This window comes from Kogia breviceps, chromosome 18 (assembly GCF_026419965.1).
Source record: "Kogia breviceps isolate mKogBre1 chromosome 18, mKogBre1 haplotype 1, whole genome shotgun sequence".
Classification (NCBI taxonomy): Eukaryota; Metazoa; Chordata; class Mammalia; order Artiodactyla; family Physeteridae; genus Kogia; species Kogia breviceps.
Genome location: NC_081327.1, coordinates 3,245,641 through 3,768,335, shown reverse-complemented (window position 1 = coordinate 3,768,335; position 522,695 = coordinate 3,245,641). Strand labels below are relative to the sequence as shown.

Here is a 522,695-nt window from a genome sequence, read left to right as displayed (position 1 = left end):
CAGTTCTGAATGTTATAAAGGAGCCAAGTGAAAATTGGACAGTGGTGTGGGCTGGTGGCACAGTCCAGACAAGAGCAGGCCAGAGAGGAGGAAACAGATGTGAAAGTGATCCAGGAGGGAGAGGGGTCCACATACGGAGACTGGTTGGTTGTCAGGCAGGAGTGGGGGGGGGGAGGCATTGAGGAGGCATTAACGCAGTATAGCCTGAGTGGCCCCTGTGTGAACTTCAAGGTGCTGTGTGAGTCACAGGGAGTATTAGCTATCTACTGCTGCTTTAAAAATTCCCACAAACACAGGGGCTTAAAATAACACGTATTTACTATCTCACAATTTATCGTGGGTCAGGAATCCACAACAGTGCAAGGGTGTCTTACAAGGCTGAAACCAAGATAGCGGCCGGCTGGGTCCTCACCTGGAGGTTCAGCTACAGAGAGATTCACTTCCATGCTCCCTCAGGTTGAGTACAATTCATTTCCTGTGGTTGTAGGACTGAAGTTCCTGTGGGGATTTTTTGCTTTTTGTTTTTTTGGCTGTGCCATGCGTCATGCAGGATCTTAGTTCCCAAACAGAGATTCAACCTGTGCCTCCTGTAGTGGAAGCACAGAGTCTTAACCACTGGACCGCCAGGGAAGTCCCAGAAGTCCCTGTGTTTTGCTAGCAGTTCCCACCCTTAGGTCTTGACCATGTAGGCCTTTCTACAATGGGGCAATTTGCTCCTTCAGGATAGCGGGAGAATCTCTTGCTTTGAGTCTCTCTGACTTCTTGACCCTCTTTTTAAAAATTGAAGTATAGGACTTCCCTGGTGGCGCAGTGGTGAAGAATCCACCTGCCAATGCAGGGGACACGGGTTCAAGCCCTGGTCCGGGAAGATTCCACATGCTGCGGAGCCACTAAGCCCATACGCCACAACTACTGAGCCCGTGAGCCACAACCACGGAGCCCGCATGCCACAACTACTGAAGCCCGCATGCCTAGAGCCCGTGCTCCACAACAAGAGAAGCCACTGCAATGAGAAGCCCGTGCACCGCAGCGAAGAGTAGCCCCCTCTTGCCACAACTAGAGAAAGCCTGCACGCACAGCAACGAAGACTCAACACAGCCCAAAATAAATAAATAAATAAATTCTTTTAAAAATTGAAGTATAGTTGATTTACAATGTTGTGTTAGTTTCTGGTGTACAGCAGTGATTTGGATATATATATATATATATATATATACACATACACATACATATATGTATTACATGTATATACAATACATATATTTTTTCTTTTTCAGATTCTTTTCTATTATAGGTTATTATAAGACATTGAATATAGTTCCCTGTGCTACAGTAGGACCTTGTTGTTTATCTATTTCATATATAGTAGTGTGTATCTGTTATCCCTCCCCCCATCTTTCCCCTTTGTTACCGTAAGTTTGTTTTCTATGTCCGAGAGTCTGTTTCTGTTTTATGAATAAACTCGTTTGTATCATTTTTTTAGGTTCCACATATAAGTGATATCATATGATATTTGTCTTTCTCTGTCCAAATTACTTTACTTGGTACGATAATCTCTAGGTCCATCCATGTTGCTGTAAATGGCGTTATTTTATTCTTTTTTATGGCTGAGTAATATTCCATTGACTATATATACCACATCTTCTTTATCCATTCATCTGTCAATGGACACTGAGGTTGCTTCCATGCCTTGACTATTGTAAATAGTGCTGCTATGAACACTGGGGTGGATGTATCTTTTTGACTTAGCATTTTCTCCAGATATATGCCCAGGAGTGGGATTGCTGGATCATACAGTAGATTTATTTTTAGTTTTTAAAGGAACCTCTATATTGTTCTCCATAATGGTTGTCCCAGTTTACATTCCCACCAACAGTGTAGGAGGGTTCCCTTTTCTCCACATCCTCTCCAGCATTTATTATTTGTAGACTTTCCATTCTGACTGGTGTGAGGTGATTCATGACCCTTTTAAAAGACATCACCTGATTAGGTCAGGCCCACCCAGGATAATCTTCCTTTTGACTAACTTCAAGTCAGCGCATTAGGGACCTTCATTACACAAGCAAAATTCCTTCACCTTGCATATAATGTAACCTAATCATGGGGGTGGCACCCCATCCTATTCTCAAGTCTTGCCCACGTTCAAGGAGAGGGGATCATTTTGGAGTTCTGCCTACCGCATGGGGTCAGGGGAAGTGAGGGTGGAGGGCCTTCTCGAGGTTAGGGGCTTAGCAGACTTGTGTCTGAGCCTACAGCCTCTAGATCTCCAAGTTAACCCCATGGGAGACCTCGGCTAATGTGAGATGAATTCATGAGCAAATTTAGAAATGAGAGCTGAAAGCATCCATAACTTGCATCTTCTGGGACACCCTTTCTGAACAGTCCGTCAATGAGCTGAAGAGTTGTTCAGTGAGTCTAATATTTCTGTCTTGCAGAATGAAGTCCAGAGATGCTACCTCATTTCTCAAAAGGATAAACATGTGATCCAGACATTCCACTCCTAGGTATGCATCCAACAGATGTGAGAACATACCTTCCCACAAAGATGTGCACACAAATGTTCACGGCAGCATTACTCATAGTAGCCAAATCTGGAAATAACCCAAATATCCAATAGTTAAATGTATATCCATACAATGGAATATTATCCTGCAATAAGAGGAAATGAAGTATTGATTCATGCTACAACATGAATGAACCTTGAAAACATTATGCTAAGCAAAAGAAGCCCATGACAAACGAACATATATTGTATGATTCCATTTATATGAAATGTCTAGAATTGGCAAATCTATACAGACAGAAAGTAGATTAGTGATTACCTAGCGCTGGGTGGGGAGATTTGGGGTGACTGGCTGAGGGGTGTGTGATATCTCCTTGGGCTAATGAGAATGTTCTCAAATGGACCTAAGGTGGATGCTGGCACTATTTTATTATTATAGTTAAAAGCCATTGAATTATACACTTTTTTTTTTTTTCTTGCGGTACGCGGGCCTCTCACCGCTGTGGCCTCTCCCGTTGCGGAGCACAGGCTCCGGACGCGCAGGCGCAGCGGCCACGGCTCACGGGCCCAGCCGCTCCGCGGCACGTGGGATCTTCCCGGACCGGGGCACGAACCCGCGTCCCCTGCATCGGCAGGCGGACTCTCAAGTACTGCGCCACCAGGGCAGCCCTGAATTATACACTTTAAGTGAGTGAATTGCATGGTATGTGGGTTCTATCTCAATAAAGCTGCTTACAGAGGGAGAGAAAAGATATGCCCTCTGAAAGAAGAAATCATGATATGTCTATTAGTTAATGCCACAAAATTAACCAATAGAAGATTTAAAAATACTTATAGGGAGGAAAAATGAGGTCTCCATGAGTTAAATCCTTACCTTTCAGAGAGAAGAATCTACAATGTATATTGCTGACACATCTAGAAGAAAATTATTATTTAGGGATGCAAAGGCAAGTAAGAGAAGAAACAGCTGAAAATGTTAAAAGACTTCCAGTATGGAGCAGGATTTGAGGTGGACCAGACTGACTTCTTTTTATTACCATCCCTTGCTACTGGCATCTAGTGAGCAACAGTCCCTGGATGCTGCTGGATATCCTACAATGCACAGGCCAGCGCCCTCCCCACGCCCCACCCTGCGAATTATCCAGCCCCAATGTCGGTAGTTCCGAGATTTAGAAACCTCAGCTTATTTTATCAGCTTCATGCTGTTTTCGCCCTTTCAAAGTTTTTGTTTTTGTGTTTGTTTATTTATAGTTCCCCCATTTAGGATATAAACACCCCCTCCCCCCACCAAAGAACAGAGAAGCGGTGAAAACAGCACAGGTTCTGGAATCTGAAGACTTGACTCCGATTTCCATTGTTACTGCTTCCCATCTGCAGGATATGCTTACCTCTCTCGGCCTCGCATCTTTAAAATGCGGGCTGATAAGAGAACCTGGAAGACCTAGTCTGTGCAGGAAAATCACTTCGAGTCTGCAACATTCAGCACTCGGTTTATGTCAATTACCGTTATTGTCCCCAGCTGTATCCTTCTCCCTGGCAAAAGAACGGGGGCTGAACAAATGTTTCTCAAACGAATGAATTCCAGGCCCCTTCCCTCGAGGCTGGTATTTCTTTGCTTCTAAACCAAGGGTGTCACGATGCTTCTCGAAACTCCTTTCCCCTGAAGAAATTCCAGTGGAAATCCGAGATGCTCCTTGGGGGAAGGTGATTGAATGTGTGGGGGAACTCAGGTTTTCTTCCATCTTCGGTCAGCTCCCGAAAGGGAGGAGCTGACACGGGAATGGTTAAGTGGCTCTGAAGTTCACCCGTTGCTGACTGTTCCCGACAACTCCCCACGGAGAGGCTGCTTCATCTCCACGGCTGACTTTGTATTTCCCGGGTGATCGTGGGCAAATCACTGCACATCTCCAAGCCTCAGTTTGTTCACCTGTAATATGGGAGTATCAGTGCCCACCTTACAAGAATTCCGTGACATGCAAACTCCCTAGCCCAAGTGTGTGGTTATGGCTAGCTTAATTTTTGATCACATTCCTTTGAAGACACAGTCTTGAAATAACTGCCCGTCTAGAGCAGCATGCAGAGCCCTTTTGTCACCGATGTCCCCGTTTAGCTGCGGGCAGTTTTCGCACCCATTACAACAGAGTCTAGAAGAGAGGACTTGTTTTGCCCCAGGTCACACGGTGGCTACGGGCATCTCTGAGATTTGAACCCAAGACCAAACTTTCTGACTCTCATCTGAGATTTTCTCCCTGGAGTTGTCCCACCTTCTACCTCACTGGCTGGTTCTCGAACTTGCAAACCCAGCCTTCTCGAAACTGTTGCATAGCCGTCCGACCCAACTCCAGACAGACGTCTTGAAAACTTATTTCCACTCAAGCTTTGCACATCCTACTTTTCTCCTCACTCCCATCCCCATCTTGGGGGAATCTAACTCTTTGAGTTAGGGGTGGGTAGCCGGTAAGAAGAAAAAAAAATTCTTGGTGAAACTCAAAAGGCTTTCTATCCTTGTAAATTTAGTCTAATTTTATTTTCAGGGGCTCCTTGCCCTTGCCACTTGCTGGGGGGGGGGATGGTGGGAAGACTCGGGGAGGTGGAGCTTTCCCTTGGATTTTGGGAAAGGGGAGAGCTCCTGGGGTCCTTTTTAAAAGGCCCTCCCCTCATTTCCGGCCGCTGCTGCCAGCCTTGGCTGGGCGCCTGGATCCTGTTGCTATGACGACAGGAAGAGGCGGTGGCGGCGCCGAGCGATGCTGTGGAGAGACGGAGGCTAGTGGGGGTGGGGGGGTGGATTTGAAATGGGGGTGGGGGGTAGGGAGCAGCGGCTGGGGGTGCGGGTGGGGGAGGAGGCAGGGGTTTCCTTTATCTCCGACCTCCTTCATTCGGCTGAGACTGGCCCCTCTCCTATTTTTCTCCGGCTTCCTTTGGATGCCTCTCCAGTGTCTACCTCTGTCTCGCTCCCTGGGTCTCTCTCTCTCTCTCCCAGTCTCAGTCTCTTCCCATCTGCCTCTCTCTCTGGGCCCCTCTCTTTGCTTCTGCATCTGCCTTTCTGTCTCCAGGCACCTTTTGTCACCCAGACCCCTCTCCCCTAAATTTAAAAAATTTTCTCTCCTCTCTCTCTCTAGCATTCTTCTCTCTGTTAAGACCTTTGCCCCGTCCCCGATTTCTCTCCCCACTTTCTTTCTCTCTCTCTCTCTCCCATCCTCGCAGTCTCTCTCTGTCTTTCTCTCCCCATCTGTCTCTCCTCCCCCTCTCTGGATGACTCTCTCTCTGTCCCTTCTCTCCTCCCATTACCCAGATCCTGACCCCCCACCCTCTCCCTCGCCCCACTCTTTCCCCACCCCCTCCCCGTTTCTTCCCCGGGCTCTGCGTTTCTCCGTTTGCATCTCTGCCTCTGTCCCCTTCTCTCTCTGGATATTTCTCTCTCTCTCTCTCTCTCTCTCTGTGTGTGTGTGTGTGTGTGTGTGTGTGTGTGTGTGTGTGTGTGTGTGTGTGTCTCCCTCTCCAACTTCCTTCTGCCACCAGCCGCTGCCTCCCCCAAATTTCTCCCTCCCCCATTTCTGTTTCCCCGACTCTGGGTCTCTCTCTTTCCGCTTCTCCTGGCTCTGTCTCTCTCCCTCCCTCTCTGGGTCTCTCTCTCTTTCCCCACCTTCTTTCTGCCACCCAGACCCTGCCCCCCATCGCTCCCCTCCCCCCCCCCCCATCTCCTCTCCGAGGCCCCCCCATCCTCAGCGGCTCCCCTCCCCCCCTCCCTCCTCCTTCCCTCTCTCGTCCTCCAGCTCCGCACTTTACCCAGCGACACGGGAACCAAATTGTCTCCTCACCTTTTTTTTCCCCCATCCCGACCCCCTCTCCCTCGGGGCCCCAGCTCAGAGCTGCCCCTCCGCCTCCCCTCCCACCTCGACACCCCCATTCCCCGGACGCCTCCTCATCTCCACCCCCCCCCAACCAGGTCGGACGCCTGGGTCCCTCGCCGCTGGGGGAGGGGGAGCAGTGAGACTTGGGAGCCACAAGGGTTTTCCGGGGGGGGTTGCCGACAGGGGGGCTCAGCGTTCCCTCCCCCGTGCATCGGAGAGTTGACCTATCGTTAACAGAGGTGAGAGAGATCTTTTTGTTAATCGGAGGTGGGTGGATGTAAAATGAAGGCTCTGTGACCCCCCCTAATTCTGAAGGAAGGAGCTGGTCCCCTTCAGAGGGAGAGGCGATGGTGACCCCTCTCACATCCCGGAGCTTTCTAATTGGGGGGGGGTCCCCTGCTCCCTCCTTTGCTGCCGCTGACAGATGGACTCAAGGAAGAACCCCTAAAGCCAAGCAGAGTGCCCCCCAAATCGACACAATGAAAAGATCTTCGAATCTCTATAGGATGGAGAATTTCCATCATTCGCCACCCCCCCCTCCATCCCCTCCTTATCCCGGGTCCCAGGGGGCCCAGCAGGGGAAGGGGTCCGTCCTGCGGTCACAGGCTCACCCTCCCACCCCCCTTGGAGGCAGCAATCTGCTAGGACGGTGGAGGTGGTGGTGCTGGTGGTGAGGGGGCACAGAGGCGGGGAGGAGAGGCCAAGAGATGGAGAGGAGAGGAAACTCGGCGTCTTTCTGGAGAGGAAAGACAGCAAGGGGCCAGAAGTGAGGACACGGAGGCCGGGGGTGCCAGCCTCCAGGGCACTGTGGAATGGGGCCAGGGCAGGGGCCGTGTGTGGGCAGGCAGGGGTGGAGGTGAGGAGAGAACACACGCGTGGGGCACTAGGCCCAGTTGCCATGGAGACGCCCCCCCCCTAGACAACCTTTCCAACACCCCTCCTTGGAGCAGACCCAGTGAGGGCCAGCTGATGGGGGCGGAAGAGGCCAAGGTCACCCTGGTACTGGGACCCAGAAGCAGGTTTGTTTGTTTGTTTGTTTGTTTCCTCCTCTAAGGCCTCCAGGCTCTTAACTCGAATAGGGGGTTTGGGGGAAGAAGTCTCGGATAGACAGAGTGAGTTGTGGAAGCTGGTAAGGGGGGCATGACTGGAAGGAGGGTTGGGGTTAGGGTGGGAGAGGCAGGGCAGGGGGCGTGGTGATGGGGTGCTGTGGGAGAGGAAAATGAATGGGCCCGTGGTGGCTGCAGAGTGGGAAACGATTCCCTGTCGAAAGAGAGTTGTGGTCCTGTGGATGCAATGTTTCTAAGGGGCGCTGTCTATGGAGGGGATCTTTTGAAGTTCGGAAGAAAACTGAGTGTATGCTGTATGTTCCTGCACAGGTGAGATAGAAGGGGGAGTCCTGGGGGTGTTCCCAAGAAGGGAAGTCTGAGGGAGACATGCAGGGGGTTTTCCTGAGCAGGAGGGATATGCTGAGAGCTAGAGCTGGTGGAGGAGGGTGGCGAGAGTGAAGGGTGTTCTCCGTGATGTACGAGAAGTCAGGGTGTGTGTGTGGGGGGAGGTTCTTATGAGTTCAAGAGGCAGCGGGAGGTCCAAGTGAGCTGGGGAGATCTGGAATGGGGGGGTTCATCCCCATAACAGGGGCTACAGAGAGGAGATTTGGAGGTCGTGGGAGATGGTGGAAGGGCGGAGGGATGGGGGGGGGGACGCCGGGTAGACTGGGGGGAGTTCCTCCCACAACAGTGAATATACAGGTCAGAGCTCGGGAGATTTCTGAATGGAGAGGAATTTGGGGTCTGGAGAAAGGGATTCCTGTGAGTAGAAAATGCCGTGCAACTCACGGCAGAAATTTTTCTTAATGGAGGAGAAAGTGACGGCTCTGATGAGTTTGTCTAAGTTGTAGAGATACTGAGGACCACATTTGGAAGACTCCTATAAGCCAACGAAAGAGTGGGGTGTTTTCCTTGAGGCAGAGACATAGTAGGGGATGGGAGAGTGGTCCAAGGAAGACAAGTGGGGCTGTTAGAGGGAATGTGATGGAGATGGGGGCATTCTTCTAAACCGGGGGCTCCAACCAACGGCGTTGCATTCTTTAAAAGAATCCCCCGGGGGAAGTTTTAAAAACCCAGATGCTCAGGGCCACACCCCAGCCCAATGAAATCGGAACTTCTCAAGTATCAGTATCCTCTGGTGCTTTCAAGGTGCCACCAAGGTTGAGAGCCCTGGTCCAGAGACCTCGGGTTCTGAGTGGGGTAGGGGTTCCCATGCGGAGGTGGGGGGGGGTAGTCGTGACAGCTGTATGGTTTTCTGAGTTGTGCAAACTGCGGGGATGAGTCTGGAAGATGTGGGTTTTGTTGTGCTTGTTTTTTCTCAGCTGAGGAGAGACTGGGAGATTTATTTTTCCTAAGTAGAGGCCATAGTTGGTGAAGAGGTGGGCCTTGCAGGGGAAGGTAGGGGGTGGGCAGGACTTTATGAGAACGTTTGCTAAGAAATGAGGAACAGGACAGGGGTTCCTGGGGAGGAAGAGGCACGGGGGGGCTGGAGAGAGGGACGCTTCGCCGGTGGGGAGGACGGTGAGGTCGGGGGGGTGGGTGCGGAGCTGGAGGGGCGTGGAGGCGTGTCCTGGCCACACTCAGGGATGGGCCGGGTACGCCTCCGAGTGGGATTAGTGGGTTTCTTGGACACAGGGAGACTGTTTCTCAGAGAAGTGGCAGCGCCAAGCAGAGTGCAAGGAGTTCCCTCAACCGAGGAAAGAGCAGGGCTTCTTTGGGGGGGGCTGGGGTGCAGGTCAAGGGGTATCCGGGGGCTGAGCCTTCCCGTCTAATCCTTCATCTCGCCCCCTGCCCTCCACCAGCTGGCGACCATGGCTGCCTTCTGACCCCGCGCCCGGCCGCAGCCTCCTCGCCGCCGCCCCCGCCCCGGGCCCGGGCCCCGGGTCCCCGCTTCTGCCCGCGCTGTGACCCGCCCCGCCGCCGGCACGGCCCCGCCCCCGCTGCCCCGGTGGTGGCCCCCGGCCCCCCGGCTGCCCGTGGTCAAACTGGAGTCGCTGAAGCGCTGGAACGAGGAGCGGGGCCTCTGGTGCGAGAAGGGGGTGCAGGTGCTGCTGACCACGGTGGGCGCCTTCGCAGCCTTCGGCCTCATGACCATCGCCATCAGCACGGACTACTGGCTCTACACGCGCGCCCTCATCTGCAACACCACCAACCTCACGGCCGGCGACGACGCGCCCCAGCCCCGCGGGGGCAGCGGCCCCCCGGAGAAGAAGGACCCCGGCGGGCTCACGCACTCGGGCCTCTGGAGGATCTGCTGCCTGGAAGGTAGGGCGGCGGGGGCCCCGGCCTTGCGCGCCCCTGCGGTCCCCACCGCGGGGGGCTCCCCGGCTCCGCCCGCCTCTTCTCGCCACGCCTGCCCACGGCCTCGCCGCCACGCCCCTCCCTCCTTTCCACTCTCCGCTGCGTCCTGAGCCTCTGCGGAATCCCGCGCCCCCCGCCCCTCGCCGCGACCCCGCCCGTGCACGCCTGTCCTGCGCCCCCCTCCGCTCGGGACCCCCCTAATGTCGCCTTTGCTTCACTCGCGGGGAAGCCCCCTCTCCTCCCTCCCTCTCACCCCGGTGGGTGCCCGGGCTCCCCGCGAGAGGGCGACCCTCTGCGCGTCCTGCGCCCTTCCCGCTCGCCCCGAGCTTGACCCTGACCCTGCACCCTCTGGCCCTTTGCATCTTCTCGCGCCCGCGCCCTGCTTCGAAGGGACCCGGTCGCAGCGCCTTCCGCGTCTCCTCGGTGCCTTCGGCCTCACTTTGGCTGTTTCTCTCCCGAAACCTCACGCCCCGACGGCCCATGACTCGCGGCCCTCTCCGCTCTCCTCTCTGTGGCCTGGCCTCCGCTAGATCTTGTCCCGCTTGACTCTCCCCACCGGGCCTCCCAGCCTCCCCTCCGAGCCCTTGTCCTCCTTGGTCTTTTTTTTTTTTTTTTTTTTTTTTTTTTTTTTGCGGTACGCGGGCCTCACACTGTCGTGGCCTCTCCCGTTGCGGAGCACAGGCTCCGGACGCGCAGGCTCAGCGGCCATGGCTCACGGGCCCAGCCGCTCCGCGGCACCTGGGATCCTCCCGGACCGGGGCACGAACCCGTGTCCCCTGCATTGGCAGGCGGATTCTCAACCACTGCGCCACCAGGGAAGCCCCCTCCTTGGTCTTTAGAAGGTTCTGCCTCATCTCCCCTCCGTCCTCCCGTTGACCTCCTCCTTCCGGACCCTGCTTCTTGACGCCGGGGCCACCGCCTCTTCTAATCTCCCATCTTTGTTCGTCGCTTGGCCCTGCTCTCCTCCTTGCAGGCTCCCTCGGCCTCCCGTCTCTCCACGCCAGGCCTCTTCCTCTTAGCAGCTCCTCTGTTCTGCTCTCAGCTTTGCCATTTCTTTCCACGTAGCATGGAAGTGATGCGCTGGGAAGCAGGACACCTGGGTTTCCAGTCCTCCTGGGCATCTGTCCCCCTGTGTGATCGCTATCTTGTCACCTCCCCAAGCCGCGGGGCCCCCTGGTCTGCAACACGAGGGGGTGGGTCCTGCCAACCCCCAATTTCCCCCTCCAGGGCCCCAAAGATCAAAATCCCTTCACTTCTCTTTCTATCCCTCTCTTTTCCCCATCTTCTCCTCCTCCGTTTTGCTGGGCACTCTTTTTTTTTTTTTTTAAATTTTTGGCTGCGTTGGGTCTTCGTTGCTGCGTTCAGGCTTTCTCTAGTTGCGGCGAGCGCGGGCTACTCTTGGTTGCGGTGCGCCGGCTTCTCATTGCGGTGGCTTCTCTTGTTGCGGAGCATGGGCTCTGGGTGTGCGGGCTTCAGTAGTTGTGGCACGGGGGCTCAGCAGTTGTGGCTCACGGGCTCTAGAGCGCAGGCTCAATAGTTGTGGCGAAGGGACTTCGTTGCTCCGCGGCATGTGGGATCCTCCCGGACCAGGGCTCGAACCCGCATCCCCTGCATTGGCAGGCAGACACGTAACCGCTGCGTCACCAGGGAGGTCCCTTGCTGGGCACTCTGGAGCAAGGAATGTTATTATCTCGTTTAATCCTACGGTGGGGGGGGCAGCAGGGCACCACTCTCCTGTTGAGGATGAGGAAACCGAGGCTCAGAGATGTCAAGCTACTTGCCCAAGGTAACCCAGCTGTGACTCGGGAAGAGCCCAAACAGCTCAGGTCTGACGGATGGGATTTGCAGATACGCTTTGTATGGTGCGCAGAGTGTTTAAAACTGAAACCAAAATCTGAATCGGTTGCCAACATTTAAAAATAGGGAGATTGCGCATTGAAAATCCGATTTCCAGCCTCTTTTGAACTAGTGGAAGATCTGACGACACGGGGCCGGTATCCTGCAGTGGCCACGGTTGGCTGGATCTGAGTAGCAGCTGCTTCCTCCGATCAGGCATGAGGGTCTCCCTTTCTCCAGTCACCTCTGGTCCCTATTGCCTCACACCAATCCAATTTTCTCATTATGGTATAATTTGACACCCAGTTTCTCATTATACGCTGCTGGACAGTGGACAGCAAATGGTAATCATTCCATGCGTTCATCCCTCGTCAACAACCACTATTTATTGAGGTTATACTATGTGCCAGGCGCTGTTCTTGATTCTGGAGCTATAGCAGTAGAAGGAGAAAAAAACCAACAGCAAAGAAACCTGTTGTTTTTTTTTTAAATTTTTTAGTTTATATTGGAGTATAGCCAATTAACAATGTTGTGACAGTTTCAGGTGCGCAGCAAAGCAACTCAGCCACACGTATACACGTGTCCACTCTCCCCCAAACTGCCCCCCCATCCAGGCTGCCACATAACACTGAGCAGAGTTCCCTGTGCTCTACAGTAGGTCTTTGTTGGTCACCCATTTTAAACATAGCCGTGTGTACCTGAAAGATCCCTGTTTTTATATGTCTTATATTCTAGAAGGAGAGACAGATAGTAAGGGAGATAAGTAAATACAACATCTAGGGTGTTGGAGCTGAGTGCTAAGGAGGAAAAAGAGCAACGGAGGGGATGGGACGTGTTAGGGGCAAGGCTGTGAAACTGCAGAAATTGGAGATAAAGGTGGCTGAGCAGGTGCCGTCTGAGAGGTAGGCTAAGTGAACCCAGAGATGGAGCCATGTGGCTTCCGGAGGGAAGTGCTTCAGGCTGTAGAAACGTTGCCCAGGCTCTGCAGTGGGGATGTGCCTTGTGTTTGACCATCAGGGGAGGCCCACGTGGCCCAGGCAGAGCTGGTGAGGAGGAACGTGGTAGGAGGTGCAGTCAAGGCGATAACAGGAACTTCCAGGTCCTGGAACGCAATTTGCTTTCCACATCGGAGGTTCGTGAGTGGAGGAGTAACAGGAGCTGGCTTAAAGGTTAAGGGCATTGCTCTTGGCTGCCGTGTTGAGTATTTAGGAGGAGAGGAAAAGGGAGAATGGGAGGTGGCTTATCTGGGGTGGGAGCCGTAGAGTTTGGGTTTGAACTGCGCGTATATTCTGCCGCTACAGCGGGCAGGAATTGCTGATGGGGCAGTTGTAGGCTATGAGAGAGAAGTGTCGGGGTGTCTCGAAAGCGGGGTTTCCCAACCTCGGCGCTGTTGACATTTGGGGATGGATAATTCCGTGTTGCGGCTGTGGGGCTGGGGTTGGGGGGTGTGTCCTGCGTGTTGTAGGATATGTAGCAGCATTCCTGGGCTCTACCTTTTAAAACACCAGCGGCATCCACCGGTGTGGACACCAAAATTGTCAACTGTCTCCAGACTAGGAATAAAATCGCCCCTAACTGAGAGTCAGTGCTCTAAGGCTGTGGCCTCAGCACCGGAGAATGTGGTGGGGGAGATTCATCTGCTGGAACAGCTGGTATTTTACTGTATCTGTTTTATTTTCTCTTACCCAGTTTATTATAAGGAGGGCTATCACGGGCTCAGTTCTGGACACGTCAAATTGAGGTGCCTTTACCCCCCAAAATTACAAACATAAATTGAGGGTGCCTATTCGAGATACTGTGTAGGACAGGAGTCAGTATAGGAAAGGACCCACAAAGCGCCATACAGTCAATTTCTGAGGCTTTGTGGGGCGTGCGATCTCCGTTGCTGCTGTTCCTTAAAACAGCCAGAGATGATACGTGAGTGGATGAGCGTGGCTGGGTTCCAATTCAACTTCCTTTACAGGCACTGACGTTTGAATTTTGTATCATTTTCACGTACCACGAGATAGTCTTCTCTGACAGTTTTTCAATCATTAGAAAAAAAAAGTAAAACCCATTCTTCGCTGGATTGGGCGGGCTGGGTTCAGCCTGTGGGTCATAGTTTGCTGAGCCCCTGATCTACGATGTTAGCGATATGATATATGAGGTCAGAGTTCAGGGGAGAGTCTGGGCTGGTGGGCGGGTCATGGCATGTGGACGGGTGAGCAGAGACAGAAACAAACCAAAAAATGAGTTGAAAGGCTGAAGCCTGAGCTAGTCCGGTATTCAGAGACAATCGGAGAGATGGGAAGAGCCGTTAAAGGGAGCTGAGCAAGGGGTGACCACAGAGGTTTGGGGGAAATGAGGTAAGTGGGTCCTGGGGGCCAGAGGAATTGTGTTAAGCAGGGGGGTAGATGGAGGTGGACTTTATTGTTAGTATGGTCATCATTCGTGTGTCATTGGATTCCCACAATAATCCTGTGCAGTATGTACCACCATCGCCCCCATCTCCTAGAAATGAAAGCTTAAGGCTCAGAGAGGGGAAGCACCTTTCCCAAGGTCACACAGCTAATATGCGGTAGAGCCTCGATCTGAATCCAGGTCTCTTTTGTTTCCCAGGAGTCAAAACAATACAACCACTAGCCTCCATCCTATCGGGGATCCAGGGGTGTAGAAACTGGCCCCCAGCCTGGGCCATTGCCCCCTGAAGACGCTCTGTCCCCAGGAATTCTTAGGTCCCATCCTCATCTCCCTCCAAGTCTTTCTGAGAAGTGCAGTAGAAAGTAGTGACTGGGACATAGACTCTAGAACAAGACTGATTGGGGTACTTCCTGTCTGCCGCGCACAGAAAGGTGACATTGAGCCACATATTCCACTTCTCGGTGCTTTATTTCCATCATCCGTGAAATGGGGATTATAACAGCCCCTAACCCACAGGGCTGTGGAGCGAATTCAATGAGTTATTACATGTAAAGCATTCAGAACGCCAGCAGGCACAGGGTAAAGGCTAGACTATGTCGTTTATATTCTGTTCTTCTTCTTATTATTATTATGAATTCAGATGACCAACCCCTGAGTGTCCCCTCCTTGATAACCCAGAAGTCCCAGCCTCCCAACCAGCACCGCCCCTCAGAAACATCACACAAGCTGTCCATATAACTTCAATGTTTCTAGCAGTAGCATTAAAACAAGTACGAAGGGGAAGGTTCAATGAATCTAACTTAATAAATACAATTTATACAATATAATACATTAATGTAAAGGTTAGCAGTGCATTTTATTTAACCAAGCGTAGCCAAAATATTATTTTAACATGTTAGCAATATAACGATTATTAATGAAACAGTATGCATTTTTCTATACCAAATCGGAACTCTGGTGCCTATTTTACACTCACACTCCGTCTCAAGTGCCACATTTCCAGTGGCCCAGGACCGACCCCAGGGCTGGGGCATCCGTATGGGTCTAGCTCCCTTCTCAGGAATTTCAGCCTCCAGGATCTGGACCCACAGCCCCATTTATTCGAGCGGACTGTATAAAGCCTCTGTGCTCAGCACGTTGCATGCCTTATTATCTCATTGAATTCTCCCAGTTGCCCCAGGGGGGAGGTATTATCACCCGAGTTTGCAAGAGCAGGAAGCTGAAGGCCAGAAAGGGGGGGGGTCAGCCACGTGGCCACCCAACCTAGGAGAGACAGAGCCCCTAGTCCTCACCGCGGTACACACCGCTCCCCGCCACCGCTGCCTGCCCGGGTCTGTGTTCGGCGGGCCCCGGGGAGACTCGGAGACCCATCACCACCGCCCCTGCACCTACCTGAGGAGCTCCCAGCCCAGCTGGTCGGATACGGCGCAGAGGCCTTCCGCACGACCCCCGTGCGTTCTGTGCTTGACCCTGTCATTCGCGTGTCACCGGATGCTCACAGACCGTATGTGGTCGTTATCAACACGCTCACTTTCCAAACGAGGAAGCCGGGGCTCAGGGGTGTTCAGATCCCCGAAGCCCCACGGCTGGCAAGTGGCAGCCCTGGCATGTGAGTCCAGAGACTCTGATTCCAAAGCCCGTGCTCTTGGCCGACGTAACCACTGAGTCTACCGCCACAGACATGCTCACCTCTGGGACGTCCCTGGCGGTCCAGTGGTCAGGACTCTGCGCTTCCACTGCAGGGGGGTTGATTGATCCCTGGTTGGGGGAACTAAGACCCCCGCAAGCCGCGTGGCTTGGCCAGAAAAAAAAGAAAAAGAAAAAAAAAATGCTCACCTTAAAAAAAAAAAAAGGACACCTTTGAGGCCCAGAGTCTCCCCCGCCCCATGATTTACCATCTATAGAACCGAGCAATTTCTTCAACTCTCTGCCTCAGTTTCCTCACCTGTAAAGCAGGGATACTATCCCTGCCTAGTATTTCTAAGGGTTGGTCACGCATACTGTGTTCATACGTACGTGTCAAATGCTGTCAAATGCTCGGAGCCGTGCCTGGTGTGCGGATAGCCCTCTGTAAGTACTAGGCATCCTTACTGCCAGCATGACTGGTCCGCGGAGAGAGTCTGCATGCTGTGCTGCCCCCAAGCTCAACCTCCTTGAATTATCATTCATGCTTTGAGAGAAGTACTATAATCCCACTCAAGAAAGGAGAGAACTTGACGCCCCCTACCACACCATACTGGATGTGCTGATGGGTAAACATCTGTATGCAAAAGGTGTATCTTCATCCATTCATTCAATGGCTTTTTTTTTTTTTAAGTCAAATGCACAGAATGTGAAATGTACCATCTTAACCATTTTTTAAAAGCACAGTTCAGTAATGTTAAGTAGATTCGCGTTGGGTACCCAAGCTCCCAAACTTTTCATCTTTCAAAACCGAAGCTCTGTACCTGTCCTTCCCTCCTCCCAGCCCCTGGCAGCCATCATTCTGCTTTGTCTCTGTGAAGCTGATGACTCTAGATGTCTCACACGAGTGGAATCATACAGGATTTGTACTTTTGTGACTGACTTATTTCACTTTGCATAATATCTTCAAGGCTCACTCAGGTTGCAGCATGTGTCAGAATTCCCTTACTTTTAAAGGCTGAATAACATTCCATTCTACGTAGATGGCACACTTCGTTTATCCGTTCATGCATTGGTGGACACTTAGGTTGCTTCTGGCTCTTGTGAATAATGCTGCCACGAAGATGGATGTACAGGTATTTCTTAGAGACCTTGCTTTCAATTCTTTTGAGTATATACCCAGAAGTGGACTTGCTGGATCACACAGTAATTTTAATTTTTTGAGGAACCTCCACACTGTTTTCCATAGCGACTGCACCATTTTATATTCCCACCAACGGTGCACGTGGGTTCCAATTTCTCCACATCCTCACCCACACATATTTTCTGTTTTATTTTGTTTGTTTGCTTGTTTATAGTAGCCATCCTAATGGGATGGTATCTCATATCTATGAGAGGGTATTTCACTGTTGTTTTGATTTGCATTTCCCTAATGATTAGTGATATGGAGGATCTTTTCGTGTGCTTGTTGCCCATTCAATCATTCATACATAGAAATATTTATTCAGCACTTACTATGTGTTAGGCATTGCTCTAGATGTTGAAGAGTGGTGAACAGCCTGTAAGCTAACATTCCAGTGGGGGCAAACTGCTGTGTGTTTGAATTCTGCTTCCACCACCCACCAGCTGTGAATTGACGAACGCTTGTTATACCTCTGCTTCCTCATCTGGACAATGGGTATACGGCGTGGTATCAGCTGAACACTTAATTGTGTTCCAGGCAAAGAGCTAAATCTCTACACCTGGATTCAACCCTCACAACAACCCAGTGAGGTAGGTCCTAGTAGCCCCTTGTTATAGGAAAAGGGATTAAAGCAAATTGGCCCAAGTAAGGCCAACGAGGTCACAGAATAAGGACATGATGGATTCAGGCTTCATTATCAAGCAGTGCATTCCAATTGGCAATGCTCGGTCACTGCAGGACACCAATAACATTATCTATTTCGTGGATCTCCTGTGAGCTCCGGATGAGTTAATCCACCTAGGGAGCACTTAACAAATGGTAGCTCTTAGTGGGATTATTCACTGCCTTATAGCCCTGCTTTCCAATCTTCTCCTTTACCCCCGTTTCCTTCTGTGTCATCTTTTGCCTCGGATCTCCCCTTGTGTCATCCTTATATTCATTCATAATTTACTTCTTTCGACACTCATTTCTTGAGGCCTCCTTTGTGCCAGGCAATGCTAGGGACACACGGAGGAATCAGACCCCATGCCCTCCCCCTTCAGGAACTCCTAGCGTGCTGAGGAAGAAGTTCATAAATCAAAGCAATGCATGCTAAAAAGGTGGTAGTGCAGGGAGCTGCTACACCCCAGAATGGGTGGGAGGTGTGTGTGTGTGTATGTGTGTGCGCGAAAGCTTCCTCAAGCCGGTGTCCCGTGCGCTGCTCGCTTGCGAGAGTAAGTTTTTCGCCAGTGAAGAATGCGAGCACAGTGTTCTGCAGCATTCGGCAGTGGCCTGGAGGTCGGAAGGAGCCTGGAGAATTGAGGAAACAAAATGTATTTAACTTTATACTTACTTATACATCGGTCTGCAGCTGTGTGAGGATGTGGGTTCTTGCGGGGAGGAAGGGGCTGAGACTGCAGGACCACTGGAGGCATGCCGCCCCGCTAGCGTGCCTCTGCTAGCTCCGACCTCTGCGTCTCCTCCCAGAGGACCCCGGGTGCAGTGCGCAGAGAGCGCGGGAATCCCTCTCCCATAGGGAGGATTGAAGAGACTACAACCCCAGTGACCCACTGGGGCTTCTCTCTCCTCACAATTGGACTCGAAGGCTTCATAGGGCCTCATGGGAAGTGTAGTCCTCCTCGCCCTCCACCGCCTCTTCCTTTTCCCACGCATTTCCAACCGATTTTGAGTCGAAGGGTGACGGTATGGCTGAAACCAACGCCTTCTTTCTTACAGAGGTGGAAACAGAGGCCAGAGAGACTGTCCCCGTACAGGTTACAGGGCAAAAGTTCTTGTGGCCTTTTAGTGAGTGTTGGATGATTTATTTCCTTCCTTCCTTCCTTCTTCCCTCCCTCCCTTCCTTTTCCTTTTTTATTTTTTTAACTGGTAGGGAAACTGAGGCCCGGGAGGTTGAAAGTTTGTCCCAGGTGCATAGACAGGCTCAGGAGCTAGCACTTCCTGTTTCCCAATCAGAAGGGGTTTGGGGAGGGTCTTTTCTCACCCGGGGTTTCCCCACTCTTAAGTGCCCACGACTGTCACCTCCATTCCCCTCCAGGGCTGAAAAGAGGCGTCTGCGTGAAGATCAACCATTTTCCGGAGGACACGGACTACGACCATGACAGCGCGGAGTATCTGCTCCGTACGTGGGGGTCGGGGACAGACTGGGGGGACTGCCGGGCCTGGGCAAGTGCCAGGGGAGAGGGGGCTGTGCTTCGGCACTTAGAACCACACGCAGAGATGAACTTGTCAGCCAATCCAAGCCCAGATACTGAGATCCTCTGGCCGCCGATTGGCTCAGTGGTCTCTTTCCCGCCCCCTCCTCTCACCTTGGGGCGGGCTGAGAAGGGATCCCGGGAGCTGATTGGCCGTGTGATGGGCTGGGTACTCGAGGCAACTCAGTGCAGTGACTCTCTGAGTTGCGAGTAGCCCCTGCGCCCTGGGGCCGTGAGGCAACCTGAGGCGCGGACGGCGCGGACGGGCCATTCTAGGGAGCTGGCTGGGGAAGCCTGTGGTGAGATTGGTAGCTACCTCAAGAACGCGGCAAATCCAGAGTTATGATTGGCTGCGGCCTCAACCGGGCTCAGAAATCGCAGAATCTGGTTGCGAGAGACGGTGGAAAGGACTGCAGAGAGAGGGGGAGAGAGAGAAAGAGGAGAGAAAGTAAGAGAAGAGAAACCCAGAGCTACAGATGAAGCCAGGCAGAAAGAGGGTGGGGGAGGGACAGAGAGGAGGAAGGGAAGAAGCGGGAGAGGGAGAGAGGGAGGGGGCGGGGGGGAGAAGAGAAACCCAGAGAGATAGGTGACGCCAGGCAAAAGGGGGTGGGGTGGTGGGAGAGAGGTATTTAGAGATTTGATTCAGAAGATCTGGAGGAAGGAAAAAATGCGCAGAAGAGAGGAAGGGAAAGAGCGTGCGAGAAGGAAAATGAGAGAGGGAGAGGGTCCACAGAGAAATTGAGAAGTTCCAAGGGGGAAAAAAAGAGAGAGAGAGGGAGAGTGATTAGAGAAATAAAAGAGAAGAAAAATATGCCAGGAGAGAGAAAAATAGGAGGAAGAAAGAAAAAGACACAGAAAAAGAGAGAGGCAATCAGATCGAGAGAGAAATTTTATTTATTTATTTATTTATTTGAGAAATTTTAAAGAGGAGAGAAAGTGAGACAATAACAGACAATAACCAGGCGGAGAAGGAGACTTGGAGAACCAGCGAGAGAGAAGCGGAGACGGAGGCAGCAGGAGGCGCGGGCCGCCGGGGGCGCAGGCGGCCGTGTCGGACGCCCGGGTTCCCACCCCCGCCTCCCCATACTCTCCTTTCTCCAGGAGTCGTCCGGGCCTCCAGCATCTTCCCCATTCTCAGCGCCATCCTGCTGCTGCTCGGGGGCGTGTGCGTGGCGGCCTCCCGGGTCTACAAGTCCAAGAGGAACATCATTCTGGGAGCAGGGATCCTGTTCGTGGCAGCAGGTGAGGGACAGAGGGACGGGCCGGCCCACCTGCGCGCGCGCACCTGTCTGTGCGCGCGCGCGCGCCTGCAAAGCTACCCTGCCCGGGCGCTCCCTGGGGCCCGGAGCCTTCCTAGGCTCTTCCCAAGCTCCATCGCCACCCGCTGGGCGAGGTAGGTGTCGCCTTCCGGTAGTCTTCTAGGCAAGTGAACCCAGCACAGACATGTGTCTGTCTACCGCGTAATCCCGGATGCCAGGAGTTTAGATTCCAAAGCTCGCGGTCCAGGAGACGGAAGGGGAGGAGCTTGGGAGAGGGGGTGGGCCCTTGAGGCTGAATTGCGGTCTTGAGGACGGAGACGACAGACCTGAGAGGGAGAAAGGAATTTGGATTCAGATGGGGAGGAGCTTGCTCTAGGGGGCGGGGCCTCGTGGGCTTCGGTGTACCCCAAAAGGGTCTGGTCCTGCGAAAGCATCTAGACCAACTCGGTAGTGAGGCAGGGCATTAAGGGGCAAGATCCCCTTTCTACTCGGAGTGAGTAGTATTGGGAAATTCGAGGAGTCAGAGCCTTTCTGAAGGGATGGAATCCAGAGAAGGGGGAGGATTTAGCATGAACAGCAGGGGATGCTTTGGAGATGGATCAAGATCTGCAGGGGGTGGGACTTGGAGGATTTGAAAGACCGGGCTAATTACTTCTGGGACGGGGGAGGAGCCTGACCGCGATCCTCAGGGGGCAGGGTTTAGCAAGCTGGAGGCGGGGCTTAGAGTAGACGGGAGACCTGCTTTAGTACGAGTAGTATGGGGAAGGCCTAGAATAGAGGATAATCATGAAAGAGTTCGGATCAGCCAGAGTCAGGGCCTAGACTCAGAGCGGGATTACCTCATTAACTAAACGAGCAGAGGGTGAGGCCTAGGGAACACCAAGGTTTATAAAGTTAAGAGTGGAGTTAGACCAATCAGGGTAGGGCCAGGAAACCCCAGCCAGGGTCATCTTATCAAGGTTAGAGTTTAGGCCAGCGAGAGAAGGGCCCGGACCATCTGGAGAGGAGTTTAGACCATCTGGGGCAGGGTTTGGGCCATTCCGGAGGGATCTGGACCATTAAGGGTGATCCTAAACCTTCTGGGGTAGGCCCTGGACCAACTGGGGCGGAGTTTAGACCAACCAGGGTGGGCTTTCGACCAACAGAGTAGGACCTGAATTAGCTGGGCACGGTGGACCATCCGAAGCAGGATTTGGGGCCCTTCGGGGCGGGGCCTGGGCCACCTGGGAAGAAATTTAGATCATCTGGGAAGGGGCTTGGACCACCTGAGGGTGGAGCTTAGGCCAACATGGGGCGGGACCTGGGCTGGCCAGTGGGCTGGTCGGTCTGGACCATCTGGGGCGGGGCCTAGACCATCGGGGGTGGAGCTCAGACCAGAGCGGGGCGGGGCCTGGGCCGACGGGTACGGGCCGGGGGCGGGGCCAGGGGTGGCCTCGAGGCTCCCGTCTGACCGTCCCCGCCCAGGCCTGAGCAACATCATCGGCGTGATCGTGTACATCTCGGCCAACGCGGGCGAGCCGGGCCCGAAGCGGGACGAGGAGAAGAAGAACCATTACTCGTACGGCTGGTCCTTCTACTTCGGCGGGCTGTCGTTCATCCTGGCCGAGGTGATCGGCGTGCTGGCCGTCAACATCTACATCGAGCGCAGCCGCGAGGCGCACTGCCAGTCTCGCTCGGACCTGCTCAAGGCCGGCGGGGGCGCGGGCGGCAGTGGCGGGAGCGGCCCCTCGGCCATCCTCCGTCTGCCCAGTTACCGCTTCCGCTACCGCCGCCGCTCCCGCTCTAGCTCCCGCTCCAGCGAGCCGTCGCCGTCGCGGGACGCGTCTCCCGGCGGCGCCGGGGGCCCGGGCTTCGCCTCCACGGACATCTCCATGTACACGCTCAGCCGCGACCCGTCCAAGGGCAGCGTGGCCGCGGGGCTGGCTAGCGCCGGTGCCGGCGGCGGGGCGTACGGCGGCGCGGCGGGGGGCGCGGGGGGCGGCGGTGGCGGCGGGGCGGGCGCCGAGCGGGACCGCGGGGGGGCGTCCGGCTTCCTCACGCTGCACAACGCCTTCCCCAAGGAGGCGGGCGGCGGCGTCACGGTCACGGTCACCGGGCCGCCCGCCGCGCCTGCGCCCGCCGCGCCCGCGCCCGCCGCGCCAGCCCCCGGGACCCTGGCCAAGGAGGCCGCCGCCTCCAACGGCAACACGCTCAACAGGAAAACCACGCCCGTGTAGGGGCGCGATGGGGGGCGCCGAGGGGGGCGTGTCCGGGGCGCGTGCGCGGGCGCGCGTGCAACGAGGCTGCCGGGGGTCGGGGGCGCCCCCCTCCTTCCCCGTGAGCGCGCTGGAGACTGCTTGGTGCTCCCCCGCGCCCCCTCCCCACCTCTTGGGCGTGGGGGAGCGCCCGCCACCCTCCGAATCAGGGACCCTGAGGGAGGGGGAAGGGAAGGGAGGGGGCCGTTGGGAGGGAGCGTCGTGTTTTATTTATTTATTTTTTGTGGGGGGGAGGGCTGTGGTGTTTTCTGCAGTTTTGAGATGTTTTCTTTTTAATGTTTTGCTGTGTGCATGTGGGGGCGGGGCACGGGGGAGGGACTCCCAGCCCAGCCCAGCCCAGCCCAACTCCTGGAGAGGGACCCATAACACACGACTATATAGTTATACCTGCAGACTATATATATGCTCTATATAAAGAGACAGAAAGATAAAAGAAGGGCTGCAGAAAGGCAAAGTGACAAGGGACAGACGAGGGCATTCGTTCACTTCTTCATTCATCCTTCCACAAGAGTTTTAAAAGCACCTGCTATGTACCAGGATGGCGCTGGGGAGGGAACGTAAACAGTCCCAGAGACAGACTTGATCATTCATTACCAGCAATTTATTTGTGTACTTAAGTGCCAGGCATTGTGCCGAATGCTGAGCCTACAGAAGGAGGGAAGTCAGATAGGGTCCCCAGCATCCTCATAGAGTTTACATCTTGTGCATGAGACAGACATTAATCCAAGAAATGTGTACACCACAGTAAGTTACAGTTAGGGCAAAGGAGAAATCCAAAATGCTCCTTCAGGGAGGCTTAGCCCAGTTTAAAAGGAAGGGGTATTTTAGCTAACACAAAAGGATGACAAGAAGCCAGCCAGGTGAAGCTGGAGGGAAGAGTCTTAGCCGGAGAACAGCATATGCAAAGGCCCTGGGGCAGGAAGAGCTTCCAGAGAAGGCTAACATGTAGTAGTGAGCCACATGCAGATGGAACAAGATGAGGCTGGAGATGAAGGCAGGGCCAGACTGCCCAGGGACTTGTAGGTCAGGTCAAGAGTTTAGATTTAATTTGAGGGCAGTGGGGGAGACATGGAATGGCTTTAAACAGGATCATAACATGAATGGTACAGAAAGGGAGGAAGGAACTCAGAGATGAGAGTGAGAGGCAGAGACATGCTGAAATAGAGCAGCAAACACAGGCACTGGCCCTTCAGACTCCCTCGTGGGAGGGAGCAGATAATCACACAAATACTAGCACAGGCATCGTGTCTGGTGTGCAGGAGAAACACTAGGACTTAGAGATTCATGTTTCACTCATCCATTGATTCAGCCATTCACTCCTCGACATTTTTGAGCATCTGCTAATGCACCAGGCAGCGTATTAGTATCAGGATCCCCACTGGTGCTCTCGAGGAGGAGTCGAAAACCGAACTCCAGGCAGGGCGATCGATGCTGTAACAGGAAGCAGGATGGGCAGCTTGACCAGAGAAGAGACGGTGACCGACTGACAAGAGTGGGTAGTACTTGGGGAAACTTCCTGGAGAACATCAGACCCACCCAGGCTGGGTTTCAAAAGGATGAGTGATGAAGGGGGTGAGGAAAGCTTTCATGGGAAAAAAACCAACTCGAGTCGGCTTGGGGCCTGGGGGGCGGGGGATATAAGAGCATGATGTATTGGGGACAGAGCTCATCCTTTGGGGATGCAGAAGGTCAGGGTAGGGGTGGGAGATAAGACCAGAGAAGGAGCTAGAAGCCAGGGTCTAAGGATGCTAGGGTTCCAGGCTAAGGAGTTTGGACTTTATTCTAAGGGTAGCAGGAGACACGGGAGAACTTGGAGCAGGTGAAGAGCAGGATCAGACGTGGGTGTCAGAAGGAGACACCTGGGCCATGGGAAAGGGCTGGACAGGAGGCCAGTGCTGTGGGATAGATGAGAGAGGATGGCAGTTGAGCTGGGAAAGGGCTCTGGGGGTCGAGGGATGGGGGGGAATGGATTTGAAGGTCACTGGGGACACAGAAGGGACAGTGCTTAGTGGGTTTCCCTTCGTTTGCTCAGCAAATATTCCCCAAGGTCCTCTATCCGCCGGGTCTTGTGATAGACTGGAGGGCAGGGGACCGGGGAGGGGTTCCGTGGGGGCAATGTTGGAAAGAGATGCTGGGAAACAGAGGGAAAGGAATACGACTAGCCGGACAGAGGGGAACTTAGTGTAGGGATGATGAATGGAGGGAGGGACAGGGAGAGACAAATTTGGTGGGAGACCGGGGCAGAGCTGGCTAGGGGGTAGTGGATTCTAGAGTCCAAAGGCCAAACATAAAGGAAGAAAGAGGTGGAGGATAGGCAGAAGGGAGAGCCGTGGGAAGGAGGGAAGGTCGGGGAGGAAGGATGAGGGCAACAGAGACCAAGACTAGGTGAGTCACAGGGACAAAGGAAAAGGTCAAAGACACAGGAAGGAAAGGAAAACGGACAGGAGAGAGATTGCCGCCAAGATACACAAGTCAAAACAGAGAAGTCTCAGAGATGAAAAAAAAAAAAAAAAAAAAAAAAAAATATATATATATATATATATATATATATATATACACAGAAATGGAGGGGTAAAGCTGCAGAGATGTGCCCAGAAAGAAATGTGGAGACTCAGAAGCACACACAGGGTATAGGATCCATCTGTTTCTTTGGTTTGTTTTCAGTATTCAAGAAAGTTATTGGGCTTCCCTGGTGGCGCAGTGGTTGAGAGTCCGCCTGCCGATGCAGGAGACACGGGTTCGTGCCCTGGTCCGGGAAGATCCCACATGCCGCGGAGCAACTAAGCCCGTGAGCCATGGCCGCTGAGCCTGTGCGTCCGGAGCCTGTGCTCCGCAACGGGAGAGGCCACAACAGTGAGAGGCCCGCATACCGCAAAAAAAAAAAAAGAAAGTTATTGAGTCCCAACCTGTTCCAGAGCAGTCTAGGTGCAAGGAATGTGGTATGGAACAGATAGCCAAGGTTTTGCTCTCCTGGAACTCACAGGAGAGACAAACAATAAACAAGAATTTCAGTTGCAGAGAAGCGTTTTTAAAATGAAGCTGGAAAGAGAGTTCCCTGGGAGCCTAGTGGTTTGGATTCCGGGCTTTCACTGCCATGGTCGGGTTCAATCCCTGGCGGGGGGGCGGGGGGGGGCGGGAACTGAGATCCCGCAAGCCACGCAGCACAGGTGGGGATGGGGTGGGGGGAAAGCAAAGGGGGAGGAGCCTCAGGAAGAACCCACTGCAGCAGTGGGTTGCGAGAAGTAAAGGCACTCGACAAGCATTCTGGCCAAGCAGAGACAGCACAAAAGGCCTGAGGAGTTGCCGATTCTTGAGGAGGCCCCATGGCCAGCAGATGAACACGGATGAGAACATTGGGGTGAGGTCAGAAGCGTGCGCTGGGGGCCTGTCATGTGGGGGCTTGTAGCCCTGGGAAGAAGTTGGAATTTTACTCTAGACTCCGTGCAGTGGGCATAGGAATGACATGCTCCTGTTTTTATTTATAAAAGCACAACAAAATAACAGAACCGCGTCGCTGCGCTGAGAATAGATTTAGGAGTGAAGGTGGAAGTAAGGAGTTAAGAGGCTGTCGTCCTCGGCTAGTTGAGGCTGCTGGTGGCCTGGACCAATGAGGAACTGGTGAGGGTGGAGAAAAATGGAAGAACAGGAAATGGGGTTTTGGAGGCAAAGCCCATGGTGGTGGCGCGAACTGGATGTAACAGAGGAGGGGAAGAAAAACCAAAGAGAGAGAAGAGAAAAACTCTTCCCTGTGTGAAGTTGGGGGGGTGCCGCTATGTGTTGCCTGGAAAGGGGTCACTGGGGGAAGGGATCAGGTGGGAGGGGTCAAGCATCCTCCTGGGGCCATGACAAGTTAGGCCTGTGAGCAATCCAAGCCGAGGTGTCAGGTAGCCGGTTGCTTGGGGGAGAGGTCGTGGTTGGAAATGTCCGCATATAGGAGACAGCATATTTAAAGCCTCAGGACTGGAGGAGGTGGCCTAGAAGATGCGTGTGGATGAAAGAACCCGGCCAGAGACTAGGGGGCATCTGCAGGGTGGGGGGCGGGGAGGAAGATGTAGTTAAGGGGGCAAGGAGTGGCCATGATGTAGGCAGAGACCAGCGTGGAGGACCGGAAAAGGATCCGTGGAGCAAAGGAGCCACGGGTTAGATGACACGACCCTGACACGAGGTCATCGCCGTGCAGCTCGCCTGAGCGAGTGGAAGGAAGAGGTTGTGGGAGGGGAGGTGGAGGGAGAGGGAGGCCAAGCCGTCCTTGTGGTAGGAAAGTGCCAAGAACTTTCCCACCAGAGAAAGTCCATACCCTTTCTGTGAAAGGAGAGAAAGGAACACTGGCAGACAGGGAGACGGAAGAAAGAAAGATAACCCCTGGAAGGAGAGAGCCATTACAGCAGGCGAGATTGAGAGAGACGGGGAGGCCCAGGGCCGGGAGGGAAAGAGGGATTCTGGAGGCAGGGCAGAGGTACTGCAGGAAGGTGTCCGATTTCTCAGAATGGAGACGTTCGTGGATGTCAGGCAGCCCAACTCCCGTCTCACGTTGCTGCCAGCACCGGGCACTTGCTCGGACTCCCCTCTGAGTCCTGCCAAGGCCTGGGAATACCCGGTGAGGTGAAGGAAAGAACAGGTTCCACTCATTCATTTAAGAAACAGTCCCTGAGGCCTTCCAGGCACCAGGCCTTGCAATCTCAGAGCTGGGAACTCAGATCTGAAGACCGGAAGTGCGGCCAGTCGGGATGCAGAAGGAGGTGTGCCCTGAAGGGGGGCCCTTCCCTAGCTTGGGAGGGGACGTCTGCGTGTCACCATGTCCCTTCATCCGTCCGTCCATCCATTTGCCCATCCACTCACGCGGGTCACCTACGCACGCATTTTGGGCTGGGTGGCGCTGAGGACAATGAGATGGGGTTCTCTTGCACCTGAGCCCTGCCAGAGGCTGATGGGAGAGCCAGACACAGACGTACACGATCACAGTCGCGTCCCAGGGCAACGCATGCTCCAACGGAAGCAGCACAGGGTGCCCGGTGGACAGAGAGGGTTAGGATGCAGCGGGCCGGCTGGACCAGTCAACCATGGGCAGAGGAGTTGGTGAAAGGTGGGTCCCCCCTGGGCCGTGGCACAGGGGCTGAGGGAGGGAGTGAAGGGGTAAAGATCAGGCCCTGCTGCCATTCCACACGGCTGTCCCTGTCCCTGGGGGAGCTGAAACTGCATGGAAGGTCCCCCGGGGGTGCCCCGTCTAATAAACTCGATGAAGAGGACTGTGGCTCTGGTTCCCACGCCCCTGACACCAGCTTCTCCCTGAGGCCTGCCCCTTCTACCTCCTGGGGAGCTGAGGACCCCAGCCCGGGACTCTCTCTTTCCATCCTTCAAGATGCAAGGGATTTGGGCCCCAGTCATCTCCTCCTCAGACTAGGGGTTCAGGCCCCCAGCCCCTCCTCCCTCAGACCCAGGGGTCCTGGCCTCCGGCCCCCTCCCTCCAGACTCACGAGTTAAAAGTCCCCAGTTTCTTCCCTTTCAGGGACCCAAGACCCCCGGCCCCAGCTTTCTCCTCCCTCAGACCCAGGGGTGCTGCCTCCCTGGACGGAGCAGTTCGGGTTCCCAGCCAGGCCTGCTCGGGACCAAAGCTCCTGGTGCCCCGCCCCCTCTCCCCCGCCAGCTGGGAGATGGGACCCTCAGCTCCGGCCCTGGCGCCTCAAGGAAGTACAAGTCCTTTCGGCCTCCAGCGGGTCAGGACCTGGCCCCCAGCCCCTCCTCCCCGGGCAGCCGTCCTTCTCCCCGCCCCTCGTTCCCTTAAAATACCCGGGATCCCTATGGCAACAGGCGCCGGCAACAGGTGCGGGTGTTATTTACAGGTCGAGCCCGAAATAGCCGGCGGCCGTGAAGCGGGTGGGCGGAAGGGGGCGAGGCCGGGAGCGAGCGGAGCTGCCGGGCCGGCGGGCGGAGCGGCCAGGGGCGTGCGGAGCCCACGGTTCGGAGGCGTCGCGGAGCTGGGGTTGGCGCCGCGCAGAGGCAGGAGAGCGAGAGGGGTCCCTACCCAGGAGACGGGGGTGGGAGGCCTGAGGGAGGCGCCTGGCCTGCAGCTGAGCCTGGAGCCGTCCCGACCCGGCCGGGCCTGGGAGCCCGGGGGAGGGGGAGCCGAGAGATCCCGAAGGGACACCGAGTTCCTTCCGGGTCCCAGGTGTCCTTGGAACCGCGGGAGGGGACTTGGTCCCCATTTCCTGAGCCGCAGTCCGGACCACAGCCCCTTCATCTGAGCCCCAGCAGGGACCCCAGGACCCCCTCCTGAGCCTTGGGGGTGTCTCTCAGTCCCTGGGGCAGACCTTCTCTGGCCTCTTCTCTGAATGGCCAGGGAGACCCCCCCTCCCCTCGTCCTGAATTCCAGCAGGTCCCCCCAGTCTCCTGTCTCTGAACCCCAGCCAGGACTCTGCTGGCCCCCGCTGTGAAAGTTGGGGGAATCCTACTGCCTCACTGAGACTCCGAAGTAATTCTGACCCCCGCTTCTGAACTCCCTGCACCCCAATTTTTCCTCTTCTGAACCCCAGAGGGGACCCAACTTCTCCCTCCCCAGACTCTGAGCCCCAAAGAAGCCAGGAAGCATCTCCTCTCAAGCACAGAGGGGACGTCAGCTCCCCTCCCTGTGCACCCCAAACTCTGAGCCCTACTGGGAAGCTCGGATTCCCTCCCCCCAAGGAAACACAGCTTCCCTTTGGTGATTCCCTCCAGCGGGGGCCCCAGAGCAGCCCCTCAGAGCTTCAGCTGACACTCGGTTCTCTTGCTTCTGGAGCTCTCAGGCCCCCCTCCTGGGTACTAGCCAGGTTCTAGCCGTGAGGCTGGGGAAACCTAGCTTTCTCTCTAGTCTCACCTTCTTTGCTGAGCTTCTGTGGGTACCCCAGGCTCTCCTCTGAACCTCAGAGCGTTCCCAGCAGAGGATCGAGGTCCCAGAAGTGACCTCGATTTCCTCATCTGAGGTTCCAGGGAGGATCAGATCTTCCCGTTTCACGGACCAGTGGAAAGTGAGCCCCTCAGCTGCTTCGAGACCCCCGGCGCTTCCTTCCTCGCTCCCACCCCTGAGGAGCCCGCCTCAGCTCTGCCTCCTTTGCACCTGGGCCCTGTGGCCCGCGACGGGGATGATGATGTGGTCCAACTTCTTCGTGCACGAGGAGGACCGCCGGCTGGGGGCCGCGGGCCGGCGGCGAGCTCGCGGGGCGCGCAAGGCCAGGCTGGCCCCTGAGCACGACGGGAAGATCAAGCTGGCGCTGCTGCTGACCTCCGTGGGTGCCACGCTGGCAGTGCTGGCCGTGGGCACCGAGTTCTGGGTGGAACTCAACACCTACAGGGACAACGGCAGTGCCGTCTGTGACGCTGCCCACCTGGGGCTCTGGAAGATGTGCACCAAGCGTCTGTGGCAGGCGGACGTGCCCGCGGGCAGAGACACCTGCGGCCCAGCGGAGCTGCCGGGAGGTGAGAGGCCGCCGCCCCCACGCAGGGCGTGTATGCCGTTGTCTGAGAACCCCGAGCCTGAGCCCCGAGGGGAGAGAGCTTGCACCCTCAGAATGCGCCCCTCCCCACTGTGCTCCGGGGACAGCGTCTGCCCCAGGCACAAACTGTGCGGAGAGGGAGTCTGTACCCCCAAACTAGCCTGCACCCGCAGGCCAGTCTGTAGCTCTAGACCAGCCTGTACCTCCAGAGCAGCCGGTGCCCTCCAACTGTCCTATGACCTCCAGAGCTGCTATGCTCCCGGCACAGCGTGTGAGCCCAGGCATTTCTGTGTCCCCCAGACCAGCCCGTACCCCCAGCAAGCCCATGTTCCTAGAGAAACCTTGTGCCTCTCCACACAGCCTGTGCCCCCGGACCCAGCCGATGACTCCGGACACAGCTGGTGCCCTCAGACAGCCTGTGTCTCCCAGAAACGCTCGCGCCCCCGAGACAGCCCGCACCCTTCGAGAAAGCCTCTGGGTTCCTGGTGTCAGCTTGCTCTCCCCACACGGGGGACAGCCTGCACCCCCATCCTGTGGGCCCTGGGGAGAAAGACCACCTTCATCATCCCCCCCCCCCCAAAGTACAATCTATGCTGTTCCCTCCTGCCGACCCCACCGGAGCTCTCGCCAAATACCGCCCCTTGTGCTTCCCGGGAGATCTTCATTTCCTACCCGTTTCACCTCAAATTCCCCGGCTGGACGCTCCAGCCCTTCTCATTTTCTCTTCCAGGCACCCCGACACCCCTCACTTCCCTGCAGAGTGGCTGTTTCACCCTTACCCGTGCCAGAGAGCTATCCCGTACCTCTCACTCTCCCAGATAGGCCATGCCATGCCCTACACTTATTCCAGAGGGACATCCTACACCCCTAGGGAACAGGAATGGGATCTCACTCTTCCCCTACTGACCCAAGGAAACTATCTGACACCCCTCAGAGCCCATTTAGGATGTCACAGGCTTGATCACCCGTATGGCGTCTGCAGCACTCTTTCCTCTCCAGAGGATGTCCCATAATCTCAGTACCCCTCAAAGAAGATCTCCTATCCCTCTGGGCTCCAGGTGAGGTTTCCCTCCTCCTTCACTTTTCCAGATGTGAACTCTTACATCCCTGGGGTCCGAATTAGGATGTTCCAAGCCCTTGATAGCGAAGAGGTACCACCCACTCAGCGTGCAGACGGGCTAATTCTCACCCCTCGGGGCCTCAAGCAGGAAGTTCCCAAATTTTTGAGAAATGGGATGCTCTGGTAATAAAAAATATCAGATGCTAATGTAGTGCCCGGCTCTCTTCGAAGTATTTCACTTGCATGAACTCATCAATCCTCATAGCAACCCTATGGGTACTTATGATCCCCCAAATGAGGGCCAAGAAACATAAATGTTGCAGTCTGTGCACCCGGGCTAGTCATATGGGGTTTGAACCCTGGTCATCTCTGTTCTTTCTTTCTTTCTTTTTTTTTTTTTTTTTAATTTTAAAAAATTTAAAAAAACGTATTGGAGTAGAGTTGATTTACAATGTTGTGTTAGTTTCAGGTGCGCAGCAAAGTGAATCAGTTATGCATATACAGATCTCCACTCTTTTTTAGATTCTTTTCCCATATAGGCCATTACAGAGTACTGAGTAGAGTTCCCTGTGCTTATACAGTAGGTTCTTATTAGTTATTTATCTTATATATAGTAGTGTGTCTATCCCAGTTTATCCCTAACCCTCCTTATCCCCTGGTTACCATAAGTTTGTTTTCTACATCTGTGACTCTACTTCTGTTTTGTAAATAAGTTCATCTGTACCCTTTTTTTAGATTCCACGTATAAGCTGTATCATATGATATTTGTCTTTCTGTGTTTGACTTATTTCTAGGTCCATCCATGTTGCTGCAAATGGCATTATTTTGTTCCTTTTATGGCTGAGTAATATTCCATTGTACATATGTACCATATCTTCTTTATCCATTCCTCTGTTGACAGACATTTAGGTTGCTTCCATGTCCTGACGATTTTAAACAGTGCTGCAACGAACATTGGGGTGCATGACTCTTTTTGAATTATGGTTTTCTCTGGATAGATGCCCAGGACTGGGATTACTGGATCATGTGGGAGCTCTATTTTTGGTTTTTTAAGGAACCTCCATACTGTTCTCCGTAGTGGCTGCACCAATTTACATTCCCACCAACAGTGTAGGAGGGTTCCTGGTCATCTCTGTTCTTAACAATGACACTATATTGCATCTCACTAGTCCATAAATATGTCCCAAAGGTCCTCACTGCACTGGGGGGGGCTGTCCCGCCCCACCTAACTGCATAATATGGGGTCCCTCACATCCCTTGATGTCTCCCTAATGGTCAGAAAGAGCTTCAGTCTCCTTAAAGGACCATCACTGTCACCCCACAATCCTGACCCTTCAACGGACATCTCACAAATTTCAAGATTTCAGAAATATCCCACACAGCCCATGGCCCATCAGAGGACATCCCAAAGAGGGGGTGACCCTTATCCTACTCTTTTCCAAATGGGATATGCCATATCCTCTGGGGTCAGAGACAAGATGCCCTAAATCCTTAGTAGCCAAGATGAGATGCCAGACACCCCATACTCTCTCAGAAAGGTGTACGACACCTTCTTATTCTCTAGCGGAGACTTCCCATTTCCCTTGTAGGGGAAGACCGCTTTCCCCCCACCGACTGGTGACAGATAGCATCCTCACCGTTTGTCCTGCTGCACGAAGCATCCTTTACTTTTTGCTGCTGCAGGATCAGGACTCACATTTCCCACTGCTCCTGCCAGGACATCTCATGGCCTTTTCTTTCCTTGAGAGTGCCTGGTGGAATGTCCCACACCACCTCACCTGACTCTGGAGTTTATCTCTTGTCCCTCAGCACCCCCCGTCAATTCGGGAAGTTCCTTTCCACTTCCCCAGACCACCTGACCTGTCTTCTATTTCTTATACCCCTCTTATTCTCGACCTCTCTCCTCCCTTTCCCTCTGTTCTCTCCTCGCTTTCTCCATCTGTGGAATGAGAAAGTTGGAGTAGGTGAATTCTGTGGGAAGTTCTGGCTTTCAAATGCAATTTAGAAAGCGCCCTTTTTTTTTTTTTTTTTTTTTTTTTTAGTGTGGGGTTTCTTGTACTTCAAGTACACAAATTAGGATGAATCATACTTTTCAGTTTATGCCACAAAATCATCACCAGCCTTTGCAAGATCCTTCTTGAGCTTGATTTTACATTCTTGTCCTTTTTTTCCATTCTTTCCCAACTCATCTCTTTAATGCATTTGATATGCATCCATGGATATGTATTTTAACTTAGAAAAGTAGTGTTTTTTATATATGTATGTATTTTAATTTCCATAAATGATACCGTGCTATAGATTTTTTCCCTATTTTTGGTTTCTTTGCTCAACACTGTTTCTCAAACCTCTCTGTGCTGCTTTCTGTTAGTCTAGTTCGTGGCTACTATGTGCTGCAGAGACTTGACCATCACATTTACTTGTCGATTCCAATGGAGGTGGGCACCTAGGTTGACTCCGGCTCCCTGTTTATTTAGTTATTTATTTTTGGCTGTGCCGTGTGGCATCCGGGATCTTAGTTCCCGGACCGGGGACTGAGCCCAAGCCCGCTGCAGTGGAAGCGCAGAGTCCTAACCACTGGACCGCCAGGGGAGTCCCCCCGACTCCCTATTATTATAAACAGTGTTGTAGTGGACATCATGCAACCCATATATGTTCCTGTGCGTGGTTTTCTTCTGAATGTATACCCACAAGTGAAACTGTTGGGTTATAGGGATAAACATACTTCACTTCATAAAGTATGTCAGAGTGCTTTCCAAAAAGACTAGTACCCACTTACACCCCCAGCTGTTCCCTCTTATCCTTCCAGTGCTTGATATTATCCTTTTAATATTTGCCGATCTAACTGCTCTAAAGTGCCATCTCCCTGCTGATTTAAGTTGCATTTCTGTGATCCCTGGTGAGGTGGGGCGTCTCTCCATGTACTTGTGAGTAATCCACGCTTCCTCTTCTATGAATTGACTATTCATATCCTTTGCCCATTTTTCAACTGGGTTCTCTTTTCTTGCTGATCTGCAAGAATTCTTTGTGTGGTCTGGACGTGAGTCCTTTCTGAGATAAGAATCTCTTCTGAGTCTGTCAGCCTTCTGCCTGGATCTTGGGGTGCTTTGCCGAATAAAGTGATTCTCCATTTCTAATCTCACTGGACCCTAAACAAACTCATGTGACAGGGCCAGGAAAGAGACTATTAGCTCACTTTATACGGGAAGAACTGGAAGCTCAGAGAGGTCAATAGCGCACCCAAGGCCACAGATCTGGACCTCAAAGCCCTGGATTGGAATCCCAGCTCCTGTGACAGCAGGTGGTTTTACTTCTCTGGGCATGATTTCTCTCCATCAGGGTTGCTAATTTCATATTTCTAGGTTATTGTGAGCTCTGTTAAATGTCCAGCCCTGAGCTTACACTAGGGACCCCCATGTCATTACCTCTCTTTTTCTCTCTCCTGTTGCCACAGAAGCAAACTGCACTTATTTTAAATTCTTCACCACGGGAGAGGATGCTCACATCTTCCAGAGAACCACAAAGAAAGGTAAGAACTTTTCGCCCAGTGGAGGGGATAGGCTGACCACGCTAAAGGATTTCTTTTCTCTCTTTTTGTTTTTTTGTAAATTGAAGTGTAGTTGATTTCCAATATACTGTTAGTTTCAGGTATACAGCAAAGTGATTCAGTTATTTTTTTCAGATTATATTCCATTATAGTTTATTAAAACGTATTGATTATAACTTCCTGTGCTATATACAGTGAGTCCTTGTTGCTTATCTATCTTATGTGTAGTAGTTTTGTATCCGTTAATCCCAGAGGGGTTCTCGGTAGCATCATCCTCTTCTCTGCTCTGCCGCAGGATGGGCGTAAGCTCCTAAATCCTGGGGAGGTCTCATCCTTGGAGAGAGGTGGTTCTCCAGAGCCCCGTGTCCAACATTTCCGCCTCAGCTCTGCTTTTGCCGCGTGCCCTGTTGCTCTGGGCAAGTTCCAGCCCCTCTCTGTGGATAGTATGTTAACATCTCACAAGTGTGCATCTCCCACATGCTGGGTGTTTAATTTATAAGAGTTCCAGTCCTTGCCATGACCCCGCAGGGCAGGGGCTTTATCTTAATCTTCCAGATGAGAAAGCACAAGTCCATAAATGGTTTAACTTATTTTCCCAGGAAGTGGTTATCCCATGAGAATGGGACCGTTCAGTATCTGCACTGACCGATATGGTAGCCACTGGCCACATGTGGCCGGTGCAACTAAGACACTGAGTTTTACATTTTGTTCAATTTAAATCCATTTAAAATTAAAAGACCCTCCGTGGCTAGTATCTACCATACTGGACAATGAAACTTTTAAGACTTTACCCTTTCTACTCTAACCACAGTCTCTCCATCACCCCCGTATGTCAGTATCCCCACCAGTAAAGGAACTGAGGTCAGTATGTCAGTATCCCCGCTAGTAAAAGAATTGTGGTATGTCACGAACCTTATCTGGTCTTTGTAAGGATTTAATGAAATGATGCAGCTGAAACACGCAGTACGGTGCCTGCCTGGCACGTAGTAGGTCCTCCATAAACAGTGGAGGATTCTTTGTGGAGGACCTACTTACCCTCTCCACTCCTTTCTTTCTTATCTTCGTGCTCAGTGAGCTTGGGCAAGTTGCTGTACTCCCCTAGCATAGCGAAATAATCACAGGGCACACATACGGAGCAAGTGCCGTGTGCCAGGTAGCTCACTGGGTACGTTACATATGTGATTTCCAACCCTCACATCAGTCAAGTAGAGATTTTGCTCTTGATTTTCCAGAGGAGGAAACTGAGCTTCAGAGAGGTCCAGTGACTTTACCAGAATCTTCCAGCTAGAAAGTAGCTGGGGAGAGTTTTGACTTGGATCATTCCGCTGTAATGTACCACCTTCTCTGTTGTCTCCCCCACACCCCACTGCCTCGGTTTCCTCACCGGTAAACAAATGGTGACCAGATCATAAGTAATACTTGGTAGTTCCCATCTTCTTCTAATCCTGGCTCTGTCCTTCCTTTGCTCTGTGACCTTAAGCAATTAACTGACCCTTTCTGAGTCTTAGTTCTTCCTTCAACAGTATAAGTAAAACATTGGACTGGATGATCTTCTACTTGAACATGCTTCTCTAGTCCTGCATCTTCTGGGTCCCTCTATGGGAGTTCTGTCTACTCCCTACATCCTGTATTCTCTACTTCCCCTTCCCCTCCTCACAGAGGTAAATCTGGCAGCTGCGGTGATAGCAGTGCTAGGCCTGGCAGTCATGGCCCTGGGGTGCCTCTGTATCATCATGGCGCTCAGCAAAGGTGCAGAGTTCCTGCTCCGGGTTGGAGCCATCTGCTTTGGCCTCTCAGGTGAGGGTTGAGAGCCTGCAGACTGAGGACATTGCATGCTGGGAGGTCGGGTCTCCAAACACCATTGCATGTTGGGAGGTCAGGTCTCCAAGCACTGTTGCATGCTGGGAAGTTGGGTTTCCAAGCACTGTTGCATGCTGGGAGGTCGAGGGAGGTTCCCCAAGCCCCGTTGCAGGCTGGGAGGTTGGGTCTCCAAGCGCTGTTGTGTGCTGGGAATTGGCGGAAGCTCAAAGGCTGTACAAGTCTCAAAGATGGGAGAGTTCTAAGTTCTGTTGTTGCCTGGGAATTGGGGAGTCTCCAAAGACTTCTTTAGATTGGAATCTAGGGTCCCCAAGCACTGTTGCAAGCTGGGACGTTGAGGGAGGTCCCCACGCACTGTTGTATGCTGTCATGTTGAGGAAGGCCTCTAAGTACCGTTGCATGCTGGAAGGCACAAGGCCTGTAGTAGGCTCAAATATGAGGGCGGTCCAGGCGCTGTTGTTGGCTGGGAATTGAAATTTCTCCAAATACTCTTTTAGATTTGGACCGGGGGTCTGCAAGAACTGTTGCATTTTTGGAGTTGGGGGGGTCCCCCAAAATTCTGCATCTTGTGAAATGCAGCCTTCATTGGATCAAATGTTTTCTAAGGTGGATAGATAAGTCATTAGCTATGTAAGCTTCATTTATTTACCTTTTGTGTATCTACTGAGCACCTGCTATGTTCCAGGCACTGAGCTAAGGGCTGGAGATATAAGATTAATAAGACAGACACCGTGTCTGCCCTCATAGAGCCTAGATTCTGACAGAGATAAAGGACAGTAACCAACAACAGTTACACATATAATAATCCAAGTATAATTGTGATGAGAGTTATGACAAAGCATATAAGGGGTCCACACTGGGGTTGGGGGGCTTGTCGGAGAAACTTCCCGAGAAAGTGATATTTAAGTTGATAATGGAAGGAGGAGCGGAAATTGTCCAGTCAGAACACGGAGTTGCCAGTCGCGGTGGCAACGTTGGTGATGTTTGTTGCGCTGGTAACGATGGTGGTGGCTGGCGATGCCCTCGCTGTGGTGATGGTGGCGCTGGAACAGCATACATGTAGTCTGCAAAAGACTTGGCAAGTTTGAAAGAAGCTGAACGAGCAGGATGAAGATCGGAGCATAGAGCAGGGCAAAGTTTGCGCAAACGTACGTGGTAACCTTAGTTAACAAATGAAGTAGAGCCTTGGCGCAAGATGAGTCAAGGGAGGGAATTCCCTGGTGGTCCAGTGGTTAGGACTCTGCACTTTCACTGCAGGGGGCATGGGTTCCATCCCCGGCTGGGGAGCTAAGATCCTACGAGCTCTGTGCGGCCAAAACAAAAACGAAAATAAAGGAGACAGGGAGAGATGAATGTCCAAGAGCACACTCAAATAGAAATGATTAGTAATCGCATTCTTATTATTGTTTTGTGTCTTAGAGAGCTTCCTAAATAAAGGGGGAAATGCAGTCATTCCCTGTCTTTCATTTATTCATTAGAAAGGTGTCTGCCCTTAACGAGATTATCACCTTGTTAAGGACAGAGAAATGATACAAAATCATCCCACAGTTACAAACTTCAGTAAGTGCCATGAAGGAAAAGTAGAGTTCTGTGAGAATGCGTAATGAGGGCACTTCATTTAAAGCAGAGTTAGAGAAAACCTCTCTGAGGAGATGACACTTAAAGTATCAAAATGTGGGTAACCAAACTAGAAAGAGTTGGGTGCATTTCGAGTCCTGAAAGAAAGCCAGTGAGGCTGGAGCATGGGAAGTAAGGAGGATACTGGTTTAAAAGACAAACCAGGAAATCAACAGGGAATCAAAAGATCTGGGTTGAGTCCCAAATTCCAACCCAGGGAGGAGACAGAAATTAGGCAAATAAATAAAACTCATATACATTAATATATGTTAACAATTACCAATTGTGGTAGATGCTATAAATGAAAAGTAAAGGGGCTAGTGAAAATGTATAACAGGGAGACCCAACAAGAGACTTGACTGGTGGTGGTCAGGGAAGCCTTGTCAGAAGACGTGGGATTCAAGTAAGGAATTCTGTAGAGGATGAGGAAGTGTAAGGCGGGCTCGGGGAGGGGTAGGCAGGCAGTTATTCCAAGCAGCACAAAGGTCTCCAGGCTTGAACAAATTTGGTGCATTTAAAGTCCTGAATGGGACTTCCCGGGCGCTCCGGCGGTTAGGCCGCCGCGCTTCCACTGCAGGAGCCGGGTTCGATCCCTGGTCCGGGGGACTAAGATCCCGAGGAGAAGAGTCTTGGAGCAGAACTGCCTGGGCTCAAACCCACCTGGCTCTTTTCTAGGCTTCAGTTTTCCCATCTGGAAAGTGGGGATCATAATAATAATACCCATTCATAAGGTCTAGCGGAAGAGGTGAGATGTGTGAGCATCCGGTTAGATTCTTGTTGCAAAGCGAGTGGGTCCAGGCCAGAGCTCCACAAACTACAGCCCATGGTCAGATCCTACCTGCCTCTTGTTTTGGAGTTAGTGACATTTTAAAACCACAAATCATACTGTGGTTCCTCCCTCGATCGAAAGCCATGGATGAGTTTCTACCACTGGAATAACGTGGCTCCGAGGTCTTACGTGGTCTGGCTCCTGGCTACGTGAGACTTCGCCTCTTACCATGTGTTCTCTGTTCTGTCCGTATTGACCTCTTTGCTGTTCTCAGACCCTCCGAGTTCATTCCCTCCTCAGAGCATTTTGCGCCTCTGTCCCCTCAGCCTGGAACGCTCTTCTGCCAGCTCTTCCCACGTCTCATTTCTGCAGATTGTTTGGGTCGCTGATCGTATGTCACCTCCTCAGAAAGACCACCTTGTCTAAAGTAGACCTCTTCCCTGCTGTGTCCCTACCTTGCCTTATTTTTCTTTGTAGAATTGATCACTACCTGAAATTATGCATTTTATGTACGCCTTTGTTTGCTAGGGCTGCCATAACAAAGTACCACAGACTGGGTGCCTTAAACACCAGAAATGTATTTTCTCACAGTTCTGGAGGCTGCAAGTCCGAGATCAACATGTCAGCAGGTTCGGTTCCTTCTGAGGCCAATCTCCTTGGCATGTAGATGGCTGTCTTCTCCCAGTGTCCTCACAGGGTCCTTCCGCATGCTTGTCTGTGTCCTTATCTCCTCTTCTTATAAGGGCACCAGACATACTGGATCAGGGCCCACCCTAATGACCTCACGTTAAGTGAATTACCTCTTTAAAGACCCTAACTCCAAATATGTGTGAACTTTGGGGGTATGCAGTTCAACCCCCATCAATACATTTACCCGACTTTTGTCCATCTCCCCTTTTGGGGTGAATTTCCAGGAGGACAGCCCCTTCGTTAGGTGGTTTTTTTTTTTTTTTTCTGGGCCGCGCTGTGTGACATGCAGGATCTTAGTTCCCCGATCGGGGATCGAACCCATGCCCCCTGCATTGGGAGCACGGAGTCTAAACCACTGGACCGCCAGGGAATTCCCTAGTTTTGTTCTTGTATTTTATATATATTTTATAACGAGAGTTCAATTAAGATCTGTTGACTGAATGAGAGAATGCATGAATTAGCAGTGGAATGAAGCGGACTGGATGGTGTCTCTCGCTTGTCCAGATGCTTTTCCACCTCCGGTGCCCTGATGCTGACCTGCATGAGGTCAAGAAGGGCTCACAAAGGGACCATTGAGCCATGTTACACAGACTCCAGGCTGTATTCTCCAGGCCCCTGACTTAAGACCATGGGGGAGGGCTTCCCCGGCGGCGCAGTGGTTAAGAATCCGCCTGCCGATGCAGGGGACACGGGTTCGAGCCCTGGTCCGGGAAGATCCCACGTGCCGCGGATCAACTAAGCCCGTGCGCCACAACTACTGAGCCTGCAAGCCACAACGGCTGAAGCCCAGGTGCCACAACTACTGAAGCCCGCACGCCTAGAGCCCGTGCTCCGCAACAAGAGAAGCCACCACAATGAGAAGCCCGCGCACCGCAACGAAGAGTAGCCCCCGCTCGCCGCAACTAGAGAAAGCCCACGCGCAGCAACGAAGACCCAACGCAGCCAAAAATAAAAAAATAAATAAAATAAATTAATTTTTTTAAAGAAAGTTAAAAAACAAAACAAAAGGGCTTCCTTGGTGGCGCAGTGGTTGAGAATCCGCCTGCCGATGCAGGGGACACGGGTCCGAGCCCTGGTCTGGGAAGATCCCACATGCCGCGGAGCAACTAGGCCCGTGAGCCACAACGACTGAGCCTGCGCGTCCGTCTGCAGCCCGTGCTCCGCAAGAGAGGCCGCGACAGAGGCCCGCGCACCGCGATGAAGAGTGGCCCCCGCTCGCCGCAACTAGAGAAAGCCCTCGCACAGAAACGAAGACCCAACACAGCCAAAAATAAATAAATAAATAAAATTTTAAAAAAACCTTCCTAACAAAACCAAACAAAACCAAAACCAAAACCATGGGAGAATTGGGAGTGTAGGGAGGAAGGAAGGCCGGAGATCACGGTTGAAGTCAGACCCTGGGGTCTGAGAGGGGAGGCAGCCAGGATGCATGAGCCATGCGTGACCATTGGAGGGTCCTACGTGATCTTACTCCGCCCACCTCTGTACTTCCAGGGCTCACCACCCTCCCCTCCCCCATCCTCTTTGCTCCACTGCACTGACTCTTCTTTTTTTCCCTCTAACACACTCTACTCCGCCCTACCTCAGAGCCTTTGCACCAGCCCTTCTTTCTGCCCGGAATAGCCATCGCTGTTTTGTGCACGGCTGGCTTCTTTTCGTCCATTTGGGTCTCAGCTCCAATGGCTTTTCTGATGGCACCATGTAAAGTTCCAGCCCCACCTCTGGATGTCACGGCCCTTCCCATCGCTCTGTTTTTATCTCCTTCCTAGCGTGCATCACTGTCTGAAATTATCCTGTCTTCTCATGTGTTTACCTTGGCAGTTACAACCCGGTCGCCCGCAGGCCAGCGACGGCCCGTATCTTGTGCTTTGTTTGGCGGGCAGTGTCTAAAGATTTCTCTGAGCCAGTATTTAAAGGTTGGGTGAACTCCCATAAAAATCATAATCATTTTAAAAAAAGGCTAGCTGTTCTTGAAAAATCAGAAGATGTGGTCTACTAAGTGGCCGTTTCTGAACGGGCTGCAGTTGGCTGAAGCTGGGTTTGGGCTATGCTTTGGCACTGTCCCCACTGCACCTGCCTGCTCACTTGTTTGTACTTTCTCATTTTCTCCTGGAGGCATTTGAGTTTTGCAAGCCTTGGTTTATGTGTTTACCATTTGCCTCCTCTAAGTAGAACATAGGTTCTGTCAGGTTAGGGTTCTTTTGTCTGTCTTGTTCCTTTTTGTTTCTTTAATCGAATTGCATTACTTGACTGATCTTCTTTTCATTTTGTAATCCACCATCACTCTTTTTTCTTTTCAACTTTATTGGGATATGATTGACAAGTATAAATTGTGTGTATCTATCTATCTATCCATCTATATATATATATACACACACACACATATATGTGTATACACAATTGCATATAAGGTATACAACTTGCAGGATCTCAGTTCCCTGACCAGGGACTGAACCTGGGCCACGGCGGTGAAAGTGCTGAGTCCGAATCAGTCACTAGACCGCTAGGGAAGTCCCCTGCAACCTGATGTGTTGATATATTTTGATACACATCACGAGGTGATCAACACAGTCAAACAAATCAACACATTCATCATCTCACATAGTAACTTTTTTTTTGCAGTGAGAACATTTAAGATCTACTCTCTTAGCAAATGTATGTATACAGTATTATTAACTATAGTCACCGTGCTGTACATTAGAGCTGCAGAATCTATTCCTCTTCAGACTGGAAGTTTGTGCCCTTTGACCAGCATCTCCCCATTTTGCCCTCCGCTCAGTCCCTGGCAGCCACCATGCTGCCCTCTGCTTCTATGGTTTCAACTCAAGATTCCATCCTCACTCTTTACTGAAGTCTTAATGGAGTCTTTTTTTGGGCCTCTCACTGTCGCGGCCTCTCCCGTTGCGGAGCACAGGCTCCGGACGCGCAGGCGCAGCGGCCATGGCTCACGGGCCCAGCCGCTCCGCGGCACGTGGGATCCTCCTGGACCGGGGCACGAACCCGCGTCCCCTGAATCGGCAGGCGGACTCCCAACCGCTGCGCCACCAGGGAAGCCCTTCCTGAGCTTTTTTTTTTTTTTTTTTTTTTTTTTTTTTTTTGCGGTACGCGGGCCTCTCACCGCTGTGGCCCCTCCCGCCGCGGAGCACAGGCTCCGGACGCGCAGGCGCAGCGGCCACGGCTCACGGGCCCAGCCGCTCCGCGGCACGTGGGATCTTCCCGGACCGGGGCGCAAACCCGCGTCCCCCGCATCGGCAGGCGGACTCCCAACCACTGCGCCACCGGGGAAGCCCTTCTTCCTCATTCTTGAGTCGACATCAGGCTTCCATCATCAGCTCCGCCTCCAAGTCAGCCGGGAGAGTTTTCTTGTCCCTACGTGGTCAAACTGGGACTGTCATGGCGGCACGATGGAAAGTAGCAAAAAGGCGGTAACAGATACTAAAATATGATGAATCATCTCAACTTTCAGCATAATGTCAGCTTTTCCTTATATTTTTGTTGGTAATGTGCGCAGAGGAGTGTTACCTTAGGAATCACTCACTCCCTTAGCTCTCTGGGCAGGATGTGGGTCTCATCCCACCACGGTTGCATTGTCTGGGGGCGTGTGTCCGGCTCCTGTCGCATGGCTGTGTTGCTAAGCGAGGCTGCTTGGTTTTGCGGTGACGCGAACCTGCTTTCTTGAGCGACCATTAACTTACAGGGGCCTCCCATGCTTTTTTTTCTTTACTGACAGCCCCCCCCCCCCCCGTGGGATTAACTAGGTAATCACCTACTTTGTCCCTTTACCCTGTTCCTGTCACTAGGGGGCCCTCCACGGTTGCTGTCTGAGTAAGCATGCGATGGGGTATATTGGGGGAGAGGCTCAGACCTCCGTGGGGGACCCCAGGGGCCTGAGGGCCACGTCTGTTCTCCTCTCCCCCACAGGACTGCTGCTTCTGGTCAGCCTGGAGGTGTTCCGCCATTCCGTGCGAGCCTTGCTGCAGAGAGTAAGCCCTGAGCCTCCCCCGTCCCCGGCCCTGACCTACGAATACTCCTGGTCTCTGGGCTGTGGCTTGGGGGCCGGCCTGGTCCTGATCCTGGGAAGTGGCTTCTTTCTCCAGCTCACCCTGCCTCCCTGGCCCTGGGGCTCTCTCTGTCCCAAGTGGGGGCACAGGGCCACCTAGGGCCGCCGTTGTGCCTTCTCTAAGCGACTCCCGAACCCTTCTCCTTTCTCCGTTGCACCCCTCAGAGTCTCTTGCCCCATGTCCTGGGGAAACTGTGTTCTCCCTGCCCTGGGGGCCCATGCTATTTGCACAGAACTGCCCCTCAGGCCCTCATCTCTTTGCTCTGTAAATATGTTTTTCTCCGGGGCTGAATTTGGGTTGCTTAGGAGTGGGGTGGGGAGTTTTGCAAACGAGGGTCCCCAGGCAAGGCTGGTGGGGACCTGATGGGGTAACTAGGGAGTGGTGGGCTGAGGTCAGGGGGTCTTGGGAGGGAGCTGGGTCTCTTTGTTCCACAGATTTGGATGTATTCGCCTGTGGGAGAGACTTCCTCCAGGGAAACAGGAGAATGGGGGAGGAGAGAATCTCTGGGTCTGACCTCACTGTGGTCTGATTTGGGATTAAAGGTTTGGAAATTTAACAACTTTGACTTGGAGTCCGTTGTGATGTGATTTGTGCACTCCAGGGTAGAGAAAAGGGGTCACCTGTGCTCTCCGGAAACCCATTACATGCCGCTTTGTCAGCCCCAAAGTCACATGTCAATGAACTCATACAGAGTGACAGAAAACTCAACAGTTTGGAACGCAAACTGTTACGGGTTGAAGGGGTCCCTCCTGAAAGTATATGTTGGGGTCCTGACCACCAGGACCTCATCATTGACCTCATTTGCAGATAGGGTCTTGGCAGATGTGACCAAGTGAAAATGAGGTCTTTAGGGTGGGCCCTAATCCAGTAGGACTGGTGTCCTTATATGGAGAGATTAGGACCCCGATACATGCAGGAGGGAAGATGAGGTGAAGCGACACAGGGAGAAGATGACCATCTACAAGCCAAGGAGAGGTGCTGCCTAGAACAGATTCTCCCTTGCAGCCCCCAGAAGGCACCAGCCCTGCAGACACCGTGATCTTGGACTTGCAGCCTCCAGAACCGTGAGACAGTGCATTTCTGTTGTTCAAGTTCCCCCGCCTGTGGTAGCTGGTTAGAGCAGCCCAAGCAAGCTGATAACACCTGATAGTCCCTGGAAGTGGGGTTCTGCTGTAACAAATACCTAAAAATGTAGAAGTGGCTTTGGAATTAGGCAACGGGTAGAAGCTGGAGGTGTTTTGAGGTGCACGCTAGAAACAGCCACGATTACCCTGACGACGCTGTTGGTAGGAATACGGAAGTGAAAGCAAATTCTGAGGAGGACTCAGGACTTGCTGTAGAGGAAGTGTACGTCATCTTAGAGAATATACGTATCGTTATGCACAGAATATTGGTAGAAGCTGTTCAACCACAACTAACAGTGACCGGGCCATGAAGACCAGGTGTCAAGAGTTGAAATCGTTCAGCCCAAGGGCCCAGCCTCCTTTCATGAAGACCAGTGTATGTATTTCACCTCAAAAATCACAACTCGAATGAATTCTCCAATGAGCTGGGAATCGCTGAAGCTGATCTCAAAGGCCCAAGTCTCTTAAACATTGAAAAATATTTAAAATATGGAATATGTGCCATCTTATGAGTGCAAGTATTTGAGTGTGATTCTCTTAAATGCTTCTCTTTTTTTTGGGGGGGGGGGGCTCAAAAAGTGACATTTATTCAAAGGAAAAAAAATGACAAGATGTCCATCCCTTGACTCCCTTCCCTCCCCCCTCCTGCTGCTCCTCTGCGCCCCCCAGGGATTGAGCCCTGGCTGGGACCACCTAGCAGAACAGCCCCTCTCAGGTGAGGTCCGCAGCATTGAGGGGCATCTCCTCAATGGAGGTGTTGTAGAGGGCCTCAATGTCTCGAAGAGTCCTCTCGTCCTCCTCTGTCACCGTGTTCACAGCCACACCCTTACGGCCAAAAGGTCCGCCTCCACCGAGTCTGTGGATGTAGCTTTCCCTGCTGGTGGGGAGGTCACAGGTGATGACTTAGGCAGCCTGCTGCACGTCGATGCCTCCGGCCTGTGTCCAGAAAGAAGGCAGCTTCAGCGTGTGAATCAGAGGACACCGTAAGTCTCTCCGGAAGAGACTTAAGCATACATGTAGGCAGCCAAGGCAAGGCAAGGAAACCAACACCCCCTCCTCCCCAGAAACCTGCGGCGCGCCAGATTTTATGCCAAGTTGCTGCTTTCCTGAACAGGGGCACTAGTAGGCCCCTTGGAAGACTCTTAAATGCTTCTATTTTTAATTATAAATTATATGTGTAATTATATCTTACATAAAGTATATATAATTTTAGATATTTACTATAAATTCAATTAATATATGTAATAGTGTACAATTAATATATTTAATAAAATAGATTTATATTATAATATAAAATTCTAACAGAATATACTATATTTTAATATAAAATTATATTATACCACTGTTATATATAATACATGATTACATCATAATAAACAGATTATATTGATATGGACATTATAATATATGAATATATTCACATAAATGTTTCTCTATTTAATTATAAATACAACTATATGTTATATAAGCATATATAATTATAACATACATTATAATCTTTATATAAAATATATTAATATTCTGTCATATATAAATAGAGCATTCATAGGATTACACCTATGTAATATATTTATACAATATAACAAATAATATAATACATATATATAACATGATATTTGTATAACTTATTATATAAATATATATGTAACATGATATTTATACAATATAACCTGTTACGTAAATATAATACTTATATATATATAAAACATGATATTTATACAACATATTATACTACATAAGTCTTCTAACATTTATACTGTGATTATGACTCGTCCAGGGTTTGGGAGCGGCTTCCTCCACGAGGAGATCATTTGTCATCCGGGAGGTGTGGGGTAACCCTTTCTTGATTGGCTGAGGCTGCACCCCATCTCCGATCCAGTGGGGCACGCGGGCAGGACATTCTCTTTATTTCTTTATGCACTGAACTCAGCATCCTGCTAAGGATACTGAGCAGAGAGCTGGGGGATGTGCATTCGCTTCTGATTCGAGGGGCGGAAGGAGTGTCCGGCTGTGGTTGAGAATGTGGGCTCTGGACCCGGACTGTCCGGTATGAAACGCTGGCCCCCCTTTTCATAGCTTGAACAGCTTGCTTACCCTCTCTGTTTCCTCATGCTCCTTTCAGTGCTTACCTCCTAGAGTCCTTGTGAGGAGTGAACGCTGCAATAATCCCTGCAAAGCCCCTGGAAAACTGTCTGGCAGTCTTAACTCCAGATGGGTCGTCAGATGGGTCCTAACTCCATCAGTCTTGCTGTCACTATTATTTATTGAGTGACACTTTGGGCTGGGCATACAGTAGAGTATATAGGGGCCCCCGCTGGGCTGACAGTCTGGTGATGGAAACCGATATTAATCACATAATCACCCTAATGAATGTGTAATTATTACGTGAGATAAGTGCTAGGAAAAAGGATCACGAACAATTGTTCTTTTCTACTTGACTTTGTGCCCAGTGGGCTCACGGAAGCCCCGAGACGTCGGCCTTGGGGATGGGCTCCTCTGGTCTTGGGGGATTGACTCTCTGTCCAGTGGGGCCTTCACTCTGGACCCTCTTTCCCACTTGGGGTATTTGTGGAGTTTCCAAAAGTGGGAGAAGGAGATAGAGACCCCTCTGAGACAAATAACTGGAACCACATTGTACTAGGGGATAATTTATCAAAGCGTTAACTTGCATCTGGTCACCTCCTATTTTTTGAAGTGAAGGAAAATAGAAGCTTCTGGAAATCTGCCACCTTTTCTGTCCTTGTGGTTTACGTTTACCTTCTTGAACATAATTTCAAACTTACAGAGAAGTTGCAAGAACCAAAATAGCGTATGGAAGACCCACATACTCTATGCGGATTCACCTATTGCTAACATTTCACCCTACACCCAAATGTGTGGGTTTTTAAATTCAGCAAACATTTATTTTTAAATGTGAAGTGCACCATGTATGTGCTGACTTATGGATACAACTGTATGAAGAGTCTGAGTTTAATTCTCTTAAATGCAGACTCAACATCCCATTGAAAGAATTACAATTAAAAACACCCACTAATCTCAGAACCCAGGCTAAGGAACAGAACTAGTATCTTGGAAACTGCTGTTATTTCCTTACTTATATCCCCACCTTAAGGCACAATTCTCACAGATAAACAGCCACGCCCTGAATTTTGACTAAATCATTCCTTATCTCTTCTTCATAGTTTTACCAACTAAAATTCTGTTCTTTTTTTTAAAAAAAAGCTTGTTTCATTTTGCTTAGGTTTGAACTTCCTGTAAATGGAATCCTATTGTATGTGCTTTTCTGTGTAACTGTCTTTTTTTTTTTTTTTTTTCACCCAAAGAAAAGGATTCAAACTCATGGCCAGAAGGCTGGATAAGACCTACAGGCACATTTTATTTAGCCTTCAGAATGTTTACTAAGGTATTTATTTATAACCAAGTGGGGATCTAAAATACTTGCGGAAAAAATTCCAGAGTTCCAAAAAGCAAAACTTGAATTTGCCAAGGCAGGCAGCTATTTACATAACATTTACATTGTATTTACAACTATTTACATAGCATTCACATTGTGTCAGGTAATATAAGTAATCTAGGGATTATTTAAAGTATAGGAGAGGATACGTGTAGGTTATGTGCAAATACTATGCTATTTAAATAAGGGACTTGAGCATCCTTTTTTTTTTTTTTTTTTTTTTTGAGCATCCTTGAATTTTGGTATCTGCAGCGGGTCCTGGAACGAATTTCTCTCAGATATTGAGGAACAACTGTATTTAACTGAGGTAAAATTCACATAACATACAATTAACTATCAACCATTTTTTTAAAGTCGTACATTAAAAAAATTTTTTTTTAACTTTATTTTTATTTTTGGCTGTGTCGGGTCTTCGTTGTGGCACGTGGGATCTTTCCTTGTGGCGCGTGGGCTTCTCTCTAGTTGTGGCACGCAGGTTTTCTCTCTCTAGTTGTGGCCGGCAGCCTCCACGGAGCGTGGGCTCTGTAGTTTGTGGCAGGCGGGCTCTCTAGTTGAGGCATGTGGGCTCAGTAGTTGTGGCGCGCAGGCTTAGTTGCCCCGCGGCATGTGGGATCTTCGTTCCCCGCCCAGGGATCGAAGCCGCGTCCCCTGCACTGGAAGGTGGATTCTTTACCACTGCGCCACCAGGGAAGGCCCAACCATCAACCATTTTTAAGTGAACAGCTCAGGGGCATTCAGTATATTCCCAAAGTTGTGCAGCCATTGCCTCTACCTAGTTCCAAGTCCCTGTGCCTAGACATTTGGCCAAAAGTTTCTCTGGGTGTTTCTAAAAGAAATTAATGTTTAAATGGATGCACTTTGGGGACTTCCCTGGTGGTCCAGTGGTTAAGACTCTGTGCTTCCACTGCAGGGGGTGCGGGTTTGATCCCTATTTTTGGGAGACTAAGATTCTGCATACCGAGCGGCGTGGCAGAAAAAAAAGAAAAAGAAAAAGGATGCACTTTGTGTTAAGCAGATTGCTTTCTATATGATGGATGGGCCTCGTCTAATCAGTTGAAGGACAAAAATAAAATAGAAGAAAAAGCCCCGCCTCCCCCGGGCAAGAGATAATTCCCTAGCAGACTGCCTTCACCCTGGAACTGCAACATCAGCTCTCCTGGGTCCCTAGTCAGCTGACACAGCCTAGAGATCTTGGACTCCATAATCACGTGAGCTGATTCCTTATAATCACTCTTTTTCTGTGCATGTTACACATCTTATCGGTTCTCTTTCCCTGAAGAACCCTGACTAACAGAACGCCCTCCTCTACTGCACTAGGATTGATCTGTGGGACCCGTAGCATATGGCAGAAGTGACGGTATGTCACTTCCAAGATTTGGTTATACAAGACACCGTGGGTCTCCTCTTGGTTGCTCTTTTATTTTCTCTCTCTCTCTCTCTCGGACTCTGGGGGAAGACATGTCATGAGTGGCCCCATGGCGAGCCCACAGGGCTGGGGACCAAAGCCTCCTGCCAGCAGCTGTGGGAGTGAGCTTGGGAGTAGCTCCTCTGGCTCCCATCAGACCTTTGGACCCCACGTCCCGGACCAAGAAGCAGCCTGTATGCAAACTCACGGGGAGTCCCTGCACAAGCGCCACCCAGCGAAACCCCATTGAAACTTGGACAAACCAGTCTTCGCTTGTGTTTGTATGAAAACCATCTGCAGGGTGCATCTGGGTGAGGTTTTGACCTCTGGTCTTGCTTAGGGGGATTGGCTCCTGGGACAATGGCTCGGAGGGGTTCTTTCGGATCCCTGCCTTCCTTGGGTCACGCCTGGCTCTGTCTCTGTCACCCCTGCAGTTGTCTTGGGGTTGTGCTTTTGTTTCTGTTGTTGTACATGCTGTGTGTGTGTGTGCACGTGCGCAAGGTGTTGGATGTGTAAATTTCTCTGTGCATGTGCATTTCTGTTCATGTATTTTTCTGGCTGTGTGTCTGTGTGTCTGTGGTGTACTGTCGTGATGAAGACTCTCACGTTTTTGTGTAGCTGTTTCTCTATGGGTTTCTATTGGTGTCTATGCAATTGTGTCCGTCTGTGCTTTGGTGTATCTCTGTGTGTTGGTGCCTGTGTACGGGTTTGCATCTAAATGATTCGTGTGATGTCTTTCTGCTTCTTTTCTGCATGTCGATTTATGCATGGCTTTGTGTTTCTTCACAGAGAGGGATTGGGAGAGAGGAGTTACCCTCTCTCTTGCAGAGAGACTTGGTCAGGCTTGTGGTGAGGCAGGAAGAGGAACTGGTCCCCGCCTCGTGAAGGAGTCACGCTTCCTGGCTGTATGTTCCTGGGCAAGTTGCTTCACCTCCCTGTGCCTCAGTTTCCTCGTCTCTTAAGTAGGGATAATAATGTTACCCACCTTCTAGGGTTGTTGGGAGCATTCATGAGCTAATCCGTGTAAAGTTTCCAGTAGAAGACCTCTCAATAGTACGTCTTCTGTAAATGTTAACTAGTGATGATAATAATACATAGCGCTCTATAATGCGTTTCTATAATAAGTATACAACCAGTGTTTAAGCGGTAGCTATTTTAATGTTATATAATAAGTGCTTAAGCAGTAGCTGTTTCAGTGTTATGATCTCTCATATAATCTCTCTTTCTTCACCTTGTCCTCCGACAGGCACCACACTCTGACTTTAGCCACGATTGGACAGAGGCCCAACGCTCCATGAAAGCTGAGCGCCGGAGATGTAGTAGAAGGTTGCCTAGCAACAGAGGTGTTACAGTAGGACAGGGGCAAATCCCTCAGTGGTTCCCTGAGAGGCGGACGGAGGGATTTCTCAGTCCTGCTCCCCAAAGCTTCTGGACGGAGTCCCTGCCTTTCTTTTCTCTTCTGCTTCTCATCTTCTCTTCCTTCTTCTCCTTTTCTGCCTCCCTCTCTCCTCCTTCTTCCTCTTCTTTTGCTATTACTACTATTACTGATAATAATAAATAACAGCTAACGCTTGCCAAGTGCCTCACCTGTGCCAGCCACTGTCCTAAGTGTTCTGCACGAGCGCACTTAAGCCTCACAACCCGAGGAGACGCTCCTACTATCTTTCCACCTAACAGATGAGGAAATAGAAAGAAGCCAGCTGGGATTCTGGGGTGGATAGTTCTCCCTGATAAGGACACAGAAGGCAAGGAGGGATGCTCTTTGACGCTCGAGCGTGTTTGTGCCGGGACAGGATGCTTGGAGCTGCCTCAGCCCTAATACGATCTGGAGGCAACAAGCCAAACATTAAAGATGTCAGAGTGGTAAAATAGCAAGGGCTCGGTCCTTACTGGCATGCCTCGGGTGTTTGTATAAAACCTTCCCATTGGGCGAGACGATTCATTATCTTTATTGCTTAAGCCAGAGTTAGGTGATCGGTTCCTTGCAGCTGAGCTCAGCCTAGCTGATAGAGTCACCCTGCCAAGGGACAGAACGTGGGAAGGCACCAAAGCCCATGGGTACAGGTAAAGAGGATGCCTCTGAGAATACTCTGTAATTTGCCACACTTACCTTTTGATAGCTTAGAGTCTTATTAGAGGAGAAGAGAGAATCAGGGGAAAGAAAAAAGCACGAGATGTCTCATTTCGGTACAGGGCGCGTGAAGGGGCCGAAGTCGACTGGGGGACTGCGGTCTTCTCTAGGGCTCTGCCGCTGGAGAGAGACCGTGTATCTCATCAGTTACCTTGGAAGAAGGTAGACGCTTTGATATCCACTTTATCCCCCCAGGTGCCAGTTTCCTTCCCGCATTCCAGCATTGCTCACCCGAGACTCTCTTTGTCTCCCTGGAGGAGCCCCGAGATGGTGCCATAAGAGCAAGTGAACATCCTTCCTCTTCATTGCCTGACCGACTGTAGTTCCCCAGGGAACATACTCCCTTTCTCAGCACCTAGAGGAAGGATGGCGGTACCAAAGATCTGCACCATCCTCTTTAGCAGAACCTGTAGGTTGGTTCACTCGACCCCAGCCATAACTCTTACCTCCTTTATATTTCTCTATTGTAGAAGCTGGAAAGTGGAAGACTAGAAAGATTAGAAGATGCGAGGTAAGAAACGGATCAGAAAAGGTGCAAGGAAGGGAGGATCGGAGTGGCTGGAGGGTGTTGCAAGTTTCAGTAGGATAGTGTATAAGCTTCCGACTGCTGCTGTAACAAATAGCCACAAACTTAATGACTGAAAGCATTCTTTAAGTCATTCTCCCTTCTGGAGGGCAGAAGTCCAAAGTGGGTCTCACTGGGCTAAAAGCGCGGTGTGGCAGGGCTGTGTTCCTTGCTGGAGGCTCGAGGGGAGAATTCATTCCTTGCCTTTTTCACTCTTTCTAGAGGCTGCTGCCATTCCTTGGCTCGTGGAAATCTAAAATCTTCTTTTGTTCTCACATCTCCTTCTCTGACTCTGACAGTCCTGCTTCTCTCTTATAAGGACTCTTGTGATTGCTTTGGGCCCTCCTGGATTATCCAGAATAACAGTCTCATCACAGGATTCTTCACCCAGGACTTCCCTGGTGGCGCAGTGGTTAAGAATCCGCCTGCCAGTGCAGGGGACACGGGTTCGAGCCCTGGTCCGGGAGGATCCCACATGCTGCAGAGCAGCTAATCCCATGCGCCACAACTACTGAGCCTGCGCTTTAGAACCCGCGAGCCACAACTACTGAAGTCCACGCGCCTAGAGCCCGTGCTCCGCAACGAGAGAAGCCACCGCAATGAGAAGCCCGCGCACCGCAACGAAGACCCAACGCAGCCAAAAATAATAAATAAATAAAATGAATTTTAAAAAACAAAAAACAAACAACATCTCAGGCAATGTACATCAGATACTGTTATCTCAGTACTTCAGAGAGGAGCTAAAGCAGAAGATATGGGGGAAGCCCTGTCCCGGGAAGGCCCCATAGCGTCCTGCTAGGTTACAATAGCTGAGCAAAGACTTGAAGGAAGTGAGAAAGTTAGTTATACGTTTATCGGGAGACAGAACATTTTAGAAAGAGGAAACAGTCAACTCAAAGACCAAAGGCAGAAATGCATCTTGCGTGTTTAAGGAGTGACCTAGGAAGCCACTGTGGTTGGAGAAGTAGGAGATGAAGATATAAGAAAAAAAAGAAACAGTGGGGAATGAGGCTTTTAAAGATACTTTTATTCATTCTAAGGACTTCGGGTTGTTCTTTTTCTCTGAGTAAAATAGGGAGCTGTTTCAGAGTTTGGGGCATGATCTGACTTAGGTTTTAAAATAGGGTTGCCCCAGGAATTCCCCGGCGGTCCAGTGGTTAGGACTCCATGCTTTCACTGCCGAGGGCCCAGGTTCAATCCCTGGTCGGGGAACTAAGACCCTGCAAACCACTCGGCCTGGCCAAAATAAATAAATAACTTTTAAAAAAAAGGGTTGCCTGATTAAATATAGGCTTCCCAGTTAATTTTCAATTAATTAATTAATTAATTAATTTTTGGCCGCGTTGGGTCTGTTGCTATGCGCAGGCTTTCTTTTTTAGTTGTGGTGAGAGAGGGCTACTCTTCATTGTGGTGCACGGGCTTCTCATTGCGGTGGCTTCTCTTGTTGCGGAGCATGGGCTCTAGAGCGCAGGCTCAGTAGTTGTGGCGCACGGGCTTAGGTGCCCTGCGGCATGTGGGATCTTAGTTCCCGGACCAGGGCTTGAACCCGTGTCCACTGCATTGGCGGGCGGATTCTTAACCACTGCGCCACCAGGGAAGACCCCCCGGTTAATTTTGAATTTCAGGTAAACTGAGGGTTTTTTTAGTATAAATATCTCCCTAAAACTACGAGGGACGTACTCATGCCAAAATTTTGTTGTTGTTGATCTGAAATGTAAGTTTAACTGGGCTTTCTGGATTTTAATGTGCTAAATCTGTCAATCCTTTTTTTGTGTGTGGTACGCGGGCCTCTCACTGCTGTGGCCTCTCCCGTTGCAGAGCACAGGCTCCAGACGCGCAGGCTCAGCGGCCACGGCTCACGGGCCCAGCCGCTCCGCGGCACGTGGGATCCTCCCGGACCAGGGCACGAACCCGCGTCCCCTGCATCGGCAGGCGGACTCTCAACCACTGCGCCACCAGGGAAGCCCAATAAATATTTCTTAAATAACTGGAGAAATGAAATATTTCCAGAGCTGAGGAGGACTTGCTTAAGAGGATTCTGCTGCACCAGTATTCAGTCTCCTGTTTCCCCAGCCAGGGTCTAATCCCTACAGATTCATTTCTCATAAAGTGCAATGAAAGCCCCAAAGCTGGGGTTCATCCAGGGTGCCTTGACCGACCACCTCACTTGGTTAGAAGGTTTGCTTTCCTGCAGATTTGCTTTGCAGTTTTTTTGTTTTGTTTTTGGCCACACCACGTGACTTGTGGGATCTTAGTTCCCCGACCAGAGATTGAACCTGAGCGTGGGGTCCCTGCTTTGCAGTTTTCAATATTCATATCACCAGGTGCCCATAACTTCTCCATCTTATTCCATCTGCTGCAGTGCCTAGGAATTTTCTGGCTAATCCATATGAGTTAGAGTTTTTTTTACCATGTTAACCATTTTAAGGGTACATTTCAGTGGCTTTAAATCCATTCACATTGTCATCGGTCTCCAGAACTTTTCTCACCTTCTCAAACTGAAACTCTGTATCTACTAAACAGTAACTCCCATTCCCGTCTCCCTCCAGCCCCCGGCAACTATTTTCTGTATAAATTTGACTACGCTGGGTACTTCATACACGTGGAATCGTTATACAGTACTTGTCTCTCTGTGACTGGCCTCTTTCACTTAGCATAATGTTTTCAAGTTGCATCCGTGTTGTAACATGCATCAGAATTTCCTTCCTTTTTAAGACTGAATAATAGTTCATTGTCTGGTGTTATGGACTGAATGGAATCTCCCCAAAATTCACATGTTGAAGCCCTAACCTCCAACGTGACTATATTTGGAGATAGGGCCTTTAAGGGGGTAAATAAGATTTAATGAGGTCCTAAGGTGGACCCTAATCCCATAGGACTGGTGTCCTTATAAGAAGAGAAACCAGAGAGTGATATCTTTCCCTCTCTCTCTCTCTCTCTCTCTCTCTCTCTCTCTTTTTTCTCTCTCTCCCTCCCTCCCTTCCTTTGTCTCTTTCTCTCCTTCTCCCTCTACCACCCCGCCTCACAGAGACAAGGCCACGTGAGGACATAGTGAGAAAGCAGTCATCTGCAAGCCAGAAAGTGAGCTCTCACAAGAAGCCAACCTACCAGCACCTTGATCTTGGATTTCTAGCTTCCAGAATTATGGGAAATAAATTTCTGTTGTTTAAGCTACCTTTTGGTTATTGTGAATAACGCTGCTATGAACACAGGTATACAGATATCTGATGCAAATATACATATCCGAGTCCCTGCTTCCAGTTCTTTTGGGTATATACCCAAAGGTGGAATCGCTGAATCCTACGGTAATTCTATTTTATGAGTTAGAATCTGATAGTGAATTTTTATTGTGTCGGTGGAGGACTCATGCCAAGAGAAGCTCAGTAGGGGATGGCTTTTAAGAGTACGATGTAGAAATAAAGCACATCTCATTTCCTGTAGGGTCAGCAGAAAAGAGAAGCTGGGGAGAGGGTGTGACCTCCCCAGCTCTGCTCCCTTTCTCAAACTGCCGAACTGAACAAGGGTCTTTGGAACAGGACAAAGGCACCGCATGTGTCCAAACCCTGCTCTGCTTTGGGGAGTCTTACGGGGTTGGGCAAGCGGCTTGAGGCTGGAAATGAGAGTCCATCAGCCCTCGGCATCTGTGCGGGATTGGTTCCAGGATCCCCACAGATACCAAAATCCCACTGATGCTCAAGTCGTCTATATAAAATGGTGTAGTACAGCCGGCCCTTCCCACGGGCGCATTCTGCATTCGCGGTGGGCTGAGTCCGCAGATGCAGAACCCATGGATACGGAGGTCTGAGTGTATTTCATGTAGGATGAGGTTGAGTTTCTGTAAGGAGATATTAATTACGGTTCTAAGTGATAACACTAGTATTAGACTAGTATTAATTAATATTAATTAGTATTGATTACAGTTCTAAGTGATAACACTAGCATTAGACTAGCATTAATATTAGTATTAATTACAGTTTCTAAGTGGTAACACTAGTATTAGACTAGTATTAATACTAGTATTAATTAATTAATTAGTATTAATTAATTAATATTAATTACAGGTCTAAGTGATAGCACTAGTATTAGACTAGCATTAATATTAGTACTAATTAATTAGTATTAATTAATTAATATTAATTACAGTTCTAACCGATAACACTTGTATTAGAGTAGCATTAATATTAGTATTAATTAATTAATATTAATTACAGTTCTAAGCGATAACACTTGTATTAGACTAGCATTAATATTAGTATTAATTAATTAATATTAATTACAGTTCTAAGCGATAACACTTGTATTAGACTAGCATTAATATTAGTATTAATTAATTAATATTAATTACAGTTCTAAGCGATAACACTTGTATTAGACTAGCATTAATATTAGTATTAATTAATTAATATTAATTACAGTTCTAAGCAATAACACTAATATTAGACTAGCATTAATATTAGTATTAATTAATTAGTATTAATTAATTAATATTAATTACAGTTCTAAGCGATAACACTAGTATTAGACTAGCATTAATATTAGTATTAATTAATTAATATAATTACAGTTCTAAGCGATAACACTAATATTAGACTAGCATTAATATTACTATTAATTAATTAATATTAATTACAGTTCTAAGTGATAACACTAGATTAGACACTAGGTTTAGGGCAACAGCAGCTGGTGAGTCTTGCTGCCCCTTCTGCATCCCCCTTGGGCTGAAGAGAATCACTGGCTTCCTCCTAGCGACAAAAAATGGCAGCTATGACCTACAGCAGGGGCCACAGGAAAAAAGGCTTTCACCACTTCATCCCTTCAAATTGGGACCCTTGCTGCTTCTCTGCTCTGGGTATCTGTTGATTTACACCAAAGCATCCCAAACTTAGTGACATAAAACCACCTTCACTGGAGCATGCTCACAGATGCTACGGGTCAGGCATTTGGACAGAGCATAGAGAGGATGGCTGTGTCCGCTTCACCATATCTGCAGCTCCAGCTGGGAAGACTTGACCAGCTGAGGGTGGCGTGAGGGGTGGGGTACTGGGATGAACTAGAATCACCTGGAAGCTTCTCTACTCACATATCCGGTGCCAGGCTGGGGTGACTGGAGTGCATACACATGGCCTCTCTGTGTGTCTTAGGCTTCCTCATGGCATGGTGACATCAGGGCAGTTGGACTCCTTGCACGGCGGCTCAGTAAACAAGGCAGAAGTTGAATCGGGTTTTGTGACCTAGATATGGAAGTTGCCTGGGGTCAGATCTGCCAGACTATTGACCAGAGCCATCACAGACCCACTAATATTTGAGGGGACAGGGTCAAAGACCCCATCTCTTGCAGGAAGGAGTGTCAAATAATGTACAGCTGTGTCATAAAACTGTCACATTCTCCCCAAGGGTTTGACTATAAAGCTCTGTCCCTGAAGAGTTGATTGGTGGGGTGAAGCCGTGATTATTGGGGGAGGGGTGTTAGGTGGACCAAGAATTTAAATAAGTGTAAGAAATATACTACAAAGAGGGACTTCCCTGGTGGTCCAGTGGGTAAGACTCCGCACTCTCAGTGCAGGGGGCCCAGGTTCGATCCCTGGTCGGGGAACTAGATGCCGCAACTAAGAGTTTGCATGCTGCAACTAAAAGATCCCACATGCCACAACTAAGACCAGTCACAGCCTAAATAAATAAATAGTTTTTAAAAATGTTTTTTTAAAAAAGAAATATACGGTAAAGAGATAAGGAAACATGTTAGCAATGTGAAAAAAAGAACAATAATCCATAAAGCAAGGGTTTTGTGGAAATACTAGGTATGAAAACATATGACAGTAAATAAAGAATTTAATATTAGCCTATAACAGGATAAACAGTAGAGTGGATACAGCTGAAGAACAAATTACTGAGAAGATCTGATTGAGGAATTTTTCCAAAAAGCCAGTGTAATGATATTAATAGAAGGGGGGGAAATGGTAAAAGCCATTGTAACATATAGGAGACAGCCACTTCTCACAAGCTGCTTTGCTAAGAGGGTCCTGATCTCGTTCAGGTATCGAGTAACCATCCTTAAGTCTTGGTGATATTTGGCCTTTTCTGGTCCCAGATGTGAATCTTGATTAGTCTAAGGCTTAGCAAGCCAGTGGTTCTCAAAGTGTGGTCTCCAGGGCAGCAACAACAGCATTGCCTGGGAACTGGTCAGAAATACAAATAATTGGGCCCTAAGCGGATCTAGTGAATCAGAAACTCTGAGGGTGAGCTTCAACAATCTGTGATGTAACAATCGCTCCAGGTGATTCTGTTGGGCGTGAAACTTTATACACTGCTCTTAGGGCATCATGGTAATCCCATACCCTCTGCTAATGGTTAATTGAGGAACGGGCTGGGTGTGATTGTGCTTTATGAGATGTGAGCAGAGATCTCGTGAAGACGTCGTCGTGTTAGGAAGGGTTGCAATGTACTCCTCATAAGCTTCTTTGTCTCATCCTTTAAATTAAAAAAAAAAAAAAAACCCTTTTATTTATTTACTTATTTCTGGCCGCACCGCACAGCTTGTGGGATCTTAGTTCCCTGACCAGGGATGGAACCCGGGCCCCTGGCAGTGGAAGCGCCGAGCCCTAAGCACTGGACTGCCAGGGAATTCCCTAAAATTTTTTTTAAATTTGAGAATAATTTTAGATTGACAAAATTGCAAGGATAGTGCAGAGATTCCTATTTATTACCTATTACCAGTTTCCCCTATTAATATCTTACTCTTAGCACGATACACTTGTCACAAATAATGAACCAGTATAGATACATTATTGTTCAGTAAAGCCCATAATTTATTCAGATTTCCTTAGTTTTTACTTAATGTCCTTTGTTCCTTTCCAGGATATATTGCATTTACAGTGTGTCGCCTCTTGACTGCAACAATTTCTCAGACTCTCCGTGTTTTGAATGACCTTGACGATGTTGAGGGTTACCGGCCAGCGCAGTGGTTGGGGGTCCGCCTGCCGATGCAGGGGACGCGGGTTCGCGCCCCGGTCCAGGAAAATCCCACGTGCCGCGGGGCGGCTGGGCCCGTGAGCCGTGGCCGCTGCGCCTGCGCGTCCGGAGCCTGTGCTCTGCAACGGGAGAGGCCACAACGGTGAGAGGCCGCAGTACCACCAAAAAAAAAAAAAAAAAAAAAAGAGTATGTCGACTGAAAAAACAATGCACAACGTGAGAACTCTGAGTCAAGTTTTGAGTCAAGTTTTATTCAGGGCAAAATGACTGTAGCCCGGGAGACAGCGTTTCAGAGACCTCTGAGAAACTGCTCCGAAGAGGCGGGAGGAAGGTCAGTATATATAGATTTTGGTGAAGGGTGGGTGGGTACAGGCAAACAAGCACACTTTGTTTGTTTGTTTGTTTTTTTGCGGTACGCGGGCCTCTCACTGCCGCGGCCTCTCCCGTCGCGGAGCACAGGCTCCGGACGCGCAGGCGCAGCGGCCACGGCTCACGGGCCCAGCCGCTCCGCGGCACGTGGGATCCTCCCGGACCGGGGCACGAACCCGTGTGCCCCGCATCGGCAGGCGGACTCTCAACCACTGCGCCACCAGGGAAGCCGCCAGCTGAGGCCTTTTAATTATCATTCTCAACTGGAGGCAAGCCCTCTGGCATTTCCTCGTGTCACCGCGTCCAAGCTCGCTCTGCCCCATGCGCGACAGGCCAATAAATCGGGAGGTGTTGGAGCAAGGAGTAACAACTTTATCTGGTAAGACAGGAGTTCAAGAAAATGGTGGACTAGAGTCCTAGAGAATTATCTTACCGGAGTCTGGCTGCTAGCTTCTTTTACAGAACAGAGAGGGGGAGGTGAGGAGCTAAAGTAAAAAGGCCGGAGCGTTTTGCAGGTATCTCCTGGTTTGGCCAGACTGGGGAGGGAATGTGTTAATTTCTTCTTTCCTGCGGCCATTCACAGGTGGGCTGGGTCAGGATGTTTCCCTGGGAGCTGAACAGAGGTATTTTAGTTTAACATTCAGGCAGAGGCAGCAGGGTTCCCCGCGACAGGCCATTATGTATGCTTTTAGCATAGGCAACATCCTTTCAGTGAATAACTTGGAACAAAAGCAACAGAAAGTAAAGGTTAAAGTAAAAGAAACAGATTTAATATGGAGTCAGATTTGTTCTTGCTTATGACACTCGTGGTGCAGAGGAAATGGTTCTGCAGACGCCCACGGCTCTCTCCCAGATTCCACAGCTCTAGCCTCCAACTTTCTGTTCCCTTTCCAAAAGGAGTCTTCTTTAACTGTGGTTCAAGCGATGGATACAGAAAACACTCAGCTGTTTCCGTGCCTTGCCCGGAGGCAATGAACCGACAGCTGCAAAACAACCAAAATAAAGTGACCTCCTGAGGAGTGGATGGTATGCAGGCCATTTACACCCATCACCACTTATTGCAGTACATTTTATTATACAGTTACTATTTTCATGTAAGAAATAGCACATCCACGTACTTAAGAGAAGAAATTACTCAAGTTCCCATCCCTTGTTAACCTTTTGGCGAATGTCACCTTTCATTTTTGTGTGCATCTATTCATGAATTCTTGTGGGGTTTTTGTTTACTTGTTTGTGTTTGCTTTTTGGTGAAAATGGACTCCTACCATCCATTTGTCTTCAAAACTTGCCCTTGTGTGAAATTTGCAAGGTGTCTGCACACATATATAACAGAACATTAAAGGAGGATCATTGTAAACTCAGTTTCTACCCAGACCCACAGGTGCCAGTGAGGCCAGACTCGAAAGTGGTACCATCCACGCATGACTTAAGCCAGAAACCCAATTTCCCCACCCCAGGTCTGTTTTCCACCTGGTGCTGAAGAGCTGTTTTGTTTTGTCTTCATATGTTTGTTTACAAGAGCACTTGGTGCGCTGTGGGTCCCAGTCTCTCTTCAACAGAGGAATGCGGTGAGATGTTTTCGCGCCTCAAGCTTCAACGGGGAAAAGCTTCAACTGAGCCACTCAGAGCACTTAGTATGGGGGGAGGGGCACGGCCCAGAGAAGAATGGGGTCTCGCTCACGTTTGGAACATCTCAGGGGCTCAAGATTGTGCTGACAGCTCTGAAGATGCTCTGGGACAGCCTGGAGAAGAGGGAGGGGGAGGGGGGAAAAGAGGGAGAGACAGAATATGAATCAGGGGTCTTATATCCTTTCCAGGAGCGCCACCTGGAGGTGGGAGATGAACCCTGCGGGGAGAAGGAAATGTAACCATGGACACCCCGCAAAGACTGAGGGTTTCCTCACAGGACCTGTTGGAGGGGAAGCATCTACGGACAACACGTGAGAAAACTGCAGCCTTGAGAAAGGGAGGAGGAGGAACAGAAGCGCCAGGTAGGGAGGGACGTAAATAAAAAACTGATTATGACCGCTGCAGCTGCAGGCAACTTGCCAAAAGCATTGCAATTACCGAACTGACGCAATTTTTTTTCCTTGCATGTGACTTAAAAAGAAAAAAAAAAAAGGGGGGGGACTGAAAGTCTCTATTATATGAGATGACTGTAAAAGCCCTGAGATTTGCCTTAGATGTCCCCAAGGGCACAGGTAAAAAACTAGACCTATGAGGTGGGTATGATAGGGGAAGGGGGACGAGAAAAAAGTTGTTCTCTGGATCTGTGTGGGACTTCCCTGGTGGCGCAGTGGTTAAGAATCCGTCTGCCAAGGCAGGGGACACAGGTTCCAGCCCCGGTCCGCAACAAGGGAAGCCACGGCAAATGAGAAGCCCGCGCACCGCAATGAAGAGTAGCCCCTGCTCGCCGCAACTAGAGAAAGCCCGCGCGCAGCAACGAAGACCCAACGCAGCCATAAATAAATAGATAATCAATCGATGTAATCATCACACCTACATCTTTACAATGCATATGCTTACAACCAGGGTGACCAATTCTGATATGCCTGGGCCTTTCTTAGTTTTAGCCCTGAAATTTTCATGTCCTGGGAAGCTCCTCATTCCCACATCTTGAGAACTGTCCCACCCCCAACCCCAGTCCCAGGAAAACTCTTGGTCCTGCTGCTTACACCCCTGTCAGATATGTCTCTCGATGATGAGGACGCAGAGTCCAGGAGATTTCTTTTTTTTAAATGCCGACTCGGCTTTAAAAAAAAAATTGAAGCAGAGTTGATTTACAATATTGTGTTAGTTTCAGGTGTACAGCAAAGTGATTCAGTTTTTTTTTCAGATTATATTCCATTATAGTTTATTACAAGTATTGAGTATAATGCCCTGTGCTAAACAGTAATCCTTGTTGCTAATCTATTTTATGTATAGTAGTTTTTTTTTTTTTTTTTTTTTTTTTTTTTTTTGTGGTATGCGGGCCTCTCACTGTTGTGGCCTCTCCCATTGCGGAGCACAGGCTCCGGACGCGCAGGCCTAGCGGCCATGGCTCACGGGCTTAGTTGCTCCGCGGCATGTGGGATCCTCCCGGACCAGGGCACGAACCCGTGTCTCCTGCATCGGCAGGCGGACTCTCAACCACTGCGCCACCAGGGAAGCCCTGTATAGTAGTTTTTAGCCATTAATCCCATAGTCCTAATTATTCCCTCATTCCCTTGCTCAACACTTTGGTAACCATAAGTTTGTTTCCTATGTCTGTGATTCTGTTCCTGTTTTATATATAGATTCATTTGTATTATTTTGAAGATTGTACATACAAGTGATATCATATAGTATATGCCCTTCTCCATCTGATTTATTTTACTAAGTATAATATTCTCTGCATCCATCCATGTTGCTACAAATGGCAATATTGCATTGTTTTTTATGATTAATACTCCACTATATATATATATATATATATATATATATATTTTTTTTTTTTTTTTTTTTTTTTTTTTAAGCCAGTCATCTGTTGATGGGTAATTGGGTTGTTTCCAAATCTTGACTATTATAAATAGTGCTGCTATGAACATTGGGTACATGCATCTTTTTTGAATGAGAGTTTTCCTTTTTCCCAGATATTTACCCAGTGTGGGATTGCTGGATCATATGGTACCTCTATTTTTAGTTTCTTTTTTTAAAGATTTTTTTTGATGTTGGGGGTAGGAGTTTATTAATTTATTTATTTTGGCTCTGTTGGGTCTTCGTTTCTGTGCCAGGGCTTTCTCTAGTTGTGGCAAGCGGGGGCCACTCTTCATCGCGGTGCGCGGGCCTCTCACTATCGCGGCCTCTCTTGTTGAGGAGCACAGACTCCAGACACGCAGGCTCAGTAGTTGTGGCTCACGGGCCCAGTTGCTCCGTGGCATGTGGGATCTTCCCAGACCAGGGCTCGAACCCGTGTCCTCTGCATTAGCAGGCAGATTCTCAACGACTGCACCACCAGGGAAGCCCTACTTTTAGTTTCTTAAGGAACCTCCATATTGTTTTCCATAGAGGCTGCACCAATTGATGCATTTCCACCAAAAGTGTATACTGGGGTTCCCTTTTCTCCACACCCTCTCTAGCATTTATTATTTGTAGACTTTTTGATGATAGCCATTCTGACTGGTGTGAGGTAATATCTCGCTCTGGTTTATATTTGAATTTCTCTAATAATGAGCCAAGTTGAGCATCTTTCCACATGCCTGTTGGCCATCTGTATATCTTCTTTGGAAAAACGTCTGTATAAGTCTTCTGCCCATTTTTTGATCAGGTTGTTTTTTGTTTTTCTGTGTTTATTGAGTTGCGTGAGCTATTTGTTTATTTTGAATATTAACCCCTTGTTGGTCTTATTGTTTGCAAATATTTTCTCCCAATCTGCAGGTTGTCTTTTTGTTTTGTTGGTGATTTCCTTTGATGTGCAAAAGCTTTTAAGTTTCATTAGGTCCCATTTTGTTTATTTTTGCTTTTATTTCTTTTGCCTTGGGAGACTGATCTAAGAAAATATTGCTGTAATTTATGTCAGAAAATGTTTTGCCTATGTTCTCTTCTAAGAGTTTTATGGTATCCTGTCTTATGTTTATGTCTTCAAGCCATTTTGAGTTTATTTTTGTGTATGGTATGAGGGAGTGTTCTAACTTCATTGCTTTTCCATGCAGCTGTCCAACTTTCCCAACACAACTTGTTGAAGAGACTGTCTTTTCTCCATTGTATAGTCTTGCCTCCTTGTTAAAGATTAATTGATTGTAGGTATGTGGGTTTCTTTTTGGGCTCTCTATTTTGTTCCATTGATCTATGTGTTTGTTTTTGTGCCAATACCATGCAATTTTGATTACTGTAGCTTTGTAGTGTAGTCTGAAGTCTGGAAGGGTTATGCCTCCAGCGCTGTTCTTTTTCTGCAGGATTGCTTTGGCAATTCTGGACATTTTGTGTTTCCATATAAATTTTAGGATTATTTGTTCTAGTTCTGTGAAAAATACCATTAGTATTTTGATAGGGATCACATTAAATCTGTAGATTGCTTTGGGGAGTATGGTCATTTTAACAATATTAATCCTTCCAATCCAAGAGCATGGAATATCTTTTCATTGCTTTGAATCATCTTCATTTTCCTTTATCAACGTTTTATAGTTTTCAGAATTATATGTCTTCCACCTCCTTGGTTAAGTTTATTTTTAGGTATTTTAACTTTTTTGACATGATTTTATTTTATTTTTTTTATTTTTATTTATTTATTTATTTATTTTTGCGGTATGCGGGCCTCTCACTGTTGTGGCCTCTCCCGTTGCGGAGCACAGGCTCCGGACGCACAGGCTCAGCGGCCATGGCTCACGGGCTTAGTTGCTCCGCGGCATGTGGGATCTTCCCGGACCAGGGCACGAACCCGTGTCTCCTGCATCGGCAGGCGGATTCTCAGCCACTGCGCCACCAGGGAAGCCCTTGACATGATTTTAAATGGGATTGTTTTTTTATTTTCTCTTTCTGGTATCTCATTATTAGTGTAAAGAAATACAACAGATTTCTTTAAGTTAATTTTGTATCCTGCTACCTTGCTAATTTCCTTTATCAGTTCTAATAGTTTTTGTGTGAAGTCTTTAGGGTGTTCTATATAGAGTACCATGTGCATATAATGACAATTTTACCGATTCCCTTCCAATTTGGATACCTTTTGTTTCTTGATCAGAGCATGTAGTCCATTGACATTTAAAGTAATTATTGATAGGTATACAGGTATGTACTAATTGCCATTGTAATCCTTGTTTTCCAGTTGTTCTTGTAGTTCTTCTTTGATTCTTTCTTCTTTTTGTTTTTTCTTTCGTGGTTTGATGGTTTTCTTTTGTAGCATACTTGAGTTTCTTTCTTTTTGATTTTTGTAGATCTATTGTATACTTTAAATTTTTTTGTTTGGGGGGGCCATACCACAAGGCTTGTGGGATCTTAATTCTCCAACCAGGTTTTGAACCTGGGCCTCATCAGTGAAAGCCCCGAGTCCTAACCACTGGGCCACCAGCAAATTCCCAACTGTATTTTTCTGATTTGCGGTTACTATGGAGTTCAAGTATGCTGATCCATAACTATATCTACTTGTTTTAAAGTGATAGTCATTCAAGTTCAAACACATTCTAAAAGACCTACATTTTTATACTCCCCTCCCTGACATTTTGTGATTTTTGATGTCCTATTTTCCATCTTCATGTTTATCCTTTTGCCGTTCATTGTAGTTATAATCGCTTTCGCAGAATTTTTGGATTTTTAAAAATATATATACTGGCTTATTTAAGTGATCTTCAATCTTTTTATATATTTGCCTTTCTTTTTGTGATTTTCCCTTTCCCGTATATTCTTGCTTCTTTACTATTTAGAGAAGATCCTCCAATATTTCTTTCAGGGTAGGTTTAGTATTGCTGAATCCTTTTAGTTTTTCTTGTCTGAGAAGTTTTTTTTTTTTTCCTCTCTCTGTCTATTCTAAATGATTATGCTGCTGGGTAGAGTATTCTAGGTTGCAGGTTTTTCCCTTTCAGGACTTTGAATATATCATGCCACTCCCTTCTGGCCTGCAAAGTTTCTGCAGAGAATTCAGCTGATAGCCTTCTGGGGGTTCCCTTGTAACTGACTCTTTGTTTTTCTCTTGCTGTCTTTAGAGTCCTCTCTTTATCTCTAACTTTTGGCATCTTAATTATGATATGTCTTGGTATGGGTCCATTTGGGTTCATCTTCTTTGGGACTCTCTGTGCTTCCTGCACTTGGATATCTGTTTCCTTTCTTTAGGTTTGGGAACTTTTCAGCCATAATTTCTTCAAATACATTTTTGATCCCTTTCTCTCTCACTACTCCTTCTGAAACCCCTATTATGTGTAGGTTGGCACGTTTTATATTATCCCATAGACCTCATATGTTGTTTTCATTTTTTTGTTTTTTTCATTTGTCTTTCTGTCTGCTTTTCTGATTGGGTGACTTCCATTTTTCTATCTTCCATATTACTTATTCATTCTGTGTCATTTAGTCTGCTGTTCATTGCTTCTAGATTGGTTTTTATCTGGACAATTGAATTGTCTTTTTTTTTTTTTTTTCCTTGCGGTACGTGGGCCTCTCACCGTTGTGGCCTCTCCCGCTGCGGAGCACAGGCTCCGGACGCGCAGGCTCAGCGGCCACAGCTCACGGGCCCAGCCGCTCTGTGGCGCGTGGGATCCTCTCGGACCGGGGCGCGAACCCGCGTCCCCTGCATTGGCAGGCGGACTCTCAACCACTGCGCCGCCAGGGAAGCCCGGGAATTCCCTTTAAATGTACATTTCATGTGTTTGTGGCAGGGAGGAGAGCTCCATGTCCCCCCACTCAGCCATCTTCATCCACTTCCCGAGCCCTGGAGATTTTAAAGAAATCTTCCCAAGTTCACATAACCCCAAGCTTGTATCCAACCCTGTCTGAAAACAAAGGACTGTCCTGTTTCCATAGTTCTTAGCCTCTTCTCCGGCATGTCCCATGTGGAAGACATAAGTTAAGAAAACCAACCTGGACTACACCTGCTACCGCATTTGTGATTTTAGAAAATAAAAGGTCAGGAATCACTCCATGAAAATTAAAGACTGAACTACAGAAATTTAAGGAGGATAAATACCAGAGCTGATGTCCGTAAAAGATATCTATTAGGGTCATTGATTTTAATAATATTCGTCAGGGTGCTTTGACCAGAACAAAATCCCTTCTCAGTCTAGCTTAGACGCAAAGGAATTTCTGGGTTGTTTGGGGGTTTTTTGTTTTGGCTTTGGCTCAGAAGGTTCCCAGAATGATTGAACAAGAAAGCTGTAAGAAGGGAAGAAATGCTGAGTTTTGGAAGCAATCAGAAGCCAAAAATCAAAGCTGAAGGCACAATCCCTCTGTCTCTTTTTCCCGATGCTCTCTGAGTCATCTTCGTGTTTCTCAGTAAGGACGAGTTTCCTGCACATGGTGAGACAGATGGTCCCCGAGAGCGCCCAAGTTTTCAAGAGAATGACTTCTAGGGTAAGAGGAACAGAGGGACACTCCCCCGCTTCCCCATCCTGACAAGATGCTGTGACTTAAGCACCTTGTCAACCAGGCTGGGTGGCTCGGTGAGGAGGGGAGCAAAGTGAATTCTCCTTCAGATGCACCATCCCTAGAGAATATGATCTGGGTGGCCTTGGCCTGCAGAAGCTTGAAGCAGGGTTTCAGTTCCCGGCCAGAGATTGAGGTCAGACCGAAGCAGTGAGGGCGCTGAATCCTAGCCACTAGACCAGTGGCCAGTGACAAGCAGTGAAGCAGGAAAAGTGTTTATGAGGAGGAGAAAGAGTGCGTGTGAATTAGGCACACGTGGGTGGGCTCACAGAGAGAGTCGCGCCCTCGTGGTAGTTTGAATCACTTACATGGGGCATTTCTTCCGGGTTTCCTCTGGCCAGCCATCTTGCTTCGCCTGGTTCCGAGTCCGTACCTGGTTTATCTCAGGGTCCTCCCCTGTGTGCTCGTGCATCTCTCAGCCAAGGTGGATGCTTGCGAAGAGGCCTGTGGGGAGGCTGACATCACTCCCTTTTTGACCTCCAAGGAGCCTTTCTGCGCATGTGTAGTCGGGCAGGTCTCCTTGACCTCGAGAACGAGAAATACGTGGTCTCTTATCTGGGCAGGGCTCCCGCTCCTCCTCCTCCTCCTCTTCATCTTGGAGTATCTGTCCGCAGGGGACTCACTCCAGCTGTTCCGCCTGGGGCCCATCTATGTCCTGCCTCAGCTTCTGGTTGAAGCTAGGATGAAGGCAGGGCCAGCCTCAAGGGCGTGCAGCCAGCCAGGTCAAAGGGGACCTCACATTCGGAAGGAGACCCACGCTTGGGTTCTAACGCTCTGCGGTCACCATCGTGAAGTTCTTTTTTTTTTTTTTTTTTTTTTTGCGGTACGCGGGCCTCTCACTGTTGTGGCCTCTTCCGTTGCGGAGCACAGGCTCCGGACGCGCAGGCGCAGCGGCCACGGCTCACGGGCCCAGCCGCTCCGCGGCACGTGGGATCCTCCCGGACCGGGGCGCGAACCCGCGTCCCCTGCATCGGCAGGCGGACTCGCAACCAGTGCGCCACCAGGGAAGCCCCATCGTGAAGTTCTTAATCGTGCATCTTTGTGTTTTGCTGGTGAATTCCCATGGGACAGTGGAGCAGATGCTGAGAGCTTGGAGGCGACGCTCCTGCTTCTTCTGGCCTCCCTGCAGCCTCCCTACTTTCCTGTATTAATCTGTTCAGGCTGCTTTAACAAAACGCCACAGACTGGGTGGCTGAAACAACGCAAATCTGTGCTCTCACGGGCCTGGAGGACAGAAGTCCAAAGTCAAGTTCTGCTCAGGGCCGGTTCCTTGTGCCCCACGCCGCTCTCCTGGTGTCTGGTGGGTCTCTGGGGAAGCTTTGGTGTTTCTGACCTCTGCCTTCATCTTCACATGGTGCTCTCCCTGTGTTCAAATTTCCCCTTTTTACAAGGATACAGTCATTTTGGTTGAGGGCTCACCCTATTCCAGTATGACCTCATCCTTTTAATTAATCTGCAGTGACCCCCCTCTGCAAATAAGGCAACATCCTGAGGTACTGGGGGTTTAGGACTTTAAGATGTGGATTTCGGGGGTAGACAAAATTCAGCCCATAAGAGTGTGTGCTGGTGTGTGACTGTGTATATGTAGAGGCTCTGTGTAGCCCGCTCTGTGGATGTCTGTATAGAACAGTGTGTGTGTGTGTGTGTGTGTGTGTGTGTGTGTGTCTGTCTGTCTGTGTGTCTGTCTGTCTTATGGACCAAATGTTTGTGCCCCACCCCTTGAAATTCATTGTGTTGAATCTCTAAACTCCAGTCTGGTTGTATTTGGAAATGGGGCCTCTAAGGAAGTAATTAAAGGTTAAATGAGGTCATAAGGGTGGGGCCTTCACCAATAGGATGAGTGTCAAGGGGAGGAAAGGTCACATGAGGACACAGTGAGAAGGTGTCCATCTGCAAGCCAGGAAGAGGGCTCTCAGCAGAAACTGAATCCACCAACACCTTGATGTTGGTCTTCCAGCCTCCAGAACTGAGAAAACAAATGTCTGTTGTTTAAATCATCCAATCTATGGCATTTTATTGTGGCAGCTGGAGGAGACTAGTATAGTCTGTGTGTGCATGTGTGTGTGTGTGTGTGTGTGTGTGTGTGTGTGTATGAGAGAGAGAGAGAGACAGAGAGAGAGAGAGAGAGAGAGAGAGAGAGAGAGTCTGTATAGCAGAGCCCCCCACCCCTATTTGTTGTTTGCCTTCCATGTAAATCCTTGCCTCCAAGCTTCCTGACCCCTCACTCTCCTCCACCTTCTGTCTTCTCCTTGAGCCTCCCACAACACATACACACGTACACGAGTGCACGCACACACAGACATACATATATGGACGCATAAACCCACACACGGCGTGAGAGCAAAGAGGCAGACACACCCTAGGGAGAAACAAAGGAGGTGGGGGAGTCAGGCATAGGCCAGGGACCCTCTCTGCTCGGGAGGCCTCTCTGCTCTCGGCCCCCTTTCCCCCCTGCTCCACCCACTTTTCTTCACTGTATTTTATAGTCAGCAATGGCAAAGGTGCAAACAACAAAGCTTCCTAGGAAACCGGCGGCCCCGTCCAAGTTGCGGAACGGCTGGGACTCTTTCCGAAAGAGATGCTGGCTGGGCCCCCTCCTTTGGATAAGCCCACTGTAGGGTACATGGCCCCAGAGACTTAGCACATCAAAGATGGAGAGGACTGCAGAAACCATCCTATCCTGCTTGTCTCTCACTTTTAAAGATCTGAAAACTGAGAAAGGGCTTTAAAAAATGTCTTTCCTGGCTTAATTCAGTTCTTCTTCTGGTGATTCATTCAGATCTCAGAAAGCATGGGTCTAGGACAGGGGTTGGCAAACTATGGCCCACAACTTGTGTTTATAAATAAAGGTTTATTAGAACACAGCTTCCCCTGTTTGTGTATCATCTATGGCTGCCTTCATGCTGCAACAGCAGGTCCTGTGGCCCACAGACGCTGAAAATATTGCGCTCTGGTCCTTTTCAGAAAGTTTGCTGACCTCTGGCCTGCAGTTTTAGATGAGATCTGCCACTTCTTTCAGTACTTCTTTGAAAAAACTAACTCCCTTTGATTCTGACCATCTGAGGTCCCTTCTGCTTTGTCTCTGGATGTTCTGTCTATCATGTAGATACAGTTTCTGGAGGAAAAGACACTAACCAGACCCTCTGTTATTATTCCTGATAACGTGGGCATGCATTAACCAAAGATAAGTCTTGGAGGTTTTCTTCTTTGCCTATTAGTTCTAGTACCTGTATGAGTAGAAACTTGGCCTATTCATTTATCTGGTTGTCCTGAGGTACAGGTTATAAATGAAAGGCAGGAGAAACGCTTGATTTCTTTCCTCTACGTTTTAAAATTTTGTGAGTTGTGTTTCTAGCACCTTCCAAAGGTAGCCAATAATATCTTTTTCTAAATTGATCCGGTAAGTAGGAGGCCCCCTTACCTCTTTGGATGAAAGTCTGTGAGGCTGTGAGCCTAGACATGTCACTATCAGTTCCAGACTCATAGGGACAGCTGGTCTGAATAATAATGATAACACAGAAATAGAAATAGGCGACAGACATAAAGAAAAAAAGGCATTTGAGTATGTGGATGTATTGACTGTTGTCTGAGGATATCTCTAGGTGTCTTTTCCTTTGTCTGGTTACATGATTCAGTTTCTTCCTCCATCCCACACTCCCTTCCTTCCTTTCTTCCTTCCTTCCTTCTTTCTTTATTGTTTTTTTGTTTTGTTTTGTTTGGCTGTGTTGGTCTTCCTTGCTGTGCGCGGGCTTTCTCTAGCTGCGGCGAGCGGGGGCTACTCTCTGTTGCGGTGCGCCGGCTTCTCATTGCGGTGGCTTCTCTTGCTGTGGAGCACGGGCTCTAGGTGCGCGGGCGTCAGTAGCTGTGACACGCGGGCTCAGTAGTTGTGGTACACGGCCTAAGTTGTTCTGCGGCATGTGGGATCTTCCCGGACCGGGGATTGAACCCGTGACCCCTGCGTTGGCAGGCGGATTCTTAACCACTGCGCCACCAGGGAAGTCCCTCTTTATTCTTTTAAAGTTTTTGCAAGTTAGGTTTTTTTTCTTTTGTCATTTCCATCCAAGTGTCTGAACATTGCTGGCAATGGAAGGTGGTGCAGAAGAAATAGAAATGATCATATTTCATCAAACTGAAGGCACAGCTCAAATGAAAAAGAACAAGCTTTTCAATAAGGGGTCCTGGGACAATTGATTATCCAAGTGGAAAAATTAGATCTTTACCTCACTCCTTGACAAAAATTAATTTCAGATGGATTAAATATGAAAAACAAATGAAAAAAATTTTTTCAAAAACAAAAGTTTTGAAATTTTAAGTTTCAAAGAACATATAGGAGAGTATTTCTCATGTTAAGCTTCCAGACACAAAGAAATCTCTCAAAATAGAAATAAAAAGATGAATTACTTAGAGTAGCTAATATTAAAAGATACAAAGAAGAATGAAAATATGAGTCACAGATTTACTGAAGATATTTGCAACATATAGCTTACAAAGGAAAGATATGCCTACTATATAATTATGCCCTTTAAATCAGTACAGAAAATACCAACAATTCAACAGAAAAGGGAACAATGGCTAGAAACTGTCAATTCACAGAAAAGAAACCCCGAGTGGTCAATATTCCTCGTTCATAATCAGGAAAATGCAAATTAAAGCAACAATGAGGTATCTTTATATAAGCAGCTTAAAACAGGTTATGAGTTCACCTATGTCATCAGCAAAAATTACAAAGTTGAATACACTCTTGAATTGGTAAGGATGCAGGGAGTTGGAAACACACATCCTTGGTGAAGAATAAATAAGTGAAACTACCTCAGTTATCACTTTGCCTCTTCTAGTGCGTTGAAAGGTGTGGACACCATGGAAGACGGATTTTACTTCTAAATATAAGCCCTCAAGAGATCACACATGTGAGCGAGAAGGTAGCTCCAAGGATGTTTATGGCAGCATTTTGCTGACGGCATAGCATTGGAAACAAACCCAAACATGTAGCAGTCCAGGAAAGAACAAAGAGAAACCATGGCTTGTGCATACAACCAAGCCCTTAAAAAAATTTTTCTTTTGGGCTTCCCTGGTGGCGCAGTGGTTGAGAGTCCGCCTGCCGATGCAGGGGACGGGGGTTCGCGCCCCGGTCCGGGAGGATCCCACGTGCCGCGGAGCGGCTGGGCCCGTGAGCCGTGGCCACTGAGCCTGCGCGTCCGGAGCCTGTGCTCCGCAACGGGAGAGGCTGCAACAGTAAGAGGCCCGCGTACCGCAAAAAAAAAAAAAAAAAAAAAAATTCTTTTATTGAGATATAATTCACATACCATAACATCTATGCTTCTGAAATGTACAATCCCGTGGTCTTTGGTTTATTCACAAGGTCGTGCAACCATCACCACTGTCTAATTCTACAAAATCGTCGTCACCCCAGAAAGATGCCCCATGCCTGTTTGCAGTCACTCCAAATCCCTCCCCTCCCCTAGCCCCTGGCAGCCAGCAATCTGCTTTCCATCTCTAAGGATTTGTCCATTCTGGATATTTCAGGTAAATGGAATCCTCCAGTATGAAGCTTTTTGTGCCAGGCTCCTTGCACTTAGCATAACGTTTCCAAGGTTCATCCAGGTTGCGGCATGTAAAAGTGCTTCGTTCTGTTTTGTGGCTGAGTAATATTCCATGGTGTGGTTAACCACTGAATTCTGTACAGCAGGCGATGAGGTAGAGACACAAAAGTCACCCAGATGAATTTCAAAAGCATAACGTCGATGGCAATAAAAAAGGTGACAACTGTAATAATGATTCCATATATATGTAAAATGTTGTAATAGCACACAAAATATTACCGTATATTGACTTGATAGGTGCTTGAGGAGTAAAAGTATGAAAAAAATGCATCGGTATGATATATACTACTTTGGGTAATGTTGACCTCTTAGGAGGAGAGGAAGGGAAATGGATTGGGAGTGGTAGAATGAAAACACAGCAAAGTGTTCATGTTTTGAAAATAAGGTCAGTGTGCATATTTCTACTTATATCATTGGGTGTTTTTCTTTATGATAGAATTGTTTCATAATTTAAAACGTTAATAAGTTTATCCAGGGAATTCCCTGGTGGTCCAGTGATCAGGACTCCCTGGTCTCACTGCCGAGGGTCTGGGTTCCATCCCAGTTCGGGGAACTGAGATCCTACAAGCCGCACGGCGCGGCCAGAAAAAAAAAAAAAAAAAAAAAAGTTATCCAGCATATGCTACTGAGTGAAGAATATTTATATATACGTTCCAAATATTTACACTTCCTTCATATATTTTAAAATGGCTTTCAAACCTGATTGAGTGACATAACTTTGGAAGCAAAGCTCATATATTTGTACTGGTATCAATAAATAAGTGGTCAGTACCACGGTCACATACACAGAAAAGTCCACGCTCAGAAAAATCCCTACAGTGCTGTATTAACATGAGTTAAGCTACGGGCACCAAGTCACAAAATCCACATAGATTCTGTAAGTCTAACTTTATTGCAGCCTTTGATTTTGGTAATAAGCAGGAAAGAATAGAAACGGAAGTACGAGGGCAGTAAGAAAACTCTTCCATTCATGTCAGAGAGGAAACTGCTCTTGACTTGAGGGCTGCCCAGCGCGGCCTGAAAGAATCATGAACCCAATACTTTCAGCCTTCTAGCCGCTCAGGAACTTGTCAATTCACAACCGAGCGTCTCCCTTCGTGGCTTGTATTTTTGTGCTCCTTTTTGAAATCTCTGTGTCTGTGGGATGCCTTACCAGAGGGCAATGACAGAGTCCTCTCTGAGGAACCATCTTCTGTTCACATGGCACCGTCCTGAACGCCCTAAAGTAACTATTAGGAGTACCACCAACCCGTACATACAGTATGTATTCTTAGCCCATGTTTTAAGTTGAACCAAACAAAGGTTACGCTCCAGTTCTGTGAAAACCCACCCAGTAATGGCTGAGAGGAGGGGAAGCGAGGAGGGAAAATATTTTATTATTATGGATGATGAACCGAAGACACAGAGTCACCTGGGCTTTCAGAAGTTCCGTCATCTTAATCCGTACTCTCCTCCCCAGGGAAGAAGCTCTTCCTTCAGTTCTGTACCTTCAGTGTTGCGTAGTCACACGACCCTGGGGGCTCCTCGGTGGGGACAGAAGCTGCCTCAGACAGTGCGTTGGTGTTTAGCTGGACATAGGTCACTCGCTGGGATTCTTCAGGCTTTGAGGAAAAGAGACGTGCATGTAGAGCTGACATGCCAAATCCGCTGGCCCCGAGCCACGCACGGTTACTTAAATTCAAACGAATTTAAATTAAATTAAAAATCGAGGTCCTCAGTCTCACCAGATGCATTTCAGATGTGCAACTGCTCTTAGGTGTTATAATGCTCATTAATGTTAAATCACAAATAAGCAGGGTTTTTTTGATTGTTGTTGGGTTTTTTTTTTTTGCGGTACGCGGGCCTCTCACTGCTGTGGCCTCTCCCGCTGCGGAGCGCAGGCTCCGGACGCGCAGGCGCAGCGGCCACGTGGCACGTGGGATCCTCCCGGACCGGGGCACGAACCCGCGTCCCCTGCATCGGCAGGCGGATTCTCAACCACTGCGCCACCAGGGAAGCCCAGTACATGTTTTTAAACTCAATATTAATTGGCCTCATCTACATAACCAGCGTATGAGCTAGACAGACCCGCCTGTGGTGGAAGTGACCTCCTGGGTTATTGCAAAGGGGAGAACTCACCGATTCAGATATTCTTTCCAGTTTGGATACACCTGCATGTGAGTAAAAGAAAAAAAACAAAATCAGTTCTCAGAGTGCAAGAGTCAGATCTTCGTCTTTCTAACCCAAGATTCCTTATGGTTTCTTCCCTGATCACTTACCTGCAGCTCCCTGCTTGGGAAATCTGGAATGGCTGGTTCTGAGAGAGAGAAACATATTAAAGTATGGGATCTGAAGATTTGGGGGAGAAGATAGGGCTGCAAGAAGCGGGGCTGGGCATACGAGTCACTGATGTACAAATGGGGTTTCTGAGGAATGGAGTGGGAGTTAGACAGGGCATGAGATCTGTCACGTATATCTACCTCTTGGTGGATTCTTCATGTGATGAACCTATTAAAAAACAAAATACAGGGAGGAATTTATCTCCCGAGAGAATCCTTCACTTTAGCCCCCTTCCTCAGAGTTTTAAACGTGTGCTTCTCTGAACTTACCACGCTCGGCGCATCTGTAGATGAAGAAGATGGCGATGAAGAGGAGGAAGAGACAGAGGCAGCTGAAGGTGGCCACAAAGATGACTTTGGTGTCTGGCGGGAGAAGGGTGGGTTAGAGAGTAAGACTGGCTCCTGAAACACGCTGATCAGCTTTCGCTGAACAGTTTCAAGGAGCCAGACAGCCTGGCTTCAACACTTGGAGCGGCCACTTCAGAGCTGGAACGTCCAATTATGCGTTAGGGAAATTCTTCATCTCCCTGAGCTTTTGTTTTCCCAATCAAAGTGAGGATAGCCGGACTTCCCTGGTGGCGCAGTGGTTAAGAATCCGCCTGCTAATGCAGGGGACACGGGTTCGACCTCTGGTCCGGAAAGATCCCACGTGCCGCGGAGCAACTAAGCCCGTGCGCCACAACTACTGAGCCCGCGAACCACAACTACTGAGCCCGCACGCCTAGACCCGGTGCTCCACGACCAGAGAAGCCACTGCAATGGGAAGCCCGCGCACTGCAACAAAGAGTAGACCCTTGTGGAGGCGGCCAAAAATAAATAAATTTATACAAAGTGAGGATAGCAATTGTGGCTACTTTACAGGATGGTAGGGAGATTGAGTGGTCAGTACATACAGAGAGGGCTAGCACAGTGCCTTGCAGACGGGAAGTACCCAGTAAATGTTTCATCCCCAGGAATAATATTTATTTACTGTGAGCCACTTAGCACTCATGTGAATTCTTTCTCTCTCTCTCTCTCTTTTTTTTTTTTTGCCACTCGGCTTGCAGGATCTTGGTTCCCCAACCAGCGTTTGAACCCGGGCCCTCGGCAGTGAAAGCCCAGAGTCCTAACCACTGGACCGCCAGGGGATTCCCTGTTCTTTATCATCTTGACGGTGAGCACGTGAGATGGGTTTACAGTCCCCATTTGTTCACACGTAAATAATCAAGTACCAGAAAGTAAATCGAGTTTCCCCAAAGTCACACGGACAGGATGGGCTTTGGACTCTGGTATGTCTAACCCTTTCAGGCCAGTCTGCCACAAGGTCAGGGTTGTTCTGGGCTGACCGCTGGGTGCGCACATGCAAGAGAAGTGCTATTCGGAACCTGTTCCAGAGAATTCAAGATCCGGTGAGAAACACATTTTCCCAAACGAACTGTGTTGCTATAGAAGTGATGGCAGGTCTAACAACAGACACGTCAAAGTCCAAGAATCATTTTCTAAAGATGCTGAAGCAGCCTAAGTGTCCATCGCTAGATGAATAGATAAAGAAAGGAATACTACTCCCCTTAAAAAAGGATGAAAACTTGCCATTTGCAACAACGTGGATGGACCTAGAGGGTATTATGCTTAGTGAAATAAGTCAGACAGAGAAAAACAAATACCATATGATTTTACTTATATGTGGAATCTGAAAAACAAAACAAATGAGCAAACAAACTGAAAACAGACTCAGAGATACAGAGAGCAAACTGGTGGCTGCCAGAGGAGAGGGGCTGGGGTGAAGGATGAAACAGGCGAAGGGGATTAAGAGGTACAAAGTCGCAGTCGCAAAATAAATAAGTCATGGGGAATGTAATATACACATAGGAACAGAAGCGACAGTATTCTAGTAACTCTGTATAGTGACAGATGGTTACTAGACTTACTGTGGTGACCATTTTGTAATGTGTAAAAAATATTGAGTCACTGTGTTGTACACCTGAAATTAATATTGTATGTCCACTCTATTTCAATTAAAAAATACCCCCCCCCCAGGAAGGATGGTGAATAAATCTTAGGGCATTCTAAACAGAAAGAAGGAGAAGAAGAATTTTCCGTGTGGTGTATATCTACAACGGAATGTTTTTGAGCCAAGAGAAAGAAGGACATCCTGCCGTGTGTGCAATAATAGGGATGAACCTTGAGGGTATTACGCAAGTGAGATAAGCCAGACAGAGAAAGACAGACACTGCATGGTATCACTCATATGTGGAATCTCAAAAATAAACTCATAGGAACAGAGAGTAGAACGGTGGTCACTAGGGGCTTGGGGGTGGGGGAAGTGGGGAGAGGTTGGTCAAAGAGTACAAACTGTCAGTTTCAGATGAACAAGGTCTGAGGATCCAACGGACCGCATGAAACCCTAGCTGATGGCACTGTATCATGTAATGGAAATTTACTAAGAGAGTAGATCTTAAGCATTCTCAACAACAACAACAACAACAAAAACGTAAATCTATGAGATGAGTTGAGGGACGTGTTAACTCTATGGGGAGGATCTTTCTACCATGTATACATGTATCAAATCATCACCGCGTTGTACACTTTAAATATCTGACTGCTTTATTGGTCAATTATACCTCCAGCAAAAGGCGGGAAAGGAGGTGGGGGAAAAGGAAGTTAACAGTACCTCACTTGGGACTTCCCTGGAGGCTCAGTGGTTAAGACTCTGCGTCCCACTGCAGGGGGCTTGGGTTTGACCCCCGGTCGGGCAAGATCCCACATGCCTTCTGGCATGCCCCCGCCCTCCAAGAAAAACCCCGAATACCTCACTTGAAGAGAGAGGTGATGATGAAAAATACTGGCCCTAAAGCACTCCGTCTAGAATCTGACTCAATGTGTAAGATAATGAGATTGCAGTGATCATGATTATTTTCTCACCCAATATTCTGCCCACACCCACCTCCCTCTGTAACAGATGCTGTCAAAGTTCCTCCACCCCTGTTCCCCCAGATTTCTTTGCCATCTTTATGCGCGCTAGATCATGGCTTTTCCCCCTTTCCAACGTGACCACTCTGATGTCTTCGTCAGGGGGTTGCCTGGAAGGATGCCTTGGGATTCACGTGGCCCAGGGCACCCCTTTACCAACTGCTGCCATTTGTGGGAGCAGTGCATCCCCGTGGACATGTAAACGTGGGGCAGGAACAGCTGCTCCCGGATGGAAGCTCAGAAACGTCAGCCTCGCCTTATGCTTTCCATCCTCCCCTTGACTATCCTACAGTTTCTCTCACACAGCAGTTCACTAGAAACGAGAAGTAAATTATTGCAAAATTGTCCACCGCCCACGAAACTGGATTTACCCTGAGATGTCCACATATCCTGGTTAGACTTCGCATCACTATTTACAAATTACAAAAATAAATTTGCAGAAGGTCTGTGCTATTGGTCTAAGGCATCTGACAGAGCAAAGGGACACAGCTTGACACGGGGCATAAATGAAGTCACAGGCACCAGAAAGAAAGCCTGGATTTGTGGCAGAGTTGGGTGATGCAATTGATCATTGGTCTCTGCACAGAACTGGAGTAGAGGGTCCCTTTCTAGTACCTTGGAGGCATGTGTATACAGGCTGGGGTCAGCATATCTGCACTTACAGATATTTTACTCTGTTTAGAATTAGTGGTGGTGTAAATGTGAACTCTGGGACTTCCCTGGTGGCGCAGTGGTTAAGAATCCACCTGCCGATGCAGGGGACGTGGGTCCGAGCCCTGGTCCGGGAAGATCCCACATGTCGTGGAGCAACTAAGCCCGTGTGCCACGACCACTGAGCCCTCGTGCCTAGAGCCTGTGCTCCACAACAAGAGAAGCCACCGCACCACAATGCAGAGTAGCCCCTGCTCGCCTCAACTAGAGAAAGCCTGTGTGCAGCAACAAAGACCCAATGCAGCCAAAATAAATTTAAAAACAAATGTGAACTCTGAAAGTACTTTTTTTTTTTTTTTTCTGTACTCGGGCCTCTCACTGTCGTGGCCTCTCCCGTTGCGGAGCACAGGCTCCAGACGCGCAGGCTCAGCGGCCACGGCTCACGGGCCCAGCCGCTCCGCGGCACGTGGGATCTTCCCGGACCGGGTCACGAACCCGTGTCCCCTGAATCGGCAGGCGGACTCTCAACCACTGCGCCACCAGGGAAGCCCCTGAAAGTACATTTTAGGAAATGATATACATACCCACTAGGTTGGCTGTAATAAAATTAAAAGAAAAAATACAAGTGTTGGAAAGGATGTGGAGATATTGAAACCCACATAAATTACTAGTGGGCAGGTAAAATGGTACAGTCACATTGGAAAACAATTTGACAGTTGCTCAAAAAGTTAAAACATAGTGTTACCACGTGTCCCAGCAGTTCTGTTCCTGGCTAGAGACATAATTGAAAGCAGGGACTCAGGTACACCTAAATTCACAACAGCATTACTTGCAATAGCCAAAAGGTACAAACAACTCAGATGTCCATCCACTGATGAGTGGATAAACAAAATGTGGTCTCTCCATATGATGGAATGTTATTCAGCCATGAAAAGGAATGAAGTAGTGATCCGTGCTACAACACAGATGAACCTTGTAGACGTTATGCTAAGTGAAAGAAGCCAGTCTCAAAAGACTGCATATTGGGCTTCCCTGGTGGCGCAGCGGTTGAGAGTCCGCCTGCCAATGCAGGGGCCACGGGTTCGTGCCCCGGTCCGGGAAGATCCCACGTGCCGCGGAGCGGCTGGGCCCGTGAGCCGTGGCCGCTGCGCCTGCGCGTCCGGAGCCTGTGCTCCGCAACGGGAGAGGCCACGACAGTGAGAGGCCCGCGTACCACAAAAAAAAAAAAAAAAAAAAAAAAAAGACTGCATATTTTGTGAATGCATTTACATGAAATGTCCAGAAAAGGCAAAAGCATAGAGTCAGAAAGCAGATTAATGGTTGGCAGGGCTTGTCCGGAGAGGGGGGAATGAAGAGTGACTGCTTAATGGGACTTCATTTGGGGAATTATAGTGGTGATGGTTACGCAACCTTGTGAATATACCCAATGCCACTGCCTTGTCCACTTTAAAAGGGTGAATTTATGGAATGGGAGTGATATATCAATAAAAAAAGACAGAAAATAAATTATCGAAGAGCTAAAAATATGAAAGCTTTGACTTTCCATCTCATTTCTGATACTTCCAAGTTCTTTGACTCTACCGGATAGAGTAGCAGTCGTTTTGGATGGTGTAGCACTCATCTTCCCAAGCCTGCTAATACTGAATAAAAACATTTTCAAAGAGGAATACAATGGAGGATATCTTTTTTTTTTTTTCTTTCTTGGCCACACCGGGGGTGTGTGGGGTGGGGGTGGCATGTGGGATCTTAGTTCCCCTCCCAGGGATCCAACCCGTGCTCCCTGCAGTAGAAGCACAGAATCCTAACCACTGGACCACCAGGGAAGTCCCGAGGATATCTTAAAAAAAAAAAAAATCCTATTATACTAATGACAGCCCTGAACAACTTTGGCTCATTGGAGTAGATAACAGGGAGGTTATGAGTCGCTGAAAGAAAAAACGATTAAGCATCTCTGTAAATTCCCCCATGGACCCCATGGTTAGGACTCCTTGCTTCCACTGCCAGGGGCCCAGGTTGGATCCCTGGTCAGGGAACTAAGATCCCATAAGCCGCAGGGCATGGCAAAAAGAAATCCTTTTATGGATAAGCCCATTTCAGTCTAAACCTGAAGAAAGCCCTAGTTTTGACGAGGGTGGAATCTTAGTCAACTCTTCACGGAAAAGCAATATCAGAAAAAAAAATGTAATATTCACCATTTTTTGAGAACTTTAAAGTTTTAACAAGTCTTTGATCGTATATATTCCCAAAGTACCTGGACTCCACAGGTCCCAGGCCCATTCCCCAAACCAGTCACACAAACTCACCCTCATTCTTTACGAAACTCCGCTGTGGTTTTTCATCGTGTAACATGGCAGATGGTGCACCTTGTGCTGTTTTTTTCACCAGTGTTTTCAGAACCTGGGAGTGCCTTAGAGAGCATCTTCCCGACATGGAGAGAGGGGGCATTAAGATTCCGCATGTGCCTTTTAATCAGAAGGGGATCCTCTGCCTCCTGAGGTGGATACGACTGGGAAAAACAAGTCCTCTCTAATTATATTACCTGTTTTTGCAGGGTCAGGTCCACTTTCACCATCTTCATCTAGAAAACAGGATGCAAGAAAAGGAATCACGATGTTTACATGGGAAGCTTGGGGACATAAATCCTCAAGTTCTGTCTATGGACTCCATGCCCTCTTTGGGGAGCGGGGAAGAGAATGTCTTTTCCATTCTCCAGGTGCTCACTAGGTCCCCAAACCAGGACCAGAGCACTAGATTACTCTTCTTAATACTGCTGAAGTTTGCTATTATTTTAAGGACAAAAATAGTTATGAATGACACTACTTCCAATCCTAACCCCACCTTCCAATCCTATCCCAGGAAAGAGCACCAGCCGTGTGCAGGTATTTTCTCCCATTTGGTAGGTTGCCTTTTCATTTCATTGATTGTTTCTTTTGCTGTGCAGAAGCTGTTTAGTTTGATGTAGTCCCACTTATTTATTTTTGCTTTTGTTTCTTGTACTTGTGGTGTCATATCCAAGAAAATTGTTGCCAAGAACAGTGCCAAGGATCTTCTTCCCTCTGTGTTCTTCTAGGAGTTTTATTGTTTGTAGTCTTATGTTTAAGTCTTTTATCCATTTCAAGTTAAATTTTTGTAAGTGGTTGAAGGTAGAGGTCCCGTTTCATTCTTGTACAAGTCGTTATCTAGTTTTTCCAACACAATTTATTGACGAGGCTATCTTTTCCCCATTGGGCATTCTTGGCTTCCCTGTCACATTTAGTTGATTGTATATACAAGGGTTTTATTTCTGGGTTCCCAGTTCTGTTCCATTGATCTGTGTGTCTATTTTTATTCCAGTATCATACTGTTTTGATTACTATAGCTTTGCAGTATAGTTTGAAATCAAGACGTGTGATGCCTATGGCTTTGTTCTTCTTTCTCAGGATTGTTTTGGCTATTTAGAGTCTTTTGTGGTTCCCTACAAATTTTAGAATTGTTTGTTCTATTTCTGTGAAAAATGCCATTGGAATTTTGATAGAGATTTGCATCAGATCTATGTAAGGTTTTGGGTAATATGGTCATTTTAACAATATTAATTCTTCTGATCTGTGAACATGGGATAGCTTTCCGTTTCCATTGTCTTCTTCAGTTTCTTTCATCAGAGTCCTGTAGTTTTTAGCGTACAGATCTTTCACCTCCTTGGTTATATTTATTCCTAAGTATTGCTATTTTATTGGTTTTGATGCTATCGTGAATAAGATTTTTTCCTTTATTCTTTTCAAGATATTGTGTTGTTAGTATATAGAAACCGAACTGATTTTTGTGTGTTGATTTTATATCCTGCAACTTTACTGAATTTGTTGATTGGTTCTAATAGTTCTGGGGTTGAGTCTTTAGGGTTTTCTATATATAAGATCATATCATCTGCAGATGAAGACAATTTTTCTTCTTCCTTTCCAATTTGGGTGCTTTTTCTTTTTTTGTCTTGTCTGATTGCTCTAGCTAGGACTTCCAGTATTATGTTGAATTGAAGTGGTGAGAGTGGGTATCCTTGTTCTTGATATTAGAGGAAAAGCTTTCAACCTTTCATCATTGAATATGACCTTGATTGTGGACTTGTTGTATTGGCCTTTATTGTGTTGAAGTTTGTTCCTTCTACATCCAGTTTATTAAGAGTTTTTATCTTGATGTTGTACTTTGTCAAAGGTTTTTCCTGCATCTATTGAGATAATCATATGATTTTTATCCTTCTTTCTATTAACATATGTATCACATTTATTGATTTGTCTATGTTAAACCATCCTTGCATTCAAGGGATAAATCTCGCTTGATCATGGTGTATGAGGTTTTAATGCACTTTTAAAATTGGTTTGCTAACATTTTTGCATCTATATTCATCAGGGATATTGGTCTGTCGTTTTCTCTTCTTTTACTGTCCTTATCTGGTTTTGATATCAAGGTAATGCAGGCCTTGTAAAATGAGCATGGGAGTGTTCCTTCCTCTGCAATTTTTTGGAAGAGTTTGGGAATGATTGGTGTTATTTCCTCTTTAAATGTTTGGTAGAATTCACCAGTGAAACCATCTGGTCCTGGGCTTTTCTTCATTGGGAGGTTTTTGATTACTGATTCAATCTGTTTATCCATTATTGGTCTGTTCCAGTTTTCTATTTCTTCATTATTCAGTCTTGGTTTGTAAACTTCACAAAGGTTCTCTCATCCATAGGTAACTACCCATGTCCATGTTCTCCCAGACCATGATCAAGAGGGGCTGGAACCAGGTCACAGTCTCCTGCAGGTTCCACAGCTGGTACTGAGGTGTGTCTGCCTTTACCCAATGCATAGGTGGGTGAGATTCCTCCTGGGTCCTTTGGTATATGGTGCTGGATCCCACAACTCCCATAGAGGCACTTTTGCTCATGGATGGATGCTAACTTTTAGTTGTTGAAATGGAAATACAAAAACAAGGGATGCCTTTTGCTGCCATGATGCTCACTTTGGTCTTTTCCTGCTTCCTCAACTTGTAATCATCCTGAGACCCCCAGTTTCAGCAGAGCAAGAATACTACATTCCATTCAGACATAAGAGTGTCATACTGTGACCTGGAGTCATCTCAGGGCCTATGTTGACTGAGAGGGAAGGTCTTAGGACTAATCCTGAAGAGGACAAGGCAATGGGGGTGAAAGGAAGGACCAGGGTTTCCCATTTTCCACTGCACCTGGGGACATTCTCACCCATCTCTCTGTATTAACCATGTCTTTTATTTTGTATCTTTGATGCTTTGACCTCTTGGGACCTTGCTGACCCTAGAGGGATTCTCCTCCCATGGTTATCCAATTTCTAGGGATAGGAAAAATCTTTCCCTCAAGCACACCTCTCAAATGCAAACCAACCTATCCAGAGCCCACACTTCCAGGCACCTCCCTTATTGTCCTCTTATACTCAGGGACACTGTTTCTCTGCCCTAATCACCCCAGGCCCAGGTCCCAGACAACCAGGGACAGCCTCTATACCCCAGATCCCATCCTCAGCCTGTTATTTCCCACAGAAGCCACAGTAAAGGCTCCTGCCAACACTCCTCCCCTTGTCTCTGCGTCCTGACTGGGCGCTTCTCCATGTGGTCCTGCATGGCGTGGCATGACATGTCCCCTTTTCTTAGGAACGGTAACAAACTATCTCTTCAATGACAATCCTGTCCTTCTCTTTGGCCTTACTGTACCTCAAATTTTCTATTAATACCTTGTTAGAAAGCAAACCACAGGCCCAAAGTGGAATCGTGTATGTAGACCATGCTGGGGCTTACTACCTAACCTAACTGAAGCTTCAAACCCGCGTCCCTCCCACCCCGCCCCCCAAAATGTTGTATTAAGTGGTCAGTCGGGACTTTTCTCGTCACACCAATGAGGTCATCACAGGGGCCTCCTCCATCCCCCAGAGGACCATGAGGTAACCTGACACATAGACCCCTTCTGTCCTCCATAGGTAGGTTAACCTAAAGCTGAAATGATCTTTTTTATTTATGACTTCTTTGTCTGGTTTTAAAAAACCTCTCCTTTTCTATAGCCCTGTGGAACTCCTCTCTACTTGCTAGAAGGGATGCTTCCTCCTTCATGAATTATTTGAGAAAGCCAATTCGATCTTTAAAATGTACTCAGTTGAGTTTTTTTTTTTTTTTTAACAAACTCTATTCCAAAACGCTCACCCACGTTCACATCCTTGAGACCCACGCAGAATCCCTGATAAGAGCCTTATTCTCACACTGAGTTCCCATTTCTCTGCAGCCACTGTCTCGCAGGTACAAAAGTACTGTCCAGTGTCTTTAGGCTTCAGGTCAGTGAGGAGGAATTTAGTAGCCTGTCCTGTTGAGTTGCATTCTTGCTTGTACCCAGGGTCCTGCAACTTCCCCCAGCATGAATGTCACATTCTGGGCGTCAGACTGGCACTTGAGGGTCACGTTGCTGCTGTGTTCAACCTCTGAGCTGGGCAAGGCATGGAGGAGGGATTTGGAAAATTTCTCTGGAAAGAATTTGGCGTTAGTCTGACTCTTCATCTTGGTGACCACCAAAACCCTCCTAGAAGCCAGAGGATGAAAGGGAAAAGGTCATGAAACTTGGGGCGCAGGTACAGAGTCTAAGGGGGAGACAACTTACCATTGTTTTTCTCATCTTCATTGCCCAGACAAAGCCCTGGAAGAGAAACTCTCATGAGAGATGAATTATATGTTTGCCTTGTTTTTTTTTTTTTTTTTTTAATTTTTGTGGTACGTGGGCCTCTCACTGCTGTGGCCTCTCCCGTTGCAGAGCACAGGCTCCGGACGCGCAGGCTCAGCGGCTATGGCCCACGGGCCCAGCCGCTCCACGGCATGTGGGATCCTCCCAGACCGGGGCACGAACCCGTGTCCCCTGCATCAGCAGGCGGACTCCCAACCACTGCGCCACCAGGGAAGCCCCTGCCTTGTTTTTTTTAATTGAAGTAGAGTTTTGATGTACAATGTCATGTTAGTTTCAGGTGTACAGCAGAGTGACTCAGTTATATAACATTCTTTTTCAGATTCTTTTCCCTTATAGGTCATTACAAAATATTGAGTATAGTTCCCTGTGCTATATAATAGGTCCTTGTTGGTTATCTATTTTGTACATAGCAGTGTGTATCTGTCAATCCCAAACTCCTAATTTATCCCTCCCCGCCCTTTCCCCTTTGGTAACCATAAGTTTTTTTTTCTTTTCTATGTCTGTGATTCTATTTATGTTTTGTAAATAATTTCTTTCATATCTTTTTTTAGATTCCACATATAAGTGATATCATATGATATTTGTCTTTTTCGGACTTACTTCACTGAGTATGATAATCTCTGTATGCTTGTCTTTGAGTAAATATCAGGCAGAGACTGTGTGACTCATCTGTTAAAGATCTGCCTTATTCCTTGCGGGTACTTCCCTGGGTTTATTGTTTCACCTTTTACTTTTGTCCCATTGTTTGTCATTCGGAAGTTATGTTTACAGCGGTGATCATTGTGTAATGTATAAAAATACCGAGTCACTGTGTTGTACACCTGAAACTAATATCACATTGTAAGTCAATTATACTTCAATTAAAAATAAATAAGTACATAAAAGTTATTTCCCAGGCACCATCTCAAAAAAAAAAAAAAAAGTTATGTTTATGTGCAAAATGCCAGCAACTTTTTCTGATATATTGCATTCCTTTCATAGTTAGTCCTTCTTTTACCATCTGGAAATCACTGAACATTTACCTGTATTTTCTCTGACTGCCATTTTTTTTTTTTTTTTTAAATTCTAAATCCCTTTATTTATTTATTTATTTATTTATTTATTTTTTTGCGGTATGCGGGCCTCTCACTGCTGTGGCCTCTCCCGCTGCGGAGCACAGGCTCCGGACGCGCAGGCGCAGCGGCCACGGCTCACGGGCTTAGTTGCTCCGCGGCATGTGGGATCTTCCCGGACCGGGGCACGAACCCGCGTCCCCTGCATCGGCAGGCGGACTCCCAACCACTGCGCCACCAGGGAAGCCCCTCTGACTGCCATTTTTATGCTTTCCACTTAAAGAATGCAACAGTTATTTACCGTGGAGTGTCCACGTGGGTTTCCACCCACATTCAAATGGGGGAGAATTTGCTCTCCATGACGGCGCCATTCTTCTCACAAAGAATTGAAGATGTTTTCTGGTCCCAAATGCTCTCCTCACTTGCAGCTTTGATCCTTACGTACTTTAGCCCGTATGTCTTCTGTGCTCTATTCTTTATATTTCATTCTGGGATGGGGACGTTAACCCAAGGATGGAAATAAGGGACCCCAGTCCCATCTTGTGGGGGAAACGGATGCCAGTCTTGGGCCTCTGTTAATGGGCGAAGCTAGAATTTCTGTAGACGTGAGAGTGACTCAGGACATCTGGCCCTTGTTTCCACTCAGGGATGGACTCAAAACACAAGCCGCCAAGCTTCACCAGGCAGCAGGGAGGTGGGGGAGTGTCGGTGGACCGAGGCTGCATTAGCAGGGAGAATGGCTACGTTGATAGGTAGGAAATCGGCTTCTGGGTGGTCAAGGGGGTCCCGGGTCTCACGGTCTCTTTTTACGCCCTCCTCATATTCTGCTCTTAGTCTCACGTCACCTCAGCTGTGTTATCAGCCAGTTTTCTGCTCAAATGGTGATTCCCATTCTTCCTTTTTTTTTTTTTTTAATAAGCACACAATTGCCTTAGGTTCACTTTACATCAGGAAACCCTACTAAGAAGTAGGTAAACATCGGGAGAGGGGTTCTGTGTTTTTGACAGATAAAACTGTAATGTATTCAAAGTGTACAACGTGATGATTTGATGTACGTATACATTGTAAAATGATCACCACATTCAAGCTAGTTAACACATCTCTCACCTCAGAAAGTTACCTTTTGTGTGTGTGTGAGAATGATTATGATCCATTCTCTTAGCCAATTTCGATGTTATTAACTACAGTCACTATGATGTTCATGAGATCCTCAGAACTTATTTTTTTCTTTAATTTATTTTTGTCTGTGTTGGGTCTTTGTTGCTGGCTTTCTCTGGTTGCGGCGAGCGGGGGGCTACTCTTTGTTGTGGTGCGTGGGCTTCTCATTGCGGTGGCTCCTCTTGTTGTGGAGCACGGGCTCTAGGCGCATGGGCTCAGTAGTTGTGGCCCGTGGGCTCAGTAGTTGTGGCCCGTGGGCTCTAGAGTGTGAGGGCTTCAGTAGTTGTGGCACGCGGGCTTAGTTGCTCCACGGCATGTGGGATCCTCCCGGACCAGGGATCGAACCCGTGTCCCCTGCATTGGCAGGCGGATTCTTAACCACTGCGCCACCAGGGAAGCCCTTATTTCTTTCTTAATAAAGGACCATAGTTGACTTAGGCAGAGAACTGGCTGCAATGAAGACACTTGTTACTAAGGGGAAGAGACCCACTGGCATGTAGGGTAGTTTGAAAAAGCAAAGAATAAAGGGATAGCTCCTTGGAGTTTAGTAGAATTCTGAGGTAGAGAGCAGTGGGCAACATAAGTAAGCATATTTCACTGGAAATAATTACAATAAATAACTACCAATCAGCGAGTATTTATCATTTGGTAGACTCTTCACATACATCAGCCATTTACATACTTACATTATTTAGCAGGTCCTTTACAGATAACTGTCTTTTACCATACAGCCACCCTCTCTGCCTGACTCAGCCAGGCATCACATGTTTAACATTTAGTATGCTCTTTACATACACCACGTGGAGAGCTGTACAATTTCCATGCTAGAAAGGGAGGAGTGGGTGACACTGGAAACCGTAGCTCTCTAGAGAAGGGGAAAATTACTATGATCTCGTGACTTATAACAAGAAACATAGGGACTTCCCTGGTGGTCCCGTGATAAAGAATCTGTCTTCCAATGCGGGGGACACGGGTTCGATCTCTGGTCGGGGAACTAAGATCCCACGTGCCGAGGGCAACATGCCTGTAACCTGGAGCCCGCGCGCCACAACTAGAGAGAGAAAACCCGCGCGCCACAACTAGAGAGAAGCCCGCGCACCTCAATGAAAGATCCCACATGCCTCAACGAATATCCCGCCTGCTGCAGCTAAGACCCGACAGAGCCCCACACGACAACAAAACAATAAAAATGAAAGAAAAAGAAACATATATTGGGTCTTTGTCCCTGGTCCTGGCACAGAGCTCCGAAACCCCTTGGAATTCCCTAAGTGTCGAGAGACGTAAAGGTGTCTTTTCCTATGTTAATGTAACTTTTGGAAAGTCTCTCTGTAACCTAAGGATGGGGGCTGGTTTCCACAGAAACAACCACGTGATTAAAGGGTCGGAACTGTCCGTCTCACCCTCCCCCATCCCCTGACCTCTGGGGAGGTCCTCAGTTACCAAGGACTTAGTCAGTCATGCCTATGTAGTGAAGCCTTCATAAAAGCCCAAAAGGATGGGGTTCAGAGAGCCTCTTCGTTGGGCGTGTGGAGAGTTTTTGAGTGTGGCGCGTGCTCAGAAGGTCTTTCGTCAGGCTTGCCCTGTGCATCTCTTCCATTCGGATGTCCCCGAGCTCAATTCTTCTACGTCAGTCATCTAGTGAGTCAAGTATTTCTCCGAGTTCTGTGTTCTAGCCACTTTGAGTTCTAGCACATTAATGGAACCCAAGGAGGGGGTTTGGGGAACCTTCAATCCATAGCCAGTTGGACAGAAACACAGGTGGCCACCAGGGCTTGTGACTGGCCTCTGAAGTGGAAGAGAGGTCGTCTTCTGGGACAGAGCCCTTGATCTGTGGGATGGGACAGTATCTCCGGGTAGATAGTGTCACAGTGCAGTTGAATTGGGGACACCCAGCTGGTGTCAGAAGAGTTGCTTGGTACTGGGGGAGACAATGCCCCCAACACACACACACACACACACACACACACACACACACACACACACACACACACACTGGAACTGGATGCAGAATCCTAACTCAAGTCTGAGAGATAAAATATCGCCTGCCATATCAGCAAACAAAGGATGTCCCAGTCAACAGTGATTATAGCCACCAGTGAGCTGGTGAGCCCCGGGGGAACTCAGGAAGGAAAACAAAGAACACCCACTGCAGCCACGCCCCACGGTGAGCCCTGGGGGAACTCAGGATGAGGAAGCGCAGAATACTGACCCCAGGTAGCCGAGCTGCCCGTCCAAGGCATGGTTTCAGTGAGCCCGGACTCTTGCATCTTCCCCTACACAGAAAAGCGCTAAGTGCCTTAACTTGAGATATCTGGTTGTCTTTCATTAACGGTACCCTTTTGCTCCTACCACATGCCCTTTGTTGCAAAAGTCCTCTGTATCCTGCAGGGTTACTCGAGATGCTGTCTCCTGGGCTTGAAGTCCTAAGAATATCCACCGAATAAAACATAACTCTCAACTTCTAAGCTGTGCGGTTCATTTTTCAGTCGACCATTCACATGAGGTCATACTGGAGTAGGCGGGGACCCTAACCCAACAGGAGACAGCACACGCGGAGGGAAGATGGCCACGTGACCATGTGAGGCTTTGGCGTCATGTGTCTACACAGCGAGCGACGCCAAGGGTTGCCAGCCATTTCCCAACCAGAATCGAGGAGACAGGCATGGAATAGACTCTCCCTCAGAGGCCCCTCCTCCCCCCTGAGAAGGAATCAACCCTGCTGACACCTTGATTTTGGACTTCCGGCCTCCAGAACGATGAGAGGATAGCTTTCTGTTGTTTTAAGCCACCCGATTTGCGGTAATCCGCTACAGCGGCCCCAGGAAATAAACGCGAGGAGGACGAGGTCGGTGACGGCCCCGTTTATTCTGCCCTGCAGCTGGAAGTTTGGGGTACGGTGACCGGCCTCTCGAGCTCAGATGTGTGCGTGGGAGAAGCATGACCTCAAAGGGAAGGGTTGAACCCAGAAGAAGGAAGAAGGAACTAGGGCAGATGATAAGTCTTCTTCTCCTCCACACCATCCCTTCCCCGACCCCACCCCACCCCCTGCCACCCCACTCACGAAGGAGGAACCAGGCACTCAGTCTGGTGGAACTCCTGTTTCAAATTCTGGGGCTCCTGTGAGACCAAGCCAAGATTATATTCCAGGTCTTCCATCCTAGAAGCTGAGGTCTGTTTGATCACCTTATGTTCAAGTTGAGGTTGGTTGAAATCAGGCTAAGGATAGGGCTGGTCAGAAAATGCTCTTCGTATCCACTGTTCCCTGCCTTAGGGTCACAGGGAAGAACAAATCTGACTCCATATTGGATCTGTTTCTTTTACTTTAACCTCTGTATTCTATTGCTTTTGCTACAAGTTAATCGCTAAAGGGATGTTGCCTATAAAGTAGACATAATGGCCTATTTCTAGGAACCTTGCCTCCCATGCCTGAGCTTTAAGCTAAAATACCTTTGTTCAGCTCACAGGAAACATCCTGATCAGGCCCCCCCCCCCCCCCCCCCCCCCCCCCGTGAACGGCTGCAGGAAAGAAGAAGTTAATGTACCCCCTCCGAAGTCTGGCCGGAGCAAGGAAATATTTGTAACGACTTGTTGCCTTTTTTTTTTACTTTACCTCCTCACCTCTCCCTCTTGGTTCTATAAGAGAAACTAGCATCCAGACCCCCGGCAAGATGGTTTTTTGGGGACACTAGTCCACCATCTTCCTGGTCTGCTGGCACTGTTCCTTTCCCCAACAACTTGTCTCTCTTGAATTATTGCTCCGTCATGCAGCAAGCAGTACAAGTTTGGACTGGGTAACAGTAGGTCTTTTCTGTATTCCTCGTTCATAACCAAACTCACAGCTTTTCACACCCTGTAGACCCTGCCCTCCTGTATGCCAACGGAACATTCAAGGCAAGACGGTGGTACGTAGATGGTGCACACGTGAGGTCCCATCGGAGCTGTGCATATCTCAGCCAATTAAACCAAGGAAGGGTATTACCACGTGTCTCTGCACCTGTGCTCCCTCATCCCTTACGTGTGAGCGCCAAGACGAGGGCACGTGGGTACCACAGCTGGTAGATTGTACCCAACACACAGAAGCCGTGATTTCTGTACTTGTCACAGCCCCCACGTTAACTCCCACTCCACCGTGAATGTTTTCACCCGTCCAAACCCATCCCTCCCCGTCCTGGAGACTCACCGAGGTAAAGCAGGGACAGGAATTCTGTGATCATAGCGTCCCTTGTGCCCGGACCAAGATGCCGTGTCCAGCCTTACAGTTCAAAGGAAGGAACTGGACTGGGCAATTGCAGCTCCCCCCCTGCCCTCTTTGTGGGGTGAGAGGTTTTGCGCTGACACTTTGCTTCTCCACGACCTGGTGTACAACTTCCTTCTCACAACTGACTCAGGAAACCAGAAGCCACCGGTGACAACTGTCTCATGAATCTGGTGTATGTTGTTCCACCCACCCTGAGATCTCTCCTGAAGTCCTGCCCAAGACATTTTCTTTAAAAATAATGTGTCTTGGGCTTCCCTGGTGGCGCAGTGGTTGGGAGTCCGCCTGCCGATGCAGGGGACGCGGGTTCATGCCCCAGTCCGGGAGGATCCCGCATCCCACATGCCGCAGAGCGGCTGGGCCCATGGGCCGTGGCCGCTGAGCCTGCGCGTCCGGAGCCTGTGCTCCGCGACGGGAGAGGCCACGGTGGTGGGAGGCCCGCGTATCACAAAAAAAAAAAAAATAATAATAATAATAATAATAATAATGTGTCTTTTAAATAGTCTTATTTTTATTTTTTTATTATTTTTTTATTTATTTACTTTTGGTTGCGTTGGGTCTTCGTTGCTGCACGTGGGTTTTCTCTAGTTGCAATGAGCAGGGGTTACTCTTCATTGTGGTGTGTGGGCTTCTTATCGTGGTGGCTTCTCTTGTTGCGGAGCATGGGCTGTAGGCACGGAGGCTTCAGGAGTTGTGGCACGCCGGCTCAGTAGTTGTGGCTCAAGGGCTCTAGAGAGCAGGCTCAGTAGTTGTTCAAAATGTGTTCATTTCTGCTGTACAACAAATAGAATCAGCTGTACGTATACATATATCCCCATATACCCTCCCTCTTACCCTCCATATCTCACCCCTCTACGTCGTCACAAAGCATCGAGCTGTATCTCCCTGTGCTATGTGGCTGCTTCCCACTAGCCATCCATTTTACATTGGTTGTGTACATATGTCAATGCTACTCTCTCACTTCATCCCAGCTTACCCTTCCCCGCTGTGTCCTCAAGTCCTTTCTCTACGCCTGCGTCTTTATTCCTGCCCTGCCACTAGGTTCATCAGTACCGCTTTTTTCAGATTCCATATATATGCGTTAGCATATGGTATTTGCTTTTCTCTTTCTGACTTACTTCACTCTGTATGACAGGCTCTAAGTCCATCCACGTCACTACAAATAACTCAATTTCATTCCTCTTTATGGCTGAGTAATATTCCATTGTATAAATGTGCCACATCTTCTTTATCCATTCATCTGTTGATGGACACTTAGGTTGCTTCCATGTCCTGGCTATTGTAAATAGAGCTGCAGTGAACATTGTGGTGCATGATTCTTTTTGAACTATGGTTTTCTCAGGGTATATGCCCAGGAGTGGGATTGCTGGGTCGTATGCTAGTTCTATATATAATTTTTTAAGGAACCTCCATACTGTTCTCCATAGTGGCTGTATCAATTTACATTCCCACCAATAGTGTAGGAGGGTTCCCTTTTCTCCACACCCTCTCCAAGATTTATTGTTTCTAGATTTTTTGATGATGTCCATTCTGACCAGTGTGGGGTGATACCTCATTGTGGTTTTGATGTGCATTTCTCTGATGATTAGTGATGTTGAACATCTTCATGTCTTTGTTGGCAATCTGAATGTCTTCTTGGGAGAAATGTCTATTTAGCTCTACTGCCCATTTTTGGATTGGGTTGTTTGGGGGTTTTTTTGCGGTACACGGGCCTCTCACTGCTGTGGCCTCTCCGGTTGCGGAGCACAGGCTCCAGACACACAGGCGCAACGGCCATGGCTCACGGGCCCAGCCGCTCCGTGCCACGTGGGATCCTCCCGGACCAGGGCGCGAACCCGCGTCCCCTGCATCGGCAGGCGGACTCTCAACCACTGCGCCACCAGGGAAGCCTGATAATATTAGTTTCAAGTGTACCACATAGTGATTTATTATTCTTAAGGATTGTACTCCATTAAAAGTTATTACAAGATAGTGGCTGTAATTCCCTATGCTATACAGTATATCCTGGTTGCTTATGTATTTATTTATTTTTATTTTTGGTTGCGTGGGTCTTCGTTGCTGTGCGCGGACTTTCTCTAGTTGCAGTGAGCAGGGCTATTCTTCAATGGGGTGCCCGGGCTTCTCATTGCAGTGGCTTCTCTTGTTGAGGAGCACAGGCTCTAGGCACGTGGGCTTCAGTTGTTGTGGCATGCAGGCTTAGTTTCTCTGCGGCATGTGGGATCTTCCCGGATCAAGGATCGAACCCATGTCCCCTGCATTGGCAGGTAGATTCTTAACCACTGGGCCACCAGGGAAGTCCTGCTTATCTTTTCTTAAAGAATAAATGTATTTATTTATTTTTTGCTGAGTTGGGTCTTTGTTGCTGCGCACAGGCTTTCTCTAGTTGTGGTGAGGAGGGCTACTGTTTACTGTGGTGTGTGGGCTTCTCACTGCGGTGGCTTCTCTTGTGGAGCACGGGCTCTAGGTGTGCGGGCTTCAGTAGTTGTGGCACGTGGGCTCAGTAGTTGTGGCTTACGGGCTCTAGAGCACAGGCTCAGTAGTTGTGGTGCACGGGCTTACTTGCTCCGCGGCACGTGGGATCTTCCCGGACCAGGGCTTGAACCCGTGTCCCCTGCATTGGCAGGCGGATTCTTAACCACTGCGCCACCAGGGAAGCCCTATCTATTTTATACACAGTAGTTTGTATCTGTAATTCCCCACCCTGATGTTGCCCCAACCCCCTTCCCTCTCCCCACTGGGAACCATTAGTTTGTTTTCTCTATCGGTGAGCCTGTTTCTGTTTTGCGATGCACATTCATTTGTATTATTTTCCAGACTCCACATATAAGTGATATCATACAGTATTAGTCTTTCTCTGTCTTAAATATTGATAGTTTTAGAGTCACAAAAAAATAGTACAGAGTTCTCAGTACCCCCATCAGTCAGCTTCTCTGATGGTGATATAACTACAGTATATTATCAAAACCAGGAAATCGGCATTAACACAATACACTGGCTGGCCAAGCACATACTAACACCTAAAATGTAGCGACCTCTGCTAAGAGCTGGACACTCACTGGCCCTGAGAGCAGGTAGGTCAACAAGAAAACGGAAATGGATGTTTCTGCCTTTGAGACAGAGTAAACTTGTTCCCTAGTAAGCCTTGACAAATGGGTCATGCAACAGTCAGGTTTTTAATTTATTTTTTTTACTGAAGTATAGTTGATTTTCAGTGTTGTGCTAGTTTCAGGCGTACAGCAAAGTGATTCAGATATATATGTATGTTATATATATATAATTTTTCATGTTGCTTTATTACAAGATACTGAATACAGTTCTCTGTGCTGTACAGTAGGACCTTATTGTTTATCTGTTTTATATAGTCTGTATCTGCTAATCCCAAGCTCCTAATTTATCCCTCCCCCCCCTCCCCCCTTTGGTAAACTGTAAGTTTGTTTTCTATGTCTGTGAGTCTGTTCTGTTTGGTAAATAAGTTGATTTGTATTATTTTTTTAGATTCCACATATAAGTGATACCATAATATTTGTCTTTGTCTGACTTATTTCACTTAGTTTGATCATCTCTAGGTCCATCCGTGGTGCTGCAAATGGCATTATTTCATTCTTTTTTATGGCTGAGTAGTATTCCATTGTGTATATACATACCACACATATATGTATACCACATATTCTTTATCCATTCATCTGTCGATAGACATTTAGGTTGCTTCCATGTCTTGATTATTGCAAATAGGGCTGCTATGAACATTGGGGTGCACATATCTTTTTGACTTAAGAGTTTTTACTGGATATATGCCAACGAGTGGGATTGCTGGAAACAGTTAGGTTTTTAATGTGCTTTCTTTTACAGAAGAGAAAGTAATCAAGGGAAATTGGAAAGTGTCCATTCAATTATCTTCCCAAATGGGAACAGCATAATCCCATTTCCTAGGAGCTAAGGAGGAAACATTAATGAATTAAGGGAGTTGATTCCTCTCTAAAACTATATCCATTTATCTTTCCTCCCAGCTATTCACTGCTTCCACAAAAGTCCTGAGTGGTCAATGTAGATTTTTGTCCACTATGTGACAGGGGAGATAGAGGAGTTTCATATCACACACCCACTGCTGATTTCCCTTCTTTTTTTCCCAGTGCAGTGCACATGTTTCTGGTTTCCTTGATGTCATTCATCTAGATTCTTTTTTTAAAATCCCTGCCCTAAATTTCTTAACTCATTTTTATGCAGAACAATTCAGATTATCTAGCAATTGACTCCTTAACGTTTATACCCAAGCTCACCACTGTGCTCAGAAAACAAAGGGTCTTCATTTTAAAAGACTCATCCTTGGACTTCCCTGGTGGCTCAGTGGTTAAGACTCCACCTGCCAGGGCTTCCCTGGTGACGCAGTGGTTAAGAATCCACCTGCCAATGCAGGAGTAATGGGTTTGAGTTCTGGTCCGGGAAGATCCCACAGGCCGTGGAGCAACTAAGCCCGTGCACCACAACTACTGACCCTGCGCTCTAGAGCCCGTGAGCCACAACTACTGAGCCCGTGGGCCACAGTTACTGAAGCCCACATGTCTAAAGCCCATGCCCTGCAACAAAAGAAGACACCTTATTGAGAAGCCCGCGAAGAGTAGCCCCTGCCCGCCACAACTAGAGAAAGCCCGCACGCGGCAACGAAGACCCAACACAGCCAGAAAAAAAAAAAAAAAGGCTCACCTTCTTTAGAAATATTTGGGAGTGATAAGAAAAAAATTCCCAAGAGATATCTATATCTCCTAAACTGTTCTTATTTTTTTTTTTTTTTTTTTTTTTTTTTTTTTTTTTTGCGGTATGCGGGCCTCTCACTGTTGTGGCCTCTCCCGTTGCGGAGCACAGGCTCCGGACGCGCAGGCTCGGCGGCCATGGCTCACGGGCCTAGCCGCTCCGCGGCATGTGGGATCTTCCCGGACCAGGGCACGAACCCGTGTCTCCTGCATTGGCAGGCGGATTCTCAACCACTGCGCCACCAGGGAAGCCCAACTGTTCTTATTTTGTCATAAACCTGTAAAACTTAAAGTGTTTTGTGCCAATGAATGCTTCCCCACACATGGTTATAAGTTGCTTCTACAACATGATTTAATTTTTTATTTTGGTTCTTTTATTAGTTTATACATTATCATATCTTCTTGGAACATTGAAATTTTATTTTTATGTTCCATAACATGATTTAAATTGCTGAATCGTCCTCCACTCTATAAAAGTAAAAACTTGTAATTAACCAACCTCCTACTCCTGTACATTTATATTACTTCCAACTCATTTGCTACTATAATCATAATAAAAATTAACAGCTTGTAATTCTTTTGGACAGCCTTAATTATTCCTTAGGGTAAACTACTGGGATTTAAATTCTCAGGTGGAAGTCTATAAATGTTGAGGGGCAGGGATGAGCTTCATAACCCAGTTGCCCTTAGTAACTAGTATTGATTTATCATTCTAAAAACTGATGATGTATCATTTTTCCAAATTCTATTTAACATTAGATTTTAGCATTAAAAACTGTCAAATTAATAATGCAAAAAGACATTTTATGTACTTTTTCTGGGTTTGATTTCTTAGAATTGCAAATGTCTTTCTTTTCTTTCTTTTTTTTGGGGGGGGGCACTCTCCGAGTGCCTGTAGTTATAAGTCTCCACTGCAGAGGAACTGAAAACGGAGGCCCTTTCTGAAAGCGTCCACTTCCCCAACTGAGCCCTGCTCGCCACTCTCCCCTTTAGCCTTCCAGATAACCAGATCAAACTCTCCTTTATACTCCCTGCCACCTCCATCCTCTGGTTTTTGCAATATCTGCCTGACCTAGATCGGTACAGGTTTCAAAGCCTGACTGAAACCCCACATCTTCCAGGAAGTTCTTTCTGACTCTGGCCCTTCCGTGACCTCCGACAGCACTATAATTCGTAATTTTTCTTCATTACATTGTACTTCGCAAATTCACCTTTCTGCTTAACCTAATGTGAGGACGAGAGCTGGGGCCTGAACCCATCTACTTCCCACCAATCCTAGCAAGGTGTTCAGTACACACTAGGCCCTCGTTAAATCATACGGACCCGGATTTGATGCTTACCAAGCACGGCTAATTCCCAAAGGAGTTGCACAGTGGGTGGGCCAGGCCCTGAGAACTACAAGTCCCAGCAACCCGTGCGGGTCTGGCCCTGGTTACTGGGAGCTGGGGGTGGGTGGGGGTGGGGTGGGGGTGGGGGTGGGGCGGGGGAGGGACACGGAGCTGAGTTTTTCCAGTGAGCAGAGCTCCCACCAGACAAATACTGGAGTATTTAACAGGGATGGTCGGCCGGGGTTGCGGGGGTGCTCTAACGGGCAGTATGACATTCATCTGGATGGACAGTGCACTTTTGCTCTCTCTGGGCAGCGAATGCAGGACACACCATCTACCGCGGACTAGGAGAGGTCGCCAACCCACCCTCACCGCTCCCTACGCGCCCACCCAACGCCCTCAGCCTCGCGCCCTCAGCCTCGCGCTTGCTCTCCAGGGCGCGTCCGGCAAGGCGGCCCTGGAGCATGCGCTGTGCGCCCCTCCGCCTCCTGGTCCGAGCGCGCGCAACGCGTGCGCAACGCGTGCGCCTCCGGTAACCCGTGAGCACCGCCTGCTCACCAGCCTCCCGGGTGTGCACGCCCGCGGCCGCAGCTGATCCGCTGTATGTTCTAGAAGAAGCCTGAGAGTGGGATTCCTGGGGAGTAGGAGCCTCACACCTCTCGCTTCATGGTGAGGAAGAACAGTATCCCCATCGGGTGAGTATCCGCCGCGAGCTCCCTGGTGACAACCGGAGTCGCTAGATGAGCGGCTGTTATCGGGGAGGAGGGGGGGTGGATGCTCTCGAGCCCCGCCGTCGGAAGCGGCCGCGCGCGCCCTCGAGGTGCACCCCGTCGCCTCTGTCAGGCCTGGGCGCGGAGGGGCGAGCAGGTGGCGTGAGGGGGGGCGTTGGGGGGCCCAGCAGGTGGTGCTGGCGGCGCCCTTCACGGCGCTGGGGGTGGGGGAGGGCCACCTCCCCTCTCCCGCCGCCTCCGGCTTGCCCGGAGGAGAGGGGGTTCTTTGATTTCAGGTGCTTCAGGTGTGGCATCCCAAAGAGCCCCCTAAATATGCAAAGGGTTCTTTTTCTCTCGAGAGTTCGCTGTTACTGTAGCCAATTTGATACTTTTTTTAAAAATTTATTATTTTTTTTGCGGTACGCGGGCCTCTCACCGTCGTGGCCTCTCCCGTTGCGGAGCACAGGCTCCGGACGCGCAGGCTCAGCGGCCACGGCTCACGGGCCCAGCCGCTCCGCGGCACGTGGGATCTTCCTGGACCGGGGCACGAACCCGCGTCCCCCGCATCGGCAGGCGGACTCTCAACCACTGCGCCACCAGGGAAACCCCGCCAATTTGATACTTTAAAAAGTCTTAAAATAGGACATGCTAGGCGTGCTCACTCTGTCATGTCAGTTTTTTTAATTGAATAAATTTCGCATGTAATATTGTGTAAATTTAAGGTGTACAGCTGTTACTTTGATACATTTATATATGTTGTAATAATATTTATTACATTACATAATTATACGATAGTGTTACCGTTTATGTTCGTTTTACTGTGCATCAGATCTTTATGGCTTATTTACTACTCCTTACAAATATGTACCCTTAAACACTGTCAATCTTAGCCCCCAGCCCCTGGTAACACAATTTTACTCTCTATTTTCTACAGGTTTGACTTTTTTAGATTCCACTTATAAGTGAGTGATTTCATAGAGTACTTACTTTCTCTGTCTGACTTACCTCACTTAGCTTAATGAGTTCACGGTCCACCCATGTTGTCGCAAATGGCAGTATGTCCTCCTTTCTCATGGCTGCATAATATTCCACCGTGTATATATATACCACATCTTTTTACCCATTCATCTGTTGTTGATCAATTTGGATTGTTTCCATTATGTTGGCTATTGTGAATAATGCTGTGACAAACATGGGAGTGCAGATGTCTCCTCAAAATCCTGTTCTTGTTTCCTTTGGGTATATACCCAGGAGTGGAATTGCTGGATCATATGGTAGGTCTATTTGTAATTTGGGAGGAAACCTCCATATTGTTTTCCTTAGTGGTTGGACCAATTTAGATCCCCTCCAACACTGTATAGGGTTCCCTTTTCATCACATCCTCACCAACACCTGTTGTCTCCTGTCTTCGTGATGATAGCACTTCTAACAGGTGTGTGGTGATAGCTCATTGTGGTTTGAATTTGCATTTCCCTAATAGTGATGTCGAGCATCTTTTCATGTGCCCGTTGGCCGTTTGGATGTCCTCTTTGGAAAAATGTATTTCTGTGTATCCATTGTAATTTCTCCTCTTTCGTTTCTGATTTTATTTACAAGCCTTCTCTCTTTTTTTCTGAGTGAGTCTGGCTAAAGGTTTGTCAGTTTTGTGTATCTTTTAAAAGAACCAGCTCTGAGTTTCATTGATCTTTTCTATTGTCTTTTTAGTTTCTATTTAATTTCTTTCTGTTCTTATCTTTATTATTTCCTTCCTTCTACTGACTTTGGGCTTTGTTCGTTCTTTTTTAAATTACTTTAAGTGTAAAGTTAGATCATTTTTTGAGAGTTTTCTTGTTTCTTGAGGTAATCCTGTATTGCTATAAATTTTACTTTTAGAAGTTTAGCTTTTGTTGCATCTCATAGATTTTTGTATGTTATATTTTCATTTTCACTTATCTTCAGGTATTTAAAAATTTCTCCTTTGGTTTCTTTACTGACCCAATAGTTATTCAGTAGCATGTTGTTCAGTCTCCATATATTTGTAATTTTTCCAGCTTTCTTCTTTAGTTGATTCCTAGCTGCATACCACTGTGGTTGGAAAAGATGCTTGATATGATTTCAGTCTTCTTTATTGAGACATGTTTTGTGTCCCAACCTATGGTCTATGCTTGAGAATGTTCCATGTTCACTTGAGAAGAATGTGTATTCTGCTGCATTTGTATGGAATGTTCTGTACAGATCTGTCAAATTCATTTGTTCTAATATTTTGTTTAAGGCTATAGTTTCCTTGTTGACTTTCTGTCTGGATGATCTATCCATTGATGTAAGTGGGGTGTTAACATCCCCTACTATTAATGTGTTGCTGTCACTTACTCCCTTTAGATCTGTTAATAATTGCTTTATTTAAAAAAATAATTGGGACTTCCTTGGTGGCGCAGTGGTTAAGCATCCGCGTGCCAATGCAGGGGACACGGGTTCGAGCCCTGATCCGGGAAGATCCCACATGCCATGGAGCGACTAAGCCCCGTGTGCCACAACTACTGAGCTTGCACTCTAGAGTCCGCGGGCCACAACTACTGAGCTCACATGCCACAACTACTGAGCCTGTGCGCCTGGAGCCCGTGCTCCGCAACAAGAGAAGCCACCGCAATGAGAAGCCCGTGCACTGCAACGAAGAGTAGCCCCCGCTCGCCGCAACTAGAGAAAGCCCACGTGCAGCAACAAAGACCCAACACAGCCAAAAATAAAAAATAAATACATTCATGAAAAAAAAAAATAATTGCTTTATATATTTTGTTCCTCCTATGTTAGGTGCATTTGTATTGATGACTGTTATGTTTTCTTGATGAATTGTTCCCTTTGTGATTATATAATGTCCATTATTGTCTCTTGTTACCTTTTTTGGCTTGAAGTCTATTTGGTCTGATATGAGTATGGCTACATCCACTTTCTTCTGGCTGACATTTGCTTGGAGTATCATCTTTCATCCCTTACTTTGAGCCAGCATTTGTTTTTAGAAACCCAGAGATGAGTCTCTTGGAGGAAGCATATAGTTGGGTCTTGGGTTTTCGTTTAATACATCCAGCCACTCCATGTCTTTTGATTGGTGAATTCAATTCATTTACATATAGCGTAATTATTGATAGAGGAGAACTTAGTCCTGCCACTTTATCTTTTGTTTCCTGGTTGCCCTGTATCTCTGTTGTTTATTTTTGTGTGGGTTTTTATCTGCCATTTTAGTTTAGTGCTTTTCTATGATATTTTTTCTTAGTTTCCTCTTTTTTTTATAGTTCATGTCTCTGCTCTAGATTTATGTGCTGTGGTTCCCATGAGGTTTGTATAAAATATCCCATAGATGAAATAGTCCTTTGTCTGCCGATACCATCTTATCTTTATTTGCCTATATGGATTCTATCCTTTTCCTCTTTCCCTTTTCTGTTTTTGTTGTCTCAAATTATCCCTTTTTATGTTGTGAGCTTGTTGCCAAACTGAAGTGGGTGTAGTTATTTGTACTACTTTTTCCTTTTTAACCTTCATGCTGTAATTAAGTGTTTACAAACCCGCTGTGATATAGAGTTGCAATTTTCTGATGTGTCCCTGTGTTTATCCCCTTCCTCAACATTTTGTGTACTTTTGCCTTTTTGTTTCAGGTAGAGGAGCTCCTTTCAACGTTTTCTGGAAGGAAGGTCTGGTGTTGAACTCTGTCAGCCTTCTTCTGTCTGGGAAAGACTTATTTCTTTTCTTTTTTTTGACAGGAAGAATAGCTTTATGGCTTTGCCAAGCAAAGGGGGCCACAGTGGGCTAACGCCCTCAAAACTCTGTGTCCCCCTTTATTTCTTTTTTTTTTTTTTTTTGCGGTACGCGGGCCTCTCACTGTTGTGGCCTCTCCCGTTGCGGAGCACAGGCTCCGGACGTGCAGGCCCAGCGGCCACGGCTCACGGGCCCAGTCGCTCCGCCGCACGTGGGATCTTCCCAGACCGGGGCACGAACCCGTGTCTCCTGCATCGGCAGGCGGATTCTCAACCACTGCGCCACCAGGGAAGCCCTCCCCCTTTATTTCTAATTCATATTGGAAAGAGAGCTCTGCTGGATAGAGTATTCTTGGGCACATTTGACACATTTTTTAATCTTTCAGTATTTTGAGACTGTCATTCCACTGTGTCCTGGCCTGTAGCTTCTGCTACAGATAGCCTAGTTCCTTTGTAGATTACCATCCTTATTCCCTGGCTGCCTTTAAAATTCTTTCTTTGTCATTGACTTTTGACAGTTTTAGTATAATGGAGAAGGTCTTTTTAAAAAATTTTTGGCTGCATTGGGTCTTCATTGCTGCATGCAGGCTTTTCTCTAGTTGCGGCGAGCAGGGGCTACTCTTCGTTGAGGTGCTTGGGCTGCTCGTTGCGGTGGCTTCTCTTGTTGTGGAGCACGGGCTCTAGGTGCACGGGCTTCAGTAGTTGTGGCACGTGGGCTCAGTAGTTGTGGCTCTTGGGCTGTAGAGCACAGGCTCAGTAGCTGTGGTGCATGGCCTTCGTTGCCCCGCGGCATGTGGGATCTTCCCAGACCAGGGAACGAACCCGTGTCCCCTGCATTGGCAGGCGGATTCTTAACCACTGCACCACCAGGGAAGCCCCCTTGGAGAAGGTCTTTTTTGCGTTGAGTTAATAAGGTGTTCTCTTAGCTTCAGGGACATACAGTTCCTTCCCCAGATCTGAGAAGTTCTCAGCTATTATTTCTTTAAATAAACTCTCTGCTGCCTTCTCCCTCTCTTCTTCTGGGATACTCATTATCCTAATGTTGCCCTTCATAATGAAGTCAGATAGCTATTGTAGAATTTCCTCATTTTTGAAGATCTTAGTTCTTTCTCCTCTTCTACCTGTATCATTTCTAGATTTCTTTGATCTTGTTAATTCTGTCTTCCATATGGTCTGATCAATTTCTAGTGCTTTCTAATGCATTTTTCATCTCATTTATTGAGTTTTTCAGCTCCAGAATTTGTTTGGTTCTTTTCTAGTGTTTTAATCTCTTTGGTAAAGCATTCCTTCTGTTCATTATTTTTATTTTTATTTTTTTGCCAGCACTTAGTACTCAGTCTTTTTTCTTTTATTATTATTGGAGTATAGATGATTAACAATGTTGTGTTAGTTTCAGGTGTACAACAAAGCAATTCAGTTATACATATACATGTATCTATTCTTCTTCAGATTCTTTTCCCATACAGGTCATTACAGAGTATTGAGTAGAGGTCCCTGTGCTCTACAGTAGGTCCTTGTTGATGATCTGTTTTGTATATAGTAGTATGTTTATGTTAATCCCAAACTCCAAATTTATCCCTCCCCCCCTTACCCCTTTGGTAACCATGAGTTTATTTTCTAAGTCTGTGAGTCTGTTTCTGTTTTGTAAATAAGTTCATTGGTATCATTTTTTTAGATTCCACATATAAGTGATATCATATCACATGATATATGTCTTTCTCTGTCTGACTCGCTTCACTTGGTAGAACAATCTCTAAGTCCATCCATTGTTCATTAATTTTATTCCTGAGCTCATTGAACTGCCTTTCTGAGTTTTCTTGTAGCTTGTTAAGTTTCCCCATGACAGCTATTTTGAATTCTCTATCAGTTAGATCACAATATTCCATGACTTTAAGTTTGTTTCTGGAGAATTGTCATTTTCTTTTTGTAATACTGTTTTACTGTTTTTTTTTTTTTTTTTTTTTTTTTTTAAGCGATACGCGGGCCTCTCACTGTTGTGGCCTCTCCCATTGCGGAGCACAGGCTCCGGACGCGCAGGCTCAGCGGCCACGGCTCACGGGCCCAGCCGCTCCGCGGCATGTGGGATCCTCCCGGACCGGGGCACGAACCGGCGTCCCCTGCATCGGCAGGCGGACTCTCAACCACTGAGCCACCAGGGAAGCCCTGTTTTACTGTTTTTCATGGTGCTTGATGAGTTGGTCCTCTGCTGGTGCATTTGAAGTAGCAAACACCTTTCTTTTTTAGGTAAAGCTTTTTTTTTTTAAACTTAATTCTAACGATTCAACAGGTTAGTAATTAGAGGACTTTCTTTTTTCGGTAGGTGGTACTATGGCGCAAGTTTTTTGTTTGTCTTACCTGAGCTGCCTCTGGCTATATTTGAGAATCGCCCCCCCAACAGCCTTTGCCAGAGGTGTTGCCTGGTGCCCTTGTTGTCACTGCTTGTGCCTATGTGGTCACTGCTGTCACTAGCATCACACCCTGGGATGTTGGGATAGCAGGTGCCTCTGCTGTGTCCAGGGTCACCTGGATTGTGGGCACCACCTCCACTGTTCACCTGGTTTCACCTCTTCTACATGTTCCATTCCCCCCACCTTTAGATATACAGATGTGTGAAACTCTCCAGCATCCCGGTGTGTTAAGCAGAGGAAGTCTTATTGAGTTATGGATGTTTTACTGGTTGAGGTTGAAGGGGAGAGACAGAGGGAGCATCTCACACCACCATGATGCTGACGTCACCTCCAAGGCTTTGTGTACTTTGATTCTAACTGTTCAAGAGATTGATGTTTGGGAGCCTTTCTTTCATTTTCCAGAAGGTGGCGCTGTGGCACAAGTTTTTGGTTTCTCTTAGCAGAGCTGACTTGCTGCTAAGGTTGGGAGCGTGTGCATAAAAAAAAAGTTGGCAGGGGGGGGCTTCCCTGGTGGCGCAGTGGTTGAGAATCCGCCTGCCGATGCAGGGGTCACGGGTTCGTGCCCTGGTCCGGGAGGATCCCACGTGCCGCGGAGCGGCTGGGCCCGTGAGCCGTGGCCGCTGGGCCTGCGCGTCCGGAGCCTGTGCTCCGCGACGGGAGAGGCCACAGCAGTGAGAGGCCCGCATACCGCAAAAAAAAATAAAAAAAATAAAAAATAAAATAAAAAAAGGCAGGGGGATGGCAGCAGAGTGGGGTAGGAGTATGCTTGGAACTTGAGCCCTTGGGGTTCCCACAGCCCAGTAAGGGGAATCCTCAAGTGGGGATCCACTTTAATTTTTTAAAAAAATCCAATGGAAAAGGGAAAACACACATTCCTCCCCTGCCCCATGTGCAGCTGCATTTGTGTGTGTCTTTGTCAGCTCAGGTTGCTCTAAAAGAATACCATAGACAGGGCGGCTTAACCACCAAATATTTATTTCTCACAGTTGAAAACTCCAGTGCACAGAATTGACAAATCCAGCCCCAAGGATTTCTTTTTGCAGAGTCTTTTTAAAAAAAAATAATAAATTTATTTATTTATTTTTGGCTGCGTTGGGTCTTCATTGCTGCGTGCAGGCTTTTCTCTATGTGTGGCGAGTGGGCTTCTCATCGTGGTGGCTTCTCTTGTTGCAGAGCACGGGCTCTAGGCACACAGACTTAAGTAGTTGTGGCTTGTGGGCTCAGTAGTTGTGGCTTGCAGGCTCTAGAGCACAGGCTCAGTAGTTGTGGCACACGGGCTTAGTTGCTCTGTGGAATGTGGGATCTTCCTGGAACAGGGCTCGAACCCACGTCCCCTGCATTGGCAGGCGAATTCTTATCCACTGTGTCACTGGGGAAGTCCCTATTGAAGTTTAGTTGGTTTACAATGTTATGCCAATCTCTGCTGTGCAGGAAAGTGACTCAGTTATATACCTATATACATTGTGTTTTTATATTCTTTTCCATTATGGTTTATCACAGGATGTGGAATATAGTTCCCTAGAAACGTTCTAATCTCATTATTTTACATGTAACTATCCATTTTTCCCAGCACCACTTATTGAAGAAACTGTGTTTTCTCCGTTGTATATGGCCTCTTTTGTCATAAATTAATTGACCATAAATGTGCAGGTTTATTTCTGGGCTCTCTATTCTGTTACGTTAATCTATGTGTCTGTTTTTGTGCTGATAGCATGCTCTTTTGATTACTGTAGGTTTGTCGTATAGTCTGAAGTCTGCAAGGGTCTGTTCTTTTTTCTCCAGCTTTGTTCTTTTCTCCTCCAGCTTAGTTCTTTTTTCTCAAGCTTGCTTTACAAATTCGGGGTCTTTTGTGGTTCCATATGAATTCTAGTCGGAGTGTTTGTTCTAGATCCTGAGAAATGTCGTGGGTATTTTGATAGGGATTGCATTAAATCTGTACATTGCTTTGGGTAGTAGGGCCATTTTGACTATTAATACTTCTAATCCAAGAGCATGTGATATCTTTCCATTCTTCCGAAGCATCTTCAGTTTCCTTCACCAGCGTTTTATAGCTTTCAGAGTATAGGTCTTTCACCTCTTGGGCTAATTCATTGATTCTTTCACCTCTTTGGTGAATTCATTTATTAGTTCTAATAGTTTTTGTGTGGAGTCTTTAGGGTTTTCTGTATAGAGTATCATGTCATCTGCCTAACGTCAACTTCTTGTATTTTTTATTGTTATGGGTGAATAATGGACCATTAAGTATCTGAACTATTTTTTTCAGCTTCCTGTGAATCTATAATGATTTCAAATACATGTTAAAAGGGGGATATAATTGAAGAGAAAAAAATGCAATCTAAAATAGACATGGGGGGACTTCCCTGGTGGCTCAGTGGTTAAGAATCCGCCTGCCAATGCAGGGGACATGGGTTCGAGCCCTGGTCTGGGAAGATCCCACATGCCGCAGAGCAACTAAGGCCGTGCACCACAACTACTGAGCCTGCGCTCTAGAGCCCGCGAGCCACAACTCCTGAAGCCCGCGCGCCTAGAGCCTGTGCTCCACAACAAGAGAAGCCACCGCAGTGAGAAGCCTGTGCACCGCAACGAAGAGTAGCCCCCGCTCACTGCAACTAGAGAAAGCCCGCGCGCAGCAACAAAGACCCAGCGCAGCCCAAAATAAATAAATTTATATTTTAAAAAAAGCAAAGGAGGAGAAAGTTAAGAAAGCAAAGATGTTGAAAAGAGGAGATAGTGCAAGTGATATAGAAATGAGAGTCAGGATGACTAGTCAATCACATAAATTAAAAAAAAAAGTCCTCAAATCATGCAAAACCTTACCCGCCACCCAAATCTCAAGGTGATCACTCGGTTGTGAGTCCAAGAAGGGGGCTCTTGTCTGGTAGTACACACAGCACAATGCCCCTGGATGTTGAGGGGTCCTGCCATTTTGCCCCAGAACCCACCCATTTCTCCCCACCACCCACCTTTTATCCATCTTATTCTTCTATACTATCCTGTGATGTCATCTCTAGATTGCATGGCCGGGGAGAGGACAAGAGACACTAGACTTCCCTCCTGATCTTCTTTGTCACCCAAGCGTGTCACCCAGGGTGTGTCCTGAGTGTGTCAACACTGTAGAAAGCATAGTACCCCTCCCCACCCTGGTGCCATGGCTTCTAGAGACCTCAGTGATGAGAAAAACCACTTGGTTGGCGAAAAAGCACTTAGGGTTTGATGACACCTATTATTCCGGATGATCCTGAAATCATAAGATGTCTGGAGCCACTCCTGGGCACACACCCGGAGGAAACCGGAACTCCAAAAGACGCATCACCCCGGTGTCCACTGCAGCACTGTCTACAATCGCCAGGACATGGAAGCAACCTAAGTGTCCATCGACAGATGAATGGATAGAGAAGATGTGGTACATATATGCAATGGAATATGACTCAGCCATAAGAAGGAATGAAATCTTGCCATTTGCAGAGGCATGGATGGACCTAGAGACTGTCATACAGAGTGAAGTAAGTCAGAAAGAGAAAAACAAATATATTAACACATAGGTGGAATCTAGAAAAATGATACAGATGAACCTATTTGCAAAGTAGAAATAGAGACACAGACAGAGAACAAACGTATGGACACCAAGGGGAGAAGGGTGGGGTGGGAGGAATTGGGAGATTGGGACTGACATATACACACTACTGTGTATAAAATAGATAACTAATGAGAAACTACTGTAGAGCACAGGGAACTCCACTCAATGCTCTGTGGTGACCTAAATGGGAAGGAAGTCCAAAAAGGAGGGGATATGTACACATACAGCTGATTCACTTTGCTGAACAGCAGAAACTAACAACATTATAAAGCAACTATTCTCCAATTAAAAAAAAAAGATATCTGGAGTCTAGAAATTAAGCCCCTTGAGGGCAGGGATTACATCCTCAGTGTTTAGAAAGTGCCTAGATTCTGGCAAATGTTCAGTAAATACGTGTTGACTGACTGCGTTGAAGCCGTATGTGAAGAGAGTCGTTTGCAAAGATTATTGAAGCTCCAGGAATCACAGTGATTCCCCCAATTCCTTGCCATGTGTTGCAGTCTCTTTCCAAGACCATAAGTGCCCACATCACCTGAAGAGTGGGGGAAAGAGGTGGGGAGACCCGCACCCTGTGAAAGTACATCTAGCTGCTGTAGATGTAGTCTTCTGCCCTGACACATCTCTTTCTGCTCCCATAGAATGGTCTGAATGCATCTCTGACATTACAGCTGGCCAGGAGTAATCTTCTTGGTGCCCCAAAGTAAATCTCAAACATCTAAAATTGAAATTACTGTTCACAACAGCCAGGACACGGAAGCAACCTAAACGTCCATCAGCAGATGAATGGATAAAGAAGGTGTGGTACATACATACAATGGAACATTACTCAGCCATAAAAGGAACAAAACTGGGTTATTTGTAGAGATGTGGATGGACCTAGAGAGTGTCATACAGAGAAAGAGAAAAGTACCATATATTAACACATGTATATGGAATCTAGAAAAATGGTATAGATGACTTTATTTGCAAAGCAGGAGTAGAGACACAGACATAGAGAACAAATGTATGGATACCAAGGGGGAGAGGTGTAGGGTGGGAGGAATTGGGAGACTAGGATTGACACATAAACACTATTGAAGCCAGAAGTAAGTAGGGTTGCTGGATCCTATGGTGGTTCTAGTTTTCATTTTTTGAGGAAGCTCCGTACTGTTTCTGATAACAGTTGCCCCAGGTTACATCACCCACCAGCAGAGCATGAGGGTTCCCTTTTCTGCACCTCCACCAACACTGCATCTCTTGTCTTTTTTTTCTTTTTCTTTTTCTTTTTTTTTGCCACACTGCTTGCCTTGAGGGATCTTAGTTCCCGAGCCAGGGATGGAACCTATGCCCCATGCCCCCTGCAATGGAAGCTCGGAGCCCTAACCACTGGACCACCAGGGAATTCACTTCTCTTGTCTTTTTGATGCCCCCCCCCACCTCAACCCCCCGCCCAATTCTAACAGGCGTTGAGAAGTTGCAACAGAGACCCTGTGGGCCACTGAGCCTCTCTGACTTTCTGGCCCTTTACATAAAAAGATTGCTGGGCTCCCCTGGTGGCGCAGTGGCTGAGAGTCCGCCTGCCGATGCAGGGGACGCGGGTTCGAGCCCCGGTCCGGGAGGATCCCGCGTGCCGCGGAGCGGCTGGGCCCGTGAGCCGTGGCCGCTGCGCCTGCGCGTCCGGAGCCTGTGCTCTGCAACGGGAGACGCCACAGCAGTGAGAGGCCCGCGTACCGCAAAAAAAAAAAAAAAAAAAAAAGATTGCCCACACCTATGAAGATCACTGGATCCACTGTTCACTTATCTTCTTGAGGTTTTCCCAACCGCTGCGCCCTTCATTCACACTCCACACTTTACTACCCCAAACTAAGACCTTTTAAATGTCCTGGTACGGCTCAGTGGAAAATCAGGGTCTTGGGAACTGCACAGACCAGAATTTGAATTCCGCTTCTCCACTGAGTAGCTGAGTGGGCTTGGCACGTCATGTCAGCTGTCCATCTCAGGCTCCTCAAATGCAGAACGAGGACAAGAACTACTTCTGCAGGATTTTTCTAAGAGGTGGAAAATGACTTTAGGTTCGTACAGTGACATGAGATTAAACACCTTGAATCTGTGTGAGAAAGTCATTCTCTTCTCAGTTCTCTGTCTTGATCACATAGAAGAAGAGCTGGGTGCTAAGTGTCCAATCCATATCTTTTTTTTTTTTTTTTTTTTTTTTGCGGTACGCGGGCCTCTCACTGTTGTGGCCTCTCCCGTTGCGGAGCACAGGCTCCGGACGCGCAGGCGCAGCGGCCACGGCTCACGGGCCCAGCCGCTCCGCGGCACGTGGGATCTTCCCGGACCGGGGCACGAACCCGCGTCCCCTGCATCGGCAGGCGGACTCCCAACCGCTGCGCCACCAGGGAAGCCCCTAATCCATATCTTTAAAAAAAAAATTTTTTTTTAATTGAAGTATAGTTGATTTACAATGTTGTGTTACTTTCAGGTATACAGCAAAGTGATTCAGTTATACATATATATACACATGCACACACACATTTTTTCATATTCTTTTCCATTATAGTTTTAAAAAGTATTTTATTGGAGTAGAGTTGATTGACAATGTTGTGTTAGTTTCAGGTGTACAGCACAGTGAATCAGTTATACATACACATGTATCCAGTCTGTTTTTTAGATTCTTTTCCCATATAGGGCACTACAGAGTGTTGAGTAGAGTTCCCTGTGTTATACAACAGGTTCTTATTAGTTATCTATTCTTTTCCATTATAGGTTATTACAAGATACTGAAGATAGTTCCCTGTGCTATACAGTAGGACCTTGTTGTTTATTTTATACATCATAGTGTTATGTTGGGGCTTCCCTGGCGGTCCAGTGGATAAGGCTAGGCTCCATGTTCCCAGTGCTGAGGGCCCAGGTTCGATCCCCGGTCAGGGAACTAGATCCCACATGCATGCCGCAACTAAGAGTTCACATGCCACAACTAAGGAGCCCAAGTGCCTCAACTAAAGAGCCAGCGAGCCATGTTAAGGAGCCCTGGAGCCGCAACTAAGAAGCCTGCCTGTGGGACTTCCCTGGTGGCCCAGTGGTTAAGAGTCTGTGCTCCCAATGCAGGGGATACAGGTTCAATCCCTGGTCTGGGAATATTCCACATGCCGCGGAGCAGATAAGCCTGTGCACCACAACTACTGAGCCTGTGAGCCACAACTGCTGAAGCCCACGTGCCTAGAGCCCGTGCTCTGCAACAAGAGAAGGCACCGCAGTGAGAAGCCCGCGCACCGCAACAAAGGGTGGCCCCCGCGTTGCAGTGCGTGGACTTCTCATCGTGTTGGCTTCTCTTGTTGTGGAGCACGGGCTCTAGGGCACGCAGGCTTTGGTAGTTGTGGTGCACGGGCTTAGTTGCTCCGTGGCATGTGGGATCTTCCAAGACCAGGGCTCGAACCCGTGTTCCCTACATTGGCAGCCGGATTCTCAACAACTGCACCACCAGGGAAGCCCCTGACCAGTGTTTTATTGCTTCCTTCTTTACCATAAATTGACAACCATAGATCTCCTGATAATGGAGAAAAGACAAGGGTGTAGACTTTGAATGATTTGGGGACCTCAAACTAAAACCCCAAAAGTGTCTGGAAAAATGATCCCAGATCCAGTTTTGCGGCTTTATGTTCAGAAATGGACCAAGCCGTGGTTGCCTTCGAGGGTGGAGGGACGTGGACCAGGATTGTGCATAAGCACAATCTGATATGCTATAATTATAATAGTAGTTATTAAAGTAATAGGTAAATTTTATTGAGTGATTTTTCTTGTGAACTCATCCTTTTTTCTTTTTCCTCCAGTGGAAGAGGTTTTTTGTTTTAAACTCATCTTTTTAATCCCCAAATATTTTAGTACACAGATGTCTTTATTAGATGAGAATCTTTTAAAAAAATATATAACCACCACAGCAGTATCGCACTAGGAAAACCAACAGTACTTCCTTGATAGTATCTGATATCCAGATAGTATTCAAATTTCCCCAATGATCTCAAAAATGTCCAGTTTTTTAAAAAAAATCAGGTTCCAAATCTTTAAACTACAAGTCTACATACCGCATTTGACAGATATGCTAATTTAAATAAAAAGAAGTTCTCAATCTTTTGTTAAAATGAGAAACCAAGCAAATCACAGGTTTTTATTGTTTTTTCCATCCTTCTTTTGGAAGAAGAGCAAAAATAGTCCTGAGGCTCTGTTGTCTTGATAGGTCTGACTTGTCTTACCATTTAGGAACATAGAAAAATCAACAAGGCAACAAATTATCAAGGAGGAAAACCAATGATAATTACAGGTGTTTCTTGGAAAGTTATTTTCAAAAGTTGTGGCAATGATTTTTTTAAAGTCTTGAGATTCTTATGAGACCCTTTTGTTCAAATACCACTTCTGTGTGTGAACTTATTTCAACAGAGGACAATTTGGCACGAGTTATGAATACTCATATAATTCTCCACATTCCACCAGAAAACAAGATTGATGTTCTTGGGAATGCTTTCAGCTCGGCACTTTATCTAACCAGATTCCTTAAATCAGTTTTATGACTCAGAAAGATCTTCATCCTTTGTTTAGGGGTTTTTATGAAGGTTCCATTACACAGACATGATTGATTAAACTATTGGTGATTAACTCAATCTCCAGCCCCTCTCCCCTCTCTGGAAGTTGGGGGTGGTGATGAAAGCTCCACGCTTCTAATCAAGACTTGGTCTTTCTGATGAGCAGCCCCTAGAGACCCACCAAGAGTGGCCTCATTAGAACACAGGGCACTCCCACCACCCTCACTCAGGAAATTACAAGGATTGTAGGAGCTCTGTGCCAGCAGCCAGGAACAAAGACCGAATACCTTTTTAGTATAGTACAAGAGTCGAATCTAGACTACAGCTAAGCATTTTTATATTCTGCAGCTCCAATCTGAGGGGGACTGGGCAGAAAGACATCTCATCAGAACCCAGGAAACAATGAGAAACTGTCTCATGAAAGCCTCCAGGGAAGATAAAAAGGTGAGTAGGAGGGAGTTCCCTGGTGGCCTAGTGGTTAGGATTCTGGGCGTTCACTGCTGTGGCCTGGGTTCAATCCCTGGTTGGGGAACTGAGCCACACGGTGCAGTCAAAAAAAAAATAAGTGAGTGGGAGATGGGAGATAGCAGCTGCTCACAAGCCTCTCATTTTCTCATGTTCCAGGAGGATCATAAGCTTTTTTTTTTTTTTTTAAGCTTTCTGCCAAGACTCAGATTGGCTACAGTTCAAGCCTCTGACTAAATGAATATGTGAAAAGTTTCCAGGATGCCATAGCAGAACCACCCCCTTACCATGGCATGAACTTTTCATACTTCTTTAGATATAAGCAATGGATACAAGATCTCCAGAAGCATGCTGTTATGAGGCTGTCTGTTATCTCCCCCGAATTCTTACGTTGAAGCCCTAGCTCTAGATGTGCTGGTATGGGGCCTTTAGGAGGTAATTAGGATGAGGTCATGAGGGTGGAGCACCGATGATGGAATTAGAGCTCTTGTAATGAGAGAGGTGAGATCTCTCTCTCTCTCCCTCCCTCTCTCTCTCTCTCTCTCTCTCTCTCTCTCTCTCTCTCTCTCTCTCTCTCTCTCTCTCCCTCCCTCTCCCTCTCTCCCTCCCTCCCTCCCTCCCTCCCTCCCTCTCCCTCTCTCCCTCTCTCTCCCTCTCTCTCCCTCTCTCTCTCTCTCTCTCTCCCTCTCCTCTCTCTCTCTCTCTCTCTCTCTCTCTCCCTCTCTCTCTCTCTCTCTCTCTCTCTCTCTCTCTCTCTCTCTCTCTCTCTCTCTCTCTCTCTCTCTCTCCCTCCCTCCCTCCCTCCTCTCTCCCTCTCTCTCCCTCTCTCTCCCTCCCTCCTCCCTCTCCCTCTCCCTCTCCCTCTCCCTCTCCCTCTCCCTCTCCCTCTCCCCCTCTCCGCAGCTGTCTGCAAGCCAGGGGAGGGCTGTCACCAAAACCATTCTTTGCACTCTGGTCTCAGACTTCCCAGCCTCCAGACTGTGAGTAATAAGTTTCTGTTGTTCAAGCCACCCAGTCTAGGGTATTTTGTTATAAAAGTCCCAATTGACTGAAACAGGTGCACAAGAAGACGGTAACATTGGGAATTCCCTAGCAGTCCAGCGCTTAGGACTCAGGGATTTCACTGCCATGGCCCGGGTTCAATCCCTAGCCACGCAGCAAGGCCAAAAAAAAAAAAAAAAAAGACGGTAACGTTGATTGGCTCTTAGGAGAGGTGCCTGGAGCAAGGCGGGGCAGGGAGCCAATAGTGGAGACAGCCGGCAGGGGGCGCTGTTCATTCTCCCGCTCAGGTACCCAGACTGATGGAGAGGCCAGAATCTCTTCTCAAGCATTGCTGGTCACTGTGTCAGGTGGAACAGAAAGCTGGGAACAGAGTGACACGCGCCACTGCCAGACAGCAAAGCCCGCGAGTGCCGTCGTCGTCGTATTGGGCCCCTGATGAGGTCAGGGATTTTGGCGCCGAGCAAGGAAAAAGATATGACCGCGAGGTGGCAGTGGCACACAAGGAATTTTCTTTGGAGGCTGTTTTGATGGGTTTGCATGGGAGAAGGGTCCTCGCTGCTTGAAACCTGCCAAAGGCAAAGGGCTGGGGGCTGCTACCCGGAAGGCGAGGTGGGCTAAGGAACAAGAGGGCTATTGAAGAGGAGGTTTCTGGGTCTAGGCGCTGTTGTCCCCCTGCACAGGCAGGGAGCCTCGGGTCAGAGAGCTCCAGCCCACAGCAGCAGTTTGGGGTCTTGTGGTGGTACAGGGTTTACCTATGGCTAGCAGATGCTGGCTGCAGTTTCTTGGGGTATGCAAAGCAGGCAGGCTCTAACTAGTTAAAAATCTGCTTATTGGCTCTATATTTTAAACAATTGCATGTGTAAAAGTTTGAGTTTGGTGCCAATGGGCTTTTGAGCTAACGGATCTCAGCCTGCTGTGAAGAAAGTACACGCATATACAGAGGCCTTCTTTGGTTCATTTATATACTAGTGCCCCAAATGGGGAGCATTTGGAGATCCGTGGTGTTGGGTTAAAAGGCAGGCCACCCCAAAATGTGCTTCAATGGTATATTGATTGTTTTGAATTAAAGTTACTACCCAAGCCCAAACTTTGCATTAAATTCCTTACTAATTAAGCATCCACATCTAAGTTTTTTGTCCTGTCAAATCCTCACAAATTTATTGTTTTGTGTAAAAATATATAAAAGCTGCCTGCTTTTGTTCACTCTCTGAGCATCATTTTATTTTAATTTTTAAAATTTTTATTTATTTGGCTACACCGGGTCTTAGCTGCAGCATGAGGGATCTTCCTTGTGGCATGCATGTGGGATCTATTTCCCTGACTAGGGATCGAACCCGGGCTCCCTGCATTGGGATCGAGGAGTCTTAACCACTGGACCACCAGGGAAGTCCTTGGGTTTTTTTCTTTTTGGTTTTTTTTTTTTTAAGTATAGTTGATTTACAATGTTATGTTAGTTTCAGGTATACAGCAAAGTGATTCCGTTATACATATACACATATCCATTCTTTTTCCGATTCTTTTCCCATATATGTTATTACAGAATATTGAGTAGAGTCCCCTGTGCTCTACAGTAGGTCCTGGTTGGTTTCCTGTCTTACTGTTAGTCTGTCTTGTGTCAGTGTTATTATTAGTCCAGCCACGAGAACTCAAGGGGTAGAGGGGGAAATTTCCCCTCCCCAACACTGGCCAACAACAGGAGTGATTACCATGCTGTCTTTCTAAGAAAGGGGCGAGCTGACTTTTTAAAATTGAAGTAATAGTTGATTTATCATGTCGTGTTAATTTCTGCTGTACAGCAAAGTGACTCACAGACATATATATATACATTCTTTGTCATATTCTTTTCCATTATGGTTTATCATAGGGTATTGAATATAGTCCCCTGTGCTCTACAGTAGGACCTTGTTGTTTATCCATTCCATATATAATAGTTTGCATCTGCGAGTCTGCCTGCGCCAGTCGAAAACGACCAGCGTGCCCAGAGACATGAGGACCAGGCCCGCCAGCCCCAGGCGGACGAGGTTGCACTGGGTGTAGTCCGGGGAGCCCGAGCCTGCGGGGCCAGCAAGGGAGAGAGGCGGCCAGCGTCCGAACCACACGTTCGGCCCACCCTCTGGCTCCCTAGCCTCCAGAGTGGAGTTGGGATGCAAATCCCAGTCTCAGACTTGAGGGGGGTCGATGGGAGCAGGGGTCCCGGACCCCTGGGGCTGAGGGAGGAGGGGCCGGGGGCCTGGACCCCTGGGTCTGGGGGCAGGGGGCTGGGGCCCCTCACCGGCCGCGCCGATGCCCAGCGGCTACGGTAATTGCCCCCCTGGTCTGGGGACACCTCCTCCAGGAAGAACTCCGCCAGCTCCACAGATACATCCCGGTAAAGCACAGGAGCAACCTCTCCAGACTTGAAGAGTGCAAACCTCCAGGTTGGCTGGGGTGCCCGGCACCTCAAAGTGACGTTGACCCCGGAGGTCACAAGTGCAGCTGGCTGAGCCCCCAGCCACGGCTTGGGGTATGAGGCTGCGGGGACTGAATAAACGGGGCTGCCTGGGTCCTCAGGCTTCCTAGGAGCCCAAGGAAATGAGGGGGCAGCTGGGGTAGGAGGAGAATCTCCTTGAGAATCACTGGCCCTTTCTCAGCCTCAGTTCCCTGCTTGTAAAATAGGGGAGACGTTGGACCCCAACCAAGGCCTGTCAAAATTAGCTGCAAATCAGAGGAGCAGGGCATCAACTCCTGACCTTTACTCCATGGTTTTTAAACATCACCTTCAAGGGACTGGGTCCCAGAAATCTGTGATTTCAAATTGCCCTCCAGAATATTTGTACCATATTTGACATATTTCAGTAGTTGCCAAAACTTGCTATCTATTTGGGGGAAAAACTGTTGGGTCCCTACCTCACACCATTGCCCAAAACTAATTGCAGATTAATGTAAAGAACTACATGTGTTTTTTTTTAAAAAAAAAACAACTATAAAAAAGTATTAGCAGCGGGCTCCCCTGGTGGCGCAGTGGTTGAGAGTCCGCCCGCCGAGGCAGGGGACACGGGTTCGAGCCCCGGTCCGGGAGGATCCCACATGCCGCAGAGTGGCTGGGCCCGTGAGCCGTGGCCGCTGAGCCTGCGTGTCCGGAGCCTGTGCTCCGCAACGGGAGAGGCCACAGCGGTGAGAGGCCCGTGTACTGCAAAAAAAAAAAAAAAAAAAAAAAAAAGTATTAGAAGAAAATATAGGAAAATATATTTGTCTTGGGAGTAGAGAAGGCTGTCTTAAAATATAAAATGAAAAACTCAGAAGGAACAAGGTTAATTGACAGCTTCAACGTTTTTAAGCTGTGTATGAGAAAAGACATATAAATGAAGCTAGAAGACAAGTGACAGCACTGGCAGAAATGGCTTATTCAAAAATCACATAGGTTACGAGTGTAGAAAGAAATCCTAGAGCCAGTTCAACTGAAAGTTGGGCAAAACATATGAATAGGCAGTTCACAGAAGAGGAAGTCCAACTGACCAAAACACATTTGGGGGTTATGATGTGAAAGTTGTCCAACCTTAGTGATAGTTTTAAAAACTAAAACAATAGTAAGACATTTTTGCCTCTCAGGTTGTCAAAAATTTAAATAATGGTTAACATTGTGTTTGGCTGACTATGTAGTAAAACAGGCACTTAGGTGCGCTCAGTTGCACCTTTTGAGAAGTCATTTTGTCAGTTTCTATCAAGACACGCAAACGGCATGGCCAGCCACCCAATAAGTCCACCCGAGACAAATGCACTTACACGGGCACAAAAAGCTTATCCAGAAACGCTCACTGCAGCAATGATTGTGAGGGAAAAAGCTGGAAACAACCTAAATATGCATCAAGAGGACCAAGTAAACTAGAATCCAGCCGTACAATGGCAAATGCTAGACAGCAGCTTTAAAAGAGAGAGAGAAAGGTAGAGCTAGCTATAATGACATGGAAACGTCTGCAAGAAAGATTGCAAAGTGAAAATTGTAAGATGCAGAACAACGTGAGTCACGAAATAATCTTGCTTTGGGAGAAAAAGAAGTACAAAAATATATACGTGTGTTTGAAAGCATGGAAATTTTTTATAAGGATTCAGATTATTTAAGGAAGATGAGGAAGGGTTGAAGAAGGAGGTTGTTATATGTTCCTTGATAATAATTTTTAAAACCATGAATGTGTGTTAGCTTTAACATTTAAAAAATAATTAAAATAAATTGATAGCTAAGGTATTAATGGTTCTCCAGGTGATTCTTATTTGAAGTTGGAGTGTAATGGAGGGAAATTGAGAGGAAGAAGAGGTCTCACCCATCAGAAACCCTGGAAAGAAACCCCAGGGCTGTCTCAGGGTGGAGGACCCTACTTTCCAAAGGGGAATAATAGGCATTGCCAGAGATCCTATTTCTTGAGCCCTGCACTTTGCCAAGCTCTGAGCCAAGGGTTTTATGCATGTGATTTTATTAAATCCTCACAACAGCCCATTTTACAGAGAAATAAACTGAGTCTTAGCATTCAGTGGTTTGTTCAAGGTCATAAATGAATACGATGGTGAAACTGGGGTTCCAGCTTAGGTCTCTTTAACTCCAAAGTTCATGATCTTCACTACTTACCTATACTGGTCACTAAAATGAATGAGGAAGAAAGGAGGGAAAGAAATAAAGGAAGGGGGAGGGAAGTAAGGAAATCTGGGGGGAGGGGAGGCACCAAAATAAAATCTGAGTAGTTGGAAATGGGGTGTCAGCAACACACAGGAGAATGGGCGCGGAGTGTTACTCACCAGTTGGAGTGATGTCTGCGTGACACACCAGCCGAAGGGGCTTGGTCTTGTCAAAGCCTTCGGCTGCTCCCGGCCCCACCTCATTGGGCACCCCGGAATCTAAGTCCCCAGGCCCTCTATCCTCTGGGAAACAGAAATCTTGCCCATACTTCCTCCTCAGTAGCCATAAATTCAGACTTCCAGTCCCCACTTATTTAAGAGCCCAAAAGTCTGGACCCAAGCCCCTCTTGCCTCTACACCCAAGAGTTCAGGCCCTTGGATTCCACCGTTTCCAGGAGACAATAATCTGAGCCCACAGTTTCTCCTCTCTGGGCTTCAGGAGTCTGGGCCCCCAGTTTCCTTCTTTCCCAGGTGTCTTGGCTTCTCCATCTCCCTCCCACATCAAGATCTAGGATTATAGGTTCTCTGTCCCCAGGAATTCAGATCCCTAGTCCTCTCCTGCTTCAAGATCTAGAGAATCCTGCCCCCAACTTCCTCCTCTTCCAGGAACCCAGGAATTCAGGACCCCTGGGTCCTCTTGCCTTAGGACCCAGGGGTCTGAGCCCCAGTCCTGTTATTCTGGCCTAGAATTCCAAACCCTCAGCTCGTGCCTCCTGATCACCCTGCACCTGCCCTCAGGGAGACCCCAGCCCAGCCATGGGCCCAGGGAGAAGGGGGTGGGGTGTCTCACAGAGAGTCAGCAGCTGCAGATTCATCACCAGGGCCATGGTGGGCAGTTCTCGGATAGAGCAGGAACAGGAGCCAGGGCTCGGCCGTGCCCTCTCCGCTACCAGGAAATGCGGCAACATCAGGAAGCCAGAGCCCTATTTAGGGAGGAGAAGGAAGGAGAGAGGTGGGGGCCCCTGGGTGATTGTGTCACAGCCCCGTGGTGCTGTGGAAAAAGTTGGGAGAGGGCGCAGTCATAACTGTTGTGTTCATTAAACTTTAAAAAAAAAAAAAATTAGCACCTATTATGTGCCAGACCCTGTGCTACACGGTTGGGGGAAAGGGGCACAGAAGGGAGTCAGACCCCATTCCTGTGCTCAAGTAGCTCCCAGCCTGATGGAAAGGCAGATTCCGACCAGGTTAGTTAAAGCAAAACAAAACAAAATGATGTACGCTATAATGGAGGTCACATAGGGCACTGTGAGAGTACACAGAAGGCCCCTAACCCTTCTGGGATGAGAATTAGGGTTTGCAGGACGAACTGATTTTAAGCTGAGACCTCAAATTGGTGATTCGTCCTCTCCCAGCCTCCGTTTGTCCATCTGTAAAATGGGCTCTCATAAGTAAACTATAAAATGAGGACTGATGCATTTCCGCCTTAGCTGGGCCGCAGTAGGACTGTAAGTTACTCCTCTGGAACGACTTTCTAGGCGGAGAGAAAAAAAGAGAGCGGCGGTAGGTGCGCCAAAGGTGCGCTTAAATCTGCAGCACTACCTCTTTTCCCCGCAGCCATCGGCTAGGACTGCTGTTCTGCGCCAGTGCGCACGCGCGGATTCAGGCCGTGGAGGCTAGCGGGCCAGGACCACAACTCCCAGAGTGCTCCGCACCCCCGCCACCGCCTGGGATTTCTGTTCTGCGCCAATGAGCACGCGCGGACTCCCGACTGCGGAGGCCGTGCCCAGGGACCACAACTCCCAGAGTGCTCCGCGCCCTCGCCACCGCAGCCGCCGCAGCCGCCGCCGCCGTTGCCGAGACCAAGATGGCCGGGAGTAAGTGCGGGTTCCGTCATCGCGCGGGGATGGTACCGGGAACCCTGGGTGGTGCCAGGGGTAGGGCAGGACGGAGGCCCCGTGGAGGCGGTGGGGTCCGGGCCGGAGGGGGACGCAGAGGCCACGAGGGAGCTCCTCCAGGGCAGGGGTGGCGCGAGAGGGGTAGAGGTCACCGGGGGCATCACCTGCAGGGATGACCCTCCTCTCCCACCCTTCCAGGAATCGCCGCCTTTCTCAGGAATGTCTGGGCCAAGGAGCCGGTGCTAGTGGCATCCTTCACCATCGGGGGTCTCGGTGCGTGAGTGCCCCAGGCGCGAAAGTGCATCACCCCCAATCGGCGTCCCCGCTTTATCTCCTCCACTCCCTAGAGGTGCCACTGCCGCCGACCAGTGCTCCATCGCCCCCCCCATAGTTCCATCCTGTACCCCCGAGGCCCGACCGCCGCCCTCAACGTTCCGTGTCCCCGCTTGTATGCCAACACCCCCACCCCTAGTAGTATGACTCCTCCACCACCACATCGCTCCCCACCCCGTACACACCCACCCAAGAGGTCCAGAATCCGTTCAAAGAAGAGGTTGTCAACCCTAGCTGTGCATTATAATAGCTAATAATAATAATAATAATAAATGAAAGGTAATGTCCTTATCCTCCCTTTTCACCCTCATCCCCTCCCCCCAGATTCTGAATTGAATTGTGTGGGGTGGAGGTGGGGCTAGGGAATCTTGTGTCTTGTGAAAGTCCCCCAGTGATTCTAACGTGCTTCTGCGATCTTCGGTTGTAGAACTGGGCTACTCAGATTTCAAGGTGATGCTGTGGGTCTTGGTGAAATACAGGTTCTGATTAAGTAGGTCTGGGGATGCTGCATTTCTAACACGTTCCCAGGTCTTGTCAATACTGCTGGTGGGCAGGCCACACACAGAGTAAGGTTCTAGAACACAGTTGTCCCACACGGCAGCCACGGATCACCTGGGCCACTGAGCACTTGAAATGGGGCCCGTGTGAATTGAGATGGTACATGTTACCCCGATGTAAAGCATACACCGGATTTCAAAGACTTTGTATAACAGAGTATATAAAATATCAATGTCTTTTATGCCGAGGATATGTTGAAATGTCTTGGGTATACCACGTTAAATTTATTTTTAAATTTGTATGTTTTAACTTTTTTTTTTTACATAAATTTATTTATTTATTTACTTTTGGCTGCCTTGGGTCTTTGTTGCTGCATGCAGCTCTTCTCTAGTTGCGGCGAGCGGGGCCTACTCTTTGTTGTGGTGCGGGGGCTTCTCATTGTGGTGGCTTCTCTTGTTGCAGAGCACGGGCTCTAGGCGCGTGAGCTTCAGTAGTTACGGCACAATGGCTCAGTAGTTGTGGCTCGCAGGCTCAGTAGTTGTGGCGCACGGGCTTAGTTGCTGTGCGGCATGTGGGAACTTCCCGGACCAGGGCTCGAACTCGTGTTCCCTGCATTGGCAGGCGGATTCTTAACCACTGTGCCACCAGGGAAGCCCTGTATCTTTTAACTTTTATGTGGCTATTAGAAAATGTAAAATTACACACGTGGCTCTTATATCGGACAGCACTGACCCAGAATATTCCTTTATATGCCCTGCCCCCCCCCCCCGCCATGACTCCTTGCTGCTACGCCAGGTGGACTGTAATTTCTCAATGACTGTTCTTTGTACAAAACCTTCTCCTCAGTTTGTAACAGTTCATGATTTCTCTGGAACATTCCCAAGACACCCCGGACCCACACCCCTTCATATGCTCCGTGACTCAAATATGCTCATTCTGTGACCAACCCTTTCTTCCTTCCTGTGTCTTGTAGGTCCCACAAGTCTGTGGATGCTTGGCTTCCACCCTCACTTCCAAAAAAAAAAAAAGTCTTATAAACCCTTCTGCTGATGTACAGGGCTCCCAGGGTGCCAGGGTGCCTCCTGGAGGTGCTGGACCCCCCCTCCTCCCCTCCCCGCATGCACTTGGCCCCCATCTTGAAAAGGCTCAGCTACTCTCCCCGCCGCCACCTCCTTCCCCTGGGCCTCACCCCTGTGTCTCTCCGCAGCTATAATTCTGCCTGCGCTCAGCCCCTACACCAAGTACTCCATCATGATCAACGAGGCCACACCCTACAACTACCCAGGTGAGTGGGAGCCAGGGCAGCAGCCTTGGACCTTGCTGAGCTGGGGCTGGAAGGGTGGGCAGGTCTTTCCTCTGCGGGGATCCAAGATTCTGCAGTGCAGTCTAGACTCTCTTTTTCTCCTTCAGTGGATATAATCCACATGCCGTAAAATGCGCTGTCTGTTTTGGCACTTCGAGTTTCTGTCATGCTTCCAGATTTCTGTCCTTGTCCGGGTTCCCAATCTCTGTTGCTTTCTGGGGTTTTGTCTTCCTGGGTCTCCACCTCTCCAGGTCTCTGTTCTGCTTCCTTGTATCTGTTGGGTCTTTCTCTGGGTCTCCTTTCTGTATCCATCGTTCTGGTTTCCCACGTCTCTAGGTCTCTCTCTCCCCACTTCCCCGCATCTCTGACTTTCTGACCCTTACTCTGTCTCTTAACTCTCCCTGGGGTCCCGTTTCCCTCTTTGAAAGTAAGCTGGCAGGCCAGCCCTCCTGTGGGCCCCCGGCGATCTGCTCGTCTCAGTGGCCCCCCTCCTGCCCCACAGTGCCCCTCCGAGACGACGGGAACATGCCTGACGTGCCCAGCCACCCCCAGGACCCCCAGGGCCCAAGCCTGGAGTGGCTGAAGGAACTGTGAGCTCCTCCACTGACAGGGAGAGGCCCCCTCCCTGACGGCCCCCAATAAAAATGTGAAAACCGCGCCCGGCGTCCCGTCCCAGTGTGTGCGGCTGCAGGTGGAAGCGGCGGACAGCGGCCGAGGCAAGTGTAGGCGTTGGTTTACTGGGGGGAGGGGGGTCAGTCAAAGGCGGGGCTGGCTAGGGTGGGGTAGGGCAGCAGCTTGTCTGGCCCCCGAGAAACCCAGCCGGAGTCCAGGGCCTCATCCGCTTCAAGGCCGAAGTCTTCCTCGACCTTAATCTGGGGGAGATGAGAACAAGGCGTGAGAAGGGCCCCGGCCTCGCTGCTCTTTCCCAGGCCAGACGGCGTCCTCCGTGCACCAGAAGTCCGGGCATCCCCAGTGCCCAGGCCCGCACGCTCTCCAATGTCACCTCCCTCACCCGCCCCCTCTCTCCTCGGCCGCCCACCCTCCCCGCTTGTCGTCTCTTCTCCCCAGAGCCGCCTCCAGATAGCAAGCCCCTTGCCTGGCATCTTCCGCCAGCCCTGCCCAACCCTTCCAGCTCCCCCGCCCCCGCCCCGGGCAGCGCAGCAGGGCAGCCCCGGAGCCCCAGCCCCGCCCCGCGGACCCCTGGACTCCAGGCCGCCCCCACCTGTACCGGGGCCAGTTCCGGAGTCAGCGCAGCTCCCACTCGGCGGCCGTCCCGGGGGGCTCGCCGCCTCTTCCGCCCGCTGGGCCCCTCGCCAGGGGCCGGGCTGCCAGGTTCAGGGGGTGCGGGCGTCCTTCTAGGCGGCGACAGCCCCTCTTTCTCTGGAGGCTCGTTCTCGGCGTTGCCTGGGGTGGGGGCGTCTGTGCCCTGGCTGCCCTCGTCCTGGCAGACAGGGGGGTGGGCCCGTGAAGGCTGTGTGTGGGCTCCGGGTTCCCGGGGCGCACCCGCGACCGCACCGCACTCACCTCCAGCACGATGGCGAACTGGCTGGCGCGGTACTCGTCACCGTAGGAGTCCAGCACTCTCATGAGGAACCTGCGGCCGGAGAGAAGCCGCCGGGGGGGCAGCTGTATCTTCTGGCGGTTGGGAAGGGGGCCCCCCGACAGCCCAGCTCTGACTCTGAAGCCAAGGCTGTCCCGGACCCAGAAGGTCTGAGACACCCGGGTGTGTCAAGCACTTGAGCAGCCAGTGGGGCTCTGGGCAGGACCAGGTGACCTGCACCTCTGCTCCCGCTCTGTCATCTGGAGGTGACCGCACCTGGGCGGCCCGCTGGCCACGACACTGCAGCTCGATGGCAGCTCTGCAGTACTCGGCTTGCGAACAGCCACACGTAAGTTATTATTTTCATTCATCCCTGGGAGGCGGGGCCAGAGCGCCCTCACTGCTGGCGCGGCCTTCTCTTCCCACCCCACTTCTAAAAGCTTTTGGTTTCTGTTCGTTTTAAGCTCTGGTTAGATGGTCCCCATAAGCCAGCGCCTGGGTGGAGCGTTTTACATGCACAGTCTCTTATTGTACGAGTGGGTATCAGGTGTCCTCTCTGTGCTATCCACCACGGAAACCACTGACCACCTGTCACCATCCTTGAGCGCCTGCCGCGTGGCGGGAGTGACTGAGGAATGGAAATTTTAAATTTCGCTTGATTTCAGTTAATTCAGATGAAAATCGGAACCACGTGGCTACCGAGCACATGAAATGAGGCTCGTGCAACTGAGGGAGTGAATTTCCAATTTCACTTCGTCTTAATAAACTTGGCCCGTGACCACTGAGGAACTGAATTTTCAGTTTCATTTGAATGAATTGAAATTTATTTTAATGAATGTTAAAATTCAACTTCAGTGTCAAATAAAGTCACCACCTGCAGCTAGCATCCTGGACAGCACAGGTGTGGACAAGAGGAGGACCCGGGAGCTGAGCCCTGGCTACTGCAGGTTCAGGGTTTGGGGGAAGGAGAATGAACCAGCAAAGGGGCAACAATCAATGGCCGGGAGGAGGGGAAACCGAGGCAGATGAGTGACCTGGCCGAGAAAGTGCTTCCAAGAAGAGGGTGTATCCACTGGGTCAGGTGAGTGGAGGGCTGAGGCCTGGCCGGGGCTCTCGGCATCACGGAGACTGTCGTGAGGCCCGTTCTCCACGTTTCACGGAGATGGGGACCCAGTGGGGGGGTGGGCCGGCCCCAGAGCTCCCTCCCCGTCCTGGTCACCGAGACCCGAGGCGGGAGGCTCAGCCGAGCTCATCCCCCGTGGGCTCCCATTTAACCCTCAGCAGCCTTGTGATCTTAGCGTTAACCCTTAGCTGACCGGGAACTGGGGCTCAGGGAGGGGATGTGGCTTGCCCCGAGTCGCACAGCAGAACGGTGCTTGAAGCTGAGCCCGTGACCCTAAGTCTGGTCTCCTGCGCTCTGCTCCGCTCCACTCAAAGGGGGCACACCTCTCCCCCAAGGCCCAGGGTGGCGGTGGCGGCTTGGGGAAAAGAGGCAGGCGATGCAGGCCCAGAGCAGGTGTGCGGGGTTACCTCCGCTCCTGCTGGAGTCTCCGAGTTATCCTCTGTACCTGATGGAGCCTGTTCAGGACCCGCTCGTTCACCTGCGGGGAGGTGGGAGGAAGCACAGGTCAGCCGCCCTCCGCGTGCGCAGCGCGTGGTGAATGGGGCCCCGCTGGAGGGCGGGGCCTCCAGGGCCCGCTGTGTCTGCTCCTTCCCCCTCCCCACCGCCTCGCTTGCTCCTCTCCCTCGTCCACGCCACTCACACTGGCCTCCAAGCTCACGCTCGAGTCCCCTGACACCGTCCTGTCCTGGGGGCTTTCCGTGTGCTCTTCCCCAGGTGCCTGCATAGCTCTCTCACAGGCTGCACCCAAAGGCTACCTGCTCAGACCTCCTGTTAACTGCAGCAGCCTCTCCCCCACCTCCCATGCCAGAGCATCCCCCCCCCCTCCTCAGCTCCACTTTTCCATCGTCTTATAGCCTCTCTCTCTATGCAGTGTCCTCACTCTCCGTCTCTCCCACCAGAACAGAAGCCCCAAAGGACCAGGATTTGGGCCTCTGTCCCCGGTGCCTTGAGCAGACCCTGGCAGAGGGGGTGCTCCCTAAATACTGCTAAACAAATGACTTCACCTAGTGATAAAGTGCTTGAAGGACACCAAACTGGGCTTCCCTGGTGGCGCAGTGGTCGAGAGTCCGCCTGCCGATGCAGGGGACGCGGGTTCGTGCCCCGGTACGGGAAGGTCCCACATGCTGCAGAGCAGCTGGACCCATGAGCCGTGGCCGCTGAGCCTGCGCGTCTGGAGCCTGTGCTCCGCGACGGGAGAGGCCACAGACAGTGAGAGGCCCGCGTACCGCAAAAAAAAAAAAAAAAAAAAAAAAAGACACCAAACTGGTAGATGTGCTGGAGATTAGGGCCGGAGGTGGCCGCTTTAGTTAAGGTCATTAGAGGAGATGTGTGCCCAAGCGTGAAAGAGTATGTTCTGCTCCTGCATCAGAAAGACCTGGGCTTGAATCCCAGCCTGCCACTTCTCAGCTCTGTGACCTTGGGCAAGTTACTTAACTTCTCTGAGCCTCAGGTTTCTGCACTGGTAAAAGGAGAATAATGACAACTTATTCCTGGCGGGGGACGGGGGAGCGAAGAGTAGAGGCTCAAATGCAACTCCATTTGAGCGAACGGTTGAGCCTCTCTGGACGCCAGCATCCATCTGTTAAACAGGGCTCAGGATACCTGCTGCTTGGGAGGCGCTGGAGGAGTTGCCAGGTGTCCCTGCGTAAAGCCCCCAGAGCAGGGCTGGCACGCAGTGGGTGCTCACAGGCGAGAGTGCCCGCTCTGACAGCACCACCCTTGCTGCCAAACCCTGTGAACACACAGCGACGTGAGGAGTCGCGAAATCGCGGGGGGGCGGGGAGAAGAGAGAGGAGTGGTCGTGGAGAGAAGAGAGGTTGGAGTGAGCTCAAGGATGAAGCGGAGGCAAAAGCTACCTGGTACAAGGTACAGAGTATCTGGCTTACGTATATCATGTAAGTTCATATTAACACGTACATAAAACCATATTACAGAGTGCTGCAGGGACTTCCCCGCTGGTCCAGCGGTTAAGACTTGGCGCTTCCACTGCAGGGGACACAACTTTGATCCCTGGTTGGGGAACTAAGATCCCACAGGCCACACAAACAAACGAACAAAAAAACCCCAGTACTGCTAGGAACGCCATCAGATTAACTGTCATCAGGTGTGTGTGTGTGTGTGTATGTGCGTCTGCCGGGTACGCAGGGAGGACTGGGGCAGCTGGCCACAGGGTATGCGTAGGTTCAGGCTTTGTGCAGCTTCAGGGGAATATCCTTTAATAGCTGGAGCCGAGCCTGCTCCAAGCCCACTGCCCTCAGCCTGCCATTCGCATCCCCTCCCCAGCATCCCCATCAAGCCAAACACCTCTCCAATCCTGAGTAAGCCCTGTGCTACCCAGAGCCCTAAATGTACCTTTCCCTCCAGCTTGACATGCTCCTACTTAATCTAAGACTTGATTCAAACCTCGCCTCCTTATTATTCTCTAAGTCGTCTCTGTCTCTCCCCCTCTCCTTGACTCCTACCCCAGCTCAAGCCTCCTCCTCTCCTTCCTGGACCACTACAGCAGCTCCCTTCCAGAGCTCCCCTAACACCGTTGTTATGGGTTGGATGGTGTCCCCCCCCAAAAAAAGGTGTGCTGGAGCTTTAACTCCCAGTGCCTCAGAATGTGACCGCATTTGGACACAGGGCCTTCACAAAGGTAACCAAGTTAAATGAGGTGATTGGCCTTAACCCAATATGACTGGTGGCATCCTTATTAAAAGAAATTGGGATACACACACACACACACAAAAGGACGGGAAGATGAAAGCAGAGCTCTACAAGCAAGGAGCACAGAAGATCTCCAGCAAACCACCAGAAGCTAGGGAGGATGCCTAGAACAGGTAACAGATCCTCCCTCACAGCCCTCAGGATGAACCAACCCTGCTGACACCTTGATCCCAGACTTCTAGTCTCCAGAACCGTGAGGCAGTACATTTCTATTACTTAGCCATCCGTTTGTGGTTCTTGATACAGCGGCCCGAGCAAAAGAGTCCAACCCAATTCAGAGAGTCTTTCAAACACTGACCCTGTCCCTCCCCTGTTTGAAACCTTTTGAGAGCTCCCCATCACTCTCAAAAAAAAAAAAATCCAAACCTCTTACTCTGGTGTTTGTGGCCTTTCAAGATATGGGCCCTGCTTACCGCTCCATCCTCATTCTCACCAAGAACGCTAATGCAGTGATTCAGCAGAAAGAACCTGAGGCTGAGCAGAGGCGTGGGGATGGAGGGGAGAAGAAGGACCCCGGAGGGATCTGAGAGGCAGAGCAGACAGGGCATGAGGCGCGAAAGGGTGTGGGAGATTTGAAAAGTTTCATCGGTGGGAAGCAAGAGAGGCACCTGTGAAACATCAGTGAGCTGATCTGGGTTGTCAGATGATGCTCCTAGAGGAGACATCTCTCCAAGGCGCCTTGCACAGTGCCTGACACATAGTAAGTGCTAAATAAATTAATAATGAATGAAAAGTGCATGGAAAATTCACTCAGCCGGGCAAGGAAGGCTGGGCATCTAGACAGGCAGAGGCTGGGAAGGATTGGTAATGGAGGCCAGGGGACCCCAAAACGGGGGAATCCACACTCACCTACCTGCTCGATCTCCCGGCAGCGCCGACCTAGCGCCTGGTACTTCCTGCGGTTTAGTTCCCGCTGGCGCCGCCGCCGGCCCCGGGCTGCCTCTTCCTCTTCATCTCGCTCCCGGAGCCCGGAGCCACCCAGACCCCCAGACACAAACTCCACTTCTGTCTCAAGTTCGCTCTCCAGAATGTGACCACCGAACAAAGGAGGCAGCGCCAACTCTGAGCCTGGCGGCGCTGAGAACTCTTCAAAGCCCACGGCTGCCATGGTCCTGTAGAGTCAGTGGGCTCAGGGACTCTGAATACCTAGCCCTTAGTCCCACCTCCCACAGACCAGGAGCCCAACTCCCAGATCCCTCCTCTCTCTGGTGCAGGAGCCCGAGGCCCCCAGCCCACCATTCCCGGGATCCAGAAGAGTTCGAGCCCCGACCCCTTCCTCCCAGGATCCAGGAGTCCAGGGCCCCAGCACCCGCTTCCCAGGATCAAGGAATCCAGACTTCCAGACCCTTCTTCCCCGAGTCCCACGGGGAGTTCGAGCCCCCCAGGCCCTCACTCAGACCCAGGAGTCCTGACCTCCAACCGCCTCGCCTGTCAGATCCAGGAGTCTGGACCCGTAGCCTTTTCCCCCAGGATGCTCGAGTACGGACCCCAGTCCCTACAAGAGTTATAAGCCAAAGGAGTTGCAGGAACTGCAATCCCCGTCAGTCCTCAGAGCAGAAGACCGCTCTTATGCAGCCGCAATGTCTTTTGGGATTCGTAGTTTTCCCCAAAGCCACTCACCCTTCTCTCTGCTCCAGCTCCATCTCTCTCCGACTCCAGGCGCCCCGGGCCTCAGAACTTCCAACCTCGCTAACCTCTAGGTTAAGTCGTTCGCAAAACTACCTTTCCCATCAGGCTTCACGACCCCAGCATCCGCGAGCATCCGCGGCCTTGCCGCTGCGCCTTCTGGGAGCTGTAGTTTCCTATTTCCGGCTCCTCTCCCCAACCCCTCCACCTCCACCTCGACTCCCGGCTGAAAGCCTTGCTTTCCCGTCGAATGCCTCCACCGGTGGTCTGAGTTGCCCTCGACTTTATTCTTGTCTTGACACCCTGTCGTCAGACTATGGCGATTCTCCGCTTATCAGGCTTAGTCCACAGCGGGCGTGGCCGGATAAAGCCGCTCTCTTCTCTCCTGCTCATCCCTTCTCCGCCTAGAGGCAGGTGCTAATAAAGTTGTTGTTCCAAACGCAGCCAGGAAAGACGTGGTGCAGGGGCCAATCAGAGCGCAGCTTTGCTTCGACGGCAGCGCAAGGGTGAAACGTCATCAGTGAGCGTCGACCGCTGCTGGGAAGCTAATTTCTTAGAAACCGTCGTGCGAGAAGAGAGGAGGTGAGTGTGATGGAGACGAGGGAAGGGCGGGAGGTTGGCTTCCTGGGTCTGGGGGAGGAAGTGTGTAAGGAGAAAGGCGGGCCTTCGTAGACCGACTACCCAAAGGTCTCAAATGCTCCTACATTGTTACGGCTCTGGGGATACAGCGGCAGCAAAAAATCGTTCCCGGCCCTGTTAGCGCTTTGCATGGTTCCTGGGGAGACAGGCTTAACCCAGTAATTACTTAAATAATCACAAATGTGTGAAGTGCCTTAGGGTACACACAGGGCGTGCGAGGTGTGTATTACCAAGCAACCTGTCTGCTCTAGAGTGGGGTGCGTGGGTCAGGGAGCTGGAATAAGAGAACTGAAGGATGAAGAGGTGTTGAGCTGGTAAAAAGGGAGGGAATGAAGGCCTAAAGTGAGGGGAAGAAGTTGGTAAGCGGAAAAAGTGTGAGAAGGATTCAGGGGCATGGGGGTTAGTGGCGGGGACTGAGGCTGGAGAGGTTGGCTGGCATCAAGCGAGGTCGTGGTACTACTTCGTGACAGATGCCGCCCTGGGCGATGGAAATAGTGTGTAATGAACAAAATGGACACGGTCCCTCTTTTCTTACAAATTTAAGCTTAATGGGGAAGATGGACATTAAACAAAATGTTAGAAATTTAGAGAATCTCAAGTGTTGAAGTGAACTAAAGGGTTCATAGGATGTATAACGGCAGGATAGGATCTAGTCTCAGGGTCAGAGACAATCCACGCAAGAAATAATGTGTGTGCCCTCACCTTTGGGATGAAAAAATAATATATCCAGAGAGCCGGAGAAAGGAAACCATAATGTGGTTGGTATAAGGATTAAATAAAGTTCATTCATTCATTTGCCCAATATTTCTTGAATACCTACAACGTGCTAGAGATTCCGCTAGATGGTGGAGATATAACAGTGAACAGACAAATACCACCCCTGGTTTTGCTTACAGTTTAGTGAGGAAACAGAGAAGAGAGGATAAGAAGAGATACTTGAGTCTTATGTATGGAGAGCAGATCATGTCCAATAAAGGAAGAGTTCCTCTTATGCAGAGAAAGCGAGAGTAACGAGAGTTTTAGAGAAAGGTGTGTGTGAGGTAACGTGGGTGCGTCTACAAGGAAAAGCTGTGTCATAAAGAGAAGTGAGTATAAAGCGGACATTGCATCTTAGGGAGAAAGGAGGGTATGAGGGGAGACTGAGCTCAGAGACAACTGAACATCCAGGGGTCCTAAACCAGCAGCTCAAGGGCCAAATATTTCCTGTAATCGTGTTCGTTTAGCCTGTGCCATGGTGGTCTGCTTAAATTAGCCACTTAAAAAGAGACTTTTCAAACTGGGCGGTTACACATAAAAATTTTGACTCTCTTACTTTTCTTGAAAAAAATTAGAAAACCTGGCAACATGGAGCCCGTGTTCCCACTGGCAGGGCGTGTCTTCAGCGTCGTGTCAGCTGAGCTTTCACATCAGGCATGATTCCCTAGCTCTCCAGGCTCCACTTCTCCAGTTACCCAGCCCCCAGCCTGCTTCACTCACTTATGTCACCCACGTAGCCTCGGCGGACATGGAGGTTTGCAGCCTCCATTTGTCTTTTTGTAAATTTTATTTTATTTCTTTATTCTTTTGGCTGCACCACGCAGCTTGCAGGATCTTAATTCCCCAACCAGGGATTGAACCCGGGGCCACAGTAGTGAAAGCGCCAAGTCCTAACCACTGGACCGTCAGGGAGTCCCCCTGTGTTTTGTTTTTTTGTGTGTGGTACGCAGGCCTCTCACCGTTGCGGCCTCTCCCGTTGCGGAGCACAGGCTCCGGACGCGCAGGCTCAGCGGCCACGGCTCACGGGCCCAGCCGCTCCGCGGCACATGGGATCCTCCCGGACCGGGACACGAACCCGCGTCCCCTGCATCTGCAGGTGGACTCCCAACCACTGCGCCACCAGGGAAGCCCTTTAATTTCTTTTTTAATTTCATTTTTTTATTGAAGTAGAGTTGATTTACAATGTTGTGTTAGTTTCAGGTGCACAGCAAAGTGATTCCGTTATGCATATATGTATCTATCTATTTTTTTTCAGACTCTTTTCCCTTATTACAAAAAATACTTATTACAAAATACTGAGCAGAGTTCCCTGTGCTGTACAGTAGGTCCTCGGTATACTCGTTCTTTTGTAGACTCTTTTCCCGTGCAGCTCCTCGCAGAGCACTGGGTAGAGGCCCCTGAGCTGTACAGCAGGTTCTCATTAGTCATCTGTTTTGTACATAGCAGTGTGTACGTGTCCATCCCAGTCTCACATTTATTCCTCCCCCCTTCCCCCCACATCTCTCTCATTGAAAGAGGAGAAGAACAGGAAGAGGTAGTGTTTCTTATTTAAAAAAAAAAAAAGCCCTGGGGAGGGCTGAGTGATGGGTATCGCACCCTGTAGAGTGGTGCTCTGCAGCCTAAGTACTAATGCTGTACAGCGCCTGGGGGCAGACGAGGAGCTGCTCGTAGCCCGGGGCAACTGGCCTGGAGGCTGCAGACATTTGAGGCCCCGCCTGGTTGTCCTGATGGCTGAGGAGATCCCGATGTCTGTCACCCATGTGGGGCCCAGCAGCCGGCGGGGAGGGGCGTCTGCTAGGCCGGGGAAGGAAGGGATGTGAGGAGAGGTCTTATCAAGGGACGGGACGTATCCTTTAAGTCTTGGCGAAGTGGTGGTGTGAGGGGCGTACAGTGTCTTGTCCAGTGAAGTGAAGGTGAGGAGGGTGGGTCGTGTGAGTTATGACTGGAGACCATCTGGTTCTGGGCAGCGGGTTCATGGGTTCATTGAGCAGGTATTTATTGAGTATCGGTTATGTACCAGGCACAGGGAGGAGCTAGAGAAAAAAGCGAAAGGGTGTACCTGTCCTTGTGGAGCCTGCATGCTGGGGAGGTTGATCAAGAAGGACCGGGGCCATCTGGCAGGGGAGGCCTCTCCCAGTAACGAGTGGGAACCCCGCTCGCCCTCCCCGCAGGCCTCAGGATGTCTCTGGCCGACGAGCTCCTGGCTGACCTCGAGGAGGCGGCGGAAGAGGAGGAAGGGGGCAGCTACGGGGAGGAAGAGGAGGAGCCGGCGATCGAGGATGTGCAGGAGGAGGCGCAGCTGGACCTTTCCGGAGATTCGGTCAAGAGCATCGCCAAGCTGTGGGACAGCAAGATGGTGAGAGGAGCTCCCGGGGGGTCACACGGGCAGCAGCTCCTCGGCCCGGAGAGTCCCGGGTTCTGACTCTCCGCTCCTCCCCGAACAGTTTGCTGAGATCATGATGAAGATTGAGGAGTACATCAGCAAGCAGGCCAAAGCTTCGGAAGGTACCTGCTCCCGCCCCCTCGCCCGCACCCACACCCACCCCGGCTCTTCCCCGGCCGGGCCCCTTGGCTCTTCTGCCGCTGGTGACTTTGGAAGTTGGCTCTTCCTCTCACCCTTTGCCAGAGCCCTCTGCTTCTCTTCCATCCCAGCCCAGGCCCCTTCTCTCCTAAGAGTGTACTGCGTTCTAAAGCTGATACTTCTTTCGAAGTTTTCTTTTTTCATCTTTGGCCGCGCTGCGCGGCACACGGGATCTTAGTTCCCCAGCCAGGGATCAGACCCAGGCCCCTGCAGTGGAGGCGCAGAGTCCTAACCACTGGGCCGCCAGGGACGTCTCTGAAGCTGACACTTCCTAAGTCCTTGCTCTGTGCTGAGCGCTGGCTAATTGTGACAGGATTTGTCTGAAGGCTTCCCAAACTTTATTGATAACCTGATCAGTTACAGAGTTTGGCAAAACTCCATACAGGTGTGGCACACCTGTAAAACACTTATTATTTCACATTTGTTAATCCACATACTTTTTTCCTTCAGTTTACCCAAGGAGGAAAGATATTGCTACTGTGGATGGAAAACTGGTATCATTTGGTAAAAAGAAAGTAACTGTGAAAATATAAAAAAGTATCCATGAAAATTATTAAAATCTCTCCTCACTTCTAACTCTGGGCAAAGCTGCGTTGTCACTTGAGTGTTCAGACCAGCTCGTAGAGGTCAATGCTGTCGTCACTCCCGTTTTTCTTGGAAAGCTGTGGCTCTCGAGCGGAGTCCCTCGGCAGCGGGAAGCCAGGGGAAGCTTCTTGGCGTGGGAATGGTGTAGCCACAGCCAAGTTTCAGGGAGACTCATTTGTTCCACCCTTTCTTTTTAAATTAATTAATTAATTAATTGACTTGTCGGCTGCGTTCGGTCTCCGTTGCTGCGCGCGGGCTTTCTCTCTAGTTGCAGTGGCTTCTCTTGTTGCGGAGCACAGGCTCTAGGCCTGCGGGCTTCAGTAGTTGTGGCTTCCGGACTCAGTAGTTGTGGCTTGCAGGCTCAGTAGTTGTGACACACGGGTTTAGTTGCTCCGCGTCACGGGGGATCTTCCTGGACACCAGGGCTTGAACCCGTGTCCCCCGCATTGGCAGGCGGATTCTTAACCACTCCGCCAGGAGCGTTAAACTTTAGACCTTTAAAATTTTCTTTCAAGTTTTCCCGAGGCGCCCTGGGGCCAGGCCTGCGTGGGCCTCTGCTCTCCGAACGCTCAGGGGCTGGCGGCGCAGTGCCTGCTGGGATGGAGGGAGCCCAGGGCACTCGGGAGCCACAGGAGGAGCTGGCCAGCCGTGCCGCGGTCGGGGAGGAGCTGATGTCTCAGCTGGACTTCGAAGCGTGAATACACATAGCAGGCCAAGAACGGGCCGGCGGGGGTTGCGCCCAGGGCAAGAGAGCTGCACCTGCAAAACCTCGGACATGCACAGTGGCGGGGAGGCTGGCAAGGCACCAGACCCTGCAGGGTTTCACGTGCCAGGCCAGGGAGTCGTGGGGAATCATAAAAGTGACGTTTCCTGGTGTGGGCCAGGCTCGGGGCTTGTAAGTCAGATCCAGTCACACCCCGTGTCTGGTGGGGAAGGTGGACACGAAACACCTCAGACTGGGTGGTGACGGTGTCTGATGGATGTGGCGGGAGTGTGGCAGGAGCACAGAGGAGACAGCTGACCCCTCCTGGAAGGTGAGGGAGGGATTCTTAGGCTTCTTGTGAGTCTTAAGGACATAGAGGAATTTGCACATCAGGATTCAGAGCGCAGACTCAGGAGTCAGATCTCAGCTCTGCCATCTGCTGGCTCTGTGACATCAGGCCGCGTCCCTCCGTTTCTTTCTCTGCAACACTGGCCTGATTTAACACCAGCCTCCCTGGCTGGTTGGGGATAAAATTAGTTAAAGCCCGTAAGGCACTTATAACAGTGTCGTATGCCCAGTAAGTCCTGCGTGTGTCAGTTGCTCGTGATAATACTGTCATCATCATCATTATCGTTGTTATTATTAGAGCTTGAAGGGTTTTCCAGAAACAGACACGAGGAAGGGATGTACCGGGGAGAGGGAACAGCATATTCAAAGGCCAAGAGAAGAGTGAAGCAGGCCAAGTGTTCAGGGCACTGTAGTCAGTCCTTTAATGGCCGGAATGAAATAAAGCGGGGGTGTGATGAGAGGATGGGGCCAGGAGGGTGCAGAGACCAGACTGGAGTCACTGAGTCATCAGGTGTCCACGGAGCGGCTGCAGTGGGCCAGGCGCATCGGGGTGCAGCCACAGGAAACAGAGCCAGTGCTTGTCCTCGCAGAGCTTCCAGCCTTTTGGGGGGCCTCAAACATCACTCTGGGTAGCCAGGCTGTTAGTCTGAGGCTGTGGTGAGCTCCAGGAGGGTTTAGGTCCAGGGCGAGATGGGGTCAGGTCTGGACTGGCCTGGAGGGAGAGATGGGAGGTTTGCAGATATGCGGACCTGTTCCCCGGTTTTCCTCTTCAGCCCCTCCGTGCTCTCCTCCCGCTGCGTCCCCTGTCTCCCTGAGCTGTGGGGTCTGGGGCGGGGTGGCCGCACAGACACACACCCACACCAGGCTCCTTCTCATCCTCACAGTGATGGGGCCCGTGGAGGCGGCCCCCGAGTACCGGGTCATCGTGGACGCCAACAACCTGACGGTGGAGATCGAGAACGAGCTGAGTGAGTGCCGGGCGGGGCAAGCAGAGACCGCCCTGCCCGGCGTGCCCACAGCCTCCTCCCGTCCCCAGGAGTGGGGCAGGCAGGACCGCAGGCCGTCTTCCCTGCTGGCCCTTCCCGGGCTCCTGCCCCCCAGCCCCTGTGTTAGCTGGAATCCAGGTTCAGCTGCTGTAACAAGTGGTCACGTGAGAAGGAAGCATATTTTCCTCCCATGTGAAAGTCAGGATGAGGAGTCCAGGCTCTTTCTGTCTCGTTGATCTGCCACCTGTTTCGTGGTACAAGGTGACTGCCCACCTCCAGCCATCACCTCCACGTCCTCATCAGCAAAAAGATGGGAGAGAAGAAGAGGGCACATTTTTTTCCTTTGAGGGAGTGGCCTGGAAGTTGCACATGTGACTTCAGCTCACATCTTGTAGATCAGAACTAACTCCCGTGGCTGTGTCCAGCCATAAGGGCAGCCGGGAAATGTAGCTTTGTGCTGCGTGTCCGTGAGCCCAGCTATAATTAGGGGTCTCGCTACTGAAGGAAGAAGGGGAACTGGGTACTGGGAGAGCCAGCAGAGTCTGCCTGCCCCTCATCGGGCTCCTCTCCGCCCTGTCGCCCTCAGACATCATCCATAAGTTCATCCGGGATAAGTACTCGAAGCGATTCCCCGAACTGGAGTCTCTGGTCCCCAATGCACTGGATTACATCCGCACCGTCAAGGTAAATGGAAAGAAGGGGGCTCCCTGACTGCCACTAATGTGAAGGGGCGGCGGGGCCCTGCTCTCGGACCCCCCAGGTCTAAGGGGAAGGCTCCCCTCGCTCAGCCTTTGGCTGGAGACGGGATGAGAATCGGGGAAGCCGTCCTAAGTGCCAAGACCCCGAGAGGGCAACAGGCCCTGGAGCGTGCGGGGAACAAGAGAGGCGGCGAGGAGGCGGACTGCAGAGGCTCTCGGTCTTACGGGAAAGTGAAGGCGGGGTCCCCAGTGCGCAGGGCCCCCCACGAGTGCGGGGGCGGATGGGGGCGGTGGCAGGGGATGCCACACAGGGAGGTGGCGTGGTCAGAGCCGCACTCTGAGTGGCCAAGGGCCGCAGGCCCGTGGCGGCAGCGGGTCTTCCCTGGGTGGCCCATCTGCTTGGCTCTGTTTCCGGGTCAGCCCGCACGGGGCAGGCGGTGCGGACCCTTTGAGCGGCGGACTTGCCGGGAGTCGGGGGAGGCAGCGGAGTGCCCCGGGTACCGATCGGGTGGGTGCAGGAGCACGGGAGGTTCTGGAGCTGCCAAGTCCCAGGCCCTGCCCTGCCCCCCCGCCCCCAGGAGCTGGGCAACAGCCTGGACAAGTGCAAGAACAACGAGAACCTGCAGCAGATCCTGACCAACGCCACCATCATGGTCGTCAGCGTCACCGCCTCCACCACCCAGGGGTGCGCACACGGGCCCCTCTGGCGGCGCGCGGCGGCTGGGCCGGCGGCACGGCCGGCGGTCTCGGGCGGATAGGGCGCTTCAGCTCGCGAGCCAGGCACCGTGCTGGGCTCAGGGCTCCCCGGGCGTGAGAAGCCAGCCTCGCTTGGGGTTTCCAGGGTGAGGCGAGGGGCAGGCCCGTGATCCGAAGTGTCCGTCTCTGGCGTGTCAGCCCCTCGCTAGGGTGAACGCCGGCTCTCCACCTGCCCCTCTGGCGTCCATGCTGCGCCTAGGAGAAGGGGACGCCTGTCACCCCAGAGCAGAGCCCTGGGACGGTTGATCGCAGTGGTGGCTGCGCTCCCAGGGAAGCAGCAGGGCGGTGGCCGGGGCGGCCCGCAGGGTGTGGGGGCCTCAGCGGGAGAGCGTTTCCGGAAGTGGGAGTGCCCGCAGGGGCCCGGCTCTGGCATGGCCTGGGCAGGGGCGCCTCCCCCAGAAGGAGACAGGACTGGGCAGCGAGGTGCCACCGAGGACTGGTTCCCGGCAGCCCTGGCTTCCAGGCCTCAGGGCCGGCGGGAGCGGTGCCTGTGGTAAAGCCACACACGCGTGTGCGCACACCCGTGCGGCTGGGGGCACGCGGGCTCCCGGGCCGCCCGGGCGGGACACGCTGAAGCTCGAAGGTCGGGTCCGTCCCAGCCTCACCCCGACCCCTCCGCACCCCGCAGGCAGCAGCTGTCGGAGGAGGAGCTGGAGCGGCTGGAGGAGGCCTGCGACATGGCGCTGGAGCTCAACGCCTCCAAGCACCGCATCTACGAGTACGTGGAGTCGCGCATGTCCTTCATCGCGCCCAACCTCTCCATCATCGTCGGGGCCTCCACCGCCGCCAAGATCATGGGTGAGGCCCCTCTCCTCGCAGTGACGGCCCCACGGGCCACGTGACCTTGGGGAAGTCTGTCCCTCTTCTGTAAAATGGGCATTTGGCCCTGGGGCCCCAGGACCGTGTCCCCTCGCCCCCACCCGCTCATCTCGCCTGCGGACCACAGAGGTCGGCCAGCTTGCTCTTCACACAGACACGGAGAAAGGACGGGGGCCCTGAGCCCGGTCAGCGGCCGCATCCCCGGCAGAGCCGGGGCCAGGCGAGCCGCAGAGGGGGGAGGTGGCGTGCCTGGTGGAAAGGCTGGGCATCCCAGCAGCTCTCAGCTCTGCCGCGGGCCCACGGGGCCGCCGGGCAATAGTAAAGTCAGCTCTCTGAGCCTCGGTATTCTCCACAAGAGGGGGGCGCTGGTCCTGGCAGTGTGTTAGGACTAAACAGTGGGTCCCTTCCTCCTCGGGGGCTCTCTGCGGCCTCCGAGTGCCCCCTCAGGCTCCTGGCCCCTTCAACCGAGAAACTCTTCCCGGGGGCGTTTGATAAAGCAGCTGTATTAGTCCGTTCAGGCTGCTGTAACAAGTACCATAGACCGGGGAGGCTCAACAACTGAGGCTTACCCTCTCACAGTCTGGAGGCTGGGAGACGGAGATCAGGTGTCAGCACGGCTGGTTCCTTCCTTCTGAGGCCTCCCTCCTTACTGTGTAGACGACCACCTTTTCACTACCTCCTCATGTGGTGTTCTCTCCATGTGTGACTGTGTCCTAGTCTCCTCCTCTTGTAAGGGCACCAGTCCTATTGGATTAGGGCCCATCCTGTGACATCATTTCACCTTGATCACATTTTTTTTTTTTAATTTGGTCACACTGGGTCTTAGCTGTGGCAGGTGGGCTCCTTAATTGTGGCTCGCCAGCTCCTTAGTAGCGGCTCACCAGCTCCTTACTTGCAGCTTGCTGGCTCCTTAGTTGTGGCATGCATGTGGGATCTAGTTCCCTGACCAGGGATTGAACCTGCGCCCCCTGCATTGGGAGCGCTGAGTCTTAACCACTGCGCCACCAGGGAAGTCCCTGATCACCTCTTTTTTTAAAAATTGATTAATTAATTTATTAGTTATATTTGGTTGCATCGGGTCTTTGTTGCTGCAGGCGGTCTTTCTCTAGTTGTGGCGAGCAGGGGCTACTCTTCGTTGCAGTGCGCAGGCTTCTCATTGCGGTGACTTCTCCTGTTGCTGAGCACGGGCTCTAGGCCGTGCGGGCTTCAGTAGTTGCAACACGTGGGCTCAGTAGTTGTGGCTCACAGGCTCTAGAACACAGGCTCAGTAGTTGTGGTGCACGGGCTTAGTTGCTCCATGGCATGTGGAGTCTTCCCAGACTAGGGCTCGAACCCGTGTCCCCTGCATTGGCAGGCGGATTCTTAACCACTGCACCACCAGGGAAGCCCCCCTGATCACCTCTTTAAAGACCCTGTCTCCAAATACAGTCACATTCTGAGGTGTGGGGAGGGGAGGGCTGGGACTTCAATGTGTGAATTTGTGGCGGGGCCACAGTTCAGCACGTAACACAGTCTTGGGGGCAGGTGTGTGCAGAGTTGCAGGTAGAAGCAGTGGTGTCGGGGAAGGATAAGCTCGGGTGTGGATCCTGTTTCCCCCCTCGCTGACCTCACATCTTTGGGCAAACGGTGTCACGTGCCTCAGTTTCCCCAGTGGCGACTGGGGGTTGTGCTGGTTTCCTGTGGCTGCTGTAACAAATGACCGCGAACCAAGAGGCTTGAACAACGCGGTTTATCATCTGACAGCTGTGGAGGTCAGAAGTCCACCGTGGGCCTCACGGGGCTAAAATGAAAGTGTCGGCAGGGCTGCGGTCCTCCATGGTGGGTCGGGGAGGAAGCCGTTTCCCTGCCCTTTCCAGCTTCCAGGGGCACCTGCGTCCCTTGGCTTGTGGCCCCTCCGTCTGTCTTGAAAGTCTCCTCTCGTGCCAGTCTGACCCTGGTTTTCTCTCCCACGTTTAAGGACCCTTGTGATGACACTGAGCCCACCAGGACCCTCCAGGATAATCTCCCCTTCTCGGGGTCCTTAACTTGCTCGTATCTGCAGAGTCCCTTTGGCTGCATGTGGCACTGTAGTCGCAGGTTCCGGGGATGGTGGCGTCAGTGACCGTGGGGGCTGTTCTGCTCCCACACGGGTGTTGGAGGCTTGTTTCAAGGACTCGTGTGTGATGAGACCATTTACCTAATCCTTAAACGCGCCCAGCACAGGGCCCTGCACACCGCAATCCCACCTCAGAGGCAGAACTACTTACAGTATTTACCTGCAGCTCCTCTTCGCCTCCGCCACGCCCGCAGACACGCTCAAGGGACCCCGGAGGTGATTCACACCCGGGCCCCGTTGTCACGAGCCCACAGCGTGGTGAAAGCCAGCCTGAGGCGCAGAGCAGGGCCCGCGTGGCTCCGCAGACCTGGCTCAGGCTCCCGTCGGGCCAGTCCGCTCTCGGCGCACCTTTAGCAAGTTGCTTCACCTCTCTGAGCCTCCAAAGCCCTCGCGGAAGTGGGACACGCCGGCCCTCCTTGGCGGGGCCCCTCGGCGCTCCAACAAGAGACTCCTGTGAAGGTGCGGCGCACGGTGAGGCCCCCCGACGAGTCCCCTCGCTCCTCCTGAGCCCCTCCCTCCCTCCGTCCCGCTGCAGGGGTGGCCGGCGGCCTGACCAACGTCTCCAAGATGCCCGCCTGCAACATCATGCTCCTCGGGGCGCAGCGCAGGACGCTCTCCGGCTTCTCCTCCACCTCGGTGCTGCCCCACACCGGCTACATCTACCACAGCGACATCGTGCAGTCCCTGCCCCCGGTGAGCCCCGCCCCCCCTGGAGCCTTACGCTGCGCCCCGAAGGGCACCCCCCGCCCCCGCCGCTCCTCGGGTCCCAGGGGTCTCTGCTGACGAGGGGGGCCAGGGCCCTGGAGGCTGGGCCACGCAGCGTGTACGAACGAGGACGCTGGAGCTGATAGGCCGGGCTGGAGTTCTGGTCCCCCCTCAGGCTCCGCGTCTGTAAGTGGGGTGAACTGAACCTGCTGCACGGGGTCGAGACGAGGACTCACTTGTACGAAACACCTTGACCTCAGGCCTCGCACGTAAAAAGCAACGGAAGCGTTAAGCTTGTGAGTTCGGGGTTCCCAAGACCACGGTCAGGTTCAGTGGCCACTAGAAGGACTCACAGAGCTCACCTTGAGCTGATCCGCGCAGGGTTACGGCTTATCACAGCGAGGGCACCCCGAGTAACGCCAGCCGGGGAGGGGGGGGCGCGAGGGCGGGGCCCAGAAGTCCCGGACGCGGCGCCGCCTGAGACAGCGCACACAGGCGCCGCTGGGCAGCCCAGCGGGGCCTCGGGGCTCAGCCTCTGCCGAGGCTTGGGGGCGCAGACATGGCTGGGGCCCCGTGACTCAGAGACCCCACCCTAAGTCACAGCGCTGTCCTCTGGCTTACCCAGGCCCCTGCCAGCACAGATCACCACCCAGGAGCCAGGGCCAAGGCCAGCCTCCTTAGGACAGGGTTAGGTTCTCCTCTGCGCCTAGCTGCTGCTGGCTTACCGTGTTACGACTATTACTATTGTTCTTCTCTCTGTTATCATGGTTGCCGGCAGCGCCGTTACTACTAGCCACCGAGGCTTGGGGGCTGTGGGTGTTACGGGCATCGTCCTGGTGTGTCTCAGAACCCGGCCCCTGCCTTCCGTGGCACGGGACACCATTTTTGATCATCCACAGATGGGTGTTTGGAAGTTTAACCGTAACGTAGGCCTCTGCTCCGTATTTGATAACCTTCCATCTGTAGTGACGCAGCGCCGTCCTCTGTGCGAACGGGGACGTAGGTGATGATCATCGCCGACAATGATCATTTGTTACTGTGACACCTTATCACCGTAAGGCAGTAGCGGCAAAGGTGAAATGCCGCCACGCGGAAGTGGAGACGGTGGCCGGAGTTGCGGAAACGCTGGGATCTGACTGCGTCCTCACGCTGACTCTGCCTTCCTGTCCGTTGCTCCAGGATCTCCGGCGGAAGGCGGCCCGGCTGGTGGCTGCCAAGTGCACGCTGGCAGCCCGGGTGGACAGTTTCCACGAGAGCACGGAGGGCAAGGTGAGGGCCCCGCGGCGTCTGTCCTGGTGGCACGTGGTCTGTCTCAGGGAGAGCTGTCGATAGAGGACCCAGCGCAGCGAGCGCTGTCCTAACAGGGCAGAGGCGGGGGTGTTTGTTGTGGCCCCTGCCGAGGTCAGTGTCCCCTCCCCGTGCTGTACGAGTTTCCCGTTGCTGCTGCTGTGACGGATTACCGCAAGTTTAGTGGCCTAAAGCAACACACGGTTACTGTCCTAGAGTCCTGTAGGTCAGAAGTGCATGGCGGGTCCCCTGGGCTGAAATCAAGGTGTTGACAGGGTTCATTCCTTCCGGAGGCTCAAGGGGAGGACGGCTCCGCTGCCTCTTGCAGCTGCCACAGGCCGCCCGTGCCCCTTGGCTTGGGGGGCCCCTCCCTCCCTCCCTCTTCAAAGCCCGCGTAGCATCCTCCCGGCGCGCTCTCTGACTCCGCGTCTGCCTTCACGTCTCCGCGGACTCTTTTAAGGCCCCAGTGATTACGCTGGGCCCGCACTGGTCATCTAAGGCGCCCCTCCCCGTTCCAGACCCTTCACCCAGTCACATCTGCAAAGTCCCTTCTGTCACGTAAAGTGACACATTCACAGGGACCAGAGAGTTCGTTGTGGGCACCTTCGGGGCAGGGGCAGGCATTTCTTTGCCGACCACACCAGGATCTGCCCCCTCGACCGGCACTGTCATTGTTCACGTAATTATTCCGTCAACCTGTGCGCCTTGGCGGACTTGTTCGGGGAGAGTAGATGTTTTCTGTCTTGTGCATTATTTTCCAAGCACCCACCCTGGCACTGTGGGTTCAGGGGTTCAGTCTCTCTCTGACCACTGGCCTGGATGCTGGGGGTACAGCGGCGAACCGCACAGACAGAAGCCCTGCCTCCGTGGCATCTCCCTTGTGGCGGGGGGCGGGCCGAGAAGACACAAGCTGTAGATCTGCGGCGTGTCCAGTGGTGCTGAGTAAAGGCTGGGAAGACAGATGCGGGGCATTGGGGCTGGAGAGGGAGGTGAGACTGATTAACCTGGAGCTCAGGGAGGGCTTCTCCGAGGAGGTGAGGGTTTCACACAGACCAGAGTGCAGTGAGCACGCGAGCCCCGTGGATGCGGGGGGGAAGGGTGTCTCAAGCAGCGGGAGCAGCCGGCGCACAGGCCCTGAGGCTGGCGGGACGGGGGCGGATGCCGTGCAGCCTCTCGCACGCTGCGGACAGCTTGGCCTCAGTGGGGGTGCCGGAAGGGGCCCGATTTGGGGTCCTTCCTGAGGGAAGAGCCTGGCGGGATTCTCGGGCTGCGACCGACTCCGGGGCATCGCCACGTACTGACCCGAGGAGAGCCGGGGCGGAGGGCGGGGAGCGGGCGCGGGAGCTCTGTTTGGGCCGTTGCCTGTGGGGCACAGCGTTGAGAGGAGAGGGCTGAGCCTGAGACACGGTGGGAGCATTGCGTGGTAGGTGCGACTTCCACCCTCAGAGCCCGGAGGGTCGAGGTCCTCCAGGGCCGCGTGGGAACGAGGGGGCCGGGCGGCCAGCAGCTGCAGGACCCCCACCTCGCCCTCCCCAGGTGGGCTACGAGCTGAAGGATGAGATAGAGCGCAAGTTCGACAAGTGGCAGGAGCCGCCGCCCGTGAAGCAGGTGAAGCCGCTGCCCGCGCCCCTCGACGGGCAGCGCAAGAAGCGAGGAGGCCGCAGGTGGGGCCCGGGGACCGGTCGGGCCGGGACGGAATGGGAAGGGGAGAGGCTCGCGCCCTCCCAGCTGACCCCCTGCCCTGCCGCCAGGTACCGCAAGATGAAGGAGCGGCTGGGGCTGACCGAGATCCGGAAGCAGGCCAACCGCATGAGCTTCGGGGAGGTCAGGCCCCACCCCGCGCTGCCCCGCCCCCGCTGCGTTCCTTCCTCTCCACCTGTGGCCATGCCCCGCCCCCCCAGACCCGGGACAGCACCTTAGCCTCCTCCCTGGTGCCCCCCACCCCGGCCTCCAGCCTCTCCCCTCCGCATCCACCCGGCACCGGCCCCGCTCGCCCCGAGGCTTCCCATCCGCCCGGGCACTGGGGGCTGTTCAGGCCTCCGTCTTTGTGCCTCCCCCGCCCCGCTGTGCACGCCCTTCCCCGGGCTCCGCCCCTGCCAGGCTCCAGTTACCCCAGCGTCACCCTACTGGTCCTGCAAGAGCTAGCTCGGATGCCCTTTCATCAGTGAAACCCATTTCCGTTCTTACCCCACGCACACGCACACGCACACGCACGCACTCGCACGGCCCCTCTCAGCTGTGAGCCCAGGGAGCAGTGACGGGACCTGACTTCCTTGCTGGGGCCCCAGCGAGGCTCACTGCACTTGGGGCCCGGCAGGCGCCTGAATAGGGCCGGCCGATGGGTGGGCGCCTGGGCCTCTGGCTGACTGAGGAGGCAGCTGGCACCAGACACCTTCCCTTCCCACCAGATCGAGGAGGACGCCTACCAGGAGGACCTGGGCTTCAGCCTGGGCCACCTGGGCAAGTCGGGCAGCGGGCGGGTGCGGCAGACACAGGTGAACGAGGCCACCAAAGCCAGGATCTCCAAGACGCTGCAGGTATGGCCGCGGGCGGGGGCGGGGGCCGAGGGTGAGGGGCTGCGGGCTCGGGCGCGTGGACCCCAGCCACAGTCTGCACCTCCCTGCCCTCCCCACAGCGGACCCTGCAGAAGCAGAGCGTGGTGTACGGCGGGAAGTCCACCATCCGCGACCGCTCCTCGGGGACTGCTTCCAGCGTGGCCTTCACCCCGCTGCAGGTACCAGCCCCCCTGGGGTCAGGAGGCCCAGGGAAAACCCCTTCCCCTCCTGGGCTTCAGCTGCCTCGCCTGCGGAATGAGCACACGACAGGGCCCCCCTGAGGGCTGCCGTGGGGGGAGTGGGCACCGATGAAGTCCCTGAAGGGTGTATCTGGGTTCCCTGCACTCGGTGAAGTTACCAGGGACCAGTTGGTCTCCATGACCTCGAGCAGGCTCAGTGCCCCCCCGAGGCTCTGGGTCCCCACCTTCCAAGCGCCGGGTGGCTGGGGCCACCTCAGGGCCCCGCACAGGAAAGGTCCTAGGTAGGTGGGCTGGGCAGTGGGGACCCCAGCCAACCACCAGAGCACAGGATGGAGCCAGGGCAGGTCACTCACCTGTCGGGCCCGGGCCTTGGTTTAGTCACCCACCACATAGCGCTAGTGCGGCCCTTGGGGTCTGAGGGGTAACAGCTCATTCCCTCCATCAGCAGGTGTCTGCTGAGTGCCTGCTAAATTCCGAGCGCCGTTGCAGGTGCCGGGACAAAGCCACAAAACAGAGACAGGAAGTTTTGCCCTCCCAGAGCTTAGGGGGTGGCAGGGAGACAGATAACGAAGATACATAGTGTGTTGGAAGGTGGAAAGTGCTGGAGACTGAAAGGCCTAAGGGAGATGGGAGCCTCCAGGGGAGGCCTCAGCGAGAAGATGAGAATCACCGTGTGTAAAACATTCACAACCGTGCCTGCTACGCGTCGGGTCCCCAGAGCTGGTCGTTAAACCCTCTGTGGGGTTGGTGCGATTTGCGCTGGGACTGCAGGCCAGCTGCTTGCTCCTGGGACTCAGTTTCCTTGTTCAGGAACCGAACAGGATCAGCTGGTCTCCAGCGGTGGTGTTTTAAAAATCTCCTGGGGAACCTGCTAAAAATTCAGATGCCCAGATTCTCCCCTCTTCCCCCACCCCCGGCCCACAGAGTCAGAATCTCCCAAGGTGGGGGAGATTTGGGGGCTGGCAAACTGTCCACATGTTTGCCCAGAGCCCAGGGACCACTGGGAAGGGCCCGTGGGCCCCTGACATTTCATGACTCCTTCACGGGGAGGTGGGGGAGCCGGGCGGGGGGCGTTGTTAGCGCCCAGGCCCATCCCCCCCACCCCATCCCGTCTCCCTCGCCTGCGCAGGGCCTGGAGATTGTGAACCCACAGGCAGCAGAGAAGAAGGTGGCTGAGGCCAACCAGAAGTACTTCTCCAGCATGGCTGAGTTCCTCAAGGTCAAGGGTGAGAAGAGCGGCGTCATGTCCACCTGAGGGCGGCGCCTGGGCCTCCTCCCGCTGAAGGGACACAGGGGCCCCACCTCCTGAAGGGAGCAGGGTCGGACGGGGCTGGGAGGCTCCGGCAGGGAGAGCCGCCCCGTGCCGGGTGGTGCTGGGGCCGTCCAGCGAGGCACCGGAGAAGGCCCGGCCCTAGAGCACAGAGGTCGCGGCCCCGCGCAAACACACAGGCAGCCTTCGTCATGCGTCTTTTTTATTTTAACCGGGAAAGGAGATACCTCTGGAATAAGTGCAATTAAAAGCACGTTTTCAGGATCTGTCCTTGGCGAGCGATCGTTTGTCGAACACCTGGGCGATTTGATGAGTCAGAGCTACGGGGTTTTGGGGGGCAGAGCTTGGGCTCCCTGGAACCTGGATCCATTCCCCGGGCCTGTCACTTCCTCATCGTGCAGTCCCGGGAAGAGAAGAGCCCTCTCCATCTCCAGGCCCCTTAGAGAACCCCAGTCGTTCTGACGCCCCAGCTTTCAATGCAGGCCGCCCTGGGTGGTCGTGGCATCGCACGCGGTTGGCCTCTGCCGCCTTTCAAGCCTCCACACTTCAACCACCAGGCGCATCTGTGAGGCCGTAAAAGATGCCCAGGAAGCACTGAGCACTGGGCTCACTGTCGGGGCCCCACGACGGGGCACTTTTGTTATTCTGTCCAGTGTTTGCTGAGCACTCCCCCTCCCTCCCTGGTGTGCCAAGCCCCGGCGGGGTGGAGAGGACAGGTGCCCAGCCCTGGCAGGGACTCAGTGCTATGAAAGTTCCTGCCAGGTAAAGAGAGCGCCGTGCCGCCAGGGCTAGCCTACCCCATGCCGGGACGTGGGCTTCACAGCTGCTCGCTTACCTGCACGGTCAGCACTTCTCTTAGTTACCCGGGAGGACCAGCCCCGGGGGAGCGGATGCCTCTCTAGCCCGAGCTTTCTCCCTGGGTCTCTTTCTGGCTCACTGGGTCCTATCTGGGATCTCTCTCTCTGTTCCTCTCCCTGGGACTCCCCCATCACCACTAGGGGCTGTGTGTGCCTCCGGTCCCCAGTCCCCCCCTCAGCCCAGGGCTCTGTCTCCGGACCTCAGAGGCCCTCTGAGTCTCTCCCGCCCCTCACCTGCAAGAGTCTGCACACCTGTGGGGCTGTTGCCAAAGGCCCGGTTGCCCCAGGCCACATAAACGCTTCCCCGGGTTTATCCCGGCACTTTAGATCAGCCTTGCTTAAAAGGGATGACCTTTGCCGATCTCCGTCCCTGCGGGTGCCAGGGAAGGGCCGTCTGTCCACAGCTCTGCAGAGGCCCCATCTTCCCTGGCCAGACTGCATCGAACGGTGCAGGGGGCAAGGAGGTGTGAATCTCAAGAAGGAATCTGAGTCACCTGGCCCTGCAGTCCCGAATACTCTTAGAGTATCTCCAAGTTTCATATGCCTCAGAGTTGCCTGGAAGGACTGTTAAAACGGGTTACAGGGCCCAGGTTTCCGATTCAGTTGGTCTACGGTGGGGCTGAAAAACGTGACTTTCTAACAACTTCCCAAGTGGTGTTTATGCTGCTGATGCAGGGACCACACTTTGAAAACCACTGCTCTAGAAAATCCTCTTATCAGATTAGTGGCATGTTGGAATCATCTCAGGAATTTTCATTACTAGTGTCTGGTTCCCATCCTGAGAAACCCTTATTGTTTGTTTGTTTGTTTTAGGTGAAGTATAGTTGATTTACAACAGGGACCATACTTTAAATAACGAGGGTCTTCTGGATCAATATTTCTTAAACTCTAATGAGGGACTTCCCTGGTGGTCAAGGGATAAGACTCTGCGCTCCCAATGCAGGGGGCCTGAGTTCGATCCCTCGTCAGGGAGCTAGATCCCACGTGCATGCCACAACTAAGAGTTCACATGCCACAACTAAGCAGCTGGCAAGCCGCAACTAAGGAGACCGCCTGCTGCAACTAAGACCTGGTGCAACCAAATAAATAAATATATTTTTTAAAAACCAAAAAACCTCTAATGATCACCCAGGAAGTTTGTAAAAATACAGATCCCTAGGCTTCACTCCCCCGATCTGTGTGGGCCTAAAGAGCACTGCGTTTTTACAAGCATTGCCTGCCTTGCCACGGGCGATTCTGATGCAGTTCTCACTTGCATTTCCCTTGGATTTATCTTACTTTCCTCCACCTAGAGGAGATGGGCAGAAATGACTTCCCATCTTGACTGTGTGACCCAGGGCAAATGCCTCCTGGTTTGCCAGAGCACCAGTGCCTAACAAGTTTTAACCACAAAGTCATTCCCCGTCAGGTATTCATTTAGCAAACGGTTACGGTTACTGAGTGCTTCTTGCTACTAAGCGCTGGGGATGCAAACATCCGGAGGGGGAGGTTCAAATAATTAAGAAAATGACAGTATACGTGCAAAAGTAAATCCGAACGAACAGGGCTCACGTGAGCACTCAGCACGGGAGGTTAGGGAAGTTTTCCCGCTAGAAAAGACCACTGAGCTGAGATCTGAAAGACCAGTAAGCGTTAGGAGGCAACCGTGGGAGGGGAACAGGGACTCTCATCTGTACCTTCTGCGGCGTCCTCACAACACCAGGGAAATGGAGGTGCAGAGGAGAATTACTGTCCCACGGTCACGTAACCACACAGAAGCAGGACAAATACTCCATGCCTCCATGGCGCTTCCCAACCAATTCAGCTATGCGTGATGCCAGTGACTCGGGGCATCGTCTCCTGCTTCCTTCCTTTTCTCCCTTCCTCTGTGTCTCAAAGATATGCCAAATACAGGCACTTGAAGACTGTGCAGCTCACAGGCTGGGGGAACGGCCCGCCCGGCCAGGACCCAAGGGAAGTGGAAGGATGCGCCCAGGTTCCAAGCCTGCCTGCTACGCCCCGTTTCACACGCCTTAGGAGCGGTTACCGCCCACTCGCCAAACTATTGGACACTCTGGGAGGAACGATAACAGGGCCAACGAAGAAGAGGGGTGGACCCTCTTTCCCGGCTCCTCCCTACCAGCCCAGGGGCTGTCTTCATTGGCAGATGACTTCAGCCCGGCCCCCGCTTTGAAGGCACCTGTCTTTCTCCCATTAGGTACGCGGCCTCTAAAGCCCACTCTCCATGCCTTCCTCCGCTTTCCCCACCCACTTCCTGGACCAGCCAATGACTTCAGGGCAGAATGTCCTCCCACGACCAATTGAAAACGGCTCCAAACTTGACGGACGACTTCCCGCCCCTGATCAGCCTAGCTCCTCCCCACGACCAATTGGCTTACGGGAAGGGGGCGGGTGTATCCAATTCAGCACGACACAGGTCTCTGGATTGACGCACGAGTCCTCGCGCTGGCGTGTTGTGCCCCGAGGCGGGAGGAGGTGGAGGAGCGGGGAAGAAAACCTGAGCCAATCCTAGCAGCCCGCGCAGGAGGCCAATCGAACGCCGCGCCTTGGAGAGATTGCCCAATCGGCGAGAGGGGGCTGGCCGCATCCCCGCCAAGAACCAATAGAGCGCATCCGAGGGGCAAGAGCGACGTGCGGCCGGCGCAATGACAGGCCTATATTCGGGGCTCGGGGGCGGGCCGGCGCCAGAGACGAGAAGAGAGGAGGGGAGGCCTCCTCCGCCGCCGCCATCTTGGACCGGGCCCGGTCAGCTTCCGCGGAGCCATCGGCAGACGCCGCGGCCTCCCTTGAGCCCCGACCCCCGTCGTCAGAACAACCCCGGGCCCACTTCCCCCCACCCCACTTCCGCTTCGCGCCGCTATCGCGATAGCGCCCGGGCCCGGGGCGCGAGAAAAAGGCGGTGGGCGCTCGCCTCCCCCGCCTGTCGCGATACGCTCCTCAGCGGCGGCGCCAGCTCCTGTGGTGAGAGCGTCAGGCTCGACTGGGCCGGACCCCTTCCCTTCCTCCCCCGGCGCCGTCGGCCGCCTTCCCCGCCGCCTCCCGCCCCTGCGACCCCGCCGCCTGTCGCGATATGGCCGCCCCCGGCGCGGCGCCCCCGCCACCGCGCGGCCCCGGCGCTCGCCGTAGGCCCGGCGGTGCGCGGCTCTCCCGCCCCCGCTCCCTCCTCCACGCCCCTCGGCGGCGCCCGGGGGTCCTCCTGCGACCCCGGCCCCGCGCGGCGTCCGCGTCGGGCCCCCGTGGGGTGTGAGGGTGCGAGGTGCCCGCCCCTCTCCGCGTCGGTATTGGCTCCTCGCTGGAAGGATGGAGGCGCCTTGGCCGCAGGTGCCCGCCCTCTCGGGGCTCAGGTGCCTGGCCCCCTCGGCAGCAGCCCCTGTGCTGGGGGGCGGTCTCCGGGCGAGGCTGCCCCCTCCGCGTGGGTGTGGGGCTGCGAGTCCCCTAGTTGAGGACCCCCGTGGCGAGAGGGGGTCAACCTTCCCGGGGCCAGCCCTCCTCTCTCCGCTCCCCTCGCGCCGTGGGCGCCACTCTCCTCTTTGGGGATGGGGTGGCGGATGAACTCCCTTGGAGTGAAGATGCCATCTCCAGGAGTTGGAGCCTCAGCCCAAGTTTCCGCCTCTGTAGTGGAAAGTTCCCAGGTCTAAGGCTCCCACATCCCACAGCCCAGGCCTTACCCCTTGGAGAGTCAGGATTGTCCCCGGCGTTACCCGCTCAGGCCTCAGCTCTTAACTCCTTGGGTCTGGGTATCGGCCTCTGGTTTGTTGGATGTGAGCTCTGCCTGGATCCAGACTCTGCCCACCCCCGTCCTGGTGTGGGCTTCCTCTCGATGTCACTCCGGCCTCGGGGTCCTTTTGGTGGGGCTGTTGAGCTCCCCTGGGTCTCAGGTACCTGGTTCTCTCTTGGTGGCACCTCCCAGGTTCCCGCTTTCTCCACGTTGTTAATGATGTCCTGTTGTGGCAGCGCCAGCACCCCTGTGGCTAAGCAGGACCTGCCTGTTAGCTCAGGGGCTGTCACCGCCCCCGAGGTTGATGCTCCTGTCCTTTCGGTACTGTTTTTTCCGACACCTTCCGCCACTGCCCTCAGCGTGTAGGCTGTCGCTTGCCTCAGTCTGAGGCTTCTATCTGCATTCACATCAGCTCCTCCACTGGGGTATCGTCTTCCCAGGGGTCAAGGATCGCACCCCCTCGGTGCTCCTCTAGGGCTCCTTCTTGTGGGTGTGTGAGCTTCCCGGCACTAGAGAGCCCTCTTGGTGTAACAGCCGTAGAGCTGGGGCTCATCCCTACCCGTGCCCACCCTGCTAGAACCCCCTAGGAGTGTAAGACTTCTTAGATCTGAGGTTCTTGTACTGTGAGGTGTGGGGTTTGGGGGCTGGAGTGGTGCCTTTTTCCAGGATAAGGAGCCTCAGTGTTGCCTCCGCCAGGAGTAAGGATCCTGCCTGTATGGGCCACTCTTGGATTTGAGGTGTCTCTGCCTTTCTGTGTGTCTTCTCCTGTGGGACTAAGGCTCCTCTCAGGTGTTGGTGCCCAGGGCTAAGGCTTCAGCCCATGCCTGTGATGTCCCACTGGGTGGGACTAGGCTTCTGCCCTCTCCTGAGGCACAGGTTCCTTGACGGGGTGGCGCGAGATGCCCGAGACTTGAGGGGGCGGCCCCCCTGTTGTCACCTTCCCCAGGACTAAAGGTTCCTCTGGTGTAGCCTTTCCAAGGTGGGGTTTCCAGTCCCCCACGCTTGGTCCTGGGCCTCGCAGTGGGGAGGACCTAATACACCCACCTTCCGGCCTCTCAGATCTCCGGGTGACAGCGCCAGCAGCCTCCCAAGTTAAGGACGGCCTTCGAGCATCACCTCCCAGCAGGCCCGGTCTCCTCTCCCCGTGGCACAGGGCTGCTCTGTATCGGCACGTGGCAGCCCCAGGATCAGGGGCCGCTTTGGCTTCGTTCCCCGGGACTAAGCTTTCTGCTCCTGCTGCCCTGCTCCTCCTCAGGCCTCTGTGTGTGGCAGTGTCATCCCCCCTGAGGTGACATTCTGGGGCTCTTTGTTACTTTCAGCCCCTCACTCCATGGTGTCGGCTCTTGTGGGTCTGGCACGCTGCCCACCCTACCCGCCCCCTCAGCACAGGCTCCTTACTCGTGGGGACGCGCCCTCTTCTCGGACGGAGTCTTTTGGTTAAGTCTCCGGGGCCAAGGTTCCCAGATGCCTCGGTGCCGTTTGAGAGCCCATGCGGTGAGGACAGCAGGTCCTCTCTCTCTGAGATGCCTGCCCGTCTCCGAGTGGGCCTGCCGCGGTTACCTTCCCTGGAGCGTCTTGGTGGACCCTCCCAGAGCGGTGGGGCTCTTCTGTGAGGGCATCTCTGCCTCGGGACTCGGGCTCCGGCTTCCTTTCTGGTCCTTTGCTGGGGATCTAAGGTACAGGCGCCCTCTTGCCGTGGGGTTTTCCTGCGGAGACGGGTTGTTGCCTCTGCCGCTAAGGCTCTTGCTCACTGTAGTAGCCGGTCTGTCTAGGGGTGCTCGTCCCTGGGCCCGGCGTACTTGCCGTTCTCTGGAGGAGCTGCTTTCCTCAGGGCAGGTCTCCCGGTCTCAGCTGTTGCCCACTTTGAGGTTCTGTCTGAAACAGCACCCCCCCAGCTGGGGCTCTTGTTCCCTTGGCCCCTTTGCTTCCGACTCCTTCAGGACTTCCGGCTGTTGCCCCTTCTGGGGGGTGTCAACTCGTCACCTGGGCTGGGTGTCCCAGCCCACTCAGCGTGGGGACTTGGAGAAAGCCTCCCCTCCCTAAGGTGTGCAGTGCCCTGTTGAGGGGTGCAAACTGGGCGTCCTGCCCCTCTGGGCTGGAGCACCCGGCCGTGCCCCAGCATTGGGCTCCTGGGACGGAGGCCGGGAGGATAAGCGCCTGGCTATAAGCTTCCTGTAGCCACCCCACACCCCTGGGCAGTAAGAGGCTTGTCAGTGTTGGGGTGTTGGAGCAGAGACTCTCCCCTGCGCACATCAGTGTTGGGGTCCAGGCCCCTGTGTGAGCTCCCGGATCAAAGGCGCTTTTGCCCCACCTCAGTGTGAGGCCCTTCTGTGCAACTCTCTCCTGCATCCGTTTTCTGGCAGCTTCGCCTTCCTGGAGCTGGAATTTCCCATGTTGGGATTGGGCCCCACCTTGGCGTGTCAGCCAGCCCGGGGCCAAGGGCCCTGCCACTCCTCTCGCCTGCTCCTTTATGGGGGAGATCCGTGTTCCCCCGAGTCAAAGGTCCGCTGCCATGCAAAGTGGGTCCCTGTGGAGGACGCTGCTCTGAGGTTGAGGGCCGGCCCGCCACGTGGGCTTCCGGTTCTAAGGCGAGCTCTCTGAGACCCTGTGCCACCGCTCGCTGCTAGCCACAAGTGATTTAAACTTTGACTAGTTAGCGGAAACACTTCTCATTCCATTCTGTGTTGCACTAGCCACGTTTGGAGCTGTCGAGTGTTCAGTGGCCCAGATATAGAACGTTTCTGTCACCGTGGAAGGTTCTGTTGGGCCGGACTCTTCTTTGCGTTCCCTTCCCAGTGGGTGGGGGTCTTCTTGCTGTGACTCGCCTCTGGGTCAAGGCTCTGAGTCCTCCGTGTGGGGCTCTTTCTGCCTGGGCAGTTGGGGCTGCTCTGGGGCACCCTGCCCATGGCCTGTAGGGTGGGCGCTCCCCAGATCTCAGGAAGCCACGCTTTTCAGTAGAGGCCCCCTCGCCGGGAGCGCGGACGTCCCGCAGCACAGGCGTAGCCCTCCCTCCCAAAGGCTCCCCATCTCTCCTGGTCTTGGTGTCGGGCCCTAAGGTGCTGCTCCCCCCCGGGCGAAAGCTTCTGGTGACTCCCCTTTGACCTCAGTCCCCTCTGGGTTGCATGTAACTTCCTTTAGGATGGAGGTGCCCATGTCTCTAAGTATTGGGTTCTTGTCTGAGGGTTTACGTTTCCGAGGCTACGTTACCAGTGCGCTTGACATGTAATTCTTCCGTGTGTGCCGATAGCTCCCTCACCGCGCAGGTTCCCTTTCACCCTCTCGTCCGTGTAAGAGTTCTCTCTTCTGCAGCTCTTCTCTCGAGCGCTGCTTTCTGCCCCCAGACCTCTCCCCCTTTTTGGTATTACCCTCTTTGGGTTGGGAGTATTATCTCCTTTGGTTTAGGGATCCTCCTCCGGGATAAACTTGTCAGAGGTCTGAAGCCCTCTTCTACTTGGGATCCAGCCACGTGTGTGGGGGTGGGTTTAGCTCTCACGGTTGTGGGCGTCTGCCGTGTCCCCCACTGCACTTCCCCTTTGTTCCTTACGACTGAGACGCGTGTAAATGGTATCGGGCCCTTCTCCATGGGGCGCAAAAGTCTTCGTCTCCTGACTCGTCTGGGGAGCAGCCTCTCCGTGTGTTAGGGTTCTGGTCACCTGTGTGCTTGACTTCTCTGTGGGGCTGTGCTCTCCAGGTGTACGGCCTTTGTCCCCAGCAGGCAGCTGTGTGCTGCACGACACTTTCCTGCTCTGAGCAGTCCTCGTGAGTGTCATCTGGGGAGAAGGTGCTCCGTGCTCTAGGAGTTTTCCACTTCCTGGGTCAGAGGCACACAGAAAGTGTATCTTACTTATTTACGTATGTATGTATTTATTTTTGGCCGCGTTGGGTCTCTTTTGCTGTGCGCGGGCTTTTTCTCTAGTTGCGGCGAGCGGGGGCTGCTCTTCATTGCGGTGCGTGGGCTTCTCACTGCGGTGGCTCCTCTCGTTGCGGAGCACGGGCTCTAGGCACATGGGCTTCAGTAGTTGTGGCTCGCGGGCTCTAGAGCGCGGGCTCAGTAGTTGTGGCGCACAGACTTAGTTGCTCCGCGGCATGTGGGATCTTCCCGGACCGGGGCTCGAACCCGTGTCCCCTGCATTGGCAGGGGGATTCTTAACCACTGCGCCACCAGGGAAGTCCCAAAGAGTATATCTATTTCCTTCTTTCAGCAAAGTTCCAGAGTCCTTTTATGGACCAAACCCTGTGCTGGGCAGTCAAGGCGGCAAAAGGAGACCTGGGCCCAGTCTCTGTGATCAGATAGTAAATGCATCTTCCCCTTTGCACCCCATGCACCCTGTTCCCAACGTCGTTCACGTCTCTGGGTTTGGACCAAGCCAGGGAGTAAATGTGTATTCCTTCCCAATCTCTCCTAGCAGCGTCCTTCTCCACGAGAGTATGAAGAGAGTGCGTCTGTAGGGCAGGGACGATGGCGGACAAGCGCAAACTCCAAGGTACTGGGTCCACTGCCTGCTGCCTGTGTGGCCGCGTGCTCACTCTCCTCGGAGCTCCTCTCTGGGTCCCTGCTGCCTCGGCAGGAGGCTAACCGCCTGCCTTCCTCCCTGGCCAGGTGAGATTGATCGCTGCCTCAAGAAGGTGTCCGAGGGCGTGGAGCAGTTTGAAGATATTTGGCAGAAGGTACAGGGGCGGCCCCTAAACATCTGGGCGGGTCTCTAGGGAGGAGAGGACAGGAGCAAGTTGAGGAGTTCCTGAGTGTCAACCAGGGAGAGGGCCTGCATGTCCAGGCGCCGAGGACCTCAGAGAAGCAGCTCTGAGATGGAGCGGTCCTGGGGGGTTGTCCCCAGAGTCCCCGGCCCGCAGAGAGAGACTGGAGGTTTACCGCTGGAGTGGGCAGTAGGGCAGCCAGAGCCACACAAACTCCTGGATTCTCTCCATCCCTCAGCTCCACAATGCAGCCAACGCGAACCAGAAAGAGAAGTATGAGGCTGATCTAAAGAAGGAGATTAAGAAGCTTCAAGTGAGGGGGCCGGGGGCCCGGACTCCTGTGTCCTGAGGGCGGGGGGAACAGGGAGAGGGGTGCGGGGGCCTCGGCGCCAAGGTCCTGAGTGTCTTGCTGTTCCCACCTCCAGCGGCTGAGGGACCAGATCAAGACTTGGGTAGCATCCAATGAGATCAAGGACAAGAGGCAGCTTATAGACAACCGCAAGCTCATTGAGACGGTAGGAGCCCACAGTCTGCTACCTGAGAGGTGGGGGCGGGGTGGGGGTCGGGTTCCTGGGTCCCCAGAAGTCCCGAGAAGAGTGAGGTCTCTGCACCTGGGGAAGGTGGGAGGCGGAGGGCTGGGAACCTGAGAGTGGGGCCCCGGTTTGAGTGTCCAGTGGCCTTGAGTCAGCTGCTCTCCCGCCTCCGGGGGCCCCCTTCCAACGGTGCTCTCCACAGCAAATGGAGCGGTTCAAAGTTGTGGAGCGAGAGACCAAGACCAAAGCCTACAGCAAGGAGGGCCTGGGCCTGGCACAGAAGGTGGACCCTGCCCAGAAGGAAAAGGAGGAGGTTGGCCAGTGGCTCACGGTGAGTCAGGGTAAAGGAGGAGGTAACCTGGGGCACGGAGCCTGGCGGTGTGAGAGGACTCTGGCTGACCGCTTGCCTTTCCCCTCCCACCCCCAGAATACCATCGACACCCTAAACATGCAGGTGGACCAGTTTGAGAGTGAAGTGGAATCACTGTCGGTGCAAACACGCAAGAAGAAGGGCGACAAGGATGTGAGTGGGGGGCCCCTGTGCCCAGAGGACAGAGATGGGCTGGCGATCAGGAGAGGCCGGCTCTCCAGGCTGTGCGAGTCGGGGCCTGGGCTCCTGAGGCAGACAGGGCCGGCAGCTGGGATTAGGGGGTCAAGGGGTGGGATGGGGAGGGCGTAGCAGCTGGCTGGAGGGTGGGGCGTGCAGGGAACAGGTGAGGCAGACTCCAGGGTCCCACCTGGGTGTCAGGGCAAACACTGGGGCCGACGGGAAGAGGAGCCCTTTGGGGGAGGGTGCCGAGCTCTGCTTGGGCCGCAGGGTGAGTGCGAGGCTGAGGAGCTGCAGCTGGGCCTCGCAGTACCTAGAGGGCCCGGGCCCTGCGAGAGCACGGCAGCTGTGGACAAGGCAGGAACGGAGCGGTGGCTCGTTGAGCCTAAGGAGAAGAGTGGTCGGAGACAAAGCCAGGGCTCAGGACCCAGATTCCAGAAAGCCAGGCTTGTAGGGTCCAAGTTCAGTAGGGCTGCAGACTGTCTCTGCGTATTGACCCAGGAAGCATAGGGGACAGAGAGCCGGCTCCTCGGGAAGCTGCGGGCGGCGGTGTGCCAGAGTTGGGTGTCTGAGACTGAGGGGTCTGGGACCGTGGGCTTGGAGGGAGGTCCTTGCAGACAGGAGGGATTTGGAACTGGGGCTAGGATGTCAAATCCTAAAGGGAGTGGGGCCTTGGGAGGGAGCCTAGGAGACAGGCCTCTGAATCTGGGCTTCCCCTTAGGGACACGTGGATGGGGGTGGGGGTCGTGGTGGTGACGGATGCTCAGGGCTGTAAACAGCAAGCTTCCCCCAAACGGGGATTGCCGTTATTACTGTTGGAGTAATAAGACAGGGGCGGCTGTGCTCCTGTATTCCAGAAGGTGGTCGGAGCTGGTGGGTGGGCTGGGCGGTCAGGCGGGGTGCAGATCGGGCCATGCTGTAGGGGAGACGCTGGGATCCCTGGCTCCTTCAGCAGTTTCCAGGGATGTCGGGGTGGGAGGAGCCGCGGGATCCCTGAGGGGTGAAGGCGGGCAGACCCGGGAGGGGCGGGAGTGGGGCCTCTGGGTCTCCACCAGGGTCAGGGACTGAGGACGGGTTCTGTGGGGGCAGGAGGGGCAGGGCAGGCCCTGCAGCCCCTGAGCCTGGCCCTGGGCTCGCCAGCAGAAGCAGGACCGGATCGAGGGCCTGAAGCGGCATATCGAGAAGCACCGCTACCACGTGCGCATGCTGGAGACCATCCTGCGCATGCTGGACAACGACTCCATCCTCGTGGACGCCATCCGCAAGATCAAGGACGACGTCGAGTACTACGTGGACTCGTCCCAGGACCCCGACTTCGAGGAGAACGAGTTCCTCTACGACGACCTGGACCTCGAGGACATTCGTGAGGCCCGGGGTTGGCCTGCGGGTGAAGGGCAGGGGGCGCCTGCGGGAAGGCGTCCCCACCAGCTCACACAGCCTCCACGCCCCCACAGCACAGGCGCTGGTCGCCACCTCCCCGCCCAGCCACAGTCACATGGAGGATGAGATCTTCAACCAGTCGAGCAGCACGCCCACCTCGACCACCTCCAGCTCGCCCATCCCGCCCAGCCCGGCCAACTGCACCACGGTGAGGCCTGTGGCTCTGAGTCTCCAAGGAGGGCACAGGGGCCGGGGGCTGAGGAAGCGTCCTGCAGGAGGGGAGCCTCGGTACCCAGGGTCTGGGCCCCGAGGGCTGTAGATTGCCAGTAGGGTGGTTAGGGCCACACGTGGGTCCTGGGTGTGGAGGAGGGAGGCTGGCGCCTGGGGTGCCGACGAGCCGGGGGCACTGGGCACCTGGGAAGGGATGGAGGGTTGGATTCTCGGAGGAGAGCAGCTTCCTGCACCCTTGAGAGCCTGGCACGTGGTGCTGGCCCCCAGAAGGCGGGCACCCCAAGGAGCAGGGTTTAGGTGGGTTCCCCAGTGAGATGAGGGTCACAGGGGCCTGAGCAGCTCTGGGGCTGGAAGGTAGGTCAGCCGGGTTCACATCCGAGGGTTCGGAGATGGGCGTCTCTGTCAGGTTCCTAGAGACACACAGGTTTCTGACTGCACCTCTCAAACCTCAGGAAAACTCTGAAGATGACAAGAAGAGGGGACGCTCGACGGATAGTGAAATCAGCCAGGTGGGTCCGATGGGCGTCGGACGTTGATGGGCCCGGCGCTCGCTCATTCGCTGGTTTCCAGAGGCTTCTGAGGCCTGGGTATGGCCCCCATGCCGGGCTTCGGGGACGCGGTGGGTCAGGCTGCCCGGAGGGAGGCCTGCGGTACCGACGGGCAGGCAGGCAGGTGCGTGGCTGGTGCTGTGGTCGGGAGGTGCTTCTTGGGAGGGGCGTCTGCCCTGGGCATTAGAGGAAGATACGTTCCGCGTGGGGCAGCGGCGGGAGACACAGGCCAGTCGCGGTGGACGTGGAAGCGTGGAGGGGTGAGCCCGGCCAGGCCCGCTGCGCTGACCGCGAGCGCAGGACCTTCGATTGTCGGGCTGAGGGGCCCACGCCGGGTGCACCAGCTCTGAGAGGGCCCAGCGAGCCCCAGAAACGATAGGTCAGAAACCACACAGGTTTCTTCGCTTGGGCCTTGGCTGCGCAGACGGCGTACGTCACAGGTTTCCAAGAGGGGAGGTGCCTCTGAGAGCGTTTTCTCCTTCGTGAAGCCCGTGGGTCGTGCCCACGCCTCCCAGGGTAGCAGCACGCTTTAGAAAACGCTGCCGCGCTGGGATGCCATCTCTAGGCAGGAGGAAAGTGAGCCTGAATCCCCTCTGTGGGCTCATCCGAGGGCTGGTCCCCAAGGAGACCCTGAGGGCGGAGTTGATGAGGCTGGCTTGGGACCCGGGTGACCGTGTGTGGTGGTGGGAGGGAGTCGGTCGCAAGTCCTGCCTGGTGCGGAGTGAGCGTGAGGTGCCCGTGGGGCCTCGGGGTGGATCCGGGAAGTGGTGGGGACGGCAGCTGGGGAGGCTTGAGAGGGAAGGCCGGCAGCTCAGCCGCGGGCCGTCGCGGGCATGTTACCCACGTGCTTTGTGGGGCTGTTGGTCATGAACGGCCCCTTGAGTTGCTTTGGGGACCCTTTAAGTGACATTCAGAATTACTATCCTATTTTCAGCTGTTCTCTCTTCTCCCCTTGGACTGCTGGCTGGGTCCAGCTAACCTCATACTGAGGACGTTGATGTGTTTCCCACTCCTCCCCCGGCGTCAGCTGGATGGGTTTCTCTTACACCCAAGTGGTGTCTCAGATCCCTATGGGACATCGTGGGGATGTCCGGGCAGGACGTGGCAAGTTGGATGCAGGCTAGAAGTGCACGAGTGTTGTGCGCATGAAGGCGGAGGTTGAAACCATGAGGCGAATGGGGGTCACCTGGGTCCCCAGGGGGTGGGGGCAGCGAGGCCAGCACCGAGGGTGGAGCCTTGTTCCGGGGAGGGGTGTGCGGGAGGCTGGCTAGACCTGCGGCCCACTGGGTCCTGACCCTCTCCTCCCTCCCACCTGCAGTCTCCGGCCAAAAACGGCTCCAAGCCTGTCCACAGCAGCCAGCACCCTCAGTCCCCAGCTGTGCCGCCAAGCTACCCCTCCGGCCCCCTGCCCGCCGCCTCTGCCCTGAGCACCGCCCCTGGCAACAACGGGGCCCCTGCCCCGGCAGCACCCCCAAGCGCCCTGGGCGCCAAGGCCAGCCCAGCTCCCAGCCACAACTCGGGCACGCCCGCCCCCTACGCCCAGGCTGTGGCCCCGCCAGCTCCCAGTGGGCCCAGCCCCGCGCAGCCCCGGCCCCCCAGCGTGCAGCCCGGCGGCGGCGGTGGAGGCGGAGGCAAGCAGAACGGCGCCACCAGTAAGTGGGAGGCGGCCGGGCGGGGGGTCCCGGGGTGGCTGCCGCAGGCCCCTTTCAGCCCCTCTTCCTTCCCCCAGGTTACAGCTCAGTAGTGGCAGACAGCCCGGCAGAGGTGGCTCTCAGCAGCGGCGGGGGCAGCAGTGCCAACAGCCAGGCCCTGGGCCCCCCGTCTGGCCCCCACAACCCACCTCCCAGCACCTCGTGAGTGTCCGGCCTCGGGCAGGGCTGGGGACAGGCAGCCTTTGGCACGAGGAGGCGTGGGGCCACCCCCTCGGTCTCCACACGGTGCAGATACGGGCCCTGCCCTTGCCGGTGGGGGCTCCCCCAGAGTTCTCTCCCAGCCGCTTAGGTGCTGTGTCCCACTTTCTTCCCAGCTGGGGTGTTGTATACGTGTGTCCCCCAGCTCTGCCCTAGAACACTCCTCACCTAAGTGGGATTGTTCTCAGAGCCCCCCGGTGACCCGCTGGAGTGCTTTGGCTCCCCCTTTCCTGCAGGAGGCTTGTGCCCTCCCGCCCCCTCCCTCTCCTGTGTCCTGCCCCAGGGCCTTCCTCGCCCCGGCAGGGGGCTCAGCGTCCGCTTCTCCCAGTGAAGGACCCCAGTCGTCCTTCCTCTCCCCGGCCGCCCCTCCAGATCGTAGGGCAGACCGTCTCCCAGAAGAGCGGCCCGAGAGAGAGCTCTGCCTCCTGTGTGGGACGTGCGGAAGGTCTCCCCGGGTCCCTCCCTCCCTCCCTCCTCCCCGGGTGCCTCACCCCTGGGCTCTAGGTGGGCTGCCCTGTTGTGTGGTTGTTTCCCACCCCCTCCTACACGGGCCACTCCGCGTAGGAAGTGGTCCCACCTGCTTCCTAGAGGGCGTTGAGCCGTGTGGCCTCTGGGAGCGCCCACCTCCGCAGCTCTCCTTCACCGGGACGTGCGCGCGAGAGTGGGTCCTCCCTTCGCGCAGAGCGCTTCTCTCCTGTCTGCATCCCTCAGCTGGCCCCGCGTTCTCCGCATTCTCCCTTTTTGACTCCTTCCCCCGATCACCCAAGCCTTCCTGTCCGTCCCGCCCTTGGGGACCATCCTCTGAGCCTCCAACCCTTTGTACCCCCCCCCCAGGAAGGAACCCAATGCGACGGCCCCAACGGGGGCTGGGGGCGTGGCCCCAGGCTCAGGGAACAACTCGGGGGGAGCCAGTCTCCTGGTGCCACTACCTGTGAACCCTCCCAGCTCCCCGACACCCAGCTTCAGCGAGGCCAAGGCGGCCAGCGCCCTGCTCAATGGACCTCCACAGTTCAGCGCTGCCCCGGAGATCAAGGTGGGCCCCGCACATCCCCGGCGGGCCCCGAGCCTCTCTGTCCTGGCCCTGTGTCTCCACTGCAAACGGTCGCTGCCCCCTGGCTCCAGGTCTCTACCTGCCATCTCCACCTGCAGCCCTCGCTGTGTCGCTCTGGCTTCTCTCCCCTGGCACACCTGCACGCTCACATCATCTCCGGGCCTCTCTGCCACCCCCCACCTGCGTCTCTGTCCCTCTGGGTCCTTTCCTCGCTCCGGATTGTACTTGCTTGCTCACTCCCCGGGCGTCCGTCATCGCCCTCCTTCCAGCCCTCGGTCATTCTCCCCGTAAGATGTATTACTTCACACGACTCACCACCCAGAGCTCACCGCCCTCTTCCCTTCTACAAGAACACTTAAGTCCAGAAAACACTTGACGTCTGCTCTGAGCCACTTTGTGCTGGGTAACTGTAGCCACTTCCCGCTTTCCATACAGGGAGCAGAGTGGGGCTGTATGGCCGGCGTGTCTGGGTGGGGTGGGGGCCGGGGTGCTGTGGACCCACGTGCGTGCATCTAACTTAACCTGGGGAGGCGGCCCAGCAAGGTTTCTGCGGTGGAACCGGGGCCAGGTCGTGTGGGGTCACAGCAGCAGGCGGGGCTGGCGGAGAAGCGGCTCTCCCGGGCTGGAGTTCCGCGAGGGGCCGAGGCCAGAGCTGTAGTTAGAAGGCTGGGAAGCAGGGCTCAGCGGAGGAGAGGGACGGGGTGCAGGCTGGCTGCAGGGCCAGAGTCTGAAAGGGCAGCAGCAGGACGTGGGGTGCCCATCTGGGGCAGTGTGTTTGGGGGTTTATTTGGGGTTTTTTGTTTGTTATTTTGGCCACGCCACACGGCCTGCAGGGTCTTAGTTCCCGGACCAGGGATTGAACCTGGGTCCTCAGCAGTGAAAATGCGGAGTCCTAACCACTGGACCGCCAGGGAAGTCCCTGGGCCAGTGTGTTTTAACTTCACTTCCGCAGGGGCAGGGTGAGGAGGGCCCCACTCTCAGGGGCCGAGCCCTGCATCGCTTCCTGTACCTGCCTTTGTCTGGAAAATGGGAGTAACGGCCGTCACTCCTCAGATACGATGGGCTGCTTGGGAATAGTGCTCAGCTCTCAGGACAGGTTCTGGCTCAGAGTGACAGCCCCATGTTAGAAGTACAGCGGACGGGAAATTCAGTGTATGTGTGTTTCTGGGGGAAAAATGAGCCTTGAGATTCCCAAAAAACAGATCCACAACGCTTTTTTTAAAAAATTACTGGGGGAGTGATGGGGCGTGGTGGAAAGGTTTTGAGTAGAAAAATGACAGAGAAAGACGTGGCTGGAAAGGTCCCTCGGGGGCCTGTGAGACCAGGACGGTGCGGGGCGTGAAGGTCTGGGCGGCAGAGGATAGGCCCGCAGTGCAGGTGCCTCCGAGGGAAGAGAGGCCTCGGTGACTGAAGGGCGTGGGGAGTGGGGTGGCGAGAGGAGTGGAAGGCGACTGCCGGCGGCCGCGGAGAGGGGCGCGGGGTCCTAGCGAGGCACGTGGGGCAGCCAGCCGGCAGTGGGCGGGCTCCTCCCAGCGTGTAGGCGTGCAGACAGGTGGGGGCTGCTGCGGCTTCTGTGACGGCGGCGGCGCTCGGGCTCTCCGCTGGTGTTCCTGTCGCGGGGCTGCACGGCAGGGTCCACACGTGCTAGGCGCCCCTCTGTCGGTGGACACTTGGTCGTGTCCAGGATTTCTCCCCGCTGTTAGGTGCTGCGGTGGACGTGCTCTTACACTAACGGCCTTGGCTTAGCTGAAGCCCCACCGGAAAAGGCGAGGGTGCCGGGGCCCACGAGGACCCGGCGCCAGCCCTGGACCTCAGGCCAGGCACCTCTTCCCTCCCCAGGCCCCTGAGCCTCTGAGCTCTTTGAAGTCCATGGCGGAGCGGGCAGCCATCAGCTCCGGCATCGAGGACCCCGTCCCCACGCTGCACCTGACTGAGCGAGGTGAGCGTCCGGGGGTGGGGCGGGCCGTCCAGGCGGGGCCGGACGCACCAGCCTCACCGCTCGCCGGCCCCACCTCTGCCCTCCCCGCAGACATCCTCCTGAGCAGCACGTCAGCTCCCCCGGCCTCGGCCCAGCCGGCCCTGCAGCTGTCGGAGGTGAACATACCGCTGTCGCTGGGTGTGTGTCCCCTGGGGCCCGTGCCCCTCACCAAGGAGCAGCTCTACCAGCAGGCCATGGAAGAGGCCGCCTGGCACCACATGCCCCACCCCTCGGACTCTGAGCGTATCCGGTGAGGGGCCACGCGGGGTGGGTACGGGCCCCCGAGTCCGAGGGAGCCTTGACCTGGGCTCCCCACAGGACGCGGGGACCGCGGCGGTAATGCTGGGTGAAGCGGTGCCCGAGGCGCTCCCTTTGATCCACGAGAGGAGAGAAGGCAGGGAGGCTGGGGGCGGCCGCACACCGGCACTGACCGTCCCGCCCCCCCCCGCAGGCAGTACCTCCCCCGGAACCCCTGCCCGACGCCCCCCTACCACCACCAGATGCCGCCCCCGCACTCGGACACCGTGGAGTTCTACCAGCGGCTGTCGACCGAGACGCTCTTCTTCATCTTCTACTATCTGGAGGTACAGCAGGGCCCCCGGGGCAGCCTCGGGCCCCCCGGCTTCGCCGCCACCGCCGCCGTCCCCCCCTCGGGCTGGAGGGGTGAGGTGGGTGCCCCACTGCGGCCACCGGGACCGCACCCCTCCCCCTCCCCCAGTCCCCCCCCCCCGCCCCCCCCCCCCCCGCCGGCAACCAGACCCCCCCCCTCCCCTCCAGTGCTGAGGTGTCAGCTGAGGCTGAGGGCTGGGCCGGTCTGGCGCAGTACGTAGGGAGCCCAGCCCCGCGGTGCCCGTCCCGGTGACTCGCACCGCGCCAGCACGCTGCTTGCTGGCGCGTCCTCGGGGCTCCCCGGGGACCGCTAGGGAGCTGTCCAACCGCTGTGTGACCCAGTGAGTCACCAGTGACCCCCTCCCTCATCCAGCCCTGAGCAAGTGTCTAAACTGCCTCCTCCCAGCTCTCATCACGGTTAGTCTCTCTTCCTTCTCAAAGCTTCCCTGAAAGCAGGTTCCACCTCCCGTCTCATTTTCCTTCTCCCGACCAGCGTTGGTACGTTTTGTGCCCCAGCCCATCCGTACGTGGGTCGTCCGGCCCAACCTCGGCCCTGTGGCGGGGCCCGGGGTCAGCCCCGTCGCCCTGCCCTGTCCACCTGGCCCCCACCCAGCTGCGAGGCCCCCTGAACCCCCGTTCCATCCTTCCTTCCCCAGGGCACTAAGGCACAGTACCTGGCAGCCAAGGCCCTGAAGAAGCAGTCGTGGCGATTCCACACCAAGTACATGATGTGGTTCCAGAGGCACGAGGAGCCCAAGACCATCACTGACGAGTTCGAGCAGGTGAGGGCCCCTCCCCGTGCCCCGTCCACTCTGGTCCCGCTGGCTGAGTCTGGGTAGGGTCCCCACTCCACACGCAGACCGGCAGCCCTGCTGCCCGCTCCCTTCGCCACCACCTTCAGCCAGCGTGGCCCCTCAGGCCGTCTGCCCGGCCCGGGACGCCGTCCTCTTCCTTCCTCCCTGGCCAGCTCACGGTCCCCCCAGAGGTCCAGGCCTCCATGTCCTTCCTCGGAGGAGCCTTCCCCGGGCACGCACACAGCCTGTGCCTCCGCCCCTCCTCGGGCACGGTGGGGGGATGTGGTGTCTCCCACCCAAGCCCATGGGCCGCACTGCACGGGGACCTTGACAGTCCCCAGCAGCCAGCAGACACGGATGGGGAAGCCCTTTTGTTGTTCTCGTAATCGATTGATTGGGACCTCCCACTTCTCGCCAACACTCTGGAGCCAGACTACCTGGTCTGGAGCCCAGCTCTGGCTGGTGACCGTGGACAATTCACTTGAACGTCTGTCTCTAGTTCCTTATCTGTAAAAGCGGGGTAACAGCACCTACCTTTATGCAGTTGTTATGAGGATTAAATGAGTTAATAACGTGTAAGTACTAAATGGTGCCTGCTATGTAGTGTCATGGGCGTACTGTCCTTTATTTCAACTTTTAGTTGCTATGTTCCACAGTGGTTGTTTTTTTCCACCAAATCTTTACCTGATGCCAAGCACTGAACAAGGGCCTTGTCCTCAGGGAACTCAGTCTCCTCCCCTCCATTCCTTCAGGTTCTTTGAAGCATTTCCACCATTCATTCAGAACCCGGCCCCGTTCCCACCGTGTCTCCTTGGACACTAACTACAGACATGCTCTCCCCTCCCGGTTTGGTCCAAAGTAATCCTCTAAGTTAGTGTATTTCCAGGCATCAACCCTTCAGAAGTTCCCATACCACGGCCGTTGCCAGTAAAACGTCTGTCCTGGCCGCGTGCCTGGATGTAGACTCCGAGTCTGTGCCGTGGCCTCGGGGGTTTTGTGAAGACTAAACCCTAGGACACGCGTCCCGTACTCGGCACGTGACCAGTGCTCGGAAAGCCACAGCCGTCGCGCGCCCGGGGTCGAGGCCCGGCCCTGGCGTGTGGCCTCCCTGCGCCTCCCCCCGCTTCCTCTGAAGCGGCAGTGAGAACGCGTCCCGCCTGAGAAGAGCCTCGTGCGGGCGGAGTGAGCCGGCGGCGTGGGCCTGCGGGGCAGCTGGCCCGGTGCCTGGCGCCTCCGCGGCCCTAAGACCCGCCCCTCTGTCGGTCTGACCCAGATCCCCGACCACCTCGTCCACTCACTGACCGCCTTCTCCCCCGGCCAGGGCACCTACATCTACTTTGACTACGAGAAGTGGGGCCAGCGGAAGAAGGAAGGCTTCACCTTTGAGTACCGCTACCTGGAGGACCGGGACCTCCAGTGACACCGGCCCCTCCCTCCACCCTTCCCTCCCCCCGCATGCTGATCCCCTGCCCAGGTGAGGGCCCTGCCCTGGAAGACTGGGGGGAGGCCCCAGGCCATAGGGCAGCCCCCTCCCCCAGGAAGCTGGGAGGGGGCCGGGAGGCTTTCTCTTCCTCTCAGCCCCACCCTGGGGGCCCGGGGGTGAGGGCTGCCCCCTCCTCCCCTCCCCAGTGAGGGACATTTTTTGGTAAACCTATTTTCATTTTGGAAAATATTTATGAATAAATAGTTTTATATGACGGCTGGCAGCAGCGGCCTCTCCTGTACCCCCTCAGAGCCAGTGAGCCAGGGGGCGTTCCTGCTGGCGGGGGCGCCGGGCCAGCTGGGGGTTGAACTGGGAGTTGTACCGCCTCCGTCGATCGTCCACGTCTTCTGGCTGATCCTCCTGGGCTGCCGTGCCTCCAACCCGGGCCAGCAGGGCCTCTGCCCGAGCCCTCTCGGCCGCTTCCCGCTGGAGACGTTCAGCTCGAAGCTGGTCCAGGGACGGGGGTCTGGGAGGACACGAGAGAGAGAGAGGTTCAGGAAGCCGGCAGCCCCAGGAGGCCCTGCCCTCCCCCAGTGGCCTCTGGGAGGGAGCTGCCACCTGGGAGGGAAGGAGACTGGTGCCGGGACCCTGAAGCTGGCCCCACCACCTCTACAGGCGGGTGCCCCTCCACCACTAAGCAGCTGCATGGCACTGAGCACAGCCCGGCCCTCCCCGTTCCCTCATCCGTGGGAGAAAGGAGACGGGTCGGTATACCCGCTCTACACTCAGGGGTCTGCATCCTAGGGACACAAACCTGCTTTTACTCTGGCCCCGTGGTTCTCACACTCTGGTCTCAACAACTGAGCCTCAGAGAGCTCCGTTTCAGTGGCTTTTATCTGTCAGTGCCTCGCGTATACAAAGTGAGAAATCCTAACACAAGTGAATGTTTCACCAGCCACGTCAGTGGTGTCGTCTCATATCATGTAGCCTCTGGGAACCCCGAGGACAAGGGTGAAAAAGTTAAATGATGTTATGAAAATAGGCTTGACTTCGCAGACCCCGTGAAGGGGTGTCAGGACCCCCGGGGTCCCTGGACCACGTGTTGAGAACACGTATCTGGGCCCCAGAGCCCTCCCGCCCCAACCAGAGAGAGCTTCCAAGGTGCCCGCGTGGCCGTGGCCAACGCCAAGGCCCAGGGTTCCTTACTCTTTGGGTCGTTTCTCAGGCCCCTCCTTTTCCTTTCTGCTGTGACTGTCACTGTCACTGCCGTGCTTCCTCTTCTTCGCCAAATGCTTCTGCATCTCCCACAGAGGGTCCAGGCGGTTCTTGGTCTTCTCATCTGGTGCTGGACCAGAAGGGGGGCCGCCCCGCCCTGGGGGGAGCTGGTACCAAGGGCGCTGAGTCTGGGCTTCGGCTGCACTCTGGCCCAGGTACGTCAGGATGCCCAGGGCCTTCTCTTGCCTCTCCTGAGGAAGACAGAAAACGTGGACGCGAGAATGTCGAGGGTGTCTCCTCTTGGGGAACCCAGGGACACCCAGGGTTCCCGAGGCAGAACCAGACACGGAGCCAACAGGCCTGTCGTGAGCCAACTCTGCCAGGCGCTGCGGACACGACAGAGCAGTGCGTGTGGGGCGCTTGCTCCGGGGGCACAACGGCAGCTTCGGAAACAGAAAGCACAGGAAGGAGGGGACAGGGTGGAGCTGCTTTAGGTGAGGGTCCAAAGGCAGGCATCTTTGGGGAGACAACTGAAGAAAAACCTGAGAGAAGCAAGCAAGGACGAGGAAGTGACTGAGGCGGGGGGTGGGGGCAAGTTCAGAGTTTGATGGGAAATCCCTGAGCAGGTGAGTGACAGGATCTGATTTACATTTAAAAGCCCCTTAACACTTCCCAAATGTCTATAGGCTCTGGAGAGCAGGTTAGAGACCGGAGAGCTCTGTACCTAGCTGCCCGCAACAACCAACACCTCTAAAGTGCTGTGTTTTGGTACCGTTCTGAGTTCCCTACGTTAGCTTGTTTAATCCCCACCACATCCCTAAACACTCCTTAGTCACACCTGACGGGCCAGGTGCTCCCCTTCCCCCAGCTCCCGCCATGACTCGGACTTGAAGAGGGCAAGACCCACTTACTTTCTCTCGTCGCTTCTCTTCCTCGTACTCTTTATTGCCCCTGCTCACCCCCTTCCCTTCTTCCAGCAGCTCCCGAAACAGATCCACAGGGCCAGAACTGCTTGGGGCTCCTGCTGCTGCCGCTTGAGCCGCAGGCAGTGAGTTCTGATGCCTGGCTTTCCTCCGCAGGAATTCTGTGCGGGCCTGGGGGGAAAAGAAGGGTATACGCAGGGCATTCGGAACCTAGATGTGACTCAGGAACTGTGAGCCTGGTGCCGACACCAGAAAACCGCAGGCCGTGCCGCTGGGGGCTGTAACGGAAGGGAGCAGGGGCGCTGGGAGCCCAGAAGAGGCACCTATCCCAGCCTGCGGAGAGGGTGGGGGAATGAGGCAACGCCTGGGTTTGTAAGCTACCTTTCAAACAGCAAACCAGGGGGGTTCCCAATCTCGAGCGACACAGTAAAAACAGCAGCCAATAAAGAGGCAGCCAATTCGTCTATCAGGACAGGTGATCTGAATTCCAGGCAGGGCTCCATATCACTATCCCCAGTTGATTTGCAATTTCTACTGATAAATGTGAATTTTAAAAACCCTGACTGGGCTTCCCTGGTGGCGCGGTGGTTGAGAGTCCGCCTGCCGATGCGGGGGACGCGGGTTCGTGCCCCGGTCCGGGAAGATCCCACATGCCGCGAAGCGGCTGGGCCCGTGAGCCGTGGCCGCTGAGCCTGCGCTCCGCAACGGGAGAGGCCACAACAGTGACAGGCCCGCGTACCGCAAAAAAAACCCCAGAAAAACAAAAAAAACCCAACAACCCTATCCCCCGGCCAGTGTTGACAATCAGATTAGCCAAAGGACAGGAAGCTAGGTGTGAACCAAACAGGTTAGGAGTTATAAAGAGAGCCTCCACTGTTTGTGTGTGGGCAGCGGTGCAGGCAAAAGGCTCGCCCGACAGAGCGGAACTGGCTTGTTCCACTGTCATTTCGCTGTGTCTTCCTCTCTGAAGCCATCTCACTTCTCTGTACAAGGGAAATGACAGCCTCCCTAAGAACGAACAGTGCTTGAGAGATTTGGCAAGTCAAGCGCTCTGCACGGGGCGAGCATAAAGTAGGCGCTTACTAAATAGAGAGTTTGTGCAGGTAAACTAAAAAGTCCGAGTTTCCTTGACTTGTCCAGGGCCTCGTTTATTCATGAGCTCCTTCTCTAGGAGTAGGGGGAACCAAGACCAGGGAGAGTTCGAGGTGGGATCCGCAAAAGACCGCACACGCTTCCACGGAGCCCGGCCCCTAATTCCGCACGGTGTGCGTTGCGTCTGCGCGCCACCCGACTTCCGGTCCATCCCGAGGCGCCTGGGCGCTCCGCCCCAGAGCCTCGCCCGGCCGGACTAGGAGCTTACCTCTTGCTGAGCGAGCAGTACCCTCCGCTCACGCTCTTTCTCCTCCTCCCGGGCTTGGGCCTCGTCACGCCGCACGCGGGCGACATTGTCCTTGTTCCGGACGTGCCAGCTCTTCTTGGGTAGGATATTCATGGCGCCGTAGCTGTCCACGGACTGGCCGGCCCGCCTTCTAGTACTTCAGATTGGCGAGAGGACGGCCCCTCCCTGTCTCGGCCATGGATTGGCCCTGGACTATTTGGCACACCCCTCTGGGTCTGTAGCGAAAGTTGATTGGCTGAGACGCCCATCTCCCATCGCCCGGAATTGCGCGCGGTGTCGCCTAGCGACCGCCTCTTATCAAGATTCTGAGTCAATCACAGTGTCCCCGCCCGGACGCTACTGAACGCGGCCTCTGATTGGCTGGTACTCCCGCCAGGTCCTCTCGCGGAAGAGCCCGCCGCGCCGACCCACAGGTAAACACATTTGACTGGCTTATGTCCCGCTGATGCCCTGCCCCGCCTTCCGGACGCGAGTTTCAAAAAGGGCTCAGCAGCCTCCGCTGTGTTTATTGGTACTAGAAAGAGGTTCACTGGAGAGTCAGGGACTTAGCAGTGAATCCCAGGGCTGGAAAACCATGGGGTCTTCTCCAGTTAGCTCATTTTCCAAATGATGTGGCCGAGGCTTACAAAGGATCTGAGGGCAGGTCTGGGTCTGAAAGTGGGAGGTCACCCTGAGCCAGGCTGGAGAGGTCAAAGAGCTCTGTTGGCCGAGCTCAGCGCCACAACGCGCTGTGCCAGGAAGACTTTATTCTGCGCCTCCTGAGGTAAAGGGTAAAGAGAGGTGGAGATGAGACAGATCTTCTCTCCACCGGTGTCCCTTTCCATATTCCCCAGGACCCCTTCCCAGGGACCGGGCCTGGCTCACCGTCTCTATCTGGCGTTTGAGTTCAGAGATGAGGCGTCCATATGAGTTAGCCAGGGCCACGGTATACGCCATCAGGATGCTAGAAGAGACGGAATGGAAGCTACTCCCCAAACGCCCTTAGAATATCCTCAACGTAGGGCTCTTTAGTAATCAGGAGTCTAGACCTCCTCCTTCAGACTCAAGAAGTCTAGTATCCCAGCCCCCTCCTTCCCTCAGACCCAAGAGTCTGGGCCCCCAGCCCCCTTCTCTCTTGGAAGCAGGCAGCGGGACCCCAGGTCAGACATTCAAACTCAGACCCAGGAGTCTAGGGCTCTCACCTGGAGATCAGCAGAAGAGGCACAGCAAAAGCCTGGCTCCCCAGGAAGAAGAGAAATTCCCGGGCAGTCTGAGGGAGCTTGCAAACAGACTCGGGGATCTCGGCCCAGATGGACGGCTGCCCCCGGAATGGACCACACAGCTTAGAAGGTGGGATCCTGAAGTCAGAGACAGGCAGAGGTCAAGGATGGCCCAAAGTCAGAACCCTGGAGAAAGGAGGAAGGAGGGAGGGAGAGGCAGGTGCCTCTCACACTTACAGGAAGATGCTATAAAGCACAGGAACGGTGGAGATGGCCAGACCCAGGAGAAGGACCAGGGGGAAGAAGAAGTTCACAGTGGAGGCCCGAAAGGTGCGGGAGGCCGGGGAGCAGGTGGAGAAGAGGGTGATCTGGTGGGGGGGATGAGGGAATCTGAGCCCCAAACTCTCCTTCTCCACCATCCGGGAGCCCTCGTCCCTGGCCTCCTCTCCTCAGTCAGGATCCAGGAGCCCCAGTTCTTTTCCACTATCAGACACAGGAGTCCGGGTCCCCCCTTCCCTCAGACCTAAAAGTTGGGATGCCCTGGACCCCTCCTTCTCCCACATCCAGGAGTCTGTCCTCCAGACCCATCCTCCGTCAGGATCTAGTAGTCCACGACCCTGGCATCCTCCCCCGCCAGGACCCAGTAGTCACATCCCTCAAGTCCCCTCCTCCCCCCAGGACCCAGAAGCCCAAGCCCCAATACCTCCCGCTTCAGACCCAAGGGTGCTCCCCACCCCTCACCTTCTTCAAATAGAAAAGCAGCAGGAACTTGGCCGTGTTGAGCAAAGGCAGTAAAGGGCAGAAAAAACTCCCCACCCAGACCACTGTCTGTGCGTAGATGAGCCCCAGCACTTCGTCAGGCACCTGGAACTCCAGGGTCCCCGCAAAACGACCCAGCGCCCCGGGACAGAGGCCACAGAGCAGCCTGAGGGGCGGAGCGAGGCCGGGCCGAATCAGAGGCAGGCCGGCCACGGGTTTCCCCGCCTTCACCGTCCCGCCCACCAATCGGAAGTGAGCACATCTGGGGGTGGGGTGGAGCCTTCAAGGTTCTGGAGGGGGTGTGTCTAGAGGGCGGGGCTTGAGGCGTAGAGGTAATCATGGCAGTAGGGACAGGGCCACAGGGAAGTGATTACCAAACTCGTGGAGGGGCGGGGTCTGCGGACAGGGCAGTCAGAGGCAGGGCTAGAAAGGGGCGGGGCGAAAGAGAAAACTGCGTGCTGGGCGGGGCCACAGCAAGGGGCGGGACTCTCACTTCCGAGGAAACTGGATGAGCAGCGTGACTGCCAGGCCGGTCAGGAGATCAAACAGCAGGAGTTTGTACATCTCCTGTCCCAGGCGAGTCTCCCAGCACTGAGGAAGGAAGAACAGGTCATAAAGACCTCAGGACCCAGACACCTGTAGACCCGAACATCTGAGTCTCCAAACTGCAAGCATATGAGATTCTATCAATACTTTCTCTGGGGGGTCTTCAGTTTTTTTTTTAATCTATACCCCTGTCCTCAAGGGGAAGGTATTCTAGCACCCCAAGCTCGGGGTCCGGACCCACCGGGCTCCTCCTTTCCTTCAAGGACCCAGGAGTCCATCCCCCCACCCTCATCCTCACCGGAAGTTCTTTGTAATTGTAGCCACAGGTTTTGCACTCCTCAGCGTCCGCATCTCCCCCGCAAGTGATCTGATTCCAGAGAGAGAAGAGCAGGACCACCAGGGAGGCCAGACGGAGAAACACTGTCCTGGCAAGGGGAAGAGAGAGAAAGGGAATCAGCACTGACCGAGTGCCCACCACGTGCCCGGACCCTCCTGTGTGGAGCGTGCTCACAATTCTCCCCATTTCCCAGATGAAGAAAACTGAGGCTCAGTGACAGGAAGAGCCGGGATTTGAATCCAGATCCCACTGGATCCCATATCCTGACGATTTCAGTCTCTTATCTGCTACAACCATTGTCCCCCGACCAGCCCCGCCATTATCCCCAGCCCACCCCAGGAGTCCAGAACCTGAGCAAGATAAAGACGATCTGACGGCTCCTGGTGTAGCCCTCCAGTGGGGCAATGAGCTTGAACACTGGTGGCAGCACGAAGTTGACCCCGGAGATGAAGATGGACGGAAGGTAATCCACCACGAGCTTCAGCAGTGGCATCCCCTGGATAAGAGGCATCTCCTAGGAGGGAGGGTGGACCAAGAGAAGAGGCTCTGGGGTCCTGCAGGAGCCATGCTTAACATCCTCCCCCAGCCTCTTCCTCCTTCATCACCCTGAAGTCCAAAGTCCTAACATAATCCCCCCCCACACACACACACACCAATCCCTCCTCTCTGTGATTCCAGGAATCATGGGCCTCAGTCTCCTCCACCCCTGGAAATGTCGGTTCCAGGCCCGTTCCTCCCCCGGGGCCCTCCACACCTGCAGCTTCACAGTGGCCCCTGTAGCCCAGTAGACGCCGTAGAAGGCTGCCCCCAGGAGTGCCACCACCGCCACGTTGAGCAGCACCCGCACCGACCACACCCTGGCTTGTTGGCCCAGTGTCCGCACCGCAGCCTGGCGCCGCACCGCTGCTTCCTCCAGCTCCACCTAAGGCCGGAAGAGACGTCCACTTGGGTTCCATTACCCTAGGTGCTGCCTGTGCTCCAGAGCCCAGGCTCAACGTGCAGCACCGCCCCTCCAAGAACATCTATAATCCTTATCTCAGCCCGTCCAGGGCCCTCCAGGTCACAATTGAGATCTGGCTCCGCCCCCAAGGCCCCGCCCAACACGTCCAGCTCCTCCCAGGACCCGCCCAGCACGCATGCCCGGTGCTTTGGAGTTACAGTTCTACTCTATCAAGCCCTTTCTGGCCACACCCTTCTCTTAACTTTGAACCGAGGAGCTTTAGATGCCGCCCCTTTCCTGCTGCTAGCTTTTTCCTGTACCCTTTGACTTCAGGCATCCCTGTAGTGGCCTTGTCCCCTTTCCCCCAAGGCCCGCCTCCTTAGGAGAAAGCTCCGCCCAGCATCTTTCTGGAGGCCCGGTCCCTGGTCTATGCCCCGCCCATCCTCTCAACCCCGCCCCCTCGGGTGACATCTGGTTGTAGGCCCCCCACCCCTAAGCGCACCTGCAACTCAAATAGGATGTTGCGCTGGCGCAGCCTCACGTGGACCTCCCCGCTGAGGCCAAAGTCCCAGGCAGAGAACACGCGGTGGCTGTAGCTGGTCACGGCCCCTGACTCAGCCAACAGCGTCTGCTTCAGCCCAGACACCGAGCTAAGAGAGGGGAGACCCGAGAGATGGGGTGTAGCAGGACAGCCACAAGCCGGGGGCATAACCCCTCTCCCCTTCTGGGGCACACAGGGAAAATGAACTCTAAGACCTTGGGCATTTGGAGAGTTGCTACCTGGTGGACACATACAGTCATTGTCGCCAAAGACCAAGAAAGAGATTCAGAGAGGCCCAGAGGAGGCCAGAAACCTAAGAGATAAGGACAGCTCTCCAGAGAGAAGAGAACAGAGACCCTGGGGAGAGAGAGATTTAGAGGGAAGACAGACCCCCAAAGGGGGGGCAGAGATTCCAAGAAAAGGGGACAAAGACTCAGAGAAAAAGAGATGGAGAAAGGTGCGGGGGGGTCAGAGACTCAGAAAAGGAGAGGGCAGGTAAAGAGACTGGAGAGTGGGGGACAAAGACCCAGGGAGGGGATAGAAAACCAGAGAAAAGGAAAGAAACAGAAAACTGAGCAGGAAGACTCCACATCCACCTTCGCCGCCCCGGCGCTGGCCCCCATCACCTCTCAAGTGGGCCCACCTGCTCTCCCTGCTAACACTTGTGCCCGGTCTCCACTCCCGAGCTAGTAGAGCCTTCCTTTTATGCGGATCCGATTGGCATTCCCACTTAAAACCTATTCCGCAGCTTCTCTTTGTTTTTTGGTTATTTAAAAAAAAATATTTCGGCTGTGCCCTGCAGCATGTGGGATCTTAGTTCCCCAACCAGGGATGGAACCCGCGCCCCCTGCAGTGGAAGCGCAGAGTCTTATCCACTGGACCGCCAGGGAATTCCCTGTGATTTTTTATTTTTAATGAGAAATATATATGGTCAACTAATATTTGACAAGGAAGCCCACATACTCAGTGGGGAAAGGATAGTCTCTTCAATAAATGGTGTTGGGAAAACTGGATATCCACATGCAGAAGACTGACATTAGACCCCAACCTTAAACCATTCACAAAAATTAACTCTAAATGGACTTAATACTTAAGCATAAGACCTGAAACTGAAAAACTCCTAGAAGAAAACAGAAGAAAATCCCCTTGACGCTGGTGAGCAACGTTCTTTTGGACGTGACACTAAAAGCACAAGTAACCAAAGGAAAAAATAATAAATGGGGCTACTAAAAAGCTTATACACAGCAACAGAAACAATCCAAAAAAGGAAGAGGCAACCTACAGAATGAGAGAAAATACTTGCATATCATCTATCTGACAAAGGGTTAATATCTAAAATATAGAAAGAATTCATAGAACTCAATAGCAACAAAACAAAACAAAACAAAACACCAATCAACCAACCAACCCAAACAACCCCATTAAAAAATGGGCAGAGGAATTGAATAGACATTTTTTCAAAGAAGGCAAGCAGATGGCCGACGGGTATATAAAAAGATGCTCAATGTCACTAATCATCCGGGAAATACAAATCAAAATCATGAGCTATCACCTCACACCTGTCAGAAAAACTGTCACTGGACTTCCCTGGTGGTGCAGTGGTTAAGAATCTGCCTACCAATGCAGGGGACACGGGTTCAAGCCCTGGTCCAGGAAGATCCCATGGAGCAACTAAGCCTGCGTGCCACAACTGCTGAGCCCGTGCGCCACAACTACTGAAGCTTGCATGCCTAGAGCTCGTGCTCCGCAACAAGAGAAGCCACCGCAATGAGAAGCCTGCGCACCGCAACGAAGAGCAGCCCCTGCTCGCTGCAACTAGGGAAAGCCCGCATGCAGCAACGAAGACCCAATGCAGCCAAAAATAAAATATTAATTATTTTTTTTAAAGAAAGAAAGAAACGCTGTCATGAAGAAGGTAAGAGATTAACAGATGTTGGAGAGGATGTGGAAAAACAGGAACCCTTGTGCCTTGTGCGCTGATAACGGGAATATAAATTGATTCAGACACTAATGAAAACAGTATGGAGTTTCCTCAAAAAAATTAAAAACAGAACTACCATATGATCCAGCAATCCCACTTCTGGGTATTTATCCAAAGAGAATGAAAACAGGATCTCAAAGGATCTGCCTCTGCACATTCACTGCAGCATAATTCACAGTAGTCAAGATATGGAAACAACCTAAGTGTCTGTCAACAGATGGTATGTTTTATATATATACACAATGGAACATTATTCAGCCATGAAAAAAGAAGGAAATCTTGCCATTTGAGACAACAGGGATGGACCTTGAGGGCATTATGCTAAGTGAGATAAGTCAGACAGAGAAAGACAAATACTGTATGAGATATCACTTAAATGTGGAACCTAAAAAAGCCAAACACATGGCAACAGATTAGAACAGTAGTTGCCAGGGCTGGGGCGGGGGGTGCAGAAACTGGGGAGATGTGGGTCAAAGGGTACCAACATCCAGTTATAAAATGAGTAAGTTCTGGGGATCTAATGTACAATATTCTGCCTGTCGTTAACAGTGCTGCATTATATACTTGAAAGTTGCTAAGAAAGTAGATCTTAAGTGTTCTCGCCAAAAAAAGGAATGGTAACTGACTTGATGGAGGTATTAGCTAACCTATGGCGGTAATCATATTGCAATATATGAAGGCATCAAATCAACACAGTGTATGCCATCCACCTACACAATGTTATGTGTCAATTATATCTCAATAAAGCTGGGGGAAAAAAGAAATTCAATGGAAAAAAGAAAACGAAACTAAACCCCAAACTGACCACTTGTCACCACCCTGGTCCAAGCCACCTCTCTTGGTGATATTTGGAGTTGATTGCAATAATCTCGTAACTCTTCTACTTGCTGCTGCCTTGCCCTTAAGCTCTCTCCCTCCCTTTCCCTTTCCCCAGCTCCCCTCTCTTCCATAGAGCCATAGATTCTTTTCTTTTAAAACCTAAATCAGATCACGGTGATCTGCTCAGGCACCTGCAATGAGTCCCATCTCAGAAACAATCCCAATTCTTTACGGAATGTGGGCCCATCCCCTACTGCTCCCCCCTCTCTCCTTGCCCCCCGCCTCTCTCTGATCCAGCCCCACAGGCCTCCTTGTGCACCCTGAAACACGCCAGCCCTGCTCCTGCCTTGCTCCAGCTGCACCCTCTGCCTGGAATACCTTTCCTCAGGTAGCTGAGTGACCAAATCCCTCACTTTCTCAATGTCTTTGCTTAAACACCATGTCCTCAGTGAAGCTTCCCAGACGCCCTATTAAAACAGCAGCCTGGGGGCTTCCCTGGTGGCACAGTGGTTAGGAATCCGCCTGCCAATGCAAGGGACACGGGGTCAAGCCCTGGTCCGGGAAGATCCCACATACTGCGGAGCAACTAAGCCCGTGCGCCACAACTACTCAGCCCACGAGCCACAACTACTGAAGCCCGCGCGCCTAGAGCCCGTGCTCTGCAACAAGAGAAGCACCGCAATGAGAAGCGTGCGCACCGCAACAAAGAGCAGCCCCCGCTCGCCGCAGCTAGAGGGAGCCGGCGCGCAGCAACGAAGACCCAGCGCAGCCCAAAATAAATAAATTAACAACAACAACAAAACACACACACAAGAACAGCAGCCTGGCCTTTTTCCGGTAAGTGGCCTGAGGTGACCTCTAAAAATGGTTCGCTATTCACTTGACCTAGAAAACCCCACAAAATCATGCAAGTCGAGAGGTTCAAATCTTTGTGTTCACTTTAAGAACACTCGTGAGGGGCTTCCCTGGTGGCGCAGTGGTTGAGAGTCCGCCTGCCGATGCAGGGGACGCGGGTTCGTGCCCCGGTCCGGGAGGATCCCACGTGCCGCGGAGCGGGTGGGCCCGTGAGCCATGGCCGCTGAGCCTGCGCGTCCGGAGCCTGTGCTTCGCAACGGGAGAGGCCACAACAGTGAGAGGCCCGCATATCACAAAAAAAAAAAAAAAAAAAGAACACTCGTGAAACTGCCCAGGCCATTAAGGGTATGCACATCTGAAAAGCCACCAAGTATCTGAAGGATGTCACTTTAAACAAGCAATGTGGATTGTTTGATGCTGCTGATTCACTTGGTGGTACAGCAGAAACAAACACAAGATTGTAAAGCAATTATACTCCAAGAAAGGTGTTTAAAGAAAAAAACAAAAAAAGCAATGTGTGCCATTCCGTCGTTACAATGGTGCAGTTGGTAGGTGTCCCCAGGCCAAACAGTGGGGCTGGACGCAGGGTCGGTGACCCAGAAAGAGTGCTGAATTTTCACTGCACATGCTCAAAAATGCAGAGAGTAATGCTGAACTTAAGGGCTTAGATGTAGATTCTCCGGTCACTTGAGCACATCCAGGTGAACAAATCCCCCAAGATGCGGCGCAGGACTTACAGAGCTCATGGTCGGATCACCCCGTACGTGAGCTCTCCCTGCCACGCTGAGATGATCCTTACTGAAAAAGAACAGACTGTTCCTAAACCAGAGGAGGAGGTTGCCCAGAAGAAAAAGCTGTCCCAGAGGAAACTGAAGAAACAAAAACTTATGGCCCGGGAATAAATGCTGCAAACAATAAACGCACAAAAAAGTAAAAACAAAAAAACCCCAGCAGCCTGGGGGCTTCCCTGGCGGTGCAGTGGTTAGGACTCGATACTTTCACCGCTGGGGCCCAGGTTCAACCCCTGGTCAGGGAACTAAGATCCCACAAGCCGTGTGGTGTGGGGAAAACAAAACAAAACAACACTGCAGCAACCTGGCCCAGTATCACCGTCAATCCCCCTCACCTGCTCTGCTTGTACCCGATCACCATCTAACAAGCCATGCAATCCACTTATTAGGGCTTATTGCTTATCACTCGTCTCTCCTGTTAAAATGGCAGCTCCCCCAGGACCAGGCTCTGTTGGGTTTTTGTTTGTTCGTTCTTTTTTGCCAGCTCTCTAGAACAGTGCCCGGCTCATAGCATCTGCTCAATAAATATCTGTTGCATTAGTGAATGAATCACCTCTATTTGTTTAGCATTCTCCCCTTCAGAAAAGATGTAATTAATTTCCTTGCTTGTTTAATAGCTTACCTTCCCCACTAAACTGTAAGTCACAGGAGGGAGAAACTTCTCGTCTTTATCCCTGGCCTGCAGCAATGATGCAGCATTTTAAAATTCGATTGCAACTCAAACGGAGAGAAAGGGGCCACAAAGCAAGACTCGGGATTCTGGAGGAGGGGGATCTATCACGGCTACTCCCCTATGGTCTGGGGGGCCTGGGTGTAGGGGTGTCACTGACCGGTGCAGGATGAGCAGCAGGTAGAGGAGGCGAATGGCAAAGGTGGAGCACAGGTAGGTGACGGCCAGGTGTGGGCGGGGCGGGTAGAACCCATAGAAGAGCGGAGACCATTCTAGAAAACCCTGTGGAAGGAAAGGCAGGGCAGGGTTCACCACGGGGCTGGGAAGAGGCAGGGTTCAGGGAGCTGGGCCATCAGGGTCGGGGGTCACTGAGGGCACTAGGGCTCAGAGCGGGGGCTTCCAAGGGACCCAGGCACGCACCTCTCCGGAGAGCAAATTGAAGAGATCGGTGGAGAAGGTGACCAGGCCCTGAGAGCCAGGGCTGTAGAAGCCGCAGGGTGAGGAGGCGTTAGGGGCAGGGGGACCCGGGGGAGCCCCCTCCAACCAGGTGGGCAGCAGAATCATGCAGGCTGTAAGCACGGAGGCCAGCACGCTGAGCAGCAGCAGGAAGCGCAGCAGGCAGAAGTAGGACGCAGTGCCGGCGCCAAACTGGCCTGCAGGGGGCAGCAGAGAGGCGGCGGGCTCCTTCCTGGTCCCAGACCCCTCCCCCCTCACACCCGGGAGTCCAGCCCCCAGCCCCTCCCCCCTCACACCCGGGAGTCCAGCCCCCAGCCCCTCCCCCCTCGGGCCCAGGGATCCAGGCCCTCAGCCCCTCCTCCCTCAGACCCAGGGGTCCAGTCCCGTCCCAAGGTGCCAGACCAAAGCCCACCGTACCCCCAATTCTCCTCAGTGTCCACTCCCAGGGCTGCACGGATCGCAGGCCTTCCCGCACCTTCTCCTTGGACCTCCGAAGCAGAAGAGTCCAGTGGGCAGCCCTGGACCCCGAGCCCTGAGCCACTTGGTTCCTGGCAACGCTTTGTCTGGGAGGGAAACAGAGTCACACACAGAAAAGGAGGGGCCTAGTGGCCCCAAATGGAAACCACCCACATGTAGAAACAGCCCAATCTTTGAACCAGGAAGTTAGTTGAAATATATTCCTAACACGGGATACTCCATAGCAATGAAAAGAAACACACCTAATGCTCAGCATAGGAAGACAGAAAATACAGACTGCAGGGTTCGATTTACACAAAGGCACACAGAGCCAACACAAAACTCTTCTCTTTAGGGATACACACACAGGTGGCAAAGCTATGAAGAAAAGCAAGGAGTGATCCTCAGTGAAAGTCTGGGAAGAAGAAAGGGGGGTGCCCTAGGTGGTGTTTACCTGGACCCTCACTTTGGGAAAACTCTTTAAGTTTCTACATGATGTTTCATGCACTTTTCTGTCAGCAAATACCATCATAAAGTAAAAAAAGAAAAAAGAAAAAAGAAAGGTAGGTGTGATATTGTGATTTATAATAAGAAATATGTATTTGGTAGTGTATGATGATCTCACATGTGGAATCTAAAAAAAACGAACCCAAATAAATAAATAAATAAATAAACCAAAAAGAAAACCAACCAAACTCAAAAGAGCGCAGGATGGTGTTTACCAGGGGCTGGGGGTAGGGTAGGGAAATGGAGATGTTGGTCAAAGAGCACAAACTTCCAGTTATAAGATAAACAAATTCCGGGGATTTAAGGTATAGCATGGTGATTGTAGCTCATAATACTGTGCTGTATACTTGAAGCTTGCTAGGAGAGTAGATATTCAATGTTCTGACTACTGAAAAGAAATGGTAATTATGTGACATGATGGAGATGTTAGCTAGCACCACTGCGGTAATCATTTTGCAGTATATCAACAGAGGTATACCACATCAACACAGTGTACACCTTAAACTTGCACGATGCTGTATGTCAACTGTATCTAAATAGAACTGGAAAAAACTTTTTAAAAAAGAAGTATATATTTGGTCTTTGTCCTGTTTCTGGCACACAGTTCCTAAATCCTCGAATCTCCTAAGTGGTGACGGTCATAAAGTTGCCTCTCTTATGTTGATGTTATATCTCCAGGTAGATAGTGTCAGAATTGAGTGGAATTGTTGGACACCAAGCTAGTGTCAGAGCTTTGCTTGGTGTGGGGAAAATTCCCCACATATCGGAATCGGTGTCAGGATTATGTAAGGAAAAGGGTCAGTTTCCAAGGGCTCCCCGAAGAGTCACTCAGGACACCGTTCTCGGAAGGGCGACCCACTTGCCGTGCTGTTTGAATGCTGTGCTGTTGCCGTCTTAAGATGAGTAATAATTGTTGAACAGGAGACCCAGCGGTTTCAGCTTTCACTGGGTACTGTAAATTATGTAGCTGGAGAGAGGCAAAAAAGAAATGAAAGAGTGATACGCTTTGAAGAGGGGGAGGCAGAGACAGACATAAAGCAGAGAGGAAAAAACACTGACAGATTTCAGACACCCAGCGAGAAACAGAGGCACGCAACACAGCCTTGGAGGGACAGAAGACGCAAGAGACGAGAACTTGGGAGAGAGAGAGAGAGGAGAAAGAATCCCGGAGACAGGACTCCTTGGAATCAGAGAAGCACAAACAACAGACAGCAGAAAAAGAGGCAGCTCTGAGAGAGGCAAGGACTGACAGGAGGACAGAGTGACATGGAGACAGAGCCTCCAACAAGTGGGAGGATGGTGCACACCTGGCGGGGAGGTGGGCCTCACCTGTGTGCCCGTCTGGCCTGCATGGGCCACGGCAGTTCCCGGGAAGGGCCGGGCTCCTGCAGTTCCTTTTGTGTGGCTTCTGCGAGGGACTGGATGCTCCTCTGTCCGTCCTCCTCCTCCTCCTCCTCCTCCAGGGCCCTCCAGGGCAGCCCCCCAGGGCCTCGGTACCGAAGGGTAGCAGCACTGGGGAGCTCATTAAGCACAGAGGACAGCGATGGACCTGGGGCAGGAGGACAGGTGGCTGGGAGAGTCCAGGAGTCCAGGCCCCCAGCCCCCTCCTCCCTCAGACCCAGGAGTCCAGGCCCCCGGCCCCTCCCCCCTCAGACCCAGGGGTCCGGGCCCCCAGCTCCTCCCCCCTCAGACCCAGGAGTCCAGGCCCCCGGCCCCTCCCCCCTCAGACCCAGAGGTCCGGGCCCCCGGCCCCTCCCCCCTCAGACCCAGGGGTCCGGGCCCCCGGCCCCTCCCCCCTCAGACCCAGGAGTCCAGGCCCCCGGCCCCTCCCCCCTCAGATCCGGGAGTTTGGAATCCCCGGTCCCAGACACCAGCCCCACAGCCCTACCGAGCACCCAAGTGTGGCCCCTCCAGGCCCCTCCTACCCCAGGGCTGAGGAGTCCGCTCCTCAACTTCCTTTTCCCTGTAATTCAGGCTGAGATCCTGGCCCCTCCCATTCCTCAGATATCCCCAGGTATTCCAGCCGCTAGCCCTCTCCCCCTCCAAGACTCCGGGTCTCCAGACTCCTCCCCAGGACCCACAAGTCCCAGCCTCTGGGTCCCCTCTCCCCCAGAGACCCGGGAGCCGAAGCCCCTCCCCCTTCGGCCCTGGGGTCCCAGGAGGCGGCCCTCCGTTCTCCGCCTCCCTCGTGACTTCTGCCAACCAGGGGAGTGGGGCCTGACCTTCCTCGGGCTCCCCCACCTGTTCTGGCCTCCCGGGGTGCCGGCCATCCCCGCGAGGGGGCCCAGGCCTCCGGTTCCCGCATCGGGCTCTCTTCAATGGCCCCAGCCGCGGACCTGCTTCCGTCTCTGGGGCCAGCCGAGCAGGGACTGACTGCCCCAGGTGAGGGAGGAGCCCGAGACGGGGGCATACCTGGCCGCCAGCTGGCCCGGAGGAATTGCCCGGCACTTCCCACAAACTATCAGGGCCTCTGCTCCGAAAGGTCTCCTGGGAGCTGAAGTCCACAGACGCCTGCGTGGCTCCCGGGGGGCTGGGTGGCAGCACACCACAGAGGGGTGCGGTGGTACGAGCCCCCCACCTTGATCACCCGCAGACATTCCCACATAGAGTCTTTGTGTGACACTTTATTAGGAGAGATTTACACATTCTGAGCCTCTCAGGTCAAAGGATGACAAGAGGGTGACAGGAGCGCTGGGACCCTAGGGTGTCTCAGATGGAACCTTCCAGAACCACAGTCCAAAGGCCTGCACATCTGCGCCTCCGCTTCTCCGTTCCAGGAGGGTTATACACTCCGTACTGGTCCAACGAGACAAGAGTGGAAGCGACCAGAAAGAGGGTCCCCCACTCCCAGAGCCTGCCCTGGAGCTCCTAACCCCACACGGTGGGGCCAAAGAAGGGAAATTTGCCCAAGAAACCACGTCGCCCATCGGCCCCTGCTGTTGGGGGGCAAACGCAGCTCTCTCTGAATACCTGGCGCTGGGCGGGGACAAAGGGAGATTCTCGTCTGGACCGTATCTTGATTTTTACAGGAGGGAAAACTGATCATCCGGGGCCCTCGGGGCGGAGGCTTTTGCGGCCACGGTGCTGAGCTGGAGAAGAGGGACTCCTCTCCCGGCCCCTTGCCACATCCAGGACTCTTTCTGGGAAAGGAGACGGCAGCATGCTTCACAGAATTCCGCGGCAAAAGCCTGGCAGCTGGACCGACAGCACAGGGAGTGTCGCGACAGCTCACTCCTCCCGAAGCTTTCCTGAGGCAAGGCTGGTGGCGGGGGACGCCGTCTTCCGCCGGCAGGGGCTGCCCCCACCGACAGCCAGCCCCAGCCCGAGGGCCACCAGGGCCAGGATGTGGATGCAGAAGTAGATGGAGGCCCAGTACCGGAGGGTTTCGCCCAGCGAAAGCAGCACAAAGCCCATGCACATGTAGTCATAGGCCCGCATCTTCAGGAACCAGTGCACCCAGTCCCAGGCCTTCTGGCCCCTGGGGCCGAGCCGCCCCCGAAAGGCCGACTCCAGCCGGCCCTCAGCTGCCAGGCACAGCGGGACGGTCAGGAAGCTCAGGTAGTAGCCAGGGTGCAGGCCATGCCAGTAGGCGCTCAGGAACATGGTCCAGGCGCTCCTGGGGGAGGGGCTCGGAATCAGGACCCAGGGGCCCCAGGCCCCCAGCCCCTCCTCCCTCAGACCCGGTACTCTCTACTCTCTTCTCAGAAACCCCCTCCCAGCACTATTCTCCCTCGGGACCCAGGAGCCAAGTCCCCAGCCACTTCCTCTTTGAGGATCCAGGGATATACACCGCGATCCATGAAGACTCAGAAATCTCCAGCCACGGTCCCTTCTCCTTAAGGACTCCGAATGCTATCCCTTGAAGACCCCCAAATTTAGGCTCTGATCCCCACTTCCACAGAGAACCCACAAATCAGTGCAGGCTTTGCCAAGGACTGTGGCCTGAGCTCCCGCCCATGGGCATCAAGTTTTCCCTCTGGCACGTGTTAAAAGTGTGTTAAAAGTGCAAAAATAACCTAATGACAGAATGACCTGACCACCCTTTCCTGGGGGGCGGGGGGGGGAGGGCAGAGGGTGTAAGGGGTCCATAAAACGGTTGAATTTTCCCTGTCGCCAACAGGGAAGATCTTTTCCTCCTTCTCTTTTCTTAGGCCGTTTCCTTGAAAAACCTGTTTGGGCATCTTTCCGTTATCCTTTGGACACAGATGGAAACCTCTGAAAGGGTAAAATAGGCCTCTAGAAAGTGTTAGAGTCCAGGAATGTTCTTCTCGAGGGCCTGGGAGCCATCTCTTTGAAGCCTAGGTGGGCCTGTCTCCCTGCAGCTCTGAGGGCTTATCCTAGGTGCCAGCTCCGAGCTGTAAACACCTGCTGGTCAGAGAGATAGGAGTTTTATTCTTCCTTCAGAAAGACACTTAACTAGCACAGGTGGCTACCCCAATCACCAGGTGAGCTTGGGATGAAGATGCGAGCATGCATAGCGCCTGTGGAGTCCTCCGACGTGAGGACCAGTTATGGTGTCTCTTGAAAACACGCTACGTAAAGGGCTCTAAGTGGCGATGGAGAAGACAAAAAGGGTGAGACTTCCAGACAGCTAAGAAGGGCCTACTGTATAGCACGGGGGATTCTACTCAGTACTCTGTAATGGCCTATTTGGGAAAAGAAGCTAAAAAAAGAGTGGATATATGTATATGTATAACAGATTCACTTTGCGGTACACCTGAAACTAACACAACATTGTAAATCAATTATACCCCAATTAAAAAGATAAAAATAAAGTGGATGGATGGATGAACTGTTAAAAAAAAAAAGAGTGAGCTTTCTTTCCATCTTGGTAATCTCAGCAGTGGGTTACTTGCGCCATGCCTCGAAATCTGGTTTAATGCTTATTCAATAACTGTTTTTTGTGGTTTTTTTTTCCCCCTATTTTTTGGCCACGCCGCGAGGCATGCAGGATAATAGTTCCCAGAACAGGGATCGAACCCACGCCCCCGGCAGTGGAAACACGGAGTCTTAGCCACTGGAGCGCTGGGGAAGTGCACAAAACTGTTCTCTTTCTTTTCTGCCTCCGGCGGAGAGAGAATGCTCTAGTCGGCAGCTGGCGGTGGGACACACATCGGGGCAAGGCCGGCATCTCTACCTCCACGCGTGCACACCTGAGCTCTTGGCCACTCCGTCCCCTACTCCTCTCTCCCTGCTTCGCTGGCCCCCTGCCCCCCACAGGGAACACTCTCCGAAGGATCGTCCAGGCTACCCCTTCCGTCCTCTCTTGAACCCCCCAGCCCCCCACTCTGCTCCCGTCAAGGCTGCCGGGGACTTCCTCCCATCACGCCCCACCCAGAGGGGCCACACTCGCCCTCAGCGCACCGGGTCTCCTGGCACCGGCGGACACACCCTCCCCTGCTCGCTTCTCCTTGAAACACTAACTTCTCCCGGCTTCCTTCCGGGAGTGAATACTTTGCTGATTGTCCTCCTGTGTCACTGGCTGCAGCTGTGCTGGCTTTTCCTCCTGGTCCCTCGTCTACACCAGGGTTTCTCAATCTTGGCACTACAGACACCTGGGGCAGGATCATTCTGCGGGGGGCGGCGGGGTGGGGTGGGGTGGGGGGTGGAGTGCTGTCCTGTGCAGCGCGTCTCTGGCCTCCACCCACTAGATGCCAGTAGGACGTCCCCATTACGACAAAAGCGTCTCCAGACATCGCCAGTGCCCGCTGGGGGTGCAGCACAATTGCTCCCCCGCCCCGCACTGAGAATCCCTGGTCTGAACGTCGGCGCACTCTGTGCTTTGACCTGATGCTCAGGCCCAGAGCTTTCAGGATCATCCACACCTGCTGGCGCTCACGTGTCCACTTCTTACAGCAACCCTGCCGTTACGCTCCAGAATCGCACGACTAACTGCGTAGCCAACAACCCCGGCTGGACATCTAACAGTCACCTCAGAGTCAGGGAGACGAAACCCAAGTCCAGCTTCCTCATCCTACACACTCCTGAAACTGCCTTCTGCCCCGTTTCCCCTCCTCAGGAAACAGCCCTTCTGCGCCCCGCCGGCATGCACACCCCATCACCTGGGCATCAAGCCGTTTCCCACCTCCACCTCTCAAATGCACCCACTTCTAGGCCACGGGTCCCTACTCTAGGGTACCGTCGATGCCCACCGGGCCAGTCCCTGCTTTATCGCCTGCTCCCCTCCCCCACCTTAGCCCATTCCCACCCAAGGTCGGAGCAGATCTTTAAATCATAAATCAGATCACCCACCCAGGGAAGTCTAGCTCCAGAGGCACCATGATTGACTGCTTCATTATAAGAACGTGTCACGATGTATCCTGACCTCATGCGGTGGCACTCGGCAGGCTGCCTAAGATCGGACCTCTGACCCCGGGTCTCTTCATTTTTAAAATGGCGATGGGGGCTCCCCTGGTGGCGCAGCGGTTGAGAGTCCGCCTGCCGACGCGGGGGACGCGGGTTCGCGCCCCGGTCCGGGAAGATCCCACGTGCCGCGGAGCGGCTGGGCCCGTGAGCCGTGGCCGCTGCGCCTGCGCGTCCGGAGCCTGTGCTCCGCAACGGGAGAGGCCGCGACGGTGAGAGGCCCGCGTACCAAATAAACAAATAAATAAATAAATAAAAATTAATAAAAATAAAATGGGGATGAGGAGAGCTCCTACTTCCTAAGGTTGTAAAAATAAGTTTATCTTCTCTTTACAGAAAGTCTCCACTCGAGAAATATCAGATGAGTGAAGGATAATAACAAGCCAATCAGGCCTCACATTAAGTGCATTTCACACTTTATCTCACTTATGCCTCACATCAACCTATGAAACAGGTAACAGCATTACCCCCATTTAAGAGTTGAGGAAACTGGGTTCGGGGGGCATAAATTAGGAGTTTGGGATTAACATATATACACTACTCTATAAAAAAACAGATAACCAAACCAGGACCTACTGTGTAGCACAGGGAACTCTATTCAGTATTCTGTAGTACCCTATAAGGGAAAAGAATCTGAAAAAGAATAGATAGGCAACCACTGGCGGTCCAGTGATTAGGGCTCCGTGCTTTCACTGCCAGGGCAGGGTTCAAATCCTGGTTGGGGACCAGGATTTTGCTCAGCGCGACCAAAAAAACTAAAAGAATTAATATATATGTGTGTATGTATGTATATATGTGTGTGTGTGTATATGTAACTGATTTACTTTGCTGTACACCTGAAACTAATACATCATTGTAAATCAACTATACTTCAATTTTTAAAAACTGGGAAAAAAAGCATATATGGGGAGGGTGGGAGACGCAAGAGGGAGGATATATGGGGACATATGTATATGTATAGCTGATTCACTTTGTTATACAGCAGAAACTAACACCATTGTAAAGCAATTATACTTCAATAAAGATGTTAAAAAAAAGAAGAGGTAACTTTAAGAGCTAGGGGATTGTTAATTGTGTTTGATTTTGCTGTTGGGAAAAGGCAGAGATTGCCTTTTCCTCTTTTATTTCTACAGTCCATGTTTGGGTGGGGCCCCTGCTCCCACAGTTTGTTTAAATTTTTATGTTTACTAGCCAGATGTTACATAAAGGTTTACAAAGCAGAGTGATTATTTAAATGGCTTCCTCTTGCAGTATGCTGAAGCAATTTATCTTGCTGGGATCCAAGCAAATGGCTATATCTCTTGGGGTTTAGCCAAGGGTAATTGAAGTAAGCATTTGGAATTTTTAAAAAAAGCATATATGGAAATTTTTGAAATTAAAAAAAAAGTTGAGGAAACAGGGGTCAATTAACTCCTTAAGGTTTGTTAGTAACTGGCAGGGTTAAGATCCCGGAAAGTCTAGCTACTGAGTCCACAGTACACTGCGTTTGTGGAGCAGGGCTGACTTTAAGGAGGTAGAAACGGAGGCCCAGAGAGGAGGAAGAATTGAGCCCGGAATAACGCAAATCAGAGCTAGCGCAAGGCTCAAGAAACGCCAACTCCCATGACCCTCAGGGGCGGAGGCCCAGCGGGGGAAGCCGCAGGCGGCCCCAGGGGCAGCTGGGAGATGTACTTCCGTGCAGTCCTCCGAGACAGTTGGGCTCACCTGAAGACGTAGGAGCGCGTGGGCGCGCTCTTGTAGATGTACTGCGCCAGCCACCACTGCACCGTCATGTTCCAGTACCGCATGCCATCCCGCACGCGCACGCAGAAGTCTGTGCCATAGCAATCGATGTTGCGGATGGTCTCATAGTCGTACTCCGTGGAAGCCGCTTTCTCCGGACTGGGGGGGGGGGTCGGGGTGGAGGATGAAGGGGGGGGGGGACAGACATGCAGCTCAGCCAGGCCCCCTCCTGACTCTGGCTACTGTCCCAGCCCCGGATGCTAAGGAGGGGATCCTGGCCAGGAAGCAGTTCTCTGGCTGTCACGTTTGCTAGGGCAACACGGGAGGGCAGCCCAGACTGAGCATTTTGGGAAAGTGCACAGTTCATCAGCAATAGGGTCCTCCTCTTTGGTAAGGGGGCCTGCAACAGCCAGGAAAAGTCTGGAAGGGCCACGGTTGCTAAGCTATGAGTCCTTAGCAACCTGACCTGCCAATGGTCTCTGTTGCTAGGGAAGGGCCATTCCTTAGCAACCAAGCTCAGCATATTCAGAGAAGCCTCCGAGTAGTCCGTTCTAAACTGTTGGACACTTCGGCTGTTAGGGAAGCAGCACCCCTAACAATGAGGGGTCCGTGGTTGCTAGGGAGATGTTTTAGGCCCGCCTGACACCTCGAAGGTCTCTGTTGCTAGGGAAAGGGCATTCCTTAGCAACAAGGCCTAGGATGTTTAGAAAAGCTTCCCAAAAGGGCCTTTCCTGGCGATTGGTTCCCAGGATTGTTCTATAAGGGTCACCTCCAGTAATACAGTGGTTCCTGGGTCACTGGGGCCAATCCTACCCCCAGCAGTGGGGGATATCCTTGGCCCACCTGAACCGTTGGCGGCTTCTGATAATGGAAGGGGGGCAAAGATTAGGGGCGGGGCCCAGAAGGTTTAGAAAAGCCTTCAATTCCTGCTTGACGTCTTCTGGGGGATACCCTCCGCTATGGCAGAGGCAAGAAACCTGCAGGGGGCGCCACTTCCCCGCAATGGAGTGGCAGTTTGTGACTACTAGGGGACTGCCCAACCCTCGGAAGGAGTAGTTCAGAATTTACACCAAAGGGCTGCTTTCCCAGCCCCAGCCTGAAAGCTGACCATGACGGCTAGGGACAGAGGGACAGGCCATTCCTGGTTGCTAGGGGTGCCATTTCCCTAGCAACACAGGAGCAACATAGCCTCAGCAACAAGAGAGTCTGTAGTTACTAGCTGTGTGATTTATCTAGTGATGAAGGAGCTAGGGGGCTAGTTTTGCCAGCAACAAGGTTAATGCACAGTTACCAGGGGATTTCCTAGGCAACAGCAGGAAGGCGACCCGCAGTTGCTAGGAATGGTGTCCCCTCTGCTAGAGGACAGCATGGCCAAGGATACCACTTCCGTAGAGAAAGAGGGCAAGAGGAGGCTGTTACGTGACGACATCCCATGGGGAGGGGCGTGCTGGCTCCCAGCAGCAAAGGGGCAGTTGAGGGGATGCCGTTTCCGTAGCAACAAAGAGCCTCTTTCTGGCAGGAAGGGCAGTGCTGTTGCTAGGCAATGTTCTCCCTAGCAACAAAGGGCTACTCCTCACTGCCCAACGATGGCACCTGCGCAACCAGGAACAGCTGGGTTACTGGGTGTCGCTTCCACAGCAACAGAGGGGTAGCGTGTGACTGCCGTTCCACCTGCCTTCTCCTAGCAACAGAGAGCGGTTCACCATTCCAAGGGGGCACAAGCGCTAGCAACAGGGGGGCAATCCCTACGTATCTGGACTACTGTTTCCTTAGGACAGGGGAAGGCGGGCTGTGGTGGCTGAGGGAGACACTCCGCTGACAACAGGTGGGAGACCTGCCCCCCCCTGCTCCCCGCTATCCTCCCTGCTAGGGGCAGGGCCAGCCCGCGGTGATTGGGCCTGCCGGGTCTTGGGACACCTCCCTCACGCCGCCTGACCTGCTGGGGGGTGGGCATTGGAGGGTGGGGCCGCCCCCGGCCCGGGCTTTGGCAGCCACGGGGTAGGCCCCGAAGCCGGCGGCAATGCAGCCGCACTCGGCAGCAATCCAGGCCACGTAGAAGCGCATGCGGAAGGCGAAGAAGACGGGGATCATGTAGAAGAGGCGGGCGGGCAGCGGGCGGGCGTAGAAGGCGTCCTCACGTACGGCCTCCAGCGGGAACAGGTGGGAGGAGAGCAGGAAGAGCAGGCCGAAGAGCGGGGCCGGCCAGGCGCGCCGCAGCAGGGGCCGCAGGCTGGGCACGGCCCCGGGGAAGGGCTGCTCCAGCCAGTCCAGGTACGTGCGGTAGCGGAAGAAGGGGCCTGCGGCGGGAGGGAGGGCAGCTGGTCAGACGCGGTGCACGTGGGAGGGGGCGCCGAGCTCCAGTCTCGGGGCGGGGTTGGGGGAGGGTGGAGATGGACCAGAGATTCGGGAGCTGAGGTGGACCGGGGAGAGGAAGGAGAGAGAGAGAAGCAGAGAGGGGAGTGGGGCTATGAAACCCAGAGAGAGTGGGCTTCCCTGGTGGCGCAGTGGTTGAGAGTCCGCCTGCCGACGCAGGGGACACGGGTTCGAGCCCCGGTCCGGGAGGATCCCACATGCCGCGGAGCGGCTGGGCCCGTGAGCCGTGGCCGCTGCGCCTGCGCGTCCGGAGCCTGTGCTCCGCAACGGGAGAGGCCACGACATTGAGAGGCCCGCGTAAGACAAAAAAAAAAAAAAAAAAAGAAACCCAGAGAGAAAGGGACAAGGAAGCGGACAAAGGGGAGGACAAGGGGCTCGGCAGGAAATAGAGCGGGACAGACAGACACTTATGGAAAGGGACACAGAGCGTGAGAATGAGGGGTATGGAGACACCGAGACAGGTGGAGACAGACAGACCGGAGCTGGAGGGATGGGGCTGGGGGTGAGCCGGGTCTAAAGGAGTGACAGGACGTGCTGCAGCGCATGTGCAGAGGAAGAGTGGTGTGAGAAGAAATGAGAGGGTGGCAGGGGCAGGACCCCTGGGGGATCTGATGAGGACTTTGAGGTTTGTTCTAAGCGCTAGGAAACGAGTAGAGGCTCTCCCACCAGGGAAGTGCTGCATTATCACTTTGCCTTTTCATGAGACCCCTGTGGCCACTGAGCAGGGAGGGGCTACAGAGGGACAGTGAGGAAAAGAGGAGACCGGTCTTGGCCTAGGGAGGGAGCAGAGTGGGGTTAACAGAAGTGTTAGACGTCTTACACGCCACGGAAGACCACACACTGTATGATCCCAGTTATAAATGTTCAGGACGGGCAAACAGAGAGAGGTAGAAAGTCAGTCAGTGGTTTCCAGGGAATGGGGGCAGACGGAGGCTTGGGAGACGAAGGCTCAAGGGTGCAGGGTTGCTCCTCCAGGTGATGAAATTACATGGCAGTGAAGGTTGCACAGCTCTGTGAACAGACTAAAACCCAGCAAGCTGGATGTGCTTACAAGTGGGTGAATATGGTAATCATAGCTCAGTACGATGTTGCTATGAAAATGAACACCTTCTAAGAGGTCAACATTAGGGAAAAAAATATTTTCTGAAACTAAAAATGGGATCCTAAGCGGTGAATACTTGTTGCCCGGGCAGCAGAAACGTTGGGGTGATGTAGGTCTTTCTCCTTTACCTCCTGTTTGCTCCCCCAAAGTTACAAGGAATCACCGAGGCTGAGAACAGTCTGTCTCTACTCTGGAGGGGCCCTGGGGCCAGGGGGAGAGTCAGACGTGGACTCGGGCGCAGATGCTCACCATCAGAGCAGCAGATGCTGGAAGGGAATGTGGGAGCGTGGAACAGGCACCCAACTCCAGGCAGAGGACGGAGACAGAGGGTGAGGAGCCGCGGAGGCAGGCCTGCGCGGCGGGCTCGCTCACCTGTCATGATTCCCACGTAGCAGTAGCTGTAGCTGAGCGTCTCCATCAAAGACGGAACCTCAGGCAGCAGCCCCAGGCCGGGCCCCTTGCCGAAGCCTGAGGCCATTTCCTTCCTCTGGGCCACGTGCAGGTCCTGTACTTCACTGGCCAGACTCACCAACTGGGAGGAAGGGGTTGCAGGGAAGGAAGGACAGGTCAGACCCGGGCTTCCTCTCACCCACCTCCCTTTCACTGCCTCTCTGGGCAGCCCACGGCTGCTGCAGCCCCGTGTAGCTGGGCGCTGAGGCTGTACTCCACGGGCAGCTCTGGGCATCTAGTCGTGAGTAAGGGCTCCTCGCTGACTCTCGCAGGCCTCACTCCTGGGCCCCTCTGTCTTTTTTCTCTGAGTTCCATCTTTCTGGGTTCTCCTGCAGTTCGTGACTTTAGATGCCACCCACGGTGTAACCCGGTGGGACTTTTCCTCCAAGCCCCAAGCCCGTTCGTCAAGCTGCCTCTAGGGAATTCCCTGGCGGTCCAGTGCTTAGGACTCGGCGCTTTCACTGCTTGAGGCCCAGGTGTGATGACCCCTGGTCGGGGAACTAAGATCCCACAAGCCGTGTGGCGAGATCAAAAAAAAAAAAAAAAAAAAAAGCTGTCTCTTGTCATTAATGCTTGATGTCTTCCAGGCACCTCGAACTGAACACACCCAAGGTGGAACACGGTATTAGCCTCTCCCCAAAGTGGGTCCTCTTCTTGTCTCTGCCGTCAGCAAATACCACCACCATCCCATTAATTGCTTAGGCTGGAAACCTTCCTCACTCCTCACTCCCCGAATCGAATCCCTTAAGTCTCTGGAGTCTGTCCCTCTCGCTTTGCCTCCACCACTGGGCTGAATATGTTCGGGCTCCTTCTCCAGATCTGCTCTCTACCCTTCTCCGCACAGACCCCAGGCCGGCTCAACACCCACAGGCCTGTGTCTTCCAGCTTACCGCTGGGTTTACTTAGCACAGAGCCCCAGGCAGAGATGGAGGAAGGCAGGAGGGAGGCTTGGGTTTTTATTCCCTTGTGTTGATAAGACCACCTTGAGCCGGCCGTGACTCCTGATGAGCTTCTTGAATTGGGGGGCTCTACCCAAGTCTTCTTCCTTCCCGGCTCCACTACCTGCCCCTCCTCTCGGGCCCTGGGGCCCAGGACCTCTCCCCATCCCGCCCTCAATTTCTCCTAAATGCGGGGCTTCCTGGTGGGGCCCTGACTGACCTGCCCACAGGCCTGCATCAAGCCGCCACTGTTTGTCAGTTGGACTTTGATAAAAGAGTCCCACGTCACCCCATTTTGCGCTTTCTGCTTCAGCTCACTCAGCATCGGGAGGAAGGATTTTTAAACCTGTAAATCTGGTCACATTACCTCTTCTGGCAACAAAGCAAAAAACCTCTTGCAGTGGATCTTGGGCCCCCACAGGAAGGAGTCGGGACCCCCTCACCTTAGCCAACAAGGCCCTGCATGGTTTGGCCTGGGCTGCCTGTGCTCTTTTCCGCTCCTGATGGATGGTGCACGTGGCTGGTCCGCTGCTGACGGGGCTCGGCCTGCTCCCTTCCCCACACGCTGGGCCCTATGCCCTGAAAGCCTCTTTCTCCGGCTCCCGCTGGGAACACAGGATGCCGAGGGGACCTCATTCACCACCTCACATGACTGTTCTGTTCGCTGATGTGTAGCACGTAGTAGGAACGCACGACTTTCCGTTCCCAGGGGTGGGGCCTGGGAATGTTTTCACCCATCTTCCCAGGTCATGGAGAGCCGGACGTGGTGTCCTGGTTTTGTGTCCTTAACTAAGTGCCACCTCCCCAGAGCTGGTTGTCCTCCTTTGCAAAATGGCTTGCTACAGAGATGCACTTTAGCTCAGCCACCACATGGCACCCCCAGTTACGTAACTTCGGATACTTCTTTACCCCAGGGAAGAGCTCAGAGGTGAAGCCCCGCCCCCGGCGGGGTGTGTGGGAGAGACCACCCCCCTTCCTCTGCCTCCCACGGGAGGGGCTGGGAGGAGAAGGTAAAGTTACGGTGGTCTGACCTTCAGTGTCAGCAGCAGCTGGACGGCATTGGTGAAGGGTGTGGGAGTGGGCAGGCCCAGCAGGCTGAGCGCGCGGAAGAAGAGCAGATATGAGAAGGTCCAGGCTAGGGCCAGGGCGTGGCAGGAGCTGGGCAAAGGCAAGAGGCGTGCTGTGCTGGGTACAGGGGCGCAGGACATCTTGCCTCAGCCGCCCCTAGATTCCGGCTACAAATCCTTCCCCACCTCCCCACCTTCAGAGACAGAAAATGAGGGGCGGGGGGGTATGGAAAGAGCACGATGGAAACAGCTACACAGAAATGCGCAGCAACAGAGAAGAAAATGAGAAGGGGGTTAAGGGAGGCTTCAGGGTGAAGATCCTTCAATCCTCCATTTTTTCTGGGAGGGAGGGAGGAGGAAGGGAGAGGGAGAGAGGGGAGATGAGGGAGAAAGAGGGAGGGAGAAACAGAGAGAGAGAGAGAATACCAATACCAACGGTGGCAGGGCCAGCAGACTAGTAACGTCCTCCTCTCTCCTGAATCCACGACATGCATGTAAAGGACCAGGACAAACACACAGGGACAAAGACCCAGAAAAAGGCAGGAGAGGAAGAAAAACAGACCAGACAAATGACACAGAGAATCTAGAGATAAACAAGAGACATCCAGAGATGAAGACAGAAACAGAGAAAGACCCCAAGAGGAAACAGGTCGCTTCCTCCACCCCCTCTATCTCCCCCTCCAACCCCCACCAAATCCTCACCAGGGCTGGGCCTGAATGAGAGCCCAGGTCCCAAGGATGGTGACCAGAGAATGCAAAGTGTGGGGGCCACAGGTGAACAAGGTGAGCGCTAGGCCCACAGCTGCTGCCCCCCATCTCTTCAGCCCAGGTCCTGCAGGGAGAAGGCACAGCATAAGCGTGGAACCTTCCAGGGGTCCCCAGCCCGGGCACCCCCCTCCTTTATTTTCCACTGGGGAGGGAACCTGACTCACCAGCTTTCTTAAAGAGGAAGCCGATGGGGATAGAGATAAGAAGAACCACTAGATATGTCCATTCTTCGGGCGACATGTTCTGGGGGAGGGGCAGAGGTTCCCAGTGAAAACCCAGGAGTCCGGGCCCCCAGCCCCTCCCCCTTAGAGGATTCAAGGATCCACCCCCCCCGCCCAGTCCCCAGTTGTCGAGGATGAAGGAGTCCTACCCTCAGCTCCTCTCCTCCGACAACACAGAATCCCGACCTTCAGGCCCTTCCTCCTTCGAGGATAGAGGAAGCCACCCACAGAACCCCTTTTGAGAACGCAGGCCCCCAGCTCTCTTCTCCTTTGAGAACCCAGGAACCCAAACCTCCCGGCCCCCTCGAGTATCCAGTTCTTATCCCCCAGCCTCTCTCTCTTTGAGAGCCCTGCTCTCCTGACCCCCTGCCATTCTCCGAGAGGGCCTCAGAGGAGCGCAGGCCTCCAGTCTCCACCTCTTTCGGAGCTCCGGTTCCTTCTCCCGTCTGATACCCAGAGAGCGGGCCCGCTCCCGAGCTCCACTCCCGTTGGGTGCATCAAGCGCGGATCAGATCCACTCCGGGCAAAGCCACAGGCGGTTACGCCACTCGGCGGCTCGGCCGCGCTCCCGGCACCGCCCCCGCACCTCATCAGCCCGCCGATCCGCAACGACCCCACACTGTCCAGACCCCTCCCGGTCTCCGGGGCGCCTCTGCACTCCGCGCCCACCGCACCCCGGCCCAGGCGTGGCGGACCCACCTGGGCCCGCGGCTCCGCGCCGCCCGCAGGGCAAGAAGCAGCCGAGCAGTCCCGGCCCGCGGGCCACCGCGGGTGCGCCACGCCTACCCTGCCCAGCACGCCCCCGCGTCCCCAGCCTCTTTCGGGGAGCCGGCTGGTCTGCGCGGTCCGGGGCCGGGTGTGCAGCGCCCGACAGATTCCGGGCTGAGTAGGGAAGGAGCCCGGACTGGGCGCACGGAGCACGAGTCCGCAGCTGGACGGAGCTGCGAGCACGCAAAGGGGCGGGACTTCGGGCTCGGAAAGGGGTGGGCCCAGAAGCTTCGGGCACGAAGGGAAGCGACCGAACCTTGGAAAGAGGCGGGGCCGGGAGCTCAGCGTTCGGAATGAGGTGGAGCCTCCGCTTCAGATTCCTTGGGACAGAGTCGGGAGGCGGTTTGGAGGCGGGGCCACAGGCTTCGGTTTTCTTCGGAGGTAGTCTAGTACTGAAGGTCTCTGTTCGGATGTAGGCGGAGCCAAGAGCTTCGGCCGGATGTGGAGGGGCCACAGCGTCGGTTCCCTTCGGAGGTAGTCGGGTACAAGTGACCCTGGGTGGCTGATAGGCGGAGTCTCATGTTTAGGAGGGAGGCGGAGCCACGGGTTTCGGCAACACGAAAGAGGCGGGGCTCAGGAGTATTCCAAGGGGGCGGGGCAAACAGCGTCCCGGCCTAAAGGGGGAGGGGCCCCGGGCCGTGGTGCCAAGGGGTCGGGTCCAGCGTAAGGAGCCTCCCATTTCCAAGTCGCGGAACCGAGGAGGGAGGTGCGCTTCGAGGGGCGGGCTCAGGGGGTTTCACTTTATGGGGAGGGCAGGGATACGGCCCTTCGGGGCGGGTCCCAGACTTCCCGCTCAGCTGAGGTGGCGGCGTGACGAAATCTACGCAGGGGGTCGGCATGGGGGAGGTGGGGGTGGAGGAAGCAGCGCGTGGCGCGCTACGTAAGGGGGTGGCTCCACCGGGACTGCGAGCTGGTGTTTACGAGGTGACTAGCTGGTTCTATCAGAGGACGGTGCCACATTTTGAAGGGAGCGCTCACGAGTTGGGTGAGCCCGCCCGAGCGGAGAACAGACGGCGGGTGTTCAGGGGACCGGGCTTCCGGCTGTGGGGTTCGAACGTGGGGCGGGAGCTCCAACTGGGGGAGCTCAGGCGGCCGGAGGGGGCGGGGCCTCAGGCTATGGGATTGACGGGTGCCGAGGACGCCCGAACGCTGAACCCCTTATGTTCGGGAGGGGGCGGTGCTGTGGTTCGGCTGAGCCGAGGACTCCCGAACTTACGGACCGGTCACGGTCGGGCGGGGGCGGGGCTTCGTATTCTAGGAGCCCGACTCAGAGCAAGGGGACCTGAGGCCGAACCTTGGGGGTTCGGAAAGGGGAGGAGCCAAGTCCCGAGCAACCCGAAGGGGTTGCTCAGCGGGGCTTTGGCCTCTGGAGGTCCCGACACCTGACGGGGACAGCCGAAGGGCGAGGCCGAAATGGATCTTTCGAAGGGGGCGTGGCCCGCGCTGTGGCAGGCTTTGCTCCGAGCATGCCGTGGGCCGGCATGGCAGTGTTGACCCAGACCAGAATGTTGACCGCGGGGTCCGAGATGCCCCAGCTGGGCCCGGCGGCTCGGTTCGGGGCGGGGCCTCGTCTCGGACAGCCCCGGGGCCTGGCGGGATCGCCCGAGGGCGGAGTCCGGCGCCCAGGCGGCAGAGCCTGGCCCTCCCGCTCAGCAGGTGGCGAACGCGGCACTGAGCGAGGCTCCGACCCCTGAGGCTCAGGGGCGGGGCTTCGCCGAGACCCCCCCCCCCAACCGCAGGCGGTGGGAGGCCTCCCCGCGGCGCGAATCGGGCGGCGTGCTGCTCTGTGGGTGACTGCTGTGCCCCTGGCCTCCCGCAGGAGAATGCTGGTGGTGGAGGTGGCGAACGGCCGCTCCCTGGTGTGGGGGGCCGAGGCGGTGCAGGCACTGCGGGAGCGCCTGGGAGTAGGGGGCCGCACGGTGGGCGCCCTGCCCCGCGGACCCCGCCAGAACTCGCGGCTGGGCCTCCCGCTGCTGCTGATGCCCGAAGAGGCGCGGCTGCTGGCCGAGATCGGCGCGGTGACCCTAGTCAGCGCCCCGCGCCCGGATCCCCGCCAACACAGCCTGGTAAGGGGGCAGGTTGGGGGCGCCTGCGGGAGAAGAGGCTGGGGACAACAGGTTCCTGAGGTGGGAGGGGTCTGGGACTCCTGGATTCTGGAATACTGTGAGAGTAGGATACTGGGATCCCCGGGTTCGCGCGCCGGAGGTTGGGAGGCGCCAGGGAGTCAGGATTCCTAGCTTCCTAGGGCAGGGCATGCCTGAATCCTGAGATTACAGCTAAGTTTACTTCTCAGGCATTGGCATCCTTCAAGCGCCAGCAAGAACAGGGCTTCCAGGAGCAAAGTGCTCTGGCAGCTGAGGCCCGTGAGACCCGTCGTCAGGAGCTCCTAGAGAAGATTGCAGAGGGCCAGGCTGCGAAGAAGCAGAAGCTGGAACAGAAATCAGGGACCAGCGGGAGCCAGGAGGCCGGTGGGAACCAAGCTGCAGAAGAGAATGAGGCCAGCGCTGGCCAGGCTGCTGGAGAGCATGAGGAAGCAGGTGAAGGTGGGAGTTGGAGTCCAAGGACCAGGGGAAGGAAGGAAGAGGTCTTTGGGGAATTTTGGCAGGGAATCTATGGCTGGTTCTCCCTGGGGCTGGGAGAACCTTGCCCCTTGGATTCACCAAACTCTCTTGGATTCATCCCCCCACCAGGCTCCTCCTCTCCCCAGCCAGGGCCTTCAAATGGGGTGGCTCCTTTGCCAAGGTCTGCTCTGCTCATCCAGCTGGCCACTGCTAGGCCTCGGCCCATCAAAGCTAGGCCCCTGGACTGGCGTGTCCAGTCCAAGGACTGGCCCCACGCTGGCCGTCCTGCCCACGAGCTTCGCTACAGCATCTACAGAGACCTGTGGGAGCGAGGCTTCTTCCTCAGTGCGGCTGGCAAGTTCGGGGGCGACTTCCTGGTCTATCCCGGTGAGTTTGTGTTGGGACCTCTGATTGCCACTCATCTCTTCACAATCCCACTACATTCTGCATTTTTCTTTTCTTTTTTTGGTCTCATTTTCTCAGCCTCTGAAACCATGGAAGGACAGGAAATACTTGGGAACCCGTGCTCATTTGAAGGGCAGTTTAGTAAATGAAAAAAGGGAGCAAAAAAATTAGAACAGCTCAAAAAAACATGTATAGTAAAAAGTAAATCATATTTTATACTGTTATGCAGTTATAGACAAATTATTTAAGTAGTCTTAAAAATTGTGGCTCTAGTGAAAGAATATGAAAAGAACTTTAAGTGGAGTACTAAGTAGCCAGAGAATCCTATCAAGCAAGTGGGAAAAAAGCTTGAAAGGATTTACTCCAGCCCAACGACAAATAGTTAATAGTTCTGGGAGGGAATTTGCATCAGGAATAGGTAAAGGGGACTTTTGATGAATCAGTTAATTTTTGAATTTATTGTGTAACTTAAAGGTTAAAAAAAAGTGTAGAAAAGCACTCTGTTTGTTCTCCTTAAGAACATAGATAGACCTGCCTGATAAGTGGTCAGATCTTAGCCATTCATTGGAGACTGTCCACTAAGTCCCCTGCAGATGAGTTGACAGGCTTATTCTCTTCTCAGACTAAAATTTAACTGACTGATTTAGGAGCTGAGAAAAGGTTCCCTGCTCCATTCTCTATAAGTAACCATGGTTTAATTACTTTGCTACTGTTTTTTTTGGGTGATTTTTGTATGCTAAAAAAAAAAAAAGATTATTTTGGTTTTGCAAATGAATATTCAACTTGCTAAACATACAAATGCTAATTTCTAGTTTTTTTCTAAGCTTTCAGTTCAATTTATAAAACTTAAGTTTTTCAGTCTACCAGATTTTAAGGGGACCATTAATTCATGTTTGATCCCATTTACAAAAGGAATTAAGTAGTTTCAAACATTATAAGCTGCATTTTATTTTTATTTATTTATTTTTTTTTTGCGGTACGCGGGCCTCTCACTGCTGTGGCCTCTCCCGTCGCGGAGCACAGGCTCCGGACGCACGGGCTCAGCGGCCACGGCTCACGGGCCCAGCCGCTCCGCGGCACGTGGGATCCTCCCAGACCGGGGCACGAACCCGCGTCCCCTGCATTGGCAGGCGGACTCTCAACCACTGCGCCACCAGGGAAGCCCATAAGCTGCATTTTAAAATTTAATATTTGTATTTTCTTTTTTAAGTTCTGCACCTTTCTGGTTATGAATCTTGCCAATAGCTTAACTCTAATAAGTTATAAATGGGGTGATTTTTAAGTTTATATTCTTACATTGTTAATAGACTTACTAAAACTTCAGATTAAAATAAGTTTAAATCAATCACTCAATCACACATTTGAAACTAAACCACAAGGCTGACCTGTTACTTGTAATTGGTCAATATTTCTAAAACAATAAATACTCAATGTATCAAATATACATAAAATCTTTGTCCCCTGAAGACTAGTATTCAAGGTCTGAATCTCTTAAATGCATATTTCTAAGTCTAACTCTAAATCTTCCTGAGGTTAAAAGATGCTAAGTCTCTTGGAAAACAAATTTGGGGTAACTGCTCAAGCATTTTGATGCTCCTTTCTCAGCTGACTGAGGTATCGTAACAACCAGAGAGGTGCCTGGCTCCTGGAGAGGTTCTTGCTGGAAACCCAGCTGCCAGGGAGGGCCTTGATTTATAGTTGCTTCGACACATCCCCTCAGATGGAAGGTCTTATAGCCTTGCTCTTTTATTTATTTATTTTTTCCCCTCCGTTTTATTGAGACATAATTGACATACAGCACTCTATAAGTTTAAGGGGTACGGCGTGATGATTTGACTTATACACATCATGAAATGAGGACCACAGTAAGTTTAGTGAACATCCATCATTTCATACAGACACAAAATTAAAGACATAGAAAAGCAAATGTTTTCCTTCTGATGAGAAGTCTTAGGATTTATTTGCTCTCCTAACAATGTTTATATATAATGAACAGCAGTGTTACTTACATTTATCCTGTTGTACATTACGTCCCTAGTACTTATTTATCTTATAACTGAACGTCTATACCTTTTGACCGCCTTCTTCCAGTTCCCCCTCCCTCCATCCTCTGCTGCTGGTGACCACAAGTCTGATCTCTTTTTCTATATCTTTGTGTATTTTTGAAGTGTAATTGACCTGTAGTACTGTGTAAGTTCCTGGTATGCAATATAGTGATTTTATATTTCTATACATTTCAAAATGAGCACCGTAAGTCTAGTTACCATTTGTCACCAAAGACGTTACATAATTATTGGCTATATTTCCCACACTGTACATTTCTTACCTGTGAGTCATTTATTCTGTAACTGAAAGTTTGAACTTCTTAATCTTCCTACTTATTTCCTCCCCCAGCCCTCCTCCCTTCTGACAGCCACCTGTTTCTTCTCTGTGTCTATGACTCTGCTTTTGTTTAGTTATGTTTGTTCATTTGTTTTGTTTTTTAGATTCCACATATAAATAAAATCATACAGTATTTGTCTTTTTCTAGTTTATTGCACTTAGCATAATACCCTCTATTATGCTAATAGAGGTCCATCCGTGTTGTCAAAAATCCCAAGATTTCATTCTCTCTTATGGCCCAGTAGTGTTCCGTTGTATGTATGTATGTGTGTGCGTGTGCGTGTGCGTGTGTGTGTGTATAATACCGCATCTTTTTTATTCATTCATCTATTGATGGGCATTTAGGTTGCTTCCATATCTTGGCTATTATAAATAATGCTGCAGTAAACATAGAGGTGTGTGTATCTTTTCAAATTAGTGTTTTCATTTTTTTCAGATAAATACCCAGGAGTAGAATTGCTGGAAGCCTTGCTCTTTTAGATTTACATTACCTGTTACTTAGTCTTCTAGAAAGTGCCCTACTCCGGATCCTACTTTATTTGAACACATTCATCTAATCCGGACGCAAACTATAGCCCCAGGTCAAATCCGGCCCACTGACTGTTTTTAAACAAAGTTTTATTGGAACACAGCCTTGTCCATTTGTTTATATACGGTCTGTGGCTGCTATTGTGCTAGAGTGGCAGATTTGAATGTTGGCAGCATGGCCCACAAAACTGAAAATATTTACTCTCTGGCCCTTTTCAGAAAAATTTTGTTGACTCTTTTCTTCTATCTATTTTATTATGCCATCCTGTTGTAAATTGTTTTCTTACTTCTTTCAGTCTGTTAGAGTCACTTCTCATTGGATTTTTACATGATACCCTTTTGAGTTCCTCATGGCTTTTTTTTTTTTTTTTTTTTTTTTTTTTTTTTTTTTGCGGTACGCGGGCCTCTCACTGTCACGGCCCCTCCCGTTGCGGAGCACAGGCTCCGGACGCGCAGGCGCAGCGGCCACGGCTCACGGGCCCAGCCGCTCCGTGGCACGTGGGATCCTCCCGGACCGGGGCACGAACCCGCGTCCCCTGCATCGTCAGGTGGACTCTCAACCACTGCGCCACCGGGTAGCCCTTCCTCATGGCTTTGACTGACAACGATGTACTTATTCAATTATTTGTTTTCATTTTTGTTTTTTTAATAAGATTATGCTATGCATGTGTGTCAACTTGCCCCACCTCCAAGATCCAAGGGTGTCTTTTAAAATATTGGTAGTGACAGCTGGAACTATCCCCATGTCCTCCGTGTGGACGTCCCAGTGTCTTCCAGCTCCCTGCCACTGGAAACTGCTACCTGCCTCTCTCCTTTACTCAGGCGACCCGCTCCGTTTCCACGCTCACTACATCGCTCAGTGCTGGGCTCCCGGGGACCCCATCCCACTCCAGGACCTGGTTTCTGCTGGCCGCCTCGGCACCAGTGTCAGAAAGACACTGCTGCTTTGCTCTCCGCAGCCTGATGGTAAGGTGGTCTACACATCCCTGCAGTGGGCCAGCCTGCAGTGAACTCCAGAGACGTGTGGGCATGTGGCTGTGTCCTTGGCAAGAGCCCTTCTAGATTGTCCCAAGCTCATCTCTGAGTGGGAGGCTCGACCACGCTCCTGCCTCTCTCGGCAGTTAGTTTTTGATTTCAGATTTATAAACACTACGTCCTTCTCATGTCCCTCCCTGATTCAAAGCACTTAGTGGCTGTGTTGTTTTTATAGTTACCTATTTCCAACTGTGAGTTTCTTGAGTGTGAAAGCTGATTCATCTCTGTTTCCTACAGGGCTTAGGTCCCAAGAGGTCTCAATAAACTTGTTGAATAAATGTGGAGTTTGTGATTTGAATCCTTATGACAGTCCTGGGAAATGTGGCCATTTGTGTCTGCTTGTACGGATGAGGAAAAGGCCTGGAGGAGGGGAAATGACTTGTCTGAGGTCACACATCTAGTAGGGAGCAGGGCTGGGATTTAAAACCTGGTCTTTTTTTTTTTTTTTTTTTTTTAACTGATTGATTAATTTATTTATTTGGCTGCACTGGGCATCTTGTGGGATCCTAGTTCCCTGACCAGGGATTGAACCCGGGGCCCTCAGCAGTGAAAGCACAGAGTCCTAACTACTGGACTGCCAGGGAATTCCCAAACCTGGTCTTTCTAACACCGAATTTTGAGCTCTTCCACTGCACTAAACTTCCTTTTGAAAACATTTTTACAAGACATTTCAGATGCATACAAAGGCATAAATAAAAATAACACATGAAGAAAAGAAGGAAGCGAGTGTTGCAGTTTTAGGATAGCCATTTGGAGTAGGGAGGGGAACGTCAGGGGTGGTCTTTTTCTTGCCTTGGGTGGTATTTATTCAGGTGTTTGGAGAATTACTTTTTATACCATACATTTGTATTCTAGATCCTCCTTTAAGTGTATGTTCTATTCCACAATTTTTTACAAAAGCTAAAACACATATGTATGAAATATCCATTTGTAAAACGATCTATGTAGCAGCATTCTGCTTAAGAAATCACTAGAACATTACCAGTACCAGCTTCCAATATTTATACATTGATTTTTTTTTAAGACTTTCTAGACGTGGACCATTTTTATTTATTTAAAACAATTTTTTGAACATTATTATTATTTTTAAAATATTTATTTATTTACTTATTTTTGGTTGCGTTGGGTCTTAGTTGCGGCATGCGGGATCCTTTCGTTGTGGCATGTGGGCTCCAGAGCGCAGGGGTTCTGTAGTTGCGGCGCTCTGGCCCTCTAGTGGTGGCCCTTGGGCTCAGTAGTTGAGGCAAGCGGGTTTAGTTAGCCCCACAGCATGTGGGATCTTAGTTCCTGGACCAGGGAACCCATTTTTAAAGTCTTTATTAAATTTGCTATAATACTGCTTCTGTTTTATATGTTGGTTTTTTGGCCGTGAGTCATGTGGTATCTTAGCTCCCCAACCAGGGATCAGACCTGTGCCCCCTGCATTGGAAGGCAAAGTCTTTTTTTTTTAAAATAAATTTATTTATTTATTTCTTTTTGGCTGCATTGGGTCTTTGTTGCTGTGCGTGGGCTTTCTCTAGTTGCGGCGAGCAGGGGCTACTCTTCGTTGCAGTGTGTGGACTTCTCATTATGGTGGCTTCTCTTGTTGTGGAGCACGGGCTCTAGGAGCGTGGGCTTCAGTAGTTGTGACGCACGGGTTTAGTTGCTCAGCGTCATGTGGGATCTTCCCGGACCAGGGCTCGAAACCGTGTCCCCTGCATTGGTAGGCGGATTCTTAACCACTGTGCCACCAGGGAAGTTCCTATATCTTGATTTATTTTAATGTGTAGCTTTGTTTGGTCACATAGATTTCGTTACTGTAATACAGTCACATGGTGAAAATTCTGGGGATGAAAGTCTCCACCTCTGGTTCTCAATTTCTACCTCCCCCCTATTTCTTCTTTCTTTCTTGCCCTATTTGGTGAATAAACTTGATAGACTCTTGATGTCCTGCAAGCTTAGATTTTTTTTTTTTTTGGCCGCACCATGTAGCATGTGGGATCTTAGTTCCCCAAACAGGGATAGAACCCGCACCCCCTGCAGTGGAAGCACAGAGTCTTAACCACTGGACCGCCAGGGAATTCCCTAAGCTTAGATTAATTTAAACTAGGATACTAACTCCTGCCTGGCTAACACTCTATACTTTTGCCTGTTTTGTAATTTCTGCAATACCTCTCTTCTCTCTACAACAAGGTACTTTTGTTTTTTTGTTTATTTTTCTTTGCGGTACGCGGGCCTCTCACTGTTGCGGCCTCTCCCGTTGCGGAGCACAGGCTCCGGACGCGCAGGCTCGGCGGCCATGGCTCATGGGCCCAGCCGCTCCGCGGCACGTGGGATCTTCCCGGACCGGGGCACGAACCCGCGTCCCCTGCATCGGCAGGCGGACTCTCAACCACTGCGCCACCAGGGAAGCCCTACAACAAGGTACTTTGATGACTCAGTACCTGAGTCCTGAGTCTTCCCTCTCAAAAGTTCCTCATTAAAAACTATTCTGAGGGCCTCCACATGCAAAAAAGAAAAAATCCAGATACAGACTTCACACCCTTTACAAAAATTAACTCAAAATGGATCATCGACCTAAATGTAAAAATGCAAAACTATAGAACTCCTAGTAGATAACACAGGAGAAAACCTAGATGACCTTGGGTATGGTGATGACATTTTACTTTATTTATTACTTTTTTTTTTTTTTTTTTGCGGTACGCGGGCCTCTCACTGTCGTGGCCTCTCCCGTTGCGGAGCACAGGCTCCGAACGCACAGGCTCAGCGGCCATGGCTCACGGGCCCAGCCGCTCCGCGGCACGTGGGATCCTCCCGGACCGGGGCACGAACCCGCGTCTCCCGCATCGGCAGGCAGACTCTCAACCACTGCGCCACCAGGGAAGCCCTATTTATTACTTTTTAAATACATTTATTTATTTATTTTTATTTTTGGCTGCCTTGGGTCTTCGTTGCTGCGCGTGGGCTTTCTCTAGTTGCGGCGAGCGGGCTTCTCATTGCAGTGGCTTCTCTTGTTGCAGAGCACGGGCTCTAGGCGGGGGGGCTTCAGTAGTTGTGGCTCACAGGCTCTAGAGCGCAGGCTCAGTAGTTGTGGCACAAGGGTTTAGTTGCTCCGCAACATGTGGGATCTTCCCAGACCAGGGCTGGAACCGGTGTTCCCTGCATTGGCAGGCAGATTCTTTACCACTGCGCCACCAGGGAAGTACCATCGATGACATTTTAGATACGGCACTAAAAGGCATGATCTGTGAAAGAAAAAAGTAGATATGCTGGACTTTGTTAAAATTAAAAACTTCTGTGAGAAAATATTGTGAAAGACACATCTGATACAGGATTGTTATCCAAAATATACAAAGAACTCTTAAAATTCAACAATAAGAAAACAACCTGATTAAAAAAATGGACCAGAGACCTAAACAGATACCTCACCAAAGAATATAAAAAGATGCCAATACACACGTGAAAAGATGTTCCACATCATCTGTCATCAAGGAAATGCAAATTAAAGCAATGATGAGTGGGGAAGGTCATCACCCTTTCCCTATACATTGCCCTGTGCACCTCTTCCGTCTGCATGTTCCTGGGTAATATCCTTTTATAATAAACCTCTAACTTTAGCAAGTAAGGTGTTTCCTCAGTTCTGTAAGCTGCTCTAGCAAATGAATCGAACCTGAGGAGGGGGTCGTTGGAAACTCTGAAACACCAATGATGCATGTATAGTTAAGTTATTCAAACATTTAATAATGTTTTGACTGTCAGCTTATATGTTAAGCCTGTGCTAAGACACTGATCAACAGGAAAGATGAGGTCTCTGCCCTCCTATAGACTTTTAAAAAAAATTTATTTTTTAAAATATTTATTTGGTTGCGCTGGGTGGGCTCCTTAGTTGCAGCATGTGAACTCTTAGTTGCGTCATGCACGTGGGATCTAGTTCCCTGACCAGGGATCGAACCCAGGCCCCCTGCATTGGGAGTGTGGAGTCTTAACCAGTGCACCACCAGGGAAGTCCCTGCCCTCCTATAGCTTTTTCGTCTGGGAGCTAACTTGTAAACAAGAAAACAAAAAAGAACAAGGTAGTTTGACAGATACAGAACTACAATGAGAGAATGATAATGATAATGGTAGCTAACGCTGAGTGCTTTCTTGGTGCCAAGCACTACCGTAAGCAATTTGCATAGATTGCATCATTTCATCCTTATGATAACCCTATGAGGTGGGTGTGGTCGCCACCCCCATTTTATAGATGAGGAAGCTGAGGCACAGAATGATTGAGAGACTTGTCTGAGGTATTAGAGCTAGTAACTGAGGATTGCTGAATTTGAACCCAAGCATCTGGATAGAGCAGGGTGATGTCATAAAGGAAAGGACTGAGTGGGACTGTTGCTCTGAGGAGGGAATACTGACTGCTGAGTCCGCTGGACATCAGCTGCATAAAACAGCAGTGAAGAGCATGGGCTACGGAGCCAGACTGTCCCGGCTGCAATGCTGGCCTGACTTCTAGTTGCTGAGAGACTGAATATACAAACAGACAACGGCCAGATCATATGTGAAAACAGAACTCTGATCCACAGCCTGCAGCAGCCTGCCCAGAAAACCAGACCCCTTATCTATAATAAACAGCTCAGCACTGGTCAGAATGGCCATCATCAAAAAGTCTACAAATAATACATGCTGGAGAGAGTGTGAAGAAAAGGGAACCCTCCTACACTCTTGGGGGGGAATGTAAATTGGTGCAGCCACTATGGAGAACAGTATGGAGGTTCCTTCAAAAACTAAACATAGAATTATCATGTGATCCGGCAATCCCACTCCTGGGCATATATCCAGGGAAAAACCATACTTTGAAAAGATACACACACCCCAATGTCCATTGCAGCACTATTTGCAATAGCCAGGACATGGAAGCAACCTAAACGGCCATCAATAGATGAATGGATCAAGAAGATGTGGTGTATATATACAATGGAATGTTACTCAGCCATAAAAAAGAATGAAATAGTGCCATTTGCAGCAACATGGACATAGAGATGATCATACTAAGTGAAGTAAGTCAGACAGAGAAAGACAAGTATTCTATGATCTCACTTATATGTGGAATCTAAAGAAATGATACAAACGAACTTATTTGCAAAACAGAAACAGATTCACAGACATAGAAAACAAACTTATGGTCACCAAAGGGGACAATGTGGGGGAGGAGGGATAAATTAGGAGTTTGGGATTAACATATACACACTACTATATGTAAAATACATAAACAACAAGGATTTACTGTATAGCACAGGGAAATATATTCAATATCTTGTAATAACCTATAATGGAAAAGAATCTGAAAAAAATATATATTTATAACTCAATCACTTTGCTGTACAAGTGAAACTAACACAATATTGTAAATCAACTATACTTCAATAAACAAAGAAAAACAGCTCAGGAAGCCAGCCTGCTATAAGGCAGGCTTGTAGGAAGTAACAATCCAAGGAGCGAAATAATAACCCCTACAACAATAGGTCCAAAAGGGCCAGGGCTTGATTAGTAATTCACAACTCTACTAATTTAGGACCAAGAGAAGAAAGCCAAATATGTACCCCAACCAATCGCATAGGGTACCTAACTTCTAGTCTGCCCACGTCTAGCTTCTCCATGACGACAGCCTCCAATCGGGGACACCGGAAGCCTTTCCTTTTTTCTGCTATATAGCTTTCCCACACCTCTGCCTGCCTTTTTTTTTTTTTTTTTTTAATTTTTATTTTTATTTTTATTTTTTTTTTGTGGTACGTGGGCCTCTCACTGTTGTGGCCTCTCCCGTTGCGGAGCACAGGCTCCGGACGCGCAGGCGCAGCGGCCACGGCTCACGGGCCCAGCCGCTCCGCTGCACGTGGGATCTTCCCGGACCGGGGCACGAACCCGTGTCCCCTGCATCGGCAGGCGGATTCTCAACCACTGCGCCACCAGGGAAGCCCTCTGCCTGCCTTTTGAGTCTCCGCCAAAACATGAGTGATGGTGACTGACTCCCTTACTCTGAATAGATAGCCTTTGCTTGTTCTCATCCGGTCAGTCTTAATTTATTTCCACTTTGTGCAGTCTTGGGCAAGTTCTGTAACCACTTTTTGGTGCTTCAGTATCTGCCTCTATAAAATAGGATAATAGCATTAGTGGTCCTTAAGCAAGCATCTATAAAAGTATTACTATGAGGGAGGGCAACTTCTCTGAGAGTCCTCCCTAAATATGTATTGAGGATTAAGTAAGTTAACATATGTAAAGTTCTGAGAACAGGGCCTCATACATAGTAAATATTCCAGAATGTCACCTGTTATTATTTTTAGTGATGGAAATCATGGGTCACACGAATTAAAAACAAAACAAACAAACAAAAAAAACCAAAAAACCAAAAAAACCCCATAAGGTGTTTAGCCCAAAGCCTAGCACATTTAGAGTGCTCATTAAATATGATCTAACAGATAAAGAAAGTCATTGTTGTGAATGGGATTATCCCAGAGAGAAAAGAACTAGAGGAAGTAATCCTGTCTGAGAGGAAGATGTTGGCCGAGGAGATCAAAAAACAATGTATAAATTGCTCCAGGTTTATAACAAGAGGTGTCAGAACATTTTCCCTGTTCTGGAAACCCAGATGTAAACTGCTGTCTGATAAAGACGCACAAAGCCTTTTAATCATTGGGTCTCAAGTTAAAAAAAAGTCAGTCACCTTCTTAAAGAGGCTTCCCTGACCATCCTATCTGGAGTACCATCTTCCCTCAGTCATTATCAGTAACTTATTTTCTTCACAGCACCACTCTGAAATGATCTACTTTATTATTTTTTTTTCCCTGTTCCCCTAAGGCTCAAAGCTTCATGAGGATTTGTTTTAGGGTTCAAAAGGGCAGACTGGCTTCTGGCTGTGCTTCGGTTTGACATTCTGATAAGAAAAATGATTATTTTCATTATTCATGGATATAGCATTATCTTCTGGAAGGGGCTTTGGTTTCGCACAGCTCCAACCGTCTGGGGATTTTTTTTTTTTTTTTTTTTCCGGTACGCCGGCCTCTCATTGTTGTGGCCTCTCCCGTTGCGGAGCACAGGCTCCGGACTCTCAGGCTCAGTGGCCATGGCTCACGGGCCCAGCCGCTCCGCGGCATGTGGGATCTTCCCGGACCGGGGCACGAACCCGTGTCCCGTGCATCGGCAGGCAGACTCTCAACCCTGCGCCACCAGGGAAGCCCCCGGAAGCCCCCAGAAGCCCCCGGAAGCCCCCAGAAGCCCCCGGAAGCCCCCAGAAGCCCCCAGCGTCTGGGGATCTTTTCACAGAATCGGAGCCGGCTGAAGTCTAGTGGCGGTGGCGGTGAATACTCCAACGTTATACCGCGACTCAGAGGCTAGCTGACGGCACTTAAGTGACTCCTCTCCGAGGGAGGAGAGGAGTCCTCACTTCTCACCGGACGATGCTCCGACACCTTGTCAGCTAGAGACGGGGTCCTCCCAACTTAGCACGCCGCTCTGGCCCAACCTCTCGTCTCCATTGCTTTTTCCGCCCACCAACGTCTTTTCTGATTGGTGCAGGCGGGCGCTGCGCGTGCTGACGTCACAAGACGAAGGCGCTGCTATAAGAGCGCGGTCGGGGGACGCGTGCGCCTTTTTCTCGGTTATCGGAGGGGGCGCGTAGGTGAGGTGTATTGCTGTGCTCGTTATTCCGGGTGTGGGTTGTAAGGTCTTGCGGACCATCCGAGCTTTAATGAGTTCGCTAAAGAAGATGCAGGTGAGATGAAGGTGGTTGGAGAGTAGTGGGAATGGTATCGGTTATAAAAGCTTGAGGGACGGTTCTCGCGATATTTTCCCTGGGCGCCGCGAGGTTCTAGGTGAGTTATGGGACTGCGCAGGCGCTGCTCCGAGTCCTCACTGTTCACTCTCTTTTCCTCACAGACGGGCAAGTAGAGCCAGCATGCCGGTGGCCCGGAGCTGGGTTTGTCGCAAAACCTATGTGACCCCGCGGAGACCTTTCGAGAAGTCCCGCCTCGACCAAGAGCTGAAGCTGATCGGTGAGTGGCTAATGCAAGGTTTCTGCTTCCCGGGCCGGGGAAGCTAACACGTGGGTGAGGCCGCCCACGTGCTCATTCTGCTGGAATCCCTCCGGTGTGTCCCCCTCCCTCTATCCCAAATTCGGGATCGTTCGTTTAGATTTTCTGTTCCCCGAAACCACCAATCCTTTTCACTAGTCCGTGGGACTGAACTTGTTCACGCATTCTTTTCAGGCGAGTATGGGCTCCGGAACAAACGTGAGGTCTGGAGGGTCAAATTTACCCTGGCCAAGATCCGCAAGGCTGCCCGGGAGCTGTTGACGCTGGATGAGAAAGACCCGCGGCGTCTGTTTGAAGGTATGTACGGGAAACATTGGGCTTCAGTTTCCTCTTGATTAGAACTACCAGTGCTCAGCAAGCTTGGCCACCTGGCTCTAGCTGTGCACAGTGTAGCAAAACAGTACTGTTGCTTATGTGTCTTGTTCACTGGGGGTGGGAATAGACTGAAATTTCTGAAATGTTGGATGGTTCTAGTAGGGAGGGAGCTTTACTGTGTACATTTGCCTGCTTTAACATGGTGGTCAAGGACATTAACTCAAGGTCTGAACGGGAGAGGACCTGTGGATTTCACAGGGAAGAGCATTCCAGGTGATTTTGGAGAGGGTACAGATCATATAGTAATTACAGTGACTAAAAAAACTGTGGTAAGGTACACGTGACAGAATTTATCATCTTTTAGACTCTTAAAGTTCTAAATTTCTATTTTGAGATGGGGAGTTAATGGAGGGCTTTTGGAAGGAATGATTGACATGATCAAATTTTAGTAGGACCTCTTAGATTGTCAAGTGGCAAAAATATTAAAATAGCTGGTATTTTATAAGGCTCACTGAATGCCTTTTTCTAAGCTCTTGGTGTACATTATTTAATCTGCACAAGCAGCCTCATAGCAGGTACTGGTGATACTCTTTTTCAAATGAACGAATGGTCAGAGGCCTCCCACCATAGGTGGGACTGGAGGGCAGGCTCCAGAGTTCAGGTGAGTTCAGCGATGGGGATGGAATGAGGATTCCAGGGGAAGCTTAGAGAACATCACCAAAAGTTGAAACAGTGTCTAAATGTAAGTAGTAATCAGTAGACTTGCTTAGTGTGTTCTACGTTGTATCCTGGTGTGGAAGATACATGTATACACACACATACATATATACGTATACGAACATACATACATACAGTTTGTGATTCCAGCAGATGTGAGTTTGGCTGTAGGTGGTTCTGTATCTTGTTTGTTTTTTTGTTACAGTTTTTATTGGCATAAAACTTACACAACATGAAGTTTACTCAAAGTGTCTACAACTTGTTTTTAGTTGCCTCTAAAATTGGCCACTGCCTAGGTGTCATCTTGATAACTTGCTTTTTGCCTGTCCCTGGGAAATCTTGATTTCTGGTGAAAAGCAGGAGTGGCTGGGAAACCCGCCAGGCTTCCTTGGACACCTGGCTTTTTATTCTCAATCAGGGTTGCTAGTCTGATTTTTCTCCCAAACTGTGACTAAGGAAGGAAGTGCTGTTACACTCCTGGCTGTTAAGCATGAATGGTCATCCATATTAGAGGTTGAGAAAGGCTTGGAGCGTGTTTAACTAACTACCACACATTTGTCACTTTTATCTGTCCTAGGCCCAAGGATGTGAGAGGTTTTCATTCTTAAACTTCTGTTAGTTCATAAACTCCTTTGACAGTCTCATGATAATGGAGGAATCTCCCCCATGGACACTGGTATTGGGTGGGACTTCATCCCTGCGTCTGGGGGACAGACCGCAGCTGGTTCTGGTTTCAGGGGGAACTTGCTGAAGATAGAGATAATCACAGAGAAACTTAGGTGATAAGCAGTCATGTGACAAAGAGATGGCATAGGGCAGGGTGAGAGGCAAGTGTCCAGGGATTATTTGGTTTTCCAGGGTGAAAGTGGAAGTTGCAAGAAGGAAGCGTCAGGTAGCACACTTTCTAGTGAATAAAGCTCTTTAGATTTCTGGGATGGGGAGGGAGGAACCTGCGAGCTCTGAGGTGTTTGCTCGCTGCTACAGCCTTGCCTTGCCTTGCTTCAGATGCAGCCTTTCCCACTAAGGTGGGAAAGGCTTTTAATCATCTGATAAAAAGCCTTACTGGTTCATTCAGTCACTTACAGGTATGACTTTCCTTACCAGCTTAAGGAGGACAGGTATTACATCTATTTTTTACATTAGAAACCAAGGTACTTACAGGCTTGCCGCATGCCATGGTGACAAGGGCCCCTTTGCCACTGAGGTGCCCACTGGCTTACATTTTTAAAAAATTTATTGGTTTGGCTTTTACGTGTTAAAAACTGATTCTGGGGGGCTTCCAGTGGTTAAGACTCCACGCTCCCATTGCAGGGCCCTGGGTTCGATCCCTGGTCAGGGAACTAGATCCCACATGCATGCCGTGGCTGAGTTCGCATGCCACAACTAAGGAGCCCTCGAGCTGCAGCTAAGGAGCCGGCCAGCCTCAACTAAGACCTGGCACAACCAAATAAAAGTAAATAGATGGATAGATAGATTAAACAGATAGATAAAACTAGTCTGAAAAAAAGGAAAACTGATTGATGGTTAATGCTTTGGCCAAATGGAGCCCATGTAACAATTTTTAGTAGTTGGACGTGATCCTGTTGAAGAGGCAGAGTTTATCGGTGTTATTTTTGTCTTCATACCAAATAAAGTTTTTCCTGTATTGATGACCCTCCCCATTGTTTAAGGATGTGGGTGGTTTAATAGTAAATATGAAATATATTTTTGAAGTAATACAGGTTGAATTATTGTGAAGTTTCTATTTTCTATGTAAGGACAAAAAGGCATGAAGTGTCCAAACTAGTAGATAATCCCAAACTCACTTTTGTTTACCTTTGAATATGTTTTTATATTACCATTTGAATATTATGTCTGTTTTAAATTGAGGTATAATTTATAATTCATTATATTAGTTTCAAGTGCTCATAATTTTTATAGTTATAAAACTTTTTCTTGTGATGAGAAGTTTTAAGGTCTCATTGTGGTTCTGATTTGCATTTTCCTGATGATTAATGTTGCTGAGCACCTTTTGTGCGTTTTGGCCGCCTGTATGTCTGGGAAAATGTCTGTTCAGATCGTCTTCCATATTTTAATTGAGGTGTTTATTTTTTGGGGTTTTTAAAATAATTTTTTATAGATTTATTTAGTTTTGGCTGCATTGGGTCTTCGTTGATGCTCATGGGCTTTCTCTAGTTGCCGTGAGTGGGGGCTACTCTTCATTGTGGGCTGCAAACTTCTCATTGTGGTGGCTTCTCTTGTTGTGGAGCACGGGCTCTAGGCGCTCGGGCTTCAGTAGTTGTGGCTCGCGGGCTCTAGAGCATAGCCTCAGTAGTTGTGGCGCACGGGCTTAGTTGCTCTGCGGCATGTGGGATCTTCCCGGACCAGGGCTCGAACCCGTGTCCCCTGCGTTGGCAGGCAGATTCTTAACCACTGCGCCACCAGGGAAGTCCATTTTTGCTCTTGAGTTGTATGAGTTCATTACATATTTTGAATATTAACCCCTTATTAGATACATGATTTGCAAATATTTTCTCCCATTCTGTATGTTGCCTTTCCATTTCATTAATTTCTTTTGCTGTGCAGAAGCTTTTTTGGTGTGGTCCCACTTGTTGATTTTTGCTTTTTTGTAGCCTTTGCTTTAGGGTCAAATCCAAAAAAATCCATCTCTGAGATATGTCAAGGACCTTACTGCCTATGTTTTCTTCTAGGAGTTTCATGGTTTCAGGTCTTTCAAGTCTCTAATCCATTTTGAGTTGTGTGTCCCTGTCTCCCCCCCAACCCCCCCACACACACACAACACAGCTTGCGGGATCTTAGTTCCCCAACCAGGGATTGAGGAACCTGGCCCACGGCAGTGAAAGCACATCCTAACCACTGGACTGCCTGGGAATTCCCGATTTTGAGTTACTTTTTGTGTACAGGATAAGGTAGGGGTCCAGTTTCATTCTTGCATGTGACTGTCCAGTTTTCCCGACACCATTTATTGACGAGACTTTCCTTTCCCCGTTATATATTCCTGGCTCCTTTGTTGTAAATTGACCTTTAATTTGTGTGGGTTTATTTCTGGGATCTTTATTCTGTTCCCTTGATGTGTTTTTTATGCCAATATCATATTGTTTTGATTACTGTAGCTTTGTAATGTATACTGCTTTTTTTTTTTTTTAAACATCTTTATTGGAGTATAACTGTTTTACAATAGTGTGTTTCTCCTTTACAACAAAGTGAATCAGTTATACTACAGCTTTGTTCTTAAGATTGGCTTTAGCTATTCAGGGCCTTGTGGTACCATAAAAATTTAGGATTCTTTTTCTGTGAAAAATGGCATTGGAATTTTGATAGGGATTGCATTGAATCTGTATATTGTTTTTAGGTAGATGGGCATTTTAACTATATCTTTCCATTTATTTGTGTCTTTAATTTTTTTCATCAGTGTCTTACATTTTTCATCATGTAGGGTTTTCATCTTTTATGCAGTTGTAAATGGGAGAATATCCTTGTTTTGTGTTCAGCATTTATTCAGTGCATATTATGACCTGGGGTGTTGGGAAAGGTATATAGTACATATAGTATGTTTCTCCATTTAGATTCTGGTGGGCTAGGAAGACTTTGTCATCACAGTAAGCCATTTTTCCTTCAGGCTTTGCCTGGGGGCAAGAGAAGGGATGGGTGGTGATGGTACTTTTACCCCAGTGTCAGTGTGTTAGTGAGAATCCTGTGTGGTGATAAGGATCCGGGGAGTGTGAGCCTGGGGGAAGGGGTTTGCCCACAGCATTCCACGGGCTGTCCTGGGCGGAGCTTTGGATGCCCGTGGACAAGAAGGAGCGAGGCCTCCTGAAAGTAGAGCTGTGTGAAAGGTAGAAGCTGACCTCTGACCTCTGCTGGGTTACTTTAGGCCGGGCGTTGTTAGGTCCACACCATATTTTTAGTAGAAAATCTCAGAGTGATAAAATGGATGACATGTGCTCAGCTTAAATGTACGCCCAGCTTTTTCAGGCCTATAAGATTGGTTCTGATACTGTTCTTATATAGTTACGGAAGGTGGTTTAACCTCATTTGATTAGTAGGGCTTTCTTGACTCTAGAATATTAGCTCTTAGCCGCTCTGCTGTGTTATGGGAGGAATAGTTCAGGAACAGCAGCGCTTAGACTTTTGCAGATGAATACTAAGCCTTTCAAGGGGGTTGTCTGATTTACTCTTCCCAGCAACTCTGGAAGGTTCTTCCTTTTTCAGGTGAGCAGAGTTGCCTGTAGCCACCTGCCTTAGGGTAGTGTGAGGATTCCGTTAGTCACAGTGGCTCATGTAATAGCATGTTGAGTCCTGTGTCAGAATTAGCTCTTACTTCCTACTTTGTCCCACCACCATGATTTGGAGGTGGAGGATTTGAACCCAGAAGTCTGAGCTCGACCAGAATGCTGAGGCAGGCCCGCCTTCCCCTCTTACCAGGCAACGCCCTGCTGCGGCGACTCGTCCGTATCGGGGTGCTGGACGAGGGCAAGATGAAGCTGGATTACATCTTGGGCCTGAAGATTGAGGATTTCTTGGAGAGACGCCTGCAGACCCAGGTCTTCAAGCTGGGCCTGGCCAAGTCCATCCACCATGCCCGTGTGCTGATCCGCCAGCGCCATATCAGGTACCACCTCTGGGCTCCCTGAACCTTCCCCACCCCATCCCCTCTGATGGTTGCCCTCACTAAGCCGCTGTCCCTATCTCCTGTGCAGCCCTTGGAGGTGATGAAGGTGTGGGCTCTCCTTGAGGGTACAGATTGACCCCCCCCAACAGCTCAGGGGGGAGCTGGGGGCAGCCTCATCCCCCCCGTAGCCCAGCGCAAGGGTCACTGCGGCCGGAGCCGTACACCTTGCGAAGGCTTCTACGAGGCGTGCAGGTAGCTGGACAGGTAACAGCCCTTGGTGTCCAGTTGAGAGGAGTCATTGGGGCTAACTGACTGGGGTGGCTTGGGCTGTGTCGTGGGCCCTTGTGAAGCCACTCCAGGCCCTGATCACCACAGTGCACTCTCCTGTCGGCCTTAATTTGGTGAGTTCACCACAGGCCAAGGTCTGATGCTCCTGGTGGCAGCTGCCACGGTGAAGACCAGAGGCCAGATGGGTCTTTATCTGAGTGCTGAGTTTACCCTTTGTAAACTGGACCCCGTTCACGAGGCCCACTTGAGCTGTGTAGTAAGCGGGCGGGACACACGCACACCGAATTGCTGCCGCAGCCTTTCGTTAGCCCCGTGACCCGTGGGCAGGCGCCTCTCACGTTGCTTGTCTGAAATGAAACAACCCCTATCCTTTCGGGTTGCTGCTTCGAAGACAATGAAACTACACCTGCTAATAAAGCCCAGTGTGTGACACACACAGTTGAGAATATGTGGCGTGTCCGGCACAGTTGTGTATTTGAAAAGCAGGTCTTAGGTTTGTTTATATGCTGCCACCTCACCTCATTCGCTCTGGTCTCGTGGGTTACTTCTGAACTGCTCTCTCCCTTCTGTGAGGTGTGAACGTAAAGGTGGGTGCATTTGTGTGGCTTAGGTGATGCCTGAAAGCTCTCGGGAACACACAGCGGCTCCTTAGGGTCAGGGATGCCCTTCCTGTGTGCCGCCTCCGAGTCGCCGCGGCTCTGGCAGCAGCCCTGTCGGCCGCGGAGCACAGGCAGAGGAGGGCAGCGTCCTGTTTCCCTGTCCTCACCTGCCCCCCTGCAGGGTCCGCAAGCAGGTGGTGAACATCCCATCCTTCATTGTCCGCCTGGACTCCCAGAAGCACATCGACTTCTCCCTGCGGTCTCCATATGGGGGCGGCCGCCCGGGCCGCGTGAAGAGGAAGAACGCCAAGAAGGGCCAGGGCGGGGCTGGAGCCGGCGATGACGAGGAGGAGGATTAAGCCCACCCCGCCCCGCCTGCGCTGATGGGGTGTCTAGTTTTCCAGCCAGATAATAAAACAACATCAGCACTTCAGAACTGGTGTTTACTGGTGTTCCTCTTTTCCTCCCTGCCCTGCACACAAGCCTTCTGTAGCGGGAAGCGCAGGCTGCGTCCCTCAGCGGGTTTCCACGCACGCACCGAGGGGCCTGGTCGCCTTTGCTCCGGTACTTGGGACCACCTGCAAGACGGTGGCCCTTTTCCCCTTAGGGCTGGGCTGCCGTGTGCTGACAAACATCTCTCCACATAACTTACCACGGCAGGGAGACCAGTAGTATTAGGAGGAAGGTTCTTTCAGACAAAACCAGAAGGAGATTCTCAGCCACCATTTGCATGTGTTGTGAGGAGTCATTTCCAGGCAGAGGATGCAGGGGAAGCCTGCCCCTCCCCCTGCATTTGGAGTTTCTGATGCTATTCTTGGTTCCCAAGGGAGGCAGGCTTCCCTTTTCTGTGTTTGAGAGGCTGCCTCAGGCAGGGGAGGAAGGGGCTCGGTCTCAGGCAATGAGGAACACTTGGAATTGAGGAGCCTCGGCAGCCGCAGCCACAGGGCACACTAGTCCCGGTCGGGGGCATTGGGGCTGTGATGTAAGTGGCCGGCTTCGCAGTGAGGGCGCAGGGCTCTTTGCGAAGTCGCTGTGAAGCCTGCAGAAGAATCCAAGTCCTCGCGGCCTACTTGGGCTGGGTGGTAGGCCTCCCTCACCCCAAGGTGCTGATGGCAGTTCTGTAGGGTCCTTGAGGTCAGGACCCTTGGTAGGGACCATAAAATCAGCTGTGATGTCCATGGAGTTCTGGAAGCCAAGGTCTCAGAAGCTCCTGGTGGTTTGTGTCAGGACTCCAGGCTGGCTGGAGTTCTTTATGAGCATTTATGGGGGCAGCTCCTGGGGGTCCCTGGAGCGTGGGGTCTGGGTCCTTCCTGGGCTAGCGGACGGCGAGAGCAGCGCACACGCTGGGATCTGCTGGGGACTCCGCTGACTGGGGGGCAGGGGGTGCAGTCTCCCGTCAGAGAGGCGAGTGGTGCAGCTGGGCATAGGTCACATCCTGGGGGGCTTCCGATGCCATGGCCTGGTGTGGGGGAGAGGGAGGGGGGGTGGTTGGGTGGGGGAAGCCTGGGGGCCCGGGAGGAAAGGAGGCACTCCCTGGTGTCTTAGTTACCAGGGCTCTGCTGGAGGCAGTGAGGACTGGTCTCTCAATCTTTGCTTCAGTCCCTGTAGTTTTGAGCCTCAGGGAGGAGGGACGTGAAGGAAGTTGTGTAAGTTTGGTGCAGGGGAGAGGGCAGGACTGGAGATAGGAAGTGGGCGTGGCGCCATCAACATGGAGGTACCGTCAGACCCCGCTGCAGTCTGGGAGGGAGCCAGGCTTCGCCGGAGTGCGAACAGGAGCCCCTCCTCACCCCCGTTAGCCAACGCTCTGGGCACGCTGCTGGGGTCCACCCCACCCGGAACAGCCAAGGGCTGAGCGAGTATTTTAGAATCCTCGAGTTTAGAAGGCATCTCCTCTGGGCCTCTCTGCAGCCCCAGGGTTGGATTTAGCCCCTTTGTGTGGGGGGCACAGACTCAGCCCTAACCTTCAGCCCTGCCAGCTCGACCTGAGCGAGCATTCAACACCTTGAAGGTCAGAGGAGACCAGGTGTGGGGTTGCAGCAGCCCACAGGGCAGGTGCTTCCAGAAGGGAGAGGCTGCCAGGTGTTGAGTGGCCTCAGGGTTCAGTGTCCGCTGGATTTAACATCTGAACGAGGAGGCGTGGGTGCCCTGGTCAGGATTGGGGGAGCTGACCTGACTGTCCATCCACCTGCCATCCTCCGGCTGTGTGTCCTCCATGACAGCGTCCGGTAGGGACAGAACAAGGGGGTCTCATCTCTTGCCGAGATTCCCTGACATGTCACACAGCAGATGTCCAGAGAGATCAGCGATGTGGCCAAGGCCACACGGTATCAGATTCGAGCTCTCACATCCCCAAGCCCAGAACCCTTCCCGTCCACTCCCTGGTGTCCACTGCCCTTCCACATCGTCTGCCCCTGTCTCCTGCCCCCAGGGTGGCCCCTCTTCCCCTTGGACAAGCTTTCCTGGACGTCAGCAGCTGGGCTGGAGCTGGGGGAGGAGAGAGGAGTGTGAGGGCCAGTGCGGGAGCTGCGCGCAGGCTGGGCGGGGTGGGAGTCTTTGGGAGAGGTCTCGCCTCTTCTGCGGGCCTCTGTCCTCGAGCACTGACGCTGCGGCCGCTGCAGGAAGTTGGGAATGGGCCTCCAACCCACCCCAGAGCCCTTCTCTAGGGCTACAGTAAGATCTGCGAGGGCCTACGGACTGATAAGATTATAATCCCCTCCCACCTCCATAAAGAATTCAAGAGAAAAATTAAACCATAAAATATAAAACTTGCATGTGTTTTCAAACATTTCGTAAGTTTAAAAAAATCAAAAGAATACTTTAAAATACATGTACACTCATATTTAATCTCTTCTTTTTAGATTTTCTCATTCAGAGATGCTGGAGGGGTTTTCTAACCTGACTTCACCCGTCTCTTAGGTTTCCCTTTGGCTGGTGCCCTAAGCCCACCCCCCGCAGGGGCCTGGGTCACCCCGTTCCCTACTCACCCGGCTGCCTGCGTCTTCCCTGACCCCGGTGTCGGACGAGGAGGACGAGGAGGACGAGGAGCAGCAGGGCGCAGGCCCCCGAGACCCCGATCGGAACGTTCAGGTACTATGTGAGACCTGGGGCACCAGTGACGCCACGGGTGAGCCAGCGGTGCCATTTGATGGGGCGCCTCCCGTGTGCAGACTCGTGCTGGGGTCTGTGCATTCATCTCTAACTTTCACAACAATCATGCAACAGTGGCCGTCACTCCCACCCATTTTACAGATGAGGAGACTGAGACACAGACAGGAAACGCACATGCCCCAGGTCACCCAGCCTGGATGTGGCAGAGCTGGGGTTGGAACCCAGGACTGTGGGCTCCCTTGTATTTTTAAAAAATTATTATTATTTTTTAATGCTGTCGCCTCCAGGCAGAACACCAGTGCAGAGACCTGTCCCTCAAACCCAACCCCTCCTCCTCTGCCTGGCCTTCCTGAGCTCTGAACAGGGCCTGTGCTGAGGGCTCCCCGTTGAGGGAGGAAGCAGGAGGGCTCCTCCACGCAGGGCGAGCCTCGGACTCTGCGAGGAACATGACTCAGCCAAGATCCCAAGCTTGGGAAGTAGCAGAGCGGTGTGACTTCCAAGCCGTGTTCTTTCCCTGACCCCACGGCTGCTCCTTGGAGGGCTGAAGCCCCTGACTTTTAAGGAGGAGGCTCAGACACCGTCCCCACGCACACTGTCGCAGCAGACTTCTTGCCCTCTGCCGTCGGGGAAGTGGGTCCCAGCGAGGAGAACGGACTTTCCTCAGGCCGTTAACTGGGGAACTGGCTGAGCTCCCGCCCGCCGCCACCTCCCCACAGAGACCCTCACTCACCCGTCCGCATGCCTGACTGTGGCGGGGGAAGCGACCCTCAGAGCCACCTGGGGGTCAGGGCGCGGGCGAGGGGTCAGGGGCTGCTTCTCCCCACGCAGCCCGCTGCTCCTGCCCCAGGATGGGCCCCGAGGGCTCATTCCCTCTCCGTGACCCCCACCTTTCATCCACCAGCCTCAGAGCCCCAGAGCCCTTTGGTTTGCCCGCATCTCTGCCCGACTTGCAGCCCCGCGGGGGCACACGCTGTGCCAGGGCCTGTGATCTTGGTCCCTTGGGGACTGAGGCCTCTGCTAGCCACCCGCTCCTGTGTTGTTCTCTCAGGGTGAGGGGCTACGAGGATTGGGGACCAGAGGAGGATGGAGATGGGGGGGCTCTGGCCTTTTCCCCTTCTGGTCAGCCCTGAGTCTTCTCTACCACCTGGAACATGTCTGGACCCCAGGGATGAGGATGAGGATGGTGCAGGGAACGGAGTTGCTCTGGCTTTTTCCATCCCTTTACTGTTGATTCCCCTCCTTCTGTGACCCCCTCACTCCCAGCCCAGCCCAGAGCTGGGGACAGAACCCTGAACTGACCAGGAACACACAGAGGGCCAGGGCTGGGGTCCCTCACCTGAGATCGGGAGCTCCGGGGGTCGCTGGGCTGTGACATCAGGGAGGGGGAGGTGCTGAGTGAGCTGTAGCACGTGTAGGTCCCACTGTGGGCTGAGGTCACAGGACTCGAGGTGAAGGTGGCCCGAAAGGGTGGAGCCGTGTCCTGCAGACGAAGGGTCTGGGGAGGAGCGAGTGACCCCTCCTTGGACAGATGGAGGGGGTCGGACCAGGCCTCAGAGCCGCACTGCAGGGTCCTGTTCCCTCCCCGGGGCGCTGGAGGTCCCGGCTGGGCTGGGAGGGAGGGTGTCCTGTACATTCCTGGGGGCGAGGAAGGTCGTGATGTGTGGAGAGCCACCCCCAACACACCCTTGACCCTGAGCTGAGGGACCACCATCCTCTCTCCAGGGACCCTGCGTGTGACCCCCTCTCAGCTGCTCCCAGCCCCTCTGCGTGGGTCTCTCTCATCTCCCGGCACGCGCTCCGTTTTCCTCACTCTCCCTGGACCACTGCCCCATCTCAGTGTCTGCTCTAGGACCCCCTCCCAGGACCCGTCTCCAGCAGGAGTGAGCCTGGGCCCAGCACCCTGAGCAGACGGTCAGGACGTGGGGCAGGACAGGGGCTCCTCACCAGCGGCCAGGCTGTGTCCACGGGGCACGAGCGAGCCCGGCTGGGCTGAGAGGGGGGCTCCCTGCACACGCCTGCAGAGAAGGGACACTGGCACCGAGGGGCACGCGCACCCCACATTGCTCACTGGGGCTGCACTGAGAGTTCTCCCTGGTCCCTCCCAGGCCTCCCGCCAGTGGTTCTGTGTCCCAGGAGGCCACTGCCCCTGACCCCCCACCACCCCAGGGCTCACTGGGCACAAGGCTCCGGTCAGGGGTCCAGGAAATGATGGGGCTGGGGGCCCTCACCTGTGACCCGGAGATGCAGAGGGTCACTGGGGTGTGACCACACATGCGGAGGGAGCTCGGGGAGTCGTAGCATCCGCAGGTCCCCGCACGGGAGGAGCTCCCGGGGCCCACAGGGCGCACGGCCTGTGCCCTCGCGTGGGTCCTCGATGTCCGCTGTCGGGCGGGTGAGCTCCTCCCTCCTTCAGCAGGCGCCGAGTGCCCGCTGCAAACCGTGAGCTGCGTGCCGGGGACACGCTGCCTCCTGCGGCCACCAGAGGGCGTGGCTGGGCTGAGAGGGAGGGGCTCTGGGCACCCCTGAGGGAGGGGGAGGGGCTGGGTCAGAGGAGGCCCCTCAGCCCGCTCGCCGCAGCTGTGGGCTGCGAGGGGAGACGCCGTCCCCCTGAGCCCACACTCTGCTCCTCTGCCTGTAAGGGCGCCGCCGCCGTGGGAGGGGCCCGGCTCCTCCCTCCTCCCTGCCTCCACCAGGGGCAGGGGCCCCTCCGCTCTGACCTGTCTCTCCTGCTGCGATAGACACACTGATGCTGCCGTGCGGTGCTTGAGCTCGGGGATTCCAAGGGGAAACGGGCCTTGTTACTGGAGTCCTGTGGGGCCTCCGCCTCCCAGAGTCCAGAGGGCCTCTCTCTATACAGACGGTAGACCTCAGCCCTCAGAGAGCCCGGACCCCAGACGGTCACAGGGCTTCCCTTGGTGACCATGACCCCTGGGTCAGCCCAGATGGAGGCTTTGGGGAGGACCCCTGGAAAGGGATCAGACCTGAAGGGTTAGGGGTGCGCTTCTCCCCTCAGTTTCCCCGGCTGTCATTCCCCAGCCCCTCCCAGACAGGTCACCATCATTTCAGACCCGCCCTGTTCCCCCCAGATGACCAGGGGGTTGTTGGGTGGAGCAGGAGGTCTGGGGGGGGACTCGCCTGCCTGGACCTGGTTCCACGGGCACTGAGTCAGCCCTGGGAGAGAGTTCCCTGTGAGCGCGCACCCCCCGGCACACATCGTAGAGGCTCCAGGCCTGGTCTGGGCCCTGAGTGCTGGCGTCAGACCTGGGGCTGAGCACTTCCGCCCTCGCCCACTAAGTTCTGCCCCCCCCGAGCCTTCTTAGACCTGGGGCCTCTCAGCTTCAGACCTGGGAGGCGAGGGGCCCCTTCCCCCCCCGCTTCCCCAGAGCTCGCCGAGGCAGAGAAGGGCAGCGAGGGCCAGGGCCGTGGCTGTGCCTCCCGTGGTCCCCAGCCGTGCTGGTGTCTTACAGTCTGCAGAGCCAGCAGGACAGACAGACGCGCGGGGGAGGGGGAACAGGGTGCAGGCTGTGTTACACGTCTTGGGTTCCTCATCAGCCTCCCCCTGCTCTCCCTGAAGCACGGGGCCGAGCAGACAGCGGTCTCTGGGGATGTTTCAGGCCAGATCTGAGACTCACCAGATCCCCCTCCCCCACTCTGCCTTCCTGTCTTACCTCCTCGTGCCAAATCCAAATCCAGAGGGTGACCTAACATCCCAGAACACGAGGCTAGAAGAGGCAGGCCCAGGAGCTACCCCAATACCTGTTTCGATTCTTATTCTTCCTCTTACGTAGGCTGTGTGATCTGGGGCAAGTAACTTCCCTTTCCTGAGCTTCTGTAAACGCAAATTTTGTTCCCTTCTTTCATCAGCTAGTCCAGTGAGTCAGTATCTGTTGAGCAAGGGCCACGTTCAGTCATGGTGCCGGACGCTGGAGATTCACTGGTGAAGCCGACAGGTTCCTTTCCTGGACTCGTGGGGCCCAGAGTACTGAAAGCAGACATTGCGAATACTTACATGGCAAACAATTCAGTTACAGTCTTGTGAGGCTGTTACAAGTGGGAAGAGAAACGCAAATGGGGAACAATGAGTTTCATTAACAGGTAGACGCCATGAAGCCTGGGTCTTGGTTGTGAGGTGTCCTTCTGGTGGATGGATGGGCAGTAGTTAGCTCAGGGGTGGTGGTGGTGGTGGTGGTGGTGGTGGTGGAGGCATCCTTGACCAGATAGATCTTGAGCTGTTCTCAGACTGAGAGCAATTAAGCAAGGGCTGGGGCCTTGCATACAGGGTCTTGAGCGCCATGTAAGTATTTTGGATTTTATCTTTAAAGCAATTGGAAGATTTTAAGCAGCAGAGAGTATGAACAGATTTCTATTATAAAAAGATTACTGCCATATAGAAAATGTAACTCAGGGGGGCTGTATTGATAATTAACTCTATTAATAGTAAAATTCCAACATTAATCTCTCTCCTGGATGATGTGTTGAGCAGTATTTTAAGTCATTTATGTGGTTTTCTCCTAGAAACCTTACACGAACTTGTAACTCAACATATATTTATAGTTGAGTGGAATGAAAAAGGAAGGCTTCTTGGTGTGGCAGGTTGGAAAGGACGTGGCTCCGTTCACACTGGCTAACGGTGCCGAATTGTTCAGTAGCTGTGTGTGTGTGTGTGTGTGTGTGTGTGTGTGTGTGTTTGGGGGAGACATGGTTACGGGTGATGAGTTTGGCTGGGGAGGGAGAGCAGCATTTGCTGGGGCTGATCATTCAAGCCTGGAATAGCAGATGGTGCACCACCTTGGCTTTGTTTCGAAGGTGGAAACTGTTGGAAGGGTTTTGAGCAGGGCAGGTTCAGATCCGATGCCGTTATAGGGAGAGTCCTTTGGAGGTGGTGAGAGGAATGAGCTGGAGTAAGGAGGAGTGGAGCCTGGATTGGAGGACTAGGAAGGAGGCTGACGTGATGAAACAGACGAGGCGTTCTGAGCCTTGCGATGGATCAGGGACATTGTTAAGAAGGGCTCAGGGGGCACCGTGTGTGGATTTGGTGGTTGGATGTGAAGTGCGGGAGACTGGGGAACTGAAAGCGCTCCCACTCTCTGCCTTGGTTGCCTGGAGGAGCCAACGGGGTGGTCATAAATGGGGTGACCCCAGGAGAGAGGGACACATGGGGAAACGCTTGGAAGACTGATCACGTTCTTTAGAGTGAAGCACAGCCCTGCCTCCTGACCTGGGACTGGATTTTCTCTTCCCCAAACATTTCCCTTCACTGACTTCCTTGTGCTTATAATTCAGCACCATCTTTTTTCACCTCCCTTGTTCAAAACCTCTGAGTCAGTTCTGCCTCCTCAGTGCCCCTTCCTCCCCTGGGCAGAACTCTTCATCTCATTCTGTGAATTCTTTCTCCAGGCATGGGGTAAGAGCGTAGGTTGGAAGCAAAGATTTTTTAAAATGAGCACACACCCAGGATCTGTGAGGCCATTTATATCATTGCTCTCCCAGCAAAAGGAGAATAATAGCAATGAACAAAAAAATTTTTTTGAGGAGCTAAATACTGACCATTTTACAGATTATTTTTGGTGTGGACCACTTTTTTTTTTTTTTTTTTTTTTTTGGTTTTTGTGGTACGCGGGCCTCTCACTGTTGTGGCCCCTCCCGCTGCGGAGCACAGGCTCCGGACGCACAGGCTCAGCGGCCATGGCTCACGGGCCCAGCCGCTCCGCGGCACGTGGGATCTTCGCGGACCGGGGCACGAACCCATGTCCCCTGCATCGGCAGGCGGACCCTCAACCACTGCGCCACCAGGGAAGCCCTGGACCACTTTTTAAAAGTCTTTATTGAATTTGTTATAATATTGCTTCTGCTTTATTTATTTATTTACTTATTTATTTTTTGGCACTGAGCCATGTGGGATCTTAGCTCCCTGACCAGGTATTGAACCTGCACCCCCTGGCGAAGGCAAAGTCTTAACCACTGGACCACCAGGGAAGTCCCCAGATTTGCTGAAAGTCATCCATTTACATGTCCAAGATGTTCCACAAATGAAAAATTGGATAAGATTTTTAAAACGATGCCCAAGAGGGAACACAGCAGAAGCAAGAAGAACTACAATCCTGCAGGCTGCAGAACAAAAACAACAATCACAGAAAGACAGAAAAAATGAAAAGGCAGAGGATTATGTCCAGATGAAGGAACAGGATAAAACCCCAGAAAACCAGCTAAGTGAATTGGAGAGAGGCAACCTTCCAGAAAAAGAATTCAGAATAATGATAGTGAAGATGATCCAGGATCTTGGAAAAGGAATGACGAAAATGCAAGAAAATGTTTAACAAAGCGAGAAGAACTAAAGAACAAACAGAGATGAACAACACAGTAACTGAAATGAAAAATACACTAGAAGGAATCAATAGCAGAATAACTGAGGCAGAAGAACAGATAAGTGACCTGGAAGACAGAATGGTGGAAATCACTGCTGCAGAACAGAATAAAGAACAAAGAATGAAAAGAAATGAAGTTAGTCTAAGAGACCTCTGGGACAACATTAAATGCCCTAACATACACCTTATACTGGTTCCAGAAGGAGAAGAGAGAGAGAAAGGACCTAGGAAAATATTTGAAGAGATAATTGCTGAAAACTTCCCTAACATGGGAAAGGAAACAGTCACCCAAGTCCAGGAAGTGCATATTTACAAAATAGAAACAGACTCAGAGAATAAACGCATGGTTACCAGGGGTAAGGGTGGTGGAGAAGGATAGGGATTTGGGGATTGACAAAAAAAGAAATTGTATATCACTATATTGTACACTTGTAACATATAATATTGTATATCAACTATACATCAATTAAAAATAAAATAAAATAAAAACGATGCCCACACATCACAATCATAATCAAACCAGTGGGGAAACATTTGAAAGCATCCAGAGAAAAGTGCCAGGTTCCATACAGGGCAAAAAGGATTTGAACGATTACAGATTTCACATCAGAAGCCACTATGGTCAGATTTATAGTTCTGAGAAACAAGAAGAGCTAACCTGGACTTCTTCTGGATATATTCTTCAGGAATGAAAGCAAAACAGTCATTCTTAGAGGAAGGAACACTGAGAGAATGTGTTGCTTGCAGAACTGCTCTAAAAAAGGTGATAAGAAAGGAAATACTTCAGGCAGAAAGGAAATACTTCTAGAGGGAAACTTGGAATTTCAACAATAAAGGAAGAGCAAAAGGTGGTAAATATCTAAGTAAATGTAACAGCATATTTTTCTCGTTTCCTCTTAAGTTCTTTAAAATATGTATGGCTGGGGCTTCCCTGGTGGCGCAATGGTTGAGAATCCGCCTGCCGATGCAGGGGACGCGGGTTCGTGCCCCGGTCCGGGAAGATCCCACATGCCGCGGAGCGGCTGGGCCCGTGAGCCGTGGCCGCTGCGCCTGCGCGTCCAGAGCCTGTGGCTCCGCAACGGGAGAGGCCACGGCAGTGAGAGGCCCGTGTACCACAAAAAAAATAAATAAATAAAAATAAAATAAAATATGTATGGCTGTTGAAAGCAAAAATAACAATGTCTGGTTGGGCTTTTAATATATGTAGATGAATACATACAACAGCTACAACATGAGGGGGTAAAGGACCTGTATGGTGATAAGGTTTCTGTGTTTCGCTTTAAAAAAAAAAATTTTTATTTATTTGGGTGCTCCTGGTCTTAGTTGCGGCACACAGGATCTTCATTGCGGCACGTGCCACCAACAGCAAAATATACCTTTTTCAAGTGTGCATGGGATGCTGGCCGAGATAGTCTTTATCCTTGGCTATTAAACGAAGCTTAACAGATTTAAAAGAATTACTATCATACATCACTTCTTTTCTGACCCTAATGGAATTTAAGTTAAAATCTCTTATTAGAAAGCTATCTGGAAAATCTTCAGCTATTTGGAAATTAAACAACACACTTCTAAATAATCCATGGTGAGGAACTCAAGGAAAATTGGAAAATATTTTGAACTGGATGAAAATGGAAATACATTAACCTTGTGAGATGCAGCTAAAGCAGTGTTTAGAAAGAAAGTAAGACCAGAAAGTGCTCATATTTAAAAAAAGAAAGGTTTGGGGGACTTCCCTGGCGGTTCCGTGGTTAAGACTCTGCGTTTCCAGTGCAGGGGGCATGGATTCTATACCTGGCTGGGGAACGAAGATCCCACATGCCTTTGCGGCGAGGCCAAAAAAAAAAAAGAAAGAATGGTTTCTAATCGCTAACTAAGTTTTCATTTTAAGACACAAGAAAAAGAAGAGCAAACTCACCTCAAAGTAAATGTAATAAACATTAAAGGGCAGAAGTCCATGAAACTGAAAACAGAAAAACAATAACAGAAATAAATGAAAGCCAAAGCCGATTCTTTAAAAAGGCCAATAAAATTGACAAACCACTAGAAAGAGAAATCATGGAAAAAAGAGGGAAGACACAATTTGCCAATATTTGGAATGAATGACAGGGTATCACTACAAACCCCACTGCTATTAGTAGGGTAATAAGAAAATATTACAATTCTGTGCCCATAATTTTGACAACTCGTGAGAGACGTAGACTACCAAAACTCACTTAAGAAGAAATAATCTGAATATTCTTTAAAAATATTAAAGAAATTGAATTTGTAGTTAAAACAACTTTCCAACAAAGAAGACTCCTGGCCAGAGTGGCCCCACTGGCATGTACTACTAAACATTTAGGGAAGAAATAATGCAATTTTACACAATCTCTGCCAGGAAATAGAAGGTAAAGAAACACTGTGCAGCGATTTTATGACGTAAGCATTACTCCAAACTCAAATTAGTCAAAGACAGTACAAGGCAAGAGAGCTGCAGAGCAATATCCCTCAAGAACATAGAAAAATTCTCACCAACATAGTGGTATATGAAAGCCAACCATGTCTGAAAAGGATAACATATCATAACCAAGTGTCATTTACCCTCAGATGCCAGGCGGGTTCAATATTTGAAAACCAGTAAGGTTAATCCACCACGTTAACAGACTAACAAAGAAAACCCACATCATTATGTAAGTATATGCACAGAACGATTTGATAAAATTAATAAAATGCCCAGCTATATAGGAATAGAAGGGAGAACCTCCTTAATCAGATGGAGAGCATCTGGGATCTACATTTACCTAATGTCATACCAAACGCTTTCCCTCCGTGGTTGGGAAGCAGACAGTGATGCTCTCATGACTTCTGTTCAGAATTGGCCAGTGCAGTAAGGCAAGTGAGAGGGAAAGGAAGCTTACAGATTGAAATGGAAGGAATAAAACTGTCTTTATTCCCAATCTGCATGATCCTGTATGGAGGAGTTCCTAAGGAATCTACAAAAGAGCTACAACTAGTAGGTGAAGGAGAAAGGTCTCAAGATAAAAAGATCGATATTCAAAAACCAATTGATTTCATTCTACAAATTAACAAAGGACAACTGGGAAGCAAAATTAAAACACAATACTATTTACTATAGCACCGAAAACCATGAACATGTAGGAATAAACATAAGTATTTATGTGTAAGATCTGAAGACTAAGAACTATAATATGTAGGTAAGAGAAATTAAAGAACAACAAAAAGGGATATACCACATTTATTGATTGAAAGACTCAATATTTTAAGATACCAGCTCTCTCTAAATTGATATGGATTCAAAGAAACACCAGTCAAAATCTGAACTAGTTTTTGTAGCAATTGACAAGCTGATACTAAAATGGAGGTAGAAATATGTAAGAGCAATAATAGCTCAAGAATTTATTTTTTAAAATAAATTTATTTATTTATGGCTGCGTTGGGTCTTCGTTGCTGTGCGCGGGCTTTCTCTAGTTGCAGCGAGCGGGGGCTACTCTTTGTTGCGGCGCGCGGGCTTCTCTTTGTGGTGGCTTCTCTTGTTGCGGAGCATGGGCTCTAGGCACCCGGGTTTCAGTAGTTGTGGCGCATGGGCTTCAGTAGTTGTGGCTTGTGGGTTCTAGAGCTCAGGCTCAGTAGTTGTGGCGCACGGGCGTAGTTGGTCCGTGGCATGTAGGATCTTCTGGGATCAGGGCTCGAACCCGCGTCCCCTGCATTGGCAGGCAGATTCTTAACCACTGCGCCACCAGGGAAGTCCTTAGGAGCAGTTTTTTAAGAGGCATCTAGCTCTCTGTTGTAGATGGTGGATGTGGTGACGTGAACCCATAGGGCTAAGCCTCACCTCTGCCACTGGGGCTCGGCAGAGAATTCACACAGCCTCCGGCACACCCAGATACCCGGGGTCCTGGTACTGCAGCCTGAAGCTACTGCAGAGCCCCACCTTTCTGGGGGCTCCTCTCAGACCTGCAAGCTTCTCAGTAACCTGCGAAGTCACTTGTTTTCTCGAGGATGATATATGCTCCTTCCACAAGCCAAGAATGCATACCCAGAATTGTGCCTCTTTCTCAGTGTCAGGTGTTGCGAGGTGCGATGGCACGTGCTTTACTACACAGGGTATGTCTTGGCAGCCCTCAGAGAATAGGACCTCTATAAAGGTCACTGCTTTGACAGGCTCTGAGTCTTTGAATTTCCCTTTCTTTCTTTCCTTTCTTTCTTTTCTTTTCTTTCCTTTCTTTCTTTTCTTTTCTTTCCTTTCTTTCTTTTCTTTTCTTTTCTTTCCCCTCCTCCTTCCCTTCCTTCCTCTCCCACCATATGGAATACACACCAGAGTACTCTCCACCCTCTAACCATCAGGTCCAATTAGCAAGCTGTCATCAACATCGTGGACTCGATGCCAAGGGTCCCTTTGGACTGTGCTGTGAAAGAGGGAGAGTTAATTTCTCTCTGGGCAAAGTATGAACGTGTACTGCAGTCCATCCTGGGTGAAGAACTGCTTCTTAGTTACCAGATCCACAGCTGCATAGAAATGACCAAAGGCTGCCTGATTCTGTTCTAGGAAAAATATGCATCCTGCACAGCGGCTGTGACAGGACTTAGCGCTGGGTGAAGTCTGAGGCCCTCCACCGCCAACCACCCTTGATCCGCTCAGTTTTTGCAGGGGCCAGGCTGGCGTTTTAAGCAGGGGTGCGATGGGCCACTACCACTCCCTCCCTCTAACCTCTGCTGTTCCACCTGACCGCGGGGTTGTTTTTGATTTACCACACACTGGGTGATAGGAAAGCTGTATCGCTGTTTGCTTTTTTGTTCATACCGGGCAGCTTGCAGGATTTTCGATCCCCGAGCAGGGGTTGAACCTGCACCCTGGGCAGTGAAAGCCCAGAGTCCTAACCACTGGACCGCCAGGAAATTCCCTGGAAAGTTACATTGTTAAGTATACAGATTCTGCTTCCTTGCTTTAAAGACTGTGTAACTATGTTTTGGAAGTTGATTAAATGACTTTGTGGTTCAGCTTTGTGGTTCTTTTCAAGGCTTAAAAAAAAAATCTGGGGCTTCCCTGGTGGCGCAGTGGTTGAGAATCCGCCTGCCGATGCAGGGGACACGGGTTCGTGCCCCGGTCTGGGAAGATCCCACGTGCCGCGGAGCGGCTGGGCCCGTGAGCCGTGGCCGCTGAGCTTGCGCGTCCGGAGCCTGTGCTCCGCAACGGGAGAGGCCACAACAGTGAGGCCCGCGTACTGCAAAAAAAAAAAAAAAAAAAATCTGATTTGGGGTACATCCTAGGGTTAGTTTGGTCTTACTGTGAAGGGTAGGTCCGTTTGTGATAAATGCTCTCAGTTTTCCTTCACCCGAGATTGTCTTTATGACCCCTTCATTCCCGAAGGATAGTTTCACAATGCATAGCATTGGGGGTCGACAGTTCTTTTCTTTCAGCACTTGAAACTGTTGTGCCACTACCTTCTGATAAGCCCAAGGTCACATGAGTGGCGGCTTCCCGCCACAGTGAGGAGGCATTTCTGTATCACTGCATTCAAGGAACTTCTTCCTCTTTTTCCGCATTGTGACGCATCTTGGATTTCTTGGGGCTCATCCCGTTTGGGGTTCACTGAGTTTCACGAATGCGTAGACTCATGGCTTCTGCAAAGTTTGGGGAAGTTTCAGCCTTTATTTTTTGAATAGTTTTCCAGTCTCATCCTCTTTCTCCTCTGCTTTTAGGACTCAGATCCCAGGGATGTGAGGTCACTGAGACTCCGTTCTCATGCTTTTCCAGAATACGTGCTCACTGGTGTTCAGAGTGAGTAATTTTTGTCCTCGTATCTTTACATCATTTCCTCTGTTGTCTCCATTCTGCTGTTGGGTCCGTCCATCCATGGAGCCTTTTATTTTAATTATTGTATCTTTCAGATCTGAACTATCCATTGCATTCTTTTTTAAACATTTATTTGTTTTATTTTTGGCTGCGTTGGGTCTTCGTTGCTGCCCGCGGGTTTTCTCTGGTTGCGGCGAGCGGGGGCTTCGTTGCGGTGCGCGGGCTTCTCATCGCCGTGGCTGCTCTTGTTGCGGAGCACGGGCTCTGGGAGTGCGGGCTTCCGTAGCTGTGGCTCGCGGGCTCTAGAGCGCAGGCTCAGCAGTTGTGGCACACGGGCTTAGTTACTCCGCGGCATGTGGGATCTTCCCGGACCAGAGCTCGAACCCGTGTCCCCTGCCTTGGCAGGCGGATTCTTAACCACTGCGCCACCAGGGAAGCCCGGGAAGCCCTCCGTTGCGTTCTTTATGTCTTCTCTTTCTTTGCTGAGCCTTTCTAGTTTTTTAGATTTAGCATGTGTGTAATTGCTCCTCAAAGCATTTTCATTACGGCTGTTTTAAAATCCTTGTCAGAAAATTCCAAAATCTGTGTCATCTCAGTGTTAGCAGCTGTTAAGGATGGTTTTTTGTCGCTCAAGACGAGATATTCCTGGTTCCTGTGGTGACGAATGATTTTTCAAATTAGACCTGGTCATTTTGGATATTATGTTTTGAGAGTCTGGCTCTTATGTAAATCTTTGTTATAGGAAGACTTTTCTTACACGAGGCTGGGGGCACGGACTCATTACTGCCAGGTGGATGGGGCAGTCCAGGTACCCTACTCGGTCTCCTTTGACGCCCACTGTGTCATTCCTGGGGTCTTAGCAGTCTTAGTGTGTCTGTCGCCTTCTCTCTACCCTTCAGAGTACTGGCAAACCTTGGAGATATTGCAGGTTCAGTTCCAGACCACAGCAATAAAGCAAATACCACATTATAGCGAGTCCCACAGTTTTTTGTTTCCCCAGTGCATATAAAAGTTATGTTTACACTATTCCGTAGTCTGTTAAGTGTGCAACAGCATTGGTCTAAAAACACAATGTACACACTTTAGTTAAAAAATAGTGCTATTGGGGGCTTCCCTGGTGGCGCAGTGGTTAAGAATCCACCTGCCAATGCAGGGGACATGGGTTGATTCCTGGTCTGGGAAGATCCCACGTGCCGCGGAGCAACTAAGCCCGTGCGCCACGACTACTGAGCCCACGTGCCACAGCTACTGAAGCCCGTGCACCTAAAACTCATGTTCCCCAACAAGAGAAGCCACTGCAATGAGAAGCCAGCGCATGGCAACAAAGAGTAGCCCCCGCTCGCCACAACTAGAGAAAGCCCCACGCGCAGCAAGGAAGACCCAACGCAGCCAAAAATCAATAAAATAATAATAATAATAAATACTGTTGGAAAAATGGCACTGATAGGCTGGCTTGATGTGGGTTGCCACAAACCTTCAATTTGTAAAAACAAAAACAAAAAAATCCCTGCCATATCTGGGAAGTACAATAAATGGAGGTATGCCTGTATTCTTATGTTTGTTGTGTATGTAAAGTCCAGGAGTTTTCCTGTGCTTTGTGCGGGGTTAGGGAGACATACTTCTATTTTCTCCTGCTCCAAAACTGGAAGTCTGAAATGCATCTGACTTATATATTGATGATGTACCCAGTGACGTTAGATAATTTCTTCTGAAATTTGAATAATAGGTCCTTATTCTATTTTGGATTTTCCACTCACACGATTTTGTAATCTTGAGCACTACAGTTTCATTCCATCCCTCAGTGCCTGTCGCTTTGTTTGCTTTCTGTAATGGGTTGGTTCATCCAGGCCTGCTGAATACAAGGGTAACAGTGAACGTTCTTGGCTCAGTCCCAATTGCAGGCAGAAAAACTGCACGTTTTTACCTTTAAAAATGACTTCTATTGTAGATTTTAAAAGATGCTTTTGCAAACAATAGGAAATTCCCCTTTATTCCTGAGTTTTTTTCATTATAAACTGGTGCTGTATTTTATCAAAAGCTTTGCATCTGTTGATATGATGATTTTTAAAATTTCTTCTTTTAATGTTTGAATTGTATTGATTGATTTTCTGAGGATGAAACCACCCATGCATTCCTTAAAAAAAAATACCTGCATGTTCATGATATATTACTCATTTTATATAGCACTGAATCTTGTTTGTGAATATTTTGTTTGGGAAAACAAAAACCAGAAAAACAGAGCTTCCTGTGATTTTCCCATTTTGTAGTTTCTTTGTCAGGTTTTGGTCTCGTTTCTTTTCTGGCCCAACAAAAGGTGTTGGGGGGAGAATGCCTTTCCTTCCCTATTCTCTGCAGAAGCTTGTGTAAGTTTGGTATGTGTGTGTGTGTCTGTGTGTGTGTGTGTGTATTTCCTAAGTGCACACGTATTCAGAAGCATTCACCAGTGAAGCTTTCTGGACTCAGAGTTCACTTTTTGGGAAAATTTTAAATCACAGAGTCAATATATTTAACATAGGCAACAATCCAGATTTTCTATTTACCCTAATGTCCATCATTTTTGTACATTACATTTTTGAGAATTTTGGTCCATTTCATCTACATTTTCTAATATAATGGCATAAATTGTTCATAAAATCCTTTATTTATATAAAGTTCGCAGGATCTGCCGTAGTGTCATGATGAGGGTAAAGCACGCTTCTCTCTTATTCCCTTGGTCATTGTCCCCAGGGTTTATACGTGTGATTGATGTTTTCAGGAATGAAGTTTCTTGGCTTTATTGATTTTTCTCTACTTTCTCTTTCTCCTCATTAGTAGCTACTCTTGTCATCGTTATTTCCCTGCCTCTACCTTCATTTGGAATAATGTGCTATTCTTTTTCAAAATCATTGGTAATTGAGAAATCTTGCTTTTTTTCTAAAATGTAAGGATATTCGTTATCTTTGAGGGTAGAATCGGGTGACTCCCAAAAGGTCCCAGGAGCTCCTGGTGGTGTGTGTTGGGAGTCCAGGCTAATGGTCGTTAGGTGGTGTCCACTGCGGGCAGCTCCGGTGCCTTCCGGGGCCCGTGCAGTCTTCCTCCCTGGAGCGTGGGGTCTGGGTCCTTCCTGGGCTAGTGGACGGCGAGAGCAGCGTACACGCTGGGCTCTTCTGGGGGCTCCCCTGACTGGGGGGCAGGGGGTGCAGTCTCCCGTCTGAGAGGCGAGTGGTGCAGCTGGGCATAGGTCACATCCTGCGGGGCTTCAGATGCGGCGGCCTGCGGTGGGGGAGAGGGAGGGAGGGTGGTTGGGGTGGGGGGAGCCTGGGGGCCCGGACAGGAAGGGACCCACCTAACTGTCCCTCTGCACGTCCTCTTCCGCTTGTGTGTCCTTCGTGTCCAGCAACCTCCCCTACAGGGAGGAAGGAGAGGTGGCCACCCCCCGCCTTAGTCTTGATCTTGAGCGGTTCACCTGGGCGTACGTCCCCTCCTGGGGGTCTGCATCCTGCCTGTTCTGCTGGAGGGAGAGAGGAGGACAGAAAGGGGGCTTCCTGGATCCACTGTGATCTCCTCCCGTCAGCTTTCCCCTGTGTTGCCAGAGTGATGCTTTAGAGCCTTAGGGCAGGTCACTTTCCTGATGGAAACTCCAGGGACCTCCTAACGCCTTGGAGCCTCTGGATTCTTTCTACCGTTCTGATTTCCGTATTAACACGTTATCTCTCTTGTTGGCTCCAGCCGCATGGCCATCTTCTTGCAAAAGCATGTCCCTGCCTCAGGACCTTTGCACTTGCTGCCCCCCCAGGCACTCTGTCACCTTCTCTTGCTTCACTTTCCTTATCAGGACATTGCATTCTAGGACACTACCTGCTTCTTTACATATAGTCTCTCTCACCCACCCGGTGAGCTCCCTGCTGCACGTGCAGCACGGACAGGGATCCGGGGGGATGTGCTCTCCTTGTGCACCACTTTTGGGTGAATGAAGGAAGGGGGGCCTGGGGACTTTCAGGTGATTCACTTTTTCACAAATCCTCCTGAGACGTGGGGCTTCTCTGCAACGCCAGAAGGTCAGACAGAGGACGAGGAGCCAGGAAAGGGGACCCCGAAGGAGGGGCCATGAGGTCACCAGGAAACGGGAGGGGTGGAGTCACAGCAGGACGACCCAGGAAGCCCGGAAGGAGAGGTCAGCGTGGGACGCTGCTGGAGCTGGGATGCGAGGACAGAGACGTGTCCAGTGCACTGAGTTTGGCAACAAGAAGGCCTTTGGTGGCCCGGACAGGAGCAGGGGTCTCACCGGGTGGTCCAGCTGCTCCGCCTCCTCAGGCCGTGTGTCCTTCAGGGCAGCATCTGCTGGGGCGGAACAGGGTGTGTATCGCTTGGCGGGATTCCCTGAGATCCCGCAAGGCTGCAGCCCTCGCAGTGCATCCAGAAGGGGCCACTGAGACCCAGGGGTGAGGTGAAGTGTGGGGTTTCCGTCCGCACCCCCTGAGCCCACCCCGCCCCAGCCTTCCCCTCCCCCACTGCCTCCAGAACCCTCTGTCCCCCACCCCGACCTCTTCTGCTCACAGAGGGCCTGGTCCTGGGCGGCGGCGGCTGGGCAGGAGCTGGGGAGGAGGCGGGCGTGTTAGGGGGAGATGGAGGGGGAGCTGCGGGCAGGGTGGGCCTGGGGGTCTTCGGGGCGGGCGTTACCTGCTCTGCAGGCCTCGGTCCTCGGGCTCTGGGTCTGCAGCCCCTGCGGGAGGGGGGAAATCAGCCTCGCCCCGGGCTGGGGCCGATGACAGAGGCTCGGCCCTGGGACTGTTACGGCCCCCGCCCCTCACACGGGATTCAGGAGGAAAGAAGGAGACCTGAACTCATACTCGCGTACATGTTTCAACACTTCATGAGATTGAAACGGAGGCACATATCTTACATTGTACATGTCAGCTGACAGGACGTGTTTCCTTTGTAGACGTTGGAGTTTCAGACTCTGGACAATCTTTTTCTGAGCTGACTTCGCCCGTCTCTTAGGTTTCCCTGTGGCTGGTGCCCGAAGCCCACCCCCCGCAGGGGCCTGGGTCACCCCGTTCCCTACTCACCCGGCTGCCTGCGTCTTCCCTGACCCCGGTGTCGGACGAGGAGGACGAGGAGGACGAGGAGCAGCAGGGCGCAGGCCCCCGAGACCCCGATGGGAACGTTCAGGTTCCATGTGAGACCTGGGGCACCAGTGACGCCGCGGGTGAGCCAGCGGTGCCATTTGATGGGGCGCCTCCCGTGAGCAGACTCGTGCTGGGGTCTGTGCATCCTTCGCCTCTAACCCACCGCCCCCATTTTACAGATGAGGAAACTGAGGCACAGAGAGGAAAACCGGGAGCCCCAGGTGACCCAGCCTGGACGGGGCAGAGCTGGGGTTGGAGCCCAGGGCTGTGGCCTCCCTGAGCTGTCCTCCGGCTGCGCCCCGCCCAAGGTGGGCACCAGCTTTGTGCTCTGGGGGCTCCTCACCTGCAGGGGGGCCTGTCCGAGTGTCTCATCTGGAGCCGAGGGTCCTTCCTTGTTACCCTCCCCTCCCCCTCCCCGTACAATGTCACCAGCACTGCGGCGGAGGGGACAGGCCCCCATACAGTCACACCCCTGTGAGGCCTCCTCTCCTGGGGGCTCACAGCCAGAAGTCAGAACTGAATGGAAACCTAAGCTCTGGGCCTCGATTCTCTGCTTTTACACTTGGAGAAACTGAGGCCCAGGCAGGGGAAGGGGGTCCAAGTCGGCGTCTCCAGAGGTGCCTGAACCAAGGGCAAAACCGAGCCCCGCCCCCTGGACCCGACACCGTGTCCCACAGACCCTCACTCACCCGTCTGCGGGCCTGGCTCCGTGGGAGGAAGGACCCCAACTTCAGAGCCTCCTGGGGGTCAGGACGGGGGTGAGGGGTCAGGGGCTGCTTCGATCCCTATCAGCCTTGCTGCTCCTGCCCCAGGACGGCGCCCGAGGTCTCACTGCCTCTCCGTGCCCCCCACCCCTCGTCCACCAGCCTCAGAGCCCCTGGAGCCCTGGGGTCCTCCTGGCATCTCTGCTTGACCCCCAGCCGGTCCTTGAGGAGCTGAGGGCATTAGACCCTCCCAGAGACTCTGAAACTGCCTTGGAGTGGCCTGTGCTCCCTCCGAGCAGAGAGGCCTCAGTGACGCCCCAGTTGTTGAACTGGGGCCTGTCGGTGGGGGGCTGGGCCCCCAGAGGGCCCTGGGAATGAGGACAGAGGGGGTGGGGCTGACCCTGGACTCCCCACCTCACGACGCCTTTCCCTGACACCTGCCCCGTGGCCTCCCCTACGGCGGTCCGGCTCCGGATCCCAGGTGAGGTGAGGACGTGTGGGAGGGGAGGGGCGGTCCTCGAGGGGCAGAGCCCCCTGGGTGACCCTCCCTCACAGCCCCCCACTCAGCCCAGCCATGAGTGCTCAGGGCACGGAGCCCTGAGCTGACCTGAGGCTGAGGGGGCAGGGCCGGGGCCCCTCACCTGAGACCGCGAGCTCCAGGGGGGCACTGGCGTGTGACAGCAGGTAGGGGTCACTGCTGAGTGAGCTGTAGCACCTGTAGGTCCCATTGTGGGCTGAGGTCACAGGACTCAGGGAGAATTCGGCCTGGTAATGCCCACCTCGGGACTTTGATCTAAGACGCAGTGGGGGACGGGCTGCCCCCTCCTTGGACAGAAGGAAAGTTTCCGTTTTGCTCCATGACTGACACAGCAGGGTCACGTTCTCTCCTGAGGCCACCACGGGGCCCGGCTGCACCGAGAGGGAGGGCGTGCCAGGGAACCATCCTAGAGAGAGGAAGGGGGGTGAGGGGCTGCCCGCCCCCCTGGTTCTGCACTGCGGCTCAGCAGGGCCTCCCTGGGGCCCCTCATCTCTGTCTGTGTCTGTTTTCTCGGAGTCTCTCCCTCTCCCTGCCCACCCCCGTCTCTCTGTGTCTCTCCCCCTCGCTCCCTGGGGACCCCTCATGCCTGGTTCCAGCATCACCACCTGGGGCTCCCCCGGCAGGGCCTGTGCGGAGTCTGGGTCCCCGGCTGACCTGCTGGCCCCTCACCTGCCACCAGGATGTCCAGGGGGTCACTCGGGGCCGACCACTCGGAGGAGAGGTTGTGTCCACCGTAGCATGTGTACCGGCCCCCATGGGTGGAGGTCACCGGGCCCAGGGGGAAGTCGGCCTGAGAGAGCCCAGCCGGGGGCTGCCGGCCAGGGCGCTGGCGGAGGGCCTGTCCCCCCTCCTGGGACAGAGTGAATCTGTCATAGCCGACGTCTGAGCGACACTGGAGGGTCAGGCTCTGTCCAAAGGCCACGACAGGGCCCTGCGGGGTCAGGAGGGAGGGCTTCCCAGACACACCTGGGGGAGGACCAGCCCGGGGCTTTAGGGGCCGGTTCCTCCCATGAGGCCCCTTCTCCCGTCCTGGCCCCCAGGCCTCCCTGTCGCTCACACTCTGTGTCTCTGTCCTGTGCGCCCCACTCCCCCCCAACCCCACCCTCTCATCTGGGACCGTCCTGGGAGAAAAGCATCTAATAATCTGCCTCGTGCCTCAGAAAGTGCGTGAGGCCAGGGTGGGACTTCCTCACCTGGGACCAGGAGCTCCAGGGGGTCACTGGGGGCCGACCACACCTGGGGGGTGTCCCTGTTGAAGCCGTGGCATCTGAACATCCACCTGTGACTGCGGGTCACGGGCCCCACGGAGAACAGGGCCCGGGTCTGCCCATAGAGGCGTAGCTGTGCCTCCAGGATCCCGGAGGACTTGTGTTCTCCTTCCTTAGTCAGAATGAACCCGTCCCAGCCCTGCCATGAGCCACACTGGAGGGTCACGTTCCCTCCCGAGGTCACCACAGGGCTCGGCAGGGCTGAGAGCGTGGGTTTGCTGTGGGCCACTAGGAGAGAAGGAGGGAGCTTGTGAAGTGGGGCTCACACCCCCCTCGCCTCCCCCAGGGCTGGGCTGTGAGAGGGACACACCCCTGAGAGCAGACCCCCTTCCTGAGGGCAGAGCCTGAGGCCGGGACCCCCGAGTGTCCTCTCACCTGTCACCACCAGCTCCAGGGGGTCACTGAGCCCTGACCAGACACTGCGGCTGAGATAGTAACAGTGATATCTCCCTGCGTCAGATTGTGTCATGTGTGGGATGGAGAACTTGCCCTTGTCCCCGGGCTCCAGTGGGAGCTCTCTGTCCCAGGGAGCTGAGCTTCCCTCTTTTTGCAGACGGACCGCCTGGGTCCCCGGGGTCCCCTGACACCAGATGGTCACGGGGCTCCCCCAGGGGATCACAGCGCCTGGCTCAGCCCAGATGGTGGGTTTGGGGAGGGTCCCTGGAAGGACATCAGAGGCTGGGTCACAAGACATCCTCACCCCCAGGCCCCCAGCTCTCAGCCCCAACCTCCCAGACGCCCCCTCCTTCAGCGCAGAGCTGCTGTCCCCCATCCGCATTGCCTGGGGGTGGCCCCTTGTCCCCATCAGCAGGAGGGAGCTGGGTCACCTGGGGACAGACTCACCTGCCGGCCCCTGGGCGCTCAGGCCCACACTCAGCCCTGGAAGAGAGACCCCTGTGAGAGATCTGCCCTGAATCCTGAGCAGCGCCTCCCCCCCGCCCCGTGAGCCTGCTGAGTCCTGGGGCCTCCGGGCCTCCGGGCGGCGCAGCCTGGCTGTGGGGAGGGGTCGTTCCCCGACTAGGGCTTCCCCTCCCCCCTTCCATCTCACCGAGGCAGAGCAGGGCCGTGAGGCTGGGGGTCATGGCGTCCTGTCCTTGTGGTCCGGGCAGTGCAGCTGGAGGAGACCGCGGTGCCCACGGGACAGACAGACCCACAGGGTGTGTCCACTGGGAGGCTGGTCCTCCCGTCACGGGGCTGCCACGCCAGCAGCCCCACAGGAAGGGGAACTGCCCCTCCATGACAGTCTGGCTTTCACTTCCATGACACATCCGGTGTTTTCCTGAGACGCCCCTTCCAGGTGAGGGTGACCGGGGCACGTCCTTCCCTCTCAGCGCCTCCCCATTGGGTCCCCTTCGTCCTCAGCCCGTCCATCAGCACGTCCCTGTGGGGTCCTCACCGTGGACAGGGGTCACCCAGGCCCTGGCGATGCTTCAGGGAGGGTGCAGGTTCCTGCTGCGCCGCAGAGCTCAGATCAGCAGAGACACACGTTTAGCATCTGCCTACGGCTCCTTGGAGGTCAACGTGGCAAAGAGCACAGAGGAGTTCAGGGAAATAAGGAAGGAAACATGCCTGCTCCCCTGGCCCCAGACTGTGGGTTTGCTTTCTATCTCAGCCCCCTTCAGGGACTTCTCCCTTTTTCTTGAAACGGCGTCCACCCACCTTCCTGGGAACAAGCCCTTGAGTCATTCCTGCCTGCTCGGTGGCCCTTGACCCTTGGGCATTGTCTCTTTATGATACGCCCCTGTCTTCACTCTTACGGGACAGAGAGCGGGTTGGTGCTCCGACTTGGGGGACAGAGCTGATTAAGTATTCCTCGTCACCCTTCCCCGTGCACCTTGAGCCCTGACGTTATGTCTCTGAGCCTCCGTTTCCTCGCCTGCAGCATGTTGTTTGAACCCCACTCTTCAGACACATTGTGGGCTCAGTGGTGCCAGGACATGGATGGGACCCAACGTCGGTTAATTTCTAAACCCGATTAAGACATTCGGGGTGAGACATGAGAGGGTCAAGGCGTCAGACCCCACAGTCAGGGCGGACGACTGATGGGCCCACTCAGGACCCCCGTCTGCTGCTGACACGGAGAGATGCTCCTTATGGTGGGTTTTTGTCGTTTATTTATTTGTTTGTTTTTGGCTGCGTTGGGTCTTCGTTGCTGCGCACGGCTTTCTCTAGTTGCGGCGAGCGGGGGCTACTCTTCGTTGCGGTGCGTGGGCTTCTCATTGCGGTGGCTTCTCTCGTTGCAGAGCACGGGCTCTGGGTGCACGGGCTTCAGTAGTTGTGGCTCGGGGTCTCCAGAGCGCAGGCTCAGTAGTTGTGGCGCACGGGCTTAGTTGCTCCGCGGCACGTGGGATCTTCCCAGACCAGGGCTCGAACCCGTGCCCCTTGCATTGGCAGGTGGATTCTTAACCACTGCGCCACCAGGGAAGTCCACCTTGTGCTCATTCAAACTGATGGTATTTTGGCAGAAACTCTTCTGTGTATCATTTTGGAGGAGAATAAGACTTGAGGGGGTCCAGAGAGAGTTTTTGGAAATGGTTTTGGATTTATGTGTTTTAAATTAGACCTGAATTTCACGCATTTACTCAGTTGCTTCAAACATATTCTGGTTCTAGGCTGAAGGGATAGAGGTCAATAGCACACACCAGTGAGTGTGGAAATTAGAAATAAAGCAAAATGTATTACAAGAAAGTGGCAGAGCATGAAGGTGACTTTAGGTGTGGACCCAAATCTGTGATGTGGATGTAGCCTCAAATCACAGGAGTAAAAAAAGAAGGGGAGGGCTTCCCTGGTGGTGCAGTGGTTGAGAGTCCGCCTGCCGATGCAGGGGATGCGGGTTCGTGCCCCGGTCCGGGAAGATCCCACGTGCCGCGGAGCTGCTGGGCCCGTGAGCCGTGGCCGCTGCGCCTGCGCGTCCGGAGCCTGTGCTCCGCAACTGGAGAGGCCGCGACAGTGAGAGGCCCGCGTACCACAAAAAAAAAAGGGGGGGGGGGAGTAGTCAAGAATAATCACTAATGGTAAGGAGGGAAATTACCACACTTTAATTACAGAAGAGTCTCTACAGGCAACAACCCAGGCATTTCCTGCATGCCAGCATTTATACCCCTTGAAATTCTCAGCAGACAGTTCCCTCAATTCATACTGCAGATTTTCCTCCCAAACCTCCTAGTCATACAAGGATCGAACTCACTGAATGGTGGGTTTGTTCCCTCTGTGTTCAGCTTCTGGCTGCATCTTGGGTTCCTCCGGGGCCGTGTTGAGCCTGAAAGAGCAGAATCCCGAGGCCCAGCAGGATCGAGCCGGCCACGCGCATCCGGGTGACATTCTCCACTGTGTAGTCTCGGGGGTGTGAGGCCAGGGACTGCGGAAAAAGAGGTCACAGAGGTCCGAGCAGACCCACATCACCCTACATGTCCGCTCAGGTCACCTGCATTCCATTAACAGGTTGTGACCCTCGGAGCCCAACCCCAAACTGAGAATTTCTCCTACTCATCACTGTTGGCGCCTGACTTATTTTGTGATGGGCTGAGAATGTCAGTTACCCCGGAGAACAAAAGAGACAGGGTATGGGTGAGGAGATGCAGAAATGCTTAAGTAACCTCTCTGATCTTGAATGAGTCTCTGGAACTAATCATGTCAGTCCCGGTTCCGGAGGTGAGCATCTCCGGTGTCTCATTTGCGTCTAATTAGGAGGCGAAGATGAACACGTGAAGTGTTCAGTTTGTCCGGAAAGGATGCAGACCTGAAGTGTCAGGGGCGCCCTTCTGGCCTCAGTTTCCCAAGATGTCACTCCATAGCCGTCCCCGGACTGGTCGCCATCAGCCTAGACCTGCTCTTCTCCCCTCAGGTGATGGGCGAGGCGGTTGTGGAGCTGCAGCAGGAGGTCTGGGGAGAGCTCACTCACCTTGGCCTGGCCCCGTAGGCCCCGACACAGCCCTGGGCTTCTGTGTAGAGATAACGCATACAAGAGCTGCAACCGAAAAGGGGTAAGGATAAAGAGACCTGTAGATCTGTAAGGTTTCTACATTTCCCTTGAAGAGGTAAAATACTAACTCTGTCTTTACCGTGTAAAGTTAGGTATGTACCTGATAATCTCTAGAACAGCCACTCCAACAGCATCCAAAGACTTATAGTTACAGCACCAATAGAGAAATTAAAATGGAATGCTAAAAATATTTTTAAATTCCAGGAAAGGGTAAATAGAAGAACAAGAAAGAGGGGGTACAAAATTTAAAAAAAAAAAGGCAAACCTAAATAACAGTCTTATCCGTAATATATTATATGTAAATGGGCTAAACACAGCAATTAAAAGAGCTTGTAAGATTGGTTTAAGAAAAAACCACCACCTACACTAAGAAGTCCATAAGAAACTCACTTCTTTTAAAAAAAAAAAAAATTTATTTATTTTTGGCTGCGTTGGGTCTTCGTTGCTGCGCGCAGGCTTTCTCTAGTTGCGGTGAGCGGGGGCTACTCTCTGTTGCGGTGCGCCGGCTTCTCATTGCGGTGGCTTCTCTTGCTGTGGAGCACGGGCTGTAGGTGCGCTGGCTTTAGTAGTTGTGGCGTGAGGGCTCAGTAGTTGTGGCGCACGGGCCTAGTTGCACGTGGGATCCTCCCAGACCAGGGATCGAACCCGTGTCCCCTGCATTGGCAGGCGGATTCCCAGCCACTGCGCCACCAGGGAAGCCCCAGAAACTCACTTCTAATATAGCGTGTAAATAGGTTAAAAGTAAAAGAATGAACAATATGAATGAACCTTGGAAACATCATTCAAAGTGAAATAAGTCAGACACAAAATGTCGCGTTTTGTACGATTTCACCTACACGAACAGCCTACAATAGCCAGATTCCTAAAGGCAGGAATTAGGATGGAGATGACCAGTGGCTGGTTCTTAGGGGGTGTGGGGAGTTCTTGCTGAATGGGTACAGAGTTTCTGTTTGGGGTTAGAATGTTCTGGAAGATGGACAGTGGTCATGACCGCCGAACATGGTAAATGTACTTAAGGCCACTAACTTCACACTTTCATAATGTTTAAATGGTGGCAAATATCACGGTGTGTATATTTTACCACATTAAAAAAGTAGAAGGATGAAAAATGTACTATGCAAACACTAATCAAAAGAAAATTCAAGTGGTTGTATTGTTTCCCTGTACCACAAATGACCACAAACTTGGTGAATTAAAACAGTCCCAATATATTATCTTACTGCTCTTGAAATTCAGGAGTATACAATCAGGTCACTGGTATAAAGTCATGGAACAGGGAGACGTTCATTTACTTCATCTCAATCCAGAACCGGAAGTCTTGAAGGCAGTTGAATTCTATATATTGACCTTGTATGCAGCGCTGCTGGAAAACTTTTTAACTAGAGTAGAACATCTTTACATGATTTTGGATTTTCTATGCGCACAACTGTGCAGTCTCTTAGTAATACAATATTATTATTACCCGCTTCAGAGCTTCTCACTTTGTTTTGTTTTACTTACTTGGCTGGTGCCTCCAGTGCCCTGGTGAATACAAGTGGTCATAGGGAACATACTTGGGTCATTGCCAGTTGTAGAGGAAAGGACCTCAGGTTCTCACCTTTACCAATGATGTCTAGTGTTGATTGTTAAACATGCCTTCATCAATGAAAGGAAATTCCCTTTTATTTCTGATGTGATTTTATTTTCACCAGGAATTGTTGGTATATTTTATCAAAGGCTTTGTCTGCATCTCTTGAGATGATTATTTTTTACTTCTTCTATTAAGGTATTGCATTATGTGATAGATTTTTAAAATTTTAAGTTACTCTAGGCTTCAAAAAATAAAACCCACGGTATGGTCATGAAGTAATGTCCTTTTAATGTATCACTAAATCTTATTTGTGTACACTTTGTTTAGGGATTTCCATCTAAGCTCATGTGAGACATCCTCCTGTGACTTTCCCATGTTTAATTCCCCTGTCAGGTTTTGGTGTAAATATTTTCCCGGTCTGATGTGTTGAGGTATGTTTCTTCTTTTTCTGTTCTCAGGAAATGTTTGTGCAGTTTTGGTGTGTGTGTGTGTGTGTGCGCGTGTGGGTCTTGCATGAGTACATAAGTGCTTGGAAGAAGTCACCAGTGACGCCTCCTGAGCTGTACACTTAACACATCGGAAAACAATGACCACCAGAGCATTTGTCTCCATCCCATCACATAGTTGCCATTTCTTTTTCGGGTGAGAACATTTAAGATCTGCTCTCTTCAAAACACTCAAGAATGGGATACAGTGTGATTAGCTATAACCACCATGCTGTATATTAGACCCCCAGAATTTATTCACCTCATAACTGGAAGCTTCTGCCCTTTGACCAGTATCTTCCCATCTCCCCCTCGCTCCAACCCCGGTAACCACCATTTTACTATTTCTTTCATTTTGACTTCTTTAGAGTCTATATAGTTCAGTCGTGGGTGAGTTTTGATTACACAATCAATGTATAAGGTGATAGATTGTCCATTTATTCTTATATCCATTTAGTAAATAGTACACTTGACGATTTCCATTCCATCTACATTTTCTGTATGTTGGCATCAAATTTTTCATAATGTTCTGTTACTATCTTTATAAAGTCTGTAGGATTTGTAGTGCTGTCTGCAGTTGCTTTCATGATATTAGAAATGTGTGTCTTCCCTCTTTTTCCCTCGGCCGTGGTGGCTGCGGTTCATGAATGTTTTCAAGAATGAGTTTATTTTTTGCCTGAATTGATTTTCTCTACTTTTTGGTTGTCTTCATTATTAGCTACCCTTGTCATTCTTATTCCTTCTACCTTCATTTGAAATAATTTGCCATTTTTTCTTAAAGTCTTGGTGTGATATGTTAGGTCATCGGTTTTTTTTTTTTTTTTTTGCGGTACACGGGCCTCTCACTGCTGCGGCCTCTCCCGTTGCGGAGCACAGGCTCCGGACGCGCAGGCGCAGCGGCCACGGCTCACGGGCCCAGCCGCTCCGCGGCACGTGGGATCCTCCCGGACCGGGGCTCGAACCCGTGTCCCCTGCATCGGCAGGCGGACTCTCAACCACTGCGCCACCAGAGAATCCCTCATCGATTTTTTGAAAAGCTTTTCTAATACATTCATTCATGATTCTTAATTTTCTCAGTTCATATTTTTGATGTGTATTATTTACATTATTATTCACTGAAAACATTTTCCCACTTCTGTTTTGTTTTTTTGTTTTTTTTTTTCATTTTGATTTGGTTTTCACTTCACACATTGATTTTTGAGAAGTCTGTTGTATTATTTCCCAAATGTAAGGATATTCGTTATCTATGAGGGTAGAATCGGGTGACTCCCAAAAGGTCCCAGGAGCTCCTGGTGGTCTGTGTTGGGAGTCCAGGCTAATGGTCGTTAGGTGGTGTCCACTGCGGGCAGCTCCGGTGCCTTCCGGGGTCCGTGCAGTCTTCCTCCCTGGAGCGTGGGGTCTGGGTCCTTCCTGGGCTAGCGGACGGCGAGAGCAGCGTACACGCTGGGCTCTTCTGGGGGCTCCCCTGACTGGGGGGCAGGGGGTGCAGTCTCCCGTCTGAGAGGCGAGTGGTGCAGCTGGGCATAGGTCACATCCTGCGGGGCTTCAGATGCGGCGGCCTGCGGTGGGGGAGAGGGAGGGAGGGTGGTTGGGGTGGAGGGAGCCTGGGGGCCCGGACAGGAAGGGACCCACCTAACTGTCCCTCTGCACGTCCTCTTCCGCTTGTGTGTCCTTCGTGTCCAGCAACCTCCCCTACAGGGAGGAAGGAGAGGTGGCCACCCCCCGCCTTAGTCTTGATCTTGAGCGGTTCACCTGGGCGTACGTCCCCTCCTGGGGGTCTGCATCCTGCCTGTTCTGCTGGAGGGAGAGAGGAGGACAGAAAGGGGGCTTCCTGGATCCACTGTGATCTCCTCCCGTCAGCTTTCCCCTGTGTTGCCAGAGTGATGCTTTAGAGCCTTAGGGCAGGTCACTTTCCTGATGGAAACTCCAGGGACCTCCTAACGCCTTGGAGCCTCTGGATTCTTTCTACCGTTCTGATTTCCGTATTAACACGTTATCTCTCTTGTTCGTTTGGCTCCAGCCGCACGGCCATCTTCTTGCAAAAGCATGTCCCTGCCTCAGGACCTTTGCACTTGCTGCCCCCCCAGGCACTCTGTCACCTTCTCTTGCTTTACTTTCCTTATCAGGACATTGCATTCTAGGACACTACCTGCTTCTTTACATATAGTCTCTCTCACCCACCCGGTGAGCTCCCTGCTGCACGTGCAGCACGGACAGGGATCCGGGGGCATGTGCTCTCCTTGTGCACCACTTTTGGGTGAATGAAGGAAGGGGGGGCTGGGGACTTTCAGGTGATTCACTTTTTCACAAATCCTCCTGAGACGTGGGGCTTCTCTGCAACGCCAGAAGGTCAGACAGAGGACGAGGAGCCAGGAAAGGGGACCCCGAAGGAGGGGCCATGAGGTCACCAGGAAACGGGAGGGGTGGAGTCGCAGCAGGACGACCCAGGAAGCCCGGAAGGAGAGGTCAGCGTGGGACGCTGCTGGAGCTGGGATGCGAGGACAGAGACGTGTCCAGTGCACTGAGTTTGGCAACAAGAAGGCCTTTGGTGGCCCGGACAGGAGCAGGGGTCTCACCGGATGGTCCAGCTGCTCCGCCTCCTCAGGCCGTGTGTCCTTCAGGGCAGCATCTGCTGGGGCGGAACAGGGTGTGTATGGCTTGGCGGGATTCCCTGAGATCCCGCAGGGCTGCAGCCCCCGCAGTGCATCCAGAAGGGGCCACTGAGACCCAGGGGTGAGGTGAAGTGTGGGGTTTCCGTCCGCACCCCCTGAGCCCACCCCGCCCCAGCCTTCCCCTCCCCCACTGCCTCCAGAACCCTCTGTCCCCCACCCCGACCTCTTCTGCTCACAGAGGGCCTGGTCCTGGGCGGCGGCGGCTGGGCAGGAGCTGGGGAGGAGGCGGGCGTGTTAGGGGGAGATGGAGGGGGAGCTGCGGGCAGGGTGGGCCTGGGGGTCTTCGGGGCGGGCGTTACCTGCTCTGCAGGCCTCGGTCCTCGGGCTCTGGGTCTGCAGCCCCTGAGGGAGGGGGGAAATCAGCCTCGCCCCGGGCTGGGGCCGATGACAGAGGCTCGGCCCTGGGACTGTTACGGCCCCCGCCCCTCACACGGGATTCAGGAGGAAAGAAGGAGACCTGAACTCATACTCGCGTACATGTTTCAACACTTCATGAGATTGAAACGGAGGCACATATCTTACATTGTATATGTCAGCTGACAGGACGTGTTTCCTTTGTAGACGTTGGAGTTTCAGACTCTGGACAATCTTTTTCTGAGCTGACTTCGCCCGTCTCTTAGGTTTCCCTGTGGCTGGTGCCCGAAGCCCACCCCCCGCAGGGGCCTGGGTCACCCCGTTCCCTACTCACCCGGCTGCCTGCGTCTTCCCTGACCCCGGTGTCGGACGAGGAGGACGAGGAGGACGAGGAGGACGAGGAGCAGCAGGGCGCAGGCCCCCGAGACCCCGATCGGAACGTTCAGGTTCCATGTGAGACCTGGGGCACCAGTGACGCCGCGGGTGAGCCAGCGGTGCCATTTGACGGGGCGCCTCCCGTGAGCAGACTCGTGCTGGGGTCTGTGCATCCTTCGCCTCTAACCCACCGCCTCCATTTTACAGATGAGGAAACTGAGGCACAGAGAGGAAAACCGGGAGCCCCAGGTGACCCAGCCTGGACGGGGCAGAGCTGGGGTTGGAGCCCAGGGCTGTGGCCTCCCTGAGCTGTCCTCCGGCTGCGCCCCGCCCAAGGTGGGCACCAGCTTTGTGCTCTGGGGGCTCCTCACCTGCAGGGGGGCCTGTCCGAGTGTCTCATCTGGAGCCGAGGGTCCTTCCTTGTTACCCTCCCCTCCCCCTCCCCGTACAATGTCACCAGCACTGCGGCGGAGGGGACAGGCCCCCATACAGTCACACCCCTGTGAGGCCTCCTCTCCTGGGGGCTCACAGCCAGAAGTCAGAACTGAATGGAAACCTAAGCTCTGGGCCTCGATTCTCTGCTTTTACACTTGGAGAAACTGAGGCCCAGGCAGGGGAAGGGGGTCCAAGTCGGCGTCTCCAGAGGTGCCTGAACCAAGGGCAAAACCGAGCCCCGCCCCCTGGACCCGACACCGTGTTCCACAGACCCTCACTCACCCGTCTGCGGGCCTGGCTCCGTGGGAGGAAGGACCCCAACTTCAGAGCCTCCTGGGGGTCAGGACGGGGGTGAGGGGTCAGGGGCTGCTTCGATCCTTATCAGCCTTGCTGCTCCTGCCCCAGGACGGCACCCGAGGGCTCACTGCCTCTCCGTGCCCCCCACCCCTCGTCCACCAGCCTCAGAGCCCCTGGAGCCCTGGGGTCCTCCTGGCATCTCTGCTTGACCCCCAGCCGGTCCTTGAGGAGCTGAGGGCATTAGACCCTCCCAGAGACTCTGAAACTGCCTTGGAGTGGCCTGTGCTCCCTCCGAGCAGAGAGGCCTCAGTGACGCCCCAGTTGTTGAACTGGGGCCTGTTGGTGGGGGGCTGGGCCCCCAGAGGGCCCTGGGAATGAGGACAGACGGGGTGGGGCTGACCCTGGACTCCCCACCTCACGACGCCTTTCCCTGACACCTGCCCCGTGGCCTCCCCTACGGCGGTCCGGCTCCGGATCCCAGGTGAGGTGAGGACGTGTGGGAGGGGAGGGGCGGTCCTCGAGGGGCAGAGCCCCCTGGGTGACCCTCCCTCACAGCCCCCCACTCAGCCCAGCCATGAGTGCTCAGGGCACGGAGCCCTGAGCTGACCTGAGGCTGAGGGGGCAGGGCCGGGGCCCCTCACCTGAGACCGCGAGCTCCAGGGGGGCACTGGCGTGTGACAGCAGGTAGGGGTCACTGCTGAGTGAGCTGTAGCACCTGTAGGTCCCATTGTGGGCTGAGGTCACGGGACTCAGGGAGAATTCGGCCTGGTAATGCCCACCTCGGGACTTTGATCTAAGACGCAGTGGGGGACGGGCTGCCCCCTCCTTGGACAGAAGGAAAGTTTCCGTTTTGCTCCATGAGTGACACAGCAGGGTCACGTTCTCTCCTGAGGCCACCACGGGGCCTGGCTGCACCGAGAGGGAGGGCGTGCCAGGGAACCATCCTAGAGAGAGGAAGGGGGGTGAGGGGCTGCCCGCCCCCCTGGTTCTGCACTGCGGCTCAGCAGGGCCTCCCTGGGGCCCCTCATCTCTGTCTGTGTCTGTTTTCTCGGAGTCTCTCCCTCTCCCTGCCCACCCCTGTTTCTCTGTGTCTCTCCCCCTCGCTCCCTGGGGACCCCTCACGCCTGGTTCCAGCATCACCACCTGGGGCTCCCCCGGCAGGGCCTGTGCGGAGTCTGGGTCCCCGGCTGACCCGCTGGCCCCTCACCTGCCACCAGGATGTCCAGGGGGTCACTGGGGGCCGACCACTCGGAGGCGAGGTTGTGTCCACCGTAGCACGTGTACCGGCCCCCGTGGGTGGAGGTCACCGGGCCCAGGGGGAAGTCGGCCTGAGAGAGCCCAGCCGGGGGCTGCCGGCCAGGGCGCTGGCGGAGGGCCTGTCCCCCCTCCTGGGACAGAGTGAATCTGTCATAGCCGACGTCTGAGCGACACTGGAGGGTCAGGCTCTGTCCAAAGGCCACGACAGGGCCCTGCGGGGTCAGGAGGGAGGGCTTCCCAGACACACCTGGGGGAGGACCAGCCCGGGGCTGCAGGGGCCGGTTCCTCCCATGAGGCCCCTTCTCCCGTCCTGGCCCCCAGGCCTCCCTGTCGCTCACACTCTGTGTCTCTGTCCTGTGCGCCCCACTCCCCCCCCCCCACCCTCTCATCTGGGACCGTCCTGGGAGAAAAGCATCTAATAATCTGCCTCGTGCTTCAGAAAGTGCGTGAGGCCAGGGTGGGACTTCCTCACCTGGGACCAGGAGCTCCAGGGGGTCACTGGGGTCCGACCACACCTGGGGGGTGTCCCTGTTGAAGCCGTGGCATCTGAACATCCACCTGTGACTGGGGGTCACGGGCCCCACGGAGAACAGGGCCCAGGTCTGCCCATAGAGGCGTAGCTGTGCCTCCAGGATCCCGGAGGACTTGTGTTCTCCTTCCTTAGTCAGAATGAACCCGTCCCAGCCCTGCCGTGAGCCACACTGGAGGGTCACGTTCCCTCCCGAGGTCACCACAGGGCTCGGCAGGGCTGAGAGCGTGGGTTTGCTGTGGGCCCCTAGGAGAGAAGGAGGGAGCTTGTGAAGTGGGGCTCACACCCCCCTCGCCTCCCCCAGGGCTGGGCTGTGAGAGGGACACACCCCTGAGAGCAGACCCCCTTCCTGAGGGCAGAGCCTGAGGCCGGGACCCCCGAGTGTCCTCTCACCTGTCACCACCAGCTCCAGGGGGTCACTGCGCCCTGACCAGACACTGCGGCTGAGATAGTAACAGTGATATCTCCCTGCGTCAGACTGTGTCATGTGTGGGATGGAGAACTTGCCCTTGTCCCCGGGATCCAGTGGGGACTTTCTGTCCCAGGGAGCTGAGCTTCCCTCTTTATGCAGACGGAACTCCCGGGCCCCCGGGGTCCCCTGACACCAGATGGTCACGGGGCTCCCCCAGGGGATCACAGCGCCTGGCTCAGCCCAGATGGTGGGTTTGGGGAGGGTCCCTGGAAGGACATCAGAGGCTGGGTCACAAGACATCCTCACCCCCAGGCCCCCAGCTCTCAGCCCCAACCCCCCAGACGCCCCCTCCTTCAGCGCAGAGCTGCTGTCCCCCATCCGCATTGCCTGGGGGTGGCCCCTTCTCCCCATGAGCAGGAGGGAGCTGGGTCACCTGGGGACAGACTCACCTGCCGGCCCCTGGGCGCTCAGGCCCACACTCAGCCCTGGAAGAGAGACCCCTGTGAGAGATCTGCCCTGAATCCTGAGCAGCGCCTCCGCCCCCCCCCCCCCCCCCCCCCCGTGAGCCTGCTGAGTCCTGGGGCTTCCGGGGCGGCGCAGCCTGGCTGTGGGGAGGGGTCGTTCCCCGACTAGGGCTTCCCCTCCCCCCCTCCCTCCATCTCACCGAGGCAGAGCAGGGCCGTGAGGCTGGGGGTCATGGCGTCCCGTCCCTGTGGTCCGGGCAGTGCAGCTGGAGGAGACCGCGGTGCCCACGGGACAGACAGACCCACAGGGTGTGTCCACTGGGAGGCTGGTCCTCCCGTCACGGGGCTGCCACCCCAGCAGCCCCACAGGAAGGGGAACTGCCCCTCCCCAGGGCCCTGGCCCTCGTTTCCGCAGGGCTCAGGCTGGAGTGGGCAGCAGGCTTCCGCGGACATATCTGCCCACGTCTGAGGCCTCACTTGACCCGTAAGCTGCTGCCTTCGTGGCCTGAAGTCCTTTTTGCCCCAAGCATCAACACATATTTATTGGGTATTTGCAGTGTGCCTGGCTTAGACGTACATCCCTGGACATGAGAGATTCAAACCCTGAGCTTGCAGAGCTCAGATTGGCAAAGAAACAAACACCTGAACAACGACCACCAAAACACCCCAGAGAGATTCAGTGTATTCGTTTCCTGTTGCCGCCGTGGCCAGCACTCTAAGTGCATGGGTTAAAGCAGCGCAGGTTTTTTACCGTCACGCTCTGGCGGCGAGAAGTGCAAATGGAAAGCCTGGTGTTAAACTCAAGTTGTCGCCAGGCTGCGTTGCCCCGGAGAGCTCTGGGGTGGAACGCAGTCCCTCGCGTTTTCAAGCTTCTGCTGCCGCGTCCCTTGACTCACCCCCTCCCGTCTTCCCAGCCAGCAGGCGCGTGTCTGCAACTTCTGCCTCCGGGTCGCATCGACCTCGGCTCGGGCCCCTCTGTCTCGCTCTTTCACTCATCAGGACCTTGGTGGTAACATGCCCCCCCCCCGCCCCGGGTAATCCAGAACCGTCTCCCCATCTCCACCACTTGGAAGGTGCCTTGGGGGGGTCTTAAAGGGAAATTCAGGGCTCATCCTAAGCGTACAAAACGAGAATACTAGGAATCGGCCTCAATATCCTTCCGCGCGCAGTAAGGTAGAGCAGGTGGTGAGTTTCGAAATCACGGTGACTTTCCTGCCCGCCCGGCTGAGCAGAGAGACAGGAGGACAGAGCCTGGGAGGCCCCGCCCACTGAGAGGGTTCCGCGGGCAGGCGCGCGTCACCCCCAGCGAGGGTTTCAACACTAAAGGTTTCACAGGAAGCAGAACAGCTATTTCCCTACCCGTCAGCCTCTGTTGCCATCCCCAATAAGATGCATGGCGTCTCCTTTTTCAGAACACAATTTCTGCCCGTCATCAAGCCCGGATGTGCGCTCCACACACGGTCCAAATATGCCATCAAGTGCCGAGAGCCCGGTGCTGGGTTTCGAGCCGGCCGGTCGGAAGGTCAGTGGTTCCTGCCCGAGGCATTTCCTCTCCGCCCACTTCCGTGGTTTGTGTTCATCTGCACGTGCTCCTAGATCAGGGAATCCTGTTTGGACTCATGAGATTTAAAACAAGCTCACGAATGGAGATGTTGGGTCCCTTCCTCACAGCCTTGGGCATACTGGGGTTGATGAGAGAGGTGAGTGAGGGCTGCCGAGGAAGGGGAGACCCTGCAGAGAGAGGAAGTGCGACACACACAGCGTAGGAGGTTTGCCCAAACCACTTCCTGGTTAGGTGCGAGCTGTGCATTTGGGGGTGGAATGCGCCTCGAGCCATATTGTCCTTGTTTCTCCTTTTCGGTGACTTGGTCTTTCCTAACTTGGATAATTTGGCATGCCCCAGGCTTCTCCAGAGTAAAGCTGTTATTTGCCCTTTGTAATTAATCACTGGTTTGTGGGGAGGTACTTTGAGAGTTTGTACATATCATGCTCCTTATTATTAAATTTTCACTTTATAAGTTTAGCAGCTACCGACCCTATGCCATAGCGAAAGCGTCTCTTCTCCCAAGTGCACCCATTCACATGGAAATCACATTGTTTATAATATCCCGCTACTTTTAAATGCTTGTAAAGTACGGCCAATCCTTCTTGGGTTTCTTCTGTCATAATAAGCAGACGCATCTAGGCTTTCTTATTTCCTCACGACTCAGAGGCTGTATGGTGAGTTTTAATTTCTGGTTGAGCTTGTCCCCGCTACCCGCACAGCTCTTCTCTTTGTGTGTTTTCCTAGGTATTCTTACGTTTTTATTTTTCCATATGGAGCTTAGTATTAACTTGTCTAGTTCAAGAAGAAAAGTTTGTTAAACTCAAAAGCTTTTGCACAGCAAAGGAAACCATAAACAAAACAAAGACAACCGACGGATTGGGAGAAAATATTTGCAGATGATGTGACTGACAAGGGATTAGTCTCCAAAATTTACAAACAGCTCATGAGGCTTAATATCATCAAAACAAACAACCCAATCAAAAAATGGGCAGAAGACCTAAATAGACATTTCTCCAAAGAAGATATACAGATGGCCAAGAGGCACATGAAAGGATGTTCAACGTCACTAATTATTAGAGAAATGGAAATCAAAACTGCAATGAGATATCACCTAACACTGGTCAGAAAGGCCATCGTCAAAAAATCTACAAAGAGGGCTTCCCTGGTGGCGCAGTGGTTGAGGGTTCGCCTGCCGATGCGGGGGACGCGGGTTCGCGCCCCGGTCCGGGAAGATCCCACATGCTGCGGAGCGGCTGGGCCCGTGAGCCATGGCCGCTGAGCCTGCGCGTCCGGAGCCTGTGCTCCGCGACGGGAGAGGCCACAGCAGTGAGAGGCCCGCGTACCGCAAAAAAAAAAAAAAAAAAAAAAAAATCTACAAAGAATAAATGCTGGAGAGGGTGTGGAGAGAAGGGAACCCTCTTGCACTGCTGGTGGGAATGTAAACTGATACAGCCACTGTGGAGAACAGCATGGAGGTTCCTTAAAGAACTAAAAACAGAGCTACCATATGATCCTGCAGTCCCACTCCTGGGCAAATATCAGGAGAAAAACATGGTCCAAAAGGATACTTGCACCCCAGTGTCCATTGCAGCACTGTTTACAATAGCCACGACCTGGAAGCAGCCTAAGTGTCCATCGACAGAAGAATGGATAAAGAAGACCTGGGCTTCCCTGGTGGCGCCGTGGTTGGGAGTCCGCCTGTCGATGCAGGGGACGCGTGTTCGTGCCGCGATCCGGGAGGATCCCACGTGCCGCAGAGCGGCTGGGCCCGTGAGCCATGGCTGCTGCGCCTGCGCGTCCGGAGCCTGTGCTCCGCAACGGGAGAGGCCACAGCGGTGAGAGGCCCGCGTACCGCAAAAAAAAAAAAAAAAAAGAAGACATAGTACATATATACAGTGGAATGAATGCTGCTCAGCCATTAAAAAGAATGAAATAACGCCATTTGCAGCAACAGGGATGGACCTACAGGTTGGCATACAGAGTGAAGTAGGGCAGACAGAGAAAGTGAAATATCATATGATGTCCCTTATATGCGGAATCTAAAAAGAAATGATACAAATGAACTTATTAACAAAACAGCCTCACAGACTTGCAGAATGAACTTATGGTTACCGGGGGGAAGGATGGGGGGAAGGGATAGTCAGGGAGTTTGGGGCTGACATGTACACAGGGCCACATTTAAAAGGGGTGACCAACAGGGACGTGCTGTAGAGCACAGGGAACTCTGCTCAGTGTTATGTGGCGGCCTGGATGGGGGGCGCTGGGGGAGAGTGGACACGTGTATACGTGTGGCTGAGTCCCCTTGCTGTGCACCTGAAACTGTCACAGCGTTGTTAATCGGCTGTACTCCAATATAAAACGAAAATTTTTTTAAAAAAAAAGAAGAAGAAAAGCTTGTTGGTGTATTTGGGGGACGGAGGTACAGTTGTAAATTAGGCCACGGAGAACTGACATGTTTGCGATGCTCAGTCACTCTGTCCACGGATAAGGTGGTTTTCTTAATTTGTTCACATCTAATTTTCGCGCCATTCAGAAATGTTTGAAAGCTATTCATCTGCATGGGTTAAGTTTTGCACATTTCTTATTACATTTATGCCATAGAATTTTCCTTTGTCGTTGTTGTTGACATTCAGGGTGAAGTTGGGATTTATTTGCGTATATGAAAATGGTTAGTTCATAGAAATTAATTTTATAGGGACTAGTAATTTGATTTTTTAAAAATGGTTGAGTGACTTTTCTCATTGAGTCTCTAGGGCTTTCCAGTCTGCTTCCTTTCTGCACCCTCCACTCTCACTGCATGATACAGCCCTCCCCACCACACCCTCTGTTTGCCCAGTTCCCCAAGTTCTACACATGCAGGTTCTCCCTGGTGTTCGGAGGCTTCCAAGAACTGGCTCACCCTGCCTTTCCAACTCTGGTTTCCAATCAATATCCCCATCAGAGCAGAACCACTACAATCCATGTGAGGGCGGGGTCTTGCATTGCCAGAAATTCAGTGAAAAAAAAAAATTGGCGATGGTACATTCTGAGTCCTCTACTATTCCACCCTCTTTTGGGGGAGCAACTGGCCTAGTTTCCTAGCACCTAGAGAACAGTGAAAAATTTGTGTAGATGCAAGAATTATAAAGATATGTCTGATTTGGAAAGCCTATAATACTACAAAATAAGAATCTAAAAGTGTAAAACCCTCATAAAAACAATAGGGATAGGGCTTCCCTGGTGGCGCAGTGGTTGAGAGTCCGCCTGCCGATGCAGGGGACACGGGTTCGTGCCCCGGTCCGGGAAGATCCCACATGCCGCGGAGCGGCTGGGCCCGTGAGCCATGGCCACTGAACCTGCGCGTCCGGAGCCTGTACCGCAAAAAAAAAAAAAAAAAAAAAAAAAAAAAAAAAAAAGTAAAAAAAAAAAAACAATAGGGATAGGACATCCCTGGTGGCGCAGTGGTTAAGAATCCGCCTGCCAATGCAGGGGACATGGGTTCGAGCCCTGGGCCGGGAAGATCTTACATGCCGCGGAGCAATGAAGCCCGTGCACCACAACTACTGAGCCCACATGCCACAGCTACTGAGCCGTGTGCCACAACTGCTGAGCCCACATGCCACAACTACTGAGCCGTGTGCCATAACTACTGAGCCCACATGCTACAACTACTGAGCCGCATGCCACAACTACCGAAGCCTGCGCGCCTGGAGCCCACACGCCGCAGCCAAGAGCAGCCCCTGCTCACACAACTAGAGAAAGCCCGCACACAGCAACGAAAACCCAGCACAGCCAAAAATAAATACATAAATAAAATTTTTAAAAAATAGGAATAAATTCTTCCTCCCAGGCCAGGATTTCCAGAACTTTCCTTAAGAGCTGATGGAACCAGATGACAACTAGGACAGGACGCCCTTTGGTTATTGCCTTTCTTTCCGTTGGCCTTCCAGAACATCCTTGCATGTTTCTCCCTTTATCCTAGCTAGCCGTCTCCACTCCAGGGCACTCTCATCTGGCCTCTGCTACCCCTGAGTCGGTGTAGAAAGGTGCAGGCTTGTAACCAGCACCTATTTCTTTCTCTCCCTCCCTCGGGCAGCAACCTTCGGTGGCCGGGCTGTGTTTTCCTTTGTTAGAGAGCTGCCGTGTTAGGTACTGCTGGGGTCCAAGGCTAGATGTGCAGCAGTTCCAAGGGGTGTGACCTGAAATGATCTAGAATTGTGGTCTGATCTAGGAGATGACTAACCATCGTTCAGTTCTGTTCTCCTTAAAAGGGTGAGAGGACCTTCTAACTTCAGAACTGACACATTGGGTGGGAGGGAAAAGAGGAAGCAGGGATTGAAAGAAAAATTGGCATATGATCCAGAAGGCAAAGACGCAGAGGCTTTCAGAAGGGCTGGAGTCAAGTGAACAGACACTGCATTAAATCCATTGGCTTTAGGTTTTCGAGCACACGTTTTTAGCCTCTGTTTCATATCCCTCTGTGTGACTTGCTGATTTCATGTTCGATCTGGTTGCCAGCTCTGTAGATCTCAGCATCCCATGGACAGTATCCCTTCTCAAGGGTGCCTACATGGCTCTCCACATTTGGGGGAAGGACCTTATCTGAAACAATTTCAGCCCCAAACCATGAAGAATGAAACCATCCCTGGGGAAAATTCCAAGCAACGGGGAATAGGAATACATTCCTATGAATGAATACATTCCCAAGTGTCTCTCTCTTCCTTTGGAAGGAAGATTCTGCAGGGTATTCTGTACGCTCTCAGAGATCCTGGTGGAGTCTTGTTCACATCACCTCGTGCAGGGACCTCAGCAATGCATCCCTATCTCAGGAATTCCTTTCCTTCAAGCTTGCCCTATCCCACTCCCTCATTCTTGCTTCTCAAATAAACTACCCACACTTACATCCCTGTCTTAGGTCCTGCTTTCGGAGTAACTCACAGTAATTCAAGGATGGGAAAATGCCACGAGCTGTTTTGTTTTTGTTTTCTTCCAATGACACGATCTTTTGTCTAACTGCTCGAGATCACTCACCTTAACCGTTCCATGACTTCTTGGACTTTACCCATTTATTCATCCATTCACCTTTCACAAATCTTATCCCTGTTCACTAAAAAAAAATATTAAAGCATGTCAACCCCTGGCCATCCCAGGAAATGAGGAGAGAAAGTTGAGCAAAGCAGATGCATTCTCTCCCTCGTGGAAGGTCTAGTGTCGTAGGAAAAACTAAGTTAACAGAACAGTTACACAAATCTAAAATGGAAAGAAGGATTCTTCCTATGGGAGAACAGTTTAAAGCAATAAGAAAAATAAAGAAATAACTAATTTTATTAATTTGGATTTGAAGGTGGTAAGGGAAAGCTAAAGTATTTAAATTATGGCTAAATGCCCAGAATCAATCAGCATTTTCTAGATTAAGTGAATTATAAGGAAAGAGAAGGAAACATTACAAACTCTCATGGGCAAGTCTTCAAATGGGTGAATCTTAACACATTAGAAGAAATAAACGTATCACAGGCATATTCAACCCTAATTGATTCCTGAATGTGTTTCGCTCTACAATCAAGCCTTTACGAGATACACAAGACACTCTCTAACTGGGATGCATGGCTAACCTCCGATTCACTTGGGGAGCCTGGGTGTTCTGGGATCCTTAGGAACCCATGTTTCATTGTCAATTACATGTCCTGTGACATTGGGAAGGATGGTCCCAGCTCTAACCCCAAGTTGCAGCTCCAGGGTGAGGTTCACGTTCTGGCTGGGTTTGGCTAAGGGTGATCAGTTGCAGAGTTTGTTGGTACGTGAGGGGAACCCCCAAATTCCAGCACGTGGCGCCTTCTCTACGGTAGGTCAGCTCTCCCATCAGTTGGGTCATTCTAAGCATGTTCCAGACTCTGGCTTTCTCCACTCTGTACATAACATCCCCATTTCCTTTCTTCAGACTATCAATTGAGTGGAGCTGAGAAGAGATTTGTCTCAGAAGAGAGTAAATCCTGTGCCGGATCCAGTGGACAATGGGACTCTAAAGTCTAGACTGATTTTCTTACTCCCATTTTGAAAGCATAAGAGTACATTTAGTCTTGGATTTGCTGTTATACAGACGACTTTATTTGTTTGTTTTTATTGAAGTATAGTTGATTTACAATGTTGTGTTTCAGGTGTACAGCAAAGTGATTCAGTTATATATATATATACTCTTTCAGATTCTTTTCCATTACAGGTTATTACAATTACAGGATACTGAGTAATAGTTCCCTGTGCTATACAGTAGATCCTTGTTGTGTATGTATATTATATATATTATATATATTACTGTGTGTCTGTTAATCCCAAACTCCTGATTTATCCTCCCCCACTTTCCCCTTTGGTAACCAGAAGTTTGTTTTCTAGGTCTGTGAGTCTATTTCTGTTTCGTAAATAAGTTCATTTGTATCGTTTTCAAAAGATTCCATATGTAAGTGATAGCATATGATATCTGTCTTTCTCTGACTGACTTCACTTAGTATGATCATCTCTAGGTCCATCCATGTTGCTGCAAATGGCATTATTTCGTTTCTTTTTATGGCTCAGTAATATCCCATTGTATAGATGTGCCACATCTTCTTTATCCCTTCCTCTGTCTATGGACATTTAAGTTGCTTCCATGTCTCGGATGTTGTAAGTAGTGCTGCAGTGAAAGTTGGGGTGCATGTATCTTTTCAAATTAGAGTTTTCTCTGGATAGATGCCCAGGAGTGGGATTGCTGGGTCGTACGGTAGTTCTATTTTTAGTCTTTTAAGGAACCTCCATACTGTTCTCCACAGTGGCTGCACCAGTTTACATTCCCACCATCGGTGTAGGATGCATTCCTTTTCTCCACACCCTCTCCAGCATTCATTGTTTGTAGACTTTTTCATAATGGAGCACAGAGCACTTAAAATCCCTTCAGTTGGAAGCTGTTGGCACTTGGACAGGGAAATTCTGTGACTAAGACCTAGTTTTCTCCATTTGCAAGGCACTCATTGATGCCTGGAGACAGGTTAGGTTGACCAGATGTTCAAGCGGATGCGACAGTAGGGTCGCCTAAAAGACAATATGAGGAAGAATTCGCTCTAGAACTTTCTCATGTTTTCAAAAAAAAAGATACTCCAAGTTTTTAGACTATCTCTTGAGTGTAGGAGAGGAATGGGATTCGGTTTTCCATAAAAACAGTATCCATCTTTCTCACCCTGTGTCACTTCCACGTCACACACACCGTGTTTCCAGAGCACTCGGTATCTCCAAGCTTTTAGAGGGTGGATTGGCTCCCTTGATTTCCATTCTCTTCTGTGCATATCTCATTCGATTTATTACCACCACACCCTGTCCGTCACCCAGACAATATAGAGGTCAAACCACCAGATGTCTGGAGTAGTATTTGACCAGCCAGATATTAGAGGCATGTATCCAAAGAGTAAAAATCCCTCTGCACCTAAACAGGGGCCTGAAAACAGGTGACAGGGAAGGCATATTGCTGCTGTTTGCCTCTGCAGAGTGGGATCCAGGACTCCTCAAGACATGGCTGCTATAGGGAAACAAGAGGAGAGGAAGGATCAAGGGAGGGGCGGGGAAGGGAGAGGAGAGGAAGGAAGTGGAAGGACTTTGGGGTTTGGGGTGATGACACCTTCCACCTGTTGGAAAAGGAGCCCAGTGGGAGGTGGCGGTACCTGGACTCCAAGGAGGGCAGAGGTGGGGAAAGGCGTGGTGCCTCCAGAGACGTAGGCCTGCAGGATCCTCCAGACACCAGGATAGATTGGAATAGGTGGAAAGGGAAGAAGGCACCGTGGACAGCTCCTCACCTGTGACCACCAGCTCCAGGGGGTTTCTGGGCTCAGTCAAGGTGGACCTGTATTAACAGAGGCAGTGAAAATGCTGGGATGTGTGTCCACTCAGTACAGTGATGGGGAATCTGGCCTCTGTCTCACGTGGGTCGAATTGGGATGTGAAGGGATTTCTGCGCTGTTGCATCTCCAGGTGGCACACCTTAGCCCCCGCACACACTGGTCACAGGCCAGCCGCAGGGGGTCACAGAATCTGGCTCAGCCCAGGTGGAGGGTCTGGGCAGGGACCCCAGGAGAGAAGCACAACAGGATCTCAGGGCCCACTGTGACGACATAGACTTCCCTTCCCTTCGAGGGACAGGAGGGACGTAATGCAGGGATTGACCCTCCCAGCTTAGGTCAGCCCCGGTGACACAGAGCTAAGCAGGGACGGCAGGGGTGACTGTCGTCCCCCCCCCACCGGGAGCCTAGCAGGTCCTGGAGTAGAGGCTGGACGGAGGCAGGGCCTAGACCCCACCCAGTGTCTCCTGCCCCCTCTGTCCCCGGAGGCCTGAGCCCAGGAAGGGGGCGGGATCAGGGGATATGGCCGGCCTCTTGTCATTCTCTCCGTACTTGTCCCGGGGTGGGAACCGTGCCCAGCAGGTCCGGAAGGGAGCAGGACAGGCTCCCAGGGGCCACAGTGGGGCCTACATCGCTGGTCTGACAGGAGGGAAGTGGGTGCTCACAGGCCCAACTCTAGATTTCTCTATTGGGGTCACAAAGACCTTGGTTTTCGGAAGGTGTTTCTAGCTAGATGTGTCATAACCAGACTCAACCCAAGTCCAAATGAAACAGCATGGTATTAACTCATCACAGATAGATAGAAACATGATAGGTAGATAAACAGGTAGATTGATAAATAGCTAGATGATAGATAGATACTTAGATATATAGATAGTTACATAGATACATAGACATTAGATGTTTACACAGATACATACACAGCGACATAGATAAATACATGGTTACATAGATCGACACACAGTTGCAGAGATAAACAGATCACAGTGTAGAATATTGGTGGGGAAACTTGCTCAGCTTCTGGTCTCTACAGGCTGACTGTTCCCAAAGCACACGTTTCCTCACCCACACACCTAGGTTTCCCACGTGCAAAAGGAGAAACAAGATTCTCCCGACAACTTCACGTTATTACATCGGGAAGTGCAGAGACGTACGTGGCTCATTGGGAGAAACTCAGTCCAGGCCCCCCTCATGTTCTCCAGGGCAGGTTTCACCCTGTCAGGTACAGCGCTTTGACTCTGTGCCCCTCTGTGTCCTGTGACCCTAGGCCGTGCTCTCCGCTCTCACCCCTGCCTCCAAGCTGGCTCAGGTCATTTCTAAACTGAAAGTGTCTTAGTCTACGGGTGTGAATGCACTAGAGAAAAAGTTGTGTTTGTCCAACATGGGTGGGCGGGGCTTCTTGGACTGTTACGTGTACAAAGAACCACGTGGGTCTGGGATGGTGGCCGGATTCTTGTCTGGACCCCGATGAGGTTCCCAGGACGCAGGCACCGTCACTGGACGTGGGCGGTCTTGCGGCTCCCACCCCTGAGTACTTTGAGTCCTACCGTCATGACACCCAGGGGAGGGGCCGGCGCTGTGAGGAGGAGGCTTATCCGGGGATCGAGACACGGAGGGAGGGAAAGACCTGGGGTTTCTCAGGGTCACAGCCCAAGGGAGGGGCTGGCTAAGCCCACGGTACCGGGTGGGTTCACAGGCAGAGCTGGATTGTTCAGGGAGGGACTTCCTCAGGGTGCTGGGGTTGAAAGGTGAGGTCTAACAGAGACGGAGAAGGGTCTGCAGCGCCGTCTGTGATGTCCTCCTGGGACTTGGTGGGGCTCAGCCCGTCCAGGGGGTCAGACCTGAGGCTGATCCCAGGCTTCACATGCAACCCCCGGGGACGCCCAGCCCCAGTGGTCTCTTTCATTCAAGGAGAAGAGAACCAGGTTCTTGGTGTCTGAAATCCTTCCGGGCATTGAGGTGCACGTGCTTTATGATTCTTGGCCCAAACCCCCATATCTGCCCAGACCCCCAGTTCCCCCAGCCCAGCTGACCAGCGCCTCTAAGAAACAGAAGGTCCAGAGCCCTGGGCCCTGCCCTGAGACAGAACCCAGGAAGGCGTCCTGCAGGTTCGGGGGTGGTCTGGCTGCAGCAGGGAGCCCTGCCCTGCGTGCTGCTGCAGGGAGTGTGGGCTCTGCGGTCAGAGTCACTCTTCTTTGAAAAGCACTTCCTTTTCTTTGTGAAAGCAACCACCCTCATTTCTCCAAAAGACAGGATGAGAAGGCTGGCGACACACTCTCTGTTGAAACTCGTGCCTGTACAGACACGCAGACACGGCAGCTCTGCAGCACTGTTTACTGCCCACCAGAACCATCACTCATTTTTCTTTTTTTTTTTTTTTTTTTTTTTTGCAGTACGCAGGCCTCTCACTGTCGTGGCCTCTCCCGTTGCGGAGCACAGGCTCCGGACGCGCAGGCGCAGCGGCCACGGCTCACGGGCCCAACCGCTCCGCGGCACGTGGGATCTTCCCGGACCGGGGCACGAACCCGCGTCCCCTGCATCGGCAGGCGGACTCTCAACCACTGCGCCTCCAGGGAAGCCCGATCACTCATTTTTATATGGTGTCACCCCAGGTAGGAAAGCTGGTGGCAGAGGGGGCAGGGGGTCGTTACTGATAAAGGGCAATGCTCCATGGAACCTTCCAGAAACCTACAAGTGCTGTCATGGAAGCAGCACACAGGCAAGGGCGCCATGGGTGGATTTTTCAGTGAAAAAGCAGTAAAAGTGGCCTCTCAGTTACTTTTCTTGGTGGGAAAGAAAACAATGATATATACACTCAAAAAAAAAAAAAAACCTGGGAGAAATAACAACAAGAGTGTGCATTTGTCTAGCTCTTTATTTTTTCTTTTTTGTCTGAATAGCGTTTTCTTTACTCTGTGGTCCAGTTCGGTTTCAGATTCAGAGCGACCCAACCTCACTCTCACTCACGTTCTGCCCCTGGACCTTCGGTATTGGTTCTCTTCTCCAGGGCCTCAGAGAGTTCCGACAACACGGTCTCTTATTCAACAAGCCCTGTTAGAACAACGGTGTCAAGTTTATTATTCAAACGGGGCATCTTTTATTTGAGTTATTCAGATTTTGAATAATTTGATTTAAATGAACCATTAATCACTAACTCTTAAAAAAAATTTTTTAATTGAAGTAGAGTTGAGTTACAATGTTGTGTTAGTTTCAGGGGTCCAGCACAGTGACTCAGATGTGTGTGTGTGTCTTATATATATAGACATATATATATATACACTCTTTTTCAGATTTTTTCCATTATAGGTCATTATAAGATATTGAATACAGTTCCCTGTGCTCTGCAGTAGGTCCTTGTTGTTTATCTATTGTTTATATAGTAGTGTGTATCTGTTAAACCCAAACTCTTAATTTATCCCTCCTTCGCCTAGTCACTAACTCTTTATCAGGAAGCTCCAGGTTTGGGGAAGAGCTTCTCTTACTGAGTGCTGATGGTACTTGATGTGGCATCAGAACAAAATGCACAGTCATCTGAAATAGGGCTTTTATACTATTTTACATTGTTGTTGAATCTTTTCTACAATTCAGAAAAATCATTTGTTTTGATCATGTAATCTTTTTTTTATTATATTATGAAACAACGTACCACCTTTTTGGAATCAGTGATTTCTCATCGACAGGACTCTACTTTGTGTTGTCAAAGCACCATTAAAAGCCCTACACGGTGTATGTCATTCCTTAGGAAATTAAAATGTGGAGAAGTTAGATAGTACTGCATATAAATGAACATACTGTCATTGGTATGAATTAGATTTGTGTGTATGTGTGCATGTGTGTGCGTGGGTGTGTACGTGTGTGTGCGTGGGTGTATGTGTGTGTGCATGGGTGTGTGCGTGGGTGTACGTATGTGCACGTGTGTGTACGTGTGTGCACGTGTGTGTGCGTGGGTGTGTGCACGTGTGTGCGTGTGTGCGTGTAGAAGATCATGATGCATGGCAGTTCAGCAGAAGAAATGAAAAGTCTTTGTCTGTCGGTGATCTGGTCTCAGGAGCTGCCCCCACTTAATGGCAAGACACACACACACACACACACACCCAGTACTGGAGTTTGATACTTAGCCCCTCCCAATCGTTATAAACAGCCTCTGTGGCATTTATTCCATCTCACCGTCCCCCTCTCCACACTCCTCCCAGGATGGTGTCCAGGGTAGAGGTAGCAATGGTCTGATGTCGCTGTTGATATGACTCTGGGTACCTGCTGGCCCCAGGCCGGAGCTGACCGGGTCTGTGGGGTTTGCTCACTGGGTGGCTGGAGGCCCCGCTGATGTCTGGGCCCAGTGGGCAGGGGGTCCGTCCTTGCTCTGCTCCCTAAGGGCTTGGGGACCCTTCAGCTCATCCCAGTGTCCACTTCGTCCAGGGGTTCAGTGTCTGAGCATCCGCTGCTGCTGCCCCCGCTGGTCCGGGTGGGGTCTCTCCTCCCACCATGACAGGACCCACTGTGACCCCCTGGTGGTCGCCCCGCTGGACACACCTCGGGGGGGAGGTGTCCAAGCGCAAGGTAGACCCTCCCTCCCTGGCCACGCGGCTCACCCTCCAGGTGGCACTTGGGGACCTCAGAGCAGGAGAGGATGTCCTTCCATGCAGCAAAGTCCCTTCACTCCAGGGCCCTGAGTCTGTGCTCTGCGTCCGGTGGGTCAGGGGGTCAGGGAGAAGAAACTAGTCCTGACGTCCTGTTTCCTGTCCTCTCCCTGGGTCTTCCTCCTCTTCCCACCAATACGCCAAGATGGGAAAGGTTTTTCTTTTCTTTTTGTTTTAATTGCCCCAAACCCTGTCTGCTCCCCCTGTGGCCTTACTGCCTGGACTCACAGGGATCCTTTTCGGTGGAGCAGACACTGGACCTGGTCAGCCATCCATGCTCTAGGGGCTAGAATAATGAGGAATCCTCTCCAGGAATGCCAGCTCTCCACACTTCTTTTTGCTACGTGCCCACCTGTCCACCTGTCTACCTGGGGTCAGAGTCAGGCCAGATTTTAGGGGAAATGCACCATTCTAACTGTGATGGTGAAATTACGTGTCAGCCTGCCGGGGCTAAGGGACCCCCAAGAGCTGGTAAAACACTGTTTCTGGGCATGTCCGTGAAGGAGATTCTAGAAGAGATTAGCTCTGGTTTAGCGGCCAAGTGAAGATATCCACCCTCACAGTGTGGGCAGCTCCATCCCATGTCCTGGGGGCCCCAATAGAACAAGAAGAGGAGGGGTGGTGAATCCCCTTTCTCTTCTTGGGCTGGGACATCCAGCATCTGCCCTCAGACTTCAGAGCCCCTAGTTCTCGGGCCTCCAGATGCTGGGATTTACATCAGCTACCCTCCAGGTCTCAGCCTTCACACCCACACCGAATTCTATCACCAGCTGACCTGGGTCTGCTGCTCCAGATGGCAGGTCATGGGACTTCTCCACCTCCTTAACCCCGTGAGCTTGTTCACATGATAAATCTCTTCTTATATAATCTCCTCTTATAAATCTCCTCCTTATCTCCTCAGATACCCATACAACCTATGTAACAGAACCTATCAGTTCCATGTATCTGGAGAATCCTGAATAATACAGTAATAGTGGGAAAATGAGAGAGAGAGAGAGAGAGAGAGAGAGAGAGAGAGAGAGAGAGAATGAAACAGAGAAATTCAGCCCAGAATGGAACCAAGGAAACAATGATGAAGACTTGAGTTAGGAAGCAGATCTCTGGAGGAAACTAACCTTGAGTACAAATAGGAAATTAAAGATCATTACTAATTAAAACTGAGTTGGAAGTCTGGGCCCCCTCTGAGCCAGGACAGAAACCTCCCAGCTGGTGAGATGCAGCTGGTCCTGAGGTCAGAGCAGTGAGTCAGGTGCCCACATAGGCCTGCACCCCCCGTCACTCAGAGCTGGCCGACCTTGGGAAGGTTAACTAATGTTTTAGTCCCTAGTTTCTTTAAAAAAAAAAAGGGCATAGGTCATTATGTGGAGGGTTTATACAATGTTTAAGTATGCTACTGTTTGCATAGAACTAAAATAGTCATTGCACCATTGTAAGAGCTGGCTGAAGTTTTAAAATATTCTTAAGATATATAAGAACATTTCAAATACCAGGCCTGTAACAGGCATGCAGGTTTCTTCTGTTTTATCAAAAAAAAAAAAAAAAAAATACAAGATGCAAAAATTGAGAACTGGATGCTGGCGGCCCCTAGCGGGCCTTCAGGGTAACGTTTCGTTTTTATCTGAGTGGGAACCGCAGGTCTGACCCCGTAAGTAGGGCGGTGACCACCTACACGTCCCACCCACAGCGGGATCGGGGCTCTCCGGGCGAGGGGCTCCCGGTGACCCCACGTCCTCGGCGGCGCAGCTGGTCCCGCTCCGGAGACGCGGTCGTGCAGATCCCAAGTGTTTCATGTTGAGACAGCCCGGAGTGGCCTTGTTTAGAAGCCCTGTCGCTTCAGCAACAAGGCTAAGTAATCAAGGGGGCAATTGCGGACGGACCTAACTCTGTGTGAACTGACATTCGGAAAGAATATATTTGGTTATATCTGTTCATATAACACGTTCATGAGGCCCGCCCACGTGTCAGTGATGGAGCGGGGCGGGGTCAGGGAGAGAGGTATGAGGTCTCCCAGGTGTGGAATTCAGAGGGCGCTGGGCGGACTGACATCGTGCACGTGGAACAGAAGATGCAGAGCAGACTTAGGCAGATACGGGGAGCTGCTCTCTGCGCAGCCAAGGCAGGGTAAGCTCCTCCCGGGCGGAGGCGGTCTCACTGTGCGTTTCAGCTGTGTAACTATTACAGCCAATAGACCCCAAAGTGTAACGACTCACGTGGTAGGAATTAGTACCTCTTGCAGGAAACAGGTGAAGCTGATTCCAGCTCAGCAGGGAGGTGCTTTAAAATACTCTGTATTAATTTTAAAATGTGAGGGAGCAGATCAGGAGGCGCGTGCCATTGAAAAGATATTTCCTCACAGTTCCCAGGAGGAGTGGGCATGCATGCCACCCACCAGGGCCATGTAGGGAAGCACCAGAGACAGAAAGAAGGAGATGGAGTGAGGGGGAAATGGGAGCCTTTACTGTGGTTTCCACAAGAAGGAATGGGCAGGAAAGGGTAAGCAGGCATGGGATTGGCTGGATTAATGATTTCAGCGGGTTCTGGGGTGGAAGGGGCGTCCCTAGTTGTCATGTGCTTGGCCCTAGCGTGACAAGGGCAGGTGGATCGTGGCCCAGACTGTGGACCCCCATAAAGGAGGGGGTGCGGTTGTGGACTCTGGATTGACTGGTTTGTATTTGATAAGTGCACCCCAGGAAGAGGATTCTTGCTCAGGAGCTGGGGCAGGGTGGGGGGCAGTGAGGGAGGAGGCGGGAGGACAATGCAAGTGACTCAGGCATATTATCGGGTCATCTAGGAAAAGGTGTGTCCAGTGTCAACCTTAAAATTAAATGTCGTTATTTTACTGGCAAAATGAGTTTATTTAGGAGTGGCAGAGGAATTGTGATTCAGGACATTCAAACTATGGCAAACCACAGTCAAGTCCAGAGAATAAAGAAAAGGAACGTTACTTTATGGAGAAAAAGGAGGAAGCTGGAAGGGGCTATTTTGACTGAAAGTCCCTTGGAGAAAACCAAGAGGTCAGGGTGGTGGTGGTTTCTCATTGGCTGGGCTGATGCTGTTTACTCGTTGGCTGGCCTGAGGCTGTTTTCTCATTGGCTGGGCTGAGGATGTTTTCTCATTGGCTGAGTTGTTGCTGTTTCTCATTAGCTGGGCTGTTGCTGTTTCTCATTGGCTAGGTTGTGACTGTTTCTCATTGGCTGGGCTGAGGCTGTTTACTCATTGGCTGAATTGTTGCTGTTTCTCATTGGCTAAGTTGTGACTGTTTCTCATTGGCTAGCGTGTTGCTCTTTTCATTGGCTGGGTTGTTGCTGGGCAAGGAGAAAATCATCCTTCTTCTGAAAATCAAGCTTCTTCCTGCCCAGGACTGTAAAGTAAGCTGCAGCAGAGGGTAGGGATGAGAGAGCTCCCCTTTAGGGCTTCCTAACTCCGTTTTAAATTAGGTTCCCATTTATTAATTTTCACACTAGTGTATGTATGTATGACACATGTTAATGTGTGAACTTTATAGAAACCTGAAATGTGACTAATAGGATGGGTACAGCAGGCTCTATTCTATAGGGTCATCTTGGGAACCAGGTGCCACACTCAGCGTGTGGTTCCAGGGTCACGCAGGGCATGCATATCCATCAGCAGAAGGGAAGGGCCGTGAGGATCTTGTGTGGGAGGTTCACGGGCCAGGCCTGGAAGAAGCTCCGTCTATCCAGCTCACATGCAACTGTGAACTTCATCCCAGGACGCACATAACTGCAGGGAGGCTGGGGAGATCAACTCGCTGGGAGCCCCGGAAGGGAGGACACGGTGCTGGTGAGCAGCCACAGCCCTGTCACACAGGGACCACCTGTCACTTTGAGCCCTGGGCGGGACGGGGGGTTTAACGGGTTGTGGGGTGCGTTTCCAGTCTCCACTGCTTCCTCCCCGACCTCCTCTTACGTAGAGGTTCTAGGGACACAAGAAAGACTCTCAAACATTGATCATTTCACAAGCTAGTGGAAGAAGGAAACAGTCCTGCAAGGAGGTACTTAGAATTCAGAGTGAGGCATTCAAGCCCAGAGGAGCCCACAAGCGGAGGTGGTGCTGAGGACCAGCACCCACTCAGGTAGACAGAATAACAGCCCCAAAGCTGTCCACATCCGACTCCCTGGAGCCAGCTGCTGTGTTACCTTAGGTGCAAAAAGGGTCTGTGCAGGTGTGATTGAGTTCAGGATCTTGGGGGCGGGGAATGAGCTTGGATGTTCCAGGTGGACCCAATGTAATCACCAGGGCCCTTGTAAGAGGGAGGAGGCAGGTGAGAGAGAGGGAAGGAGGTGTGGCCACAGAAGCAGGAGTCCTAGTCAGAGGGAAGATTTGAAGAGGCCACGGTTCTCCTTGAAGGCGGAGGAAGGGGCCCCGAGCGGAGGACTGCAGACGGCCCCCAGGCGCTGCTAAAGGTAAAGGAACGGGTTCTGCCCTGGAGCCCTCAGAAGGAACACAGCCCCGCTGACGCCTGACTTTAGCCCAGCTTAACTGATGGTAGCCTTCTGAGCTCCTGAGCTGTAGGATAATAAGTTGTGTTGTTGGGTGCCACTCTGTGAGTGGATTGTTACAGCAGCAACTGCGAGCTTGTTGGGATGAACAGCCTCCAATCCCAAACCGGAAGGGCATTAGCCAGGTGACGGGGTGAAGGTCAGGTCAAGGACAATGTCCTACAGCTGATGGGTCCTCTTGTGTTTGGAGAATGCATGGCGTCCAGTGGGGATGAGCTGGAGTAGGGGTGGGAAGTGGGGACCTGCATGTTCCTCTGGGTGGACGTAAAGCCTGAGGGACCCTCCCCCTGTGGTCGTGGTCTCATCAACTCCCTCGCCCACTCCACACGTGTCCGTGCATGTGGGTGTGTGCGTGTGTGTCTGTGTGTGTCTGCGAGCATTCGAGGGTTGTGCACGCCTGTGTACATTTTACAGTGTGTGCAGGTGTGGCGCGCATATGTGTGCGTTTGTGCATTCATGGCCATGTGCATTTGGGGGGGTTGGTGCTGTGTGCAGGCGGGGCAGCTCTGCGCCTTCACCCAGACACAAGTGCCCTCAGACATCTCCCTCTCTCACCCCTGAGACACACACTTGGATCAGAAAACACGGATGCCTTTTTTGTCATTTCCGTCACTAAGTTTTGAGTGACTGTGGAGGCAGAGACCGGGACCTAGAACCTGTGTACCCCAGCGCCACACGCAGGGCTGACGCAGTTGGGCCTGTGAGGACATTTATTGATGAACAAGGCGAAGCATGATCCAGAAGACGTGGTCTTAGCTGTCAGTTGCGTAAGTGTAGCCCGGATTCAAGGTCAAAAAATGAACTCTAGGAAGATTTGTACAGTCAGCTGAGAAGACAATTAAAACGGATCTCTGGGAGCAGGGGAGGATTCACAGGACATGTCTGGAATCAGCTGGGCGGCTGTAGGACCATAGGTGGGTCTCTAGAAACGGCCAAGAGACTGCAGCTGGGTCTCTGGAAACAGCCAAGGCACCACAGCTGGGTCTCTGGAAACAAGTGCTACACATTCTCTCCAAGGAGCTAGTTGATTGTGGGAGGGGCCACATGGTGAATGAATCTCCTAGAAGTTGATTGGGGTTCTCAGGACTCCAGCTCTTGCCTGCAGGAGAATTGACTGGCTGACTTCAGGAAGCGACGATTCCACAGGGAAACCCTCCGAGCGTCCACTGCAGGCTTTGGCAGGAGTGCCCTCCCTTCTAGGCTGTTCAGACATAACCGTCAGCGGTCCCTTCTCTCTCCTAGCGTCCAAGTGTGGAGGATGAGTTGCCAGCGCCTCTGTCCCTCTCGCAGTGCTGAGCGGGGCCAGCAGCGGACTCTGCCCACAAGGCGGCGGTGCGGAGCTGCGGCCAAACCCCGAGGTCCGGGGTCTGGCTGCCCTCGGCCGGTTCCTCCCCTGCAGAGCCCTGTGCCTTTGGACGAGAAACTTTAACTTCGTTTCTGCATATTATTAATCAAAGGGGTGGTGGCTCTCAGAAGGTCTGGGAAGTGCCTTCCACGTTGGCCTGTCGTGGCATTACTGCCATCAGGTGCCTGGGGTAAGGTTGCCTCAGTCCCGTGGGTCTTGTTCTCAGAGACCTTATGAATATCAGAGACACCCCAGTGCCCTGCGCGGGCCAGCCCCTTCCTGTAGTCTCACCGCTCCCTGATCCCAACCCAGGAGAGGGCCAGGCCCTGATCCCCGGCACAGAACCCCCGGAAACCCCTCCAGGCTGAGGTCTGCTACTACTCACCAGCTGAGTAGTAGGGCTGAGTGTGGGCGGAGCTGAAGTCTCCACGGGTCCTGTGACCAGGGCAGGAGGGGGACCGGTGCTGTGTGGGGGCTGCCGAGGTTCTGTCCCCCGGCCCCTCCCCACCCTGAGCATCCGACAGCAGGCCACATCTGGCCATCACTCAACCCCAGACGACACCCTGAGATTCCTGAGAAAATGGGGCCGGGGCCAGGAGGCCAGGGGGAGTGTCCCTGCTCCCTTCTGCTGGGGCGTCACGCCCTCTGCACCTCCTACAGCTGTGCCCTGCTTTACTGCCCAGAATCCAAGTGGAATGTCTGCTCTGAGGCCCCAGGACGGCGTGGAGGGGGTCAGAGTGTCCCCGATGGACCCTGACTCCAGGACATCCTGGGGGCTGACCGCACACAGGGACGGGGACGGCCTCATCCCAGAGGCCCCCCAAAGCACCGTCCAGCCCTGGGCCGGGGCCCCCCTGGACCGTGTGACTTGCCCAGTGAGGAGTGGATCACAGCACAGGGGACACATGACCTGAGGCCCCACAGATCCTCACCCAGTGGAAAGGACCGTCAACACCATCCGGAGGGAGAAGAGACAGGTTCCCTTGAGGGGGTCTGTCCTCACCCCACCTCTGGAAGCGCACTCCCCGCCCGCCCAGCAGGGACAGCTCTGTCCCACACTCCCCAGCAGGTGAGGATCCTTGTATCCAGTGTAAGTTCCCTGTGCAGAAATCATCCCTGGGTGTTCTCTGTATTTTCCACCTTCGTCTCAGCGTATTTCCATTTCCCTGTTACCGAGGCTCCGGAAACCCCATCTGTCTCAACTAGGCTGGGGGCCGGGGGAAGAGCGGGTTTGTAGCCCTGGAACGGGAGGTCGGCCTCACATTCAGCAAAATCCCCCATGGAGGGGGGGGGCTGGCAGAGGTCACTCCCTCTTTCGTTGTTGTTAGTATCTTTATCTGGAGGCTAAGTGTGGTTTAAGGAGATGCACGTAGATGTCAAGTTGACAAGGGGAGGATTTATGATGTTTAATTTTGTGTGTCACCTTGGCTGGGCCATGATCAGCTATGTGGTCAGACATTCTGGATGTTTCTGCAAGGGTGTTTTTGGATGATATTAACATTTAAATCACTGGATTTAAAAGAATTTTTAAAAATTAATTTAATTTATTTATTTTTGACTGCGCTGGGTCTTCGTTGCTGCGCGCCGGCTTTCTCTAGTTGCGGCGAGCGGGGGCTACTCTTCGTTGCGGTGCGCGGGCTTCTCGTTGCGGTGGCTTCTCTTGTTGCGGACCACGGGCTCTAGTTGCGCGGGCTTCAGTCGTTGTGGCTCACGGGCGCTAGAGGGCAGGCTCACTAGTTGTGGCGCACGGGCTTCGTGGCTCCGCGGCACGTGGGATCTTCCTGGACCAGGCTTTGAACCCGTGTCCCCTGCATTGGCAGGCAGCTTCTTAACCACTGCGGCACCAGGGGAGCCCCGAAATCACTGGATTTTGAGTAAAGCAAATTGTCCTCCATACTGTGGGTGGGCCTCATGCAATCAGCTGATGGCCTGAATGGAATAGAAGAATGACCTCTCCTGAGCGAGAAAGGATTCTGCCAGCAGGCTGCCTTTGGACTTGAACCTCAGCATCAGCTCTCCTAGGTCTCCAGCCTGCACCCTACCCTTCAGATTTTGGACTTGCCAGCCTCCATAATCGTGTGCGGATATTCCATAACATCTGCGTGTGTGGTGGGGGGGTGGGGGGTGGAGTATGATGTATATGTATTCCCATGCATCCTATTGGTTTTGTTTCTATGACAAACCCTGGCTAATGGGCACAGGGTTTCCTCTTGGGGTGATGAAAATGTCTTGGAGCCAGTTAACAGTGATGGCTGCAGAAGATTGAGAATGCACCAAATGCCACTGAATTGTACACTTTCAAATGGTTACCGGTCACTTTTATGGTACGTGGACCCTACGGCACTCATACTGTACACCCACAGCGCATCCGTAAAGGACAGCCTTATGCCCAAGCCAAGTCTAGGGTGCGTCCATTTTGCTGTCTCTCCACTTCCCCCCGTGCAGAGTAGAAAAGAAGCTGTCTTCTCCGAGGACAGCATTCTGTGGCCGGTCTGATCCTCATCTGCATATTGGGTTTCCCTGCCTCCTGAACAACTCTGGCTCCTCCTCTGCGTGGCCCCAACGCCCCCGGACCTGTATCTGCACACCCTCCCTGTTTCACCATCAGGACCCAACCCCGGGAAGGTAGGTTCTGCGGCTGCTGTCCGCAGTGCTGATGGGCATTTGACTGTCGAGTCTAGTTTCAGCACCATGGTCAGAGTCCATGAAGACATATTCGGTGAGAGCATGAGGGTACATTGGAAAAATACGGGGGGTGGCTGTAGTTGTCAATGGTTCAAACTCCCTTCACAATCCATGCATCCTGAATAGGGATAAAGCCCAGAAGCCCGGGATGTCGGCCCCACACTCGGCGTCACAGCCACTGGAGCAGACCAGCGCGTCATATAACGTTCGTTTTCCCCCACCCGCCTCAGAGCTGTCCTTTGCCAGACCAGCTTCAGGATACCCGATGCTGGGTATGACCCAAGGATAACGGACTGGGCTCTCACCAAACCGGCTTCAAAGCCTAGATCTACCTCTTGCCAGCTCTGTGTCCCTGGGGACGTCATTCGGCCTCTCGAGGGTCACTTTGCTTTTCTGGAAAATGGCAATGATAATGGTGTCTGCTTCAAAGGAAGCAGGTGATCAGAGATTCTTCTGTTCTGTTTCTCATAGGAAGCAAGCGGTTTGGCTAAGAGCGCAGGATCTTGAGCCAGGCACCCTGAGATTTGATCATAGCTCTGCCTTTTATTAACTTTCTGACGTAGGGAAAGTCACCCGATTGCCTCTACTCTGTCATCTACCAGATGAGGATAATGCCAGGAGCTGCTCTGTGGGGTTTTGGTGAGAAACTGAATAGTTCATACACGAGCTGTGCGGAGTAGGGCGCCCAGCACTCACTGAGCCCTCTTCCAAGGATGTGAGCTCTCACGACTCTTCCCAGCGCCATCCTGCGCCCAGACTCAGCCTGGCAGGCCGCTTGGGCTTGGTCACGATAGCTGCTTTTATGAATTATTGTGAGGATTTCTGTGAGGGTCCCTGGACCTCTGGCACGGATGAAGAAAGTAAAGCTACAAGTTGAAAAGTGGCTTGCCGGGGTCACACAGGCAAGAGCTCCAAGCCCACCAGGCTGTCTGACACCGGGGCACGGGCTTTGGCCACATTCCCACCTGCCCGCGTTGACCTTAGGAATCCCCGACCCCCCCACAGGTGGAGGGCCGAGGCTCGTGGTACTTTGGCCAGGAGTTTGCAGCACTCAGCCTCTTGTCCCTTCCCCATTTCCTCAACTTTTCCAGTTGTGCCAGGCTACGCCTTTCCTTCACAGACCCTGCAAAGGATCCCAGGACCTTTCCCTGCTGGGGTTGTAACCAGGTGGGGAGGGAACTGCAGATGGTCATTTGGACACATTGTTGGTGGCCCAGACCGTGGGGAGGGGGAGCTCCTGGCGTCTAGTTGGCGGGGCCTCGGGGCGCTGCTGAACATCCGCCAGTGCGCAGGATGGCCCCCAACCCTCCCACCACAAAGAATGAGCCAGCCCCGAACGCCAACAGCTCCGCGGTGCAGAAACGCCCGTCTCTGTGTTTGTAAGAGCCCGGCCCGGTTGGAAGGTGTATGCCGCGAACTCATTTCACGGGGCTTGGATGGGACGAGGTCATCGAAACCTTATTAGTTACGGTTATTTTCCTTTCTCTCTTTACAGGGGGGGGCGGGGGCGGGGCGGAATTCCCTGGAGGTCCAGTGGTTAGGTTAGGACTCTGCGCGCTCTCACTGCTGAGGGCCCAGATTCAATCCCTGGTCGGAGACGAAGATCCCCCAAGCCGTGAGGTGTGGCCAAAAAAAAAAAAAAAACAAGAAAAAAATCTTTCCTTTCTCTCTTTACAAGGAGGATGTGTTCAGGTATCATTTATGTAACTAAAAATTACTTTACAAAAGAAGAAACAACAATAGCAGCGAATGTATCCAAACCGAGGAAAGAAAGAAAACTCCTTCCAAGCGGTGTGTGTGTTGGGGGGTGTGGGGGGGGCATGCATATTGGGAGCTGGCTCAGCTTGAAGGAGGAGGGGAGCTCCGGAGACAGAGCTCACACCGGACCTGCTGCAGGGCTCCCCCTGTTGGCACAGATCCTGTCTCCAGCTCTTCTTTTTTTTTTTTTTACTTGCAGGATCTCAGTTAGTTCCCTGACCAAGGATGGAACCCTCCCCCCTGGAATGGAAGCGTGGAGTCTTAGCCACCGAACCGCCAGGGAAGTCATGTGTCTCCGTCTCTGTCTCTCTGTCTCCCTCCCTCCCTCCCTCGCGCTCTCTCTCACCCCGTCTGTCCCTACCCTCCCTGGCTTCCTCCCCTCTCCCTCCCCTCTCTCGCGGCATCTGGATGAGGCTCTTTCAAAGTCCTTTGGGTTGTTGGAAATACTTCCTGATGGGAAAACCCGAACGCTTGGCCTCTCCCCGCCCAGCATGCTCTCTGCTCACCCCTGGGCAGCTGGGGAAATTCCCACAATTCCGCGCATAGGTCACCCTGCTGATGGTCTCTGCGCCCCGCCCCGTGGCCTTTGGGAGAGGCCCTGCCATGCTGACTCAGTTTCCTCATCTGCTCAATGGACATAATAACAGCACCTGCCTCGTAGGTTGCTATGGGGACTACATGAGATAATCAAAAGGAGTGTTTTGAACAGAGCCTGCACACAGCATAGACTTGTCCTGCAGTTCGTCTGGGGCTCAGATCTGAGCCAGCTTCCCCTCCCTTCCCAGCACAGCTGAACGCCTCACCTCCTCCACCCCTGCCTCTGCCTCACCCAGATCCAGGCCAGTGGAGCAGAGCCCCAGAAGCACCGCCCCACCTGGACGCTGACCCAGGCTGCCGTCACCCCTCTATCCTTCCTCCTGCTTCTTCAAGAGGCAGCCCCCAATGCCCTGGGCTAAACCCTCCTCAGGTGCTCTAGACGTAGGCCACTCAGTACCTGGACCACTGGCTCCCCGTGGCTGTTTCCATGTAGAATCAATGAAAATTAAATACAATGAAAATTTCACTTTCTCAGCCCCACTAGCTACATCTCAGGTGCCCAACAGCCACATGTAACTACTGTACTGGACAGTCCCATCATTCCAGAAAGTTCTGTTGGACAGATCCTTTTCTTCCCTGCTCCTGGGGGGCCCTGTCCTTTATCGAACCTACCTCTCCTGTATCTTCCGTCTCTCCTTCCGAGTCAGGGTCGGCCTGCCTGACTTCAAATCCTGCCTGTGCAACTTTAGAGCTGCATTAGCTAAGTTACCTAAAAATTAAGAGATAAACAAACCAAAAAACCCCTCTCTGTGCCTCAGTTTCTCCATCTGTAAAATGGGAATGATAACACCAACCTCCTCTCGCCCATAGAGTTATTGCAAAGATTAAGGTTACACGTGGAAACAGCTTAGAACAGCTCCTAAAAAATTCTAAGCCCTTGATAAATGTTAGCTGCTATTATTGTTGTTATATACTTTCTTCAAAATGCTGGAATACGCTCAAGCCCCCTTTTAAAATCTGTATGTAGTAGCAATGAATGAGTCCCAAAAGACACTGCTGGGCTTCCCTGGTGGCGCAGTGGTTGAGAGTCCGCCTGCCGATGCAGGAGACACGGATTCGTGCCCTGGTCCGGGAAGATCCCACGTGCCGCGGAGCAACTAAGCCCGTGAGCCATGGCCGCGGAGCCTGCGCGTCCGGAGCCTGTGCTCCGCAACGGGAGAGGCCACAACAGTGAGAGGCCCGCGTACCGCAAAAAAAAAAAAAAAAAAAAAGACACTGCTAAGTGGGGAAAAAGTGGTAGCCCAAAACCATCCAGTAAAAGTTCCTTTGTGTGTTTACAATGTGTTTTCTTAGAGCACCATGTTGGCCAGCTGTTCTCAGCCAGGGGCAATATCCCCCCTCCGGTGGTCGTGTAAATCGTGGGGAGGGGGGAGCTGCTGGCCTCTAGTGGGTGGAGCCTCGGGGCGCTGCTGGCCATCCCGCAGTGCGCAGGCTGCTCCCACCACAAAGAGCGATCCAGCCCCAAACGCCAGGAGCTCGCACTGGTCTCTGTGTTTGTAAGAGCCCAGCCCGGTTGGAAGGTGTCTACTGCACACTCATCTCACAGGGCTTGGATGGGAGGAGGTTCGCAAAAGTAAGTCAGAAAGAGAATCAATACCTGCCGTATGCTAAAACATATTTATATGGAATCTAAAAAAAAAAAAAAAACGTTCCTGAAGAACCTAGGGGCAGGACACGAATAAAGACACAGACCTACTAGAGAATGGACTTGAGGACACGGGGAGGGGGAAGGGGAAGCTGGGACGAAGTGAGAGAGTGGTGTGGACATAAATACACTATCAAATGTAAAATCGATAGCTAGTGGGAAGCAGCCGCACAGCACAGGGAGATCAGCTCGGTGCTCTGTGACCGCCTAGAGGGGTGGGATAGGGAGGGTGGGAGGGAGACGCAAGAGGGAGGAGATATGGGGATATATGTATATGTACAGCTGATTCACTTCGTTATACAGCAGAAACTAACACACCCCTGTAACCAGTTATACTCCAATAAAGATGTTAAAAAAACGACTGTAAAAAAAACCTTATTAGTTAGGGTTATTTTCCTCTCTCTCTTTATAAGGAGGATATCCTTTATGTAACTAAAAATTACTTTTTCAGAAAAGAAAGAAAATAGCAGCAAATGTATCCAAACCAAGCAAAGAAACAAAACTCCTTCTCTGACCCCCTACCTCTCCCTCCAGATATCCATCCTGTCGTGTTCTCCTGATCGCGGGCTCCCAAGTCCCCTGCACTTTTTCATCTCCTCGCTCGCTCCCTCGCCTGCCCAGCCCCCATGGGCAGTTCTCACTCTGGCCCCCGGGCACCTCTGGCTTGCTATTAAATCCAGTGAATCTTTTTTTTTTTTTTTTTTTTAAACCAGACTGAGACTGCAGAGAGGGGGCCTGTGCGTCCTTCCAGGGCTCCTGCAAGCCGTCTCTCTCCGCCTCCTTCTCCTTCTCTGGCCGCTGCTCAGCCCTGGTCCAGGCTCCTTCCCCCCTTTTCTCATCTCTCAGCGCTTCATCCCAGAACCCCCGCTCTTCCCGCACTCCGGTCCAGAACCAGCTACCTAATTTGTGGGGTGCATTGCAAATGAACAGGCGGGGTCCCTTGTTCCAAATGATCAATAATGTGAAGACAGAGCAAACGGTTACACCACGTGCAGAGGGCCCTTCTAGCACGGCGACCCCAGTGACGGCCCAGGTCGCTTGCCCGTGAAGCTGATTCCTCCCTCCTGGGCCTCGTCTCTAGCGTCTCTTGCGTGCCTGTCCCTCCTCCCGGGCTCTCCAGTTTGGCGGCCACGCCCCCATCCTCCAGGATCTGCCCTCTGAGGGTCCTTGGAGTAGATAGAACGCACCTCTAAAGATACCCAGGCGTGGATCCCTGCAACCTATGACTATGTTGTATCGTGTAGCGAAGGGACTTTGCACACAGGATTACAGTTTGGAACCTTAAGGTGGGGAGAGTCTCCTGGCGTGATGGTTCATCTTACTTGCCCGCTTGGCCAGGCTGTAGTACCCGGTTGTCCAACCGGACACCGACCCGGGTGTGGCTGGCGAGGCGTTACGTAGGTGTGACTAACATCTATAACGAGAAGGCTCTGGGCAGAGGAGACAGCCCTGGAGAACGTGGGTGGGCCTCACCCCATCAACTGAAAGCCCTTCACTGCAAAACGGGGAGGAAATTCTGCCTTAAAGACCACAGCATCAGGTGGTTAAGACTCTGTTTTTCCAATGCAGGGGGCACGGGTTCGATCCCTGGTCGGGGAGCTAAGATCCTGCATGCTACACGGGGGGGACTCAAAACAGCCACCACACCAGACCAGAAACAGAGACGGAGGCATCAGCTCCCAGCCTGACTGAGAGTTTCCAGTCTGCCCTATGGAATTCAGGCTTGCCAGTCCTTAGCACTGCAAACTCCAGCTCCTTGACATAAATTACGTATACTTCTGTATTGACTTGTACTGATTACCAAGTAATATATTAATACATATCCGTTACCGATGGTGATACATGTATAATGCCTGTATTTTCCAGGTGGGCCCAGCCGAATCGCATGAGCCCTAAAAGCAGAGGACCTTTTCTGGCTGGAGGAAAGGGGGAGATGGGGCAGGCCTGCAAATCAGGGAGACCTGGAGCATAAGAGGGGCTCAGCTTACCGTTACCGGAGGACAGACGCAGGGAAAACACCAGAAGGATGTAGGCAGCCTCTTGGAGCAGCCCGGCCCCCAGCTGACAGCTTAACAGGTACAAGAGTTTTTTGTTTTGTTTTTGTTTTCGATGAAAGCGTTTGGGGACTAGATAGAGGTGATCGTTGCACAACCTTGTGAATGTACTAAATGCCGCTTTATTTATTTTGAATTAATTAATTCATTTTTGGCTGCATTGGGTCTTTGTTGCTGCGCACAGGCTGTCTCTAGTTGCGGCGAGCAGGGGCCACTCTTCGTTGAGGTCGCGGGCTTCTCGTTGCGGTGGCTTCTCTTGTTGCGGAGCACGGGCTCTAGGCACGTGGGCTCAGCAGTTGTGGCGCACGGGCTTAGACGCTCCGCGGCATGTGGGAATCTTCCCGGACCGGGGCACGAACCCGTGTCCCCTGCATCTGCAGGCGGATTCTTAACCACTGCGCCACCAGGGAAGCCCCCTAAACACCACTTTAAAATGAGTCATTTTATGTTATGTGAAGCTAACGTCAGTAGAAAATAATTAAAACTTTTATTTGTTTATATATCTTGTGGCCACGCCACGTGGCATGCGGGATCTTAGTTCCCAGACCAGGGATCGAACCCGTGCCCCCTGCAGTGGAAGCGCAGAGTCGTAACCGCTGGGCCGCTGGGGAAGTCCCCGGATCGTCGTCCACTTTTTGTGTCTGTTATTTAAACATGTGTCTTGGTTACCGGGGTGCAGGTGGCCACTCCGCCACCCCCACCTTCAGTTTTGCCTTGGCTGTGAGCCCCAGCCTTCTCGCATTCCTTCCGCCCCCTGGATCCTGGAGGGGACCCCCCGCCACCTGGATCTGACCCTGTTCTTCCTGCTCAGCACCCTGCCCAGCACAAAGGAGCAGGCGTAGGCTCCCCGTGGGCAAACCAAACTCCAGCCGGTGCTTCAGTGCCCTTTCCTCCGCCATCCTCCCTCCTGTCCCCAGCCCTGATTCAGGTCAAGCCACACCTCCTTGTTATCTATGAAGATTTTTTATTAAAAAAATTTTTTTTTTTGCGGTATGTGGGCCTCTCACCGTTGTGGCCTCTCCCGTCGCGGAGCACAGGCTCCGGACGCGCAGGCTCAGCGGCCACGGCTCACGGGCCCAGCCGCCCCGCGGCACGTGGGATCCTCCCGGACCGGGGCACGAACCCGCGTCCCCTGCATCGGCAGGCGGACCCTCAACTGCTGCGCCTCCAGGGAAGCCCCTTGTTATCTATGAAACGAACTCTCTCCCTCTCCAGCCCCAGCATCCTCCTCCCTGGGGCCTCTGCCTCCCCCAGGTCAGGCCGTCTGGCACACTGGCCGCTGAGGGAGCTTCTCACACCCACATCTGACTCTTCTTGTCGCCGCTGGGCACTGGCACTCGGCGATGTAACGACCTTTCTGTGGACGAGCAGCTCCAGGCAGGGATATTCACCCAGGGAGCAGGGTGAGAGGTGCCCCTCCGAGGTCACATCCACTCTTCTGCTGGTCTCACTGCCTGACCTTCTCTCTCTCTCTCTCTCTCTTTCAAGCTCGCACATACTCCCTCAAGAGCTGCAATCTGGAAGAAATTATTCTTCTGCACAGCCAGACTTCCCCAGTTTCAGGAAATTCCAGGCTGGCAGGGGGAGGGGCCGAGCTGGGGGCCGCCCTGTCCATCCATCCATCCATCCCCCGCCCCGTCTGCTGTGTCTCGGGCGGACGCACACCCAGTGCCAGCCTCCTCCCCCGACCCACACTCAGCCCGGAGGGGCCTCAGCTTTTCCACCGCTACTTCCTAGTCCTTTAAATCCTAGAGGCAAACTTTTAGGGGATAAGGAAGGCTGGGAGGGACCTACGCCTTAACCCTCTCTGCCCCGAACAGACTGAGGTGGACTGGGCGTGACTCTGCGCCCCTTTGGGCTCCTACCATGGCCCCCGAGAGGGGCTGACACTTCGGATCCCGGTGCAGGTAAAGAAGGGACTCCATGCCAGGGTTGGGGTTCAGACTCCTGGGTCTGAGGGGGGAGGGGCCGGGGGCCGGGACTCCTGGGTCTGAGGGGGGAGGGGCTGGGGGCCCGGACCTCTGGGTCTGAGCCGGGAGGGGGCTGGAGCCCTGGGCCCCTGAGTCTGAGGTGGGAGGGGCCGGGGATCTGGATCCTGAGGCTAAGGATCAAGAGAGCTCGGAGCCAGGACTCCTGGAGCCTCAGAGAGAAGGAGGTGGAACTCTGGGCCCGGCCGCCTGGGTCCTGGATGCCCCTCCAGGTTCCGCATGACACTTCCTTTGCCAGGTGAGATCCCACCCGGAGGAAGAAGGAAGAAGGCGCGGGCCTTGGACTGGGAGGCGGAGGCGCGCTCCGAACCAAGAAGAGGGGGTTCCCAGCTTGAGCCGGAGCCTGAGACTTTGCCTGCCCGGTCCAGCGAGGACCACGAGGTAAGGGGCCCTGGTGGCTCAGGGTCCGCGGTCAGGTCTGGAGGGGAGCCGGACAGCCGGCCACAGGGACGGCGGGCGGCCGCGGCCGCTGAAATCCTGGGCCACAGCCACGTGGCCTCGGGAAGCGCGCACTGGAGCCCCGAGGGGGTCGGGGGCTCCCAGTCGCGGGCCTGCCCCATCTGGGTCCCACCCTCCTAGTTGCCTCTCCCAAAGGGCTGAGAACCAGTCGGGCTGGATCTGCAGCGGGTTGTTATTTCCTCTTGGCGGGGCTGCGGCCCGGAGAGGACAGAGGTGAGCCAGCTGTGCCCCCCACCCCTGCAGCTGGAGCCCCGGCCCGGAAAGAGAGGGGACGGGTGGAGGCGGGAGGAAGGCGGCTTAGCCGAGTGCGCGCGGTCACCGCGTCCCAGGGCCGCATCCTGGCTCCCGCTCTCTGCCTGCTTTCAGATTGTCCCAACAACAGCCCCTCTGTACGGAGCTTGGGCCTGTGACGGCCTTTTTCCGAGTATGACCTCATTGCATCAAGCACACAACAAGCTAGATAGAGCCTTCTGTTCAAGGGGACACCGAGGTTCGGAGAAGTGGAGTGCCTGGCCCCCGAGGTCTCAGAAGCTAGCGAGGAGAAGTGGTAGCTTCCAAAAACCATTTTGAACTCATCGTTCTTATCTAGAATGGGAAAAAGCAAAAAGCAAAGCAAAGCAAACAAACAAACAAACACAGTCAAGGGTGTAGGAAATCCCTGGCCTTGATATCAAAACATTATTTTTCCCATGGGTCTGCACACCCTGTCCTTTGGGAGCTGTGAGCAATATCGTATCATCCTTTGACTCTGGAGTTCGTCTGCCTGGGTTCCAAATTCAGCCCCCAGCATTTGCTACTGTGTGATCCAGGGCAAGTTACTTCACCTCTCTGTGCCTCAGGTGCCACCCACATCTGTAAAAGGGACAAAATAACAATGGTCTCCCCTCACTGGGTTGTTCCAAGGATTAAATGAGTTCATTCGTGTGAAGCACTTAGACCCCTGCCTGGCCCAGAATAAGTGCTCGGGAAATAAAACGTCAGCATCATGGGTATACTCTATGACAACCCCTTGCAAACAGGCATTCTGATTTCCCATTTTTCAGAGGAGTAAACGAAGGCTCAAGGCTGAGGAAGTTAGTTCCGGGTGCCACAGAAAGGCAATGGCAAACCAGTTGTGTCTGGTGTCAGAAACCAAGATCTTACTATGCTGCTAAGGGCTGGAAAATGTCAGTGATGTCACCTTGTAGCGTGATAGGAGGATGGGATGAGGGGCGAGGTAGGGGGTGGGCAGGGAGAAGAGGCAGTAGCTGAGCGCCGTCCGGGGAGGAGCCGGACCAAGGGGCAGCAGGCAGCGGAAGCAGTCACTCTGGGCTCTGGAGTCCCACAGAGCTTTGTGACCTTGGGCAAGTCAGGTACCATCTCTGAGCATCTATTTCCTTCTCCGGGACAGGGGAGGATGATCCAAAGTAGGACTCCACTGAGCATTCCTGGAGCATTTGCTGCGCTAAGACTTTCCATGGGCAACGTCTCCCCAGTTCTTGCAAAGAGATTGAATTATTATATGAGCACCATTCCATGTTTGAGATGAGGAAGTGAGGCCAGAGAGGTTAAGTAATCTGCCCAAAGTTACACAGCAGTGGGCACAGTCAGATCCAAGTCTGGGCAGTTGGCTTTCTGAGTTCTGCTATTTTGAACTATGAATCACTGCCCGGGGATAAGGGGTGCTGCTAGCTCTGAGACAGGATTTTTTTTTTTTTTTTTGAACTGTGGATTGAGATTCATTAATGAGCAGAGGTCAGCATTAAAAAAGAATAATAGGGAGTTCTCTGGCAGTCCAGTGGTTAAGACTCCATGCTTCCACTGCAGGGGGGCGGGGTGGGGGTGTGGGTTCGATCCCTGGCGGGGGAACTAAGATCCTGCATGGTGCAGGGTAAATGCATCATGCAGGCATTTATTTAGTTATTTAGTTAGTTAGTTATTAAATCAATAATAAAATAGAATTGAAACTGAGTGCCTAGCATGTGATAAGAGTAGGTCTCAATTCACAAAATGTTTGTTTCCCTTGTGTAGGGGGTGTGGGTGTGAGTGGGGAAGGAATGGTGACTGTGTGGCAGATTGCAATAAAATGTATTTATTCATCTAGGTTGAGGTCAGGGAAGTTTGAGAAACACAACAGAGGTCGTAAATCAAGACTGGTTTTTCCAGAGAAGTAACTGTAAATGTGTGTGTGCGCGTGTACGTGTGTTTGGGTAGTGGAGAAGGCAGCTCTCAGAACATATCCATCTATAAAATTATTTCAAATCCTTTTGGCTTTAATTTTTCTCCACGTTGTCACTGAGCTTTCCCAGGGCGCTGGTCACTAAAACGACAAGGCTGGCTGCTTTGCCTGCTTCATAGGATTTGATCTAAATTTTGTGCCACCGTTTTGTTTGGGAACACATGCCCTCTCCAACACTATCACTATCAGTTGGCTGGAGCTGTTAAAAATATAGTTTTCTTTGCGTATTTCTATGTGTGCTGCAAGGAAGGTAGTGTTATTTTATCCATTTTCCATATAGAAAACAAACAGAGAGCGATCACATAATTTATCCCAATTCGTACAGTTGGCAAAGGGTGGGGCTTCAATTCAAATGGAAAGGTGTTTTTTTTTTAAATTGTTATTATTATAATAACAGTGACTGTTAAAACAAAAGTACATGGTCATCAAAGTCCCTCCCAGAAGTTCCATAGAAACAGCCAAGTTCCAGGATATGGGCAAAGGTTGGCAGGCATATCTATTTACCATCGAGTCTGATGCAGTCGTGTGGCTACAGGGCACCTAGTTTACAGTTCATGAGCTGCCAGTTGGGCATTTATGCCGTTCTTGCCATGTTTTAACATAGGAAAATCTGCATGATTATTATTGTGACTCTTGTTTTCCAAGAAGTAAGACTTACATGTTTCTTTCAAAACCAGATAATTCAAATTATAAAATGCTGTGCAAGTATACAGATTTCCCAGGCCCACCCTAAACCTCCCAAATTACAATCCTCAGGCCAGCCTACATGATGACTTTTGTGTGTTCTAGGCAAAGCTTTCATGGAGATAATTTTATATATATATATATATATATATAATAATTATATTTTGCGACTGCGTTGGCATAAAGACAAACATAATCCAGACGTTTTAAAATAAAACACAGCAGCCCCCGTCTGGGAAGGGCCTTCTGTACACCATGTATTGAGGGGGTTTTGTGGGCTCTGCAGCGCTCTGTGCAGAGCTCTGTGCAGAGCTCTGTGCGCTCCCGGGGGTTTTGTGGGCTCTGCAGGCCCCAAAGGTGGGGCTGGAGAGGAAGACCTGGGCCTGTGTCCCTGCCCTGCGGGAGCTGGGGACCAGTGGCCTCAATGAAGGACAGGAGGTTCAAAAAAATAATAATGAAACGTCTAAGCATGTGTGCGGGCCTCTAGACGTGTGGCGGCCCCGGGCGCTGTGTCTGCTGCACCCAAAGGACAGAGTCCGCCCTGTCTTCGGGGTGGATGGCCCTGTGTTTAAGCTGGAGTTTCTGTCAAGTTTGGGAAGCAGTCCAAAAGGCTTGGCGAAGCATGTTGCTCGTTCTCTGACCTATAACAAGCTCAAACGTTAGTTCTTAGTGGAATTAACATATGGGCAGACCTACATTTGAGTCTGAGATTTGAATCAAGCAGCTGTGACGTCGGACCTCTGGGAGCCTCAGTTTCCCCACTTGTAAAATGGGAGTGATCCCGCCACCATCGTCCTGTACTTACGGAGAGCGTCCTCTGAACGGCGTGCTAGGCCCAGGGCTGGGAACACTGAAGGCCTCGGTAGCGTCCTCCCGGGGGAGGCCGTGCTAACCCGTCCCTATCCCTCAGATGCCGGTCCTGAAGCAGCTGGGCCCCGCGCAGCCCAAGAAGCGGCCGGAGCGCGGCGCTCTGTCCATCTCCGCGCCGCTCGGCGACTTCCGGCACACTCTGCACGTGGGGCGCGGCGGCGACGCCTTCGGAGACACTTCGTTCCTGAGCCGCCACGGCGGCGGGCCGCCCCCCGAGCCCCGGCCGCCGCCCGCTCGGACCCCGCGCTCCGCGCCGCCGCCCGCCGTGCCGCAGCCCCCGCCGCCCGCCCTCCGCGCGCCCGCGCCCGCTGACCCGCTGCTGTCCTTCCACCTGGATTTGGGCCCCTCCATGCTGGACGCAGTGCTGGGCGTCATGGACGCGGAACGCCCCGGCGCCGCCGCCGCCAAGCCCGACGTGGACCCCGGCCCCGGGGCGCAGCACCCTAGGGCCTGCTGCCTCCCCAACGCGGACCTCGAGCTGGACGACGTCATCGGCCTGTAGGCACCCCCGTTCCCTGCGCCCTTACCGTCCAGGGCCCCACTTCTTTATACATAAACTGACAAGGTCTGTGCCCCGGGTTTTGTCTGTTCACTTTGCATGTGGGAAGGGGGTACGGGGAGGGGTGATGGGGTCCTGGCGCCTTTAAGAGCTAGGTGTGTCACGTGAGGTTCCGGTCCCAGCCGGGTGGGTGGAGGTCTCAGGATTATAATGGGATGCGGCCCCTTTAAGAGAGCCAGGGGCGTGGCTGGGCGGTGCCCCTCCCAGGGGCGGGGTCCCGATGTGGCCGCTCCCACAGCCTGGTTTTTTCAGCAGTGTTGGCTGCGCGGCGCCGCCGCCGCCACCGCCACCGCCACCTGCCGGACGCGGCCCCGGGCCCGGCCTGACTCGCTTCCTCGGGCCGGCCGACGGCTGTGACCCTGTGAGTTCCGCGTCTCCAGTGGACCCAGCCCAGGCGAGCTGTCTTTTACCCCGAGAGCGGCCGCACAGGAAAAGTGGCCGGGAAGAGGCGTGGCCCCCGTAGAAGAGGGACGCCCCAAAGATGTGTTATCCCGAGGGCGACAGTTGAGTCCCAAATCCGGGCTACGAAGTTCGTTCTGAGCTTACAGGCGTCCGGTTGTCCCGCGGAGGGCGCGGCCCCACGAGGGCCCGGAGGGGCGTGGCAGGACATGCAAATCACTAGGCGTGTGCGGGGGTGCGAGCCAGGCTCGTCGGGGGCCAAGAGAGCGCGGGGCAGCATCGTTAAAGCACTGGACTAGGGACGGGGCCAGGTACTCTAAGGAGCAAGAGTGGCGGGGCCGCACTTGTAAATCATTAGGGAGCGGAGCCAAGCTCGCTGAGGGGCCAGAAGAGGCGAGGCCGCACCTGTAAGGTATTTGGATTGGGGGCGGGGCCTAATATGTAAATTATTGCGGTCGGCGTCGGGGCCACAGATAAAAGCCGCTTGGCCGCAAGGGTCAGGTGCCCCCAGGGCACCGCGGAAGGCTGTCACACGCGCGAGGTGCTTTCCAGGTCGGAAAAGGCCTGAGCCTCGCCCGTGCCGTCACAGCGGTGCCTGGCGCCCGTGCCGGCAGGACTGACCCAGGAGCGGAACGGCTTGAGCGGGGCGAGCGCGGCAGCCGCACCCCACTCCCATGGCGGCGGCCGGAGGGCCGGAGCCGCCCGTGGAGGCCCCCGTCGCGGAGCCCGCGCCGCCGCCGGCCTGCCGCTTCTTCCTGGAGGACCGCTGCCGCTTCGGTGCCCGCTGCCGCCAGCCCCACCCAGGGGCGCCGGCGCCGCCGCAGCCTAGAGGCGAGCCCGAAGCCGAGGCCAAAACCAAGAAGCCGCCGCTGCGCACGGCTGCGGCCGTCATCCAGCGCATCCGTTGGGACCCGCGCCTCGACCCGGCCGACTTCTCCGTGGGCTACGTCGACCGCTTCCTGGGCGTGCGCGAGGAGCCCTTTCTTTCTGCTGGGACGAGCCTCTGCCGGCGCTCGGGCCGGGCGTCCTGGCCGTGCCGCAGCACCGGCTGCGCTACTTCCGCTTCCGCGGTCGTCTGGTGTGGGACCGCGCCTCGCGTACGGACCTCGTCTTCGGCTCGGGCTTGGCTGCGGGCCGCGGGTCTACCATCCTGGACGCGCTCGACAGCGGGGACGCGCACCAGACCGGGCCTGCGAGCGACGGCGAGTACGTGCACGGAGCCGAAGGTGAGAGCGACGGCGTGGACGCGCACGGGACCGGGGGCGCGCACGACGGCGGAGACAGGGGCGGGGACGTGGATGGGACCGGGACCGGGACCGGGGACGAGAGTGACGGCGAGGACGCGTACGGGGCCGGAGGTTCGCTCAGCGGCGGGGACACGGCGGGGGCCGGGGGTGCACTGGACGGCGTAGCTGCGACCCGCCTTGGCACCGGTGCGGGAGGGCGCGTAGAGCCAGCTTGCACGGGACTCCGGGCCGCCTTGGCCTCGGATGGAGGAGGCCCCGAAGTTGGGCGCCTGGCGTTGGCGGGGACATTATCGAGGATCCGGGAGCCGGAGTTGGGCGGCCCTGGAGGCCAAGGTTCCCCGTGGATGCAGCCAAGAAGGGCGCTGAAGCCAGCCGCCGCTGGGGACCTGGAGCCCCCGGGTGGGGAGCTGCCGGCTGTGGTAGCCGCGGGAAGGCCCTCGGCAGGCGTCTCTGAGACGGAAGTGGAGTGGGGTCGCGGGGTGTGGCTCGTGGACGGTGGAGCAGCCGGGGCCGTGGGCCCTCGCCCCACGCACTTCGTGGCCCTCATGGTGACAGGCTGAGCCACAGGCCGGGGTGGCCAAGGTCCAAGAAGAACTGGTACGAAATGCACCAGTTTGCGCGGCGTTCACAGTGCCTGCTCAGGCCCTGCACCTGACAGTGGCGCTGCTGAGGCTGGCGGGCCCCGGGGAGGTGGCGGCTGCGGTCGACGCACTCCGGGGCGTGCGCTCGGACCCCCGGCTTCAGGTCCCGCGGAGGCTGAGGTTTAGGCGCCTGGTGTTACTGGGCTCTCGTGTGCTCTGTGCCGCCGCCCCCGTCTCCCCCCCCCCCTTGGAGAACATGGCCCAAGTGCTCAGCCAGAGGCTGGAGGCCGAGGGGCTGGGAGTGCTGCAGCCCTGCAGGGGGCTACACCCCCACCTCGCCCTGGCCAAGGTGCCGCACGGTTCCCAAGTCGGCCTCCCCAAGCCTGGGTTCAGCCCAAGGCGGGAGCTGGGGCGCCAGCCTCTGGGGAAACTCTGGCCGTGCCGCGTGGGGAGGTCAGGGGGCACCAACCAGGCCGTGGCTGAGATCCCCCTGGTATCTCAACCCCAAAAGAAATAAAGGCCAGGACCCAGCCACCCAGAGGAACTCTAGGCCAAGGCAGAAGGACGAAGCGTGCGCGCGTGTTCTCTCTCTCTTTATTTAATTTTGGTTTCTCTCAAGCTTCCAAATGGTGCTCAGTGCTCCAAGGAAAGAATGAAGGAAGGAAAGGGGAGGGGGAGAGGAGGGGGAGGGGAGGCAAAGGAGGAACATCTGGAAAAAAAGCAGCCTGACAGTCCAGCTGTTTGCAAACTCATTGCACATCCTCCAGTTACATGGCAGGAGAGGGAGGGAGGACGGAAAAGAAAAGGGGAGGAAGAAAAAATAACTTAAACACACACAAAAAGAAAAGAGAAGGAAACATGACGTGAGCTGGTGATCCATGAGGCGGGGAGGGAGGGGTAACCGTTTTACCTGTGCGGAACCCAGGGAGGAACGGGAGCAGGAGGAGGAGGGAGGGAAAGGGGAAAAAAAACCAGAAGAAACATTGGGGGTGGAGGGAGGAAGGGACACGGAGACAACTTAATACAACTGCAGACGAGGCGGCCCGGCCGTCGAGGTCCCGCGATGGCCTCCGGAGTCCTCAGTGCAGGGTGGCAGTGCGGATGTGGCGGTGGCGAGGCGTTGTTGGCGTTTCTGGGGTCGGGGGCCGCGGGCAGGGCACAGTCTCTACGCGGCTCCCCTCGCCCCAAACACTGAGGCCCCGGAGGGCTGGGCAACAAGAGTCTGTGGTGAGGCAGACGCGGCGGCGGGCAGCGGGCGGGCGTGCTGGTGCCCCTGCCGCGGGCGGGCACGGGCGGAGCGGCCTGTCTTCTTCCGCTGGCGCCCCCGGCATGGGATGCGCCGGGGGGCCGGGTCACTACCGGAGTACAAGCTCGAGAGAGAGAGAGAAAAAACACTGAGACAGCATTAGTGGAGGTGCAAGGTGGACACAGACGACCCTACAGACCGTGCCCCCAACCCTCCGCTGTCCCGCCCCCGCCCCCGCCCCCAATCCCATCCCTCGGAGGCAAAAAATAAAAATGTAGAAAAATCTCTGTACAGACTCCCCGGTGGGAACACGGGGGCCGGGCTGGTGGCTCTTCCTGGAGCCCACTCCCCGCAAATTAATTTACAACCCAAGTCCACGGCTCAAAAACAAAAGCCGCCGAGACGGCGCTGGGGGGCTGCATCCCGCCCCCCGCCCCCGGCGGCGTGGTGCTCAGAAGGCCGGCAGCTGCGCCAGGCTGAGGCGGCAGTCGACGCTGGAGTTGTCCGGGCCCGTGTAGGCCAGGCCCAGGGGCTCCAGGAAGGCCCGGCAGGCGGCCTCGCCCTCGAAGGCCAGCTCGGCCTGCAGGTAGGAGACTGGCAGCGCAGGGCGGAAGCTACGGAGACAAGAGGAGAACGCGATGAGGCGGGCGGTGGGCGCGGGAGGGCCCCACGAGCAGGAGGTGGGTGCCCCCCTTTCAGGCACCCAAAGGTTTCCTCAGCGCATCACCTGGCGGCCCCTCCCCAGCCCCGGCCTCCCCCCTCAGGGGCTCGGGGGGGCCCGGGGTGGGGGGGGCCCCAACCCCGGCTGCGCCCCCCCTCCCCCTCACTTACCTGTGCGGGGGGCGGGAGGAGAGGGGACAGGAGGGAAGGGCCCAGCCGGCTCCTCTGCGGGCCGGGGCCTGAGCAGCCCCGCAGGAGGGCCCGCGTGGCCCGGGGCAGGGAGGCACGCGTGGGGCGGGCGCGGCCGGCGGCCACTCGGGGCCCTGGCCCTCCCGCTCGCCCTGACCTGGGTGGGAGCGCTAAGAGGAGGCTCGGCCTGTGCCAGGAAAGGGCTCGTCTAAGGGCCGCCCCGTGAGCTCGCTGAGCTCCCTCCCACAAGCTGTCACCCTACCCTTTACAGACACACACCGAGGACGGTGCAGCGGCAGAACCACTTGGCCGCTGTCACCTAGGAAATAAGTGGCAGACAACGCTCAAACCGGTCCTGCCTGAAGCCCCCACTTCCTCAGAGCCCTGGAAGACCGTGGGGGGCGGGGCACGGGAGAGCCTGCTGCCCCCCAACACGGGGCTGGCCTCGGCCCAGCGAGCCAGAGAGAAGCCGTGCCACCCTCCCGAGCAGGGGGACACAGGACCGTGAGACAGGCCAGACCCCCCCCGCCCACCATCACCACCACAGGCCAAGCACCCCCAAGCTGAGGCAGAAACGGGAAGTGCTGAGGAGGAGACAGTGGCCCGCCCGGCTACAGCCCGGGGAGGGGGGCGGCACAGAAGCTCGAAAACCGCAGGAGGAAGAGCCCGTGCGGCCGCGGAGCACACACCGGGGAGCCTGGGGTCCTTCAGGTACACGGCCTCCTCATCCCTCCTGGCTTAGAAAGCGGGTCCCGCGCCTCTGTGTCGGCCCCACTCCCCCCTCTCTCTCCCCACGGCCCCGGCCCGCACCTCGCCCTGAAATCGGCGTCACCCAAACTGGATCCCAGGAGTCTCCTGACCTGCAGGGTAAGTGTCCCTCCCCAGCTGCAACCCCCCCGGCTCCCAACAAGCTGACACGGCCCGCAAGGCCCCGCGTCCTCGGACTAGGGCTTCCCAGCCTCAGCAACACTGACGCCGCGGCCAGGGGACCCAGCGGGGGGCGCGCCCTGTGCACTGCAGGACGCTGAGCGGCGCCCCTGGCCTCCACCCGCAGAGGCCGTCGCCTGGGGCCGCCTCCCGCCTGACTGAGAACGCGCGCTCTTGGGCCCCGTCGCAGCCTAGCCGGCCCTGCCTCGCGCCCGGCCCCCGAGCGCGCCCGGGCTCGCAAAGCAGCTCGAGCGGGAGCGGGGCCTTGTCCCTGAGACCGCGGCTGCCAGGGGCAGGCCCGCCTTTGCTGGGCGTCCCAAGAAGGCGGGCAGAGACCTTGGAGGAAGGGGAGCCCGGAGCAAGGAGAAGGCCAAGTGGGGTCCAGGGCGGTGCGAGCAGAGGCAGGGGCGCCCGGAGCAGTGAGTGAGGACGCCGGGGGAGGCCCCCGTGTGCTGGAGGGTGGGGGGCAGAGCGGGGGCCCGGGGGCCGAGTGCGGAGCGGAGAGAAGGGGGCGGGACGGAGGGGAGGTGCGGTGCGGCGGGAGCGGAGGGGAGGAGGAGGGCGGCGGCGAGGCCGCAGAGCAGAGGGCCGGGGGAGAGCTCAGCTTCACATACGTTTTGATCATTGCCTTGAGGGCGGCCTTGCGCTCCCGATCTGCAAACTTGTCCACGAGGTAGCCAGACATACAGGGCGCGTGCGAGTAGAGCCGGAAGAAGCGGTGGTAGTTGCCCAGGGCCCAGGCTGCCCTGAGCGCCAAGGCGTGGGCCACACAAGGGTCCGCCTTCAGCTCCCGCGTCAGGTACGCCAGCTCCGTGGTGATGTCTGCGGCCGGAGAGAGGAGGTGAGCAGGGCCAGGACCCGGGGGCCCGTGGCCGCGCTCTGCGGGGCTGCGCCTCACCTCCCGAGTTCTTGGTGAAGATGTAGTAGAGGATCCGGTAGGCGGTAAACTCGCCCACGTTGCCTGGCAGGTTCTCGGCATACAGGGACTTGAGCTGCGTCTGGCACTGGTTGAACTCTTCGTGGTCACCCTGGGGGGCACGGGGGGAGGGGCAGTGAGGCCAGGCTGGGGGTGGGGGGGGAGCCGAGGGCACCCCGTCAGCCCCTCACCTTCTCCAAGGCGATGCGGGCGTGGGTCTCGTACACCTCCACCGTGAACTCGGTGCGCACGCCTTGCACCTGGGCGGCAGGAGGGCAGGTGTCACGGCGGAGCAGGGCGGGACCCGGCCACGCAGCCCCTCCCCGGCAGCCGCCTCACCGTCAGGTCCTGCCGGATGGACTTCATCTGCTCACAGGCAAACGCGTAGTCCTGCTTCTCCTTCCAGTGGGACTTGACCATGCACAGCGACTTCTTCAAAACCTGGGAAGGAGGGGAAGCGGGGCTCAGCGTGACCGGAGCAGGGAGGACAGGATGTGCTACAACCTGCCGCGGTTCCACGACCTCGGGGGTCCCAAAGCCGGGGCTACAACATTCAACCCACCCGGTGGCTCGAGCCCGACACGAAAGGGAGTAGGACCTAAAACGGCGAGAGTGTGCACAGTCCCCCGCGTCAGCACAGGCCGCGCGCGCCCCGGGAGGACGCGTCAGGCCGGCTCCCGGCTCGGGCCTCGGGGGAGGGACGTCGGGACATGGGTGTCCCAGTGTCTCACAGGCACTGGCCGGGGACACGGGCTTCCGTCTGGTCTCCTAGGCAGGAGACGGAGGCTCAGAGGCCGGCCCAACCTTCCGACGAGGCCACAGGCCCCGGACTCGGCTCCGAAGCACAAGCTCTGGGTCCAGCTCCCCTCTCGGTGCCTCGGGCCTCCAGGGCCCGGTCAGCCACAGGCCCCCGGCGCACAGGCAGGTCGGGGTTCTCCCCCAGCCAGACCCCCGTCCGCCCCGCCCCCTCCTCCCACGCTGCCTCTGCCGTCCTCGCAGCGTTGGCGCACTTGCCGCCAGGGGGCACTTACCGCCACGGGGCGCACGGTGGACGGGTCGGGGGCGCAGGTGAGACGCAAGTAGTGCTTGGTGATGTCAGGGCAGGTGCCCACAATCTGCAGCTCGTGCCAGTCGGGGTCAGCCCCGCCGCTCTCCAGGCTGCCCATCTGCAGCACCAGGGGCTCCAGGCGCAGGCGGCGGGAGTGTCCGTGCTGGAAGCGCGCCGCCCGCTTCTGCTTCTTCAGCTCGCGCTCGGGGTCCTCGCACTCCAGGGCCGCCATCTTCTTGCGGCTGCGCTTGCTGGGGGCTAGGTCGTGCCTGCGGAGCCAGAGAGGAGGGGGCCCTGAGGGGGCAGGCAGGGCGCCACCCCCCCGCCTCTCCACGGCTGCCCAGACGCGGCCCCTCCTCCCCAGCCCCCCAAAGCCTCACCTCTTGCCACGCTGCGCCCTGCCTCGGCCCCGGTCCATGTGGGCCCCCCGGCCTCCCCGGCCCTTGGCGGGCGGGTTCCTGCGACCCACAGGGTGACACTCACTCCCTGAGTAGGAGCTGTCGGAATCCGAGTGCGAGTCACTGCGCGGAGAGCACAAAGGTGAGGCCTGAAACGGCCCCGTCCCCCGCCCCCGCCCCTCGGAGGCTTCGCACCTGCGCCGGAAGTGGCGGGTCGGGGAGCGGGAGGAGGAGCGGGAGCGCGAGTCCGTGCTGGAGGAGGAGCTGTGGTCCTTCATGAAGACATTGCGGTTGCCGAACTTGGCGAAGCTGCTGCCCCGGGCTCGGCCAGCACCCCCAGCCCCGGGCGTCCCTCGCTGGGACTGGGCACCCCCGCCCCTGGTCGCTGAGCCTGCCCCCCGGGGAGGGTGGAGGCTGCTAGGGGCCTCCCACCGCTTCTTCTTGGGGCTCTCAGCCACAGGCTCCCGCGTCAGCCTGGGGATATAGCAGGGCAGGGCGTCACCACCCGGCGCCCCGACATCCCCAACGCCTGCCACCCGCCCCCCCGGACACACGAGCTCAGAACGAAGGGCACTTTCCCAGGCAAGTGCACTAACACGACGCTCGGGTGGGAGACACCCCAAGGTTTTACGGGGCTAGAGGCTGCCGCCTCCACGCTCTCACCCCGGGACTCCAACCCCGGGCGGCTCCTGGGCCTCGGCCCCACCCCGGCAGCCTCCGCCCCCGAGACCCATCCTCCTGCTCGTCTCTTCAGGGCCCCGGGCTCCTAGGACGGCAGGCCTGCAACTGCAGCCCCAGGCCCCCTCCCGAGCGCCCCCCGGCCCCACGCACCCCGGCAGGGGCTCCCGGCTCCAGTCGATGGTGTAGGCCGAGCCGTCCTGGAGCCTCGCCTGCAGCACCTCCTTGAGCAGCTTCTCCGTGCGGTCCTTGTCCTCCTCTGACTCGCAGGCGGTGAAGCAGCGCTCCACGTACTCCTTCATGTCCTGCGGCCAGTCGTCGGGCTTCCCGGACAGGCTCCCCCTGGCGGAGGCAGGGCAGGTGCGGACACTCGGTTGGGGAAGCGGCGCCCCGCGGCCCAGCCAGGACCGTCTCACCGCCCCTCTTGGGCAGGCCGTGCCCGTGGGCCGCACGCAGATGCTGAGCACGGCGCCCAGGGGCGGGGCGGGGCGGGGCGGGGGGTGGCCGTCACCTGTGGTTCTGGGCCTTCTCGGGGTTGGGCTGGGGACCGAAGCTGCCGTGCTGGCCCTCCGTGGTGGAGCTGAAGCTCTGGCTTGTGACAGCGAAAGGCCGTTTCTGAATGTTGAACTTGAGCCCACCGGTCCCAGGGGCCGCTGTGAGGGCAGCGAAAGCTGGGGTGAGGCCCCCCGCCCCCAAGACCCACGTGGGCAGCCCCGCCCCCGCCCCCCGGGGCAGGAGCCGTGAGCTCCAGAAAAGGGCGCCCGTTCTGAGCGGCCCCACGCACTGCCCCGGGAGGTCCCAAGAGCGGAAGCAAGGTCCGAGCACCCCACGTGCCCCGCGCCAGGAGTCCCGTGAGGCCCCCCCCCCCTCCGCCGCCCAAGGCCGCTCACGCTTCATGCGGTTCCACAGCTGCTGGCCCTTCTTGGGCTTGGCGGGCTCGCTGTAGCCGTGCTGCCCGTAGGCCTGGCCCGAGGCCGATCCCGCCTGGCTGTGCTGCGTGGCAGGGGCCGTCCCGGGCTGCGGGCCGCTGCTCAAAGGGTGAGCCCCCCGCGGGGGATTGGAGGGCTGAGGGGGCTGGGCCGCCGGCAGCTGCTGAGGGGGCGCCTGGTAGGACAGGCCTTCGTCCATGCCCGGGACCGGGGGCTGTGGGCAGAGCGGCCGCTGAGGCGGGAGCGGGTGCCCCGGGCTGGCCCTCGTGTGGGGTCCTCGGCCACCTCGGCTCGCAACCCCGCGGCCGGACGCCCCCCCGCCTCGCCACCCGCCCCGGCCCAGCAGCTCGGGCACCGCGCTACGCTCCCACGGCGGCACCCCCCCCCCGCCCCGGCGGCCGCTGCCCGAGCACGTGTCACGTGCCCGTCAAGACACACGCGTGGCGCACGCTCGCGGGAGCCCTGCCATGAAGCCGCGATCCTTCCCCCCGGACGGCACCGCCTGAGGCGCAGAGAGCGCGTGACTTGTAGTTTCGCCACGGCCGCTGGGACTCACACCCGGGTCTGCGCGCCTCCCAGCTGCCCGCGAAGTGCGAGGCTAGAGCGTGTGAGCGCGCGCGAGACCCCGTGTGCGCGTGGGCACGCGCTGAGGGGAAAGCACAGAAGGCTGCCAGGCCACGGCGTGCTCCCAGCGTCACCCCAACACCTCAGGCCCCGGCCGGGCCCAAGCCCTAAACCCACGCCGGTTTCAAAAACGAAGCTGTGCCTTCCTCGTTCTCAGATCAGCGGCAGCAGCTTACGTAACGCAGCTGTCCCCCCACCCCGTGCGTGGACGGGAGCCGGGGCGGGGCTCGGGCGTTACCTGGTTCAGGGCCCCTTGGTGCTGCGGAGCGGACGGCTGCTGCGGCGCCGCCGAGCCATAGGAGCTGGCCATCCCGTACTGGGAGGGGGACCCGTAGCTCTGGTACATGCTCTGGCGAGGGCACAGGAAGGAAGGGTTGGCGGCGGGCCGATTCCTTCCCTGGAGGCCTAGACCTGCCCCCCTCTCCCAGCTGCTCAGTTTGCGATCCTTTAGCGACCTCTCACCCTCCCTCTCTCCACCGCGTAAAAGCGCCCCACTCCCTCGTGCCGAACAATTACCAAGTAAAACGATCACCTCCGTCGGTCCCACATTCCACCCTCCTCGACAACTATTTACTGAGTACCAACCCAGCTAAACACCGCGAAACAACGAAAAGTGAAGACAAGATGAACTTTGCGCTAGAAACACACGCCGCAGCAGCCACGCAGCACAGCGGGCGGTGAGCGAAGAAGAAAGGCCAAGCAGAGAAGCCGCGTGGCCGGCCGAGCGGGGGGAACGCCGCTCTCAGTGCAGCCCGTCCCAGGAAGCGCGCGCTGAAGGCGCTCTCCGGGCAGCCCCCCGCTAGGCAAGGCCACGGCGAGGGTCGGACACGGAAAGGAGCTGAGGCGGGGAGCAGGGGTGGACCTGCTGTGCGCTGTGGCGGGGTGGGGGGCCACGGGTGGACCCGGGCATTTACCTCGTGGACCGCGCGCTAAGGGAGGGCTTTCCAGCAGCTGTCCCTGCTGTGGTCGGCCCACCCACCGCCCCTGGACCCCGCCCGACTGCTGCCAGCCGGCGCTCGAGCGCCTGCCCGTGTCGGACGGGGCGGCCACTCACCACAGGGTAATAGTAGCTGTACGGGTAGGCGTAGTTGTACTGCTGGTACCACTGGTAGTACTGCTGCTGCTGCAGGGCTGAGGCTTCTGCCTGGGACACATACTGTGGGGGGAGAGAACCACGTGCCGTCAGTGGCCCCGCCGGGCAGCTCTGTTTACTGGTGGTGAACTGCCAAGGGACAGACCTGGCCCACCCCTCTCCACAGAGAGCCACCCCCTGTGGCGCGGGACACAAGCGCCCCTCCCTGCTCAGGCTGGATTCCCGGGCACAACGACCCTAGACTCGAGGAGACAGAGCTTTGCTTCCTCTACCCGGGACCTCGGGGACACTTCAGAGCACCCCGCCCTGCTGACGCGAGAGGACCCCAGGCGCGTGCGTGCTCCCCGCGCCCGCTCAGGGGACGCGGGCCCCCCGGGGACACGGCTCACCTGTGCACTGGCCACGGGCCCGCCGCCGCCGGCCTTGGCAGAGCTGCCGGCCGCCCCCGCTTTGCTGATGCTGGCCAGGGCCTGGCGGGCCTTCTCCCACTCGGGGTTCTCGTGCATGGGGGTCTCCATGCCACTCTCTCTGCCGGCCCCGGCCACCAGGCTGTACTGAGAGGACCTGCAAAAACGGGGCACCGAGTCAGCCCGTTCGCCCGCTGCACACGGCGGGCAGGCTGGAAGCAGGCCAACGCCGGGGCTTGAATCCCAGAGCCTCAATTTTCTAATCTGTGACACACTGACGGCTAATTTCTGCGTCACAGTTTTCAGTGAGCGACGGATGCAATTACCTACCTAAGGTGCTTTTCCAGATGCCTGCTACATACAGATGTTAAAAATCAAACAAAAGCGTTACCAATAACCACAAGACTTAAAAACAAGACCTGATGCCTAGCAGATCTAAAAGCTTAATGAAACCACAAATTCTGTCTGATACCACCTCAGTCAGAAAGTCATAACACTGTTTTGGAAAAAACGAAGAATTAAAAAAAAAAAATGAGTATCAAGTGTTGGAGGCTGCCTCTTTTTTGTGTGTGTGTGGTACGCGGGCCTCTCACTGTCCCGGCCTCTCCCGTTGCGGAGCACAGGCTCCGGACGCGCAGGCTCAGCGGCCGCGGCTCACGGGCCCAGCCGCTCCGCGGCACATGGGATCCTCCCGGACCGGGGCTCGAACCCACGTCCCCTGCATCGGCAGGCGGACTCTCAACCACTGCGCCACCAGGGAAGCCCTGGAGGCTGCCTCTTAATCACAGTCCGTAGAATGAATCACCACGCTTTTGTGAAACAAGCACTGTACTGTGAGGGATGAAAGCTCAAAGGGGTGCCCCATCCCCACCCCTACCCCAGGCGCTGTTGTATCGTGTCCCCCCATGCTGTGTGAGGGCCCATCCAGAAGACAACACTGGGTCTTGCTTCCTCTCGCCCTCCCCTCCGACCCGTCCCTCTAGCCTCACTAACCAATCCGTGCTACGCTGATCACCCACGTTGGCCGCCATCTGGACCCTGGGGTGTACGGGGTGGACTTCGGGAGCCAGACTGCTTTTTCACTGTCTGCAAGAAAAAGAACGAATTAGGGAGACTCCAGAAGGAGCAAGAAACATGTCAACAAATAGGGAAGAGAAGCAAATGGGCTCACGAGAAGCCAGACAGAACAGGGAGTCTGAGAAAAAAGGAGCCAAAGGGTAAACAATTTGAAGAGAATTCTGGGTGTGGAATTAAAGGGCTACAGCCCGAGGGAAAGACCCTGGCCCCTCTGTAGTGCTCTAGGCGGAAAACAAAGGATTTGAAAACAGGGAAGTCCAAATGAGCTTCCCAAAGAGAAAGAGAAGGATCGGAGGCCCATATGAAGAAAGGGAAGGGTTCGAGGGAGACCCCAAAACACGGACAGGGTCAGACAGCAGGGTGGGGGACCTCAGGCAAGGGGCAAGGAGGAAGACGGCTTCTGAGAAGAACCTCTAATAAACAAGGGCTAAGTGAACCTCCAGGCTGGGAGACCTGGAAAGACCCCTGAGAGAAAGTCTGTAAAGAGGGAAGCGTTAGAGAAAGCCTTGAGAAAACAGAACACTGGAGAATGGAGAAGTCTGGGAGGAAAAGCGGATTTCTGGAAGTTACTCCTGGAGCACGAAAAAGTTAAGGATGCCAGAGAGGAGCCCTGGGAGTGAAGAAATGAGTTCTTAGAAAACTCTTAGAAGACTAATTTCAGGAAGGCCCCCTAAGGATAGAGAAAGCCGTACAAGGGAGATTCCTAGAGGCAGCAGTAGACCTGGGAAAAGAGAAGAGGCGAGCCCCTTGGTTGCGGGTCTGGAGAGAAAACTTTGGGGACGCCCGAAGAGGTCCAAAACATCTTTAGGGACTTGGAGTGGGGTGGAGAGGAGAGGACGGCAAGAACATGAAGGAATGTCCTGGGGGCAAGAACTGGGGTGCCTAGACTTGAGGGAGGAACTGAGAAGTATGGGGGTGCTCAAAGGCGAGTCCCGCTGGAGAATCCGAAAATGCTACAAGAAGTGGAGATATAAGAACAGCAGTCTGGAACTGGGTAAAAACCTAAAAAATACAAGCCATAAAGAAAAGACCGAACGGAATTGGGCGGAAGGGTGGGGGGCAGGGAGGTGGGGGGCGTCACGAGTAGGGATAGTAGGGGGAGCCCTAGAACAGGAAGAAAAGTGGGGGTAAGGTCTAGGGGAGCCTGGAGGGAGGTTTCTGGGCGGGGGCGAGAACCGGAGGCAAGTGGGCACCTGGCCGTCCCGCAGGCCCGGGGAAGGCACAGGAGGGCTCCGGGTGGAGGAAGAGCTCGCCCGTCCTCGCCACTGGCCCCGGAGCCACCGCCCCGGCCAAGCCGCGCGTGCGCACCACGTCCCCGGGTGGGGGGAAAAAGACAGCGCAGGAGCCGCCCGTCGCCAGGGGCAACGTAGTCCTCCCGAAGGACCTGCCGGGTCAATGGGGGTTGAAGAAAGAGGTGCTCTGGGCCCCAAAATTCCGAGCGCGCGGGTGGGGAGCAGAGGCCGACGGCGCAGGCGCGAGGGTGCGCAGCCGCACTCCCCACCACTCGTGCGCAGGCCCAGTGGCCCGGGCTCCTCCACACCCAGTCGTCGCTCGCGCGCGGCGTCCGTTGATGCGACCGCCGCCGAGGCCTCGGGGTCCGCGGGCCGTAAGACCAAAAGGAAACGCCGCCTCCGCCCGCCCGCCCGCCGCCGCTCGGTACACCCACCTCGTCCGTACGCCCCCGGGACTCGTCAGCGGCGGCTCCAAATGATAGCAACGCGGCGGCTGGACTGCTCCACACCCGGCTGGCTCTTGTCTTCCTGGGGCTTCGACGCCCGGATCGTGGCGTCTTGACGTCACGCGAAGGCCTCGCCCCGCCTCCCTCGTCCCCAGGCAGCCAATAGACGCCACGAGCGTGATTTGAGCTCACCCCTTCCGCCTACGCAGCCACGCGGTGGGCGTTCTTAATGCAAGCCGGAAGCCGGGGTGGGGACGGTGGCCCCGAGGGCACACGCGCGGCATAGTTTTCAGGTTCCGCGCCCTTCCACGCATCCCTGTTTTGGTTCAGTTGGTGGTAGCCATTACTATTCCCAGACACAAATTAGTGTGATGAGAGTTCTAAGACTACCCATGTGGAAGACGAGGGAAGAGAATGATGAACCCAAAGAAGGCAAGAGAACATGAGAACAGCCTCCAGCCGGAAAGGGGAGCTTCCCTAGTAAATAAAACTGGAATGGCGTACCTGGCAGAGGGAATGGCGTGTGCTAACACACAGAGGCGGGAAACGAGCGTACCCTTGGGGAGACGGCGGGGGTCAGGTGGCTGTGGCAGAAGTGTGCGGGGTCCTGGCGTCAAGAGATAGATCTATGGAGGTGGGCAGGTAGCAGATCCTGAAAGGCCATCGATGTCCGGCTGAGGAATTGGGAACATCCCAAGTTAAAAAGGCCCTTCTTTGAACTCCTTGCAACTAATCTTTTTTTTTTTTTTTTTTTTTGGTACGCGGCCCTCTCACTGCTGTGGCCTCTCCCGTTGCGGAGCACAGGCTCCAGACGCACAGGCTCGGCGGCCATGGCTCACGGGCCCAACCGCTTCGCGGCATGTGGGATCCTCCCGGACCGGGGCACGAACCCGTGTCCCCTGCATCGGCAGGCGGACTCAACCACTGCGCCACCAGGGAAGCCCCGCAACTAATCTTTTGAGTATGCCAGCTGTTTCCACCCAGGGCTCTGATTGGGAGAATTATCCAGTCCAGTTCACGCGCCACTCTCTGTAGTTATAGCAGGTGGTATTTAAGATGCAGCGATTTCCTTCCCATTTTCTGTTATTAAAAACTTTTCTGTTGATAACTTCGTGTCATTTTGTTACTGTTAGCACAGTTTATCCTTTTTTCCACCCTTATACTTGTTTTTTAATTAAACTTTTTGTTGTAGAGTAATTTTAGGCTTACAAAAATGTTGCAAAGATAATTCAAAGTCCTGCCTACCTTACACCGTTTCCCCCAATGCTGTAGTATGTTTGTTAAGACTAAGACACCAACACTGGCACCCTACTGTTAACTGCAGACCTTATTTGAATTTTGCCACTTTCCCCTTTATGTGCCTTTCTCCTTCATGTGCCAGAGCGCAATCCAGGGTACCCCACTGCGTTTAGCATCCCTTTACTTTTAGCCCTTATATTTAAGGTGGGTTTATTTTACATAGCATATAGTTTGATCTTTGTTTTTTACCCAAGCGTACAATCTCTGCCTTATAAAAGAGGTGTTTATAACTTGTAATATGATCACTGGTAAGGTTACATTTAAATCAATCGTCTTGCTATTTGGTTTCCGTTTGTCCCATCTTTCTTTGTTCACCTTTTCCTCTTTTTCTGCCTTCTTTTGCTTGAGCATTTAAAAAAAATAGACTTTATTTTTTAGAGCACTTTTAGGTGGGGCCTTAGGGAGGTCCGCTGCCCTGTGGTCAGAAACTCACAGGCTGTGGCGATTTCAGGGGTCACCTAGGTGTTTTCCAATTCTCAGGGATCACTCTCTCTCCTCCCTCTTTGCCTGATGTCAAGTCTTGAGCACCGTCGTTTCACATATTCTGTTTGGCATTTTGGTCGTTTCAGGAAGGACAGCAAATCCAGTCCCTGTTACTCCATCTTGTTCAGAAGTGGAAGTTCTCATATGTGTCACTTAAAAATGAAAACAGATTTCCCTTTTGTAAAGGTTAGGCCGAAATGGTCTTTTTTTTCTTGGTTAGGGCTTCCTGATTACAGTTCACTCCCAGGCCCCTTGGCAGGAAATCAGGCAGCCTGAATCTCAGGGTACCCTGTCAGCATCCTACACTTCAGGGGGCACCAGCTTCCGGACACAGCCTCAGAGTCACTAGAGGGCAGTATTTGAGAGCAAAGCGGCTAGAAGTGTAGATGGGCCAACCCCAGGGCCAGACAGCTCACCCAGTCTTGAGAACTAGTGACTCCATGAGGGTGCCCCGCCCCCCCGTGTCCCTCTCTGGAAACTGTGATCCATTTCCCTCTCCCAGCTTCAGGCCCACACATCGAAGGCTTCCTTGAACATTCCTTTCAGTGTACAAGATGAAAATGATTAGCAAGCATGGAGCTGTCCCCTACGGCAGGCCCCCACTGGACACCTGGCTTCTGGCACTTGAGCCAACAAGCCCTGACCTGAAACCCTTGGGGCTGTTGACGTGTTTGGGGATTCAGGATTTTTCAGACTTTCAATAGAGAGCATGGTGTATGTTCCACGGAGGACACGGTACCCTCAGTACCCTGCCCAGCACTTGGAAGTAACCCCATCAGTGTTTCTGTAGAGAAATAGATGGACATTCACACCAGGCAGGGAAACAGTCTGTAAGTAACCTCGTGCCAAGTCGGGCTTTGCTGCCCAGTGAGTTCAGGGGAGACTTTCGGTCTAACAGAGCTCTTTGGATCTTGGAATTGCTGCGGAGGGACTGGGGAGCTGTCTTTGACCCCCTTCTGATGGGTGACACAGCTGAGGTCCAGCTAGTCGAGTGACGACCCCCATCTACCTGGTGGTCAGGAGCAGGCCTGGGCTCTGAACCACAGGGGTCCTGCTCGGCGTCTGCCCACTCTGCAGCCACTGTCTGTCACTCCTACCTCACATCTCTCCTCTCTCAGGCTTTCTCCCCAGATTCCAAACCCAGCCAAGGGCTGTCATGTTCCAAGAGCCCTGCCGCACGGCGGTTTACTGGGCTCGTCCTCTTTCTATGGACTTTAGTTTCCAGAGTTTAGATGATCGAAGTCTCGTTGCAGCAAACCGCCTAAAATACATCCTTACGTGTCTCTGCTTTATTTCCATAAATTGATTCCCAAAAGTAGGACTGTCGGCTCAAAGGGTCTGTCACATGTGAGCAGACTATTTTTTTCACTGGACTGCAAGCTCGTAGCCTCAGGAGCGGTGCATGAGCTGTTCCGACACATCCTGGCCAGCACGGGACGGGAGCCCTCCTTTCCTTTTATGATCATCTTATCATTTTAATTTTATAATAATTCTTTTTCACTGGGTGGTGAAAACAAAGTTTCTGCCTGTTGCGCGGTGCGCTTCCTAATTATTAGAGTTTGAATGTCCTCTGGTCTGTTCACTGGCGTTGGGATTTTCACTTCACTGAATGTTCATCTTAGTTGCTTATTTTCAAGTTGGGTCATCTTTTTCTTGGCTTGTGGAAGCTTTGCAGATTATACGTATGTATTAAGAATTATATATTTCTTTGCCATGTGTGTTTTTAGAAAAACAAACTATTTTCCCCAGACTGTCAATTTGCCTCTTGGCTTTACGGTATTTTTTTCACTCCACAAGTTGTCAAATAAGTTATCTTTTCCTTTCTGTCTTTAGGATACCTTGCTGAAAATCCTCCCCCTTCCAACCGAGATGTACAATATACAAAAGTCTCCTCTTTTCCCTTGAAATACTTCTGTCCCTTTACTTGTCTACATTTAGATTTTCCACCCATATTGTATGTAGAATGTTTTCTTCCAGCTGGAGAGCTAATCATGTCAGCATTCCTTCGAAACCAGTCCTTTTCACCCTGACTTGAAATCTGTCTTCTGTCATATGTACACACACACTGAGATCTATTTCTAGGCTCTCTCTTCTGTTCCAGGGATATGCGTCTCTTCCTGCGTCAGGACATGTGTGCTGCTTTTAGATCAGGGGTGGGGGGGGATTTTTTTTTTTTTTTTTTTTTAAAGAACAATCCCTTTGGAACTGCTGCAGAGCCTGGACAGGAGAGAAACACCTGGTGGCCAGGAGGCAGGGCGAGAGCAGCGGTGAAGAGAATCTCCACCCCCCCCAACCACAAGGCCAGATTGGGGGAGGGGAGAAAAAAGGACGCAGCTGCTTGTAAAATAAAGTCGTCCCTTTTATTTCAAATCAACCCTTTCCCAAGTTGGTGCTGCAAGTGGAGATAAGGGGCCCTAAGCCCACTGGGGTGTGGCAGGGCGGGGGCACTCACATCCCTTCAGGGCTGAGAGGCTGTGGGTCTGGCTGCCTGCCCGCTGCCCAGCCAGCTCAGGGCCCTGGCCTACCCCCTCGGCTTACTTCCAGGGCTAAGGACACATAGAGGGGGCAGGGCAGGCGGGAAGGCAGTCCTGTTTAAGGTGTCCGTAGCCAGGGCATTGTTAGTGGTGGGAGCCCAGTGAGGCTGGGTTAGTGGGGTCTTCTCCGGCAGCTGGGGAAGGAACTGCAGAGAGAGGCAAAGATCGGACCAGATGCAGGCAGAAGGGCCGCCCCGGAGCCTATAGGGAGGGAAGGAGGGAGGGCAGAGGTGGGCTTTGGGAGCTGGGCTGTCACTCTAGATGCTCACCGGAGATGGGGAACAGGCTCCAGTCTGGCACGGAGGAAGGGTTCAGATAGATGACTGCCACTGCACGAAGCGCTTGGATTCCTGCCAGGGAGATGTGGGGCGAGAGAGGGCATGAGTAGGGAATCTGGCTTTGTAGTGTGGGCCCTCAGACCCAGGGGTCCCGGTCCCCGGCCCCGCCCCCCTCAGACCCAGGGGTCCCGGCCCCCGGCCCCTCCCCCCTCAGACCCAGGGGTCCCGGGCCCCGGCCCCTCCCCCCTCAGACCCAGGGGTCCCGGCCCCCGGCCCCTCCTCCCTCAGACCCAGGAGTCTAGGCCCCCGGCCCCTCCCCCCTCAGACCCAGGAGTCCCGGCCCCCGGCCCCTCCCCCCTCAGACCCAGGAGTCACGGCCCCCAGGCCCTCCCCCCTCAGACCCAAGGGTCCAATACCTGAGGGTTGAAAGGGTCGTCATCATCCGTGTCATCATAGTCGTCACTGGGGTGCAAGGGGGGCAGTGGCAGAGGAACAGGATGGGGGTCCATCAGGAGGCTGCCCCCTAACAGTGGCTCAATGGTTCTCGGCCATCCCCTCCGCCAGGACCCCGCCCCCCTCCCCTCCTGACCTGGGTGGGAAGAGGGCCCAGGCGCGGGGCAGGCTGCAGAGGGCGGTGGCCAGGGCCCCGGCGGACAGGAGGGAGAAGAGCAGCAGGAAGAGCAGGCCTTCCAGGGCGTCCTCACACAGGCCCCGCAGGGCCGCGCCATAATCCTGGGGTGCGGGGGGGGGGCGTCAGCGGGCCATGCACACGGCTCGGACCGTCCACCTGGCTGTGCACCGCTGAACAAGTCCCTCAGTCTCCTCCCCTGTTGCCTGCGCTCAGCACAGGGCCTGGCACGCAGCAAGCGCTCAGCACACGGTAGGCGCTGTGGTCACTGTCATTATCACACCTGCGAGCAGGAACCCAAGTTGCCCGCACCCCCACCCCGCCCCCCGCAACGCCCAGACGCCACAGCAGCTCAGCCGTGGCCTCCAGCCACGAGATGCCAGTAGCACCCCCTCCCCCAGCCGTGACACCCAAACGTGTCTCCACACATTGCCACCGTCCCCTGGGGCAAAATCGCTGGCTTAGAACCACACTGAGAATAAGGCTTAGAAGAACAACTGGTGTAGAACTGCCCCCTGCACGTAACGCCCGCTCAGTAAACACTGGCTGACGTTATTGTCATCCCCGGAAATCGGCAGAAGCACCACTTCCTGAATGGCCAGCCATAAGTCATTCAGTAGGGGCCGGCCGAGGGCCTGCTCCGTGCCAGGCATTGATTGCTCCAAGTACTGGGGAAACTTCAGCAACCAGGCCCCAGAAGGTCGCTTCCGGCCACAATGAGCTAATGACAGCAGTACTGGGGTCCCGACAGCAAGGTGGCACGAGCAGGAAGGAACCCGGCCGATGGGAGGTGGGGGACTGCTGTCCGGGAGACCCGGCAGGCTGCTGGGGGAAGGGGTGTGGGCTAGGGGGAAGCAAAGGGCTGAGGCCCAAACCGGCCAGGGCCAACCACACAGACCCCGAGGTCAGGCGAGAAGCCAGGACCTTAAGCCGCCCGCAGGGGTAATTGCGGGTTTTAAGTGCGGAAAGATCAGACGGTACTTAAAAGGCTCACTGGGCTGTTGGCTGCTGCGCCCGCGGAGAACAGATGCGGGCAGGCAAGCAGGGGGGCAGGGAAGAGGCCCTGTGGCCTCGGGAGCAGCGCTGACAGTGTGAGCTGTGCTCAGAGTCCAGAGGGGCTTCAGAAGGGCCCGCAGAACTTGCTGGAGGAATGAACAGGTAGCAGAAAGGATATTCCTAGGTTTCTGGGTCTAGGCAGAGGCTCCCCTGCGAGAAGAATTCGGGGAGGGCGACAGGGGTCACCTTGTGCAGGCCACGACAGTGTAGCAGTGCCACCAACTGGTGGAAGTTTCCTTCTGTCACATTCAGCGTCTCCTCCAAGGACAGCAGAGGCTTCTGCGGTGGCAGGGGGTTGTTAATCCCGGGAACTCTTCAGGCTCCGCCCATCTCTTCAGGCCCCGCCCCTTTCCGCGGGCTCACAAGCCTGGGCCCCGCCCACAGCCACCACCCCGCCCCTTTCCCGAGGCTCCGCCCCCACACCCAGGTTTCCCGCCCCTCCTTCCCCTGGGAGTCGGGGTGAAGAAGGGGCACCCGGCCCGCCCGACCTGAGCAGAAGGGAACTGGGGGACAGCTTCTCGCTCCAGCCCCTGCAGCTGGGAGTGGATGTTGGCCAGAGCTCGCTGGGACAGAGTCAGCCTCTGCGGGAAGCCAGAGGGAGGGAGGAGGACCCAGCGGTTGACACCCCCAGCCCACTCGGCGCCTTCATCCTCCCCCAGGATCCCTAAGTCTAGGCCCCAGCCGCGCCCTCCTCCACCCGGTTCCCTTGCCCGCAGCCCGAACCTGTTGAAAGGGGTTGGAGACGGCCTGGTTGCAGAGGAAATAATAATTCAGGATGTCTGAAGCGGCAAGGGAAGAGGGGAAGAGCGGGGGAGGCTGTGAGCCTGAGCCCCGGGGCCTCCCTGGGGAAAGGCGGAAGGGGGCAAGGCCACACTTTCCACCCCTCCCAGCCCACGACCCTCCTGTGGTCCCAAGGACCTCGCATTCTGAGACTGGCAGCCCTCCCAGCCCCTGCTCCCTTCGGCTCCAGCCACAGCCAGACACACGCTGAGCTACACCCTCCCGGGGAGCCCCTGCTTCTGCCGCCCTCCCCGTGACTCAACTGTGCTCCCCCCATTTTCTCCAAGTGGCCAAATCCTCCCATCCCTCAGCTCCAGCCTGAGGACCCCTCTCTCCTGACTCCATCATCCTTATCCCTCCCTCTGTCCCAGCGCACCAGGGGAGGTGCCGAGAGCTTTTGCAGAACTGGGCAGGGCCTGGCGGCCGGCTGCGCACCCTCACCCCATCCCAGGAGGACCGCGCAGAGAGGCCCGAGGACCCAGGGCGTGCGTCGGGAGATGCGATCACCTGAGCCAAGGCCAGTCTCCTCCCGGGTCAGGTTCAGCATGTAGGTGTCCGGACCGGAGCAGAAGTCGCTGAGGCCCTGGGAGGGGCAGCAGGAAAGGGGGCTCAGAACAGAAACCGCCCCCATTCCACACTCCCACAGAACTGAGTGCCCTTTAGCCCCCCCTCCCTCAGACCCAGGGGTCCGGGTCCCCAGCCCCTCCTCCCTCAGACCCAGGGGTCCCGGCCCCCGGCCCCTCCCCCCTCAGACCCGGGAGTCCAGAAGTCCAGTCCCTCAGGACGTAGGAAACTGGCTGGAAACTTCAGAACCTGCGTTTCTGGCCCCCAAGTCTTTCCTCTCAGGACCTAAGGCATTTATTCCCATCCTACCCCAGGATCCAGGAGTTAGGGGCCTTTGGCACCCTTAAGTCTTGGAGCCCAAGGGCCTGTCCTGCACCACTCACCACGGCTGTAGCTGCCTCCAGGCCCATGGAGCCCCAGCTCAGGACAAGAACCAGAAGACTCATCACCGTCATCCTACGGTGGGGAGGAGAGATTGGGCTTGGGGGTTCTGGGCCCCTTAATCTCCCCCCTCGCCTCTTCCCTCCCCCCACCCCTAATCCCATCACAGCCCCAGCCCTACCCTCCACCCACCTCTGGAGCCAAGAGGATAGCAACTAGGGGCAGAGAAGCTGTTGGGGGAGAGGTGTGGACCCGTGGCTGCTGACGTCAAACTGAACATCTGGCCCTGCTGGGGGAGGACACGGGGTGAGGGGCTGGCCAGATCCAGCCCACGTCTGTCCCCGCCTTGCTCCGGACCGCCCGCCCCTGGGCCCCATTTCCCTGCTCTGAATTCCGCAGAAGCTTGCTCCCAGGTTCACCCGCTGCTCGGCCAGCCTCCCTCTCAGCCAGACTCCTCCTCCCAGGAGTGGAGACAGCTCCAGGGCTGAAATCGCCTTCCAGGGTTTCTCTGGGGATGGGGTCTGGGGGGATCAGCACTGGAGGGTGGTCAGCAAGAAAGAAGGGCACCTGGAGGGAGCCGAACTGAAGGCCTGGCCCCAAGCCCCAGACCTGCCCTGCCCACTGTGCTTTACCATCTTCAAGCTTCAGGGGGGCCTGGATGGGACGGCAGGACCTCTCACCCCGGGGGGAGTGTGGGAACGGTGGCGGGCGCAAGCGTGCCCCCCGCCCCCAGGGCCAGGGAGGATACAAAGGCTCCTCCAAGTGGGATAGGCTGGCCTAGGTGGAATCCCAGCCCCAGCACTTTCTGGCTGTGCAGCCTTGGGCAAGTGGCCTAACCTCTCTGAGCACCAGTCTCCCTTTCTGTTATATGCGGAGAAGGAAAGGGCCTCCTCATAGGGTTAGTGCGAGGGTTCCAGAAGAGCGTCGGGCATACGGAATGAACCTTTTAAGTAAGAGCGTGGCCCTTAATTCCGCCACACCACGCGAGAGCTTCTGCCTCAGGGCCCTCAACTCCCAGAGAGGCATCTGACAGGCACCTCCTTCACAGTGTTGTCATAGCAACCGAGAGGCTCAGTGGTCACCCCAATCCTCAGCACCAGCGTTACTATCGTCGCTCTTCTAGGATTTTGGTGCGCTTTTTGCTGTGAGGACAGCCTGTTTCCTGCCCGCCCCCTTCCTGGGCAGCTCTGAGCCTGACTTCTATGTGTCAGCCCAGGCCAGGAACTCCACGGAGGTTCGTGGGACAAGGGAATGAGACCAGTGTGAGCCCGGGAAGGACCGCGGCCCCTCTCGGAAGAGGGCCGTAGGATCTCAGGGACACGTGCCACTGCCGAGCAGCCACCCAGACTTACACAATCACAAGCCACTTGCTCTGCTTCGCCAGGCCCAGGAGGGTGAAGAGGCAGACCAGTAGCTCCAGAAGCAGCAGGAGGACGTAGGCCAGCCACCTGGGGAGGGGGTGACAGGGGTGACGCTGAAGCAGCAGATCCAGCCCTTCACGTGCCCCGGCTCCCAGACCGGGACTCAGCAGAGGGTGACGGCACCCGCACGTTCTCCCGGCTCTGCCTGGACGTGTGATCTCCCTGGTGCCTGGTCTCCAGGCCACAGCCAGGCTCATCTGTGAAATGGGTGCATTGGGAGGCCGGCCGCTGTAGCCATTGAGAGCACAGGTCCCAGGACTGAGCCCTGACGGAACCACGCGTGAGGCCTGTGCGTGGCGCGCTCTCAGGGCCCCAGCCCCTGCGCTGCCTGCCTGCCTGCAGCGTGGTCTCAGTGACCTCGCCTCCTGTGTCTCGGCTTCCCCGCCAGTGACTCGGGGAGAAGAGCAGCACCTACTTCCAAAGGTTGCTGGGAGGCTAAGCAGTGGAAACACGTAAAGCGCCGAGAAGAGTGCCGCGCCGACACGGACGCACTTAAATGTTAGCTTGAACAGGAATCAGGAAACGTCGAACGTCATTTCAGAATTCAGTGTTAGTTAATGCTCCGTTCACTCTGGTTGGAGAGGAAGGCGTACACGAGGCCGCAGCACAGTGCCCGGCTCTTAGGAGATGCTCAATGAATAGCACGGCTCTCAGCGATCCCCACGTCGCCAGAGCGGCAAGGGAACCGCCACCCCGCTCCGTGGCAGCCTCTGCTCAGACCCCTGTGCCCTTCTTTCCCGGACTGCTGGAGGGTCAGGCTGTCCCCGGAAAGGAGGAGCTGGACCCAGTGGCTCCAGCTGACCTCCAGGCCTTTGCTCCCCACGTCCCCATAGCCAGATCGTGTGCCCCAGCTTCACTTCACTTCCGTCAGGGGCAGGTAGCACTTCTGTCCTAAGCCACCAAGAACTCCCCCAGCAAAGCTCTCCCGGTGGGGGCCCCGATCTCCTTCCAGGAAGCCGGCCATGGTCCTTGAAGGACTCCCAGGTGCCAGGCACTCTCGTACTGGTGAATCCAGAAGCTATTTCCTGTTAATGATGGGTCTGCCTCACCCGGGGGTAGTCCACACAGCTACCCCCAGCCCCCCTGAAACAGGGCTGAGGCCCAGGGCCTGCACCCCTGAGCTCGGCCAGAACCCAGAACTTGAACGCACTGGGACCCAGGCCTGTCTGATGCCCTGCGGGGGGGTTCCTCTTTGCGGCCCGCTTCGGCCCAGGTCTGCCCTCCCCCTGGAGCACAGAATCCAGGACCAAGACTTCCCTGCCTCTGCTCCCGTGTCTGGCTGGGAGCGTCAGCTGTCGGATGAACAAAAGAAATAATTCCTCGAAGACGAAGCAATGAGGACTCCGTCGCGTCGGCTGCTGGGAAAGATGGCCGTCCCGGATGTCCTTCAAATGTCACCTTCTCAGTGTGGCCTTCCCGGATGACCCCTCGCTCTCACAACCGCCATCCTCTGTCCCCAGGCCATCCTAACGTCTCCCACCTAATTTCCTCCAGAGCTCTTAACACCCACCACCTTACAGACAACATCTCATTCATGCATTTGTTTCTTATTGGTCCGCCCACTGTGAGACAGGCAGGGGTCACTCTGTTTTGTTCATCACTCTATCTTTTAAAAAAAAAAACCCATATTTTACAGAAACCTATATAACGTGTGCTGGTCGCCCCTGTAAGCACCTGACAGATGATGACTCAACAGATCCTCCACAACCCAGTGAGGGTATTGCTACCCATTAGTCCCACGGGTACCAGCTGGGGACACTGAGGCACAGAGCTGGCATGTAACCGTGTCTAAGATCACGTGGGTCGGGAGGGCCGTCTGGCTTTAGGGCTCGCGGTCCTGACCATTTGGGGACACCTCTCTCACCAGAAGGTGTAAATAAGTATCTGTTGAATGGATACACGTGTCAGATGGACAGCCGAGGGGGCGAACTAGTTAGCCCGAGGTTCAACGAGTGAAGTGCAAGAGTGACCTGACGGACGGCTGAGTCCAGGAAGAACGAGTGAAGGAGTGAATACGCCGAGGGAGGGAGTAAATGGATGGATGCTTGAGTGGGCACGGGATCACCTGCTCCGTCTCTCTGCGCCAGGGCTGCTGTCACTTACTGACACTTAGCACAGATAATCCTTTGCCGTCGGGGGCTGTCCTGTGCGTTGTAGGACATTCGGTAGCACCTCTGGTCTCGGCCCACCTGGTGCCAGTAGCATCCCCTCCCCCAGTTGTGACACCCAGATATGTCTCCCAACATCCCCTGGGGGCACAGTCACCCAGGCAGGGGTTCCCTGCCACACGGAGCAGAAAAAGCGGTCACCTACCTGTACTCCTCCACAAAGGACACATCTTCGGCTACTTGCAGGGGGCTCAGGGGCACTCCCCGCCAGAAGGCCAGCCCCTGGAGCTGCTGGGCCACGGCTTCCGCCTGCCGCCGAGCCCCCCGGGTGGCCGCCACCAGCTCCGTGCGCTGCGTCAGCACCTCCTCCAGAGTGGTCAGCTCTGTCCTCACAGCCTCATCCAACCTCTCCACCATCTCCAACACCTGCGCACAGGGGTGGGCCTGGAGTCGGGGGAGGGCGTTCTCTGGGGCGGCCAGGGGTTGGGCAGCAGGGCTTCGGGGGGGGGGGGGTGGGCGAAGTAGGAGCGAGCAGGGGCAGGTATCTGAGATCTGGGCGGTAGGGCATCTGAGGACTCAGGAAGGGAAGGAAGGGGCTCTGCAGTCCAGCTCATGCAGTTCTGTGGCTTCTCTCAGGAGCTCGGAGAGGTCAGTAGCTTGAGCCCCGGGACTGAGATTAAGTCTGGGATCCTAGGTCTGATGCTGGCATCTGCCTCCCTGAGTCTGGGGTCTCACGTCTGGGTTCCAGGGTTGCAACTGGACATGAAATCTGAGGTCGGAGGTCAGGCTGGGTCTCAGCCCCGGGTCTGGCGTCCTGGGGCTGGGGGTGAGAGTGAGGCTTCTGGTCTGAGTGCTAAGGTCTCTAACCTTGCACCTGGGCAAAGGATCGGGTCTCTGTCCTGGATCTGACCTGAGGGCAGGGGCTGGGTTTTGGTGTTTGGTCTCTGAAGGGTTTGGGCTGGGAGCTGAAGTCCAAGGCTGGGGCTGCGTGTGATTTAGTCTCGAATCCCAGATCTGGGCTGAGGTTCTGATGGTGCCATGTGTGAGGCGGTCCTAATCTGCAGTCAGGGTTGGGGGTTGGGCACACAGTCTGAGATGTGCACGTTGGAGCCTGACATTCTGCGTCTGGGGTCTCGGCTCTGAGTTTAGACCCTGTTTCCCTGGGAGGGGGCCCTTTGCCCAGGTGTGGGGAAGCAGTCTGGGCGTGGGTCTGGGGTCCGGCCAGTGCCCGGACCCTCACCAGGTGGTCGATGGCAGTGAGCGTGTAGTTGGCGTGCAGCAGTGCAGAGCTCAGCTGGGACACCCCATCGCTGGTCTCGCTGTTGCCATAGAAACCGATGCCGATGCCAGCGCTAAGAGGAGGAGGGAAGGGAAATCACAACCGGTCCTGGGACCCCGGGGGCCGCCACGCCCCCCCCCCACCTCCTCACCCACCCAATCTCATCTCCCGCCCCATCCCATTGGTCCAGCCCATCGTGGGAAAGGAACGTCTCCAGCCTGGCCCCCACCAGTTGCCAAGGTAACGGGAAGGTCTCACTCCCCCGGCCCAGGGACGTCATTGTGATGCTAATGGTGGGTGGCGAGAGGTGGAGGGGAGCAGGCCCCCAGATTTAACTCGCACCTCCCCGGAGTGAAACCCTGCCATGCCCAGCCCCAGGACGGGGAGTCCTCCCCGCTAGTGACGGCCGGCCCACACCCAGGCCCTCCATCCTTTCCCCAAGTATCCGGGGTCCTCAGCACCTGTCCCTTCTGGACGCAGCCGTCCCCTCCCCCGCCTCCTGGGGGTTCCACGGAGCCACCAGCTCCTAGGGGACCCCAAGCCTAGAGCTCCCAGTCTCCCCCCACCCCCAGGACCCAAGCTTCCGGACGGCTGGGAGGGAAGCAAGGGAATGTGGGACCAACGGGCCAGAAGCCGGGCGCCCCCGCCCCTCGGTTGCCGGCACACAGAGCTCCATTGTGGGGCCTGAATACGGGCCCCCTCCCTCTCCCCCCGCAACACACTGGGTCCCTCCGCGGAGGGGGCCAGGCCTGGAGCGGGGCGGCGGACGCCCCGCGACGCCCTCAGTTCCCAGCCCCGCGCTACGCAGGCCCCCGCCCCCTGCCCTGGGATCCGACGGCGCTGCCTCCAGCGCCCGCACCCATTGTTCACAGGGCTACAAAGCTGCTCTTGTTCCCCGGCCACGGGGGCTGGCCGTGCCTCTCCCGCACGGGGCCTCGGTCCACCTCCCCGCCCCCCTGCACCCGGGAGAGCGCGAAGAGGAAGCGTCTCGGGACTCCCAGTCCCCTCCCCCACCTACACCTCCGCACGCCCCCACCGCACGCCCCCACCGCCGCTACCCGCAGGGGCGGGGCTCCCAAGCCCCAGGTCGGGGGCGGGTCCTGAGCGCCCAGATCTGCCCTGCGGGGAGGGCGCTGCCCTGCGGGGAGGGGCTGTGCTCAGAGCTGGCTCTCGGTAAATGGTGGGTCCTCACGTGCTCTGATTCTCCCACCCCTGAGGGTGTCCCAGAAGGTGGCCCCTGGGCCCCTAGGGGTTTGGGGGGTCTGAATCTCCACGTGGCCCACCTGGCCTTGAAAAGTTGCCTCTCCCCGAGCCTCCCAGTTAGACCAGCTCAGGGCTGCTCCTGGATTGTAAATATCCCTTTACTGTCCCTGCCCAGGACACAGCGGCTTCGTGAGGGCAGGGACCTTGTCTGGCTCAGTCCGTATTTCCTGGCACGTAGTAGGTACTCAGGAAATAGTTGCCGAATGAATGAATGAGTTAATGAATGACATCCCTAGTTCACATGTATGGAGTCCAGCTGTGAACCAGGCACTGTACGTTTCACTTAATGCCACCACAGCTAGGAGGTGGGCGTGATTACAATGCCCATTTTAGAGATGTGGAAACCGAGGCCTGAGGAAACTACACCACTGGCCTAGGTCACACAGCTGTCCCACGGCAGAGCCACCAAACCCACGCAGTCTGACTGCCCGGCCTTTAACCCCCAGGCCATCCTGCCAGGCTGGCCGCCCTCGGGAAGTCACTTTTCCTCTCGGACCTCGGTTTCTCCGTCCATCAAATGGGAGTAAGTCTCCCCTGCTGGGACACCGCCAGGAAGACTGACTGGTAGAGGGCTTGGGGAGCCCCACCCACCCTGGGGCCCCATTACCAGCCGACGAGAAGGGCAGCAATGCAGCTCCAAGTGACACAGCCTCCCCCAGGCGGAGGGCTCTTGGCCCCGGGCGGTTCTGGAGGCCGGCAGCAGCAGAAACGGATGAGGTAGACAGCGATGAAAATGAGGCTCAGGCCCAAGCCCAGGCCTGCCAAGGCCACCACCAGCAGCAGGGCCTGGGGGAGGGGGTGACATCAGGCATCAGAGGGGGTCCGGGCTCTCTCCCTGTGTGGCTGCAGGTTCTGGCTTTGGCATCTCAGTGCAGGTGGAAGGCGTCCCTGGCTAGTTGGGGGGCTGAGCCCAAGCCGTGGCTTTCAGGTTTGTGAGGAAAGACGGCCTTCCCAGCCCCTCCCGGGCTGGCAGCCAGAGCTCTGGGACCTGGGGCTGGAGGGAGCTTCCAACTTGGAGGCCCAAGTCTTGGGTTCAACTTCTGCTCTGCCCTCCAAAGGCTGTGTGACCTTTGGCAGGGGCCCTCCCCTCTCTGAGCCTCAGTTTCCTCCTCACCAAAACCAGGTACTTAGAATGAAGCACCCTCCAAGGACATGCCAAGACCTGGAGCCCAGACCCCTGTGGGACCCGGGGTTGGGAGGGGGCACCTGCTCCTGGAGATGTGAGCCAGGTTGGGGGTGGCAGGCTTCCTACTCCCTCCCCCCTCCCCCGCACTGGTCCTCCCCACTCACTGTTTGCTTCCTCTGCCCTGATGCTGAGTTCTGCACACCCACCGCAGTGTGAGTCTGTCACCCAGGGACTCAGGGGGAGGGCGTGACAGCCTCCGTGACAGTTGTGTGTGTGTGTGTGTGTGTGTGTGTGTGTGTGTGTGTGTGTGTGTGTGTGCAACTCAGAGCTGGGGACCGGGAGGCCGGGAGAGTGAAGACAGAGCACGGGCGAGAGGAGGATGGGGGAAAGAGAGAGAGAAAGAGGTAGTGTGTGAATGTATGTGTGAGTGTGTATATGTGAACATGTGAGTGTGAATACTTGACGCATGTGTGCGCATTTGTACGAGTGCAAGAATGTGTGTCAATGTGAAGGTGTGGGTGTGTGTACACACGTGAGTGTGAGCATATGCGTGTGTACACGTGTATCTGCATGTGGGTGTGGGTGTGTGCATATGTGAGTGCATAGCTGCGTGAGTGTGTGTGTCTAACTGTGCGTGTGTCCCCCCAACACGCGGGCACCGGTCCCTGATTATCTTCCCAGCTGTCCCCTCCTGGGGCGTGTGTCCCGGCACTGTCACTCTGTCGTTGTGGGGGCCGTGAGCCTCCCTGAGTGCCCCTGGCGGTGGCTGGGGGGCGGGCCCCCGCGTGTGGCATCCGTGTGGGGAGGTCTCCCTGGCCGTGAGCAGGTGGCCGTGGACTGGCTCTGGAGGCCGCGATTGTGTAACCAGCAGGCTGTGCGGTAGAGGGGCTGCAGTGCCCGCTCGGTGGGGACAGAGCAGCGTGGAGTAGGCAGGGAGGAGCTGCTTACGGCCGGCTCAGCCCGGCCGTGACCCAAATAGCTCAGAATACAGCACACGTCCCCCCACTTCTGCTTTCCTGGGACCTCCCACCTCCTTCTAAGCTTGCCAATCCGCAGCCCCCTGCCCCGGGCACCCCCAGGACAGACCCGAGGGGCTCAGACCTTACAGACAGGGCCCAGGACCCAGCCCAGGGCTCCGTCACCCGCCCCACCCCCTACCCCATCCCCAGCTCAGCCAAGCCTTGCTCATTAATCTCAAAGTCAAGGACTTGAATTAAACTGGGTCAGGGGACAGTTCTTTCGCCCCTATTGGAGCTGACCCATGCTGGGCCCCCTTCCCCAGGGACCCCGGTTTCCTTAAGGTTCCCCCCCAGCCCCACCCTCTGGCCCCGTTTCCGTCATCCTCCAGTCCTCGCCCCCCTCCATCGACCCGACTGGCCGCCCCTTCCGTCCTGGGACGGGCTGGAAGTCTCTCCCAGCGCCCCCACCTGCTTTTCCCAGCTCCAGCCCTGAAACCCCTCACCCCCCTTCCCCACTTCAGGTCTCAATCCCGTCCAGGAATCAGGGCAACCCCTAGCTGTTTCCCTCTCCACCACGTCAGCTCCTCTATCTCCTGGGTCCCACCTGAACTGGGACGTATTTAAGTGGATTGCCCTGGTCCCCCGAGGGAAGGGGTCGTCTTTTAGGACATGGTGGACCTACCCCCCCGATGACCCTAGCTTCCCGCGCAGCTCTCAGAGACCCGGGGATCCAAGGGCCCCCAGTCCCCTCCCTCCTCTGAGATCCAGGGGTCCAGGCCCCAGCCCTCCCTTATTCAAGGAGCAAGGGGTCTGGTTCCCCAACGCCTGTCGCAGGGGAACCTCCAGGTACGGGAACGCCAGGCTCCTGTTCCCTCAGGCACCCCGAAGTCCCGGCCCCGCTCCCACCCCCAGAGAACACAGGGATCTGTCCCCCAGCTCCCAGCCCCCGCCCCCAGGACCCCGCGCCCGCGCCCACCTGCTGGTATCCTTGTTCTCGGGGCGCGAAACCGCTGGGCACCGGGCGGAGCTGGAAGTCGGCGCGGGGCAGCTGGTGGAGCAGGTGCACCCAAGCCGAAGGTCGGTAGCCCGGGGGCGCCCCCATGGCCCCCGGGGGAGGGCTCAGCGGGACGGACGCCGGGGCTGCGGGAGCCTGGGCGGCGGAGCGGGCGCGGGCTGAGCGGGGTCTGGCGGGGCTCAGGGGAGCGAGCGGGGTGGGGGGGGGCGGAGATTGGGGGAGGAGGGGGGAGGCGCGGGCAGGGCAGGGACGGTGCTGCCCCTGGCGGCCGAGGGGGGAACTGCGGCACCGCGAGTCGGGCTCCCCGCGCCCCCTCGGTGGCTGCGGCTCCCACCCGCGCCCCCCGCGCAGGTACCGCGCTGCCGGCCCAGGCGGCCCAACAGAGCTCGGCTGAACGGCGACATCCAGTAGGAGGCCGCTCGGACTGGTATATCTCCCTACAGCCCAACGATCCCTTTATCTTTAGCAAGAACCTTCGTGTCTGTGCAGAGGTCGCTCGTGTTTGCGCAGCGTTTTACAAATAACGATCAGTTACAAACCATGGTCAGTTGCATCAATAAAAAGCCCTCACTTCTGTAAGCGCGCCCTCTCACCTGTAAGGGACGCCTCCACGTGCGTTAAAACCCTTCTCCCGCTTAAAAACAAACTGCAGAAGGACACAGCTTCTAGACACAAACCTCCCTTTGCGTATAGACCACTCCCCTGGCACGTGCAGAAGAAGGGTTCTTCACACTCCGAGAAGAACTTGCTCATCTATTTGGGGGACCCCTCCCATCTTTATAAGGGCGCCTCCCATGTGTTAAAGAACCTCTCTAAACTGATTAAGACAGACTTCAGTGTATACAAGGACCCACCTGCCCTTGTCACTCACTTTACAGTTTACGAAGTGTTTTTCCAGCCTCTACCTCTGCTGAGTCTCACGGGAACCCACTGTTTTAAAACGCGCTGGTGGAGGGAGCAGAGGGGACCCGGCTGCTTCAACGTCACCACCCAGCCAGTCACTGCTGAAGTTAAAACTAAGGTGCCCAGGAATCTGCCTCAGGCCCGCCCCCCCGGGGAGACGGCTAGACTTCGCCACGTGGCGTCCCCACACATGGCCCCCTTGGGGGGGATGTGATAGGCGGGGGGGTGGGGAAGGGGAGCTAGTGCTCCACCCACCTCATCCCAATTTTTTTTTTTTTTGCGGTACGCGGGCCTCTCACCGCTGTGGCCTCTCCCGTTGCGGAGCACAGGCTCCGGACGCGCAGGCGCAGTGGCCACGGCTCACGGGCCCAGCCGCTCCGCGGCACGTGGGATCCTCCCGGACCGGGGCACGAACCCGCGTCCCCTGCATCGGCAGGCGGACTCTCAACCACTGCGCCACCAGGGGAGCCCTCATCCCAATATTTTGCTCCCGATTGGTGAGAAAGGGCTGGGGGTAGTTGCCCATCTCATTACGAGGGAGAAAAATAATGGTGGTAGATTATGTTGATGAATGGGAGATCTGAGATGCTGTCTGATAGAGATTTGTTCTCTTTGACCTCCTGCCATTGTTTCCTGGGTCTGCTTCTCCTGGGGAAGGCGAATGGTTACTCCACGGTGGTCCCTGAGCATTTCCAGGGTTCTTGGCTGAATACCGTTCCAATACCATCCTGAACTCTATAGGTGTTAATTCAGGGCTTGGATGCGTTAGGACCCCCACCCCTAGCATGGGGGAGGGCTCAGAGCACAGGTTGTTGCTATTGATATTTTGTTTCAGCCAATTCTTGCCACGTGGGGAGAGGGACACAGCATTGCCAGATGTTCCAAATTTCCAAGAGACGACAGAAATATGGATATTTTTAAAAGCAAAATCCCTCAGCTTTTAAATGTTAAAGCTAATTCAAATACAAAAAAAAATACTGTGTGGGCCAAATAAAACCTGTCCGTGGGTTGGTGCTGGCTGTTTTGTAAGCTCTGGTCTAGCCAGATGCTGAGCAGCACTGCCGTGGAAGGGGCAAGCGGAGGGAAATGGGCCCACAAAGAAGCTGAGAAGGAGCAGCCCAGAGAGGCAGGAAGGAAGCCAGAGAGAGGGAGCAATGCCGCCTCCTCCAGGAAGGCCTCCTGACCAGCCCCTCTTGACAAAAGACAAGGGCAGGTCCCGGCTAAAGAATTCACGTGTGCTCCCCATGATGTAAATTCTGGGAGACTCACCAGTTTCGCGAGGAGATTGTGAGTATATATGGTATGAGTCCATTTAGGTGATGTTCAAGAACAGACAAAACTCATCTATGGTGGCAACAGTAATCAAAACAGGGGTTGCCTCTGGGAGGGTGGGGACAGGGCTGACTGGGAAGGGGGCCGAGGGGACTTTCAGGAGTGATGGCATTGTTCTGTATCTTGATAAGGTTTTGGGTGGTACTTGTGGTACAAGGAGTCTGCATTCGTGGTACACTTAAGATTTGTGCAAATTTTGCATTTCATTGCAAATTTTGCCTCGGGAGAAAAAAGAACTCTATTTAATGATATGCATGCTTAAGTATGGGGGGGAATTTAGTGGTGTCTGCGGTTTCCTTTGAAATGGATCAAAAAAGAAATAACGTGGATTGACAGGGGGATAAATATGTAATAAAGCAAAATATTAATGGTAGCATCTAGGTGGTGGGTGTCTAGGTATTCACTGTAATATTCTTTATTTTTCCATCTTTATTGAGATATAATTGATATATAACACTGTAGGTTTAAGGTGTACACTAATGATTATATATGTATATGTGTATATATATATAGCTATATCTATACATCTATATCTATACACACACAACATACATATATACCTTTTCATGTACCTGTTTGCCATTTGAATATCTTCCTTGGAAACTTGTCTATTCAGGTCCTTTGACCATTTTATAATTAGATTATTTGTTTTTTTCACTGTAACATTCTTTCAACTTTTTTGTCTGTTTGAAATTTTTCATACTAAAATGTTGAGGAAAAAAAAGAGACAGGGCTATAATTAGAGCAACACGATAAAGTAGTATTGGATTATAACCCAAATAAGAAATAAATGGGTGGGAATGTAAATTGATACAGCCACTATGGAGAACAGTACAGAAGTTCCTTAAAAAACTAAAAATAGAATTACCATACGACCCAGCAATCCCACTATTGGGTATATACCCTGAGAAAACCATAATTCAAAGAGTCATGTGCCACAGTGTTCATTGCAGCTCTATTTACAGTAGCCAGGACATGGAAGCAACCTAAGTGTCCATCGACAGATGAATGGATAAAGAAGATGTGGCACATATATACAATGGAATAGTACTCAGCCATAAAAAGAAATGAAACTGAGTTATTTGTAGTGAGGTGGATGGACCTAGAGTCTGTCATACAGAGTGAAGTCAGTCAGAAAGAGAAAAACAAATACCGTATGCTAACACGTATATATGGAATCTAAAAAAAAAATGGTTCTGAAGAACCTAGGGGCAGGACAGGAGTAAAGATGCAGACGTAGAAGAATGGACTTGAGGACACAGGGAGTGGGAAAGGTAAGCTGGGATGAAGTGAGAGAGTGGCAGGGACATATATACACTGCCAAATGTGAAATAGAGAGCTAGTGGGAAGCAGCCGCATAGCACAGGGAGATCAGCTCGGTGCTTTGTGACCGCCTAGAGGGGTGGGATAGGGAGGGTGGGAGGGAGACGCAAGAGGGAGGGGATATGGGGATATAGGTATACATACAGGTGATTCACTTTGTTATACAGCAGAAACTAACACACCATTGTAAAGCAATTATACTCCAATAAAGATGTTAAAAAAAAAGAGAAATGACCATGAGTCCAGAATGATATGAATAATTGAGTGAATAAAGTAAGAGAGGGGAGAAAAGGGACAAATTTCCCATGCAGAAGAATTCCAGATAATTGATGTAGCTACTCTGCCCCCAAGGGTGGGGCATACCTCCCTACTCCTTAAGTGTGGGCTGAGCACGAGGACATCCTTCTAAAAGGAAGGGCACAAAAGTGGGGGAAAAAGAGTAACTTTGTAGTCAAGAAACCCGACAAGCCCTGCCGCAGCCAGGAGTTCAAGGTCAGCATCAAAGCCATGTTGCTAGTCTGTACGCTTGATGTGACGTGAGGAAAATGGTATTTTACTTCTGTGGTTTTCTTCCCCTAAACCCAGGACCTGAGTCTGATCATGAGAAAAATATCGGTCAAACCCCAAGGTAGGCACGTTCTACAAAATACCTGACCAGTCCTCTTCAACGCGGTCAGGTTCATCCAAAACAAGGAAAGGCTGAGAAACCGTCAAAGCCAAGGCAAGCCTCGGGAGCTTACATGTCATGTGGCCTCCTGGATGGGGTCCTGGAACAGAAAAGAAGGACACAGGTAAACACCAAGGAGCTCCAAATAAAATACGGGCTGTAGTTAACAACAGGGCATCAATCTAGGTTCATTAGTTGTGAGGAAAGCACCAGAGCAAGCTGTTAGCAGCAGGGGAAATGGGGCCAAGGGTGTATCAGAACTCTCTGTACCATCCTTGCAACTTTTCTGTCAATGTGAAACTATTCTAAAATAAAAATTTTATTTAAAAAAAAGCAATCCATGTTTTTAAAATGATAAAGAGTAAAAAAAAAAAAAAAAAAGTCTAGGCTCACGGGTGAGAACAGGAGACAGCTTCATTCTTTCTCACCCTGCCTGCATACTCCATCTGGCTGAGCCCCCTTTCCCTCCTCCGTGGCTAAATCAGGAGCAGATCTTCTAGATTTTCCTGCCATCTGGGGGTTTTCCAACTGTCCCAATTTCAGGGGGTCAACAGTCCAACCGAACTTAATATCAAAACATCCATCTGGCATCCAGCTCGGTCACTCCCTGTTTCCAGGAGGAGGTTGACCTAAGACCCCACAGGCCAAGGGAGGGGGTGACCTGTGGTTGGTCTGCCCGCCTACCTGGCTCTCTTTGTCCGGTCTCTGAGGTAGACACTCCTTTCTTTCTTCTCCTTCCCAAGCTGTGTCAGTCTGATAGCTCTTTGTCTCATGGGAATCCTTGGGAAGCGCCCCCCCCCCCCACTTCGTCCTTCCCTCAAGTCCACCGAGAATCCCTGCTTCCCTCCCTAAGCAGCAAATTACCACCGGCGAATGATGGTCTTTAGCCCAAGACCGCCAGGAACTTACCTGCAGCTGAATAAACTGGGTTTAGTTCTCATCACGGTGAGAGAGAACACACATCTTGGGGTGAGAGGTAACACAGACCAAGCAACGGGGTGCTGCGGGCTGCACTGGGTCCCCCGAAATTCCCTTGTTGAAATTCCCACCCCCGGTGGCTCCGATGTGACCGTGTTTGGAGATGGGGCCTTTGACAAGATTATTAAGTCAACGTGAGGTTATTAGGGGGAGTCCGGATCAAATATGACTGCTGCCCTCATCAGAAGAGGAGCTCAGACACGACAGACATGACGGACGTACAACCACGGGAGGACACAGCAAGAAAGCAACCATCTGCAGGCCAAGGAGAGAAGTTTCGGAAGAAACCAAACCTGCCGACACCCTGACCTCGGACTTCCAGCCTCCAGGACGGCGAGAAAATAAACTTCTGCTGTGGACACCCCCTAGTCGGTGGTGCTTTGTCAAGGCAGCCTGAGAAAGTGACACAGAGGGTGTTAGAAAGATGCTACGGTTGGCTTTAGATTCACTGGGTCATTTTGAGCAGGGTCAAAGGAAGCGAGCTCTGGATTGGGGTGTTGTGGCAGGTTGCAGGGGCAGCTCTGTGCTTGGGCGTCTCAGGAAATCTTACCTACAAACAGCTCACACAACGCGATATAAAAAAAGAAAATCAAAAAACGGGCAAACGGCCGCTGAGCCTGCGCGTCCGGAGCCTGTGCTCCGCAATGGGAGAGGCCACAACAGTGAGAGGCCCGCGTACCGCAAAAAAAAAAAAAAAAAAAAAAAAAAAAAAAAAAAAAAAAACGGGCAAAACAACTAAATAGACATTCCTCCAAAGAAGACATACGGTTGGCCAACAGGTGCGTGACAAGCTGCTCAACGTCGCTAATCATTAGAGAAATGCGAATCAAAACCACAACGAGGTTTCACCTCACACCAGTCAGAATGGCCATCATCAAAAAGTCTACAGATAAGAAATGCCCGAGAGGGTGTGGAGAAAAGGGAGCCCTCCTACACTGTTGGTGGGAATGTAAAGTGGCACAGCCACTATAGAAAACAGTATGGAGGTTCCTCAAAACACTAAAAATAGAGTTGCCGTATGATCCAGCAATCCCACTCCTGGGCATATACCCAGAGAAAACCATAATTCGAAAAGACACATGCACCCCAGTGTTCATAGCAGCACTATTTACAATAGCCAGGACATGGAAGCAACCTAAATATCCATCAACAGAGGAATGGTTTAAGATGTGGTACGTACATAGAACAGAATATTCCTCAGCCATAAAAAAAGAATGAAATAATGCCATTTGCAAGCCACATAGACGGACCTTGAGATTATCACACTAGGTGAAGTTTTTTATTCAATTTTAATTTTTCATTTGTAAAATGTACATAACATTAAATTTCCATTTTAGCCTTTTTTTTTTTTTTGCGGTACGCGGGCCTCTCACCGTCGTGGCCTCTCCCGTTGCGGAGCACAGGCTCCGGACGCGCAGGCGCAGCGGCCACGGCTCACGGGCCCAGCCGCTCCGCGGCACGTGGGATCTTCCCGGACCGGGGCACGAACCCGCGTCCCCCGCATCGGCAGGCGGACTCCCAACCACTGCGCCACCAGGGAAGCCCCATTTTAGCCATTTTTAAGTGTGCAGTTCAGTGGCACCAAATACATTCACAGTGTTGTACAACCATCGCCACCTTCCACAAAAATTTTTCAACTTCTAAAACTGAGACTCTGTTCCTACTGAACACCAATTCCCCATCACCCCCAGCCCCCAGCCCCTGCACCCACCATTTTTCAGGGACAATGACTGTATTTTATATCTTGATAGTGGTTTGGGTATCTAATTGTCAAAACACAGCTCCTAGTACATTTAAATGTGTCCATTTCATTTCACTGAATGCACATTTTAACACACAACAAAAAAGAAGGAACATGAAGTTTGAACTCTAGGTAATGATGCACTTGCTGAAATATTCAGGGGGAAGCATAATGAAGCCTGCAACTGACTTTATTTATTTATTTTTTTGGCTGTGTTGGGTCTTCATTGCTGCGTGTGGGCTTTCTGTAGTTGCCGCGAGGGGGGGCTGCTCTTCGTTGTGGTGCGCGGGCTTCTCATTACGGTGCCTTCTCTCGTTGTGGCTCACGGGCTCTAGAGCGCAGGCTCAGTAGTTGTGGCGCATGGGCTTAGCTGCTCCGTGGCATGTGGGATCCTCCCAGACCGGGGCTCGAACCCGTGTGCCCTGCATTGGCAGGCGGATTCTTAACCACTGCGCCACCAGGGAAGTCCCTGCAACTGACTTTTAAAGGCACCCCAGGGACTTCCCTGGTGGTGCAGTGGTTGAGAGTCCACCTGCCAATGCAGGGGACACGGGTTCGAGCCCCGGTCTGGGAAGATCCCACATGCCGTGGAGCAGCTATGCCCGTGCGCCACACCTACTGAGCCTGCGCTCTAGAGCCCGTGAGCCACAACTACTGAAGCCCGCACGCCTAGAGCCCGTGCTCCGCAACAAGAGAAGCCACCGCAATGAGAAGCCTGCGCACCGCAACGAGGAGTGGCCCCCGCTCGCCGCCACTGGAGAAAGCCCGCGCACAGCAATGAAGACCCAATGCAGCCAAACATTTAAAAAATAAAATAATTAAAAAAAAATAATAACGGCACCCCAAACACCCCACGTGGGTGGATGGATAGCTGCGTGATAAAACAGAGTAGAATGTCCATGGCTGAACGCACGTCGTGTGTGCGTGGGCAGTCACTGTGACATTCTGTCCACTTCTCTGTGTGCCTGAAACATTTTCACGATAAAATGTTGGAGGAGAGCCTCAGCCTGTTAACAGTTATCTCACCCTCGGTCTTGCTAGTCTCCTCAGTTATTTAAAAACACCCTCCGGGCACCTGGCAAAACGTGCGTGGGAAGAGAGGTGTTATTTAAGGCGTCACCAGGACCGGTAGTCACAGTACAACAGAGCGCGCGTGTCACTGTCGGATCTCTGAGTCGGGACCCTTCTCTTCCTTGGAAAGCGGCTCCCAGCAGCCCCAGCCTTAGCGGGAAGTCTATTCGGCCTTCCTCTGCTGCAGCTGTCTCCACCGTGCGAGGTAGTATGTTTCTGACGCCCATTCCCACACGTGTTTTTCCCCACACCACCAAGCAATTCTCTGGACACCAGCCGGGTGCCTTACGGTTCACTCAGTGGAAAAGATGCCAAGTATTTACATGGGAAGGGGCTCAGAGCTTTCCTACTCTCTTCTCCGAGCGGCACCACCCTCTCCAAATCTCCACGTGTTCGCCAGCCCGGAAGCGCTCCGTTTAAACCCCTTCCGTTTGGCGTTGTATGGAGGCTTCGATACATAGGTAGGATTGATTTAATCACGGCCATTGGTGATTGGCTCACACTCCAGCCCCTCTGCCCTCCCCGGAGGTCGGGGCTGGGGGGAGGGCGGTGAGACTGAAAGTTCCAACCCTCCCATCACACGGTTGGTTTCCCTGGCAACCAGCCCCACCCTCAGGTGCTTCCAAAAATCACCTCCTTAACAAAGTCAGGGGTGATTGAAAGGGCTTTGTTAGAAATATCAAGGCACCTTTATCACTCCTTTCACTTAGGAAATTCCAAGGGTTTTAGGAGCTCTGTGACAGAAACAGGGGAAAAGACCAAATTATATTTCTTACTATAAACCACAGTTATCACAGGTAGACAGTGAGCAGGGGTTCCTGGGCTCGACCTATCATATAGCCCCACGTGTGGGACTTTTCCTCTCGAGTTAAGGCAAAAACGCTTTGTTTCCTGCCCATTCTCGCAGCTTGATTTCTCTAGTCTTCCCTTCCGTTCCAAAAGCTACCCAGTATCTTCGTAATAAATTCCTTCTTGGCCAAAACTAACCATTTATTTTCTGTTGCTTGCAAACTGAGACTCTGAATTGATACACTACGAATTAAGAGTACAATCACTGCTGCTTTTACTAACTAACCTTACCTGAGGGTTCAGTATATATAAACTGTTTTCAGGCATTGATCGACAACTTACTCTGCTCCGGCTGCTACAACAAAGAAGAGGCCACGTGGCTGACGAGCATGACATTTATTTCCCACAGTTATGGAGGCCGTCCAAGACCAAGGTGCTGCTAGATTCCACGTCTGGTGAGGGACCATTTTCTCTCTCCACCATGTGAGGAAACCGGGACCCTCCTCAGAATTCAACCATGCTGTCACCCAGACCTCAGACTTCCCAGCCTCCAAAGCTGTGAGCAATAAATGTCTGTTATTGCACTCTACACAGCATTCTGTTCGAGCCGCCTGAACAGACTGAAACAGGACGCATGGCTCTTCGCCGTGGGGCTGTCCTGCACTGCCCTGCACATTGCAGGGTGCCTGGAAGCAACCCTGGCCCCCGTTCACTAGATGCCATAGCATCACTCTCCAGTGGTGACGATCAAAAACATCTCCAGCATCTCCTGATGTCTGTACTTGGGACCCTTCTCTTATTACTGTTGATTCCATGAGCCTATGGTAATCACCCAGCAGATTCCAGGGCCTCTAATTACCCAGCTGGTTCTAGGAGCTCCTGGGGCAATTGCCCAGCTTGTGGCTCCTAAGACTATACTATGACCCCCTAGGTGCTTCTAGCTACCCTACATACTTCAGTGACTGTACATAATTATGGGTCAATTCCTAGAACCCTGCCATAATTAGCTGGCCTTTTATAGAAATCCAATCATAATTACCCAGACAATTTATTGTATTTACTAAGTAGAGTGCCATTGAAGCTTCTAGTATTTAAGTCCCTCTTCTGGGTACCAGGGACATCGACAGTACACAATATAGATTCAGAGTTCCATCTGTCTCCCTCTGCAACAATATAATATCCTCAAGGGCAGGGGTTTTTGTTTTGTTTACTGATGGACCTCAAGAACCTCAAAGAGTGTCTGGCACACAGTAGAGGATCAGCAAATGCTTATTGAAAGAAGAAATGAATTTGTAGGATAAAAAAACATTTTTTCCGGGACTTCCCTGGTGGCGCAGTGGTTAAGAATCTGCCTGCCAATTCAGGAGACAGGGGTTCGAGCCCTGGTCCGGGAAGATCCCGCATGTCGTGGAGGAACTAAGCCCGTGCGCCACAACTACTGAAGCCCGCGCGCCTAGAGCCCGTGCTCCGCAACAAGAGAAGCCACTGCAATGAGGCGCCCGCGCACCGCAATGAAGAGTAGCCCCCGCTCGCCGCAGCTAGAGGAAAGACTGCGCGCAGCCTAAATAAGCAAACATTTTTTCCTTCAACCTGGAAGGGAATTTCTCCGCTTCGGCCACAAGAGGGAGCCCAAGATACAAGTTAATTCTTTGCAGACCCAGGTGGGCGGTCTCGGCCCCTCAGCCTCCAGGGCCAGGTGACTGCCCTCCCCGCCCCCCGACTCTCTCCAACCCCTCACCACATCCTCTCTCCTTGGGGAGCCTCCTCCTCCCCATCTGTACTGGGAGATGAAAATGCCTGGAATGAGCTGCTCTGAAGAGCAGCATGGACAGAAAATGCATGAAAAAACATTTAAAAATGTTTTTTTTAAAAAAGTTTTTTTTAAAAAAAACTTTAAAAACATTACTGCCTGGGTCGAAACTCATCAAATGATATACATTAAACATGCGCAAGTTTTTTTTAAAGGATACCAATTACACCTCAATAAATCTGTTAATAAAGAAATAAAATTTAAAATTACACCGAACTATGTCGGGGAGGGGGAAATTTCCCCTGTAGCCCTGCTGACGTATTGTGTCTGGAGTAACAATAAAGTAGGCACAAGGCAGATTAAGAGGAGAAAAACAAATTTTAATTAGTCCGCACAGAGGACTCATAGAAATAGGACGGAAGAAGTGGCTAAAGCCGGCAGCTTTTATACTTTTTAGACAAAGAATAAATTGGTGCGGAATTGACAGTACAAAGAAACTTAGGCTTTGGATGTTTAGTTGGTGAAGAATCTAAAGAGTTTGGGCTTGGCTAGTAAATTAGTAAAGCAACAAGGTTTGTTTCTACAGGCTTTTTGGCTCCAAATTCCCCGTCTCTGAGGATAAGGGTGTCCTTCTACCTCCAGATGCAGGAAGGGTACCCCCCGTATAAGAGACATTTTCAGGGAGACACAGGTCAGAGTGTCCTTCTCACACCAGCTTCTCTTCAAGCAACTTCAACACAAAATAAACAACATGTCTATGGTGGCATATTTGGGGGTGGCCCGTCCTAGCCTCAACAACGACAATGCAAATCCAACAGCGGTGCAAATCCATGAGGCTAGCACAAGAAACGTGAACATCCCAATACAATCAACAAAATGAGAACAATCAAAGGAACCGACAATAATGCCATCTCCCAGGGCAGTAAAGTGCTTTAGAAAAAACTCACCGGGCTCACTGGTGGCGCGGTGGTTAAGAATCCACCTGCCAGTGCAGGGGACACGGGTTCGAGCCCTGGTCCGGGAAGATCCCACGTGCCACGGAGCAGCTAAGCCCACGCGCCACAACTACTGAGCCTGCGCTCTAGCGCCCATGAGCCACAGCTACTGAGCCCGCGTGATGTAACTACTGAAGCCCAAGCACCTCGAGCCCGTGCTCTGCAACAAGAGAAGCCACTGCAATGAGAAGCCCGTGCACTGCAACGAAGAGTAGCCCCTGCTCGCCGCAACTAAGGAAAACCCACGTGCAGCAACAAAGACCCAACGCAGCCAAAAATAAAATAAATTTATATACAAAAAAAACAAGTTACCGACCATATACTTCCTTGTTCCCAGAGAAGAAAACATGCTCAGCAGCAGTGTCCGAATATCAGTGAATATGAAAGCAGGGCAAGTTCCACCAAAAATCAAAGCAGAAAGAGGAGATGTCTACAGTTAACCAAGGTCATAAGGATGGGACCCTGATCCAACAGGACTTGTATCCTTACAAGAGGAGGAAGAGACACCAGATACCGATCTTTCTCCGTGTGAGAGCACAGAGGGAAGTCCACATGAAGACACACAGGTAGAAGACAGCCGCAAGCCAAGCAGAGAAGCCTCAGGAGAAAGCAATCTTGCCGACACCTTGATTTCAGGCTCCAGGACTATAAGACAATAGAGTTCTTTTATTTAAGCCACCAAATCTGCAGGGGTCCTAGCAGACTAATTAATATAGGATGTAAAGATCAAAGATCAGTGCAAATGCCAGCTCTGCTTTCAGCTCTCAGGGCTGTAGTAATTTCCTACGGTTGCTTTAACAAATGACCACAGCTTTCGTGGCTCAGTAAAACACAAAAGTATTGACTTACAGCTCCTGAGGCAAGAAGTCTAACAGGGGTCTCACTGGGCAGGGTTTCATTCCTTCTGGAGGCTCCTGGAGAGAATCTGTTCCCGTGCCTTTCCCAGCCTCTAGAGACGCCTGTATTCCTGGGCTCGGGGCCCCGTCCTTCATCTTCAAGTCTCTCCCTGACTCTCCTGCCTCCTTCTTTTAATACGTATCCTCGTGATTACATGGAACCCACCTGGTTAATCTAGGCTCATCTCCCCACCTCAGGATCAGCTGAGAGCAACCTTGATTCGACCTGCAACTTTAATAGCCTCCTGCACGTAATGGAACATATTTACAAGCTCTGGGACTTTGGAAGTGGACATCTTTGTGGGGGGAGCATTTTTCTGTGTACCACAATCTGTAAGAGGTCCCATCACCCGCAACAGCTGCTGTGTGACCTTGCGAAGGTGATATTTCCCCTCTGGGCTCTCATTTCTTCCTCCAACCTGGACAATAACCCTTGCAGTCGTATCAGGCAATTTTGAGCAATTGACGGGATAAAAAATGTCACGGACCCAGTGCAGACCTGGAAATTGCTTAACAAATGCTAACTATCCCTGTGATCATTAATGTTAAATACATCAATCGGACGCTTGATTACATTTCCATCACCCTACTTGCAAACACCCCCCACCCCTGCGAAGCATCCGCCAACCCAAAGCCTCGAGGCCCAGCTTTCTTCACCCCTCAACCATTTGAGCAGTGAAAGACCCAGCTGGCCCGAGTCTGCACGGAATTCCACCCCCCTTTCCCACTTGAACTGAACTGAAATGGGATCGCGGAAAAAGGTCTGAGTGGAATGAGACGATGATATTCACGAAAGGAACCTGGTCCGCCTCCCGGATTCTAGCAGCTCTCTGAAACATGCGAGACACTAAGTTGCAGCGCGCCCACCTCCCTGTGCTTGGTGGGCATCCAGCTACAGGAGAAACCTGGGGGGGAGGCAGAAACCAACCCCTAACTCAGCCCCAATGCGTCCCACCACGTGGAGCCCATCAAAAGGCTGCAGGATGAGTTCAGGAGGGGAGGACGCTTACCCAGGATTGCAGTATCTTAAAACAGCCTTTAAGACTGGATGGAACCCACCTCACACTCATTGGGATGGCTACTATAAAATAAACCCAGAAAATAACAAGTGTTGGATGATTCCACTTATATGAGGTTCCTAGAATAGTCAAATTCATAGAACTAGTAGGTGGAATGGTGATTGACAGGGGATGGAGGAAGGGGTGGGGCTTGGTTGTTTAATGTACAGAGTTTCGGTGTTGCAGGATGAAAATAGTTCTAGAGATGGATGGAGGTGACGGTTGTACAACAATGTAAACGTCCCTCATTCTACTGAACTGGACACTTATGAACGGATATGATGGTACCTTTTGTGTTATGTGTATTTTACCACAATAAAAAAATTGAGAAAAAAGTGGATAAAAGGAGGCAAAGTACCGTGGTTCTCTCTGGAGTATAACTGATGGGTAATGCTTGTTCTGTATTTTTTGAATATTCCACAACAGTCGTGAGTTTATCTGGAAATTTTTTTTTTTTTGCCAAAGAGAAAACCACACATGCTGGCTGATTTATGCACTTAGACTCTTAGCGATCTCTTTCCTGGGCCGATGTTGCGTTCTGGGGACAGAGATGCAGGAGCCCTGGAGCTGCCTGTGAATTAGGGCAGGGGACAGATGTGGGAAATGTCCGTCACTATCTAGGCGTTCTGTGATGTGGGATCTGAGAGGAGGCAGCAGAGGGCGCTGTGGAGGAACAAAAAAGGAACTCCTACGTGAGTGAAAGGTTTGGGGTTGTAACGTTTGGGGAGGTGATGGGAATGGACGCCAGTCTTAGAAGGGATCTTGGTACCTTATCTGTTCTCATTAAGTCCGTGCCCTCAGCGCCTTACAGGTAGCAATTACTTTTTTTTTTTTTTTTTGCGGTACGCGGGCCTCTCACAGTTGTGGCCTCTCCCGTCGCGGAGCACAGGCTCCGGACGCGCAGGCGCAGCGGCCACGGCTTACGGGCCCAGCCGCTCCGCGGCACGTGGGATCCTCCCGGACCGGGGCGCGAATCCGTGTCTCCTGCATCGGCAGGCGGGCTCTCAACCACTGCGCCACCAGGGAAGCCCCAAAACACTTTTTATAAAAAAAATTTATGTATTCATTTTTGGATGTGTTGGGTCTTCGTTGCTGCACACAGAGACTTTCTCTAGTTGCAGCGGTGCACGGGCTTCTCATTGCAGTGGCTTCTCTTGTTTAGGAGCCTGGGCTCTAGGCACACAGGCCTCAGTAGTTGCAGTGCGTGGGCTCAGCAGTTGTGGCTCGCGGGATCTAGAGCGCAGGCTCAGTAGTTGTGGCGCATGGGCTTAGCTGCTCCACGGCATGTGGGATCTTCCCGGACCAGGGCTCGAACCCGTGTCCCCTGCACTGGCAGGCGGATTCTTAACCACTGCGGCACCAGGGAAGTCCCATAAATACTGTATTGACCTTGATTTCATACCTAACAATACACTCTGGGATCTCTCTTTACTGGTACATAGGTTATTTTCAAATACATTTCTCCATCATCTTCTAATTTCCACAGTGGTCGATGAGAAATCGGATGTGATTCTGAGCTAGAACAAGTACTTTAAAAAATTTACAGAGGAAGAAGCAGAGGCACAAAGAGATTGATTAACTTGCTCAAAGTACAGAACTTATAACTCGCAGAGCCCAGTCATACATAGAAATCTAGTCTCTGGAACTGTATTTGACGATAATGCACTTTATGCTTCCTTATACTCCCCATATTCTGTATGTATCTATTCATCCATCAGCATTCAGAAATATTTACTGACTATCTACTATGTGCCGGTTACTGTTCTAGATGCAAGGATACAATGGGAAACACTACCAAAAAGAAAAGAAAACCTCTAGAGATTAGAATAGCAATACATTCTAGAGGGAGACAGAGAGTAAAGAATATTAGTAAGAAAATACATAACAAGGCTAGTGATACTTGCTGAAGGACAAAAAAACCAGCAAAAGATAAATATACAATCTGGAGGGCTTCCCTGGGACGCAGTGGTCGAGAGTCCGCCTGCCGATGCAGGGGACACGGGTTCGTGCCCCGGTCTGGGAGGATCCCACGTGCCGCGGAGCGGCTGGGCCCGTGAGCCGTGGCCGCTGCGCCTGCGCGTCTGGAGCCTGTGCTCCGCAACGGGAGAGGCCGCAACAGCGAGAGGCCCGCGTACCGCAAAAAAATAAAAAAATTAATAAAAGTAATAAATAAATAAATAAATAAATAAATAAATATATACACACACAATCTGGAGGTGGTGTAGCAGTTTTAGAAAGGATGGTGGTCTGGGAAGGTCTAAGTGAGAAGGAAACATTGGAGCAGGACTAGAGGACAGGATGGGGTGAGGAGCCACGTGCATCGCTGGTGGAAGAACATTCCAGGCAGAGAAAACAGCACGTGCAAAGGTCCTGAGGCAGAAGCATGCTTCGTGTGTTCTAGGCATAACAAAGATACCCATGTGGCTGAAGCAGAGCCAGTGAGGAGATACAATGACAGAAGATGCAGAGCCCTGTAAATCTGACCGAGATGGCAAGCCCTGGAATGATTCTGAGCAGAGTGATACAAAGTGGCTAGTTTTGGTTGCATTTTATTGCCAAATTGTATTTTATTATCCGCGTGTTTTATTCCATGGAATCCAGCTTGTATTTTGGAGAAAGATCCCGTTGTTTTTGCTTTTAAAAAAATTTTATTATTTATTTATTTTCTTTTTGGCCACGCCATGAAGCATGTAGGATCCTAGTTCCCCCACCAGGGATCCAACCTGTGCCCCTGTGGTGGAAGCACAGAGTCTTAACTACTGGACCTCCAGGGAAGTTCCCCCGCACCCCGTTTTCATAAAATTGAGATACAACTGCCATATAATATTGTGTAAGTATGAGGTGAACGACATACTGATTTGATACGTTTACACTGAAGTATGATTGCCATCGTAGCATTAGCTAACACCTCTGTTGTGTCACATAATTATAATTTCTTCTTGCGGTGGGAACATTCAAGATCTAGTGTCTTCGCAGGTTTAATGTTTAGAATACAGTTTTATTGTCCATTATCACTATACTACGCATGAGATCTCCAGGACTTATCTACTAGTTGCACGTTTGTATCCTTAAATGACATCTCCCTATTTCCTCCACCCCCTTGCCCCCCGTCACCACCATTCCACTCTGTTACTATTTCGCTTTTTTTAGATTCCACATATAAGTGATATCATACAGTATTTGTCTTTCTCAGTCTTACTCATCTCACCTAATATAATGCCCTCAAGATCCAACCATCGTGTTATGGCAAATAGTAGGACTTCATTTTTTCTGGTAGCTGAGCAGTATTCATATATACACCACACCTTTTTTTAAAAAAAAAAATAAGTGATTTTATTTAATTTTGGTCGAACCACATGGCTTGCGGGATCTTAGTTCCCTGACCAGGGATCGAACCCGGGCCCTCAGCAGTGAAAGTGCAGAGTCCTAACCACTGGACCGCCAGGGAAGTCCCACACCGCATCTTCTCTATCCATTCATCCACTGATGGTGACACTAGGTTGTTTCCATATCTTGTGCATATTGTGAATAATGCTGCAGTGAACACAGGAGTGCAGAGAACTCTTGGAGATCGGGCTTTCGTTTCCTTTGGATAAATAGCCAGAGGTGGGATTGCTGGATCACACGGGAGTTCTACTTTTAGTTTTTTGAGGAACAAGAGATTTGGTTTTCATGAATGCATTGGTGTTTTCTATATATGGAAACAGTGCCGACCGTTTCAGGAGGGCTGCCTTCAGTCCTCTGTGGACATCCCGGTGTGGACACCCAGACATCAGCCTTGCACCTCCATTCTGAGGGCTGGTAATTGAGAACTGGTGACGTACACCTCAGACCTTCCCTCTCAAAAGGAGACAGACCAGGGTCTTACTTGACAGCCTCCTCCCGGCTCTGGGGACTGCAGGTGGACAGGGACCATCTCTCCCTGTGAAGACCTCTGCTAGTGCTCTTCTCAGCGAGTCCTCCGCCCAAAGCCTAAGCCCTATTTTATCCCATAATTTCCCAGGAATAATAAAACGTTCCGTAGGAACCAGCTTTGGGCGTTTCTCGGTTGCCTCGCCATCATTTCTGTTAAGATCCACCTTTTTCTGTCAACAGATTTTTACTCTCAAGGAAATGGCTTCCTAGAATGACGGCCATAATGTTGGCTAGTCATTTTCTCTCATCTAGATCTGCCCAAACTCCAGAACCGAGCTTGGCTGGCATCCCTAGGGCTTTGGCAGCCATGGCTGTGTCCGCCCTCCCTCATCTGCCGGGCTTGGCCCCAGTTCTGGGAGGAATTGTTATGTCTAACGGGGTGACACTGCTGCTTGGTTGAGATTAGACCAAATGGGGGAGGTTAAAAGTGAGTACGGGGAGAAACACAAATACCGTATGATATTACTTACATGTGGAATCTAAAATATGCCACAAATGCACCTATCTAAGAAACAGAAACAGACTCACAGACATAGAGAACAGACTTGCGGTTGCCAAGCGGGAGGGGGTGTGGGGGAGACATGGATTGAGAGTTTGGGATTAGCAGATGCAAACTACTGCATATAGAATGGATAAACAAGGTCCTACTGTCTAGCCCAGGGAACTATATTCAATATCTTGGGATAAACCATAATGGAAAAGAATATAAAAAAGAATGTTAAAAACCCAAAGCAAACAAAACAATAACGAGTCGGCAGGGGAGGTCAGGGGGCTCTTGCAATAATCCAGGTGACAGCTGACGTGGGTCAGATCAGGGTGGTGCTGGCAGAAGTGGTGAGGTGAGATTGCAATTCTGCAATTCTCTCTCTCTCTCTTCCTTCTCTCCATGCCTCTCTGTGTCTCTCTCTTCCCCTTAATGGGACTCCAGTTACACATATGTTGGACCTTTTTCGCATGCCCCATACTTGTCTCATGCCTTTTATTTTATTAAGTGAGGTAACTCATGCCCTCTTCTGAATATTTATTCTTCAGTCTCTGTACCTCTGTCTGGATATGTCTCTTGACCTATGCCTCAGGTCACTCTTTCTCTCTTCAGCTGAGTCCAATTTGCTGTCAACCCCATAGTTGAGTTCACAGTTTCAGTAACTACATTTTTCAATTCTAGAATTTGTATTTATCTGTTTTCATATTTGCTAGTTCTTTGTTGAAATTCCCCATCTTGCCATTTATTTGTACATAGTTGGTTATAGTTATTTGAAGTCCAATGTGGTCTATTTCTATTACATACTTCCCCCCCCCCCCGGGTTCTTTGGGCTAATCTTAACCACATAATGCCTTATTGCTTTTGATCATGTGCCAAAAATTGCGTGTGATGTTTTTGGGGATACTTTGCCACTCTGTATGGTTGTTCTCCTCCAGAGAGGATATATTTTTGCTTCTGGCAGGCAGGTGGACTAGAGACCAGTCCTTTTCACTTTTTGAAACTAGGTTTCCCCCCTTCTGAGGTCTTGCTAATGCCCAGATCACCTTCATCCCAGGATATGGCCCTTCAGGGATGTTTATGGGGTACTTCCTCCTGACGGATCCTTCTGCCTGATGCCCTCAATTTGAGAGTACTGTTTAATGAGACGGCCAAAATTTCCATCCAGCTTTTCAGTCTCTTCTCTGCTGCTTTTACTTTTAGTATCAGCAAACTGTCAGTGTAAAACTATCCCCAAGTGATAAATTCCCCTCTCTTCGTTTCCTTCCCCTTCTGCAACTTGGAACCATAAATTCCGTGTGCCTTGGAAGCTCTCCAAGGCTGACAAACAGATGTTCTTTATGCTTCTTCCCTGTTTTTGTTTGTTTTGTTTTAATTTTTGCAGTGGGAAGTTTAATCTAAAACAACGTAGTCAGACATTTCTGGGAACCAAACTTCCATCAGCATTTCTTTTCAGCCTAGTTTCCATTCTTGAAGCCATGTGTTTTTAAAAAAATCCTTACAGTTATCATCCTACCCCAGGCAACTCAACTCTTCCCTGGAGGGCAAGAGCTCCTGAACTGGTCTATACACACAGTTTTTGCTTTCTTTGATAAATATAAAATGTGCATTTATAGTATATATTATTGCTAAATATAGTATCACAATAATAGGTGAGAACATAGGGTCTTCCCAGGTTGAAACCCAGCTCCAACACTTATTTCATGCACAGCACTAATAACCTCACTGTTCTCATCTATAAAACAGATCTACTGGGCTTCCCTGGTGGTGCCGTGGTTGAGAGTCCGCTTGCCGATGCAGGGGACACAGGTTCGAGCCCTGGTCTGGGAAGATCCCACGTGCCGCGGAGCAACTAGGCCCAGGAGCCACAGCTACTGAGCCTGCGCGTCTGGAGCCTGTGCTCCGCAACAGGAGAGGCCGTGACAGTGAGAGGCCCGCGCACCGCGATGAAGAGTGGCCCCCACTCGCCGCAACTAGAGAAAGCCCTCGCACGGAAACGAAGACCCAACACGGCCAAAAATAAATAAATAAATAAAATTTAAAAAACAAAACAAATCTACTCCTTTTCTGAGGAGTATAGATCAGTAAACTCCTTTACTGAGTCTTGTGAGAATTAAGAAAACTATCCATATGGAGGACTCAGAACAGTGACTGACACATAATAGGTGCTCAGAAAATGTGAGCTCTTATTTTTATTGCCTCCTCCGATTCTGCCATGAAGTGGCCAGACATACCTTAGACAAAAATCTGATTATGCGAGGCTTACGTTTAGAACCTTTCCAGTTATCCTAAAGATCAAATCCCAAATCTTTACATGGCCTTTTGCAAAGCCCTGCACATTCAATCCCTACTGAAGCATCTCCTCAATGTCTTCCAATTTCCAGCGCCTTGGCAATTGTGTCAACTCCCTAGAACTCGCAAAATTATTTCCTGCCTCAGGGCTAGAGTCAGGATCCTGCCTAGATTCTCCTCAACTCTCAGCTCTGCTGACAGTTCATCCAACCTCACACTCCTACATAAGCTCAGCATCAAGGGGGGCGGGGGCCTTCCCCGAGGTCTGCACTCAAGGTCAAGTCCCCTTTTTACACAGAGTCACAGCCACGTTTTCCCTTGGAGCGCCTACGACGTGAGCAGCTATGGCTTACCATTCACCAAACTTTCACGGCTTCTCGTATATTGTGTTATCACTGCCCCACAGCTGCCCCGCAAGACACTGTATTACCAGACTTTCTTACACCCCGCTGTGCACTCGTGATGAATTCTCATCAATGGAATAAGAGCAGAGGTGATACCTGCCACTTCAGGATTTTTTTTTTTACAAAAGAAATGGATGTGGGACTTCCCCCGTGGCGCAGTGGTTAAGAATCCGCCTGCCAACGCAGGGGACACGGGTTCGAGCCCCGGTCCGGGAAGATCCCACATGCCGCAGACCAACTAAGCCCGTGCGCCTCAACTACCGAGCCCACGTACCACAACTACTGAAGCCCACGTGCCTGGAGCCCGTGCTTCACAGCAAGAGAAGCCACCGCAATGAGAAGCCCGCTCGCCGCACCTAGAGAAAGTCTGCGTGCAGCAACGAAGACCCAATGCAGCCAAAAGCAATTAACTTAATTTTAAAAAAAAAAAGAAGAAGAAAGAAATGGATGCGTCATTTTCCCTCTCTGGTAGCAGAGTACTCCGAGATCTCACTGGGTGCTGGGGCCAAAAGTTGTTAGAATCCTGGAAGCATGGGTCACCCCATGGAGGAACTGCCCACGTGGGAGGCACCCGTACTGAAGGGGTTACATGAGCGAGAAACAGACATTCCACTGAGACAGACTACTGAGCTTTTTTTGTTTTTGTTTGGTTTTGGTTTTTCTGTGTGATACTCGGGCCTCTCACCGTCGTGGCCTCTCCCGCTGCAGAGCACAGGCTCCGGACGCGCAGGCGCAGCGGCCACGGCTCACGGGCCCAGCCGCTCCGCGGCACGTGGGATCCTCCCGGACCGGGGCACGAACCCGCGTCCCCTGCATCGGCAGGCGGACTCTCAACCACTGCGCCACCAGGGAAGCCCAGACTACTGAGCTTTTGAGGTTGATGTGTGGGGAAAAAAAAAAAATCGAGTGTTATTAGAGGTTAGATATCACCCCTGCAATCACACGATATTTGGAGAACTTTCACGTGTCTTCCTCATTAGACTGGGAGCTCCATGCATTTGCATATTTCAAATGTTTGGCACAGACTCAGGTCCTTAAGAGACACCCAATAAATATGTGCTTGTTGAAACAACAAAAAAGGAAAGCCACCGAATCACACCTCCCTAGCAAGGTGACTTGCTTAAGGCCCCATGTTCTACATGAGACAGAGCCGGCGTTACAGTATCATTTATGTCTAACCCCTGTGAGCGCTCAGAATCCGTCTCCACACCCTAGGCCCAGCCTTGCCCGTCTGGATTTGGTGTTTGGATGGGAGATTCAAGTAGGGCATGAGTGTGGCTGGAACAGTCCTCCTCTCCCAAACCCCCAGTCAAGGGAAGGAGGAGCTAGGGCATGCGATGAACTTTCTGTTAAACCACTTAGTAAGAAAAGCACGAGATGTCTGGGACTGAGTCTCTGACCACCACAGCCCGTACATCTGTCGGCTGTCAAGGCTGAGTCTTGGGCAGGCAGCATGGTGCCCGCCATGTTTACTTTTTGGTTTTCCATTGGTGCGTTCTGACACGGCAGGAGGGGACCTCTGGGCTGGGGGACCAGGGTGCTGAAAATCCAGGTCCTTCCCTAGACCAGAGTCCTGGTTGGATCGATGCTGTGGGACCTTAGTGATTTAAGGGGGAGCAGGGAGTACGAAAGAAGGCCCTGTCCACCGAAGCATCAGGCTTCCCTCCCCCAGCCCTGAACCAGGAGCTTAGGGGCTTAATCCAATGTGGATCCTGAGCGAAGAATGGAGCATTTTAAACCTGGGTGTCTCTACCGGGGCTGAGGCTGGGCCACAAGATTTGGATACGAGAGAGTAAGTCTCCGTCCTAAAGTGCTAAGGTCTATCCTGGATCAACGCAGTGGACTGTCACCAGCAGAGCCGGAACTGGATAGGAAAAGGCTGGGATGGTGACCTTATTTGGGGAGCGCTTTCGGAGTCTAAACTCTTAAGTGCTTGGACTCCGTGAGACTCTAGGTTTTTTTTTTTTTGGCTGCGTCACACGGCAGGTGGGATCATAGTTCCCTGAACAGGGCTCCAACCCGCGCCCCCTGCATTGGAAGCACGCAGTCTTAACCACTGGGCCACCAGGGGAGTCCCGTGAGGCTCTAGATTTGATCCCCTTCTAGAAAGCTACTCTAGAGTCAACTTCCTGGATGGCCCAGACTCGGTGTTGGACCAGAAGAATTTCATGACCCTCTGGGGCTGGGAGCTGTCCAGGTCTGATGAATCCTGTCCGGACAGAGGTGGCATCTTGAGCTCTGGGATAAAGATTTCACCCGAGTTCAGGAACATGTCCAAATTAGCCCACTGCCCATAGTACACGGTAGCAGACAATTCAGGCCTTTGCCACCGTCACTGTGGCAGCCAAAGCCACGGCTGGCGACTTCAGGTTGGACGCCTGTCCTGAGGTTGCCCAGTGGCAGGTCACGCCCGTCGTGTTGGGATCAAGGGGGAAATGAACGGGCCGCACGGAGCCCTTCACAGAGGCGAGAACGGAGGGTGAGGGGGGTGAGGAACCAACCCCCCTTCACCCGGCCACCTCCCTTTCTTCCGGTTGCTCCTGAAAACTACCTTCAGCTTGGCCAGCACTCGGTGGGTTTCCGGAGGGAATGTGGACACGCACACCTTTTAGCGTTCCTCAGAACTCCGCTTTAGCCGGTTCCTTCTAGTACCGAGGCATCCATCAGCTCAGACGGTGCATCAGCTGGACGGCTCATGACAAGCTCCTCTGCCATCCGCACTCCTGGGCGGTGGTTACCCACAAGGAGCTTTACTGTCTGGTCTCCCCTGCATCTGCTTGTGATTATAGCCAAGAAAGTGGGGCAGAAATAATGTGTGTCACGTTCAGGCCAGCGACTTACAGGTGGACATACCCTTTCTGCTTTCTCTTTCTCTTTGCTTTGGTTGGAAGCAGAGGACACTATTGCGCACGGAGGGAAGAGGCTGGCGTTCCCGGGCCCTCCTAAGACAGGAAATTCAAATTCTTCCCAGGAAGACCCACGCTGGTCATGAGTAAGAAACAAACTCCCTTTGTGTTACGACACTGGTATCTCAGGGTTGACCTGTCACAGTGGCGAGTGTTACCCCTTTTTCAGATCACCATGGTACTTAAATAATTGATGAGGAGCTAAGGAATTGATTGATTCTAACCCCTCATTGGATGGAAGCTCCGCTGAGCACAGGGACAGTATCTGTTTTGTTCACTCCTGCAACCCAAACACCAAGCGCGTGACAGGCAATGACTAAATATTGGTCAGCTGGCTTCTGAAGAAAGGGAACTCACAAAACTCACATTTATGAAAGTTTATGGGGAAAGGGACTTGTCCAAGGCTGCTGCAGGAGACAGGATCAGAGGAAGATCTCATTCCGTCTGACTTCTCAGCCCACGCCCTGCACTTCTTTCAATAGCTGAACAACCAAGTTTCCACTGCACACCTACTCAGAGTGACCAAAACCCAGAACACTGACCCCGCCAAAGGCTGGCGAGGACGTGTGGGAAAACGGGGACTCTCATTCCTTGCCGGTGGGAAATGCAAAGTGGTACATTTTGACCATCTGGCAGCTTCCTACAAAACGAAACCTGCTGGGCTTCCCTGGTGGTGCAGTGGTTGAGAATCCGCCTGCCGATGTAGGGGACACGGGTTCGTGCCCCGGTCCGGGAGGATCCCACGTGCCGCGGAGGGGCTGGGCCCGTGAGCCGTGGCCGCTGAGCCTGTGCGTCCGGAGCCTGTGCTCTGCAACGGGAGAGGCCACAACAGTGAGAGGCCCGCGTACCGCAAAAAAAAAATAAAAACAAAACGAAACCTGCTTACTACCCTACGATCCAGCAGTTGTGCTCCTTGCTATTTACCTAAAGGAACTGAAAAGTTACGTCCACACAAAAACCTGCACACACACGTTTAAAGCAGCTGCTTTCGCATCACTGCCCAAACTTGGAAGCAACCAAGTTGCCGTTCGGCAGGTGAACAGAGAAAGAAAACGTGGCCCCTTCACGATGGAATAGTATTCAGTGCTAGAAAGATATGAGCTAGCGAGCCGTGAAAAGACACGGAGGAACTTTAAATGCTTATCACCAAGTGGAAGGAGTCAATCCGAAGAGGTTACATGCCGTGTGATTCCAACGCTATGACATTCTGGAAAAGGAAAAACGACGGATACAGTAAGAAGATCAGTTGTTGTCAGGGGTTAGGAGGGAGGGAAGGACGGACAGGTAGAGCAGAGAGGACGTTTCGGGCAGTGAGACTAGTCTGTAGGACGCCGCGGTGGTGGAGGCATGGAACGGTACATAAAACGCTCAACACCGAGAGTGAGCCTCCTACACTGATATGTATAAAATAGGTAACTAATAAGAACCTGCTGTATTAAAAAAAAAAACAATTCAGAAAAAAAGAAACAGAGCGAGCCCCCACGTAAACTCTGGGCTTTGGGTGGATATGATGTGTCGATGCGAGTTCATCAGTCGTAACACGTGTACCACTCTGGTGCCAGCGTGTTGATGACGCGGGGGGCTGTGCATGTCTGGGGGCAGGGGGTGTATGGGAAACCTTGGGATCTTCCACTCCATTTTTTTTTTCTTTTTCGGCCGCACTGCACAGCTTGTGGGATCTTAGTTCCCTGACCAGGGATTGAACCTGGGCCCTCGGCAGTGAGAGCACAGAGTTCTAACCACTGGACCGTCAGGGAATTCCTCTTCTGCTTAATATTTATTTATTTACCTATCTATCTATCTATCTATCTACTGCGGCATTGGGTCTTTGTTTCTGCGCGTGGGCTTTCTCTAGTTGTGGTGAGCGGGGGCTACTCTTTTTTTTTTTTTTTTTTTTTTTTTGCGGTACGCGGGCCTCTCACTGCTGTGGCCTCTCCTGTTGCAGAGCATAGGCTCCGGACGCGCAGGCCCAGCCGCTCTGCGGCACGTGGGATCCTCCCGGACCGGGGCACGAACCCGCGTCCCTTGCATCGGCAGGCGGATTCTCAACCACTGCGCCACCAGGGAAGCCCAGGGGGCTACTCTTTGTTGCGGTGTGCAGGCTTCTCATTGTGGTGGCTTCTCTCGTTGTGGAGCACGGGCTCTAGGCGTGCAGGCTTCAGTAGTTGTGGCGCACAGGTTCAGTAGTTGTGGTGCACGGGCTTAGTTGCTCCACGGCATGTGGGATCTTCCCGGACCAGGGCTCGAACCCTTGTCCCCTGCACTGGCAGGCGGATTCTTAACCACTGCGCCACCAGGGAAGGCCCCTCTTCTGCCCAATTTTGCTGTGAACCTAAAACTAGTCTAAGAAATAAAATTCATTTGCAAAAAGAACCTTACCCATCTGAACTTGATGGTGGGTCGTGGATGGTGTTTCAGATAAGTGAGCAGCGGTTTGCTTGCAAAGCTGTTGAAACATCTGTCACGCTATGAAGCATCCCTCCCTGCTGATGGGGGTGGCGGTGAGAAGACAAAGCTCAAGGAAAGAGTTACTTCCCTTTTTGTGAGAAAATCAACAGGAGAACCGAAACATACTTGGGGTTAAGCTTCTGCACCTCATGCCCTGCGTGTCCGTCTGTCGAGCTGGGTTGTTTCAGCCCCTCTGTTTGCACGTGCTGGCCGTGGACGGGACAGCGCCTGCCTGCCTCGCTCTCGCCCCTGACCCGCCCTGGAGAGCTTCCCATGGTGACCAGCGTCTCTGGGCTGTTTTCTCCGCAGGCTCTGTGATTCTGCCCCTGCAAGGACTTTCAGGTGCTACTGACGGGTGGTGAACATCAACCCTCTTACGAACAATGGGCCGCCACTGACACCCGAGGCTTGTGACCACCTGCGAGCACGCCCAGCTAGCCCAGTCCTCTACGGGGCTCAGACGGGCTGTTTTAAGCTTTTTCCCCAGGTGGTGACATGTATGGGAGGTCCACCTTAGGCCCTCCAGACTCAGTGGGAGAGAAGGACACTGACAGAGACAGAGAGAGAGGGAAAAAAAAGGAGAGACAGAGAATTTGTGTAAAGTCAGACTAAGCGAGACAGAAGAGAGGAAGAGACAGAGACAGAGGTACTGACTGAAGGAGACCTCTGCTTACTTCAGGTACAAAGGGTGTGTTTAGACCTGCTCCCCCGAGCGTGGTGGCCGCGCGGGGGTCTGCTAATCAGTCTACACAAAGCCAGTCTCAGCCGGGATGTGTTTCAGTTATAAAACACACCCTGGACCTGGAAGACACAGGAAAAAGAAAGAGCGTGAGCTATGCCACTGGTCATTTTTCACACTGAGAAGATAACATTTTAAAACAGATGGGGTTAAATGAAACATAAGTATAATTACTTTCCATCCGTTTCTTTTTGCTCTTTTAGTTGTGGACATTTAAAAACGCACGTGTGGCTAGTATTTGCGGTTGATGCTGTGTTTTTTGGGGACGGTGCTAGTTTGGGGGGGGGGCTCACCACCTGAACACCTCACACTCTTTGCAAAGGACACTCAAAGGAAAATGGGCATCTTCCCTGAAGCAGATGCTCAGACAGTCTCCAGGGAGCATATGACCAAGAGGCATCACTCAGAGACTTGGTGTGACTTATTCTTTCTGTCCTAAGAGAGATGAGCTGACGTTCCAGGTCTTGCTTTAGCAGACCGTGACTTTTCTGGCTTCCCTTGAAATTTTGGGACTTCAGCCACTGAAGACGTCTCCAGTCACAACGGCTCTTCTGACAACGACCTCTCATGTCATTGGATCCTAAAGATTTTTGGACCCTGGCTTCATGGTCATGGGGGGCCGGAACAGTGCAGAAGACAAAAAACAATCAACTGGACATAAGGTGAATCTGTCCACATTGAAGTACTCAGAAAAGAACATGGAAACCCAAAGGAAATTTCTAAGAGACTTGTGGAGCACAGGAAAAAGTTTCCACGTATGATTAACTGGAGCCCTAGGAGCAAAAGAAGAGAGAGAATGAAGAAAAAGCAATACTTGAGGAGATAATGACCTAGAAATTATCCAGTCTTATCTAATTTTAATTTTATCCAACTTTTAATCATCCGAAGGGATCCCTTTGGGGAACTTCCCTGGCGGTCCAGTGGTTAAGACTCAGAGCTCCCAAGGCCGGGGGCACGGGTTCGAGCCCTAGGCAGGGAACCCAATCCTGCATGCTGCGTGGCACGGCCAAAAAACAAACAAACAAAACCCAAACCAAACCAAAAAACCGCAGTGATCCATTTCTGTCTCCCAAATTGGATCAGCCATCAAGCCACTGCTTCCAGAAGCTCAGAGAAACCCAAGATCAGTACATATAAAACAGTGTTTAGTACTTCAAAGTGAATTCATCCAAACTTTAAAGGAAAAATAACACCAATCTTTCAAAAAACATTTCAGTGAGAAAAAAGAGAAAATATACCTTAGAACCCAGGAATTTATTTGTCCATTTATTTATATTGAGACATAATTACATATAACACTGTTTAAGTTTAAGGAGTGCAGTATATTGATTTGATATATTTGAATACTGCACCCTAAGCATTAGCTAACACATCCATTCCATCACATAGTTGCCATTTCTCTTCTTTGTGCTGAGGACAAGATCTAGTCTCTTAGCAACTTTGAAGTCTCCAGTCCAGCACGATTGTCTGTAACTACCATGCTATGTATTCGCTCCCCAGAACTTCTGCATCTTACAGCTGCGAGCTGGTACCCTTTGGCCAGTATCTCCCCATTTTCCCCACCCCAGCCCTTAAAAAGCAATCATTCTACCCTCTATTTCTATGAGTTTGGCTTTTTTTAGATGCCCTATAGAAGTGAGATCATACAGCATTTGTCTTTCTCTGTCTGATTTATTTCACTCAGCATGATACCCTCAGGGTCCATCCTTACTTTTGCAAATGGTAGGATTTCCTTCTTTCTCATGGCAGAATAATATTCCACGGTATAAACGTACCACATCTTCTTTAACCATTCATCTGTCGACTGACACTTAGGCTGCTTCCATATCTTGGCTATTATGAATAATGCTGCAATGAACATGGGAGTTCAGAACTCTCTTAAGAGATTCTGTTTTCATTTCCTTTAGATATATACTCAGAAGTGGGATTGCTGGGTCATATGGTAGTTCTATTTTTAATTTTTTGAGGAAGATCGATACTGTTTTCTATATCCCATTTTGGAATTCGAGCAAAGCCTTGATTTCAAAGCCCAACTAAGGATATTACATGATAAAATATGACAAACTAATCTTGTTCAAGAATCCTTAATAAAAATGAGCAAATAATATAGTTATATAATAACAATACTATTTTATAACCACGTGGGATTTATACCTTGTATGCAGAATGACTTAACATTTAAAAATACATCAGTAGGGACTTCCCTGGTGGCGCAGTGATTAAGAATTCTCCCGCCAATGCAGGGGACACGGGTTCGAGCTCTGGTCTGGGAAGATCCCACGTGTCGCGGAGCATCTAAGCCTGTGTGCCACAACTACTGAGCCTGTGCTCTAAAGCCCGTGAGCCACAGCTACTGAGCCCACACGCCACAACTACTGAAGCCTGCACACCTAGAGCCTGTGCTCCACAACAACAGAAGCCACCGCAAGAAGCAGCCCGCGCACCGCAACGAAGAGTAGCCCCCACTCCCTGCAACTAGAGAAAGCCCGCGTGCAGCGATGAACACCCAACGCAGCCAAAAAAAAAAATAAAACAGAAAAACCCACATCACTATAACTTTCCTCATTAAGAGAGGAAAAAAGAGACAAATTATATGCAGAACATATGACAGATGCAGAACACATTTAAGAAAATTAAATGGCCATTCATGGTAAAGGAAAACAAAACAGAACAAAAAAAATACAAACTACAGTAAAATAGGAAATTTCTTAATCTGGTAAACAAGAGGTAAGTAGTCTTACAAAAAGCATCATATTAAACGGTGAAGTCTTGATGTCATCATTTATATTCATTAGTGATTCTAGCCAGTACAAAAAAGCAAGAAAAAGGGATGAAAGCCATAAGTATTGGAAACAAAGTAACACAAACTGTCACTGAAAATAGACTATATTGTTGTATACATAAAAAAATCCAAGAGACTATACAAACTATCAAAATGAATAAATGAATTTTGCAAGGCTGTTATATAGAAGGTCCACAAAAACCCAACCATGTTTCTTCATAACAGCAAAAAAAAAAGAAGGGGGGGGTAGAAATAAAATTTTAAAAAACCAATGACAGGGCTTCCCTGGTGGCACAGTGGTTGAGAATCCGCCTGCCGATGCAGGAGACACGGGTTCGTGCCCGGGTCCGGGAAGATCCCACATGCTGCGGAGCGGCTGGGCCCGTGAGCCGTGGCCTCTGAGCCTGCGCGTCCGGAGCCTGTGCTCCGCAACGGGAGAGGCCACAACAGTGAGAGGCCTGCGTACCACAAAAAAAAAAAAAAAAAAAAAACCAACAATGACATACACAATAATCTAAAAACATGTAATAAAAGCAATACATCTGAGAAAGGATGTGTAAGACCACCACCCTGAACTACAAAACATATTGAGAGAAACTCTGAAGTCCTAAATTTTAAATAGAGGGTAGAAAGACTCAATATTGTAAAGATGTTGATAGTCCCAAAAGGAGTCTGTGGATTTGATGAAATTTCAATCAAAACCCAGGGAAAAACTAAAATAGAGTTTCCTTTTGATCCAGCAATCCCACTCCTGGGCATACATCTGGAAAAGATGAAAACTCCAATTCTAAAAGATGCATGCACCCCTGTGTTCACAGCAGCACTATTCACGATAGCCAAGACATGGAAGCAACCTGAGTGTCCATCAACAGATGAATGGGTAAAGAAGGTGTGGTATATTTATTCAGTGGAATATTACTCAGCCATAAAAAAGGAAATAGTGCCATTTGCAGCAACATGGATGAAGTAAGTCAGACATAGAAAGACAAATATCATATGATACCACTTACATGTGGAATCTAAAAAATGATACACATGAACTTATTTACAAAACAGAAACAGACTCACAGACAAAAACAAACTTCTGGTTACCAAAGGGGAGTGTGTCGGGAGAGAGACAAATTAGGAGTTTGAGATCAGCAGATACGAACTGCTATATATGTATAAAACCCAGGGAGTTTTTTTTTTTTCTTAGACATACCAAGGGCCAAAATTATTCAATGATATCCTGAAAAAGAAAAATAAAGCTGGAAGACTCACACTCCTAGGTGTCATGAAGCTAGAGTGTCTGGACCCATGTGATATGGGTGCACGGACACACAAACTAAATGTCAGAACAGAACAGAAAGGCTGGTAACAGATGCGTTCCGTCTCCTGCGATATGACACAGGATACCCAGGAGCTCAGTGAGGATAGGATGGTCCTTCCAATAAATTGTGCTGTATCAATCAGATTTCCACATGAAAAATGTACGTGGACTCTTAGCACACAACACACACACACACACCATTATTTCCCAAGGACTGAAGATATAAATCTAAAAAGTACATATATAGTTCTGGGAGGAACACACAGGAAGCTTCTTCACATCTTGCAGCAGCACTAAATATAAAATAAAAATTAGATCCACGGGACTAGAATATGATTCAGAAATTCTATTCTTCAAAATGCCCCAATAAGAAAGTGAACCCCAGCTAGACTAGGAATAGATAATCACAATGAACATATCTGCTAAAGGACTCACATGCATAATAAGAAAAAGAGAAAGCTTCCTATTGTTTAGTAAAAAAAAAAAGTTAGTCAACCCAATTTTCTGAAATGAGAAAATGACTCAAATAGACATTTCACAAGAATAAAATGAATATTCAAATGACCAAAAACCATAGGAAAATGTTCCCAAGTGCATTAGGTCATTAGAGAAACGCAAAGCAAAACCACAAAGGTACCCCCACCCATCAGTGTGGCTAAAATAAAAAGATGCAAAATTGGAGGGGTTGGTGAGGATGTGGAATAACCAGAACACTCAGATTAATTAATTAACCTGTATTAATTAAATTAATACAATCACTTTGAAAAATGCCCAGAAGTACCTACTAAAGTTGAATAAATGCACAGCACAACACACAGCAGTTACACTTGTAGGCTTATTGCAACAAAAATGCACATATATGTTCATCACTTCACATGTATTAAGAAATTCAAAGCAGCACTATCCATCATAACCTAGACTAGAAGCTAAGCAAATGCCTATTTACACTAGGATGGATATACTCATTGTGGTGATTCATGCAATAGAATTCTCCAGAGCAACCAGAGCCGAAGGTCTACAGCTCCCTGCATTATGGACAAATCTTACAAACATCTGGCTGGACAGGAGAAGCCACACACACACAAAGAGAGTGCAGAGAATTTTCATGTTGACGTAAAGAACCAAAACAAGCAAATTTAACCCATGCTGTTAGAAGTTAGTGTAGGCATTACCTTTGGAGAGAAGTTGCTAGAAAACATGAGTGCTCAATTTGTGAAAATTCATCAAGCTGTGCATTTGATATGTGTACTTTTTTTGGGGGGGGGGCACGCCACACGGCATGTGGGATCTTAATTCCCCCACCGGGGATCTGCATGCGCGATCTCAGTTCCCCAGCCAGGGATCAAACCCATGCCCCCTGCGGTGGAAGCGCAGTGTCTTAACCACTAGTCCACCAGGACGTCCCCGATATGTGCACTTTTAATCTAGTACACATCAATAAAAGTCAACACATGGCTTCCCTGGTGGCGCAGTGGTTGAGAATCCGCCTGCCGATGCAGGAGACACGGGTTCGTGCCCTGGTCCGGGAGGATCCCACATGCCGCGGAGCAACTGAGCCCGTGAGCCGTGGCCGCTGGGCCTGCGCGTCCGGAGCCTGTGCTCCGCGATGGGAGAGGCCACAGCAGTGAGAGGCCCGCATACCGCAAAAAAAAAAAAAAAAAAAAAAAAAAGTCAACACACACGCGCGCACCCTGAGATACAACAGAGGAAAACTGCTGAACCCCAAAGACAAAATCTTAAACGCATTGAAAGAAAAAGGATACATCACTTTCAAAGGAGCAATGAGAAGAGTTACAGTTCATCTGCAACAAAAATGATTAATGCCATATTTAAGCGCTAAAAAAAAAAAAACCACACAAAAAACTGCCAACCTAGAACTCTACAACAAGAGAAATCTTCAATATTGGCGGTGAAATAAAGACATTTCGGCAACGAAAAATTGTATTCTTCACCAACAGATGGGCACCAAAAGAATGCAAGTTTCAGCCAAAAGGAGAATAATCCCAGGAGAAACAGAGACTTGCAGGAGGGAAGGAAGAAGAATGGAAAGGGTAAATATTTGAGAAAAGATAGGAATTTTGAATGATGCTTCCATCGTTAATGAATTAATAGAACATTAGCACACATTGCCTCTGTATCTGATTTCAAAAATCATTCTGAAAACTATTTTGTTATGAAGTTAAAAATGACAATGAACATATGTACCTATATGCATACCGATATACATGTGTGTCGTCACACTATATTTAGCAAAATGCAAGGGAAATTTGAACACATGATTTCAGAAGTTGGTTGCTTCCGGTGAGGAAGGAATGAAGTAGGCTGGGGGATACCAGGGACACAGACAGGATTTTACCAGTTTTCTGGTTTTCCGGTAGGATGTTGATTTCACAGAGTTTTTCTTTCCACGCTCTGTTTAATTCTCTTTCAAGTGGCCTTTGGAAATTGCTCAGCAGTGCGATTGCAAATGCGTAACAGTTCGCTCGCTGAAAGAAAACAACTGATTTGTAGCATCTGTCAGTTGCTGGGGTGTAAATACTCACAGCGAGGCTAATTACAAGCTCTAAAACTGACATCGCTGGACCTGTAACTGGGGAGGGATGTTCACAGTCAGGTGTCAGGAACTGGCTTGAGCTGGTCGCTCCATATCCCACCGAGGGCGGCAGTCGGTGAGGGAAATTGAGTTAATCCAAGGGCGTAGGCTGTAGGGCTGCCTTTCAGAAAATAAAGTTTAGAAAGGGGGAGGAGGAATAGTGAGAAACAAGAGGGCAGCGGGGAGAGAGGGAGAGACAGAGAGAGAGGGAGACAGAGAGATAGAGAGACAGAGAGGGAAAGAGAAAGACAAAGAGACAGGGAGACAGAGACAGGGGGAGAGGGAGAAATTTTATTTGGTCAACAAATAAGAGAGACCTTCAAGATGGCGGAGGAGTAAATTCCTCCCCACAGATACACCAGAAACACATCTACACGTGGAACTGCTCCTGCACAACACCTACTGAACGCTGGCCGAAGACCTCAGACCTCCCCAAAGGCAAGAAACTCCCCACGTACCCGGGTAGGGCAAAAGAAAAAGGAAAAAACAGAGACAAAAGAACAGGGACGGGACCTGCACCGGTGGGAGGGAGCCGTGAAGGAGGAAAGGTTCCCACACACACTAGGAGCCCCGTCGCGGGCGGAGACGGCGGGTGGCGGAGGGGAAGCTCCGGGGCCGCGGAGGACAGCGCAGCCACAGGGTGCAGGGGGCAAAGCGGAGAGATTCCCGCAGAGGATCGGCGCCGACCAGCACTCACCAGCCCGGGAGGCTCGTCTGTTCACCGCCGGGGCGGGCGGGGGCCGGGAGCTGAGGCTCGGGCTTCGGTCGGAAGCAGAGAGAGGACTGGGGTTGGCGGCGCGAACACAGCCTGAAGGGGCTAGTGCGCCACCACTGGCCGGGAGGGAGGCCGGGAAAGAGTCTGGAGCTGCCGAAGAGGCAAGAGACCATTGTTTTCCTGGTGCGCGAGGCGAGGGGATTAAGCGCGCCGCTTAAAGGAGCTCCAGAAACGGGCGCGAGCCGCGGCTGTCAGCGCGGACACCAGAGACGGGCAGGAGACGCTACGGCCGGTGCTGCCGCCACCAAGAAGCCTGTGTGCGAGCACAGCTCACTCTCCACACCTCCCCTCCCGGAGCCTGTGCAGCCCGCCACCGCCGGGGTCCCGGGATCCAGGAACAACTTCCCCCGGAGAACGCACGGCGCGCCTCACGCTGGTGCAACGTCACGCTGGCCTCTGACGCCGCGGGCTCGCCCCGCCTCCGTGCCCCTCCCTCCTCACGGCCTGAGTGAGTCAGAGCCTCCGAATCAGCTGCTCCTTTAACCCCATCCTGTCTGAGCGAAGAACAGACGCCCTCAGGCGACCTACACGCAGAGGCGGGGCCAAATCCAAAGCTGAGCCCCGGGAGCTGCAAACAAAGAAGAGACATGGAAATCTCTGCCAGCAGCCTCAGGAGCAGCGGATTAAAGCTCCACCATCAACTCGATGTACCCTGCACCTGTGGAACACCTGAATAGACAGCGAATCATCCCAAATTGAGGAGGTGGACTTTGGGAGCAACTGTAGACTTGGGGTTTGCTTTCTGCATTCAATTTGTTTCTGGTTTTATGTTTATCTTAGTTTAGTATTTAGAGTTTATTATCATTGGTAGATTTGTTTATTGATTTGGTTGCTCTCTTCCTTTTTTAAAAAATATATATATATTTCCTTTTTCTCTTTTTGTGAGTGTGTTACATGTATGCTTCTTTGTGTGATTCTGTCTGTTTAGCTTTGCTTTTACCATTCATCCTACGGTTCTGTTTGTCTTTTTTTTTTAAGTATAATTTTTAGCACTTGTTATCATTGGTGGATTTGTTTTTTGGTTTGGTTGCTATCTTCTTTCTTCCTTTTTTTTTCTTTTTTTTTTTTTGGTACGCGGGCCTCTCACTGTCGTGGCCTCTCCCGTTGCAGAGCACAGGCTCCGGACACGCAGGCTCAGCGGCCATGGCTCACGGGCCCAGCTGCTCCGCGGCATGTGGGATCCTCCCGGACCGGGGCACGAACCCGCGTCCCCTGCATTGGCAGGCGGATTCTCAACCACTGCGCCACCAGGGAAGCCCTCTTTTTTTAATTCTTAATTTTTAAAACTTTTACTATTAAAAAAAATTTTCTTTAAATAACTCTTTTCTTTCTTTCTTTCTTTCTTTCTTTCTTTCTTTCTCTCCCTCTCCCTCTCTCCCTCTTTCTTTCTTTCTTCTCTTTCTTTCTTCCTTTCCTTCTGAGCTGTGTGGCCAACAGGGTCTTGGTGCTCCAGCTGGGTGTCAGGCCTGAGCCTCTGAGGTGGGAGAGCCGAGTTCAGGACATTGGTCCACCAGAGACCTCCCAGCTCCACATAATATCAAACAGCAAAAACTCTCCAAGAGATCTGCATCTCAATGCCAAGACCCAGCTCCACTCAACGACCAGCAAGCTCCAGTGCTGGACACCCCATGCCAAACAACTAGCAAGACAGGAACACAACCCCACCCATTAGCAGAGAGGCTGCCTAAAATCATAATAAGGTCACAGACACCCCAAAACACACCACCAGACACGGTCCTGCCCACCAGGAAGACAAGATCCAGCCTCATCCACCAGAACACAGGCACCAGTCCCCTCCATCAGGAAGCCTACACAACCCACTGAACCAACCTTGGCCACCGGGGGCAGACACCAAAAACAACAGAAACTACAAACCTGCAGCCTGCAAAAAGGAGACCCCAAACACAGTAAGATAAGCAAAATGAGAAGACAGAGAAACACACAGCAGGTGAAGGAGCAAGGTAAAAACCCACCAGACCTAACAAATGAAGAGAAAATAGGCAGTCTACCTGAAAAATAATGAAGTAATGATAGTAAAGATGATCCAAAATCTTGGAAACAGAATGGAGAAAATACACAAAATGTTTAACAAGAACCTAGAAGAACTAACGAGCAAATAAACAATGATGAACAACACAATAAATGAAATTAAAAATTCTCCAGAAGGAATCAATAGCAGAATAACTGAGGCAGAAGAACGGATAAGTGACCTGGAAGATAAAATAGTGGAAATAACTACCACAGAGCAGAATAAAGAAAAAAGAATGAAAAGAATTGAGGACAGTCTCAGAGACCTATGGGACAACATAAAATGCACCAACATTCAAATTATAGGGGGCCCAGAAGAAGAAGAGAAAAAGGGACTGAGAAAATATTTGAAGAGATTATAGTTGAAAACTTCCCTAATATGGGAAAGGAAATAGTCAATCAAATCCAGGAAGCGCAGATAGTCCCATACAGGATAAATCCAAGGAGAAACACGCCAAGACACATATTATTCAAACTACCAAACATTAAATACAAAGAAAAAATATTAAAAGCAGCAAGGGAAAAACAACAAATAACATACAAGGGAACTCCCATAAGGTTAACAGCTGATCTTTCAGCAGAAACTCTGCAAGCCAGAAGGGAGTGGCAGGACATATTTAAAGTGATGAAAGGGAAAAACTTACAACCAAGATTACTCTATCCAGCAAAGATCTCAGTCAGATTCGACAGAGGAATTAAAAACTTTACAGACAAGCAAAAGCTAAGAGAATTCAGTATCACCAAACCAGCTTCACAACAAATGCTAAAGGAACTTCTCTAGGCAGGAAACACAAGAGAAGGAAAAGACCTATGATAACAAACGCAAAACAATTAAGAAAATGGCAATAGGAACATACATATCGATAACTACCTTAAATGTAAATGGATTAAATGCTCCAACCAAAAGACATAGACTGGCTGAATGGATACAAAAACAGCACCCATATATATGTTGTCTACAAGAGACCCACTTCAGACCTAGGGACACATACAGATGAAAGTGAGGGGATGGAAAAAAATATTCCATGCAAATGGAAATCAGAAGAAAGCTGGAGTAGCAATTCTCATATCAGACAAAACAGACTTTAAAATAAAGACTATTACAAGAGACAAAGAAGGACACTACATAATGATCAAGGGATCAATCCAAGAAGAAGATATAACAATTGTAAATATTTATGCACCCAACATAGGAGCACCTCAATACATAAGGCAAATGCTAACAGCGATAAAAGGGGAAATCAACAGTAACATAATCATAGTAGGGGTCTTTAACACCCCACTTTCACCAATGCACAGATCATCCAAAATGAAAATAAATAAGGAAACACAAGCTTTAAATGATACATTACACAAGATGGACTTAATTGATATTTATAGGACATTCCATCCAAATAAAACAGAATACACTTTCTTCTCAAGTGCTCATGGAACATTCTCCAGGATAGATCATATCTTGGGTCACAAATCAAGCCACGGTAAATTTAAGAAAATTGAAATCGTATCAAGTATCTTTTCTGACCACAATGCTATGAGACTAGATATCAATTACAGGAAAAAAATCTGTAAAAAATACAAACACATGGAGGCTAAACAATACACTACTAAATAACCAAGAGATCACTGAAGAAATCAAAGAGGAAATCAAAAAAAATACCTAGAAAGAAATGACAATGAAAACATGACGACCCATGTTTAACAAGGACTAGAAGTTTAAAAAGCAAAAGCAGCAAAAGCAGTTCTAAGAGGGAAGTTTATAGCAATACAATCCTACCTCAAGAAACAAGAAACATCTCTAATAAACAACCTAACTTTACACCTAAAGCAATTAGAGAAAGAAGAATAAAATAACCCCAAAGTTAGCAGAAGGAAAGAAATCATAAAGATCAGATCAGAAATAAATGAAAAAGAAATGAAGGAAACAATAGCAAAGATCAATAAAACTAAAAGCTGGTTCTTTAAGAAGATAAACAAAATTGATAAACCATTAGCCAGACTCATCAAGAAAAAAAGGAAGAAGACTCAGATCAGTAGAATTAGAAATGAAAAAGAATCAGAAATACAAAGGATCATGAGAAATTACTACAAGCAACTATATGCCAATAAAATGGACAACCTGGAAGAAATAGACAAATTCTTAGAAAAGCACAACCTTCCGAGACTGAACCAGGAAGAAATAGAAAATATAAGCAGACCAATCACAAGCACTGAAACTGAAACTGTGATTAAAAATCTTCTAACTAACAAAAGCCCAGGACCAGATGGCTTCACAGGCAAATTCTATCAAACATTTAGAGAAGAGCTAACACCTACCCTTCTCAAACTCTTCCAAAATATAGCAGAGGGAGGAACACTCCCAAACTCATTCTATGAGGCCGCCATCACCCTGATACCAAAACCAGACAAAGATGTCACAAAGAAAGAAAACTACAGGCCAATATCACTGATGAACATAGATGAAAAAATTCTCAACAAAATACTAGCAAACAGAATCCAACAGCACATTAAAAGGATCATACACCATGATCAAGTGGGGTTTATCCCAGGAATGCAAGGATTCTTCAATATATGCACATCAATCAATGTGATAAACTGTATTAACAAACTGAAGGAGAAAAACCATATGATCATCTCAATAGATGAAGAAAAAGCTTTTGACAAAATGCAACACCCATTTATGATAAAACCCCTCCAGAAAGTAGGCACAGAGGGAACTTACCTCAACATAAGAAAGGCCATATATGACAACCCCACAGCCAACATCGTTCTCAATGGTGAAAAACTGAAACCATTTCCTCTATGATCAGGAAGAAGACAAGGTTCTTGACACTCACCACTATTATTCAACATAGTTTTGGAAGTTTTAGCCACAGCAATCAGAGAAGAAAAAGAAATAAAAGGAATCCAAATCAGAAAAGAAGAAGTAAAGCTGTCACTGTTTGCAGATGACATGATACTCTACATAGAGAATCCTAAAGATGCTACCAGAAAACTACTAGAGCTAATCAATGAATTTGGTAAAGTAGCAGGATACAAAATTAATACAGATAAATCTCTTGCATTCCTCTACACTAATGATGAAAAATCTGAAAGAGAAATTAAGGAAACACTCCCATCTACCACTGCAACAAAAAGAATCAAATACCTAGGAATAAACCCACCTAAGGAGACAAAAGACCTGTATGCAGAAAACTGTTAGACAGTGATGAAAGAAATTAAAGATGATACAAACAGATGGAGAGATATACCATGTTCTTGGATTGGAAGAATCAACATTGTGAAAATGACTATACTACCCAAAGCAATCTACAGATTCAGTGCAATCCCTGTCAAACTACCACTGGCATTCTTCACAGAACTAGAACAAAAAATTTCACAATTTGTATGGAAACACAAAAGACCCCCAAATAGCCAAAACAGTCTTGAGAAAGAAAAATGGAGCTGGAGGAATCAGGCTTCCTGACTTCAGACTATACTACAAAGCTACAGTAATCAAGACAGTATGGTACTGGCACAAAAACAAAAATATAGATAAATGGAACGGGATAGAAAGCCCAGAGATAAACCCATACACATATGGTCACCTTATCTTTGATAAAGGAGGCAAGAATATACAATGGAGAAAAGACAGTCTTTTCAATAAGTGGTGCTGGGAAAACTGGACAGCTACATGTAAAAGTATGAAATTAGAACACTCCCTAACACCATACACAAAAATAAACTCAAAATGGGTTAAAGACCTAAATGTAAGGCCAGACACTGTAAAACTCTTAGAGGAAAACGTAGGCAGAAGACTCTATAACATAAATCACAGCAAGATCCTTTTTGACCCACTCCTAGAGAAATGGAAGTAAAAACAAAAATAAATAAATGGGACCTAATGAAACTTAAAGCTTTTGCACAGCAAAGGAAACCGTAAACAAGACGAAAAGACAACCATCAGAATGGGAGAAAATATTTGCAAATGAAGCAACTGACAAAGGACTAATCTCCAAAATATACAAGCAGCTCATGCAGCTCAATATCAAAAAAAACAAACAACCCAATCCAAAAATGGGCAGAAGAACTAAATAGACATTTCTCCAAAGAAGATATACAGATTGCCAACAAACACATGAAAGGATGCTCAACATCACTAATCATCAGAGAAATGCAAATCAAAATTACAATGACGTGGGGCTTCCCTGGTGGCGCAGTGGTTGAGAATCCGCCTGCCGATGCAGGGGACACGGGTTCGTGCCCCGGTCCGGGAAGATCCCACGTGCCGCGGAGCGGCTGGGCCCGTGAGCCGTGGCCACTGAGCCTGCGCGTCCGGAGCCTGTGCTCCGCAACGGGAGAGGCCGCAACAGTGAGAGGCCCGCGTACCGCAAAAAAAAAAAAAAAAAAAAAAAAAAGCTCAAAACTACAATGACGTATCACCTCACACTGGTGAGAATGGCTATTATCAAAAAATCTACAAACAATAAATGTTGGAGAGGGTGTGGAGAAAAGGGAACCCTCTTGCACTGTTGGTGGGAATGTAAATCGGTACAGCCACTCTGGAGGACAGTATGGAGGTTCCTTAAAAAACTAAAAATAGAACTACCATATGACCCAGCGATCCTACCACTGGGCATATACCCCGAGAAAACCATAATTCAAAAAGTCATGTACCACAATGTTCATCGCAGCTCTATTTACAATAGCCAGGACATGGAAGCAACCTAAGTGTCCATCGAGAGATGAATGGATAAAGGCACATATATACAATGGAATATTACTCAGCCATAAAAAGAAATGAAATTGAGTTATTTGTAGTGAGGTGGATGGACCTAGAGTCTGTCATACAGAGTGAAGTAAGTCAGAAAGAGAAAAACAAATACGTTATGGTAACACATATATATGGAATCTAAAAACAAAAAAGGTTCTAACGAACCTATGGGCAGGACAGGAATAAAGACACAGACATAGAGAATGGACCTGAGGACATGGGGAGGGGGAAGGGTAAGCTGGGATGAAGTAAGAGAGTGGCATGGACATATATACACTACCAAATGTAAAATAGACAGTGGGAAGCAGCCGCATAGCACAGGGAGATCAGCTTGCTGCTCTGTGACCACCTAGAGGGGTGGGGTAGGGAGGGTGAGAGGGAGGGAGATGCAAGAGGGAGGAGATATGGGGATATATATATATATATATATATATATATATATATATATATACACACATATGTATAGCCGATTCAGTTTGTTACAAAGCAGAAACTAACACACCATTGTAAAGCAATTATACTCTAAAAAAGATGTTTAAAAAAAAAGTACAGGAGAATGTAACTTAATAATGGGTGAAAAACATTAACATATTTTTCCAAAAAGGAAGTATAACTTATAAACAAACGTAAAATGTTTATTCTCTAGAGCAAATAAAGGTATCAATGTTGCTAAATAAGTAAAGCAGCAAAATGTTGCACTGTTTTATTTGTATGATTGTGTTTATAATATTTTTATGTTTTAAAATAACTTTCTCTGATGGAAAAAATACATAATTCTTGATTTTTTTCCTTCCAAAAAAATAAGAGGATTTTAGATAAAACCCTCAAGAAATATTTTTCTATGTATCTTACATTGTTAATTATATGGAATTGCAAGATACATTCAGTAACTCATTGACCTTCACCAAGAAAATTACTTTTTTTTTTTTTTTCGGTACGCGGGCCTCTCACTGCTGTGGCCTCTCCCGTTGCGGAGCACAGGCTCCGGACGCGCAGGCTCAGCGGCCATGGCTCACGGGCCCAGTCGCTCCACGGCACGTGGGATCTTCCCGGACCGGGGCACGAACCCGCGTCCCCTGCATCGGCAGGCGGACTCTCAACCACTGCGCCACCAGGGAATCCCCAAGAAAATTACTATCTTTATAAGTGGTACTGAGTCAAAATTCTGGTTGGAATAATCATTTGAATCTGTATGTTTCACATTTTTTTTACAAGAATAATGTACTTATATATTTAGTTGGTAAAGGAACATTGTATATCAGCATCATAAGACCTGGTAGTTAAGGAAAGGAGAAAAGTAAAAAAGGTTTTCAAAGCTTTGATATGAGTTTAGCATCTGGTAAAACCGAACTGTGACCAGCTTGGATAGGAGGCTGTAGGCTGAGACGCAATTTGTGTCAGGCACTAGTTAGCGGATGAGGGTTGCCTAATACAGCGTTGGGTTTCCTGTTGCACATTTTCAGGAAGTTCTGTTCTTTTCTCAGCCCCAACCTGGGGAACATCAGAGACCCACACAGACTGGGAAAAAAGCTGCTCGTTTTCATGTATGGTTGCTAAGATACAGGCTACTGGACCGTGGTGTGGTCCAACAAACCACATATTGTGCCCTTTTCAGCTTGCTTGGCTTCTACCTCTGACGTAGCAGAAGCATTTTACACGCCTCATGTTCATCACCCGTGTGTCTCGGTAAATCCTGGAAGTGGGGCGGGGAATATGGTTGAAATCGCATCCTGAAGATGCAGCCTTGGGAAGCCGAGTTCATCACCATCCTAGTCCAGGCCAGGCTGCCATCCATGAGAACACAGAGTTCCTAGGAGCTAGGGATTCCCATGGAGGTGGGTTATCGTTCAGGAGGCCTTCCTTCCAGCCATTAGGGCCAGAGGATCTGGACGCAAGTGGGTGAGCCCATTTGCTCCTAGACTGTCTTCCTGGCTGAACAGCAAGGATCCTCCCAGGCAGGAGGAGAGGAACGCAGAGGTGTGGGCTAATTCGGAAAACTTGGGGTGGGCTTTGCAGAGGATTCTCCTGGAAACAGCAAGAATGAGCCCAGGCTTCTGGGCAATGTAGACTCTGATTCTGCTCTGTAGACTCCACAGCAGACACTACTGTTCAGTTGAGCCAAGCTGGGGACACTCAAAAAGGGGTGGGTGGTCCTCTGAGATCTGATCAGGTCCTCTGTGTAATGAGGGAAAGACCCGGGGCTGCAACAAGCTGATGTTTCCGAGGACCAGAACCCCAGTCTGTCCAGGCGAACCACTACCCATCACAGCCCCGGGGGAGGGGGGGGTTGCTGCTCAGCACAGTGACCACCCCAGAGTATTTTTGGAAAATCTGGATTATTCTGATGCAAACTCATCTTTTGTCTTAATTGAGATATAATTGGAATATAATGTGGTACAGGTTTAAGGTGTATAATATATTGATTCGATACGTTTTTTGCAATACAATTACCATTGTAGCATTAGCTACTACCTCTGCCAGGGTCACATACTTGTAATTTCTTCTAGCGGTGGGAACAGTTAAGATCTGGTCTCTTAGCAGGTTTAAGGTTTAGAATACAGTTTTGTTGTCTATATGCACTATGCTGTGCATTAGATCTCTAGGGCTTATTTATCTACTAGTTGCTGGTTTGTAACCTTAAAAACATCTCTCCCATTCCCGCCTCAGATGCTGGTAACCACCGCTCCACTCTCTGTTTTTTTGGGTGAATCATCTTTCAATAACATCTCACATTGTATCTTACGGCATTTTATTTATGTGGATTTTGCCTTTGTATCTGTTTATATTATAAACTGACATTCAGTTTATATTTAATTTGCAAATGCAGTGTATCTTACCTGAATCACTTAAGGGAATCTTTTATTCAGTACTTGTGCAAACTCCAACGAAGCGATGGTTTTGTTTCAGGAGTGTATGCTATGCTTATCCTGTAGTGAGCCTTGGGCATGAATGTTCTGTAGATGGAGATCCATGTGTCAGAAGGATGCAAGGGTTGGGGACCTTCCTGAGCGTAGTGAGGGATGACAGCTCCACATCAACTTCCGGAAAGAAAAAACCAGAATAACTGCCCTGATGGACCTGCTGACCTAGGAGGAAGCTGTAGATGCTAATTCTTGAGCATATATATATATATATATATTTTTTAATAAATTTATTTATTTATTTGTTTTTGGCTGCGTTGGGTCTTTGTTGCTGCACGCGGGCTTTCTCTAGTTGTGGCGAGCGGGGGCTACTCTTCGTTGCGGTGCACGGGCTTCTCACTGCGGTGGCTTCTCTTGTTGCGAAGCACGGGCTCTAGGTGCACAGGCTTCAGTAGTTGTGGTTCACTGGCTCTAGAACGCAGGCTCAGTAGTTGTGGCACACGGGCTTAATTGTTCCACGGGATGTGGGATCTTCCCGGACCAGGGCTTGAACCCCTGTCCCCTGCGCTGGAAGGCGGATTCTTAACCACTACGCCACCAGGAAAGTCCATGTAGATGTTAATTCTTTTAGCCATTCTTTTCCTAAGTAGTCAGCCTGTCCCCATATCCTCCTTGCATATGCCCTTCAGGTACGATGGGAATAGTAATTAGGATCCAACGAGGAAAACAGAAACTCTTCTCTGTATTTAAAACAGAGAGAACTAAATCCAAATGTTACTCTGAATTGGATCCTTGCACAGGAAAAGAACATTAATGAAAAAATGGATTAATTCCAAATAAAGTCTGTACTAGTTAATGATTGAATCAATGTTAATTGCTTGTTTTTGACAGATGTACTATGGTTATGCGAAACATTAACATTAGGGGAAACTGGGTGAAGGGCATATGGGATTTTTCTGTGTCTTTGCAACTTTTCTGCAAATCTAAAATTACGACAAGGTAGGTTTGTTTAAAAAATAGGTTAGCAAAGATCTAAACAAATATTTCTCCAAAGAAGCCATAAAGATGGCCAACAGGCATGTGAAAAGATGTTCAACATCGCTAATTATTAGAGAAATGCAAATCAAAACTACAATGAGGTATCACCTGTCAGAATGGCTGTCATCACACATATATATGGAATCTAAAAAAAAAAAAAAAAGGTTCTGATGACCCTAGGGACAGGACAGGAATAAAGACGCAGATGTAGAGAATGGACTTGAGGATACGGGGAGGGGGAAGGGTAAGCTGGGATGAAGGGAGAGAGCAGCACGGACATATCTACACTACCAAATGTAAAACAGATAGCTAGTGGGAAGCAGCCGCATAGCACAGGGAGATCAGCTCGGGGCTTTGTGACCAGCTAGAGGGGTGGGATAGGGAGGGTGGGAGGGAGACGCAAGAGGGAGGGGATATGGGTATGTATGTATATGTATAGCTGATTCACTTTGTTATACAGCAGAAACTAACACAACATTGTAAAGCAATTATACTCCAATAAAGATGTTAAAAATAAAAACAAAGAAAAAAAAGAATGGCTATCATCAAAAAATCTATGAATAATAAATGCTGGAGAGGGTGTGGAGAAAAGGGAACCCTCCTACACTGTTGGTGGGAATGTAAATCGGTGCAGTCACTATGGAGAACAGTATGGAGGTTCCTTAAAAAACTAAAATAGAATTATCATGTGATCCAGCAATCCCACTCCTGGGCATATACCTGGAAAAGATGAAAACTCTAATTTGAAAAGATACACGCACCCCAATGTTCATTGCAGCACTATTCACAATAGCCAAGACAGGGAAATAACCTAAGAGTCCATGACAGATGAATAGATAAAGAAGATGTGGTACACATATGCAATGGAATATTACCCAGTCATGAAAAAGAATGAAATAATGCCATTTGCAGCAAGTTAGATGGATCTAGAGATTATCATACTAAGTGAAGTCAGACAGAAAAAGGCAAATATTATATCACTTACATGTGGAATCTAAAAAATAGTACAAATCAACTTATTTACAAAACAGAAACAGATTCACAGACATAGCAAACAAACTTATGGTTACCAAAGGCGAAAGGAGGGAAGGGATAAATTAGAAGTATGGGATTAACAGATACACACTACCACATATTAAAGAGGTAAACAAGGATTTGCTGTATAGCACAGGGAAGTCTAGTAATAACCTATAGTGGAAAAGAATTGAAAAAAAGAATATGTGAGTAACACACACGTATTCTTTTCTCATATATATATATATATATATATAACCAAATCACTTTGCTGTATGCCTGAAACTAACACAATATTGTAAATCAACTATACTTCAATTAAAAAATAAGCAGATACATCTTTTCTAAAAAGAAAAGAAAGAGCAATGGTGTTGACTGAAATAAAAATGCACAAAATGCACAGTGAGAGCTGTGAGGTTCTGTTTTATTTGGGGACATACTGGGGACTGTGGCCCGCGAGGCAGCCTCTCAGAGAGCTCTGAGGAACTGCTGCGATATCAGCACCTATGGGATTTTGGAGAAGGGGTACGTGCCGTCAAGCACACATCTCTGTAGAAAGTTGCTGCTACGCACGACGAACAGATACCTTAGTTAATGACTTCAGTGCTTTTCTAAGTACGAGAAGATGCAAGAAATTGAGTTCATAAGATCTTCTCCTGAAAATATCTAACTCTCTGAAGGCCTGTTCTGCGGCTTTTCCCAGAGCACAGAGGGCCTCATTCCTGATCCCTGCCTTGAACACCCTTCAGGGTGTGTCGAAAGCGAGTAACTCCGGTGGCTAATGACTCAATCCTTGTAGAGCCAGATCGAAAGAGACATTCTTTGGTTGGCAGTGAACACCTGGGACCAAAGAGTATCGACCATAAAAACAGCCAGTTTACCTTAGCAGCAAAATGGTTGATTCGGGAATAGCAGAAAATTGCTATTTGGGGCAGGCCAGCTATGGTGGATCACAGGCAAGTCTAAAGAGATAAAGGGGAGGTCACCTCTTATCGGGTTTTAGGTGGAAATGGGGAAGGATTGTTTTGAACAGAAATTCCCTGAAGAACAAGAGTTAGAGGTTTGACATTTTCTCATTGGCTGGAAGCAGTGGTTAAAGCATTGTTGCTGGGGCACAGAAGGATCTTCCTTCTTTTTCTTAAAGCAGGGGATGAAATTCCCATGTAATTAATGTCCTCCCTTGTCTAAAGAATTCTCATCTTCCTTCTCCCTGTTGGGAGTGCAGGCTGCACCAAGTGCTACATGCCCGAGAGTTCCCCCTTCAGGGCTTCCCGACTCCATTTTAAATGAGGTGACTTTGCTTATTTTCACAAAGGGAACATGGAATCTTGGTGGTGATGGAAATCTTGACTACGATGGTGGTTTCGCAACTACCAGAGCTCATTGACTTGCACATATTTAATGGATGCAGTTGGTTTTCTGCAAATTATCCCTCAATAAACCTGATAAAAGCCACTAATGAAGACGAGAGAGAGACAGAGAGAGAGACCAGAAAGACACAGGTACATAGGGCTGGCTAGTGTTAGTCAACGAGGGTGACCCCTGGATTTTATCCTTTAGCCTCTACCATCTGCAAGGCCATGAAAATAAAACTTAATGCATCACTGTCAAGGTGAGAGCCATGTTCAGTGTTCAACTTGACTGGGGAATCTTGTCTTCCTTTAATTTTTGACTACATAGCCTTCGCTTAGTGTTCATTTCTTTGAGGCATTTAAGAAGACCTTTAAAAGAGTCTATTAAGCAATTTGAGTTTTTAAAATAATTATTATTTTAAAATGGAGTGTGGTCCACAGATTTAGTCTGAAATTTTGACGGAAAATCTAGTCTATTTATTGTTTACTTATTAAGAATTCCAGGGATAGGCAGTCCCAGGGCTGCTTCAGCATTTGGGGACCTTCTCTGAACCCTGGATCTTGTATTCTTTCCCCTCAGTTTGGCTCCCACCTCAAGGGGTACATCCAGAGATGAGTTCAGCCTCATCGGTGCACAGGGGGAACAAACATCTTTTGGAAGCCAGGCCCCCCCGCCCTGTCTCATTAGTGGGAGGCGTGGATGGGAGGGGAGAGAGAGCTCTTCCCCTTTGTGTGAGGCCACTGATGTAAAACCCCAGAAGGGGCCCCTAGCCACCATATCCTCTTCTCTCGGGTCGCCTACAGGCTCTGTCCTTCCCTCGCCAACTCCAGGACGGTGCCGGGGGCAGGGGCTGGGCCATGTCCGCCGCTCCCACCACCCTGCTGAGCCTGGGTGAGTCCTGGAATGGAGGGGTAGCCATCCAGGGGCCGAGGGGCTCTGCTTCCCAGTTCTGTCCCAACTCCAGCCCAGAAGACGCCGGGGCCCTAGGGGCGCAAAGCGGTCCCCCTCAGCTCTGGCCAAGACCTAAGTCTTACCACGGAAGGTTCAGTGCTGGAAATGGTGCCTGTGTATGGGGTTGGGTTCAGACTGAGAAGGGCTGGGGGGCGGGGAGGGATACCTGCTTGGAAGAGAGGTTGGGGGTTTGTCTTGAGACTATTTCAGAGCAAGGAGAGGGCTCGTACTCAGATGCAATGTGGACGGGGGTGTCGGGACGTTATGGGACGATGACCATCCCCTACCGCGCTGGCTCCTCGAGGCCCCCCCGTGACTGCAGCCCCACGAGGAAACCGTACAGTGGGCGTCTTTCTCACTAGCGCTTCTCTTCCAGCGCTCTGTCTGGGCCACACGACCCGCACAAGGGCAGGGGAGTCTTCTCCCCACCCCCTCTGCACCCCGCAGGCAGACGTAGGTGAGAGTGGAGCCGACCCTGGGGGACCCTGACCTCCACCTCGAATTGCAAACGACCCCAAATGTATAACCCTCGCCCAGGTCTCTCCCGCATTCTCCCCCTCTGGTCTTGATGGCCCACAGGGACAAGTCAGATCATAAGGACCAGGCTGAACCCACGAGCTCTCCCCACACAAGCCCAGATGTCCCTCAGCAGCCCCTGGGCAGAGAACATGACGTCGCCAAGGGCAGACTCAGAATCCTCCTTAATCCCACCGTCTCCGTCCTCCCGTACAGACTACATCACACAGTGACGTGGTTTTAAACGATCATTTTAAAGTTTTACTTAAAGACTTATATATATATATATATATGTGTGTGTATATATATATATATAGCGCACATAATTTATCTGCAGGAAAACCTTAATCTCCCTTAGGGTCCTCTCACAGTTTACCTTCGGACAGCCTGAGACCCACGCATCTCTCTTTGGTCTGGATCTGTCTGTGCCCACGCTGTCTGGCTCACTTATCTCAGTTCCCTTGCTCTTCCTTCCCTTTCTACATGCTAACTTCCTGCTCAGCTCCGGACCTCCTCACCACCCTGAACGCCCGGTGTCCCTGGTCCCTCGGGGCCTGGGGAATCCATCCCTGACCTCAGGCCTCGGCTCAGACACCTCTTCCCTCGGACCTCCCAGAGGACGGCAGCTCTGCCTCCCGTGTGCCCCCGAGACCCCCACCCTCACCCCGAGGGCACGTTTGTACCCGTGGATTTGCACGATTATTGGTCAGTGTCTATCCTCTCTCTAGACTTTCAGCCCCAAGAGGGCAGGCGTCCCGGGTGTCGCTCGTATTTGTGGAACCGGTGGTACACGGAGGCATCAGTAAACAGAGAGATGAGAACTCAGATGTGGTCAAAAGAGAGAAAGAGGGAATGAGTGACCTCTGCCAGCCCCCCGCCTCTATGGGATTTTGCTGAATGTGAGGCCGACTTCCCGTTTCAGGGCTACAAACCCGCTCTTCCCCCGGCCCCCAGCCTAGTTGAGACAGATGGGGTTTCCGGAGCCTCGGTAACAGGGAAATGAAATACGCTGAGACGAAGGTGGAAAATACAGAGAAAACCCAGGGATGAAAGCACTGAAGACTCGCATTGGAGACAGAGATGCTCGCCTGCTGAGGAATGTGGGACCAGAGCTGTACTCCAGCTCCTACACACCTACACACATGCACGCACGCACGCACGCAAGCACGCACGCAAGCACGCACACACGCGCCCCCCCCCCCCCGCGCGCGCGCACACACACACTCTCTCTCTCTCTCTCTCTCTCTCTTCCGCTGCCACTCTGCAGACTGCGCCTGTCACCCCACACAATCCCACCTGGGACCGGCAGCTGCCCTTCAGACGCAGCCCGGGTCATTCCTACCGACTCCAGACTCCTGCTTTCCTTGTCCCAGCCATTCCCATCGTGTGCCACCCTCCCAGCTCTCTCTGTCCCCCTAGAGGGGCCGTGGGCAGGGAGGGAGCCCCCCCGTCTGTTCTGATACCTCCCACGTCACGCTGGGCAAGGGGTGACCAAGTCTCAGGGTCCTTCAGTCAAGTGGGGAAAATAACTCCACAGTGATGAGAATTGAGAGGCTCATAGCATGGGCATGGGCATGGGTGGTCTTTTGGGGGAGGATGATGGAAATGCTCTAAAATTGGATTGTGGGACTTCCCTGGTGGTCCAGTGGTCAAGACTGCACGCTTCCGACGCAGGGGGTGTGGGTTTGATCTCTGGTTGGGGAACTAAGATCCCACATGCAGTGCCGCCAAATATACACACACACACACACACACACACACATATATATATATAGTATTGTGGTGATTGTTACACAACTTTGCAAGTTTCAAAAAAAAAAATGTACAGGGCTTCCCGGGTGGCGCAGTGGTTAAGAATCCTCCTGCCAACGCAGGGGACACGGGTTCGAGCCCTGGCCCGGGAGGATCCCACACGCCGCGGAGCAACTAGGCCCGTGCGCCACAACTCCTGAGCCTGCGCGTCCGGAGCCTGTGCTCCGCAAAGGGAGAAGCCGCGATAGTGAGTGGCCCCCGCGCGCCGCAACTAGAGACAAGCCCTCGCACAGAAACGAAGACCCAACGCAGCCAAAAATCAATCAATCAATAACTTTTTTTAAAAAAGGTACTGACCTGAGCAACAAAAATGAGTGAATTATGTGATGTGACGAGCTGAGATTCTGCTCTTACCCATCCTAGGGTCCCCGCCCAGGCGCTCCATCAGGGCTGAGCCCGGCGCTGTAAGACCCCAGGGGCGGCCTGTGACCGTTGTGTGCAGAGGCCCTGCTGGGGCTGAGGAATTCCGTCTGGAGAGGAAGGAAAATAGGAGTGACTTCCAGGATGAGAAAGCTGTGTCTCAGATTGCGCCACAGCAGACAGAGGCCAGATTCCGCCTCACCGCTCTGAGTAGAGACGCTGCGCAGCAGTATCAGTGCCTCTATCGAAGAGGTGATCGGTGGTCTGAGCCCAGTGACGCCCTGGAGCTGGAGGTGACAGGTGAGGAGGTCTCTGCTCCGCCCTCAGGTTTGCCCCAGGTCCCTGGACCCTGTCCCCAGCTGTGTCCTCCGTCCACAGGCTCCGCTGCCCCCTCCTGACCCCCAAGCCCTCCGGTTCCCTGTCCCCTCTGGACACACGTCTGCCTTCACACCTGGCTCAGGCCCCTGGAGCCTGGTCTCACCTGGACACCACAGCGGCCTGGAGACTCAGCCTCGGCATCGGGGTGGGCCCAGAGCTGTCCCTGCTGGGCGGGCGGGGAGTGGGCTTCCAGAGGTGGGGTGAGGACAGACCCCCTCAAGGGAACCTGTCTCTTCTCCCTCCGGATGGTGTTGACGGTCCTTTCCACTGGGTGAGGATCTGTGGGGCCTCAGGTCATGTGTCCCCTGTGCTGTGATCCACTCCTCACTGGGCAAGTCACACGGTCCAGGGGGGCCCCGGCCCAGGGCTGGACGGTGCTTTGGGGGACCTCTGGGATGAGGCCGTCCCCGTCCCTGTGTGCGGTCAGCCCCCAGGATGTCCTGGATTCAGCGCCCAGTGGGGACACTCTGACCCCCTCCACGCCGTCCTGGGGCACCGACCCCGCCGTGCTGCCCTGGGGACACAGCAGTTCACTTACACAGGACACCGCTTAAATATGCTGCCACATGGGACAACCTAGAGAAGCGCTAATCTTGTTAACACCGAGGAAATGTTTTCTTCTCACCTCGTGTGCACCAGGCGCCCTCCTGCCGTGGGAGTGATGTACATGGGGAATGAGGAGAAGGGGCCCCTGGCCTCCCAAACTTTAGCGGGAGAATTCATTGGCATGAATAATAGGGGTGTATATAAGTATATACGGGCATATATAAGTAACGGAGCCCAGCTCGTGGCTGGCGCTACATCCTCTCACCTGCTAAAGGCTGGGCTTCAGGGAGCTCGAGGACATCGGGTCTTGGCTTCTTCACTCACAGAAGAGCAGTTCCGCCCCATCAGGGACTGCTGTGAAAAGCAGACGAGATCAGAGATGGGGGTTCTTGCGCTTGGGGTGGGAACCCAGAAGGAGGTGGGCCGGCAGAGGTCCCCGCTCCGATTCCTCCTGGGTTTCCGTCTCCGTAAAGGTGCACGAAGCGTGGAGAGCAGCGCGGTCCCACACGGCCTCCGGCCGGAAGGAGATGCCGTGTATGTGCGTCGCCCCGGGCGGGTGTCATTAGCCAGGGGCGGCGCAGTGGTTAGCGCAGCTGGCGATCTGACTTTTTTAACTTCAGTTCACCTCAATTTCAATGGAAAGTGTCCCGCGTGAGTGCCGCGGTGGTAACCATCCTCACGGAAAGGTCCGTGGGGCTGTTCTAGAGGGAGCAGGTCGGGGTCCGGGGAGGAGACCCCTTGGAGGTGGGGAGGGGGGACTCAGAGGCTTCTCTGTCCAGATCAGGCCTCTGACCCAGACCCTCCTCACTCCTCGGAGACACGGCCGCAGCCGCAGGACAACGACCGTCCTGACGGGCGAGGGGGACGCAAAAGCAGGAACCCGGTGCGTGCCTTTGGGGAAAGGGGGAGAGAAGGGGCTTTGGTGCTGCTCGTATTCCAGCTTGACCAGTGCCCTGTGGACAGAGGACTTCGGCGCTCACACCCGGTCCTGTAAAGGGGGTAACGAGTCCCACGTCACGGGCCTATTGGGTATGAGAGATTTATATGTAAGCGGGAACGCGACAAGCCCCCAGCGCGTGGTGGGTATGCCGCAGGTGCTCGATAAATGCACGCTGCTGCTAATCGGATTCCACCCTCCCAGCTCCCACAGGCCTGCCGACAGAGCACGTTTACATTCTCGTTGGGGTCCCTGCGGCCTTGCTCCTTTGCCTCCTCCTCCTGGGCCTTTTCCTCCTCCGTCGTCAGCGCCAGAGAAGACGGGGTAGGTCTCAGGGACGGGGTGGGGTGAGCCGGGCAGGCTGTTTTGGGGTGTTGGGAAGAAGGCTTCTCTTCTTAATTCGCACCTGACTGTCCTCAGGGCCCCCCAGCAGCAAAGGTGAAGAGCAGAGGCCCCAGGAGAGGTGAGGCTCCCGGGAATGAGCCCCAGGCCCCCAATCCCCTGCCCCCAGGCAGCCCCGAGGGGTCACGTGTTGTTTCTCCTCAGGCTCCGCCCAGCTGCTGACGTCCCAGGTGGGACACCAGGTAAAGACAAGGCTGGCGGACAGGTCTGGGAGGGGGGAAGCGGGGATTCAGTGCCATCAGGAAGCAAGGTGGCCGGGGGCGTTTGGGAGCATTCTAGGATGTTCCAGATGGGGTGGGAGACAAAATATGAAGCTATGAGGGCACGCTTATTTGCCTCCTAAGGTCCACCCCAGAGAACTGACCCCTTGTCCTCTCCCTGCCAGATCTGGCCACTGTTGACAGACTTCCTGAGAAGAACGGGGAAGTGGACACCTCAGTAAGTCCTTGCACTAGTCCCTGAAATTCAGCAGCTTAACAAAATCATCTCAGTATCCTGGGCCAGGAATTAGGAATCGGAGCAGCGGCGGGGGTGGGGGGTGGGGGTGGCTCACGGTCTGTCCTGACGTTGCTGTCAAGATGCCAGCCGGGGCTGCTTTCATCTGAGGCTCAACGGAGGCTGGAAGATCCGCTTCCACGATGGCTCAGTCCCCATGGGGGTGGCCCTCACGGTGCCATATTCTATTGGCCACACAGGCCAACCCTGCTTCTCTGTGGGAGGGGACGACACAGCGGCGACTCAGGGGGTGGCATCTGCGGGGCACCTCGAGTCTGGCGACCGAAGCCTTCCCCTCCCACAGCCCCTCCCTCACCTCAGCCACCCATACTCACCCTGAGTCTCTCTCCTCAGGCTCCTGCTGCAGGAGGCCCCCAGGAGGTGATATATGCCCAGCTGGACCACCTGGCCCTCACACAGAGCGTGGCGGGAGCTGTGTCCCTGCTGTCCGCAGAGCCCACGGCCAAGTCCAGCATGTACGCAGCCCTTGCCAGGCACTGACCCCAGGCCCACCTGGCCTCTGCACTAAAGACACAGGAGGGCACTCTTGCCAAAGCCTGCAGTGGACATTCGGAGGGTTTCCCTGTGGAATCGTCGCTTCCTGAAGTCAGCCAGTCAATTCTCCTGCAGGCAAGAGCTGGAGTCCTGAGACCCCCAATCAACTTCTAGGAGATTCATTCACCATGTGGCCCCTCCCACAATCAACTAGCTCCTTGGAGAGAATGTGTAGCACTTGTTTCCAGAGACCCAGCTGTGGTGCCTTGGCTGTTTCCAGAGAACCAGGTATAGTGCTTGGCTGTTTCCAGAGAACCAGGTATAGTGCTTGGCTGTTTCCAGAGACCCAGCTGTAGTCTCTTGGCTGTTTCTAGAGACCCAGCTATGGTCCTACAGCCGCCCAGCTGATTCCAGACATGTCCTGTGAATCCTCCCGTGCCCCCAGAGACCCGTTTTAATTGTCTTCTCAGCTGACTGTACAAACCTTCCTAGAGTTCAGTTGTTGACCTTGAATCCGGGCTACACTTACGCAGCTGACAGCTAAGACCACGTCTTCTGGATCATGCTTCGCCTTGTTCATCAATAAATGTCCTCACAGGCCCAACTGCGTCAGCCCTGCGTGTGGCGCTGGGGTACACAGGTTCTAGGTCCTGGTCTCTGCCTCCACAGTCACTCAAAACTTAGTGACGGAAATGACAAAAAAGGCGTCCGTGTTTTCTGATCCAAATGTGTGTCTCAGGGGTGAGAGAGGGAGATGTCTGAGGGCACTTGTGTCTGGGTGAAGGCGCAGAGCTGCCCCGCCTGCACACAGCACCAACCCCCCCAAATGCACACGGCCATGAATGCACAAACGCACACATGTGCGCGCCACACCTGCACACACTGTAAAATGTACACAGGCGTGCACAACCCACGAATGCTCGCAGACACACACAGACACACACGCACACACCCACACGCACGGACACGTGTGGAGTGGGCGAGGGAGTTGATGAGACCACGACCGCAGGGGGAGGGTCCCTCAGGCTTTACGTCCACCAGAGGAACATGCAGGTCCCCACTTCCCACCCCTACTCCAGCTCATCCCCACTGGACGCCATGCATTCTCCAAACACAAGAGGACCCATCAGCTGTAGGGCATTGTCCTTGACCTGACCTTCACCCCGTCACCTGGCTAATGCCCTTCCGGCTTGGGATTGGAGGCTGTTCATCCCAACAAGCTCGCAGTTGCTGCTGTAACAATCCACTCACAGAGTGGCACCCAACAACACAACTTATTATCCTACAGCTCAGGAGCTCAGAAGGCTACCATCAGTTAAGCTGGGCTAAAGTCAGGCGTCAGCGGGGCTGTGTTCCTTCTGAAGGCCCCAGGGCAGAACCCGTTCCTTTACCTTTAGCAGCACCTGGGGGCCGTCTGCAGTCCTCCGCTCGGGGCCCCTTCCTCCGCCTTCAAGGAGAACCGTGGCCTCTTCAAATCCCCCCCTCTGACTAGGACTCCTGCTTCTGTGGCCACACCTCCTTCCCTCTCTCTCACCTGCCTCCTCCCTCTTACAACGACCCTGGTGATTACATTGGGTCCACCTGGAACATCCAAGCTCATTCCCCGCCCCCAAGATCCTGAACTCAATCACACCTGCACAGACCCTTTTTGCACCTAAGGTAACACAGCAGCTGGCTCCAGGGAGTCGGATGTGGACAGCTTTGGGGCTGTTATTCTGTCTACCTGAGTGGGTGCTGGTCCTCAGCACCACCTCCGCTTGTGGGCTCCTCTGGGCTTGAATGCCTCACTCTGAATTCTAAGTACCTCCTTGCAGGACTGTTTCCTTCTTCCACTAGCTTGTGAAATGATCAATGTTTGAGAGTCTTTCTTGTGTCCCTAGAACCTCTACGTAAGAGGAGGTCGGGGAGGAAGCAGTGGAGACTGGAAACGCACCCCACAACCCGTTAACCCCCCCGTCCCGCCCAGGGCTCAAAGGGACAGGTGGTCCCTGTGTGACAGGGCTGTGGCTGCTCACCAGCACCGTGTCCTCCCTTCCGGGGCTCCCAGCGAGATGATCTCCCCAGCCTCCCTGCAGTTATGTGCGTCCTGGGATGAAGTTCACAGTTGCATGTGAGCTGGATAGACGGAGCTTCTTCCAGGCCTGGCCCGTGAACCTCCCACACAAGATCCTCACGGCCCTTCCCTTCTGCTGATGGATATGCATGCCCTGCGTGACCCTGGAACCACACGCTGAGTGTGGCACCTGGTTCCCAAGATGACCCTATAGAATAGAGCCTGCTGTACCCCTCGTATTAGTCACATTTCAGGTTTCTATGAAGTTCACACATTAACATGTGTCATACATACACATGCTAGTGTGAAAATTAATAAATGGAAACCTAATTTAAAACGGAGTTGAGAAGCCCTAAAGGGGAGCTCTCTCACTCCTACCCTCTGCTGCAGCTTACTTTACAGTCCTGGGCAGGAAGAAGCTTGATTTTCAGAAGGATACTTTTCTCCTTGCCCAGCAATAGCCCAGCCAATGAGAAACAGCAACAACCCAGCCAATGAAAAGAGCAACACGCTAGCCAATGAGAAACAGTCACAACTTAGCCAATGAGAAACAGCAACAACTCAGCCAATGAGTAAACAGCCTCGGCCCAGCCAATGAGAAACAGTCACAACCTAGCCAAGGAGAAACCACCACGACCCTGACCTCTTGGTTTTCTCCAAGGGACTTTCAGTCAAAGCAGTCTCTTCCAGCTTCCGCCTTTTTCTCCATAAAGTTAACATTCCTCTTCCTTGTTCTCTGGACTTGACTGTGGTTTGCCATAGTTTGAATGTCCTGAATCACAATTCCTCTGCCATTCCTAAATAAACTCATTTTGCCAGTAAAATAACGACATTTAATTTTAAGGTTGACACTGGACACACCTTTTCCTAGATGACCCGATAATATGCCTGAGTCACTTGCATTGTCCTCCCGCCTCCTCCCTCACTGCCCCTCACCCTGCCCCAGCTCCTGAGCAAGAATCCTCTTCCTGGGGTGCACTTATCAAATACAAACCAGTCAATCCAGAGTCCACAACCGCACCCCCTCCTTTATGGGGGTCCACAGTCTGGGCCACGATCCACCTGCCCTTGTCACGCTAGGGCCAAGCACATGACAACTAGGGACGCCCCCTCCACCCCAGAACCCGCTGAAATCATTAATCCAGCCAATCCCATGCCTGCTTACCCTTTCCTGCCCATTCCTTCTTGTGGAAACCACAGTAAAGGCTCCCATTTCCCCCTCACTCCATCTCCTTCTTTCTGTCTCTGGTGCTTCCCTACATGGCCCTGGTGGGTGGCATGCATGCCCACTCCTCCTGGGAACTGTGAGGAAATATCTTTTTTTTTTTTTTTTTTTTTTTTTGTGGTATGCGGGCCTCTCACTGTTGTGGCCTCTCCCGTTGCGGAGCACAGGCTCCGGACGCACCGGCTCAGCAGCCATGGCTCACGGGCCCAGCCGCTCCGCGGCATGTGGGATCTTCCCGGACCGGGGCACGAACCCGTGTCCCCTGCATTGGCAGGCGGATTCTCAACCACTGCGCCACCAGGGAAGCCCAGGAAATATCTTTTCAATGGCACGCGTCTCCTGATCTGCTCCCTCACATTTTAAAATTAATACACAGTATTTTAAAGCACCTCCCCGCTGAGCTGGAATCAGCTTCACCTGTTTCCTGCAAGAGGCACTAATTCCTACCACGTGAGTCGTTACACTTTGGGGTCTATTGGCTGTAATAGTTACACAGCTGAAACGCACAGTGAGACCGCCTCCGCCCGGGAGGAGCTCACCCTGCCTTGGCTGCGCAGAGGGCAGCTCCCCGTATCTGCCTAAGTCTGCTCTGCATCTTCTGTTCCACGTGCACGATGTCAGTCCGCCCAGCGCCCTCTGAATTCCACACCTGGGAGACCTCATACCTCTCTCCCTGACCCCGCCCCGCTCCATCACTGACACGTGGGCGGGCCTCATGGACGTGTTATATGAACAGATATAACCAAATATATTCTTTCCGAATGTCAGTTCACACAGATTTAGGTCCGTCCGCAATTGCCCCCTTGATTACTTAGCCTTGTTGCTGAAGCGACAGGGCTTCTAAACAAGGCCACTCCGGGCTGTCTCAACATGAAACACTTGGGATCTGCACGGCCGCGTCTCCGGAGCGGGACCAGCTGCGCCGCCGAGGACGTGGGGTCACCGGGAGCCCCTCGCCCGGAGAGCCCCGATCCCGCTGTGAGTGGGACGTGTAGGTGGTCACCGCCCTACTTACGGGGTCAGACCTGCGGTTCCCACTCAGATGAAAACGAAACGTTACCCTGAAGGCCCGCTAGGGGCCGCCAGCATCCAGTTCTCAATTTTTGCGTCTTGTATTTTTTTTTGATAGAAACAGAAGAAACCTGCATGCCTGTTACAGGCCTGGTATTTAAAATGTTCTTATATATCTTAAGAATATATTTAAAATTCAACCTAGATTCAGCCAGCTCTTACAATGGTGCAATGGCTCTTTAGTTCTATGCAAACATTAGCATATTTAAACTTTGTACAAACCCTCCACAGAATGCCATACTTTTCACTTTTTTTAAAACAACTTTATTGGAGTATAATTGCTTTACAGTGGTGTATTAGTTTCTGCTTTATAACAAAGTGAATCAGCTGTACATATACATATATCCCCGTATCTCCTCCCTCTTGCGTCTCCCTCCCACCCCTCTAGGTGGTCACAAAGCACGGAGCTGATCTCCCTGTGCTACGCGGCTGCTTCCCACTAGCTAGCTATTTTACACTTGGTAGTGTATGTAAGTCCATGCCACTCTCTCACTTCGTCCCAGCTTACCCTTCCCCCTCCCCGTGTCCTCAAGTCCATTCTCTATGTGTGAGTCTTGATTCCTGTCCTGCCCCTATGTATGGTATTTGTTTTTCTTTCTGACTTACTTCACTCTGTATGACAGTCTCTAGGTCCATCCACCTCACTATGAATAACTCAATTTCGTTTCCTTTTATGGCTGAGTAATATTCCATTGTATACATGTGCCACATCTTCTTTATCCATTCATCTGTCGATGGACGCTTAGGCTGCTTCCAGGTCGTGGCTATTGTAAACAGTGCTGCAATGAACACTGGGGTGCAAGTATCCTTTTGGACCATGTTTTTCTCCTGATATATGCCCAGGAGTGGGACTGCAGGATCGTATGGTAGCTCTGTTTTTAGATTTTAAGGAAACTCCACACTGTTCTCCATTGGCTGCACCAACTTACATTCCCACCAACAGTGCAGGAGGGTTCCCTTCTCTCCACACCCTCTCCAGCATTTATTGTTTGTGGATTTTTTAAAAAATAACATCTTTATTTGAGTATAACTGTTTTACAATAGTGTGTTAGTTTCTCCTTTACAACAAAAGTGAATCAGTTATACATATACATATGTTCCCATATCTCTTCCCTCTTGTGTCACCCTCCCTCCCACCCTCCCTATCCCACCCCTCTCGGTGGTCACAAAGCACCGAGCTGATCTCCCTGTGCTATGCGGCTGCTTCCCACTAGCTATCTAATTTACATTTGGTAGTGTGTATATGTCCCTGCCACTCTCTCACATCGTCACAGCTCACCCTTCCCCCTCCCCATATCCTCAAGTCCATGCTCTAGTAGGTCTGTGTTTTATTCCCATCCTACCACTAATCTCTTCATGACATTTTTTTTTAGATTCCATATATATGTGTTAGCATACAGTATTTGTTTTTATCCTTCTGACTTACTTCACTCTGTATGACAGACTCCAGGTCTATCCACCTCATTACAAATAACTCAGTTTCATTTCTTTTTATGGCTGAGTAATATTCCATTGTATATATGTGCCACATCTTCTTTATCCATTCATCTGTTGATGGACACTTAGGTTGCTTCCATGTCCTGGCTATTGTAAATAGAGCTGCAATAAACGTTTTGGTACATGACTCTTTTTGAATTATGGTTTTCTCAGGGTATATGCCCAGTAGTGGGATTGCGGGGTCATATGGTAGTTTTTTAAGGAACCTCCACACTGTTCTCCATAGTGGCTGTATCAATTTACATTCCCACCAACAGTGAAAGAGTGTTCCCTTTTCTCCACACCCTCTCCAGCATTTATTGTTTGTAGATTTTTTTGATGATGGACATTCTGACCAGTGTGACATTCTGACCACTGCAGTTTTGATTTGCATTTCTCTAATGATTAGTGATGTTGAGCATCCTTTCATGTGTTTGTTGGCAATCTGTATATCTTGTTTGGAGAAATGTCTATTTAGGTCTTCTGCCCATTTTTGGATTGGGTTGTTTGTTTTTTTGTTATTGAGCTGCATGAGTTGCTTGTAAATTTTGGAGATTAGTCCTCTGTCAGTTGCTTTATTTGCAAGTATTTTCTCCCATTCTGAGGGTCGTCTTTTGGTCTTGTTTATGGTTTCCTTTGCTGTGCAAAAGCTTTTAAGTTTCATTAGGTCCCATTTGTTTATTTTTGTTTTTATTTCCATTTCTCTAGGAGATGGGTCAGAAAGGATCTTGCTGTGATTTATGTCATAGACTGTTCTGCCTATCTTTTCCTCTAAGAGTTTGATAGTGTCTGGCCTTACATTTAGGTCTTTAACCCATTTTGAGTTTATTTTTGTGTGTGGTGTTAGGGAGTGTTCTAATTTCATACTTCTACAGGTAGCTGTCCAGTTTTCCCAGCACGTTTGTGGATTTTTTGACGATGGCCATTTTGACTGGTGTGAGGTGATACCTCATTGTAGTTTTGATTTGCATTTCTCTAATAATTAGTGATGTTGAACATCCTTTCATGTGCCTCTTGGCCATCTGTATATCTTCTTTGGAGAAACGTCTATTTAGGTCTTCTGCCCATTTTTTGATTGGGTTGTTTGTTTTGATGATATTAAGCCTCATGAGCTGTTTGTAAATTTTGGAGACTAATCCCTTGTCAGTCACATCATCTGCAAATATTTTCTCCCAATCCGTGGGTTGTCTTTTTGTTTTGTTTATGGTTTCCCTTGCTGTGCAAAAGCTTTTGAGTTTAACAAACTTTTCTTCTTGAACTAGACAAGTTAATACTAAGCTCCATATGGAAAAATAAAAACGTAAGAATACCTAGGAAAACACACAAAGAGAAGAGCTGTGCGGGTAGCGGGGACAAGCTCAACCAGAAATTAAAACACACCATACAGCCTCTGAGTCGTGAGGAAATAAGAAAGCCTAGATGCGTCTGCTTATTATGACAGAAGCAACACAAGAAGGATTGGCCGTACTTCACAAGCATTTAAAAGTAGCGGGATATTATAAACAATGTGATTTCCATGTGAATGGGTGCACTTGGGAGAAGAGACGCTTTCGCTATGGCATAGGGTCGGTAGCTGCTAAACTTATAAAGTGAAAATTTAATAATAAGGAGCATGATATGTACAAACTCTCAAAGTACCTCCCCACAAACCAGTGATTAATTACAAAGGGCAACTAACAGCTTTACTCTGGAGAAGCCTGGGGCATGCCAAATTAACCAAGTTAGTAAAGACCAAGTCACCGAAAAGGAGAAACAAGGACAATATGGCTCGAGGGGCATTCCACCCCCAAATGCACAGCTCGCACCTAACCAGGAAGTGGTTTGGGCAAAGCTCCTACGCTGTGTGTGTCGCACTTCCTCTCTCTGCAGGGTCTCCCCTTCCTCAGCAGCCCTCACTCACCTCTCTCATCAACCCCAGTATGCCCAAGGCTGTGAGGAAGGGACCCAACATCTCCATTCGTGAGCTTGTTTTAAATCTCATGAGTCCAAACACGATTCCCTGATCTAGGAGCACGTGCAGATGAACACAAACCACGGAAGTGGGCGGAGAGGAAATGCCTCGGGCAGGAACCACTGACCTTCCGACCGGCCGGCTCGAAACCCAGCACCGGGCTCTCGGCACTTGATGGCATATTTGGACCGTGTGTGGAGCGCACATCCGGGCTTGATGACGGGCAGAAATTGTGTTCTGAAAAAGGAGACGTCATGCATCTTATTGGGGATGGCAACAGAGGCTGACGGGTAGGGAAATAGCTGTTCTGCTTCCTGTGAAACCTTTAGTGTTGAAACCCTCGCTGGGGGTGACGCGCGCCTGCCCGCGGAACCCTCTCAGTGGGCGGGGCCTCCCAGGCGCTGTCCTCCTGTCTCTCTGCTCAGCCGGGCGGGCAGGAAAGTCACCGTGATTTCGAAACTCACCACCTGCTCTACCTTACTGCGCGCGGAAGGATACTGAGGCCGATTCCTAGTATTCTCGTTTTGTACGCTTAGGATGAGCCCTGAATTTCCCTTTAAGACCCCCCCAAGGCACCTTCCAAGTGGTGGAGATGGGGAGACGGTTCTGGATTACCCGGGGCGGGGGGGGGGGCATGTTACCACCAAGGTCCTGATGAGTGAAAGAGCGAGACAGAGGGGCCCGAGCCGAGGTCGATGCGACCCGGAGGCAGAAGTTGCAGACACGCGCCTGCTGGCTGGGAAGACGGGAGGGGGTGAGTCAAGGGACGCGGCAGCAGAAGCTTGAAAACGCGAGGGACTGCATTCCACCCCAGAGCTCTCCGGGGCAACGCAGCCTGGCGACAACTTGAGTTTAACACCAGGCTTTCCATTTGCACTTCTCGCCGCCAGAGCGTGACGGTAAAAAACCTGCGCTGCTTTAACCCATGCACTTAGAGTGGTGGCCACGGCGGCAACAGGAAACGAATACACTGAATCTCTCTGGGGTGTTTTGGTGGTCGTTGTTCAGGTGTTTGTTTCTTTGCCAATCTGAGCTCTGCAAGCTCAGGGTTTGAATCTCTCATGTCCAGGGATGTACGTCTAAGCCAGGCACACTGCAAATACCCAATAAATATGTGTTGATGCTTGGGGCAAAAAGGACTTCAGGCCACGAAGGCAGCAGCTTACGGGTCAAGTGAGGCCTCAGACGTGGGCAGATATGTCCGCGGAAGCCTGCTGCCCACTCCAGCCTGAGCCCTGCGGAAACGAGGGCCAGGGCCCTGGGGAGGGGCAGTTCCCCTTCCTGTGGGGCTGCTGGCATGACAGCTCCGTGACCGGAGGACCAGCCTCCCAGTGGACACACCCTGTGGGTCTGTCTGTCCCGTGGGCACCGCGGTCTCCTCCAGCTGCACTGCCCGGACCACAGGGACGGGACGCCATGACCCCCAGCCTCACGGCCCTGCTCTGCCTCGGTGAGATGGAGGGGGGAGGGGAAGCCCTAGTCGGGGAACGACCCCTCCCCACAGCCAGGCTGCGCCGCCCGGAGGCCCGGAGGGCCCAGGACTCAGCAGGCTCATGGGGGGTGGGGAGGCGCTGCTCAGGATTCAGGGCAGATCTCTCACAGGGGTCTCTCTTCCAGGGCTGAGTGTGGGCCTGAGCGCCCAGGGGCCGGCAGGTGAGTCTGTCCCCAGGTGACCCAGCTCCCTCCCTCCCAGGCAATGCGGATGGGGGACAGCAGCTCTGCGCTGAAGGAGAGGGCTTCTGGGGGGTTGGGGCTGAGAGCTGGGGGCCTGGGGGTGAGGATGTCTTGTGACCCAGCCTCTGGTGGGACCCTCCCCAAACCCACCATCTGGGCTGAGCCAGGCGCTGTGATCCCCTGGGGGAGCCCCGTGACCATCTGGTGTCAGGGGACCCCGGGGGCCTGGGAGTTCCGTCTGCATAAAGAGGGAAGCTCAGCTCGCAGGGACACACAGAGCCCACTGGAGCCCGGGGACAAGGGCAAGTTCTCCATCCCACACATGACACAGTCTGACGCAGGGAGATATCACTGTTACTATCTCAGCCGCAGTGTCTGGTCAGGGCGTAGTGACCCCCTGGAGCTGGTGGTGACAGGTGAGAGGACACTCGGGGGTCCCGGCCTCAGGCTCTGCCCTCAGGAAGGGGGTCTGCTCTCAGGGGTGAGTCCCTCTCACAGCCCAGCCCTGGGGGAGGCGAGGGGGGTGTGAGCCCCACTTCACAAGCTCCCTCCTTCTCTCCTAGGGGCCCACAGCAAACCCACGCTCTCAGCCCTGCCGAGCCCTGTGGTGACCTCGGGAGGGAACGTGACCCTCCAGTGTGGCTCACGGCAGGGCTGGGACGGGTTCATTCTGACTAAGGAAGGAGAACACAAGTCCTCCGGGATCCTGGAGGCACAGCTACGCCTCTATGGGCAGACCTGGGCCCTGTTCTCCGTGGGGCCCGTGACCCCCAGTCACAGGTGGATGTTCAGATGCCACGGCTTCAACAGGGACACCCCCCAGGTGTGGTCGGCCCCCAGTGACCCCCTGGAGCTCCTGGTCCCAGGTGAGGAAGTCCCACCCTGGCCTCACGCACTTTCTGAGGCACGAGGCAGATTATTAGATGCTTTTCTCCCAGGACGGTCCCAGATGAGAGGGTGGGGGGGGGGGAGTGGGGCGCACAGGACAGAGACACAGAGTGTGAGCGACAGGGAGGCCTGGGGGCCAGGACGGGAGAAGGGGCCTCATGGGAGGAACTGGCCCCTGCAGCCCCGGGCTGGTCCTCCCCCAGGTGTGTCTGGGAAGCCCTCCCTCCTGACCCCGCAGGGCCCTGTCGTGGCCTTTGGACAGAGCCTGACCCTCCAGTGTCGCTCAGACGTCGGCTATGACAGATTCGCTCTGTCCCAGGAGGGGGGACAGGCCCTCCGCCAGCGCCCTGGCCGGCAGCCCCCGGCTGGGCTCTCTCAGGCCGACTTCCCCCTGGGCCCAGTGACCTCCACCCACGGGGGCCGGTACACGTGCTACGGTGGACACAACCTCTCCTCCGAGTGGTCGGCCCCCAGTAACCCCCTGGACATCCTGGTGGCAGGTGAGGGGCCAGCGGGTCAGCCGGGGACCCAGACTCCGCACAGGCCCTGCCGGGGGAGCCCCAGGTGGTGATGCTGGAACCAGGCGTGAGGGGTCCCCAGGGAGCGAGGGGGAGAGACACAGAGAGACGGGGGTGGGCAGGGAGAGGAAGAGACTCTGAGAAAACAGACACAGACAGAGATGAGGGGCCCCAGGGAGGCCCTGCTGAGCAGCAGTGCAGAACCAGAGGGGCGGGCAGCCCCTCACCCCCCTTCCTCTCTCTAGGATGGTTCCCTGGCACGCCCTCCCTCTCGGTGCAGCCGGGCCCTGTGGTGCCCTCAGGAGAGAACGTGACCCTACTGTGTCAGTCAGGGAGCAAAACGGAAACTTTCCTTCTGTCCAAGGAGGGGGCAGCCCGTCCCCCACTGCGTCTTAGATCTAAGTCCCGAGGTCAGCATTACCAGGCCGAATTCTCCCTGAGTCCCGTGACCTCAGCCCACAATGGGACCTACAGGTGCTACAGCTCACTCAGCAGTGACCCCTACCTGCTGTCACACGCCAGTGCCCCCCTGGAGCTCGCGGTCTCAGGTGAGGGGCCCCGGCCCTGCCCCCTCAGCCTCAGGTCAGCTCAGGGCTCCGTCCCCAGAAATGTCTGAGGTAGTAGTGAATGAGGGGACACAGGGGGGCTCCAGACAGGAGGACATTCAATGGTCCCTGACTCCAAACTCTCATCACGGAATCCTGGGTCCTCAGCTTTTGAATCAGTGGGAACTCCCAGAAGTAGGAAAATAAGATTATAGGGTTCAGGGCTTCCCTGGTGGCGCAGCGGTTGAGAGTCCGCCTGCCGATGCAGGGGACGCGGGTTCGTGCCCCGGTCCGGGAGGATCCCACGTGCCGCGGAGCGGCTGGGCCCGTGAGCCATGGCCGCTGAGCCTGCGCGTCCGGAGCCTGTGCTCCGCAATGGGAGAGGCCACGACGGTGAGAGGCCCGCGTACCGCAAAAAAAAAAAAAGATTATAGGGTTCAATCTCAGACTGAACACAGAACAGACAGCACTCAATTATTTCTGTATTAAGAGACCACTTTCCTCACTAATCCTGAGCCCCGGGAGCACAGAGTGATTCACAAGCAGGCTCTGCATTCAAAGAGCACATGGAGGCTGAGGGAATGCAAGGAGGAGAGCAGAGGGCACCTGGCATAGCAGAGGGAGGGTTCAGGAAGGAACGGCCTAGAAGCTGTAGTATGCGAACTGGAGGCACTGAGGACACAGAATCTGGGAGAAGGGCTCATGTCTCCCCAGTTCCTCACGACACCCTTACTTTATGATTCTCATGAGCAGCTGACACCGTCCACCCACCACAAAACAAGTGGGGTGAAATCACTCAGTGATGGGGCTGGGCTCTGAGGGTCATGTCCTGTCAAGGACAGGCAGGTTCCCTGGGTGAACATCCAGGATTCAGGAGCGACTGGGATCTGCTCTGACCTTGTGACCTCTTTGTCCAGAATCCCTGGCCTCACACCCCCGAGACTACACAGTGGAGAATGTCACCCGGATGGGCGTGGCCGGCTTGATCCTTCTGGGCCTCGGGATTCTGCTCTTTCAGGCTCAACACGGCCCAGGAGGGACCCAAGATGCAGCCACGAGCTGAACACAGAGGGAACCACGCGCCCTCCCGAGGGGAGGAGCCCTGCACGTGACCTTGTGCGCCCCGGAGGTTCTGGAAGAGAATCTGCGGCGCGTGTTGTGTGAACTGTCTCACCAGGGAGGGAGAGACGCGACGTGGGTGCAGGAGAAGGTCTGGGAGTCCCCGTGGAGGACTGCGCCTCTCTTAACCGTGGTGCCTTCCCTCCCCAGCAGCGAAGACTCTCCGTGGCTGCCCCGCCCCCTCTCACCCCGTGGCCTGAGCCACACCCCCGACGGCCCGTCTGGGTCCACACCTTTATACACCTTCGTGCTCTGTTTCATTTATCATGAAACACGTTTCTTTAGTTTTAATTTCCACATTCGCGAATGTGTGTCATTGACCTTTATTCGTTCATCCCAGAACACAGACTCTGTTTTAATAACTGAATAAATGGGTGAAAACAGTCTCCAGTTTGGAACAGGTAAATGCAAAACTCTTCCCTAAAACTTTTCCTGGACCCATCAATCTATTCTCTCCTCATGACACAACACCTAGTACAGTCTCTCCAGAAACACAAGGTGTTTGAAGTGACAGCCAGCGGGTGTGCTGCTAAAATGGCTCTAAAAATGCATCACTTCTTCAAAAGCCCTAACTGTGGCAATCGTCTGTTTCTTTGGTGTAAATACTCTCTTTTTGGTCAACTTCAAGGTAATTTCTCACTGAATTTCTTTTTTATTGCTTTCTAATTAACATACAATATACTAGTTTCAGGTGTACAACATAGTGATTTGATATTTTTAAACATTATGAAATGATCACCACAATAAAACCAGTTACAATCTGTTACCACACAAAGTAGTTACAGTATTACTGACTATATTCCTTATGTGTACATTACATCCCCATGACTTATTTCTTTTACAGCTGGAAGTTTGTACCTCTTAATCCCCTTTACATATTTCATCCTTCCCCCGTCCCACCCTCTCCACTATGGCAGCCACCAGCTTGCTCTCTGTACCTATGAGTCTGTTTCTGTTTCGTTTGTTCTTTCGTGTTGTTTATTTTTGCTTTTGTTGCCCTTGCCTAAGGAGACATATCCAAAAAAATACTGCTTTCTTCAATGCCATATAGATTTAAGAACACAGCTTTTTCACCTCCTCAGTTAAATTTATTCCTAGGTATTTTATTCTCTTTGAAGTAATTTGAAACAGGATTTCTTTCTTGATATTCTTTCTGATAGTTCATTTTTAATGTACAGAAAAGTGGAAGATTTCTGTATATTAATTTTGTATACTTTACTGCAACTTTACTGAATTCATTTATTAGTTTTAATAGGTTTTGGTGGAGTAATTAGAGTTTTCTATGTATAGTATCATGCCATCTGCAAATAGTTACTTCTTCCTGTCCAGTTTGGATGCATTTTATTTCTTTTCCTTGACTAATTGTTGTGGCTAGGACTTCTACTACTCTGTTGAATAAAAATGGGGAAAGGGAGCATCTTCTCTTATTCCGGATCTTAGAGGAAAAGAATTCAGCTCTTCACCATTCAGTATAATGTTACACTAAAGGACTTTACATCATGATCCAGTGAGAGTCATTCCAAGGATGCAAGGATGGTTTGACATCCATAATCCAACCAATGTGATACACCACATTCATAAAATGAAGGACAAAAACTACATGATCATCTCAACAGATGTAGAAAAAAACATTGGACAAGATTCAACACCCATCTATGACAGAAACTCTCACTCAAGTGGGTACCGAAGGAACTTACCACAACACAATTACAGGCCATAATGACAAGCCCACAGGTAACATCATAGTCAATGGTGAAAAACTGAACGCGAACCCTGTAAAACCAGGAATAAGACCAGGATGCCCACTCTCACCATTCTGCAACATGGTACTGGAAGTCCTAGACAAAACAATTAGGCAAGACAATGAAATAAAAGCCATCCAAATTCGACAGAAAGAAGTAAAACTGTCACTATTTCTGGTTGACTTGATTTTATATATAGAAAACCCTAAAAACTCCAACAAAAAACTATTAGAAATGATAAACAAACACAGTAAAGTTGCAGGATACAAAATCAATATACAAAAACCTGTTGCATTTTTATTCACTAAAAATGATCTAGCAGAAAGAGAAATTAAGAAAACAATCCCATTTACAATTGCAATAAAAATAATAAAATACCTAGGAGTAAATTTAACTGAAGAGGTGAAAGACCTGTACATTGAAAATTTTGAGACACTGTTGAAAGCAACTGAAGACACAAATAAATGGCAAGCTATTCTGTGCTTACGTGTTGAAGAACGTAACATTGTTAAAATGTCCACATTACCTAAAGCAATCTACAGATTCAGCGTAATCCCTATCAGAATCCCAAGCACGTTTTCCACAGAAATAGGACAAAAAATATTCTAAAATTCCCATGGAACCAGAAAAGACCACAAAGAACCAAAGCAAGCTTAAGAAAAAAAGAACAAAGCTGGAGGAATCACACTCTCTGATTTCAAACTACATCACAAACCACAGAAATCTAAACTGCATCATAGTGGCAGGAAATCAGATACATAGATCGAAGAACAGAATCGAGAGCCCAGAAATAAACTCACACATATATGAACAATTAATTTACAACAAAGGAGCAAAGAACATACAATAGAGAAGGAATAGTCTCTTCAGTAGATGGTGTTGGGGGACTTCCCTGGCGGGCCGGTGGTTAGGACCCCGTGCTTCCAATGCAGGAGGCGCGGGTTCAATCCCTGGTCAGGGAACTAAGATCACACATGCCGAGTGGCGTGGCCAAAAATAATAACAAACAAACAAATAAATAGTGTTGGGAAAACTTGACAGCCAAATCAAAAATAAAAATAGACCACTATCTCATACCCCACACAAAAATCAACTCCAAATCCATTAAAGACTTGAATGTAAGGCTAGCAACTTTAAACTCTTAGAAGAAAACAGAGTACGCTCTTTGACACTGATGTTAATATCTTTCTAGATCTGTCTCCTCAGGAGAGGAAACACAGGCAAAAATAAACAAATGGGATCACATCACTCCAAAATCTTTTGCCCGGTGAAGGAAACAATCGACAAAATGAAAAGACAACCTATGGGACGGGAAGAGAGAGTTTCCAATCACGTATCTGATAAGGGGTTAATAACAAAAATATATTTTAAAAACGCATACAACTCAACAACAAAAACACCAACAACCTGATTTTAAAATGAGCAGAGGAAGGGAATAGACGGTGTTTCAAAGAAGACATACAGAAAGCCAACGGGCATGCGGAAAACACGTTCAACATCACTCATTAGGGAAATGCAAGTCCAAACCACTATGAGCCCTCGGCCCTGCTGGAAGGGCTGTTATCCAAAAGGCAAGAAATAAAACGTGTTGGTGAGGCTGTGGGGAACAGCTATTCTCCACGCACTGTTGGTGGGAACGTAAACGGGTGCCGCCACGGTGGGAACCAGTATGGAGGCTCCTTGTAAAATTAAAAACAGAGCTACCATATGCTCTAGAGAGTATTCCACTTCTGGGTATTTATCGATGGAAGAGAAAAACACTAATTTGAAAAGATATGTGCAGCCCCGTGCTCACTGCAGCGTTATTTATGATGAACAAGACACGGAAACAACCTAAGTGCCCATCAACAGATGAATGGATAAAGGAGATATGATACATCGGGGCTCCCCTGGTGGCGCAGGGGCTAAGAATCCGCCTGCCAAGGCAGGAGACATCGGTCCGAGCCCTGGTCCGGGAAGGTTCCACGTGCCGCGGAGCAACTAAGCCCGTGCGCCACAACTACTGCGCCTGCGCTCTGGAGCCCGCGAGCCACACCTACTGAAGCCCGCGCGCCCAGAGCCCGCGCTCCGCCACGAGAGAAGCCACCGCAACGAGAAGCCCGCGCACCGCAACGAAGAGCGCCCCCCGCTCGCCGCGACTAGAGAAAGCCGTGCGCGAAGCAACAAAGACCCAGCGCAGTCAAAAATAAATAAATAAATAAATTTATTAATTATTGCATTTTCATTTCCTGTAGGTTAAACTGCGATTTTTGTTGTTGAGATCCTTGATGGAACATCTTCCAAAGACCCATGGAAACCGCCCCCCCCCCTTCCTTCAACCTACAACCATCCCTCCTTCTTCCCTATATGCTCCTCAGCGCTGGGGAATCTGCTTACTTGCAGAAGACGAGGGTCTGTAACAGAAGATGTAGGACGGGCTTCCCTGGTGGCGCAGTGGTTGGGAGTCCGCCTGCCGATGCAGGGGACGCGGGTTCGTGCCCCGGTCCGGGAGGATCCCACGTGCCGCGGAGCGGCTGGGCCCGTGAGCCGTGGCCGCTGCGCCTGCGCGTCCAGAGCCTGTGCTCCGCAACGGGAGAGGCCACAACAGTGAGAGGCCCGCGTACCGAAAAAAAAAAAAAAAAAAAGAGTATGTCGACTGAAAAAACAATGCACAACGTGAGAACTCTGAGTCAAGTTTTATTTGGGGCAAAATGACTGTAGCCCGGGAGACAGCGTTTCAGGGACCTCTGAGAAACTGCTCCGAAGAGGCGGGAGGAAGGTCAGTATATATAGATTTTGGTGAAGGGTGGGTGGGTACAGGCAAACAAGCACACTTTTTTTGTTTGTTTTTTTGCGGTCGCGGCCTCTCCCGTTGCGGGGCACAGGCTCCGGACGCGCAGGCGCAGCGGCCACGGCTCACGGGTTCCCGGATGTGGGATCTTCCCGGACCGGGGCACGAACCCGCGTCCCCTGCATCGGCAGGCGGACTCTCAACCACTGCGCCACCAGGGAAGCCCTAAACACCTCTTTGTTTAATGCTTCTAAGGCTCTTGCTCTGCACACCACCCTACGCCTTCCTGGGCATCGTGTCCATGTTTCAAAATTTAGAAGCTGATCCAGAAATGAGTCTCAGTTCGGGCAGACAACTGCCAGAGGTCCTGGTTAGAAACCACAGCCACGATCAGATGTGTCACGGGGACCATGTCCTTTCCTTACACCCGCGGGCAGAGGTGGGGGGCGGTCTCTGAATCTTCTCGTAAAAAAGTCAGTGTGAAAAGAGCCCCGTGATGATTGGTGCCGGGGTTCACCACATCCTGTGCAGCTCCCCGGCCCGCGGGGCTCAGCCTCCCCCCAGCTCTCCGTATCAGCCAGGCAGAACCTGAGCTATGCCTTCCACACTTGCTGCCCTTCTCTTCCTTGGTGAGTTCTTGCGTGGACGAGAGACGGAATTCAGGGGTCTAGTGCGGATGGGGCAATACATCTCATGATTCCTGTTTTCCAGGGCTGTCTCTGAGCCAGAGGACCGGCACCCGGGAGCATGAGTCCTTCCTTCGAAGCCCCAGAGTCTGGGCTGAGAGTAAGTGTGCACCTGAGAACAACTGGAAGGGAGGGCAGGGGCTCTGGCTTGCTTGCTACGAGGGCTTGAGCCCCGCAGCTGGGTGCAAAGGAGGGCGGGCAGGGGCTTTAGCTGGAACTCCAGCCTCTGATTCCTCTCCAGAGACTCTCTCGAAACCTGTCATCTGGGCCCAACCCAGCTTCATGATCCCGAAGGGGAAACTGGTGACCATCTGGTGTCAGGGAAGTCACGAGGCCGCCGAGTACCAGCTGCACTTCGAGGGAGGCCTCTCTGCCTCCAAGAGACCAAAGTCACCGGGAACGGTGAACAGAGTAAACTTCCCCATCCCGACCATGACCTCACAGACTGCAGGGCAGTACCGGTGCTTCTATCGAAGTGGGGAGCTCTGGTCACAGCCCAGTGACCCTCTGGATCTGGTGGTAACAGGTAACTGTCCCAGTGCACAGCTGGCGAGTCAGCCCCTCAGCCTGACTCCTGGGCAAGGTCATTACAGATCCATCTCCTTGACGTTTCTTCCAAGCCTCACTCAGATACTAGTTTGTGCCTTCAGGGTAATGTAGAGGGCTGATTACTTCCCACAGGGATTATCTTCAGAGAACTGTCTCTGTGTCCTGGAAGCAGATTTGTCTTAGGTTCTTCACGAGATGGACATGTGTGCACAGAGGGGGTCACTGCGGAGTCGCCCTCAAACACCGCACCTGGGATGAGTGAGGGGGCAGGCTGGGCGGGGGGGGGGGGGGGGGTTGGGCTGTGACGCAGCCTCAACCGAGACCTCGGCCGGGCAGACGTGGGACTCTGGACCTGGGTGGCCTTTCAGAATAGTCTAGAAACGAGGTTAGAGGCTCTGTACCCCGCACTGTAGCAAACAGTGATCGGCTGAGAACCACTCTTGGGGAGATTGCAGACGAACACCCTTGTGCTTTTGTGGTTCTTGTGTTCTAGCAGAAGAGAGACCATGAGTCAAAGTCAGGAAATTCACACCAATCATATAGCTGGGGAGGGCGAAATGGTGGTACGGAAAAAAGACGAGGTAGATGGGGTTAAGGTGACCGGCGGGCCAGGTAATCTTGGGTCAGAGGGTTCCCTTCAGTTGAGGGATACGGTTCTCAAACTTAAGTAGGTATCAGAACCACCGGTAGGGCTGGTAGGAGCACAGATGACTTCAGTAAGCCCCCGCTCACGGAAGCATCATTCATAATGGCCGAAAGGCAGAAACATCCTTTGCCTGTCAGTGAATGAACGGATGAAGAGAATGTGGACCATCCACACAACTGAATATTACTCAGCCTTAAAAAGGAAGGAAATTCTAACACACGGATGAACTTGAGGGCGTTATACTGAGTGAAATAAGCCAGTTGTCCAAGGATCAATAAGTGCACATTTCCATTTACGTGGGGTACTTAAAATACTCAAATTCAGAGGCAGAAAGTAGAATGGTGGTTGCCAGGGGCCGGGGGAGGGGGAAATGAAGAGTTAGTGTTTAATGTGTACAGAGTTTCAGTTATGCAAGATGAAAAGCGTTCCGGAGACTAACGGTGATAATGGTTGTGCAAGGATGTGGACGTACTTAATACCAGAGAACTGTACAATTAAAAACACTTAAGATGGTAGATTTATGTATGTTTTACGACGACGAAAAGTGAGAATACTGTTTCAAAACACAGATGGCTGCTCTCCTCCTAAGTTTCTGATGCAGTAGGTCTGGGGTAGAGCCTGGCAATTTGCATTTCTAACAAGGTTCCCGACGATACTGATATCGCTGGTCCCAAGGACCAGACACTGAGGACCAATGACGTAGGGAAACTCCCAGAAAAGAGATTCATCTTTTTTAAAATTAATTTTTGCTGGAGTGTAGTTGCTTTACAATGTTGTGTTGGTTTCTGCTGTACAGCGAAGTGAATCAGCTATGCGTATGCATACATCCCCTCTTTTTTGGATTTCCTTCCCATTTAGGTCCCCACAGAGCACTGAGTAGAGTTCCGTGTGCTCTACAGTAGGTTCTCATCAGTTATCTCTTTTATACATGGTATCAGTAGTGTATATACGTCAATCCCAATCTCCCAGTTCATCCACCCGCCCCCCCCGCACCTCTCCCCCTTGGTGTCCGTACGTTTGTTCTCTATGTCTGTGCCTCTAGTTCTGCTTTGCAAATAAGTTCACCTGTATCCTTAGAAAGAGATTCATCTTAACACTCCTGGAGGCTAGGGGAACAACTGTCTCAGTCGTGAAGGGAGAGATCAGGGAGGGTACATCCGTGACCGAGACAAATCTATGAAACAGAAGAAGAGACCTAGATTCTGGGGAGCGATATCCCGGTCCTAAGGAGAGGAGGGATGGGGGATATAGGAAGCAGGATAAAGATGCTCTTTACCGGGACCTCCCCGGCGGTCCAGCGGTTAAGACTCCGCACTTCCAATGCAGGGGGCGTGGGTTCGATCCCTGGTCGGGGAACTAAGATCCCACATGCCGCCTGGCCCAAAAAAAAATTATCTTCTTGACCTACCAGCCACCTTCTCTCGCAGGACTGTATGACACACCCACCCTCTCAGTTCACCCCAGACCGGAGGTGACCTCAGGAGAGAAAGTGACCTTCCACTGCCGCCTAGAAACGGCAACAAGCACCTTCTTTCTGCTCAAGGAGGGAAGTTCCAGCCGCCCACAGCGCAGATACGGGAATATCCAGGCGGAGTTCCCCATGGGCCCTGTAAGCACAGCTCACAGGGGCGCGTACCGGTGTTTTGGCTCCTATAACAAACATGCCTGGTCTTTCCCCAGCGAGCCTGTGGAGCTCCGCGTCCAAGGTGAGGGCACAACGCCCCAATCCTACCCCATGTCCTTTCTGGATCCCTAACTGGCCCCCAAACACTGACGAGCGAGGCAGCAAAGAGGCACGGAGGGTGCTTTTCACCACCGCCCTCGTCCACGCGGTCTCCCCGAGGCCCAGCTGACAGCTCATGAGGACTGTCGCCAGAGACATGGCGGGCGGGGGCCGGAGTGTAGAGGGTAAGTGGCAAGACCAGATCCCTTGATTTTTCTCCTCGTCTCCGTCGCCAGGAGATGCCGGGGACACCAGCTTTGCACCCACGGAGCACACCTCTTCCGGTGAGTAACTCGTACTTCTAAACCTAGGGAGGGACTCAAAGCCTCCCAGTGACACTCAAAACCTGGCGTTCGTTCAAAGTATCCCTTGGGTGCATAGCGTATGCCGTGAACCACAGTCCTATGAGTCAAGCAAAGATCCCTGCTTGTGTGGCGCTCGTATTCTAGCAGGCGAAGGCGGGCCACGAGTCACAGTCAGGACGCATGCGTACATCAGTGACATAGCACACGAGGAGGAAACGGCGGTGCGGAAACAGGCAATGCAGAACAAATGGCACTAAGGTGACAGGGGAGAGGGCGGGTAGCAGCGTTTAACAGAGCTGTCCGCACTGGCCTCCCAGGGAAGGAGGCTCCAAGCAAAGAGCGGAGGGACCTCCCTGGCGGCCCAGTGGTTAAGACTTCGCCTTCCAATGCAGGGATGCGGGTTCGATCCCTGGCCGGGGAGCTAAGATCCCACCTGGCTCGCGGCCGAAAAACCAAAACATAAAACAGAAGCAATACTGTAACAAATTCAATAATGACTTCTAAAAACAAAAGAAAGGAAAGAGCTGAAAGAGTTGAGGGCATTAGTCCTTAGGCCTAGGCCCTAAGGCGGAAAGATGGCCAGGGTGATAAAAGAACAGCCAGGAGGGGCTCCCCTGGTGGCGCGGTGGTTGAGAGTCCGCCTGCCGATGCAGGGGACGCGGGTTCGAGCCCCGGTCCGGGAGGATCCCACGTGCCGCGGAGCGGCTGGGCCCGTGAGCCGTGGCCGCTGCGCCTGCGCGTCCGGAGCCTGTGCTCCGCAACGGGAGAGGCCGCAACAGCGAGAGGCCCGCGTACCGCAAACACACACACACAAAAGAACAGCCAGGAGCCCAGTGGACTGGAAATGATGTCAGAGGGGGGTCGGTAGGGGTGTGGTGGGCTGGGGCAGCTCATTTAGGACCTTGAAGAAGTCTGGTTAAGACTGAATGACGTACAGTGGAGGATGACCGGACCGAATGTCAATATTCTGACGTAGCACGCGTGCGTTTCGGGTTCGCTAATTGCAACCACTGTTGCTTCTGTTGTGGCCATCAATTTACAATGCTTGGTGTCAGTTTATCTCTTGTAAAAACAAAATACAGTGTGTGTGTGTGTGTGTGTGTGTGTGTGTGTGTGTGGAATAAAAAAAGAATGCCGTATATATAGAATCGTAAAAAAAAAAAAAAGACTGAATGACGTGACTAGTGGGACAAAGAAGAAAGGATGGCGGCTGCCTTAATGAGGAGGTGGAGGCTCACACACAAGGTGTGCCTGGAGACACACGCTTATTAGTCCTAGAGCTGAATTCTTCCTCCGGTTTCTCTTTTGCCGTCTTTTGTTTTGTTTTTAATTAATTTGTATCGGACCATAGTGGACTTACAATGTTGCGTTAGCTTCTGCCGCACAGCACAATGAATCAGCCATACGTATACACACGTCCCCTCCACCGAGGACACTACAGTGCGTTAAGTAGAGTTCCCTGTGCTACACGGCATGTCTTTCTCCTCTTCGACTCCACCTGCCGGATGAAGCCACCGGGACCTGGAGTGCGAGGGGTGGACCTAGAAAAGCTACGGAACGTCACGGAGTATATCCGAGGGTAGGCGAGCCTGGGATGCAAGAGGCCACAGCATCTCTTTTCCTCACGTCTCCTCTTTCCTTATCCTCTGCAGACCACTGGGACTCCTGCATGTTAACCACAGAGGCCCAGTTCCAGGAAGGTAAGCCAGCAGCGGGGGCTCTAGGCGCTAAAGGACACAAGACCGGGAAAGGAGAGAGGAAGAGAGATGGGGTGACGTGGTCCTGTGAGGGTCCTGTGAGCGGTCACTCTTGCTCTTCCGACCCCAGGTCCTGTCCTCCGAGATCACAATGCCCAGAATCTCCTTCGGATTGGCCTCGTTTTCCTGGTCCTGGTGGCCCTCGTGTGGCTCCTGGTTGAAGGCTGGCTTCACAGAAAGAAGCCTCAAGAGAGAGCCAGCAGGCCTTCCAGTCAGGAATGCAGAAGGTTCAGAGCGCAGAGAGCCCTGGAGAAATGACGAGAGGTGCAGCGGCCACAGGTAAAGCTGCAGGCTGACCCTGGCCTTGGGCTGTGGGAGCTCCGAGTTGAGTCCACGGAGGAGAGAGTCATCGCGGAGAACTGAGGCAGAGCTGCGTGGAGTTTGGCGGGGGCTGGGGATGAAAGCGCTAAATGTCTTCTGTAGGCAAAATCCGTCGTCTCTTCCAGGTTCTAAGCACTGCTGCACTTGCTTCCTGCGAACCAAATTTTTAACCACTCCGGTCTTGCCTGAAAACATCTCCAACGGCATGGCGGTGGGAATATCTCCTCCCTACTTTTGTCTCTATCCCTGTTTCTTCTTTGCTGTCTCTCGCACACGTCATTCAAAATATTTAACCACCGGTACAGAAGAGGTGCACGTATCCGACGGAACAAGGGCCGGAGAGGCAACGACCGGTCAACGGAGATGCAGGCTTATAAACAAACGGCACATCCACACCAATGTGTCCTGGCTGGATGGCAGCCGTGCCCCGATTCCCTCTACCCTGTGCCCTTGCAGGATTTCTTCTCCTCCACTTCTTCTTTATCCATACCTTGCCTTGTTCTCTGGGTCTCCTCGTCGATATCGTCTCCTCCAAGATGATTTCCCAAACCCTCCAGCTCGACCTAAGATACTTCTTTCATAGTCCCAAAGCACCTGGAATTCTCTACAACAGCATCTGAACCCTAATACTGCCTACGTATCCGTTTTCCTGTATCGACTGTGAACTCATGGGAATTAAATTTATGTCACGTGTAACGGCTGTGTTCGTGGTTCCCACTACTCAGAGAGGTCTCAGGAAATACATGCTGACCAAATGGATATACACATGGGGTCAGAGTGCCACCTGGAACTTGAGTACCGTCCTTGCGATGTTGTCTGGGCATCACAAATGCTCTCCTTTCTGAGAGTTTCTACTTGGTCAACCCATTAATACACCCGTTATGTGGGTCCTCGCCTCCTCTCAATACTCTGACACCTTAGTCAAATTCATTCTTAAATCTGCATTTTCTGTTAAATAGCAGCGAATATTAATTCCAACCTCAAAGGGATACCATGAAGATTTGGAGACCAAGAATATCCAGAAACCAGCATAAGCTCTGACATGTATAAGTTACTCAGTGCGTGGTAACCATTACTATTCCTGATACTAAGGGCAATTAAAACTCACACCAGTTATTACCTCATTACTAGGGGCCCCAATGCTGAATTTTCTTCTTTCTGGTCTTCATGTACCAGGTGTTCTAAGGTCCAAGACTTTCTAGTTAATATCCATGTATAGGCTTCATCTCAAGATGAGATGGACTTGTTTGGGGTGGGTTCAGGACATTGCAAACTTTCCATATTCTAGTTTATGGCAAGAAACCTAGAGTCTCAAGGAAAAAATGGGTCAGGTAGAAATATTTTAGGGGTCAAGATATAAAGGCAGGGCTTGACCTGAGCAAAGGAGCCTCAAGGGGATGTAGGGGTCTCTATCACCATGGCCCTACTGTCGTCCTGAGCAGTCCAAGTTAAAATCTTCCAAAACTGGTCAACGGGTCAATGCCAGATGGTTAAGCATTGCAATGCTCTTTCTGAAATACTGAACGGGGCTTGTATTTCAGACCGCAAAATGAAGCGTGGGGAGAAAGAAAGGAAGGAGAGAGGAAGGGAGGGGAGGAGGGTGGGGGTAAAGTACTGGCCAATTTCTTGTGATGACGATTTATTGGAAACACTCCAAAAACACTTTCACTTATTTCCCCACGGTCAGAACTTAATAGCTTTCCGCACCTAGATGCAAGGGAGGTTGTGGATGTAGCCTTTATTCCAAATAGCTCTGCGGCAAGCTTAATACTGGCACCTCCGTTACCAATGAAGTGGAAGGTAACAGAGTTGTAATAAGCAATTCCAGCCCTTGTTATAAGAGCCTACTATGTGTCAGGCACTGGTGAGAGTACAACACACCAAGGCAAACATTATCCCCACCAAAACAGAATTTCTTGTCCAGGAGTAGAGATTTTAAAAGAAGTGAGAAAATAAATGTCTCATGAGAGAGGAACTAGAGGATGCCCTTGGAGCCCCTTCCTGTGAAAGATTCCATTATAGAGAGACATTGACGGGGATACAGGGGTGAAGAAAGGGGAAGATGGCAGCTGTCTCTACCAATGTATCCAAAGGCTCAGATGTAAGACAGAGGATGAAAACGTTCAGTATAGCTAGAGCTCTGATTGTGACAGAAAAGAGCAGCTGTGGATGATGCTAGGCAAATGCAGGAGACAGATCAAGCGTGGCCATGGAAGCCACATAAACAAATGCACATTTTATCCTTAAGGCAAAGGCAACTCACTAAGCATTTTCGGACACCTCCCTACTCACATCTGTCCCTCCACCACCGGGGTTTCGGGCTCTCCAATGCCACAGCTTTACGGTTCTATGGTGGACCCACGTATCTCTGAACGCAAGCCTGGTTCACTTCATTTAATGCCATGGTTTCAATTTCTCTATGATAGATGCCCAAATCTGTTTCTTTTTTTTTCTAACATTTAAAAATTTTTTATTTATTTTATTTACTTGTCTTGGGCGGCGTTGTGTCTCCGTTGCTTCGCGCCGGCTTTCTCTAGTTGCGGCGAGCGGGGGCTACTCTTCGTTGCGGTGCGCGGGCTTCTCGTTGCGGTGGCTTCTCTCGTTGCGGACCATGGGCTCTAGGCGCGCGGGCTTCAGTAGCTGTGGCACGTGGGCTCAGTAGTTGTGGCGCACGGGCTTAGTGGCTCCGCGGCATGTGGGATCTTCCCAGACCGGGGCTTGAACCCGTGTCCCCGGCATTGGCGGGCGGGATCTTAACCACTGCGCCACCAGGGAAGCCCCGTTTTCTCTTCTAAATACAGTCAGCTTGGCGGGTTAGGGCTTCAACACGTGCACTTGGGACACAATCCAGTGCACAGCAGGGACTGTCCTAAGCATTGCATCCCTGGCCTCTGCCAGCACTAGATGCCAGGACCACCCACCCACCCAATGTGCGACAACCAAAAGTCTCTCTGGGCAGCGCCAAATGTCTCCTGAGGACAAAATGAAGAGCCACCCAGATAGGAACCCCTGGCTTGTAAGGACATAAACAGGGTGATGGGAAAAGGTGGGTGTGATGGGGGACGGACCTCCGTGAGAGCCGGTGGCCCGCTGGGTGAGGACGTGCCGACGGCGCAGAGAAGGGCGGCCACATCAAATACTGAAAGGCCTCCAAAACGCTCACCCAGCGGACAGAAAGAACAGCAGGTGGAAAGCCCAAGGCAGGGAAGTAGCAAGACATCCAGCACGACTGCAGCAGAGCACGCGAGGGGAACCCGACTGAAAGGTGAGCAAAGGGGTCGGCAGGGCCCATGAAGGACGTTTTGGTTAATCTCTTTCTTTGTAAATTACCTCGGTCTATTTCTCTGCTCCAGCTTTGCTTCCTCTCTTCTCATTCACATGGGACCTATATTGCCAACTCTTCTAAAAAGAGGGGTGTCTTACCCTAAGCGGAGTTTGCAGAATTGCCCCAGACTTGGAACCCTGCCTTTTTCCCCAAATTGACTGGTCCAAGATGGTGGTTATTTGGGGGGGCAAGAATCTCGTAAACCAGGGTTTCTCAACCTCGGCACCGTTGACTCGCGGGGCTAGACAATTCTTCGCCGTAGCGCGCATTGCAAAACGTCTGGCAGCGGCTCTGGACTCCGCCCACCAGGAGCGCCACCCTCCCCGAGTTGTAACAGCCCCAAATGTCTCTTGACGTGGGGGGTGAGGAGAGAGCGGAATCACCCCCATTTGAGAACTGCTGGTCTGGAGAGAGATCCCGGAGTCTAGCCTGGGTCCCAGAGCAGGGGCTGGGCTCCGAGTGAAGAGTCTGAACGCGACTCAAACGGACTGAGCCTTAGGATGGGGTGTCAGGCAGTGGATCTGCTGCAGAGAACAGATCCCAGCCCAGCCCTGACCTCAGTGTCCGTGTGAGTTTCGCTTGCCCGTCATCGACTGTTCCATTGGGTCACTGAGCTCTGATCAGGGCCCTCTGCCTGCACAGAAAGAATGGTATTTCGCCGCTCTACCTGGATCCGTCTCTTAGGTGTGTGTGGGGTGTGTGCTCTGGACACTGGAGGTTTCTCTCTACCTTAAGTGTGAAGGTCTCCCCACCCCTCGCCCCGAGACCACGATGGAATGTTCCACTTCTGGAGGACCCAGACACTCGGTGGTCCCAGACCTCTTGCTCGGAATCCAGGAATCGGAATTGCTGAAAGAGAAGGTCTGGCTAGTAATCCTGCAAAGAAGTATCAAGCCCTGAGTCTCCCCGGATTCAGCTCTCCGTGCCATCCCTCTTACTGAGCCTTTTCTAGAAGTGACTTTATGACCCCAAATCTGTCTTTCACAACCGCCTCGTGCAAAACGAGAGCGTGACTTGTTTAGCGCTTAGCGTTCCCTAAACTCCAGAAGAAGCTGAGGTTCCCATTAGCCGGTCATCAGGCAGCTGTGACTGCCTCTGCTTTACCGGTTTCTGACTTAACCTTGGTTGCCTCTCCCTTAACACTGACACTGCACCAAGGGCAAGAAGGCCAGGGGAATCCCAGCCCCTGGAAAGCTAATCAGCTCCTTCCCAGTGAGGTGTAACATGGCAGTTTTGACCCCCTACTTTAGCAGCTAATCCCGAGCGGACCTTGCATACCTCCGAGGTGCCTCAGGACACAGTTCTAAATCAACAGGTCATGGAAACGGCCCAAAGTCCATCCGCAGGAGAATGACTTTTGCTTGTCTCTACAGCATAATGTGAAATAACAAACAGAGAGAGAGTGTGGGACGTCTCTGGCCGCCCGGTGGTTAACACTTCGCCTTCCACTGCAGGGGGTGCGGGTTCGATCCCTGGTAGGGGAGCTAAGATCCCGCATGCCTGCCGGCCATAAAACCAAAACATAAACCAAAGCAATATCATACCAAATTCAATAAAGACTTTAAAAATGGCCCACACCAAAAAAAAAAAAAAAAAATCTTAAAAAAAAGAGTAAACAGTGAACTCAGCAATAAAAAAGAATGAACTACTGAAATACAGGCATACGTTTGATTATGCTTTGCAGGTTTTCTTTTTTTTTTTTTTAACAAATTAAAGGTTTGTGGCAACTCCGTCAAGCAGGTCTACCAGTGCCATTTTTACAACACTCTTTGCTCACTTTCTCTCTGTGTCACATTTTGGTCATATTTGCCTTATTTCAAACTTTTTTAAAATTATTATGCTTTATTATTCTTATTATTCTCCGTGATCAGTGATCCTTGACGTTACTATTGTAATGATTTGGGGGTACCAAAAACTACACCTACGTAAGAGAGAAAATGATAAATGGTGTGTGTGTTCTGACTGCTAAAAAAAAAAAAACACAAGTTAGATAAGCATCCCCTTGGGGGAAGGACTCGCCTTCCCATGCCTGGCTCTCCTGGCTCATACGCATGGCCTGGAAGAGAGACCTGGTGAGACCAACCGCAAAGCCAAGAGTTCACCCCCACTTCCAGTAACAGGTGTCCCCCACCTTCTCTCTGGGACTCACCAAGGCTCAGCAGCATGGCGAGAACATGAGCCATGATTCTGCAACCATCCAAGCCCTCTGGCCCCAGCAGAGCTGAGCCATGAAGGGGCTGAGGCTGCGGGATGCTGAGGGAGGCCCTCCTGACACCACAAGGCTGAGGTTTTTAACACCTGCTCTCTCTCGAAGGAAGAGACACCACCCCTCCTCGGTCTTTTTTACCCAGCTGGGGACCCGTGGGAGGGTGCAATATCCTGAAGACATCACATGCGGTCCATCTGCTGTGGGGTTTTCGACCTCAGGGTGATGAGTGCTGTGTGTGCATTGCAGGATGTTTAGCAGCACGCTTGGCCTCTGCCCACTACAAGCTAGTAGCACAGCCGGTCGTGACCCAGAAAAAGCCAGAACAGTCAAATCCGTAGAGACAAAGTAGATTCATGGGTACGGGGCTTCCTTCTGGGGTGATGAAAAAGTCCTGGAGCTAGATGATGGCACAATGTTGTGAATATACTGAATGCTGCTGAACTGTATACTTGAAGACGACGAAAATGCTGACATTGATGTGATGTGTATCATGCCGTGATTTTCTAGAAGTCTCCAGACATTGCCAGACTGGGGGCAAAATCCTGCCCAGTGGAAGACCACTGTCTTACTCCACAGCAATGAATGGGCAGACTGTAGACTTTCTCAATGTCAGCACTATTGAAACTTTGGGTGGGGTCATTGGGGCAGGAGCTGTCCTGTGCGTTGCAGGATATCCGTTGAGCAACATACCTGGTCTCCACCATTGAATGCCAGGAGCGCCCCCTAGTGGTAACAATAAAAATATCTGCAAACATTGTCCCCGGGGTGGCAAAAAAAAATCCCTTCTACTGAGAACCACTGATCTACAGTGTCCTAAACTCTATGCTGCTTTACCCCCACTCCATAAGACTTTTTAAAAATTGCTGCACAGGGATTCCCTGGTGGCGCAGTGGTTGAGAATCTGCCTGCCGACGCAGGGGACGCGGGTTCGTGCCCCGGTCCGGGAAGATCCCACGTGCCACGGAGCGGCTGGGCCCGTGAGCCGTGGCCGCTGAGCCTGCGCGTCCGGAGCCTGTGCTCCGCAACGGGAGAGGCCACAACGGTGAGAGGCCCGTGTAAAAAAAAAAAAAAAAATTCTGCACAAAGTGAGCTATAAGAGAAGCCACAGGCTTTACAGTCTGAAGAGTTTTGTTTTCAAGCCTTAGTCTGCTTCTTACAGGCCATGTCACACAGGGGCAGGGAGTCCTCTCCCTGTTTCCTTCTTTATAAATAGATAAAATAACATGCTCTTTGGGGGGCAGGGGGGAATGAACTGCTGCAGAGTGTCAATCAGAATGTATTTAAAACTCTGGGAGGGCCTGACCCAGACACTGTCAATCACAATCTCTCTCGACTATATTTGTAACTTTTAAAAAATATTCATTTATTTATTTATTTAGGTTGTGCTGGGTCTTTGTTGCAGCAGGCAGGCTCCTTAGTTGCGGCTCGCCCGTTCCTTAGTTGCAGCATGCGGACTTCTTAGTGGCGGGATCTAGTTCCCTGACCAGGGATCGAACCCGGACCCCCTGCATTGGGAGCACAGAGTCTTAACCACTGCGCCACCAGGGAAGTCCCCGTATCTTTTTTAAGAAATCCTACCCAAGAGCCTTGTGGCTCAAGGAGAACGCTGAATTTTTACTCGCTCAGCCTCGCCTCTCATAACGCGATCGCTCCTCCTGATCCATACTCAATTCCTCCACCTACTTCCTTGAAATCCTGGCCTAACCATGTCCCACGAAACACTGGCATCCAAAAGCCTGACTTAAGTATCAGCTGAGTGTCACCCCAAATACCACAGCAGCCTTGAGTGTTTGAGCTGATTTATCTTAATAAGGGCCTGCTTAGGATGGCAACGCAGAACAGAGAAACTGGGTCCTTCCTGGTATCAACGAGCAACAAAGGTAAGCCACCCTACCTCCATACTTGAGTTCACAGATCTATGTTAACTCGTGGTCCTTATCTTCCAGTTGATGGGTTGAAAGAACTAATGTGATGTTTAACCCACAAAAAAATATGGCACAGCAGGAATAATGTGAAAGGTAAAATGAGACACAGAAAATGGGAGACAATATAGAAAGAGATAACAGCCAAATATTTTCCCAGAGCTCTGAATCCCTAGCATAAAAGAAAATAAAAAATAGGAAATAAAAAGAATATCCATACTTAAACATGTCAGTACTCAAAGACAAATCGAAGAGAACGTCTCAACAGCCAGAATAAAGGGGTGACTGACTACAGAGAAATGCTACAAAGAAATGCCAATTTGACCAAGAGCAGGTATTCCAACAGCAACAACGAAAACTAACACCTATGCAATAATATCTTCAAAATACTGAGGGATAACACCTGTTAGTTTTCAAGTGTATACCAGCTAAATTATTCAAGGTTTTGTTTTGTTCCTTTTTTTCCCCCCGGCTACGTTGGGTCTTCATTGCTGCGCACAGGCTTTCTCTAGTTGCGGCGAGCGGGGGCTACTCTTTGTTGCAGTGCGTGGACTTCTCATTGCAGTGGCTTCACTTGTTGCAGAGCACGGGCTCTAGGTGCATGGGTTTCAGTAGTTGTGGCACGCCGGCTCTGTAGTTGTGGCTCACCAGCTGTAGCGCGAAGGCTCAGTAGTTGTGGCACACGGCTTAGCTGCTCCGCGGCACCAGGGCTCGAACCCGTGTCACCTGCATTGGCAGGCGGTCTTAACCACTGCGCCACCAGGGAAGTCCCAGGAATAAGGTTTTAAAAATACATTTCATCGCCCCTAAAAATGTGAAATTTGGGGGTTTTATAGTTATCAGGTGAAAACTGTCGGGGAGACAAGTTCACTGAAAACGTTATCGTAAATCCAAAACAAATTGTGTCGTTTAAGCTTTCAAGCTAAATCACTGACTATAGGCCGTTGTTTCTGTAACTGGGACTTTATGATAATGTCCCCTATGGATAAAGGCTCCCGTATCAGTACAGGACTAGTGAAGGTGCTCTTATCACCCACCTCTTAAGTTTGGTGGAAAAAATTAAGGAAGGAGCGATTACTTTTGTCAGTGCCTAGAAATTAGCACCAAGTGGTGACTTTATTTTTTTAAAGTTCTGAACTGGCTTTCCAGCCTCTTCTATGAGTTACCGGCAACAGGTATGGATTACATACACACAGAATCACTGAGCATCTGAAGAGAGGAGGGATGCGGTCAGATGTATGCCTCTCAATAACAGGACAGCTCAGGACAGGAATTGGCAAAACCGCAGCACGTGGGCCAGATCTGGTCTGTTGCCTGTTTTGGTAAAGTTTTATTGGAATGCAGCCCCGTCCACTCTCTTATGTGCTGTCTTTGGCTGTTTCACGCTACAATGGCAGAGATGAGTAGTTACTTTACGACACACCACAGAGCCTGCAAAACCCAAAATACTGGGTTAGCCCAAAAAGTCTGTTTGGGCTTTTCTTTTTTTTTTTTTTTTTTGCGGTACGCGGGCCTCTCACCGTCGTGGCCTCTCCCGTTGCGGAGCACAGGCTCCGGACGCGCAGGCGCAGCGGCCACGGCTCACGGGCCGCCGCCCCGCGGCACGTGGGATCTTCCCGGATCGGGGCACGAACCCGCGTCCCCTGCATCGGCAGGCGGACTCTCAACCACTGCGCCACCAGGGAAGCCCTGTTTGGGCTTTTCTTAAGGAAAAGACCCACATGAACTTTTTGGCCAACCCAGTATTAGCTAGCGGGCCCTTTACAGAGAAAGCTCACCAACTCCTGGATCAGAATATCATAAAACTGATTAAGAAAACCACAAGCCACGCTGATCACGGAGGCTCACTGGGCAACTATCACATTACGCCAAGAAAAACCTGAGCGAGGGCAGAAAAACAGAAGAAACCCACAGAATCATCTATGAACGTTGTAGCATTTCTCCCTAGACTAAGTAAGCCAAGCTTACCCTGAGGTAGCTGTTGGGCGTGTTAATAAGTACAGCATCAAACAAAGTGCTTTGCTTTTTATTATCCTTGTGAGAGAAAACATTTTAACACCAAGTGGGTATGTGACTTGTGTGGCATCTACCGGAAACCAGAGCGTGAAAAACCAGTGCTCAATTCTACATTTTGACCCGGTAATTAACATCTGATGTTCTGATCTCCACTCATGAGATGTCTTGGAGATCTCAGGCGGCCCCCTCTGGGCACATGCGAGCGGGTCCCCTCTTCCTTCAGGAGAGGAAGTTACAACATAAGGGCCTGGCTGTCCTGGCATTATTGCTTTCAATGGTCAATTCTGGATTGCTCTCTTTCACATCCTTCAACAGCGTCTGGACTTCCGTGGTAGATTTGTCTATCTGCAACCTGAGCGTCTTGAGGGGCCCATTCTTCTGTTTCAAAGCCCCCAGGAGCGCCGTTACTCCACTAGGCCCCAAGAAGTTCTGGCGCAGGTCCAGAGTTTCCAGGCTCTGGTTGCTAGTAAGAGCAGACGCGAGATCCTGGCAACTGAAAGGGGTGATGGAACAGCCCCAGAGCCTGTTGAGAAAGTACAGAAACCCACTCATCTAAGCGAGTTCTTAAGGAGGATCTACCACGTCGCCAGGCATACTCTTACTTGCCGAGGACCTAGCAGCAAAGAAATGAACGTTATTTTCTTCATGGAGCTTATTTTAGTGACATCAGGACACGCTGCATTGAAGACGGGATAACAGTGTCAGAACAAAATCAACAGGATTAGGATTCACGGGACAGAGAAGGATTAAGTAGATTTGTGACGGTCAGTGAATTCCACATTGTGAAGATGACATGCGGGGAAAAAAGTAAAACACAGAGAGAACCATGAGGATATTTGGGGGAAGGAAGCCAGTGTAGCCGAAATGCCAAGCTAGCAGGAAAGTAGAAAGAGTGGCTGATAACCACTCCTCCGTCTGTAGGACCCCGGAGGATCTCGTAGGCTATTGTGAAACCTTCCGATTTCATCCACAGCGATACGAGGAGCTTTCGAGTCTTTTGAAAGACAAGTGCTATGGGCTGGCTTCCAAGTTGAAAGACACCTCGGGGGTGATGGGTTGAGATCCAGTGCTGGGAAATCAAGAACCGCAACGTGCAGACTACATACATCCAGAGATAATGAAATAAATCCAGATGACATACTGAGTGACGTCAGTCAGACAGACAGAGACAAATATCTCTATATGGCATCGCTTGTATGTGGACTGTAAAGAAACGGCACAAATGAACCTATTTACAAAACAGAAACTGAGTCACAGATGTAGAAAATAAACTTGTGGTTACCAGAGGGGAAAGGTGTCGGGGAGGGATGAACTGGGAGACTGGGATTGACACAGACACCCCACTATATAGAAAACAGATAACTAGTAAGAACCTACTCTACAGCACAGGGAGCTCTACTCAATACTCTGTAATGACCTCTATGGGAAGAGAATCTAAAAAAGAGGGGATACATGTATATGTGTAACTGACTCACTTTGCTGTGCACCTGACACTCACACAACATTGTAAAGCAACTATATACTCCAGTAAAAAATGTAAAAATCCCTCTGACAGCTGGTAACCCAGATGAAGCATTAGTGGTATAGATGGTAAGGTGGTAGATGGTCACCTTGTAGGTCTCTGGAAGAAAGTGCCTCAAGATAGTCTGAACGTGAGGTGTGAAATGATGGAAGGAACAAAAGAGCAGAAGCTTAGAAGTCGGTGAACAGAACAGGATTGTTTTCTCTGAGACGTTACAGCAAGCTGAGTTACTTAAGCTCGTACCGCATTATGTCACCATGGCCTGCGTTCCTTACCTCCTTTTCCCAGAGCTCCTTCTGGACTAAGAGATGTCTCTGCCGGTGGAGGAGAGAGGGAGACACCCTTTGGGGTAAGATACAGCTCATGCCAGCTTATATATACACCCTAGTTAGACAACTCAAGCCAGATGGCCCCTCGGCCACACGCACCCCCCGCACATCTATCTATAATGTGGTGCCCCAGGCACTATGGTAGCCGCCGGAGATACAGAAAATAGATTCAGTTTCTCTCCAAGTAAAATTAACAAGTAAACGGTGAACAAAACATACAACGGGGTATTATTTAGCCACATAAGGAATGACATTGCTTACACCTGCTACAATGTGGATGAACCCGGAAAAATATTACGCTAGCTGAAAACAGTCCGACACAAAACGCCACCTGTGAAATATACAGAGTAAGTCAATCTTTAGAAGAGAAAACACATTTGTGTTCGCCAGGGGTGGAAGGGAATGGAGAGTGACTGCTCCGTGGGAATAGAGTTCTCCACTGGGGAGGATGAGAACGTTCTAGAACTGGACAGTGGCAGTGGTTACACAAGTATATTCAGTGCCACTGAGCTGTTCACCGAGTGTACAGTGGTCCATTTACGTCGTGTGAATTTCCCCCTCCATAAAAATAAGTGTTTAAAAGAGGTATAAATACTAGAGTCAAGTTACTATCTGTTATGGAGAACAGATCATGCTGTGATAGGATAGTCAGAAGACCTCTGAACTATCAAAACTAGTTTGTTCTCCCCCAAAATGACTAAGGTGAGGAGTATTGACAGACAGCCCTGCAAACTCCAGGGTCTGTATGGTCTAGTCAAAAAAAGAAAAAGAAAAACCCACGAAATACAAATGAACTTATTTACAAAACAAAAATAGACTCAGACATAGAAAACAAATTTATAGTTACCAAAGGGGAAAGGGGGTAGGGGAGGGATAAATTACGAGTTGCGAATTAACATATACACGGTACTATATATACTATAGATAACCCACAAGAATCTACTGTATAGCGTAGGGATGTATACTCAGCATCTTATAATAACCTACAATGAAAAAGAATCCAGAAAAGAATATATATGTACAACTGAATCACTTTGCTGTACACTTGAAACACAAGATTGTAAATCGACTATATTCAATAAAAATTTTTTAAAAACGCTAAGGGCAAAGACCTTGCAGTGGGAGAAAGAACTGGGTGGGTTCTGGGAACTGAGAGGCTAGTTCAGTGATGTACCCCAGAGAAGCATGAGATGAAGTTCGACAGACAGGAAGGGGGTCCCTCATAGACAACGGTCTGAGACGGGGTAGCAAATATGGATTCACATGCCTGTTATACAAAAATGTGTACAAAGAGGCTGATGAGTGCACGAAGGAATTCACCAAAGGCATTAACTGTGCTGTTATCAGGATGGGTCCTAGAGAAGACCTGTCCATTCTGCAAGGGAAGATTTAAATGTCCTACGTCACAGCGAATTAATATCAGATGGGATCTGAACCAACTTCTGATGTCAAAGCCCCTGCTCAATGCCTTTGCTATGGTGCTGGGCTCGTGTTCAGTGATCCAGAGAGATGAATTCCCATCTGTGGATACCATGGATTTTCCTCTCCAACTTCTACTTCAGAGGAGCTCAGACTTGACTAAGTATTACAATCAACCAGAATATCCTTAAAAATTCTGATACCTGGCTCCACTTCCTCCAAGATTGAGTTCATCTGGGGGAAGCAGGACCATCAAGAATTTTAAGTTCCCCAGGTACAAGCCAAGATGCCAGGAGAGTAAACAAAACCACCGTATACCCGAGTGTGCCCTCTCCCTCAAGGCTGAGGAAGTCTTTACATTTCTATAACCCAGCTTCTATTTCCATTAGGCTTCTGGCTGCAGAGGAGGTTTGCATCAGTGAGATACCTTGGACAGACTTGGAAGAGAGAAGTGATTCAAAGTTCGCCCTCCTGTTGGAGCCACTGCATACGCTGAGGGCAGTATCCATCTACAGTTGCCTGGGTATTGAACTCGGGTAGGCCCACTGTGTCCCGATCACTGGATCCCACGAGAAGCAGTGTGATCCTGAAGTCTACTTCACTGGAGGCTATTCCCACTTAAAACCACTCCCTCTGGCCCCCGATCGACTTGGTAAACACCCAGTTACCCGTATTCAATTGCTGCCGGCGTTTGCTCCTAAAACTAGACAAAGAGTGACACTACTGCAGTTTGTATTTCAAAATCTCTGAAAGATCAAATATTTCCAAGACACCTTTAAAACGAAAAAAGCAACTTACCCTAGACATTTCAGGTGACAATTTGGTTTCTTCAAAGCTTCGGAGAGAAAGCACAACCCAGTGGCTATGGGGTTGAAAGCCAGGTCCAAGTTTGTTAGGCTGGAGTCTCCCTGGAGGAGCTTTGAGATGTATTTGCAGCCATGTCTGTTTATGTTGCAATGACACAACCTGCAAGTACAGTCATACGAAGAGAAGTCGATTATCCCTCTGTGACACACGTCCTGTGACATGTGTTTCCAGCATCACTTATATGCTACCTTGAGCCATATGCTTTCAGGCAGGCTACATAAAAACATAAAACACATGGAATGATAATTACATTGTGTCTACCCTGCCTACACGGCAGTGTTAAACTGGCCTCTGTCTGCCACCTTTTATTATGGAGAGACAGACACGCGTCTCCTAGCACGATAGCATATCACATAGGCGAGGGGCTCTGGATTCAGACAGACCCGAGACTGAATCTGAGGCCTCACTTATTTTCTGCACCGTTAGGTCATTGGGATTCCATTCTCCCTGTCTTATGTTTTATTTCAAGCCCTGTATTTAACTGTCCCAGCATAACTGTGGTACATCAAAAGCACAAGATTCCTGATATGAGTGGCTATGTCTCTAATTTAAACACTGCAGACTCCTCCAAGCTTCGACTCCTACAAATCCTCCTGACCACAGAGAAGGATGTTCCCATGGTACAGTTAGGCAGGTGGACCCGCCATCACCCCTAAAGAGCCTTGCGCCCCAAGTACGGCGTAAGAGAGACAGAGGCTGTAGAGCCTGAAGTGACGTGACAAACAGCAGGTGATTTATAACTGGACCAAAAGATGCCATGCTTTGCATGACGTGAGACCTGAAAACCGTCCTTGAAACTAGGGCGCTTGGGCAGAGGAGCTAAAACAAAATCTAAAATTAAGTTGTGACAGCCTACAAACTGGAGGTTTGGTCAAACACTGCCTTTATGTATTTCAGGTAATGATCACTGATACCTCAGTTTATAGAGCGGGCGTCACACCCACGACACAGATGTGACCATTAGGCAAACTAAGTGGCTAAACTGTGGTTTTCTAATTAGCTGATTGGCTGATCCACAATAAGCATCAGATGTGTGCTGTTGTTTAGATGCCCAAGTCCACTCTGTAGAACAGAGTCTGTGTAGTGGCATCGTACGGGAAATTTTATATTCTTCTAATGAACACCGCTGAAGCAGAAATACGACCTCCTCCTTTTCTCTCTCTGCCACTGTAAACTGAACACCTGGTTTCCTTTCCGGTCTTGAACGCTACTCTATAACCCGGTCCACTCCCATCTGCTGGAAGATGTCATGTGAAATTTTCAGAATAGACACGGAACATCGGACCTGAGAAGCAGGTGCTTAACTCAAATTCTCAGAACAGGAAGAGGCTGGAAGGTCAACCTTACTCTTAGAAGACATGCAAACATTAACATCTGTTTCTAACTGTTCTTTCCCTAATTTCCACCAGGATCTTGCTGGTTTCATTCAAGTGGAATTATTAAGTACTCTTGTTCCTGTCCTGCTTGGATCCAGGTGTGTGAATGTACGCACAATACACACACAATACACACACAAGCCAGCAGGGACTTACACCAAGGTCTGCAGTTGACATTCGGGGTAACTCAAGCCCTCACACAGAATCTTCACCCCGCCAACGCCGAGGTGGTTTTTGCCCAAGGACAGGTGGGTCAACCTCTGGTTGACAATCAAAGCAGAAGACAGCTCCTTACAACAGGCTTCCGTAAGGCGACAGTTCTCCAACCTGCAAAAGCACCACGTAAGTGGTGAGACATTTCCAAAGTGCGAACTTCCCAGCTGACAGCCCTGAATGCGGGCGCCCACCCTCTCTATCCTGTGCTAGTGATCAAAGCCTGAAGGACCAGAAAGGAGGGAAGGGGAAGCAAAAATGCATGCGTCACCCACCTGGGACCAAAATGGGTACCAGGTGTCTCCATCAGTAAGAGGTCCCACAGGGTTTGCTCTGTAAGTCTGGTCTCTTTACCATCGCTCTTCTCTATGTGGCCCCAGACCTAAACTGAAGAAGTTTCACGGGAAGAGAGGAGAGACTTACGACAATTTCTGCAGGAAACACGTTGGGTGTCTCAGAGTCGAACACAGCAACTTGACACCCTCATCCGGGAACTCACTGGCTGTGAGATCCAGGCATTTCAGGGACTGGTTGATTTTGAGGGCCGAGGAGAAATCAGCCCACCGCTGAGGGGTGTCAGAACAAGAACCCAACCTGCGGGATAAATGGGGGAAAGTCATTCTTCTGGGAGGACAAAGATACCCTGTCGGCTAATTATGCTTGGAGACTGTATCCTTGATTCTCATGTCATTCTACTCCATCATGTGTCAAACCCTGGCCTGAACTATTAGAGAACTGATCTCCTTTACTTCTTCAAGTTTCTCTGTGGCCATTTGATCATCCAGCCTCATCTCTAAGACGAAAAAAAAAAAAAAAAAATCAGGGCTTCCCTGGTGGCGCAGTGGTTGAGAGTCCGCCTGCCGATGCAGGGGACGCGGGTTCGTGCCCCGGTCCGGGAGGATCCCACGTGCCGCGAAGCGGCTGGGCCCGTGAGCCGTGGCCACTGAGCCTGCGCGTCCGGAGCCTGTGCTCCGCAACGCGAGAGGCCACAACAGTGAGAGGCCCGCATACCACACACACAAAAAAAAATCAGTAATACAATTCTGTGTGAAGTTTCACCAACATGGCCTGCTATTTCTCAAACCCCACTTTTTGTATCACTTTCCCTGACCTGAGTCTATCCTAATCCCACTTAAATTTAAATGTGATTCTACTGAAAAACAATTTGGATGCCTGGGGACTTCCCTGGTGGTCCACTGGTTAAGACTTTGCCTTCCAATGCAGATGGTGCAGGTTCGATCCCTGGTCAGGGAGCTAAGATCCCACATGCCTCGGGGCCAAAAAACCAAAACATAAAACAGAAGCAATATTGTAACAAATTCAATAAAGACTTTTAAAACGGTCCACATCAAAAAAAATCTTTAAAAAAAAATTGATGCCTGAAACTCAAAAGGTTCAATTTCATAAGTTATTAGGGAATATGCTAATTAAAACAAGGAGATACAATTTGACACTTAGGCAGCCATGTCCAAAGTTTGAGTTTGTGTTGCAAGAACAAGAATCACTGCAAATGACTTCTGTTGATGGAACTGTGAACATGGTGCAGCTCTTTTAGAGAACATTGAGGCAATCCATTATACGAGGTCGGAAACTCAGCTGCTCTTGTAGACACAAATCAGAGTACAGGACTCCAGGACAAGCTTGTTTGAATAATGGCTCTGCCCCTACTGTTCAAAATATTCACAAGTTAGTTAAACTTTTTAATATTCTTTTTTCCCTTCATCTGTTCTTTGGGGAGAGATGATACTTTGCCATGCAAATAAAGGATATAATCAATCCATATACTCTACCTATTAGAATGTATGTCATAAGCAAAAGTGGAGTTCTTAAAATCAGTACCTTTCTTCCCTCAAAGCTTATTAACCTATAACAAAAACTTTATAAGTTTACATAATTTGGATACAAGGTGGCATGTAAAGTGTCTCAAATCAATGAGCAAAAAACAGGAGATTCTGCACCAGCCATTTGTCATTCTGGAGCTTCGGTATATCCACTTAGAAATGTCATTTATCACAACTTCAGAGTCACCATTTACTTTTATACTGTGTCAACTAGTAAACATCTTTGCCATAAATTATGAAGTATAATTTCCTCGAGAATTTCAAAACGAATGTTTTCTATAAATTTGACATTTCATAAAACACACAAACCTAAGTCTGTGATCTGATTTTTTTAATATCATGCTTAAAACATGTGCTTTCAATTGTTATTTCACTACCCACACTTCTCAAGACTCTTCTGCGTCAACTCTACTTGTTTGAATAAAAATCTAAAGAAACAAGCAAACAGAAACACACTTCAGGGTAACAGATGTTTTTTCTAATTTAATGAAAGACAGAACCATCAAAAATCGTCCATAATGGTAAGAGCTGCCCTTTGCGACCGGTGCCTATGCACAGCAGTTCACATCCCATGTTTCATTCAATCCTCAAAGCCCCATCTCACGGATGAGGGAACAGCTCAACATCATATAGGTTATAAATGTCAGTGTAAGGTTCCCAAATCCAAAAACCTGTGTCACTAGCCAGTACCGCACGTTGCTACTCAACTAAGTAGAGGGGGGTGGAAGGGTATCCTGACGATGGATGGTGATAATCAGAGCACTCGTGACGGGATCTCATTGCGGATAAGGGAACCTGTCAAACCAGCGAGCTACCGGGAACCAGAACACTCGACGTTTCTACAGCATCACTGAGTGACCAATTAAGGCTGATGGCTACTCTGAATCACAACAGGTAGGTAACAGGCGACCTGAGATGCCATGTCCCTAAGCTGGAAGACGACACAAAATTCTGAGTGTTTCCTTGCGTTCAGGACTCCTTATTCAATGCAGAAGGCTAGCTGGCTGGGTCAAGACTATAGGCTGACAGGCCATCCATATTCCATGTGAGAATATGTTCCCCTGTTTAACATGGTGCCCAATCAGAGCGGCCACCCTCTTCTCGCTTGTTCACAGAGCTCACAGCATCCTTTCCAGGCTGAGAACAGCAACGGCAGGAGGCCTACCTCAGATGCTGCAGATTACACCTTGGGTGTTTCAGGATCTCACACAACAGCAGCAACAGCATCTCATCGCTGTGGACACTGCCTTCCAGAACCAGGTGTGTCAGAGTCTTCTTACCAATGAAAGCCAGACAGAAGTCCCGATAAGCATCAGCAGGGGAGACGTTCTTAATCCTAGGGAAGATAAAAAGAAGGGATTCGTTCCATCTTGAGTGCTGTAGATGGCTGGAGCTGAGAACACACAGTGGGATGAGAAGTCACAAGTCAAGACAGGGACGGGGAGCTGGTCTGGTAAGCTGAACTGAAGGACGAGTCAACCGAACGACAGCTGGACAGAGGAGGACAGACTACTAACAGATGCAGTATATGGGGATGGGAAGGAAGATGGAATTGGATGGCAAAGGGCTTGATACACCCTTGTCTTGTCTTTTTTTTTTTTTTTGCGGTACGCGGGCCTCTCACTGCTGTGGCCTCTCCCGTTGCGGAGCACAGGCTCCGGACGCGCAGGCTCAGCGGCCATGGCTCACGGGCCCAGCTGCTCTGCGGTACATGGGATCTTCCCGGACCGGAGCACGAACCTGTGTCCCCTGCATCGGCAGGCGGACTCTCAACCACTGAGCCACCAGGGACACCCCACCCTTGTCTTTGTTCACACTCATCTTCAGAGAAAATATCCCCATCCTTATTCTTTGTATCGGGGTGACTCACTTTGCTCCCCTACAAAATGTCTTTTTGACGTAAATATTATTTCACGCTGAAAACAATCAAGGCTGAAAATACTCAGGAAGAGACTTTGACCTTTCCCCTAACTTCCTGAATAATTTAGATAGAGGGACTGTTACAGGAACAGAGCTATCACCAGAGATCTCTGCAAAGAATATGGGCTAGGTGTGGTAGGGTCAACTCTTAGAGATCAGAGCACACTCTGTGTCCCATTGTCTCTGCAAGACCCAGCAAACATTTGTTTAGCAAACATTTGCTTTTCCATCCCCATGTGAATTGCCTTCCTCCCCTCTGAAGTCTCAAACAACTACCCCCAACATCCTCTATCATCTTTAGTTGAAGGTAGTATTTAATGTGAAGATTTCAGCCATTGGGGTAGTTACTCAGTTTTTCTGGGTCTCTCCCATGCATACATGCTATTAAATGTTTGATTTTCTCCTGTTAATCTGTCTCACGTCAAATTCACTTTTACACCAGCCAGAACCTAGAAGTATAGAGAAAATTTTCTTCCACTCAGACAACATTTTATCCTTTATTTCTTTCAACATTCAGTTCACATACAACTTTCGCTCCTCCTCAATGCCTGACTTTTTCCAGTAAGAATACATCATTTCCTACTTTATCCCCATGTAGTCATTTGCATTTCCACTAAGCAGTTTTCATTTAGGCTACAGTAAGTTGTGGTTTATAAGTTAGCAAATAAATTACAGACTCCTTGAAAGTAAGTACCATTAAGAGTTGCTTGGTGTTCACTTTAGTACATATTCTAAAATTGGAATGATACAGAGAAGATGACCATAACCCCAGTGCAAGGATGACAAGCAAATTTGTGAAGCATTCCATATTTTTCATAAAAACCAAACAGAGAACACAAGTATAATACAAAAAAAATCAAACCACAGAAGGAAAGACAAAAAGAAAAAGGAAGGGACAACAAAGAAATACAAAATCAATGGGAAAACAAGGTTTAAAATGGCAATAAATACAAATCTATCAATAATTACCTTAAGTGTCAAGGAACTAAATGTTCCAATCAAAAACACAGAGTTGGGGCTTCCCTGGTAGCTCAGCGGTTAAGAATTCACCTGCCAATACAGGGGACACGGGTTCAAGACCTGGCCAGGAGGATCCCACATGCTGCGGAGCAACTAAGCCCATGCGCCACAACTACTGAGCCTGTGCTCTAGAGCCCGTGAACCACAGCTACTGAGCCCACGTGCCACAACTACTGAAGCCCACATGACTAGAGCCCATACTCCGCAACAATAGAAGCCACCGCAATGAGAAGCCCAAGCACTGCAAGGAAGAGTAGCCCCCGCTTGCCACAACTAGACGAAGTCCGCACACAGCAAAGATTCAACGCAGCCAAAAATAAATTAATTTTTTTAAAAAAGGTAACTATCCTTTTGGAAAAAAAACACAGAGTGAGTGGCAGATTGGATAAAAAACAAGAGCCTACAATATGCTGCCTATAAGAGACCCACTTAAGGACAAAGGACATACCTAGATTCAAAGTGAGGGGATGGAAAAGGATATTTCATGCAAACTGAAATGACAAGAAAGCAAGGGTAGCAATACTCAGACAAAATAGACTTTAAAACAAAGGCTATAAAGAAAGATAAAGGACACTATATAATGATAAAGGGATCATTACAAGAAAAAGATATTATACTCATCAACGTATATGTACCCAATATAGGAGTGCCCAAATACATAAAACAAATAGTAACAGACATAAAGGGAGAAATTGATGGGACTACAAGAACAGTAGGAGACTTTAACACAACAATGACATCAATGGACAAATTTTCTAGACAGAGAATCAATAAAGCAACAGAGATCCTAAATGATACAATAGAAGAGTTAGACTTAACTGACATTTTCAGGACATTACATCCCCCTCCCCCAAAAAAGCAGAATACACATTCTTTTCAAGTGCACATGGAAGAGTCTCTAGGATTGACCACATACTAGGGCACAAAAGAAGCCAACACATTTAAGAGTATAGAAATTATTTCAAGCATCTTTTCTGACCACAACGGCATGAAAGTAGAAATCAACAACAGAAAAAGAAACAAGAAAAAACAATTACATGGAGAATAAACAAATTGCTATTAAAATAACCAATTGGTCAATGATGAAATCAAAGAAGAAATTTTAAAATACCTGAGACAAATGACAATGAAAACAACTCTGCAAAATCTATGGGATGCAGCAAAAGCAGTTATTAGAGGGAAGTTCATAGTGATACAGGCCTTCAAGAAACAAGCTAAATCTAAATTAAACAACCTAACTCACCATCTAAAAGAATTAGAAAAAAGAACAAAACCTAACCTAAAATCAGCAAAAGAAGGGAAATAAAGATCAGAGAGGAAATAAATAAAATAGAGATTAAAGAATAGAAAAAAATCAATAAAACCAAGAGCTGGTTCTCTGAAGGAGTAAACAACATTGACAAACCTCTGGACAGGCTTACCAAGAAGAGAAGAGAAGATCCACATAAACAAAAGAAATGAAAGATGAGAAATCACCACTGATACTGCAGAAATACAAAAAACCGTAAGAGAATGCTATTAACAATTATATGCCAACAAATCTGATAACCTAGAAGAAATGGACAAGTTTCTAGAAACATACAGCCCACCAAAACTGAATCAAAAAGAAATAGAAAATTTGAACAAACTGATCACTAGAAGTGAAATACAATCTGTAATTTTAAAAACTCCTTACAAACAAGTCCATGACCAGATGGCTCCACAGGTGAATTCTACCAAACTAATGAAGAAGAACTTAAACTGATCCTTCTCAAACTCTTCCAAAAGAATGAAGAGGAAGGAACACTCCCAAAGACATTCTATGAAGCCACAATCACCCTGATACCAAAACCAAAGACACCACCAAGAAAACGAAAATTACAGACCAATATCTTTGATGAATATGGATACAAACATTCTCAAAATATTAGCAAACCAAATCCAACAATACAAAAAAAGTCATACAACACAACCAAGTTAAATTCAACCCAGGGTCACAAGGATCATTCAACATATGCAGAATCAATGTGATACACCACATCAACAAAAGAAAAGACAAAAAACACATGATCCTCTCAATAGATGCAGAAAAAGCATTTGATAAAATTCAACACCCATTCATGATAAAAGCTTACAAAAATGGGTACAGAGGGAACACCTCAACATAATAAAAGCTATTTATGACAAACCCACAGTCAATATAATACTCAATGGTGAAAAGCTGAAAGCCTTTCCACTAAAATCTGAAGCAAGAAAAGGATGTCCACTCTCACTTCTATTCAACATAGTATTGGGAGTCCTAGCTACAGAAATCAGACAAGAAAAAGACATAAAAGGAATCCAAATTGAAAGGGAAGAGGTAAAATTGTCACTACATGAAGATGACATACTATATATAAAAATAAAAAACCCTAAAGACTCCACACAAAAACTACTAGAACTGATCAACAAATTCAACAAGGTAGCACGATACAAGATTAACACACAGAAATCGGTTGCATTTTTTTACACTAACAATGAAATGTTAACAAATATAAACAAACAATCCCTTTTAAAATCACATTTAAAAAGTAAATTACTTAGAAATAAACCTCACCAAGGAGGCAAAAGACGTATATGCTGAGATCTACAAAACATTAATAAAGGAAATTCAAGACGATTCAAAGAAATGGGAAGATACCCCATACTCTTGGATTTGAAGAATATAGCTAAATTGGCCATACTACCCAAAGCAATCTACAGATTCAGTGCAATCACTATCAAATTATCCATGACATTTTTCACAGAATTAGAACAAATAATCCTAAAATGTATGCAGAACCACAAAAGACCCAGAAATGCCAGAGCAATCCTGAGGAAAAAGAAAAATCAGGAGGCATAACCCTCCCAGACTTCAGACAGTACTACAAAGCTACAGTAATCAAAATAGCATGGTACGGGCACAAAAAACAGCCATATAGATCACTGGAATAGAGAGCCCAGAAATAAACCCATATACCTATGGTCAATCTTCAACAAAGGAGGCAAGAATATACAATGGGAAAAAGTCTCTTCGGGAAATGGTGTTGGAAAAATTCGACAGCTGCATGCAAACCAATGAAGTTAGAACACACCCACACACCATACACAAAAAAATTCAAAATGGTTTAAAGACATGAACATAAGACATGACACCATAAAACTCCTAGAAGAGAACATAGGCAAAACATACTGACATAAATCATACCAACGGGGCTTCCCTGGTGGCGCAGTGGTTGAGAGTCCGCCTGCCAATGCAGGGGACGCGAGTTCGCGCCCCGGTCCGGGAAGATCCCACGTGCCACGGAACGGCTGGGCCTGTGAGCCATGGCCGCTGAGCCTGTGCGTCCGGAGCCTGTGCTCCACAACGGGACAGGCCACAACAGTGAGAGGCCCGTGTACCACAAAAAAAAAAAAAAAAAAAAAATCATACCAACGTTATCTTAGGTCAGTCTCCCAAGGCAATAGAAATAAAAGCAAAAATAAGCAAATGAGACCTAATCAAACTTACAAGCTTTTGTACAGCAAAGGAAACTGTAAACAAAATGAAAAGACAGCCTACAGAATGGGAGAAAATATTTGCAAACAATGCGACCAACAAGGGCTTAATTTCCAAAGTACACAAACAACTCATACAACTCAATAAACAACAACCACCCAACTGAAAAGTGGACAGAAAACCTAAATAGACATTTGTGCAAAGAAGACACAGATGGGCAACAGGCACATGAAAAGATGCTCATCATCGCTAATTATTAGAGAAATGCAAATCAAAACTACAATGAGGTATCACCTCACACCAGTCAGAATGGCCATCATTAAGAAATCTACAAATAACAAATGCTGGAGGAGGTGCAGAGAAAAGGGAGCCCTCATGCTCTGTTGGTGGGAATGTAAATTGGTGCAGCCACTTTGGAGAACAGTATGGAAGGTCCTAAAAAAAACTAGAGTTACCACATGATGCAGCAATCCCACTCCTGGGCATATATCCAGACAAAACTATAGTTCAAAAAGATACATGCACCCCTATGTTCACAGCAGCACTATTTACAGTAGCCAAGACATGGAAACAACCTAAATATCCATCAGCAGATAAATGGGTAAAGAACTTGTGCTGTATATACAATGGAATACTACTCAGCCATAAAAAAGAATGAAATAATGCCACTTGCAGCCACATGGATGGACCTAGAGATTATTATACTAAGTGAAGTAAACCAAGCAGAGAAAGGCAAATACCATATGATGCCACTCATATGAGGAATCTAAAATATGACACAAACGAACATATCTATGAAACAGAAACAGACTTCGAGACCTAGAGAACAAACTGGTGGTTGCCAAGGAGGAGGGGTGGTGTGAGAGGGAACAACTGGGAGTTTGGGATTAGCAGATGCAAACTATTTATATATAGGATAGATAAACAACAAGGTCCTACTGTATAGCACAGGGAATTACAGTCAATATCCTGTAATAAACCATAATGGAAAAGAATATGAAAAAGAATATATATAGGGCTTCCCCGGTGGCGCAGTGGTTGAGAGTCCGCCTGCCGATGCAGGGGACGCGGGTTCGTGCCCCGGTCCGGGAGGATCCCACGTGCCGTGGAGCGGCTGGGCCCATGAGCCTTGGCCGCTGAGCCTGTGCATCCGGAGCCTGTGCCCCGCAACCGGAGAGGCCACAGCAGTGAGAGGCCCACGTACCACACACACACACACACAAAATATATATATATGTATGTATAACTGAATCACTTTGTTGTACAGAAGAAATTAACACAACATTGTAAATCAACTATACAATAAAAATTTTTTTAAAGCGCTGTTTGTCTTTTATTTTCCTGTCATCTAGCATGACTGTAGGATTTTAAATGGGATTTGAATAAATCTTAAGTGGAATATAATTTTCTCTAATCAAACTCTGGGTTTCAAGAAACATTTCAGTGTTTAAAAAAGATTTTCCCAGCACCTAACTGTGCCACCTTCTTGAGAATAAGTCTCTGTCAACCTCATGTTATACAATAATGAAGCTAGCTCATAAGTTTTCCTGTGTAGATAGTAGGAAATAACTGGGAAAAGGACTTTTGTCAGGGCCTCTTTTTAAAGCATGCTTAATCCACCCTAATTTGAGGGGGAAAAAAAAAAAATCAACACCTGGATTACTGCCTCTTCCACTACAATGTTATTTCATATCTCCATTTTCATTTTTGTTTTTAGAGCTTTTAACCTGGTTTTTTAAAATATAAATTTACTTATTTATTATTTATTTATTTATTATTATTTATTTACTTATTTATGGCTGTGTCGGGTCTTTGTTGCTGTGCACGGGCTTTCTCTAATTGTGGTGAGCGGGGGCTACTCCTAGTTGCAGTGTGCAGCCTTCTCATTGCAGTGGCTTCTCTTGCTGCAGAGCATGGGCTCTAGGCTCGTGGGCTCAGTAGCTGTGGCACACGGGCTTAGCTGCTCTGTGGCGTGTGGGATCTTCCTGGACCAGGGATCGAACCCATGTCGCCTGCGTTGGCAGGAAGATTCTTAACCACTGACTGTGGCACCAGGAAAGTCCTCTTAATCTGTTTTTATCTAGTACCTCCAAACCTGGCAATTCACCCACACACACACACTATGAAATACTTTTCTCCATAAACAGTCATTCTGTCTTATAACCCTCAACGCTTCACTTTCAGATAATGAACATTCCCTGTGGCTCATTCAGAAGAAGTTCAAAATTAAATTTCAGCACAGAGAGAGCCAGAATAAGGGAGATGCTAGTGTTCAAAGCTCCTGCCTAAAGGGTCCTAAACTCTTAGTGGAACAAATTAAATGTACCTCCTAGTTTTTATTCTCTCATGCACACCTTATAAAACCAGAACAACGTAAACTTTTCAAAGTCATACAGAAGAAATTGCCACCTTTTCTGGCACCAACCTATGTTAGATTTTTGTGGCCTTGTACACACAAGTCCTATGGCATTCTGACATGAACCAGATACATGTCACCTGACATCAGCAGGTACAGCCAGGTGACGTTTGGCATAGCAATCTGTCCAAGTAAATAACACAACCTTTTCAGTGGCTTAATTAAGCCTTCTAAGGTATGCTGGTTTGGGGGAAGTTTCAATGTATCTGTGTAATTTTAAACATAACTTATAAAGTTTATCCCCTGAATATGTGCTGTGTTTTCCTTTTTTTTTTTTTTTTTTTTCCTTTGGGGACTGGGGGACGAGATACCTACACGTAAAATAATGAAACCAGACCGTTTCCTCACACCATATGCAAAAATAAACTCAAAATGGATTAAAGATTTAAACTTAAGGTCTGAAACCATAAAACTCCAAGAAGAAAACACACAGTACTCTTTGACATCGCTCTTAGAAATATTTTTTTGGATTTGTATAATCAGACAAGGAAAGCAAAACAGAAAACAAATGGGACTTCAAACTGGAAAGCTTTTGCCAAGTGAAGGAAACCAACAAAACAAAAAGGTAATCTACTGAATAGGAGAAGATGTTTGCAAAACAATATATCCAGTAAGGGGTTAATATCCCAAATAGAGAACTCATACAGATTAATATCAAAAAATAAACAATCCAATTAAAAATGGGTGGAGGACCTAACTAGGCATTGTTCAGAGGGAAGCACACAGATAGCCAACAGATAATCACATGGAAATTATGCTAAGCATCACTAATTGGGGAAATGCCCATCAAAAGCACAATGAGGTATCACTGCCCCTGACAGAACGGCTATCCTCAAAAAGAACATGCGTTGGTTTAAGAGGATGTGCTAATAATCACCTGCCCAGGTGACCCACCTCTTAAGTTGCTTCTGCCACAACTTACTCTACTCAGACTAATTTCTCAGTCTCCTTCCACACGTTAGTCATAAGTGCACCACTGCTTCATCAACACATTCCTACTCACATATTTGAAACGTTCCTCTCTGGAATATTTCCCCAATTCCCACCCAGTTCTCCTAACATGCATGTGGCTATATTTTCTATAGGCTGAGGTTTGAATACGCCCCACAGCAGATGTATGGGAACATCCAAACTCCCGGCCAAATTTCATAAAAATGACTCAACGTAATATGATTCTCCAACTAGACACATTTAAGGACAGCAAGCATTTCATTTCCTTGCATTCTGGGCACCTGGCTGGTCAGAGCCTGGCTGGGCATTCCAGTACTGCTCCCACATTTAAAACACCTGGGTATCACCACTGCAAGATCAGCTGCTACTTACACGACTTTCTGGAGATGACAGGTGACATGGGTTATCTGCTCACAAAGAATCCTCACTGAGGAGTGACTCAGAAAGCTTTCCCTCACATCCAGAAAGTTCAGGTTCTTGTTTGAACTGAACACAGAGCAGAGATCTGCCCAGAGATGAAGAGAATGATGGTCGTGCTGTGACCTAGGAGGAAGGCATGGACAAGAGCACCTATGAAAAGCACGTACAGGAAAAGCAACAAGAATTGGTAGGCTGCACAGCAAAGGAAAGCGTCAACAAAATAAACGTGAACCTACTAAATGGGAGAAAATGCTTGCCTACTGTGTGTCTGATAAGGGGTTAGTAGCTCAAATATATAAAGAACTCATACAACTCAACAGAAAAGAAAAACTATTGTAACACGTGGGCCGAGGACCTGAAGAGACATTTTTCCAAAGATGACATACAAATGGACAACAGGGACACGAAAAATATTCAACATCACTAATCACCATGGAAACACAAATCAAAACCACAGGGAGATACCACCTCACACCTGTTAAGAATGACTATCGTCGAAAAGACAAGTAACGGACTTCCCTGGTGGCGCAGTGGTTAAGAATCCGCCTGCCAACGCAGGGGACAGGGGTTCGAACCCTGGTCCCGGAAGATCCCACGTGCCGCGGAGCAACTAAGCCCGTGCGTCACAACAAGAGAAGCCACCGCAATGAGAAGCCCGCGCACCGCAACGAAGAGCAGCCCCCGCTCGCCGCAACTAGAGAAAGCCCGCGCGCAGCAACGAAGACCCGACGCAGCCAAAAATCAATCAATATATTTATTAATTTTTTTTTTTTAAGTGGTGAGCTGATCAAAAGGCACAAACACCCAGTTATAAGATAACTAAATCCTGGGATGTAATGTACAGCATGGTGGCTACGTATTAAAACAAATTTTTTGAAAGAAGTGGCAGGGAGGGAAGTTACGTGACATGTCTAGAGTGTCCTGAGCCCATCTGCCACATGGAAACTATAATACTATAATACTACAGTATTATGCTATAGTATTATAGTATATTATGCTATAGTATTATAGTATACTATGCTATAGTATTATAATATATATAATATACAGTAGTATACTATAAAACTATAATACTGAAACAAAGTAAGGTTCCAAAGCCCCCATTCCTAATCTGAACATCAGGTTCCCCAACTTTCATGGTGATGAGTTGGCAGGAAGAAATTTCAGCCAGACATTCCAGAGAATTCTGACCCTAAGCCATAGGGAGTAGTAGGGACTCTGTCCTCTTCCTAAAAGAGTGTGGGCTGAGGGTGAAGATGGGGGAACTAGTAACATTAAAATACGTATATATTTTTAAATGGGTTCTTACCTCTCAACCTGAGCATCTGATTTCAGCGAGGTATCATTCTCCAGGAATATCGTCTTTCCTACCTGCAGTGAAATTTTCTGCAAGTTTTGACAATGTTTCAGGCAGAAAGAAGACTGCATCATTTCAAATGTATTTGTCAAGTGGATAGAAATCTCCGTGACGGGGGCCATGGCCTCCTCCACCAGCTCCTCCTCCTGAGATTCGTAAAGACAATACAAAATCTCCTTCGCGTCCGTGGTCGAGAAGGGCTTCTTCCCATGGGGCACTGATCTGCATTTCAGTAACTGCTGCTTGACCTCCCTCGATACCAGACAGCCGAAAGTCGACGCCAGCTCCATGGCCCTTTCTTCGCTGCAGAGGCCAAATAAGAAGTAGCCCACCTGGGTCAGGTTGGGGTTCTCTAGTCTCCCCTCCTTGGACAGCAGCTTCTTCATGTCCCCAATGTGGCACCTGTGGCCACCCACATCCTCTTCCTCCTCCTCCGTCTCCAAGACATAGAACATGGCGGCAAGAAACTGCTGGACGCTGAGGTGGAGGAAAGAATAGCAGCCCTCACAGTCCTGGCTCTTCTGGAGAATGTTCTTGTCCAGGAAAGGGCAGAGGGCAGACTCCTTTACCCCAAGTCTCCTGAGGTCTTCTCCATCAAACACAGATGTCTGCGTCCATATGCCCTCGGCAGCCAAGAGGCACACAGACCTCACCGGAGCCTGGAGGCGGGCACTGGGGCAGCCGCCGCGAGCTGCTGCGAACTGGCTGCAGAGAAAACGCAGGAACAGGGACGTGGTGGTCTGGCAGGTCGAGGCAGGGTCCTCCCCCTCCTCCATCTGCCGTTTCAGACACGTGCACACGATCCAGCACACAGCAGGCGCTGAGCCCATGTGGAACAGAGCTGCGTTCTCCCTCATCAAGGCGAAAGCTCGCAGGGCTTGAGCCTCCTCGGCAAAGTGTTTCAAGAAATAAGCCCTCCTGTCCAGCTCCAGGAGCCCCTTGATTTCTACGAACAGTGGCTGCTCCACCAAGAGCCGGAGCTCCCGCAGGGCCCCCGGTCGAGCGGTGATCACTAAAGTGGACTTGGGTAACATTTTCCTCTTCAGCAAACTCCCCAGGAGGACGGGCACTGGCTTCTGCTTCTTCCAGTCCCCACATATGTCATGGATGAGCGCCCCCGAGGGGACCCTCAGCTCATCAAAGCCATCGATGATGAACAGGATTTTCCACGCTTGGGCGAGGATCCCCGGAATGGCATCCTGCAGATCCGGCCCGTTCTCAGACATCAGCTCCGCGAAAGTGCACGTCCCCTTGTGGTTGAGGTCCTTGCAGCTGAGAAAGAAGGCGGACTTGGAGGCCTCTGCCTGGTCGGCCTGTGTCCAGTCCAGCAGTAGCTGTTTGGCCACTGTGGTCTTCCCGACGCCGGCGGGACCGTGTAGGACCACTGTACGTGGCATCGACTGTGCGGACGTTTGGGGCTTCAAGTAGGATATCAGCTTCGGGCTTCTCTGGGTAATGTTGTGGAGACCACCGTCCTCTCCTGGCCAAAGTGTATTCTTCCAGACAGAAAATTTCTCCATCGTGTTTCTCTCTCTCTCTCCTCTTCACCTATATTGATACGTAACGGGAGAGAACTGGGGTGCCGTGATTATACTCAGCCGGAAAATTCATACTGTAAAGGACCAGTGTCAGGGAGGAAGTAATGTTCCTCTCCCCTTCTGGGTGCTTCCGGCTGGTCTAAGAATGGAATTGACATGAGATGGATTAACAAGAGAAAAAAAAAACAATTTTAATAACATATTCATGACAGAGACCCAGGAAAAGTGAATTACTCACCAAAATGGCCGAAACCCTCCCCTTAAATACCATCTCAGCTAAACAAAAGAAGACGTTGAGGGTAATGGTTTGGGACTTCAAAGGGGAGGAAGGAAACACACTTGGAAATGGAAAAGCAAATATTTGGTAGACAAATGTGTGCTGGGCCAGCAGGAGCTATGGGACCCAGAGTGGACTCTGATCTCCAGATCCTGCTGAGTTTCCCCACCACCCTTAGCCCGTGTTCTCTGCAGACATCTCTGGTTATAGCTGTGTTCCGGGAACAGGGTCTCCATCTAAAGTCTTAAGGTGGTTAAGAGGAAGTCAAAGTTTCTTCCTGAGTAGTTTGGGCCTTGATCATTTTCAGCTTGAAATAATCTGCATGACAAAGAGACATTTGGGGGTGGTAACTTTTGCTCCCCTACACCAGAAATGAGGAACCAAGAAGAGGAAAATTACCACGCACATGACCAAACACCCAAGCTACGACTGTAAGACAGTAGTTCCCTGGCGGTCCAGTGGTTAAGGCTCCACTGCAGGGGGTGTAGGTTCGATCCCTGAGAGGGGAACTCAGATCCTGCATGCTGCATGGCCAAAAAAAAAAAAAAAAAAGCAGTAGTTCTCCACCTGCTTTTTCTAACCCCCAAATCTCCTTTTGCCTCTCCCAATGGTACCTAGCAGGGCCCTGTGGGGCTCCTGGGCACCGAGCCTTTCTGTGTCCCCGTCTCTCGATTACAGGAAACAGCCTTCATTCAGCCTCCATGACCTTCCCTGAGCTCCAAGGAGCGGATTCAAGTAGTTGTTAATTAGGGGGAAGGAGGGTATGTGAGACCAGGGAGAAACAAATAGTCAAGAGAAACATTTGTGCAGCCTTGGGGGCAGGGTCCTGGTTCCCCATCAAGGAATACATACAACAATACCTTTGAGCTGTTTTGCAGATACTGAAACCCCCTCCTGTGCTGCCCACAGTTTCGGAGACCCCAGAGCAGTTGGAACCTGTAGGTTGATGACGCTGCCTGCTACTTACCTCCCCACCAGCCAATCAGAAGAAATGTCCATGAGCTGATCACCGCCTCCTTGAAGCATTACTATAAGACTCCTCACTAACCCCCCGCCCCAGGTCAGGACACACAGTTTTGAGGGCATGTCCCCGCTGTGGCCCCCTTTGCCTGGCAAAGCAATAAAGCTATTCTTTTCTACTTCACCCAAAACTCTGTCTCCGCGATTTAATTCGGTATGGGGGTAGAGGCCAGATTCGGCTGCACCAGCTTTGAACTATCTGTTCTTTGTACTGTGAACACTTCATTAAACCCACGTGGATGAAAGCTCGACCCACAGGGCCATTTCTGCTTCCTAGATTAGACATTATTGTAGATAAAGAGAACTTTCAGTATTCTTGAGTCTACTTTGCTTTTATTATGGTAAAATACACAACATTTTTAAACACTTTAATGTGTACGATTCAGTGGCATTGAAAACATTTTCAGAGCTATGCAACCCCATCACCACTATTTAGTTGGAAGATTTTCATCGCCCCGGATATCCCATATGCATCAAGCATTTATCCCCCATTTCCCCCTTCCCCAGTCCCTGGCCATCAATAACCTGCATTCTGTCTTGGTGGATTTATCTATCTGGTATATTTCACGTACATGGAATTATAAAATGTGGCCTTTTGTGTCTGGCTTCCTTCACTTAGCATAACATATGAGTTTCATAGAGATTCTACTATTAAGTCTGTATTGCCTTCTCGGCTCACGCATCTTAAACTGTGATGTCAGAAGTAAACCCGAAGAATACACACGCTATTAGAAGTGATTGCATTGATCGGGTCTATATGCTGGGGGAAGAGTTACATACATATACACCAAAACCTAAGAATAAGTCTAGGATCATGCGTCCGATCTCTCCCTTGAGAGCCACAAGTCTGTAAAAACAACGGTGGGGTTAGGACTCCGTGTTTTCACTGCCAAGGGCCTGTGTTCAATCCCTGGTCAGGGAACTAAGATCCCACAAGCTGCGCCGTGTGGCGCACCAAAAAAAAAAAAAAGAAAAAAGAAATCAGCAGTAAATGGAGAAATAACATTCATGAGTTGGAAAGCTCTGTATTATAGTATCAGTTCTTTCCAAATTGTTCTACAGCTTCCGTTGTAGGGGAGCAAAACTTGGTACCCCAAAACGTCTCTTGATCAAGTGCATTATCTTGAGCTGAAAACAATGGAGGCTCAAAAGACTCGGGAAGAAACTTTGACTTTCCCCCCTAACTTCCTAAAAAATTTTAGACAGAGGGTCTCTTCTTGGAATAGAGCTACCACCAGAGGTATATGCAAAGAACATGACCTAAGTGTGACAGGGGAAACTCAGCAGAGCCTGGAGATCAGAGTCCACTCTATGTTCCTGCCTGGCCCAACAAACGCTTGTTTACCCAACATTTGCTTTTCCGTCTTCATGTGAATTGCCTTTCTCCCCTTTGAAGTCCCAAACAGCTACCCACAACATCCTCTTTTGTCTTGAGAAATGGAATATTTCCTGCCACATCCGTAAACAAAGGATGTCCCAGTCAACAGCGATTATAGCCACCAGTGAGCTGGTGAGCCCCGGGGGAACTCAGGAAGGAAAACAAAGAACACCCACTGCAGCCACGCCCCACGGTGAGCCCCGGGGGAACTCAGGATGAGGAAGCGCAGAATACTGACCCCAGGTAGCCGAGCTGCCTCTCCAAGGCATGGTTTCAGTGAGCCCGGACTCTTGCATCTTCCCCTACACAGAAAAGCGCTAAGTGCCTTAACTCGAGATATCTGGTTGTCTTTCATTAACGGTACCCTTTTGCTCCTACCACCTGCCCTTTGTTGCAAAACTCCTGTATATCCTAGCTCCCCCCTCACCTCAGAGCAGTTCTCTCAGGGTTACTTGAGACCCTGACTCCCAGGCTTGAAGTGCTCAGCATGTCCCCCAAGTATAACAGAACTCTCAACTTTTAGGTGGTGAAAATATTTGGGGGTTTTCTGTTTGTTTTTTAGCGGTACGCGGGACTCTCACCGTTGCAGCCTCTCCCGTTGCGGAGCACAGGCTCCGGACGCGCAGGCGCAGCGGCCACGGCTCACGGGTTCCCGGATGTGGGATCTTCCCGGAACCGGAGCACGAACCCGTGTCCCCCGCATCGGCAGGCGGACTCTCCACCACTGCGCCACCAGGGAAGCCCGGAAAATATTTTTTCAGTCGGCAGTCTTTAGCTGAAGATGGTACTTAAGGTAAGGGTTTTGGCCATTTTGGCCAGTTAGGCTGTCTCCCTGACTCTCTCCCATTTATACGTACGGCATGAAACAACTGTCAGATTTTTTTCTTGTTAATCAGTCTCACGTCAATTCTTAGGCCAGCCAGAAGAACCTAGAAGGGTAGAGGAACATTTCTTCCTCCCTGACGTATTAAAACAAGATAAGGGCTTAGCTGGTGGTGCAGTGGTTGAGAGTCCGCCTGCCGATGCAGGGAACGCGGGTTCGTGCCCCGGTCCGGGAGGATCCCACGTGCCGCGGATTGGCTGCGCCGGTGAGCCGTGGCCGCTGCGCCTGCGCGTCCGGAGCCTGCGCTCTACAGCCCGCGAGCCACAACTACTGAGCCTGCGCTCTAGAGCCCGAGCTCTGCAACAAGAGAAGCCACCACAATGAGAAGCCCGCGCACCGCAACGAAGAGTGTACCCCGCTCGCCGCAACTAGAGAAAGCCCGCGCGCAGCAACGAAGACCCGACGCAGCCAAAAATAAATAAGTAGATAAATTTAAACTGAGAAAACACCACTGCCAAAAACTTGCCGGTGGTTTTCGCTACAGCTTTAAACTAAGCACATGTGCTCTATGACACAGCAATTTTACCTCCGATTAGAAACCCCACAACAATCAGTGCTTCGGTCTGCAAAAGATGCACGCACATCTGTTCACAGAACCTTTATTCTTCATGTCCCCAAACTGTAGTTGTAAAAGAAACCGTACAAGAACTCTAATTGAGTTGATTCAATGTGTATGAAGTTCAAAACAAGCAAACCTATGGTGGTAGTAGTCAGAATAGCGGTTGCCTTTCGCAGACAGCTCAGAGAGAAGAGTGAACATCCACTGGAAAAGTTGTCTATTGATCTGGTTCGCGATTACATGGGACTCTGACTATATGAACATACACTGATGTAATCGCTAATCAAGTATGATTAGCTAATTAAGTATGATAGTAAATATGTACAACTAGAGATTTTATTTATACATATAAAGACAAATGCACACACGAAAAAAGTTTCAAAAAATCAAGAGGGAGTTAGCATAGCTTTTTAACTTAGAAGTGACATAATAAAAGACAAAACATGACTGCATAAGATGTTCACTTTATAAACATACCCCCTTTATCTGGATACTGTCCTTTACATTTTCTGTAATCCCCGTCTGTAGGGCCTTAACTATACTTACACCCCTACTTCCCTATCGATACTTTTGAGCTTTGAGCTTTTTCGGCTGGCAATAAGATACTGGAATGTCCCCCCCCTGGGCAGAAACCGTTCCGAGCAAACAGGTATGGCGGGGGATAAGACCTCGAGCAAACAAGTATGGCGGGTGATAAGAATGATTAAGCCAGAGTTTAAAGGTCGCCCTAGCCAACCATAACTCATGTGACTCAACCCCCCACCACAAAAACACGAAAATGTAAAGTAGGCATCCGACAGCTAACCAATCAAGGAACTAGAGCCAAGACCCCACTCCGGTAAATGTAAAGTAGGCATCCGACAGCCAACCAATCAAGGAAGTAGAGCCAAGTCCCCACTCCGGTCCAGGAACAAACAAACCAATGAGAAAAAAAACCCTTGATATATCCACACTTTGCATAATGAAAAATGAAAGCTATAAAATGTACGTGATTCCGCTTGGGGGGGGTTCCTCTTCGGCCTCCTGCGTGAGGACCAAGGAACCCCGGTGCACCGGCTCCTAATAAACCTCTTGCGTGTTGCAGCGATTCTCGACTCTTGGCGGTTCTTGGGCGAGCTGGGATCCCTCGGAGACCGTTCAGGTCTAACACGTCTTTCTAAGGAGTCACTGTGATACTCGGCATCTGAGTATTCACCATGTACAGGAACTATTATAAGCTCTTCTACGGATCATATTTTTTTCTTGCAACCATCTTATTGGGTAAATTCTATTATCGATGCTTCTTACGACGAATCTGAGGCTTAGGGAATTGGTTCTCAAAGTACGGTCCGCAGACCACGGCATCATCTGGAAACTCATGAAAATGCAGATTCTTAAGCCCTATCCCCAGCCCTACAAAATCCAAAACTCTGGAGATGGGCCCTGAAAACCGTGTTTTAACAAAGCTTCCAGGTGACTAAGATAAATGCTAGTTTTAGGATCACGGGCACAGGGAAACAAAGGCTCAAGTACTCCCATCTGCTCAAGCTGAAGCCAAGATTATCTCCAGGAGTTGAACTCAAGAACCTGTGCTCTCAATCACTGACACTTCCTCAATGGAACAAAAAGCAAATAAATAAACAAAAATCCTTACATCCTCTGGCATTAAATGGGCAACAGGGCGGAAGGTTCACAAGATGAAAAACACTGTTAAGTCAGTACGTAGGGGGGGGAATTACACCCAATTAGAGGATTTATTGTGAAAAATGTTTCAAATCACAACATATGATAAGAGCTCACAATTGTTATATTTAATATAAAAATGCTCGTGCTAAAATGCTAAGTCATAAAAGCACAATAACCAAAAAGCGTCACCACACCGGCAACGTGCCAACCGAAGCGAGACAGACAATCACCTCCTCAGACAGAAAAGTCCTAGAAGCACATACACCCCCAAACCCCAACGACTGTCTTTGAGTTTCCACGCCATGGATGGTTTTATCCAGTTATTGTCCCTTTTGTCACTGCTCTCTCTAATGAACCTGCATTTGGTTGCGGGAAGAAAAAATGTTAAAGGGAAATGAGTCACCCGGGTCATAGAAAGTCAAAGGGTAATAAACACGCCGCCTGTCACGTTTTTCCGTTCAGATGAGGAGGAAGAAATTTCAGGAAGGTGGTAGGGGACGAGGTTAGAAGCCAGATCGAGTGGACCGGGGCGCACAGGACTGATGGGGGCTTGCAGCCACACAGGGCTCTTTGTAGAAACCTGGCAGGGAGAGTGAAAGCCTACGTTTCAGGTTTAAGAGCCCACAGGTGAAGGGAGGGGTGAAGGTCCTTGACAAGCACGCCGAAGTGAGGGGTACACGAAAGCTGATGGGATTTGGGGTCAGACAGCGATAAGGAAAAAGGCTTGCACCTCAAGACGGAGCCCACAGAGCAGCACAGTATGAATGAAGCAGGCCATTAAAACAGGCAGAAAGTCACCATCTCGTTCCAGCCTGAGTGCTGCTTACAGATCAGTAAGTTGGTCCTCACGTCACTCAAGGACGACCAGTTAGGATTGCAGGCAACACCACGAACTGCTCGTTTGCTGAAGGAGGTAGCCCAGTAGAGCACACCCGCATTAGAGCCACGTGGGAAAAGAAGGCAGGTAAATACCCAAGACTGAAGGGTGCACAGAGGTAGTTAGCTCTCTAACCACCCAGGAGACGGAGCCTAATTCCTTGAAGGAGGTACTGGGGGGAAACCCGAATGAAGTCAGAGAAGGAAGCAAAAGAGGAATTTCGGGTTTCGTACAAATGGGTAAGGGTGAGCGGGTCCCTGTGAGAACCCCCAGAGTGGAGGGTGACACACACCTCTGGCTTCGTACCCTAAGCCCGCTCAAGTAACTGGATAAGTCATTTAATTTCTAGTTCCCACTGCTGAGCCTGTTTGGCCGAGAGCCGCGCCTGAAACCATGCGATGCCAGGAATATAGTGGCTCCTTCGCCGAGTGAAGATGCCTTGTGCTGACAGCAGCAGAGACACTCACACTTCGGTCATTCTCTCTGCTCTCACCACCGTGAAAGCGGACTGTTCCCACCCAGGATGAGTGGGTGACGGGGGGGAAAAAGGGGGAGTCCACGACCTGGGTATATTCATACGCAGATAAAAACAGGACTTGAGAGGCAGCCTTGAAAAATGAGTAAGAAAGTGAGTTCATGGAGTCAAATGGACTACAGGTGAATAGCTTTACCCTTAGCGGAAAGCGGTTCTTTGATTTGTTCTGCGGGTTTTTCGTTTTGTTTTGTTTTTGGCCGTGCCACTGGGCACGTGGGATCTTAGCTCCCAAACCAGGGATGGAACCCGAGGCCCCTGCAGTGGAATCTCGGAACCCTAACCATTGGACGCCGGGCAAGTCCCAAGCAGTTCTTTATCTGAACGGGGCAAGACCAGTGCTGTTAAACTTAGGACCTGAGCTGGAACAAGCCTGAAAGGCTCCGCTGGGACAGCCAAATAAAAGCAAAAGCGGGCTTCCCTGGTGGCGCGGCGGTTGAGGGTCCGCCTGCCGATGCAGGGGACGCGGGTTCGTGCCCCGGGCCGGGAAGATCCCACGTGCAGCGGAGCGGCTGGGCCCGTGAACCGTGGCCGCTGAGCCTGCGCGTCCGGAGCCTGTGCTCCGCAACGGGAGAGGCCGCAGCAGTGAGAGGCCCGCGTACCACAAAAAAAAAAAAGAAAGAAAGAAAGCAAAAGCACTTGCTGAAAGCAAGCGATATGTTGCCATATCTGGAACTACAGAATTGCTCGGGACTCTGCATCTAATTAGCAGCAGTAGTTCCCCTTGATGCTCTGTCACCACAAGCATTTGGGGGGGAAAAAAATACAAATTTATAAATTCGTGACCACGTCGCTGTCCCTCACCCTTCATGACAGTGACACCTGCATCCGTCTTTTGAGAACAAGGAGTGATACCATCCCAAATTATAGATGAAAAACGGAGGCTCAAACACCGTAGTCCGCTGCTCAAAATTACAGTAGGAATGCAAAGACGCCGCACGTGGGCCTGAGGGATCTCTCTGGGGTGATGGGAACGTCCTGAAATTGGGTTATAGTTACGGTTGCACAGCTCTGTTGTAAGTCTGCTAAAAGTCACTGTACACTTAAAATGGGTGGATTTTGCAAGATGGAAATCATACCTTAAACACTTAAAAATACTTAATACTTAAACTTAAAATACTTAAACACTTAAAAATAGCATTGGAAGAAAAAAATTACACATGAACTCATTGGCAGCTGCCCCCCCTCCAAACCTCGCCTCCTCCTTATAGAGAGCTCAACTTGAGCTCTGCAAAAACCTCCTCAAGGTCTCACGCCACCCATTCAAGCTCGCAACATTCTGTGCTAGAGACTCCACCCATAATTGCCACCGACTTAAGAGATCAGACAGACAAACAGGTACAAGAGGAGGTACTCACCTCCCCTTGGCTACGACTCAGTTGCGACCTGTGCGTTATTTCGCGCAAAGCAAAACCTCCAGCAAGAGAAATTCTTCTACCAGCCCGCACTCTGTGATTGGCCCATGGGACCTGGGGGAAGGGCGGGACTTCCTGCCCAGGGGGAAATGGCTCCCCTTATAATGATCGACCGGTGGTTCTCAATCTTTAAAATGAGACTCACATGGAAATCACCCAGGTCCTATCCTTGGTCGTCCTACTTGAATTGGTCTGGGGTGGGCTTTAAGGAGCCAGGAGTCTTCAAAAGCCCCCCAGGTGATTCTGCTACTGACCAGGGTTCTTCGCCTTCCCCAATCAATAGAAATTGATCAGAGGCCAGACAAGAAATTCGTGCAAGGTTTTATTGGGGCACTTGCTGCAGCAGGGGGGAGAGAGAACAAACATCAGCTTCCTTTGCTGGCTTGCTCCCCAAGGCAGGGGGAGGGGGGTGAGCTCTCTCCTTATATGGGGAGAGGGTAGGGGTGCGTCCAGGGGGTCGGGCTGGAGAGGGTGCTTAGGTGGTTTGCCCACCCCTGAGGTGGTGTTTTGTGCAGGGCGGGGCATGCTCAGTACCTTGCTTTTGCTCCCCCCCCCCCCCCCCACACACACACACACACACCCCCACCCCCGCTTTTGCTCCGGGCTCTTCAAAATTGTCAGTTGCGTTTTTTGGTCTCTTTGTATCGAATTTGCCGCACCTGTAGGCAGGCACGCAGTTATTTTTAGTCCCATGTAGTTTATTTGTATTTTGTTGCTGGAGAAGCCCAGGTGCAAAGGGTCCCAGGTCCCAGCCCGTCTCAATTCTTGTATTTTTTTTAATTTTTAAACATTGCTGTTTACTATATTTTATTTATTTATTTTTAATTTTTGGCCGCACCACGCAGCATGTGGGATCTTAGTTCCCCAACCCGGGATCGAACCCACGTCCCCTGCCTTGGAAGGCGGATTCTTAACCACTGCACCACCAGGGGTTTCCCCAGCCTGACTCAATCTCTCTCCCAGACCAACTAGGTCAGTTTTTTCAACCTTGGCACCTAGCAGTATTTTGAGATGGCTGATTCTTTGTTATGGGGAGCCGTCCTGTCCATGGTAGGATGTTTAGCAACATCCCTGGTCTCTACCCACTAGATTCCAGTAGCACCATCCAGTTCTGACAACCAAAAATGTCTCTGAACTTTGTCAAATGTCCGCTGGGGAACAAAAATCACCCCTGGATGAGAACCACTGACACAGGTGCAATTAGCTGACTCCATCATACCAAAGATATTGAAATGCAAACATATTCTCTGTTAGCTAAAATGTATCTATCACAGTGGTCAAGTTCATTTGTTCTACAGTTGATGGTATTAGTTACTGTTGACATTTAAGTGTGCATCATGTCACTTATTTTGTATCAATTCTTATAGATATTAATTTTAACTCATTTTGCCTCTTTGAGAGCCAATGTTTTTCAAGGGAAAAAAATGGAAAACCTGAGCAATCTCCAGGCTCTATGACTGGAAAATAGCCTGTGGCTAAATAACAATATTCAATATCTTGTAAGAACCTATAATGGAATATAATCAGAAAAAAATAACTGAATCACTATGCTGTACACCTGAAACTAACAGTATTTTAAATCAACTCTACTTCCATTTTTTTAAACCATAAAATTTAGTGATAATAACATGTCACGTACATTCTAAGCCCATTGCATATATTATCTCATTCAATCCTCAAACAATAAATATGAGGCAGGTATTACTATTATCATAACTGTTTTGTAAACCTGAGGCAGAGAGTGTGAAAGGCAGTCAAAATCTAGAACACATACTTTTTTTTTCTTTTAATAAATTTATTTATTTTATTTTTTATTTTTTGGCTGTGTTGGGTCTTTGTTGCTGCACACGGACTTTCTCTACTTGCCGCGAGTGGGGGCTACTCTTTGTTGAGGTGCGCGGGCTTCTTACTGCGGTGGCTTCTCTTGTTGCAGAGCACGGGCTCTAGGCACGTGGGCTTCAGTAGTTGCAGCACGTGGGCTCAGAAGTTGTGACACACGGGCTCAGTAGTTGTGGCTCGCGGGCTCTAGAGCACAGGCTCAGTAGCTGTAGTGCACGGGGCTTAGTTGCTCTGCAGCATGTGGGATCCTCCCGGACCAGGGATCGAATCTGTGTCCCCTGTATTGGCAGGCAGATTCTCAACCACTGTGCCACCAGGGAAGCCCTAGAGCACATGCTCTTAACCAGAGGTCAGCAAACTTTTTCTGCAGAGCCAGATAGTAAATACTTTCAATTTTGCAGGAAATATATTATCCGTAGCAACTACTCAATTCTGCCATTGCAGAAAGAAAGCAGCCACAGACACTATATAGCGAATGGGCTGTGTTCCAATAAAACTTTATTGACAAAAACAAGCCGTAGGCCAGATTCAGCCATTGGCCACAGGTTGCTGGTCCTTGCTGTTGTCTTTTGTTCTCAACTTTCTATTTTAAATTGCAGAAATAGAGGGAAAGGGTGAGGGAGAGAGATGGGGAGAGGAAAGGAGTTAAAGGAATAAAGAAGACAGAAATGAGAATTAAATAATGTCAAGGACATTCTTCGGGTCACAGTAGGTTCTCTACATAATTAAACATGTGAAATCTCCACCACACATCTGTGAAGAGGACAATATTTCAAATATACTATTGAGAATTGAAGTTCAAAGACATTGCAGAGCTTGACAAAAGTCTCAGAACTATCAGGGCAGATAAACCCAGAACAGAAAGATATTAAAACCTCTCCCCAATAAAATTCTTCTCTAACAATAGAAGGAGGTCATATCCTCCCAATGCTGCACACCAGGATTCATCAGACATTAGGGGGATCTTGTAGCCTTGGCTGATATATAAGTGACAGATATAGCTGTGTGATATTAATCCAATGTTTATTATAGTTATTCTCAGTAAGACACTTGGTCTGATGCACCTGTGATAGCTAGAAGTGGGAGTTACTGAGGGAGATTTTAAATTTCTGATTTTATTTCTTTGGTTTCCCTAGAAATATTTACATTTTGCTTTATTACATGAGTCTGCTTTTTTCCAGCTTTATTGTGATATAATTGACAAATAGAAATTTTATATATTTAAGGTATACAGTGTGATATTTTGTTATACATTTACATTGTGAAATGATCACCACCATCAAGCTAACACATCCATCACCTCACATAGTGCGTGTGTGTGTGTGTGTGTGTGTGTGTGTGTGTGTGTGTGTAAGAAGTGTTTTCTATTTTGCCCTGATTTGCTGAAATTGAAAGATCTTTGGCCAGAGACGTTCTGGATATTTTTACTCAAAACATAGGAGAAAAACCTTGATAACTGTTGTCAACTTTTCTTTCTGTCTCCCTTGAAAATAAACTGTGTAATATTATGTTTGCCCTTATCAATCAGCCTAAGCAAATGGGAACTGAAATCACATCTTGCTATGTGTCAACTTACTATTTCTGGCACTTTGATGCTTCTATACACACACAAACAACACAAACCCTGAAAATATACTTCTCCTTCACTGTGTAAAAAGTCACATCTTGGGGCTTCCCTGGTGGCGCAGTGGTTGAGGGTCCGCCTGCCGATGCAGGGGACGCGGGTTCGTGCCCCGGTCCGGGAAGATCCCACATGCCGCGGAGCAACTAAGCCCGTGCGCCACAGCTACTGAGCCCACGTGCCACAGCTACTGAAGCCCGTGCGCCCAGAGCCCGTGCTCTGCAACAAGAGAAGCCACTGCAGTGAGAAGCCCGCGCCCTGCAACGAAGAGTAGCCCCCGCTCGCCGCAACTAGAGAAAGCCCGCGGGCAGCAACGAAGACCCAACGCAGCCGAAAATAAATAGATTGATTGATTTTTTAAAGAAAGATCTACTCTCTTAGCAAATTTCAGGTATATAATACAGTATTATTCACTAGGGTCACCAAGCTGTACATGAGATCTCCAAAACTTATTCATCTTTTAACGGAAGATTTGTTGCATGGAAGTATTGTGAATCTGAAAGAACAAAACAGATATTGAGCGATAGGCCTGCAAAACCAGGACTATAATGCCAATAAGAAACATGGCGGCCAATATCTTTGGTCTCCTGTTTTCATAGGTATTTGTACTTTAATTATCCTCTCCCCCTTCTCACGCCCCATTTCCACATACACGTGGGTGAATACGGTTACCAATGGTTACGTGCCTCTCGTCACAGGTCAAATACAGGGGGTAGTTATCTCGTATCTTCTAACGAAGGGGGATAGAAAGCTAATCCCGCTGACTTGATTCAAGTGTGCATTCCTATCATGGAGGAGAAGTTGTCCAGGTGAGTTATGCACTAGGTAGGTATTAGAGGTAACATCACAGATGTATTCAGCAGCTCCACCTCCAGTGCCAAGTATGATACAACCATCAGCCAAGATCATCCAAGCTTCCAAAGCTGCAGAGTGGCTTTATACCATTACGACGTTAGCATGATAGCATCATTTTTCCCTACCAAATTGATATGGAACTCTACTTTGCAGCACATACTAACCAGGAAAGATGGCCCTTGCTCTGCACATCCCTGAATCATGAGAGCTGCGGGCACTTGGGCATCTGGAATGACTCTCCTTGAAGCAACAAGAAATTCCCCCCCAGCCTTTTGACCTCCTAGGTTGAAGACAGATGAATCTAACGCTCGCATCCAGAAGCTACTGAAAGAAATGAAGGAAAGCAACCCACGACTGGCTATTGAGAGCGATCGTCGAGATCCAAAAAAAGGACAGATCTTCTTCTCATGCTTTCGGTTTCTGAATCCCCCTGGAGTCGCTCTCTCTCCAATAAAGTCCTGGATCCATCGTCAAGGTGATGGTGAGCTTCCTAGGATCCTTCTCAGGGATGTCAGCTGCTGAGCCAGATGTTATTTTAGCCGCGGTTGTACCTCCAGTTTACATAAAACGTACACACATCACTTAACCCTGCTGCGGATGAAATGTCTATATCTCAAGTATATCAAGGGAAATAAAGGTGAAGGCATTCATGGATAAAGTCTTATTTATTAATGGATTCTGACCAAACTTAGAGAAAAGTTGCTTCATCCGGGGAGAATTTAGCCTGGCGGGGGGAATGGGAAAGAAATGTTCGTGATCACACTCGTTTGCCCGCCTTGCCTTGCTGCCCGGTTCCTGCCAATCTTCCTCGTGGCCCCTGGGAAAAGTTACCTACCGAAGTCAGGGCCTGAGGTTCTCTCCGATAGGAGCTGGGACCCCAGATGTGTCCAAGAGTCATATTCATGGAAGAGCCAGACTTTGGATTTCAGCAGTGTCAGCAACCGAGAGGCTTCAATTTAGCAGGAGGAGGCAGCCCCCAACAGGGTGCTGGAGTCTGGCAACAGGGAAGGGAAAGAATTCCTGGGGTATCTCACCTAATTCCCTAGGACAAGTGACCCCATACAGAGATGGATGGGTGTTAAAGAGCAGGGTTTTGGGCTTCCCTGGTGGCGCAGTGGTTGAGAATCCGCCTGCCGATGCAGGAGACGCGGGTTCATGCCCTGGTCCGGGAAGATCCCACATGCCGCGGAGCGGCTGAGCCCGTGAGCCATGGCCGCTGGGCCTGCGCGTCCGGAGCCTGTGCCCCGCAACGGGAGAGGCCACAACAGTGAGAGGCCCGCATACCGCTAAAAAAAAAAAAAAAAAAAAAAAAAAAAAAAAAAAAAAAAAAGAGCAGGGTTTGTTCTTTTTTGCTTTTTATTGAGGTGAAATTCATGTAACATAAAATTTACCATTTTAAAGCGAACAATTCAGTGCATTCCGTATAGTCACCTTGTGGTGAAGCCACCACCTCTATCTATCCATCCAATTGCAAAACATTTTCGTCACTGCGCAAGTTTTTTAAAAACACACTGATTATGTAATTACTCCCATTCCTTTCTCCCCTCAACCCCTGTCAACCACCACTCTTGTTTTCTATCTCTATGGATTTACATATTCTAGCCTTTAGCACAAACTTAGTTAGGACTTTGGACTTTTTTTCTAATATAAACGCGAGCCGCTGGCATGTTGGTTATAATTATTATTATACTCTAAGGGGAAAGAAGAGAATTCCCCAAAGCCTGAAAGAACCAGGCACAACTCGAGAAACAAAAGGAGATTTTTTCAGGCTACAGCTTGAGATCGGGCTCGGGCAAGGGTTAGGTTTGGGGATAATCAGGAAAAAAAGCACGGAACTGATTCGCTCTGCTCTACACCGGAAACTAGCACGACATTGTACATCAACTCTACTCCAGTTTAAAAAAAAAAAAGGCAGAAAAAAAAAAAGCACAGGGCGGGCACGGGGGAAACGTGGGAGAGTTTTGTGCAAAGGATAGAACAGGTCAGCTGTGAGAGGTGGGAATATTAGAAGTCGGTCTGGAACTCATGTTAAGGAAGGTTGAAGAAAGAGATAAGTGTGATGGCCTAATTAAGGTGCCATAAGGTCCACAATGAGCAAGATATCAGGGAGGAGACTATGGCATCCACTAGGTTCCTTCCATCCCAAACAAAGAGAGTCCTAGGACATAGAGCCACATAGACACTGACTCAACGACTCCTTGACGGGGCACCAAGAAGAACATCCCCCCACCACCACCCGCTCTCCTTCTTCACAGCTGTAGGCTCTATCCTTTTACTCTCACGCTCCACACTAAGTCCCCTTCCCACTCCTATGACCTATCTCTTAGATACAACCAAACCTTGGGATTCTAATGATGTCATCCTCAGTTACGATCATCTGGTCGACCCCCATCCTGACAACTGGGTGACTTCTGGGTCTGAGGGAGGCGTGGGAATGGTCTGTGGGCAGCTCTGACCCGGCGCACCAGGGGTCTCTTTCGGCTGTGCCAATCTTCGGCCAGAAGCCCCACCAGGAGTATTAGAAGCAAAGCCCCAAGGCAGATCCGGACCAGATTGCTCTTAGTGTAATACTGGAAGGCAAGACCTGGAGAAACAAGAGAGGCAGGAGCAGATGACAAAAAGCCCATCTCCACAGGGGGCCCGAGTTCGATCCCCAGTCAGGGAACTAAGATCCCACATGCCGTGGGGCAACTGAGCCCACGTGTCACAACTACAGAGCCCACGCACCCTGGAGCCCGAGTGACACGACTAGAGAGAGAAACCCCGCACGCCACAACTAGAGAGAAGCCCTCGCACCACAGTGAAAGAACCCACATGCCTCAACAAAGACCCCACGTGCCGCAGCTAAGACCTGATGCAACCAAAAAAAAAAAAGAAAGAAAGAAAATAAATAAGTAAATAATCAATTTTTTTAAAAAGATCTCACATGCAGCACGATGCAGCCAAACAAACAAACAAACAAAAAGCCCACCCCCGGGACCCACATACATATTGGGTTTCTCAAAGCCGTATCACTCATCTGAGACTATTACGCCCGGCTAGCTAGGATGCCAATCTCCTTTCTGGAAGGTTCCTCTCCTCCTCACCAAGGGTTAGGATTAGATAAGCCCAGTTGCCTAAGTATCACCTCTTCCATACACCCCCTCACAGGCCTCGGATACAGCCTCACCTCACACACAGACACGACCTGGTTATCTGGCTAATTGTGGAAGAGGAGACTGTTACAAACGGGTGGGGAGAGAGATGAAATTTATCTTTCTTTCTCTGCCCTTTTAGAAGGGCACCTTCACAGCTGATCCCTGCCCAGTTCGGAGCTCCACACACTAACAGCCCCCCTCCACTTCATGCTTTACACACCAGAACCCAAGATCGCAGAGCTGCAGCTTCTGTGTAGGGAAAGCAGCCAGCTTTGGGTGAAGACATGGGACAGTGGAAGGAAGTTGGTCCAGAGAAGGACACTTGCTCACCGGTTGGAGGGTCTGACTCCTTTGGAAGGATGGTGATATTCCTAGAAGTTTCTGGGAATCAAAAAGGATAAGTGTAAAGGGGTGGAACCATCTCTCCTACCCCTGGTTCTACCGCTATCCTGAGCACATGCACTTGGGAGCTGGAATTGCAGGGTTATAAGAAGAGCATGAACTGTAGAGAAACGGTGTTCCAATTTGAACCCCAGACCCATCACTTATTAGATGCAGGGCCTCGGGCAAATGACTTCACATGTATGAGTCAGTTTTCCTATCTGTCCTGAGAGTGACTGGGAACCCAGAAGGGTTTTGAACAGAGGGTGAGGAGGAATCTCATCAGGGTCTTGGAAAGACCCTGCTGGCATCAGGAACCTAACAAAAGCTAGAGTTGTGTGGACACAGTGGAGATGTCTCACCTGTCCTCTGGGGATCTGTCAAAGGTTTTCCATCTTGGGGGAAATGGAGACTTTTTTCTGGGGAAGCCAAGGGCAAAGACAATGGCAGCATAGGGGCCAGTGGCGCAATGGATAACGCGTAGGACTACGAATTAGAAGAGAATGGCAGCATAAACGAAGCATATATGCACTGGACTGGAGGAAGAAAAAAAATGTGCTGTGTCCAGGTAACTATGATCTATTTGGGGCTGAAGCACGGGCTCTGCCTGGAAGCAATGGGAACAAGATTACACACATGGATCAGAGCCAAGTCAGAAGAGCAATGTGTAGAGATGAGCAATGGTCTTCCCATGGTAGCCTTGGTGCCGCCATCTTGGAAACAGCCACATTACCCAGAACGCCCTTCTGCCCCCAAGCTCAGAGCCCATCTCCGTCCCATCCTCATCTTCAAACCAAGGACTTTCCTGGGAAGAATCAGGTGGTTTTGAGAAGCAGATTAAAAGCCTACAGCCTGACACAGACGTAGAGAACAAATGTATGGATGCCAAGGTGGGAAGGGGGTGGTGGGAGGAATTGGGAGACGGGGATTGACATTTACACACTACTGATACTATGTATAAAATAGACAACTAATGAGAGCCTACTGTATAGCTCAGGGAACTCTACTCAATGCTCTGTGGTGATCTAAATGGGAAGGAAATCCAGAAAAGAGGGGATCATATGTATATGTATAGCTGATCACTTTTCTGTACAGTAGAAACACAACATTGTAAAATTTTTAAAAATTAAAAAAAAGAAAAGCCTACAGCCTGAGACGATGGGAGAGAGCCCAACCCTCCTACTCCTTTCTGCTGAGCTCTGGGTGCCTGGCTACTCACCAGTGGTGGAAACTTCGTTCACAAGTGAGTGGTTCCGTTTCTTGGAGGCTTCTGAGAATTCTAAGCAAAAGGATTATAAGGAATTGGGTAATGTCCGGTTTGCCCAGTCTCCCTGGAACCCATTTCTTTAACACACGCTGCCCAGACACAGAGGAAAGACAAATTCAAAAAGCCCCAAATATACTGCCTTCTACTTCTGAGTGGCTTAGTAAAAAATGAGGTGTCAGGTGTCATTTCGAGATGTCACAGCCTAGCGTACTATTTCTTTTTTTCTTTTTAATTTATTTTATTTATTTATTTTTGGCTGCACTGGGTCTTTGTTGCTGTGCGTGGGCTCTCTCTAGTTGCGGTGAGCAGGGGCTACTCTTCGTTGCGGTGGGCGGGCTTCTCATTGCGGTTCTCTTGTTGCGGAGCACAGGCTCTAAAGCACAGGCTCGGTAGTTGTGGCGCATGGGCTCAGCAGTGGTGGCTCGCGGGCTCTAGAGCGCAGGCTCAGTAGTTGTAGCACACGGGCTCAGTAGTTGTGGCTCGTGGGCTCTAGAGCACAGGCTCAGCAGTTGTAGCACACGGGCTCAGTAGTTGTGGCTCACGGGCTCTAGAGCGCAGGCTCAGTAATTGTGGCGCACGGGCTTAGTTGCTCCGCGGCATGCGGGATCTTCCCGGACTAGGGCTCGAACCCATGTTCCCTGCATTGGCAGGTGGATTCTTAACCACTGCGCCACCAGGGAAGACCTAGCATACTATTTCTTAAGACACAGGCTGACATCCGATACCGCCAGAAGCCGCTGAGATGCCGTGAAAATTGGGAAGACCGTGGCTCACACGAAAGGCAGTGCAGTGGTTCTCAAAGTAGCATTCCCAGACCAGCAGCATCAGAGGCCCATGGGAACTTGAAAATTATTGGACCCCACCCCAGACCCTCTGAATCAGAAACTCTAGGGGTCTAGGAATCTGTCCTTTATAAGCTCTCTAGGTGATTCTCAAGCCCACTACAGTTTGAGAACCACTGATCAACGGAATCAGAGACTCAGAACTGGAGCCCAGGAATCTACAATTTTACAAGCCACTCTGCTTACTCTTCTACAGGTTAGACATCATACACCATCCCTGAAAGGCTGGAGAGAGGTGGGAATGTGGGACAGGACAGTCATATCTATACATTTATTATACCTTCTTTACAAGCAGAAATAAGGAATTTTTAAAATAGAGCAAATTTGTGAAAGAGGCAAATGAAATAAACTGAGAAATCTAGACAAAGAGGAGAAAGAAAAGGGGGTCCATGTGCCTTATACCACGGAAAACAGGGTGAATCCTCCGGAACTTACCTGTTACAGAGGAAGGTGTTTCTGTGGGCAGCCAGCTGGGGGGAAAAGAGGTCCCTGAGAAATCGGAAAAGGAAGAGAGAGAATTATGTGCTCTGTTAGGTATGGGTCCTGAGCAAACCCAGTTTCCTCACCTGGAAAATAAAAACAAAGACGCTTCCATCATTGGACTGTTGTGGGCGTTAAACAGCATGTGAAATGCACACCTAGCACATTCTGGGGCTGATGAATGACACTCCCTGTAGCTGCCTTCCCTGCTTTTCGAACCTCAGCACTTTCCTTTCTTCTGGATCTCTGTGACCTGCCATCTTACTTATCTCCCGGGCTCTTGCCTCCTGGGAAGCATGAGGAGACAGAAACTATGGGATACATCTGGGGAAAGACAGGCATCCCACGTGGGGAGCAAAGGGAACTGCCTAAGGAATAAAACACAGCCCCGCTTTCCTCTCCCACCACCCTTGCTGCTTGCTTGTGGATTTTTTTGTTTTTTTTTTACCTAGACAAATCACAAGGCATTATTCATAGTATTAAAATTTCTTTTTCTTGGGAATTCCCTGGCGGTCCAGAGGTTAGGACTCTGTGCTTTCACTGCTGAGGGCGCAGGTTCAATCCCTGGTTGGGGAACTAAGATCCCGCAAGCTGCACAGCGTGACCAAAAAAAATTTTTTTTTTTTTTTTTTTTTTTTTTTTTTTTTTTTTTTTTTTTTTTTTGCGGTATGCGGGCCTCTCACTGCTGTGGCCTCTCCCGTCGCGGAGCACAGGCTCCGGACGCGCAGGCCTAGCGGCCATGGCTCACGGGCTTAGTTGCTCCGCGGCATGTGGGATCTTCCCGGACCGGGGCACGAACCCGTGTCTCCTGCATCGGCAGGCGGACTCTCAACCAATGCGCCACCAGGGAAGCCCAAAAAAATTTTTAAAAAATAAATAAAATTTATTTTTCTTAGTGTGTATACCCAGAATAATGGCCTCCCAAATATGACAGTATCGTAATCCCCAGAACCAGTGACTATGGTACCTTACACGGCAAAAGGGACTTTGCAGATATGATTAAGAATCTTGGGCTGATTTGCAGTGACATGGATGGATCTAGAGATTGTCATACTGAGTGAAGTAAGTCGGACAGAGAAAGACAAGTATCACATGGTATCGCTCATATTTGGAATCTTAAAAAAAGGGTACAAATGAACTTATTTACAAAACAGAAATAGAGTCACAGATGTAGAAAACAAACTTATGGTGACGGGGGGAAAGCGGGGGAGGGATAAATGGGGAGACTGGGATTGATGCATACACCCTACTATGTATAAAATAGACAACTAATAAGGACCTACTGTGTAGCACAGGGAACTCTGCTCAATATTTTGTAATAACCTAAAAGGGAAAATAATCTGAAAAAGATTATATATATGAAACTGAATCACTTTGCTGTACACCTGAAACTAACACAACATTGTTAATCAACTACACTCTAATATAAAATTTTAAAAATTTTTTTAAAATAAAAATAAGGGGGCTTCCCTGGTGGCGCAGTGGTTGAGAGCCCGCCTGCCGATGCAGGGGACGCGGGTTCGTGCCCCGGTCCGGGAGGATCCCACGTGCCGCGGAGCGGCTGGGCCCGTGAGCCGTGGCCGCTGAGCCTGCGCGTCCGGAGCCTGTGCTCCGCAACGGGAGAGGCCGCAACAGCGAGGCCCGCGTACCAGAAAAAAGAATAAATAAATAAATAAATAAATAAAAATAAGGGACGTCCCTGGTGGTCCAGTGGTTAAGACTCCACACTCCCAATGCAGGGGGTGCACGTTCCATCCCTGCTCGGAGAACTAAGATCTCACTGCTGCATGGCCAGGCCTAAAAATAAATAAATTAATTAATAAAATAAAGTAGGGAATTCCCTGGTGGTCCAGGGGTCCGTGCATCCACTGCAGGGGGCACAGGTTTGATCCCCGGTTGGGGAACTAAAGCTCCCCGCATGCCACGCAGTGCAGCCAAAAAAAAAAAGAAAAAAGAAAAAAATAAATAAAATTTTAAAAAATAAAAATAGGGCTCCCCTGGTGGCGCAGTGGTCAAGAGTCCGCCTGCCGATGCGGGGGACGCGGGTTCGCGCCCCGGTCCGGGAAGATCCCACGTGCCGCGGAGCGGCTGGGCCCGTGAGCCGTGGCCGCTGCGCCTGCGCGTCTGGAGCCTGTGCTCCGCAACGGGAGAGGCCACGACAGTGAGAGGCGCGCGTACCGCAGAAAAAAAATAAAAATAAAAAAATAAAAATAAAATAAATGAAAAGACTGCATATCTGTGTATGTGTAACTGATTCACTTTGCCGTACACCTGAAACTAACACAACATTGTAAATCATACTCGACTCCAATAAAAATGTTTTTAAAAAGAATCTCGGGCTGGGGAGATTACTCTGGACTACTTGGGTGGGTCCAGTCACAAGGGTCCTTAGAAGCGTAAGAAAGAGGCAGGAAGGAGGAAGAGTCGGAGATAGACCAGAAGATGCTATGATGCTGACTTTGATGATGCAGCCATGGCCCATGGAAGCCAAGAGATGTAGGCGGCGCCTCTAGAAGCTGGAAAAGGCACCAGAAACCTCCCCTTGCGCCTCCAGAACGAAGGCTGGCTGATACCTTTGTTTTATCCCCGCAGGAGCCCTTTTTGACTTCTGACCTCCAGAACTGTAAGGTAATAAATCTGTGACATTTTAACCCAGTGAATTCATGGTGATTTGTTACAGCACCACTCAGACACTCATACACACTCCAAAGCCTCTGTCTTCTCCTGCCCTCTCACTTTCTTCATGCCTACTGCTCCCTCCCCTTGGAGCTTCCACCAGGGCCTGTGAAGGCTGGGGGAAAAGGTTTGGTCTGCACCCCTAACCTGTGACCACGAGCTCCAGGGGGTCGCTGGGGGCCGACCACAGGTATGGAGATCTGCTGGAAAAGCTGTAGCATCGGTAGGTCCCGCTGTGGGCTGCAGTCACCATGGTGATGGGAAAATCAGCCTGGTACCACCTTTCAGGTGTCTTGAAGGGCCCAGTGTCCCCCTCCTTGTACAGAGCAAATTGGTCAAAACTATACTGGCTCTGACACCATAGAGTTACGTCCACTCCTGGGGCCACTGCAGTGCTGGGCTGGGCTGAGAGCGAGGGCTTGGTGAAAACTCCTGGGAGAGAAGAAAACTCTGGTATTAAAGATGGTGGCCCCTGTGGAAAACAGTATGGAGGTTCCTTAGAAAACTAAAAACAGAATTACCATATGATCCAGCAATCCCACGCCTGGGCATATATCAGGACAAAACTCTAATTCAAAAAGATACATGCACCCCTATGTTCATAGCAGCATTACTCACAATAGCCAAAGCATGGAAGCAACCTAAGTGTCCATCAACAGAGGAATGGATAAAGAAGATGTGGTACATATATATAATGGAGTACTACTCAGCCATAAAAAGGGGTGAAATAACGCCATTTGGAGCAACCTGGATGCAACTAGAGATTATCCTACTAAGTGAAGCAAGTCAGAAAGAGAAAGACAAATACCATATGATATCACTTATATGTGGAATCTAAAATATGACACAAATGAACATATCAATGAAACAAAAACAGACTCACAGACATAGAGAACAGACTGGTGGTTGCCAAGGGGGAGGGGGTTGGGGGAGGGACGGAGTAGGAGTTTGGGGTCAGCAGATGTAACCTTTTATATACAGAATGGATAAACAACAAGGTCCTACTGCATAACACAGGGAACTGTATTCAATATCCTATGATAAACCATAATGGAAAAGAATATTTTTTAAAAGAATATATATATATATATAACCGAATCACTTTGCTGTACAGCAGAAATTAACACAACATTGTAAACCAACTATACTTCAATTAAAAAGATATTAGAACTGAAAATAAAAAAAGATGGTGGCCGGTGTCTCAGCTGTGGGGGTGGGAAGGTTCCCCCCATCTCTTTACAGGCCAGGGGACTTTCCAGCCACATCCAGCCTAGAGAAGCTACCCCACCACCACCAGCTCGCAAAGTGGTTACGGGAGCATGGCCAGTACCCAGGCTCAAATCCTGGTTTTGCAGCTTAGGGGCTGGACAAATCACCCCCTATATCTGTGCCTCCGTGTTCTCGACTATAAAACCGGAACGATCGGATGAGACGGTATGTATTAAGCATTTCAGAGAATACGGAATGCATAGCAAGCACCCAAAATATAATGGTAGTAGCGAACTAGCTTAATCTGATGTTATACTGTAAGCTTGTATTACAGTATACAATGGTTATACTGTACACGTATGAGAGCGCCAGATTCCAGGTGCTGTTCCAAGACCGTGCCATGTATCAATTCACTGCATCCTCACAAAGACCTATGCATTCATCCCTATAAATATTCCCACTTTATACATGAGACTGAAGCCCACAATGCTGAATCACTTGTCCGAGGTCACAAGATAGTATAAGCGGCAGAGCTGAAATTTGCAATCACGGAGGTTGGCTCCAGGCTGTCTGCTCCTAGAGGTGAACCTATCCTACTGTGTAATCTGATATTATCATTATCATCATGGGGCATCACCAGCCACGCCTGGAAAGCCATACTCACCACAGCCAAAGCTGCCTGATAATTATGGCTCATTCATTCATTCAACGATTATTTCCTCTGAGCAACTATTATGTACTAGTCTCTAGAAATAAAAATCCCATCAGGAAGAAAGAATAGCCAATAACTAATAGATAAGTAGGGTTTCCCTGGTGGCGCAGTGGTTAAGAATCCGCCTGCCAATGCAGGAGACACGGGTTCGAGCCCTGGTCCGGGAAGATCCCACATGCCGCGGAGCAACTAAGCCCACGCGCCACAACTACTGAGCCTGAGCTCTAGAGCCCGTGAGCCACAACTACTGAGCCCACGTGCCACAATTACTGAAGCCCGCGCCTAGAGCCCGTGCTCCGCAACAAGAGAAGCCAGCGCAGTGAGAAGCCCGCGCACCGCAACGAAGAGTAGCCCCCGCTCACGGCAACTAGAGAAAGCCCGCGTGCAGCAACGAAGACCCAGCGCAGCCAAAAATAAATAAATAAAAATAAATGAAGAAAAAAACAGATAAGTAAATGTGTGGCATACCAGATAATGATGAATGCCATTTTAAATCGAGATGGAACTTTAAGTAGGGTGGTGAGGGAAATACTTAATGAGAAGATAGTATTTGATGAGGGACTTCCCTGGTGGTGCAGTGGTTAAGACTCTGCACTTCCAGTGCAGGGGCGCAGGTTTGATCCCTGGTGGGGGAGCTAACATCCCCCATGCTGCGTGGTGAGGCCAATAAATAAACAAATAAATAGGCTATCTTCTTCTTTTTTTTTTTTTTGGTTTTTTTTTTGGGGGGGGGGGTTTGTGTGTGTGGTACGCGGGCCTCTCACTGTTGCGGAGCACAGGCTCCGGACGCGCAGGCTCAGCGGCCACGGCTCACGGGCCCAGCCGCTCCGCGGCACGTGGGATCCTCCCGGACCGGGGCACGAACCCGCGTCCCCCGCATCGGCAGGCGGACTCCCAACCGCTGCGCCACCAGGGAAGCCCAGCTCTCTTCTTTTAAAGATAAAAAGTAAAATTAAAAAAGGATAGTATCTGAGTCAGCCCCCAAGGCACAGTGGTGGACCAGTGGACCACACGGGACCTCAAGTAGTCAGGAGTCAGGCTGAGGCAAGCTAGGCACTCTCTTCGGATGAAAAAAAAACCACAAACCTTCAGTAATCAAGATAAATTTTACTTTAATGCAAATTTTAAGATAAAAATGAATGCAAACACATGTACAGGGAACAAAATATCAAGATTTTAAACAAAGACAGAATCCACCTGTGCCCAGGGGAGCCACGCTGAAGTCTGACACATGAACCTGCCCTGCTGTATAACTTGATATTATTATCATCACAGGGCATCCCCCAATCCATGCCTGGCCCGCGGCCTCGCGACAGCGAAAGCTGCCCGGTAACTGGAGGCAAAAGGCTCAAAACGTTTTTATGGCTTTTTATGGTTCCGTTTTTCCACGCTATGAACATAGCTGAAAAAATATTGAGAAGTTTAAAAGTAGATTACTAAAACACATTATCTTAAGTTTAAATATTTTATTTATACAAAAAATAAACAATTCATTTTCATTTTACTCTCCTGGCTTTCATGGAAGCGAACTCAATATTTTTTTTAAAGCCACTTCAGAAAATAATCATTTAAAAATGCATTAGCTAGAAAAGGATAAACTGAGAACATTTTATTCCAGCAAAAAATGAAAATAAAAAGGCATAAACGTGGGACGTCCGTGGCGGTCCGGTGGTTAGGACTCCGCGCTTCCACTGCAGGGGCCACGGGCTGGATCCCTCGTCAGGGAACTAAGCTCCCGCATGCCACACGGCGCAGCCAATAAAGAAATAAGTTTCTTTTTTTCAGTGCATAAATGTGGCTAGAGGGGAACGCATGTTTCCTCCTGTCAGGTTCGGATGTTGCTTGCAATGGCGTTCCCGGAATTTGTCTTTACTTAAAATTGCGGTATTGTGCACATCGTGGGTGTTTTTGCATTGATTTGGGTTTGTCTGCGGTTTTTTTTTTTTTAAGATATTGCATTCACGTATTACGTATGTTGATTACTGAGGGGTTTTTTGGCACCTAAATTTAGCACTTAAAGCCAGTGCCTCGCTTGCCCCACCCTAATCGCACCCCCTCTGGGACTTTGGATTTACTGTCATCATAACCCCCACCGCCTGAGCCCAGAACTAAGGACCACGCAGCCCTGCGTGGCTGCCACACCCCACGCCCACTTACCAGTAGCAACCAGCTCCAGCTCGTTGCTGGGGGGAGACCAGCGGTTCCCGCTCCGATAGAAGCAGCGGTAGCGTCCGACGAAGCGTCCTTCCAAGGCCGGGATGGAGAGCTCCGCCTGGTCCGAATACTTCCGGGACGTCGGTTCCTCCAGGCGGTACAAGTCCACGCCTGGAGGGCCCTGGCAGCTGATGGTCACCGGCTTCCCCAGGGGCACAAGGGAGCTGGGCCGGGCCTCGAGGGAGGGCTTGGGCAGTGGGCCTGGAAGGAGAGCAGAGCCTAGCAGAGGTCTAGGCTCTGCTAACGGAGGTCAGCTTCCAACAGAGCCTCCTCCTGGGCTCTCCCACCCGCTCCTGCCCTCTCGCTGGCTGAACCCAGAAGAGGGATCTGGACTCACCTTTCTGAGCCTGTATCACCTGCCCCAGACACAGCCCTGAGGAAAGAAGCAACGGGTCAATCACCAGGACCTCAGCACGAATCCACACTTCCTGCGTGCTGGGCACCAGGATGAGAAACTTGCATGCACTGGCTTTCTTTTTTTCTTTTTCTTTTTTTTAGTTCTTATTTTATGTTGGGGGTATAGTTGATTAACAACGTGTTAGTTTCAGGTATTCACCTTCTTTTGTCGTAACTTTTTTTCAAAGACACACATGCACGTAATTGAAGGGAAAGAAGCCAGCCATAGAAGGCCATGATTGTATGATTCCATTTATATGAAACATCCAGAATGGATCCATCAGTCCAGAGACAGTAGGTGGGGGGAAGGGGGGGTGGCAGGGACAGACCGGGAGGAGGGGGGGTTGGGGGGGGATTGTAACGGGTATGAGATTTCCGTTTGGATGGCGAAAAGGCCTCGGAACTAGATAGACGTGTTGGTCGCACACGTTGTGAGTGGACTCCGTGTCATTAACGGTACATTTTACGTGAAGTGCATTATTTTACCACAATTTTTAAAAAGCTGAACAGGGATTCCTTGCCGCCCCCGCCCCCCCCCAGCCCCCTGCGGTACACTTCCCCATTCACACAGCTGGAAACAGAAGGGAGCTGCGCGCTCGAAGGGGGTCTCACTTTTCTCCAGGTTCATAGAGACGTAATGGACGTGTAACATGGTGCTGAGACACTTTTCTGTTGCAGGATGCTTACCACGAATAGTACTGGCTGACACCTCTATCCGGACGCGTAGTTGCTATTTCTTCTCAGTGGTGAGAACACTGAACGTGTAGCCTCGTAGCAACTTTCAAGTATATATTACAGTCTTATTAGCTATAGTCACCATATGCCATATATTAGATCCCGATATGCTGTCTTGCGTTAAATCATAAGTCAAGAGCTCTCAGGATGCATTAATACTGGATTCCTCCCTATCTTATGCTTTTGGGTTAAATCAATATTCTCCCTATTTTGTGCTTTTGGGTTAAGTCATTATGACTGTGCAAATATGATTCACACCTGAGCGTTATAATGTACCTATACACTTTTTTTTCTATTTATTTTCCCTAGGATCAATAATTGTATGGTTTATTTCCATCTGCATAGTGTCCCTTGAACCTATATCTAATTCTTTCCACAATTTTCAATAGCCTTTCCATGTAACTTTACACATCTATCAAACTGCATAATCTATAAATTCCACTTTTTTCCTTGGAGGTGACGTCCCCCCCATTTTCTCTTCTAACTGAACTAATTCTTCTCTAGGTTGAATAACTGCCCTTTTTCCTCTCAAGCTAAGACTCTTTTTTTTTTTTAACCGTTTTGCTGAGTTAGTTGCATTATCAGTTTAAGTCTCACTAGGGTTGCTAGATTTAGCAAATAAAAACATGGGACTCCCAGTGAAATCTGAATTTCAGGTAAACAACAAATAATATACAGCATATATGGCACAGTAGGTCCCATGAGGTCCACGATCAGGTAGATTCAAACACTAGCAGCATATTTTCGTGGTAAAAAATGTGGATTTGGTGCAAACATTCCTTAGTTTGTATTCGAGCCATAGCTGTGTGACCTTAAACAAGTTACTTCATCCTTTCTGGGCCTCAGTTTTCTCACCTGTAAAATGGGAATCATAGTAGGCCCTACTCCATCCGGCTGTTATGGGGATTAAATGAGTAAGTGTCTGTTTAACGACATAGAATAATGTATCTGTAAGTGCTACATGAGTGTCTTTAGAGAATGAATACATGAATAAGTGAGTGAGAGGCAGGCCGTGTTCGTAGTATATACACTCTTATCCCCGGTAACACCAACTCTTTCCTTCCTTAGTTGCTTGGAGCCTCTGTCCTTTTAGCGATAAAGTTCTTTGGAAGAAATAAGGAAACAGTGCACGCACGTGCCCAGAATAAAGCTTGATACCGAGAAGGCGGTAAAAACGCAGTAAAAAGGCAATAAAAACTGGACTCCCCAGTCCTCTTAAGGGGGACTCTTACTCCAGCCTTACTGAGGTTGACAAACAGAAATCTTATATATCTAAGCTTTACAGCATGATGACTTGTGAAATAATTACCACAATCAAGCTAATTAACACATCCATCACCTCACGTAATTATCTTTTTTTTTTTTGGTGAGAAATTTAAATGTACTCTCAGCAAATTTCAAGTATATGCTACGGTATTATTAGCTGTGATCATCATTCTATAATTTGGATTCCCAGAAGTTCTTCATCTTATAACTGGAAGTTTGTACCCTCTGACCAACATCTACCTCCCCATTTCCCCCACCCCCATGCCCCAGCCCGTGGCATCTATCAATCTACTCTCTGCTTTGGGGGCTTTTTGAGATTCCGTGTGTAAGTAAGATCCTACAGTATTTGTTTTTCTCTATCTGGATTGTATCGCTCAGCATAGTACCCTCAGGGTCCGTGCACGTTGTCACAAATAGAATTGTTTGCACCAGTACCATGAGGGATATTCACAAGCTAAATCTGTAATCTAGCCCTGATACCAAATCCACATTAAACAAAGTTAAAACACAACAAGGACCAACTGTATAGCACAGGGAACTCTCCTCAATACTCCGTAATGGCCTGTATGTGAAAAGAAGCTAAAAAAAGGTGGATATATTTATATGTATAGCTGATTCACTTTGCCGTACGCCTGAAACTAACACATTGTAAATCAACTCAACTCCAATAAAATTTAACAACACAAAAAAGCAAAGAGCCAAGGAAATGTTGAAATACTGTGGAATAATATTCAGCTATTTAAAATAAATTAGGCTTCCCTGGTGGCGCGGTGGTTGAGGGTCCGCCTGCCGATGCAGGGGACGCGGGTTCGAGCCCCGGTCCGGGAGGATCCCACGTGCCGCGGAGCGACTGGGCCCGTGAACCGTGGCCGCTGCGCCTGCGCGTCCGGAGCCTGTGCTCCACAACGGGAGAGGCCACAGCAGTGAAAGGCCCGCGTACCGCAAAAAAAATAAATAAATAAAATAAATTAAATTAAAAACTGTACATGTCTACTGCTATGTGTCAAAAAGTAAGCTGCAGAATAATGTGGACCATATGTTCTTATTTTTATAAGAAAAAACTCTATGGGGCTTCCCTGGTGGCGCAGTGGTTGAGAGTCCGCCTGCCGATGCAGGAGACACGGGTTCGTGCCCTGGTCCGGGAAGATCCCACGTGCCACGGAGCAACTAAGCCCGTGAGCCATGGCCGCTGGGCCTGCGCGTCCGGAGCCTGTGCTCTGCAACGGGAGAGGCCACAACAGTGAGAGGCCCGCATACCGCAAAAAAAAAAAAAAAAAAAAAAAAAAAAACTCTATGTACGTATGTGTACACACACTTGCACTAAAGAATGAAGGTAAATGTAGAAGGATAAACAAGTATTGGTTAGGGTTGGTGAGTTAAGGGGGGCTTAGAACAGAATTTATTGTTCTGTTATGTGTCCTCTTACAAGTTTTAAAAAAAAGCATAAACTTTTATAAAGAATCTAATAACAGTTTAATAAAAAAACACACACACACAAGGACCTACTCTATAGCACAGGGAACTATACTCAATATTTTGTAATAACCTATAAGAAAAAGAATCTGAAAAAGAACATATATATGTATATATCTGAGTCGCTGTGCTGTACACCTGAAACTAACACCACATTGTGAATCAACTATATTTTAATTAATTAAAATTAAAACAGCATGGAGTAGTGGGAACGTTGCAGCCAACACTGGGAGACCTGTATTTATTTTTTGACCCAGCCATGAATAAACTAGAGTAATTCAGACAAACACCATCTCCCTGGCGTCCCAGTTTTCCCACCCAGCAAATAAATGAGGTGACCCTTGGTCACCTCCTGCCCTGAAAATTTCCTCTTGCCTCTTGTACTGATGCAGGTTTTAAAAACTTCTCTGTCTCATAGCCCACTGCCTATCCCTCAGCATTCTACAGATTGACTCACCAAGACAGAAGAAGGCAGCCATGGATGGGGACATGGTTCCTCGGCCTGACCTGAGCTGTAGAGCCCAGGAGGGAAGCCCTGGGTGCGGGCTGGAGCAGAGATACAGGACGTGACGGGAATGAAGAATGCTCTCCTCCCTTCCCCCACCAGCCTGGCTTTTGCTAATTGAGACTCATCAAGCTGGAGGCGGGCCCCTCAGTAGAATGACTTGCACACGAGCTCCAAGGAGCCTGGCTTATCTCCCGGCACCAGCCCCGTGTCCCAGCAGGTCTGCCTAGTGAGGCATCGTCTGTGTTCTGATACTCGCAGAAGCTCCCTGGCATTCACTAGGGACACGCAAGTCAAATCCACAATGAGATATCACTTCACACCCACGAGGGTGGCTCTATCAAAAAGACAGATATGAATAAATGTTGGTGAGGAAATGGAGAAGTTGGAGTCCTCACGCTTTGCTGGCAGGTGTATAAAATGGTGCCTCTGCTGTGGAAAACATTTCCTCAGAGCGTTAAGCAGTGAATGATTCAGCAACTCCACTTCTGGGTATATATACCCAAAAGAACGGACAGCGGGAACTTGAACAGATATTTGTATACCTGTGTTCACAGCAGCATTATTCACAATCGCCAAGACATGGAAACAACTCGAATGTCCATTGGTGGAAGGATAAATAAACTGTGGTGTATACATACCACAGTGGAATATTGTTCAGCCTTTAAAAGGAATGAAATTCTGACACAGGCTACGACCTGTTTGAACCTTGAAGTCATTAGGCTAAGTGAAATAATCCAGACCCAAAAGACCACACATTATATGATTCCATTTATATGAAATATCCAGAATAGGCAAACTCATAGAGGCAGAAAGTACTCTGGAAGTTATCAGGGGCTGCGGGAAGGGAGAATGGGAAGTCATTGCACCATTTTAGATCTCTACCGGGGTAAAATGCATGGAAACTTCGATAAGTGTTTTGAACAAGGTGCTGACACGGAATGCTATCTGACAGATCTCTGCAATAGAAAGGTTTCAGGGAACTTCTCTTTGGAGCGGTGATGTTTGAGGTTATGCCTGATGGTAAGAAATATCCATAGAGGAAAGGCAGCACATTCAGCCTGCCCTGAAGTCTTGATGAAATAAAGAGCTTGGCATTTTCATGTAACCAGAAAATGACTGGTGTAGCTGGACTTAAGTGAGCAGAAAATTAAGACTGAAGAGCTTATAGGGGTCAGGTCAGGACGGCCCAACTTTAGCAGGTGATTCTTTTCCTTTTTTTTTTTTTTTGTTTTCGTTATGCGGGCCTCTCACTGCCGTGGCCTCTCCCGTTGCGGGGCACAGGCTCTGGACGCGCAGGCTCAGCGGCCGCGGCTCACGGGCCCAGCCGCTCTGCGGCACGTGGGATCTTCCCGGACCGGGGCACGAACCCGCGTCCCCTGCATCGGCAGGCGGACTCTCCACCACTGCGCCACCAGGGAAGCCCCCAATATCTCCTTATAATACTCCTCACTTTTCAAGCATTCCCTCATTTGATCCTCATGCAAGCCTGAGAAACGGGTTCTGCTTTAGTCCCATTCCGGTGAGAAAAATTGAGCTTAGAAGAAAATGCGCTTTTCTAGGTGAAGCTTGGGTGCTGGGAGCCAAATAAATCCTTTTCCTCTGGTTTAGCACATGTCCACACGGATCTAGGCAGAGTCTCTCCCTTGTTCACTTTGTGTATGCCCTTTAGTTCTCATTTCTTGTCTCCATCTCCAAGGAACAACTCTACAATATCTCACGTGAATTAGTGCATCTCTGCAAAACGTGATTTCATACCGTGCAAAATGTATACTGTATTGTAAATTGTGCAGTGCTGTGGAGGTCATTCATCTTGCCCACAGAGATTTCACAGTCCATTCACAGATCTGTAGAATATTGATTTGTTCCCAACGCATTTATACCTCCACTGTCCCCAAAACAGACAGCCACACCATATCCAAATATCTCCAAGATAACCAATTCTGAGCTAAATATCATTCTACAGGTGCCTCTGTGCACATATGTGAAATGTCCTTAAAATATGCACCCAACAGCAAATGGCAGCTCTTAAGTGTATCTTTCATTTACTTACTGCCAAACTGAAGTCTGCATTCGCCGCACCAGTTTCTTCCCCCGCCAACAGTGCAAGAGGATCCCCATACCTCCCCAATACCCCCCAACGTGTGGGGTTACCCAGTCTGGGACTGACAGGTGCACACGGCTATACTTAAAATGGAGAAACAGCAAGGAGCTAGTGTACCACCCAGGGAGCTCTGCTCAGTGCTCTGTAACAACCCAAATGGGAGAAGACTTTGAAAAAGAATAGATGCACGTCTATGCAGAACTGAATCACTTTGCCGTCGCCTGGAACTAACACAACGTTGATAATCAACTGTACTCCAATATAAAATAAAAAGTTTAAAAAAATGTGGGATTACCCAGCCTTCTAATCTTTGCCAGTCCAGTAGTGTATTAGCTTGGTAGCGCTGCCATAACAAAGTATCACAAACTGGGCTGCTTAAACAATAGAAATGTCTTGTGTCATGGTTCTGGAATGTAGAAGTCTGAGGTCAAGATACTGGCAGATTTCCTTCTGAGAAGTGCAGGGTGGAGGTCAGGGCAGAGTCGGGGTGACTTGGTGTGTGCCTCTCTCCTAGCTTCTAGCGACCTGCTGGCAATCTTTGGTGTCCCTTGTCTTATATTTTTAAATTTTTATCTTTTTATTAATTTGTAATGGAAGCACAGTTGATTGAAGATGTGTTAGTTTCTGGTGTACAGAAAAATGACTCAGTTATACATATATACGTTCTTTTTTATATATTAATATTAATTAATATTAATAAATAATAATAATAAATATTAATTTATCTGCATCATTCCCTTCCCCAAGAGTAACCCTTCTGTAGTTGAATTATTGCAATTTGGTTCCTTTACAAAGAACATTTCCTTGTTCATTTTTTGTTGCTCCGAAGGCTTCAGCTCTCACAAGCTCCTAGAACGTTAGACTGAAACGCCATCAGGAACTGCCTCCTTGCCCAATTTTTTTGTCACGTGGCACGCAGGATCTTAGTTCAATGACCAGGGATCCAACCCGTGCCCCCTGCGGCGGAAGTGCCAAGTCTTAACCACTGGACTGCCAGAAAAGGCCCTCCTCCTTGCCCAATTTGACTCTTACTTCTTTTCATAAATTTATTTATTTATTTATTTTTGGCTGCGTTGGGTCCTTGTTTCTCACAGCTTTCTCTAGTCGTGGCGAGTGGGGGGCTACCCTTCCCCGCAGTGCTGGGCTTCTCATTGCAGTGGCTTCTCTTGTTGCGGAGCACAGGCTCTAGGCACGTGGGCTTCAGTAGTTGTGGCACGTGGGCTCAGTAGTCGCGGTTCACAGGCTCTAGCGCGCAGGCTCAGTAGCTGTGGCGCACGGGCATAGCTGCTCCGCGGCATGTGGGATCTTCCCGGACCAGGGCTCGAACCCGTGTCCCCTGCATCGGCAGGTGGATTCTCAACCACTGCGCCAGCAGGGAAGCCCGACTCTTACTTCCTGGCTTCTCCTTGTATTTGGTACCAGTGAGTTCTCCTTAAACATGCTCAGACAATTGTTCCTGCTCAGTGACCCAACTCATCCTTAACGCCTGCTCCCTCTTTGCTTGCTCAGGGCCAGATCACGTGATTTGCCTCTCTCAGTAGGCCATGAGTTCCTTAAGACCAGAAGCTATGCCAAGTGAAGGGGAAACTGGAGTTTTTGTCCCGTTTCTGCAATTGTTCTCTTTGACATTGATATGAAATAAAAACCAATATGCAAAATAGAAGGAAAAAAAAAACAAAGACCAGAAGCTATATCTTACTAATATGTATACTGTCAGCACAGGTCCAAAGAAAGAGTCAACTTCTGTGAACGTTTGTTAAATAAGCACATGAGTGGGTAAATACACAAGGAACCAGGAATCTGCTGAGAGATATGGGATGCATCCCAGAATTTCTTTTTTTTTTTTTGGCGGTACGCGGGCCTCTCACTGTGTGGCCTCTCCCGTTGCAGAGCACAGGCTCCAGACGCGCAGGCGCAGCGGCCACGGCTCACGGGCCCAGCCGCTCTGCGGCATGTGGGATCCTCCCGGACCGGGGCACGAACCCGCGTCCCCTGCATCGGCAGGCGGACTCTCAACCACTGCGCCACCAGGGAAGCCCCCAGAATTTATGGTCGACAAGGCTTCTCTATTCCCGAGTCTTTGCGGCCTCCGAGACAACGAGTGGCATGGGTACTTGAGCAGGACAACTAATGAAGCCCCATCTTCCTTAAGGCGCACTTGAACCCTGGAGTCCACACAGCCAATTCTGGCTCTGCTCTCTGGACAAGGTGAAGGTGGCACACACACAGGGCTATTCTGAGGGAGCCTCAGTGGCGCAGGGCGGGAGTGAACCCCCGCTCCCTGCAAGGGGGTCCTGGCGTAGCTGAGCACAAGACTCCGAAGACTCCGGTGGGTCTTCCTCTGTGTGGACCTGCCAGCACGGAGATACACAGTGAGGGGAGAGCAGCTGGGGCGGGAAGCAGGGGAAGGAGGAAAGACTCACATGCATGTCCATTTGTCTGTCCTCCTCTGGCGGGATATCCACTGAGACATCACCTGCAAGAAAAGAGGAGAGGATAGGCTTCCAGGAAGAGCCTTCAGATTACCCAGTCTTGCCATCTATATTTCAGAGATGGATGACTGAAATCGGGGCAGGGCAGTGACATCACACCCAGTGAGGTCTGCCCCAACCCTCTCGGCTTCTTCTAGGATGCCTTCTATCTTCCCCACCCTGGCTACCCCTACTTCTCACTCCTCTTACGTTGACTTTCTTCCTGGAAGTCCATGTCTGGGCTGGAGCTAATAAGGGAAAGGGGATAGATGCATTAAGGTAGGTCTGCAAAATGAGACAGACACAGCACTTTCTGTTGGGGGAGTCCAGATTTTCCTACCTGTTATCATTCACTTGGCTCTTGGTGTCACCCTCAGTGGCTCCTGCGGAGAGTCAGTGATCAGAGTCCTGGTAGGCGATCCACAAAGCCCCTCCCCACACTCCTCCCAGGCTAACCCTTCCCCCCCCAGGACGTACTGTGTTTGGCTCGACACCAGCACCGGCAGAGGAGAAAGACGAGGAGGAAGAGGAAAGGTAGAACGCTGATGACTGAAGCCACAGTCACAATGGCAAGGTATTCACCTCCAGGATGATTTTGGTAGACTTCAGGTAGATCTAGGAATTAGTAAACAGTAAAGATCTGTTATTGATCTCCTCTTGGATTAATTCATCCATTCAATAAATACTTACTGTGTGTCTTCCATACATGAGGCAAGTTATTGGATGTTTTGGAAACTGTAGTGAACCTACCCAATAACAGAGTTCTAGACACGTGAACCAATACACAGAAGTTGTTACTCTTATTACATGATAAAACTATCTACCCTGCATTATAAGAGAGATTTCTTTGGGAGATGATCCCTGAAGGATAAGAAACACATAGTTCTCCGAAGTGCAAGAAGAACTGTCTTCCAGGAACAGGGAACAACATATGCAAACTCAAGAGGTGAGAAGGAGTTTTGTGTGACCCACACACAGAAAGGACAAATGGTACATAATATGAAAAATGGTTCTTGGTAAAGATAGAAAGGTCAGGAGATAACAGCAAAGGTCCAAAACATTGGAAGCTGAGGAGAAGAGTCTGGATTTAAGTCTAAATGTAATAATGACCCACAAAGGGATTAACAAGCAGTGAGCTTGTAATTTTTTTGATTACTATATTTCTGGTGTGATAAATGGATTTAAGGGGCCAGGTGGAAAGTGGAGGGACAATTAGGGAACATGCTACAGGCAGCTACATGACAAATGATCATGTAATGACAATGTGGTGGTGATAAAAGAAAAAAGGGAATGGATTTGAGGAGTTTTTGAGGATAGAAATGATGAGCTTTGAGATTTAGAGATGGAGCAGATGGGCATTGAGAGCAAAAGAGGGGCATCACATATCATTCTCAATGAACTGATCACTGGAGAGGATGGATGGCATCTATTGAGATGGGAAGACCAATATAAGGAGGAGATTCTGAGATTTGGTGAGAGTTCTGCTGAGATTCTCATTAGGTGTCTGAGTAGATGTCAAAGATTCCATTGGATAAGAAATTCACAGGAGCATTTTTGACTGGAGTTGAGTGATAACTTTGATAGCCATTAGCAGATACTGGACAAGTGAAGCAGATCATCTTTCATCTACCCATTTTAATCCAATGTCAGTCTTCCCTGTCAACTTAAGAACAAATATCATTGCTTGGCATTATAAAAACTCTCAGCAAAGTGGGCTCTATTAGAGGGAACATATATACTTCAACATAAAGACCATATAAGACAAACCTACAGCCAACATCATACTCAACAGTGAAAAGCCAAAAGCATTTCCTCTGAAATCAGAAATAAAGAGCTGGATATCCATTCTCACCACTTTTATTCACATAGTATTGGAAGTCCTAGATACAGCAGTCAGACAAGAAAAATAAGCAAAAGTCATTTGAATTGTAAAGGAGAAGTGAAGCTCCTTGTTTGCAGTTGACATGATACTATACATAAAAAAAAATCCTAGACACCACCAAACTAATACTAGAGATCATCAATGAATTCGGTAAAGTTGTGGGATGTAAAATTAATATATAGAAATCTGTTGTATTTCTATACACTAACAACAAAATATCAGAAAGAGAAATTAAGGAAACAATCCCATTTACCATTACAGCAAAAAGAATAAAATACCTAGGAATAAACCTACCTAAGGAGATAAAAGACCTGTACTCAGAAAACTATAAGACGTTGATGAAAGAAATTGAAGATGACACAGAGAGAAAGATACACCATGTTTATGGATTGGAAAAATTAACACTGTTAAAAGAGCCATACTACCTAAGGCTATCCACAGATTCAATGCAATCCCTATTAAGATACCAATGGCGGGCTTCCCTGGTGGCGCAGTGGTTGAGAGTCTGCCTGCCGATGCAGGGGACACGGGTTCGTGCCCCGGTCCGGGAAGATCCCACATGCCATGGAGCGGCTGGGCCCATGAGCCATGGCCGCTGAGCCTGTGCGTCCAGCACCTGTGCTCCACAACAAGAGAGGCCACAGCGGTGAGAGGCCCGCGTACCGCAAAAATAAATAAATAAAGTAAGCCCTCACACCACAACTACTGAGTCCGCACACCACAACTAGAGAGCCTGCATGCCACAACTACAGAGCCCGTGCGCTCTGGAGCCCATGCACCACAACTACACAGTCCACGTGTTCTGGAGCCTGCGCACCACAACTAGAGAGAAGCCTGCGTGCCACATCAAAGAGCCTGTGGGCCACAACAAGAGATCCCATGTGCCACAACTAAGACCCAATGCAGCCAAAAATAAATAAATAAATAAATATATATATTTTTAAATGAAAACACAACCTACTGAATAGGAGAAAATATTTGCAAATGATACGACCAACAAGGGGTTAGTACCCAAAATATGTAAACAGCTTATACAAAGCACCAGCAAAAAAAACCCCAAACAACCTGATTTAAAATGAGCAGAAGAACTGAATAGACATTTTCCCAAAGAAGACACACAGATGGCCACAGGCACACGAAAAGATGCTCAATATCATTAATCATCAGAGAAATGCAAATTAAAACCACAACGAGGGACTTCCCTGGTGGCTCAGTGCTTAAGATCCCGCCTGCTAATGCAGGGGACACGGGTTTGAGCCCCGGTCCGGAAAGATCCCACATGCCGCGGAGCAACTAAGCCCGTGCGCCACAACTACTGAAGCCCACGCGCCCAGAGCCCGTGCTCCGCAACAAGAGAAGCCACCGCAATGGGAAGCCCACGCATAGCAACGAAGACCCAGCGCAGCCAAAAATAAATAAATTTAAAAAAAAACACACAATGAGACATTCTCTCACACCAGTCGGTATGGCCATCATCAAAAAGACCACAAATAACAAGTGTTGGCGAGGGTGTGGAGGAAAGGGAGCCCTCGTGCTCTGTTGGTGGGAATGTAAATTGGAGCAGCCACTACGGAGAACAGTACGGAGACTTCTCAAAAAACTAAAAATAGAGCTACCACTCCTGGGTACACATTCAAAAAAAGACGAAAACACAAATTCTAAAAGATCCATGCGCCCCAATGTTCATAGCAGTACTACTTACAGTAGCCAGGACAGAGAAGCAATCCTGATTGTCCACCAGGAAATGGACAGACAGAGAAGATGTGACATATCGGCACACACAGTGGCACATTAGTCACTCAAAGAAATCTTGCCGTTTGCGACCCCATGGGTGGATCTAGAGGGTATTCTGCTAAGTGAAATAAGTCAGAGAAAAGACAAATGCTCTACACTCTCACTTGTATGTGGACTCTAAAGAACAAAACAAACAAACAAAATGAAAACAGAGTCACAGAATCAGAGAGAAATAAACAGGTGGCTGCTAAAATAAGTGAAGGGGTTTAAGAAGTCCAAACCTTAAGTTAGCTAATAAATAGATTACAGGGATGAAATACACAGCATAGGGAAGGTGATCAATAATAATGTAATAATAACTTTATATGGGAACAGATGGTTACTAGACTTATTGTGGTGATTTCATAATGTACATAAATGTCAAATCATTTTGTGGCACACCTGAAATTAATATAATACTGTATTTCAATTATACTTTAATTAATTTATTAAAAACCTATGCCAAACACACAGTACAATGTCAAGTCACATCCAGGGCTCAATATATCTGGAATATGAAAAAATCAACTTCCCTCTTGGTGGAGTTAATAAGATTAAAATGAGATCATACATACAAAAGCTGAGGACAGCCCTTGCCAACGGGAGAAGCGCAATACATGTTATCCAGCAACTGTCAACATTACGCAATGACCCCTAATCCGAGCAAAATGTTGTCTGAGGTTGACACGCAGTGTATCTTAACTGATGCAACACCATTCTCCTTTTTCATTTTTTTTTTTTGGCCATACCCCGTGGCTTGTGGGATCTTAGTTCCCCAACCGGGGGTTGAACCCGGGCCATGGCGGTGAAAGCGCCAAGTCCTAACCACTGGACCCCCCGGGAGCTCCCGTTATTTCATTTTAGGAAGAAGGAACTTCCGAGCCAAATGCAGGAAACTGCTTGCAAAGTGGCCCAGAACCGGTAAATGTTGAGGTTTCATTTTACTGCAAGTCTGTCTGCTGAGCAAGAGTACCTTCCTTGTGAACAAAACTTCCACAGGTGAGGGAGACGGAAGCAGTTGAGGTGATGGCAAATGGAAAGGACACACGACACACCCAACGGGTGACGGCCCCATAGCCGCAGGGGGGTGTGGTGCCCGGACAAACGTCCCCCGTTCTGTGTGTCTGCGTTGTGAAGTGCCGAGCTCAACGGCGCTCCCTTTCTGCTTTATTTGAAAACGTGGGCATTCGCTTCTTGGCTCATCTGTGCTGATGGGGAACAGCAGGGGGATTGGGAAGCTTTCTAGAGAAGGGGGGAGGTTTTCCACCAAAAGCTGGCATAATGGTGAAGAATTAGAACATAAAAAATAGATAATACTGGGCTTCCCTGGTGGCGCAGTGGTTGAGAGTCCTCCTGCCGATGCAGGGGACGCGGGTTCGTGCCCCGGTCCGGGAAGATCCCACATGCCGCGGAGCAGCTGGGCCCGTGAGCCATGGCTGCTGAGCCTGCGCGTCCGGAGCCTGTGCTCCGCAAAGGGAGAGGCCACAACAGTGAGAGGCCCGCATACCACCAAAAAAAAATAAAATTTAAAAAAAAAAAAAAAAAAAAAAAATAGATAATACGACGAGTGGCTGCAGAAATGGTGCGGGTTAGAGGCCGGGAGTCCCTCGAGGTCGCTCAAGCTCACCCCTCGAGCCCAATTCAGAGTTCGTTCTCTACGCAGAAAAAGGAGGAAACACTCACCCGTTTGTGCCCGAATCCTCTGATCCCAGCAAAACACTAAAATAGAGAAAGACTTGGTAAGAGATGTCTGCCTCCCAATAACACAGTGATTCCCAAACACCTGAGCTCAGGGCATCACCTCTAGACCAAACTGAAGAAAAGCGGCCCTGTGGGTGAGCTCTCTGTAAGTCACTGGCCCCAGGACCTCATAAAGGAAGATTCGCACGAGAGGGACCCAGGTTATAAACCTCTTCTCTGCGTCCTCTCCCCTCACCGGCCTCCCACCCGACTTCCCTCGTCTCACTCACCAAGTCCAAGCAGAAGAATGACCTCCAGCTGCATGGCAGCGCCGAAGCCCACGGCTCCACACCCCGCAGCACAGCCGGCTGGGCGGCAGATCTTCGCAGCAGGACACACCCGTGGGTGGAACAGCCCGGGGCTTTAAACCCCTTGCCGGAGAGTGACAACATCCCCTGCTAAACGAAAAGGGGAACCGCTCCTTGCGCAAGACTAAGGCTTTGCCTCTCAACCTTCCACCGTATCAGCCCGCGGGGCGTGAGTTACCCTGTGGGTTTCCTGCTGTGACCTCACAGCCACGAAGACGTGGGAGATTCGTGCCATGCTCTCCACAGTGATTTGTTCATCTACCACAGAAGAAATGAGGGAGGCTTTACCCACCCCCACCCCCCCAAAAATGAGGGGACATGTAGTTCGAGAAGACTGAATCTAAGATATGAAACTATTAGGGACGGTGCTGCAGACCTAAATCAAACTAGAGGATGTGGTGGAGAGCAATGTGGGTCCGGGGGAGATGCCTGGAAGACCCGTTCTTTTGTAGGATGTGGATTCTCTGTAGTAAGAGTGGGTATGAAAAGGTTCAACGAAGAGTAAATTTTTCCTGAATGGCTGCCTTCCAAGGTTTATGTCCTGACCAAAAATCTCTGATGGAGGCATCAATATCAACTCACTAGAAATGAGGGTTTTAATTTGCTTGGGATGATCAATGACCTTCCTGTAATCTGAGAAATATGTAAATTCCTGAGTATTTGATGTCTTACATAGGCTTTTAACATTTATTTATTTACTTATTTATTTTGGGCTGCGTTGGGTCTTCGCTGCTGCACGCAGGCGTTCTCTAGTTGCGGCGAGCGGGGGCTACTCTTCATTGCGGTGCGCAGGCTTCTCTTGTTGCAGAGCACGGGCTCCAGGCGCTCGGGCTTCAGTAGCTGTGGCTGTAGAGCGCTGGCTCAGTGGTTGTGGCGCACGGGCTTAGTTGCTCCGCGGCATGTGGGGTCTTCCTGGACCGGGGCTCGAACCCGTGTCCCCTGCATCGGCAGGCGGATTCTCAACCACTGCGCCACCAGGGAAGCCCCCCTGTAGGACCTTTTGAGTCACAGCAATGGAGACAGAATGAATCAGGGAGAAAAAGAGACACAGAGGAGACAAGGACAAAACTGGAGAGGCCTCAAGCTCCTGACAAGTGTAGCAAAACAGGAAGGATGCTTTCTGGACATCAGGAAGATGTGCTCGGGTTCAATCGGGAGGGAGGGGGCAGCGGCGCCTGCCCACTCACCACCTTGGCTCTCTTCCTTCCCAGGTGTGTACAGAACACCCTCCCTCTCGGCTCACTGGGGCTCCTCCTCCAAGAAGACGCCCTCTAAGCTCAGTCTGCAGTATCACTCAGAGACCTGGTGTGATGCATTCGTTCTTTCCAGGAATGGAAGAGTAGAATTTGCCCAGAACCTAAGCTCCAAGTACAAAGCCGGGGCTGGCTTTTGAGGCCAACTTTCCTGTGAACGCCATCTTCCTGATGCACCCGGGGACCTACAGACGCTACTACGGTCCACACAAGAACTTCCCCGACCTCTGCTCAGAACCCAGTGATGTCCTGATGCTCCCAGAGAGAGGTGAGGGGCCCCCTCGCTTCCCACCCGCTCCTGGGACTCCCAGACTATGGCAGCAGCTAGCTAGAGGCAGTTCTTTTGCTTTAAGTTAATGAAAATTAAATAAAACTTAAAATTCACTTCCTCAGTTGCAATAGGCACGTGATGTGCCCTGCAGCCAACGAGTGCCTAAGGGCTCCCGGATGGGACAGCACAGCCCTAGAGAATCAGTAGTGAAACTCAAATGATAAAGGACATTTCCAGCATTGTATGAGGGTCTACGGGGCAGAGCCATTTTCAAATGTCAGCCTGTTGACCTGTGACCAAAGAGTCCCTGATGGGGATTGCAGACCCAGTGCTACTGGGGTTGAAAACATGGGCAGAGATGCAGGGGATCTAAGCCCTGAAAAAGCAACAGGGAGGGACTGCCCTGGCTGTCCGGCGGTTAGGACTCCAGGCTTCCAATGCAGGGGACACGGGTTCCATCCCCGGTCAGGAAACTAAGATCCCACAAGGCTCAGCCAAAAAAAAAAAGGTATTAAAACAAAAAACAAAAAACTTCATAAAACCCAAAACTAACCAAAAGCTGGCTTTAAAAAAATTAACTCCATTAATTAAAGCTGCCACCTTTAGGGACTTCCCTGGTGGTCCATTGGTTAAGAATCCACCTGCCAATGCAGGGGGTGCAGGTTCGATGCCTGGTCTGGGAGCTAAGATTCCCACATGCCTGACGGGAACGTGGACTTCCCTGGTGGTGCAGTGGTTAAGAATCCACCTGCCAATGCAGGGGACACGGGTTCGAGCCCTGGTCCGGGAAGATCCCACATGCCGCGGATCAACTAAGCCCGTGTGCCACAACTACTGAGCCTGTGCTCTAGAGCCCACGAGCCACAACTACTGAAGCCCGCATGCCGCAACTACTGAACCCCGCGTGCCTAGAGTCCGTTGTCCACAACAAGAGAAGCCACCGCAATGAGAAGCCCGCGCACTGCAATGAAGAGTAGCCCCTGCTCGCCGCAACTAGAGAAGGCCCGCGGGCAGCAATGAAGACCCAACGCAGCCAAAAATAAATAAATAAATATATTTTAAAAAAGAAGCAATATTGTAACAGACTGAGTAAAGACTTTAAAAATGGTCCACATCAAAAAAAAATCTTTAAAAAAAATTCCACCTTGGGCTTCCCTGGTGGCGCCGTGGTTGAGAGTCCGCCTGCCGATGCAGGGGACGCAGGTTCGTGCCCCGGTCCGGGAAGATCCCACGTGCCGCGGAGCGGCTGGGCCCGTGAGCCATGGCCGCTGAGCCTGCGCGTCCGGAGCCTGTGCTCCGCAATGGGAGAGGCCACAACAGTGAGAGGCCCGCGTACCGAAAAAAAAAAAAAAAAAAAAAAAAAAAAAAAAAAAATCCACCTTAAAAAAAAAAAAGAAATAAAAGCAACAGTGCGTAATATTGTTGGGGCATACCCTGCTCTAGGTGAAGTTAGTCTGAAGTGAGGTAAATCAGGGGCAGCCCCAGCTGTTGATCTTAATTCTCTTAATCCTTTTAGACCTTCACCTCCATACAGTATTGATAAGTTACTAGAAGAGCCCCGTATTAGTTTCCTAGCGCTGCCCTACAAATTACCACAAAGTTGGTTGCTTGAAAGAACAGGAAATTGACATTATGCCAAGTGAAATAAGCCAGCCACAAACAGACAAACCCTGTATAAATCCACTTCTATGAGTGGTCAAAATCACAGAGACAGAAAATAGAATGGTGGGTGCCAGGGCCTGGGGGGATGGGGACACAGAAATGAGGAAACATTTAATGGATACAGAGTTTCAGTTTTGCAAGATGCAAAGAGTTCTGGAGATGGACGGTGGTGAGGGTCTCGCGACAGTGTGCATGTCGTTAATACCACTGACGCGTACAGTAGAAAGGATTAAGATGGTAGATTTATGTTCTATGCATTTTATCCCAATAAAAAAATTGGAATTTTTAAAAATAAATAAAAAATTTTAATTATAAAAATGTACAGTAAAAAAAAACTATTCTCCCGGGCTTCCCTGGTGGCGCAGTGGTTGGGAGTCCGCCTGCCGATGCAGGGGACGCGGGTTCGTGCCCCGGTCCGGGAGGATCCCACGTGCCACGGAGCGGCTGGGCCCGTGAGCCGTGGCCGCTGAGCCTGCGCGTCCGGAGCCTGTGCTCTGCAACCAGAGAGGCCGCGACAGTGAGAGGCCCGCGTACCGCAAAAAAAAAAAAAAAACAACAAAAAACTATTCTCTCACAGTTCTGGAGGCCAGAAGTCCAAAATCAAGGTGTCATCAGGGTTGGTTCCTTATAGAGGCTTTAACGGAAAATCCGTCGCCTGCCTCTATCCCCACTGCTGGTGGATGCGACTCTTGGCCTCCCTTGGCTTGTAGACGCATCGCTGCGACCTCTGCCCTCATTTTCTCCTTTTCTGCCTCTCCTCGGCACGCTCATCATTGGATTTAGGACTCACCCTAATCCAGGACTCGAGGACTCAAGGTCCTTCCCTTAGCTACATCTTCCAGACCCTTGTACGGAATACGAAATAAGGCCACACTCTGAGACTCCAGACAGACACCTCTAGGGAGGGGGGAGGGGCACTGTGCAACCCACTACAAGTCACTGTCCCCTAAAATGCTGCTTCATTACTTGGAAGAAAAGAATCAGTCCTAGGGACTTCCCTGGCCGTCCAGTGGTTAGGACTCTGCGCTCTCACTGCCAAGGGCCCGGGTTCGATCCCTGGTCGGGGAACTAAGATCCCACAAGCCGTGCAGCGTGGCCCAAAAAAAAAAAAAAAAAAAAAAAAAGAGAGAGAAACTGGGCAAGTTTCCACGTCAGGAATTTCTCTGTCTCTGTCCCCAGATACTGCCCCTGGGAACCACGATGCAGAGAACGTGGTCCGCTCGGCTCTGGCTGCGATGTTTCTGGCGATCCTGGGGGTCTTCCTGGTCGATGCCTGGTTCAGCAGAAAGGGTTTCAAGAGGAAGTCAAGAGCTCGTTAGCCTCAGCCGACCACGGAGGAGCCCTCATAACTGTGAACCACACCCCAAGACCCTCCGCCGCACAATGCTTCATTCGAGGGCACAGCTCCGGCCACTGCTTGTGCTCACTTTGGGGAGACCCTGGAGCGGAGGATGTCAGGACAACGGTGGAGGTTGGCAAGGAGCGGTCATCAGCCCCCGGTTCAATCCGCAGCCTCTCCCCCCACGGCGTCTCCCGGTGTCGCTCCGCGCTCTCCCGCACTCGTGACGCCAGGCTCTTCCGAAATCTTCCACCCTCGGCTTCGGCGGCTCACGACAAGTGTGCTCCTCTCTCTGGCTCCCTCCCCTCTGCTTTTTCTTTGTCTCAATTCCATTGCATCGGATCCCCCACATCTTCAGTGTCAACGGACACCGTCTCTTGCTGCTCCCTCCAACCCAGGGAATATCCTCCCGGTGCGTCGCCTCTCAGGAGACGGCCCCACTCCTGAATTTCCAAGGGCTCCTTGGACGACTCTCATTTTTTTTTTTTTTTTTTTGCGGTACGCGGGCCTCTCACCGTTGTGGCCTCTCCCGTTGCGGAGCACAGGCTCCGGACGCGCAGGCGCAGCGGCCACGGCTCACGGGCCCAGCCGCTCCGCGGCACGTGGGATCCTCCCGGACCGGGGCACGAACCCGCGTGCCCTGCATCGGCAGGCGGACCCTCAACCACTGCGCCACCAGGGAAGCCCGGACGACTCTCCTTTTAAGCTCTCTCTTGGACACCTGTTAATGATGGCTGATCCTGGTCACGTGGGCAAAGTAGTGCCTGTGTGTGAGGTATTGTGTTTATCTCCTGCCCTTCTCTCTACCGTCTTGCCGCAGGTGCTGTGTGGCTGGGGTCCAGGCACATAAGTCCCATCCATCCACATTTCACTATGCCCTTATTGAACATTTCTCCCATACGATGTGTTTTAAAATAACAGCAATAAAATAAAATAAAATAAAAATAACAGCAAAATAGTGTTGGTTACTTACTAACAGCTGCAAAACGTTCCTTTCCTTGGATGCACCATTGTTTGCTTACGATGACCCATGTTGCTGGCTTTTACATTGTTTCCAGCCTTGCTGTATTACAGAAATGCAATTGACGTGCTTTTACAAGTGTAATCAACACATCACGTTTCCCACATGCATGTATGTTCACGGGCTACATTTTGAGGGAGGAATTGCTGAGTCTGCATCTGTAAATCGAACAGATACCAACAAGGAGATTCTGCCCTGAGGAAGTCCCTAATGGCGTGTGTAAGGGGGGGAGATCAATGGAAAAACTATCCCCAAGCCCGGTCACAGCTCTGGCTTCACTCCACGTTATGGGCTTTAGTGTAAAGGACAATAGCCCCCAAAGGTGCTATCTTTCACTGAAAATCTTAAGCTCCGTTATGTATTTAGTTTAAGGCTGCTCATTAAATTCTGAAGTTTTTCTCCTGCACATACCTTTTTTTTTTTTGCGGTACGCGGGCCTCTCACTGCCGTGGCCTCTCCAGTTGCGGAGCACAGGCTCCGGACGCGCAGGCTCAGCGGCCACGGCTCACGGGCCCAGCCGCTCCGCGGCACGTGGGATCCTCCCGGACCGGGGCACGAACCCGCGTCCCCCGCATCGGCAGGCGGACTCTCAACCACTGCGCCACCAGGGAAGCCCATACCTTTTTTTTTTTAAACTGGATTCTTTTGCGTAGTGCAAGGATTTGCCCTCCTTAAATACAGAAAAGGCATTCCATAAATATATTTGCAGGTGGCAATTCCATGTAGCATAATGTTTTCAAGGTTTATCTATGTTATGGCATGTGTCAGTGCTTTGTTCCTTTTTTATGACTGAATAATATTCCGTTGTATATGGACAGACCACCATTCACCTGGTAATGGACACTTGGGTTGCTTCCACTTTTTGGCTGTTGTGAATAATGTTTTTCCCAACTTGGGTGGAAAACAATCTGGCAGTTCCTCAAGTTGTTACCACATGACTTAGCAATTCTGCTCTTAGGTGTGTATCAACTGAATTTTTGGATTCTCATTTTGCGGGGGGGGGGGGTGGGGGGGTGGCTTCTTTTGGTGGCAGTGTTTGATAATTCCTATTTGTGCCCATGTATTTCTATGAACAGAGCTGTTGGCTTTGGTGTGATTTGCACATTTCTTGTTCAATGTATTCCTAAGTATATATTTAATGCTCGTGATTGCTACTGTAAAGCTTTTAGTACAAGGGTGCCCTCTTCTGTCAGGGTGGTGAAGTACAGCTTTTTACTAGATGACTAGTAAATAGGGCATTTAAGTCCTTGATTCTTTTTTTTTTCTTTCTTACAAAATCCTAATTTTTCTTTCTCTCTCACTTTTCCCTTTGCCACGCAGTATACAAAAGGGACCTCTCCCCTTTAATTTCAATTCTCTTCTCTCAAAGGAGGGTCACGTTTCCAAGACCGTCGTAGTCAGTGCCCTGATCTGTCTGAATTTTTTTTTTTTTACTATTTTCACACCTTTCTCTTTCTGGTGGTGGATTTCACACAACTACTATGTATAAAATAAATAAGGTACAATGATATATTGTACAACACAGGGCATAGAGCCAATATTTTATAATAACTATAAATGAAGTATAACCTTTAAAAATTATGAATCACAGGACTTCCATGGTGGCGCAATGGTTAAGGATCCACCTGCCAGTGCAGGGGACACGGGTTAGGAGCCCTGGTCCGGGAAGATCCCACATGCCACGGAGCAACTAAGCCCGTGTGCCATAAATCCTGTACTCTGAAGCTCGTGAGCCACAACTACTGAGCCCACGTGCCACAACTAGTGTAGCCCGCGCGCCTAGAGCCCATGCTCTGCAACCAAAGAAGCCACGGCAGCGAGAAGCCCGTGCACCGCAAGGAAGAGTAGCCCCCGCTCGCCGCAACTAGAGAAAGCCCGTGCGCAGCGACAAAGACCCAACGCAGCCAAAAAATACTTAAATAATTTTTTAAAAAAATTGTGAATCACTATGTTGCACGCCTGAAACTCATGTAATATTGTAAATCAGCTAAACTTTAAGTCCAAAGAACTTTTACCTGAACCGTTTGAGACTAAGTTGCAGACCTGATGCCCCACCATCTAAATCCTGATAGTTTTTCCTGCAAAGACGTTCTCGTACGTAACCACAGTGCAATCACCAAAATCAGGACATTAATATAGGGCTGCACCGTCTTTAGAGGTTATATGGGAGACACATTAATACAGGGCTGCACCGTCTTTAGAGGTTATGTGGGAGACACGTTCTCATGCAGTTGCCACAGTCTCCAGCTACCCAGAAAGCCCAAAATTTTAAATAAAACCTTCATTAGAGATGAGTGACCCTCTGCCCATGGATTCTGCACAGCTGGTCTCATATTTCACCCCCAGTCGAACTCCCTCGAAATCCACTCCCAGGTATGGCCTCAGCCAGACCCTGCAATGCACCCAGCGTGTGAGCTGGGACTCGCCACAGGTGACGAGGCGGACCTCGAGGTGACGGACATCACCTTGTGAGGCGCTTGCGTGAGGAAGGACCACGACCCTCCCTCAGGGGGTGCTGCTCTCCAGCGAGGGGGGTGTTCTCGGGGAAACTGAGAAGCCCAAGATCTTCAGGTCTGTCCGCACAAATGACCCAACCCCAGGTCTCAGGTGGGTTCCAAGAACGCTTACGTCGCTTCCTTTGAAGCTCGGCCACTGTTATCACAAGACCCCTCGCCGGATTTTCAGCAGCAGCTGCCCTGCAGCTGCAGGAGGACCTCTGGATTTCGTGGCACGTCTTCCCTAGGAGACAGGCTGCCGAGTCGGTCAGCTGTTTTGTTTCCCTCGCGACCCGTCCCCCAGCACCTTGCCTGTCCGCTGCCCTCCACCCCAATTAACCTCAGGTGAGGACAGTCTTCGTGGGCCCCGTGTGCTGGTGACTAGCTTCACCCGACGCCCCCCCCCCTCAGCGTGCAGCTCCTGATGCTTCCAGAACCGCAAACACATCCAGATCCGCCTCCATCAGCGGTTCTCAACTGAAGGCGAGTTTCCCTCCTCGGGGACATCTCGCAATGTCTGCAGACAGTTCGGGGGGTCTCACCCGGCCGGCGGGGGGGGTTGCTGCTGGTATCTAGTGGGTAGAGACCAGGGCTGCTGCTCAACACCCTACAGTGCACGGGACAGACCCCTGCCCCACAGCAAACAATCATCCGGCCCCAAATGTTAGCAGCGCCGGGGCTGGGAAACCCTGCTCGAAGTCTGTTACCTTCTGCCTTTCCCTGGGGGGCTTTTGTGGGCTCTAAGACGAGCACATGACCTGAGCCCAATTTGACAAATAAAAGAGAAATGCTCCTCTCCCCGTCACTGGGCAAAAAAACAAGAAAACAACTGGCCCAAACTGGCTTGGTAGTCACCTTGTGACCCAACCCCCAAAGAGACTGCATTAGTTTCCTCTGGCTGCTGTAACAAATACCATCACCTTGGTGACTTCAGACCACGTAAATGCATTCCCTCACAGTCCCAGAGGCCAGAAGTCCAAATTCAAGGTGGCGGGGCGGGGCGGGGCGGGGCACGCACCCTCCAGAAGCCCTGGGGGGATTCTGTTCCTCGCCGTTTGCAGCTTCTGGGCGCTCCAGCCATTGCACCATTTGAGGCTGCACCATCCCTGTCTCTGCCCTGAATCCCCTCATCGCCTCCTCCTCTGCTCTCTCTGTCTTCTATGGACACTTGTTGGATTTAGGGTCCACCCAGCTAATCTAGGACAATCTCATCTCGAGATCCCTAATTACGTCGGCAAAGAAACTTTTTCCAAATTGGCTCCCATTCACAGGCGTTGCGAGTTAGGACTTGGACATATCTTTCAGGGGGAGGCACCCCGCCATTCAACCTGTTACAAACACCCAGCCTTGGAATGACGTCGCACTGGTGATTGTCAGACCGGAGCCGTGCAGTAGGAATCTCGATGATGTGTGTCGCTGAACTCAAAGCCTGCCACACCCCTGCGCTTCTACTTCTGTGAAATAGCGTTTCCTTCTTGCTTTTGCCTGGGGTGAAAGTCAGCTCAGCTTACATCCTCTGCGTCTGTCCTGTCATCAGCAGCCCAAGGCATCCTGACAGAATTCCCAGGCCCCAGAGTGTCATATGAGGATGGGACCCCGACTTGGTCTCCCTTTGTGAAGAACCCACCCTCTGAAGCACCGTCCTTTCACGTTGCATTCCTGGGTCTGTTTCTTACTTTGCACCATCTCCTCTCTGGGCTTCTGTGGCTTTGGGGTTCGTTTGGTGTTGTTTGGTTTGAGATTGGATTCTATCATCTTTCATCAGGGTGAAGGTCGCAGCTAGATTTGTGAATCACCTCAAAGCCTTCAGAGAAGTAGACGGGATTAGGTTGATTTGTGAGTCAACATTTGTGATCCTTGGGGCTTCTGTTTCAGAAAGGAAGCAGATATCGGTTGTGAAGGTTTGTGGTTACAATTAGCCCTGAGGTGTGCTGCTCACATCTAGGTAACAGACAAATCTCCCTGTGATTAGCTGTTCTCCTGGGCATTTAGATGTCTAACGCTCACCGCAAAAATAAAGTGGGTTCTAGAATCAGACTTTGAATTCCAGCTCCTCTTCTTGCTAACACACCCCCAAGATTTTCTTCTTTTTTAGCGGGTAGGGAGTTTGTGGTTTTAAAAACCTGTTCTCAGTTGATTTGCTTGCAAGCAACACTGGTGAAGCGGACTCCTTTTTTTTTAATGAAAAAAAAAAATTTTTTTGGCCTCGCCACGTGGCATGTGGGATCTCAGTTTCCTGACCAGGGATCGAACCCATGCCCCCTGCAGTGGAAGTGCGGAGTCCTAACCCCTGGACCGCCAGGGAAGTCCCTGAGGCTTATTCCTCTTTATTTGAGCAGAAAGGAGTGCATGGGAATTAAACTGGGGGTGCTAAGGAGCCGAGTTTGAAAAGGACAGAGTGGTAGGCAGAAAAGTCGGTCCTCCCAAAGGTGTCCACGTCGTGTCCCCAGAACCCTGTTACTGTACAAGGCAAAGGGGCGATTAAGGTTTCTAATCAGTGGACTTTAAAGGAGGAAGATGATCCTGGATTATCTGAATGGGCCGAGTGACATCACAAGAGTCCTTAAAAACAGGAGATGGAGGCAGAGGTGGGAGAAACAGAGAGATGGCAGCGTGAGAAGGACCCGGGCTGCCATTGTCTGCTCTGCAGATGAAGGGGCCACAGGCCAAGAAGTGCAGGTGCCTCTAGAAGCTGGAAAAACGTAAGGAAACAGGTTCTCCCTGGGAGCCTCCAGAAGGAACCATACCTGTTCTTTTTTTTTTTTTTTTTTTTTTTACTTTTATTTGAGTAGAGTTGATTTACAATGTTGTGTTGGTTCAGGTGTAAAGCAAAGTGATTCCGTTATACAAACAGACGTATCCATTCTTTTTCAGATTCTTTTCTCACACAGGTTATCGCAGAATACCGGGTAGAGCTCCCTGTGCCGTGCAGTAGGTCCCGGCTGGTTAGCTGTCATACAGAGTAGTGTGTGTATGTCACCCCAAGCTCCTGATTTATCCCTCCCCCTCACACGCACGTTTCCCCTCTGGTGACCCGTAAGTCTGTTTTCTGACATCTGTAAGTCTGTTTCTGTTCTGTAAACAAGTTCCTTTGTTTCATTTTTAAATTAGATTCCACAAATGAGGATATCATATGGTATCTGTCTTCCTCTCAGAACCGTTCACGCCTTGCTTTCAGCCCAGAGAGACCCACTTCGGGCCCCTCCAAGGGCCGCCCACAGCGCGGCAGCTGGTGAGCGCGGATAGGAGGGAAGGCCGAGGTCCCAGGCAGCCCGTTTCCTCAGTGCTTCCTCCCCACCGCGCTGCCCCAGCGTGACTCGGCGAGAACAAGGCCAGATCTGAGTCCGTCTGGTGCTGGGGGACACCCCCAGAACCTTGCTGGGCTCTGGCACACAGAAGGTCTTCAGTGAACATCCAAGGGCAAGGAATAGGCAGCTGCCATTCTCCAAGCCAAGCGGTAACTCACGGCCATCCAGTGAGGTAATCGGGTTACTCTGCACCGTTTACAGCTGGAGAAACCAAGGCTCAGAGAGGAGACTGGAGGTGCAAGGTCCAATGGGGGACCATGAACTCAAGCATCAGCCAGACAGCTTGCCCGTGGCCATCCAGTCCCTGACATGGCCCACACCACAGGGAGCTGATGCTGCACCCCAAAATTCCTGGCTTGGATTCCCAAGGGAGGCACCTGATGGCCCAGCTCACCTGTTGGCAGCAGGGCACACGGTACCAGCCTGCGGTCCAATCCACTGTGGCCAAAAAAGGGGCAAGACTGCCACCTAGAGGGCGCTTCAGGCACGGCAGCCAGCATTCTTTGGCCAAGACTGCCACCTACAGGGTGCAGCCGGCACTCCTTGGCCATCTTGGTGACTGCCTCCCTTTGGCTTTCATACCTGCTCCCAGAAGTTATTTGGGGAGGGGCTGTCCCCTCTCAGAGGATCCACAGGACATTTCCAAGCCCACAAGGCGGGCACTTTCAGCCCAAAGCCTCTGGGCTACCTCCTCATCCTCAGCTTCCGGGGCCGGAGCCTTCTCTTTGAGTCCCTCAAAGTACTTTCCAGAAACGCCCTCCAACTCCTCCGCCACGGCCAGGTAGGTGCTGGGCTGGGCCGCCAGCTGGGGGCTCTTGACCAGCAGCCAGAAGATGGGTCCTGCATCGGCCCACAGAGAGTTCAGTCCACACATTCAGAGAGGAAGATACAGAAAGCCCAGCACCACCCCAGGTGGCTCAGGGCCCACGAAGGCCAGAAATTTCCCTGGAGTCCCACAGAGCTCTCCTCCAGGCCTTTGCCCTTCTGGTTCCTAATACCAGGAGCTCCCTTCCCTGGCACTGCCCAGACAAATAATTCCAGATGCAGGAACCACCTTGAAAGCTGCCTCCTCCAGGAAGCCCCGCTGGCTTTTCCCAGGCAAACGGAAGGTCCCCGTCCTCTATGTCAGCCCCAAGTCCTCATCCCACCCAATCTTTCTGTAAAGTAGCTTCTGTGTATTGAGTGTCTCCAGTGCCAGCTTCAGCTTAAGGTCCCTGATACCTAGCCCCCACCAACCAAATGTTTTTCAGGATTATAAACACTAGTTATAAAGCTCTAATTATTTATTCGGCCAGGAATTGTGCTGGCTCTTTTAGGGAGGGCTCGTCTAATCCTCCCCACTGAGGCAGGTACTACTATGAACCTCATTTTGCAGATAAGGAAAGGGAGGTTCGGAGAGAAGTCACTTTGCTGGGTGGCCCAGCTAGTCTGGGATGAAACTGGAGTTAGCCCAAGCACGGCCGGACTCCAGGAAGTCAGCTCCATGACCTCCACCTCTGAAACAGTCTCATCAAACAGGCTCTGGCCTGTTTGCCGGGGCTATTCTGAGGCTGGCAGGCTGGGTAGACATATGAAAGTGACTCAGTACCAAGGAAGATCCAGGGCAGGGGGCAGGGCAAAGCCCCTGAGATAGTCTCTGGGTGTGATGTTAATTTTATGTGTGAATTTGACAGGGCTAAGGGATGTCCAGAGAGCAGGTAACACATTATTTCTAGGGTGTCTGTGAGGGTGTGAAGAGATTAGCACTTGAATCAATAGACTGTGTAAAATCCACCCTCACCAATGTGGGTGGGCACCATGCAATTAGGTGGGGGTGAAAATAGAAAAGGTGGAGAAACGGCGAATTCTCTCTCTCTCCTTGAGCAGGGACATCCATTTCCTCCTGGCCTCAGACACTGGCGCTCCTGGCCTTCTGACTTGGACTGGGACTTACACCATCGGTTCCCCTGGCCCTCAGGCCTTTGGGTTTGGACTGCAACTACACCGTCAGCTTTCCTGGGCCTCTGGCACACAGACCAGATCTGGGGCTTCTCAGCCCTGACAGATGCATGAGCCAATCCCCCCAATAAATCTCTCTAAATATCTGTGTACACCCTATTGGTTCTGTTTCTCAGGAAGACCCTAATACACTGAGGGAGGGTCCTGAGCCCCAAGCCAGGAGGACAGGGGTTCAGTGAAGGGACCCCGAAGTGGGAGGGGACTTACCGAGCGTGAAGCTGGAGAAGGTGGAGCTGTGCATGCCCGTGTGTCTGCCCAGCTCTGTCCTGGCCACGCCGGGGTGCAAGGCGTTGACAGTCACGCCCGTGCCTGGAGAGAGGAGGAAAAAGTGAGGCAGGTTCACCCCTCACCAGGAAGGCTGATACCAACCATCCTAGGGGCCCCCCCTGAATCCATGTCGCCCTCTTGCTCTGAAACCTCCACATCCCCAGTTTCACTTGCAAGGCAGCTCTGTCTCATGGCTGCCCAGGGCAGAGCCTCTGAACCTGAGTGTGTAAAAATCACTTGGAGGGCTTCAAAAGCCCAGACCGCCGGGCTCCACCCCACAGAGTCCGAAGCAGTGGGTCAGGGTGGGGTCTGAGATGCTGCAATTATGACAAACACCCAGGTGAGCTGACACTGCGGCTCTACTGACTCTTTGAGAAGCAAAGGCAAAGGGCAGACTCTTCGACTTCAGCACTGTGGACACTGAGGTCGGATGGGGCTTTATCCTGTGCCTTGCGGGATGCTGATCCCCGGCCTCTGCCCGCTAGATGCCAGGAACGTCACCCAGACTGACAGCGAAAAACGTCTCCAGATATCGCCAAAGGTCCACTGGTCTAGAGCACCAAAGGCTCAGGTGCCTGTCCGGGATGAGCAGAGAAGAATGCTGTGATTGATTAGTGATGTCTGCTTCAGGCAACAGCGGGGAGCGTGGTGGTTAAGTGTGTCATACGTTTGCCTACTCGGTCCTGGAGCCAATGCTTGACCTCCCGTCCACCCAGAGTCACAGCAGGACTATTTCAGGCTCGGAGCTAAAGGAAGGGGGAGACCAGCGAGGCTCGCCACACACACCTTGCAGCCGCCGGCTGAGCTCCTTGGTGAAGAGGACAAGGGCCAGCTTGCTCTGGCAGTAGGCTGCCTTAGTGTCATACTTCCTCTTCTCCCAGTTCAAGTCCTCGAAGTCTATGTGCCCAGCAACGTGGGCCAAGGACGAGAGGTTGATGATACGCGACGGAGCAGAGGCTTTCAACTTGTCCAGCAGCAAGTTCGTCAAAAGGAAGTGACCTGGGTGATGGAAAACGAAGAGGTGCCTTTTTCACGGAATCCTCAACCCGTGCACGGGACCATGCTGGGAGCATCGCCTTACTTCATCCTCCCAGAACCCATGTCTCTCAACAGGGTCCAACTTTGCGCCCCCCACCAGCCGGCCTTTGGCACCACCCAGAGGCAATTTTGATCATCACAACTGTGGACGGTAGAGGGAGTGCTACTGCCACGTAGTGGGTGGAGGCCAGGGATGCTGCTAAAAATCCTAGGATGTGGGAGTTCCCTGGTGGCCTAATGGTTAGGATTCTGGGTTTTCACCGCTGTGGCCAGGGTTCAATCCCTGATCAGTGAACTGAAATCCCACAAGCCATGTGGCATGTCAAAAAAAAATCCTACAATGTACAAGACATTCCCGACAACAATTGTCACAAAGACCTGTGATAACCCTCTATGAGGTCAGCTAGAGAAGAGATGCCTTCTGTCTCCCAAAATCCTTTCTCCATTTCTTCTTCAGTGATAGAATTCTGGGTTATGCATGTGACTGCCCAGTGAAAGACTACATTTCCCAGACTCCCGTGTAGCTCCCTCAGGTCACATGACTGAGTCCCAGCCCAAAGGGGGTGAAGGGTAGTCAAATGTATTATGGGTGAATTGTGTCACCCTCCCCAACCCCCCTAAAAAAATATGCCCTACCCTCCAGTAACTCAGCATGTGACCTTATTTGGAGAGAGGGTCTTTTGAGAGGTGATCAAGGTAAAATGAGGCTATTAGGGTGAGGTCATTAGGGTGGGCCTTAATCCTATATGATTGGTGTCCACCCGACATCCATCACCCTTACTAACGGACTGCAGGTGCATCCACGGTGACAAAAGATAAACTGACACAGTGAGAGAAGGGCAGACAGAGACTGGGGGACAGACAGACAAAGGGACAAATGGCCAAGAGGCTGATGGAAGGTCCAAAGGACTGAGGGTCCAGCGATGAACAGGCGATTCCGTGAGCTTCCAGGTGACCCTACTCACGGCCGCCTGGCCACAATGGAGAGAGGGAGACCCCTCGCGGAGCCTGTGTCTGGCCCACGGGGGCTCCTGCTCACGTCCCAGGCTGACGCCACACAGCCTGCAGCCTCACCCAGGTAGTTAACGCCCAGCTGCATCTCAAAGCCATCCTCGGTGGTCCAGTGGGGGCACCGCATCACGGCTGCGTTATTGATCAGGATGTGCACTCGCTCCTCCTCTGGAAGACAGGGGTGAGGACAAAGGTGTGACTCAGTTTACCCTTCTGTAAAAGGGGTGATAATAGAACCTGTCGGGTAGAACGGCTTTGTTATTATCTATTCGACAAGTATTTTCTGCAACCTAAGTGTCCATCGACAGAGGAATGGATAAAGAAGGTGTGGTATATATACACTATGGCGTATTACTCAGCCATAAAAAAGAATGAAATAATGCCATCTGCAGCGACGTGGATGGACCTAGAGGATTATCATACAAAGTGAAGTCAGCCAGAAAGAAAAAGACAAACACCATATGATATCACATGTGGAATCTAAAGAAATGATACAAATGACCTTATTTACAAAGCAGAAATGGACTCACAGGCATAGAAAACAAACTTATGGTTCCCAAAGGAGAGGGGAGGAGGGATAAATTAGGAGCTGGGGATTAAAATATACACATCACTGTATATAAAATAGATAACCAACAAGGACCTACCTATTGTATAGCACAGGGAACTATATTCAATATTTTGTACTAACCTATAATGGAAAAGAAGCTAAAAAAGAATTTGTGTGTGTGTGTGTGTGTGTGTGTGTGTGTGTGTGTTTATAACTGAATCACTTTGCTGTACACCTGAAACTACAAAAACACTGTAAATCAACTATATTTCAATAAAAATTTAAAAAATACACACACAGGAATACCCTGGCAGTCCAGGGGTTAGAAATCCATGTTTCTACTGCAGGGGGCAAGGGTTCCATCCCTGGTCAGGGAACTAAGATCCCACAGGCCACACAGTGGCCAAAAAAAAGACCCAAAAAAACAAAAAATACACAAGCTAGCCACAAAAAAAGAAGGAAAAGTTCTGCCTGCAACGATCTCCAAGATAGAACCAGGGAGAAAAAGCAAGGGGCAGCACCAGGTATATAACAGGCTCCGCTTTTTTTTTTTTTTTTTTTTTTTTTCTGTACGCAGGCCTCTCACTGTTGTGGCCTCTCCCGTTGCGGAGCACAGGCTCCGGACGCGCAGGCTCAGCGGCCACGGCTCACGGGCCCAGCCGCTCCGCGGCACGTGGGATCCTCCCAGACCGGGGCACGAACCCGCGTCCCCTGCATCGGCAGGCGGACCCTCAACCACTGTGCCACCAGGGAAGCCCCAGGCTCCGCTTTGTACAAAAAAGCCAAGGGGAAGTGTATACCCGTTTGCTTTATAAATGCATAAGTGGTCCCCAGAAGGACACACAAGAGGTGGAGCAGTGCACACATCTGAGGACGGCACGCTGGGAGCTAATGGCAGGTGTGGCAGGAAGATGTTTTGCTGTATCCCCATTTGCACTTTCTGAACATTTAACCCTCCAAATGTTATTCCTGTTTGAAAAAAATAAATTCATAAGTGGTTCTGAGACCATGTGGTGGGGAGCAAAAAGAGTGAGTCAGGCATCAACGTGACGGAAGTGCAGAGAAATGCCAGCCCGATCCCTGGATTTGCAAAAAGAAACACCCAGCAAAGAATGTGGGAGCTCCAGATTCTCTGCACTAACCCTCAGTTACCTACTGTCACAGCCATGTTCCCCGTCGGCCCAGGCGCTCCTCGGAAGCAGAGCCTGAATCTGACTCACGTCTGTGTCACCTGCGTCACCCAAGAGCCAGAGAGCCTCCGGAAATGTTGGCTGAATCGGTGCTTCTGCCCTTCTCCACCTGGCTAACTCTTCCTCCCTCCTTGGCCTCTACTTCTTGTAGGATCCAAGCACACAAAGGACTTAGTTTTCCTAGACAGCAGTCAGTTAACTTCTTCTGTAAAGGACCGGGTAGTAAATAGTTCTAGCTTTGCAGGCGATATGGTCTGTCTCTACTAAACTCTGCCCTCCCAGGACTAAAGCAGCCACAGATAATACATAAACCAATGGGCATGGCTTCATGCCAATAAAACTTTATGAAAACTAAAATCTGAATTCTGGGAACTCCCTGGCGGTCCAGTGGTTAGGGCTCTGCGCTTTCACTGCCAAGGGCACAGGTTTCATCCCTGGTCCAGGAACTAAGATCCCACAAGGCAGGGCTTTCCTGGTGGTGCAGTGGTTAAGAATCCACCTACCAATGCAGGGGATGCGGGTTCGAGCCCTGGTCCGGGAAGATCCCACATGCTGCAGAGCAACTAAGCCTGTGCGCTACAGTTACTGAGCCTGCGCTCTAGAGCCTGTGCTCTAAAGCCCACGAGCCACAACTACTGAAGCCTGTGCGCCTAGAGCCCATGCTCCGCAACAAGAAAAGCCACTGCAGTGAGAAGCCTGCACACCGTAACAAAGAGTAGCCCCTGCTTGCCGCAACTAGAGAAAGACTGCGCGCGCAGCAAAGAAGACCCAACACAGCCAAAAATAATAATAATAATAAATAAATAAATTTATTTTTTTAAAAAATTAAAAAAAAAAAGAAATCCCAGAACTTCCCTGGTGGTGCAGTGGTTGGGAATCCACCTGCCAATGCAGGGGACACGGGTTCGATCCCTGGTCTGGGAAGATCCCACATACCGCATAGCAACTAAGCCTGTGCGCCACAACTACTGAGCCTGCACTCTAGAGCCTGCGAGCCACAAATACTGAGCTCGCGTGCCTAGAGCCTGTGTTCCACAACAAGAGAAGCCACCACAATGAGAAGCCAGTGCACCACAACGAAGAGTAGCCCCTGCTTGCCACAACTAGAAAAAGCCTATGTGCATCAACGAAGACCCAATGCAGCAAAAAATAAATAAATTTATTAAAAAAAAAAAAAAAAAGAAATCCCACAAGCCATGTGCCACAGCCAAAATAAAATAAAATCTGAATTCCATATAATGGTCACGTCATGAAATGTTATTCCTTTAATTTTCTCTCCCCCATGTAAAAATGAAAAATATGTAAACATGAAAATGTCAGAGGAGAAAAAAATGTGACATCTTTACCCAAAGGCTGAACGAAAACAGGTGGCGAGCAATACGTGGCCCTGGGGCCGGCCGGGTGCACTTCCCTCCCCACAGCCCAGCCGCCCAAGTCCTCGCCCCACAAGGCCAGCATCATCCCTCTTTACCTTCGATGATCTTCGCTGCAAACTCTCGGATGGACTTCAAGGAGGCCAAGTCCAGGTGCCGGGCGTTGACGCGGTGATTAAGGGTCTCCCCTCGAATCTCCCTGGCTGCCGCCTCACACTTCTCCAAGTCTCGACAGGCCAGAATGATGGTACCTCCTGGAAGAGCCAGACCAAAAAAGACAAACCTTTTTAATGAAATTTTTTTTAAAATTTCCACTCCTGAAGCAACCTAAATGTCCATCAGCAGAGGAATGGATAAAGAAGATGTGGTACATATATACCATGGAATATTACTTGGCCATGAAAAAGAACAAAATAATGCCACCTGCAGCAACATGGATGGACCTAGAGATTGTCATACTGAGGGAAGTTAAGTCAGACGGAGAAAGACAAGTATCAGGTGATATCACTTATATGTGGAATCCAAGAAAAGGGTGCAAATGAAGTAATGTACAAAACTGAAGTAGAGTCATGTATGTAGAAAACAAACTTATGGTTACCAGGGGATGGGGGGGTAAATTGGGAGATTGGGACTGATAATATACACACTATTATATATAAAATAGGTAACTAATAAGAACCTGCTGTATAGCACAGGGCACTCTACTCAATATTCTGTAATGATCTATATGAAAAAAGAGTGTAAAAAAAAAAGAGTGGATATATGTATACATATAACTGATTCACTTTGCTGTACACCTGAAACAACATTGTAAATCAACTATACTCCAATAAAAAATTTTTAAAAATTACAAAAAAAAAACATCCACTCCTAAGTATAGACACCCAAGATAAATGAAAACGTAAGTCCACACAAAAACGTGTACTCAAATGCACACAGCAGCACTATGCAGAACAGCCAGAGGTGGAAACAACCCAAATGTCCATCAAGGGATAAATGAATATTGGCGGGGAGGGGTAAATTGGGAGTTTGGGATTGACATGTATACACGACTATACATAAAATAAATAACCAACAAGGACCTACTGTACAGCACAGGGAACTCTGCTCAATATTCTGTAACAACCTAAATGAGAAAAGAACTTGAAAAAGAACAGAGACAGGTATATATATATAACTGAATCACTCTGCTGTACACCTGAACTAACACAACATTGTAAATCAACTATAGTCCAATATAAAATTTTAAAAAAAAAATTTTAAGGGATGAATGAATAAGTGAAATGTGGTTTGTCCATCAGCAGAATATTAGCCACGAAAAGGAAGGAAATTCCAACACCACGGATGAACCTCACAAACGTGATGCTCAGTGAAAAAAGCCAGACACAAAAGGACACAGAGCGGGGCTTCCCCGGTGGCGCAGTGGTTGAGAGTCCGCCTGCCGATGCAGGGGACGCGGGTTCGTGCCCCGGTCCGGGAAGATCCCACGTGCCGCGGAGCGGCTGGGCCCGTGAGCCGTGGCCGCTGCGCCTGCGCGTCCGGAGCCTGAAAGTACACAGAGTGAATGATTCATTTATCTGAAATGTCCAGAAGAGGCAAGTCCACAGAAGGAAGATTAGTGGTTTCCTAGCTTTGGTGGGAAAGGGAAATTAGGGGATGATGGCTTAGAGTAGCCAGGTTTCACTTTGGGGTGATGAAAAATGTTCTAAAATGGAGACCAGTGACGGTTGCACAATTCTGTGAATATGCTAAACATCATGGAAGTGTATACTTTAAATGTGTGAATTAAGTCTTAACACAGCCTTTAAAAAGAAAACTTTTGGGGGACTTCCCTGGGGGTCCAGCAGGTTAAGGCTCCGCGTTTCCACTGTAGGGGGCGCAGGTTCCATCCCTGGTCAGGGAACTAAGTTCCCGCATGCCAGGGCGGCACAGCCAAAATTAAAAAAAAAAAAAAAGGAAAAAGTTTCATTTTTTTAAACTTTTTTTTTCAAATCAGAAAAGTGAGAAGAAACAGGGATTGAGAGGAGGATGGGCAAGGATGCCGAACCGCGTGGGTCTACGGCGCTCATCCTCCACAGCTGGCCCCCCCAGCACACAGTCCAAAATGGACTCATCAAGTCTCGGATCTGTCTGTCCTCCCAGTGGCAGCCTGGCTCTCAAGGGACCACAGTGGGTGTGTTGGCCCAATTTCCCTTCTCACTCTTTTTTTTTTTTTTTTTTTTTTGCGGTACGCGGGCCTCTCACTGTTGCGGCCCCTCCCGTTGCGGAGCACAGGCTCCGGACGCGCAGGCGCAGCGGCCACGGCTCACGGGCCCAGCCGCTCCGCGGCACGTGGGATCCTCCCGGACCGGGGCACGAACCGGCGTCCCCTGCATCGGCAGGCAGACCCTCAACCACTGCGCCACCAGGGAAGCCCTCATTTTTTTCTTTAAATAAATTAGCTGTCTTATCTTTTGTTTTCAGTTTTTTAATTTCCTTTTTTAAATTTATCTATTTATTTATGTTTGACCGCGTTGGGTCCTCGTTGCCGCGCATGAGCTTTCTCTAGTTGCGGCAAGCAGGGGCTACTCTTCATTGAGGTGCGTGGCTTCTCATTGCGGTGGCTTCTCTTGCTGCTGAGCACGGGCTCTAGGCGCGCGGGCTTCAGTAGCTGTGGTGCACAGGCTCAGTAGTTGTGGCTTGTGGGCTGAGTAGTGGTGGCACACGGGCTTAGGGGCTCCACAGCATGTGGGATCTTCCCGGACCAGGGCTCGAACCCACATCCCCTGCGTTGGCAGGCAGATTCTTAACCACTGCGCCACCAGGGAAGTCCCTCCCTTCTCGCTTTTTCCTGAAAGGAGCAGCTGTCCGTCCCTTGGGGAAACCCCATGTGGTGGGGGGGGCAGGGGGGCTGCCCTCATGGCCCCCCACCACTCTCACCTCAGGGGTGAACAGGCAGCTCAGGCCTGGTCAGTCCATCAGGGACCCATTCACTGGCCACCTCGACTCAACCAGCCTAAGGAGAGCTTCCGGTCTCCCCAGCCCTCACCCCTGCCCTGCACTGGCCCCCCCATCCCAGCCAAGGCAGCTTTGGCCTTCCAGCTGTTCAAACAACACCTTAACTCCTCCCTTTCTCGTGCCTGAGCCCACAGGAAACCCCACTGGTTCCACGTTCAAAAGACATCTGCATGTGCTGAGGAGGGCACTTTTCCTCCATAAGCGCAGTCTGACCGTGAGAAAAACGTCAAACAGACCCAAACTGAAGGGTATTCTTTCTACAAAACGCCTGACCAGTAAGCTTGGGAGAGCCTGACCCCCAACCTCTGACCCAGGTCCTGAGCCAGCCATTAGGACTGAATCCAACGACAGTAGGAAAGGGCACAGCCAGTGCAAAGAGCAAAACGCACACCAATAACTGCTGAGCGCCCACGGCCTCCTCTGAGACCCTGGACCTGCCCTTCCCTCTTCCAGAGACACAAGGCTTTGGGGCTTAAGCCACCGTGCGTTTGCTTCCGCCACTTGGCAACCAGAAGAATCAGATGCCTTAACATCCCCCGGGAAATCAAACCATCCACCGGAGGATGTGGCGGCCGAGCCTCCGGCGGGGAAGCAGGCGCGCGCCGGGACGTCACCTCTTTTGGCCAGCTCCACGGCGGTCTGTTTCCCGACGCCCGTGTTGGCGCCTGTCACGATGACGGTCTTCCCAGGAATGGTGGTCTTGCTGGGACAAGCCCCGCCGGCGACAAAGTCCCTGGAGGTAGAAAACGGCAGGTCAGTTCGGTCTGTCTGTCCTCTCTCACCACAGGTGCCCCTGACTGCTGTGAGCTCAGGGAAATGACCTCTCTGAGCTTGTGTCCCCCCGACAGAGAGACGGAAGCGACACCGCATATAACTCCACGGCACCGGTGTCGAGGTACAGGTAAAGGGCTCGGCGTGGCCTGGGGCGGGGAGCGCGCACAGCGAGACAATCGCCGATTCAGAAAGACCCCCTGCACTCGCTTCCTGTGGCTGCCGTAACCCATCACCGCCAGCTTGGTGTTTCCTGCAGTCTGCAGGTCAGAGTCCGAAATGGGTCTCACTGGGCCAAAACGGACGTGTCGGCAGAGCTGTGTGCCGTCCGGAGGCTCCAGGGAGAACTGAGAGCCGTCCCCGCGCCCTTCCCGGTTTCTGGGGGCCGCCCGCACCCCCGGCTCGCGGCCCCTTCCCTCACCTCCCCAGCCAGCGGCGCGGCCTCGTCAAGTCCCGGCCTCTGATGCTGCGGCCTCGCCCTTACAAACCACCGCGATGACCCACGTGATCTCCCATCTCAAGGTCCTTAACACGGTGACATCTGAAAAGTCCCCTTTGACGAGTTCTGGGAATTGGGACGTGCACAGCGTTGGGGGCCCTTACTCTGCTACTGTGCCCACGTTCCAGAGGCTAAATACTGGAAACAACCAAATGTCACCAACAGGGGACTGGCCAAGTAAACGATGTTATCTCCACACAGAGAAGGGCAATGCACAGCACGGTAGCCACCAGCCACCAGAGGCTAATTTTCTTCTTTTTTTAATTAATTAATTTATTTTTAATATTTATTTTTGGCTGCATTGGGTCTTCGTTGCTGCGCACGGGTTTTCTCTAGTTGCAGTGAGCGGGGGCTACTCTTCGTTGCGGTGCACGGGCTTCTCATTGCAGTGGCTTCTCTTGTTGCAGAGCATGGGCTCTAGGCACCCGGGCTTCAGTAGTTGTGGCACACAGGCTCAGTAGTTGTGGCTTGTGGGCTCTAGAGTGCAGGCTCAGTAGTTGCAGTGCACTGGCTTAGTTGCTCCGCGGCATGTGGGATCTTCCCAGACCAGGGCTCGAACCCGTGTCTCCTTCATTGGCAGGCGGATTCTTAACCACTGCGCCACCAGGGAAGTCCCCTGAGGCTAATTTTTTAATTTAATTAAAAATAAATAGTCTAAACTAACACAACATAGTAAAGCAACCATACTCCAATAAAAAGTTTTTTTAAATAAAAAGTAAAAAACAACAAAAAAGCAATAGTTATACTTACCCCCCTAGGGCATTCAGTTTTCTTTTATTCTTCCCAGGCTGGTATTTTTTTATTTTTAAGCTTTTTCAAAACTGAAAGATATCAGCATGAATAAAAATAACAGCAGCCGAGGGACTTCCCTGGTGGCACAGTGGTTAAGAATCCGCCTGCCAAGGGGCTTCTCTGGCGGTGCAGTGGTTGAGAGTCCGCCTGCCGACGCAGGGGATACGAGTTCGTGCCCTGGTCCTGGAAGATCCCACATGCGACGGAGCGGCTGGGCCCGTGAGCCATGGCCGCTAAGCCTGCGCGTCTGCAGCCTCTGCTCCGCGAAGGGAGAGGCCACAACAGTGAGAGGGCCGCGTACCACAAAACAAACAAAAAAAGAATCCACTTGCCAATGCAGGGGACATGGGTTCAAGCCCTGGTCGGGGAAGATCCCCATGCCGCGGAGCAACTAAGCCCATGTGCCACAACTACTGAGCCTGCGTTCTAGAGCCCACGAGACACAACTACTGAAGCCCGCACGCCTAGAGCCCGTGCTCCGCAACAAGAGAAACCACCGCAATGAGAAGCCCGCGCACCGCAACGAAGAGTAGCCCCTGCTCGCCTCAACTAGAGAAAGCGCACGCGCAGCAACGAAGACCCAACGCAGACAAAAATAAAAATAAATAAATTTTTTAAAACTAAAAAAAATAGCAGCCGATGATTTTTTTTTTTTTTTTTTTTTTTTTTTTTGGCCACGTCACTCACGCAGCTTGCTGGTTCTTAGTTCCCTGACCAGTGAATGGGCCCCCAGCAGTGAAAGTGCTGAGTCCTCACCACTGGACCGCCAGGGAATTCCGTGATGAATTTTATTATAAGGAAAAATTATTTCCATTTTCTAGAGCCTCCCAAAAAAGGTGGTTAATATTTACAAAGCAGCTATTTAATGATTATGAATAACAAGATATCAGCCAGCTAATTAAAAAAGACTATCAGATCCCCAAAGGTATTTATTCAAAGAGATTTAGAGTATATCTTTGATTCCCTTAAGGGGGAAAGAAAAGGTATTTCAATAGTGCAATCACTTTCTGGCCTAACACCCAGCTAATCCTTTGTGTAACTGTAGTTAAATTACATATTGCTAATCCTGAACCCGTAACATGAGATCTACCCTTTTAACAAATTTTTAAGTGTACAATACAATATTTTTACTACAAGCATAACATGGTCATACTTTTAAGTGCTCAATAATCACACAAGGACTTCTTTGGTGGCACAGTGGTTAAGAATCCGCCTGCCAATGCAGGGGACACGGGTTCAAGACCTGGTCAGGGAAGATCCCACATGCCACGGAACAACTAGGCCCGTGCGCCACAACTGCTGAGCCTGCGCTCTAGAGCCCGCGAGCCACCCCTACAGAAGGCCGTGTGCCTAGAGCCCGTGCTCCACAACAAGAGAAGCCACTGCAATGAGAAGCTCTCGCACCACAATGAAGAGCAGCCCCCGCTTGCCGCAACTAGGGAAAGCCTGTGCACAGCAAAGAAGACCCAACGCAGCCAAAAATAAATAAAAAAATAGTCGCACGGTATGGCTCATGACGGACAGGGCAAATGTAAAACAGTTCAATGATCACAGGAAGTTCTACTGACCGCTGCTCCTATTGAATATTTGGTAGTTGTTTTTTGGTTTGGGGGGGATTTTTATATTGAAGTATAGTTGATATACAATATTATATAAGGTACAGGTGTACAATATAGTGATTTACAATTTTTAAAGGTTATATTCCATTTATAACCTATTCCATTTATAACATTATAAAATATTTGCTATATTCCACGGGTTGTGCAATATATCCTTGTAGCTTATTTTATACCTAATAGTTTTTACTTCTTAGTCCCGTTTTGTCTGTTTTTATCAAACGAACTAGCCTAGGAAAGAGAAGAAAGAACTAAAGTATGTCTATATAGCACGAAATACGATCTTTTCACTTACTGACTCGGACAATTCTAATTTGTTTCTCTAATTCCGGACAACGGGAGCTTAGGTGGTACACACTTTCCTTGCATCTGGGCCACGACTTGACATAGGGAAAGTGTTCAATAAGTGTCCGCTGAATGAATGAATTAATCCATTAAAAGTCCAGAAGCAACCAGACCGAAATGTTTACCAGGGCCCGGATCCGCCCCTTTCTCCGGGTGACCTTGGGCCGTGACCTGCCCTCTCGGGGACCAGGCTTGCCTCCGCTCTCTCTGGGAGCACTGCTGGACGGGTGAACTGGAGGACTCCTGGGTGGGCCAACGGTTGGCAATCTCCACTCGGCTTTCCCTCCCTCGTCCTTGCCCACCGGCCAGCCGTTACCGCGCCTGCGGGACCCGCACGTACTTACTTGAGCAGCACGGCGCCACCCACCGCTGTGCCCAGCACGGACAGCGGCAGAATGTAGCGATTCATACCTGGCCGGAGCGGGGGTGGAGGTGGGAGTGTCCCACTGCAGCGGCCCACAGACTCGCGCCCAGGGCCGGTACTAGGAGAGCGCTGCCTGGGATTCACGTGAGGAAGTGCAGGCCCGGCAAGAACCCTCGGCTTCCGGAAATGGGGGCGGAACTTCCGGGGCAGGGGCCGTGAGCGCAGCGGCAGCTGGGCATGGTAGTTTGCGGAGCCGGGAGCGAGGCCGTGGTCTCGGGGGCGGGGCCTACGCGCAGTTCCAATGACGTCACACTCGCACAGCTGCTGGAGGGACCCCACGATCCCAATCCTGCAGCTGCTGCTTCCAGACTTCGGTCCTCTGTGTCTTTCAAATGTGCCAGCTTGTTTCCTCTTATAAAAATATGTTCCTTACAAAGTACTATGTATAAAATAAGCTACAAGGATATACTGTACGGTACGGGGACTATAGCCAATATTTTATAAAAACTGTAAATGGAAAATAATCTATAAAAATTCTGAATCACTATGTTGTACACCTGAAACTAATATAATATTGTAAATCAACTATACTGCAATAAAAATAAATAAGGAACATAAATATATCTGTTCCTCGTAGACTTTCTGGGACAATTTGATAATTTCAGTGCTCAGAATCCAAGACCTACTAGCCGGGGAGGTTCCCAAACTCCTGGGTCCTGAGGCAGGAGGACATGGGAGCATACACTCTGGGTCTGAAGGAGGAGGGGCCGGGGGCCTGGACTGGGCCTGAGGAGAGGCTCACCCTAATTCACAACGACCTCATCTTAATTAATTACATCTGCAAATACCCTATTTCCGAATAATGTCACATTCTGTGGTCTACTGCAGATTAGGATTTCAACACATGAATTTGTGGGGGGAGAGGGGCGAGGCAATTCAACCCATCCCACTTATAATACCCCAAAGTTGGAAGCAACCCAATTTTGTAATTGATATGTCCGTTGACAGCTAAAGGAATAAGTTATGTATAGTAACTTCATACGATGTACTCAATGAAAAGGAATGAGGTCTTCCCTGATGGTCTAGTGGTTAAGACTCCAAGCTCCCAATGCAGGGGGCATGGGTTCAAACCCTGGTCGGCAAAGATCCCACATGCCCTGTGGTGCGGGCCCCTCCCCGCCACACAAAGAAGGAATGAACTACTGGTATTTACACAATATGTATGATTCCAGTTACATGACAATCTAGGAAAAACAAAACTATAGTGAGAGAATGAAAATCAGTGGTTACCAAGGGCAGAGGGGGTGGGGGAAGTGATTACTGCAAAGGGAACTTTTGGGGGGTTTGGAAAGGGTCTCTAAATCGCACTGGTGTTTATATACATGATGACATATATTTGTCAAATCTCATCAGCATGTTCACTTAAAAAGAGTAAATTTTATTGCATGTAAATTATAGTGCAATAAAGCTGAGAAAAAACACTGAAAAGATTTGCATAATTTTGTTTTGGAAATTATTTGACTCCAAGTAACTCATTTGATTTATGATTGGATCAGGTTTGTCAAAACTCCACAGGCATACTTCAGAATACTTACGAAATGACAAATATCTGATGATAAATAGTTTCCACATGTTCCAGGAAGTTTTTTGGGGTTTGGGTTTTTTAGCAAGACAAAACATGCTTATTTAGTGAAAACTGGTGAGTGGGGGCAGGACATGGCAGAAGTGTACAGAACTGGAGATTAGAGGGTCAAGGGTCAGCACAGCACTCAGGATGGAGGATCCAGAAGTCCTGGAGGTGGGCAGTTCTTTGGGAACTTATCACGCACTTTCCTCGGAGCTACATGAGGCTCAAGAGCCCCAGGGGGTTCCAGAGTCCTGACCAGGAAGGGAAGGCTTGTCCCAACAAGTCTAGGGAGGCCCTGCCCCCAGCAACCTCAGGAACTCTTGGGGATGAAAGCGCCTGGACAGCAAGCTCCAGGTTGGTCTCTAAGATGGGGATGTCCAGGGTAGAGAAAATCTAGAAACTCTGAAGCATCACCTCTTGGCTCCATCATCCACAGATGAGGAATACCAGTAGCTGAGCCCAAGTGGGTTATCAAATGGATTAAACACACACACACACACACACACACACACACACACACACACACACACACACAGAGTTTGCAAAATAAAAAGCAAAAACAACCCCAAAGCTGTCACGAATCACCATCTCATAGGGAACAAACAAGTGGCTACCAGTGGGGGGGTGGGAGCAATACAGGGGTGGGCGAGTGGGAGGTACAAACTGCTGGGTGTTAGACAGCTACAGGGATGTATTTATTGCACAACATGGGGAATATAGCCAATATTTTGTAATAACTGTAAATGCAGTGGAGCCTTTAAAAATTGTATTTTAAAAATTGTATAGGGACTTCCCTAGTGGCGCAGTAGTTTAGAATCCACCTGCCAATACAGGGGACACGGGTTCGATCCCTGCTCCAGGAAGATCCCACATGCCGCGGAGCAGCTAAGCCCGTGGACCACAACTATTGAGCCTGCGCTCTAGAGCCTGCGAGCCACAACTACTGAGCCCGTGTGCCACAACTACTGAAGCCGGCGCGCCTAGAGCCCATGCTCTGCAACAAGAGAAGCCACTGCAATGAGAAGCCCGCGCCCAGCAACGAAGAGTAGCCCCCGCTCGCCCCAACTAAAGAAAGCCCATGCCCAGAAACGGAGACCCATCGCAGCCAAAAATAAATAAATTTATTTTTTTAATTGTATAAAAAATACATAAATAAAATGGATGCAGCTAGAGATTACCATACTAAGTGAAGTAAGTCAGAAAGAGAAAGGCAGATACCATATGATATCACTTAACATATGTGGAATCTAACATATGACACGAATGAACCTGTCTATGAAATAGAAACAGAATCAGGGACGCAGAGAACAGACTGGTGGTTGCCAAGGGGGAGAGGTTTGGGGGAGGGACGGAGTGGGAGGTTGGGGTGAGCAGATGTAGCTTTTATATATAGAATGGATAAACAACGAGGTCCTACTGTATAGCACAGAGAACTATATTCAATATCCTGTGATAAACCATAATGGAAAATAATATATTTTTAAAAGAATGTATATATATATATGAGTGTGTGTGCGCATGTATAAATGAATCACTTTGCTGTACAGCAGAAATTAACGCAACATTGTAGATCAACTATACTTCAATTTAAATTTTTTTGATAAAATTAAATAAATTTTAAAAATAAATCAATTTTTTAAAAAAAGTCACCATCTCTGTGGCTCCAGCTCAGAGAGTTAGGCTCCACTGTCATGGGAGCCCCTGCTCCCCTGCCCAAATTGACATAATTCTTAGTGGGGTGCTTGGAGGGACTGCAAGCGGAGGTATGTGAGGTGGATACCAAGTATCAGGCCATGTAATGGCTGGAGCCCCGGGGCTCCCCCGCCCAGAAGGGCAGATGCAACATGGTAGCCACCCACCCAGCAACAAGAGGCTGCCCAGCCCAGACAGAGGGAGGCTCCCAGCTCCTGCTTTGGGGCCTCAGCCATCAGGGAGTGGTGCAGAAGTCCTGGATGGTGGTGTGGGCTCTCCAATACATGGGGGTCAGGGTCACGACCCCTGAGATGCCAAAGATAATCCCGGAGGTGAGCACCAAATGGACCTTGGAGTCCTTGTTCTCCACACAGGCGGTGCACTTGACCCCGGCAGAGTAGACCAGTAGACTGAGCAGGGCCACAAGGAGGGTGATGATGCAGAGGGCTCAAGAAGCCTGCAGGTCCTGGGGCAGCAGTGTCAGCAGTGAGTCATATAATCCCTCCTGGACACAGGAAACACAACAGGGCACCCAAAGGGAAAGCAACAGCCAGGATCCAGGATCTGTTATTGGAGACTCAGCCTAGGAGTGAGGGAAGACTTCTCAGAGGAAGGGAAACCAAAATAGGGTTTTGGAGGATGAGTAGGAGTTCTTCAAGTGTGCTGAGTGGAGAGGGACAACTAGACAGGTGTAATATGCAAAGCCTAGGAGTCGTGAGGCAGGTTGCTTGGGATGGTAGGAGGTTGGCTTGAAGGGGTGGGCAGCTGGCAAAAGATCTGTCTGAAGAGAAGATAATTAAAAAAACAAGCAATAATACCAGCAACTGTTTATTAAGTACCTAGTACATGCCAAATATTTAATCTGCACAACAAAGCAGAGAATAGGTTTGCTCCTGGGGATGTAGAAAGGGTGGCTGGGTCTGGCGAACCGTTTCTCCCCTTCCTGAGATTATGGGAACTCAGAGCTCCTGGGATATTAGTGGGCAAGACCTGGGAAAGGGGAAGTTTCCACAGAGGCTGTACAGAACCCCAGGCATGGATCTAGACAGATCTCTTTCCAAATTCCTGCTCCACCTCTTCTTAGGTATGTACTTTGAGCAGTGACTCCCCTCTGTCAACTTCTGTCTCCTCTTACCCACAAAAATGACAGTATCCTTCATATGTAAAGAGCTCTTATGAATCAATAAGGAAAAAAAGTCTCACCCCCAACAGGGAGAGAGGGGAGCATAGGCAAAGAATATGAGCAGCAATTTGCAAAGAAAGAAAGTCAACAAACACATGAAACTACTCAGGCTTACAGGGTATCAAAGAAATGCTCATTAGGATAATAAGATAATATTTTTCGCCTGTCATATTGGCAGGATAGAAGCAATGATAATACCCAGTGTTGGCAAGGATGTGGTAAAACAGGTATACATACCTGCTGGTGGAAGTATCAATTAGAACAGCCTTCTTAAAAGGCCATTCAGTAATACATGGCAAAACCACTGGTGCCAATCTTTTTTTTTTTTTTTAACATTTATTTATTTATTTATTTTGGCTGCATTGGGTCTTCGTTGCTGCACGTGGGCTTTCTCTAGTTGAGGCAAGCAGGAGCTACTCTTCGTCGTGGTGCATGGGCTTCTCACTGCGGTGGCTTCTCTTGTTGCAGCACAGGCTCTAAGCACATGGGCTTCAGTAGTTGTGGCATGTGGGCTCAGTAGTTGTGGCTCACAGTCTCTAGAGTGCAGGCTCAGTAGTTGTGGCGCACGAACTTAGTTGCTCCGCGGCATGTGGGATCTTCCTGGCCCAGGGATCGAACCTGTGTGCCCTGCATTGGCAGGCGGATTCTTAATCACTGCATCACCAGGGAAGTCCCATCAGTGCCAATCTTTGACCCAGCCATTCCCCCTGGAAGAATTTATGCTAAGAGAATAATTGGTCATTGGGAAAGAAACATAGGAAAATGTTCCTCACAGCCCTGTTTGTCTGTAATAGCAAGACACTGGCACAAATAAAAATCAACATCTATGTCTGTCAGTAGCAGCTCTCTCCTATTCCCTACCGTCCTTCTAAAAAATTGTTTAATGAGCACATACTGTGTCCCAGGCATTGAACTATACACTGGGAATTCAGCAACAAGTCAGACAAGTTCCCTCCCCTCACAGATCTCCTGACACTGACAGTAAAAGTTAATTCATCTGTGCGTGTTCCTGGATAGACTGTCTACAGTTTTATGAGGCTCAAATATTTAAGAACATCCCGAGTTCCTTCATTAAATACCAATACGGGCGGGAGGGAAAAAGCAGGCCGATTCTCTTTTTTAAGCTTATATATTAATGCGCATATTTTTAGAGTAAAAAAAGCTATAATATTCTGCATGGGGTCTCTGCCAGGCAGGACGATGGGTGATTTTATTGTTTTTTGCTTTTTGTTCATCTGCATTTTCTCATCTGAATAAGGTTTATTCCTTATTCAGGTGAAACCATCCATAAGAAGGAGTGGAGGGCAGAGGTTAAAAGATACTTACTAATTACAAAGGAAAAAATGTACAGAAACCCGGCAGAGGTTTTCTCTGTATGCTTTTGCAACTTTTCTATAACTCTGAAATTATTTCAGCGCTGGACCAATACAACATAGACGTATGGCTGATTCACTTTGTTGTAAAGCAGAAACTAACACGCCACTGTAAAGCAATTATACTCCAATAAAGATGTTAAAAAAAATAGATGAACCTCAAAAACACTATGAGGTCACATATTGTATGATTCCATTTATAGACCATGTCCAGAACAGGCAAATCCACAGAGACAGAAAGCAAATGGTGGTTTTCAGGGGCTGTGGGGAGGAAGGAATGGGGAGTGACTTCTAATGGGTAGGGACTTTATTTGGGGAGGGTGAAAATGTTTGGGAATTAGATGGATATGATGGTTGCATAACATTGTCAGTGTACTAAATGCTATTCAGTTGTTCGAGTTAAGATAGTTAATTTCAGGGACTTCCCTGGCGGTCCAGTGGTTAAGACTTCACCTTCCAATGCAGTGGGCGCGGGTTCGATCCCTGATCATGGAGCTAGGATCCCACATGCCTTGCGGCCGAAGAACCAAAACATAAAACAGAAGGAATATTGTAACAAATTCAATAAAGACTTTAAAAATGGTCCACATCAAAACAATCTTAAAAAAAAAAAAAAGATGGTTAATTTCAGGTCAATTTAAAAAAAAAATTTGATCTAAACACTTCTATAGTACCATCAATTTCTGATCCTTACAGTGACCTTGGGAACCCCCAAACCACCCCCATCACCTTTCTGACTTCACGTCCTACCCCTCTGCCCTCAACATTCCGCTCCATAAACACTAGCCTTGCTGTGTAAGCATTCACCTCAGGACCTTTGCACTGGCCCTTGCCCCTCCCTGAAAATCTTTCCCCAGATATGCTCACACCTCACGCCCTCCAGGGCTTCACTCAAATATCATAGTCTCAAGGAGGACCTCCCCAACCAATAAACCACCCCCCCCAAACACGTGCTGGACCTCCCTGGCGCTCTTCCCTGCTTTATGACCACCATGTGACATTCTACACATTTACTTTTTAAATTTTGTTTTCTACAGGAATGTAAACTCCATAAGGACAGGTCTGGGGCCGTTGAGTTCCCTGGCACCTAGAACAGTGCCTGGTGTAGAGCAGATGGTTAATAAACATTTGTTGAATGAATGGATAAATGTCCTGAATAAATGAACGGTCATTGGAAGCTTAGGATGGAGGCTGTCCATTGCTTGAGGTGTCAGAGCAGGTCCTGGGAAGCAGAGCTGCGTGTCTGCAGAAGCAGCCCTTGTCACCACACGTGAATCTGGCCATTTAGTTATTGATTTATTCCTTTGTCTATTTTTCATCCATTGGCTGAGCACTGAGCTGTTCTAAGCACTTTACACATCTTTTCACACCTCATCTTCCCCCCAGCCTTTACAGCAGGGACCAGGGCTTATGCTCCTTTCAGGGAGGAAGACAGGAGAATAATCGAAGAAGTCACTTGCTCAGAGAGCAAAGTCACTTGCTTCAACCCAGGATCCAGACTCAAGTCTGTCTGGAGCCCTTTCCCCATCACTGCCTGCTGGATGCAGTCCCCCAACATGGAAGCCGAATGCCTTGAGCTTCAGGAGACAAATCTGCCCTGGATCCCTCCCAGAGCATAAACAGCTTGCCACCAGCCCCCCCCTCCTCTGGCCAGGCCAGTTTTTAGACTCACCCTCCTGGTGTTACTCCCCACCCCCTCTCCAGGGCCAGCCGGTCTCAGAGGAATTTCAAGGAAAAACCTTTCCTAAGCCCTTAGGTCCCAGGAAGAACCCCTCCGAGCTTTCCACACTGCCGGGAGTGACCTCCGTTTATGGCACTTTTCAGGCAACCCATGTTTGAGTCACCTCCCCGCCCAGACAGGGAGCTTCTTGAGACTCAGGCTTGGGGCAAGTGCATTTGAGTTGAAGTTTGGCTGCCCTATCCTTTGCAATTGTCACGCTCAACACCAATATCACAACCATCCTCATAGCTGTCTCCAGCCTCATCTCCTCTGGCCGGGCACACCCCCACCTGCCCAGCCTCCCCAAGGTGTTCCCTCTGCCTTAAAGCCCTCTCTGCATTCCTGTCTCCGTCTTGAAATTCAGGTCAAGCCTCCCATGCCATCTCGTCAGAGAGGTCATTCCTGACTACCTCACCAGAAGTGGCCACACCTGCCTGCCCCTCCATTTCTTCACATTTATTTCCTCCACAGAGATTACCACAATCTGAAAGTCTTATTCACGTGTGTGTCCCTACCTGTTTACCTTCTGTCTCCCCACCACACCCGCTAAAATGACAACACAAGGGCAGGGGTTTGTCCGTCTAGCACTTAGAAGGGGCTTGGTACACAGTAGGTGCTTGAGGATTTGCCACTACATGACTTTGGGACTTTGCATACGCCACTCCCCAAGCTTAGAATATCATTCCTTGCCACATCTTCCTTGGCGAACTCCTATTCATCCTTCAGAACCCCATCCAGTTATCACTTAACCTGGGTAGTCTTCTTTGACTGCCTCACATACCCACCACAAAGTTGGAATAAGTGTCTCCTCTGGGAACACTCAATGCCCCGTTGCCACCTCCAGCAGTGCACATGTCACTGTGGATTGCTGCTGTGGGTGCCAGCAGGGTCTATTTCCCCAATCGACCTGACTTCTTGAGGGCAAAGGATGAGACACAATTAGGTCTCAGGGACCATTTATTGAATGAATGAATGAATGAATGAATGGACAAATATGTAAGTAACTATATCTCCCTGAGACCCAGCTCCCATCTTATTTATATGCGCTGGCCCAACAATCTGTCAGACCTGTGAATTCGACCTCCCTCCCTGTCCTAGGAATTCATCAGCAAATCCTACAGTCGGGGGACAGATGTGGGGGCCATGCCTTGGGTGAGGAGGAGGAGGGAAGAGATGGGGTGGTTTCAGATATGACATACAGAGGATCTTGGCGTAACAAGCAGCAGCGAGAATTCTCTTTGGTTCCTGGGATCTCCCAACAGAGAGAATAAACAATCCAGTTCCCCAAAAACAAAGCTATCCCAGTTCAGGGACAGAGGCAAATTCAGACCCACAGAGTCCTAAAGTTCACTCAGTAAAAGAGGCTCTACTGTCGGTGTTTTGGTGCCGGGTTCCCCCCGGTGAGCGCCTCCCCTCCCCACGGCTTACTGAGGCAGACTGTGCAGGGGTGTGGGCCGCCCCTGCTATTTGGGAACCACGCGCTACAGTTTGAAGAGAGGGAGGTGCCTGCTTTGTGGCAGGGAAGAAGGAAGGAGGCCCTGGGCCCTGAACGAGGGCGGAGGCTCGGGTTTTGGTCTCACCTGCTGCTCCACCTGCTGCTCCGGAGCACAAAGGAGCTGCTGTGGGTGGGGCTTGGGGGCGCCTGCGCTCCACCGCCCTCCTCCCTCAGACCCAGGGACCAGGCCCCCGGCCCTTCCCCCCTCAGACCCAGGGGTCCGGGCCCCCGGCCCCTCCCCCCTCAGACCCGGAAGTCCAGCCCCCAGACCCCTCCTCCCTCAGACCCGGGAGTCCAGACCCCCGGCCCCGCCTCCCTCAGACCGAGAGTCCAGGCCCCCGGCCCCTCCCACCTCAGACCCAGGGACCAGGCCCTCGGCCCCGCCTCCCTCAGACCCAGGGGTCCGGGCCCCCAGCCCCTCCTCCCTCAGACCCGGGAGTCCAGGCCCCAGACCCCTCCTCCCTCAGACCCGAGAGTCCAGGCCCCCGGCCCCTCCCCCCTCAGACCCAGGGACCAGGCCCTCGGCCCCGCCTCCCTCAGACCCAGGAGTCCCGGCCCCCGGCCCCTCCCCCCTCAGACCCAGGGGTCCAGGCCCCCAGCCCCTCCCCCCTCAGACCCAGGGGTCCGGGTCCCCGGCCCCTCCTCCCTCAGACCCGGGAGTCCAGGCCCCCGGCCCCTCCCCCCTCAGACCCAGGGGTCCAGCCCCCAACCCCTGCCCCCTCAGACCCGGGAGTCCAGACCCCCGGCCCCGCCTCCCTCAGACCGAGAGTCCAGGCCCCCGGCTCCTCCCACCTCAGACCCAGGGACCAGGCCCTCGGCCCCGCCTCCCTCAGACCCAGGGGTCCAGGCCCCCAGCTCCTCCAGCCTCAGACCCAGGAGTCCTGGCCCCTGACTCCCACTGAATGCCTTTACAAGGACACTTCTCTCCACCTGCACAAGGAGAAAGGGCCTGGGCTCAGCCGCATGTGCATCTGTCGTGGCCCAGAGCCACTGAGACTTGGACTAGTGGCCTCCCCACTCGGAGCCTCTGTCTTGTCTATCCGCGGGCTACCAGTGCCAGCCCCGTCTGCCTCACAGAGAGTAAAGGGTCTGCTCCTTCCCTCGGACCCCAAACCAGGCAGGGCCAAGCTCAGAAAACATATGTGGCATGGATGTGCCAGGGACACTGAGTGGCCGAAGCCGGACACAGAGGGCGCAGGAGCCTCTCCCTGCTGCACGGAGGAGGGGGGCAGTGGCTACTCGCCCAGCTGGTCACTGTGTCTCTGCACCCGGCAGTGCCCAGCACACTCGCTGGCTAGATGGCCCTGCCCTCCGTGGCTCAGGCAGCTCCTGGCCTGGAACACTCCTCCCTCATCCTCCAGGCCACCTGGGGCTGCCAAACTTGCCCTTCAGGTTTAGCTGTGGCCACCCCACCCCTCCTCCTTCAGGAAGCCTGCCCTGACCCTCTGAGCAGCCGCTTCCGGGCTTCAGAGGCACCCTTAGCATCTGCCATTATAGGAGCCGTGGAGAGAAAGACATCATCGGTGTGGTTGGCAACACTCCTTCCGCAGGATTTTCTCTCCGTCGAGTACTGTACTAAGAGCTCTCCGTAACCTCCTTTAATCTTCCCAGTGCTGTTACCCCCATTTCACTGATGGGGGACTGGGGCACAGAGAGGTTAAGTAATTTGCCCAGGGTCACACAGCTAGATAGGGGCCTGGATCATGAGGTGGTGGCAAAGAGTGACAACGAAGAGGCAGCGTCTAAACTTATGGCCTGGGTGCGACCATCTCTATCACTTATGATGCAGCGTCTAAACTTATGGCCTGGGTGCGACCATCTCTACCACTTATGAGAGGTGTGACTACAGACAAGTTACTTGACTTGAACGTGTCTCTGTTTCTTCATGTATAAAATGGGGATTGAACCCATTTCCTAGGATGTTGTGAGGTTTATACAAACACACACACACACACACACACACACACACACACACACACGGTACTCAGAAGAGGATATAAGCACACAATAAGTATTACCAAAATTGTTAAGTGGCAAAGCCAGGACTCGAACCCACGCCCACCTGGGCTCTTTACCATCACACCACACAATATGATTATCTCTCTTTCTGTCTGTTCTTTCTTCCCCATCAATCCAGGACAAGGAGTTTCCAGCCTCTCAGTATAGACTGTGGGGTCAACATGTGTTCAGTGAAGCAATCATGCACAAGTGCACCAAACGCAAAAGCTCAGTAATTCAACAAATGTCACTCTAGCACTTACGACATGCAAGACCCTATTCTATATGCTGCAGATACATTGGGGGACTGAACATACAATAGTCTTTGTCGTCATGAAGCCTTACATTCTAATGGGCAAGACATAAAATAGACAAAATAAACAGGTAATATAGTGTGTTACAGGGTGATAAATGATCTGGAGATAAACTAAATGTTGGGGGAGGGGGAAGGGACTCTAAAGGAGGGAAGGGTCAGAGGTGCTGCCGTGTTAAACAAGGTTGCCAGCCAGGCCTCCCTGAGGTGGTGCCATTCAAGCAAAGACCTGAGGAAGATGAGGGAGCAAGCCTCTTCTCGTCTGAGGATATGAGAAGAGCTTTCCAGGCAAAGGGTGCAGCAAGTGCAAAGGCCCTGAGGCAGAATGGCATCTGGGTATTCAAGGAGCAAAGGAAGAGATGAGGTAGGGTACCATCACTTAAGGCCTCGTAGAAGGTGTTCTCTTTTATCCAGAGAAAGGAGGAGCCACCGAAGTCTTCTGAGAGTGGAGTGACATAAGCTGATTTAGGTTTCTATGGGGTCCACGCATTGAGACTGGACTGGGGAGGAAGACAGCAGGGAGACCACTCACTGTATGTATAACTCTGAGCAAGTCTCTGAGCCCTTGAGAGCCTCAGTTTCCTCATCTGCAAAATGGAGACACTCCAACACTCACTTCTCTGGGTTCGGGGAAGAAGCGGTGTGTATAACTCAGCTAGCGAGGGCCATGGCACAGGGGAAGTTCTCGAAAGGAGATTCTTATGCCTGAGGAGGCTGTTCATTTTTGTGACGCCCTTGGAGCACTGCTGGGCATTGAGTCTTAGCTGTCATCGTTATCGGGAATTACTGAGGGACGTTTCCAAAGGAGGAGGGAAGGGGAGGGCTGGGGGCCGAGGGAACCGGTGGAGATAGGAACTCCAGACAGGAGGTGTGCACAGAGCAGGGATGGACACCAGGCCTGGAGATGACAAGGTGACTCTGGGTTCAAAGCCCACCCTTCCACATTGACCGTGAACAAGCAGCAATCAACTTCGCAGAGATGCCAGGAGAATTCGCAGGGGGTATTTCTGAGCGAGAAGGAGTGTGACATAGAATCCCTGTAGTTCTTGTTCTCCTGTGGTGATGGAGACAATAAGCGTTCTGGCTCCCCTGAGGACGTCCCAGCCGGCGCCCTGGGTCTGTCAGCCAGCCCCGCCCAGGGGCCACTCCAGCAGGCTGTACCAGGTGAGTGCTCAGGTATGCGGAGGAGGGAGGGCCCCGGGAGGGAGCAGGAAGGAGAGGCCCCTGTCTGGAAGGGACAGAAGAGCTCAGAGCCTCCCGTCGGACAGAGCTTGAGCAGCAGGTGAGGAGGGGGCCCAGGGAAGAGAGCTGGGTCCTAGCGAGGAGGGGCTGGAGGTGGGGATCCTGGGTCTGGGGGAGGGGAGCAGGGGGCCCAGACACAGGAAAGGCTGGGGGAACTAAAGTCTAGTTCGGAAGAGCTAGTGGCCGGAGATCGGACCCTAACACCTAAGAGAAGACTGTGGGGTCGTAGGGGCGGAAGAATTGGATGAATGGTTCTCTGAGGAGACTTGGTGTCAAAACCCTTTAGTTCCAAGGGGCAAGGAGCTCTGAGTTCTGGACTCCTGGGCCCCTGAGAAGGTAAAAGGCTAGAAGACAGGGAGACGGGATCCCTGGGTGGAGGAAGGAAAATGGAGTACACATAGATTAGGGAGCTGAATGTATGGAGCCCTGAGGAATTGGGGGTGGGGCAGTGTACTAGGTGTGAAGGAGGAGGAGCCGGGGGCCCGGACCCCTGGGTCTGAGGGGGGAGGGGCCGGGGGCCTGGACCCCTGGGTCTGAGGGGGGAGGGGCTGGGGGCCGGGACTCCTGGGTCTGAGGGGGGAGGGGCCGGGGGCCTGGACCCCTGGGTCTGAGGGGGGAGGGGCTGGGGGCCCGGACCCCTGGGTCTGAGGGGGGAGGGGCTGGGGGCCGGACCCCTGGGTCTGAGGGGGGAGGGGCCGGGGGCCTGGACTCCTGGGTCTGAGGGGGGAGGGGCTGGGGGCCTGGATTCCCGGTCTGAGGGAGGAGGGCCTTCAGGTCTAGATTCCTGGTCTGAGGAACAAGGGCCTGAGGGCCTAGACATCTGGGTCTGAGGGAGGAGGGCCTGGGGGCCCGGATTCCTGGTCTGAGCTGGGAGGTGCTGGGGCAGGAATCACAGGTCCTGCGATCAGGTCAGGCCTCACCTCTTTGCTGGCTCCCAGGGCTGCAGGTGGCAGGAGCTGCCCATTCTCGGCGCCATGAGCGCGACCACTGGGTAAGTACCCCCGTCCACCGGGTCCCTCGGCCGCCCCACCCTTCCCCCGCACCTGCAGGTGGCATTTACAGCAGCCCAGACCTGGACACTCTGAACACCACCTGAGCTGCCTCCCTCCTGCTGCCAAGCAGACAGACCTGGGTTCAGATCCGGGCGCTACCTTTCAGCAGTGATGTGGCCCTGGCCAAAGGATGTCACCTTTTCAAGCCTCAGTCCCTGCTCCAGGAAACAGGGACAATGTTGAGAGCTTGATAGGCTAATGCACATACAGGACCTAGCAGAGCATCTGACCAACAGCAGGTGTTCAACTCATGAGAACTGCGAGGCTATCGTTGTTACCTTTTTTTCTTTTTTTGGCTGCGCTGCGTGGCATATCGGATCTTAGTTCCCCAACTGGGGATGGAACCCGGGCCCACGGCACCGAAAGCACCGAGTCCTAACCACTGGACCTCCAGGGAATTCCCAGTTGTTATATCTTATTATTAAATATCGACCCTTTGCTAAAAACTCAGGGCTGTTTATAATGAAGGGTCATGTCTCCTGGAGTGAGCAGGGAACAGGATAGAGAGAAGCGTGGGAATAGCTGCATGGGAGATGGAAGGCAATGAGTTCTCCAGCCCAGAGGTAATCAAATTGTGGGGAGATTTGACTGACAAGAGCAGGATGAGGAGCAGAGGTTTGACTAAAAGAATTTCTCGGGCTTCCCTGGTGGCGCAGTGGTTGAGAGTCCGCCTGCCGATGCGGGGGACGCGGGTTCGTGCCCCGGTCCGGGAGGATCCCACGTGCCGCGGAGCGGCTGGGCCCGTGAGCCATGGCCGCTGCGCCTGCGCGTCCGGAGCCTGTGCTCCGCAACGGGAGAGGCCACGGCAGTGAGAGGCCCGCATACTGCAAAAAAAAAAAAAAAAAAAAAAAAGAATTTCTCATCCTTCATCTCTCATCTCCGACCCCAACCAAGCTCTGAGCTTCTGTTATTTCTGTGGAAATGGGGACTCTGAAGTGGAGGTCGAGGGCAAGAGACAGAGAAGGATTTGGCTGAAAAGAACCTGGCCCATGGGGGTAGGAGGGGAAGAAGATAACTTTCCATCTACTCCCAATACTAATGCTATTGTAAAATATCCCATTTATTGGGAGTTCCCTGGTGGTCTCGTGGTTAGGATTTGGCGCTTTCAGTGCTGTGGCCCAGGTTCAATCCCTGGTCGGGGAACTGAGATCCTGCAAGCCACGCAGCACAGCGCAGCCACAAAAAAAAAAAAAAAAAAAAAAAAATCCCATTTATTGAGCAACTACTGTGTGTTAAGCCCTTTGCATCATCTTAATAATGATAACAGTTACTAAGGCTGCACAACATTCCAACTGCATCATCTCATTGAATTCGCCCAACAGACCTACCAGACAGACACTATAGGGTAACTAACCCCTGTCTTATGGAAAGGGAAACTGAAGCAGGAGAGATTGTCTCCCACCCGGGGTCTTATGACAAAGCAGTAGCTGACAGGGGATTTGAACCCAGGTCTGTGTGACAGCAGAGACCACACTCGCCACCACGACCCAGTACCACTGCCATACTTGTCTCGTTAAAGTCCAGCCCTGGCCCTGCTCTCCCCTGCTCAAAACCCTCTGTGGCTCCCACTGGCCTCACAAGCTCTGCTGGGCACTCAAAACTCCCATGATCTGCCCCCAATTCCCATGGCCCCTCTCACCCCTCTTTTCCTTCACTAGCCCAGAAACTTCTCCCAAACGGAGTGCCAAGTCTATCTATGGTGAGTTGAGGGGCAAGGAAGCCCCGGGCCAAGAGAAACTAGGTCTGAGAGAGGAGGTAACTGAGGACCCGAACTCCTGGATCCGATGCGGGAAGGGTTTGGGGGTCTGGACTCCTTTTCTGAAGGAGGAGGGGCTGGGGGTTTGGACTCCTGGGTCTGGAGGGGAGGGGGCTGGGGGCCTGGACTCCTGAGTCTGAGGGGGAAGGGGCTGGGAGCTGGGTCTCCTGCAGCCATTCTCCTTCTCCCCCCACAGAACAGAGGAAGCGTTACTCCACTGGGGTTATGGCCGATGTTTCCCAATATCCAGTCAATGTGAGTCTGGGGTCTGTTGCCACGGGGAGTCTTGCAGGAGGCAAGGCAGGCCTGAGGAGATGGGGGAGTTGAAAGCAGTTGGACCTCCAAGCAGCAAGAACTTGGGAAACTCAGTTTGCTCATCTGCAAAGTGGACTTCTGCTGCCTTGCCTCAGATGTGGTTATTCAGTGGAGGAACTCAATTCCACTTGAATCTGCCAACTTTTCCTCTGGACCAGCTCCTGTGCTGGCTACTTGGACCACAGGGACAAATCAGATGCAGTCCTGGATGAGTAGGGGTCAGACAAGGTCCAGAGGTACCAGCAAAACTGCCAGGTGCTCTAACGGAGGTAGCGCTGCTTAGAAGGAACTAGATATAATCCAGACCATTCTCTGCCTTCCAGGGGTCTAGCTGGAGAGCTAGACCCAGGGAAGACACACAGAAGGCACTGGGAGGAGGTGGAGCAGGTGATCAGAGAAGGCTTCCCAGAGGAGGTGGGGTTAGTCGCAGGCTGGAAGGCTGATTCCAGGGGATTCTCAGCCCACCTGGCTTCATCCTGGGACTCACCGCTTTCTCCAGCACCTGGTGACCTTCTGCCTGGGTGAGGAGGATGGCGTGCACACGGTGGAGGACGCCTCGCGGAAGCTGGCCCTCATGGACAGCCAAGGACGCGTCTGGGCCCAGGACATGCTGCTGCGCGTGTCTCCCAAACACGTTACGCTGCTGGACCCAGTCTCCAAGGTGCCAAGGGGCACATGGGTGGTAGGAGCAGCTTGGACTGAGCCCACCAAGGCACGGAGAGCCCTAGGGACGTCAGGGATCTGAGTGTGAATCTTGATTCCTGCACGTCCTTCCTCTAGGAACTTTGGCAAGGGCCCCCCGCCCCCTCTTTGAGCCTCATTAGCCTCATCTATTAAGCAGGGGTGTTATCCCTGGCCCCTCGACTTGGGGTGGAGGTTGCCGTGCGCAGTTCCCGTACGTGCTGGCACTGCCTGGCACTGCTGTCACCACTTAGGAGTATCCTTGGCTCAGGGTCTCAGTTGACCCGCTGTCCCACCCTCCACCCCACAGGAGGAGCTGGAGTCGTACCCGCTGAGCGCCATCGTGCGTTGCGACACGGTGATACCGCCGGGCCAGAGCTGCTCACTGCTGCTGCTCGTGTGCCAGGAGCCCGAGCGCACGCAGCCCGACGTGCACTTCTTCCAGAGCCTGCGTCTGGGGGTGAGCGAACCGGGGTTGGGGCCACAGGCTGAGAACCTGCAGATTCCGGGGGCGGAGCTGAAACTGGGCGGAGTCCGGAGCCGGACCTCCAACGGGGAGGGGCCTCTAACCCGGGGGGCGTGGTGTACGGCAAAGGCGGGGTCAGGGCCAGCGGAGGGGGCGTGACCTGTAAAGGAATTCTGGGAGGGAGGGGGATTTGAGGACAGATTGAACTTAGAATCGAGAAGGAACGAGAGGGCAGAATGAAGACGGAGGCTAAGAGCTAAAGAGCTCGGACAGAACGCGGACAGAACATGGAAGTGAGGGTCTGGGGGAGCAGCCAGAACTAGAATGGGAGTGAGTGTGGTCTAGGGGCGAAGTGACATCTGGACGGGGCCTCCGTGGTTGAGGGAGTGGCCTAAGGCAGGGACAGTTTAAGGGCCAGGGTGTGAGTTCAGGGTGTGGACGTGCGTAGGCGCAGTGCGTGAGCTATGACTGGATGTAGTCTGGGGCCGAGCTTAGGAATCGATCCGGAGAGCCGCCTGGGCGGGCAGGGGTGGGTTGGGGTCGTGGCCTGACGGCGTGATTGACAGGCAGAGTTGATCCGCGAGGACATCCAGGGGGCTCTGCACAACTACCGCTCGGGCCGCGGGGAGCGCAGGGCGGCGGCGCTCAGGTAAGGGGGCCGGGCTGGAAGCTGGGGAGAAGAGACGATGGGGAGGTCTCTGGGGGGCCGGCTCCCCTCTTTGGGCCTCAGTTTCCCCATCCGAGAAATCGGTGGATACCACTAGCCTAGAGCAGAACGAGTTTTAAATGGAGTCAAACAAACCCTGTACCAAATGTACTCCCCTCCCCTCGGTTTCTCCTCCCTCTGCCTCAGTTTCCCTCCGGAGAGGTGCTCTCCCATGCCCCGTATATCGGATTTCTCTCTACCACTGAGAGCCTAGGTTTGACCCCTTTGGGCCACAGTGTTTCAGATTGAAGCCCCGAATTTCTCCCCTCCCCGGGCCCCTCGGTGTGCCCAGCCTCAGTTTCCCCTTCTCCGCCCGCAGGGCCACGCGAAAGGAGCTGCAGTGCCACCACTCGCCCGCCGCCGAGACCCCGCCCCTGCAGCACCGCCCGACGGTCCGCGCCACGATCAATACGGTGGAGTCGGCCGCGGGCCGCGGCCGACCCCAGGCGGACCCCATCCCAGAGACTGCAGAGATGCGGAGGCCGGGCCGGGCGGAGGTCTGCAGCAGCGCTGACCCGGCCTCTCGGGACCTGAGCCCCTGCGGCCCAGACCTGGCCAGTCTGCAGGCGGAGTGGGAAGTGGTGAGTGAGGCGGGGCTAGGGCCGGGGCGGAACTGGCTGCAGGTGTGACTCTTCCGTCAGGGGGTGAGGCTTGGTTCTGGGGACTTGGTCAGACTTCTGGGGGTGTGGCCGGCGGGGACAGAATGGGGGCAGGGTCAAGCATCAGAGGGCGTGGCCTGGCCTGAATGTGCCTAAGCGCTCTTGGTTTGAGAGCGCTTGGACAGGGAGGATGAGGGTCCGAGATTCAGGGGTCCCACGCATCCCCCTGCTCTGCCCCCCAGGACATCCTGAACCACGTGTTCGACGACGTGGAGACCTTTGTATCAAGGCTGCAGAAGTCTGCCGAGGCGACCCGAGTGCTGGAGCACCGAGAGCGCAGCCGCAGGACCCGGCACCGGGAAGCCGGGGGTGAGGAGGCGCCACCGAGTGGCAATCCTAAACACCCCCTTCCTGGCCACTCCCAAATATCCACGCTCTCCCTTGGGTCTCCCCTTGCACCCACTGCCAGTTTGACTCCCTATCGCGATCTCACTGGGTCTCTGCCTCTCTCTTCGACCCTGCCTGACGCTCTCTGCATGTGCCCCATCACCGCGCCTGCCTCTCTACCCACAGAGGGCCTCCTGACGCTGCGGGCCAAGCCCCCCTCAGAGGCCGAGTTCATTGACGTGCTTCAGAAAATCAAGTACGCCTTCAGCTTGCTGGTGAGGACGCGTTCATCCCGGGGCGTCAGGGGGCGAGGGGAATAACAAACCTGACCTGTCCGCGCACTAATACCAGCACCTCCCCGGGTCCACAGGCCCGCCTGCGCAGCAACATCGCCAACCCCTCCTCCCCAGAATTGGTGCACTTCCTGTTCGGACCTCTGCAGATGGTGAGACAACCCCGGCCTCAGCCCTCAGGGCTGCCTGCAGCAGGAGGGTTCCACTTCAAGAAGGTCTGATAGCTTGCCCACTCTTGCGCCCCTGCCAGATTGTGGACACCTCGGGCGGCCCCCAGTTTGCCAGCTGCGTGCGGCGGCCGCATCTGACTTCCGAGGCTGTGGCGCTGCTGTGGGACAACGTCACCCAACCTGAAAACACGCTCTGGACCTCGTTGGGGGACTCTTGGACCCGCCCGGGGTAAGGGGCGGGGCTGGGAGGCTGGGGTCGTGGTGATTGGACAGACAGGCCTGGAAGGCAGGAGGCGTGGCGATCCAGGGGCGGGGCGGGGTCTGGGAGCGTGGTGATTGGAGAGACAGGCCGGGAAGGCAGGAGGCGTGGTGATCCAGGGGCGGGGCGGGGTCTGGGAGCGTGGTGATTGGAGGGACATGGCTGGGAAGCAGGAGGCGTGGTGATTTAGGGGTGGGGTTGGGGGGAAGTGGCGGGGCTGTTGGAAAGATGGGGCTAGGAGGGTAGGTTAGCTGTGGGGCTTAGCTAGAGGGTGTCGCCAAAGAAATTGAAGTTCAGGTGGGACTAGGTCAAATGCCACGATCCGATTGGATGGAAGGCCAGAAGCTTTGCGTGGCGTATGAAACTGTCTGCTGAGCCTCAGACAGCAGCTACCCCCTTTGGTGGTGTGGCAGTGCCCGTGGTTGTCTCCGAGGCAGGCCTATCAACTCCAGGCTCTGTGGTAGTAATTTGTACCCAGGACCTGTCCTCTCAGTCACTCACCTTTCCCCAAGGAGTGTGTTGTTTTCTGTTTAAAAAAGTTGCAAAAATAAATCTCAAAGTTAGGTAGTTAGGTTTTTCGTAGCATGATTTAAAAAAAAAAAAAAAAAAGACTCAAAAACTGAAACCGGAATAAAAGGCAAGACTTAGAGGAATGGAGTGAGGCTATGCCGAAGGGGCGGGCTTAGGAAACGTTTGGTCTGTGGTTTTGGAAAGGGGGCGCAGTCTTTGCGCTTGGAGGCTGAGAGCTTCAAGGGAGTACGTGCAGAGCTAGATGCTGGGCTTAGGGGAAAGGGACGGGATGTGTGTAGCTAGAAACACGGTTTGGAATCAGAGGTGAGATTCAGAGGCCAGGGCGGAGCATGAATGGAATCAGGGTATTTACAAATATAGTTGATGTCGTGGATGCAGCTTAAAGGCAAGGGCAGGGCTTGGCAAAAGAGGGCAAGATTAGAATTGTTGGAATAGAATGAGGCTTAAGGGGAGGGGGAAAACTTCATGAAGTTACTGACAGGGAGGTCAGACCAGGATCCCTGAGGATCCCTTGCCCCTCCTTGGCTGCAGGATGGAGCTACCCTCAGAGGAGGGACCCCCATACAGACCTGAGTTCTACAGCGGCTGGGAGCCCACAGCCACGGACCCACAGGGCCGCTCCTGGGAGGACCCAGTAGAGAAACAGCTACAGCACGAGCGGCGGCGCCGGCAGGTGAGGCTAAGGCTCAAACTCCCCCCGGTGACACAGGGGGGCCGTGACTGGGAATTCTGGCGCAGGCCGGGCCCCACCTGATCTACTGCTCTCATCTCCTGCAGCAAAGCGCTCCTCAGGTCACGGTCAATGGGTGAGTGTCAGTGGGTGAGTCGGGTCAGGTGGGGTCCAGGAGGGGTGCGTCCTGGGGGCTCCCAGCGCTGACTCCGCTTCCCCTTTTTTCTTTTTCCTTTTGTCTTCCCGGCTCTTCGAAGGTGGGTGAGGTGGCCATGAGGCAGGGGTCCGGGCTGGGAGAGGGGGAAGGATCAACGAGGGAGGGAGTGGGGCCCAGACTTCTGGGTTCGAGGGAGGAGGGAACTGGAGGCCCAGATTCCAGGGTCTAAGGGAGGAGGGTGCTGGGAGTGGGTAAAGTCTGAGAGGGACCCCCAGATCCCAAAAGGTCTGGAAGAAGGCAGTTTGGTTTCCCAGGGCCTGGGAGGCTCCCTGCCTGGGTCCCTGTATGGACAGAGTCCTGGGTGTTGGAGAGAAGAGGCTGGGGAATTAGATATTGGGTTTTGAATAAGAGCTCACGTCTGGTGCTTGGGACCTCGGAGACCGAGGGAAGTAGCCACGGGACTTAAGGGGCAAGTTTCTGGGAAAGTTAGGAAGTGGTAGTATCTCTGGGCTCCTGAGCGAGGTAAAGGCTGGGAGGCTGGACCCTTGCTTTCCCAAGGCTCTAGAGCAATTGTCTCAGTCCGTGCTGGGTGTCACACTGGGACCTTTTAAGCATTAAAAGGTCGAGGAAATTAAAGCTTGAGATCTGGACTCCTAGGTCTCTGGAGGAGGAAAGAACTGGGGGTGCAAATTCATAGTTCCAACAAGCAATGGCGGTGCAGACTCTTGGGTCTTGGGGGAAGAAGGGCCTAGAGGAGCTAGGATTCCTTGGGCAAATCGGGGGGCAGATGGGAGGGAAGCTGCGTGGGATGAGAAGACAACAAAGCAGCAGGTCTGGAGGAGCAAAAGGGGGTCTGGGTGAGGGCCCGGGCAGTCTCGGCAGAGACGGCGGCGTGCTGGGAGCTGCCCTGGGAGCTGCCGATGGCCCCACACGGGGGGTGCCTCGGCCCTGAAGACTCCCCTCTCCCTTGCACAGGTAGGCCTGATCCGGGCTGAGGTGCCTTTCACTGGGCCCCCTCCCCCCAGCTGCCTGGTCTAGCGGACCCCCTCTCGGTGCGCTTCTGAATCTTGAGCTTGACACCCACAGCTTTTAACTCACCTTTTTTTTTTTTTTTTTTGCGCTTCAAGTTCTTTGCGGGGGGCAGGAGGGGAATGGAAATAAAAATTATCTCTCCCTGAGAAAGGGAGAAGTCTGTGAGGGTGTACAGGCTAGCAGTTAGGAGCTCAGGGTCTCGGGAGCACTCAGGTTCACGTCCGGCTGCGTGCAAGTAGAATGGAATTACTCAGGACATGAGCTCTGGGGCCAGCCTGCCCGGGTCCCAGTCTGCCTACACCTCTTTCTTGCTCTGTGACCTTTACATCACCGTGTCACTTTATATCACTGTTCCTTTCCTGTAAAATGGAGATAATAATTGGGTCTCTGGAGGAAGGAAGGAACTAGGGGGTCCAAACTCATGGTTCTACCGAGTGCGTCTCTAGCATCAAATCAGCTAATATATGTAGCCGACTTTGAACAGTGTCTGGCATGTAATAAGTGCTATATAAGTGTTAACTATTGTTTTTATTATGCTTATGAGTTATCATTATGCACGAGTCAAGTACACAGTAGATGCTCAATAAATAGCAGCTGTCTCTAGCTGTGTAATCTGGGGAGAGTCATTTCATTTCTCTGAGCCTGACTGTTCTCATCTATAAAATGGAGCCGATGCTAGTACTGGTATCACGTGCTTACTGCCCGGTGCCAGACACATAAGGAACACAATGTATTCAAACCGGTATTCCAATTTCAAACCTCCGTTAACCGTATTAACCTGCCTCCCCTGCCTCGACCCCTGCTTGGCTTTAACCCCAGCTCACACCAACACCCTACAGTCCAGAGCAGTGGCGCTGGCTGCCTCCTTACCCCACAGCCCTTCCCCTTCTCCTCAGTCACCAAGACCAGGAACCAGAAGCTGGGCCCCAGGGGCTGGAGCCGGCGGGAAAGTGGGTCCTATGTAATTATGACTTCCAGGCGCGCAATAGCAGCGAGCTGCCCGTCAAGCAGTGGGACATATTGGAGGTCAGAGGAGTGGGGGACGGGGTGGGGGGTTGGGGGGTTGGAGTCCACCCAGTCCTAGCTACAGATACAGCCTCTGAACCCTCCCCTGTACCTCTTCCAGGTCCTGGATGACCAGCGCAAGTGGTGGAAGGTTCGGGACCAGAGGGGGCAGGAGGGATATGTACCCTATAATATCCTGACACCCCACCCGGGGCCGCGGGGGGGCCGCAGCCTGGTGAGCCGGGGCAGACTCCTGGGTCTTGAGGGAAGAGCGGCTGGGGTGCTGGGAACAAGAGGCGTGGGGGATAAGGGGTCAAAGTCACTGGCAGAGGAAGTGGCTGAGGATTCGGAAATTTGCCTCCAGGCGAAGGGGACTGGGACTCAGTCCTCTTTCTGATCCAGGTGCTCTCCTTTTTCCCCTCTAGAACAGCACTCCCTTTCCCCCTCCACCACCAATGTCGGCCCCGGCTCCGGCTCCGGCTCCCCCTCCCCCACCGGCGCCGGCCGTGGCTCCGGCTCCGGCTCCCCCTCCCCCACCAATGTCGGCCCCGGCCCCGGCTCCGGCTCCCCCTCCCCCACCGGCGCCGGCCGTGGCTCCAGCTCCCCCTCCACCACCAGCGCCGGTCGTGGCTCCGGCTCCCCCACCCCCGTCAGCCTCGGCCCCGGCTCCTCCCCCCCCGACCCCTCCCGCACCAGCGCCGACCCCGGTTCCCGCTCCCGGTCCCCGACCAACGCGGACCCAGGCTCCGGCTCCGTCTCGGTCTCCCAGGGACAGCTGCGAGAGCCTCAACAACTTGGACTCCGGCAAGAAGGGTGAGTGGTGGGGGCACCCCTTCGAGGGAGCGGTCCTTGTCCTCGCTTTCCAGGCAGAGAAACCGAAGCTCAGAAAGAGTAAACGGACTCCCGACCCATCACGAGGACGCTAGAAGTCCCCGACCCTCTGAGCCCAGGGCCCTTCGCCCTGAGTCCGCCCTCCCTCCCGGTTTCCCGCCTGCAGAGAAATTCTCCCAGATGCTCAGTATCAACGAGGAGCTGCAGGCACGCCTGGCCCAGGGCCTCACGGGCCCCAGCCGCACAGCCCCGGGGCCCCGCGCCCCGGAGCCGCAGCTCAGCCCGCGCTCCAACGCTTCGGAGGTCCGCGCCTGGCTACAGGGCAAGGGCTTTAGTTCAGGGTGAGTGTGGCAGGTGCCGGCTAGGGGACCCTGAGGTACCGGCGCTAGAGGCGGAGCGCTCCGATTGGCCCAGAGGGGGCATGGCAAGACCACGGGAGACCGGGATTGGTCCAAAACGGGGGTGTGTCTGATGGCAACTGTGACTGTCGGGCTGTGATTGGCATGTTTTTCCAGGCTCCGATTGGAGTCTCCAGGGAAGCCCCGCCTCCCTTGGAAGGCAGGCCCTCCCCCCCCGCCACCGCGCGCTATGATTGGTGGATGGGGATTCGGGAGTCATCAGCAGCGGCCGCCCCCCGGCTTGAGAGTTAGAATGCTGCTCAGATTGGACAAAGGGCTAAGCGGGCGTAAAGTGGTTGGTGGGGCTGAGGAGGCTTGAGCCGTGACTGGCTAACAGGCCTGACTGTTAGCCCCTGACTGGATGCCCCTGCTCAGGACCGTGGCCGCGCTAGGCGCACTGAGCGGCGCGCAGCTATTCTCGCTGCAGAAAGAGAAGTTTCGGGCGCTGAGCCCCGAGGAGGGGGCGCGCGTGTACAGCCAGATCACAGTGCAGCGCTCGCTGCTGGAGGTGAGGCGGGCGCTCGTTCCCGAGCCCGGACTGGGGAGGGCGCTGAGGGCTCCGCCTCCAAGGTCCTGATTTTCCACCCCCGCCCCAGGACAAAGAAGAAGTGTCAGAGCTGGAGGCGGTAATGAAGAAGCAAAAGAAGAGGATGGAAGACGAGGTGGAAACGGAAGTCATTTGATCCTTCCCCGGCCCTCCGCTAAGCTTCCAGGCAGCAGGCGCGCGGGAGAACGGACTCTGCAGACTGCCCCCACCAACGAAAGTAGATCCCTCCTGGGATCGCCGACCTGTTCCAGCCTTGGTCTTACCCCGTCCGGTTAGATAAATCGGCCCGTCCTTAATGGAGTCTCCTGAGAAGTGCTCTCGGATTGGCTGAGAACGGGCACTGAGACAATTTAGGACAAGTGCTTGCGCTCGGGAGCCCTGTGTATTGTGATAATGCTACCCAGTCTATAAACAGCCTCCTCTTAGCAGACGGTGTCAACTGCTGTCCCTTCTCTGCCCGGGTACCAGGGGCCAGAAACCTGCCCCTCACCCCAGCAACAGCCTCACAGGAAAGGAATCTAGCAGATGTCCCCACTCTCTTTGGTTTATTTCTCTGAATCCTCCTCCTGACCTGCCAGCCTCCAGTCTGTCCTCTAGTTCACTCCAGAGGGATCTTCTGAACACCCAATGGCCCAGTCCACCCCTCGCTCAAAATTCTTTTCTGGCTCCCCGTCGCCGTCTTAGCCCCATAGCCTGGCATTCGAGGCCCTGAATGGTTTGGTCCCTACATCTCCAACCTCGTCTCTCACCTCCTCATCCCCAGTGCATTCGGGTCCTGCCCTTCTCCACACATTCCCAAACCCCTTCAACCACTGGGGTTTTAACAATTGCCGGTTTCTGCTGGCTGGAACGATTCTCTGCCTGTTGAACTCCTATTCAGCTGTCCTGACCCAGCTCAAATACCCTCTTTGGAAAAGCCTGCCCTCATCCCCTAGGTTAGTCTCCCAGCATCCACTTTTACACCTTGTTCCCCACCTCCAGCCAGGGGTCCAGCTACGGAGAAGTGGCTGCCTCCTGAATGTGTCACAGGCTTCCTGGCCACTCTTCATCCTGTGAGACGACAGCCTAACAGGAAGCTTCCTACCTCCTCAGCAACAGCTCCTTTTCCCTCTGGCCAGCCAGCAACTTTTTTCCGTCATCTGGGTTTGGGGCTGGTTTGGGACTGGTTTTCTCTGGATCCCAACCTGGTTCAGCGTGGACGCTTCTGCTTCCCCGGAATGCCCCCTGACAAGCTCCCCTCCCCACCCCAACCAATTCCTGCCGGCCTCTCCCCCGGAGCTCAGCTTCTATCCGAGCCACCAGATGGCGCCCTCCAAAATCAGATGGGAAGGGACCAGAGGCACAGCCCTAGGCAGGCAGGAGCCGATCCTCAGCCCCTGTTTGCCGCCGCCCTCACGCCTCGGCTTCCTTCTGGAACCAGACACATCATCTCTCCAAGGTTCCTTCCCACCTCAACCCCACCCTCTCCCCTGCTCACGCACCTCCCTGGGCTCCCCATGTCCCACCAGATAAAATCCAAGCTCCGGCTCGGCAGCTGAGGGCCTGTCGCCTGCCAAGCTTACTAGCTTCTCGAGCACAGTGCTCAGCTCCCCTCTTCCTGTCTCCACGCCTCAGTTCATGCTGTTCGTTTCAACCGGAATACTCTCAGCCCTAGCAGGTGTCTGATAGTCTTTCAACCTCTTGCCTGGTGCCCCAGCCCCTGTTTCTAACCAAAGAACCACGGAAGCAAGCAGTTCCCCCAAAACAAGTTTTCCCCCGGGACTTCCCTGGAGGTCCAGTGGTCAGGACTCTGCGGTTCCACTGCAGGGGCACAAATTCAATCCCTGGTCGGGAAGCTTAGATCCCGCAAGCCACGCAGCACGGCCCCCCAAAAAAGTCCTTACCAGGGCCACACGCCTACAAGGCCAGCCCTTACTTCTCCAACCTCATGCCCTGCGACTTTCCTACATTTCAGGCACATTTTTATCCCTTTGCCCACGCTGTTCTCATCCAGAAGACTCTTTCCTCAAATACCCACATGGCTCGTTCCCAGACGCCTTCAAGTATCTGCCAGTGCCAGCGTTCCAGTAAGGCCTATTCTGACCACCCTGTACAAAATGTCACAGCCTGACATTCGGTGTTGCAATCAGACAGGCCCCAGTTTTGGACCAATCCCGTACCCCCGTGGTCTGCCACGCCCCCTCTGGGCCAATCAGAGTGTTCCGCCAGGCACGCACTCCCGCACATGCGCAAACCAGCCGACCTAACCCCTGCCGCCCGCTCCGCTTTCTCTCTGCAGCACGAGCACTGGCAACACGTTTATTTTGTCACTGGGCGCCTCATGCCTCTCCTCCTAAAATGTATCGCATCTTTACCTGTCTCGTGCACTACTGTACCGCCAACACGTAGGACAGGGCCAGGCAAGTAGAACAGGACCATGAATTGGCGAGTGAACGAATGAATGCCCCAACTTGGAGGATAGCTCCTACTTGGCTCCAGCCAACTACTGCCGTGCAGGACTGAAGAGCTCGCACTATCAGAATCCTGTTTATTCAAAAAAGTCAAAACCCCGGACTCTTATATGTGAGCAGGCTCCGGACGTGCTGGTTC

The 522,695-nt window shown here is 51.5% G+C and overlaps 28 protein-coding genes, 1 long non-coding RNA gene, 2 other non-coding genes and 1 pseudogene across 86 annotated transcripts; 15 read left to right on the top strand and 17 right to left on the bottom strand.

The window, feature by feature from the left end:
* Positions 1 to 7,037: 7,037 nt before the first annotated feature.
* CACNG8 (calcium voltage-gated channel auxiliary subunit gamma 8) lies at positions 7,038 to 27,695 on the top strand. Its single transcript, XM_059044162.2, is given in 6 exon segments — positions 7,038 to 7,373; positions 9,203 to 9,282; positions 9,285 to 9,665; positions 18,779 to 18,862; positions 20,037 to 20,177; positions 21,659 to 27,695. Coding segments are annotated over 6 exon segments (1,488 nt in total). The 5' UTR covers positions 7,038 to 7,323; the 3' UTR covers positions 22,411 to 27,695.
* Positions 27,696 to 27,790: 95 nt separating this feature from the next.
* On the top strand, positions 27,791 to 55,323 carry CACNG6 (calcium voltage-gated channel auxiliary subunit gamma 6). 6 transcript variants are annotated; one of them, XM_067018930.1, is made up of 5 exons: positions 27,791 to 28,446; positions 29,413 to 29,898; positions 34,427 to 34,501; positions 52,059 to 52,099; positions 55,182 to 55,323. In XM_067018930.1, the coding sequence occupies exons 1-5, from the start codon at positions 28,101 to 28,103 to the stop codon at positions 55,203 to 55,205; spliced, it is 972 nt and encodes a 323-aa protein (XP_066875031.1). In that variant the 5' UTR covers positions 27,791 to 28,100; the 3' UTR covers positions 55,206 to 55,323. The 6 variants fall into 6 exon arrangements, with proteins under 6 accessions (XP_066875031.1, XP_066875030.1, XP_066875032.1 ...); XM_067018929.1 differs by lacking the exons at positions 52,059 to 52,099; positions 55,182 to 55,323 and adding exons at positions 36,179 to 36,316; positions 43,335 to 44,039; XM_059044259.2 differs by lacking the exons at positions 52,059 to 52,099; positions 55,182 to 55,323 and adding exons at positions 36,179 to 36,316; positions 43,335 to 44,039 and having other exon boundaries at positions 28,339 to 28,405.
* LOC131745699 (small nucleolar RNA SNORA67) lies at positions 45,611 to 45,746 on the bottom strand. Its single transcript, XR_009332430.1, has one exon. It is a non-coding gene; the product is annotated as a small nucleolar RNA SNORA67 (small nucleolar RNA).
* Positions 55,324 to 74,043: 18,720 nt separating the features above from the next.
* VSTM1 (V-set and transmembrane domain containing 1) lies at positions 74,044 to 92,300 on the bottom strand. Of its 4 annotated transcripts, XM_067018984.1 has the most exons (8): positions 92,186 to 92,300; positions 85,715 to 85,750; positions 81,631 to 81,669; positions 75,762 to 75,854; positions 75,633 to 75,660; positions 75,432 to 75,469; positions 75,292 to 75,323; positions 74,044 to 74,844 (listed from the first exon to the last, which is right to left on the bottom strand). In XM_067018984.1, the coding sequence occupies exons 1-8, from the start codon at positions 92,217 to 92,219 to the stop codon at positions 74,842 to 74,844; spliced, it is 303 nt and encodes a 100-aa protein (XP_066875085.1). In that variant the 5' UTR covers positions 92,220 to 92,300; the 3' UTR covers positions 74,044 to 74,841. The 4 variants fall into 4 exon arrangements, with proteins under 4 accessions (XP_066875085.1, XP_066875083.1, XP_066875084.1 ...); XM_067018982.1 differs by lacking the exon at positions 85,715 to 85,750 and having other exon boundaries at positions 74,374 to 74,774; XM_067018983.1 differs by lacking the exons at positions 81,631 to 81,669; positions 85,715 to 85,750 and having other exon boundaries at positions 74,374 to 74,774.
* Positions 92,301 to 116,668: 24,368 nt separating this feature from the next.
* Positions 116,669 to 120,253, bottom strand: OSCAR (osteoclast associated Ig-like receptor). The gene is made up of 3 exons (XM_067019602.1): positions 120,217 to 120,253; positions 116,979 to 117,299; positions 116,669 to 116,832 (listed from the first exon to the last, which is right to left on the bottom strand). Exons 1-3 carry the CDS (start codon positions 120,251 to 120,253, stop codon positions 116,669 to 116,671), a joined length of 522 nt encoding a protein of 173 aa, XP_066875703.1.
* Positions 120,254 to 121,097: 844 nt separating this feature from the next.
* On the top strand, positions 121,098 to 124,052 carry NDUFA3 (NADH:ubiquinone oxidoreductase subunit A3). The gene is given in 5 exon segments (XM_059044297.2): positions 121,098 to 121,130; positions 121,132 to 121,240; positions 121,460 to 121,534; positions 123,300 to 123,377; positions 123,898 to 124,052. Coding segments are annotated over 5 exon segments (372 nt in total). The 5' UTR covers positions 121,098 to 121,112; the 3' UTR covers positions 123,990 to 124,052.
* Positions 124,053 to 124,111: 59 nt separating this feature from the next.
* TFPT (TCF3 fusion partner) lies at positions 124,112 to 130,824 on the bottom strand. Of its 3 annotated transcripts, none has more exons than XM_059044249.2 (6): positions 130,388 to 130,824; positions 129,621 to 129,879; positions 126,466 to 126,536; positions 124,920 to 124,989; positions 124,618 to 124,836; positions 124,112 to 124,267 (listed from the first exon to the last, which is right to left on the bottom strand). In XM_059044249.2, exons 1-6 carry the CDS (start codon positions 130,408 to 130,410, stop codon positions 124,148 to 124,150), a joined length of 762 nt encoding a protein of 253 aa, XP_058900232.1. In that variant the 5' UTR covers positions 130,411 to 130,824; the 3' UTR covers positions 124,112 to 124,147. The 3 variants fall into 3 exon arrangements, with proteins under 3 accessions (XP_058900232.1, XP_066875074.1, XP_058900233.1); XM_067018973.1 differs by having other exon boundaries at positions 124,624 to 124,836; XM_059044250.2 differs by lacking the exon at positions 130,388 to 130,824 and adding an exon at positions 130,181 to 130,372.
* Positions 130,825 to 130,873: 49 nt separating this feature from the next.
* Positions 130,874 to 147,640, top strand: PRPF31 (pre-mRNA processing factor 31). The gene is made up of 14 exons (XM_059044148.2): positions 130,874 to 130,975; positions 133,960 to 134,144; positions 134,233 to 134,293; positions 136,890 to 136,973; positions 137,578 to 137,675; positions 138,268 to 138,374; positions 139,074 to 139,243; positions 141,895 to 142,052; positions 143,244 to 143,333; positions 144,888 to 145,015; positions 145,103 to 145,175; positions 145,760 to 145,888; positions 145,987 to 146,085; positions 147,236 to 147,640. The coding sequence occupies exons 2-14, from the start codon at positions 133,968 to 133,970 to the stop codon at positions 147,359 to 147,361; spliced, it is 1,500 nt and encodes a 499-aa protein (XP_058900131.1). The 5' UTR covers positions 130,874 to 130,975; positions 133,960 to 133,967; the 3' UTR covers positions 147,362 to 147,640.
* A 3,276-nt stretch (positions 147,641 to 150,916) lies between these two features.
* Positions 150,917 to 167,924, top strand: CNOT3 (CCR4-NOT transcription complex subunit 3). Of its 8 annotated transcripts, none has more exons than XM_059044073.2 (18): positions 150,917 to 151,194; positions 156,361 to 156,435; positions 156,552 to 156,619; positions 156,885 to 156,959; positions 157,072 to 157,161; positions 157,382 to 157,510; positions 157,607 to 157,702; positions 158,870 to 159,089; positions 159,181 to 159,314; positions 159,790 to 159,846; positions 161,204 to 161,537; positions 161,615 to 161,738; positions 162,630 to 162,828; positions 164,686 to 164,785; positions 164,876 to 165,074; positions 165,276 to 165,408; positions 166,090 to 166,215; positions 167,549 to 167,924. In XM_059044073.2, the coding sequence occupies exons 2-18, from the start codon at positions 156,411 to 156,413 to the stop codon at positions 167,645 to 167,647; spliced, it is 2,208 nt and encodes a 735-aa protein (XP_058900056.1). In that variant the 5' UTR covers positions 150,917 to 151,194; positions 156,361 to 156,410; the 3' UTR covers positions 167,648 to 167,924. The 8 variants fall into 8 exon arrangements, with proteins under 8 accessions (XP_058900056.1, XP_066874936.1, XP_058900053.1 ...); XM_067018835.1 differs by having other exon boundaries at positions 156,358 to 156,435; XM_059044070.2 differs by having other exon boundaries at positions 150,918 to 151,194; positions 158,867 to 159,089.
* On the bottom strand, positions 167,882 to 171,588 carry LENG1 (leukocyte receptor cluster member 1). Its single transcript, XM_059044227.2, has 4 exons — positions 171,149 to 171,588; positions 169,777 to 169,959; positions 168,857 to 169,116; positions 167,882 to 168,176 (listed from the first exon to the last, which is right to left on the bottom strand). The coding sequence occupies exons 1-4, from the start codon at positions 171,278 to 171,280 to the stop codon at positions 167,957 to 167,959; spliced, it is 795 nt and encodes a 264-aa protein (XP_058900210.1). The 5' UTR covers positions 171,281 to 171,588; the 3' UTR covers positions 167,882 to 167,956.
* Positions 171,589 to 171,673: 85 nt separating this feature from the next.
* On the bottom strand, positions 171,674 to 184,649 carry TMC4 (transmembrane channel like 4). The gene is given in 16 exon segments (XM_059045609.2): positions 171,674 to 171,945; positions 172,052 to 172,130; positions 172,369 to 172,524; positions 172,624 to 172,754; positions 173,128 to 173,311; positions 173,639 to 173,736; positions 173,990 to 174,116; positions 174,379 to 174,542; positions 174,783 to 174,950; positions 175,471 to 175,618; positions 180,786 to 180,907; positions 181,046 to 181,278; positions 181,499 to 181,644; positions 183,374 to 183,593; positions 184,286 to 184,418; positions 184,420 to 184,649. Coding segments are annotated over 16 exon segments (2,400 nt in total). The 5' UTR covers positions 184,642 to 184,649; the 3' UTR covers positions 171,674 to 171,876.
* A 4-nt stretch (positions 184,650 to 184,653) lies between these two features.
* On the bottom strand, positions 184,654 to 198,157 carry MBOAT7 (membrane bound O-acyltransferase domain containing 7). 3 transcript variants are annotated; one of them, XM_059044156.2, is made up of 8 exons: positions 197,748 to 198,157; positions 196,992 to 197,070; positions 196,762 to 196,891; positions 196,024 to 196,150; positions 193,977 to 194,136; positions 192,066 to 192,426; positions 190,112 to 190,288; positions 184,654 to 185,660 (listed from the first exon to the last, which is right to left on the bottom strand). In XM_059044156.2, exons 2-8 carry the CDS (start codon positions 197,065 to 197,067, stop codon positions 185,273 to 185,275), a joined length of 1,419 nt encoding a protein of 472 aa, XP_058900139.1. In that variant the 5' UTR covers positions 197,068 to 197,070; positions 197,748 to 198,157; the 3' UTR covers positions 184,654 to 185,272. The 3 variants fall into 3 exon arrangements, with proteins under 3 accessions (XP_058900139.1, XP_066875022.1, XP_058900142.1); XM_067018921.1 differs by lacking the exon at positions 197,748 to 198,157 and adding an exon at positions 197,465 to 197,621; XM_059044159.2 differs by lacking the exon at positions 197,748 to 198,157 and adding an exon at positions 197,198 to 197,489.
* A 281-nt stretch (positions 198,158 to 198,438) lies between these two features.
* Positions 198,439 to 205,005, top strand: TSEN34 (tRNA splicing endonuclease subunit 34). Of its 7 annotated transcripts, none has more exons than XM_067018954.1 (5): positions 198,439 to 198,522; positions 199,636 to 199,882; positions 200,110 to 200,353; positions 200,507 to 200,764; positions 204,515 to 205,005. In XM_067018954.1, the coding sequence occupies exons 2-5, from the start codon at positions 199,640 to 199,642 to the stop codon at positions 204,700 to 204,702; spliced, it is 933 nt and encodes a 310-aa protein (XP_066875055.1). In that variant the 5' UTR covers positions 198,439 to 198,522; positions 199,636 to 199,639; the 3' UTR covers positions 204,703 to 205,005. The 7 variants fall into 7 exon arrangements, with proteins under 7 accessions (XP_066875055.1, XP_058900180.1, XP_058900179.1 ...); XM_059044197.2 differs by having other exon boundaries at positions 200,110 to 200,359; XM_059044196.2 differs by having other exon boundaries at positions 198,499 to 198,801; positions 200,110 to 200,359.
* A 7,007-nt stretch (positions 205,006 to 212,012) lies between these two features.
* RPS9 (ribosomal protein S9) lies at positions 212,013 to 219,745 on the top strand. 2 transcript variants are annotated; one of them, XM_067018978.1, is made up of 5 exons: positions 212,013 to 212,366; positions 212,624 to 212,739; positions 212,953 to 213,075; positions 218,236 to 218,422; positions 219,491 to 219,745. In XM_067018978.1, the coding sequence occupies exons 2-5, from the start codon at positions 212,643 to 212,645 to the stop codon at positions 219,666 to 219,668; spliced, it is 585 nt and encodes a 194-aa protein (XP_066875079.1). In that variant the 5' UTR covers positions 212,013 to 212,366; positions 212,624 to 212,642; the 3' UTR covers positions 219,669 to 219,745. The 2 variants fall into 2 exon arrangements, with proteins under 2 accessions (XP_066875079.1, XP_058900259.1); XM_059044276.2 differs by having other exon boundaries at positions 212,334 to 212,459.
* LOC136793018 (leukocyte immunoglobulin-like receptor subfamily B member 4) lies at positions 219,399 to 226,198 on the bottom strand. 3 transcript variants are annotated; one of them, XM_067018960.1, is made up of 9 exons: positions 226,086 to 226,198; positions 225,135 to 225,266; positions 224,646 to 224,939; positions 224,362 to 224,432; positions 223,754 to 224,052; positions 223,148 to 223,194; positions 222,294 to 222,410; positions 221,479 to 221,576; positions 219,416 to 220,768 (listed from the first exon to the last, which is right to left on the bottom strand). In XM_067018960.1, exons 5-9 carry the CDS (start codon positions 224,048 to 224,050, stop codon positions 220,560 to 220,562), a joined length of 768 nt encoding a protein of 255 aa, XP_066875061.1. In that variant the 5' UTR covers positions 224,051 to 224,052; positions 224,362 to 224,432; positions 224,646 to 224,939; positions 225,135 to 225,266; positions 226,086 to 226,198; the 3' UTR covers positions 219,416 to 220,559. The 3 variants fall into 3 exon arrangements, 2 of the variants coding, with proteins under 2 accessions (XP_066875060.1, XP_066875061.1); XR_010837729.1 differs by having other exon boundaries at positions 219,399 to 220,768; positions 221,479 to 221,921; positions 225,135 to 226,171; XM_067018959.1 differs by lacking the exon at positions 224,362 to 224,432 and having other exon boundaries at positions 219,413 to 220,768; positions 226,086 to 226,183.
* On the top strand, positions 221,018 to 280,955 carry LOC136793069 (uncharacterized). The gene is made up of 6 exons (XM_067019601.1): positions 221,018 to 221,023; positions 222,265 to 222,396; positions 239,557 to 239,727; positions 251,524 to 251,703; positions 256,439 to 256,548; positions 279,552 to 280,955. Exons 1-6 carry the CDS (start codon positions 221,018 to 221,020, stop codon positions 279,991 to 279,993), a joined length of 1,041 nt encoding a protein of 346 aa, XP_066875702.1. The 3' UTR covers positions 279,994 to 280,955.
* On the bottom strand, positions 237,199 to 243,378 carry LOC131745284 (leukocyte immunoglobulin-like receptor subfamily B member 3). 5 transcript variants are annotated; one of them, XM_067018879.1, is made up of 12 exons: positions 243,243 to 243,378; positions 243,038 to 243,073; positions 242,570 to 242,854; positions 242,120 to 242,422; positions 241,596 to 241,892; positions 241,030 to 241,332; positions 240,374 to 240,424; positions 239,625 to 239,741; positions 239,236 to 239,269; positions 239,113 to 239,150; positions 238,841 to 238,893; positions 237,199 to 237,828 (listed from the first exon to the last, which is right to left on the bottom strand). In XM_067018879.1, exons 1-12 carry the CDS (start codon positions 243,274 to 243,276, stop codon positions 237,685 to 237,687), a joined length of 1,695 nt encoding a protein of 564 aa, XP_066874980.1. In that variant the 5' UTR covers positions 243,277 to 243,378; the 3' UTR covers positions 237,199 to 237,684. The 5 variants fall into 5 exon arrangements, with proteins under 5 accessions (XP_066874980.1, XP_066874981.1, XP_066874978.1 ...); XM_067018880.1 differs by having other exon boundaries at positions 239,100 to 239,150; positions 239,236 to 239,278; positions 243,243 to 243,376; XM_067018877.1 differs by having other exon boundaries at positions 238,841 to 238,896; positions 239,236 to 239,278; positions 243,243 to 243,376.
* Positions 245,326 to 256,731, bottom strand: LOC131744521 (leukocyte immunoglobulin-like receptor subfamily A member 6). 9 transcript variants are annotated; one of them, XM_067018824.1, is made up of 12 exons: positions 255,227 to 255,689; positions 255,012 to 255,047; positions 254,544 to 254,828; positions 254,094 to 254,396; positions 253,572 to 253,868; positions 253,006 to 253,308; positions 252,350 to 252,400; positions 251,592 to 251,717; positions 251,203 to 251,236; positions 251,067 to 251,117; positions 250,808 to 250,860; positions 247,367 to 249,790 (listed from the first exon to the last, which is right to left on the bottom strand). In XM_067018824.1, the coding sequence occupies exons 1-11, from the start codon at positions 255,477 to 255,479 to the stop codon at positions 250,833 to 250,835; spliced, it is 1,767 nt and encodes a 588-aa protein (XP_066874925.1). In that variant the 5' UTR covers positions 255,480 to 255,689; the 3' UTR covers positions 247,367 to 249,790; positions 250,808 to 250,832. The 9 variants fall into 9 exon arrangements, with proteins under 9 accessions (XP_066874926.1, XP_066874925.1, XP_066874924.1 ...); XM_067018823.1 differs by having other exon boundaries at positions 251,203 to 251,245; positions 255,227 to 255,687; XM_067018819.1 differs by having other exon boundaries at positions 251,080 to 251,117; positions 251,203 to 251,245; positions 255,227 to 255,686.
* Positions 280,956 to 281,987: 1,032 nt separating the features above from the next.
* Positions 281,988 to 290,437, top strand: CDC42EP5 (CDC42 effector protein 5). Of its 3 annotated transcripts, XM_067018975.1 has the most exons (5): positions 281,988 to 282,505; positions 283,461 to 283,670; positions 285,469 to 285,555; positions 285,875 to 286,017; positions 289,908 to 290,437. In XM_067018975.1, exon 5 carries the CDS (start codon positions 289,908 to 289,910, stop codon positions 290,367 to 290,369), a length of 462 nt encoding a protein of 153 aa, XP_066875076.1. In that variant the 5' UTR covers positions 281,988 to 282,505; positions 283,461 to 283,670; positions 285,469 to 285,555; positions 285,875 to 286,017; the 3' UTR covers positions 290,370 to 290,437. The 3 variants fall into 3 exon arrangements, with proteins under 3 accessions (XP_066875076.1, XP_058900249.1, XP_058900247.1); XM_059044266.2 differs by lacking the exons at positions 281,988 to 282,505; positions 283,461 to 283,670 and having other exon boundaries at positions 285,208 to 285,555; XM_059044264.2 differs by lacking the exons at positions 281,988 to 282,505; positions 283,461 to 283,670; positions 285,469 to 285,555 and having other exon boundaries at positions 285,856 to 286,017.
* Positions 290,438 to 291,408: 971 nt separating this feature from the next.
* Positions 291,409 to 376,384, top strand: LOC131744607 (leukocyte receptor cluster member 9). Its single transcript, XM_067018950.1, is given in 7 exon segments — positions 291,409 to 291,806; positions 291,809 to 292,051; positions 374,593 to 374,712; positions 374,809 to 374,851; positions 374,935 to 374,972; positions 375,176 to 375,228; positions 375,640 to 376,384. Coding segments are annotated over 7 exon segments (951 nt in total). The 5' UTR covers positions 291,409 to 291,499; the 3' UTR covers positions 375,787 to 376,384.
* On the bottom strand, positions 293,231 to 304,638 carry LENG8 (leukocyte receptor cluster member 8). Its single transcript, XM_059044057.2, has 16 exons — positions 304,512 to 304,638; positions 302,762 to 302,854; positions 301,751 to 301,925; positions 301,323 to 301,424; positions 300,507 to 300,617; positions 299,606 to 299,858; positions 299,227 to 299,368; positions 298,869 to 299,057; positions 298,233 to 298,511; positions 298,020 to 298,160; positions 297,623 to 297,908; positions 296,931 to 297,032; positions 296,783 to 296,851; positions 296,574 to 296,703; positions 296,290 to 296,497; positions 293,231 to 294,513 (listed from the first exon to the last, which is right to left on the bottom strand). The coding sequence occupies exons 2-16, from the start codon at positions 302,797 to 302,799 to the stop codon at positions 294,351 to 294,353; spliced, it is 2,388 nt and encodes a 795-aa protein (XP_058900040.1). The 5' UTR covers positions 302,800 to 302,854; positions 304,512 to 304,638; the 3' UTR covers positions 293,231 to 294,350.
* On the bottom strand, positions 308,644 to 321,975 carry TTYH1 (tweety family member 1). 4 transcript variants are annotated; one of them, XM_067018926.1, is made up of 14 exons: positions 321,659 to 321,975; positions 319,205 to 319,383; positions 317,296 to 317,407; positions 316,261 to 316,499; positions 313,879 to 313,974; positions 312,529 to 312,601; positions 312,089 to 312,164; positions 311,525 to 311,580; positions 311,290 to 311,382; positions 310,988 to 311,080; positions 309,707 to 309,849; positions 309,534 to 309,579; positions 309,109 to 309,189; positions 308,644 to 308,985 (listed from the first exon to the last, which is right to left on the bottom strand). In XM_067018926.1, the coding sequence occupies exons 1-13, from the start codon at positions 321,782 to 321,784 to the stop codon at positions 309,151 to 309,153; spliced, it is 1,371 nt and encodes a 456-aa protein (XP_066875027.1). In that variant the 5' UTR covers positions 321,785 to 321,975; the 3' UTR covers positions 308,644 to 308,985; positions 309,109 to 309,150. The 4 variants fall into 4 exon arrangements, with proteins under 4 accessions (XP_066875027.1, XP_058900147.1, XP_066875026.1 ...); XM_059044164.2 differs by having other exon boundaries at positions 316,261 to 316,481; XM_067018925.1 differs by lacking the exon at positions 309,534 to 309,579.
* Positions 325,513 to 373,788, bottom strand: LOC136793028 (uncharacterized). Its single transcript, XR_010837744.1, has 3 exons — positions 373,717 to 373,788; positions 372,522 to 372,637; positions 325,513 to 326,022 (listed from the first exon to the last, which is right to left on the bottom strand). It is a non-coding gene; the product is annotated as an uncharacterized lncRNA (long non-coding RNA).
* Positions 369,654 to 373,017, top strand: LOC136793022 (leukocyte-associated immunoglobulin-like receptor 1). The gene is made up of 2 exons (XM_067018981.1): positions 369,654 to 369,779; positions 372,531 to 373,017. The coding sequence occupies exons 1-2, from the start codon at positions 369,746 to 369,748 to the stop codon at positions 372,923 to 372,925; spliced, it is 429 nt and encodes a 142-aa protein (XP_066875082.1). The 5' UTR covers positions 369,654 to 369,745; the 3' UTR covers positions 372,926 to 373,017.
* Positions 376,385 to 382,438: 6,054 nt separating the features above from the next.
* NLRP7 (NLR family pyrin domain containing 7) lies at positions 382,439 to 429,095 on the bottom strand. Of its 4 annotated transcripts, XM_059044044.2 has the most exons (7): positions 427,371 to 428,950; positions 426,014 to 426,184; positions 417,004 to 417,174; positions 414,421 to 414,591; positions 413,941 to 414,111; positions 412,340 to 412,507; positions 408,491 to 408,794 (listed from the first exon to the last, which is right to left on the bottom strand). In XM_059044044.2, exons 1-7 carry the CDS (start codon positions 428,936 to 428,938, stop codon positions 408,491 to 408,493), a joined length of 2,724 nt encoding a protein of 907 aa, XP_058900027.1. In that variant the 5' UTR covers positions 428,939 to 428,950. The 4 variants fall into 4 exon arrangements, with proteins under 4 accessions (XP_066874903.1, XP_066874902.1, XP_058900027.1 ...); XM_067018802.1 differs by lacking the exons at positions 408,491 to 408,794; positions 426,014 to 426,184 and adding an exon at positions 382,439 to 383,793 and having other exon boundaries at positions 427,371 to 429,095; XM_067018801.1 differs by lacking the exons at positions 408,491 to 408,794; positions 426,014 to 426,184 and adding an exon at positions 394,384 to 394,536 and having other exon boundaries at positions 427,371 to 429,001.
* LOC131744566 (leukocyte immunoglobulin-like receptor subfamily A member 6) lies at positions 384,854 to 388,684 on the top strand. Of its 3 annotated transcripts, XM_067018922.1 has the most exons (7): positions 384,863 to 385,006; positions 385,174 to 385,210; positions 385,363 to 385,646; positions 385,794 to 386,096; positions 386,322 to 386,618; positions 386,882 to 387,184; positions 388,099 to 388,684. In XM_067018922.1, the coding sequence occupies exons 1-7, from the start codon at positions 384,973 to 384,975 to the stop codon at positions 388,242 to 388,244; spliced, it is 1,404 nt and encodes a 467-aa protein (XP_066875023.1). In that variant the 5' UTR covers positions 384,863 to 384,972; the 3' UTR covers positions 388,245 to 388,684. The 3 variants fall into 3 exon arrangements, with proteins under 3 accessions (XP_066875024.1, XP_066875023.1, XP_066875025.1); XM_067018923.1 differs by lacking the exon at positions 385,363 to 385,646 and having other exon boundaries at positions 384,854 to 385,006; positions 385,174 to 385,209; XM_067018924.1 differs by lacking the exon at positions 386,882 to 387,184.
* NCR1 (natural cytotoxicity triggering receptor 1) lies at positions 393,262 to 398,736 on the top strand. Its single transcript, XM_067018949.1, has 7 exons — positions 393,262 to 393,441; positions 393,524 to 393,598; positions 393,740 to 394,024; positions 396,121 to 396,399; positions 396,653 to 396,700; positions 398,374 to 398,421; positions 398,549 to 398,736. Exons 1-7 carry the CDS (start codon positions 393,408 to 393,410, stop codon positions 398,734 to 398,736), a joined length of 957 nt encoding a protein of 318 aa, XP_066875050.1. The 5' UTR covers positions 393,262 to 393,407.
* On the top strand, positions 418,469 to 418,572 carry LOC131745684 (U6 spliceosomal RNA). The gene has a single exon (XR_009332417.1). It is a non-coding gene; the product is annotated as a U6 spliceosomal RNA (small nuclear RNA).
* A 14,116-nt stretch (positions 429,096 to 443,211) lies between the features above and the next one.
* On the bottom strand, positions 443,212 to 469,445 carry GP6 (glycoprotein VI platelet). Its single transcript, XM_067018988.1, is given in 15 exon segments — positions 443,212 to 444,461; positions 445,345 to 445,395; positions 446,615 to 446,674; positions 447,940 to 447,993; positions 450,808 to 451,092; positions 454,739 to 454,996; positions 455,133 to 455,168; positions 459,123 to 459,186; positions 459,188 to 459,211; positions 463,698 to 463,750; positions 463,956 to 463,993; positions 464,086 to 464,128; positions 464,223 to 464,360; positions 469,084 to 469,119; positions 469,371 to 469,445. Coding segments are annotated over 15 exon segments (1,395 nt in total). The 5' UTR covers positions 469,405 to 469,445; the 3' UTR covers positions 443,212 to 444,240.
* A 188-nt stretch (positions 469,446 to 469,633) lies between these two features.
* RDH13 (retinol dehydrogenase 13) lies at positions 469,634 to 495,810 on the bottom strand. 4 transcript variants are annotated; one of them, XM_067018946.1, is made up of 9 exons: positions 495,589 to 495,802; positions 491,836 to 491,954; positions 488,323 to 488,478; positions 485,175 to 485,279; positions 483,849 to 484,061; positions 483,003 to 483,104; positions 479,166 to 479,268; positions 474,947 to 475,036; positions 469,634 to 469,706 (listed from the first exon to the last, which is right to left on the bottom strand). In XM_067018946.1, coding segments are annotated over exons 1-9 (954 nt in total). In that variant the 5' UTR covers positions 495,654 to 495,802; the 3' UTR covers positions 469,634 to 469,705. The 4 variants fall into 4 exon arrangements, 3 of the variants coding, with proteins under 3 accessions (XP_066875047.1, XP_066875048.1, XP_058900173.1); XM_067018947.1 differs by lacking the exon at positions 469,634 to 469,706 and adding an exon at positions 474,685 to 474,737; XR_010837727.1 differs by lacking the exons at positions 469,634 to 469,706; positions 479,166 to 479,268 and adding an exon at positions 474,689 to 474,737 and having other exon boundaries at positions 495,589 to 495,801.
* A 2,995-nt stretch (positions 495,811 to 498,805) lies between these two features.
* On the bottom strand, positions 498,806 to 509,227 carry LOC131745283 (claudin-6-like; annotated as a pseudogene).
* Positions 508,208 to 520,536, top strand: EPS8L1 (EPS8 signaling adaptor L1). Of its 3 annotated transcripts, XM_067018796.1 has the most exons (20): positions 508,208 to 508,291; positions 509,190 to 509,242; positions 510,962 to 511,002; positions 511,256 to 511,314; positions 511,874 to 512,035; positions 512,366 to 512,515; positions 513,088 to 513,170; positions 513,547 to 513,808; positions 514,069 to 514,195; positions 514,400 to 514,488; positions 514,584 to 514,658; positions 514,757 to 514,905; positions 515,998 to 516,139; positions 516,244 to 516,272; positions 518,222 to 518,351; positions 518,452 to 518,565; positions 518,756 to 519,143; positions 519,328 to 519,502; positions 519,935 to 520,067; positions 520,156 to 520,536. In XM_067018796.1, exons 2-20 carry the CDS (start codon positions 509,226 to 509,228, stop codon positions 520,240 to 520,242), a joined length of 2,412 nt encoding a protein of 803 aa, XP_066874897.1. In that variant the 5' UTR covers positions 508,208 to 508,291; positions 509,190 to 509,225; the 3' UTR covers positions 520,243 to 520,536. The 3 variants fall into 3 exon arrangements, with proteins under 3 accessions (XP_066874897.1, XP_066874898.1, XP_066874899.1); XM_067018797.1 differs by lacking the exons at positions 508,208 to 508,291; positions 509,190 to 509,242; positions 510,962 to 511,002; ... (1 more) ...; positions 511,874 to 512,035; positions 512,366 to 512,515 and adding an exon at positions 512,711 to 512,814; XM_067018798.1 differs by lacking the exons at positions 508,208 to 508,291; positions 509,190 to 509,242; positions 510,962 to 511,002; ... (1 more) ...; positions 511,874 to 512,035; positions 512,366 to 512,515 and adding an exon at positions 512,711 to 512,851.
* The last annotated feature ends 2,159 nt before the right edge of the window (positions 520,537 to 522,695 follow it).

What these genes read in the sequence shown, in the direction of transcription:
- CACNG6 (XM_067018929.1), top strand. Translation starts at nt 28,101, where the DNA reads ATGGGACCCTCAGCTCCGGCCCTGGCGCCTCAAGGAAGTACAAGTCCT. An exon ending in CCCAGCGGAGCTGCCGGGAG is followed by an intron (nt 29,899 to 34,426) that starts GTGAGAGGCCGC and finishes CTGTTGCCACAG; the next exon opens with AAGCAAACTGCACTTATTTT. An exon ending in CATCTGCTTTGGCCTCTCAG is followed by an intron (nt 36,317 to 43,334) that starts GTGAGGGTTGAG and finishes TCTCCCCCACAG; the next exon opens with GACTGCTGCTTCTGGTCAGC.
- VSTM1 (XM_067018982.1), bottom strand. Translation starts at nt 92,219, where the DNA reads ATGATCACAGAATTCCTGTCCCTGCTTTACCTCG. An exon ending in CCTGTCCCTGCTTTACCTCG is followed by an intron (nt 81,670 to 92,185) that starts GTGAGTCTCCAG and finishes CCTGTTTTCTAG; the next exon opens with ATGAAGATGGTGAAAGTGGA. An exon ending in TCCCAAGCAGGGAGCTGCAG is followed by an intron (nt 75,324 to 75,431) that starts GTAAGTGATCAG and finishes ACTCACATGCAG; the next exon opens with GTGTATCCAAACTGGAAAGA.
- OSCAR (XM_067019602.1), bottom strand. Translation starts at nt 120,253, where the DNA reads ATGGCCCTGGTGATGAATCTGCAGCTGCTGACTCTCT. An exon ending in TCTGCAGCTGCTGACTCTCT is followed by an intron (nt 117,300 to 120,216) that starts GTGAGACACCCC and finishes CCGTTTATTCAG; the next exon opens with TCCCCGCAGCCTCATACCCC. An exon ending in CTCCTCCCTCAGCCCCAGGG is followed by an intron (nt 116,833 to 116,978) that starts GTCCGGGACCCC and finishes CTGGCCCCGCAG; the next exon opens with GCTCGGGCTCCCCGGACTAC.
- TFPT (XM_059044249.2), bottom strand. Translation starts at nt 130,410, where the DNA reads ATGGAGCTGGAGCAGAGAGAAGG. An exon ending in AGACTCCAGCAGGAGCGGAG is followed by an intron (nt 124,990 to 126,465) that starts GTAACCCCGCAC and finishes CTCCGGCCGCAG; the next exon opens with GTTCCTCATGAGAGTGCTGG. An exon ending in CGGAACTGGCCCCGGTACAG is followed by an intron (nt 124,268 to 124,617) that starts GTGGGGGCGGCC and finishes CATCTCCCCCAG; the next exon opens with ATTAAGGTCGAGGAAGACTT.
- PRPF31 (XM_059044148.2), top strand. Translation starts at nt 133,968, where the DNA reads ATGTCTCTGGCCGACGAGCTCCTGGCTGACCTCGAGGAGGCGGCGGAA. An exon ending in AAGAAGCGAGGAGGCCGCAG is followed by an intron (nt 145,016 to 145,102) that starts GTGGGGCCCGGG and finishes CCCTGCCGCCAG; the next exon opens with GTACCGCAAGATGAAGGAGC. An exon ending in TGGCCTTCACCCCGCTGCAG is followed by an intron (nt 146,086 to 147,235) that starts GTACCAGCCCCC and finishes TCGCCTGCGCAG; the next exon opens with GGCCTGGAGATTGTGAACCC.
- CNOT3 (XM_067018831.1), top strand. Translation starts at nt 156,411, where the DNA reads ATGGCGGACAAGCGCAAACTCCAAG. An exon ending in GCCCGGCCAACTGCACCACG is followed by an intron (nt 159,315 to 159,789) that starts GTGAGGCCTGTG and finishes CTCAAACCTCAG; the next exon opens with GAAAACTCTGAAGATGACAA. An exon ending in CGGATAGTGAAATCAGCCAG is followed by an intron (nt 159,847 to 161,203) that starts GTGGGTCCGATG and finishes TCCCACCTGCAG; the next exon opens with TCTCCGGCCAAAAACGGCTC.
- LENG1 (XM_059044227.2), bottom strand. Translation starts at nt 171,280, where the DNA reads ATGAATATCCTACCCAAGAAGAGCTGGCACGTCCGGAACAAGGACAAT. An exon ending in TACTGCTCGCTCAGCAAGAG is followed by an intron (nt 169,960 to 171,148) that starts GTAAGCTCCTAG and finishes TTTTCCCCCCAG; the next exon opens with GCCCGCACAGAATTCCTGCG. An exon ending in AAGAGAAGCGACGAGAGAAA is followed by an intron (nt 169,117 to 169,776) that starts GTAAGTGGGTCT and finishes TGTCTTCCTCAG; the next exon opens with GAGAGGCAAGAGAAGGCCCT.
- MBOAT7 (XM_059044156.2), bottom strand. Translation starts at nt 197,067, where the DNA reads ATGTCGCCCGAAGAATGGACATATCTAGTGGTTCTTCTTATCTCTATC. An exon ending in CTTCCTCTTTAAGAAAGCTG is followed by an intron (nt 196,892 to 196,991) that starts GTGAGTCAGGTT and finishes TTCTCCCTGCAG; the next exon opens with GACCTGGGCTGAAGAGATGG. An exon ending in CAATGCCCACCCCCCAGCAG is followed by an intron (nt 190,289 to 192,065) that starts GTCAGGCGGCGT and finishes CCCCCCCCCCAG; the next exon opens with TCCGGAGAAAGCGGCTTCCA.
- TSEN34 (XM_059044197.2), top strand. Translation starts at nt 199,640, where the DNA reads ATGCTGGTGGTGGAGGTGGCGAACGGCCGCTCCCTGGTGTGGGGGGCC. An exon ending in ATCCCCGCCAACACAGCCTG is followed by an intron (nt 199,883 to 200,109) that starts GTAAGGGGGCAG and finishes TTTACTTCTCAG; the next exon opens with GCATTGGCATCCTTCAAGCG. An exon ending in CGACTTCCTGGTCTATCCCG is followed by an intron (nt 200,765 to 204,514) that starts GTGAGTTTGTGT and finishes TCCTTTACTCAG; the next exon opens with GCGACCCGCTCCGTTTCCAC.
- RPS9 (XM_067018978.1), top strand. Translation starts at nt 212,643, where the DNA reads ATGCCGGTGGCCCGGAGCTGGGTTTGTCGCAAAACCTATGTGACCCCG. An exon ending in CCCGCGGCGTCTGTTTGAAG is followed by an intron (nt 213,076 to 218,235) that starts GTATGTACGGGA and finishes CCCTCTTACCAG; the next exon opens with GCAACGCCCTGCTGCGGCGA. An exon ending in ATCCGCCAGCGCCATATCAG is followed by an intron (nt 218,423 to 219,490) that starts GTACCACCTCTG and finishes GCCCCCCTGCAG; the next exon opens with GGTCCGCAAGCAGGTGGTGA.
- LOC136793069 (XM_067019601.1), top strand. An exon ending in ACCCCGATGGGAACGTTCAG is followed by an intron (nt 239,728 to 251,523) that starts GTTCCATGTGAG and finishes CCCGTCTCTTAG; the next exon opens with GTTTCCCTGTGGCTGGTGCC. An exon ending in ACCCCGATCGGAACGTTCAG is followed by an intron (nt 251,704 to 256,438) that starts GTTCCATGTGAG and finishes CTCCTTTTTCAG; the next exon opens with AACACAATTTCTGCCCGTCA.
- LOC136793018 (XM_067018959.1), bottom strand. Translation starts at nt 224,718, where the DNA reads ATGCTACGACTCCCCGAGCTCCCTCCGCATGTGTGGTCACACCCCAGT. An exon ending in TCTGCATCTCCGGGTCACAG is followed by an intron (nt 224,053 to 224,645) that starts GTGAGGGCCCCC and finishes CCTCGCCCCCAG; the next exon opens with GAATGTACAGGACACCCTCC. An exon ending in ACAGTCAGGCATGCGGACGG is followed by an intron (nt 222,411 to 223,147) that starts GTGAGTGAGGGT and finishes CTGGTGCCCCAG; the next exon opens with GTCTCACATAGTACCTGAAC.
- LOC131745284 (XM_067018877.1), bottom strand. Translation starts at nt 243,276, where the DNA reads ATGACCCCCAGCCTCACGGCCCTGCTCTGCCTCG. An exon ending in CCTGGACATCCTGGTGGCAG is followed by an intron (nt 241,333 to 241,595) that starts GTGAGGGGCCAG and finishes TCCTCTCTCTAG; the next exon opens with GATGGTTCCCTGGCACGCCC. An exon ending in CGCCCAGGACCAGGCCCTCT is followed by an intron (nt 238,897 to 239,112) that starts GTGAGCAGAAGA and finishes GTTCCGCCCCAG; the next exon opens with CAGATGCTGCCCTGAAGGAC.
- LOC131744521 (XM_067018817.1), bottom strand. Translation starts at nt 255,479, where the DNA reads ATGTCCGCGGAAGCCTGCTGCCCACTCCAGCCTGAGCCCTGCGGAAAC. An exon ending in CCTGGAGCTCCTGGTCCCAG is followed by an intron (nt 253,869 to 254,093) that starts GTGAGGAAGTCC and finishes GTCCTCCCCCAG; the next exon opens with GTGTGTCTGGGAAGCCCTCC. An exon ending in CCTGGACATCCTGGTGGCAG is followed by an intron (nt 253,309 to 253,571) that starts GTGAGGGGCCAG and finishes TCCTCTCTCTAG; the next exon opens with GATGGTTCCCTGGCACGCCC.
- CDC42EP5 (XM_059044264.2), top strand. Translation starts at nt 285,856, where the DNA reads ATGACACTTCCTTTGCCAGGTGAGATCCCACCCGGAGGAAGAAGGAAG. An exon ending in GGTCCAGCGAGGACCACGAG is followed by an intron (nt 286,018 to 289,907) that starts GTAAGGGGCCCT and finishes CCTATCCCTCAG; the next exon opens with ATGCCGGTCCTGAAGCAGCT.
- LENG8 (XM_059044057.2), bottom strand. Translation starts at nt 302,799, where the DNA reads ATGGCGGCCAACGTGGGTGATCAGCGTAGCACGGATTG. An exon ending in ACCAAGGGGCCCTGAACCAG is followed by an intron (nt 299,859 to 300,506) that starts GTAACGCCCGAG and finishes CTCTGCCCACAG; the next exon opens with CCCCCGGTCCCGGGCATGGA. An exon ending in CCATCCGGCAGGACCTGACG is followed by an intron (nt 296,852 to 296,930) that starts GTGAGGCGGCTG and finishes CCTGCCGCCCAG; the next exon opens with GTGCAAGGCGTGCGCACCGA.
- TTYH1 (XM_067018925.1), bottom strand. Translation starts at nt 321,784, where the DNA reads ATGGGGGCGCCCCCGGGCTACCGACCTTCGGCTTGGGTGCACCTGCTC. An exon ending in AGCAAGTGGCTTGTGATTGT is followed by an intron (nt 312,602 to 313,878) that starts GTAAGTCTGGGT and finishes TCCCCACCGTAG; the next exon opens with GATGACGGTGATGAGTCTTC. An exon ending in ACTGTCGTGGCCTGCACAAG is followed by an intron (nt 309,850 to 310,987) that starts GTGACCCCTGTC and finishes CCCGCACCCCAG; the next exon opens with GATTATGGCGCGGCCCTGCG.
- LOC136793022 (XM_067018981.1), top strand. Translation starts at nt 369,746, where the DNA reads ATGTCCGCCGCTCCCACCACCCTGCTGAGCCTGG. An exon ending in CACCACCCTGCTGAGCCTGG is followed by an intron (nt 369,780 to 372,530) that starts GTGAGTCCTGGA and finishes TACCCATCCTAG; the next exon opens with GGTCCCCGCCCAGGCGCTCC.
- LOC131744566 (XM_067018922.1), top strand. Translation starts at nt 384,973, where the DNA reads ATGACCCCCAGCCTCACGGCCCTGCTCTGCCTCG. An exon ending in CCTGGAGCTGGTGGTGACAG is followed by an intron (nt 385,647 to 385,793) that starts GTGAGAGGACAC and finishes CTTCTCTCCTAG; the next exon opens with GGGCCCACAGCAAACCCACG. An exon ending in CCTGGACATCCTGGTGGCAG is followed by an intron (nt 386,619 to 386,881) that starts GTGAGGGGCCAG and finishes TCCTCTCTCTAG; the next exon opens with GATGGTTCCCTGGCACGCCC.
- NCR1 (XM_067018949.1), top strand. Translation starts at nt 393,408, where the DNA reads ATGCCTTCCACACTTGCTGCCCTTCTCTTCCTTG. An exon ending in TGCTGCCCTTCTCTTCCTTG is followed by an intron (nt 393,442 to 393,523) that starts GTGAGTTCTTGC and finishes CCTGTTTTCCAG; the next exon opens with GGCTGTCTCTGAGCCAGAGG. An exon ending in CCCCAGAGTCTGGGCTGAGA is followed by an intron (nt 393,599 to 393,739) that starts GTAAGTGTGCAC and finishes ATTCCTCTCCAG; the next exon opens with AGACTCTCTCGAAACCTGTC.
- NLRP7 (XM_059044044.2), bottom strand. Translation starts at nt 428,938, where the DNA reads ATGGAGAAATTTTCTGTCTGGAAGAATACACTTTGGCCAGGAGAGGAC. An exon ending in TGTCATCTCCAGAAAGTCGT is followed by an intron (nt 417,175 to 426,013) that starts GTAAGTAGCAGC and finishes TATCTTCCCTAG; the next exon opens with GATTAAGAACGTCTCCCCTG. An exon ending in TGTTTCCTGCAGAAATTGTC is followed by an intron (nt 414,112 to 414,420) that starts GTAAGTCTCTCC and finishes GTGCTTTTGCAG; the next exon opens with GTTGGAGAACTGTCGCCTTA.
- RDH13 (XM_059044190.2), bottom strand. Translation starts at nt 495,653, where the DNA reads ATGAATCGCTACATTCTGCCGCTGTCCGTGCTGGGCACAGCGGTGGGT. An exon ending in GGTGGCGCCGTGCTGCTCAA is followed by an intron (nt 491,955 to 495,588) that starts GTAAGTACGTGC and finishes TTCTACCTCCAG; the next exon opens with GGACTTTGTCGCCGGCGGGG. An exon ending in TGCAGCGAAGATCATCGAAG is followed by an intron (nt 485,280 to 488,322) that starts GTAAAGAGGGAT and finishes CCTGTCTTCCAG; the next exon opens with AGGAGGAGCGAGTGCACATC.
- EPS8L1 (XM_067018796.1), top strand. An exon ending in CCGGCACCGGGAAGCCGGGG is followed by an intron (nt 514,196 to 514,399) that starts GTGAGGAGGCGC and finishes CTCTACCCACAG; the next exon opens with AGGGCCTCCTGACGCTGCGG. An exon ending in AGCAGTGGGACATATTGGAG is followed by an intron (nt 518,352 to 518,451) that starts GTCAGAGGAGTG and finishes TACCTCTTCCAG; the next exon opens with GTCCTGGATGACCAGCGCAA.